The sequence below is a fragment of the Mixophyes fleayi genome, chromosome 2 (assembly GCF_038048845.1).
Source record: "Mixophyes fleayi isolate aMixFle1 chromosome 2, aMixFle1.hap1, whole genome shotgun sequence".
NCBI classification, from domain to species: Eukaryota; Metazoa; Chordata; class Amphibia; order Anura; family Limnodynastidae; genus Mixophyes; species Mixophyes fleayi.
Window position 1 is genome coordinate 329,613,533 of NC_134403.1, and position 539,919 is coordinate 330,153,451.

The following is a 539,919-nucleotide window of genomic DNA, read 5'->3' on the forward strand; positions in this document are numbered from 1 at the left end:
ACTGCAAAAATTGTTCAGGAATAGTTTAAGGAACATGAAAAAGAGTTCAAGGTGTTGACTTGACCTCCAAATTCCCCAGATTAAATCCGATTGAGATCTGTGAGATTTGCTAGAAAAACAAGTCCGAGCCATGAAGCCGTGGAGGCCCCACTGCAACTTATGGGACTTAAAGGATCTACTGCTAGCGTCTTGGAGCCAGATAGCAGAGGACACCTTCAGAGTTCTTGTGGAGTCCATGCCTCGACCGGTCAGAGTCATTTGGCGGCATGGGGGGGACCTACACAAAATTAGTCAGGTGGTTTTAATGCTATGGGTGATCGGTGTATACTCATTACTTGGAATCAGACCATACAGAAACCAAATCCCCTCACTAAAATGTATAAATAAAAAAAATAAACTGTTTATACAAGAACTAAACAAATATTGATGAAAGTGCTGGTTATATATTTAATAGAAAATGTATACTTTATTGGCAATTTTATTTAATGTATTTGGAAAAGCATAAAACATTCAACATTTTTAGAATAAAGTTCTTGGGCCTGAGTCATTAAGTAGAGCAATGCATAAAAAAGGAGTAACTATGCACCTGGGAAAAACCAGGTTGCATTGGAGGGGGAGGTAAATTTAAAGTGTGGATAAAGATTTATATTTGGGGAACGGCATGTCCTAGATCAACTTTAAATTACAGTGTAAAAATAAAGCTTTTAAGTATTTGTGTACTACATGAAAAAGCAGCCAGTATTTAACTTATGTGCAAAATAATAAACTAATTTGCACCCCTTGCTTTGTAACATGGTCTGTTCCAGAGAACATTTACTCATTTTATTTGCCTTATTTTCATTAATGGCTCAGGCCCCTTGAGTTTAAAAATAAAATTATTAAAACTATCCACTAGCCATCTTGTTTAGCAATTTTGACAGATGGAAACCCATCTACCTCCAATATATCAAACCAGAACTGACTACCATTCTTACTCTAGGGAGCAAATATATGCTATAAATGGATATACCCACAGGCTCCTTACATTATATTTAAATCCAATATCTGTCAGGTACTTTGATAGAAAAGCAGCACTCACAGACATGCAAAGGAATAGTAAAATGTTACTCTAAGTAGGGTGCATATTTAGAGACACTGGAGCCTGAACAGAGTTCCTCTATTTTACTATTTTTTAAAAACACAAACTGGAATATATAGTGATTGAGAATCAATCTTTAGGGTTCTATTTTTTCCCTTGTAACCTGATTTTTTATCATTCAGTATGTTCATGTTAATTCATTGTGTCTAAACTTGCCAATCTTACTCTACTTCACTTTTGATATTATCATCATTTTTATTAAAATTTTCTTTAAGAATCAACTCTACATTTTATATTCTACTCAGAGACCTTCGATTCATTCATTTTGTCAATCAATATTCTTGCAATTATTCTTTTTTTCTAATAGATGTGATTTGAGTTGTCAGAATTCAATGTTTTGTATGACTTATATGCATTGAATGTAAAACCAATAAAAAGCAAATACAATAAAACCCAATCATCTAGTGCTCACAAAGTCCTAAACTACGATATATCTAATATCATGTAAAAAATAACCCACAACAGATTTATTACTGTCATCATGTATTCAACAACAAAAAATAAGCCAACTCTACAAAAAAATAAGCCAACATGAAGATCTATGGGTGAATTTTCTGGGATGCCCATTCCAGGTAAGATTAACAACTGTCTTGAATATTCTCCATTTGTAAATCATCTTTCCCATTGTGGAATGATGGACTTAAAATTGTTCGGAAATGTCATTACAATCCTTTTCAGACTGATGATCAGCAACAATTGCTTCTCTGAAATCATTGTAGATGTCTTTTCTCCTTGGCAAGGTGTTAACACAAACCTGAATAGTCCAGACCAACCTGCAAAAGGTTCAGCTTTTCTATAGAGGTGGTAGGAGTTTATAATGATTAAATAATTAAATTCAATTGATTAGCAGCACCTAAATTACCTTCTCTATTGCCTTAGTGTATTTATTTAAGGAATGAGGAAAGGTGTACTTACTTCACACATTTTTCTTCATTTTGGCTTATTTTTTGCTGAATACACAATGAAAAAGTAAAACCTGTTATGTCACATGAGATTAAATGTAACAAATTGTCAGACTTGGTGAGGACTATGATGATTGTTAATTATATCCTGATATGTAATAATACAGATGTGACAGAGGCTGTACTTTCAGCTTTCATATGACTATTATTTTATATCTGATGCCGAATTGTTTTTTGTGTGCAACAGAAAACAACTGGTTGGATTTAATTCTGTGCTGGTGCAGGCAAATTACTGCAAAATATATTATGAGCTCTCCTTTCTATGTATTATTGAAGATGATATTGGACTGCACATAATACAAGTGACTGTCTCATTATGAATACAAATCCCTAATCTCTTCCTCTGTAAATGTGTCATGTTTGAGAATCCACAAATGCTCCTTTGAAGAGATACCAGGCGGGAGAGCTGCCTGTCCAGGCTTATTCTTTCAAACACAAATGAGATGTGCATTGAGGATTCAGGTGTATCCGTCCCTGCAGATCATTTTTAGCGAGCTATCATTAATGTTCTCTTACAGACAGGACACGACAAGCAGGAAAAAGTGTCACCTGGTAAAGGGAAACATCAATTCTTTGTCAATTAAGCGATATAGGCTACAGTTCGATGAAAACAAACATTGTCTTAGCATGTAGTATTCTGATAAGTCATCATCAACCATATGTGAGCAATTTCTGCATTGGTATAATATATATAAAATAAATATATGTATATATATTTGATCAAAAACTCTTAATAAATTACTAATTAAACACAAAATTGGGAATTTGCACAACAAAATCTAAAAAATGATGCCAAATATATCATAGCTACATTTAGGAACCAAAAATGTTATATAAACAATGATATATGCTTTGCATCCAATGCACAGTAGAACATTATACCTACCACTTCTTTGTAGTGCTTGTACCATAGGCCCCCATTGCACATATTTTTTATGCTTACCAACACAATGTAAAAATTATGATGTTGTAATGTGCACTAGACAGCACTTTCAAGTTTCCATTTTCATTTAAACTAACAGCAAGCTCTTTAATACATGTCTTTTAACCTTAACTCCCTACATTCCTTAAATAATAAAACATGATTAGCCAAACAAGGATATTCTCCAATGCGGCCATTTGGTCCTGACCCCTTTACTCACTGTAAAAACAGGAGATCCAGGTGTTTTGTAATAATAAGCAAAATCAGTTATGCATACCAGCAGTCTTTTACAACATGCTCCCTTTGAGTGTCATTTACGATCCAGAAGAAATTGCATCTGCAGCACATTACAATTTTTTGGGCAAATTAATCTTTACGTCCATATTCTGTTTTGTAAATCACTCTGTGCTTATTTGACTCCACAGGGACCATCCACTGCATTAAATGTCCTGCTGGAGACAGCAGGGATCAGCCCCTGCCCTTACTGGCAGCCATGACAGGTTATCTAGGCAGACAGACAGGATGCACAATCAGTCAGGGAAGAGGGGAGACCCATTCCTTCCCCTTGATGGTCTGGCTGACTCACTCTTCCCTTCCCTTTCTCCCCTGTTCCTCCCTTTCCTTCCCTTCTCATCCTCTCCTGTTTCTACTTTTCCCCTTTTCTTCTCCCCTCCGAATGGGATAGCACCACATCCATGCTTCAGCACACAAGAAGCTGGTGTAGACTTCACACATATGCATAGACAATTGTTTGAAGAGCAGCCTAGCAAGTATGTATGGTGATGGGTTATTATTGTAATGTGTGTGGTGTAGTGTATTAATGAAATGTAGTAGGGATATTAATATAATGTGGAGTTTCTTTTTAGTAAATGTTGGGGCTATTAATGTAATGTGGGGTTTTGGAGGCTATTAGTAAATACTATTAAATGCACGGGCTAATATTAATATTAACATATATTAATATATTATTATTATTATTATTATTATTATTATCGGAGATTTGTAAGCCGCCACAGTGCTCCGCAGCGCCATACAGTAGAGAAAACAGAACATATATAAAACAAGGACATAAAAGGCAGACAAAATAAACGCAGACATGAAAATAATAGGTATGGAAGACCCTGCTCATTAAAGAGCCTATATTCTAAGTGGAAGAGGGCCCAGCTGAAACAAGAGGGGCGAGTGTGGCATAGAGTGGAGATTGGGACAGTTGTGAGGGTGTATTAGTGTGAATAGTATCATCAGGGATAATGCAAGCTTTAAAAAAGAGATGAGTTTTTAAAGATTTGAAAGCTGTGGGAAAGCCTGATTGGGTGTGGTAGGGAATTCCATAAGTGGGAAGCAGCACGAGAGAAGTCTTGCAGGCGCGAGTGAGAGGTGGTTACCACAGATGAGACAAGTAGCAGGTCAGAGGTAAATCTAAGAGGGCGGGATGGAGATTATTTTGATATGAGATTTAAAATGTATTAAGGGGTGGTGTTGTTGAGAACTTTGTAGATAAGGGTGAGTAATTTGAATTGGATTCTGGAGGACACAAGGAGCCAGTGTATGGATTTGCAAAGTGGTGCAGCAGATGTGGAGCGGTGAGAGAGGAAGATCAGTCTTGCAGCAGCATTTTTGATGGATTGAAGTGTGGATATATGAGTGTTAAGAATTTCGGAGAGTAGGAGATTGCAGTAGTCAAGATTGGAGATGATGAGAGAATGGATAAGAGTTTTGGTAGCTGGAATCGACAGGACTGGGAGAAAGTCTGGATGTGAGGAATAAAGCAAAGGCTTGGGAGACTGAGGAAATTGTGATATTATTGACAGTAAGGGAGATTTGGGGGAGGTGGTGACTCTGGCAGGTGAGAAGATAATAAGCTCTGTTTTGGACATGTTGAGCTTTAGGTATCATTGGGACATGTGGAGATTGCAGAAAGACAGTTGGTTACACCAGATAGTACAGAAGGAGAGAGGTCAGGGGAAGAGATATAGATTTGGGTGTCATTAACGTAGAGGTGGTATTGGAGGCAGAATGAGTGAATAGATGCCCCAAGAGAAGAGATGTACAATGAAACAAGTAAAGGGCCAAGAACAGAGTCTTGTGAGACCCCAACAGATAGTGGGAGTGGAGGGAAGGATGTGCCAGAGGTAGAAACACTAAAGGAGCGATTTAATAGGTAGGAAGTGAACCAAGAAAGAACTGTGTCAAGAAGGCCAATGGTGTGAAGGGTGTGTAGGAGAAGAAGGTGATCAACAGTGTCAAAAGCAGCAGAGAGGTCCAGGAGAATGAGTATGGAGAAATGAACCTTAGACTTTGCAGTTAGTAGATCATATTCCAGCATATTCCTTTACACTCTAGAATTGCAAACAAACATAGTAATAAAACAAGGCTAGGTATTAACAGACAGATAGAGAGGTAAGAGGGCTCTGCACGCAAGCTTAGAAACTACATGAGATATACTTTAATGTTGTGGCTGATCGGGGGCAAGGAAGACCATTAAATGTGGGTGTTAATTAATATCAGGTCTGACTCTTTTTCCGCTGAGGCTTTTCTCACCTCTGTGCTAAGTTGGGAGCTATGTTCCACTTGTCACTGCTCTGCTCACGAAGGGGGAGTTAGTGGTGCTCACGCTGCTGCTCCATAATGTGGGCACCCGTGCAGAGTGCTGGTGATGTCATCAGTGGGAGTCATTAGAGCTCTGCAAAAAGTTCCTTCATACATGGAACAGCAGCTATGGCAGCTGTTGTGAAGGGGACCATGCATACTTTCCCAACTCTCCCCTTGTCACATATGCCCCCCCCCCCCACCCCCCTCATTGTCACCTTGTAAACTATGACCATGTGTGACCAAGGGAGATTTGGGGGGAAAAATGTGACCAATCTTTTTTTCAATAGAGGACCCGACCCAATTCTGAATAGCGCTGGCCTGTTAGTTAAGGGGAGGGGTGTACACATTTATGTAATTTCAAGCATTCATAGAGATACCTCAAACAGCATGCAGAGTGAAAATGTTAAATAATAATCTTGAAATGGGATTTTTTTTATATAAAATGTGAAAACTGTGGTGATATTTGAGGGATGCAGATGGTAGCATCAAGGTTAAACTCAAATTAAGTGAAATTTGTATTTTTTCTGCTTGTGTTAACCCTGTTTAATGGGACAGCAGTTACAATGAAGAACAAACAATAGTAAAGCTCATTCAATAGATTTAAAAATAAACAATCTTAGTCATCAATAGTTGCTTTACAAATTGAACAGAGTATATGTTGTTTATTTAAATATTTGCAAAAACACAAACACATGCCGGCATAATACCGTACCGTATATTACAGTGTCTATTAAAATGTGCTCACATAACTTGCCCATAAAACATGTCTTCAGATATTTATGGTGAAAAATATTATGTGGCAATTCCCATAAATTCTAAACACGCACATAGAGATTTAATTTGTTATTGTTGCAATTCCTTGACTAGTCATTTCCTTCAAAAATGAATTACAGTGGAGTTATTTACTAAATTGTGCAAATTATAAATATGGGGACGACAGTGCTAATATTTAAAGATGTTATAGTTCCCATTTCTGTGTGTTAGTGGCCTTGAGACTTAACTATGTATAGTGCTGCCTAAACAAATGCTAATTATAGATCCTGTAGCAAAAAATAGAATCATGTAATAGGAGAAACAGTAGTTGCCATTAGAGACTATTACACAAATTGTAATACAAAAAGCTTATCCATGGCCATCAATGACATCAATTATTTTCTGTTTAAAATATGTTGTTCTATATTTTTTTTTGTTACCTAACTTGCGTGGACAAATGTGCTGTAATCTGTAGCTATCAATCAGATTCTGCCATTGTGCTTTGTGCACAAGACACTTTGGTTTTAAACCACTGCACCTAGATCAGTGTTGATGGTAGGGGAAAGTATAAAAACTGTAAGAGGGACGGAGGTTTGGAGAATTTGTGCTCCCATAAAGCATATTTACAGGCATATGTTAAGTTTAAAAACACTAGCATTTTTGGCAGATCAAGTCACAAGTGTGATTATTATGCCCCATGATATAACAGATATGGCTTGACAGTGTTAGTAGTAAATGCTAAAGTTTAATTGCCCTATTTGTACACAATATAATAAAGTAAATAAAGTAATGAAGTTCCATATACATACGAGAGTTTGTCTGGACAGTTATTAATAAATGTGAAAATTGCATTTTCAATCTAAAATGTAAAAAAATACAAATTAAATTAATTGCAAACATCTGTCATTTTCTCCTGGCTAGGGACACACTACAAGAAAATTCTCCCGATGCGATAGTCTTACCAATTTTAGCAACGACCAAAAAAATAAAAGTCCCAATCAGCATGCCGATTCCCGTGTACACACTATAATGATTTTATAACGATATGTGCTCTTCATCTGTCATCTGATTTGACACTTGTCTGCAAGTGAGCGGAGCTGTTCGAGGTAAGTCAGTGAGTTTGAGTGCTGCTGTGTCTGTGCTGTCAGCAGAGCCAGATTAGTGCTAGGACTAAAGGGGTACAGCCCAGGCGCCTCAGGCAGCTGGGGGGCCCTAACAAAGATTTTTTGTGAGTTATGCTTTTTTTTTTAAAAAAAAATAAACGATTTATATATTTTCTTGCCGGCAAACGAGCAGCCAAGCTGAGCTCAGCTGCACTTTGATCCACTTCCTGGTGGCACTGAGATGCTGCAGGGGACGCTGAAATGTTGGGGTGGCACGTAAATGCTGTTGCTGGACAGTGTGATGCTGTTGGGGGGCACTGAGATACTAGGGGGGTGGGTGAAGCTGGGGGTGGCACGTAGATGCTGTTGGGGGAACTGAAATGCTGGGGGGACACTGAGATGCTGGGCTGGGTGGGTGAAGCTGGGGGGTGGCACTTAGATGCTGTTGGAGGACAGTGTGATGCTGTTGGGGGGCCCTGAGATGCTGGGGGGGAGGGGCTGGTGAAACTGGGGGGGCACTGAGATGCTGGTCTGGACAGTGTGATGCTGCTGGGGACATTGAGATGCTCTTGGGGGACAGTGTGATGTTGGGGGACAGTGTGATGCTGGGGGGACAGTATGTGTGGGGAGAGGAGTTGTATTGGAGCAGTGTGGGAAGAGGGCTGGCATTTGGGCAGTGTGGGGAGAGGAGTTGTATTGGAGCAGTGTGGGGAGAGGGGTGGTATTGGAGCAGTGTGGTGAGAGTGGTGGCATTTGGGCAGTGTGGGGAGAGGGGTGGTATTGGAGCAGTGTGGGGAGAGGAGTTGTGTTAGTGCAGTTTGCAGTGAGAGTGAGGGTAGTATTGCTATAACAGGGGCGCACGCAGGATTTTTAAGGGGGGTTCCCCCCCCCGCCAAACAAAAAGAAAGAAAAAAAAGCGAAAGCTGCTGAACATGCGCCCGCGCATGCGCAGCAGCTCCGTTTCGGCAGCTCTGTACTATCCAGCAGCCGTGGCGCTGTCAAAGAAGTGTCCACGGCAGTGCTGTATACAATACTGCACCGCCGCGGACGCGTCTTTGACAGCACCGCGGCTGCTGGATAGTACAGGGGCACTTCTTTAGCGGAGGGGAGGGGTTTCTGGAGACCCAGAAACCCCCCCCTGCATGCGCCACTGTATAGTGTGGAACTGGTATACCCAATCTCTGTAATCTGGGAGCTGGGTTACTGTAATGTGAAGGGGCTGGATTGTGGGGAGTGAATCACTGCTAGTTAGGAGAAATAGGACCATTTTTTAAATGTGAATGCTATGTAAATTTAATGCTGGAGCTGGTTAGGGTGTATATTATTTGCTCAGCTTTCCAGGAGATCAATAGTAACTATGCATTTTCCAAACAGGGCCCAACATTCCAGGATCCGGCCTAGCAGCAGCTGAGATTAAGAAACCAGCAGGTAGTGTAAACTGCAAGAACAGGTAGGAAATGGATTTTTTTTAATGTGATGGGACTGTCTGATGAATTGGCAGCAGGGGAGGGGGCTCACAGCACCTGTAGCCCATGGGCCCACATCCGGCCCTGGCTGTCAGGGAGTCTGTGCTGTCAGTGTTCGGGTGACGGCAGTGTTGTCAGTGTATTAGATGATACAAGATGCTGCAAACAGAAGAATTACATTGATCTGTTAGGTGGTTTAAGTGCTGTGCTGTCATCAGTATTTCTGTACAGTAAGGACTATGAAGTGCTACTGAGGAAGCTTTGGAAGGGGTTAAGTCCCTCAAGAAGGCAGTTTGTAACATGAGTCTCTCTCTAGGAACAGTGCGACAGGGACGTAACAGCTGCAGGGAGATGAGAGCAGACACATATTGAAATGAGACCTATCACACTGAGATCCACTAGTGGCCGACAGTCGTGTAAGTGCATACATACTGCAGGATCAGAAGGTGATTGGTCAGAAAGTATTAAACAGTGGGACCAACCAAATGAAACGGTGACCGGCACTTTGGGACGACCTTAGATCATCGTGTAGATATACACACGCACACAATATGTGATCAAACGGTCAGATGTCGGCTGATTTGCCCGATTATTGGACGAAAATGCTTCAGTGTGTACCTAGCCTAAATAATCAAATGGGAATCTTCTTTCTTGCAGTAGCTCAAATAGAAAGGTAATATGAATAGATGTCCGCAGCTTTGTATAATATAGCCGATACACTAATGATTTAAGTACTATCAGCTGGAGGGGTCAATACACAATCTGAAGTGACTAAATAGCAATGCTAGTAGTTACCATCATCATTGTGTATCATTGTACCTGCACTTTAATACCCGCAAGAGATTAACCTCCACATCTAATTACCTGAACATGCCCTCATAGTACTCAGCCTTGCAATGTTAGCCCCTACCTGCTCCACCATTCCACCTCTCCATGAGTAAGAAGATGTAAGTCAGCGTTGCACTAAAATGTATATACAGACGTATGCATGCGCAGTACGGAAACGCGTATCTTATGCAAAAAAATTTTTTACGTCCATCTATAAATGAGCCCCTGAATGTTTTATTATTCTAATCAAAATAAATAGTCCCCAAATCAACTCACATTTCTTTTCATTAGTCTCCTAAATCCATATGGAATTTTGTTTCTTCAGTCTTGATGCAACCCATTTGAAATAAAACTAAAAAACACACAAGTGAACAACAAGAACTTGCTTCTAAAAGAGCCATTATGTGAATGAATTAACTTAATTGTCCTCGAGAGTTCAGTAAGCTAACTCAAAGCGGTTTACCTACTCTCCGGGCAATCAGGTGCAAGCACCTCTGATTGGCTGATCACATATTGACCCCCTTCAATTATTCTAGGAGCAAGTCCTCAACATTCTCGTAGAGATTTTATTGTCTTATTGTTTATTATGGACAGACTCACATCATGACATGGGGACCCCACGCTCAGGGCCGGATTAAGGGAATGGAGGCTCCTGGGCTAAGGGGGCCTCCATTCCCCCGTGAGGCCCACCCCCCACAAGCGCTTACCCCCTTCTCCTGTCACTGTAGTCCTTCCACGGCGCACTGTAAGCTCCTCACTGAGGAGATCTCGTGAGATTACTGAGCGCTGCGGAAGGACTACAGTGACAGGCTCAGCAGCATTGATCAGGCCGGGGGCGCCCCCGCACCGATCAATAATGCTGCAGAGCACTTTCAAGGGCCCCCTGGATGACCGAGGCCCCTGGGCTGTAGCCGAGTTAGACCTCGGGTTAATCTGGCCCTGCCCACGCTACTGGTCTCCCCTTTATAATGTGACCAGAACAGTCTGCAATTGTTTGCCACTTTTGTACTCCCCTCATTTATTTTGGGGGGCACATATTTTTTATTATATCTTGCTGCAGCAGCATCTGTACGCTGATTTTTGATTTGCACCTATCTTAAAATACTTGTAACTCAAAATTCACACGTAAGGCAAACTTTTTTCAGATGTAATTTTACTCTTACATTAGGCCACAAAATTGCTGCTTACTTTAACTCAAGCCCATAATAATAGTGAAACATACAATGAAAGCTAAGATTATAGGGACCTTCTATCTAGAGATATATCTCTCTACAGTATCTATGTAAAAAATATAATAAAATAGGTAGGGGGCCACGGTGGCTGCTCTCAGCAATTATCTATTAAAAGCAGGGTCAAAATGCTAAATGATGCGTGCAGCCAGCTTTGCGGTGTTTGGGTGCCCAGGACACTAATTATCTCAAGCTTGGGCCTAGCTGGCAAATTTTAGCCCAGTTGGAGCAAGACTTGGCTCAGCAGCCTATTAGGAGCATTTTAACATTTGCCAGCCCAGACTTTCTGCAGAGCTTACAATCTAAAGATGATAAGGCAAAGATACAAAAGGCAGAAGGATTTTAATTGTACAATGGACCAGCTGAAAAAAAAAAGCAAAAAAAAGAACCACAAGAATGAACTCTGTGCCGAATCATGCTACGGGGGAGGTTATTTAACTATGTAAAGGCATCTTGTAACACTGAAAAGGCTTTAGCCTATCAAAAGCCTGAATAACAGCAGGACAGGAGTATTTGTGACACATTACTGATTTATGCAGTATGTATTCACAATGGCCTCAAGCAGCACAAATGCTAGCTTTGCTTATATGTTATCTTTACTGCCCACTTTCCCACATGATTACTAAGTCTGTGGCTTGTTTACATTACATCTATAGTGCTACGCCACAACACGACACGGACATATGAAGTAGATTATTTCCTTAAAATTTCCTGCCCAGCTGCAGAGCCCAATAAAAACAGTTTACTTCATGAATGTGTTAAGTTTTGTGCACATTGAATGAACTATATTATGTGTCATGCAGTGGTCAGATGAGTGACAGAAGAATCCTTTCTCTGTCTATACTGTGGGAAAAAGAGAGTAAAGAAGAGATACATGAGGGACATGGAGGGAGAAATAAAAGGAACAAGATCACCCAGGAGGGGTAACATCTAAGGGGGGGTATTGAAACTACTTAACATAGAAATATACATGAAATGGCTGCTCAGTGGGCGAGTTGAAGGCAGTAAGAGATGTTCAAAGGCCAACTCTGTTCTCCCTCATTGCAGCTGCAGCTGTTTAATCTTAATCGGCCTCTGTTTTTCGGGCTTCTGAGCTGCATATACTATTCTTTTTAAAAAGTGTTTTCTAATTCCCAGAATGCCCTGCAACCCCACAGTAGACATCCCAATCTCTATTGTATTCGTCTCACAACTACAAGCAGCGTATACGTAGAAATGTATAGACTTGACGTAGGAGTATATCAAAATAATTCTGACTTTATGGAATTTAGATCATTGTGGGCCCTGTCCAGATCAGGGGGTATATTTAATAAACATGCGGGTTTGAAAAAGTGGAGATGTTGCCTATAGCAACCAATCAGATTCTAGTTATCATTTATTTAGTACATTCTACAAAATGAATGCAAGAATCTGATTGGTTGCTATACGCAACATCTCCACTTTTTCAAATCCGCAGTTTAGTAAATATGCTCCCAGGAATGATTGACATCAATTGACCTGGATTATGATAAGCTCTTGCTTCGAATGAATGCTGAAGGTTAATTGTCAGTCTATCTGGTAACACGGTTGTTGAACATCTACTTTACATAAATGCTTAAGATTCACAAAACATTATTGTATATTTATCAGAAGCCAAACATAAAAAAAAAACATTTAATGAATCAAGGGACAAAGCAAATCCCACTATTTGAAGATATCTTCACAAAATGAATGGATCCATAGGACCAATGTTGTAACAATGAATGAAGCACAACATAGGCTGCGATCAGTTCTTCCCGGTCAGCTGTATGCCAACCCAGGACATTCATTGGGAACCTGTTTGGCAGTAGCAGACTTCCGTAGGTAGGGCTCTGGGGCCTGATTCATTAAGGATCTTAACTTGAGAAACTTCTTATTTCAGTCTCCTGGACAAAACCACGTTACAATGCAAGGGGTGCAAATTAGTATTCTGTTTTGCACATAAGTTAAATACTGACTGTTTTTTCATGTAGCACACAAATATCAACTTTAAATGTCAGTGTACAAATAAGCTATCAAGTATTTGTGTGCTACATGATAAAACAGTCAGTATTTAACTTATATCACATGTATCACACGCATTCATGTGCCTTAATAAATCAGGCTCTTATTATACATAGGCTGTTAGTAGTTGTGAAGACTTTACATGGGTTATGAAATAGAAGTGCAAATTGTGTTACAACAGTCCACATAGTTGTATGTTCAGCAAAATACAATAAATCTTGTGAGGACATAGGACAATTTTTAAACCATGGGATCTGCAGCCTGTGTATTATATGTAACACTTTTACTTATTACTTCTACTTATTGTTACAAGGTCCTACAGTGAACTGGGAGTGAGGAGCAAAACAGGTATATTAAAATGGTATAAAAAAGATCAGGCATAGGGCTAGATTTACTAAGCTGCGGGTTTGAAAAAGTGGGGATGTTGCCTATAGCAACCAATCAGATTCTAGTTATCATTTATTTAGTACATTCTACAAAATGAATGCAAGAATCTGATTGGTTGCTATACGCAACATCTCCACTTTTTCAAATCCGCAGTTTAGTAAATATGCTCCCAGGAATGACTGACATCAATTGACCTGGATTATGATAAGCTCTTGCTTCGAATGAATGCTGAAGGTTAATTGTCAGTCTATCTGGTAACACGGTTGTTGAACATCTACTTTACATAAATGCTTAAGATTCACAAAACATTATTGTATATTTATCAGAAGCCAAACATAAAAAAAAAACATTTAATGAATCAAGGGACAAAGCAAATCCCACTATTTGAAGATATCTTCACAAAATGAATGGATCCATAGGACCAATGTTGTAACAATGAATGAAGCACAACATAGGCTGCGATCAGTTCTTCCCGGTCAGCTGTATGCCAACCCAGGACATTCATTGGGAACCTGTTTGGCAGTAGCAGACTTCCGTAGGTAGGGCTCTGGGGCCTGATTCATTAAGGATCTTAACTTGAGAAACTTCTTATTTCAGTCTCCTGGACAAAACCACGTTACAATGCAAGGGGTGCAAATTAGTATTCTGTTTTGCACATAAGTTAAATACTGACTGTTTTTTCATGTAGCACACAAATATCAACTTTAAATGTCAGTGTACAAATAAGCTATCAAGTATTTGTGTGCTACATGATAAAACAGTCAGTATTTAACTTATATCACATGTATCACACGCATTCATGTGCCTTAATAAATCAGGCTCTTATTATACATAGGCTGTTAGTAGTTGTGAAGACTTTACATGGGTTATGAAATAGAAGTGCAAATTGTGTTACAACAGTCCACATAGTTGTATGTTCAGCAAAATACAATAAATCTTGTGAGGACATAGGACAATTTTTAAACCATGGGATCTGCAGCCTGTGTATTATATGTAACACTTTTACTTATTACTTCTACTTATTGTTACAAGGTCCTACAGTGAACTGGGAGTGAGGAGCAAAACAGGTATATTAAAATGGTATAAAAAAGATCAGGCATAGGGCTAGATTTACTAAGCTGCGGGTTTGAAAAAGTGGGGATGTTGCCTATAGCAACCAATCAGATTCTAGCTTTCATTCATTTAGTACCTTCTACAAAATGACAGCTAGAATCTGATTGGTTGCTATAGGCAACATCCCCACTTTTTCAAACCCGCAGCTTAGTAAACCTAGCCTATAGAGTGTAGTCCACAAATCAAAAACTTTCACAGGCACTTGGCTGCTGGACAAATGTACAACAACCCTGGTATTATCTATGCCAAACATCACTACAATTCCAAGCATGACCTGAACATGAACATAATTTATTATATTTTAATTACTTGTTGTCAATACATTTTAACTTGCATTGCACAGAGAATATAAACAGATAGTGAGGAGTCCAGAAAGAAGCATGCAGGACATGCAGCATTAATCATGCAGTCAACTGAAAACCAGTAACAAGATATTTAGTGCACAAGCCGTGCTTCAACATTGCCTGACCCTTTCTGCTTTAAGGAAATTTCTGCTTTAAGGAACATGTGTGAGTCCCCTCCTACTGGCGGAGCCTGTTGGAGTATTTGGGGCCTGATACTCCCCTTGTACTCGTTCACAGTGAAGACACTAGTAAACATGGCTCTTCATAGCAGCACAATGTTTGACTGCATTGTAATAGGTGCTGGAATCCAGGGCTCCTTCACTGCCTATCACCTAGCTAAAAACCAAAAGAAGACCTTACTACTGGAACAGGTACGTGGGGGAGAATTGATAGTCAAAAGTAATTTCCCCTGCACAGTGTGTAGTGGCATTGTCAGGATCTCTATGTATGAACTGACACAATATCAGATCACTGACACATGTACAGTATGCAGAGATACAGTAGTGTATTACTGAGGCTGTAACAAATCTTACAACTGTGAATCGACTTATTAGAGAATAACAAGTAGAAACTGTGACCTTACTTCACTGCTTTGGGTGTTTACTTAGAATGTTGAACTTTGGAATTTTGTTGCAATTCATCAAACAGAGCTGACCTGCCCCAATACACAGGATATAACCCTGTGTTTATATATCAGCACAATATATTGTCATTAAGCTGTACTAACTTGTTGCTATTATATACATATATAGTTACATATACTATACCAGTGATGCCAAGACCTTACAGTTTATGTACTATGTTTAAGTTACTCTTTTCATAAATAATTCTCTGCAAACTTAAATTAGGTCTTTTTTGTATTTTTCAATATATTTTTCATTAGTGTAAAATTGATCATATATATATATTTATGTATCCTATCTATATTTTAGGAGCATATTTAAATTAATATATATACACAAAATATTGGTACTGTTCATCTTGCGCAATTTGCGGCGATTTAAACTTGCCCGTGTTTAGCCATTTTCAAACCAATACTTCTTTCTGTTTGGTTGCAATCAGATTTGTTGTTTTACATGCAAAACTTGCGTGATTTTGATCTCACTAACATTATAGAAAGCAAGCTACTTGCTTATTTGAGTTGATAGGGGTTTAAGGAACATATAGAGAGCAAGTGACAGTGCAGGAGAGAGATTAGTTTGTGGTAAGGGGTGTGGGAAGTGAGGTTTGTGTATTTTTTTGTTTGTTTAGTTGCCCTTGTTTGTCTTATTATCTGTGTGTTTATTAATATATTTTTTTGTTGTTTTTTGCTGTTTACTGTATTTCCCTTGTCCTTGGTTTGTGAGTGTATTTGTTTGTTTTGTATTTCCCCTGTGTTTTATTTGTTAGTCTATTTGTTTGTCTTTCCCCTGTGTGTTTGTCTGTCAGGATGGTGAGTGGCAGGAGATGTGAGGAGGCTAGGAACAGTGGGGAGGAGGAGAGAGAGGAGCTAGGAGGTGAAGCGGAGCAGGAGGAAGAGGCACGCCCTTCTGCCGGAAAAAACAAGTCCGGGCGCATAGTGCGCTTTAGTTTCCAGGAAAATTGTGCCCTCATACACAACTTAGTTCCTGTGTATGAGAGGATTTGGGGAGCCTTGCTGCAAATACCAATTTTGCACATAAGAAGCAGCCGTGGTCAAAACTATGTGATGCTGTTACTGCAGTGGGCCCCATTAAGCGCACCATAGAAAACTGCCACAAGCGCATCAGCGACATAAAGCGCAGAGTGAAGAAGAAGATGACTGAGAAGAGGCGAGCAGCTCATCCCTATTGAGCTCCTTGAGGGAATTAATGTGCGGGAGACCGACAGACCTGTGTCACAACCAAAGACTGGTGAGTACTGTATAATGGTGCAAATGTTTATCCTTTATGTGGAAACGGTAATCCAGCAGCATGTAAACGTTTCATTTTTCACATTGCCAACAGAAGTCTGAGCATTGTAAAAGTTTTTTGTTTTGTTTTTTTAGGGTGAATGTTTTTGTTCTAGAAAAAAATATTAATATTAGAGATGAGCGGGCTCGGATTCCGCTAATCCGAGCCCACCCGAACAGTGCGGATTCGAACGGGATCCGAGTACTGTTCGGATATTTTCGGCGGGCAAAAAAATGAAAACAAGGCTCTGTCGTCCAAGTCTCGCGTCGAATCTCGCGAGGGGTGGGAGGGAGGGCCCAGAACAATTCCATCTTGTACCTCTTTTTTTGGCATTATGTGCTCAAGCTACCTCGGTGCAACCTTTTGGCCTAAAAACAATATTGTGAGGTGTTCAGAATAGACTGGAAATTAGTGGAAATGATTGTTATTGAATGTTATTGAGGTTAATAATAGTGTAATAAACACTTTTTATGTTTGTTTCAAAATAAATCCGAATCCAAAACCTTAAATCCGAACCAAAACCTTTCGTCAGGTGTTTTGCGAAACAAATCCGAACCCAAAACCTCAAGCAAATCCCAATCCAAAACACAAAACACGAGACTCCAAAAGTGGCCGGTGCACATCCCTAAATAATATCAAACCTTTCAAAAGTTTCTACACACAGCCTCCACCGAAAAGCAGCACCAGCAAATGGAGTCGCAAGCCAGGAGGATTATGATTCCTTTGTAGGTAAATCCACCTACGTTGCAGTGGTGGTGACACAATGCTATTATTCTTTTCCCTGTAATGACAAACACCTGTAATTGCTTTTTTACCTGATAATGTTTATTAATGGTTTTATTTTATTTTTTTTCATTTTCTAGGGAACATCACAAGGAACGAGGGAGGCCACACCAGAAAGAGAGGCAGTGCAAACGTGGAATTGGAGGACTTCATAATTCTACAACCCGTCGGCACACTACCAGAGGTTGGGGAGCCTGTGTGGGCTGCACACAGTCCACCAATTTCCACACCCAGCCAACCTCAACCTGCTCCTGTCCCCATTTTGGCAGTTTAGCAGGAGAATTTGGTGGAATTCCACCAGGACTCCCTGAGAGGTATTCAGTGCCAGCTGACAAAAGGGTTTAAATGCTTCTGCAATATGCAAGACACCCAAGAAAGGATGCCTACCTCATTGGAACGAATAGATGCCAGCCTGATGCAATTAAACACAGGACTAAACAACCTAACTGGAGCTGTGCGTGAACTCTTGGGAAATTTGGTCTCGGTGTATGGCCAATTATTTTCACGGCTGCTGGTGCCCTCATCTGTTGGCAATACGGTCAGCACAACCCCAAGTCTGTCATTACCCACTACTCCTTTAAATAAAAAATTATTTGTTTTGTATTTATGGCAAAGTGCATTTTTTATTTGGCAACACTGTTATTTCTGTTTATTTGCATTTAGTTTAATAAATGTTTTGTTTATGACCACTAGTGTTGTTTATTTGGGAATTCTGACTACACTTATATTGTTTTTATCATTCAATAATACCTAAAATGTATATTTCAACAAACAAACATATACCCATAAAAAAAGTTAACGGTGTTCGCGTATGATGTTCATAATAATATTGGTTATACAAGAATTTGATAAACAAGGTAACATGTAATTACACAACAATTACACTTTCTTTAAGACCATTCTCTCCTGAAAAATAGGTCTGGATACTCCTATCTGACCTGCCTCACCCCTCTGTATTATGTACATCAGCTGCTGGAATGAGCTCACCTGGTTCGTTACTGTATATTGCCGGTGTCGGGGTATACTTTGGTTTAGGGCCAAATTATGCACCACAACACTATATCAGCCACCTTAACGGGCATAGAGAAGCACACCGTCAGATGTATCAAGCCACATGAATGTAGACTTCTAAAGGCCAAAGGTAAGTCCTATCCTCACTCTATAACAGAGGTGCAATAAACCAGGATTGACACCCATATCCAGATTCACCTTCAATTCAACATAAATACATGTAGATGATTGCAACACAACATAAAAACACCAAAAAAATTAAAAGCCCACGTGGTCTGCGCAGCCTAAGAGAAGCCTGGTGCTGCGGATGTTCCTCTCTCCCTATCTGTGCTGACTCCAAATCAGATGGTGCTCCAAAACACCCAACAAGACTTTTCTACAAAAAACAATTTCAACCACCCTCAAAGTAATGGGCATTTGGGTCCCTTTCTTCAGTCCTCATTAGCCTACATAGATCAATGGCTGATATATTTGCTAATCATACCTGTAAAATGCAGAGGGTTGTAGAAATGTGTACTTTAAATGGTGACCCCCATCTGGAAACATTAACTATGGCCACATCATACAAATATAATTATTGCTTCACTGGTGATGAAAAAGTAAGTTACTATAATAAAATAAATTTGTTATAAAAGCTCTTACATATATTCTAAAATTACATTTGGGCCCCTAATTTTTAAAATAAATTGCCCCTGTAAGAAAATTCCTAATAATTTTTGCACCTCTACAACAAAAAAGTTGGTTTATTTAAACTTCCATTGTGCCTCCTGCTATAGTAACATTGGCCTGCAGTGTAACAGCAATGTGGTTTCTAATCTCGCCTGTAGAAAGCAGCGTGTTGTATCTGCCAAATTTGAATTCAAACTCGGCCAAGTTTGAAAAATCGCAGCTTCATACATTTGGTGATTTAGATAGCTAGCGTGGCAAAACGTCAGGGCTGCGACTTGTATCGATTTTGAAACAAACACTCTTCTGGCGATTTTACATCAAATCGTTGTTTAATAAATTTGCGATTTTAAACGCGCCCGGGAAAATTTCTGGAAATGCAAAATCGCAGCTTGTTCTATTTACCCCCAGATCAGTGATCTTCTCCTCCCTGATGCTAGAGTCTGGGATTGGTCTTCTTTGCCAGGGATCTGCATATTTATCTCACCCTGTCCTCCGCCTTCCTCTTTCTGAAGAAGAGTCTTAGAAACTGCAGTTCTTTTGGTGGTTCAAGTGGACGTGATCATTCTTCATGCTGCAGTAAAATGTTAATTGTAATGCTGGTTACACAATAAGTGTAAGAGGGAGCCAACCACGGAAGGTACTTGCTGGATTGCCCACAATAATTATTATCAACAACAAATTACACAGCAACGTTTGATCAGAGTAATTCATCATCATCATCATTTATATAGCGCCACTGATTCCGCAGCGCTGTACAGAGAACGTATTCACATCAGTCTCTTCCCCACTGAAGCTTACAGTCTAAATTCCCTAACATGCACACAGACAGACAGACAGAGAGAAACTAGGGTCAATTTTGATAGCAGCCAATTAACCTACTAGTATGTGTTTGGAGTGTGGGAGGAAACCGGAGCACCTGGAGGAAACCCACGCAAACACGGGGAGAACATACAAACTCCACACAGATAAGGCCATGGTCGGGAATTGAACTCATGACCCCAGTGCTGTGTGGCAGAAGTGCTAACCACTTAGCCACCGTTCATTCACATGAGTCCCTGCCCCAGCTTACAATTGTAGATTTCTACTACAGACACACACAACAGGGCCAGTTTAATGAGAAGCACATTAACCTATCAGTATGTTTTTGGACTGTAAATCGGAGCACCCGAGACAACACAAATATTAGGAGAACCAGAACCTGTTTAAGGCTGCCCTTGGCTCATACTGCGGAAGCGCCCCTCACCTTCCACAACAGGCTAATATGCCCCCATCCATAATGTATAATCTGGCTTCCTTCACCCCTCCACCAATGTGTACATTTGCATATTTTAGAAATTTTGTTACACTTGGCTCTCAAAACAGGTCACGGCGATCTTTGTCACTCATTTCATTTTCATTAAAATGGGAACTGTATAAAACAGCACTGTATTAGTCAGACGTGGCACGTGGACCAGTTTTTTCTTGCATGCCAGAGCTCCACAAAAGCCTCACTAAAGCAACTAAAGATGGTCGAAACATAGCTAGAGCACATGCGCAGCAGGTCCGTTACAGCCATCTTTGGCTGCTTTACTGAAGCAGCTGCCAGGTTTCCATTGTGGAAGGAAAGATGCAATCTCCTGCCAGGCAGCCTCCACTGCTTCCGACCAGACCAACATGTCTGGACAAGTCTTTTTAAGGAGCTCAGTGTGAGTAGCTGCGCTAGTGACAAAATTCAAAAATTCACCATAAAACGACGATCATACCCTACTAGACCCAGTAAAGCTCTCAGCTGAGTCTTCCACACCAGTTTAGGCCAGTCTCTGACTGCCTCCATTTGTCCAATTGGAGTTTGACATCATCCTGTCATACCACATACTCCAAGTACTTGGCATCTCGCATGGCCAATGCACATTTCCCAGGACTGGTAGTCAGATCCACCACCCTGAGTGATGCTAACACTGCCTCCACCTCAGTTAAATGTGACTTCCAGACCTGGGAGTGAATAACTATGTAATCTAAATATGCAGCTGCATACTCCTGGTGCGACATTAAGAGAGAAATCATTGCTCTTTGAAAGTGGTAGTAGCCCCGTGAAGCACAAAAGGCTGAAATAATCCATCTGGGGTTGAAAAGACCGTTTTAGCCTTGCTGATGGAAGGTAATCTGCCAGTAACTTTTGATCAGATCTAATGTCGTATGGCACTGTCTGTTTTCCAAGTTTTTCACTACCTCATTTTTTCTGGGCATAGGGTATGTGTCAAAACGTGAAACTTCGTTTAGTTTTCTAAGATTATTGCAGAAATGAATACTCCCATTTGGTTTGGGTCCATTCCAGTTGCGATTGGATTCCTCAATGACATAGAGGTTCAACATTTATTTAATCTCCTGTCTCACAGCTATACGCCAAGGTGTAACTATATCAAATTCTATCAGTGGGGTACGTCTGGGTACCTCAGAAAACACAGCAAGGTTTCTCTGAACCATGTCCTCCAGTGACAGATTGTCCCTTACGGGAACTTTGGTTTCTTGCACCACAGCGTTTATCAATGTGACTTCTGGCTTCTCCACCTCATGCCATGAACAACATGATATGTCGGGATTGGTTTCTACCTGCCTTTCTGCCTTACTTTATAATTAACAGGTCCCACAGCCTCAACCAACTCATATGGCCCCTGCCAATGAGTGAAGAGATTACTCTATTGTGTGGGTACCAGGATACAGGATAAGAACTTTGTCACCAGGTTGGAAAGTCCAATATCATAGTTCTTTTTTGTCTTGGTTGCACCTCGTGCATATGCTGCTGTACCAAAGAGGTGATCTTCTGCAAACTGTTTTACAACTGGTAAACAAATTGAATCACATTGGGTTCATTGGGACCCTGTTGCTCCTAGCCCTCCTTGAGAACATCCAAAATGCCTCTTGGCTGTCTGCCATACAACAATTTGAAGGGGTTAACCCTGTGGATCCTTGAGGCACCTCTCTCACTGAACATTAAATAGGATAACAACACATCCCAGTCCCATGTTTCCTGCACTACTCTCTTCTCACCATATGCTTGAGGGTTCTATTAAAACATTCCACTAACCTGTCAGTTTGTGTGTGGTGTACTGATGTGTGTATTGTTTCTTCCCTTAACAACCAGCACAGCTCTTTCATGAGATCGCATGAGATCGGACATAAAGGGAGTACCCTGACCGGTCAGGATCTCTTTGGGGTTACCCAACCGGGTACAGTACAGAAGGAGTTCTTTTGCTATGGTACTGTATTTTATATTACGCAAAGGTATAGTTTTCGAGATTCCTGGTGGCATAATCCACTATGACCATCACGTACTGATGGCCACGGGCCGATTTTACTAATGGACCTACCAAATCCATAGCAATACGCTTGAACAGAGTCTGCACCACGGGAACTAGCAGAGTTTGGTAATGCGGCTTCGGACATGTTCTCTGACATACCAGACATGTCTGGCAAAATGTCTTTATCACCTCGTACACCCCTGGTTAATAAAAGCTGAGTAATATACGCTCCTGGGTTTTGTCTTCTCCCAAGTGTCCCCCACACAAATCTGAATGTTCAGCTTTAAGTACAAGTGGTACAAGGATTTGTGGCACCCTTGATTGCTCTACAATTTTATCTAGAACCTTTGCAATTCTATAGAGTAAATAACTTTTCAGAATATAATGGGCAATACCTTCTGCAAGTATGTCGTCCGTCTGTATCCTATTTATCTAAATGATATTTTTATTAACATTCAATAAGGTACCATCTCCAAGCAAATTGATTTCAGCCAAAGTCTCTCAGTGGAAACAAGTTAGATAACCCGAGGTCTCGTTAACAAATGATGGCAGGAACTGGATCTGCATTGAAACTTGCGAAGATTGCCTTTGTCTTTTCCACATCCATTTAGCTTATGAAGGTTTATTTCCCTGAACAGAACTCTGGTTCAGGTTTTGTGGCAGAGCATGACACTTCTCCTCAAGCTTGTCCGCCAAGACTGGACCTTCAGCCGGTGATTTAATTGCCGAGGTGTCCGGCCGGACTCACTCATGAAGGATCTGTTTGAACAGTGGAAAGTCTCCAAGTATTAAAGGGTAAGCCAGTCTTGGGGCAACTGCCTCTATAACTGAGCACGAACCGGCAAACCTTTAGACAGGCTCCAGTCATGATAATGTTGGGTCTCGCTCATGCTGGTGATTCCAATCCTCGCCAGGATAGCGGTTTTCAGCTGCTGATAGTTACCAGCCTGGACTTAGTCCAGGTCTATATAGGTTCGCCGAGCTTCCCTTGAAATAGGCAGTTAGATGTTCAGCCGAACTCTCAGGTGGCCATTTGGCTTGGGTGGCGGCAGAAGTTAATTTTTGTAGCGTGGGTGCAGCTGGGACCTCCCTGAGCAATCGCCTCACGGAGAAGACTGATATTCTCCTCCTGTGCTGCTGCCAAATTCACCAAGGCTCTTATTAAATCTTCCACTTCCACAGAAGTTTGAGCTGGGAAGTGGAATCTGGCTACTTTCAGCATTCACATGCTCAAACAGCACAGGTTTTTTGGGGTTTTTTTTTTGGACCACTCCCAACTTAATTCAATGAACCAGCAGGTGTGGCACTACAATAACCAGCAGTTTTTACAAACTTGTTTTCTTTGCAAAACACACAGCTTCTCCACAGTTCACATTTATTCCATTTTCCTATAACACAGCATTTTTTTCCCCACAGCAACTGACAGCTTTATAACAGTTTTGTTATTTGATAGTGGTATTAAACTCTTTTCAATCACCACTATTGCATCTGGTTGGTTGTAATAAAACATTATTAAATTTTTCTTTAAAATTTTCTTTTTACTTTGGAGAACAACTATTTTCTCTTTTATTTGAAAATTCATTTCACTGTATGACTCTTCCTGCCACAATTTTGCCCCTGGAAAAATCTTGCACTCCAAAAAACCTTACGCCTTAGGCTGCAGCCTAGTCATCTAATGGATAATTGGGTTCTAAAGGGGAACATACAAACATCATGTAGCTAACTGGTCAGACTCAAACCCAGTGCTGCGAGGCAACAGTGTTAGCCAATGTGAATCTGTTCTGATGATAGTAGTGGGATACTGGTGTGCCTTGCAAATATATATTTGGGTATTTTTAGTTCAAAGAAAAAAAACGAGAACACATACAAGGAGGGTAAGGGAACTAATGTTTAACAATCACCTACATACAGAAGAAGCAGATGTTTTGCGGGTGGGACAGTAGTTATTGCAATGCAACACAGTCTATCAATTAATTAGTAACTAGAGACATCATTGTTGTGTTTAGTTCTTAGTGCAGTGGTTCCCAAACTTTCTCAGTTCGAGGCACACTTAGTGTCCCCATAATTTTTTCAAGACCCCCCCCCCCCCCGCCCAAGCCAAAATAACCACCAAGTAGTCCCCTGTCTTGCTTATCACCAGCCTTAGCCGCGGCACCCCTGTGAGATCGCCAGGGCACCCCAGGAAGCTTGTGAGCAAATGTCCTAGTGGATTAATAGGCTACAACCCACATTGATATCAGTAGTTTCTAGTGAATTGATAAGATAGATTATCATGATTAGGGGGTTTAGCCAACAAAGTCGCAGCTTAAACTGTATGTTAGTGGCTGGTACATTTTAAGGAGAATATTGGTCCAGTTCTGTACTGAAGAGGAGAAAAATCTTCTTCAGCTTTCGTACAACTTACAGTGCTATAATGACTTCATATTCAATCACACACACACAATGATAGAAGTCTCAATTTGCTATCGAAGGCTACACAAGTGCTTGAAAGTGAACTGCAGGGGATGCTGGCACTGCAGTTTATCAAGACCATTTGCACTAGTACACACCATGTGATCAACCCTTCTGCATTTCATATTCTGTGCTCATGAACCGATCTATAATTCCATGTGTTACCCTGGACCACTCTATTCTGAAATGTCATATGTATCGCATCTAATGAAATGACCTCATTAACAAGAACAAATGATGTGTTGCTATACCCAGATTACCTCTGTGCTTCATTTGAAGAAAGTCTTTTCTTTATAATGGAAATCATATTTTTCCTATTTTTGGATATACAGTAGCTTTTTTTTTTAACTTTCTGTGCGGAAGGGATCAGATATTTTTAGATTCCCATTTTCAAAAGATTAATTATTATTGAGCTTGCAGACCAAAGTGAGGAATAATTCTCCAAGTGTATTTTCATAGTTAATATGAAAGTGTAATGGTCCTTAACAAGTATTAGAGTTATATTAAAGGCTGTTTCTTAGATTTACGTCTTTCGTGAAATAACTCTTTTTGGCAGGGCTATCTTTATCATCTGTTTTAATGTAACATGTTGTTTGTTTGTAAAATGATTCCCTTTACATAAGGTCTCCACTTAAAACGTCATGTTTAGCTAACATATCCATCCACCCAACTGGTAGTAGTTTCCTGGGAGCTCAATGCTAGACACCTGACCACTTTTCTGGATAACCTACCCCATAGTTGCCTACTCTCCCGGAATGTCAGGGAGACTCCCGAATTTTTGGGAGTTCTCCCGGACTCTCGAGAGAGCAGGCAAAAATCTGGAATCCAGCTGTCACCATTGTTCAAGATGGTGGGGGGGGCTAAACGCGTGGTCACGCCCCCTCGACGAACCACCCTCCCGAACAGCTGCCTTCAAAAGTAGGCAAGTATGACCTACCCTACCAGCATTGCAATGGTTTTGTGTCACTGCGATGATTACATAAAGAAGGAGTCATCATCAGCATCAACATTTATTTATATAGCGCCAGCAGATTCCGTAGTGCTTTGCAATTGGGAACAAACAGTAATAAAACAATACTGGGTAATACATACGTAGAAGTAAGAAGGCCCTGCTCGCAAGCTTACAATCTATGGGAATGGTTCCAATAGCACTGTCACTTTCCAACACTGACACACTGGACATAGCTGTGGCTGTCCATTGACACTTGTGCTAGAAACTGTAACACTAGTTGGGGGGGATGTTAGATTAAAACCTAACTTCACCTCCAATGTACAGCACTGTGTCATATGCTTGCACTTTATAAATAAAAGATAATATGTGAGTATACCTCACTACAATGTTCCAGCATTTTCATATTTCTTTAATTTAAGCATATAAATTTTTCCTCTCTGCATAGCAATAAATATATCATAGTGAGGAGGTTAGTTTGCAGGGCCCTGAATCTACATAGAACAGCGTGACTGGCTTTCAGTCTCCTAGGCAACAGAAATCCTTTGTACAGACTGGTGGATTATAAAACTGTGGTTTAATCATATTATTTTATTTTAAAGTTAACAACACGTGTTATCTGTGTAATACAAATGATTTATGCCTCCTAACCACACATGCACTCGGCGCTGCGGAGCACTGTGGCACCTTACAAATGTACGATAATAATAATACAGTTTGCAGAGCGGTCTGTTTAGCGGATATTGGAGAATTTTGGGATCTCCGTTCCAACAGGAGTGTTGTGCAGTGAGGTCATCTCTCAGTGCTTCCTATTTAGAGAGCCTCCTATAACTGCTAAACAGTCCGTGCAGGTACTCTCCTGGTTGCAAAGAGAAGAGAAGAACCAAGCAGCCACTGCTTACCAAATTCAGGTTACAGCAGGGTCCTCTGGGCAGGTGCTACCACTTCTGCCCCTATTGCTACACCAATGCTCAGGTACTTAATACTTTGATGGTAGATTGTATCTGTGGCACACAGGCCACATGCTTTAGTCATTGTACCATAGGGAATCTTAAACTGTTTCACTATTAGAGTACGTAGGGATATACCACCTTGGGCAATTTTTTTATTTTTATTTTCTCTGCTCCTACTTAGAGATGAGCGGGCTCGGATATCTGAAATCCAAGCCCACCCGAACGTTGCCGATCCGAGCCGGATCCGAGACAGATCCGGGTATTCCCGCCAATTACAAGACTGAAACCGAGGCTCTGAGTCATAATCCCGCTGTCGGATCTCGCGATACTCGTATTCTATAAATTCCCCGCTAGCCGCCGCCATCTTCACTCGGGCATTGATCAGGGTAGAGGGAGGTTGTGTTAGGTGGTCCTCTGTCCTGCTATATCTCGTGCTGTGCTGTTCAGTTCTGTGCTGTGCTGTGCGGTTCAGTTCTGTGCTGTGCTGTGATGTGCTGTACTGTGTTCTGCTCAGTCCAGTGGTGCTGTGTCCTGTGCTCTGTCCTTCTAAGGGCATTGTTATTTTCCCATTATTCCCAAAAAAATTTTTAAAAAAGTTATAAAAAAAAATAAAAAATAAATAATTATAAAAATAAATAAATAAAAAAAAAATATCCAAAAACAATCCTGCAGTATAAGTCCATTGGTACTGCAATATTACAAAGTTCACAGATTCTGCAGTATAAGTCCATTGGTACTGCTATATTACAAAGTTCACTGATTCTGCAGTATAAGTCCAGTGGTACTGCAATATTACAAAGTTCACTGATTCTGCAGTATAAGTCCATTGGTACTGCAATATTACAAAGTTCACTGATTCTGCAGTATAAGTCCATTGGTACTGCTATATTACAAAGTTCACTGATTCAGCAGTATAATTCCAGTGGTACTGCTATATTACAAAGTTCACTGATTCAGCAGTATAAGACCAGTGGTACTGCTATATTACAAAGTTCACTGATTCAGCAGTATAAGTCCAGTGGTACTGCTATATTACAAAGTTCACTGATTCTGCAGTATAAGTCCATTGGTACTGCTATATTACAAAGTTCACTGATTCAGCAGTATAATTCCAGTGGTACTGCTATATTACAAAGTTCACTGATTCAGCAGTATAATTCCAGTGGTACTGCTATATTACAAAGTTCACTGATTCAGCAGTATAAGTCCAGTGGTACTGCTATATTACAAAGTTCACTGATTCAGCAGTATAAGTCCAGTGGTACTCTCCTGTGCCGCATATAATTTTTAAAGGCTTTGCAGAGTGTGTGTGGCTTAGGGGTACGCTCTCTTGTGCTACATATAATGGAAAACAAAAATTTGGAGGATAAAGTAGGTAAAGATCAAGACCCACTTCCTCCTAATGCTGAAGCTGCTGCCAATAGTCATGACTTAGACGATGAAATGCCATCAACGTCGTCTGGCAAGCCCGATGCCCAATCTTCTAGTACAGGGCATGTAAAATCCAAAAAGCCCAAGTTCTCAAAAAGTAGCAAAAAGAGAAACTTAAAAAATCATCTGAGGAGAAACGTAAAGTTGGCAATATGCCATTTACGACACGTAGTGGCAAGGAACGGCTTGGGCCCTGGCCCGTGTTCATGACTAGTGGTCCAGCTTCACCCAAGGATCTAAGCCCTCCTCCTCCCCCCCCTACAAAAAATTTAAGAGAGTTATGCTGTCAGCAACAACAACAAAACAGCAAAGAACTCTGCCTTCTAAACAGATGACATCACAAATCCCCAAGGCGAGTCCAAGGGTGTTGGTGGTTGTGAAGCCTGAACTTCCCATCACTGTACGGGAAGAGGTGACTCGATCCAGCATTTGCAGCACACCCTCTGCATATGTTGGAAGGATCACCCACAGTATAGATCCAGATTTGGATAATCAAGGTGTCAATGTTGTACACCGGGAGGAGGCTATTGATGTAGCTGGCGCTGTGGAGGAACTTGATGATGAGGATGGTGATGTGGTTATTGTAAATGAGGCACCAGGGGGGGAAACAGCTGATGTCCATGGGATGAAAAAGCCCATCGTCATGCCTGGTCAGAAGACCAAAAAATGCACCTCTTCGGTCTGGAGTTATTTTTATCCAAATCCGGACAACCAATGTATGGCCATATGTAGCTTATGTAAAGCTCAAATAAGCAGGGGTAAGGATCTTGCCCACCTAGGGACATCCTCCCTTATACGTCACCTGAATAACCTTCATAGTTCAGTGGTTAGTTCAGGAACTGGGCCTAGGACCGTCATCAGTACAGGGACACCTAAATGCCTTGGTCCTGTTGGATACACACCACCAACACCCTCCTCGTCAACTTCCTCCACGATCTCCATCAGATTTAGTACTGCAGGCCATGTCACCAGCCAGACTGAGTCCTCTTCTATACGGGATTCATCCGAGAAATCCTGCAGCGATACGCCTACTACTGCCACTGCTGCTGTTGCTGCTGTTAGTCGGTCATCTTCCCAGAGGGGAAGTCGTAAGACCGCTACGTCTTTCACAAAACAATTGACCGTCCAACAGTCGTTTGCCATGACCACAAAATACGATAGTAGTCACCCTATTGCAAAGCGTATAACTGCTATGTTGGTGTTAGATGTGCACCCGGTGTCCGCCATCAGTGGAGTGGGATTTAGAGGGTTGATGGAGGTATTATGTCCCCGGTACCAAATCCCATCGAGATTCCACTTCACTAGGCAGGCGATACCAAAGATGTACAGAGAAGTACGAGCAAGTGTCCTCAGTGCTCTTAAAAATGCGGTTGTACCCACTGTCCACTTAACCACGGACATATGGACAAGTGGTTCTGGGCAAACTAAGGACTATATGACTGTGACAGCCCACTGGGTAGATGCATCCCCTTCCACAGCAACAGCAGCAGCTGCATCAGTAGCAGCATCTACACAACGTCTGCTCGTGCCAAGGAAGGCAACATTGTGTATTACAGGCTTTAATAAGAGGCACAACGCTGACAACCTATTAGAGAAAATGAGGGAAATTATTTCGCAGTGGCTTACCCCACTTAGACTGTCCTGGGGATTTGTGGTGTCAGACAACGCCAGTAACATTGTGCGGGCATTGCATATGGGCAATTTCCAGCACGTCCCATGTTTTGCCCACACCGTTAATTTGGTGGTGCAGCATTACCTCAAGAGTGACAGGGGTGTGCAGGAGATGCTTGCGGTGGCCCGCAAAATTGCTGGACACTTTCGGCATTCTGCCAGTGCCTACCGCAGGCTCGAGGCACATCAAAAAAGCCTGAACCTGCCCTGCCATCACCTCAAACAAGAGGTTGTGACGCGCTGGAACTCCACCCTCTATATGCTGCAGAGGATGGAGGAGCAGCAAAAGGCCATTCAGGCCTACACCGCCACCTATGACATAGGCAAAGGAGTGGGGATGCGCCTGAGTCAAGCGCAGTGAAGACTGATTTCCGTGTTGTGCAAGGTTCTCCAGCCGTTTGAACTTGCCACACGAGAAGTCAGTTCCGACACTGTCAGTTTGAGTCAGGTGATTCCCCTGATCAGGCTGTTGCAGAAGCAGCTGGAGAAAGTGAGGGAGGAGCTGGTAAACCATTGCGATTCCACCAAGCATGTAGCTCTTGTGGATGAAGCCCTTCGTACGCCTTGCCAGGGTCCGAGGGTGGTCACTATTTTAAAGGCAGAGGAATACATTCTGGCCACCGTTCTCGATCCTCGGTTTAAAGCTATGTTTTGTCTCTGTTTCTGGCGGACACAAGTCTGCAGCGGTGCAAAGACCTGCTGGTCAGGAGATTGTCCTCTGAAGAGGACCGTGACATGCCAACAGCTCCACCCTCATTTTCTTCCACATCTGTGGCTGCGAGGAAAAAGCTCAGTTTTCCTAAAAGAGCCGCTGGCGGGGATGCTGATAACATCTGGTCCGGACTGAAGGACCTGCCAACCATTGCAGACATGTCTACTGTTGCTGCATTGGATGCTGTCACAATAGAAAAAATGGTGGAGGATTATTTTGCTGACACCATCCAAATAGACATGTCAGACAGTCCATATTGTTACTGGCAGGAAAAAAAGGCAGTTTGGAAGCCCCTGTACAAACTGGCTCTATTTTACCTGAGTTGTCCCCCCTCCAGTGTGTACTCGGAAAGAGTTTTTAGTGCAGCGGGGAACCTGGTCAGTGAGCGGCGAAGGAGGTTGCTTCCTCAGAACGTTAAAAAAATGATGTTCATAAAAATTAATTATCAATTCCTCAATCAAGTACAGCACTGCCCTCCAGATAGTACAGAGGGACCTGTGGTTGTGGAGTCCAGCGGGGACGAATTGATAATGTGTGAGGAGGAGGAAGTACACACTGTAGAGGGAGAGGAATCAGAGGTTGAGGATGAGGACGACATCTTGCCTCAGTAGAGCCTGTTTAGTTTGTACAGGGAGAGATGAATAGCTTTTTTGGTGTGGGGGCCCACACAAATCAATCATTTCAGCCACAGTTGTTTGGTAGGCCCTGTCGTTGAAATGATTGGTTTGTTAAAGTGTGCATGTCCTATTTCAACAACATAAGGGTGGGTGGGAACTCCCAAGGACAATTCCATCTTGCAACTCTTTTTTTTCTTTGCCAGCTCTTTTTGTGGGGGTCCAAACAAACCAATCATTTCAGGCACAGTTTGGTAGGCCCTTTCGCTGAAATGATTGGTTTGTTAAAGTGTGCATGTCCTATTTCAACAACATAAGGGTGGGTGGGAGGGCCCAAGGACAATTCCATCTTGCAACTCTTTTTTTGCCATTATGTAACCATTCAACAGTCGTTTGCCATGAGCACAAAGTAAAACAAAATTAAACCAAATTCAACAAATTAAACCTGTCATAATCAAAAACAAGAGGTATTGATGTGCTAGAACTACTGTAGTGTTTATAAGTTATAAACACTACACTTAAAAGCTTGAGCCTTTAAATGAAAAAGTCACTCTTCATTGCACGAATATTTGCAACAGGGACAGTTTTTTTGTTCACAAAGTCAACAAATAACACTTCGACCCTGTCTGTCTTTTACATACTTGATGGGATCTCAATGATGAATGCTCTGTACCATGGTCGTCTAAAACAAGAGGTATTGACGTGCTTGAACTACTGTAGTGTTTATAAGTTATAAACACTACACTTGAAAGCTTGAGCCTTTAATAGAAAAAGTCACTCTTCATTGCACGAATATTTGCAACAGCGACAATTTTTTGGTTAATAAAGTCAACAAATAACACTTCGACGCTGTCTGTCTTTCACATACTTGATGGGATCTCAATGATGAATGCTCTGTACCATGGTCGTCTAAAACAAGAGTTATTGACGTGCTATAACTACTGTAGTTTTTATAAATTATAAACACTACACTTGAAAGTTGGAGGAGGTATTGTGGTACCAAATTGGGTACCGGGGCCACTCCACTATGCAGTCCAGATAGAGGCGTATCAGATATTAAACAACGTTGACTGTTGCTGTCAAATCATAAATTAATGAAAATGACCTGTCATCGTCAAAAACAAGAGGTATTGACACGCTCGAACTACACCCTGTATATGCTGCAGAGGATGTAGGAGCAGGCAGCTGTGCAGTGGAATTCAGACCATTTGAAGGCGGAGGTATTGTGGCCCCGGTACCAAATTGTGTACCGGGACCACTGCACTATGCAGTCCAGAAAGCTACCTCGGTGAAATGTTTTGGACTAAAAACAATATTGTGAGGTGTGCGGTGTTCAGAATAGACTGGGAATTAGTGGAAATGATTGTTATTGAATGTTATTGAGGTTAATAATAGCGTAGGAGTGAAAATAAACCAAAAAAACTTGTTTTTAACACTTATTATGTTTTTTTCAAAATAAATCCGAATCCAAAACCTTAAATCCGAACCAAAACCTTTTGTCAGGTGTTTTGCGAAACAAATCCGAACCCAAAACCTCAAGCAAATCCGAGTCCAAAACACAAAACACGATACACCAAAAGTGGCCGGTGCACATCCCTACTCCTACTTCCTTCTGGTTACTTATCTGTTTAACCAGTCAGCGGCCCAGAGCTCAAGAAACTCTGTCTGCCAGGAAGTACATTAAGCTGTCAGATCTGATCCATTTATACAGACATTCTGTGAAAGTCTGTCCAACATGCCCAGTCATAAAGACAATGCCCCATTAGCATTAATGTATGCTACCTCAGGCCTTTGTGTCACCTGTACTGTTATTGTACTTAGTGTCTCTTTGGTGTGCTTTTTATACATTCAGTAGCAAAGTAGCACCTTTCCATATATCTGATGGTTTGGGGTTTGAGGACAGAGAATCAGAGGAAATGATGTCTGTTCACATAAACATTTATTTGCCTTGAATTTGGAGGCATTCGTAGGGTTTTCTAATGTTGAATGGGTGGAGTTAAGCATGACTAAGGGAGATTACATTTTGTCTGCACAGACCATGCAGATGTCTATCAACACTAGAATTCTAGAAGCCCAGAGTGGAGAACGCTCAGAATTTCAGAACAGGGAAATACAGGTTGGATGATAATTTAACATTAATGTGTATTTGACCTTGAACCTATACTAGAGAGTTGCACGCGGATGGAAATTGATGTTTCTAATGGAGAATAGGACTGGGTGTTATCCAATTAATATTGTAATTTATTTTACACAGCAACACTGAGACATAACGAGATTGAAACATAATGGGATATACTTGGCGATTGTAAAATCTCTTTTGTGGTGTGAGGACATCAGGTCACAAAGAATGTGTGCACTAAATTTGATAGGAGTGAATGTGCAGTAAAGAAAATTTGCATTGCTATTAAATAACAGGCGGTGGACATAAACCTATATGACTTATTTTCATTTGTCTTTAGTTTCCCCTCCCGCACTCAAGAGGAAGCTCTCATGGGCAGACGAGGATTATTCGCAGAGCCTATGCAGAAGACTTCTACACCAACATGATGGATGAAAGTTACCAGCTGTGGGCAGAGTTGGAGAGAGAAGCGGGCATCCAGTTGTATAGGTAAAGCATCATAAAAATGACAATGGCTGGAGGACAAGTCATATAAATGTGTTGACATGTAGGGATATGGAGCATCTAAGGCAGAGCTTCCTAACATGTTATGTGCCCCAAAGGTTAATTGAGAAAGATTCCAGGTATATTTCCACCTATTATATTTTGTAACAATATTTCAAACTGTATTTTATGCAGAACCGCTAACGAGGTATTTTTAAACATTTATGGCATTACTTGATTGAACTTAATACAAAGTAGGGTGTACCTGGTGTGTATTTATACAAAGTAGGGTGTACCTGATGGGCATTTATACAAAGTAGGGTGTACCTGGCATACATTTATACAAAGTAGGGTGTACCTGATGGGCATTTATACAAAGTAGGGTGTACCTGATGGGCATTTATACAAAGTAGGGTGTACTTGGCATACATTTACAGAAAGTAGGGTGTACCTGGCATACATTTATACGAAGTAGGGTGTACCTGGCATACATTAATACGAAGTAGGGTGTACCTGGCATACATTTATACAAAGTAGGGTGTGCCTGGCATACATTTATACGAAGTAGGGTGTACCTGGCATACATTTATACAAAGTAGGGTGTACCTGATGGGCATTTACACAAAGTAGGGTGTACCTGGCATACATTTATGCAAAGTAGGGTGTACCTGGTATACATTTATACGAAGTAGGGTGTACCTGGCATACATTTATACGAAGTAGGGTGTACCTGATGGGCGTTTATACAAAGTAGGGTGTACTCGGCATACATTTACACAAAGTAGGGTGTACCTGGCATACATTTATACGAAGTAGGGTGTACCTGGCATACATTTATACGAAGCAGGGTGTACCTGGCATACATTTATACAAAGTAGGGTGTACCTGATGGGCATTTATACAAAGTAGGGTGTACCTGATGGGCATTTATACAAAGTAGGGTGTACTCGGCATACATTTACACAAAGTAGGGTGTACCTGGCATACATTTATACAAAGTAGGGTGTACCTGGCATACATTTATACAAAGTAGGGTGTACCTGGCATACATTTATACAGAGTAGGGTGTACTCTGCATACATTTACACAATGCAGGGTATACCTGGCATACATTTATACGAAGTAGAGTGTACTTGGCATACATTTATACGAAGTAGGGTGTACCTGGCATACATTTATACGAAGTAGGGTGTACATGGCATACATTTATACAAAGTAGGGTGTACCTGGCATACATTTATACAAAGTAGGGTGTACCTGGCATACATTTATACAGAGTAGGGTGTACTCGGCATACATTTACACAATGCAGGGTGTACCTGGCGTACATTTATACGAAGTAGGGTGTACATGGCATACATTTATACGAAGTAGGGTGTACTCGGCATACATTTATACGAAGTAGGATGTACATGGCATACATTTATACAAAGTAGGGTGTACTCGGCATACATTTATACGAAGTAGGATGTACATGGCATACATTTATACAAAGTAGGGTGTACTCGGCATACATTTATACGAAGTAGGGTGTACTCGGCATACATTTATATGAAGTAGGATGTACATGGCATACATTTATACAAAGTAGGGTGTACCTGGCATACATTTATATGAAGTAGGGTGTACTCGGCATACATTTATACAAAGTAGGGTCTACTCTGCATACATTTATACGAAGTAGGGTGTACATGGCATACATTTATATGAAGTAGGGTGTACTCGGCATACATTTATACGAAGTAGGGTGTGTATAATCATTTTTATCTTCATAAAGGGAATGTTGAAAATTGTGATCTATGGTCACTAAACTGCGAGGTAAATTATATCTATCCATGGTGTTGCACAAGTCCACAGTTGAATATGTGTGTCCAGTAGTCACTGATAGGAATGGTATTGTGCGTCAATCACATTCAGTGCACAACACTTGAGCCAAGTCATGTCTCTCTCCATGAATATTTACATTAATATCTCATTAGTCCACCCCTACATCAAATGACCATTACCTTAAAATGAAATTTTACTACTCTCCTCATTCTGTGTCTAAATATTAATGACTTGAGGGAATGTTATACCTTCATGAAGACACATTTGTGCACAGTTGTTCTCATAAGTCAGTTTTAACAAGAATATTTTTTTAAATAATTTATGTACCCTAGTAACTTTTCTATATATTTTTTAGGATATACAGTGCTTTCTTTGGTAGCATATTAAAATAAAAACGTTTTTTGTAAAGTGCATAATAGATGGAAAAACAGGCAATAAAAAATTAACTTTTCCATGATTTATCCAAAAATTACTTTAATCCAATGAATGCAACACTAGAACGTTACATGAAAAATGAATGTATTTCTTTGGAGTATACGGATACCAATATTTTATTTTAGGCGATGCGTGACACAGCAATAGGGCCTCAAATACAACGGCTATTGTTTATTTTCTAACTCTTATTGTTTACTTTTTACTAGTATTTTATTTTCTTTAACTAAGAGAGCCTATCTTAAGGGGTATACCTAGACTTCTGCCGTCAGAGGTGGCAATTGAAATGGTGCCTCTGTCATCACTTAGCCAAACTGCTATAAGCATTTGTCTATGGTTAATGTGCATTTTAAAATACATATATTGTAACTTTTTATTAGATCTATCAACAAGGTAAACATCACTCATTTAGAATTTGCATCAAGGCAATTGTTAATTTGTAAATTAAATCTCTATATCTTGTTGCCTGAGATGTCTGCCGCTATGCCTGAGGCGACAAGAAATCATAAGCGATAGCTCTTGGTCCCTTCACCGTCACCGACAGCCAATTTTAGCACACAACCAACATAACTGGACAACATTAAATAACATTAACTAGGCGTAAAGCCTCCTTGCCATGAATGTCCTCTTTCAAACGAACATTAAAAACCCATCTTTTCTTAAAAGCCTTCCAGTCTCATGCCTAACCTCCCACCAGTCGGCTACCTCTCTCTCTCTTCCCTTCTCCCCCTTCCTCGACTCCGTCTCCATTTCTCCCGTCTCTCCGTCTCATCCATGTGTCTGTCTGTCTTCCCCTCCCTTTAGATTGTACGCTCCTTTGAGCAGGGCTCTCCTACCTCTTGTTCCCATCACTTTTAACTGCGCTCTCCAGCTACTCAGCTCACCTCCTCTTGGTCCTTCTGCCCTCTGTCTCCTCTCGCTTCTCTCCACTCCCCTCAGTGGCTCTTAACCTGTCATCCGTGCCCACCCTCTTGGGCTCAAGTTACCTGCCTGTACTGACTATTCCCCACACTCTCTCTCTAGCTGTGCTTTGAGCTCCCATAGTTATTGTGCTTACTGTTACTTGTACTGTGCTGTTTCACCTTGTACTGTGCCATTGTTTGTCCTTGTACGGCGCTACGGATACTTTGTGGCGCCCTATAAATAAAAATTAATAATAATAATTAATAATAATAAAATGACGGGCTTAGCCAGGTTAAACAATGAATTGATGCAAGTGAAAACAGGTGGCATGTTAGATACTTGTGTTTTGAACTGTTGTTTTAATGCTTATACTGTGCACACATCCGTTGCTGATTAAGGCTGTCTTGTGTCCTAGGCAGTACTCTAGCTCACTCAACTTTTTAATGTAATGTACATACATTAAAAAGATTTAATAACTTAATTTATGTGACCAGGGGAGGGCTGGCAAACTTTAGACTCAACTCAGCAGCCTATTAGGACCATTTTAAAGGAAAAGAAAATGCAGATGACCCAGCGCAAGGTAGCCTAGTATGGAACCAGCCCGGGGGAGCCCAGTCAGCCCCTGTATGTGACTATAAGTGAGGATGGGGGTTAAGTGTGAGTATCTGATCTCCAAGGTAGTAGGCCATCTTCTTAGCTCTCCTTTGCTTTGAACTTGTCCCAGTATTTTCTGTTACTGTATGCATACTAAACTAATAAGAGATGGGATGGGAGGCACTTTACATTGTCCATTAGTCCTTTAATTTACAATTCGCACTGAAGAGACTAATGCTGTACTTGGTTTATTCTACTACATCACAACTGTGTGTGCGGGTTCTATTGTTTGCTGTTTTCCAGGAATAACATTTGGGTAAATATTTGCACTACTAGGGGACTATAGCTTGGTGGCAAGAGCTGTAGTGCAGCAGTAAGACCCCAACGATTCTGGCCGCTCAGCTACAGCTACAATCATCCTTATCATAAACCACCATTGGTAGGAAAAAAAATAATAGTACTCATAGGAAACTTATGTGACTTTTTTGACCTACCAGGAAAAGGGAGTGATCTCAGCCCAAGTGGGCATGGTTAACAGAGCCAATTGGAAATTTTGACAAATATAATGTCAAGCTAAATCTGTCTCTTTCTTCTAAATGATAGAGCAGTTTGCATCAAAATGGACACTTCTGCGTAAAAAAACATAAAACAGAGTTGGACCTTACCATTCTGCTACCATCAGACAGCGTGTTGTCTGCAATCATTTTTAAATGACCAAATGCAGCATTAACGCTTGATTTTCCAGACTAATAGAAATGAAAGCATTTTCATAATGTATGTCCAAAGAGTGCTGATTCACTTTACAAGAACTGATGTCACATAAGTACACAGTCACATTGCAGTCTAATTACCAAGGTGCAAAACTGAAATTTTCACTTTGCACAGTTAGGCGGAAGTTTGCAGGTGTTTCCCAAGAGGAGAGGCATGCACTTCAGTGTGTGCTGGGCTCGCTATCTTGGCGCACTCAAGTAAAACCAAGTGGTTGTTATAACTTACCATTTCACGCTTCAGCGCCGCTCGCTCTCTGCTGTCGGAAGCCGTCCTTCTGGATAACGGTGGTCACATGACCGCAACACTGGGCAGGGATTTCAAACTTACTGGGTTATGTAAACTTCACTCTGACACTCGGTGAGTGTCAGAGACAACTTGTATGCTTCCAGGTTCTTCATGGATCCTTGTGCTGTTGATTCTTGCCTGATTCCCGTCTACCATTGCTGCCTGTCTGCTGATTTTGCCTCTGCCATCTGATCGTTTACCGAACCCGGAATCCATTCACCCTGAGACTGCTTCCTGATTCTGTACCACGCCTACCAGTTGTGTACCAGATCCGGTTGTCTGACTACGAGAGCCTTATTCACTTCCTACAACTACCACATAGAACATCATCTCTGCCAAGTGCTACATCTAGAGGCAGGCCAGGAACCTCGAGGCGAGCTCTCGGCAGCTAAGTCCATCCCACCTTGCGGCGGTTCTTTGTGAATACCGGGGAGCTTGTTAGACTCCGCTCCAACCTAGATTAGCACCAGATCCTATCGAGACTGTTACAGTGGTTTTACAATGTGCATTAAGTGCGCTTAATAAATTAGGTTACGCAGTGTATGTAGAGTGTACTAGCACTTATATATTTGGATATAATACTATTGGCCTATAAGAAAAAATGTTAATACAGTATTTGTTTGTTTTAAAAAATACTCGTAGGCAAACTGACACTAACCTATCTGAAATGGCTCCCTGCTCACCTCATTATATAAACATACAGGGCCTGATTCATTAAGGAAAGTAAAGCAAGAAAATTAGGAACGTTGAACCTTGGCAAAATCATGTTGCTATGCAAGGGGTGCAAATGAGTTTATTATTTTGCACATAAGGAAAATACTCAGTTTTTTTCATGTAGGATGCAAATACTTGATACCTTTATTTTTATATTGACATTAAAAGTTGATCTAGGACATGCCCTATCCCAATTCTAAATCTGTCCTCACATTTTAAATTTACCTCCCCCTCCAATGCAACATGGTTTTGCCAAAGTGCAACGTTACTCATTATTATGTTTTGCTTTACTTTCCTTAATGAATCAGGCCCACAGTGTGCATTTGCATAATATACCCTATACAAATGTAATTCTTGTTAGAACTATCAACAGTGTAGAATCCAATAATTTGGGCACCTTTTTTTGGAGGGGGGGGTTCATTTTTTTCCATTAATTCGTTAATGTTTACTTTTTTAGACATTCTGTATATGGTTCATCTGTTTACAATAGCTTCAATCATATACATGAAGATAAATCATGTTGCTCTTTTTTTAAAAGCAAATAGACATTTGTAAATAGTAAATAGTACAAATAAAGGCAATACTGTTAAAGTATACCTCTATATACCATGACAGGAGGCAGAAATGCTGAACCAATATACATGAGAAAGCAGCTTATGAATCACTAGAATAGAAACCTCGTGCCTCAGTGATATCGTTAGTCCGTGCAGAATTAATAGTCTGAATTCTGTTAAATATCGGTTCGCCCACAAATGGCTGTGGTGGAGGCAGCCACCTACAGTGGACTTTAATTTGAAGAGATTAAGAAATAGCATCATCTCTTTTTACACTACCCCTTAAGCTGGGTACACCCTACACGGTTTTCGTCCAATAATCGGCTCAATCAGCCGACATACGACCGCTCGTTCAAAAGTCGAGTCAGTGTGTGCAGTGACACGATGGTCGAAAGTCTGCCCAAATGGACAATTGTCGCCTCATTTGGTTGGTCGTACCGTTTAATATTTTCGTTCCAATCTCGTTTCCGTTGTGAACTGTGTATAAGCTTCCGACCGATCCACAACAGTGAGTACGAAATTACAGTCATTGCTCACGACAACATGGCTGTAAAAAGTCGCTAAAGGGACATCCGCTCTTCCCTTTATCGTCCTAAACAAGGCTAGTGTGTATGCAGTCCATGGACCGAGCGATCGGAACATCGATTGCATGTAAAATTGATCGGTATAAAAAGTTGGTGGAAAATTCTGTAGTGTGTACCTAACTTTAGAAGTGTGCTAAGATAACAGTGCTATAAGGTATGATAAGGTAATAGCGATCTCCTCCTGCAAGATAATAAAGCAATATCCCTCTATTTTCAAAGCATTCTGCGCCTTTTTTCACCATTGAATGTGACAGAGCACCACAGCTGAATTGCATAGTAGTAATGTTATGCAAGATAATTGTTTCTAGCCGCTAAGGATTTCACATAAAGGACAGAGGACTCCAGCAGTCTATCATTAGGTATTAATTATTCTAATTCTGTCATACTCTCACATCCAAATTAACTTCTGTTTTATTAATTATCCCAGTTGGTTTCAACAGCTCTCGGAAAGCACAGACCCTTTTGTTTCGGTGGCACGTGACCCTTCCATCAATATCTCTCTCTCTTGCCTCATAGCAGTGATCATCTCTCTGTATCACTGTACACAAAGGGGGCACAAAGCAATCCTACTGTGCCAATGATTTCTGCGCTACGTTGACCTTCCATCGCCCTCCGTACCCACAGCAGACTGTACAATCATTGACAAAGGCATGGCTTGTGAAATTGTCACTCACCTGCCTCAGAGCTGAAACACAAATGTTCCTATTGCTATATTCCAGTTATCTGTCCTTGAAAAGGTATCGTACAAATTGTGTTTCGTTTCTCTTGCTCGTTCCAATTACACATTTGATTCCTGAAATTCTCTGTTATCTTTTTTGGCTCCGGATAAATTATTGATGATTTTCCCACAAGGCCTTTTAAATTGGAAATAATAAAAAAGAACCATAATCAGTGTTAGTTTGTAACTGACAATTTGTGATATTGTCAATGTGATATGTTTGTGCTTCATTTAGATTAATTGGCTTCTAATAACAATTAGGCTTATTTGCCTTCGCACTTTTTCTTTATCTTCTTGTTGTTTTTGGTTTGAACAGTTAAAAACTATTATCTAAAGGATTGAAATGAATAGTGTGGTTAAGTTTTGGATGAAGAAAAGAAAGCCCTGTTAACTAATTATAAGGAAAACATAACTGTAGTTACTCTAAATATAATGCTTGCTTCATGGTGCTCCCATGTCTGAAATATGCTTTGATTTTGGTAAGAATAGGTATTGTGTATATCCATTTTGCCACTTGAGCCGCTGTTCGATAAGAATTTAACAGATACAACTTATAGTAAATGAGCATTCCACCAAACAGAGGCGTAACTATAGTGGGAGGAGCCCATGCGACTGCTATAGAGTCGGGAGTCTTGTTGAACCCTGCCCCCTCTCAAACACCTTACTTTGCTGCCCATTATGATCTGCCTCTCGAGCCTGTGCTGGTGTACAGGCAAGCCTGAGGTAATGAAATGATCAGGGGGGCACAAGAAGGCAATTACTAAAGACATAATTTCCCTTAATCAAACGCTTATGTGACTGACTGCTGCCTGTGTTGCACGATGTCTCATTGCCTCTAAGGCTCATTTGTGAATGTGCAAATGCTGTTTTGTTACATCATGCACCTACTGCACGGTGGCTTAGTGGTTAGCACTTCTGCCTCACAGCAATGGGGTCATGGGTTCGATTCCTGGCCATGGACTTATCTGTGTGGAGTTTGTATATTCTCCCCGTGTTTGTGTACGTTTCCTCTGGATGCTTAGATTGCCTCCCACACTCCAAATACATACTGGTAGGCTGGCTGCTATTAAATTAACTTTAGTCTCTCTTGGTGTGTGTGTGTGTGTGTGTGTGTGTGTGTGTGTGTGTGTGTGTGTGTTAGGGAATTTAGACTGTAAGCTCCAATGGGGTAGGGATTGATGTGAGTGAGTTCTCTGTACAGCGCTGTGGAGTTATTGGTGCTATATAAATAGCTGCTGCTACTGCTGATGATGATGATACTCTTGTGCAAATGTTCACCTATTTTCATGGTTTAGTGTATGTCTAATGGCCCCACTGGACCGTTGAACTCACTGGACAAAATTGAGCTAGGTGTCTGTTCCATGAAAGGTATCCATGCCCTTCTTGTCTCCTCCTCTCTCTCCATGGACACTTACCCACACCATACAGAAGTGACTTCCACTAAATAACTGTTTAGGCTACTTTACAGGAGACAGCCGGGGCACAGTGACAGCTCTTTTGCAGTTGCCCTGCTGGATTCTCCAACCAGTATCTGCAAAGTGAATAAAGCCTCTTCTGGCCACCTCTGTCTCCTCCTCTGCATTCTGAGTCTTTTCCTTGGTCTGCATTGTTCCTCAAGTGTGTTGTCTTCTCCCATGTTGACTGCAGAATATTTCTCTGGCATATTGATTTCAATGCTGCTCCACGATCCTCTTCTTCATCTCATCACCAACAGACTGACTTGTCCGCCTGGAACAGCTGTTCAAATAGCTGCTCACCATGGGTGGCCCGGTGACGCGATGAGCACCGATTAGTGATTTGTTTACTATAATTTTTCAGCCATCACAGCCACAGACTTTGAGGAGCCTAAACACTAGATATTCCGGGGGATACAATATGGATGGATTTGGCAATCTACAACTCCCGGAAAGATAACTGCCACCAATCCTAATCCCGGGGTGGGACAGCTTCAGGGCATTCTGGGACTGTAGAAACCAGGACCATTAAAAAGAAGAGAGAGCTTTAACAGAAGTTTCAGCTGGAACACTGATGTATAATAAGAAGGCTGCTACCATGCTTTTTTGAAAGTGGTCTTGTAAAACTGTTTTATGCGTTTGTGTGAAAAGGGTAAAAACGACACTTCAAAGTCCAGTTTGCTACCAGTTTAGGACCACCCCATCTCTGATTTATGGATGACTATTTTTTTTCTTAAAACACTGCTCAAGTTAAGTTTCTTTGGCCAGCATGGAGCGCTACGTGGAGCGATACCTTGCCAGCAGTTACTTACAAACACCCCTGTTAAACAACTCCATCCTTCAGGGCACATAATTGGGTGCAGTTGTGTAAAAATAGGCACAAAGAACATTTCTACTGCAGGAACTGCAATTTAGAATATTCTGTAATGATCTTTGCAAAGTAAAATAATTGCTAAATAAGTTCTATTTATTTTAAAATCTAGCCCCTTCTCACTAAGTGAAATGTTGCCATGTTTTCTGTCCAGCTTACATTAAACACTTCTTGTGGTCTAGATAGAAGCCTTGAGGCTCAGCTAGCCAGCATGGTCAATTTCCTTATTTTTATTACAATATATGTTTCTCAGCAGGCACCGAGCATTGCAGCTTAAATAGCTTTTGGCTCTGGCAGTTGCAATGTGTTTATGATTAACAGATTTATACACCTCTGTATTTTGCACTTTAAACAAGATGTGTAAAGTTCATGGGCAGAAATACCCGCATGAAGAAATGGTCACATTAAAGTAGGACAGATGGACGTTTTCCACTTCCAGCACTAAAATGAATATTTAATATACACTGTTTTCATAGAGTTGGGGAACTATTCCATTACTAAAAATATAAGGTATTTTGTTAGACGCTTAGCTGTCCTCAAGAGACATACAGCTCACTGTTCTATGATAAATACACAGGTTCTGTTGTGTTTCACTTTAAACAGACGCTGCAGCTTTGTTCCCTTAAAGACCTTCATCAGTTCAAGCACCTTAAGAGAATGAATTATGTGCAATAAAGCAAGAATAGCAGAAGACTTTACCATAAGTCAGTGGTTTTTAGACATGTTCTCGGTATTCATGTGCAGGGTAGGTCTGGTTACTTTTGGCCCATTTGGTAGGTACAAGCAGCTAGCTCTTGGAACTGCAGTACTACTTGTTCATGTCAGTGGGCTGTTATAAGGAACACAAATGTCATGATAGATGAGCGATGATGATGAACCACCATGGAGCTGTCGAGTGTAGACTGGTCAAGATCTTTTTATGCATTAATGTTAGCCACATCATGATAATATTCTAGTTTGAGACCAAATAATATATATATTGCTCCAATTAACATACCTTGTTCTTGATGCGAAAAGGCAGCTCCCTGACACAGATATACTGGGAGTGTACTGACAAGTGATATCACCAGTACACGTGCAGCCACATCGCAGAAAGATGTAGAGTAACTATGGTCAGACTAGGGGGCCCGGACAGATGGAGGGGACTTTCTGGGTCCCTTACAGCTTTGACGCCTATACCCTGATGGCGGACCTGCCCACACGCCACCAACATGCCCCCCATTAGTCAGATTTTCTTTGTTTTTTTGGAAGGGTGCACAGCATTCTTCTGCCCGCCAAAACGGCCTTCATTCATCCACGTTCTCAGTTAGCGGAGATTGGGCTCTGTTCTGTACTTTCATTGGCATGCCATTTGCACCTCGCCGATACCTGGCCGGCTCACTTTGTATGGGAATATACATTTTTAGACTTCAACTAATGCAATAAAAACATTTACATTTTGGATAGAGACACATGCCATAAAGGCAACTCCAATGTCCCCATACTCTCATGATTAATGTAAGACTTAGATAAGGCTTTACCAAACTGTATTTTAGGTGTAAGATTAAACCGTTTAAATTAATGATTTGTTGGTCCTAAGTAGTTTGAATTTGATGTTTTTACTGTTTCCATCATGCATATTTTTAGATGGGAAACAAAACTGCAAAAATAAGCACATCCAGTTTTATGGGGGCAGTTCCACCAGGAACTTGGCATGTGCTTAAACTTGGTGGACAAATTGGCAACTAGATCTTGCTTTATCTGGCTATCTACATTATAGTTAACAATACTAATAACTCGGTTATAAGCAGTGGTGGAAGTCGGGGTGTATACAGTGGTATGCTATTCCGCCTTTTCTACTGCCTTCATTGTAAAACTATCAAATTCCATTCACTTACATTATCCATACTGCCACTTCTAAATTTCCACTTCAACCACTAGTTATATTTAATAATAACTCAGTATTACTTATGGCACGACTCAGCACTGTTTTGCTATTACATATAATGCAGCGCTGCTCAAAAACGGTGCAGAGCTGACCTCCATCACCTCACAGGTGACGGAGGATTGTGGCGCAGGGAGAGAAAGGAAAAACTCAACTAGTCTCATGGTTATAAGTGGTCACAAAGCCATGCCCTCTCTCTACTTCAACTCCTGCACCTATGGCATGACCATCCGGAAACAAATATGATGCAACGAGTGGGAATGCACCACTTCTCCATAGTTGCATTTAGACATAGACCACATTAGGTCTAAGACCCACTAAGAAAAGGCAACCGTAAAAGTACACCTGGTGTTATCCATAAAAAATGGCTAGTGACTATACGCTACTAAAGATTATACTTTTATTATCAACCTAAATTCTATGTTTTTAACTAGTATCAATTTTGAATTGTGCTGGCGTCCTATTCTACACCAGCAAATCGACCATTCCCAAAGTCATGAGCAAGGACAGTACAGTCACTGTGAAGTACAATACCAGCTTCAGCCCAGTGAGAGAACCGCTGTACCGATTCCAATCGCTGCTTTGACACCTGACAGGTCTACAGAGTCCTGCAGCAAGTTGGGCCACTAGATTACAAAATCACTTAACTAGAACAGAGGAAAAAAAGCAAAATATATCTTAATAACTTTTTGAAACCCTGGAGAAATACAGAATGTGTCAAAATACCTCCCACAATCACACCAACTTCAAGTTCATTCTGAAACCTAATCCCAAAGCAATATGAGAAACGTATATTAGAAACAATAATATCTTTAAAGTAGAAAAAGAAATACTCATTCTTAGATGTCATCATTTAAAAAAAAAAAAATTCCAGGGAACAATCAGTAGCTATCAAATTCGCCTCTTCAAAAGAAGAAGGGACTAATGGAAAATGTACAATGCTCCACCCACTGGGGAGCATGACCTGGGCTTCTGGTGATGCAGAACATTCACCTGCAGACTGATGCATCTCGGCTTTCTGTCACCTCATCCATGCAGAGCAGGTTGTTCTGCTTAGCAGTGCAAAATGCTGCAGAAGTAACCTCACTATAACAATGAGAAGCTATAGGAACAGCTTTCAGGTGGTGCACCCTAAGACATATTAAAATAAACTTTTCCAAAAGGAAAAAGTGACTTCTGGATCAGAAACTGGCTATTAGATTTAAACTGATTATTGGCTGCTCTGTGTGATTTGATTAAATTGACTATAATCCTTCCTTAACAGGTAGAGCTCTGATTTCCTGTGTGGATTTGTCATTCCATTTCAAGCAAAACAGACGTTAAAATAGAGGCAAAAGACTATTGTCCCTCTTTTAAACGGATGTGTATGTATATAACCTACTCTTGGCTCCAGGGGCGCCGAGAGGTGAGAGGAGGGGGGGGGGGGGTACAAATTACCAGGGCCTAGGCCTGCCTGGGGGGCCCCGCTGCCAGGTGTTTAAAAAATACAATTTTTAATTATTTTTTTTTGTCCAGTGGGTGGCGTTGTGAAAGCTGCAATAACAGGTAGGTGAGAATAACACAATTTTAATGCATAGTGGGGAAAATTAAATTTCAGGCAGTGTGGCACACAGATATCTCGCACACATTGCAGTAAAAGTCTTTACTGCGAAGTGTCTCACGGATGTTCTGGAGACACTTTGCGGCTAATTGAATTCCCCCCATAATGTCGTGTAAAGAGGCGCAGCCACAGCCCATGTTGGCCATGCCCCTATCACTATGTAGCCACGCCCCCCTTCGACACATCTCTTCTCCTGCTATGTGTGTGTGGGGGGAGAAGGCCCAGAAAGTTTCTGTATCGGGGTCCCAAATTCCTCTTGGCGGCCTGCTTGGCTCATCTCTTGAGTCTATTTGGCTAAACATAACTTGTTAGTGTTAAGGTCTGCGACATGTGTGGCTCTATAATTAAGCTGTGTTTTGTTAAGTGCATCTGTTTGCACTAATCTAAAGTCTTCTTTTATGGTCATTTGACACATTGGGATGTATGATTTATTTTGTAAAGTAAATACCACAGTTGACAATCTAAACAAAATGTTCTCTCTAATGTCCATTTATATCATTCTTTCAATTCCTCTCTGTGAGGCTTCCTGCTTCATCTCTGCAGAGGAACATTGGATAATCAGGAGAACTGAGAAACGTGTTTCTTACATTTACCCCAAGCCTAAATATTTTATTTACTGAGGCACAAACCACTGAAACTCACAGAGCATTATGTTGAGTAGATTGGTTTGTATTTGCTTTTCTTATTTCTTAAATTATTCTGAGCTTTCATGTGAAAATTATGATTACAGCGAAGTTGATAGTGACCCTTCTGCACTAAATCTAAAATATCATAATACTGAAATAAATATATATAGTAAGTTGCAATCCTTTCATTTTGTATGCAAAACACATTCGCCATAAATAATTTAACTGCATTAAAACTAAGTAATACATTTGTTTTGCAATTTCTTTGTCCTTTTCCGCTACCGTCTTTATATATTATAACCCTTTTTCTATAATTGCGTAAATATATTCTTTTCCATAAGCAGAGAGAGAAAAACACAGATTATAAATATTCCCTTCCTTCCACATGAGCAAAGCACACTTTAAGCACTTTATTTTGTGTACTGTAAGGAAGCTTAACTGTGCAGGAAAGATTTTAAATCCAATAATTTGAATGGAGCACATATCTTCTGCAGCACCGGAGAGGGACCTCGGTGAATGCAGAACAGAAGAACAGGGCAAGACTATGCATGTAGCTGCCGTATGGATAAAATTAATTCCCGTAGAATTGCGTCCAATCTGAAATGCAAATGTGTTTTTGTAAATCCTGCTTAATAAAGTTAACTCATGAGCAAAAGTTTCTGACACTGACATTCATGTGACCTTGACATTCCTGTACTGCAATGTGCAAGTCTTGTCTTTTCCATTAGTTATTATTATTTTCATTACGGTATAGGCTCTATCTCCGTTTCTCATAATAGCTATTCCTGGTGTCTTCAGCTATATTCCACTGTTAGAATGAAAATCCGTGTGTATTGTGCATGTTCTTTGTCTCTTGTGTGCACATAACTATTTCTAGCTGAGACTCCCCGTCAAGGACAATTTCACCTCTGTGATAAAATTGTTTTGAATTTTTTTTTTCCCCAAACCCCATTTTACATATTTCATTTTCAAGCTGCCACTCACTGGTCTCCGTGTGCACTAATGTAGCCCCCCCTTTCCCCCCACTAAGCAGGCCTGATGCTCTGCTTCTTCCGCTGTGTTTCTTCGAACAATACATCTATTTTAAGCCACCTCTGGGATATTACAGAAAGCAACAGAAACATTTCTAGAGACCACACTGAACAATTCCCCAGGAAAGACAAACTTTTAACCCTTAGCAATACACAGGATATTTTACTATCCTTTAATAAGCTGTATAGGGGAAAAGAATACAGATCCCCCCTCCCTTCAAGATTACCTGGGACAATATGTACTCAGTGCAGGTCCAGACTGGTCCACAATATGTCGCCTTGTCCTTTAAAGGACTTAAAGGGGTTGTCCACACAAAGATAACAATAAATACACAGTGTATTAGTGATTTATTGGTTTAGGCAGGTTCGGGGTGGGTGATGGGGGACTGTACATAGTGGGCTGAGTATCCAGTACTGAATCCAGCGTATTGTTGGGGATTCCAATCTTTGTTTTCCTAATGTCGTGGAGGCCTGGCAGTGCCACCTATCATACATGAAAAAACAGACAGTATTTAACTTATGTGCAAAACAAAAAACTAATTTGCACCCCTTGCAATGTAACATGGTTTTGTCCATGAGACTTAAATAAGAAACTTCTTAATTTAAGGTCCTTAATGAATCAGGCCCCCTGTGTTTGGAAGCGTAAGAGTTAGCTCATTGAAAGCTGAACCTTGAGTGTGACCTATAGGTACTCTTGTCACCTGCAGGGAAAAATCCAAAATAGCCTGCATTGGATAAATCACAGAATGCAGAATAACAGAAAGCTCACATATCATAATAAATGACCATTGTACTACTCGAGTTGCATTGGCATTGTATTTCAGTGCTTCTTACTTTGTGTCCACAGGAAGACAGGACTCCTTGTCATAGCAAAAGCTGGGAATGAAGAGTTTGAGGCAGTATGTAAGAATATGGAGCAAACTCAGACCCCATGGGAGCATCTGACTGCAGAACAATTAAAGCTGAAATATCCAGGACTTTTCTTGAATCCCGGAGAAGTTGTCTGTTGTGACCATAATGGTGGAGTTCTGAGCGCCGATAAGGCACTGCGGGCCGTGCAGGTACGGTAACTGTTTCCATACTGTCGTACTCAGCAAGCAAAATATTTTTGTAGCTACGTGAAATAACATGGAATATACGCACTATTATACAGCTTTTTACACAGTCATTTTCAGCCAAACATTTCATGCCCCTAGCTGGATACTGATTCCAAAGTTCACTATAATTAGATTAGCTAATGATTAAAATATGTTTCATAACAAGTTGAAAATCAAACCGGCGTCTTTATTCTACAGAGAGCGTGTATCCAGAGTGTGAAATTGCTTTGTTTATAAATAGTTCTTTGTTTTACGGTGGAAAGAGCACTGTGACTCTTTAGGGACTACACCATCCAGTATAGTTTTACTCGCTCTGAAGTCACCCTTAAGAAAGACAGATTAATCATATTTTCCTATATTGTATTTGGCTGATATATAATTAGACATCCAGACAAATTAATGGGGATGTTTCTCATAATTTAAATTATTATTATTATCGTAGATATGGAAGGCACCACAGTGCTCCACAGTGCCATATAGTAGGAAAAACAATACATACATAACACAGCTGAAACAAGAGGAGTAAATGTGTTTCAGAGTGGAGATTGGGATACTTGTGAGGGTGCATTAGTGTGAATAGTGTTATCGAGGATAAGGTCACCTCTAAAAAAAAAAGATGGGTTTTTAAAGAGCATCTAAAGATTTGAAGGCTGTGGGAAAGTGTGATTGAGCGTGGTAGGGAATTCCATAAGTGAGGAGCAGCACGAGAGAAGTCTTGTAGGCGGGAGTGAGAGGTGGTTACCAGAGACGAGACAAGGCTATACATTACCAAATAGTTGGATTTGTATTTGGCACCATTAGATAGAGTCGCATGAAGCCTCAGAAATTCAGTTTGGTGTGATGTGGCCAGGTTTTGGTTCCAAAGTCCCAAATTGTAATTTGATTGGATTATAAAAAATTTGAAAGCAGCAGCTATTTATATAGCGCCACTAATTCCACAGCGCTGTACAGAGAACTCACATCAGTTCCTGCCCTATTGGAGCTTACAGCCTAAATTCTCTAACATACACACACACACACACACGCAGAGAGAGAGAGACTAAGGTCAATTTGAAAGCAGCCAGTTAACCTACCAGTATGTTTTTGGAGTGTGGGAGAAAACCGGAGCACCCGGAATAAACCCACGCAAACACAGGGAGAACATACAAACTCCACACAGATAAGGCCATGGTCGGGAATCGAACTCATGACCCCAGTGCTGTAGAGGTTGGACTATGACGTGACTATTATACTTTTCCACATTGAGCCTCTTCAGAATATTTACCCTATCTACACAGACACACTTCTTGGTTGCAGAAGTGTTTCCCGAGAACAAAGGGTAAGAGTGAACTTACATTGTACTGGGTGGATCATACAGGTTCACCGGTACAAAATCAAGGCATTTTGCAGTGCAGATCGGGTTACTTTATGGGGGGTATTCAATTGTTAGCGTTAACGCAAAAAAAACAGCGCTCAAAAAATATTACCGTTTATACGGTAATATTGCACGCGAAAAGCGTTAATACTGTAGTTTACTCTCGGAATTTAAGCTCGCCGCTCAGGGAGCGGCGAGCTGAAATTCCGCGAGTAATTACCATATTAACGCTAAGCTTTTTTGAGCGCTCTTTTTTCCCCATTAACGCTAACAATTGAATACCCCCCTATAAATTACCTCAAATAAATAGGACTTCCACGTTAGTCATATGAGTGCAGATTGCTCTGCAGATTTGCTCTGTTCCATGCACAGAGGATTTTGCATGTACATGCTTATACCACTATGGAAGAATGGGCTCCTGAGGTCGTCTGTGGCTCTGACCCTGCTGCCCATTTAATATCTATAATATATTATTGCAGCCACTTAACATCCAAAGGTCACAATTTTCCTGTGCTAGTCCCCTTTTACATTGGTCAAAACGGTGTGGTCTGTCATAAAAGTAGCCATGATTAGTTGGGTTGTGGCATTACTTGGAAAGAATGTTGAAATGTATGCTAAAGTAGTCACATAGACTGCTATGGCTTGCAACAGTAATAATGCATTTGATGTGTCATTAAATGGATTTTGCTTGCTATAAATTTCTCTGCTACTTACAGGAACAATTCCAGCATATGGGCGGGGCCATCAAAGACGGGGAAAAAGTAAAGCATGTACAGCCAGGACAGGTAGTTACCGTGACAACCACCTCCAGTGTCTATGAGGCTAAAACATTAGTGATCACCGCAGGCCCATGGGCCCAGAAGGTCCTCAGCCCTCTCGGCCTTGAACTACCTCTAAAGGTAAGAATTTAAATTTCCAGAGCCTTCTGCAACTAAAACATTTTGGCATTTATCAGAAAACCTCTTTCTTCAAATAAGAAAGTAGTGGAATTACTTCTTACCTTTTCCTTTGATTTACAGTATGATTCTTGGAAACAGAACTGCAGTTAAAAGGTTTCTGGGACTGTCACCCTCCCTAGGGCAATATATATCATTGCAATGTGTGAGACGCTCCTCTACCAACAAACAGCTTATATGGCCAGCCAGTTTATTGTTCAACAGCCTTGAGATTCTCTCTAACTAACAGCACAGAGCCCATGTGTTGTCTGCCTGTCAATTTCCTCCTACCTTTAGGGATTATTTTTCCCTTTATATGAACATTCTAGAGAAATAACAGGGTCATTTATCTTAACCAGTGCTGGTCGACGCTAACAGAGTAAGATATAGTTGTGCTCCTAATATACGAAAGATTTGCTGCAGAGGTTCATTAGTAGAGATCGGTCTAACAACACTTGAAAAAACATTTTTTACACTTTTGCTACTAAGGTTAATCATTGCATCGGTATACGTGATGTATTCTTTCTGTCCTACAGATGTTTGGGTAAACCAAATACCAAGGGGTATATTTACTAAACCAAGTTTGAAAAATGGAGATGTTGCCTATAGCAACCAATCAGATTCTAGCTGTCATTTTGCAGAATGTACTAAGTAAATAATAACTACAATCTGATTGGTTGCTATAGGCAACTCCTCCACTTTTTCTAACCCGCAGTTTAGTAAATCTACCCCCAAATATTTGGCTTGAAGTGTATCAGATTACTTATCATTGCCATGGAAACAGATACAAACAAAATCACAAAACATTTAATAAAAGGTTATTAATTAGAAAGGATAATCTCCAATACCTGGAAGGTTGTTATGGGAGACTCAATTCTAAGATATATCCTTCTATATGGACCTAATGTCATATAAAAAAAAAAAATAAAAACATTTTATTCCAATCGGATAACTTCAAATCCAAAGAAAAAGGAGATTCCATGTGGATTAAGGAGGGAAATATAGTGTCAAAAACGGACATTGCGGAATATTAATTTTAAGTAAAATATTAAAATATTCGTTATCTGTTTATTTTATTATACTAATATATACATTTGTGGAACTGCTTGTTCCAGCTGGCCCTGGCTACCAAGTGCCAGCATGCCCAAGGAGTCAGTGACTGCTATGACTTGCTGGAATTCATAATTTCACAACAATACATTTTTGCTTTTAAACTATTTTTCTGGAGTCCACTGACCAAGGGGTATATTTACTAAACTGCGGGTTTGAAAAAGTGGAGATGTTGTCTATAGCAACCAATCAGCTTCTAGTTGTCATTTTGTAGAATGTACTAAATAAATGATAACTAGAATCTGATTGGTTGCTATAGGCAACAACTCCACTTTTTCAAACCCGCGGTATAGTTAATCTAGCCCCAAGTGTTACCAGGGAGAACCCAAGTGCTCTTTAGTTTGTCAAAGGTAGGGGACCCTGCATGTTTACTGCTGGCCTGATTCCCCATAGAGTAGTCCTCTCTCGTGCTGACCATGCCGATATTGTGTGACCCGCCCAGTCTGACTTAACTTCCGGTTGCCGCTTTTTCAGGGGGACCCGACGCTCATTGTCCCCTTGCTTTAGTGGTAACAAGCTCAGGCTACAGCACTGGTGCTGATATCTAAGAGGTGGAGCAAGCATTTTTTACTTTTTTTTTTCTTTTTTTTTTATACCACAGTTATCATCATCAAGTTGATGGGGATGACTGCTGTATCTGTAATTCATCTACACCAGGGTGTGAATGTATCAAGCTGAGAGTTTTTCGGCGGGTTTGAAAAACCAATCACATTCTAGCTACCATTTCTTTAGTACATTCTACAAAATGATAGCTAGAATCTGATTGGTTGCTACAGGCAACATCTCCAATTTTCAAACCTGCTGGAAAACTCTCAGTTTGATACATTTACCCCCAAGATACTCTCCGAACGTATGTAGGTAAGGCTTCATAGTTACACTGTATTTTGAGTTGCATGTAATTTATTGTATGTACAAATCAAAATACACATGTAAGGCCACATTTTTTGCATCTAAAGTTTTAGCCTACGTTTGGGCTGCCAAATTGCAACCTTAACTAAATAAAGCCAAGAATATGCAAACAGCAGATATAACACCTCAGAGAAGGTGTTACATTTGGCTCCTACAGTGAAAAAAACTAAACCCTCTGCACCGTGTAATGTAGGGGACACCTTGATATTTAATGTGTCTCAACACCCAGTGCATAGCAAAATCTCTTTTTGCAATTTTGGATCACAAATGCAAATACATATATATATATATATATATATATATATATATATATATATATATATATATATATATATATATATATATATCTGTTATGCACATGAAATAAGTTGCCCAACATTTGCCCGTTTTGTAACAGACCCATCCTGTTGAACAGAGCCAGATACATATTCATAAATTGAAGCTAAAAAGTGCTCATGCAGATGCGTGGAGCAAAAAAATCATTTTAAGCGCACATTACCACTGTGCTCTCATAAACGCCAGTGGCTTTTCAACTCTACAACATATAAACTGTTCAGCTACAGTGTGTGGGCTGTAATATAATCACATTGCACATTACTGACGATTCTGAACAATTACTGTTGATCATCAACTTGCCTGACATTTAACATCCGTGAATTTAGCCAGTATTTACTGGCTAAATAGGAGGCATAAGGCATAGACATAATATGTGTCATGGTAATTAGATGATCACCATATGAACAGCACTGTTATTAAATTATTGTTTGTGCAGATTACAGTTCTTACAGAAATATACAAACCTACTATAGATAGCACATTTAAACCTACCACAAACAATATCTCCGAACCATCTCATCAGCAACATTTCACACACAAATTACTATGTACATAGTTTTGTCTATACTTTTAAGTAGCTTTTTTTTCCCAACACTTTTGTATACAAGCCCTAATACATACACCGATCAGCCATAACAATAAAACCACTGGCAGGTGAAGTAAATAACATTGATTATCTCGGTACACTGGCACCTGTGAAGGGGTGGGATATAGTGGGCAGTCAGTGAACAGTCAGTTCTTGAAGCTGATGTGTTGCAAGCAGGAAAAATGGGTAAGTGTAAGGATCTGAGCGACTTTGACAAGGGCCAAATTGTAATGAGTAGACGACTGGGTCAGAGTATCTCCAAAGTGACAGGTCTTGTGGGGTGTTCCCAGTGTGCAGTGTATGTATGTATGTACCTACCAAAAGTGGTCCAAGGAAGGACAACTGGTGAACTGGCAACAGGGTCATGACCGCCCAAGGCTCAGTGATGTGCTTGGGGATCCCGTCTAGTCCTTTCCCAAAGAAGAGCTACTGTAGCACAAATGGCTGAAAAAAGTAATGCTGGTTATGATAGAAGGGTGTCAGAACACACAGTGCATCGTAGATTGCTGCTTATGGGCCTGTGTAGCCACAGACCAGTCACAGTGCCCATGCTGACCCCTGTACACCGCCAAAAGCACCTACAATGGGCACATGAGCAGCCAGAACTGGACCATGGAGCAGTGGAAGAAGGCGGCCTGGTCTTATGAATCGCATTTTCTTTTACATCATGTGGAAGGCCGGGTGCGTGTGCGTCATTTACCTTGGGAAGAGATGGCATCAAGATGCGCTATGAGAAGAAGGCAAATTGGCAAAGGCAGTGTGATGCTCTGGGCAATTTTCTGCTGGGAATCAATGGGTCCTGGCATTCATGTGGATGTTACTTTGACATGTACCTCCTACCTAAACATTGTTGCAGACCAAGTACACCCCTTCATGGCAATGGTATTCCCTGATGGCAGAGGCCTCTTTCAGCAGAATAATACGCAGTGCAACACTGCAAACATTGTTCCGGAATGGTTTGAGGAACATGACAAAGAGTTCAAGGTATTGACTTGGCCTCTATATTTCCCAGATCTCAATCCGATTGAGCATCTGTGGGATGTGCTGGAAAACAAGTCAAAGACATGGAGGCCCCACCTCACAACTTAGATTTCTGCTGCCATTGTCTTGGTGGCAGATAGCACAGGACACCTTCAGAGGTCTTGTTGAGTCCATGCCTCATTGGGTCAGAGCTGTTTTGGTGGCATGAGGGGTACCTACACCATATTAGGCAGGTGGCTTTTAATGTTGTTTCTGATCAGTGTAGAGCATGTGTTCATTTTAGACACAGGACGATGACCATTGAGGGGATTCATGTGGTGGAAAATTTATGACTACAGACACTAATGTAAACATTTTCCTCTCTTTCTTGTTCTGAACACAGCAGACCATCCCCTTCCACCTGGTACAAAATTATTTGCTACCAAACTTTCTACTTAATCTAGGCAAAGTCCAATAACAAGAATATTTATGTACATTCATCCACAATGATTTTTATTAAACACATATATGCCAAATAAAGCCAAATTGTAGCCCCTCTTCAATAGTATCCATCAATTTATTGATAAATAATTTTAGCTAAATTCTATGTGGTCATTGAATATGCAGCAAAGCCTACTCCCACAATATGTATACCTACCTCTAATTTTTCACATTCACTTCACTAATTGATAGAACAAGCAGACCTCTTGGCACTGTCAATATAGAAGATCTAGTAGAATGTTATATAAATAATGTATTCCATATGTGTATGCAGCTAATAGCCGAGCTTAAGAAGGCAGCTCCGATCTAGTCTAGTTTGAAATGCAGTACAATAGATTTGGGCTACAGCTGCTACAGGTATGTTCTACCATTAGGCCGACATTTGTGAAAAGGTCACACAATCCCAGCTTAGGGCAACACATCTGCAGAGGTTGCCCTTTGTTTTGTCAGTGTATCCCATTGTTTTCTGAAAAACATTGTTGCCTTCCAAGAACTATGATCATTTTTAACTATTAGGGGTGGAAGTTAGAGATACCTGTAGACTAAGTGAGGTGGCAGAGCGAAAGTGACCTAGGTAGGAATAAAATCAAATCTGGGCCTGCCTTCCATCCCATTTGCCTTCCTTCCTATAAACCTTCCTGACCATACCCTTTTTCTATCCTACCCATCCTAATTCATTCTCCAGCCATTTAATTACTGAGCTGCATGGATTTTGACATGAATACCAGTTCTATTAAAAATGGTCCTGTGTTTTTGTTTTTTAAACCTACACAACTAAGGACATGTATGTGTATATGAGCATATCTCCAAACAGACTCATCTTTGGCAAGACAGGACAGGACCAAGTCTTGGATCCTGAAAAATTGTGGTCAATTGGGTTGGGGAAGTGTTTTCAGTGAAATGGAGGTATGTATGGGCAGATCAGGGGATGGGCATATTACCATAGATGTATGGGTACAGCTGCTATGGGGCACCAAGTTGAGGAGGGGGCTCACCTTCACTGTCTAAACCTCATGTTTATATGTGAGGCTTTCACCACTGGTAGGTAGACGAGGGCCCTCTTACAAAACGGTGACTTATAATGTTCAACTTTTTGCTATACAAATATTGTAAGGTTTATTTGGAGTATGATATATAAATCGGACAGTTTGTGTTTTTATTTTTACACCAATCTCAGCACTTGATACTTTAAATTGTTTACTGTTCTAAAAAGCAGACTTCTGATGCCCCCCCCCCCCCCCCAAATAAACTTTTAACTCAAAATAAAGAGTTTTATGGACTTATCATTTTTTGTGAACTGAGAATTTTGGTTGGTAGAAACATAGATCTCTCAAAATAACTACTTTATTATAAAGTTGATTCTTTCATAGATGGAGGCACTCAATGCACAAGGCCATGTTTGCCAACTTTTTCAAATATGAAATAAGTTCCCATCTTCTGTGTTTTAGAGGCATTTATTATGTGCTTTAAATTCTTTCACATTCCTCTGCCGTGTCCTCCAAGCTATACATATGACATTCATGTTGCCTACAATGCCTCAGGTAGAGAAATCTGAGTGGTAATGATATAATTATGCATCATATTGCAATACAGTTTGACAATAACTGTTTCATTGTACTGACTTTACATTATAATCTACATGAATCAGGAATATATTTGAAAGGTTCCATAATTTCTCTCTCATCTTCTTCCTTCATCTTTCTTCATATTAATGTGAACAAATCATCTGATTATTACTGAGAACATCACAGAATATCTATAGAATTCAATGGTTCTATGCTAATAAAACAATTACAGTGCACAAAATGATGTGTGGAGATGGAGGAACACTAAAATATTATATTGATTTAGTTCATTTTAAACCTCGACAAAAAGGACAGGAGGGTACTTTAACAGAGAACTATTGGCAGTGTAGTAAGGGATGAAATCATTTACTGTAGGAAGATTAAAGAAAATGATTTTTTTTAATCTAACCCTACAAATTGTGGTGTGTGTTAAGAATAAAATATTCAATGGTCACAAAGATACTGGCAGTGTTAGTTTACTGTTCCAATTTCTGGTATTGGATGTAACTTTTTTTTTATTACACCAGATTACATCATTCAGTCTCCGGTAGGCAGCAATTTGTCATCACTTTATAGTAGGTGTAGGCAGCTCGTGGCTCTCTGGTTGTTATGGAATCATGTCCAAGCATTCCGTAGCGTGTGTGTATATGTATGTATATGTGTGTGTGTGTATGTATATGTATATATATATATATATATATATATATATATATATATATATATATATTGTAACAAAAGGAGGCATTTAGCTGGCAATATGCAGAGAAAGCAGGGAAGTAGAGTAAAACATTTGTGCACTAATACACCTAGAGTGAAGACTTATGTATGAAAAGCAATAGTTTAAATTTGGTTAAACCTACATGATCTGAAATCCTTCCTCTCAGCAAACAGACAGGGCGTGTCTGGTTGTGCAAACAGAGCCAGTGATGGGTGTTTTCTTTTAAAGAGAAGGTGGGTGTGTCACCTGTCCATCAAGCTAAGGCTGGGGGAGGAGCATCATGTATAAAAGCTTGTTTGTTTCATTTGTTCAGAGAGACCAACGCTGGGATAGCTGGCTGGTCCTGAGAGAGAGCTGGTCTATGTATAGCTAGCTTTTAGGGTCTCCATGATTGCTGTGCAAGTATACGGTGTCAAAACATTTATCACCCTGACAATAAAGAACCATAAAAAGGAAGAAGTTGTTTGCGTGTGCTTCTGCAGTAGCGGGCTCGTGCCACAATATATATATATATGTTTGTATATAGCCGGCAATAGATTTTACTTTGCTTATTTTTGTGATGAATAAATAATGACAAACATGAAGAAGCCATGTGTGGATAAGTAAGTATACCCTTGTTCCTTCCACATCATGTAAAGCAGTAATTTGAGACAGCTGCTGCTAAGCAGGGGCGGGCTGGCCCGGGAGGCAGGGGGGTACATGGCACCCGGGCCGGGCCAAAAAAGTTGTATATGGGCCGGTCCCTGTGCAGTGGTGACTGCCCACTCCCCCAGGCCAGCCACCTCCTCCAGTCTAGCTGCGGTGCGGGTCTCCGTCCCTGCAAGTGTCACATGGGACGAAGAGATGAAGACATTGCGCGCCGATGAACCAGGTGAGCGCCGCGGAGGGGGGGGAGAAGGGGCCAGTATATATATGTATGTATGTATGTCTGTGTGAGAATGGGTCAGTGTATGTATGTATGTATGTATGTATGTATGTGTGAGAAGGGGCCAGTATATGAATGTATGTATGTATGTATGTATGTATGTATGTGTAAGAAGGGGCCAGTATATGTATGTATGTATGCATGTCTGTCTGTGTGAGAAGGGGCCAGTATATGTATGTATGTATGCATGTCTGTCTGTGTGAGAAGGGGCCAGTATATGTATGTATGTATGTATGTATGTATGTATTTATGTGTGTGTGAGAAGGGGCCAGTATATGAATGAATGAATGTGTGTGTGTGTGTGTGTGTGTGTGTGTGTGTGTGTGTGTGTGTGTGTGTGTGTGTGTGTGGGGCCAGTGTATGAATGTATGTATGTGTGTGTGTGTGTGAGGGGCCAGTGTATGAATGTATGTATGTGTGTGTGAGAAGGGACCAGTATATGTATGTATGTATGTATGTATGTATGTATGTATGTATGTATGTATGTATGTGTGAGAAGGGGCCAGTATATGAATGTGTGTGTGTGTGTGTGTGTGTGTGTGTGTGTGTGTGTGTGTGTGTGTGTGTGTGTGTGTGTGTGGGGCCAGTATATGAATGTATGTATGTGTATGTGAGAAGGGGCCAGTATATGAATGTATGTATGTGTATGTGAGAAGGGACCAGTATATAAATGTATGTATGTATGTGTGTATGTATGTGTGAGAAGGGGCCAGTATATGAATGCATGTGTGTGTGTGTGAGGGGCCAGTATATGAATGTATGTATGTGTGTGTGAGGGGCCAGTATATGAATGTATGTATGTGTGTGTGAGAAGGGGCCAGTATATGAATGTATGTATGTGTGTGTGAGAGGGAGGGGGGTCTTAATATAATGTGAGGGGTAGGCTATTAATTTAATCGAGGAGTGCAGGTGGGGGCTAATTATTGGGTGCAATTTTATTTGTGGGGTGATGGTGGGGCTATTTAATTTAATAGTGGGTCCTATGAATTTAAGATGGAGTAATTGGACCTTTAATTTAATGCTGTTTGTGGAAAATTAGATCTATTTATTAATATGTGATTGTGTTATCTAATGTCAGGGTTGGTTAGAAAGAAAGATCTATTTAGCAAATGTAAATATTATTATTTTAATGTTGTGGCTGGAGGGAGGCCTAATTATAAAATGTGAGTGCTATTGATTTAACACTGGGACTGGTCGGAGTTTTCTACATTTAATGTAACCAATTTTTTCCAAATAGGGCCTCCAATATTTCAGGATCCAGACAACCAGCAAATGAGCTAAAGTAACCAGCAGCCACAAGTGGTGACAGTGACAAGAACAGGTAGGAGAGAGCAGGACAGTCTGCCAACTGTCCTGAATCTGGTGGGGCAGTCCCAAATTTGGGTGACTGTTTTGTTTAGTACAGTTGGCAGGTATGTCCCGCTTCACTGTGTACTGCTCTTGAAGGCAGAACTGTGTGCACCTAACAGTAGTGCACACAGTATTGCCTGTGCACTTGTCTAAAATGATAACCATGTGACATCATAGGGGTTACCCCAGAGCCTTAATCCAGCTCTAGGCCAGAACAATATAAAAACAAGCCCTTTTGCTGGCAAAAACACCAGGTTTTTAAAGCAAGCAGGCTTTTTACATTTTGATAAATCCCATAATAATTAGCCGCCAGATATGTAAAAAAATAAAGAAAAACAAAACATATATATAATATATATATATATATATATATATATATATATATATATATATATATATGGGCCAGTGCTGTGTGCTTGTCCCCTGGGCTAAAGTCTGCCAGCCCTCCCCTGCTGCTAAGTGTACTTGATTATTTGATGATCAGGAAGTGTTACCACCTTCATATCAAAGCAGAACCTCTAGCAGTTTGGCCGGAAGCATTCAGGTTTTTGTTAACACCATGCCAATGAGAAGATACATGTGCAATGATCTCAGAAGATTGTTGTTCATCATCTGCCTGGAAAGGTTTATAAAGCAATTTCCAAACAGTTTGAAGTCCATCATCATTCTAAAATGAGAGCGATTATTTACAAATGGAGAACATTGAAGACCATTGCTAAGCTTAATCAGAAAAAGACAACAAGCACAGTGTAGGAGGGGGATTATCAGGGTTTGTAAATTGGTAGTTGTTTTACTCCTTACAATCATTGGGTCTGCCATGAATTTCTCTTTTTACAAGTGTATTTCAGAGGGAACTGTGAGGCAATCTGTGCTATAAGTGATACAGGCACCAGCATTGTAACCAGGTGCTGGTTGTCCACGCTGTTCGTCACCCGCAATTGCCACAACCAGCCCAAGTTATGAGCTCTGGTGCTTGTATCACTTTTAGCACATTCATATTCCATTCATCATCATCATCAAGTTGATGATGATTAATGGCATCTCAATATCATGATATATTTAAAGTGCATCTTGATGCAACAGGTCTTCATTCAGCTCTGCTGAGTGGCTACCCAATAGGATCTCTTAATAATCAAGAAATAACGCATGCTTAGTGCCTGTTGTATTTTTGGGCGATATACTGTTTGGTGGAGGCACCGTTTTTTTTTGACCCCAGATATGTGCTACTCCCCCTACCCATTCCTGACCTTCCCTCTCATTCCCATAAGCTGTTCAGGCACCATACGTGGGTGACCTATCAGATTGCAGCTTCCTGGAAGAACCCTTCTCTCTCCGGCACTCCTTTCTGTCTGCAACAGAATGTGGCTTCTTTACCAAATGGAACATATCACCAGCATCCTAAGAGGCTCCTCCGTTTCCTTCAATAAAGCTTGGGCTCTCTGGGCTTCTAGTCATAATCAGCCACTACTCCACCTTTTAAACGTGACTCTGATTAGGACGGATGTTCCCTTCGTTGCTCTGACGTCTTATTGCTCTCTTTCTACATGACCTTCACTTCTCTCTTCTTCTCACCCATCAATCTCCTCCCTGTTCCTCCTGACCTCTTCCTTTTCTCCCCCGTTTCTCCCTCTTTCTTGAAAAATATTAAAATGTGCATCTGTGTTACATTATTTGGAAAGTCTTTTTCACTTTCTGTATGTATATTCTTAGGTCAAGATTATTTTGGATTTTGTATACTATAAAGAAAAACAGAAAAGGACATGGGTATAGAAGGCACTCCTATCCTATTACAACAGTTATTAAGAATACATTGGTTTATACCTTTTATTAGTTAAATTCGATTAAAAATTCTTTTTACCCCAAGCATGAAATTAGTCCTTGGTCTATAACAGTGAAATATTAAAACATAGATAGAGATATGTGAATAGAACAGATATAGTGTATAAAAATGATAATCCTCCAAAGTGGAGCCAGTAAATTGGATCCTTATCACCACACAATTGTCATATAACCAAAATGTTGTATTTATAACCTATACACATTATCCTTTATTAGTCACTCATATGACTTTCAAAATGGTCAAGAAATTATTTTAACATGTGTTGGTAGCAGGGTGTCAATAAAATATACAGTCATACATCAGTATCAACATTTTATTACTTATTCAATGTCAATACATGCCCCCGATGGTTTTACAGACTATAAACACCATTGATTGACTATCGCCAAAGCTCCAGATGATATAAAGAACTCCTTAATAATATGCTCACCAGTACACCTATATATAAATAATGGATCCAAGGGATTCAGATTTTATTATTCCCTTTACTAGTTATTAATGAATCTATATTATCTTTGCCAGTATAGATGTTTAAAACATATTCCACTTTCATTGTCATTCATTGTACACCATAATAAGTGTTGGCTCAAAATTTCTCTCAAAGAATATCATAGAGTTATAGTAGTTCCAACACATATATGATTTCTTGTTGAATGAGGTAGTCTCCCATGACTTCAAATATATATGTGGCTTCTTATTAAATGAGGCAGTCTCCTATTACACAGATACCAGTTCCCCCATTGCTGGTTTCACCAAAGAGAGTGCCCATATATATAGCCATCCATTCTCTGCCTCAAGAAATATCATAGAGACACAATGCTTCACATATGTATGTGGCTTCTTATAAAGTGAAACAGTCTCCTATTGCATAGATGTTAGTCTCCCCATCACTGATTTCACCAAAGAGAGTGTCCATACAATCATCACTTCTCTGTCTCTTATATATTGAAAGCACAAAGATAGATATATTAATTCGGAGAAAGCCCTATAATGGATCCAAACGCTATGTTATACAGCAATTCAGATATTAATTATAGTGTTGTTGGTGAGCTCCACTTCCGGGTTGTGACTTCATACATGACGTTGATTACCCAACGTACGTTTCACTTGTGTATAGCTTTATCAAAGGATTTTGTATACTGTCTTACACGAGGCAGCTTGTCCTCTGTTTGTTTAGTACTATTACTGGTATATCTTTCTTTTTTTCTCTTGCAGTGTTTTCAATAAATAGCTTATACAACCCCCCCCCCCCCCCCCATAGCTACAGGTCTATAATACTTAATACAGATAGAAGTCAAATCACATGAAAAATAGTCAGTATTTAACTTATGTGCAAAACAGAATACTAATTTGGACCCCTTGCATTGTAACATGGTTTTGTCCAGGAGACTGAAATAAGAAGTTTCTTAAGTTAAGATCCTTAATGAATCAGGCCCAAAGTGACCAACTTTTCTTGGTGTTTCTTTCTTATTCTTTTCTTTGCTTAAGACTCCGTGTTAGAAAGTATGTGCAAAGGCTTTTCTTAATATTTTAAATCTTTATTTGGTCAACAGTACATGGACTCACCATGCTCCACATGTTTCTGGTGTGAAAGACTAGGAGATGTATTTACTAAACTGCAGGTTTGAAAAGTGGAGATGTTGCCTATAGCAACCAATCAAATTCTAGTTATCATTTATTTAGTACTCTCTACAAAATGACAGCTAGAATCTGATTGGTTGCTATAGGCAACATCTCCACTTTTTTAAACCCACGGTTTAGTATATATACCCCTATATCTGAATTTGTGCTGCCATCGGTATCTTAAGCCTTTTTGTCCCTTATACAATAGCAGACCCAACCTTTCACTCAGTCAGTCATTCTGCCAGATTGCTTACTAATGACAGCTCTCCACTAGTCCGAGTTTCTCCTTATTGTGCCAGATTGCAAGTTCTCTTTTATGCTACCACTCTACACCCTGACATGCCATCATTGAGCCAGGTACTCACTCCCAGGATGGCTGTGTGTGTCCCAGAGGAGACTGCCAAAGCCTGGCAGTGGTGGTGGTTTTGGTCTGCACTCCCAACATAACACCAAAAGTGGTCATGGCCTGTACACGGAGCCCTGCTCCTTCCCTTATCCTGTGTGCCTGATGTTATTCCACTAAATGGTGCATCTCCTCCTCAAGCCTGTCTGGAAATGGATCCAACTGTTACCTGTCCCTGCAGGGAGATCATGCACTTACCTGACAGGGAAAATTAAATTGGAGAACAATGAGACTCAGGGCAGAGCTGGTGCTGCTGGCTTGTAAGGAACACACCTGAACAATTCACCCCTCACCCTTTTAAAACTGTATCTTCATTTAAATCTATCTTTAAGTACATGTAGACTTATAAGTACAGTTGGCAGGTCTTGCCATTAGCAATAACACCTACATATTGACAAACATACTTGCTGGAAAATATTGTAATCTTTATTTGTACTATTTGAATAGTCTAGCAGTATGGGTTTAATAGTGGGCTAACAATGTCTGTATTAAAAAAAAACGCCTGATATTAAATACCAGGTTTTGTTAATACCATTTGACAATCGTTTGTGTTAGTATATTACTTATTCTATAATAAGCAGCAAGTGAGCAAAGCGTAATTTAGTTACATGACAACAGTGTATATAATGTGTATAAAGTGTTTATAATGCAGTTATATATCTGACTTTATTAAATATGTGTACTATACATTAGTTATAATGTTTTGTGACAGTACAGTTATTGCATAATGGTGTTTAATCTGTATTTGATTATAAATCTCCTTCTCTTCCAGACCCTAAGAATTAATGTGTGTTACTGGAAAGAGAAGATTTCTGGGAGATCTGGACTTCAACAGAACTTCCCTGCATTCCTTGGTATAAGTCTGGACGGAGAGGAGCATGAGGTCTATGGACTGCCCTCCCAGGAGTATCCAGGGCTCTTTAAGGTGGGGAATTAACACAAACCCAAGGGGAATTAAAGTGCACTTGTCGCTATAGAAACAGAATGTTGAAGTCAGCTGAAATCCAAATGGTCTATGAACTGTTTATCCCACACATGTTTAAAGTCCTTTAACATAGTTCAACTACATTTGTTGAAAATGTTTTGTTTAAGTGACTTTTCTTGGCACCATCTGGTTAAGACAATGAAATTTTTCTACATCTAATCTAACAGTAAATTGTAACCAGGCTTCTGGCAAAGGGTTTCTTAGACTACCTAACAGTACCCAAAATATGGACCTTTATACATGATCCCCTTATTGTATCTCCTATGATTTGTTGTTCAATGCTTCAGTCTTGTCCCCCTTTCTCATATTTCATTTAAAGCGTAGTTCTCATCAGGCTATTTCAGCCAAAATGAAGAGAGCATCTAAAATTCTCAAATGACCTGCTCTTATTAAGAGCACTCTTATTGCATATGTTACTGTGTACATAGGATAATGTAACCCCAAGTTCTGAGGGTATTCACCAGAGTGATTGTATGTAGGCTACAGAAATCCAAGGGGATTCATATATCCTTATAATCTATAATAGATCTATGTTATCCCTTGATATTCATAAGTGCTCCTAAGAATGCTGACGTAAGTCTCCTGTGTAAGGCTTGTAAAATACATCACTGGTATACAGTATATTGTGTGTTCTATGTGGTCTTACAGTGTGTTTTTCTGTCTTCATCACATGTTTCTGACTTCTCTACCACAGATTTGTTATCATGGTGGAAACGAGGCCGACCCTGAAGAGCGGGAACTTCCAGCCAAACAGACCCAAGTCCAAGATATACAAATACTTTGCAACTTCATCACTAAATACCTTCCGGGCTTACACCCCACGCCTGCGGTGATGGAACAGTGCATGTATACGGTGTGTATAAACCCCTATAATTATTGTTCTAGGATTATACAGAAAGCATGTTATAATAAAATGCCCAATATCTGCTATATTATATTGAACAAGACAATGACTCCCTAAAGTACCTCAGATTACAGCACCACAGCTTCAGTTTTCATGTGTCATTGTGTATATAACTAGGAGCTCTCCAGTTCTACATGTTAACTATATAATTATTTTGACTACATGTTAGTGGAGGGATGCCGTGACTGCATGTTAGTGGAGGGATGCCGTGACTACATGTTAGTGGAGGGATGCCGTGACTGCATGTTAGTGGAGGGATGCCGTGACTGCATGTTAGTGGAGGGATGCCGTGACTACATGTTAGTGGAGGGATGCCGTGACTGCATGTTAGTGGAGGGATGCCGTGACTGCATGTTAGTGGAGGGATGCCGTGACTGCATGTTAGTGGAGGGATGCCGTGACTGCATGTTAGTGGAGGGATGCCGTGACTGCATGTTAGTGGAGGGATGCCGTGACTGCATGTTAGTGGAGGGATGCCGTGACTGCATGTTAGTGGAGGGATGCCGTGACTGCATGTTAGTGGAGGGATGCCGTGACTGCATGTTAGTGGAGGGATGCCGTGACTGCATGTTAGTGGAGGTATGCCGTGACTACATGTTAATGGAGGGATGCCGTGACTGCATGTTAGTGGAGGGATGCCGTGACTGCATGTTAGTGGAGGGATGCCGTGACTGCATGTTAGTGGAGGGATGCCGTGACTGCATGTTAGTGGAGGGATGCCGTGACTGCATGTTAGTGGAGGGATGCCGTGACTGCATGTTAGTGGAGGGATGCCGTTACGGCATGTTTGTGCACTTTGATGATAAGACAGTGTTATACTGTAGAAACAGATGTGTTGGCACATGCCCTAATACATGACCAATTTGTCCATCAAAAATCTCTAGCTACTATCTCCATACAGTATCTCCAAGTCCCTATGACACTCGCCTTCCTGCAGGGAACAGAGGCAGAATATACACATCCCACATGCTCAGACCAGTTAGGTGTCAGAGAGGAGATGGGGGAGATAAAGGGTGGAAGTGCTTAATTGCTTGATCTCCTGGGAGTGCACTCAGAAACAGGACCAAGTTAATTCTGGGGTCCAGGTTTAAATGTGAAGCACTATGGAGTGCTCTAGTGTTATAGGAAAACAATGTTTCTCTATTGAATGCAATGTGTCACTCAATATCACATTTTTCTAAAATGCCCCTGTGACACTAGCCCACAGTTGGCGGTTGTCTTTGCTGGAGGACCCAAAATGTAGAATCCAACAGGGGTGTGACCAGCTATGCCCACCCCACATCTTGTCATTTCACCAATTTCACAATGTTTCAAACTCCTAGCAGAAATAGTTTATCATACTGGGAATTCAATGTATAATAGCTTGGTGGAATAATATAGTGGGGGTCAGCCCGATTTATTGCCTAATCACAAGTATGAGCGTGCACTCCAGAAATGAAGATGGTTCCAGTGTCCATTAATTCTTCCCCTTTTTATTTTCCTTTTCTTTGCCTTTCCAATGCTTAAAAAAACTCCATTGCCATCACTACTAATTCAAAGAGAGTAATGATATAAAACTAAACTTAAATAATGGGATATAGAGAATTGCCATCACTGCAATGCCAAGTTTACAATGTATGACTCAAATGTTCTTTTTATTTCTTCTGTAGAATACTCCAGATAATAATTTTATTTTGGACCATCACCCAAGCCACAAAAATATTATCATAGGTTGTGGATTTTCAGGTGAGTTGGAAAAATACAATTATCAAATTAACATGGACACACTACTGATATGACAATAGATTTCTTGTATTCTTTAACTTTCACTCTTTTTTAACAGGTCATGGTTTCAAACTTTCTCCACTAGTTGGCAAGATTTTGAGTGAGCTTGCGTCCGGGAAACAGCCATCATATGATCTTGAACCATTCCGCGTCACTCGATTCAAAACCCCATTAAATTCGTCTTTGTAAGAAGAGAAGAGGACATATTTCTGACATCACCATCTTCATTTACAGGATGCACAATGTATTATATCTTATGGAGACTTTGGGCCTGAGTCATTAAGGAGAACAAAACATAAAAAAGGAGTAACTTTTCTCCTGGGCAAAACCATGTTGCATTGGAGGGGAAAGTAAAGTTAAAATGTGAGGACAGATGTATAGTTGGGATAGGGCATGTCCTAAATCAACTTTACGTATTGTCACGTATTTGTGTGCTACATGAAAAAAAACAGCCAGTATTTAACTTATGTGCAAAATAATAAACTAATTTGCACCCCTTGCATTGTAACGTGGTTTGTCCAGGATCAAATGTACACCTTTTTTTTTTGCCTTGCTATCCTTAATGACTCATGCCCTTTGTCTTTAGGGGGTTGTCCACCTAAATTTTAAATGCAAGTTTGGATTAGAGTGTATAGATCAATTAAAAAGCAAGTTGAGTATCTTAAATAACGTGTTCTGGTCCAGGGAATAATGGTCCAAACAGGATGGATATGTTTGAATATGCTCTCTTGTGGGTGGTGCAATAGGAGGAGATCCATATCCTCACTTTGGCAGAATCATGATTTCACAACACTACATATAACATGTAATCATGCACTTCAATTTCAAATATGTTTCATTTCACCCAATTCCTGAAATATTTCCACCTACATCAGTGACTGTTAGTCCAGCTCTTTCATATAAAGCAGTCTTAGGCCCCTGTCACTCTCAATCAGCTGTAGTTATTAACATGTCTTGTCAGCCTTGTTGGGTCGTGTCAGCCAGAGAGCCACAGATTATATCTATGGGCCTGATTCATTAAGGATCTTAACTTAAGAAACTTCTTATTTCAGTCTCCTGGACAAAACCATGTTACAATGCAAGGGGTGCAAATTAGTATTCTGTTTTGCACATAAGATAAATACTGACTGTTTTTTCATGTAGCACACAAATACTTGATAGCTTATTTGTACACTAAAATTTAAAGTTGATATTTGTGTACTACATGAAAAAACAGTCAGTATTTAACTTATGTGCAAAACAGAATACTAATTTGGGCCCCTTGTATTGTAACCTGGTTTTGTCCAGGAGATTGAAATAAGAAGTTTCTTAAGTTAAGATCCTTAATGAATCAGGCTCTATATGCATAACAAAGGGACTTCACAGACTGAAGCCAGAACCTACCAATTACCTCTACCAACCACATGCTAAATGACACAACAATATACTAAAAAAAAAAATGCAGGAAAACCTTTCAAACTCAAACACCCATAAAGTTGCAGTGCAAATACTTACTGTATAGCTGCTGTATAGTCCTTCTTTCCACAAGTCAACTTCTTATTATTCCATACAATAAAAGCTCCTCCCCCTGGATTCACCATAAGAAATATAAAAGGTTTCTCATTAATATGCACACAAGACGCCTGATTAATCAAGGCACGTATTCTGAGTAAGTCATTGGCCCGTAAGTCATTGGCTTGGAAAGAGGGATGCACTTTCATAGAAATAGGGCAACATCTACTGAACAACTATAGAATGATTTCCTGATTATACAGAGCTATTCTGGTATTCATAACATGTTTTTTGTTTAACTTTAAAGGGAACTTTTAATTTTTATTTTTGTTTACTAGTGAATAGAACGCTTTAGTCCCTGACCGTGGTGTTGAAATATCCCTGATAGCAAGCAACAGTTTTCAAGTGAACACATTCCTCAATTGTTCATATAATTGGATATATGCAATAAAGTAAAAAATGTATTAATCTCTGGAATGACATTTTATATACTTACTTGTGATTTATTATGAGTATCCTATATACTTGACCGGTTTAGGGGGTAATTAGGACTGAAGTTAAGAATTACTGTTCGGAGCTCTGGTCATTTATAATCCCAGTTAATGAATAAATCCGGCGAGTGATTCCATCATTAGCATAAAGCCGCTTAGATGATTTTTGTAAGTGAGCGCTCTTTTCTGTAGTCTTCTCCTGATGGGTACTGGGTTTTTTTTTACCACTGAGAGCAAATGTTGATATTAAATCCACATCTTCAAGCTCAGACTCATGCATTTTATTTATAAGACATAGAGAAAGCTCCGAGGATAAACCTATATCTCTCAGCTTAGCAAAATAGATAGTGTTTAAACCACATGTAAATAATTCCCTTTGCTACACTTTAATTATACATAGCAGCTGTGTAAAAACGATGAAAGCAAAATGCATGTTTACGAGGAGAGGCTATACTCCTGGTACAGGCACATTTTTCTCTCAGTTTCTTAATTCGCACTTTCTCTCCTTTATGCTTCATCTTCTCTCCACCCTTTCATCCTTTATTTGATTCCAAACTGAATTCCTTATTAGTGGTTTCCTGGAGGTATCCCGCATCGGGAATTGATCACATTAATAGCCCCACTCTTCACCATGATTCTCGCTAGTAGATTTCACGGCCTAGTCACACTGAAAATGTCCTGATTTCACGCATTGTAGCAAAATGAAAAGAAGCAAATTCCTAATGAAAACTCTTTTGTATGGCCCCTCGCAATCCTCCGAAGGTCATTTGCTACGGCTAATGTCTGGAAACAGACAAAACAGCGCATCATGTAAAATTACACACATACTAAAAAAAAAAAAAAATTAAGTACCAAATGATGGCTCAAAGGCATTGTATACAAAACCTTAATCCAGTCAGGTAATAATATAAAAAGATATTATATGACTGGAAACAAAATAATTTAAATATTGGCAGCATGTGCATAAATACTATAATAAAGTGTTGGAGCATTTTGAGAGAGACGAGGGGGTATATTTACTAAACTACGGGTTTGAAAAAGTGGAGATGTTGCCTATAGCAACCAATCAGATTCTAGCTTTCATTTTGAAGAATGTACTATTTAAATGATAACTAGAATCTGATTGGTTGCTATTGGCAACATCGCCACTTTTTCAAACCCGCAGTTTAGTAAATCTAGCCCAAGAAGAGAGCTAGGGAACATAAACAGACTAATTATAGGGTAAAAGCAAATAACATTGTAGATAATCTTTAAAGCAAATACAAGGTGACAGTTCTGGACAGAGTGGACTGGGCTGATATTACTTTGGTATGGATTTACAAGAACAGCCATGATCGGTGCCATTCACATGGGCTTCCCCCAGCAATTGAACATGTGAGAGAGACATGAGGATGTGCATGTGTGTAATGGGGACAGCCCAGGTTATTGTTCTGATGGCATGCAAAGTAAAACACTTTGTTAAGAAGACCAATGCTAAATGGGATTTACAGTATACAAAGGATATGGGTTCTGTGTAAAGATAGTGTGTAGTTAACTAGTCTGTCAGGACAAACATAAGTCATGGGTATTTATTCCATACTTCCTGTAGAATTATTGTAGAATTGTATCTCATTATGGTCTCTGGCTCCTGAAATCATGATCCTATTTCTATACTCTGTATAAATGCATGGTATAATGCAGCCCTTGCCAACAAGTTACTTTTGGAAATATTAATTTGAAAATGAATTGCTCACACCCTGTACCTATATAGTGTGAGACCCTCCCTTAGAACCCCATTTCTCTGTGTTTGGAGGGGGATTTAAGAGATTGGGCCCACCATAAAGGAGGATTTCATGTGCAGTGCTGGCTAAAGCAGGTGCCCTGAAGCCATTATATATCATCCATTTAATTACGCAAAAGTCTGTGCGCCTTTTCATATCACTTTATATCCTCAAAATGAGGAAGCATAGGGTTCTTTCTGGGGTCCCAGGTGCGAGGGAAGGAGTCTTACTATAAAAATATGGGGGCTTGGGGAATTCATTTCTAAAAGTGGAAACGTCCTTTAACTAGAAGCCATTTATTGTGTGTAGGTAGTAGCTACGAACATTTTTATAAAAAGTTCCAGAAAGTTGGGAAGATAATAACCAGCTTTGCAAATTTTTTGTACAAATCTTTTCTAGCCAAAATATTAACTAAACAAATGAATATTATTATATCCTAACTACTGCATGTGCACAGTAAAACTCAGCTTTAATTATATCAACTCTGTATGCTATTGTTAACATCCACAGTTTAATTCAGTATCCCCATTTCTCACTGTTTTTCAATTCCAGTAACCTGAGTTAATTTCATTGATGTTAAAAAAAACAACTTTAATATAACACCAGATAAGTAGGCACAGGTTGCTGCAATTAGAAAGATGTAGGGCTAGATTTACTAAGCTGCGGGTTTGAAAAAGTGGGGATGTTGCCTATAGCAACCAATCAGATTCTAGCTATCATTTTGTAGAAGGTACTATATAAATGAAAGCTAGAATCTGATTGGTTGCTATAGGCAACATCCCCACTTTTTCAAACCCGCAGCTCAGTAAATCTAGCCCGTAGACTATTTTGAAAAGGGTGAAATAAGTCTTGTTGGTAGGTGAGGTTATGTGGTGCTTGCGGTTAGGTATAGTGAGCTGATTGTCACCATCTGGGATCATGATTGAAGTCATGTGGCTGTAAAGACTCAGACAGATAGTTAGATAACGGGACCAGGAGAGTTATCAGTAAACAGGCTTGTTATACAGGTCAGAAGCAAATGTAATAGGAGTAAGGCAGAGGCATTATTGGTAACAAGCCACATTCAGTAAACAGGTCAGAAGTAAGGAGCACCTTGCTAAGATATAATAAATGACATTTAAAATCGACCCTTTATTTCCCCACATTGCCCCTTGGCTTTCCCGTCTTTATTCATGTGTGCAACAGTGCTCCTCACAGTGACTGTTGGAAGGAATGATTAATAATGTTTGTATACATTATATGATATCATTGTACTGGAACAAATATTCTTTTATCTTTGAAATTTACTGGACATCAGACAATAATATACCATACTTGTACCTGCAAAACAGTACACTCAACTCTCCCTTTAAAGAGAAGAAACAAATGGAACGAAATTAGCACCAGCCATGATGATCCTGCCAATTCTCTTTCCATTCAACCCAGCTGCAACCCTATTGTAATGCCGCACTCCCATCTCGCAAGGACTAGAGTACTGGGCGGTATTATGAATCAACAATTTAACGGGGTCAGAGTAGTTCTTTTGTATTGCCAAGTTCTCGATCTGGCTATAATTTTGTTGTTTGATGTTAGTCAATATGCTTCTCCACTATTTGGCATTATACAAAATGCATCAAAGGTTGCAACATTCTAATATTTTTTTTTTCGTAATCAACACTTCACAGTGGGGGGAAAAAAAAAACAAAATCCCAATAATTCAGTTGACATTGCCTCTATCGACAAGCTGCCAAGCACTAAGTCCTACAATTCGGGCTGTCACAGATCAAGGTTTGCCATGAGCTATAGACACATCCACAGCCACAGTAAAAGTAAGTGATTGGAAATAAGGCACTTGGAGGAAATTGCATTGCAATGCCTTATGGGTATTAGAGTGTGTCACACCAAGCAATTTGTAAAAGTGGCTTGCAGGTAAATGTCACAATGAAGAATGAAGGATAATGGGCCTGCCATTTGACTAAACTAATATTTATTTTCTTTTTTTTTTTTTTTTATAAAAGGTCACTTTATGAACACTTTTAACTTTTCACAGGAGTAGCTAAATACATAAATGATTCCCTTTGTATGTAGTTACTTAGAAATCCTTTGTCAACTTGCTGCTGATGGGGTGGCTCATATACATTGTGTATATATATATATATATATATATATATATATATATATATATATATATATACACAAATCTACACAGTATACATTAATAGCGTCCGGATTACATCATGGGGAAGATTAGATAAAGTAATGTAATTGATCCGATGTGGCGCTTCACTAAGTATGCAGCCTGGTGTATGTAGTGGAGTATCCACTTTTCTCCACAGGGATATCAAAACATATACAATAATAAAACAAACACTTGGCGCGCACCTTATTCACATATAGGGAGGTATTGTGTCCCCCTATTCTCATTCGCTTTCTTCACTGAAGTAACAAACTTCTCCACCTCCTCTAACGGATTCCTATAGTCTGAATCCAGACTCATAAAATATAAAATACAGAGAAAATAGTGCAATATGTCTCAAAACAAATTGAATAATATAGGAGTCCACAAATGTGTAATAATGTGGACTCCTATATTATTCAATTTGTTTTGAGACATATTGCACTATTTTCTCTGTATTTTTTATATTATATGAGTCTGGATTCAGACTATAGGAATCCATTAGAGGAGGTGGAGAAGTTTGTTACTTCAGCGAAGAAAGGAAATGAGAATAGGGGGACACAATACCTCCCTATATGTGAATAAGATTAGATAAAATAACAAACACTTTTTCGCTAATGACTATTAACAGGTGACAATAGTTGAATAGCTTTTTTCCTTTGCGTTCTCCTGGGACTTGATGTTCCACATTAGTATTGTACGCATCCTGCAGTGTATTGTGTGGCAATGAGTACCTAGTCCTGCGTTCAATTAGAGATGCTTCTTCAGATCTGCTTGCAGTTGTGTATGGACGTGCGTATTCCCGAATTATGTGCTTTTTTTTTAGAAAAAACATGTTCATAACTAAGAAACACACTGGCACATCACCCGCTGTCCACCAGCTTTTATCACACATGCCTCCTGCCTAGCAGCTATTCTCACAAATGCAAATCTGCCCATCCCTATTCTCATACATGTCCATCTGCCCATCCCTATTCTCATACATGTCCATTTGCCCACCAGCTTTCCTCACACATGCACATCTGCCCACCAGCTATTCTCAAGTATGCCATCCCCTGTTCATAAGCTCCTCAGACTTTTACACACATACCCCCCAGCCCACCAACTTTTCCCTCAAATGCCCCCCTGACCACCAGCTTTTCTCTCACATGCTCTCCCTGCCCACCAGCCTTTCTCAAACATGCCTCCCCTGCCAGACAGCTTTCCTTTCACATGCCTTCTTGCCAAACTGCATTTTTCTCACATGCCCACAAGTTTATAACAAATAAAAAGCTTAATGTTGTATCTATATTAATTAAGAGACCATTCTCTATTTATTTGCATGTGTTAATGCATTAAGCAGATGTAAAATGAATGATACTAATAAACAGCAACAGAGCCAAATAGTAGACAAATACTTAAAAAATATATCAATACTGTGTGGGTGCACCATCTATGGTCACAATTACTAATATAAATATACATGACTAACATATGTATGAGGTCAAATTTTTGCCACCAATTGTTTTGAGGGCTCACCCAGTGCGGCTCACACCTGTTCATTAAATACTAAAAAAAAAAATGGTTTCTCAACTCTGCAGTCCTTTTAAATTAATAATATGTAACTCATGGGGATTTCTGAAAGTATCCCTGTCCCCCCCCTTTTCTCTAGCCCCCACTGCCCCCATTCTCTCCAACCCCCTTGCCCCCCATGTTTTCTGTAGCTAGCACCCTCTCCCAGTGTTTTCACTGCAGCAATGTGATTACCTTCTCTTCTTCTTTTCTCTTCTTCCCCGCTTCTCTGCTTCTTCTTTCTTCCCTGCCTTCCAGGTTCCTATCGTCTCCTCTCCACTGACAGTGTTGGTGCTGCCAGGAGCCAGATAAATGATGGCTCCGACCCTGACCCTGCGACAACTTCATCTGTATGTGCCTCCAAATTGCAGTCCTCTGGCTAGTACTGTGTATACAATAACATCAATATTTTGGATTCTTTATAGTAATGTAGCACCTATCAACTCAGAAGAACTGGAAACATGTGGGAGCAAACTACACTCATAGAGCAAATATATGTTTCTAGCATGTAATGTTGTAATGTAGGGATATTTAAATATAGTATTTATTTTTTTCTTTATTTTATTCAGCTAAAATAAAGAATGCAGAGGAGAGAACACCCCTGACAGTTTAAGAATAAAAAATACATTCAAGAAATCAAAAAAATTATATATTTTTTTTTACATTACTTAAATGTTTACAGTGTTTCTTTGTTGTAATAATGATACATATTTGATAGTAAAGGCTGTGATAAAGGGATAATGTTAGCATGGAATAGTGCGGGTTAATTAGGTAATGCAGTGAAAGGCTTAATATTAGTTAATTGTCAGGAGGCAGCAGTGTTTTAGAACTAATATGAGCAATTAAGGAGATGCACGTAGGTGAAATAGTTGTAAATATGCATGTAGTAAGTAGCATAAAGTGCAATTTCTTTTAAAAAAAAACGCGAAAAAACACATACACGTAACTATGTTTATGGCGGAATTATGTGATATAAATTAGTCATCATCGTATTCACATCATAACATATCTTACGAGACGTGTTGATTTAAAAACAGGTGGAAATACGCACAAGTTCTGTGCTCTTTTTAAACATGTCAATTACATCCAAGTTGTGTTCAGACTTGAATCAGGAACATGATTTTTGTGGGAACAATCATTTAGGAGTGGATTGTTTTATTATCAATGGTAAAATCTACCGTATCAATTTATTACTTGCAATATGATCAATGTTATATATTTAATTGAATGTACTAGTAATACATTTTATGTAAGAAGAACCACTCGACCAGGGGCAAAGTGGCACGGGGGTCAGGAGGGCATATGCTCCTCAGGCCGGACAGGAATATCCTATTTTGGACCGGTGGACTGTCCGGTGGCTGGCCCCTCCTCCAAGATCAGCCACCTTTCATGTTGGCCGCGGATCCTCCTGATCCGTCCCTCCTTCCTACATGTGGCCTATCAGTGAAAGTGCAGCTGTCACATGGGACGTGCACCACATGACAGGTGCCATTCCATGTGAGAAATGCTGCAGACAGCGCGCGGAGGGAACAAGGTAAATGTATGTGTGTGTGTGTGTGTTTGTGTTAATGTAGTGTATGCGTGTAGGCCAATATGTTAATGTAGTGTGTGTGTGTGTGTATGTGAGTGGAGGCCAGTGTGTTAATGTAGTGTGTGTGTGAGTGGAGGCCAGTGTGTTAATGTAGTTTGTGTGAGAGTGGGGGCCATTGTGTCAATGTAGTGTGTGTGTGTTAGAGTGGAAGTCAGTGTGTTAATATAGTGTGAGTGGAGGCCAGTGTGTCAATGTAGTGTGTGAGAGTGTGGGCCAGTGTGTTAATGTAGTGTGTGTGTGTGTGTGAGTGAGTGGGGGCCAGTGTTTTAATGTAGTGTGTGTGTAAGAGTGGAGGCCAGTGTGTTAATGTAGTGTGTGTGTGAGAGTGGGGGCCAGTGTTTTAATATAGTGTGTGTGGGAAGGGGGGGTGTGGGAGGTAGGCTATTTAAGTGCAGGTGGGGGTGATGGTGGGGCTATTTAATTTAGTAGTGAGGCCTATTAACTTAAGGTTAGGTGATGGGGTCTTTAATGCTGTGGGGGTTTGGGGGCTATTAATTGAATATGGGGCTAATTTTGGGGAGCATGACTATTTATTAAATGTGAGCATGAATTACACAGGTCTGCAACCAAAAAGCTGTTTTCATAATTTTATCTGATTCTTATGTTTTTTGGTGTGCTGAATTCGAAAATGACCATCGTTTTTTCCTGGGACGTCAGGTTTTTTCACAATCGAAATGTGCCTTGGTCAATCAGGTAGCTGGAAATCACTAAATATCAAATTCATCATACTTGGGGAAAAAAAAACTGAACATGGAAAAACAAATTTATTTTCACTGCCAGTGCTCCCAAAAACATAAAAATACATGTTTATTGATCCTGATGGTGATCACTGCATTGTTGAGTGTGCTTGCTAGGGCCTGCCCGGACATGTTCTTTCATGCATTAACTTGTTCTCTGATTCCTCCACAATCTTGTATTTCATTTCAGTCATCATCCTGCTATTGTCTGTGTGGTTCAAAATTAGTGCAATGCCTCCAAGAAAGTGTGTAAATTCGCCTGACAGTTTCTGTTTCATATGTGGAGAGTTCATGGTGAAAAAGCAGCAGTTGAATATTACGGATTTTGCTAAGAAAGTTTATTTTGTTTATTTTAAATTAAAACTTGGTGACCAACATAAAGTTTGGGCTCCTCATAAAGTATGTAAGTGGTGCGTCGAAGATCTTCAGAATTGGTCAAAAGGCAAGATAAAAGCTTTTCAATTTAGAATTCCTCTGATGTGGCGTGAGCAAAAGAATCATAGTGATGATTGTTATTTCTGTTCCTGTGATGTGAAGGGGTACAATTCAAAGTGGAAGTGCACCATCACGTATCCCAATCTTCCTTCTGCTATTCGTCCCATTCCCCATGGTCCAGTCGTCCCTGTTGCTCATTCGGTGTACTTGAAGGAGACTTATGAGAACTTGGAGTTGGTACTCAAGAAAGAGGGTTATCAAAACCAAAACTGGTTGGTATGTGGGAATTTAAAAGTATTGTGTATGCTGCTGGGACAACAGGTTGGGTACACCAAATACCCTTGTTTTCTATGTTTATGGGACAGTAGAGACCGACAAAATCACTGGAAGCAAAAAAATTGGCCTCAAAAAGAAGCGTGGGTTGCCTTTACTGTGGTCATAAAAAACTTTTTGGGAACCAAAAGGACCCAAATTACAAGGAAATGATGGAAACAATGTTGAAAGCGTTCCACAAGCTTGGTTGCTCCATGAGCTTAAAAGTCCATTTTCCATCAAGATATAAAAGAAATGGAAAGAAGGTATCAAGGGAAATGGAGTGTTACGATGATGGCTGACTACTGCTGGATGTTGTACAGGGATCTTCCGGAAGCCACCTACAAGGGGAAAAGCTCAAAAAGAAGTTTAGAGTTTAAAAAAAGATGATTTCACAAGCAATCTACTTGAGTGTGGTGTTAATTTTGTCGTCACCTGTGCAAATGAGTTAATATTTTTCATGTAAATAAAATATTTGCGTTAAGAGATTTTTTAAACGATGACCACCCATTTGTTTGAAAACCTGATGTCCCAGGACAAAACGGCTGTAATTTTTTGATTCAGCGCACCAAAAAACGTAAGAATCAGTCAACTAAACCAAAACAGCTGTCCAAAAATTTTTTTTTTGCAGACCTGTGTTATTTATCGCCGTTCATTGTTGTGTAAAATGGTTATATTTGTTAAATGTAAGTGCAATTTAATTTATTGCTAGGACTGTTTGTGGGGAGGGAAATAGGTTTATATATTAAATGGGAATACTATTAATTTAATGTTGGGTTTAGATGGAGGGAAATAGATCTATTTAGCAAATGTGAATATTATTATTTTAATGTTGGGGCTGGAGGGAGACCTAATTATAAAATGTGAGTGCTATTGATTTAACACTGGGACTGGTTGGAGTTTTCTAAATTTTATGTACCCATTTTTTTTTCCAAATAGGGCCAACATTCCAGGATCCAGACAACCAGCAAATGAGCTAAAGTAACCAGCAGCCACAAGTGGTGACAGTGACAAGAACAGGTAGGAGAGAGCAAGTCAGTCTGCCAACTGTCCTGAATCTGGTGGGACAGTCCCGAATTTGGGTGACTGTTTCACTTAAGACAGTTGGGAGGTATGTCCCTCTTCACCATGTACTGCTCATGAAGGCAGAACTGTGTGTACCTCACAGTAGTGCAACACAGTATTGCCTGTGTATTTGTCTAAAATAATAACCATGCTACATCATAGAGGGTTACCCTGTCTAAAGTGCCCAGGCCCCCCAGAGCCTTAATCCAACTCTGGGCCTGGGCATAAAAATATATATATGGATTAAGCAACACTAAAATAGCCTCTTTTTATATAGGTAAATATATATTATACCAAAAACTACCCTTTAAGGATGGGTTGCTACTTATGGGCCAGTGCTGTGTGCTTGCCTCCCAGGCTAAAGTCTGCCAGCCCTCCCTTGCACTCGACCCCTTAAAATAAGAATGCGTGAGCATATTAATAACATCCATAAGGGATTCGAAAACCACACTCTTTCTGATCGTTTTAAAAATGTACATCAATGAAATCCAAAGGATATAAAATGTTTTTGGGGAATCGAAAAGAGTGAAAATAAATGGCTATATAAAAACACTACAGAGGTTGGCAAAAGCAGAGATGAGATGGATAATTCAATTAATAGCTATAATCCCTCTAGGTTTAAATGCCGATTTTGAACTCAAGTGGTTCCTATGATTGCATGTTTATTCTGATGTATTTTTATCATGTTTTTTTTATATATTTTTTAATATTTTGTATGGTAATTTTATCTTTTTGTATTTTCATGCACTATATTCTGAATATGGACACGCTATGAGGCTTTGAATTAGGACAATGGATTTACACTTGTATATGAAGAACTTCAGTGTTAACTTTGTCCGCTAAACCAATACGAGATTTAAGCCTCCTTTTAGTTTCAGATACTACACCAAGGGGTAAATGTATTAATGTCCGGATTCTTCAACTCCGGCGTATTCAGCGTCTTCGGCAATTAAATTTAAAGCTGCACTGCATTATATAGGGAAACTTCCCTTTACAATGCAGCGCCGCTTTAAATTTAATCGCCGAAGACGCTGAACACGCCGGAGTTGAAGAATCCGGACATTAATACATTTACCCCCAAGCCTCGTTTTGATAACTGGAAGGTTTATGCATGTCCTACAAATTCAAGCCTCATTTTGGAAATACATAGAAGAAAATGAATATTGCAGCAGTGTATAAAATCACTGCACACACTTAGTCCCTCAAACCTTGATAAAGACCTTGGGCACGGAGTTGAAATGCAACGGTGGAGGGACTTCCTACCTTCCTCGTACCCGCTGGAATCTGCTAATCTACACAAGGAGGATCTACCCAGGACTACCATCTATTACTCTCCCTTGATGTATGAATCAACAGGGACTTTCTGGTATGAGTGATTAAACCAACAGTCTTTTGGGATGCTGTGCTTTTATGCATACTTGCCAACTCTCCTGGAATGTCTGGGAGACTCCCAAATTTCGCGTAGTTCCCTGGAATCCTGGGAGAGCTGCCGATTCTCTGCCAACTTGACTAAATTAAAGCCAGCATGTACGGGTGAGGGGCTTCGCGATTCGCTTCATTTTGGCCCTGCCCCCAGTGATGCAATCCTTGTTTTGGGTCTTTTTACCACTGTAAAAAACAAAAACAGACATTACGTCACCGGGGGTGGGACCAAAATGACTCAATTCGCAAAGCCCCACCCCCTCTGCTCATACACCCCTCGTGCCCTCCAGGATCTCCCGAACCCAGCCAACATAAGGTTGGCAAGTATGCTTTTATTCTGTCATATTGTGAGTGTTAGTTTTGTTATTTATCTGGATCATTAAATCGTACTGCACTAGATCTTTGGAGTTTGGAGAGAAGGTGTTAGAGATTGTAGCGGTATCATCCAAAGTCTATCTTGATAAGATCATTGATCTGCGATTTTATGTAAGCACATTTCCTAGGGGATTAATATCCCTGTTATTTGCACCAAGGAGGAGTGTCTTTACGAATCCAAGTTCACCTGGGGAGGAAGGGCCCTATAATGTGGGCTACATCGCCTAGAACTTTTTCTACACATTGTGGTTTTTAATTTAGACTACAGTATTACACTATATATATATATATATATATATATATATATATATATATATATGTGTGTTGTGAGTTTTTTTGCAGTGTCTTCTGAAAACAGAAGAACATATCTGTCTATTTGAGCGAGAAATCCATTCTTCATTGCTGTGATCTTTAAAGTGAGTGCTTGAAGTTTATTTATTTATTACTAAATTATTTAGGAGTATTTTTATGCCTGTTATTGCTGTTTGCATACATTTAATGTTAGCTACACTATATGGACAAAAGTATTCAGACGCTTGACCATTACACCAACAGGGACTGTAATGACATTGTATTCAAATACATATACTATAATATGGAGTTGGTCCCCCTTTTGCAGTGATAACAGCTTCCACTCTTCTTGAAAGGCTTTCCACAAGATGTTGGAGTGTTTCTGTGGGAATTTGTGCCCATCCATTCTGTAGAGCATTTATGAGGTCAGACACTGATGTTGGACGAGAAGGCCTGGCTCACAATCTCCATTCCAGTTAACACAAAGGTGTTCGATGGGGTTGAGGTCAGGGCTCTGGGGGGTCCAGTCAAGTTCTTCCGCACCCAACTCATCAAACCATGTCTTTGTAGTCCTTACTTTGTGCACCGGGGTACAGTCGTGTTGGAATAGAAAAGGGCCTTCGACAAACTGTTGCCATTTTGATTGTTTGCCTATGCCTAGTCTAACCACCAGCAGTGAGGTCTTCCAATGATGCATGGAACAGCTGTTTGCAGGATACCAATGTTAAATCATTGTTGATGACATCCTCATCTGGGGTCGCAACATGTAAGAACACGTTGAGTGCCTCAGTCAGGTGTTAGAAAGGATTCGTGCTATAATCTTAAAACTAAACCCAGACAAATACAAGTTCTGGGTTTCGGAAGTTCCATAAGTGGATCACCATTTAGCAAATGCCTTTCCCTGAGGACAAACTTAGTCTTCAACAATTCCTGGGCATGACAAACAACCTGTTTCTTCCCAACTACAGTGAGACAACTGCACCACTGAGACAGCTCGTACACCATGATACAGAATGGTGCTGGCAGGAGCCACAGCAGGCTGCAGTTAGAAAATTAAAACACATGTTAACAAGATCTCCAGTGTTAATGTGCATTTACCAATGTGATCTCTGCAGATGCCTCACACCAAGGACTGGATGCTGTTTGTTTCCAAAATAACAGGCCCATAGCCTTCTCCTCTAGAGCACTGACTGAGACTGAGTCACGATATGCACAGATTGAAAAAGAACTTTTGGCGTTAGTATTTGCCTGACAAGAGTTCCATGACTTTATATATGGGCGTCCTGTCACTGTTGAGACAGAACATCAGCCACTCATCACCATACTGAGGAAGCCTCTGCATAGTGCTTCTGGCCACATACAAAGAATGATGCTCAAGTTACAGAGACACCATCTGAATGTTGAATACAAGCGTGATAAAGACTTATTTGTGGTTAATGCCCTCTCCCAGGTCTACTTACACAGTGAGTGCCCACAAGTTGAGGATGAATATGACGTCATGTCTGTACAAATACCCTGTTCCAAATGACTGGATGAGCTACAGCGTGAAACCTTGGCAGATGATCTGTGCCAATGGCTCAAATCATATCACAAATCTCACAAGATTTGCGCCCCATCTTTGCCATGAGAGATGAGCTTACTCTGTCCGATGGATTCTGATAGGCCAACTGTTCATAATACTGTACACTCTGCAGATGTACTATGCAAAGCAACTCCACCAGGGTCACCCAGTTCTTGAAGCCACCAAGCGCAGGGCCAGAGTGTCACATGTTCAGTGACATTGAGAGTGAAGTCTCCATATATGGTCCCTGCAATGCTCTCAAAGCACACAAAACAAAGGAATCTCTGCACCTACACAGTGTTTCTGACTTGCCCTGGTCGGTCACTGCTGAAGACATCTTTGAATAGAGAGGAAAGGAACATCTGGTTTTGGTGGACTTTTATTCATGTGGTTTGAGAGCGACTACCTACCCAATCTCATGAGCGCTACTGTTATTGCTAAACTCAAGAGACACTTCGCTACACATGGCATCCCACAGCAACTTATCACAGACAATGCCATGCAATTTATGAGAGAGTTCAAAGAGTTTGCAAATACCTGGGATTTTAAACACACCACCAGCAGCCCCTACTATCCTTAATTCAATGGACTAGCAGATAGAGCTGTCCACTCAGCCAAACACCTGCTGGAAAAATGCACATGTGATAACACTGACATCTTTGCAGCATCGCTTAACCTAAGAAATACACCACGGGATGTTTTACCTTCACCTGTCAAGTGGTCATTGTAAAGACGCATCAGGACTCTCATCCCTGTTACAAAGCAACAATTGCAACAGCAAGTACAAACACGAGTACAAATAGAACTTACCTCAAAGCAGCTGTCCAACAAAAGAAGTTAGGCCCAAGCAGCACATTATCTTCCACATCTTGTCCTGGATCAAGCTGTCCAAGCGCGAAATCCTTGTGAATATGGTACACCTGCCACCGTCCTCTGAGGATCTGATCTTTCCAACAGTTACGTGGTACAAGCTGAGGGTGCCACCTATAAGTGTAACCATTGCCACCTGCTGAGTGTGTCTGAGGAAGTTCTTCCAGCAACCAATCCAACTATGGTTCACTCCTGAGTATTATCACTCCAGTCTTCCTACACTCACATCTACACCACCAGTTAATAATAAATGCATTAATGATAACACGGTAAAAAAAATATTTTTTTGTCCCCATGAAATACATTTATTAGGATGATCTTAATGTCTATTGAACATAAAATACATTTTTAAAGTTGCTCCTGATTGCAAACTCATGTTATAGCATGCATATGAGACGGTCATCACTAGTACTCAAGATGTAGACTAGTCCTGTAGCTGGGTCAAGAGATACGGCAGAAAAACAAGTACCTTTCAGATGCCCAAAACTTGCTTCAGAAACGGCTGCATGAGCTCGAGTTTGGCACGCCCTTAATGTACATTGACCACAGGCAAACATCCCTTCCCTAACCCGTTCACTCTCCGAAATCGTAAGCTGTAATAAATCTAACAGGACTATGTTCACTGACATATGTCCCAGTTTTGTGCAGAGTGATTTTGCATATGACGCTCAAAATCAGCAGATGCGTACCTTGATGAATCAGGTCCAGTAGGTGCATCCAGGTAATGTAAATGCACCTCTTCACATGAGTTTTTAGATATTTTTTTTGTGGTGTTTACAATGCTCAATATATATATATATATATAATAATAATTATGGACAGAAATGTGTGTATGATGGGTTTTCAGTCTGGGTTACAGTTTTCGCTCCACAGCATCATTACCATGTTTTCCAGTATGTACACTGACAGCGAGAGCCACAGTCATGTCTACAACTCCTTCCTATATCTCAGCTGTCCACTCGTCTCATTAAATAGAGTCTAAATCCACATTCACATAATTCTTAATAGTTGCTTCCTAGATAACCTGAAGAGCATTTCTGCTTATACAATCACCTCCAGGCTGCTTACATTTGTTAACTGCAAGGTAAGCACACTGTAACAGCTGCCTGGGTCTGTGGAATTGTGCCTGGTTCACTGGTATTTAACAATACAATCTGATTGAATGTAAATCTGTCAATCAATGTGACAAAGTGGTATAATGCCTGCATGATAGTGGATGGGAGATGGGGTAGAGGGGGATCTGCATGTAGTTTAAGCAAGATCTACCTAAGTTGGCTCTTGACTTGACATTGTAATCTACTGAAGAGCTTATCCTGACCCATAAAGTTGAATTCAGGCATTTAAGAGCGATTAACCAATCGATCACCAATGCTGAATCCCACAGCTTTTCCTAGTTAAGTTGGTTGCTTGATTATGTTTTAGTTCCAATTTTTACCTTTTTAGATATTGCATGTAAATAGCCCCCAGTGTGGGGAAAGACATTAGTATTTATTATTATTTAGTATATTGTAAACAGAGTTTAACAAATGATAGTGGGAAAAAATTCATCCATAAATCCGTATAATAGTAAGACAAAATCAACTTATGCTAAACAGCTGAAGAATTATATTGATTTTTTTTTACAGTTTTCCTTTAGTTTATGAAAACATATTGACTGAATAGTATACAATGAACATCGACAGTAGTGAAATGACTGAGAAAGTCTTATGACATAAACTAAAGAATATAGGTTTAAAACCTCCAGCCACTCAATAATGTGTGAACATAACACATTTGAGTGATGGTATTGATTGAGAGCTACAGTGTTCCCAGGTGCCTAATTATTTGTTACCGTTCACAGAGGCCAAACTGATGATCTCTACCCTTCCAGCCAAACACTTTTCTATAGTTCTGAAGTTATTATTTCCTTTATCTACAGTTCTTCATCCCAGAGTGATTTTTTGGGGGGGTAATATGTGTGCTCTCCTCTCAGTTCTCCACACTCTCCTCCCAACACTGTCCTCTCTGTTGTAGATTAAATGGATCTTAATATCTACAACAGACAGCGCTGAATTTGCATATTAGCTCAGCTACTGAATACCGTACTTTCTGTACTCTAGAGAACAATGCAGAGACAATGGTTCGCTGTTCAAAGCCTGTAATTAACTAGAACACCAAATTATTGCATTTTCTTAACATTTTGGAACTGCTACAGCAGGCCATTTACAAATGTACAAATCTGCAGTAACAGGGGGTTGGGGAGTCTGTAAACAATGTAACAATCTGAAAAGATTATTTACAGAGCTGAAAATAATGATGGAAACAGAGTTAATTTGCAGAGTTGCGTGTCTGATTTACATGATACAATTCAGTCTCTTATAAGCTGAACCAATGTGTGCTAAACTTGTTTGGAAATGTCACGTTTGATTATTAGTGGCATAATACATTCTGATTGTTTATTAAGATATATTATCGCTTAAAAATGTTATTGCATGGCAATAATACCTATATAGGCTTTATACCTATATTCTCACTTACATCTACCTTAAAGGTCATTTCCGAATCTCAGACCTTTAAAACCAAGGTGCCTGTGCTCTTTTGGGGTGTTGCATGACTACTTTTGCTCAGTTGGCGTTGCATTAAATCTTACTGAGAAGTGTATGTGTTTTGTGACCCAAGATGATGTTGTCTCTTTGGGGGTATCCAATTGGCCGCGTTACTGTTAAAAGTAACGCGGTCTGTGCATTATTGCCGTTATAACGGTAATAGAGCGTGTAATTACCGTTATTACGGTAGTTCTTACGCTGGCTCAGGGAGCTGCGAGCAAAAAGCCGGGTTAAAACTACCGTATTAATGGTAATAGTTTTAGCACGGCGGTACTTGAATTCCCCCCTTTGAGTGGAAAGATTTCCTCTGGCCAATGGGAGGAGTTGGCTGGATCAGGGGTGTTCAATGCAAAGTATGGAGTAGGTGTAAGAGATATTGCTTTGTGGTACAAAGTAAGGCTAGAATGGGCACATTGACAGCCGAGTTCACTGCTTTGCTGGAGGAAACACAGCCCTTTTTCTCCAGGCAAATTACTAGATTTTTTGGGCCTTGCTTATACTTTTAATGGGAGGCATTTTGCATGTTTCAGTTGAATGGCTGCAGGGAAGGGCACCTCTAGGTGTACTTCAACCAATATAATAAAAAACTTCAAACATGCAAAGGTGTAATAACTGCAGTTCTGAAGCGCCCTCCCTGTCATGATTTATTTAAGACCTAAGTGAGGGTAAACGGAGCAGTATTTTTTAAAGGAAAATGAAAACATTTAAATTGGAGTTGGTCCCAAACTGTTAGTAGATTGGACCTTCAAGTGACCATTCACTTATGACATGATGCACACTTTCAGGCATATTTCCAAAGATAGGCACATATTGATTTTTCAGGATCTGTTCCAAGTGGGGATGAACCTTTAAATGTGCTGCTTGGACAAGTAGATGCACTTCAACACATAGGGACTCATGTAGAGACAGCGTAAGAAGTAATGCGAGTCCAAACTCTGTGTAGTGCTGATTTTTGCACTTATGTTTTTGTTAAATTGTTTACTTTTTTCACATTCCACAGATTCTAGGGTCACCCTCGGGTCTTCCTCCTATTTATCTTATGCTTATACTTTAGCAGTTGGCATTCTTTGAATATCAGTTTGTAAAAAGCTAACATGTAACCTATGCGTTACGAGCCGCGGAGGCTACAGGCACCGCTTCAGCTCGCTCTCTCCTGTCTCCTGCGTCCCGGTCATCTCCTTGACAACCAGGACGTCATTTCTGGCCCGACCGTTGCTAGGGCAACGGCCGGACGCTGACCTGCTAGATCGCCGCGTCCCAGCAGTACAGGGCAGCTGGGCATGTGCGCATTAATCAATATAGCTTCCGGGTTAGTTAAGTTTAATTAAACAGCGCTTGGGGGCTAATCATGTGATGCTAATCCCTGTCCCTGATTGGCTGCATTTAGTACTTAAGTCGTGGAGGGCTTAGCCTCCCTGCCAGTTATAGCGTTTGCTCTATGTGGATAGCTGACCTGCTGTGTGCTGTGTTACAGACTCCTGATAGATTTCCTGTTATGACCTTGGCTTTGTTTTGGACCCACTTGAACTCTGATTGCCCTGACTACTGCTTGTTATTGGGATATCCCTGCTTGCTGCCAGCCCTGACCTATTGGCCTGTTTCTGACTACTCTGTTTGCTTCGGACCCCTGACCTCTGCTTTCGCCTGACCATCCATTACCATCTGGAATCCCTCCTCCGGCTTTGCCGCTGCGGTTTTGTTAATAATCTTGCACTACAATAGAGTTAAAACCTGGGGGCATCCGAGTACCTGTGAACACATCAAGCTCTACAGGAAAGGCGGCTGCTATAGGCGAAGACCTATACCGCTAGTTCTGTGAGTTTATTACGAGACCAGTCAGCCTAACATTATGGAGGTTTTATTTTACAAAGTGATTCTAATGGGGAAGATATTATTATTGTGTTGGGTAATATTTTGGAATTATAATAATGTTTTATTTGCAAGTATTTGTAAAAAGCAGTTTTTAGGGAAGTTGTATCTTTCCTATATATTTAGAAATTCCAGGAAAATATCTATTTTTATTTTATTTTTATTTTATTATGTGACTTTTCAGGAACACAGAATTGTTCCAAATGGGATTGGGGTTGAATGTTCTGATAATTAGTTATATCCCTTTGTGGTATAATCCCAAGTTTTTAATAAAAATTGCATTGTTGAAGGGATTTCTGTAGGGGTGGTCTTTGTTTTGGTGGCATCCAAAGTAAAGAATAAAGGGAGAACAGACCCCACAAATATCGAGACTGTCTGGCTTAAACTGGATCTGTATCCTAAACATAGTGGCGTTATACATTCTGCTGGCTGAACATATATTTCTGAGAATGTAACCTATTGACTCATTAAAAAACAAAATACCTCATAATTATGTCTGATCTTATGAATTATAGTCATGTGGAGACCCAGTGATGTCCCTAGTTTCTTGCTAATTGATTGGCAACGTATTACTTCAATGTACAAAATGGATGCCTCCAATGTGTTTAGGTGACAAGTCCACTTTCATACATTCCACAATCTGGTTCCATTATTAGAATGTTTGCTGTCACGGTGGGTGTATGTTCATTTCTAGTTTAGTTCCTTTATTAAAATTACACTATCCATTCTGTATGGAACACTATACAAGGAAATCTGAAAACACATGAACCCAAAATGCTAATTCTTATTTTAATTTTCACATGCTGCCCTAGATCTGGCTTGGTATTAAACTCTGTTTTCTTTATTTACATATGAGTTCACCACTACATTCTAATAATATCCACATCTATGTTCAAGCATTGCTACCAGGAGAACTAGCATGTTTCACGAGCATAGATCTAATTTCATGCCTGTAGGTTGCTAATGGTTTTCTGTGACATCACCATTCACTGCATAATTCCTGCTTTGTATAATTTCAGACTGCATCGTAAAGCTGGAACCAAGAACAATACTGCATTTACTAGCTTTCAAAGTCTAAGGGATATATTTACTAAACTACGGGTTTGAAAAAGTGGAGATGTTGCCGATAGCAACCAATCAGATTCTAGCTGTCATTTTGTTGAATGTACTAGATAAATGATAACTAGAATCTGATTGGTTGCTATAGGCAACATCTCCACTTTTTCAAACCCGCAGTTTAGTAAATAAATAAAGTAAGTATTAGTTGCCAGTATGAATTTAGGGCAAATTTGACTGTGCCTTGTTAACTAGGGGTTGACATTCCAGGGGCGCATGCAGGGGGGGTTTCTGGTTCTCCAGAAACCCCTCCCCTCTGCGAAAAAACGGACACTAAACATTGCTTTGTACTGTACAGCAGCCGCTGCGCTGTCACAGAAGCGTCCGCGGTGGTGCTGTACTGTACTGCAATACAGCACTGCCACGGACGCTTCTTTGTCAGCGCTGCGGCTGCTGTGCAGTACAGCATCGCTAAAATGGAGCTGCTGTGCATGCTCTCTCTCTATATATATATAATTTTTTTGGGGGGTGACCCCCCCTTAAAAATCCTTCATTTGCCACTGCATTCAGTGTTTTTTGTTACCTAAAGCTGCTGGATTTCCCATTAGACAGTCTCATTACAGATGACAAAGGAAACGCCAGGAATGACATGCTTGGTGGCCTTGCAAGTGAATTTAAAATGTTAAAACTATATATAAAGTTTTCTATTTTTAGTTCCTTTAAGCTACACAATTATTGCAATCCAGCATAATATTTAAGTGTGTAAATACAGATGCCCTCTCTGGGGTGGCAAGGAAAACAGCCATGAACCACACGCTGCTCACCACCCACCAATGCGTCCCTTCTCCATCCCAATGACCCCTAAGTCTGGAGCACCAAACATACTTTGTTCATCCACACATTTATGTTTAATAAGCATCCAAAAGCAGTGACCTGTTAATAAGCTGTAAGCATTAATAGCGAAATAACCGAGAGAGAGATGGTAAGGAGCTAAAAGCAGCAAAACTCTGAAGCGGTTGCTTTTTCTGCAGGTTGTTACCAACCCAGCAGCTTCCTCTTGACCTTGGCAGATAATCAGATTGAAGCTGTTGGAGGGCAAACAGGGCAAAGCACAATGTCTCTAGACCACTAGCGCTTGCTGCCTCTGCGTGATCTTACAGTAGCCCACCATTAAGCAAACGACGGCTGCCTCTGAATTAGCAAGGTTTTAATAATTAACGTGGCTGAGCACCAGGCCTCTCTCCTGCACTGCTCTGGATTAGCATATTTATTAAGCTTCATAAATGATTCACACAGTGGCCCTGCTCGCCTCTCCTCAGTCTCCCAGCCCCACCCGCTGAAAAAATATGTCTTGCAAATCTGCTAGGAAACATGTTTCCACTGGCCTAGTAACTGGGCATATGCGCTGAAAGACAGCAAACTGGAATGAATATTGTATTTAATATATACATGCCTATATAGGAACTGCTCAAAGAGAAATCTCATTAGCACTGTACATTCAATGTGATATTATTTTAGTCTCACAAATCCTTACATTTAAAGGAAATTATTATTAAATTTGAGTTTCATTCCAGTATGTAAATTTCACAAATCTATACGTTAAAATATCCAATTAACAGAACTGCAGGAAAATTGTTACACTCTTATACATATATATTTGTGTGATGAATAGCCCTTTTTTCTGTATATAAGAACAATATATGGCTATGACTGTCCAGTTTAAAGGAGCACTAAACCCTAACATTTTAATTTTTTAATATAAAACATGGAGGTAAAATACATTCTTCAGTGTAAGGCTGACATCATCATCATCATCATCATCATTTATTTATATAGCGCCAACATATTCCACAGCACTTTACAATTGGGGACAAACATAATAAACTAATAAACAAACTGGGTAAAACAGACAAAGAGGTGAGAAGGCCCTGCTCGCAAGCTTACAATCTATGACATTCAACTGCAGTGTGTTAAAAAGTAAAGTATTATCTCCCCACTATGTTACAAACAGCCATACTTGCCAACTCTCCCGGAATGTCCGGGAGACTCCCGCATTTCGTGGGAGAGTGTGGCAATCTCCCAGATCTGCCCACTTCCTAGTGAAGTGTGCAGAATTAGGTCCAAAACGCAGCGATTCACCGGGAATCGTGGCGTTTGTCCCCGCCCCCGCTGTAAAATGACGCGGTTTGCATCATTACATCATGGAGGCGGGGTCAAAATTACGCGATTTTCGGAGCCCCGCCCCCTGCATGCCCACCTTTTCCGGCAGGCTCCCGGATCATTCTTGCCATAAGCTGGCAAGTATGTAAACAGCTAAAGCTCCTCCCACATCATTAGGACAATGTATTCACGGAATATGATACAGCTGCTAATGCTGATATTGAGTTCCAGTGACATCACTGGCCCTGCCCCATTGTATGAATGAACTAATCCACACTGTGCACTTCAGCAAAGGAAGTCAGTCACTGTCAGCTTATTTAGTTAGAGAGGCACCTCCTAACATGTAAGCCTGCTGTAGGGGAGTTAGAGAAAGCATGGTATACATATTTAGGTAAGTGTAAACATTTCACTTACTCAGCTCAGTAATCTATACACTAAAGTCACACAGTGGCCTTATATGTTCTACAAGAGATCCACAGTGGTACTGTAAGGAGTGGTGGGGGGCGTCAATATGCTCCACAGAGATCCTCACAGCTGCTCGGTTGTCATGGAGGCCTCCGTGCACCCATGTGGGCAGTGCAATCATACGATCCCACTGCAGCAAATCATCACTAAGGAGAATCAGCTCACTAGGAGCCTTCTGAATGACTCCCTGTTCCTTATAATGCATGGAGCTCAGTTAGTCTTCCCTGATTATAGGTTCAGCCACGCTGTCCATTTGAAATGCCTTCCTACTAATCCTCTCTAGCGTTCTGGTTTTGACCAGAGCTTTTTTAAACTCAAAAACTGACTATCCTTTTGACCTCAGCCTGCCCTGACCCCACAACTTGGGGAATATCTACTGTTTTGACCGATGCCTGCCCTGAACTAATCCTTGGATACTAATTACTCTGCTGACCATTGCCTGCCCTGACCCCAGCCTTCCATACTATTGTTTTGTCAGCTGTCTGGTCGGACGCTCTCTTGGATACTGTAATACCATAAATTATTTACCTATGGAGCGCTCCTATATACTGCTGCCTAGGATGGGTGTCTGGATTGTCATCCAACAATCCTAATTGTATCAAATAAAGCACATTCATTTGACACACCAACCAATGGCACTGTAATTTATAATAATAATTCCAAATATTTAAACACCATGGAGATTCAATGATAGTACATTAATAGTCAGATGTAGACAAAACAGTTCTCCTTAAAGGTGTGATTCTTTCATATGTAAGTAATCCAATCAGATTAGACCGATGATCTGGGCATATCGATACAATGTATCCGTCTGGGTTCACTCCGAGTTGTAAGAAGAGCCTCAAAGTGAATCACAGGTAACAACAGCAAATTGGAGAGTCATCAATCAGCATGTTTTTCAAATTAATGTGCTCTCTTGGATACTGACCACTTCCTAGACCACAGCCCACTCTGGATGTTGACTACTCATACTGCTTTTTGCTCGGGCCCTAATTGTATTCAGACCTTGCTGTGGACATTATCGGATAGCATTACAGATTCTGCACCAAACCCGTTTGAGTCCCATGTTTAGATGTTTAGCACTCAGTGCACACTACTGAAGTTTCCAATATATATATATTGTATATATAAATATTATATATATATATATATATATATATATATATATATATATATATAAAATATAATTTGAAAGAACATGATTAAGCTTTACTGTTATTTATTCACATACGCTCATTGGATGTCTTTACCATTACTCTTGTTATTAAAGCTATTTTATTTATTCTGGCAGCTATTTCTATTTTTATGTCCCCACTTAGCCCATTTCTAGTACGCTTATATTGAGAAGAACCCTTTATATTATGCTCCAAGCTTAGAACACACTACACTATGGCAGTTCTCTTTTTGAGCTCCAGCCTCTTCTAAGATCTGCTGCTCATTATTTGAGAAATAGAGAAGAGAGACTGGCTTGTGATCTCCTGCAGTCCACCTCTACCTCAGATAACATTTTTTATATATATATATATATATATATATATATATATATATATATATATATATATAGTCATAAGATTGTATTGGGGTTACTGTCTTCAGGAGTAGACAGCCGCACTTCAATCAGAAGATATTACATCAATTTTTTTGGTTACCTAGCCATAGCTGGTTTTATTCACCAGGCATAAAAATAAACAAACAGAAACAAAAGTACTAGTCTATCTGGCTTCTATATACACACATTCAAAACTACAGCACTTACTGGTTATAAATTGTAGTGTTTTTAGATTATGATTATTCATAATGGGCATATATTCATAATGAGCATATATGTACATAGTATTTTGCTATATGTGTCTATTGTTCTTAGAATAAATGTTTACTACATTTTTAATGTATATGTACATGAAATAATAACATTATGCTGCCATTGGATATTGAGGAGGATCTACAGTATAAAAAGCCATCCTGGATGACCCAGAACTAGACCTTGATAAAGATCCCAGAGGAGGATTGAAACGCGTTGGTGAATGTTCTTTACCCTGACAGTTGGGACAGTGTGATATCTACATGTGTTATGGTCTTTTTGAACCTGTATATACGCTATGTCTCCTGCACCTTCTGGTAGGGGCAATTACTGCTTTTTATTATTTTAATACATTTGATTTTTAAGTAATGCACCTAGATTGAGTTCTTTTATTTTGAGCTATATCTGCCCTGAAAGAAGGACATAAGAGAAGATACAAGACCTTCTGGTGCACAAATTCCGCTCGAGTTGTAATCCACTTGCATTATCTGAGATTGATGTAAGCCTACTACCAATAGGGGTTCTGATGGAATCTATGGTGATTGAGCCTACATCTGTTTCTTTCAATTTAAGAATTTTCTTGGGGTGTTTGTGAGCTTCCCCCACTTGGTGAGGTATCTTTTTTTGGATACTATCAGTTGTATATATCAATACGTACTTCCCTATTATATGTATCTTTCTCTCCCGGTTGATTCTCCTTCTTTAGAATTACATAACTGTGAAGAGGAGAAAGAGAAAAAGAACTACAAAGAGTGACATTTTTCTGGATTATTGAACTATTGCTGGAACTTTTTATATGACATGTATCTAGTGCTAATTTCCTTCCTATTTGTTTGCTAGAGAGTAAATGAACTGCCTACCAGCCTTTTAACAGCACCTCACCTGGTGCAACTCCTGATTAGCCAGCAAATTGCTAGCTGTCTGGAAAACCCGAAATGGGCCAAATGAATTAAGCCCACCCTTCTCTCTCCATTCATAACCCCTTACAAATTTTTCATACAACTAAAACAATCTCTGGGAAGCTTTACCCAAATACAATCTCCCCTGACAAATGAAAGAAATGCAGGACTTATATACCTGCCATTTGCTACTTTTCCAGTGCTTATGTCAAAATATATAAATAATCATATAGCACTAGCATCAAGCTCAAGAATAAGCCACATGCTTAAAAACTGGTTTGCTGGAGGTGAAGACATCGACCAGCCAGTTCTAAGGGTTTTATGCTGGGAATTTTTAAATTCGGCCTTACAGATTGTTAGAATTCCTTAATTCTATACTTGTAAGTCATTTGGCTATCTACATTTTCTATCCTTTAAAATGTTCCTAATAAGATGCTGAGCCGAGAGTCTTTCCACGGGGTAATATTTGCCAGCCAGCTCCTGGAGATGAGCATAAGTTTAGTACAAAAACTGAAAAGTTTGATTAAATAAAAGTGAAGGATCAAAAGTGGTGGTAGGTTGGAACTTGATGTGACACTTGCATAATTGTACAGTGTAACTCTTCAGATTTTTCCCCCTCCCTGCAAACCTAAGCGCGTTCCTTGTTTGCTGACATTTCTCCAAAGACCGGAAGGTGTTGTACACTTACTCTAGGAACAACTGGGGGTATATTTACAAAACTGTGGGTTTGAAAAAGTGGAGATGTTGCCTATAGCAACCAGATTCTATCTATTATTTTGTAGAATGTACTAAATAAATGCTAACTAGAATCTGATTGGTTACCATAGGCAGCATCTCCACGTTTTAAATCCCTGCAGTTTAGTAAATATACCCCCAGATCTTTATGCGTGAGACATACCTGAGTCTTGTATATGTTCTGCACATACTCTGAGAAACACAGCAAAAGTGGTGGTTAAATGTTTAATTACTATATATTGTTAGTCACAGCCACAGACAAAAATTGGACTACACCTAAATACCGTGTCCTCTCTCGAAATGTATTTAATTGTAGCTAAAAATATTTGTTTCATGATTTTATAGAAGTAACCGTGGAATATCGACTAAAAATTATTTGATCAATGCAACCTCAAAAATTGACCAGCACTAAACATAAACTAAGCCTGTACACATCCATGTGCACACTGCATTAAAATAAAATCTCTACAATAAGCCCTATTTTACAATATCTTGATTGATAAAAGCCTAAGGCTAGACATTGTTTCGTTGCCTCTTACACAGTATTGGAATATGCTCAAGAGAAGATGCACATATTCCTGTGATGTATCACACTTAACTAGGAAATGAGCACAGTGGACTTGATTCCCCAAGGGACGTATCTGTTCATTTTTTGTTTACAAGCCAAATTTGGTCTGTGCATGCCCAGAACCGGACCATATGCAACTAAACACAGCAATGTTCAATTGATCTGCAAAGGACACATGATACAGCTTCCGAGTTCTGGGACTGAATGGGCAGGGGAAGAGGCGTTTGCCCGTAGTTAATGTGCAGTAAGTGCCAAATTTGACTCCCGCAGCCATCATCATTTCAAGCTTTGGGCATCTCAAAAGTACTTGTTTTTTTGTTCTCTCTCTTTCTTCAGTTAAAGGGCTAGTTTGTCCTACATATTAGTGTGAACAGTCGCATATGCATGCTATAACATGTATTTGCAATCAGGAGCAACTGTGGAGGTGTGCCCTGAAAAATGGTGAAGCTGGAACTTCAGAAGAAAGAAGCCAACTCACCATCCATGCGTTCCAGCGCTGGTAAGTCTTCCTCTTCTTCTGCAGGTCCCGACAGCAGAGGGCAAGTGAGTCAATCAGGGCTCACCTTCCCCCGCTGGCAAATCAGCGGCCAGATAGGTGAGCCAATGCTGGCTCACCTCCGGCTGTTTGAATTATTGGCGCCATGGTGAGCCAATCAGCGCTCGCGGCGCTGAGTGACGTCAGCGTGCCGGCAGCTATTTAATATGCCAGGTGTCGCCATTTTTCAGTTAGTTCATGGCAGAAGAAGGAAGAGGACGTCCTGAGACGTTCAGCGCAAAAGAAGAAGAAAACGCTGGCGGAAGTCGCAGGAAGCCCTTGCAAGGGCTAGGAGCTACCCTGCGACGGGAAAACGGCGCAGAAGTCATTGGCAGGGAGCCCTTGTAGGGGCTAGGAGTGCCCCCGCCCAGAAGACAGCAGGGAGCTGCGCGCCAAAGAGGAGAAGAGGCACCGCCGGCTGGAGGATCTGGAAGAGCTGGAGACGAAGACGTCGGGACAAGTTGAGAATCCCGTGCAGAGCAGGTGAGTATAAAATAGATTGTTAGGTCGGGCACAAGACCCGTGGGCACTTCGGGCACTAGGCCCGTGGCAACAGTAGTGGGCACAAGTCCCTGGTGCAGTTAGGTACAGGTAGGGAATTATCTGGGTACTAGGCCCCATGGATAGCTGGGCTTAAAGCCCATAATTAGAGAGGGGGCACCAGGCCCAATAGAAAGGGCACAAGGTCCTATAGAGTGGGCATAAGGCCCCATAGTTAGAGTAAGGGGACAAGTCCCAGTAGTAGAATTTGGGCATAAGACCCAATAGACACCGAGGGCATAAGGCACTATAGGTAGAGTGGGTGTAAGAACCCTTATCAGAAAGTTGAGGTAGGACACTAAGCCCTCAGGTGCAGTGTGAGACCGGAGTGTTAATAGACCTGGGACATCAATTTGAGCAGAAGGCTCCTGTTGTTGTGTTGTACACTAGGCATATCAGCTAGTCGGTGCAAGTGCTTGTCATTCTCAACCATCCCAGACAGTAGTAACGTGTTATTGAACTAGTGTGCTGATATAGCATTGTGTATTGTGCTTGGGTTGTGTTTAGATGTCTCTTCCAGGTAAAAGACGTCAGGTCCCCATTAAAGGTAGGCTCTTGTTTCCTGTCCTCTCCCTTGTGTTTATCCGTTCCTTTGTGGGAGTAGAGAATTAAATTACATCACATACGGTTGGTGTAGGATACACGTTAGTTTTCCTGACCCGTAGGTCACGCAGAGGTATCGAGGCAGTGATAGGGTACCCCATTGGCAGTGCAGCACGGCCCATTTGAGTTCCGGGGGTTCCTCCTTCGGTTCCACTTGGGTGCCTGACTCTGACTTCCAGCAGGTTCGCCTGGCGTTTCCAGTACAGGTGGTGTTACCACAGGGTTGGGTGTGTCTGATCTGAGTTCCGGCAGTGGCCACTGACGGTCTCAGGCAGAGGCGTCTTGCCAGGTGGCCCACTGTTCAAGTGGGCCCCGATCCAGCATCTGCAATGCGTCCTTGGTACTGTGTAAGTGCCCTAGTGAGGAGACAGTTTCCTTCATAAGTCCTGTAGTTTGGGTCTAGCCTATATCTCGAGGGTAAGTACCGACTGGTGCTTTCCCAAGAAGATCGTGGGGGACTTAGGCAGTACACCACATACAGCTGCTAGCAGAGTTGCGCTGACTGGTCATTAGTTGTTGTAGGATCAGGACACCTGTTGTTTAGCTAGTAGCATCTTGTGGGTGGTACACTATAGTCCCATGATCAGTGTAGGTGGGAGGCTGTCTGTTGTTGTTGCAGGTGACAGAGGAGCGCAAGGGAGCAGGAGTCAGAAGTGGGAGCAACTCGGTGAGTATAGCTACTAGGTTTCCCTACTTCTGAGGGCCCGCCCTTGCCTATTGGCAAGTAGAGTACTTGGGCGGAACTGTTTCAAGTCCCAAGTATTTGTAGCGCAGGTTTCTGGCCCAGAGTAAAACGAGGTGTTGTCAGGCGGAGTAGAGCAAGTATCTCTGCCCTTTTGTCGTGGTCTCGGACATATTGTGACCTGGCGCAAGCAGATCCTCACTTCTGGTTTCTACCCCCCTCAGGTCATGCCAGAGAGAGGACATAGAATTGATCCTCGTCTAGAACAGGTCGCAGAGAGAGCTGTGTGCTTCATCGTGTTCCCTCGGGATCGAGTGAGTTATTGTGGTGTAGGGGAGGGGACTGTAGTCTGTGTGGCTTTCTCTCCCTTAGCACCCCATACACAACTGTAACAATGTATTTTATGTTCAGTAGACATCAAAAACATCCTAACAAATAAATATATATATATAAATATATATATATATATATATATATATATACATATACACACATACTAAATTTGCTTGGCTGGGAGATAGAAAAATACAAAGAAAACCTTTATTCCCTGCGAAAAACAAAACAAAAATGCAGCATGGAAATACAAAAAATGAAACGGCCTGCTAAGGTGTAATTTTGGCATGGACTCCTGCCAGTACAATGGCATAAGGCTTATGTAATTGAATATTATCTAATTAATTTGTAAAAATAAAATCTATACATCTTGCATTTGTTCTGCAAAGGCTTTACTGTGCCAGTTATTTGTTATTTTCTTTAATCTCCCTTCTTTTTCTGGATGGTGTTTCCATTCATAAGCCCGTGGCTACAGTCTGCAAATGAGATTGACTTATCAAATTCAGCAGCATTCTCACAGTGTAAAGAGAAAGATGGCACCTGCCACCGTGCTGTGCGGAGAGGACAGAAAACATAATTACACCTTTGATGTTTTAAAAGACCTATTACACTTTACTTTGTATGATGGATTAATATATACTTCCATAGAATAATACATATTGTGGGTATATGTATTTATATATATATATATATATATATATATATATAGATATATATATATACATACCCCCGTTCCCCCTACACACCCCTCACAGTCCAAGAGAACCTGTGCCAACTTTTGCTGTAAATAACCGTGTCAGGTTACATCTTAAACGTTGACTTAGGGCTAAATTTACTAAGCTGCGGGTTTGAAAAATTGGGGATGTTGCCTATAGCAACCAATCAGATTCTAGCTTTCATTTATTTAGTACCTTCTACAAAATGATAGCTAGAATCTGATTGGTTGCTATAGGCAACATCCCTACTTTTTCAAACCCGTAGCTTAGTAAATCTAGCCCTTAGTGTCTAACATGGGTGCTCATTGATCAGTACTGCAGTAATTAGCCATCAAATGTGTTCATACTGCAAATATCTTCATACATTTTATTTCAATAATAAAATTAGGCATGCTAGATGCGTAGGCTTTGATTGGCTAGTATCAGTATTTAAGGCAGGAAGGGCTTAGTCTCCCTGCCGGTTATAGCGTCCTGTGCCCTGCATATGTGCTGACCTGCTCTGAATTAACCCTTTGTTAAACCTGTGGATACTCTGCTTTGACCTGATACCTGTTGTGACCCTTGGCTTGTTTATGACCCTGCTTGATCTCTATTTGTCCCTGACCTCTGCCTGTTTCCGGATTATCCCTGCTCGCTGCCAGCCCTGACCTATTGACCTGTTCCTGACTACATTGCCTGCTAAGTACCCCTGATCCTGGCGTGCCTTTGATTATCCGTTCCTATACTGACTACCGCCTCCTAACCAACAGCTGCGGTATGGCATATAAGCCTCCACTACGTAAGAGCTTAAGACCTGGGGGCATCCGAGTACCTATGAGCATATAAAGCTCTACGAGAAAGGCAGCTGCTATAGGAGAAGACCTCTGTCTAGTGTTCTGGAGGTTCATAACTGCTAGCCATAACAATAATATTATAAGGTGTTGTTCTCTTTCAGACAGCCCTTTCCTAATATAACTTGCCCTGCCTCCCCATTTCACAAAAAGGAAAATCCTTCTTGAAACCTCATGCATCAGCTAACGGAGCTCAATCTGGCCAAAGCATGATTAAAGAGGACTGGACAGAATGCAGTACTTGGCTTGGTTTGTGCCACAACAGTAAAAATTAGCACAACCCAAGTGGCCAACAGCACAGGAGAAACAAATTTAGAATCCACTGACCCATCCTAACACTGAGCATGAATCCCCAACAGACTCTGTCCCTTTTTCTATGCTATGGTGCAAGGACAAAATAGTTTGAATTATCACTACCTATTTATATAGCGCCACTAATTCCGCAGCATTGTACAGAGAACTCACATCAGTCTCTACCTCATTGGAGCTTACAGTCTAAATTCCTTAACATACACACACAGACCGAGAGAGACTAAGGTCAATTTAATAGCAGCCAATTAATCTGCTAGTATGTTTTTGGAGTGTGGGAGGACACCCAAGCAAACACGGGGAGAAAATACAAGCTTTACACAGATAAGGCCATGGTCGGGAATCGAACTCATGACTCCAGCGCTGTGAGGCAGAAGTGCTAACCACTAAGCCACTGTGCTGCTTCAATGTGCTTATTATGAGTGTGGATCCCACAAGCACCTTTTTACTCTCCCAATAAATGCTATTAGTGGGTCACCTCTTAAAAGTACTTGTGTACAACTTATCAAAGTTAATTCCCTATCTAACTAGAACTGTAGCACAGTGCTTCACTGTAAGCAAAGTAGTCTGCACTGGAATGACAAACAGCACTGAATGATGGAGGATGTTTGTAAGATGTTCAAATGTGATATTTTCTCTGCATTGTGATTGGTTCCTTTAAGGCTAAATTCTCACAAACTTTTTGATAAGTTACAGAACTATTTTGTGGACCCCATATCATCCGAAATCTGATAAATCTGAACTAATGTAAAATCTATTTTTTATTTTCTCTACAGGATACAGCCAGGTGAACACCAGCACCAGTATTTTCTGTATCTTCTAGTGTATTTCCATTACTCAAACAAGCATCATAAAACATACCATATATATCTTTAATTTAAAAAGTACAGTACTGTACAATGGGAGAATTTTATTAAGAAATCAATTCTCTGTGGAGCTTAAAGTCTAAGATTATTAAATTTTCCAAAAATTGAAATATCCCTAATCTAGCTGGATCCTTCCTTTACAATTACATATACTTTACACATCACATACACTAATTACTATAATTTCCTTTGTTAGTAAGCAGACCATATAGCTTTCTACTGTCTCCATTCTAAAGGATATAGCAGTAACTGACTGATCTACATCACTCACAGATTTTTAAAACATCCAGATGCCCCGTTCTGTGCAAGAATGATAGAAGTTCTATAAATGTGACAATTGCACATAAAAAATATTTAAAGGGCTTCACCCAAAATTTTTACAAAACAGTTTTATGTGGAGTTCACTGTGTTAAGATGAAATAAAACATTTTGCCTAGTGAACTGTGATGTTCTTTCAATCTGGTTGTTTCCCAAAGGTTCCAGTGGTCCAGCACTGCTCTGTCCTCTGCTAGTGATGGCCTTTTCACACTGGCAACAATGATCAGTCTTCCCTGTGAACTATTCATGAATGAAGTTTTTGTTAATTTTCCATTTGTGTGAGTGTGATGAGCACTGGGACGTTGGAGGCCCATTGAAGAGAAGCTTCACCCCAGACAGATAAAACTCTGTATTTTATCTTACCATAGTGAGATCCAACTCTTTTTTTAATAGCATGTAATAATTTGGTTAGAAGATTAAAGAAAACATATTGCAACATATAGTCCAAGCCCAGTCCATGGGTCCGGGAAGAGTCTGGAAGTGTTTCAGTTATTTGCAGACTGTCCTGTTTCCTTTCCATTGTTCCAGGTTCATGTTTCCGGTGTTGTAACGCATACAGTGATACAATTGTAGGACCTCCGCCCCCCAGTGACGGCAAGCGAGGTCACCAGGGGAGTATAGTAGGAGACGTTGAATGGGGCACGGCTGTCTGCGTCATCATGAGATTAGGGAAGCAGAGCCAGAGCTGACTATGGAAGCCCCATGTGGGATTTCCACTCTTGAGGTCATTTTAACTGGGACTCGGTAAGGCGGAGTGTGGTCCCCGGAGAGGGGGAGGGAGCACAGTTTATTAGTCCCCAATAAAGGGGGAAAGGGCCCCCATTTATTAAGAGTGCCTGAGAGGGGGGTGAAAGAAGAGGTTAACGGTTCCAACTATGTAAAAGCCCCAGAGAGCTAGCTGATGGGGATCCCCACCTTCGGAGGTACCCCAAGAAGAGGCACAAGGAAGTTGTGTGTGTATGGTGTAGTACCTGAGAGCTACATGCGTAGAAGAGTGGGTGAGTCCCTTCAGCAAAGGTCTTAAAGAGGAAACGCTTTGGATGACAGTGCCTGGAGAGAGGCATGGATGGACAGAGAGAGACCCTTGGAAGGGGTGAGTGTGATTGGCTAGAAGCCACATGTGATGTGAGAGAGGATGCTGTGTAGATCCTCCTTGTAAAGGCCCCCATACTGTGGTGGGGGTTGCTGCAGTGGCAGCTGGCTAGTAGGTGCTGAATTAGGGGAGGAGGTCCTCCATGTAAGGGAAGCCCCATGAAAAATATCCCATAATATGAGGGAGGGTTGTTGCTCCCAGGCAGCTGCTTTGTCTGAAGAAAAGGAGACCCCACAGTGAGAGGTAGATGGAGTCCTTTGGTTGAGTAATTGTTATATGATGTGAGGCAGAGTCTCTGGCTATTGGGATGTATAGAAGATATGTGCCTGAGTAACCGTGCATGAAATTACACCAGCATGTTCCCTAGGAGTGAAAGGTCCGTAGATATTGGGATGACAGTTGAATGTGTTAGAGTGAGAAGCAGCAGTAGGGATAGTGTAAGATGGTCCCTGGATACTGGTATGTTAGTTAATCCTTGACATGAGCATGAACCTCTGAAGCTTTAAGAGAGAGAGACAAGTAGAATTAAATGTGTGGAACTACTGCACCCAGCAGCTGTATGATTGCACATAACTCGACAAGACATGTGCAGGTGAGTGAAGTACTACTAGAGAGAGTAACATCTGCTGAAATTTATGTGCTGGAGGTATTTGGAGGAAGCTGCACTTGTTGCATCTGTGCGGGAGCAGCCTGGTGTTTAAAGTTATGTCCATTGCAGACATTATGATATGTGCAGGAGGACAAGGTCTTGATAAATAAAAAAAAACCTGTAGGGGTTTCACACTGTTACTAACACTGGATAGAAGAGTCACTGGAAATCGAAGCCTTTGTTATGTGTTTAAAGAGCCCAGAACTGCAAGAACTGTGCGTAAATTGCCTTATACTGCATCATACACATGCATCATATACCATACTTGCCAACATTTTTTTTTTTTCTTCCGGGAGATGCCGGCTGGGACGTGGGCGTGCAGGGGGCGGGGCTGCGAAATCGCGTCATTTTGGCCCCGCCCCCGTGACGGAATGACGCAAATCGCGTCATTTTACAGTGGGGGCGGGGCTAAACGCCGCGATTCCGGGTGAATCGCGGCGTTTAAACTAAATTTTTCCCCCTTCCTATCAGGGAGATTGCCACACTCGTCCGGGAGACTCTCGCAAAATGCGGGAGTCTCCCGGACAATGCGGGAGAGTTGGCAAGTATGTCATATACAGAGCCTCATACTGCTGGGATACTCCTCCCCCTTCCACATATAATAGAGTTTATTGTCCAAGGAACGACTCCAACCCTTCATTGTACTTATTTATCCCTATTCTTATAAAGGCCTGTACTAGTTATTAGGACTACAAGTCTCATCCTCATTATCCTCTTCAGTGAGAGTTGTGACCTTCATCATTGTTTAAGAGACTTGTCATAATTCTACATAGCTATTATCTTCTTCATTGTTGTAAAGGTTGCTAATCGTGTATTTTAATAACTCATCTTCTTTCAGTTCAGATTTAGCTTGGTTCTGATAAACGGCCACATTCTAGATGACTAGAATATATTGCAAAGAGAATTTTCTAAAGGTAACAGTGAACTTGTTAATTCACAATTATTGTCATTGTTCTTCCAATGCATTGGTGTAAGATACTGTTGTATTCACTGCCTTATTATATATCACTGTATATATACTATATATCATCTTCATCTACAAATATATTGTATCACTGTCATTAAATATCTTTCCATCTTATGGTTATATTGATCTTTGCCTTACAGACCATTAGGTTACACAGACTTTTAATAAATGTGCCCTGTGGTGTATCCCTTTTTACTATTGTGAGTGTCAGTGAGTTGTCACAAGTCCGTTTTAAGGTGTCAGGCACGATTTACACCCTGGAGAGAGGACACAACCTGGGTGTAGCCACTGCATTGAGAGATTGTGAAAGAGGCGAGACCAAACCATGAGATTTACCACCCCTCTCCCCGCCAGGTGTGCCGAGGTATTCAGCGGTGCAGGGGCTACAACAGTTTCATTTTACGCCTAATAAAACATTAATACTATCATTAATCCTTAATACGGCATCAACAAATCCTGCACTGCTGTACAGATGAAAGAGTCCATGTAGGAATTTAAAGCAGTGATTCATGAAAGATAAGGAGCTTACAGACATTAACCCTTACAAGCTCGGTCAGCAGTGACTTAACGATAGATTTCTGACTTTCTGTCTCTATGGACAATGGACCTGCAAGTGACTGCACCCAGGTCCCCTATATTTATGTCCTTTGATTACTAGCCATAAAAAAGTCACAGATTCTGAATACATTTAGATTATGGCTTTAAACCCTACTTAGGTGGCTTGACCAATATTCCTTCGAAAAACCCATTTGCCATTAGATCTAGCATTACTGAGTGTACAAAGGAGATGACCTTACCCATTAGAGGAGATGCACGGCTGGGGCTGCTGGCTATGCATTTTATCCTGATTCCCAGCTTGCCATCTGTAAATTACCTCTTTAATCATGTGCATCTCCAAGCAAGAAGATGGAGGACCCGCTTATGTATGTTCAGTAACAACATACATAATACTTTCAATGTCCTTGCCACAAATATCATCCACCTGACAACGTAATAATGTCTCCTCCATCAGTGACAGTAATACACAGTGATTCCATTCACCTTCAACCATTGCTCTGTGATCTATATGTCAGGCTGACAGGTCCTCCCTTGGCACGTCAATGAAGGGCAAAACAAACGACTTTTTGATCAACTTTCAAACTGTTGCATACGTATTTTTCCCCACATACTTTCTTTTATCTGAAATTTTAAACAAATGAAAGGGTGGATAGGACTTCTAAAAGAAAAGCGTTAGTAATTCTCACTTTCTTGCTGAAAAAAAGAGATTGCCCTGACAATTTAGTCAAAATAAATGGTTTTAATATACAGTCATTAATCTCTGGTTAGTGCAGCATTTAATCAAAAAGGGAAGAGCTTCATAACAAAATAAGTAGAAGCACTAATTGGATGGATATATTGGTTCTCCTTTCATTTTTATTAGAAGAGGGAGCTCCCATCCTGTTTGTTCGTTAAAAGCTTAAATATCATCATCGTCATTTTTTTATATAGCGCCACTAATTCCGCAGCGCTGTACAGAGACCTCACTCACATCAGTCCCTGCCCCATTGGAGCTTACAGTCTAGATTCCCTAACACACACGAGACACACACACATACAGAGACAGACTAGGGTCAAATTGTTAGCAGCCAATTAACCTACCAGTATGTTTTTAGCGTGTGAGAGGAAACCGGAGCACCCGGAGGAAACCCACTCAAACACGGTGAGAACATACAAACTCCACACAGATAAGGCCATGGTCGGGAATTGAACTCATGACCCCAGTGCTGTGAGGCAGAAGTGCTAACCACTACACCACCGTATTGCCGTATCACCCACTGGATTAATTCTCATAGTGGACAAACTATGATTTTACAGTAAATATCACCTACACAGAATGGAGGCCGCCAGCTACCATTTAGCCCACAAAACAGCTGCCCCCACTGTGTGTAGATGAAGTACCTCAGTGCTGAGAGTGATTCTTAGTGAATTGGTAGATTACATAGTCATAGTTGCCAATATTTTCAAATAATTTCCCCCTACACTCCTATGGTGAGCTGATACATCCACACAGGTTACACACAATATTCATTGTTCTAATTTCCAGCAACATTAGGAGTTATGTATGGCCCTCTGAAGGTTGGATGTATTTATTATATACTGGATGATCTGCGTTGTGTACTGTGTTTTCCTTTTTGCTCAGCTTTTCATATTTCATGTACCATACATTTTCCAAACAGATCCCAACATTACAGGATCCAGGCAAGAAACCAGCGACTGGTTGTGTAATACAGAACAACAGGTAGGAGAGAGCAGTCCACCAACAGGCTTGTCATTTAGCTCTCCTAATTTTATTTCCTAACCTCTCTTGCTATTTTTTTTATCACTTATCACTTTCTCTCCTCTATGTCACACTTTCTGCAATGTCCTGTCCATCCACCTGCTGTGTTTCTACCTTTTTATCTTACTCACCTCCTCCCTGCCACTTTCACTCCTCTTCATCCTCTCCAAACTTATCCTTTCTCCACAGCTTTTCAAGACAGTGGAAATCGGCTTAAAGCACAAAGAACAGAGCCTAACCATTACTCTTCACATAAGTGAAAACTTTATTTTCTGACAGCTGATGTTTGTCAGACAACAACTATTACTTTTTTTCACTTCAGATTATAGGCTCGGCTTTCGTAAAACCGATCTCACCCGAACATAGCTGATCTGAGCCAGCTCTGTACTTTTGCGCACCCTCGGAAGTGAAAACGAGGCAAAACGTCATTCTCACGTTGTCGGATCTCGCAAGTTTTGGATTCAATAAATACCGCCCTTCACGGAGATGCAGCGCAATTTCACAGAGAGATGCAGAAGGGGTAGCAGGATTGTTGGCAGTCTCCAATACAGTTGGCCAGCGTCATAGCTAAGACAGAAAACTGAGGGGTAGCAGTGTTCTTCAAAGTCTCCAGTGACACTAAAGAGTTATAACTCACACAGAAATAGGAGGGGTGGCAGTTATCAGTGATGAAAGACAAATTATTGGGCTGGCAGTGTTCTTAAAACTCTCTAGTGACATTCTACTGTGCCATAGCTCACCCAGAAACAGGAGAAGTGTCAGTGTTCAGTGCTGAAACAGAAATTCAAATAATAGGGCTGGCAGTGTTCTTAAAAGTCTCTAGTGACATTCTACTGTGCCATAGCTCACCCAGAAACAGGAGAGGTGGCAGTGTTCAGCGCTGAAACAGAAATTCTAATAAGAGGGCTGGCAGTGTTCTTAAAAGTCTCTAGTGACATTCTACTGTGCCATAGCTCACCCAGAAACAGGAGAGGTGGCAGTGTTCATCGCTGAAACATAAATTCTAATAATAGGGCTGGCAGTGTTCTTAAAAGTCTCCAGTGATATTCTACTGTGCCATAGCTCATCCAGAAACAGGAGAGGTGGCAGTGTTCAGCGCTGAAACAGAAATTCTATTAATAGGGCTGGCAGTGTTCTTAAAAGTTAACTACAAAATAAAATTGCCTACATGCCATTCTAAACACGCAGTAGCAAAAAAAAAAACAGGCCTTCGCCTTTCTATATGAGTGCTAGTTCTGCAATTGTCACTGAGGTATCTTCTTGTAAGGTCAGTCATGATAATGCAAGACCTTGTCATTCTGACTCAAAAAGTGGTGCCCAAATACTTTTACATGTAAAAGATAAGCTGGAAGAAAACAGTAAGGCATTAGAAGAAACGGTATGTACAGATTCAAAAATAACACAAATCCATGAGGAGAGTCTATGCACGCGTGCTATGTGTAAGCCTGACCTTTTTGATACTGTACTCATAAATAAGACTCATTTCAGAGTTTCTGCAGATGTGTGGATGAGCAGCTCAAGTGTAGCTGGAATATTTATATAGCTGACAACGGCGCTAATGAGGATGTTGATGAGGATGATATTTTTTGTGTACGTTCTGCACCAGTGGAAGCAGTTCTTGAATGTGAAAAGAGGAAGACCATTGTCATGCCTGGCCATAAGACCAAAAAATCCACCTCTTATGTGTGGAATTATCTTTCCCCAAATCCTGACAACAGTTGTATAGCCATTAGTAGCGTTTGAAAAGTCAAAGTCAGTAGAGGTAGGGACCTAAACCATCTAGGAACCTCATCCATGTTACATCATTTGAAGCGAGTTCATGGCAAGCTGTTGGGAAAATCTGAATCTTATGCTAAAACCCTAACAACAAACAGTCCAGGATCAGCTAGGTCCCTTCTCTCAGCAAGATCCCAGCACCTGCAATCTACACCTACAACACCTTCCTCATCAATATCCTCAGTAGAAATCGGAGTTAGTCCTGCATCCAAGTTGCTAAGGCTAGATGACACCTCCACTATCCTGGATTCCTCAGAAGAATTCTTGAGCGTTAGTCCCGCTGCTGCTGCTGCTGCTGGGGGTGGATCTTCATTCCAGAAGCAGACCAAGAAGAAGACTACTAGTAGTTTACAACAATTGACTGATAAACAATCCTTTGCAAGAGGAAGCAAGTATGAAATCTGTCACCCAGTCGCAAAGCGGATCACAAATGCCATGGCGACTATGCTAGTATTAGATCTGCGTTAAATATCCACTATTAATGCAGCTGGTTTCAGACAGTTAATTAAGATCTTGTGTCCCCGTTACCAAATTCCATCACAACAACATTTTTCTAGAAAAGCTATTCCTCACCTGTACAAGAAGGTTTGTAAATTGTAATTATTGGGCTACAAAATACCATTCTACCCACTGTACACGTAACCACAGATATGTGGACAAGCGGAAATGGGCAAACTAAGGATTATATGACTGTGACAGTACACTGGGTTGGTGATTCATGTTCACCAGCAGAAACAGCAGCAACATGTACCCAACTATGACAATTTTTTCCGAAAAAGGCTACTCTGTGTATCATCTGCATCACTTAGAGGCACACAGCTGACAATCTGTTACAAAAACTAAGGGATGTCATTGCAACATGGCTTATCCCACTTGGACTCTCCTCAGGATATGTTATTTCTGATAATGCCACCAATATTGTGAGAGCATTACAGCTGGGTGAATTCTATCACATTCCCTATTTTGCCCACACAATAAACTTGGTGGTGCAGAGCTTTTTTAAAAATGACAGGGACGTGCAGGAGATGCTGTCTGTGGCCCGTAAAATATCTGGACTTTTCCGGCATTCGGCAACAGCATGTAGGAGATTGCAGCAGCTACAAGAACATTTTAATTTGCCCTGCTGAAGCAAGAGGTCTTAACAAGGTGGAATTCCACCCTGTACATGCCTCTGAGGATGGAGGAGCGAAAAGCCATCCAAGCTTACTTCACAAGCCATGACAATGGGAAAGGAGGGGGAATATATTTTGCTCAAGCGCAGTGGAAAATATTTTCCATGTTATGAAAGGTGCTGAAGCTATTCGAAGTAGTCGCCTGTGAAGTGAGGTCAGACACTGCTAACTTGAGCCAAGTGATTCCCTTAATTAGACTATTGGAAAAGCAGCGTGAGAAACTGAAGGAGGAGATTAAACAAGCAATTACACTAAGTGTCGATCTTGTAGGTCAAGTACTTTATTCACTTCACCAGGATCCAAGAGTTATCAAAATTTTGAATTCGGATCACTACATTTTAGCGACTGTGCTTGATCCTAGGTTTAAGAACTATGTCTTATCTTTGCTTCCAACTGACCCAGATCTCAAGTGGAGCAAGGAACTCCTGGTGAGCAAGATGAAAGCTCAAGTGTTATGTGACAGGACGGCGTCTCCTCCTTCAGTTTCTCACTCAACTGCTGCTAGGAAAAAAATGTAGCTTTCCCAAGAGACCCAGGGATGATGCAGATGATTCTGCACAACATTTTGACATCTGGTCTGATCTAAAAGAATTGAACAAAAACTGTGACACCTCTGCGTAACTCCACCTGATACTACTATCAACATGCAAAGGATGGTGGAGAATTATTTTAATGATAGCATAGAAATAGACATGTCAGACAGTTCCTTTACATACTAGGAGGAAAAAAAGGGAATTTGGAGACCTATGTACCTTGCTTTGCACTACCTTAGCTGCCCACTCTCCAGTCTGTACTCAGAAAGAGTTTTCAGCACAGCCGTAGGAGGCTGCTTCCTCAAAATGTGAAATAGATGATGTTCATAAAAATGAACTACAATTTCCACGAGGAAAGCCTTTCCCGCAATTACATCAAAGTACAGAGTGGTGGGAGGGCCCAAGGACAATTCCATCTTCCACCACTTTTCCTTCCAGCTACCGCTGTGTGCCAATGTTACCTATATTTGCTATATACTGTTGTGTGCTTTTAAAAACTCAAAGTCACCCATTGGTGATTCAGATTACTTAACACAACATTTTGACATCTGGTCTGGTGTACTGTAAAAGAATTGACCAAAATTACTGACACCTCTCCTGTAACTCAACCTGATTCTGCTTTTAACTATCAACATCCAAAGAATGATGGAGGATTATTATTATTTTTTTTTAACGGTATAAAGAAAACAGTTTTATTAACAAAGAACAACGTTCCTTGCAGAATTATTGTAAGCATGGATGTCTAAATAGACATGTATATGTATTACTCAAACCTTACACTGCTTTTTTTTCAGTATTGCACAAAGTGTTTGTAATCTGCACTTTAGGTGAAAGGTACCTAGCTATATTTTATTATTTTTGGGATTGGGTCCGATTCGAAGCTCAGTGATGACCTTGCTTTTTGCTGTGAATGTCAATGGCTCTTTTTAGTGCACTCTCTGGAACAAGATCCGATCTACTCATGTCATAGTGATTACAGCCAATTTTTGGACATGTGGCAAATTTACTCTTCTGCAGCTTGTTTTCAATCATCCTTTCAATTGCTTCTCTTTTGTATATATGACCACATACTTTGTTTTTCATTGGGTTTACCATCTTCAACTGTGTTATAGGAATGCTCTGGGTGATGACGATCTCTTGTCTGCATCATTCAAAGCTTAGTCTGCAAGGGCCGTTGACACACTCATTTCTTTTCTCTGGTCTCTTAGTTGTTCTTTAAACTGAACATATTTATCGTTCTGCCTCAGGGCCTCCTCTGTATTATTCTTCTGAAGCGCAGTGTATCTCTCATGTATAAGCACTCTTAAATCCGGGATATCATCACGTGGGTTCTGTTTTAACTTAACTACGGTCTCCTCAATTGCATCTATGTATTGGTTTAAATATCTGTTCAATGCAGCTTATTCCAACATGACGGATTTCATGTTGCCCACATGTTCCGTGTCACAGTCTGTCTGAAGCAGATCTAATGCTACTCCAGTTGTAATATCCATTCCTGTGCCTACATAAGTTTGGCAGTTCTTCAGGGATGAGAGGGAGGTATCCACAGAGGAGAAGGAAATTAAAGATGCAGCACAAACAGACATGGTTTAATAATGTAGAGTTCATTGACAGCACTGTTGGGTTTAAGGCAGCTAACTATTGGTAGCTTGGTTTGTGGGGGCACAAACCAACTTCAGCGACAAAAATGGCACTCCTTGTCACTGTAGCGCTTGGTTTGTTACATGAACATGTCCTTACAAACTGTACATGTCCTTTTCAATGTCTTACATAAGGGTGGGCGGGAGGGCAAAAGTATAATTTATTTTTTTTCTGCCACTGCTGTGTGGCAATGTTTCCTAGAAATGCTGTGTGTTTTTGTCATTGGTCTGTCGCTTAGAATCCAGCCAGCTCGCTGCAATCTTCCTCCAAAATTGTATGAAAATAAGTTTGTAACCTGTGAGGTGGTGAAAATTTACTATAAACTAGTGGATATTAGTGTTATTGAGGTTAATAATAGCGTAGAAAACAAAAAAAAGAGCCAAATTATGGGATATTAGCATATTTTAGCAATTTTTCTAAAAAGTACAGATCCAAAACCAAAACCAAAACACGGGGGTCAGTGAACATCTCTACTGCAGATTGCCCTCGCATGCTGGCCAATCCCATTACCCTGGAGCACTTCAATAATGGGGGAGGGTGCCATTGCATTAACTTGATCCTGGCTTTGTGGCTCCAATCTGCACTTCTGCATTCACAGGACAAAAGACAAGGAGGTGGGGGTCTGTCAGATTAATTTGTCCTGGGCCCTCAGTTTCTGGTGCAGTACTGCTCACATGTTATGCTGTCGAAAGGGGCATGTCCTACTCTTCCAGAGGGCTATGTCTAGCGAACAATTCACAGGTCATTATTTTTTTATGATGATCTTAAAAAAATATGTTTAGTTTACTATAAATGTTATGGCAACACCAGAGATAACCAAGCACGCTGCAGTGAAATTACTGCAACTCTGCTTGCTAAATAATACCGGTCAAGTGTAAGCCTTTCTGCATGCCTGACACAGGCGATTTGCTGGTTCAGGCTCCCACCTCGTGTCTACATGGAAACTGTAAAGATTGTTCAGAGTGCCTTTAAGCCTATGTTTGGCATCCGCACAGCAATAAGAACACTGGCTAAATTATTGGCTGTGTTACATTTCTGTGTGTTTGGTTAATTCCATAAAACAGTAGATGTGGTAGCAGGAATGTCAGACAACCAGAGGGCAACTAGTCGCACAGAAGAAACAGATACGTTTGTAAATGACTGAGGTAAAACAGGCATATGCAATCAGAGCCTGTGAACTGTGACAAGACAGCTGGTCTTTCAATCATATAGACATTTTGGGTAGCCACTCCACATACTTCATGCTTCTCTGCAAGAAGTTCCATTGTACCCTGCATTGCTGGTGTCAGCAGGATTAGAACTTTCTCCCTCGTTTTCTCCTGATTTCATTCCATGAGAAGTGCTGGCAGAGCTTCTCAAGTTCAGAAAGTGCTAGGGCAACATCTTTGTGGAGATCTGGTGTATCTCTTTAAGAGAAAGTAGTCAGCATTTTGGAAACTTCCTTTTCCCTTCTTCGACTGGATCAGTGGATAAATTGCTTTGTATACTTGCTGTTTCTCATCCAAATACAAGTGCATGTTTTTCATATCTTCAGTGAAAGGTAAGAGCTGAGGCATGTTCCCCTTCGACTCCTTAAGAGTTTTCAAGGCAGTTAATGAGATGAATTCACTCCATCTTGCCTCATAGATCTTCCTGAAGTTGTGTAGCAGTTCAGCCTTCCACCATTGCAGTAGTTCAGCCCTCCATCATAGTTAAATAAAATGGCGGCAGGAGGGGTAATGAAAATGGCTGTTGCGGTAATGAAAAAGGCTGCAGTGGGGGAGGTAATTAAAATGAGGTAATAAAAACTGCAGCAATTCAGCCCTCCATCATCGATTTGCACTCCACAGTGTTCGATATCCTTCGCAAGCCATGACTGACCTTCAGTACCAGTAAAGGTGTCTCAAAAGTACTTACCTCCTCATCATAGTCAGCTACAAGCTTCACCACGTCTACTACAATCAGAACCTTTGATGTTATGTTAAAGTCTTCCATCCTCTCCTAAGGGGTAGCTCTTCTGACATGTAACAGTAGCATGTCAATTTCTGTTTGCCAACATCTGAACCAACCCGGTTGAAGAGATGCTGCCCCATCTGCCTTATGTAACAGTCATTTTTGACTGTGAGTTAAGTTTCATCTGGGTTTCATCTGAGCTTCCAAAAGCCACCACTGATATCAGGTGGATCAGGCTGAGCAAAAGCACACAGAAATTCGAATGGTTTTTGCCAGGTATGGTTTGTTGCCCCTTTGCTTTAGCTTACCGACTTGATATGTCGCTAACAGGTATTTTCTTGCAAACAATCCTGCACAATGTATGAACCATCTCTTTGTCTGGAAGTTTGCATGAAATCAGAACACGTCGTGTCTTTATCACCTTAATGTTTTGTGCAAAGTTGCCTCTATTCCGAAGATGTGCAAATTGCAAGCACCTTTCTTTCGAGTACATGGGAAATTGCATGGCCCAAGCTACTTCAGTCATTACAGTGTACATGCTGGATATGCCGGGCTATTTTGGTGCTTCTCACAATACAGGCAGTACTGTTTTTGTCATATGTTCTGCTGCCATCACATTTTGTGTTTGGACGCAGACCGGATCATCTTCTCGGCTTTCTATGTTCAAAATACAGCTGCCATTGCTGTACATAGAACGTGCCTCTGTGCTCCTTCACTGTGTTCCACTGCCCATCATCACTTCTATTGCTGGTGTTTGAACCACTCTCCTCTGAAGAGTCATGGACATGCTCCTCTACACTGCTTTCCAGGCTATAGATGGAGCCACCACTTGGCTGTGCCATGAACCGCTGTCCCCATTTTCCTTTCCGCACGAGAAGAATGCAATAGTCTCTTATTCCTGTTATGTGTAAAAAGGCAGAGACGCTGCAATCGCCTTAACTTCCAGTGTGCACGTGGTTAAATGCTGCTGTTCCAGTGACATCCAGTGGGGTTGCGCACTCAGAGAAACACACATTTTGATCCAACAAAAACTGTCTTGCGGGGACATACCAGATTTTAATGCCAGGTATATTAGCAAAGTCATCTGCATTGACTAGCATTGCCAAGTTTTTGGGGACCTCATTTTTTGTCACCACTACAAACAAGGTCACCACAGTGATGGTGTGTAAACAGGTCAATGTCCCCACAAGTATAGGAATACACACACACAAATATTAAAAAAAGGCTGAATAATACATCAAAATATCATGTTAAAACATTCTAAATAAGGTAGAAAAATATAACAAATTAAAAAGCCAAGACAGGTGAGGTACTTCTGGCATTATGGTGGTGGTCTCTGGTCTTCCCTGATCTTTCTCTTCTCTTCTAGGGGCCTCTTTAAGTATTGACACCTCTGTGATGAGAAGTTCCAGCTGATAGGTGCCACTGCGCTGACATGGTCTGTTATCCCGTCCCATATTCTGTACTTGGCTCCACCTGTTAGATGCCTGTTGTAATTCAGCTGCTTCTCCACTACGCTAAGAACCAGTACCTCAACCTCGGCATAACTGAAATTGGAAGTTAAGCCATTTTCCTTACCTCCTCCACTACAGTCATTTTGCTTACCTTCCCCCTGCAGCCATTGACCCACCTGCTGCCAGTCCTTACCCCCTTCCCCGTATCCATCCCCTCCCTGCAGCAATTATCCTTACCTCCATCCCAACAGCCATTTTCCTTACCTCCTCTGCAGCCACCCTCCCCCCCAGACTCACTTACCACAGTCACAGCAGTCTTCCTCTTCTACATGACAGGCAGCCCGGCAGCAAATCCGCTTGCTGCCAGCTGCCTGCCAGTGCAGGGATGGCGAGTACTTACTCTAGTCACGTGAGATGTGGTAATAATGCAAAACTAGACTAAGAAAACCTCACAGGTTGCTAGTATTGGATTTGCATAGTAACTGTCGGGACTGCCCTCTTTACACCGGGGGTGTACCTGATGATGCCAGACGGCCCTGGGAGTGCCTAATTTGTTAAAAAAAAATAGTATTAAGTGCCGACAGCACCTAGTCACTAACTACAGGACCCAGCGCACCGGACTGCATCCTGATTAGCCTATTGGTTGATCAGGCCCTGTGAAAGCTCCTCTAGGCAGAACTCTGATAAATATAAATAAAGTAAAAATCTTATTCTAGCTGAAGAACATGTTTTTTCTAAGCCAAGCAAAATGAGAGAGTGTATAGGACAATTATCTTTCAGAAAAAAATAAGCCTTTTTTTTTTTTTTTTTAAACGATGGCATTCTATAAAAGATATGTAGACCAAATGTGTCAAAGTATTGTAACTCATATAGTTCTCTGTATTTTGTGGCCACAGGGATAGGCTTTATGTATTCTGCTCTATAAAATATAACTATGTATAATTGTTGCATAAAACATATAAATTAAGATTAGGTAATCTAAAAGCATATATTTCATCATTTGTACAAAAACATTACTACCAAATAAACAGTAATTATAAGACTTGTGTTCAACCCCCAATTATCAGCAATGATGAATGCACTCTGTATTTAGGGCATGTTAATTAGGTAATACAATTATTACCCCACTTACAGTGTGTCCTTTTCTAATCCACAGATGCTGCAACAAGGAAATTACCACTGATTAAAAAATGTATATGACCCAGGTGTACCTGAATGGTATCATACAGATCGGTGTCACGCGGTAATGCGTAGGCCAAACCATGTAATACAATGAACGGTTAAAAAAAATTATGCATATAATTTTGATCATTTATTTTAATTTAATTTTACAAAAGAAATCTTTTTACTTCCCGTTGGGCAAATGTATTAAAAAAAAATTAAAGTTTGATTGTTATTTACATTTCCTTGTTTCATTGAACATAAATTGGATGGTTTTATTCAATGAAGTGAATGTATTATTATGAAAGTGTCATTAGTGTGAGCTATTAGTACAGCAGAGACAGTGTATCATTATCAGCAGCAGCTATTTATATAGTGCCACTAAGTCTGCAATGCTGTACAGAGAACTCACTCACATCAGTCCCTGCCCTATTGGAGCTTACAGTCTAGATTCCCTAACATAGATACACACAGAGACAGACAAATAGAGAGGAAGACTAGGTTCAATATTGATAGCAGCCAATTAACCTACTAGGATGTTTTTAGAATGTTGAGGAAACTGGACCACCTGGAGGAAACCCACACAGCCATATACATAATAAGGTGTTAATAGTCAAGTTCAAAAAGTGTTTATTGCTTACAAATGGGGTAGTCACAGAACTTTCTCAATGCATCATACATAGACAATCAAAACATACATAATAAAGAAGTAATAATCATGGGACAAATAAAAAAAAAAAATGTTAATGTAGCTTTACTGTATTCATGGAGAATATTATAAGGGGTCATTTTTAAATTGTGAGTAGTACTAATTTAGAAATTAGGTATGCGCTGTGGGTAATTCGTTCTGGGTTAATTTGGGTTTATTTATACCTGATATATGTCTCACATAAACCTGGTGTACATGGTACTAGGCAGAGCTGGATGTATCTTGAGATTTGCCTGACTGAGCATATGCACATAATTAAATTTTTTAGTGTCATTTTCATTGTATATTCCTCCACCTCAGCATCAAACCCTGTCACTCATATGATTCGTATAAGCCCAATATCTAAGTTAATTAGAAAAACATGTGGCAGCAGCATCTAGTGTTAAATACCACTACAGTGATGTGATATAAAACAGTGAGTAACACCAAGTCTATAATAAGAGTAATGACCATGTTACTTATCCAGTCAGTTGGTTCTGTCACAGGTGCAATATGGCCAAGTAGAGCCTTCACTGTTGGCTTGAGCGCTATGAGCACATAGCGTAACGGACACTGAAAATGGTGGGACACTTGGGTCAAGTTTGAAATGTATGTAGCCCCAGTTTTGCTTTGTGACTGTACATGCACTGAAGGGCTCCTAAAGACTACAACTCCCAGAAGCCCACAGGAGCAGGAAAGGAGGAGCTGGTGGTGGAGCAGCAGCAGAAAGTGTGGGGAAACAAAGGTAGGAAGTCAGCAGCATTAAAGACAGGTAGCAAAATAATAAAAGGAGACTGTTACAAACACCAAATTACTTAATAGTTGCCGACTTTTCATACCTCCCCTCTGGGAGATGTGGAGGGGAGCGCCGTGAAATTGAGGACGGTTGGGACTTAATGATGCAAGTTGTGTCCTAATGCTGCACCCATTTTGCCCCTGAAAATGTTCTTCTTGTTCAATAATGACCAAATACACTGTACTCTGCCATTGTATTCTGCTTTTGAATGCACTTAATATTTGTTTATCTAAGTTAATATTTATTAAAAAATAGTATTTCAAATGAAAAAAAAAAACATGTTATAGCCACTTTCAGTTGACATGTAATAATGAGCATTGTAGTGCATGACTTGCAAGACAGAACTGTGTCAGATGTTTTTAGATCTACCGGCCAAGCAGCAAAGTCGATGACTACTAATGTTGTTTATCATGCTTGAAAAATCATTACAAGATAAGATTCCTGTGTGCAATCTGTAAATAAAGTAAATTACATACTTTTGTCTACTGATCCTCTGTATATTGATTTGTGAACCTAGTTCTGCCTCTTCTGTATGAAATACATCTATGTGAATCTGGAATACAAGTATCATCATCTTAATTTATTTATATGGAGCCACAGAATCTGCAGCACCACACAATCAACAAATATTTAACAAACACAATAACAGGTAAGTACGTGACATTAGAAATAATACAATCAGTAAAAATCAATACACGATACTATATAGAAAGCAACTACATTATTATTATTGTTATTATTATTATTAGTATCGTAGGTTTGTAAGGCACCACAATGCTCCGCAGCGCCATACAGTAGGGAAAGCAGAACATACATAAAACAGAGACATACAATGTGGAAAAAATAAATGCAGACATGAAAACAAAGGGTATAGAGAGCCCAGCTCATGAGAGAGCTGACATTCTAAGTGGAAGAGGGATCAAAGTAAAGTGGAGATTGGGACAATTGGGAGGGTGCATTAGTGTAAGTGGTATCATTGAGAAAAGGTGAGCTCTAAAAAAGAGATGGGTTTTCATGGAGCATCTAAAGGTTTGAAGGCTGTGGGAAAGCCTGATTGGGTGTGGTAGGGTGTTCCGTAAGTGGGGAGCAGCATGGGAGAAGCATTGTAGGCGGGAATGAGAGGTGGTTACCAGAACCGAGACAAGGCGCAGGTCAGAGGTAGATTTAAGAGAGAGTATGACATTTGAGATGTATGATAGGGTGGTGTTGTTGAGAGCTTTGTAGTTAAGGATGAGTAATTTGAATTGGATTCTGGAGGACATAGGGAGCCAGTGTATGGATTTGCAAAGTGGTATAAAAGATGTGGAGCGGTGAGAGAGGAAGATCAGTCTTGCAGCAGATTTTAGGATGGGTTGAAATGCGGATATATGGGTGTGGGAAATGCCAGAAAGCAGGAGGTTGCAGTAGTCAATATGGGAGATGATGAGAGAATTAATAAGAGTTTTGGTAGCATGTTCAGTAAGAAAAGGGAGTATTCCCACAATTTTTCTAAGGTATAGCCGACAGGACTGGGAGAGAGTGTGGATGTGAGGAATAAAGCAGAGGGCAGAGTCAGTGTAACACCAAGGTAGTGGTCTTGGGAGCCCGAGGAAACTTTGGAGTTATTGACTGTGAGGGAGATTTAAGGGTAGGTGGTGACTTTGTGAGGAGGAAAGATGATAAGTTCTGTTTTGGACATGTTGAGCTTTAGTTAGCGTTGGGGCATCCATATGGAGATTGCAGAAAGACTGTTGGTTACACGAGACAGTACAGAAGGGGAGAAGTCAGGGGAAGAGAATTAGATTCGGGTGAGGTCCAGGATGCTGGCAGTTGGATGCGGGTTGTATACGGATTTTCGATATTGAAAACTCCGACCCTGAGGAGACCTACAAATAAAACCTGAATTTAGGAAAATGCGATTTCAATATAAATAGACTTACTGGAAAACCAACACTGCACATCTACGATGGCACCAGCATGCTGACGGCAACTTATTCTGAATGAAGAGATGTCCGGCACTACACTCTGACGGATTTAATTAAAAATTGTGAAAAATAGGTAAAATAATGTCACTTTGAGCTGTTTTTGCTCCTATATTACTATTTAAACTATTATTTTACAGTCATTTCCAGCTAATGATCCCTTTACAACTATCACAATTTTCACCAATTTTGGCCAAAGTCTGCATGGAACTGTCTTAATGAAGAATTTTGTAATTAGACCACTGTTGCATTTGCTTTCTCCCATTTAATTGTAAAATGTATTAGCCTGTACGGTTCTCTAACATCCTCACTCAGCGTAAATCATCAGTCATCATATCTCCATCTCTATCTGTATTCTTTGCCAGGGCTAAACTCTGTTATCTTAATTTCTCAGAATGTGAACTTTCAATTGCAGTGTCAAGACATGTTTTGGGCAACCAAATTTGCATCAATGTATTAGACATAGTTACTTGTGTGGGAAGGGCAATTATTGAACTGCCTGTTTTACATATTTCTTATATTCCCTAATACAATATATAACTATTATTTATACATATTCCATATTCCTACGCTGCAAGTTTTGGGCAGTCCCCTCTACCCTGGGGCTGGACAAAGCTTCCCCTGTGGAACTGATTCTTCAGACTTCCCCATAAATATATACAAGTCTCCTGGTTTGATTCAGAAGGGCAGCATTACAGCACAGATCTACCTTACTCGTAGCACATAAGTAAAACAAGGTATGAAAGCTCTGCTCTTGGCTACTGATCAATACTCTGCCCATGGAGAAAAGCATAGTACTAGTCTTGGAAGCTTTTACAATAGGTGCAGGTGACCTTCATCTATTTACTTTTATAAATGTCTAACTCCATTCATACCACTGTCCATCCAATGACCTCTGCCTGTTCCTGTAGGTTCGCTGTCTATGATGGGTGCTCTGTAACATTCAAAATGTATTGTGCACTTAGGGCTAGATTTACTAAGCTGCGGGTTTGAAAAAGTGGGGATGTTGCCTATAGCAACCAATCAGATTTTAGCTTTCATTTATTTAGTACCTTCTACAAAATGACAGCTAGAATCTGATTGGTTGCTATAGGCAACATCCCCACTTTTTCAAACCCGCAGCTTAGTAAATCTAGCCCTTAGTCTTTGAAGTTTTGTAGTATGGGTGCAGGCCACCTTTGTCTATCATCATCAACATTTATTTACATAGCGGCAAGGTATTTGAAAGCTCCAACATTGGCTAACGATGAATGCTCTGTCCATCGAGAAGTGCATAGTACTAGTCTTTGAAATTTTTGGTATGAGTGCAGGCCACTCATACCAAGTGCAGGTCTATCATCATCATTTATATAGCGACAGAAAATTATGTAGCGCTTTACAATTGGGTATCTACTTGTTTAAATATCTACTGATGCCTCTGTCCATCCAAATTTAGTGTGTGCCTAGTATTTCAACGTTTTTATCTCTTGCACCTTACATTAAAAAAACTTTGTTGTTTAATTTATCTAAAGGGCTTACTTCAGTTGGTGGCATGGCAGATATAAATTATTTTGCAGCCACTGCAATGTTCTACATACAGTCACTGAATATCGAAAATACCCAGAAAAAACCCTCACACCAAGTACCCTTTTTTAATATAGATAGATTGACAAGTATTGAAAAATGAAGTTTTGCCTAGTTTTGAGATCCAAATTGGCCCGTAAAACCGAGTAATTTCTCTGTTTCACACAGAACCCCAAAACTCGGATCTGTCAGATTTCCCCGAATCCGTTCCGCTCATCTCTAGTCTGAAGTGTATATGTGCTATATATATGCAAGAATTTCCCTATACACTGGGTTACACTTTGTCACGTACTTTTCATCTTACATTCTCCGTAAATAAAACTATGTAAAATCCTTGTACAAGTCTGCATCACATACATCAGTAATAAATCAATTCACTATATAACACAGTCATGTGCCAGGGAAAAATGGTGTGCTGTAATGACTTCACAGAACCTCCATTCTATTGAATGGAGGTTTCACCTCTATTTTTCTCTCCATTGTCACCAGAAGATGCTTATGATGGACATGGAAAATGCAGAGTGTACATCACGTATGCTATGCACCACTGCAAATAACTTTATGGCAACAGGTTACGAAGCTTGGATGGAAGAGAGGCGAGTAAATGCTAGGGTAATACTAACATCAGATGGGGCTCTGCACATTGTATACTGAACATCGGAATAGTTATCTATGTATAATTATAAACTACTAGCCCAGCAGTGGTTACAATTGCTATTCCACTACATAGTATAATCAAATGCCAAATAGCCGGTACTCAGTACAGCTGCAAATTACCAAATAAAACATAGCTCTGAATAGCCCCAAATACACAATCAACTATATAACCTGAAATGTCCAACATAAGATAAACAACCAAATTCCCAGTCTGCTATACAACCCTCAAACACCTAGTATACAATATAACCCTACAATTTGTGGCCTTGCACTGTTATATGAGGACATTGTATAGAAACTAGTGTTAAATGATCATTTAATACATAGTTTACCTGACCTATTAATCCTTTTTTTATTATTCGAACTCGAATGAATGTGTGAATCGTGAAATTAGGCAATCGAACATAGGCAGTTATACATTTTGATGCATATTTACTCCAATATACACTCTGAGCACCTCAGGCTCTCCTAGTTTACTTCAGTTACAGGTATGATGAGCAAAAATATATGAACAATATCTCCCTTTATATTCAATTATGTTTACAGGCAATGAACCAGCACAGACAATATAAAGGCATTTGCCTCAGGCCGTTAGATCACAGACTATAGAGAATGTAAAATTCTACAATTGATCCAACATAAGTTATATTGAACAATTGTGCCACTTGTGTTACCAGCACACACAACACAGTTTTTGGAATCTTAATCTGAGGGATGGCCACATTTTACAATGGTACATAACTGACAAGTAAGCACAATTCTTCATTCTATGTTGATTCTAGATCCTCCTCAAAGATCTTTAACAATCTGCAAATCTTAAAAACTCCATTTTTAAATATTTTCTACTGTAGTCATCTGACCTAAATTCTTAACTCAAGGTTGGACCAATCCCAAAAGCCAGGAAACTATAACACCTAAACATTTGGGGCCTTAGTCATTAACTAGAGCGAAGCAAAAAAAGGAGTAAACAAAAGGAGTTTGTCCAGGAGCAAAAGGAATTTGCTCCTGCACAAACCATGTTCCAATGTAAAAGGTGTAACTTAGCCTATTATTTTGCTGGTAAGGAAAATACTGGCTGCTTTTTCATGTACAGGCAAATACTTGATAGCTTTTGCCAAGGTGCAAAGTTACTCCTTTTTTTTTTCTTTCTCTCCCTAATGACTCGGGCCCTTGATTCTTATTCCTAAACCTTGGGGCACTTTGTATAGCTGTCAGTAGGTGCATATCTTCAGTGGCTCCTCAAAAGTACAAGCTCAGTCCTAGAATTGCTGGAATGGCTCTCATCTTCTATTGCATTTAACATTATCCACCCCTTGTCATACGATAATTAAGGTATCTCTTCTGCAAACATTCTTGATGTTGTAGTTAATACTTTCAGCTACATCATTACCACAGCCCCAGAAATCAAGCCAGGAATGTTACCCTAAACAGCCAATGTAAAATGATTCAGCACTTCACCCCCTCCCTCTACATTGTAGACTGCCATGGGCACTATGGCCGATACAGTCAGTGTTTATTTAAAACAAATTCAGTGTATTCTGCCAGCAATTAAACATGTCCATGACCTTTTTATGCTGGCATGATGAAGCACCTTTTATTTGTACAAACTCAATTCGATTTCTTTCGGATATTCATCTGGATATGAAAACAATTTAATATTTGTGATAATAAAATGAAGATGTTTTAAAGTTATCATCAGTCTGGTCTCCTCTGTGGAAATACTTATTGGAGTTTATTCAAAGTCTGTTTATGTCCCTATATGTGCTCTATTTTATGTTTACTCTGTAAAATGAATACATTTTTTAGATACAATTTGCTACACACATCCTTTATCCAACACCTGGGGGTAAATGTATCAATATGCGGGTTCTTCAACACCCGCGTGTTCAGCCTCTTCCGCGATTAAATTTCAAGCGGTGCTGCATTGTAAAGGGTTAACTTCCCTTTACAATGCAGCGCCGCTTGAAATTTAATCGCGGAAGAGGCTGAACACGCGGGTGTTGAAGAACCCGCATATTGATACATTTACCCCCTGATCTGAGAATGTTTAAAGGGACTCTCCTGATTATAGTACTTTGGTTGGGGTCCCCCCCCCCCCCTGCTGTAGTTAGCAGGGTCACGGAACTTACATATAGCTGGGACCTTTGTTGCTCACATTAGTCACATCTCATCTCTCTCTCTCTTTAGGCGGATCCAACATAACGGCTCCATGAGAGCTGCAGAAGAACAGATACATAGAAAATAAGAAATAATGTTTAAGAAAACATTAAATTGCACATGCTCAGCTGGAAGTTATGGTTCTTCTCATGTAATTCAGTCGCTCAGTGTCTATGTATCCTTTCCACAAATTCCATTACAATTTATTTTGGACTTTTCAAGCAGGACATTTGTAATTATAATTTATTTTGGACATTTCAAGCAGGGACTATTGGAATTACAAATTGGGACATGGTTTACAAGCATTTTTGCATTAAAAGCTGCTGACGAAAGAAGAAGAAATCTGATTGGCAAGTATATTGGGGTTTTCTTATTTTTAATAAAAGTATGTGGCATGAATGAGGGTATTTACTGGGGTTTTATTATTTTTAATAAAGGTATGTGGTTTTAATGAGGGTGTAGTGGTTTTGTAAACATTTTGCTTTGTGGAACTACAGGTCTCAGCCAGCCACGGGTGTCAGGGCATGTTGACACTTTTGGTTCTCCAAGTGCCAGCATGCCCTTGCTGCCAAGGGTATGCTGGTGCTTGTAGTTATACAAGCATCAGCATGACTATACTGTTTATGGCAGCCGGGCTGTCTAGGACTTGTAGTTCCACAAAGCACCCACCGTCCCAGGGGTGTAGGAAGAGCCCTAGTGCTTTCAGCACTGGACTGGGTGTCCCTAGAGGGGAGGCCCGCTTGTTTTTTTTAGCAGACACCATCCCTAGGAAATCCAGCCCAGCGCTGAACATCTTGGGGTTGGTTGTGATTATGACCGGGGGACCCCTGCCTCATGTCCCCCTGTTATAGTGCCACCCACGCCGGCTGGTTTGCCTAGTGCTGGTTGCGTGAAAATCGGGTGGACCGAAATTTTCCCAGATTTTCATGCAACCAGCAGTAGGCTGGTAGCACTAGGGTTATTAGTGCTCGGACCCGGGGACCCAACGCATACTTTTTTTTAGAACATTCATCTATTTTTAAACTTTTGACAGCCGTCGGACCTCTGACTCTATCGGCAGGGGCAGTGTAACAGTGATGTGTTTACTAATCACGCTGCAAGGATGCAGCTTGTTGTATCTGGCGATTTTTAAAGCAAACTCAGGAGAGTTTGCTTAATCGCAGCTTCATGCATTTGATACTTGTATAGCTGGAGAGGCAAACAGTCGGGACTTTGATCTCTATCAATTTTGTAAATAACGATTTTGACAGAAACACAGCAACACAGCATTTAACAGCAAATGTCACTTTAATACATCTGCAAGATTAAACACACACGAGAAAATCGCTGGATTTTCAAAATCGGAGCTTGATACATTTACCCCCTGGTTTTTGCAGGACACGATTATTTAAATGAGTTTCATGGTTTAGGAAAAGGTGTATTTTGGGCAGTGGTTGCTGCTTACTCGGTTCACAGTGCATTTGTATCCTCACAAAAGAAATAGCTTTTGCCATATCCTCATGTGGAAATGAGACATTTGCCTATACTATCTTTGTACCTCCATGCACACTTTATATGTTAAAAAGCGCACTTTTATTATTATCTTTTATTTCTAGAGGTGCTACTATGGGTATACAACGTCGTACAGAGAGTATACAGTAAGATACTACATGGAGAAACAGGACAAAACAATAAAGGCAAAAAACAGTACAACAACATTATAGGCAAAGCACTAATTTAGACAGAACAATAGTCTGGCAAGGATTAGCATAATCAGCACTGAGAATTTAGGATAGTAATAAACTCCCACTGAAACATGAGGCCTGGAAGGAGGGGAGAATAAAAGGGTGTAAAACAGCACAAATCGAACCTGTACCCAATAAAGTGGGTGCAGCAAACAGGACTTGATTGAGAAAAAGAGTGAAGGTACTGGCATGCTGCTGGTAATGATAGTGGAGAAAAGACAACATCAGGGAAACGGGCCTTGCTTGTGAGAACTTACAATCTAAGGTGAGGGGCAGAAGAACAGGGGTGATATAGAGAAAGTGAGACAAGTGAGGGATTAGCCGTGCGTTAGGAGGAGGCTTTGGTGAAGAAAGCAGACCCCAGGGTCGGTATCGGGTGCTGCTACAATGCAGCACTGCTTTTTAGCATCTGCCCAGCCCCTGGGTTCCAGCAGCGTCATGACAATACAATGTTGTCAGCGAAGAGGTGTCAGACTGCCCATGAAGAAAGAAGAAGCAAAGAAGCGGGAAAACAAGAAGAGAAGGTAATTACATTAATACAGAGAAAATGGGGGGAGAGGAAAGGGGAGACTACAGATAATGGGGGAGAGGAGATGGGAGACTACAGGTAATGGGGGAAGAGAAGAGGGGAGGCTACAGATAATGAGGGGGAGAGGAGGCTACATTCTCTGGGGGAGATGTGACTGTAGAAAATGGGGGGAGGGGTACGCTCTGAAATCCCCATGAGTTACAGACTATTATTTCAAAGTAATTACAGAGTTGAGCAACCATTTATGTTTACTAGTATTTGCCTACTATTTGGCTCTCCTCTGTTGCTCTCTATTAGTATCATTCATTTTACATCTATAGAATACATTAACACATGCAAATAAATAGAGAAAGGTCTAGATTATCTATGCCATTTAGATTACCTTTCTCTATTTATTTGCATGTGTTAATGTATTCTGTAGATATAAAATTAATGATACTAATAGACAGCAACAGAGGAGAGGCGAGTAGTGGGCAAATACTAAAAAAATGGTTGCTAAACCATTAAGCTGTTTGTTTATTGAAAGATTGTAGGGTGATAAAAAAGCTGGTTAGCAACGGGACGTGTGAGAAAAAAACAGGTAGGCAGGAGAGCATGTTTGAGAAAAGCATGTGGTCATGGGGGCATGTGTGAAAAAAGCTGGCTTGGGTGCCTTGGGCAGGGGTGTATATGAGAGATTAGATGGTGTTATGTGGGTAGCATGTGTGAAAAAAGCTGATGGGCAAGGAGTGAGTATAGCTATTGGGCATATAGCGAAGTGTGAGAAAAGTTGGTGGGCAGCGGGGTACATGTCAGTGTGTAACAGGTCTGTGGTGTCAAGGTTATTTTTTGTTTTGTTCTGAAATCTAACATTTGGAGCTTCCCCTATAGATATTTGCGTTTGTGCCTGGACAGCATTCTGCGCCAGTCATCAGTACATCAGATCTGTACATGAGGACATTGACGCATCTAGACTGCAGCCTTACCAGCGAGTCAGGAGGAGGTAAGAGTTATTATTTTTATTTTACAACTGTCAAGTGTGTGAGGAGCTGGGAAGAATATTTTGGGGAGGCTGAAGCTTTGCCTATTGCATCGAGCAATCTTGCACCACCCTGTTTAAAGGTGAATGTAAGAAGCTTGAACTGCACTCTGTAGTGGAGAGGGAGCTAGGGAAGAGATTGACAGAGAGGGGAAGCAGACGTAGTGCAGTGTGGGAAAACAATTAGACTGGCAGCAGCGTTGAGGATGGATTGGAGTGGATAAAACAGGGAGGAGAGGGAACGGGAGGGGGGCTACAGATAATGGGGGGAGAGCAGAAGGGAGGCTACAGATAATGGGGAGAGGAAAGGGGAGGCTACAGATAATGGGGGAGAGCAGAAGGGAGGCTACAGATAATGTGGGTAGGGTGGAGGGGGGGCTACAGATTATGGGGGAGAGGAGAAGGGAGGCTACAAATAATGTGGTTAGGGCGGAGGGGGAGCTACAGATAATGGGGAGAGAGGGAAGGGGAGGCTACAGATAATGGGGGAGAGGAAAGGGGAGGCTACAGATAATGGGGGAGAGGAGAAGGGAGGCTACAGATAATGTGGGTAGGGTGGAGGGGGGCTACAGATAATGGGGGGAGAGGAGAAGGGAGACTACAGATAATGTGGTTAGGGCGGAGGGGGGGCTACAGATAATGGGGAGAGAGGGAAGGGGAAGCTACAGATAATGGGGGAGAGGAGAAGGGAGGCTACAGATAATGTGGGTAGGGTGGAGGGGGGCTACAGATAATGGGGGGAGAGGAGAAGGGAGACTACAGATAATGTGGTTAGGGCGGAGGGGGGGCTACAGATAATGGGGAGAGAGGGAAGGGGAGGCTACAGATAATGGGGGAGAGGAGAGGGGAGGCTACAGATAATGGGGGGGAGGCTACAGACAATGGGGTGTAGAGCAGGCTACACTCTCTGGGGGAGATGTGGCTGGAGAAAATTGAGGGAGTGGTATGCTCTGAAATCCCCATGAGTTACAGACTAATATTTAAAAAGGGAGGAAGGGAGACCAGTGAAAAAGGAGGTTGCAATAGTACAGATGAGAGATGACAAACAAGTGGCTTAGTTGCCCCCAGTATGACAAAGATTCTAATCCTGGAGATGTTTTCGAAAAATGAACACATGTAATAAGGATAATATCACTAATTATAACACTAATGAAGGAAGTGGTCATAAAGTTGTACTTCGATGGACTTATTTTTACCATACTCATTTCCAGTGAGACCCACAATCCCTCAAAAATTAGTGCAGATTTCTTTTCTTTTATTTCTTCCAGGGGGAATTCCCAAAACCAAAATTTAGGACTGTATTTATGTGTGCTTAAGACCAAATAAGTGCACTTTTTCACTTTTAGGAGTGAACTTTTCCATCAGTGTTTACCTATAAATGAAGCTCTGTCACAACATGTCATGGAGAAAGTGGGTTGTGTTGTGCTACTTTTAACTGATAGACTTTTAGGAATTGCTCTTCCAACCTTACATCAACCCCAAGGTGACATTCAACTTTACTCCTTATATCAATGTTGGCAGAGATTGTAATACTGGTCTACAATCCTCATTTTTTATGCAACATCTTTGTTTGTGATATTCCAGAGATTTTTACTCACTAAAAGCTTTAGAAAACAGAGTTCAACTGTCTGTATTTCCTGGCTCAATCATTTTATTTAATCAGTCATGGTAATCATGGTTGGCTGTGTATCTGCATTTTGCAGCATTCCCATTCTGTCTCAAATGGTAAATGACCCAAAATATAAATATCTCTAATATAATATTCCTTTTGATATATAAAAAAAACATTTTTACGTTTAAAAGTATTTATGTCTTCCTGACACTTAACTTAAAAAGGTCTGAGCTAATCAAAATATAAAATAGAATGAATGACTAGTTTAGTGAGTAATTCGTCAATGTAGATCTGTATGTGAATTATTTCTGCAGATACTGTACATACAAACCTGTGGCAGCATGGTCAGGGCTGCCAAGAGGAATTCAGGGCCCCGATACAACAAATTGATGGGGCCCCCCCCCTTATAGTTGAGTAAGCAAAAAAAAAATTGTGGGGTGTGGTCACACAATTGGGGGCATGGCAATGCACCATTGGGGTGTGGCTAGCACAACAAAATCACTAGGTCCTGAATTCCCGGAGAGTGACATTTGTCCAAGCACTCCTGACTTTCAGGACATCTAGCACCCTTGTGTAGTATAGGAAGAATTCAGTGTGTACAGAAAGAGTTCAGTCTTGGCCTGCGCCCACTGGGCTCACCAAACACTCACCAAACATTGGCATTGTCCCTACTAGAATCACAACATTTCACACTATGCTGCTCTGTCCTACCTGTTCTTCTCACTTTTACCACATGTGGCTGCTGGTTTCTTTAGTTGCGGCTTGTCTGGATCCTGGAATGTTGGAGAACCTATTTGGAGAAAAAAATGGCTACATTTAGAAAATTACAGCCAGTCCCACCATTAAATCAATAGCATCCATGATTAATAATTAGGCCTTCCTCCAGCCCCAACATTAAAATAGTATTCCCATTACCCCGCAAACAAAATAGCAGCCATTAATTAGCCACCATCTACCTCACACACACTACATTGCCAAAAGCTCTGTGCCATCACACACACATTACTGTGCCCCTTTATCATCACCATGCTATGCCCCCTTATGATCACAATGCGCCCTCCATGCTGCTTGTCCCTCCTTTCTTTAACCCCCTGTGCCATGCTGCTTGTCCCTCCTTTCTTTAACCCCCTGTGCCATGCTACTTGTCCCTCTTTTCTTTAACCCCCTGTGCCATGCTGCTTGTCGCTCGTTTTTTAACCCTTCTGTGCCCCCCTCGTTTTTTAACCCCTCTGAGCCCCCCTCGTTTTTCAACCCATCAGAGCCCCCCTCGTTTTTTAAACCCTCTGAGCCACCCTCGTTTTTAACCCATCAGAGCCCCCCTCGTTTTTTAACCCATCAGAGCCCCCCCTCATTTTTTAACCCATCAGAGCCCCCCTCATTTTTTAACCCCTCTGAGCCCCCTTCGTTTTTTAACCCATCAGGGCCCCCCTTGTTTTTTAACCCCTCTGTCCCCCCCCCCCTGTTTTCCTCCCTGCACTTAACTTTTGTTCTCTCTTCTTTCTTGGTCTTCTCTGCTGCTCTGCACTCCATTGCTCCAGACTGACTGAATGCTGGGTGTGACATGATGATGTCACACCCGGCATTCAGTCAGTCTGGAGCAATGGAGCACAGAGGAGCAGAGAGGAGAGATGCCGGCGCCACGATCACGTGAGTATGTGTTTTTTTTATTTTAACTACCCTGCTCCCCCCACCCAACGACCGAGCCCCACCCCCCCCAAAAAAATAAAAATGCCCGGGCCCGAGTAATTAGTACCCGCCCCCCCCCCCCCTCTCGACGGCTCTGAGCGTGGTGGTGCAGTGGCTAACATTGCTGCTTCAATTCCAACCAGGGCTTTATCTGTGTGGATTTTTGATGTTCTAGCCGTGTTTGCATAGGATTTTCTCCAGACAGGTGCGCTGGATTCCACCCAGAGACCAATAATACTACTACAATAGTAGGAAGGGAATTTAGGTTGTAAGTTCCAATGGGCCAATGACTGATGTGACTGATTACATATTCTCTATGCAGAGCTACATAATATGGTTATAAAATAATATAACTAATATATGTTTTATTTTTATCATATTTTTTAAAGTATAATTAAGTTAGTTAACTATTACTCCATAAATACCCATAGTATGAGATGCTATAATGAAATAGCTGTAATCTGAGTGTATTCACAAAAGGGGCATCTGTTTATTGGTGGAGAAACACAATGATCACGTTGCACCTGTTTTTTCAGTAAAGGATTTGATATTTTCCAAGCAAATTGCACTTTATGTGTTCTTTTTCTTTTTCATGTAAACTTTCATTGGGAGTGAAGGAGACTGAAATCTGATACAGCACCAAGAGAAGACTGCCTGTACTATACACAGACTCTGAATAAGACTTTATCTATATATGAATAGCAGAAGTACCACTTTTATGAGCGACTTATTTCTATGATGCCATTGTCTAAGCATATACCAAATTAAAGGGGTTGGGCTGTAGATTTGCAGAAAAATATTGACATAGCAATCGTTTGCATCATTTTGGAGCTATTTCGCAAAACGTCCGTCCGTCATTTACAACAATGCAATACCATTGTCCTCTAGAAAATGTGACAATTGGCAATACATCTGTGCCCCTTCTGATTGCTCTGGAAACTGTTACAGTAATTTGCAGCCCTGCTGGGTGACCTAGAACATGTGACCTGCTGGGTGGTCTGGAAATTGTGACAGTTAATTGCAGCCACATATACAGTATGTAACTTCAATTGAAGAACTTATACATATATTGTAGTGTATAACGAAATTCTTTAGCTCCTTTAATATAGTGATTGATAATATAGTTATTTATTCATTATACTCCGTTGTTAAATTTTCTACATGTAATGTAGTGTATAAAAAAGTTATTGAATTCTGTTAATAAAATAATTTAGTCATTACATTTTAATTTTATGTAAGGCGGTTACTGCCGGGTTTTCCTAGTTTGTAATAATGTTGAAGATTTATAATTTGTCATATTTTTTTCACATTTTGGATTTCATATATACTTATGTTTAAACTGGAAATATCCTAAATCTTTGGGGTACATTGGTTTTTTGAGTGTGGTGGCGCTCGTTTTGGATAATAGGTCAGTATCCTTTGCTGAACGCTGGAAGAGGTATATTTTCCTATGATTTGCTGCCTTCCTTGTCTCTTCTGCCTTAGACAATCGCCTCAGCCTCTTTTTATGTTCCCATTAGGTATAATGCAAGCGAGGTGAATGATGTGCATTAAAGTGCTGAGATTTAACTAAAGTTCTGTGTGTAGAGAGAAAATGGTTTGCAAATTGTAAGCTCTACAAAGCAGAGGCCACACACCTGTCTAAATGCGAGTTCCAAGACAGTTATCAATGTTAAAATTTACTGTATAGAGCTGGAGGAAAATGTAACTGATTACAGAGCAGCAAATCACTTTGGCAAAATTCAAGAGTCTCTGAATACTAGTTGTTGGTAGCAGAAAAATCACTTTGCAAATGTCATGTTAAGAAAGGTTTTGAAATCAGAGCATTTTTAATAAAAAAGGCAAAATAAAAAAAATGAACAGAACTATACATAGACAACCTTTTTTGCTCCTTAAAACTTTTCATTTTAGCAACTTTCCAGTCTTGAAAAAATAATAAATGAATCTGTTCACCAAAAGCACATCTACTATCATTGTATAGCAAATCATTTCACAAGCTTCGCGTCTTTGCATTACTGATCTATAATATAAGGATAATAATAATAATAATAATAATAATAATAATAGATTAGTTGTTTGTAACATTTGCACATCAGATTTACAGCTCCTATATGTTAGCCCTTATTTTCCTTCCCCTAATGCATTTTCAAGAAGGCATAGTGCTATCTAATAGATTCGACTACAGTGAAATCAGCATTGAGGAATTGAAGAGTGTGATGAATGTTGTGGATTTATTGCCATTATATGGTATATAAACAATCCCATATTATTGTTTATTTATAGTGCCAATATTTCCCACAGCACTGTGCAATTGGAATTAAACAGGGTTTATGGAAGCTTACAGGTGTTACTGTGATCCATAAGAAGATGCACCATATGGAAATACAGTACTCATAAATGTACTTTATATTAAGGAAGAAATATAGATAGATTTATCCAAGGGTGAAAATCTCTTATTCAACCTGTACATCATAGGGTTACCTCCATCAATAAATGCCTTTGCAATGCATTATGTATATATAATCGCCCACTGCCAATAAAGGACCAAGGGCCTGATTCATTAAGGAAAGTTAAGTAAAAAAAAATTGAGTAAGTAGTCTCCTGGACAAAACCATGTTACAATGCAAGGGGTGCAAATTAGTTTCTGTTTTGCACATAACTTAAATACTGACTGTTTTTTCATGTAGCTCACAAATATCAACTTTAAATTTCAGTGTACAAATAAGCTATCAAGTATTTGTGTGCTACATGAAAAAACAGACAGTATTTAACTTACGTGCAAAATAGAAAACTCATTTGCACCCCTTGCATTGTAACATGGTTTTGTCCAGGAAACTACTTACTCAGTTTTGTTACTTAACTTTCCTTAATGAATCAGGGCCTTAGTCATTTGTACCAACCTCTTGTGCACCTGGAAGGAGGACAAGTGTCATCTTTGTGTATGAATCTACCAATCTGCTGCCTGTATCAAGCATTATTGTTGCCTCGAAAAATAACCAGACATTAGCACAAGCTGAAACTTTCTCTTGTCTCAGAATGATGCAAGGTAGAGAAGCACCATTCTCCTACCTAAATGCTATTTTATTTCTATGATACATAATCTGTTAATAAATATATTGTCATCCAATAATGATATCACCCATCCCTACAACCTTCAAAATGTGCTTACAATATATATAATAGTGGCACTATGTTTTAAAAGCACTCTAATAAATTGCACAATATCCCCATCATAAAGGAATTCCCGTGTGTATTTATGCTGCAAGTAGAAAAGAAACACAAAACAACGTGTCTGAGATACATAATCAATGCAATGCGATACAAAGTTCAATGCACGAAAACATTTGCTGGGTGCAGTCATAGAATTTTGCAATTCGCATATAAAACACAGACTTCAATCACCAGATGATTTATTTGGGACCTTCAACGCTCAGGGCCATCTTTTCCATTGGGCACGATGGGCAGCTGCCCGGGGGCCCCATGGGCATGGGGGCCCTGTAGGCACGGCTCTTAATGAGAATAAATAATCCTGCAAAAGAAAAAACCTGCAAAAAAAAAAAACCTACAAGGGTCACTGAGCAAGTACATCTATCTTTCTCTATCTCTATATATCTATATCTATATCTGTATCTGTATACTAGAGATGAGCGTGCTCGGATTGGTGCAATCCGAGCCCCCCCGAACAGTGCGGATCCGAGCACTGTTCGGGTATTTCCGGCGGTGAAAAAAAATGAAACCGAGGCTCTGACGCCAAATCCCCGCGTCGGATCTCGCGAGACTCAGTTTGTATAAATTCCCCACTTGCGGCCGCCATCTTCAGTCGGGCTCAGATCAGGGAAGAGGGAGGTTGTATTGTAGTGGTGCTCCTGTGTCCTGTGTCCTGTCACTCTGTTCTGCCACTCTGTCCTGCTTAATCCAGTGGTGCTTTGTCCAGTGATCTGTCCTGCTGAGTCCAGTGGTGCTGTGTCCTGTGCTTTGTTCTGCTAAGTCCATTGTTATTTTAAAATTATTAAAAAATCGTAAAAAAATAAAAAAAAAAAAATTATACAAAAATAGTTAAAAAAAAAATATAAAAAAATTATTAAAAAAGTATAAAAGAAATTCTACTGCAATATATAAATACGTTCACTGTTCCTGCAGTCCAGAAATATTAGTACTGCAATATATAAATACGTTCACTGTTCCTGCAGTCCAGAAATATTAGTACCAGAGATTAAACTACGTTCACTGTTCCTGCAGTCCAGAAATATTAGTACCAGAGATTGAACTACGTTCACTGTTCCTGATTGGTTTGTTAAAGTGCGAATGTCCTATTTCAACAACATCAGGGTGGGTGGGAGGGCCCAAGGACAATTCCATCTTGCACCTCTAGCAAACTGCCATCCTGTCTGCCACTCCTAGATGGGCCACGTGTTTGTGCCGCCCACTTGTGTCGCTTAGCTTAGACATCCAGCTACCTCGGTGCAACCTTTTGGACTAAAAACAATATTGTGAGGTGTTCAGAATAGACTGGAAATTAGTGGAAATGAATGTTATTGAGGTTAATAATAGTGTAAGAGTGGAAAAAAAAAACCAAAAATATGGCTTTTAGCACTTTCTATGCTTTTTTAAAAAAAAATCAGAACCCAAAACCCAAAATCAGAACCAAAACCTTTAGTGGGGTGTTTTGGCAAAACCAATCAGAACCCAAAACCTCAAGCTAATCAAAACCCAAAACACCAAAAGTGGCCGGTGCACACCCCTACTATATACATCTATATATCTGTATCTATATCTAGGGGCCCCGATGCACTGCTTTGCCCGGGGGCCCATAATGTTGTTAAGATGGCCCTGTCAACGCTACTTGAAAATGGTCAGTTTGTCTGGCTGAAACATTGGAAATAATGTATCTTGTGTTTGAAGAAACAATCCTGTGTTTGTCATTTTCAATAATAAAATAACATACAGAAACTGTACTGTGGGCTCACTTACTGCCTTATAACCTAATTCCATCTCTCGAAAATCAAAGATGGAACAACACTTTATTGCAGAATCATAAAAGAAGCAATATTACAAGCCACAGTATTACTGCAATCTGATCATTTTTTTGTATGTTAGGACAAAGAAAGCACACTCCATTACATAGGTTGATGAAGAGTACAACTTGGATCAAAGGTTTGATTGTACATTTTATACAGCAATTGCTATCAAGGCAGTAGTTTTCAATTTGAAGAGATTGCCCGTATGGCATAACTGAAGTCAGTGTGATCATGTGACATCTGTGTTAAGATCGTTGCATGAACTGTTCTAGCAGTGTGGACCATGAATTAGTGTGTATCAAGATGCACTGAACTACAGGTCGCCATTAAATAAAACAGAGGTCCTGTACTAGTACTCAATTGCAATTTTTAATTTTCAACTAGCTTTCCAATGAAAAATAAAACTCATTTTCTTAGCTAGGCCTTCCGTGTCTCCTGGTTTTAAATAAAATTCTATATATTTATTTTTCCATAAGAAATCGCTAACTTGCAGCGATATTTTCTTGCAATTATGGCTTTAGCTGCCTTTACATTAAGATAATAAATAGGGATAGGTTCTTATAACTGTTATTACATCCTTATAATATCCTGTACATTCAAATTTAAAAAAACAACAACACAAGTCTGTCAAGTTGAACCTCTGCCATCACCATCTCCCTTAATATGAAACTCATCCAGAAGTTGTACAGATTTAATTACAGCACCTGGTCATCAAAAGTGTTTGTCACAACACATTCAATACCTGTCATGGTAAATTCCACTCCTGCGGGTGCTGTAATTAATAAATGATGATCCCTGCCTCTAAGCGGCCAGTGCAATGTCCTAGGATGAAACATACGTCTCTCTTTAGACTAAACCATTAATGGCAAACTGATTGTGGTTAACATGTGAAGCACCAGGTAATGAATGGATAGAGGGGTTTGAAGAACAATCTGGCTTCATTTGTGGAACTCCATATGTGTGTATGTGCTCTCTGACTGTACTGCATATATTGAACAGATTTCAATGAGTTATGTTTGAGGCTATGCCAGGAATAGCTGTAGAGTTTGTGCTTCTAGAGTTGTTATAATTATTCAGTACACATGGTGAAATATGCTATGTAGCATACCAAGAACATACATATAATAGCCCAGCAGCCCAGGAGACTGTTATGGGGACTGGCAGCAAATAGATCATATGTCTCTAAGGGCCCCTCTGTCTGGCACCTAATGAGAGTGAAAGTAATGTACATGTAGCACAGACATCACCATAAAGTATATTGTATTGTTAGGCACTGTTTTAGCAGACTTCAGAGAGTGATTGTAACAATAGATCATGGAGGACAAGGATCCTCATCAAAGCTATTCTGTGGGACCCAGTAACTTCTAATAACACCTTGGTAATAAACTGCTTTAATCTGCAAGGATCAAGCACATACCTGCCAACAGGCCAAATTTTCAGTTACCAAAGGGGTGTGACCTTGCCCAAAATTTGTATGATTTTGTTGGACATGACTCGGGCATTGATCATATGGATCTGGTTGGGGTGATCAGGGATATGGCCTTCTCTGTCCCGAATTTCCAAACAGGACTGTTAGCACATAAGTAGGTAGTAGTGAATAAAAGAACAGAAAAATGAAGAAAAGAAGCATTTGCTGTTCTTCCTTTTCACAATGATGATCTTGAGATTTAGCAAATATATCCCTAGTTGTTGCTTGGTTGTTTTGGTGACAACAAACAGTGGTACTTGTTAAATTTTTGAGCACCACTTGAAACATAGACTCCACCCACCAGTCATTTGAGGAATTTGGCTATAGTCACAGAGTGGAGTGCTGGCACCTCTGACCGAATATCAACTCCGCTCATTGTCTGAAAAAACACTGATCACAACATTGACTGTTCTCTATTCAATAAATAGAGACAGTAGTCGATGCCGCTGATCCACTGGCCATTTTAAATTCTGGCTCGGGCCACCCACAATTGGACTGCAACATCCCTGAGCATTAGCATCTGACAACTGACAGATGTTTGACAGCACTCCCCTGCTGGGAATTTGTACCTGCTCAGTGACCCCTATGTAATGTAATCAGGGCCAGCAGAGAAAGTGCAAGAGGGCACCCCACCAGCCGCACGCAATATTTTTGTGGTGCAGGTGTCTTCCCTCTTAGCCTCAGAGGGCTTCACTACACATACGCTGCTCCCCTGTACCGAGCCACCTATGCCAATCCCTGTTCTAAGGTACTCTAAGGCAAAGGGGGAAGACACCTGCACCGCAAAATATTGCCCTTCTGCTATCCTTACTGAACTTAGGGGTCTGTGTATTAAAATCCTGCAGTTCTAATTAATATCTTCACTGTAAACTGCAGAGATGCATATTTAATCATCAATGAAATGTATCATGCCGGGGCTACTCTAGTGCAAACTGTTTTTCCAATTTACTGGCAGCCTAGCGTTGCCGGTGAATGGAGGAAGCGCATGCGCATAGCACTATCACAGCTGAGGGATCCAGCGAAGCCAGAGAGGCTTCAGCTGGATCCCATAGAAAATGATAGGACAGCGTTACCTTTCTGCGAAATACTAAGCTTTTCAAAGCTTGATGCATTATTATTATTCTATAGGGACTGCGTGAAGTAACGTTATATGGTTATGGCAGGAGAATTTTTTGTGTTCTCCTACCAAAAACCCTTTAAACAGTTTGAAATTGCCATTTTACAGAGAAATCAGCTGTTCTCTCTTCTTGAATGGCTGATGGCACTTTAATACATAGACCATTACTCCACTGCCCCAATTACATTACAAGGGTTTTTTCTGGATATTTAACATCATGCATACCCAATATATTTTTGATTTCATTACCACATAGCACATTATTTGTTCTAAGTTTTTTGTCAATGATTTTAACTTACACTAACCTGGGCTGACTTAATTTAAAATAAACATTATACAGTATAAATTACTGCAATAGGAAAATAAGTGGGAAAACCAGAAGCATGCCATAGTGTTCCAGGGATGATACATTATATTTTGATTTATCATGAAAAGGGCATATCAGTGAAACAAGTAACTTAATACCATTTACTTGCCTGTATGCAGGGAGTCCAGACTAGCTGCCTACATTATGTGGCGTACGCAGTGAGGACTAGTGAGATGCAGGGCAAGTGGATGTGGGCATAACACAGACCTATACTGAGAACCTGTGTAGTTGATGGAGAAAGATCTGGCACAAATCTTGGCTTGTTGAGGAACAGATGGCTCCTATGTAATCAGAGAGAACCTCTCACCATCTGCACCTGTTCTCTTGGTGGTAACAGTACAAGGGAAGAAAACACTCAAAGCAGAAAAAAAACACAGCAAGCTTAAAAAGGCAAAAGCCTTGAAAAATCTAAACTGTACAAACGGAACTAAGAGATGCTAATGTTGTATCCGAAGCTCTGCCATGGGTGGAAATTAATGTTGCATGGGAAACTGTAGAGGAAAGAGGATGCAATTTCTTACAATTAATTTAAAAGCAAAATAATTGTATCTTCAGCTTTTCACTCAATTTAATCATACAATAAAAGGGAGAGAGTACATCTTGGGCTTTTAGCATCCTTTTCCAGAGGCTCAGAAACATTCCTGCTCTCTGTTTTCTTTATAGAGAGTGAACTGAGAATGTACAGTGCATACACTACTGTATATATGTCATTACGGACAAACAAACAGCTATAGTGTTTTGAGAAGTTAAAAGGGTTCACCACATTGAAATGACTTAAATATATTGGTGTGTACATGGTCCTGTATACATTAACTATAAATTCATTGCATCTAATAGTACATAATGTATATTTACTCTGCTACTATTAACGTCATATGTCACTCTGCTGTTCACAACAAAACATGGATAGATGGATAGATAGATAGATAGATAGATAGATAGATAGATAGATAGATAGATAGATTGATAGATAGATATATCAGCTGGACACAGCAGTCGCCGGAGAAGGAGGAGAACCACCTACTCACTCCAGCATGCACAAGGAGTGGATTACAGGGTAAATGATGCGGAGAGAGAGGAAGAAGAAGCATGGGAGTGCAGCCATAGAGGCGGTTGGTGCAACAATAGTTAGAACAAACACCATGCCCCGAGTAGCCAAAGTGAGCAGAACAGAGTGTTGCTAAAGCCACTGAGATTGCAAATGAGAGTGAGTACAGTGAGGACAAGTACAGCAGATTAAGGCAGAGACACAGAGGGCACCCATAGCATAGAGAGACTAGGGGATGAGAAGGGCAACACATCCCATAGACAGAGTTGCAAATTTCACAGAGAAGACCAAGAAGGTCACATGTTTGACAGAAAGAGCAGCCAGGATGCTAAAGAAAAACGCCAGACTAACAGAGGGAACTAACAATTCATTCCAGAGGATATTCTGAGAAAATTACCAAGCATCCTGCACAAACTAACACAGGATCCAAGGGAGGACAGGTCTGGTTCAGAGGAACAGAGAGTGTTCAGGTCCAGCCCCGAGGTCCTGAGAGAGTCCAGGATTTGAGTATCCTGTTCCCTTTCCAGTGTTCAGATTCCTGCTGCTTCTGTTGCAAATGCCATTACTACATTATCACCTATAGAGGGGAGTCCCTGGAGAACCATCCAGGCCTTCGATCGATGTTTAAAGAATCATCCTGTTTTTCAAAACTGGCAGCGTCCGCTGCAAGTGTAAATAACCTGCCATATACTGCACAGGACCATACAGGGGCTAATTGCCAGTACTGTTTGAGCTAGAGACTTGACCTTGAACTGCCTTAAACTGTTTGTACTAGTCCTCTCCTCATCCATTTATCAGTGCTTACTGGCCAATAGACTGCTGCACCACTATTCGATTGCACTTATCTACACTTATTCTTGTTCCAGGCCCAGTATTCCTTGGTGCACATCATTACCTTCTTCCTCACACTAGTTGTTATTGGGACCACAACTCCTATCATAATTGACTTCCTTGTCATCTTTAATAATAAGAGACTTACCATTATTCATCACTGTTATTATCCTTTTTATCATAACGCTTGTTTCACATTGTATATTGCTCCCTAATCTTAAACAAATTCAGGGTTTAGTTACGGTCGGTAATGCACACTCAGCATGCATTAAGTTTCCAATTTATTTGTGTCACCTGTACTGTGTTACATGCATTTCAGGGTATTCCTGTAGCTGTATTTAAGTTTGACACCTCCTTTAAGCCCACGTTAGCCCAAGACCTTAACAAAGAGTATAATGTTTTACCATGGTACTGATATACATCCACATTCTAAATGCCTAGTACACATTCTTGCTTATAACATAATGTTGTTTAATGGTACTGCAATTGGAGAATGTAAACACTAGGGGTAAGGAAGCAAAGGAAAGCTTCCCAGTTGGCAGGCCCAAGATAATATGCATGAAAAAATGTAATTCCAGAAATCGTAGATCCAAGCCACTGACAGCTACTGAAACCGAATATAGCATCAGGAACAACTACAGGTTACAATAGATAATACAATTTTGTATTACATTGTTCAAATATTAGCCCTGTGATCTGTCATACAGCCATAGAAGAGTACACACACTGCTGATGCAATGGTTTCCAGGATGGTTTGACAGCTGAAGGTCATTGTGAATGAACAGTATAGAATTGCTGTCCTTGGCACTAGAGAGGTAAAGGGTCCTCACAAAATGCTGCTGGTTCTCCTATTCTATGGCTGGATTGGCACCGCAAAAATGGCGTCATCAATCAGAAGCACAGCTGTGTGTCAACTCTAATATCCTCTGCAGAGAGGAGGGGATGGAGACTGCTGAGGAGGGCTCTAAGCATTTACACTTTTATGGACTTGTAACATTAATAAAGTACTGCAGCCTTTGTTGAGCTCGGGAAAATACATGGGATCCAACAGACTGTAAATGACACAGTACTTTCCTGGTATATCCTTGAACACCAAAAGGTATAAATAAAATGTACAACACAAAACCAGGCTGCTTTGAAAATGCACTAGTCCTTAAGAGGATCTGAGATATTTCTTTTGAAGCCTGGATGAATATGTTATTAAGTCAAGTATTATAAGCAGTCTCCTGAGCGAAAAGTATTCTTCTGAGTGACATACCAGGGCTGCACCTGAGAAATCCTAAAATATGTTTTTCTCTACATTTAAATACCAGAACCACCCACCTCGTAAAAACCAAAAAAAAGTTTATATGGAATTCAGGTATAAGATGATATGCAACAGATTCAGACTTAATGTTGCCTGAGTAATTGCACTGGGAGGGACTGCAGATGGAGCTGTACCTAAAAGTGTAACTGCATTGTCACTCTGTGGTATAGCAATGTACTCTGTTGTACAAAGAATGTTCTATTTTTGTTCCTCCGACTCTGTCCTCCGGGAGGACAGTCCATGTGACAGGGGTATTTACATCACCCCCACTATAAAATGCAGAAATTCATTGCATTGCATTAAGGGGGGGTGGCTTAATTATGCAATTAAACCCCGCCCCCGATATTCACTGTCGTTAATATCGGCATTTTTTAGGAGCCGGGAGGTTTGCCTACTCTTCCAGGAGCCCAGAAGGTCTCCCCGAAATTCGGCATCCTTCCAGGAGAGTAGGCAAGTCTGGTTTTGTTCTCATGTTAGTTTCAAGTGCAAGATGTGTTATGTCTGTATGCTGAGATAACTACACAGTTTAATATAAAAGTTATTATTCCACAAAGAACTTACCAGTATGTGCCTATTGACAGGATGAAAGAAGTGTAATCTGCAACAAATATCATAGACGTTTAGATCAAAAGCCCTGCCACTCCTCAGACTGAAAAAAAAATCAATGCTTATTTTATGGTTAAGTTTATCTGTCACCATTCATTTTAAGGGTTGAACCAGTGTTCAGCTTAACAATGTGTTAGGAACCAGTGGCATTTCTAAAGCACTACCTGACTAATATTCATGAGGAGTGACTTATACTCACAAGTATTGGGGAATTGGTAGTGTACATGATTTTTTGATCACATTGTGTGATTGGTAAACAATCAGGCCCTGATTATCAAATAGGCTGGCTAGGCTGCAGCCTAGGGCAAAAGATTTTGGGGGTGCAAAATTGTGACAGTGAGAGGCATAAACTGAAATTGATTTTAAAATATAAGAGAATAGCTGTTCCTCAAAGCAAAAAGAAAACATGGAAGAAAAATGTAGTAAGGTTTTGATCTGGAGGTATTCCCATGGTAAAGGCTGAAGACCATGAGGAGAAGCGAGTAGGAGAGACGAGGATGATGACAGCCCCGCCACCATTGTGTTCACCCTAGGTAGCGCACTTTCACCCTTCCATTCTGCTACACACTTCTGATCTTAATGAAAAAGAAATGAGTAACAAAGGTTGTTGTGACCCATTTAAAAAGCCCAGAGGAGTTGAGTTGGGAAAAATATGTGAGGGAGAGAGATGAACAAAAGGGTTCTTTAATGAACAAAATTCCCAAATTTTACAAATTGTTTAGTCACTCTGTAGTGGTAGTGGTGGGATTGGGGGGTGAAGGAAGCTGGATTTCAAATTAAGGATGAGTTTGTTTTTGCCTAGCGCTTATAAGCCTGTGATCTATCAAAATTACACTTTACAGAACAGATCTATATGTTCTGTTTAGACAGTGTCAGGCACACAGTGTACCACATACTAGAGAGATAATTATTCCATTGCTATTCCATTGTAAAACTGAATGCTCCTCCTCACTTCACACCCTGAGGCTGAGGTTTTGCACTGTTCTTGTACGTGTAGATTTTCCTGTGACATGCTGACTGTTCTATTCATAAGGGACTTGGATTTCTTAGAAAATAGTCATGCATATCTGATGAAAACATTTGCATTCAGGATTGTAAACATTCAACAATTAGCTAAAAACAGCAATTTCCCATTGACAATTCCAGAGGGCCATGAAAGAGATGCAGTGCATATTTTTATAGTTGATGACAGAATATAAGTGATAAGTACATCTAGGCTATTGCAAATCCTTACAGTCTTATATTTGCCCAAGGCCAAACTGAGACTAAATAGAAATCTTTGCATGTAGTATATACCACAATCTGTGCATACCAAAAGCTTACATATATAAAAATCCCTGGCATTGCTGGATTACACATGCACAATGGAACTGGAAGTCCGGACTGGTTTCCAGTTCCACTTTAAAATTGGAACAACAAAAAAAAAAAAAGAGTCATAAATAGAAAAATAAGTAATAATAGTTTTACTAATGAAAAGAGGCTTTGCTTCCATAATAAAGCATTTTTCATATCTAATAGGTCTGCGACTTTAAATTTCAGTGTACAAATAAACTATCAAGTATTTGTGTGCTACATGAAAAAACAGTCAGTATTTAACTTATGTGCAAAACAGAACACTCATTTGCACCCCTTGCATTGTAACATGGTTTTGTCCAGGGGACTGAAATAAGGATCCTCTTCATTTAAGATCCTTAATGAATCAGGCCCAAGGACAGGATCTCTGTGTGGGCGGAGAATTTAAGGCCTTTTGCAGGGAGTAAAAAGCTGTACACAATACCACAAAGCAGGAAATGACCCGGTAAATATGCCTTATACATCCCTTTATCTCATTTAAATAATCCTATCCCACAGAATGAAATCTCATTTCTGCATTTCAATGGAAAACTCAAATGAAGTTTGGGGTTTAGTGGTCCATTAAGTTTTGTTGTAAAGCTCATAGACCAATTTAGTAGCGCTTCTCCGAATTGTTTATACTGTATTAATGTCTATTTGAGACATCACCTTTGTTTTTTTACTTCTTGTCATCTGAAATTGTCATTGTTAGGCTCTGTTAATGTAAAATATTATTACAATTCACCCTATATTAACTTGGATTCTTTTATTCTTTTTTTTTACCATTTGATGAAACCGTACTCTTAGTATCCCATGGTTTAAACGATTACTTTATTTTCTCAGAATAACTAAACATTTATTTGCCTTTTACTATTTTTAATTTTCCATGTTTGAAATATCTGTGTCATCTGCAGAAAATATGATATTACGAATGAATATATTAAGCTATGTCCAGACCAAGGTGTTTCTTGTATTGGATATATGTGGTGTGAGGACTGGGGTATATCTGTAATCTGAGGACTGGGCCGTATCTTTATTAGGAGGGATAGGTTATATCTGTAGTATGAAGGCTGTGGTATATCTGTAGTATGAAGGCTGTGGTACATCTGTAGTGTGAAGGCTGTGGTATATCTGTAGTGTGAAGGCTGTGGTACATCTGTAGTGTGAAGGCTGTGGTACATCTGTAGTGTGAAGGCTGTGGTACATCTGTAGTGTGAAGGATGTGGTACATCTGTAGTGTGAAGGCTGTGGTACATCTGTAGTGTGAAGGCTGTGGTACATCTGTAGTATGAAGGCTGTGGTACATCTGTAGTGTGAAGGCTGTGGTACATCTGTAGTCTGAAGGCTGTGGTACATCTGTAGTGTGAAGGCTGTGGTACATCTGTAGTGTGAAGGCTGTGGTACATCTGTAGTGTGAAGGCTGTGGTACATCTGTAGTGTGAAGGCTGTGGTACATCTGTAGTGTGAAGGCTGTGGTACATCTGTAGTGTGAAGGCTGTGGTACATCTGTAGTGTGAAGGCTGTGGTACATCTGTAGTGTGAAGGCTGTGGTACATCTGTAGTGTGAAGGCTGTGGTACATCTGTAGTGTGAAGGCTGTGGTACATCTGTAGTGTGAAGGCTGTGGTACATCTGTAGTATGAAGGCTGTGGTACATCTGTAGTGTGAAGGCTGTGGTACATCTGTAGTATGAAGGCTGTGGTACATCTGTAGTGTGAAGGATGTGGTACATCTGTAGTGTGAAGGCTGTGGTACATCTGTAGTATGAAGGCTGTGGTACATCTGTAGTGTGAAGGCTGTGGTACATCTGTAGTGTGAAGGCTGTGGTACATCTGTAGTATGAAGGCTGTGGTACATCTGTAGTGTGAAGGCTGTGGTACATCTGTAGTGTGAAGGCTGTGGTACATCTGTAGTGTGAAGGCTGTGGTACATCTGTAGTGTGAAGGCTGTGGTACATCTGTAGTGTGAAGGGTCTTCATTGGTGGGAAAAGCAGGGTACTAAAAAAAAAAAAACTTACCTCATCACAGCGCCCCTCCTCCCTGCTCCATTCGCATTGAATGTCAGACGTGACGTCATCACGTCACGTCCGACATTCAGTGAGGAGCGGCTCAGAGAGGAGCAAGCAAACAAGAAGACAGAAGACTAGAAGAGAAAAGAGATTAAAGAAGCCAACAGAAAGGAAAGTATAGGAACGAAGGCAAGGGGGGGAGCAGCATGGCACAGTGTGATGAATGAAGGGGGGGAAGCAGCATGGCACAGTGTGATGAATGAAGGGGGGGAAGCAGCATGGCACAGTGTGATGAATGAAAGGGGGGAAGCAGCATGGCACAGTGTGATGAATGAAGGGGGGGGAGCAGCATGGCACAGTGTGATGAATGAAGGGGGGGGAGCAGCATGGCACAGTGTGATGAATGAAAGGGGGGAAGCAGCTTGGCACAGTGTGATGAATGAAAGGGGAGGAAAGCATCACAGTGTGATGAAGGGCACGGCAGGTGAAGGGAGGAAAAGCAGCATGGAGGCTGGAGTGTGATCATAAGGGGGGGCAGCATGGTTATGATGAAGGGACACAATGTGATCATAAGGAGGCACAGTGTGGTGATGATGAAGGGGCACAGTAATGTGTATGTGATGGCACAGGGGGCTTGTGATAATGTGTGTGATGGCACAGGGGTAATGTGATTTTGGGGCACTACTCTGTGGTATATTGTGATTTTAGGTCCCTACTCTGTGGTATAATTTGATTTGGGGGGCTCTATAGTGGCTTAATATCAATTGGGGGCAGTCACTGAGGGATGTGTGGTTGCGCGTTTTCGGCGTAACCACACATCCGACACAGTTTATTTCCTGCTCATCTAAGGAGGGAGACCCAAAAAGTTCACTGTACACGGACCCCAAATTTCTCTTGACGGTCCTGTACATACCACTGCCTAATACTGGTGCACCCTAAGCTGCAAATAGAGACTTAAGCTGCACGTAATACATTTGTATCTCACAGAACACCGTATAACAAAGAGCTTTGCAAAAAGTACTATAATTATTAATTATCATTATTATTATTATCTGGAACAGAGGTGGGCCTGTATGCTTTTTTTAGTCCCAGGGCTGATTTTTAGCCCCAACCCGCCTCTGGGTATGTCTGTAGTGTGAGGGCTGGGGCATATCTTTAGCATGAGTGCTAGGTTATATCTGTAGTATGAAGACTGGGGTATATCTGTAGTGCGGGGGGTGGCGCATATCTTTAATGTGAGTGCTAGGGTTAGTCTGTAGTGTGCAGGGAGGGGTGTATCTTTAGTGCGAGAGCTGAGGCATATACAGTATGTATGAGGTCATTAGCCACTACTAAAAAACTACATTACCAGACCAAGGTTCTCTCCCACAGATATGACACTATTCTTCCATTTGTGAGAATTGAATTCAAAATTGTGTCCTTGTGCGTTATTTCATTTTAGTCTAAGATATTTGCCTGTGTCATATGCAAACTAATTACTATTCATATAAAACTATATGTGTTTGTGATTTAATTCATAGTATTAGCTTGGTGCTGCTCAGAGGAACTCCATGTCCAGCCATGGGTCAAAACCTGAAAGGAGGAGACTTAATTACTTTATCTCTATGATTGTTTCTAAATACTTCTGCTCTTCCTATGAGGTATTTATGGATAGATTTATCCAGAGGTGTAGATAAAGATGAATGTGCAATACCAATTTATGGCACAGGTCATAAAAGTTATAACCTTTTGGAACCTCTCTTTAAGGTTACATCAATATCCTCAATAATATCCAAAAACAGAGCCCTCACATTCTTTGTGGTTCTGTGATAGCTCAGGAAATCTAAATGGCGTGACAGGAGACTTAGCAGCTGGGTTAAAGTTTGAATGAAGGAACATAAGAACACAGGAAAATGTCATAATTTCTCAAATATCATACCCTTTGTAGTCATGTCATGGTACGTAAAGGAAGGGAAACTTATGACCTGTTGTGTGGTGGAAATATCATCTTTGCAGCACATTCTGGTAAAAAGCTAGGTCAGTGTAAAATAAATCTTGACTTTAAAGGTGTTTGAAAGTGGGTCATAAAAAACTAACAAGCATTTAAGACTGACGTCACAGTGGGAGGTGTATGCGGGACAAGAAGAATGTTTAAAATCTACCATTTTTCTGGGAGTCAATTTCATATTGAAAAGTGGTCCAGTATTTATGCCCTCCCAGAAGACAAAAAACTAGTCATTCGTGACCATTTAGGAGTTAAACATTTTCTGTTATGTATGCCTTTTTATTTTATAAGAAACTCTTGTATTATACTGTATACTTGTATGTCATTTTGCTAATCATTTTTATCTTAAACATTGTGGATTTATTTTCCATAGTAAATTATACTTAATAAGTTCATGCCTACTTTGTTGTTACGAATGTCAGACTTGGCTTGGTTTTAGAATGCTACATAGTTTAAACAGAGGAGATCATTTGGTTTATGACACAAGAGTGTCAGCTGTTTAGAAAATCTTTGGTGGTGTTATAATTTGGTAAGGCTAAGTTAGTGTGTGGGATAGATAGGGAGAGTTTAAGTCATTTTTAAAACAGATCAGAGTTTGTTTTTTATTAACCCTTTATCACACACACACGTCACGCAGGATCAGATGAGTGGTGCATTGTGACACCCTGCAACAAGCTCAGATGTCTGATTCTGACTGATTGAGTAACTGGCACATCTCTCTCTATTTCTGGCAAATTGAAGTCTTCCATATTTATGAGCTCACCTTACATTAGCATTTCTGTGATTTCCTCAGTAATCTATCCAATGCTTCATTTTGCTCAAAAGACTTATAAATATTCCTATTATAAAAAAAACCTCTAGTTGGCGTCTACAGTTTCTACAGGTACCACTAAACTATCAGTTGTATTGATACATAAAGCATCTCATTCTCTTTTTCTCCATACTCTAAAGGTCATTTGCAAAAGACCAAAATAGTGTTCTGTAAGTTTTTGCACAAATGCCTGATTTGCAAATTGCATTGATTTCACACATGTAAATGATGGCGTCTGTGGTGATGCAACATTTCTCATCTAAAGGGAGAAGATGCGGGATTCAGGAGGTAATGTGGTTGAACTTGGCACATTAAAGTACCTGGTTATGAGACTGCGTGTTCATAAATATGCTTAAATCAAACTCAAGGGATGACACAAGTAGGGGGGACATTTCTTATTTAGCATTTCAGTATGAGTACCTTAGGGTATCTTCATCTTCATGACTGTACGTTTAACAAAACACATTTTGCACCTTCCAGGTACATTTTATACAGGAAAGCACATTTAAAAGGGACATTTTGACCAAGTCACATTCAAACACAAAATAGTGACATGTAATAAAAACAGACACAATGTCAGTCTCATGATTAATTTAAGACATAAAGGAATGAAGATTATATTTTTTACTGAAGTAATTGCACGATCCATAATGAAGGTGCAGCAAACGTCCTACCCACATGCCATCACCTATAAAATGACAGCTAAGAACAGGAAGGAGGGCTATATATTGAAGATATTGATTCAAAACCACGTACCTAAAAGATGCCCATAGCTTAAATCGGCTGCATGTGCATGCGCTCGATCGCATGCCCTTACTGTATATTGCCTACGTTAATCTGTGCCTTCAAATCCCCATTTTCAGATCTAAATATGGGAAGGAAAACTCATGACTGGTTTTGACTCAAAAATTCTGTCAGATTTCTCCAATTCCGAAGCACTCATCTCGAGTAACAATGTCAGAATAGTAGCCATTCCTGAAAATATTGATACTGAAGAGTAAGCCACCTACATTCAGTCTGGGGCTGAGTCATTAAGGCGAGCTAGGGAAAAAAAAGAGTAAATTTGATCCTGGACAAACCATGTTACAATGTAATGACTGTAAATTAGTTTATGATTTTGCACATAAAGAAAATACTGGCTTTTTTGTCATGTAGCATGTAAAAACTTGATAACTTTATTTTTACACTGAAATGTAAAGCTTATCTGGGACATGCCGTACCCCAACTATAAATCTGTCCTCACATTATAAAGTTACCTCCCCCTCTAATGCAACATGGTTTTGCCAATGTGCAAAGTTACCTCATTTTTTTTGCTTTGCGCTCCTTAATGACTCAGGCCCTCTATGGTTAAAACGTTATTGCTGCAATTATGAGAACAGGATATGCATATTGACAAGAGCCACCTACCAAGCCCAAAATATATGGTGGTATTTATTGCTCTTTCAGCAGTTACCTTACTCTGTCACTAACAATTATTTGCTATTACACAGTTACTGTGATAAAATAATATACCTTACTGGTGGGTCTACTTGGTAAAGCTAATGGTTCATTACTATAAAACTCAACTATAGAAGACCCTCACAATGTGGGCCAACAGCTCCAGGAACTAGATATAGAGGCCTATGATCCTATAATCTGTGTCATACCACAACAGAAGACACCAAGAGAAAATGTAAAATAAAGATTACACACAATTCACCTGACCTGAGAACATAATAATAATTTCTTTATCCTGCTTTGTATGTTTACTGCATACCTGTTAGAATACACTTGATTGCCATAAAAAAACGATTTCATCTAGACGCAGCGAGTCCTAGTAGACAGGCAAGATTTACTACTTATATATTCCATAACCAACTCTTTAAATTTTAAATATATATATATGAATTAGAAATGGTAAAATTCCCAGCACAAAATGTAATTTTTATACTCTGAATACAAAAGGTCGCAGAGAGAGATAATTTTTCTACAAGAGACCTACTTTAAAGCACAGAACCTGCTACATTTTTTTCTTTTAAAGATTTCCCTCTTGTCTACCACATTAAAACTGTCAAAAAGAAGAAAACTGTCAGTCAGTGGCAGAAGTAAGAGGGAGGCCCATCGATGCTGGTCCATCTATTCAGACAGTGGTCTTTGCCCCTCGCCCCTCTATCACAACCAAATTTGCTATGGGACTTAGCAATATGAATGTTACACACCAGGGGACTGATTCATCTTTAAATGCAATGTGAACGCAACCTACATTTAAAAAAATGCATGTAGCTTGCACACACGTACGCCCATATTCAAATACAACTTTGTAATTCACTTTTGTGAATTTTTTTTTTTTTTACATGAAATACATAAATCTGGATGTTACAGTACAGTACATAAAATGCAATGTTATAGTTCCTCTTACTTGCAAACACATATTCTGGCACACATAATGTCTTCATCACTACCAGTTGGCACTTACACCTGCCCTGTAGCTGGTGCAAGTGATACGGTTAAAAACCACGTACCTAAATGATGCCCATAGCTTGAATCGGCTGCATGTGCTAGATCGCATGCCCTTACTGTACATTGCCTACGTTAATCTGTGCCCTCAAATCCCCATTCTGCCCTTCAAGTCGTAGGCAGTCGGAAGAGTCAGTTGCATACGAACATGAATTACATGCATTTGCATTCACATAAAGAAGGTTAGGAGGATGGTTGAGGGATTTGATAAGCTAGCTCGAAGAGAACACTCGAAGGTTTGAAGAATAGTGGAAAGTCTTGTTGTGCAAGGGAGGGAAATCCACAAAGTGGGTGCATAAATGAAAAAGTACTGTAATTGGGAATGGGAACAGGTAATGAGTGTGTGTCATGAGTTAGAGTCAGAGGACTGCCCATACAGCCGGCTCACGTAATATTACCTCCCAAAAGGCGCAGAGTCTAACGGTGAGGGATGTGTTCACCAGGGACTCCCAAAATGGAGTTTGGAGTTAGCTGCTCCGAGACCACAGGTCGCAGCCCTCTTAGGGGTGATGAGCGAGGATGTATTGAGAACCAAGATAATAACTGATGATACCACAGATGAGAAGCAGCTCAATGACTGAGAGACTAAAAGGCAGTTTCCCAGGCCAACAATAGAGCCAATGTACTGAGAGTAAGGAACAACAGGTGAGTATGCAGGTTATACTGGAGACTGGTGACAATGATCTGCGGATAGATGTGCTGGAGACTCAGAGAACAGGTAGCAATAATCTGCAGAGCGTTACCACAGTATAGTGGAGTAGACACAGAGGTTGTGATGATCTGCAGATAGATGTGCTGGAGACTCAGAGAACAGGCAGCAAACAGTTGCCAGGGAACAGGACATCTGAACAGGAGAGTAGACCTGAAGATCTGGCAACTTGGCAGAGAAGCAGGTGCTTTAAATAGACAGAGCTGAAAGGCAATTAAGCAATCAAGAGGATGCAGGAAGCATTGAGCAAACCAGGTGTGTGCCTGCTCAGTTCAGACCAGCAAGTGAATGCAGGAAGAGGGGAAAAAGTTGAGAACAGTGACCATAATGTAGGTTTAGCTGGTGCAATGTGTGACAGTGTGTTTGAGAGACGCAGATCTTGTGAAGAACGGAGGTGTCTAGTTGGGAGATATTTTCAGACCAGTGTAGAGATGTATATGCAACTTTGTTGATGTTCTTGTATGTATTTGTAAAGTATTGTATTTTGGATTTGGGGCAGGCAACCAATGTAGAGACTGACAGAACGGATCAGCAGTTTAAGAGTCTTGAGTGAGATATCTAAGCAGTGTATGCATTGTCAACATGTTTTTTTTAGATATATATATATGACAGAATTTAGGAGATTTGTAAAAGGTTCAAACTTTGGGGTCATGGTCACTCTGATGTGTATCTGCGCTCCATACACTAACCAGTTTTTCTTTTTAGCAAACGTATTGGCAGATCTGTCACTCTGTCCTTCTAGTGGTAAGTTATTTTAACATAGTCTTGTTACCGAGCATGGACTATTCAGGCGAGTCTTCAAAAATACCCCCAAGTCTGCTACAGAAACTTAAAAACCCTGAGCCCTGATAGCAAGGACTACACATTTTATTCCCATGTACAGTCCAGACATAGTTGAATGGGATATTTACTTCTAGACCAGCACAACTTACATAATTTAGCTAAGGCCTCAATTGGTAATATGACATGGTCGGACCACACTCCTATTTTCATTAAGCCTACATCAATATGAAAGGAATTTACCTGGAGACTTGACTACCTTTTACTAAAATTCCCAAGAGTACAGGAAAAAAAAAATCTGTTCTCATATTATAGAATACTTATTCCGTAGCGCTTTACAATTGAGAACAACATTAATAAACCAATACTGGGTAATACATACAGACAGAGAGGTAAGAGAACCCTGTTCGCAAGCTTACAATCTATGGGACAATGGAAGTTTGAAACACAAGGGCACGTGCTACATCTTATTGCACATTGGACCAGCTAGAATGCAAAGGTAAAAAGTATTGAGTAGGCTGTGTGATCAGTCACACAGCAATGTTGGTCAGAGGGTTGTTGTCTTGTGTTAGCTGTGTAGAGGGTGGTAATAGGGTAACCTATGGAAATTAAGATGCTGGTTGAGGAATATCATAAGCTTGTCCGAAGAGGTGGGTTTTCAGAGAACGCTTGAAGGTTTGAAGACTAGGGGAAAGTCTTACTGTACGAGGGATTGAATTCCACAAATTGGGTGCAACATGAAAAAAGTCCTGTAACCGGGAATTGGAGGATGGGATGAGAGTGTAAGAGAGAAGCAGATCTTGTACAGAGCGGAGGTGTCGAGTTGGGAGATATTTTGAGACAAGTGAGGAGGTGTATGTTGGTGCAATTTTGTTGACGGCCTTGTATGTTAGTAGAATAATTTTATATAGGATTTGTTAAAAACAGACAACCAATGTAGAGACTTACAGGGTGGCTCAGCAGAGGAAGAATGGTTTGCAAGGAAAATCAATCTAGCAGCTGTGTGTAAAATAGATTGTAGGGTTGAGTAAGTCTGATTTTGGGAAGACCAATAAGGAGGGATTGCAATAGTCGATGATGATGAGTGCATGAATTAAGGTTTTTGCGGTGTCTTGTGTCCGATATGTGCGTGGAAATTCTGGAAATGTTATTTAAATGTATGTAACATGATTTAGATATAGAGTCAATGTGGGGACTACACAATAGTTGTGAGTCAAGGATTACACCTAGGCAACGAGCTTGCGGGGTGGGATTTATGGTCTTGTTATCAACAGAAATAGAAATGTCAGGCAGGGAAGTTCTGTCTTTGTGTGGAAATATTATTAATTCAGTTTTTGAAAGATTAACTTTGAGTTGGCGAGAAGACATCCAAGATGAAATGGCAGAAAGACAGTCAGTAACACGAGACAACACAGATGGTGGAAGATCAGGAGAGGATAGATAGATTTGTGTATCATCCGCATAGAGATGATACTGAAATCCAAAGGAGCTTATTAGTTATAATGAACTAAGGAAATTGACATTAGCTCAACTAGAATCCATAGCAGGTCCAGTAACCCAAGAAGAGCAGAATAAGGCTATTAAAAGAACCCCAGAAGACAAAGGAGGGAAATTCTACCCCTGGTGGCCACCGCCTTTAATATAATGCCAAAGTAAATTAAGTCACAAGAGTGAAGCCCACATAACAGTTCTGTCAAATCTAAGAATCCAGAGGATGTAATATCTCAGACTTTGCGGTGCAAGCTATGATCAGGGGCCTGGGTTACCCCCTGCTAACGTGTGCCAGAAACCGAATATAAAGATGTATTTTGACTCTATTATACCAACTGGACTTCTGAAAGATCACTAGTACCTCTTACTAGTGTGTAACTAAGGACCCGTTCTGAGCAAATAAACATCACTACTTCAAGATCCTGCTTTGATGCATAGTTATCTGCTGTAATTCCTGTCTCCTATAGATTAAACCACTCTAATCTGTTATATGCTAACCCACCTCTCCAAATAAAGTAAATGACTCTAACTCATTTTCACTGACTAGCTGCATATATTTTATTCTTAGTATTAGAGATGTTATCCAGTGCAATTGACAAAAATAAACATACATGGTTTAAAAATAGGTCAACAAGAACACAAGCAAGCCTTATTTGCAGATACACTGTTTTATTAAGAAAACAAAGCCATTTAACCATGTATATCTATTTAAACTAAACAACTCCTAATCATGGATGTATCAGTTCTCTCAGGATGTGGTGAACCTTGCATCACTATATCCTTTTCTGCAGTCTGCATCACATGTAAGCTACCTAAGAGTCATCATCATCATTTATTTATTTATATAGCGCCACGGATTCTGCCGCGCTGTACAAAGAATTCACTCACAGCAGGGATCAAGCTTTCTCCTAGGCTCTCTGGATTGTAACAGCCTAATTAAAACTCCAAAACTTACCTACCTATTACAAACATTAATATCCTTTTTGCAATACATCTAAATAATGCTGATGAGATTTATCTGGAGAAATGATCATCCTCAAATTAAATGGGCAATGTTATGCCCCCTATCCTGCAATCAAGGTGATTTTGGGGTTATTGGTATCTTTGCATATTATAAAGCATCATTGATAAATATACAGTGTAAGTGGCAACTAAGCCAAAGTCTGAAAAAATGGGTGCATATTGAAAGGAGGTAGGTAATAAAATGTCATGCCATGACAGTAACAGCCTGGTAGGAGAAGATCCGCTCCATCATAGCCTTGGTTCTAGTGGTGTAGGAAGATATCTCAAAAGCAGGTGAATGGACCTTTAACCCATTCCCTACTTCTAGTGAGAAATCCAGATTTAAAGGTTTGATGGAAAAACTCTTAACCAACTGGGGTAAGCCAGGAGATCAAAGGCCGGCTCATTTTGTCTCCATATTATTATTTACAACTTTTACCCCCAGCTCTGATTTCAATGACATAAAACAGATTATCAAAATTTTTTCCAGTGTGCAATGTTTATTACACAGCATAAAAAACATCCACTTATTAAAGAGAAAATACCCTCACTTTGAAACAGGGGCGGATCTAGAAAACTACTGTACCCGGGGCGATTTAGGCCCCGCCCCTTTCTAACAGTTTAGGCTGCCGACGGCTGCACAGTATGTGCAGGTCCGTCCAGCCGTGACAGGCAGGGACAGTGTGCTGCCCGGCTGCTCTGATTGTGTTTTAAACACAGTCAGAGCAGTCGGGCAGCACACCGTCCCTGCCTGTCACGGCTGGACGGACCTGCACATACTGTGCAGCCGTCGGCAGCAAGTGTCTGCTAGGAGGGGCGATCGCCCCGATCCCCCCCCCCCCTGGATCTGCCACTGCTTTGAAAAGATAGTAAGATGGAAGTGACCAAGACTTCACTTGCTATCCCAGTTATATTTCCAGTTAATATCTTTAATTTCCTCACACCCAGGTTCACCTTTACACAGCTGGGAATATCCAAAATACTTGACAAATGGATTTACATTTTCTTAAAATTCCATAAGTTTACTAGAAGTATTTTGACTTTAGAAATTAACTAGATTTTTCTTTTAAATGGTATGGAACCCTCAAACACCTGATGTCATCTTTCCCTCAGTAAACCATAAATATTGCACATATGGGGCACCTAATTGGGACAATTTTTTTTCTTTAAACAAATTATTTTTATTATGTCAATGAGATGCAAGAAGTGCTAAAATAAAGGTGCACAATATAATAATACAATGGTGTCCAAAATTAAGGATTTATAATAAGAACAAATGTTTTTACAGGAAGAATATTAAAAACAGTTGGGATCAGAAGCGTTAGCCTAAAATTTTAGAAAAAGATGAGTTATTCCTTGAATGAAAAAGGAAATAAAGATTAAGAGCCTGATTCATTAAGGATCTTAACTTAAGAAACTTCTTATTCAAGTCTCCTGGACAAAACCATGTTACAATGCAAGGGGTGCAAATTAGTATTCGGTTTTGCACATAAGTTAAATACTGACTGTTTTTTCATGTAGCACACAAATACTTGATAGTTTATTTGTACACTGAAATTTAAAGTTGATATTTGTGTGCTACATGAAGACACAGACAGTATTAAACTTATGTGCAAAACAGAATACTAATTTGCACCCTTGCATTGTAACATGGTTTTGTCCAGGAGACATAAATAAGAAGTTTCTTAAGTTAAGATCCTTACTGAATCAGGCCCTAAGTGAGTATCACTGTGACAATCCCTCTGATGTAATATGGAAATCAAAAATGTTGGAAACGGTGGTAATGATACCCTGGACCAAAGTCTATATTGTTGATTGGAGTAAAGGGACCTTCAGGTCATCTAAAGTCCTGTTTGGTCATTAGTCTTATAGAGAGATGGTGCTGAGCAGAATCAGATTTTAGCGGCATTTGCTGGGTCCATGATAAGTTGTAAAGCATAGGATATCATCTGGTTTATTGGGAGAGATCAGTGGTTTTTTTTGTATTTCCACCCATTTGCATTTTGTAGGACTGAGATGGTCTTATAAATCAACAACAATAATAATGTGTAAGTTAAGCTATCTCAGCTGCATGATTGCCAGGGGGCGGACAGCCTCCATCCAGTCTTTTCCTGTCTACAGTTTTGCTATTAGCTCTAATAGATTTGTTTGCCCAGATGATGTTTATGATATTTTTCTGGAGAGAAATTATATCTGCAGATTTAATGGATAAGTGAAGTGATCTGAAGAGATGATGAGAATGAGATAGAATGTCCATTTAATAGCATTTCTTCTAACAATCTGGGATGTGGAATATCTGTTACATAGGAGAATATCCTTTCTAAGTGAAATGTATGGAGGGGTACGGTTTTGGCTACGTAGAAGGGTAAGGAAGGCATAGTGTGAACCTCAAACAAGATATTGTAAGACTTCTTTTGTTATTTGAAATAGATTTCAAGAAGTTTAGCTTTAAGACTTGGTATACAAATATTAAGTTCATTTGAATACATGTTTAGGAAAATAGATTAAAAAAAGAAATTACTTTGCTCAAGAGAGATATGAGAAGTTCAGATCCGTGTAGACAAGCTGGATTCTCTTCAAAGATGTTCCTAAATATAAATCACATCACATCTATAAGTTCGGATGTCTTTCAAACACAGAGTTATTTTCCTAGTTTATGTATATAGCTTGAACAATTGTCTCCAGTTTGTTTACTTTTACAGTTTGTGTATGTGTGATTATTGGGTGAACCCTCCTTTTCTCATCCCAGGTCTCATATACCATATTGAACTTTACAATTTTGCTCCATACACACCATGTGTAATGCCATTGCCTCCACCCTTTCACCTCTCAATCATACTTCCTATAAAACCTATTTTCTTCTATGTGTTTAACCCTACCACTTTTTACAGTTTGCTATAAATTTCTCCGAATACAAGACTTACCACTATTGTATGTCTCGACTATTGTGTCAAATATAAATAAAGATTTTGTTTTTAAACAAAAACAGATTAAGGTAACTGATGATGATGTAGACTGATAAGCAGCTGGGTTGTGCTACTACCAATACCTCTCTGCCAGTAGGTGTAGGTTGGGTTAAGTTTGAAAACTTTCCTTCCTTAGCATTCACTTTGTCCCTGTACCTTACTTTTTTAAATGCCTATGGTAGCAAGTTTTTCTAGCACAGGCAAAACTGTGCTTACTTCTGTACACTAGAATGGACAATGGTGTCTGATAAATGGAGGAGTTTTTGAAATACTTGACCATGTGATCAATTACTACATACTGATTGGTCGCTCTCTTTTTGAACCAATTTCTAATCCTTTTCTGGCCACATATTCACCAGCTTCAAAAACACAGAAATTTGTAGAAACTTGAAATGCACCAAATCAACTGCATTGCTTATAATTAACAAACTTTTGTGAGTATTTTATTAGTGTCTTCATGAGGCGCACAGTTGACACTTTTTTCAAATAGCTGACAATTTCCTCTAAACATAAGTTGAAATTATCAATATTGGTCCCCACAATTCTCTCTCTATTAAAATAGAGAACCTTTGTTTTTCATTCTGAATTTAATTCTGTCTATCGTTTTAAATCAGAAAATGAAAATAAATGGCTTTGACAAAACCATTGACACCCTAGACTTAATATTTGGTAGCACAGCCTTTGGGCAAAATAACTGCAATCAACCACTTCCTATATGTCACACGCCGGTCCCATAGACAGGTACCGGCATTGTTACCTTCTTCCTGAAAGCGGTGATCAAGGTTACTAACTTCATTATCAAGGCATCATCTGTATTTGGTTCTGCGCATGTGCTACCTATTACCCTCACTTATGACCTCCCACATGTTCCCATTGGTTCTAAGTATTTTGGAGCACTATTTAAAGCTCCCATTGCCCTCTGTTCAGGGCCTGTTCTTCTAGTTACTCACTCTCTATAGGATTTGGCTTCCTTTGCTCTGACACTCCCGTTTGTGTCTTGCTCGTATCTCCTGGATCAGCTGTACCTCTCTCTGCTGTTGCCGTTAACGAATTGCCTGTTGCACCTGTACTCGTTGCTGTTGCTTGGAATCACCATCTACGAACCAACTAGTTCAACACCACTGCTGCTGCTCCATTAGAACTGCTGCTGCACCAGTAACTTGCCTGTTGTTCTGAATCACCATTCACGGATCAGCTAAGTTCTATTTCTCTGTTACTTTCATATATTGAACTGTCGCTGTACCAGTAACTCACCTGTTGCTTGAATCATCATTTGTGGATCAGCTAAGTTCTATTCTATGTCTGCCTCTGTTTGAACTGCGCTGTGCCTATGATTCGCCTGCTATGCTATGAGTTATTACCTACGGATCAGCTAAGTTCTATTTCACCATTGTTCTTGTCTGAACTGCCGCTGAGTTACCAATTACGGATCAGCTAGTTCTACCTCATCAACACTTTCCTTTTTTTTTTTTTAAAGATATTTTATTGAGTTTTACAATACAGCCAGAGAAGGAAACAGACAATACAGGAAAAACAGAATTGCAATAGGGTTTCCAAGTAATGTAAGTAGCGTATTGTTGCTGATATGAAAAAACAAAAGAAAATTTAGGGAGAGTTGAAGGAAGGGAAAAGAGAGAAGAAAGGAAATGGAGAAAGAAGGACAGGGGAAATCGCTAGCGAGGGCGATGGGTAGAAAAGTGAGGAGAGGATGGTGAACCATGACAAGGCTAGAGATTAGTAGTTAGGTGAACCATGACAAGGCTAGAGATTAGTAGTTAGGGCTCAGAGGCCCTAAAATGCAAGAGGAGGGGAGGCTCTGTGATACTCAGTCCAAGGACTCCAGACCTTATCGAATTGAACAGGAGTATGGTGGAGAATGCTAGTCATATACTCCATATGAAAGACATGCCAGATGCGGTTGATAACCGAGGGCAAGGAGGGTGGAGTCGGGTTTTTCCAAAAGAGGGCAATTTGGCATCTAGCAGCACTAAGTATATGTGTAATAAGTTTCTGCATTGATTTAGATATCTTGGGAATAGAGCGCAGAAGTAAGGAATACGAAAGAGATGGAGGAAGAGAGATCTGAGTGATACTGGAGATTAACTGATGGACCAACTTCCAGAAAGGAAGTAGTTTTGGACAGTGCCACCATACATGAGACAGGGTACCCTCCCGACCACATTGGTGCCAACATAGCGGTGAGGAGCTTGGATATATCATGCTCATCACCACTTTCATCTGAACTTTTGCTGTATTAGTTATTCTGCTGTTGCCCTGGGTTACCAATTACGGATTAGCCAGTTCTACCGCATCATTATTTCCATCTGAACTATTGCTGCATTAGTTTATCTGCGGTTGCTCTGTGTTGCCAGCTACGGATCAGTCAGCCCTAATCCGTTATCTTTGTGCTTTTACTGTACTGTATCCGTATTCATCTGCAGGAGTCCTGACGTATCATTTATATCTCAATTGTCATGTCCCAGTATTGCTGTTACTTGTATTGTCACTGAACAAAAGACTATCAAGCTTGTGTTTCTAGGGTCCCTCTGACTACCCGTTACCAACCCGTTGTTTCAAGCTCCATTGTCACTCTGAAAGCATTCATTTGGGAAGCCGCGATTTGGCCTCATCTGGCCACAGGCCTTTCTCCCAGAAGGAATTTGGCCTGTTCGGGCGTGTTTTATCAAACTCTAGTTGGGCTTTGTTAGGTCTCTCTCTCTCTCAGCCCTTCTGTGTCTCCTACCATTGAGTTGGTGACGGATAGTTGACACTGTCATATCTTGTGTCTGAAGGTCAACTTGAGTCTGTTTGGAAGTTGATTGGGGAGATTTCTCCACCATTCGAACAACCTTGCACTGCATCTTCAATCAATGGTTCTCTTTCTAGTGAGGTTGGCTACAGTGGCATTTGCCTGAAACCTCCTAATAACATTATCAACGATGTAGAAAGGAACATCAAGGTCTTTGGAGATTGACTTGTTACCTTGATATTATTCATGCTACAATCTTCTGTCTGACTGTCTCAGACAATTCTCAGGCTTCTTTCTTTGCTCCATGCTCATTGTTATACACACAGTGATATAAAACAGGTGAATGAGTCTTTTCCTCTATTCAAGCTCATTCAACGAGTGGTTTTATATTGCAGGTACCTGCTACTCATCACAGGCGAGACCAGCTCCAAAGTGAAGGAGAATCACCTGCTTGAAATTAAATGTAAGTGTTCTTGTGCAGAATAAGCTACAACTTATTTTTCTGCTGTTTGTGTTTTATCCCACTGCAAGCCAAATAATTATACATGTAGATACTAAAATATATTTAAATTTCTACAATTTTCTGGAAGAAACGGAGCATTGTTAGAAAAAACTGCCACGGTGCTAATATTTTTGGTCACAAATGTATGTCTACCATTAATGAAGAGTAATTGCTAATCAGAGATGTAAATATAGACAAACCTTCCCCCGTGAATAATGAGCGTCATAAAACCAGGGCCGAATTAAAATAGGGGCGTGTCCACAAAGCTTCAGCCAGCTATTGTTGCCTTTTTGTGCAGAAAGGCCCATTAATATATGGGGCTGCTCTTGTGTGTGGGTCCTGGGGCAATCACCCTTGTTGGTCCGGCATCACACCCAGCTCTACATGAAACCATATTTTAGTTACAACCAGTATACCATGTACATAACATTATTGACATTCATTCATTCTAGTAAGGAAGACTTCTGCCATTTGGTACCATGAATACAGTTTATGTGCTAATTTTATTTGTATTTGGCTTTAATTCATTATTAATTTATGCTACATTTCCTGCCTCAGTAGACGTGTTTGCAGCTCCTCTTCCCATCTACAGAACTGTTTCTGCATGTCCTCCCTGCTTCTACTAGTTTATGATCTTCTCCAACCTTGCAGCCATCTTTTCCATAGTAACGCAACTCCCGCCTTATTAAAGTGGGTCCAAGACCAGTGCTACTATGCGGTGAACCTAGGAGGACACCAATGGGCTATGATGACACTGACCAAGCGCCACACGTCTGGACTGAAGGGAGTTGGAGAGATAATGTCCCTCCTGCCTCTGGGGGGCGCTGCCTTTTGAGGGATGGGTGACCCGTATATGGTGCTAACACTGCTTCTGCTATCCCTGGGTTGGTCCTACCCCTAAAGATTATAGCCCACTGCATAGTCAGTTCAGTTCTTCATAAATCTCCCCACATTACATTTATTGCCATACATTAAGTTCCCTTCCCTCATATTATCTTTACCATGTGACACAAGTAGCATTCTCAAATATACCACTTTCTTCCCATCAAGCAGAGATGCTACACAAAACTCCTTCATGAAACATAGACTTTGACAGCAGAAACTTACATGTCCATCTTGTAATAATATATATATATTGTTTTCCTGAACTCTGTTAATATTTTTGATATATTTAAATGTTTCTATCATGTCATCTCTGCCCATTATCACCTCTATGTTGTACATGTCCATCCCCTGAAATATCTCCTGATGAGTTTTGTTATTTTAGCAGTCCTACTTTTTATTAATGTCTATATGGAGATAATGGCTCCAGAATTGCACACAGTACTCAAAGCAAGGTCCTACCAACAGTGACCAACAAAGTGGCAATATAGCCTCCCTCTCCTTGGTATTTCCTCTTCCTATATAACCAAGTATACTGCTGGCTGTTCCCCCCCCCCTCCCCCGCACGAATACATTGCTTACCTTAATATCATGTGAATTTATATCTCCTAGGCCAATTTCCTTTTTTGTTGACAGTTCATCACTAATTCATTTGGTATTCCGCTTTTCTATTTTCATGTCCCACATGCGTTATTTTACATTTCTATTGAAAAGGTTTATTCTAGCTCAAGGGGGCAATTTAAGTACAGTTCAATAAGCCAAAAACAGATTGTATGAAATAGATATTTGTTTATTAAAGGAGGGGTGTGAGGAGATAGAAAGGGAAGGGGGAAATCACTGGTTCAGCATTATTTTACATTTATATGTATTAAATTTAAGATTTTACAGTTTAGTCCATTCCTCTTTTTTCCCTAAATCAATACACATTTGTTTTTCCTCTCTTGGGGTATCAACCCTATTACAAATCTGTGTGTCATCTACAAAAAGATATTCCTCACTCGTAGACTACAAGTAATTTCCCAAATGTACATACTAAACAATACAAGACCTAGGACTGATCCCCAAGGTTCTTCACGGCGTTCCCGTCCATCATCCCAGCACTGTCTATGTCATGTCTCCTGCAGGGCCGCAACTAGGGCTGTACGACAGTGGCGACCGCCCAGGGCGCAACGCTGAAGGGGGGCGCAATTTAGCAATATTTTAGGTTAATTTAGTTGAGGGCTAGGGGGGTGGCATTAGATTTCTAGCACCTGGGGTGAGAAAGACAAAGTTACGGCTCTGGTCTCCTGTCCTTTAGACAAACCTGTATCCACTCCTCTATCTTTGAGGCAACTTAAATAATTTTCAGCGTATGGGGGGGAATTCAATTTAGCGCGATATCTCTAAGGAACAGTCTCAGGTGACAAATTGTCTCAATGTTCCGTTCCATAGAGATGCGCAGAAAAATGAGCGGAGATTTTTTTTTACAGAAATATGCGCATCTGAACATCATGGTGACGCCCAGAAGCGCATTGTGCTGAATTGAATTTCATCTTATGAATCAATTTATTGTTGTGTAATGTGTCAAATGCTTTGCTAAAATCTAAATAATCTATATCCACTGAATGACCCTAATTACTTTAGTTATCAAATCAAAAGATCCACTAGATTTGTTTGACATTATTTCCCAGCAGCAAATCGATGTTTCCTTGAATCTTGTAATTTTTTGCTTCTAAGTCAACAATTATTTTTATTTAAAGTTATTCAGTTAATTTCTCTACTATTCAAGTGTAACTAACAGGTCTATTATTATCATCATATTCTTACTGCTTTTTTTGTGTACTGGAGCCACATTTACCATTGTCCAATCACTTAGAATTATACATCAGCAGCGATTGATTAAACCATTTTGGTAGCAGCTCTGTCAGCACTAGTTCTTTAATGCTCTTGGACATATATTACCTGGACTTATTCACTTTTAATTTTGAGGTTTTTGTAATAAATGTGCCTACAGTACAGTACAGTATCTTACACCTCTAGTGTCGTTGACCAGTTTGAAATTTTAATATCAACTACACAGAGAGAAAAAATAGTTGTTTAGCAAATCTGCAATTTCTGTGTCTCCTGCAACATATCCACCCCTTAATTATCCTATGTTGTTCCTTTCACTAGTGTACTTAAAGACTGTGGGCCTTATGTAGATCTGAACACATTTTATATAAAAGGCACAGGCGTAAAAATAAAAGAAGCAATTACGTGTGTATGCGGAGTTGCTCATATCTTAAAATACGTGTGACTCCGTATACTATATTAAATGTGTGTCCTGCGTAAAGATACATTTATAACTTAGCAGACGCTTTAAACGTATCATTGAGCAGTATAGATGCCAGTTATCATCAAGTTGATGATGATGACTGGCATTTTGCTGCTGAATACCCCTGCCCCTTCTCTAACCCGAATTTATAACAGTACGGCGATCATAGTCTGGGCTGGTTCTGGGAAATGCGTGTGGACGAGCAACTAGGTGTCTACCCGCAGTACAGCTACCATCTCTAGGCTATTATGAGCTGGGCTAATGGCATTATAACAGGGAAAAGTCACACAGCCCTAGCCTATTTAGCACTGGTCTGAATTCCCCAGGAAAATGGGCCAGCAAAAAAGTGAACACATCTGTTTTTTCAGTTTATTTATTTATTTTTAACACTGGCAAGGCTGGTGCTGATAATGGTGATCAGCGCGTATGTGGCACAGAGCCGACAGGTCTCCTGTCAGGTACATCTGTGGCCACTTCCGCTGAATGTGCCGCAATTATGTTAACATGCCCTTACATATTTTCAGACCATATCAACCTTTGACCTCTTCCAGCTGAATTCTGAAGAGTACAGAATGGGACAGACAAAATATAAGATTATTGTATTACTTAATTGATACAATATTAACCATAAACAGTCAATAATGTATCTATCAGGTTAGCTTCTGTAACAATGCAAATGATTTTGCACTTTAGTTCCCCCCCCCCCCTCACCTGTAAGAGAGTCACAGAAACAATTTCTTATTTAACTAAAGTCAGCCTTTCTTAAATGTAAAACCGATCGTACATAATGGTGACATATCATGGTAACAAAAACAATAAGTTTAATTTATAAATTGCAATGTGAATGCTGTTTGGTGACATCACACGCCTACTTTTTATGCAAATGCAGACAGATTTATGGAGAAACATAAGTATTTGTGGTTGTTCCTGGCTGAGTACAGATTAAATTTATGAGTGTGTCTAAAACAGATTTCGAGTTATGGAAAGAGCGGTCTTAAATGAAAGAAAGGAGCTGTTATGGGAGTGTCCATGCAAAAAAATAAAAAGTTTGATCCTTCCATCACCCATGCAGTGGCAGAGATTGGGCTCATCTTTTATTTTCAATAGGAAACATTTTGTGCTTTTATGGAAAAATATTTTAGGTGCACTTTGACCAGTGTAATAGAAAAACCAAATACATAAAAGTAACAGATTTAATAAAGATGTTCCTAATGTCCCTTCCTCACCATGGTTAATTTAAAACATAAATAGGAATAAACCATCCTCTATTTCAGGAGACAAATGAAGCAAGTGGTCCTAATATTGTAGTAGGTTGGACCAAGGGGCAGGGGGGCATCTGCCCAACAGAACAGGGTAATCCCATAGTGGGCTAGCTTGGGCTGGGTCACCTGCATTTTTTTACCTTTGAAATAGGCTGCTGAGTCGAGTCTTGCCCCCTAGGCCCAAATTTGCCAGGCACTTGGAGCTTGAAGTGAGATATACACTCTTTCCACCATGTCAAATGGCTCAACAAACCCGCTAGACTGATTTTCCTGAGGTATTTCCAAGTTTTATGAAGTGGATTTGCACCTTGAAATTAAAATCGGTGGACTAGGCAAAATAAAAAAACAGTGGGTGCCCACGTGTCCTGCTGTCTTATGGTATAAAGAAGGACCTGACCAACAGAACTACCTGCTTTTCAGCCTTTTTAATATGGTTAAACAAAGGTCAAACATCGTTGTGTTTTTCACCTTGAGTATAAATTAATTTCCCATTCTGTACTGTACCACTTTCACGTCTTCTTCTATTGAACCACAGATGACAAGAAGTGTCCATTTTCCTCTTAAAAAAGACGGTCACTCTGTCCATCTACGGTACTTCCCCTGAACATGCCATAGAGGACGCCGAACACAACGGTCGTGATATTAAACAGTTTACCTTTGTGCCCAGTTTTATGTGAGCTTCTGTTATTGTCGTCTTCTCCCCTGGGAGTCTGATAACCCTGAAAGAACACAATGACTTAGAACTTATTGTGGAGCTGGAGTAACATTACAACTGTAGAGGTGATGATAGGAAGAGGATAATTCAGATGATGGGCTAAAGAGTGAAGTAATAAATAACCTGCAGGACAATGATCTCACTCACTACTATATTATTTTATAAACAGCCACAAACATTACAGAATTAGAAGCTGGAGCTGCCAGCCTCAAAAGACTGAACAAACACAATACATTACTGCTGTACTCCATGTGGTTTACAAACCTTCATACAAGATCCTAAAACTGCATTATTAACCCTGTGGACAGCAGGGAATCTCTACCAGGGCTGAGGGCGTATCTCTAGAAATTCTATAAACAAATATATATATATATATATATATATACACACTACAAGTTTTATTAATAACAGGTACAAATATCTGTATTGTGTATTTGGAAGAAATACTTATACTTTTTATATTTTTGTGCATTTACATAAATGAGCAGAGACATATAGTAGCTGCCATATTTGGAATGGAAACTGCTCATAAGGGATAACCAAGTGTTAGTGCTTTCCCAAATACACCTTCTACACCTGCGGCACTTGTGGCATCACTGCAGTGACGCGGCACTTGTGGCATCATCATCATCATCATATTTATATAGCGCCAGCAAATTCCGTAGCGCTTTACAATTGGGAACAAACATTAATAAGACAATACTGGGTAATACATACAGACAGAGACTTAATAGAACCCTGCTCGCAAGCTTACAATCTATAGGACAATGGGAGTTAGAAACACAAGGGCATGTCCTACATCATATTGCACAATGGACCAGCTAGAATGCAAAGGTAAAAGTATTGAGTGGGCTGTGTGTGTTGCAATGTTGGTGAGAGGGTTGTAGTCTTGTGTTAGCTGTGTAGAGGGTGGTAATAGGGTAATCTAGGGAGATTAAGATGATGATTGAGGAATATCATAAGCTTTTCTGAAGAGGTGGGTTTTCAGAGAACGCTTGAGGGTTTGAAGACTAGAGGAAAGTCTTACTGTGCGAGGGAGGGAATTCCACAAAGTGGGTGCAGCCCGGAAAAAGTCCTGTAACCGAGAATGAGAGGATGTGATAAGAGTGGAAGAGAGACGCAGACAGGGCCGGATTAACCCGAGGTCTAACTGGGCTATAGCCCAGGGGCCTCGGGCATCCAGGGGGCCCTTCAAAGTCCGCAGCAGCATTATTGATCGGTCCGGGGGCGCCCCCAGCCCGATCAATGCTGCTGAGCACTGTCACTGTAGTCCTCCGTCCCCGGCGTTCAGTACTCTGCTTACTGAGGAGATCTCGCGAGTGAACTCTCGCGAGATCTCCTCAGTAAGGAGCTTACAGCGCGCCGGGGACGGAGGACTGGACTGACAGGTAAGCGCTTGGGGGGGGCCCTCACGGGGTACGGGGGCGGCGGGCAACTCACAATGGGGGCCTCACGGGGGAATGGAGGCGCCCTTAGCCCAGGGGCCTCCATTCCCTTAATCCGGCCCTGGACGCAGATCTTGTGCAGAACGGTGTCGAGTTGGGAGATATTTTGAGACAAGTGTGGAGATGTAGGTCGGTGCAATTATGTTGACGGCCTTGTATGTTAGTAGAAGTATTTTATATTGGATTTGTTGAAATACAGAAATACAGGCAGCCAATGTAGAGACTGAAAGAGTGGCTCAGCAGAGGAATAACGATTTGCAAGGAAAATCAATCTAGCCGCTGCATGATTGTAGGGGTTCAAGTCTGACTTTGGGAAGACGAGTAAGGAAGGAATTGCAATCGTCGTTGCGGGAGATGATGAGTGCATGAATTAATATTTTTGCGGGATCTTGTGTGAGATATGTGCGTATTCTGTAAATGTTCTTTAGATGTATGGTAACATGATTTAGATATAGAGTTGATGTGGGGAATAAAAGACAGTTGTGAGTCAAGGATTACACCTAGGCAACGAGCTTGCGGGGTGGGATTTATGGTCATGTTATCAACAGAAATAGAAATGTCAGGCAGGAAGCTTTTGTTTTTGGGTGGGAATATTATTAATTCAGTTTTTGAAAGATTGAGTTTGAGTTGGCGAGAAGACATCCAAGATGAAATGGCAGAAAGACAGTCAGTAACGCAAAACAACACAGATGGTGAAAGATCAGGAGAGGATAGATAGATTTGTGTATCATCCGCATAGATATGATACTGAAATCCAAAAGAGCTTATTAGTTTTTCAAGAGAAGTGGTGTAGATAGAGAATAGCAGAGGACCTAGGACTGAGCCTTGTTGTACTCCAAGTGATAAAGGAAGCGGAGCAGAGGTAGATCCAGAGAAATTAACACTGAAAGAGCGATTAGATAGGTAGGATGAGAACCAGATAGGACAGTGCCTTAAAGACCTAGGGATTGTAGCGTTTGTATGAGGAGAGAGTGGTCAACAGTGTCAAATGCAGCAGAGAGATCCAGGAGAATTAGAAGAGAGTAATGGTTATTACTTTTTGCTGTGATCAAATCATTGACAACCTTGGTGAGTGCAGGCTCTGTGGAGTGCTGAGAGCGAAAGCCTGACTGAAGAGGATCCAATAGGTTGTTTGTTGTAAGAAAGTGTGTGAGGCGAGTGTAGGCAATTCTCTCGAGAAGCTTGGAGGGGCATGGGAGCTGGGAGATGGGGAGGTAATTTGCGAGAGATTTAAGGTCAGAATTTTGTTTTGTTTTTTAAAATGGAAGTAATCACTGCATGCTTGAAGTGATGGAAAAATACCAGTAGAAAGAGATAGATTACAGATTTTAGTTAGAGGGGGAATGAGCACAGGAAACAGGGATCTACCAATTTGTGAGGGAATGGGATCAAGAGGACAGGAGGTGGAGTAGGAAGATGAGAAGAGAGTAGAAACTTCCTCTTCATTTGTGGGGTCAAATGAAGAGTGTCAGAGGGTGCTACAAAGGAATTGAGCCGATTGCTTGTCGAAGGAGATGATACCATTTCAAGTCTGATCTTATCTATTTTGTCCTTTAAATAGGAAGCAAGATCCTGTGCACTGATGGTAGTTGGAGGATTTTGGGCGGGAGGATACAGAAGAGAGTTAAATGTATTAAAAAGGCTTTTGGGGTTAGAAACCTGAGCATAGATGAGAGTTTGGAAGTAGGGGATGTTTCCAAATGTTACAGAAAACAAAGCAATAAAAAAATTGTTGCAATAAGCCAGCAACAAGCACTTTTTTCCTCATGATTTGAGTCCTTATCTATGTATTATGCACTTGTTTAATAGCACCGTGAAATACCTGTGTGGCTGGATCACTTATAAATAACTTATTTGTGGCTGGATCATGTATAAATATTTTATTGTAGAAATGTATTTCAATCAGAAGTGCAGGCACCAATGTATAAATTCAAATACACTTACCGTGTTACATTGGGATTTGTTTTGTATGGAAGTGTCATTATTTGGGTTTTTAACTTTGCTAGAGGAAGTATGTTTGCTGATAGCAGGAAATGCTAAATAAGTCTTTTGATGTGAAGTGACAAACGCCTGTATACCCAGAACATCGCAGTCCCCATATAAATCTATGGGGACTGTGATGCTGCACGGTATTAGCCTAAACATAGATTTCCCCTACATTAGGCAGTTAATGCATAGCGAATATACTTAAAAGATGCCGTAACAGCCATTTCGGCATCTTTTAAGTAGAAATTACCTTGAAGCATAGACCTCAGAGTGACCTCCAGCCTTGTCCTCGTCAACACTCTCACCTGTGTTAATGAGATAATCACTACTTGATGTCAGCTGGTCCTTTTGTGGCAGGGCTGAAATGCAGTGGAAATGTTTTTGGGCTAAAGTTCATTGTCATGGCAAAGAGGGACTTTGAAATGAATTGCAGTTCAACTGATCACTCTTCATCAAATGATGGAATATATGCAAATTACCATCATAAAAACTGAGGCAGCAGACTTTATGAAAAATAATATTTGTGTCATTCTCAAAACTTTTGGCCATGACTGTAGATGCTTGTCAAAATCTAGGAGCAAATGTGTAGTCTGAGCTGTAGAGGAGCATATATCCTCTCATAAAAGTTTCTGGAACTGTAGATTGACATAGTTTCTAAAAGGCCTAAAAAGCAATGAATCAAGAGGGAACTCTTGTGAGAGGCCTTGGGGAACCCACCTGAAAAGAGAAAGAGCCAAGTAGCCAGACAAAAAGGATTTAAAGGGAAAGTGTGCCATTTGGCAACATGAGGTGACAGTGATTGGCAGCACAGCTGCACCTCGAGAGGAAAATGAGTGCATGAATATAGAGTATATTGAGTATGAAATATAAAAGGAAACAAGCATGATACAAGTTGTACCCTACAATGAGGGAAATTGTTCCAACTGGTTTTTAAAGCTGTATATGATAATTGGAAAATTAGTATTGGGTAAAGACACAGCTATAACTGAAGTTGTTTGTAAATGGATAATTATTTTTGATTCTGATCAAAGAAATCTAGAGATAATGTTTTAGATCCTTCCAGGGCTTGAAGATCTGGTCCCTGCTGACTGTGAAATTTGTAGTTGTAATAACGTATTCCAACCAGAGGTGCGCCTCCTTTTGCTTGGCTTGTAAAACTCTTGCTTTCTCTGACATTATGACCAGATCATTGGTGAGCTGTCACTCAGTTACAGTTCCTGTGTTTCGATCCCTATCCTGTTCTTGCTATACTATTTTTGGCACACAGGTCCTGGTATTCTGATCCTATGGTGATTCCCTGGTATGCCGATCCTGATATCCTGAGTTCCTTGCATCCTTTTACCAGGGAAAGCCCTGTGTTCAGTGTGCAGTCCTGAGTTACTTGCATCCTGTCCCAAGCATGCAGTCCTAAATTCTTGGCATCATGTTGATAATGTGCAGTCCTGAATTCATAGCACACTGTTCCCAGTATGCAATCCTGAGTTCCGAATATCCTGCACCCAGTATACAATCCTGAGTTCCTGGCACCAGTTTCCCAGTGTGCAATACATGAGTTCCTTGCATCCTGTTCCTAGTGTGCAATCCTAAATTCCTGACACTCTGCTGTGTGCACTCCTATCTCTGTGTCCTAAGGACTCCAAACCATTGTCGAAATGAGGAACTCTACTCTACACTTTCACAAATCTGACTCCAATTGTGAGATAATTTCTGACAGACCATTACAGTGGGACTGGTTAAATGAAAACTATCTCCACTGCAGTGAAAAAAATGTTCCCTTTATATATAGATTTACAGTAAAAAGCATAAGTGTTTATATATGGGTTAATGTTATAGTTTTTTTAAGGTTTTATCAACCATGTTTTTGCTAAAAAAAAAAAAAAAAAGCAAAAAAGCAAATGAGAAAATTTGATATCACTAGCTAAATACTTGGTAGTAACAGGTGTGTTTTTAGTAAATTACTTTAGATTTGAGGAACTTTGCTAAATAGTGAAGGTATGTGTTAGATGGGTCTTCTGTATAATCAGGGAAAATGTAAGTAACTTGTAAGTTTTACCTCAAATTTTCTAAAGTCATTCTTATTTTTGTCAATACGGGAGATGCAAGTTAAAAAAAAGTTTTTTAAATTGCTATATGTTTACATAAAGCAGGGACTGTTCGCTGTAGAGTGTCAGCTTAGGGAGTAGTGATACAGTTGTGACAGTTTCACTAAACATATGTCAGGATTTGAACTGTTTTTTCATGTAGCACACAAATATCAACTTTAAATTTCAGTGTACAAATAAGCTCACAAGTATTTGTGTGCTACATGAAAAAACAGTCAGTATTGAAGTTATGTGCAAAACAGAAAACTGCAAAATTTGCACCCCTTGTATTGTAACATGGTTTTGTCCAGGACTTAAATAAGAAACTTCTTAATTTAAGATCCTTAATGAATCAGGCTCTGCATCTGGAACAAGCGTGACAAGCTCTGGTTTACAAAATTGTCCTCACTTTTGGCAGAAGATCCCATGTAATGAAGAATAAGCAAAACCAAGAATGGGTTTTAGAGCCCCAGCAATCTGGAGTAAGGTGATATAATGAGTTTTTGAACCCTTGGTATGGATTTATTATTTTCAATTACTTTTCCACACAAGAATTAAATGTACAAAACAGCAATGTAAAATACAACAAATAAACTAAAAACACATCCAGGATGATCTATTTCTTTTTATTTGTCTCCAAACAATTGATAAAAATCTTCAGCATAAGCACATCCAAAGTATGGATATATTACCCCTTCCTGCCAATTGAATGTGGGATCGATGCTCCACCAGGGACATACGCAGCTTGTAGCTTTTTTTATGGCCGGGCAATTTATTTAATACTGCAGTTACAAAGCTAGGGACATTATTACCTAGGTCTGCAGTGGGTGCAGGGGAATGGATCAATAAAAACAAAAAAAAGAAAAAACCTATCCACCAAAATCAGAGTTCAATAAGTTGGACCTGAAAAATATTACATTCCACAAATAAATCTAAAAAAGCCATTCACTTTAAGTATTGGAGCAAGAAAAATTCACATACTTAGAGATGGATATAAATACAGGTGAGGAATCTCAGGCTACATTGTACTCTTTATTGCACTGTTTAGTGAAACAGAACGTGTCTGGAAATTAAAACCAATATTTAAAAAAAAAGTTAAAGCCACCAATGCTTAATCTGTGCAAACCACTTTTATTTTGTGCCGCAGACATCTGGCTTAAAGTGTACCCATCTATACACTAAGGGCTAGATTTACTAAGCTGCGGGTTTGAAAAAGTGTCGATGTTCCCTATAGCAACCAATCAGATTCTAGCTGTCATATTGTAGAATGCACTAAATAAATGAAAGCTAGAATCAGATTGGTTGCTATAGGCAACATCCCCACTTTTTCAAACCCGCAGTTTAGTAAATATACCCCTAAGTGCCTCGTCCTCACTGATGCCACTGGCTCCTAGTGTTTTGCCCACAAAATTCCGACACCAGAGTGCAGGCAATAGTTACACTTCAATTGCTAAATATCTTTCAGGATATTGAAGCAATCTCTAAATATTTGGGCTAGTCAGTGTCGGAAGTAAATACACAAAAATTACCCATTTGATGTTCTGAGAAAAAATAACAGTTTGATTTGAGTTTGACACTGTTGTGCAAGGCAAATGTTAAGTTACAAGCAAAACTCAAACAATTTAATAGTTCATGCCACGGGACTTGAATATAGAAACTGCTATTCCTTTACATTAATTGCATATCAGCAAATGAGATACCTACATTATATATACACAAATTGCTTTGGCCTAGACGGGTGAACATTTGTTGGCATTAAATCTTGCAATACCAAATCTTTGTTGAAGACTCCTGTGGTAATCTAAGAGTTATAGGAATACTGCGAATTTCATATCTGCTTCAGTCTTCATTGTGAGGACTCGTTTGCTTACCCACATTGTACTGTGCACAATTTATACCAAGGACGCTTCTGTTCACGGTCCACATTCCGTGGACCCAAGTATGACCCCCACCAGAGCCAGCTAGTGATCTGTTATGTTACACCTGCTGTCCTTTCTCTTCAGTTAATCAGGAAACAAAAGTATATATACATAATAAACATATGTAAATAAAAAGATACAGGATCATCACTTTGAGGGATCTGGGAAGCATTGCAATGTGATCTCCCACACAAAAAGGTTAAATCAAGATGGCAGAAAAGGCACCATTCAGCTGGGAGCTCCGTGGAAGCAGCACTTGAACTGAGCACTTGAGACTCCTTGCCCTACTAGTATTTACATACAGTATAGGGAGATTTTAGACCATAGGGCAGTGGAACATCCCAGCTATGAAAATCCTTGTTCCAACATGTTAAGGGGATTAAAAAAAATGCAAAAACACTAGATCAGAGTAATAATTTATCTGATTTCCTCTTCCACCAACCATCAAGCATGAATAAATGACAATCCAATGAAAGCGACCTGCAATTTTAAATGCAGAAATGAACCCATGCAGGAGTGGGGTGTACTGGGATGTCCGGCATTCTTCTCAGGTTGGACTAGAGAAGCCCCATAGTTCCAAGGACACGTACAGAAACTGCATTTCTCAATCCATGGCAATATTTTCTCATCCCTAAACATAGCACCGCTCACACTCTCATCACAATTAGGATAATGGTTCAGAGGATTTGGTTTCTGTGTCGCTGTCGCTCAGATAGCTCCGTGGGGAATATTTCGATCGGTACGTGCTATCAAAGTTGTCCCGTTCATCGTCACATCTGTTGTAGCTTTGCGGTTTCCTATAGGATGGGGGACTGGTAGAAAACAAGACAATGTCATTTTCCAAAGAACAGTCAAGTGCTTACTTAGGTAACGTAAGATTACAATAATAAACAAAGTGGACATGCAGCATCTATTAGGGTAATGGGGAGGGAAGTGACTAATCTTTGAAAAAATAGATTATGTTATGTTAGTTCTAAGTAAGCTCTCATGAGAGTGAATGCATGCCATTCTCACCATGTTGCCACTCATATTAAGAATACATTTGTATATTAGCTGCATGCAAGATTATATATATGTTTGCTCCTGATGAAGTCTGTTTTACAGACGAAACGCGTTGAGTATTTGCTGCTACACTACCATCGCTGATCAGATAGGCTTGTCATCTACTTCTGGATGTGTAAGTTACTACTGTGTTTAATAAACTTGAATTTTTTGGATACTACATCTCTGTCCTTTCGTGTATTGAGGTAACCAATTGGATAATCAAGGTTGGCTGAAGATTGATTACACCCTCACAGTCCACAGGATAATCCTACAGATAAGCCATTAAACTTTTGGCTTCTGGTACGCATACATCTTCATTGGTGTGACCTGTCTGTGTATATATCTTCCTGAATGCTATTTGGCCTTGTGTGATCTTTCATCTTATGAACTAATCATATTTACTCTAGACACTGTCGATATCCACATGGTGGGAAGCTCTGGCTGGCTTATCCATTTCTGGTGGTTTGGTTCCTTCTCTGGATTTTTCCACTTGGCTCAATTAACCCGCCATACTACACTATTGTGCGCCTCCTCTCATTTTATTTTTAGATATATATATATTTATTATATATGAGTATTTTGCTTTAAAACATAATTGTCACACATAGTGGAGAAAGCCATTTTGTGCACTCAACCAACATTTGCAAGAATTCTGCTGATCAATTCACTAGGAACTAGTGACACTCAAAGTGTCTCAGTGATGTCATTAGGTCCTAGTAAATTGATAGTTTAGTGGTTCCCAAACTGTGCGCCTAGGCTCCCTGGGGTGCCTCGGCGATCTCCCTTGGGTGCCTCAGCCAGGGCCCGTGGGAAGCAAGGTGGGGGACTAATTGGTAATTATTTTGGTTAGGGGTGCATTGAAAAAATTATGGACCCCCTAAGGGTGTCTTGAACTGAAAAAGTTTGTGATCCACTGGGCTAAACACTGAAACAGCCACAAAATGTCTGCCTTCACTTTGTGTAGATGACAAGTGCACTTTATATTATCAAAGTAATACAATATAAACACATTAAAGAGAATGTATACAACACTAACAAGTTAGTTTTGTCTTGGCTTTACCCGTCTATGAATGATATAAAATGAATTACCTTCCATAAACACCAAAAGACCAGTGGTAACAGGGATAAATAGAAGCACTTAGTTTTTCAACAAGACAAATGATCATATATGTGTAGTAAAATTAAAACCAGCTATAGTTCATTTAACAATATGTCTGATCAGTGTCCTGAAGCCTCAGTTTACTTTGGGTATTACAAAAAAAACATACATGACAAACCTATTTATATATTACATAAGACACTATATAGCTGCTCTCAAGGACAACCACATATTTCAATGAACTATAATATACAAATCTAGATTTTGGACAACAAGAACAAATTATTTGCTTGGTCGCTGTGATTATTTTTGAGGTGATAAAGAACCAGATGTCACAGTGCTCGCCCATATATGACAGCCGTGAACTTACCCGTGTCATATCTATTGAATTTAGCATATGTTTAAGTCATATAGTGCACTATACACTTTCAGTATTCACATTGGGTTATTTACTAAGCTGCAAAATTACAGATGTCCATCTTAAGAGCTTTACCCCCCCCCCCCCTCCCTTCCCTTCTGTCACATCATGCGCCTATTTTCACTCAATCGCGCCTCTGGACTCGTAAACACATTACTAGTGTGTCAATATGGTGACCAATCAAAGGGCGCACAATGTTGCACCTTCAGATAGAAGAAGCTGGGTGTTTCTTACTGAATGAGAACTAAGGCAGAGTAATATGACTTTAATTTGCTGTCGCAAACATTTAAATGTGCCGCATGGGATGGAAATTATCTGTTTAAAGGGGTGTTTTTCGGTTTAGTGGTTGACAGCAGAACCTTGTTATCCCAGGGCAAAAAAATTCAATTTCATTCGTAGTTAAACTAAAAGGTAACAGAAATTCTGTGTGAACCATTACTTTCAATGTGATGGTTATTGCATCATCCAGACACATAAACACATCTAGGCATATGAAGGCATGGAGTCACTTATGCAGAAGCCAGAAAATCCCAAAAACTAGAGTGGAAATAAATAAATAAAATGCTACTGTTTGATAATATGTCATATATATTATTATATTATACATGATTACTAAAGTGTATATTTGTTCTGTCCATTTTATTTCTCTTAAACAGAGCAAAGTAGCAGATTATGCTCGATGGTTAAAAAAAAGCCCATGTGCATATTGCCCAAGTCCCTCCTACAATCACTATGAGGAGCACTGGCAAAAAAGTTAATGAGGAGGGAAATTCCAGAGACAATATGGAGAAAGACTGGGGTACTTTTTAAAGGTAACCTTGTGTATCTTAGGCTTGGTAATTGGTTATAGGAAAAAATACCAAAAGTGCCAAGCATTCTTTATAATAGATCCTATACCTGCGATTGTAGTAAAAAAAAATGATATATATATTTATATATTTCCTCCGCCCAGACTCCCATCCCACCATGACCTCTCTATTGTCGTCAACAACACCACCATCTCCTCTGTCACCCAACTTCGCTGCCTGGGTGTCACCCTCAACTCCTCTCTCTCTTTTGCCCCCCACATTATTCCCTTGCCAAGCCTGTAGCTTCCAACTAAGCAACATCGCCCGCATCCGTCCCTTTCTCTCTCAGGATGCCACCAAAACTATCATCCAGGCACTCATCTCCCGCCTTGATTACTGTAACCTCCTCCTCACTGGCCTCCCCCACTCCCGTCTCTCCCCCCCTTCCCTCTATACTCAATGCGGCCGCAAGACTCATCTTCCTCTCATGCCGCTCTTCCTCTGCCTCGCCTTACACTGGCTCCCCTTCCCCTACAGAACTCTTTTCAAACTCCTCACCACCACTTACAAGACTCTCTCCCACTCTACTGCCCCTTATATCTCTAACCTTCTCTCCATTCACACTCCTGCCCACTCCCTGCGCTCGGCCAATGACCGCCGCCTCTCCGTCACTATTATCACCTCTTCCCACTCCAGAATCCAAGACTTTTTGGCCCCCCTTCACTGGAATGACCTCCCTCGTTCCATCCGTCTCACTCCTACTCTGTGCTCCTTCAAACGTGCACTCAAAACTCACCTCTTCCTCAAAGCCTACCAACCATCTACTTAACCCCCATCTCCTCTCTTCAGCTCGTTCTCCATTCTCTCCCCTTGCCTCAACTGGCTCCTCTTGTGGCTGGTCTGTTTACCCTCCCTTAGGATGTAAGTTTGCATGAGCAGGGCCCTCTTCCCTCCTGTCTCCTCACCTAGTCTTCTGCTCCGTCGTAGCCTGCCTGGGGTTTCTGAAGTATCGGTACTTTTTGGTCATTGTTCTGTATGGTTTCACCCTGTATAGTCTACTGTTTGTACTGTGTGCGGAAACCTTGTGGTGCCTAACAAAATGATGATATATCTACTATATAAATGCCTAGTGGCGTGTGTGAAAAAAAAAAAAAACAAGCTGCAGCGCCACCTGCTGGGCAGAGTTATACACTGACCTATATATTTCTTGAAGGAGAAGTGACAGTTGGGAGTGGTTGGTGGTTGCCGGGGGTGACAGTGGGGAGTTTTTAACACCTTAAGTAGCTTGATGAAGGATGTGGCGATGAAGATGAAGGATGAGGTGATGGAGAAAAATGATGAGGTGGTGACGTGGACAAAACCACGTTAAAAAAGGGCGCTTGCATCGGGAAGTAACGCTCTTCCCCTGAGGAGGCCTGGGCTAGGCCCAAATGCATGACAAGAACCTTTTTAACACCTTAAGTAGCTTGATTAGACTAGAATGCATGAGTATCATGCACGGGTTAACTTGTATGTGTATGTGTGTGTGTGTGTGTGTCTGTGCAGTGGCAATTCCACAAAGCGGAAACAGGTACATATTTTTCATTTCGGAAATGGACTACTACATCCTGACAAAGCTCCCTGTATCCTCGCAAGCGCCAAACAGTTAAACCACTAACGTGCTACATCAATCCTAATGAATTGCCACCATCACCGATTATTAATACAGATCTGCAGATCCTGTGCAATTGCACAATGCGGAAGGAGAAACAGCATCATTAAGTACCCTTAGCGATCATTCAATCATAATACGGCTGTGGACATTAATCCATTTAATAGATGCAAATTACCTTCAACTAATATATTTAACCCTACACATGCTGCACTCTATTCTTCTTTCTATTACAAGAATTTCCATAAGCTTCTAGCCTTTGGGCACATAAATATAGTTTTTCTTTTTCCATTGAATTTATCAGAAAAGCTCTATGTATAATGCTTCTGCTATTTAAAAGATGTTAATGTTGACAGAGGTAGGATTGAATGTGCTGGGAGATACTGAGGTGGTTTCCAATCAGATAGCCGAGAGCTACGGTTAGTAATTGCTTATACATGCACTCACATCCCCTCCCTCCTTATATTCCTGATTTTCTACCCCTATGAATCTTTATTCGGCTCCAAAATGCACCCTCCAGGCAGAAACAAATTGTGTTGAAGTTGTGCAAATTGCAGGCACGCTAGAGTATTAATCCAGATCAATGAGCGGAGGGAGATTGAAAAACAAAGGATCTGTCAGGGAATTTGCAGCCTGCCCTGCGAGGATTCTCCTAAATGAACAGACAAATGAACATGCACAAACCGGGCACCAAGTCAGTCGGCTTGCAGGCTGACAGCTCATGTAAAATGCCAACAATGTACATGTTACGTATCTCACAAGCAACTTCTCCAGGCTACAAGTACAATGAAATATTGTGCCTACCCGTTATCCTATACAGACAGCTATAACGCTTAATAGGCTAATTGGCATCTCTTGTGTAACAAAAGGCAATGCTGTCTAAAATGCATTTTTACAGTGCTAATAAGAAAGGTGACTACTCTTTATTGAATTTTTTTGGTATTTCAATTCTTAAAGTGTTAAAAGACCCATTTTTAAAGCATTCTCATATGACTTTTATAATAGACTTATAAAGGAAGAAATGTATATTTTCTGACATTTATATTGAAAGGTTCTCTGTATAACTTCTGCTTTTTGGTGGTGTTTGAAATGGGATAGGATGGGTGTCCCTATACATTATGTGGGTGCTATATGCCATCTTTACCTACACCACTTCCCTTATATATGGTATTATCAAACACTGTTTAGAACAGAGGTGTCCAAACCCACTCCTTAAGAGCTACCAACAGGTCATGTTTTCAGGATTTCTGTCTGTAGAAACAGGCGGGATAATTACTGACTTGCACAAATATATGGAACTCATCTGTGCATGATTAAAGAAATCCTGAAAACGAACTTTCGGTAGCTCTTGAGGACTGGGTTTGGGCACCTCTGGTTTAGTAGGAAATAGGAGGAAAAAGAGAGGGAGGAGAATGAACCACCAAAGACGATGTGTGGCTGTCTTCTATGTGGAAACAAACTGACTGTGCCACAAAAAGGCTGTTTCCTGTTACTTTCCTGTACACAACCCAAAGAGAAATAAAGAAAATCGAAGAAAACCATTTGAGGTTACTGTCCATTTAAATGTGAAAACGACAGGATATGTAGGCAATGGGAGTTATGTAATAACACTGATGCACTGTACTCCATAGCCATAAGTTATATCAGAGTTTAGGGTACAAAGTTGCATAATACCTTAAAGTTAAATTATTAATTGACATTAATATCTGATTGGTTGCAGAACATGTGTTCTACTTGCATCTAATTAATAACTCTTTCATAAAACCCAATGAAACGTCTTGCAGTCTGTTTTAAAATGTTCCTACATGGGCAGAACGATGGCTTAGTGGTTAACACTTCTGCCTCACAGCACTGGGGTCATGAGTTCAATTCCCGACCATGGCCTTATCTGTGTGGAGTTTTTATGTTCTCCCTGTGTTTGCGTGGGTTTCCTCTGGGTGCTCCGGTTTCCTCCCACACTCCAAAACCATACTGGTAGGTTCATTGGCTGCTAACAAAAATTGACCCTAGTCTGTTCTTTCTGTGTGTATGTTAGGGAACTTAGACTGAAAGCTCCAATGGGACAGGGACTAATGTGAATGAGTTCTTTGTACAGCGCTGCGGAATTAGTGCCGCTATATAAATAACTGATGATGATGGGCGACACTGGAGTAAAACGGAGGATTACAGGGTTTTTCCACCTTATACTCTCCTGACCTTTTTACTTAATATGTTATTTTTTTTCTTTCTAATTTCATCCCGTTACTAATTTCATCAGTTTTCAGAAATTTCTTTTGTAAATACCCCTTTAATGAAAGAAAATGATGTGACACAAAATGTGGTGAGCACCATGACTGTGTGAGATTACAATCTATTATCATTGAACTCCTACCCAAACTGAGAAGTATGAGCAGTTAATCAATAGGCACCTGTCATGGTGACATGTAATTATTAGACTACAACATGATGGCTTCAAATGGTGTCTCTCTGACACTACAGAGCATGCAACATACAACCGGCACCTTGTCCATCAACCTGGTATGTACGTGTCCTGTTTTCATGTATGATTAGTAATAACGACTGTTTGGCACTGTAAAGATTTGTGGATCCTTATAAATAAACGATGATGATAACAGGTGCAACACAAATTCCATTCAGAAAGGACTCGTGGAAATTGTAATTCCTCAAGAATCTTTGTGAAGAGTTCAGTCGATCCTACGTCTACACTTTTGTCTCCTAGCTGCTTTGCTGTGTGTAGCTAACCCAAATATTTGCAAAACTGCTAGAGAGAAGTTAATTTATAAGCAAGAAATATTAATATATTATAGAGGTCGACATTTCATTAGTATACTTAACATAACTTAATTATATACCTTAATTACAAGTGAAAGGAGCCAAATTGTGTCTACTTGCTCGCAGCAATGCATATAGAGTTTTCCAGAGAGTTCTCTCTGAAATGTAATTTACTAAATTATTCCAAAGTGTTAAATTAAGGTGGCTCAGGATAAAATGTTATTTGTTACTGCAGGTGCTTTATCTGAGTTTACAAATTCTCTCTGCCACTTTTTGCTATTAATCCCTCTGCCCTTCAATGCTTTGATCTCATTTGTGCACTTTTATTCAAAAAATTTACATTAATTCAAGACTGAACCACTATAAAGTGTGTGGAAACCTGACAACCCAAAACCTGATTGATTATCAATCTGATGCACAGGAGCCATATTTGCCTACTTTTGAAACAACATTCCAGCGAGTAAGAGGACGTGCCCTGCTCCGCCAAGGGGGCGTGTCTAGGTGCTAACCATATATGGCACAGTGACTAAATGTATATGGTATGGCGATCATCTGTACCAACTTCTACCTTATTTTAACTGGCTTGTGGTCAAGGAGATGCATCTCAGAAGATTAAATAACTTGTCATGGAGAGCTGGGGAATAGGCCTTGGTGAGAGTGGTTACACTGTATCAAGTGTTAAATATTAAAACAATTCTGCATAAGAATGTAGAAACAAGGTTTGTCCTAAGGAGAAGTGGCAGCCTCAGACTGGAAAGGGTTAAACAGTGAAGTGCTAGATTGCTGCAATGAGACCATGGATAATAAAACAGGCGACAAGAACTGCAAACTGTTCCTGCTGTGCCGATTAATTTTCAGTCTGTTCGCGCTGTAGCTTCCTTGACAGGAAGAGCTACACAATGCTTAGTAAAAGCGGTATTTTCAACAAATATGTGTAGAAGGATATTTGCATATCTGTGGATCACCAAACTCTCTCTTTTCAGGGCTGGACGGATTGAGGTCACCCAATGGGGGTGTACGAGAGCTGAGCAGATTAGCAGACTGGCCTTTAAAACATAAATGAGCCCCAGGCTTGTGGTTTTTTTCTGTAGTAGAGATTTCCAGGGCTGGCACAATGTACACGGTCACCTTGTTGTATCCTTGAACAAAATAAAATAAAATGCCCAAGGGAATTCTATATGAATACTAGCATGGAAACACAGTCATGTGGCCTTAGGCAGGTATTACATATACTGTATAGTTAATCAAGCTGTAGAGTCACAAGGTCATAAAGTCTAACTCTTCATGGGTACTCCATTTATATACGCAGAGATAGAAAAAAATTTACATATACAACTGTATTTGTATATAGACAGGTTGCAGGATTAACAGACATATCACTAGGTGTACCAGTACTATAATAAGGTGGGTTGAGGGAATTTCCTTTGGTAGCAAGATTAGGGGCCAGTAAATTGTAAGAAATTGATTTAAATAAAGTTTCTTGACACAAAAGCTTAAACTGGTAATCTGTATCTTGATGATAGACCTAAGGTTGATTAAGTGACTTACCTGTTTCATGTCATTGATAACAGTTACAACACATAGATTTTCGAAATCACAAAATATTCACCTTAATTTGCATTTGGCCGTGAAATTTAGGCCATCCTAATCCTACCCCAACCACACCACACAGTAGAACTGATGACTGATGCCCCAGCTCTACTCACAGGCTATAAATTCAGTGATAAGAGACTTTACAAGAACATTGTGCATTGGCATGCCGCAGAATTGTGAAGCAAAACTCAACAATCGCAATCATTGGAACATCGCAACTCTGAGTCCCGTCTGCAAAACTTCATTCCATCAATATTTTGGAGCAATTTTGCTCAACTCTTTTTCAAAGTATCCAACCAAAAATTCCTAATGCAAATATCAGGACATTTTAGCATACAGCCACCCAAGCCACTGATTTGCACAGACCATGGTACAGCATTACTGTTAAGCCCCCAAACATGTTTTGGCACGGAACACAGGACTGCCCCATGAAAAGTAGGGTATACATGAGCAAAGTTATATAACAGCAGACAGCAATTCCATGTGCTCATGTCACCTGAGCATACCAATGTCTTCAGTGTGGCTGACAAATCATAAGAGGGTAGATAAGAGTTCCCCTCACTAATATATTAAGTTACATTTATGAAATTTTATTAAAATCCTACACTTTATATGACTAAATACTCCAAAAAACATACTAGTAAGTTAATGGCTGCTATTAAATTAACCCTAGTCTCTCTCTCTGTCTGTGTATGTGTGTGTATGTTAGGGAATTTAGACTGTAAGCTCCAATGGGACAAGGACTGATGTGAGTTCTCTGCACAGCGTTGTGGAATCAGTGGCGCTGTATAAATAGCTGCTGCTGATGACGACTGGTGCTCTTTAGTATGCATGGAATATATAGGAAGTCATATTGGCCTTTGTTCACTCCTCAGTTTCCAAGTTTACATAAACAAAATAATAATAATAATAATAATAAAAAGGTATTTGATATGAAAGACAGTACTGATACTATGCTATGAGCAGTGACACTGTGAGCTATAAGAACTAGAAGTTCTTAAATAGATGTACACTAGTTTTGTAACTCTAGTACATAATAAAAATGTAGACTTCAAAATCACAATAATGTGGTAACATAGCTAACTGCCAGTACATTACTGTTAATAATCACAGTAAAAACCATATCCTATTATTTATAAACCAGAGAAAGAATTTTGCATCTGTTGCATGCACAGTTTCTGAGTATTTTAGAACTGCAGGACTTACGTGTTATAATTCTCTATGGTAGTGGTTCTGTCTCCTTTGTGCCAATATTGCTTTTATATAGTTTCTAGCGCACCAAACGTAAAATTAAAAAAACTATATAAAAATAAATAAATCAGGTATTCTATTTTCTGCATTCTATATCTCCACTCAGAAGAGTGCATGGAAACAAAGAGCGGTCTACACTATTCCCGTTCCTGGACTCTCACAATGGCTCCTCAGTCATACATGACATGCTTTGCTTCTACGTAGGATTTGGTAAGGCTTATTACATATAGTTCCAAGTGATCAGTTGTATATTGTGCATGAAGTAAATATTACACGTATGCATATATAAGATATATAGATATGTGATGTGCACGTGACAAGTGAACCTGACTGCACAGGAGAAAAATATTAGCAGCAGGCATTTGTCACAGCAACTTAACATGCTCCTGCCACCTGCACAGCAGCGACAGCAACGTTGAAGGCTGCACCAATATTCATGAGTAAGAACCTATGAATTCACTAGGGAAGAGTGAATCAATAGGCTGAGAAGAGTTGGGAACACTTTAATTGGACCTATCAACACATACCAGAAAAAAAAAGTTAAAATGAAAAACTACCAGACCCTATTACCACTGTTTGCAGCAATCAAATATAAAAATATATCTTCACAAACGCTAAAATATGCCAAAAATAACAACATATTGCAGAGTGTTCTGTTAAGACATTTTAGCAACTCTTAGCTACCCAGCTGTTGAGAACTACAACTTCTGTTATGATCTGCCAGCTGCAGATTACAGGTCAAGTGTTGTTCTACTTTTAAAACAAGTACAAAAATACTTTACAGGTACAGATGAGACAAACTTGGTTAGGGCACTGTAATTCAAACGACAACCCAAAATAATGTTAGTTAATCCACTCCGTGCAGGGCATGCTACTGTAGGTCCACTCACAAGCAAACACCTACTGCCTTAATCGCTTTCTGGACGATATAAATACTTCATCATCAGACTGTCAACCTTTTTCTTCCTCTTCTTATCCTCCTTCTTTGACTGTTTACTGCTTTTCTCATCTTTATTGTCCTCTTGAGGATTTTCTTCATCATCTGAGTGCTTATTTTTCGGCCCTTTTTTTACACTGCCTCCACTACGGTACGATACTGTAGACCCAGATGATGAATCAGATTCTGATGATGATGATGAGGAGGAGGAGGATTCAGACTCTTTCTTCTTTGACTTCTTCTTGGATTTTTTAGGGCGTTTCTTAGAACTCTTCTTTTTGCGGTCTTCTTCAGACTCTGAGTTAGAGCTACTCTTTCGAGCTCTACTTCTTCTGCTGGGGGTCCTGGAGAAGTCCACAGCAGAGGCTGACCTCTTGATTCCAGATGACTCTCCCTTCTCTCTGTGTAAGCTCTTCATACTCATTACACTTTTTGAATCATCCTCTTCCTGTGAATCAGGATCAAGACTTTTCCTCTTGAACTTTATAGGCTTATAGCTTAGAACCTCATTGATTGCAGCTTCCAGATCTGGATCTAAGTAGCTTCGGTGGGAAACAGGCTGAAGATCTCTGCTTTCCAGCTCCTTGTCATCTACTCCTGGTGTTCTAGCTTGGGGAGGCACTGAAAAACTACGCCCAGAAGAGTGCTGACTATATAAAGACCGAGTATCGCTAAATCCAATGCTAACAGAGTCATCAAAATCATCTAATGTGCTTCTGGCCATAGACAGACGGGTGTCTGAGCGGCTTCCTCGAGTTGGGCTTTCCAGCATAAAGTCAGAACGCCTGCTCAGTGATGGACTCACAGCTGGCAGGCCATTACGTGGCTCATCTAATTTGGAGGTACTACGTCTTAAGCTAGGTGGGCTAGTAATACCAAAGCTCAATGTTGATTTTGTCTCATCGTCTTCTTCTAAACCCCTTCTGCTAGATAGGCGACTGGAAGTTACAGACACTTTATCAAACTCTGGACTTGCTATTGACCACCTCTTGTCAAGTCCTTTTCTTGCACGACTAGACGCTTCAGTAAATGCTTGAGACACCATAGATGATCGATCATCCATGTCTTCACTGCCTTGAGATTTTCTCCAAGAACATACTGAGAGTGTATCATCAAGATTATTTCCTGATGAGTCCTTCTGAACCTTTCTGAAAGATCTGTCGGGAGACTGTGACCTTTCTTTCAATGTGGAAAACAGAGAGTCCTCATCACCCTTACCACCTATAGAGTCCTTAATATTTGCTCTCTTTCTATAACTAAGGGAACTCATTACAGACATTGGCCTTTCCTCCAGCTCTTTGACTTGTTTGACTGGCTTGGTCTCCTTTCCCTCCTTCATATCTGTGCTTTGGCTAGGTCTTTCGTTTTGAGAATGTGTGGAATTTCGATGCATGATAAAAGTAACAGAAATGTAAAGAGGATAGAAATAATTAATAAGAGACAGTATAAACACAATGAAAAAGAAATGGAGAGAATAATATGTGTGTACAAAGAAAACGAGAATGAATGAGAAAGAAAAAAGTAATGTAATTAAAGTAGTAACATGTAAAAAAAATGTTAACTATATAAAAACAGAAAATATATAGGTGACAAAAATGCCTAATTGCTACTATTACATGACTTTCTTTTTTTGCCTACTATTATAGGCAACATTCGCCAGTATGCATTGCATTCAAGTGTGACTTGTCTCAAGTTGGAAATAAAAGGAGAAATCTCTTGTTAAGACTGAAGCCTAAGAATGCATCAACCCGTTTCTACCGACTGAACACCGTACTGGAGCAAATGAGACCGAGTCACAAAAAGGAGGTGATGGTAAAACTAGGATAGATACAGAGACATTGAAGCCTCCAAGCATGGCTCCTCTGACTAAATGATATCTTAGTCCAGATGAAGAAATTAGGAGATCATAACGTGCTGCCCAATCTCAACAATATGCCTTGAAAAATGAGTTTAGGGACATTGCTTGAGTGGCGATGCTTTGGCCTGTTGCTAATTGCTTGGAAATGACTAGCGTGATTCAAGCTGGCTAGAGAGTACCCCGAGTTATAAATTGTGATTGGTTTTCTGCTTAATGACGCACACAATTTTCTGATGACCCTCAGCAGAGGGATACAGGCTGAAATAAACATGCTCCTTGAAGAAGTCTTCTGCATCTATTGTCTGTCTCGCATGTAAAATATACAATTACCAGCGCAGCTTTCTGTCACAATTTCCCACTGTTAAGTGCTTGATTTAGAGCATTGTAGAGACGGACGTAAAAAATGCTGCATACCTGACAGAAGCAAATGATGTATTGCAATTAAAACGTCAGCTCCTGGGTGTGGAGGCTTACAGACAAATGTACAATATTCAGGACCCCTACTTATTTTCTTTTTTTAATATGAAGCCACCTGGCAGCTGTCATTGGCTTTCAACCCTGAGGGAATATGCAATTGCTTTATAATATAGACAGGAATTTAGACAGTAAAGACAGATGGAGAAGGAGAGAGAGCGAGAATGAAAGAAAGAGAAACCTGTTTGTATCTTAAAGAAAATCTACTTCTACTACACAACGTTTTCCTGTGTATATTGAAACATTGGGAAATATAGATACGGCAATAGATGAGATGAGTGCGAGCCATTCACTGTTTGTACTTCAAACCTCTCTAAGGAGAGGTTGTGCACAGCAGGTATAGTGGATTGTTGCTCGGAATAGCATGCAATTTAAAACATATCCGTTGAGGTTCCAAGAATTCATGAATGTTTCAAAACTATTTTGTATAGAAAGTAGTTTTATTTTAATTAGAGTTTCATTTAACGCTTTCTCTATTGGCGTGATTGTTTTGCTCCCAATACATCCTTCTATTCCCTTGCAAGCGGAACTAAGGTGCTTACCTCAGCCATTAAATACCGACACTATAAGAGGACATGCTGGAGGACAGAAAGGTCCTTCAGTTAGACACCAGGGGCCTGATTCATTAAGGTACTTAAATTAAGAAGTTTCTTATTTAAGTCTCTTGGACAAAACCATGTTAATGCAAGGGGTGCAAATTAGTTTTCTGTTTTGTACATAAGTTAAATACTGACTGTTTTTTTATGTAGCACACAAATATCAACTTTAAATTTCAGTGTACAAATAAGCTATCAAGTATTTGTGTGCTTCATGAAAAAACAGTCAGTATTTAACTTATGTGCTTAACAGAAAGCTAATTTTCACCCCTTGCATTGTAACATGGTTTTGTCCAGGAGACTTAAATAAGAAACTTCTTAATTTAAGATCCTTAATGAATCAGGCCCCAGGTGTGGGAGATCAACAGATGTGATTAAAAGTCTGTTTTACCTCTTTAACAGTAGATGGCAAATTTAAGTCTGATGCAGAGACAACAACAGAAAAAAATAACATATATAGACCAATCAAGTCTTAGATTCATAAATGTCTACTGACCTGGAGCTCTTCAAACTGCCATCGTCCGAGAAGGCTTTGGAAGAACTTTTGTTCTTGGACAGCCAAGATTTTACTCCATCCACCCGTTCATCCAGATCTGAGTCAGCATCTGAATCTCCATCACTGTCAGAAAAATCAAAACACCGGTAATTAACGAGAGACAAGAAAAAAAATAAAAAAATGGGACAGTGGACCAAAAGCAGGATACATGCTGTAAATCTTCTGATAGGGTTAGTCTCAATATTATTTTGGATAGTAGAAGACAACGGTAAAAAAATATTAGCGTTACATAAAGAGTTACTGATACTTTTGCTAGGTCCACATTTAGTACTAAAACAAGAGAAACAAGATTTGAGCGGCCCTGAAAAATGTTCTTTAACTACTTTACGATCTGTCAGTTTTAATTTGTGACTTATTTTGAACCTTAAGGTGAAGGAGTCATTTTCATTTTTACCTCAATTTTGTTTCTAAATGGTCAGTGAAACAAATGAAGTGCACTATCCTGCACAGAAAGCCTTACTTTCCATTACTAATTCCCCTTTTAAGGAAAATCTGTCATCCACATACAGTAGAGGCTGCTATTTTGTGGCCTGGATCAATTTTACAGTGAAGCCTCAATACATTAGCTACTAGTCTCTCATGAATATTGGTCATGCCTCATAAATACTGGTCACAAAGTATTTCGGTAAGGTGACCGGTTCAGCCTGAAAGTGGCTGCATCCAGCGACGCTCATTAATACAAGCAAGGAATCCGTATTTATTTTTTTGTCAAGGTAAATTTGAAAATCAACCACATATTGCAGAGAAAGATTGATGAAACTGTTAAGAAAAACAGTAGACTACTTGGCGGATATTAGAAACAATGGCTTTCAAACAAAGCCACTAGAGACATATATCTATTTTTCTTCACTTAATCTGCAAGCTGGTACTGTTTAAACACAGACTCCATTTTGGCATTTTGTTATGAGGCTCTCTAACCTCCAAATAAAAATGCAATTCGGAAAAAAAAAAATCCCTTTGAAATTTAGTTTCTAATAGCAAAGCGTAGTAGAATTCCCAAATATATGTGGTCATGCTGTCTCCGGCCGTGCCTTGTTGCATTCAAAATCTACTTGTGTCATTATGACAGCCTGGTAAAGGTTTAGGATCAAATGGGAATGCCAATTGCTGTGAAGACAGGTTCACTCAGGCAGCTGCTTGCAAACCTGAATGCATCACGGGTAATTTAAGCCGACTCGCCTGTTACAATAATTTAAAATCAATAAATATTTCAGTATTTCTGGCCTGGCATCCGTATTGGAGATGACTGGAGCAGAAGGCTGGGCGGCAGGATAGGCTTAAGCGAGATCGGATATTTCAGCCAACGCAGCGTTACATAATATTTAGTGATGCTATGTAAAGAAAACTAATTTGCAGCACTGAGTGTATTAAAAGGCGTCTGTCACAGCAATGTGTCATCAGCTGTACTCTTCATCCTCACAACGGCAGCTGGTACCATTCAGCAGGGAGATTTTTTTTTTTTGTGAAGCTATGAAAAGACAAGAGCATATGAAATAAAAGACATTCACACCTAGGTAGAGTGGGTTTACGTAAAAAGAAAATAATATAATACTAGCTTTGTCAATTGCCGCTCATTTCTGGAGTCAATGGTGGAATGAGAGCACAGTTCAAGGATGAACACATTAAAAACTAAAGCAGACTGATTTCAAATTATCCCAAGCACAAAAGATGTGAAATCACTCTCTTGTATAAGTACATTACATAATAGGAAACAATGTACCCTGATTGTAAATTCTGCCACAAAACATGATGGAAACAGCTTATATACAATGCAAATAACTCCTGGGCGCTTCGCTCTATAGACAGGGCGCCTCGCTCTATAGCCAGGGCGCCTCGCTCTATTGACAATGCACGTCCAGGGCGCCTCGCTCTATAGACAGGGCACGCCAAGGGCGCCTCGCTCTAGTCAGGGAACGCCAAGTGCGACTTGCTCTATAGACAGGGCATGCCCAGGGCACCTCGCTCTATAGACAGGGCACGTCCAGGATGCCTCGTTCTATAGACAGGGCACGTCCAGGGCTCTTCGCTCTATAGACAGGGCACGCCAAGGGCGCCTCGCTCTATAGACAGGGCACGCCAAGGGCGCCTCGCTCTATAGACAGGGCCCAGGCACCTCGCTCTAGACAGGGCACCTCGCTCTATAGACAGGGCACCTCGCTCTATAGACAGGGCACCTCGCTCTATAGACAGGGCACCTCGCTCTAGACAGGGCACGCCCAGGGTGCCTCATTCTATAGACAGGGCACGTCCAGGGCTCTTCGCTCTATAGACAGGGCACGCCCAGGGCGCCTCGCTCTATAGACAGGGCGCCTCGCTCTATAGACAGGGCACGCCCAGGGCGCCTCGCTCTGTAGACAGCGCACGCCAAGGGCACCTCGCTCCATAGACAGGGCACACCCAGGGCGCCTCGCTCTAGACAGGGCACCTCGTTATATAGACAGGGCACCTCGCTCTATAGACAGGGCACGTCCAGTGCTCTTCGCTCTATAGACGGTGCACGTCCAGGGCGCCTCGCTCTATAGACGGGGCACGTCCAGGGCGCCTCGCTGTACAGACAGGGCACAACCAGGGCGCCTTGCTCTAGACAGGGCACCTCGCTCTATAGACAGGGCACGTCCAGGGCGCCTCGCTCTATAGACAGGGCACCTCGTTCTATAGACAGGGCACGCCCAGGGTGCCTCGCTCTAGACAGGGCACCTCACTCTATAGACAGGGCACGCCCAGGGTGACTCGTTCTATAGACAGGGCACGCCCAGGGCTCTTCGCTCTATAGACAGGGCACCTCGCTCTATAGACAGGGCATGTCCAAGGCGCCTTGCTTTTTAGACAGGGCACGTTCAGGGCGCCTCGCTCTATAGACAGGGCACCTCGCTCTATAGACTGGGCACGTCCAGGGCACCTCGCTCTATAGACAGGGCACGTCCAGGGCACCTCGCTCCATAGACAGGGCACGTCCAGGGCACCTCGCTCTATAGACAGGGCACGTCCAGGGCGCCTCGCTCTATAGACAGGGCACCTCGTTCTATAGACAGGGCACGCCCAGGGTGCCTCGCTCTAGACAGGGCACCTCACTCTATAGACAGGGCACGCCCAGGGTGACTCGTTCTATAGACAGGGCACGCCCAGGGCTCTTCGCTCTATAGACAGGGCACCTCGCTCTATAGACAGGGCATGTCCAAGGCGCCTTGCTTTTTAGACAGGGCACGTTCAGGGCGCCTCGCTCTATAGACAGGGCACCTCTAGGGTGTGTGTGTGTATATATCTCATGTCCAGGGTGTCTAGAAAGGTCGTAAGATTAAGAACATCAATTGAGCATCCTAATTCTATATTAAAATCTGAGAGGTCAGATGTGTATGCTCATGGGTAAGGTTTTGAATGTGCTTGTTTTGGTTAAATGTATGCATATGTAGCAGCTAGATGTCATGTAAACCATAGAATGTACTGCATTCTCCAATTTCAGAATATTAGATTTAAAGCAGCTATATACAACATCTATGTGTCTTGCTACATCTGTATTCATAGCAGTAGGCATATAAATATGCTTACTACTGACAATTCCTCTCTCTCTAGGATGTCACTTTCCACTACATGCTATACGTAATAAGCCCCTACCGAGAGGTTTAGATGTATCTTTCAGTGAACATACAACATAACAGATAGCAGAGGACTTCTACACACATTAAAAACTCTTCTGAAATGTATACATTATCCAGACTCCAGGCTCCCATTCTAGAACATCACTCTAATACAGTAGCACTATAGCAATATATCTTAACAAACAGCAAGTGCTTGAGCATAAGAGTGATGACAGATTTAATGTAGTGGTGGACAATAAAACGTGAAAATCACACAATTACTGAAGACACGAAAACGAGAATGTATAAAACGAAAACACGCAAACATAAATAAACAAAATAAAAAAAAATAAAAAAAGGCTGGCCACAGCCTAAGAAATTCAGTCAACAAATTTGGCTGTTATCAATGACAATGACCCAAAATCAAAGCATTTTGATGTTGGGTCAGCTAAAATAAAAGCTAACTGTGTGTATGCTGTACTGAGCAGTCACTGACAAATTAGAGCATTTTTTCATAAGAATGTTATTTTAACAGTACAAGAAAATAGATCTTACGTTTGATTTACATTTCTGGGTTGGAATCGGGTTTAAACTATAGCACATCTCGTGGATTTCATCTGTTACTGTGAAATCTAAAACGCTGTCAACCTTAGCAAAGTTTATTTTAGGTTAAAAAAAAAAAAAAGGCTTCCAGAAAAAAGTGCATCTCAATCTCACACAACATTAAAAGTAAAATATGGCTTGGACTGGCGCTTTAGAACAATAACAGTCCCCTGAAGTGAGTGTGGAAAGTGATGGCAGCTAAAGATTTGGTCTTATTTAACGTCTTCCTCCTTGGAGATTAATAACAACTTGATGGGCCAGGCAAACAGTGTGTTTAAAGTCAGTGTGGGGAACCAGGGGCCATAATCACTTCCCATTTGACTTACACCTATACGGGGACCAAGCAAAACTTGTAAATCCGCTTGACATATGTAGCACTGCGATAAATTGCCACCTCCTCCCGACACACAGAAACATCCGTCACCCTCCCCTCCGCTCCCACCCTAGCCTACCGCTGATCTGATTTCCGACACCGCTGTGTAGCTTTGCTAGATCCTTTCCCTGCATGCTTAAAGCAGTTTTTTTGTGATACTGTCTGAATACAGAACGGCTCCTGCTCATTATGTGGAAAGAGAATTGCAACTGTAGCTGTGTTGCGAATAAATGGAAATAATTTTTTCCTGCTTGGCTGGGTAATAGTATAAACAGCAACACCAACTCTCCCTTAACTCCCTCGCGTCCTTCCTTCTTTCTCCACACCCCTCTCTCTCCCGTCTACCACCACAGCTGAGGCAGCCGAGAGCAGTCTCACGGGAGAGTGCAGGAGAATCTTTGCTCAAATTGAAAGCATGTCTGGAAACCGGTACGTGGCATTAGCTGCAATGAACAATTTATTCGCCGGCATTAGGCTTTTAACTGTCTAGAGACATGGCACAGAGCGGATTCAGCTTGTGTCTAGTACATCCACATCATGTCCTCTTGATATCCGGCAATGCACCTGCACTCACATGCTATTCTGACCACACAGAGTTTACTAACATAATACATCAAAGTGTAATTAGAGTCACAAGTGTCAGATTATCTAAGTAGTACGCTATATTTTGAAAACCATGTTTAACGATGACATATACAAAAATTAAACTCATTTTAATAAAGACGCATTCAATAATTTGGTTGTAGAACAAAACTACTCTATTGTAAGGGACAAAATGATTCCTTGTGGACTGTGGTATTATTGGTTTATAGGACTGACTGTCTAGACTGATCAAAACTATACCTAATCCATGGATGATGAATATATATTGGGCCAGAATGTTCACCTGAGGCAAGGAAAGAGCCCCGTGTCATGGAGAACTATACTAGGATTCTCAACTGGCCTCTAGCTTGTAAACTCTCCCTACCATGCAATACAACAATGGATTGTAGAAATGAGTAGTTGACTTCAGCCACCTGCAGTGCTTCGCAATCTCACTGTAGTTTTGTGACTGACAGTGTGAGGAGCAGGGAAATCTGAGTGAGAAATTAATCATCTTCCCTCTCTTACCCCACTCACCTTGTCAGTCACGGACTGTGGTCCTAATGCAGTGAGCGGCTGGTGTCTGACGTGTTGGGTGGCACAATGTAGCGGAATGCCCCTGTACGGAGTGATTGGTTTGGGCCCCTAAGATGTGATTTCTGCCTGACTTTATCTAAATTTTCCACACGACTTGACAAAATGGTTATTTATGTACCCTGCTTTGAAAAGAAAAGTACGATGGCAAAAAAAACCAAAAAAACCCAACATGGAGACACACGCAGCAAAAACTGAAGGGAATAAAAGTATATTAAAAGCAAACTGTGCAGGCGTCATGTAAATACATAGATAAACATGCCCAGTGAAGTAACAAAATGTATTGCTTGATGAAATGGTTTTCTTCAACACTCTGCACACACCCTAATTAAGGGCACGTACACAGGGACAGTTGTAAAAGGGGGACCTAAGTCACCCTGCAGTTACTGTCGGTGAAAGCAGCATAAACGGCCCTTATAACACTATTACTATATCAATAGGAAACTAAAATTAGGCGCCTTACTGATGGACCAAAAATGCATCATGCAGCATCCTGGCTCTGTCCAGTGCTTGAAGTCAGTGGTACGAGTACGGACAGAGATTTATTAACCACTATTCTGAGGTCCATTCGAACTGCATTCCCTGTCCTAAGAACATAATGTAGGCAATGCACTATGGATACCCGAAACTTCTGCTGATTTTGTAAGAATGTTGAAATTGTAAATAACGTATAAAATACAATGCTGACAACAAAAACAAAAACAACCAGCATACATAACACTTGTTCCAGACTTTCTCTCTAACAATTCTCTCAGATGTAAAATATACTTTGTATCCTGTTATGGACGCCTAATGTAATGAAATGATCTTATTTTAAAATTAATAAATTAAACACATCGGTCCTGTGCTTGAAATGACAATGCTAGAAATAACTAATATACCTGAATGTGGACTGGGGTTTTGGCATGAAAAACAACAAAATAATGTTAATGGGTTTGATGCTAGAGGCAGATTGCAAGGAAACAGGTTATGCAACTGGAACCAGTTTAAAAGGTGAAATCCGTTTTAACATGGTAAATGGGGTTAATTAAACGGGCATGCACTTGTCTGAATCAGTAGGTACCATGCAGTTATGTTGACTGCCAGGAATTTGCATCGGGAATGCATTGTAAGGGTAGGTATCGATGCTCCATGCATGCTGAGGTTAAGGGGCATTTTAAAAAAACACAAGAGCATTGTAATCTCACTTTTTATTCTTGCGTTTATGATACTTGGTCACCATGTCCTGCAGACTGAAAACATGGAGATAAAATAAAACATGAGATGTCAAATGAGAGAATAAAATTCAGCATGAAAAATGAAATAACAATTACCATGAGAATTGAAAAACGTCTGTAGCGCTGAAAGAGAGACAAAAGGTTTCTCACCTGTTAATGAGGTCTTCATTATCATCGCTTTCCATCTCATCCTCGATGGCGGCCTGGAGATCTCCTATTCGCTTGAAGGCCAGTTTCAGGTCTGACTGCAAACTTTGATTTGCAGCTTCCAAACTCTCTAGATCCATTTCCTGCACAGACAGTCATCAAATATAAGAGGTTATCATTCCTGATCATCCAGGACTGGAAGGAGCCTGTAGGTACACAACCTTTGCTTCCCATGAACTAGCCACACCCCATTTACACAGACCATTCGAGCAGGACTGTAGGACCTGTTACAGGGTACAATATAATAACACAATGGTATACAATTCATCATATTCTCAGTTAAGTCATGCTCATCAGGTTTTCCTGAATCCCAGTTTCGACCTCAGGAAATCTAGCCCTTAAAATCATATACACTTTGATTCAGAGTTTGTATGATATTGTAGGAAAGACATTCTAATGTCTCCCAACATGCCTTTATGATATTAGGGTAAAAGTCAGATGGACTAGGGGCACGGCATAGAGAGATCTCTGGCATCAGTTTTGTACCCATTTTTTGAAGATTGTAAGGATGTACAAATACTGAAACGTGGACTGGAAGCTGGTAGGAGGAAAGTGACAAATCATGTGAATAGATCCTTCACATAAAAAAATATATTGACTAAGACCTACATTAATAAATGTCAAGCTCTTCTGGTGGGGCTCCTGAACTTGAAGAAATGGTGTAGTCTTCAATGAAATGGTATGTCTAAGGTGATTTTTTTTATTTCTTTACCCTTAACTTTCAGAAGTCTTCAGGACAGGTTATTTAATAAATGTAGCACTGTTGCCCTGGATGGCTGTAGATATAACACCAGGGGGTAAGTTTGCCGGCGGATTTGAAAAGTGAAGATGTTGCCTATAGCAACCAATCAGATTATAGCTATCATTTTGTAGAATGTACTAAATTAATGATAGCTAGAATCTGATTGGTTTTTCAAACCCGCCAGAAAACTCTCAGCTTGATAGATTTACCCCCAGATTGCTAAAATGAAATGAACAGATTAATTTACCAGTTCATGCTTTTTGCGGCTGGCCTCTGCCTCTTTCTTGGACAATTCTCCCATCTCTTCCTTCATGTCTCTAATCTGCCGCTGCATCCTTTTATTCTGCTCCTTTTCCCGGTTCTCTGCAGCAGCTCGCTGATCCCGCTCCTCAGTCAGCTTCTCCATGTTTTCTTTTAGCCTGGTTACCAGGCTCTGTGGGGAACAACAGTATAGGAGTTTGGGTCAGAAGGTGTACCAGATGCTTACAAAAAGTTCAATATTTGCTTTCGGTTTGCCGACTACATAATGATTTGTACATTATGACCCATCTAGAAGAGAGCACTTAAGACTGCGTGCTTGCTATGTGCTAAGCTTTTTCCCAGACCGTCTTCCTTGATACCTCACAGCAGCAGTATTTAGTAATTTTATCACTAGTAATGCTATTTTTCCTGCCAAATTAGGTGGCTTTGTGAAGATACACTACTATACTTCTACCAAACAATCTACTTTGGCAAACTAAAATGAAGATTAATAAATAAGGATATGAGGAATAAATTACATATTTAATAATCACTACTTTTAAATGGAGTATGACATATTAAAAATGAAAACACAAACATACAAAGCCATGGTCATTAGTTATATACCAAACTGCAGAAGTTGGTTCTACGTTACAGGAACTCTGTCAGGAGCTAAGCTCACCTCCATGCGCTTCACTTGGGTTCTTTCAAACTCCAGACGCGTTTCCAGTTCCCGGATTTTGGCCTCTTGTCTGCTCACCACAGATTTATCCACCATAGATTGCTCCAGGAACTCCAGCTGACTCTGCAAGCCTTGTAACTGCACAGAAAATTAAAAAAAGGCATTTACTGGTGGCTCTGTTGCATACGCTTTCTGCAGATGTTAATTTTCTAATGAACTCTGATGTTTGTAAACCTATGTACGATTCTTTATGTACTATGAGTAAATGTTGTTTATACTTGGCATTGATTCAGTAGGCAGGCTTTACCAGTCAGCAGAAACACGGCAGTGCTGTTGACCTTCTGAGAAACTATTTTCTAAAATAGTTGTAGCTATAATCACAAGAAATAAGACAAACATGATCAAACATAAGGAATGAGATGGAGAAGAAAAATAAAATAGTGAAAAGAAAACACATAGAAGAGCAGGACGAAGAGAGAATGCATAGGGGATGTCATAGAAGATAAGATGGATGACAATAGAGGTCAGGGTGGAAGAAAGAGGACGAGAGAGAAGATGAGAGAGAGGACGAGAGAGAGAGTGAGAACAGGGAAGGGACGGCAGTAAGAGAAGAGGGATGAAACTAGATCAGGGTGGAAGAGAGAGGAAATGGAAGTTAATGTAAGATAAGAATAGATAGGACACTAGAGATTAGGGTGGAGGTGAGAGAGGACAGTGAGCTATGGTAAGAGGAGACGAGAGAGGGCACTAGAGATCAGGGTAGAAGAGAGAGGACAGTGAGCTATGGTAAGAGGAGAAGAAAGAGGGCACTAGAGATCAGGAAAGAAGAGAGAGGTCAAGGAAGGTAACATAACATGAGAAGAGGGAGGGCATGGAAGGTAACATAACATGAGAAGAGAGAGGGCACTAGAGATCAGGGTAGAAGAGAGAGGACATGGAAGGTAACATAACATGAGAAGAGAGAGGGCATTAGAGATCAGGAAAGAAGAGAGAGGTCAAGGAAGGTAACATAACATGAGAAGAGAGAGGACATGGAAGGTAACATAACATGAGAAGAGAGAGGGCACTAGAGATCAGGGTAGAAGAGAGAGGACATGGAAGGTAACATAACATGAGAAGAGAGAGGGCACTAGAGATCAGGGTAGAAGAGAGAGGACATGGTAGGTAACATAACATGAGAAGAGAGAGGGCACTAGAGATCAGGGTAGAAGAGAGAGGACATGGACGGTAACATAACATGAGAAGAGAGAGGGCACTAGAGATCAGGGTAGAAGAGAGAGGACATGGAAGGTAACATAACATGAGAAGAGAGAGGGCATTAGAGATCATGGTAGAAGAAGAGAGAGGACATGGAAGGTAACATAACATGAGAAGAGAGAGGGCACTAGAGATCAGGGTAGAAGAGAGAGGACATGGAAGGTAACATAACATGAGAAGAGAGAGGGCATTAGAGATCATGGTAGAAGAAGAGAGAGGACATGGAAGGTAACATAACATGAGAAGAGAGAAGGCACTAGAGATCAGGGTAGAAAAGAGAGGACATGAAAGGTAACTTAACATGAGAAGAGAGAGGACACTAGAGATCAGGGTGGATGAGAGAGAGGACAGTGAGCTATGGTAAGAGGAGAAGAGAGAGGGCACTAGAGATCAGGGTAGAAAAGAGAGGTCATGGACGGTAACATAACATGAGAAGAGAGAGGGCACTAGAGATCAGGGTAGAAGAGAGAGGACATGGAAGGTAACATAACATGAGAAGAGAGAGGGCACTAGAGATCAGGGTAGAAAAGAGAGGACATGAAAGGTAACTTAACATGAGAAGAGAGAGGACACTAGAGATCAGGGTGGATGAGAGAGAGGACAGTGAGCTATGGTAAGAGGAGAAGAGAGAGGGCACTAGAGATCAGGGTAGAAAAGAGAGGTCATGGACGGTAACATAACATGAGAAGAGAGAGGGCACTAGAGATCAGGGTAGAAGAGAGAGGACATGGAAGGTAACATAACATGAGAAGAGAGAGGGCACTAGAAGAGAAAGAGGACAGTGGAAGTATGGCAAAATAGAAAGACTGCCAGGGCGAAGGAGAGGTGACACAGAGGACAAAGAAAACTATAGTAATGTATCCACAAGAAATCCTCTTCTGTCACTGCTGAGGGAATACAAAGCTTACATAGTTGGCAGTACATAAGGAAATCCTTTTGTAGCTAAAAACAGATTATGATATTTCAAATATCTTGGCACAGAATGAGAACTTTGACATGTTCATGTGAATTCTTGAAGACACACTTTAAATTGGATCAATTCAAACGAAATGCAAGCGAAAGCTAGAAAGTGAAAATGTGTAAGGAAGAGTAAGCAAAAAAAAAAGAGGATTTAGATAGGAAGGGATAAAGTATAGAAGAGACACGAACAATCTATAAACATATTGACTATTTGTTCCTTCAAGCCTAGATTAATCCACCACTGAAGAAGCTTCCTCTCTTCCACCTCCTATTACAGGATATCGACTGAGAATTACTTAATGCGTTTTATTTACTTAGTTTCACTAACGCCGATCAACACAGCTCTTAATTACCAAAGATGAATGTATTAAGTGAGTGAACTGTGTTGCAGGAACCGTGGAGGCATGTGAAAAGGTCATTGGAACATTTCCTCTGCACATTCTGAATGTGACCAACAGATTCAGGTCTGGAAACATTTCTTGTTTTAACATATTGTAATAATTGATAATGACCTAAATATAATGTTATTCATTTTATTAACAAAATTTAGACAAGACCACATTGGCGATTGGCTGGTGGTAGAATATGGGCTTGAGTACAAGGATGTCTTTATAATTATCTTTTGTCCATTTGCTTTCCATTTTCAAGTTACAGGTGAACAGGGGAGAGATGGATGCTGACAGTCAGCATTGTTCTATGGAGAGATGCAGGTTCAGTACACATAGGGGCATATTCAATTGTTGGCTCTCACCGCGGAAAAAAGCATTACCGTTATTACGGTAATAACAAGCCGGATTTCAGCACGCAGCTCCCTGAGCTGCGAGCTGAAATCCAGCGTGAAATGTACCGTAATAACGGTATTTACGCGCACTATTACCGTAATGGTGGTAATAGTATGCGCACCGCGTTACTTTAGGCAGTAATGCCAACAATTGAATATGCCCCATAGGCTCTATACAGAAGCAGATTGGGGATGGGGAAGGGGGGGGGGGGGGGCAGGACATGCTTTCATTTCCCCATGCACCGCCCTCCACTTCTGTAATGTGTTCGATTGCACTATATCCGTGACTCTCCATACAGAGATTCCCTGTAAGTAACGGTCTCTTCTCCATACACCGGTCAGGAAATGGAAGGCAGACTGTAAATGACACCAGAAAAAGCACCAAAGCCCCCACTCATTACTATCCACTACTCATGTGGTAGCCATGTGGCTCTGTAGAGATCTTGCCAGATTGCCAATATCTAAGTCTAAATCCTGTAACATTTGACTTATACAAAGAGTACAGATATAATAAATTATGCAAAATATATCTAAGACCTCTGGCTCCTCATCACCTGAAAGCACACACATTAATTCTTCATCTTGGTCAAATCTATTTTTCCAACAGAGTCATTTTTCTCTTGGCCCTGCTTAGAGCACTGAAGATACAGAGGCAACGACCACAGCGTACTTTAAATTAATGATGCAAGGTGCAATATATTAACACATAGATTTTTTATTTAAAAAAAAAATAGCTGGATCAATATTTTAGGCTTACTGCCCGTGATCCCTGTAAGGCTCATTCTGACATCTGAGGTATGTGTTATCATAGATTAAACTATGCCTCATTAATTTTAAATTTACAGGTCAATGTTACAATTTGCATTGGAGTAATAGTGTTTTACTTGGCTCCTGTGATCTCTCTCAATCAACTTCTGTGTGTCTTCTAAATGTCAGCTAGGAATGGCTAATGACCAGAGTAAGCATTAGTAGGTCCCTGTGGTTGCAGTTAGGTATGTAACAATCATCAATTGGCTAATGGCACCTAGTACAAACATATATTTAAAATAACTAAACTTATCATAAATTTAAATAAGTTTTAAAATGTGAAAAACGTGTCAGATCAAGACAAGAAAATTATATATTGATTGATAATTCAGAAACATACACATACTCTAGTAAGTCCTGTGTATTTGTGCTGTACACAAAGATACAGTTTGCCTGGGCATCAGAGGGTGCTATGTTCATTTAACAAGACAACGGAATTACACACAGTCTGATTTCCAATTGAAATATAATTAAATTGTAATCGATAAAGGGACCAATGTCAACATCCTATTACAAGCCAGGAAGGACCTTGGACACAACAAACATACTTACAATGTATATCAGTCATTGCCCTACTAGTATCCAAAGGATGTTGACGGTTTTCATTTCACAATACATTAATGGGCCAAATCTGGTCCACAGAGCCCTCACCAGTGGCCTCCCGAGCCCTCACCAGTGGCCCACCGAGCCCTCACCAGTGGCCCACCGAGCCCTCACCAGTGGCCCCCCAACTCCTTCCTGCTTTATTGTCAGGTGTTTGTTATAGCTTGTAACACTTGTTTAAAATGCCTGCTGACATGTTATTACATAGAGGTGTCTCTTTTTGTTGATTAAATGTATTGTTTTATGTTATTACTGATATCGAGGTTACCTTTTAAGGCTAGAGGACCGTCTATGGGGCCCCTGATGTGTATCAGGTTCCTATCATTGGCATAGTAGGCACGTGTTTAAATAAATAGCTTTTGTTGGGTAGTCAGATTGCAGTGTCTCTTTGTGATGGCACACAGTATGGGCTCAGATTTGGGACCATCTAGTAGGGCTCATCGATTATGAGTGGTCCCCAGAGTCAGAACTACTTACCTCAGACAGGAGCAAATATCTAGACTTGCCTGCAGTTTACCACGCTATGATTATGGTTTTAAATACACTGCAGGTGACAGGATGCTGCTGTCCGCTTGTCATCCGATTCTGTGACGTGGATCTATCAAGAAACACTTGGGGAAATTTTGGAAAATTGACGCACCGGAAAAAGGTGCTTTAATCCACTGCTACCAGATGTGTGCATTCGTTTTATAAACACTGCTTGAGGAGAGTCTGATTGGTTGCTAAGGATGAAAACATAAATTTCCTGCTCGACATATTATATGTGTAACCCCTGGAGATGCTTCAGTTGGACTTAAGCACCCAGGGGCTACTAATCACATTACATCAGTAAGAAAAGAGATGAATTTTGTCATTTACTAGTCCAGGAAGAGAAACTTCATCTCCCACAAGGCTACTGTGAAAAGGGGACAGGGCCTAACAAGACTGAGAAACCAGAGAGCTGGGAAGGAGGAATAGAGAGGAGCACCCTGAGAGAGACTGAGTTGTGTGACAAGTCCAGATAAGGTGGGTACTGCATTGGTGGTCTGAGTAGAGAGAACAGACAGTCTTGAGAGATATCAGAGCAGAGGGGACTGGTGAACAGAACCTGCTGGGAAGTCACAATTTGAAGGAGGAGGTTTACATGCACCAGTGAAGAAGGACATTTTGCAAGTCAGCCATTTTGGAGATAATCAAGTTCAGTCCTGTGACACACACTGGTGCAGATAAGTTACTTGTTATTTTACCTATCTGTTATTATTCAAGTGGGGTTTGGATATCTGGCCAAAAGGGCTGAATAGGCAGGGATAGATGCTGCACCTCACTGCAAGTGATTTAAAGACCTCTAAAATCTGCAAACTGGACACATGATGCTTCCATGCCATGCTGGCATCTAATAGACAGAAGGGCCCCAAATTGCAGTGCACTGCTCCATTTGTGTGGTGTGTTTAAATACTGCTGATGTTTGTGTTTGGCAGTACATTGTAGAGCTATAAGTAAAAATATATACATTCACCCCTTGAGATATTCCCAGTATCAACAGCCAGTAAGGTTAGCATCTATTATATTTTTCCAGTGTATAAGGCTGTGACAATTAATGTTTATGTTGTATGCTGTTAATATTATTGATTTATTGCGAGTTATTGTGTTCATTTGTTCATAGTAAGAAGCGGTGCTCCACTTTCATCCACACTTTGCCACAGAGTGTTTATACTGGGCAGGGGGGTTCCCGAATCTCCCCCTGGTGTATCTTTAGAATCCCCCCCCCCCCCAAAAAAAAAAGAGAAAGCAGTGATTCGGGTGGAGGCACTGAAAACCAAGTACGGAGGTGAGAAGCATCTGCATCATTCAATATATATATACACCCTCACAACACATAATACAGAAGGGGGTGTTACATATAGATGCTTCCTGTTCACTGCAAAGATGAGGTGTTGAATTTGTGCTCAAAAGATTTATTAGTGAAGAAAAAATAAGTCACTGACATGAGAATCCAGGTAGTAGGTGAGCTTAAAGAAGGCAGTTGGTTATACAAATTACTCCTGCTACCTAAATTTGTTGATAGCGTTCATTTTACTATGGACTAGAAAGGGGTGGGATCTATTTATTTCGGTCTGTGTGTGTATGTTAAGGAATTTAGACTGTAAGCCGCAATGGGAAATGGAGTTCTCTGTACAGCGCTGAGGAATCAGTGGCGCTATATAAATAAATGGTGATGATGATGATGACTGACTGAGTCTAGAATGTACCATAATGCCATTCTGCATTCCATTGCAATACTAAAGGTTCTAAGATGAGGGGGAAATTGCAGAATGTATTGCCTTGCCTACAATTCTTCTGCAGCATTCGGGATATAACCACGTACAAGAAAGCTTTCTGCAGGCATATGTGGCGTTCACTATAAACACATTTTGGTCAAATGAAATCTGTTTTCCATATATATTCTAATTACGAGAGAATGTAAAAGACATTTTAAAGTAAGTTGTCCGATAAATTAAATAGATACAAAACAACCAGGTAATATTCTTTATTAAGAGAAGCTCCAAACTCACTCCAAACACTGCAATATTATGACAGGAGATAGCCTACAGGTAGTATTTTATATAATGCATTGATTTCACCACATGTTTAAGTGTAATAATTGCAGTAATAAAGATACCATGTGACTTCTATCCATTTACAAAATCTTGCTACGACTTTAGTAAAAAATTAAGGCAAAAAGTACATAAAAGTCTCTCTGAAAAGATTAAAAGGTTCTACATTCAAAGCAATTATATATGTCAAATTATTAGCATGTTCTCTAAGGAAACAGTTACTGGGCCTATTAAATCTGTCAGCAGAACGAGACTTCTATGGCTTTTAAAGATATATTTTTTGACAGGTTATATAAAATACATAATGTACATGGCACAATTTCTATATCTAGCAGTTAGTGCCACTGTAGGTAAGGACAGGTAACAAAATAATGTATTTCTATGAAACTGAAATGAAGAGAATCCAGTCAGGGAAGATTATGTCACTACATCCCGCACATACAAGATGGCTGTTACAAACACTTGATCAGCAAGCTGAGGGCAGACATTCACTACAAACAATTACACAAATTCACCACCTCTAATAATTCAAACCAGGGGGGACTTAGGTATGATCACATCATTCAAATTTTTACCTCTTGTTCACTGACAGACAACCACGAATAAATGCAGTATTTGCCTACACACCGTTGTGCAGCCATTTTTTGTAGGCCGAGCCAACCTTCATTAAGGTAGCCTGTGAAATCACTAGAAACTAGTGACATCATTGAGGTAAGAGTAATTAAATGACTCGGTGATGTCATTGTTTGCGGGTAAATTGACAGGCCATTGGTGCAGCCCACACATGGATTCCTCCAAAAAAGTATTTGACAGGTACACACTAAATGATTTACGTGAGCATCCATACACACCAAGTACCAGGTACAACAGCGGTGCACCTGATTTTCTAGCCACTCAATTAATGCGCTTACCTTTTCTTGTATCTCTTGCTTCTCTTTGCTGGCTTCCTCCAGTTGACTTTGCAGGTCATTGATCTGAGCAAGGTCTCGGGAGGACTGGGGAAAAAAAAAAAAAGAGAATTACAGGGTTTGTTAGGTTTCTCAGTCAGTAAAAAGTAAGGAAATATTCACTGATTGAAGCCGCTGTACCAATCCCCAAACTAACTGGGCTACAGCAGAAATCGATTCGCTTTATTTACATTACAAGCAGTCTAATCTATTGATAAAGTTGTGCATTTAATTAAAGTGGATGTTTCCAAGCTGCAGATTTCAGTGAGCTGTCATCTGCTCAAATAGGCAGAGCACTGAGCTCAACGTGTAATAATCTGAGCTATAGGGCGTGACCTGTGCGAGGCTAAGGGGAAACTGTAATATAGCAAGACAGCTATTATTTCTTTATTAAAACCAAATGCACATATAAGGCAAGTAACTAGGCAAAGGGCACTGTGGATGAGACTCTGGTAAAGTGTCAGCCAACTAACTAAATATGTGGCTCTATAGTTTTATTGATTGTAAACACTTTTTGTTTTGCTAATAGAACTTTACTATTACTAATTTTACGACAAACCAATATATAAATATAACCATGATTACATGAGGTTTTTATATAATTCTTTATTTTTACTTTTCATTTGACTAATGGAAATTTTGAAAAATGAATGTATAATAAGCAGCTTATTATAGAACAGTATCGTATAATAAGCCTGCAGTGCTGACCATTCAGTATACTGCCATTCCTTTTGTCTCTGTCACATATCCTCCAGAGGCCTCCTGCCAATCAGTATGATGATCCTCACACAATATAGCCGCTTGGGAGCGTGGCCTAGTGGGCAGGTAGGACCATCTATGTAGGTGGTGTTTACAATACTTGAGAACTTTTTGAGGTTATATCCCTTTAATTCTACTGTTGGTTACAAGACTGTTGACTGCAGGACTGAACACTCGCTGTTGTGTTTCTAAGAATGCCGTCTGTCACTACTGTTGTTTTCTGATAGCCACAGTTTCATTTTTCTACTATATAAAATGCACCATTCTCTCTATCATTCAATACTGAAAAATACCTATTTTCATTTGTTAAAGGCAAGTGTGGTTCAACTGCTGGTCGACCCTATCTATATCTTTAAAAAAAAAAAATAGCCAAATGAACCACATTCAGTAGCAGCACTTAGGAAGTAAGCGTTTAAGTCACCTGAGCTACAGCTGCTTTATGCTTCTTCATCAGTTCATTCATATCTTCCTGGTCCTCCTCCATTCTGCTCTGTAATTCATTCTTCTCTCTCTGCAGGCGGCTAACTTGCTCTTCCAGCTGCCAGTCAGAGATATAAAACACATTTAGATGGAAGCAAAGATTGGACTGGACGCAACATACAACACCAAAGAATCTTCCTACCAAAATAGTCAAGTGCTTGCAATATTTAATTTATTTTATTTTATTATTGCATTTAACATTTCTTTTCCTTCTTCACGAGCATATTCTAAGTAAATTCTTAATCTAACTCCTGTATGGTCGACTGAATTCTTGATCCTGTTAATAAACAACAGATGATACAGATGAATTGTGGATTTGATATAAGATTATGGCAAAGTGTCAAGATTTTAAAGAGTGATAAATGACCCTGTTTGTTTGCAGTTACCTACACATACAAAGTACCTTACATTTACATACTGGCACAAAAGAGATTGCCCTTCTCACAGCAGTTTATAATCTAAAGAGGAGGGAGGCATTGAAACATTGTGACTGCATGGAGTGGGAGATGAAGTCTGTCCAATATTGGTGGTGCTCCCTACGCAATGGTGTAAGCGGAAAGGTGGGGGGCTGAGGCTGTGAAAGGGACAGGGGAATAAACTTCTATAAAGATGTGGATCTTAAGGGAACAATTAAAGATGTGTTCATTTTATATGTCCAAATACGCAGGAAAATACTAACACAATATTTGGGTGACTTTAGAAAACCATTTTGCTGTGAGATTTTTACAATCTATGCTGCATTACAGCTGAAGGCAGAAAGGGAGAGTGTTGGATTTGGAAGCAGTGGGCCTGTTTTTAAAGAGGATAATGCTGGCTGCAGAAAGTTAATGAATCTATTAACACATCATTCCAAAGCAAAATGACTTCCCTGGCTGGGGATTGCTGTCATCTATCTTATTTCTACTGGGGGGAAAACTGGACACAGCTTAAGAGCGAAATTTATTAAGTTCAGTTTAAATGAAAATGTCATTCCAAGGCTGCCTGCCCCCGCTACCCGTTTCATTTTCACACAAGGATAATAATGAAACCAGCAAACGTGTCCAGCAACTTAGAGGTTAACTGAGGACAAATCTTTTACACAGGGCTCAATGCAGCTGTGACGGTCACAATGTGGTAGGCTGAAATCCCAGAACATTTTACTGGACTCTTAAGAAACCTTGTGTGTTTTCTTTAAAAAGAGACATGTTAAGGTCTTCATCATATTTTGTTTATTGCAATCTTACATATGAGGATTTAAAAAAAAACAAAACAAAATAACTATGACCATTATGAGGAGTGGGGGGGGATGGGGACTGTAGGATTGCAGCTATCGACTCTTAAAGGGGAACTTGACCATGAGACAAATTTATTTACCAAACAGATATGCTTATTTTTGTTGTTCTTGGATAGATGGACAGGTGGGAGAGAGAGCAGTAGTAGATGGAACAGGTCAGAGGAGAGAGAAAGCAGTAGTAGAGGGAAGAGAAAGCAGTAGTAGATGGAGCAGAAGAAAGAGAAAGCATTAGATTGTGCAGACCCAAGGGGAGAGAAAGCAGAAGAAGATGGAGCAGACTAGAGGCGAGAGAGAAAGCAGTAGTAGATGGAGCAGAGGGTAGAGAAAGCAGTAGAAGATGGAACAGAAGGAAGAGAAAGCAGTAGTAGATGGAGCAGACCAGAGGGAAGAGAAAGCAGTAGTAGATGGAGCAGAGGGAAGAGAAAGCAGTAAAAGATGAAGCAGACCAGAGGGAAGAGAAAGCAGTAGTAGATGGAGCAGAGGGAGGAGAAAGCAGTAGTAGATGGAGCAGACTAGAGGCGAGAGAGAAAGCAGTAGTAGATGGAGCAGAGGGTAGAGAAAGCAGTAGTAGATGGAGCAGACTAGAGGCGAAAGGGGAAAGCAGCAGAAGATGGAGCAGAGGGTAGAGAAAGCAGTAAAAGATGAAGCAGACCAGAGGGAAGAGAAAGCAGTAGTAGATGGAGCAGAGGGAAGAGAAAGCAGTAGTAGATGGAGCAGACCAGAGGGAAGAGAAAGCAGTAGAAGATGGAGCAGAGGGAAGAGAAAGCAGTAAAAGATGAAGCAGACCAGAGGGAAGAGAAAGCAGTAGTAAATGGAGCAGAGGGAGGAGAAAGCAGTAGTAGATGGAGCAGACTAGAGGCGAGAGAGAAAGCAGTAGTAGATGGAGCAGAGGGTAGAGAAAGCAGTAGTAGAAGGAGCAGACTAGAGGCGAAAGGGGAAAGCAGTAGAAGATGGAGCAGAGGGTAGAGAAAGCAGTAGAAGATGGAACAGAAGGAAGAGAAAGCAGTAGTAGATGGAGCAGACCAGAGAGAAGAGAAAGCAGTAGTAGATGGAGCAGACCAGAGGGAAGAGAAAGCTGTAGTAGATGGAGCAGAGGGAAGAGAAATCAGTAGTAGATGGAGCAGAGGGAGGAGAAAGCAGTAGTAGATGGAGCAGACCAGAGGGAAGAGAAAGCAGTAAAAGATGGAGCAGACCAGAGGGAAGAGAAAGCAGTAGTAGATGACGAAAACCAGAGGGGAGAGAAGGCAGTAGTAAAGGGTGCAGACAATGGACAGAAAGCATAGTCTAGATGTAATAGAAAGCAGGCGTATATGGTACAAACAGTAAAGCAGCATAGATCAAACAGCATTAGACAGAAAGTAGGGATATTTGGGACAGCCCATGCAAAAGAGACAGAAGAGTATGTGGCACATACCAGAAAGCATGAGTGTTTGACACATATTAGATAAGAGAGGAATAAATTAGCTCAGGCACAGTAAAGAAAGCAGAAATATGAGGATAGAGAGAAAGAACATAGATGAAGCAGAACAGAAGGGCAGAAAGAAAACACTGGTGACACAGACCACTCTGCATCTTACCGCTGTCTTTGCTTTAGAGATATCATCGATCTGAATATGGAGATCCTCAATTTCAACCTCCATAGACTTACGAGCTTTTACTGCAGCAGCACTAGTAAACTCAGATTCTTCTAGCTGTAAATGAAACATGATTTAATTAAAGTAAGGGGGGAAAAAAGGTGAAAATGCTGTCACTGATTCCTAGTGATTTGAATATTTTTTCAGCCCACTGAATGGCTTCATCCACTGTGATACATGACGGATGAACTTTAAGAGAAAAAAAATTCACAGGCATCAAAAACACCAACAAATTAACAAAGAATAATTATGCAGCCACATAACCCAGTGATGGCCTTGGAGTGTTCTACTGTCAGAAAGTATTTGTATTGAGGCTCTATTTAAATCCCCAATGGTGTTTCTGTAAAACGTCTGTCAATGTTGTGCTTTTATGCCATCTATGAGGTTTGTATTAAAGTACATACTTGAAGCCAGATTTATAGCACAGAGTGTCTTGCCTGGTAAAATATTTCCCTAGGAGTAAATAACATTTCAGCAAATAGAGAATTTATGGTGTGACAGAAGGAGGAGGGAGAAGATGTTCTGGGACAGCCACATATCACAGGAACCAGGGGCACCGATCTGCTTTAGATTATGAAATGGCCTCTTGGGGATTTCTGGCTGCTTCTTGATAATTGTTTTTACACCTACAGAGTACACTTATACAGAACATTCTAAGATGGGAAGTTGGAGGATTTACCACTTGTATCAAGAAGCTCTCACAAGTGCCATGCTAGGCTTTTCTATTGACAACTTTTTTATGTACTGTTTTCCAACACTGCTGTATCCACAAGTCAATAGTTGCAGCACAATCTTTAGCAGAATGAAAATAAAAGAGTAAAGAAATAGGCATCCTACCTGTTTAACCTAAATGTATCGTGTATTAATGTTTTATTCTACAGTACTATAATAAATACATATTTTTATCATACAGGGATTGGGTGGCATAGACACACAGAGACAGTGTCCCCTCTAGGAGATCTATGATGTACTATAGGATTGTGAAACTACAAGGCCCAGAATCCGCTTTTTTGGCTGGCTATCAACTGGCAAAGCATGCTGGGGACCTAGTGAGCAATAGGTTGTCAAGGCATGTACTAAAGCTTAAAGAACTGACCCTTAACCCCCACCCCAATACTACTACTAAGAGAACCACACCTTCTGCTTTCATAGTGTCCTCACAGGTGTACAAGGGGAGGGGTGTGTTCCTAAAGCTACAGTGACTGGTCTCTTGGGTTAGAAACTTTACACTTATGGGTCAATATTTCCCATTTGCCATTTAGTTGATAAATTCTCAAACAAATTATATTGTAGTTACTATAAAGTTATTACAGCAAATATCATTCCGAGACTGTAATAACTAACAATAAGGTGTGATACAGATCCAATATTGAATTAAGAGTGTCTTAACAAGAGTTAGAAACCAGATTTAGAAAGCAGAAGGTTTCCCATGATGACCTATGTTATAATAAACTTGTAGGCAGCACACAGACGGTCATTCTGAAGTGTTGGTTTACAAGTTAAGCTGCTCAGTACCTGGCTCCTAAGCTGGGCAATCTCACGCTTGCTGGGGGCGTTGTTCTTTAGATGGTCCAGCATGATCTGTGCGTCGGCAAGCAGAGCCTTTGTTCTCTTCAGGTCCTTTCTCAAGCGTTTCTCAGTTTCAAAGTCCCGCTGATTGACCTAGGGCCAATACAAGTGTATGACTTACAATCCAAAAGGCACTGGGGTAGTACAGAGCACTTCAAAGTCTAAGCACCATTTGTAGCATTGACTTTTTTATTTTTTTAATCATACCTGTTCGCTAACAGAATTTAATCTGCTTTCCAGATCTCTTTTCTCCCTCAGGACCTTTTGTTTGTCCTCATATTCCTCTTCTAATTGAACCTCCATCTGTTTAAGCTGTTAAAAATGGAAAAAAGGTTTATGTGCAGGAGAACAGCCTACATCACATGGCCTGAAACCGCTTACCTCATCCTAATTTATGGCAATACTGACAAAATAAATTGTGTGTCACGTTTGCTACTTGACGAAAGCTTGTAAAATGTTCTTATCGAATACCGTGGTAAACCCACAAGTTCATTCTATTACCAACAAAATACAAGATGTAAAGGCCGCCTCTTGTTATAATAAAAGCATTGGTCACCTACATATAATGGAGGCACGTGTTGTACAAAGTGTCTTACCGATTTACTGATGTGACAGGTTCCATTCTCATGAGTACTGTCTTGGGCAACAAACAGATGTCACTAAATTAAAAGGTTGCACTTTCATAAAAAATGATTCAACCTGAAAAATGTCTGCCTCCACTGTGGGCAAAAAGTCTCACAGCGATGCCACTAAATCGTTAACTATTCAGCTTGCCCACAAAATATCTGACCACCCCTGTGTGCAGGTGATGGGCAGACGTTAAAGCATTCTCTAGAACCCTCTTGCTAGCACCTAAGCTTTGGAGTCAGTTACCAGTACCAGTAATACCAGTCTAACCAGTTGTTTGCTCGTGTCATGTAGCCAGCTATGAGTTAATAATGTCACACTCATACAGGTTGCTATTGGAAGCCAGCCTGATAATGTGTGTTAGATGAGTAAGCAGCTCTGAATGGACTTATAGCTGTTATTACCTTTTTCTGACAGGACTGTCGAATCTCCTCCACTTCCTCGTCTTTGTTCTCGAGATCCTTGGAGTGCGACTGCCTGAATCGCTCCGTCTCCATCTCCAGACGCAATTTTGACTAGAAAGAAAACCCAGCAAATAAGTTTACTACATCCAGCAAAAGGAATGTAATTACCAAGTCACTGCCTTGGTTACATTTCAGCGTACTTACTAAAACACTGACTAGCCATTCCAAGTAAAAAAGATGTACTTTACAACTGACAACCCTTACTCAATGTCAGACTGCAAGGCTCATCTCCAGGACCATTATAACTTCATTTTCCAGAAAACTCATATTTGGATGACTGCGACCCCTCAGTGCTGACATTGAGAGACAATATGTACACAGGACTGATGGAATCCTAGAGAACATATGGATCCCAGGGCACTACACGGACTGTAACATTCACTTGCAATGGCATATAGAGTTACAAACACCACACAGCATGTGCCCAGCAATAGACAATGAAAGTGTAAGTGTATAGGAGCATTATTCCTGCATGAAGACCCTTTTATGAATCTGTTAATCAGTGAATTTTTGTATGATGTTGCTCATTGTGGCAATGCCCCTAAACCCACTGTGGCACTTATACCCGGGGAAGACACTGGAAGCTTTGCCTTTTCTTCACTGTCAGTAAGAATATCACTTGCAATTTGGCAGGTGCCCATTGTGTTAACACCATTTAAGAATTAATGTCTTCTTGCAAGGGACACATTCATAGCCATCACCAACATTTATTTATCTAGCGCCACCAAACTACATAGAGCTTTATAATTGGAAAGAAACTAAGTAATAAAACAATACTGAGTAATACATACAGAGAGGTAAGAAGGCCCTGCTCGCAAGCTTACAGTCTATTTATTTATCTGATTGCCATTATTTTCAGGGGCAACACGGTGGCTAAGTGGTTAGCACTTCTGCCTTACAGCACTGGGGCCATGAGTTCAATTCCCGACCATGGCCTTATGTGTGAGGAGTTTGTATGTTCTCCCCATGTTTGCGTGGGTTTCCTCTGGGTGCTCTGGATTCCTCCCACACTCCAAAGACATACTGGTAGGTTAATTGGCTGCTTAAAAATTGACCCTAGTCTGTGTGTTTCTGTGTGTGTATGTTAGGAATTTAGACTGCAAGCACCAATGGGGCAGGGACTTATGTGAGTGAGTTCTCTGTACAGCGCTATGTAATTAGTGGCGCTATATAAATAAATGATAATAATAATAATTTTCGTACTACAGCAAGCAGAGTATGCTTGCAAAGCTACGTTAAATTTTTCTGTGCTCCCTGGAGAAGTACATTGAACACCTGACACTTATGAAGCCAGAATTTTACTACTATAGTACAAAAATATGTAAATTTAATCCCACAGGGGTATTCACTGTGCAGAAGGTGGCAAAGCGGATCCTAGATTTCATTGGGCTTTTGTGCTTAGTTCTTTCGGTCTTTGCACAGAACTTATACACACAGCAAACTCTCTGTCAAGTGTCCACACAAGAGAGAGATTTTTAAAGTCATTATTCTGTAAGCATGGAAGGATCCATCAAAACAGATAGGAGTTTATCTATAAAGCACCCCCTCATGGGCACTAAGGTAGTGTGACTGACCCAAAGTGGTGCATGCAGAATGCTTGCTCACAGCCCTCTAGGCTACATTTCCAACAAAAAATGAAATAAGCAATGAGCTAAGTGCTGAGGGTACAGGAATAGAGGCCAGGCAAGTCTCCTGATGACCATTCATCTCCAGCCCAGTGGCTGACTCTGCAATCTCTCCCTGATGTGCGGACAGCTAATGGCACTTCTTTAACTTTTACAGCTACCAACAGGAAGATATATAGGTAACGGCCGGAGAAGAGAGCAGGGAGGAGGCTGTGCAGTGGATGAACAAGAACATGAATTCTCAGAGATTGTGGCCGTTTTTTTAAAAACAGTGATTGCTTAAGAAGTCGGGAAATATAGCTTCCTGCTGTGCAGCTTTCTCCCAGGACTATTCCGCAGCCTAGGAAGCCAGATATAGCTAGATGTAAGGGAAGGCTACTACAGGACAAGGTTTCTGTCCCTGTCTAATATGTCACACTTGGGGCTAGATTTACTAAGCTGCGGGTTTGAAAAAGTGGGGATGTTGCCTATAGCAACCAATCAGATTCTAGCTTTCATTTATTTAGTACTTTCTACAAAATGACAGCTAGAATCCGATTGGTTGCTGTAGGCAACATCCCCACTTTTCAAACCCGCAGCTTAGTAAATCTGGCCCCTGGTACCAATCATCCCTGTTGAAGTCCACACTGACAATCTTAAGGTGAAAATTGCACTTAAATAATCTGCTATCGACGGTAATAAATTAAAGGTAAACAGACTGAGCCAATATGGGCACTACTGAAGCAATTGTGCCAACAGTTGTAGTACTCAATGGCACATGTGTTTCCATTAACATAACATACTGTGCCATTAATTAGTTGCCATACAAATGCATATTGGCAAATGTGCAATTTCAACAAACGTCACTTCTATGCCATCACTAACAACATTCATCTAGTTAGAAATAAAAATACCCAACTAGATTTTAATGGGAGGAATATTTTAAATAAAACATTGAAACAGAAAATAATATCATCTAAAATAACCATTAATTATGTAAAATAGACGATTAATACCGAACTCAATCCATTTAAATGCAAAGTTTGCACTAAATCACAGCAACCAACCAGAAACTCCCTTTCATGACCTGATGTGCAACAGACAGATAAAATCCATTGGCTGGTTGTTTGCTGTTCAATTCCCTAGGATGTGCGGCTGAGTGCCTCCAGAACGCGCACCACGGCCATGTAACATCATTGACTTGTCCTCAAACCCCATAGAGGTGCACAGGAAAATCTGTGATGCTTGGGTACCGTAATACACTGAAATGAGCGTAGTCAGACAATGCGGTGATGTCTGGCAGCTCATCACAGGGAATTGATTGCCGCCCCCCCCCCCCCTTTAGTGATTTTTTTCTTCTGCAGCTTAGAAAATAATGAACAGTAATATGGAATTCAGTCATCTACTCTACAGCCTTATATCCCACTGGCCAACAACAGGTCTCAGAAGCTTCATGGGTATCTCAGCTCTACGTACCTGCTCCAACATTTGAATGGTTCCAGCTTGCTCGTCCAGTTCTTCCTCTTGGTCTTTAACTTTGGCCTCCAAGTCACGAAGCTGTTTCTTTACCTTTGCCAGAGAAGCCTCATCCTTGGACTCTTGTGATGAGATGTCCTGAAGTTCAACCTCCAGCTGGTCCACCTTGTGTGTGAAGACTGCAATCTCCGAGTCTTTCTCCTGATCAAAAAAGATGCAGGGAAATGTCAGAGATGTAATGTGTAAAAATTGTATTTATCTACAGCACAAGCAACTTCCAAACATATCAATGACGGTATCCAAGGCACGTGAACGCACACTGGAAAAATTACAAAATTGCTATAAGAAAAAGATGGTTATTTTCAGATGCAACAAATATCAGAACAGGTATAAAAAGGCAAATTTACAGCAAAGCACAGGCTTATTGATTTTAAAGAAGTTTCAGCCTGTGTAAGACAGAATAAAATGTTATCCTGCTGAGATAAGCATGCCAGGCAGCGCGAGTGTTTATAAATGAAACAGAGCCTTTTAACGTCTCAAATGCTCACTAATTACTGGACTGTGCCATGAAAGTAATTCAACAATAAAAGTGTTAGCTGTAGATGTTAATTTCAGGAACTGAATATTTAGATTCCATAAAGGTATAATGATTTTTCTTCTTTTATAAATGTCTTATGAAAACTGTAGATCAACATTCAGAACCATATAATTTAAGATTCTTTTTAAAAAAAGAAGCGTACTCCGTCTCAAATAAATTGAGTCAGCAGGGCGCTAGTCGTGCACAATTGTGCCAGTGGGCACTCCAGAACAATGCAGTGTGGCTAAGTGCATTTAGTGTTATGAATTGAATAAAACAAAATATCATGTAACTTTCATATGAGTCCAAAATATTCTAAATCAAGCATTTAACACATAAGATAATTCTAACGTCTCAAGAGCTACCGTAACAAAGGGAGTAACTCTAACACCGGCACACGTTTGTTGACATTGCTTATACTTGGTGGCGTTTAAGTTAGCGGTATGTATCGAGCTTGGGTTGATTGCATGGCTAAGCCAATTGTATGTATTTAGTAATAGAAAAGCTCACCTCAAGCTGCTGTCGTATGGTGAACACCTCAGACGTGAGTATGTCCTTTTCTCGGCTCAACTTTTCCTTCAGTATCTTCTCCCTCTGTGCCTCTTCCTGGGCTTGTGCCAGCTCGGTATCAAACCTGGGAGAAATGTCATGGTTAATGACGTTTTTCCTCTCCTGGGGCTTGTCTTACTTTTGACTGTGCTTTAAAGTGTCCAAATGTTAAGATTTTATTTTGACAACATCTTTGTTTCCTAGTTAGAACTTGTGGCTGTTTGTGCAAAGAAGTGCCTTAGCGGTTACATAACGAATAGAATTTCTTGATTAGCTGAAAAGGTCACTAAACCAGAAAGAATGCACCTGGCACCCGAGCACTGTGATTGGACAATTATGTCGCACACATGGATTGAGGTCAGCAGATCACAGTTTCTAGTATGGTTCTGATTTAGGTCTGCTGATCATTTTGGAGCGATCTCTTGGGACTTTCTGCTAAATGTCCCAGTTGTCTGACATGATTATTACGTGTATGGCCAAAATGACCTTATTATTTGCCTGCTTCAAGCTGTTGTTCGCCGTGATCAATCATTTATAGGGATAAACAATAGTAGTAACAATAATATTAATAATAATTTAGGACTCTGCTAAGCAAAACATAATACCATTCATTACTGAGTCTGATGTTCAGAGGGGAAAAAATCCCTAACCATAATGGTTTATTATTTTAAGCTTTTTGAATAAAGCAACATTTTTTTTAGCCTTAGGACTCTTGTAATATTGGAACAGGCATCTCAATTATGCAAACGTGCTCATTTCCACACAGAAAATGTGACTGTATGGCTGAGGCCACTTTAAATATCCAAATGATCACCATTGCTTTATTCTCCTCTGAAGAAGTCACTGTGGGTGATGAAACGCGTTAGTGGGGAGTACTCTATTCATCTATTTTTATCTGGATTTCTCTATTTTCATTTGTCTGGAACTCTCACTCACTTAAGTTCCGTGATCGGATGCTTATTATATATTGGAGGTGTAGTATCAGGCTGCCGCTCAGTGGAAGGGGGCTGCAGGCCCTAAGAACGGCTTATACAACCAGCTTGGATTACCTTGCCATGAACATTCCAGTCTGTATCCGCTCTCAATATCGGGACTATTGAATATACTTGCGTGAGATTTCCCAAATTGTAGGAGCAGGATGATCGGTGGAGTTTAGGCGCTATAAGAGAAGTGGGCGATTGACCCTAAGGACGTTGACCACAACAATCGAACATCTGATCTCCAATCCATTTTCGTGTGGTACTGTGAGTATTAGGCATTTACCTGCTCAGCTAACTATCTGCCTCTGGCATGTAAAGCTTTTACAGAGTGACTATTGGAGCTGGTATATTATTACCATAGAACTGCTTACGTCTTTATATGTGCACATATTTATTTTTTACCAATGGATGTATCAATATATATTAAGCACCAAATTATATGAGCTCATAATAAGGAAAACTGATATTGATACACGGAGTTCACTCACTGCCGCTTAGAACAGAAGAAGTGGTGTGTGTTCCATAAGCTGGCACCCGAGTGAGATTCAATCAATGCTGTGCTAGACATGTGTTTCGGAGTCTGTACATTGGATCATATCATTCCATACAGTAATTTCCTATCGTAGGGGTATTTAATATATTGTGCCTATTAGTTATAGTTGCAATATTTACCTGCATTATCACTTATGTGTTTATTTAGGAGATTATAGTATCAATATATTGATACATTAGTGCATTGAGGCCAAGGAATGCTTATTACTTCATGGGTTTGTTATGAAACAAATACAAATAAAGATTTTATTTGTACTGAATTTGTTTCCACAAATTTATATAATCAGACTGTCTCCCAGTTCCAGCACTGTGTGTTTTTTTTATCTATTTGATCACCATCATGACCTGTACTTCTGTCATTATTTTCTAGAGATATTTTTTGAACAGCGGTACATGTTGACACAGAGCACAAATATTTTGTCATTATTGTTGTAGTAGCAGTCTAGTTAGGAAACATGATGTCTTAAGGACTTGCACTGTACAGAACAACTGTAATAATAATACAGGACTATGGCGAAAGTTAAAGAACAGCAGCCATGTAATTTCTGGTGCTCTGTACAATGTTTGATTGGTCTTCTGATTATCCTCAACATTCTTAAGTTGGCATACACCTGACAAGAGCAGTCCAATCTATTTATAGTAGGAGATTTTAAACTGGTATACTATGGATGTTCAGAAAAACATACAATTATGTAATATTCTGTTAAGAAAGCCTCAATTAGTATTTAAACTTATGGGTCCTTCACTTGGTGAAAGCAGATTAACCTGCACAGCAAATAGGCCTCACCGAACCCATTTGTGAACTTTGGATGCATCATAAATTCATCATGCCCTATTGCCCTGCATCCATCATTCACTCCCAATGCTTTCACGTACTGTTGGCGTTCTTCATAGAGTTCAATGACCTCAGCGCTAGTTGCAGTCACAGCATGAAAAGCGCGGTGTATACATATTCTAATCCTTATATACAGAATATAATAGAGAAAGAAATATGGCAGTACCCTACCGAAGAAAAATATAATATCACTAGGTAAGGTCGAGCCAGCCACATAACATTTCCTGAACCGATTTGTCAAAATTTCTCAAATATTAAACAAATAATAAAAATGAAGCTAAATTCAAGACTGTCAAACAGGATCAACCATGACTGAGCACGTTCCAGATTAAATTGTTTGATTCTATCTGGAACACGGAAGACAGTTTGAATTAAACAAAATCATTCAAATACTTTTACGGTGGCCAAGTGGTTAGCACTTCTGCCTCGCAGCACTGGGGCAATGAGTTCAATTCCCGACCATGGCCTTATCTGTGAGGAGTTTGTATGTTCTCCCCGTGTTTGCGTGGGTTTCTTCCGGGTGCTCCGGTTTCCTCCCACACTCAGAGGCAAACGCAGGATTTAGAAGGGGGGTTTCCGCCCCCCCGGGGAAAAAAAATAGAGCGAGAAATAGAGCGAGAGAGAGAGCTGCTGCGCATTTCAGCGAGTCTGAATTCTAAGCAGCCGCGGCGCTGTCAAGAAGCATCCGCGGCAGTGCGGTATTATACTACAATACAGCACTGCCGCGGACGCTTCTTTGACAGCGCCGCGGCTGCTGTGGAGTACCGTTGGTTCCCGGAGGGGAGGGGTTCCTGGGAAACCAGAAACCTCCCCTGCGTGCGCCCCTGATACTCCAAAAACATACTGGTAGGTTAATTGGATGCTAACAAATTGACCCTAGTCTGTCTGCCTGTCTCTATCTGTGTGTGTGTGTGTGTGTTAGGGAATTTAGACTGTAAGCTCCAATGGGGCAGGGACTGATGTGAGTGAGTTCTCCACACAGCGCTGCGGAATTAGTGGCGCTATATAAATAAATGGTGATGTTAATGATGATTATATTATTTATACTATTACTTAAACATTAAAATAAAATATTTAAAAACACAAATTTTAAGAATTTAAAAGAAAACAAAAACATCGCACAGACATGAATTTATTCATGCTTAGCTGATCCAATGAATAGTTATACAATATATAGTTTTCTAAGTATGAAACTGATCTTTTTAAACGTAGGATCGAACCAAGTGCAGTTTATGGAATCACTGACCTTCGCTGCTTCTTCTCAAGATCATGGTTTCGCCCCTGGTGTCCCTCTAAGTGAAGCTTGGTGTCTTGCAGCTCAGATGTTAGCCGTTGGCACTTCTTCTTTAGTTGCTGCAGTGTTCTCTGTGTCTCTTCATTATCTGCCTGCAGATCTGTAAGCTAAAAGGTAGAGAAGGATTCTGGTTACACAGCAGACAAGTGGAAGCTTATATGTGATGTGGATGGATCTTCCCTGGGCCTGAGGTCTTACTACTTAGAAAAACAAGAGAACTGGTTGTCTCTGTTACACTCTATAAAATAAGTGAGTGCATCTTTATACTCTTCTCTAGAGCTATACTGTGCATTCTAAATTAAGACAGAAAAAATACATATATTCAAGGATATCACTGGTTCCTGAAACATTGATAGATTGGATCTCATGAAAAAATGCAACAGGTACACTTACACATACTGGAGTTAGACGTATGCATATTTTTTTGCGTAGAATGTTCATTTGTGTACCACGCATGCGCTTAAAAAGTATGTATACTTATGTCCATATGCTGATCCATTTGCATATTGCACTTACGACTCTTTGACTGATTGCCCGCTGATTGTGCTAATTTCTTTTGCGTTGTTGCTATATGATATTTGTTTGTTCACATTTCTTACTTTTAAGCTTTACAACCATCATGTCAAAAATGCAGAAGACTCCAATTGCACTCATACATGGTAAAGTGACAGATGTGGGGGTGTTGGTAATTAATGATTATTTTATTGCTTAAGTGCAATTGGCGCTTTTTAGTACCAACACTGCAAGCACACACCATAATAAAAATATTTCTTCTTAAAGCTATACTCAACAATTCTAAACTGCATAAGAAAGACCTAACTGATTGTCTGCTGGATTACAGCGTGTTAGGCCGTTAATTAATTTATTGTAACACAGTCCCACAGTAGACAATCCTTGACCTGTGAAAAGCAGTACTATAAGAAACAGTGCCCAAGTAAAACACAGTACCCTACTCCTACACAACCACCTGTATGGAAACATTAAAAACTTAAGGGCCAATAATATCAGCTTTGAGCTAACGTCTATAAACTACATCCGACAGTACAGCACTTTCTATTGGATGAGCAACATTACAATCAATATTTGTCTGTTTTGGTATTGGTCGCTGATAATGCTTCTGCCTAACAGTAGTCAATTCCCACTTTGCCCACCACCAGCTATAATAGTCACTCTTCCTCCTAGGTTATAAACTAATTTGGGCACGGGCCGGCCAAGTGCAGGGTACATATACACACAGAATAATGTATAACACACACACACACACACAGTACATATGCACACAGACTAATATATAACACACACACAGCATATAGGTACACATACTAATGTATAACACACACACAGCATCTATGCACACAGACTAATGTATAACACACACATTATATATGCACACAGACTAATGTATAACACACACACAGCATATATGCACACAGACTAATGTATAACACACACACAGCATATATGCACACAGACTAATGTATAACACACACACACAGCATATATGCACACAGACTAATGTATAACACACACACAGCATATATGCACAATGACTAGTGTGGGACACAATTTACTGTGCACATGTTTTTTTAATTATAAAATGATTATTAAGGAGACAAAGGTATCCGCAGACTTACTCTACGTTCCAGCTGTCTTTTGCTCTGCTGCTCTACTTCAAGTTTATCCTCAAACTCTTGTTGCATTCGTTTCTTTGTGAAATCAATCTCGCGTACAGATCTCTCATATTTCAGCCGCCATTCCCCACCTATAGGGAAATAAGAAAATCAGGGCAAAAAGGAAAGTGCTTTTCAGAACAGTGGAAGAAGTATAATTAACATTAAATCAACATTAAAGAGAGTTAAGTATTTTTACATTTTTGAGCCTTTTCACAGTTTGTAAATGTGTGTGTTGTAAACATCTCTCTCTCTCTGTGTATATATATATATATATATATATATATATATATATATATATATATAAGAAAGCCCAACAACAATTTACACATCTCTAAACGTTAAAATTTTATCTCATCATTAATACAACCTTTAGTTTTTAGCAGAGTTAACGACTAACGCTGCTAAATGAGCTTCTGATTTCTAGCTTGTTAATTAAGCTAAACACGGCCTCTTAATCAATGGAGATCTTACTGAAATGAGTGAACAACAAACAAATGTGTTAAAAATATATTCCCCAAAGCCCATTACTCCCAGGCGTGTTTGCACTCAGGTCATATTTGCAGCTGCTGTATATCTGCTGAAGGTTAATCCTCACTTAAGAGTGGCAGCAGCTGATGTTTTCCTTTAAACATCTATATACACATATATATATACATATATATATATATATATATATATATATGTATGTTTGTATGTATGTATAAAGAACACGCACATTGTTGAGTACAATCTGGGTACTATCGAGAGTAAAATCCCAGAGATCATCTCAATGACTAAATATTACTAATTACTGGTAGCACTTTAGCCAGACTGACAAAGCATTTTAGAAAGTGTGAAAGACGACATGTACACACACATATGGAATCTCATATCTGGAAACTTCTAATCCAGTAAACATTGATTTATAGCTGTGGTTTGGCAATTTAGTTATGTACATAGACAGGAACACCAACTGTCCCCCCCTCCACAGTTACTATAAGGTGCGCTGTGTGGTGTGTGTGTGTGTGTAAAAGCAGAGGTCATTTTAACTGTTTTTTAGTAGATCTAATGAATGGAGTTCAAATTAAAATACCACGTCCCAAACATTCTTGAAAATAAATTATAAATACATAAGAATTTCCTCCTAGGAAAAAGTGACCATGTGCAGTAAGTGAAGTTAACTTTTGTTAGCTGTATACTAGATGAAATGCTGAATCTAAACTACAAGAGAAAATGATAATACACTGGCCCAACTTATGCATCTTCTCAAAACATGGACCTTCTGTGGTTAGTACTTTAATACCAAGATCTTCTAAAAGCTCCTATCCTGGAACGGTGACAAACTATCTACCCAACTAATCTTTACTTAAGTCACATATACTATATAATGCAATCATCTTGCACATAAACCCTGAAGTACAAAAACCAGTGTTATAGTATTAAAGGGGGTTTAATCATACAATACAAGTAGATCCAATAGGAAAACAACTTTTTTATAGCATTCAAAAACATATGTACGTATTGCTTGAGAGAAAGTGAAAACTTACATTTAGGGTGAGGCCCTTAGACCCATGTGGCCCGAAATATATCAGGCTGCCTATCAATGCTCTAGTGTAGCAGTTTAATAAAGGAGATTTTAAGTGTCTATTTTTTGTTTGACGTGAAAAGTAAAAGAATACCAGATGACAGAGTTGCCACTGTCCTTGCGTTTCATAGACTTATACACAAAGCACAACATTGGCAGGCTTAGCGATCAGTTTGGGGTCATACAAGGTGACCTTTGCACCCTGTGGTACATAGCTCTGCATTCCTGCAGGCTGAACAGCGGTTATCTATTTTTTGATCCATTGAAAAAATTATTGTGTTGAAGGTCTGATTTACACATCTCACTTTACGCTATTTTTAGCCTTCATGATAGCTAGGTCCAACATACTGTGAACCATGTGAGTACTTGTACCCTGTGAGGATAGATTATAAGCTTCTGAGCAGGGTTCTCTTACCTCTCTGTCTGTATGTTTTACCCAGTATTGTTTTATTAATGTTTGTTCCCAATTGTAAAGCGCTAAGGAATTTGCTGGCGCTATATAAATAAATGTTGATGATGGTGATGATGATATCTAAGCACCTGCGTATTTTAGAATGTCTGCAGACATAGGCGGGAGGAGACAAACAATGGATTCCAGCCTGCACTAGGGTACATTGCCCTAAGATACAAGAAAGCTGCATTCAATGATGTATGTATCTACAAATACTATGTCTATGGTTATTTTACAAATCTATCGAGAAAATATTTAGCGTCTTCCTCCTACAATGTCAACAGTGTATTTGGCTCGACAGGGCACATTAAAACCCAAACAGCAGAAATTTGTAACGTCAGATTTAGAGCCACAACAAAGTCTTCAATGTAAGCTCGACGTTACACCAATGCTAAATGCAGCAGAAGTGCACAGCGGACCCTGGCCCAGCACTTTAGGCTTATTACTGCTTCTAGAGACAGGGAGGGCCGAATAAGCCGCAGTAAAAAGCCCTCACTCTATCCGTACTGGCCATTAGTGGCAATGCCCGGATATTGCTTGTGCGAAGACAAATGCAAAGAGTGATACAAGGTAAACATACCAGAATCATCGTCATCCATCTCTCCATTTAGTTCTGCAGCTCGGATCAGCCTTGCTTCCATTACCTCCACTTCCATAGATTCCATCTGTTTCTTAAGAGCATCGTATTTGGCCTAGAAACGAGGACATCTTGTTAGAACACTCAGTGAGGAGCATATGTTCCTAGAATACTCCTCCAGCCTTTGCAAAAATAGTTGCGGTTTGAAATAAAACACTAACTCAGGGCTCTGAAGACAAATGAATGAAAATACTGCAGGAAATAAGCAATGTTCTAATAACAACAATATAAAATGGTAAATAACACCGGTGTCACAATGTGGTATAGAAACAGATTGCTAAAACAGATGAGAGTATTAAATCCTGCAGGTTCCTTGACAGATTTCCTCCTCGGAGGCAGCTACACACATCTGTATAGGCACCGTCACCTACTCTGTGTATTGGAGTCATAGCGAAATAGAACAGTCTCCTAAATCTCTTAAAAACACCAAGGGCTAGATTTACTAAGCTGCGGGTTTGAAAAAGTGGGGATGTTGCCTATAGCAACCAATCAGACTCTAGCTATCATTTATTTAGTACCTGCTACAAAATGACAGCTAGAATCTGATTGGTTGCTACAGGCAACATCCCCACTTTTTCAAACCCGCAGCTTAGTAAATCTAGCCCCAAGAGTTGTTTGTTATTTTTAACAAATAACAATATAAAGAAAAAAATATAGATAATTGTTACAAGTATATAGAAAATAAACCATTGGAAAAATACACCACAGCTATAAACACTCACATGAGTCATACGTATATCTAAGCACCTAAATTGGACAAATAGGAGAAATTCAAATTTGTTACAGACAGATAAACATTTTCTTGCATTTACAAACACGCGCAGGAGAGCTTCTGTTTTTCTCATTTAATATATTCTGATAATGCATGCAAAGCCAGTCTTTACTTTGCAGTCTGTGCTTTGTAAATAGTACACAGCAAGAACAATACAATTTATAAATTTAAAATTTGCTTTATGGGGGAAACATAGGTGAAATGTTCTCCATTTGTAGAATAAGACGTGGGAAAACCACTTTAGTGGCCATTGTATACAACATTCACAAGAATGTAAGTAAAAGATAAAACATTGTGGCAAAATTTAAAAGCAACAGTACTTTAATTTTGATCTTGATAACCAATTTACAGACACTATCCCTTAGTGTGAATGTGTACTGGATCATAGCTGACTTCACAAGCAGCTGTCAGGAGACACCCTAGACCAGTGTTTCTCAACTCCAGTCCTCAGGACCCACTAACAGTGCAGGATTGCCAGGTGACCAGTGAAGTAATTATACCACCTGCTACACTGTGTCAGTCAGTAATGAATACACCTGTGCTCCAGCAAGGAGATATGGAAAACATGTACTGCTAGGGGGTCCTGAGGACTGGAGTTGAGAAACACTGCCCTACACAGATACCCCAAACTTACTATGAATATTCCCCAGGCAACAAGCCCAAATGGGCGATGTGGTATCTATTAGGCAATCAGGGGTTTCCAGGGGAGGGACACCATGTTTTGGTAATTGGACAGAGGGGAGCCTTTAGATAGCACTCTATTGGGAGGCTGGAATTACTCTTTGGTGGGTATTCAATTGGCCGCGTTACGGTTAAAAGTAACGCGCCGTGTGCATTATTACCATAGCTCTTTAAGTAGATTGCAATAAGTAATTACTTACTATAATTCTCTATAAGAAGCCCTGAATGTCTTTCTTCAATACTCTAACACAAAGCGATCCACCTGATGGCCTGCAGGCCCAATACAGCCGACAAAGACAACATTCCTACGCTCAATGCCATGAATTGTTTTTAGATAGTGTTTGGCCTGGCGAACATGCAGTTAAAATATATATTTGTGACCTGTTTCATGTGAATACCTTGACAGTACTTGTCTAACAACAATGCAGTATAATATAGAAAATATAGCTTCTCTAAGGAAGGAAACCAAGTGACTTCACATCAATCTTTAATTCTGCCAAGTTTATGAGGATTTTACATACATATATTAGTAAGTGTTACAACTAGCTGATACCTTACTTTAGAAATAATTAGAAATAATTCTTTAAATGGAAATATATATCAATAAATTTAAATGTGTATTTATTTTTAATTGGCAGATAGAGGATAAAGGCACAATGCAGTGTTGCTGTGGGTTCTGTCCTAATGCAAACACACATTCATCCCTAAGTATTTTCATTAGACCGATGCAAAGGGAAAATGAAATTAGGGCTTGGAGTGCCTTTAACTTTTTGTAAGATAAGTTTTATCTTTCAGACAAGTAAGAATCCCAGCCCTTTAATCTAAATGGTAAATAGATCATTATGGAAATGTAATTGTGTCGCCATTAGTGAAACAAATGGCAGACATTAATGCAATGGTCCTGAAAGCAAGAAAAGATCATTTCCTCCTCTAGGATACAAACACATACTCCAGAGTGATGAAAAACACTGCAAATAGGGAGACCCAGCACACAGCCTCTCTAGAAGAATGAGGCTGCCTGTTCTTCCCATGGAGATACACGCTCAGAAACGTGAAAAGAACACTTTTCTCACATTAGTACTGGCAGACAAAACATGTCTGAAGTGTTCTTTAGTCACAAGAGGTACTCGCACCACCGAGCTGGCTGCCAATCTCCTCCACTCCATCCCAGCCTTACAAGTAATCAGTATTATTAGAAACGTCGGCAAGGCCAAGCTGGAATGGTGACAACACAAACACAAAAGAGGTGAATATGAAGGAGTTCAGCGCTCCAGAGATGGCGGCAATGCCTTAGCAGCACAACGCAGTGCGATAGGCCTGCAAGACCCACTTTGTATCGGAAGATCTTACAACTCAACGTGGCCAATACATTTTTTAGAATAAACCAGATGGTCCGACAGAAGCTTTTTATAATGACGTGTACAGAAGTATACTCCAAAAGGTGTGTGTTGTGGATGAGAGACTCTTTTTAAATGAGTGAATAGACTTTGAAGAACCATCTGTCCATTTTGTAAACAAATACTTAGAAAAATAAATGCATATGTAGATATCTCTGCCTACAGCAGAGGATTAGGGTCATAAACAGTTTTTAAAATATCTAGTAATAGGCAGGGTTGTAATCTCAACAATTAGCAATGGCAGCGACTTAAAGCTACAGATTGAAGCTCTTATCTTGTGCTGCCAAATCACTGGAAACTGCTTTCTGCTTGTAAAATGCTCAGCACACTGGTATTTCCACATAATAATTGGTTCTCTGTATGGGACAACACTGTTATAAGTGCGTTATATTTATATATATATATATATATTTCACTTTATGTACGAAATGCTGTAAATATTCCATAAAATTGTGAGTTCTGATGTTATAGTTTATAATTGATGGGTTCTGATATAATCACTGCAGTTGTTCATTAGGATAATGTACACAAGATAATGGCCCCCCTACTGTTAATTATGGAGGATATAAGAAGAATAGCATAAAAGGTATCGTCCAGAAGCCCATACTTTATATAGTACTCGGGCCACAGATCCCATGTATGATATTTAATACCCTTATAAGTGTACAGTAGGGGACACATTATCACACATATATATTGTATTTACACAAATTCATATCCTCACTGTGCTGTTTAAAGAGCAATCATCTAACAGGAAAATCTTAGCTTTGAAATGCAGCATGTGGTAAATGTATAAAACAGTGAAAATGGCCATTAAACTAATATTATTTGTATTTCAGTGTGAGGAGAGATGCGATACCCAGAGTCCTCGCCTGTTCATGCTACAAGGATAATGTCTTTATAAGGTGCTGTACAGGGCAGCAATGAGACAAACAAGGCAGGTGGTTGCAGCCGTTAGATCATATTCCAAAAGATAAGAGGGTGATGACTTGCTGGAAGCACAGACCTGGTCACCACAGACTGCACTGAGAGGATGGAATACAAAGACCTTTTACCTGCAGATCCTTCATGTCTTTCTCCGCCCGCAGCCTATCACCAGTCTCTGTTTCCAGTAGCTGGGAGGCAGATTCTCCTGTGTTTCTCTCGTCTGTGAGCTCAGAATTCAACTCTGTGATCTAGAAGCAAATTAGCACATGTCATTGTCAGACTTTCCCAAAAAATTGTAAAGTTATATATATATAAAATTTTGTTTCGCTAAATGTGTTTACTGTGGTCATTTCTTTCTTCAATTAAAGATCAGCATATTAACAAAAGCCTCAGTACTTCTTACTGGCTACAGCATTTGACAATTTTCAAATTTTATGTATGCAAATGCTTATGTACCATTATGAGAGGAGACCACTACTAAAGGACACAACAAATGAGTGCCCTGTGATGTCCAAGCTATTACAGTAGCTCTACAGGATCATACCGTATTAAATATTGTGTGGGGTGGCCTTATCTATGTGGAGTTCTTCTCATGTTTGCGTGGGTTTCCTCCCACGGTCCAAAAACATACTACTAAGTTAATTGGCTGCTATTAAAAATTGACCTTAGTCTCTCTCTCTCTGTGTGTTAGAGAATTTAGACTGTAAGCCCCAATGGGGCAGGGACCGATGTGAGTTCTCTGTACAGCGCTGTGGAATTAGTTGCGCTACATAAATAACTCCTAGTAATTATATATATATATATATATATATATATATATATATAGATATATATATATGCATATCTTTTGAGCTGTCTTATAAAACGGTGCCCTTCTGAACCCTCATGTTAAGCAGTGTGCAAAGGTTCATAAAACTGCTTTTGTGCCATTCAATATTTATGGAATTCAAAAGTAGCACAGGGGCAATGTAAAATGGTTAAATACATATAGAACACATCCTAAAAACAAAGACTGCAATAAAGCAGGGCAAAAATTTATATCAGGATATGTAATTGGGGAAATAAAATGATCACATATGCACTTGCCTCACTTCAAGAAAGACAGATGCCGTTACTATTGGCGCAACAACCCTTGTCTGCCTAGACATTGGTCTTATACAATTTGACAAGTTAGACGGATAAAACTAGTGTGTGCATAATTATAGGGGCCTGAGTTCTATTTACCATTTGCATCAACCTGACAACACATCCTGATATGATCAGCTAAACATCTGCAAGAGTGACACAAAGATTTAAAGAGGATATTTGTCTTAAATCTTTCATTGCTTAGTGAACTAAGAGGAAGTTTGTATTACTATGGGTACTGAGGTAAAACATGAGGAAGGGTAAATAATAGGAAACAGGTGAACGGGGGAGAAGTTGTGTCACCGGGCAAGAAGAGTTACCCTGCTCTCCAGACGATCGTTGTTCAGTCGCAGCTCATTCCTCTCCTTCTCCGCTTTGTCCAATCTGCTCTTTAGCTGTTGTATCTCCTCCTGCAGATAGAGAAGACCTACAATCAGTCATGGTAGACTTGGCAACCAAATTCACAAACATACATGAACAAAAAGACAATCTGAGCACCTTTAACAACAACAATGGCATTGTTGAGGTACACTGCACTCCACCAGGAATTCATCACTCCCTGCTCTACAGACTGAACATATGAAGTTACACCTGACGGAAGCTGGTCCCCTTACGGCTCATACACATAGGTTTTGATAGACACGCTTGTTAAAACACAGACAAGCTGCATTTAATAGGCTTTAGGAATGTGCATGGAGTGTGTAAGATCAATGCCAGTGTGTACAAGGCCTTATGTTCTCCTATACAGACGTCCTGTGATCTGAACAGTGTGCACCTGACGGTGCCCGAAACAGAATTCTTTTTCATCTGATATTTACTTATTCAGGGGCGGACCACTAATGTAAAGACAAAAGAGGTTCAAACAGAGTGTATATTATTTGGGAGTGGGCTATGATAAGTTTTATTGTGGACTTTAAGTTGGATCCAAGAGTGCTTTCTGATGCGTATATCCAGTCATTACAGGACTGAGTGAATGTTTCTATACACACTGCATGTTGGTCCCTATCCACTAACAAAGTCAAATAATTTATTTCTTTCTAGTGATGGAAATCGAGACGCAGTTAAAAAGTTAATGTGACTAGTAACTGATCCTCATTAGAAAATGTCCTATTTTTCATTTTGATTATATTTTAAATTTGGTCTTGTCCACATCCTCAAATATTTTAATGCCTCTGGAAAGCATTTAACCTCAAACAGCGGTGACTGCAAACCTGGGTCTTTCCAAATCATTACGAAAAAAGGCATCGGGGGGTTATGGTGCAAAAAGTCAGGAGAAATTATTGCTAACTTGTAATTTATAGAATTATGAAGCAGTAAAATATCAGAAATGTAACTCTACTGTGCTGAAAACATTGGCATATACTGATTTTTGCCCAATTCGAATGGAATCAAATAAAGGACCACTATTTCTGAATGTTCATATAATATATTAGGCAAAATTGTCTCCCCTTATAAATGTTAATCTGAAGACAAGAGACAGGCTACAATCAGAGAGCAGACACAAAGTTACTATCTGTTGGTGGCAGGTTGTTTCTGAGCCCGTTGGAGTGCACAATAGTTTTGCATCTCCTATTAGGCAGCTCTGCTTTCCCTCCGCAAAGCAGTAACAGAGCTCGCTGAAATTCCCTTGTGCAGCTCTTGATAATCATAAACATATTCTCCGCCACTCCTCCTCGATCAGACAAACCTCCAGTGTACAATAAATATAATGAGAACTTCCTACCAACAGCCGCTTACAGTCAAGGGGAGGACAGACAGCAGGTCTCTGGGCTCACATTTATTCCAACATTTACACTTCACTTGGTTTGCAGGGTTATATTTCATGGCATGGTTGTCATTCCCAATTATCAGGACACTTTAAGGGCACTGCACTATGTAAAGAGCCCTGAACCAAAGAGGGTTTAATGCAAAGTATGGGTGATCAAAGAGGACCCAGGAAGGCCTGGACAGCAGTGTGTGGAATACGGGTCATGTGACTAAATGAGTCTTAGCATTGGTATTTAAAGAGACAATCAATAAGCTATGCATGATCAGATATCACCAACACCACAGAATGATTTAATGGTGTTCTTACAACAGGTATGGATTAATGTAATTGAAAACCTTCAAAACATTGTCTGTTGGGAGTACAGAAATGACCCCTCATCAGAACAAGTAATTTGTCTAAAACAATGAATGGAAACCTTCACAAACATATACAGCAATGATCATGGAGAAGGCATTTTAAAATCCAGTCTATTGGTCACTACAGGGAGTCATGTGGGGGGTAAAAAAACAACAATACGAAAGCTCATCAAAATGACAAGAGTAAATAACAACATGTAAAAGATTAAAAAACTAAAATAAACTTTTTTAAATCCAAGTGCATCTCATGTGAATGGCCCTTTAAGAAGAGTAATGAGACTGCTGGTTAGGTGAGCAGAGCAGGAAGTTTATGTAAAGGTACGTCACTGACTGAATCACATAACTGAAGGACAATAATGTTTACTGGTCTGTCATATACTATTATCGATGAAAGGCTTGAACTGCACGACTACATTGCCAACGTGGGCTTATAAAGGGTCCAATTTTCTCTATGGGAGATAAATGACTACTTAACCTAAAATGCGAGTTACTTTATATAAGAAGTATTAGTAACATTTACAAACACATTGTGTATATAAAAGTTACAGTAACTTAACAAAAGATATTTAAGATGGTTAGGGAAACATTACACACATGCACAGCATGTTTCATCTATTCAAGAACTCTGCTGGGAGCCATTCATAATGTAATACGGACGGATTAAGGCAGTGAGACAATACCTTGTACTCATAGCAGTGGTGCATACAATTTCCAACATCTTAAGTTCTTCATGGCAACATTTCTGTATGATACTTTCATGCTGACATTTGTAGATTTTACAAAAGCATTTTCATAGCGTATCAAAGTCTTTTTAAGTTTAGTTTCCATTTAAAGAAGTGGCTCTTTCCTGAATTACAACAAGACTGCCCCCCAGAAAGTGGCTTTTTGCCATTTCCCGGATGCACTAAGCACATTGAGTCATCCCATTCTAATGCTCTCCAGGTGCACCATATTAGGTCATATACTTTCAGGATACATATCTCCTATCATGACTTGAAGCTTTCACTGGAATACTCAATTGTTCCATTTGTAGGCTCAACTTTAAATTACTCTGCATAAACAGTGGGTACCAAGACACTCTATGGTGTTCAGGGAATGCCCAAAAATTGAGCACTGTTGATCACAATGAATGTTGACTGATGTACCCACGCTGACCGTGTATACAAGACATCACATAGTTAAAGATGTATGAAGTTTACAAAACAGAATATGGGCCACCTATATAATTACAATGTTACATGGTCTATAAAACTCTTAAATGACCAATAACCCCAAAATTCAAACATGGAGGTAAAATATATTAACTATTGTTAACCTGACATCTAATTGCAGATGTCAAAGGTAAAGCATTAACTCCCCACTCAGCTCAATCTTCTCCCCCACCTTTAGTACAATATCCTGATGGGATTTAGTACAGTTCAAAAAAAGTTGACACTGAGATGCTGTGACATCACTGGCCCTTGTATGAACCATGATCGGCAGCAGAGATGACGACAACATTGACAGTTTAACTCACTGGGTCCAGCAGATGAATAGAGATGGGATTCTGTAGATCTTCTAAACAACCCTGTCCTTGGTGTGATGACCTCACTACCATGTAACTACCCTCCGTCTTCACAGATATTTAACTTAAACTTTTATATTTGTGAGAAGATGATCACTAACTGCTGTTGCATGTCACCCTGTATCCAATATCCCTCTATTATGGGGAAAGCCATGCAGCGGAGGAAAGGAGCTGTGTTCCTGGCTATATGTGAGCAGCAGGACCCTTATAAACACAGCGAAGGTGGGGGTCCCAAGGGAGGGGACACCACCAAACTACTACTAACGGGAAGGGAGGAGATTTACTAAACAACTTATTTTCAAGCAGAAAATCCTCTTCACTATGAGCAGGTCAATAATGTTTTGTCACATAAAAGTCAGCATCTTGGACAGAGAAGAAAACACAGGCGGAAAACACAGTAGGCAGATTATAGTTTTGGCGCCTGGTCTGTTGAAATCCTCCTCTCCTAAAGGGAGCTTTATAGAATATCTTTCTGTAGATGAAAGTGTACACATCTGCTGTGATGTGTGTACAGGTCTATATTGCTAACATCGGGTTGTCTGGTGTATATAGAAATGTAATGATTACATGATAGGTGTTTGATAAATACTGCTAATCTGTATATGCTAGGAAAAAAAAGTGGAACTGTACAACAAGAATAAACGTTTATGCTAAATAAACAAGACTGGTTCTAGCACCCGCTTAGAGAGGAAAGTATATCAGATAGTAATAATATGTATACATACATATATATGTGTATACATACAGACGAACTATGGGTAAGTTAGGTAATATGTGGGGACAATGAATGTTTGTTCTATACTGTGACCGACATTCGAGTCCTACCTACAAAACAATCACTTGAGTTGCCCCTCACAGCTAGGTGTATTTCTGACTGCAATGGCTCATCATACAATGAAGTATCCTGCATTTGGCAAAGCACAGGTACACATATACATACATACATACATACATACACACACATACATACGGTTGTCAGTGGCAATGTAAAAGTGTTTTTTTGTTTGTTTTTTTAAGACGCAGACAGTGGCATGCTCCGCAGTGGCGGGTTGGCCCGGGGGGCAGCGGGGTTAGACGCCTATTAGGGTCGGGGGGTAGGCCGGCCGGACACCCCCCCGGATGCAAAAATCAGTTTCTCCCCCCATGTCATCAGATGCGGATGCGGCCGCGTCAGCGCACAGGCAGCTGCGTCATCATCCCCTGTAATATGATGCGGCCGCCTGTGTGCCCCCCGGCCATCCCTCTCCCAGCCCGCGCCTGATGCTCCGATATATACACCAGGTTTACATCACTCGTCCTTACACTCACATACACAGAACCAGCTTGTAAGAGCAATAAAACTTTGTAAACGTTTGTTTTCATAGGGGAAAAACGCATTTGCTATTGGGCATCATATAATACAGCAGATATAACCTAGAGACTGGTGCAAATAACTCAACCGTAAAAGAAGTATCTGCGTCTGCGTTCAGCACAGCATTGGCTATCAATTCTCTGCACACACCCTTACTGTACCCTGCCTACACTAGAAGGTCCCCTCCCTCCCTGTCACACCCCTTCAGACGTAAGGAGGCGCGAGGGTGGATGCACGCAACTCTACATATGCGGAGGTACTTGCAGGATCTTTTGGGGGCATGCGCAGAGGGAAATAACTTACGCTACGCAAACAGCCGCACGTTCAACTCTGCATAAACTATATATATCATATATACACACGCACACATATATACACACATCGATATATACATACAAATATATATATATATATATATATATATATATATATATATATATATATATATATATATATATATATATATATATATATTAATCTATACAAAGGTATGTTTATACATATAAATATACCTTAGATAATATACCCAAGGTTTGAAAACTGGTCTCCAGGGAAACCATTTACAGTTTAACTGTTCTCTGCTCATGTAGATCTCTGTTCTATTCAGATACGTATATGGATAAACAAATACTTACTTGCTGCACAAATACATTTTCATCTAAGATCTATGTATTATTAAGAGAATAATGCTGTTGGATTATGTGTTTTAATTAAGATTTTTTTTTTACCTTGTTACTAAAGGTCCATGGAGAGTGCGACATACATATTGTAATTAAGTTGTTATAATAAAGTTATCTGAATCTTATAACGTTTTCAAAAGGACTTACGTCTTTCCCTCGGATTTGGTCCTCTGTCAGCTGTACCTCTATCAGAGGCCGAACGGTGGTGAAGAGCTTCCACCAGGGCCAACCCTTCACTCCCTTGTTCTTCTTAATGTTCTTCTGGATGCAGCGAATAGCAAGCTCTTGGATCTACAGCAACATACAATAGTGATCAGTGAGTAAGAGCGCAGAGGTTCCCAATACGCCAAGTAGAGAAATCATAATAACTCAGTGATAAAAGAGGTAATGTGCAGTCATGAACAACAGGCAACGTAGCTTAGACATAAAGAAAACAAGCTGCTTTCAGCAGTCAGGAATAATGCCAAGGACATCACTCAGATAAAGTGTAGCCAGCACGCCTTGTATGGGAGAAAGAGAAAAGAAAGATGGAGATAGATGTAAAAGGCAAAACTGTGAGAAGGAGAGATGATTATACAGAATAACAACTAGCAAGTGTTAGGAGCCAATGAGAGCGGAGATGGAAGTTGGGAGGATGTAAAATGACTCAGAAGATGAAATCAGATTAAAACAATGTTGGGTATAGAAAGCAAGTGACAAAAACAGTAAACATCCTAGAACCACTGTTAGAATAGATCATCCATCATACTCTACCAACCACATGCTGCTCACCTCTGTAGACTGTACTACTACCGGCAGGCACAACCCAGTAAATACAACCAATATCTCTGAAGCAGTCACGTCATGATGGTGCTCACTAAAAACAGGTATGTTAACTATTGCCTTTACATTACTGTCTTCCTAGGATTTCAAACGAGAAGCCAGTCTCATATATACAATGAGTTAGGGAGACCTTTTGGCTACACACCTTTGGAAAATTATACATAAGTCTAATTATCAGACTAGGACTGTGGTATGCACCGCAGTTCTAACTAGGACAAAACAGGCCGCCTGTAGGTGGATATCCAACAAGCTCTTGTCATGCTTTACAATCGCACTGACCCAAAGGGCCACAACGTACAAGGCATCACCCTGAGATGTATTAGTGGGAATATAGAGTGAAGAGAAGTACATAGATATAAATAAACCATGTGTGCTTGCTAAGTTAGCAGAAAACAGCTAAACTACCAAACAAACTTTGTTTAGAACGTTCATTTCATATGTTCAACTGTGTAAATATGTATATATCCAGCAAACAAACAATATTGTTTTGTCGCTCCACAGTTCTTTAGTTAAAAAGGTTAAATGAAGATTAGTTTAGCAGTAAATGTATATTTAGTGACTAAATGGGAGTATATGAATCATGCAAAATTAGGAATATTGTTGCACATGAATTTGAATTATTTGTGACAAGAATGTATCACCAACACCCAAGATATACATTGTACTAAACACACATAGTTACATATGTGTGAGGACCAGCACTAACAATCATATACCTTATTGTCTATGTATAAAGTACAGCAATTCATATGACTTGTGGCCGAGTAACCCAAATGCAAAGTAAAAGTGCTGACAGATACAATCTTGTTCTTTAAGAGTAGATTTATGCAAGATGTTTACTTTAATTCCGTAATAATAATTGACATTGATCTTTTCTCTAATGAGAAAAAGAAATGAATTGGGTGCTAAACAATGAAAAAAAGGCTGTTTTTGAAACAAAAGAAACAACATTTTTCTTCCAGGAACCGCTTTTCAACCTGTGGACATCAAATCAGGAGTAACATGAAGTGATGAGGTCTGAGTGATCCTGAGATAATTGGCATAAGCTCTGAGGTCAAATGTACCCAAAATCTAAAACCCAGAATATCAGGGGGATATTTACTAAACTGTGGGTTTGAAAAAGTGGAGATGTTGCCCATAGCAACCAATCAGATTCCTCTGTCATTTTGTAGAATGTACTAAATACATGACAGCTAGAATCTGATTGGTTGCTATAGGCAACATCTCCATTTTTTAAAACCCGCAGTTTAGTAAATATACCGCTTATTGTCCAAATCCAAGAGCCCAGCGCCTGGGCTATTTGTTGTCAAAGTCATCTTGCTTGAGAGAGAAGACTTTATGGTTTATAAATTAGCTCACCATTTATAGACACTGACTCTGCATTGTCTCTATCCTAATGCAGCATGAAAAGTTACATAATCTACATCTACACTCATGTAGAGATGACGCAGAATTCTACAGGCCAAACGGCACAATCCAGCATGGACCATAGTAAGGAACAGCCACACTAGCTCCTCCCATAAACACTGAGGTGTATGCAATTGCCGAGCAACTACAGATATTGCTCCATCCTTATATAAAACCACAGAAGAGATCATTCACAATAACAATGTTGGTTCTCTCGTTAAGCGCTCACTCCCACTTTCCAATACATTCTTTTTGGGACCCTAACTGGATGTATGTTTAAATTGTGCAGCTTCAACCTTACAGTGCCAAGTGACGAGTTTTTGTCACATAACGGAGGATACAAAGAGGAGGCTTGGTGAGCCATATCTGGTCTGTGGACCACTAGATGAACAGCCAAGCTCTAGCACAACAAATGCCGAGTGCCATTAAAGTCTGGACGAAGCACTGAGCAAACCAGCCAAAGGTTTAAAAAAACAAAACAAAACTATGGAAATTAAATCAGGAAGTATTTGGTTTGCAGATAAACAGGAACATGGAGATGATGTTCATCTTGAGATTGCTTTACAACAGATGCAGCCAACCTTCCAGCACTCAACTTACCACAGACATGTAAAACCCTGCACTGAAAAGTCTTAATGCACTTACACATTCCAGAAACCCAAACTACACATGTGTGATAAGGAGACTGTGCACATAGCCCTTACCGTATCAGAAAGTGCTTGATCCCAGCTGTGTGACTAAGTCTAAGCTGTAAGACAGCTCAGCTGTCTGTCCCTCCCAGTTCATACAGACGTTTACAAGGAAACCCCCCATCTGACATCAGGCTGTAAACTTTTATAAAAGGCGAGGAGTTTACCATTTTAGGTTACTGGGAAGGGGGAAAGCTGCAGAAAGCCTATCTGGAAGAGCCAGTATAGGAAGCAAAACTGTACCTTTCTCTTTTTGAACTGCTGTCGTGCCAGGTAACCTCTGCAGGCGGCCTGGAACAATATGAGGTTTCTACGGGTCTGCTCATCCCTCTGTTCTTCAAGCTTTGTGAATGTGCCAGCTCTGAAGAAAACCTGGGAGGACAAAGAGAATGGAGAAGTAGATTTAGACCAGAGACGCCTGCGAAGTGTCAGGTTTTGCAGACCCTCTGCAGCACTTACTGTGTTAATCCCAAAATACTAGAAGGAAATCTGCACAATGTTAAATGCCTTTATAACACATTGCAATGTATATTCTGACAAGTGTGTAACACAGAGAGCAGCCCAGGTCAATGCAGGGTAAAGAGATGGATACGAGTGGTAACAAACTAATGCTCTGAGATAAGCGGTGAGTAAAAATAGGTCATGTCAAGACTAAACTTAACTAAACGTTACTATTATATTCATGCTGGTTAATAACTCCCATGTATTAAACACTAGTAAAACGTCACCTGTGCCGAAGGTTACCCATGTCTCCATTCTCCTACTTAACATGGAAAACTCGGCACAGGTTGTTATTTTTTCCTTTTCTTCTATTGCTACATTAGGATATATTTATACAAAGAGCACTTAAGGGGTGGGATTAGTATACTTAAGGAAAAAATGAATGTACTGCATTGTCTACATCCCAAACAAGTGCTGGTTTAGATTTGTAAAGAATAAACAGGCACACTTTGTTTATAATATGAGGCTGCACCAGAAGCAGCAGACTGACCTCTCCTTTATCAGAGACAAGTAAGGAGCTGGGATTCTCAAGCTTCACCCTTTGCTGTCTAAGCTGTACGGCGGGCACTACAGCACCACAAATAAACACCTAGCAGCGCAAGGCAATCTTCCTGGGGCCCCAGAGGATGAATGTGTTAATCGGCAGGGCCTGAACCTCGCTGAGCTTTTTCCTGTATTCCCCCCCAGCTCATTTGCATGAGGAATTCTGCCTGTGGGAAGCAGCTCCTGGTCTGTACATAATACAAGCCACAGTGTGCCCAGTGCTGTTTTATAATAAGTCCAAGCAGTGCATTGTGCCATAGTGAATGGCAGCTAACATTCTCCCGTTAACACGGGACATGATGCGGCTTTCAGCAATTCTGCTAATGGAAAGGCTTCGTTTATGTAGGATATGATCGCTGGCATGTATAAAAGAGCCTATGATGGTCTTTTAACTCAGGCCAACAGACAGTGATTAAATAATCCTGTTCACAGAGTTCTACTGGCTGTATGAACTCTGAACACTAAAACACAGGCACATTACTGCTGACAATGAAAAGTACAAAATAAACCAGAGATAATCATGTTGCATTGTACTGTAAGAGCGGGGAAATTGATTCATCACAAGTATTGCTTTTTAAGACATAGAAATTGAGGCAACCAAATCAAACATGTTAAATGCTCAAACTACATTCTTTAATTGTAAGAATGAAACAATTATACATCGATGACCGTGTGGTAAAAACAGAAAACGATTCCTGAAGGTTTATTTTTCAGTTATTTCCACAAGGCCATGTTGACATTGGGCATAACTACACTATGGCTCTCAGTAATGGTGGTCTCCTCTCCTTAGGTCCCTGCTCTTATGAACATGTGCAGGGTCTGGACATACGCATTAAAGATGGTGGCTACATTTCTTCCTAAACCACCACAGTGAGAGAAGGGGCTTTCTAACAAGCGAAGATGAGAGACAGTATAAAAATCTCAGTAACTGCGTAAATAAGCTTTTTCTATTTAACATAAACTGCTAGCAAGTGGTTTGGTAATACTGATGTTTTATGAGATCAGATCATACTTGCAAACTCTCCCGGAATGTCCAGGAGACTCCCGCATTTTGCGTGAGTCTCACGGACTCCCAGGAGAGTGTGGCAATCTCCCGGATCACTAGAAAGTGGGCAGTATTAGGTCCAAAACGCAGCGATTCACCGGGAATCGCGGCACTTGGGGGCAGGGCCAAAATGACGCGATTTCCAGAGTCCCTCCCACCTTCCCCGGCAGGCTCCCGGATCATACTTGCCATAAGATGGCAAGTATGGATCAGATCAATACACATTGGGTAACATTCATGAAAACTGGTGCAGAGAAAAGAGGTGGTGGTTCCCGCAGCAACCAATGAGATTCTAATGGTTCCTTTTTAGTGGTTTACACAATAAAAGTAAAACAACTGATTTTTCCTATTATTTATATCTATCTATATCTATACACATATACAATTTTCCAATACATTTGAATCATTCTTAAAATATTCTTGCCAAGCTTTTATGATGTGCCTATAAATCTGGTTGAGGGATCACCATTTACTACAGTTCTATCATGTAAATTTCTATCACCATAATCCTTTCATCACTTCACTGTTGATCTAATTAAAAACCACTGCCAGCCACACAAAGCCTTAACAACCAACGTGGTTTTAATTAAAATTTGCCACAAATGAGTTTTATGTTCTATAGCTACTGTTAAAGCAATAGAACAGTTTTAGAATTCTTGGTTGCTGATATAACTAAATTGTAATTCTCAAGTCTCAGTAAAGTCAGCGGGGCGGATACATCCACCACTATATAGCTGGTGGATGGCTGCACACTGCCTGGCATTTTATATAACTTTATTTAAAAAAAAAACAAAAAAACTACTAAGTAGCACTGTACATGTAACACACACAATGCAAGTTGTAACTGTACACTTCACATATTCAAATAAAGATGTTCTAGGGTTGCTATGACAACAGTTTATATCGTACTTAAATCCAATGCAGCCCTTTTCTACATGTCAGAATTCCCGGTCGTCATAGACAAACACATACATACCCTGCTCAGTCCCATGTGATAACTGCTCTTCTCTAGATCCAGCGATTCTAAAAGCTCTTCCACAGCCTGCAATGAAACGAAAAAATACAATTAATGTATATTGAATATAATTCAATGAAAACAGATGGAAAACCATGTATGGCCTACTGCTCATTTCAACACACAGACATATTATATAGAGGTATTGAGCAAACACATTTTTTATGCACATCAGAATTCCTATCGATATGTCTATTCCATGGGGTTATTAACTCGTGTGACATGGCACAAACGTGTCCAAATTCCATTTACTGTGTGAGGTTTGTTTAAATCATTTTGGCACTACCAACTACATAGTATATCAACATTGACCCTAGTCTCTCCCTCTCTGTCTGTCACCCTCTCTGTCTGTGTCTGTGTGTGTCTATATTAGGGAATTTAGACTGTAAGCGCCAATGAGGCAGGGACTGATGTGAATGAGTTCTCTGTACAGCGCTGCGGAATTAGTGGCGCTATATAAATAAATGATGATGATGAATCATATTGTAATACTAATAATTTACTAAGTGGAATGATTCACTATCCTATTAATTAAAACCATTGCTGATTCCCAGACACTCTGGGCCCCGATTTAAAAAATGTTATTTGGAATATATCACGGTGTCTTAGTAATTTAAAGGCATTTTATTAACAGGGATCGTTTTCTCAAGTCCCCTCTGCCTAAAGTGATGTCATGTGCCAACACAGGTGCACCATTAAAGTACTGTAGTGTAGAAGCTGTGTACTATGATTGTTGCCTATAGTACACCAAGGGCTGTGTCTCATGCAGTCTCATTAAGTAGTATGAAATAAAGACAGAGTGATTTATGTCTCAGTGATGTCAATATTTCTTAGTGAACTGATAGGCCACAATCCTATGAATATTAATTAGCTCACCCAAAAAAATGTCTGTCTCCACTATGTGGGATATAGGTACACTTTAACTAACCCATGGCAGATAAATTAAGATATTTTATGCTCAGCATTTTGTACTAAGACTAACCACTGACCCAAATTGAATTAATGGATTAATTTAAACCCCCTCATGTTTGAATGTATGCAGTCTTTAGGGGGTCTCACAGACAATTTATTGCTGCCATTCATACTGACCAAACCTCATTTTAGGGGTAATCATAGCCCGATGCGCTATACACTCAGTGTGGACCTTCCTTCCTTAAAACTGACACACCCCAACAGGCCAATCAGTCACTGTGATCAAAACAGGTTGCTTGCTGGAAGCCACAACTGCGTTAAACAGCTGCCAACAAGTCCCTGATTTTGACATTGTGATCGCCTGGAAATGTACCAATTCTTACACTGAACAACCGTACAGTACAATTTCTCTTATTCTGTATTATGCTATTCTCACTATTCTTATTCTCGGGGCTTTAAATGCTAATATTTAGTGACGTGGAGTCTTTTACATGCAAAAAAATATTTTTAACCAATTTCAGTGATCATGATGAGGTATGACTTATATACCAAGGTCAGCAAAGTGAGCCTGCAAATGTTGGCAAGGACACAATCTAGTGAACAGCATGTCACTTATAGTTCCTCTATATCTAGGACACAAGTTTCTTGGTATACGATACACTCAGTGCAATCCTTACCAGCCAACTGCTTTCTATATGTTCTCTAAATGAATATATTATACATCTGACACTGCCCTTTGGTTCTCAATTAAATCTTAAACAGTCGATTGTAAACCATAGACCTTGTACTAAAGTGGCAGTGAAAGTGTTATATGGCTGAATGCATTTTATTTAATGCACATTTTTATTAGGAAATCTGCTGGAGTTGTCTAAATATCACTGTTCTGCTACACTGCATGTCTGGACAACATCAGCACACCCAGAGAAAAGTCTGTGATACTTAACCCACATGATTACTAGAATTATTATTTTTATATATAAAGCAGCAGCATGAAAAATTAGGAGAATATAGTAATCATACAATGCAAAAAGCCTTATATAAATAAATATATATTATATATATATTATATTATATATATATATATATATATATATACAGAGCCGTAACTTAGAATTCTAGTGCCCTGGGCGAGAAAGACAAATGCCGCTCCCCTAGTCCTCAATTTTAACCAAATTAACCTAAAATATTCCTAAATTGCGCCCCCCTTCAGCATTGCGCCCTGGGCGGTCGCCCCTGTCGCACAGCCCTAGTTACGGCCCTGTATATATATATATATATATGTCTACGTATACTGTTTTTTCCCCTGAGAGTATGCATAGTAGACTATTTAGAATGTATATTTTACTGAAACGTTATTTAAGAAAACAAACATTTATTTTGTTGAATTTAGCAAAACAATGCCCCTCCCATGTTTGAGATGCTTAGATAACAAGTCAAAGACACACAAGTATTCTCCCATTATATAAGTTCTACAATAGAGGTGCTGTCCCACCAAAGTTCACAGCTGATATTTCCTTGTATAAAACATAATCAATGCAGTGTAAATACATTATACAGTATATTATCGATTTACCTGCGCTAATAATATAGTAAAAAATACAACACTTTCAGTAGCGAATTCATCACTTCCAGACAGTGACTAGTTATGTTATCACTTCAATATTCATTAGGGATACACATATATATGTGTGTGTGTGTGTGTGTGTGTGTGTGTGTGTGTATTTATATAATATATATAATAATTTATAGGTTATATGGTTGTTACAATTTGCTATTTAATTATAATGGATCAGATTTTAACCCAATCCCCCACACAATTAAGATTACATGTGACAACATACCTGTACACAAACAAAGTAACTTGCCTGTAAATGTATAGGATCTACTGTCCAGTATGCTTGATACTTTGATTCCCCAGAATTTTTAAAACATTTAAGTTAAATTTAAATATTGTTTCCTGTCCTTTCCCGCACTGCCCCTGGCCTTTCCGTTCTCATAAAATTGCTTACTGAAAATAAAAACCTGCAGAGATTGTAGGAGAAGGTATTTGGTGGTCATGTCTGTGTAGGATATGATCACTGAGCAACATCAATTATATTCCTTTTCTGCTGTTTGTAATCCCCTGCGTAATGAGCTGCTGGATTAAAGAATCCCGTACCTGTGTAATCTGGCACAAATTGTAGTCAGGTCCTGCTTACAAGACCTCAACGCCCACAGCTAAAGTCTGGGTGGCACAAAATAGCCATTGAAGCTGCGAAGATACCCACATCTTCTATTAAGTTTGCTGAATTAATTTCCCCTTTAAAGGACTGTGAAATAACAACCTATTGTAGGCAGGCTGTCAATGTGAATGTACAAATATGGGCAGGAGATGCCACGCTGGTCAGGGTGTAAGGAGGAGGAAAGCATATACTATATAATACAAAGTGTTTATAAGGATACAGTTCATCGTCCGAGTAATGAAAACATGTCACTCAACACATCTTAACAAATAATAGCGCTAATCTATATATATATATATATATATATATATATATATATATATATATATATATATATATATATATATATATATCACAATAAACTATGAATGAAGGAACTCTCTCAGGTATACTATTCATTAACATCAAGTATGATTTGTCTGTTACCCAGTATTGTTTTATTGCTGTGCTGTTACCAATTATACAGTGTTCTAGCAATTGTTAGCGCTACATAAATAAATGTTGGATGATAATCAGCGTTTTATTGGGAATATACACATAGAATTTCAATGTAGAATAAAGGATAATTAGAGTTCTGCATATAAATGTTGAAGCTAGTCATTCCTAAGGGGGCTGGTTAATACCTTTGCCCAATAATGTTCCCATGATGGGCACAAAATGCCCATTACTTTTCAGCCAATTGTCAGCAGGAGACAATGCCGGGCTCTTTAACACTCCTTGTCACGACTCCTATTTCCTGCTAGAAGAACCTGCTGCCCACTGATTTATAATACTCATTAACAACTTTACTTCTAGCAGAACACGCTACGCATAAATATTAATAGATCCCCATGTACAGCTGATGCTGTGCACAGCGCTGTGTGCGACAGAATCGGGAAGCCTCATAATGACTTGTGTTTGAAGGCTGGTAATCCGGCATTGTGTAAGAGTATACATAGATCGTCAGCACCTGTCATTAACATAGCATAGGCCTTTCCCACTAAGATAACCAGAACATACAAAGGATGCTTTAACCCTTATGTTTCCAGATCTGCCTAGCAGGAAAAAAAACCTCACTTAATTGAACTATTTTTGAATTTAACATGAAAAAAGCTACTTATGAATTATAAAAATGACAGCATATTATATAAATATATTTTGCCAAGAGAGTACTAAATAATGTGTTGGTGTGGACCAGTGGCCTGTTCTTGGTTACTTAAAAAAAGGCTCCACCCACTGGTGACAAAATTAATTATGATATGTATAAGGATCACCATGTATCAACAAGATACTTTGTTATTTTACTTTTTAATAGGTCAATAGACTTTGCTTTGTGACGGACAGTACATGTAAAATTGATGGACGCAGACTTTCTGTTAGTTCAAAAAGTGGTGGATTGCGAAAGTACTTGGTCAAGGGTAATGCAAAGTGCATTACATACTAAAAACACAAGTCAATGTTTTAAAGAAACCATTGTGGTTGCATGTGCAAATGACATGACCACTTTAATTCAATAGATTATTAAAACAAAATTGTAACCTTCGCATCAACAAAGCTTTTCAGATATCGGACGTCTCACTTGTAGAGGTAATGGGGAAGAGGAAGCTATTCGTATTTAAAATATCTTACACTAACAACAGTGATCAAACACTGGGGTCTCTCCTTTTGGATTCTGACAATATGCAGCGTTATATAATTAAATGTATATAAAATACATTTACTGCTGACCTACTGTAAAAAAGAATATAAACTGTTTACAAAAAAATCAGAAAATTCTAACCAAAAATTTCATAGTATTCGGCAAATAAGAACCTAAGATTTGTCATTTCAGGCACAAGCACAACAAGAATTATTTTACCCCCAGACTTTACCAGCTGTGCACCAAGGTATGTATTATGGATAAGAATTTCAGTGTTTTGTCCCAGAATCTTCAATTTAGTGTAATAGATTCTGTGCAGGCTGGATTTTTACAGCTGCCTACGCCCAAATTACCATTCGCATTGTATAGCGAGGTAAGCTTGCAAAATCTATCAGGATTATTCCCCTGGTTATGTGCAGTAATCTACATACAATACAATAAGCAGTTGAATGAATAACAAACAGTATTTCTATGAAAATTCATAAATGAAAAAAATGCTTACTCTATTTTAAGTAGGGGCAGTATTCTCTGTATTTTTTTATTAATTTTCAGACTCCCTGGTACTAAATTTTCATGGTACTGCCAAGCACTAATGTCTGAATACATCTCTCAGACATGTAACCTTGCTGAACTCAAGTAGAATAACCAAACAATGTTTTTTAAATGGCTACAAAAGGATTTATTTTTATGTAACACGTTTTCTCTGAAAAGCTCAAACATAAGGCCAGCTGAACCAGATATTATTTTCCCCAGGATAAGGTGTCAGCAGGGACTACACCACGGTATGTTAGAGCAGGAAGCAGGCCGGGATGACCCGTGTCATCAAGATTGTCAGAGCACAGCGGGATACTTCTATGGCTTCATCACAGATACTAGGAACAGCGGCATATGCAGTAAGTGGCTCCAAAGCACAATCCCAGAAATTGCCTAAATGTCATTATTATAAACACAGAGCTGCCAATATAGGGAATACAGACAGACTCAACTCTGAATGTATTGTAACCGCTTAACATTGGCTTCACTCAAAAAATGAACTGAGCAATGCACATGGACACAAGAGCCTAAGAACATGTGAGAATACACATATGCATACAAGAGGGATAGAACATGTCAAATTGTGCACTACTACACAAGAATATAAGAGCACGTCAAAATGCACACAGGTACAAATAAGGATGGAATATTTCATAATGTACACTAATACATACAAGAGGGAAAGGCGCTAATGTTAGAATGTACACAGGTACATACAAGAGGAACTAACCATGTTGGCGCGCACACAAATACATATGATAGGGATGCAATGTGTCATATTGCACATGTACACTTAAAAAAGGGCTATAGTAAGTCGCACTGCACACTGATACAAGGGGAAGCGAGTAAGTCAGACTGAACATAAGAAAAGGACAAAGCATGCCACTGCACGCGCTGCATAGAAGAGGGTCGGGGCATGTCAGAATGCTAACGAAACATATGTCAGGGACTAAACATGTCAGACTACTTACATACATGCAAAATACAAAGAACATGTCAAAATAGTCATCTACAGAGTATCTGTTAAAAAAATAATACACAAAAAAACATTCATGAAAGATATTTTCTATCATCATCAGCAGCTATTTATATAGCACCACTAATTCCGCAGCGCTGTACAGAGAACTCACATCAGTCTAAATTCCCTAACACATATTTTCTATTTATACATCCACAGAGAAGAAAACAAAGCCATTGTACAGAAGTATATTCAATAATGACAATACCCCTACCATCTATCTAAAAGTCTAATACAATGAGCATTTTATACATCTACCAACAATGCCAATCAACATGAACCAAATTCAGAGGAACGGAATTGGGAGCATTATGTGCAATAAAAGCCTTTATAAGAAGATCACACTGTACACAATGTACATTCCTGCACCCGGGAGACAAAACCATCACTGAAAGCTAAAGCATATATATGAAAAGCTTTTCCATTCAAATCCCTCCTACATTTTTATTTTATACTAGATAAAAGCCTGCAATCAATCACGAAAAGATATCTATGCAACCTCATATTCAACACAATAACATGCTCTTCTTGACACTGGCTCTACTAACCAAGATGACTACTCTATTTGGGGTAACATTTTGGGAGTAAAAAAACACCTCAGCAAAAAATTTCCTATTACATTATTAGAAACAAATATCAATGAAAATAATGATAATTATTTTATATTTTCACACTAAATTTCATATCAAGCAACCATATCTGAGATTTAGGCTGGGTACACATTTCTGTGTTTTCAGCCGATTATCGGGTCAATCAGACACTAAACGACCAATTGACCCTATATCACAGCAGTGTGTACACTGCAACGATGAATGATTACACAGGTCTGCAACCAAAAAGCTGTTTTCATAATTTTATCTGATTCTTATGTTTTTTTGGTACGCTGAATTCGAAAATTACCACCGTTTTTTCCTGGGACATCAGGTTTTTTCACAATCGAAATGTGCCTTGGTCAAACAGGTAGCTGGAAATCACTAAATTTCAAGTTCATCATACTTGGGGAAAAAAAACTGTACATGGAAAAACAAATTTATTTTCACTGCCAGTGCTCCCAAAAACATGAAAATACATGTTTATTGGTCCTGATGGCTATCACTGCATTGCTAGGGCCTGCCCGGACATCTTCTTTCATGGATTAAAACTTTTTCTCCGATTCCTCCACAATCTTGTATTTCATTTCAGTTGTCATCCTGCTATTGTCTGTGTGGTTCTAAATTAGTGCACCAAGAAAGTGTGTAAATTCGCCTGACAGTTTCTGTTTCATATGTGGAGAGTTCATGGTGATTTAGAGGGGTTGATGGCTCAGTTCCACATTCAGTATGATTCTTCTGAATGGAGGCTTTTCATTGACTCTTCCAAAAGAAGCTTACAAGCAGTTTTACTTCACAATGGTGGCCGTTATGCTTCCATTCCTGTTGCTCATTCGGTGTACTTGAAGGAGACTTATGAGAACTTGGAGTTGGTACTCAAGAAAGTGGGTTATCAAAACCAAAACTGGTTGTTATGTGGGGATTTAAAAGTATTGTGTATGCTGCTGGGACAACAGGCTGGGTACACCAAATACCCTTGTGTTCTATGTTTATGGGACAGTAGAGACCGACAAAATCACTGGAAGCCAAAAAATTGGCCACAAAGAAGTCTAGTTGTTGGTGAAAAGAATGTTCTCGGAGATACATTGGTACCCCCTGAGAAGGTTTTATTACCACCACTCCATATAAAATTAGGATTAATGAAGCAATTTGTTAAGGCACTTCCCAAAGATAGCGAATGCTTCAAGTACTTGGGACCCAAGTTTCCAGGTTTAACGGAGGCAAAACTGAAAGAGGGGGTTTTTGTTGGCCCGGATATTAGAAAACTCATATCCGACAAAGACTTCATCAGTTCAATGACTCCAACTCAAAAAGAAGTGTGGGTTGCCTTTACTGTGGTCATAAAAAACTTTTTGGGAAACCAAAAGGACCCAAATACAAGGAAATGGTGGAAACAATGTTGAAAGCGTTCCACAAGCATGGTTGCTCCATGAGCTTAAAAGTCCATTTTCTCAACTCACACCTTGACTATTTTCCTGAAAATTTGGGAGCAGTGAGTGAAGAGCAGGGAGAACGTTTCCATCAAGATATAAAAGAAATGGAAAGAAGGTATCAAGGGAAATGGAGTGTTACGATGATGGCTGACTACTGCTGGATGTTGTACAGGGATCTTCCGGAAGCCACCTACAAGAGGAAAAGCTCAAAAAGAAGTTTAGAGTTTAAAAAAAAGACGATTTCACAATCTACTTGAGTATGGTGTTAATTTTGTCGTCACCTGTGCAAATGAGTTAATATTTTTCATGTAAATAAAATATTTGCGTAAAGAGATTTTTTTTAAACGATGACCACCCGTTTGTTCGAAAACCTGACGTCCCAGGACAAAACGGCTGCCATTTTTGGATTCAGCGCACCAAAAAACGTAAGAATCAGTCAACTACACCAAAACAGCTGTCCAAAAATTTTTTTTTTGCAGACCTGTGTTATTGTTCGAAAGCATATTGAAATCGCTGATAGAGATTATCAAACTGAACTGAAAATCTCTTTCCGCTATGGAACAACGTCCTTCCCATCCTGCCGTGTATATGCTTTCACGATGAGGATCTCCATAGAGTTTACAGAGCTACAATCTTTTCAGCCGATGGCTATGACAGATGAGGAGCACAGATCTGAAGGTAAATCTTGTAAAACGTGTATAGTGTGTACACATGAATCGCATGCTGATCTGGACTTTTGTTTTTTTTATCAGCCGCTGGTAAAATTGTTAAAGATAACACATAGGGAAAACATTTCTGTAGTGTGTACCCAGCATTACAGTATGGTTTGCTGCTAAGAGAATCACTCCAGCAGATCGAGACTGGAACAAGCTCAGATGCTGCCACTTCCGTTTTCCACCTTCAGTACCCACTACCCATTGTCATTAGTTACACAGTAAAATCCTGCATCTTAAATGTAAATCTTATCTATATCATACTTGCCAACTCTCCCTGAATGTCAGGGAGACTCCCTTAAATAGGGGGTGATCTCCCTCACTCCCTGAAGAGTCTGGCATTCTCCCTGATGCTGAGTCAGTACAAGACGTGGCTGGCTTCGTCATCTGTGGCATGATGACACAGTTCAGAAATTGTGTCCTATGTCCATGTATTGATGCCTATGGAGGTGGCCATTTTCATGGAGACCAAGATTTAATCAAAGACTGACAGGTAAGACAACATGAATTCTATAATGGAGACAGAAGTGTAAAAGACACTTTAGTCTCTAGAGATTCATGAGCTGCTTTTCTTTAACGCATAGTTGCCTACTCTCCGAACTACAAATTTATTTGGGACATCTGTAACAGAAAGAAAAAGACTTCATTGGTGAGTATTATGGGATTTATTATTTTTAATAAAAATATATGGTGTAAATGAGGGTGCTTACTGTGTTTATTTTGGGTTTTTTATTTTTATTAAATATTAGTGGTTTGTACGAGGGTGTGGTGGTTTTTTAAACATTTTCTTTTGTGGACCTACAGGTCCCAGCCAGCCATGGATGTCAGGGCATGTTGGCACTTGTGGTTCTCCAAGTGCCAACATGCCCTGGCTGCCGTGGGTATGTTGGTGCTTGTAGTTATACAAGCAGCAGCATGGCCACAATATTTTGGGCGACCTGGCTGGGACTTGTAGTTCCACAAAACAAAATGGCGTCTGTTTGTTTTTTTCAATCTTTATCGCCGGTATTACCCTACACCCACCGCCCAGGGGTGTAGGAAGAGCCCTAGTGCTATCAGCACTGGGCTGGGTGTCTCTAGGGGGGGGGGGGCACTCGTTTATTTCGGCCGACCCCACTCCTTAGGGAATCCAGCCCAGCGCTGAACAGCCTGGGGTTGGTTAGTCATTATGGCAGGGGAACCCCTGCTGCGTGTCCCACTGCTATAGTGCCGCCAACCCCGGCTGGTTTGCCTTGTGCTGGTTAAGTGAAAATCGGGGGGACCCCACGCAAAATTTTTCCCCGATTTTCACGGAACCAGCAGTAGTCAGGCATCACTAGGGTTAAGCAGGAATAGCGGGGGACCTCACTTTTTTTTTTTTAAAACTTAATTCTATTCTTTACCATTTTTACACTGACAGGCAGTGTAACAGTGATGTGTTTATACAACAAGCTGCTAGCAAGCAGCGTGTTGTATCTGGCGGGTTAGAAAGCAAACTCTCCTGAGTTTGCTTACTCGCAACTTCATACATTTGAGACTTGTATAGCTGCAGTGGCAAACAGTCGGGAGTTTGATCTCTGGCGATTTTGACAGAAGCACAACTCTGGCGATTTTGCATGAAATCTCAGCTTCATACATCTGCAAGTTTCAACTCTCCCGAGAAAATCGCTGATTTTGCAAAATTGCATCTTGATACATTTACCCCATGGTATTAAAAAAAAAAAAAAAAACAAAGATCATTGCTTTCCCAGTGTATAAACCACTATGTAAAAGATTAATGTACAAGGCAAAATATACCAGTTCCCAACTTTTGTCTTCTTAGTGATAAAACGTTTATTGGATTGACACAGTAAAACATAATGATTCTGTTGTTACTGTGTATCACTTTCTATTCTTACGATAGATATTAAATGTTAAATTATGAAGGCATGAATTAAAGCAGTTTTGTTTATAAAAAAAGGATTATACTGCAAGGTTTTACTAACTTTTTGTTTTCCTCTAGCATTTTATCTCCAGCTGCCAGTGCACAAATTATGTATAAAGCAACAGAAGATAAGTTAAGTGGATGGTCCTTGGGGACAGGAGGAGGGATAACCTGAGTTACTATTAACCCTCTATTTGTAGAGAGAATGTGTTCTACCACTATTTTAAATCTCAGGACTGTTTATCATGTGTGTGGTCTATAGTGAATGTAATAAAACAAGAAGAATAAATAGACATCTTTCTATTAAAGTAGATTGACAGGAAGATCTGGTTTTCACTGGGGTCTTTTTGGGGTCAGGAGTCGAAGCGATTCTATGTATATAATTCATAAAAAAAAATAAAAAAATCACAGGGGACTGGGTTGCTGGAAACAGGGGAGAGGGTCACAAGGGACAGGGTCGCTGAAAACAGAGGAGAGGGTACCAGGGGATAGGGTCGCTGGAAACAGAGGAGAGGGCACCAGAGAACAGGGTTGCAGGAAACAGAGGAGAGGGTACCAGGGGACAGGGTCGCAGGAAACAGAGGAGAGGGTACCAGGGGACAGGGTCGCAGGAAACAGAGGAGAGGGTACCAGGGGACAGGGTCACAGGAAACAGAGGAGAGGGTACCAGGGGACAGGGTCGCAGGAAACAGAGGAGAGGGTACCAGGGGACAGGGTCACAGGAAACAGAGGAGAGGGTACCAGGGGACAGGGTCACATGAAACAGAGGAGAGGGTACCAGGGGACAGGGTCGCTGGAAACAGAGGAGAGGGTACCAGGGGACAGGGTCGCTGGAAACAGAGGAGAGGGTACCAGGGGACAGGATCGCAGGAAACAAAGAAGAGGGTACCAAGCGGGCAGGGTCGCAAGAAACAGAGGAGAGGGTACCAGGGGACAGGGGAGAAGGTTGCAGGGTACAGGGGAGAAGGTCACAGGGGACAGAGTCGAGGGTTGCAAGGGACAGGGTACCAGCGGGAGAAGGGGTCTAAGAGTAGAGGATTCCAGAAGAAAGATGATCCCAGGGTAGGGGAGAGGGTCCAAGTGAGACCATTGTACCAGGGGAGAGGATTCCCGTGGGTTTTTTTAATCTTGGGATGTTCACATTTGAATACTGCTGGCAACACATTCTATTCTATTCTATTGCAGGCAACTGTCACAATATTCCTGCGTGTGTGACCTGAAGACAACTGTGATGTCTCAAAATAATCAAAATCTATAAGATCAGTATTAGGTATATTGAAAAATGTAGCAGCCTGAGGACATCTTATGTCTGCAAAAACAGGTGCCAGTGATGCTGGCAGTGATCCAGGTGGTTGGCCCAGGAGCACAGCATATGCCAGTCTACTGGATACACCACAGTATACTGGGTTTAGTAATTCCTTCACAGGATAAAGTACAAAGTTGTAAAATTAAGATATTATACATTAATTTCCAAAAATTTCCATTAGAAAAATGCAAAAGGGAAAAAGAGCATAAACACAATAACAATGTACACTTCTGTTTGCAATATACTTTAGCTGTAAACTTTAATTTTAAAACTTGGTTCTGCAAGATTGCTGAGATAAACCGTGCAAAAAGTTCCCCACGTTCTGTCTACATTTACACTCCTCTGCTGTGAAGTGTGAAAGAAAGTAAGAAGATACTTTCTCTGTACTTATATGAGCAACTCTAACTTTTCAGGACACAGAGGTATCAAAATACATGTCCTCAATCTTTGTATCTGATGATATATTTTTTATTGCACTCAACAGACCCAGATGATGCTATTTATAAGCAAGCTATTATTTTCAACAAAATAAAAAACCACTTCCTCTTGAACCACAAATCCTAGTGTCCACATACAAAAAATATATGCTCTTCACAAACACTTCGGTACAATATGCAAAGGACTAAAGCAGTTAGTTGGAAGAGGCATTGAAAAATGTAAATGTAAATTAACGATGACTCATGCAAATAAGCCGTTTAGCATTCCTAATCTTCTGCCAGTAGGGACCATAATATTATTAGTAAAATAATTGTTGTCCCAAGGGCTGCACAAAACGAATTGCAATATTGAAGTTCTCTCGGGTGTTAGGGGATAAGCGGCACTTAGCGTACAGTACTGTGTTTATGGCTTCTGTAGATGTATGGAGTGTCCTGCTGATGGGTAAAGATTTTATGAACAGTATCTTGACCTCAGCACATAAAACTTTACACAGCAGAACAGATAGACTGTGGTTTAATATTGACAAGGGACCAGGCACAGAGATCAAAGCTAATCAATAGAGCTGAACTGTCACAATACTGGAGTGACTGTTAGACTTGAGCTGCTGTCATTGCTACTCTCTATCGCCGTGTGTATATGTGTAAAGATTATTTGTATGTCTTATTGAATAATTACAAAACTATTACACGTGAATCCATCTCCTTGTACTACAATTTGCTATCTAAAACAGAGTTAGATTGGATAGATACTACAGAAAAAATTCTCCCGATGCAACATCAGTAATGATTTTTCCAACGATTGGTTCACATTATACACGTTTTACCTTAAGATCTGTGCTCTTCATCTGTCATAACCATCGTCTGAACAGATCGTGACTCTGCACAATCCATAGAGATCTGTGGACACTGCCAGTCGAGTGCATACACACTGCAGAATTGAGATGACATTGTTCCATCGTGGAATGAGATCTTTAGTTCGGTTTAAAAATCAAACGATATAATGTACTTTGGAACGATAATTGTTAATCGTTGGAGCGTACACACTAATGCAAAACTGGGTCAAACGGTCGTTTATCACGGGATTGGCCATATAACTGGCTGAAAACACTGTAGTGTGTACCCAGCCTAACAAGTAACCGTCACAAATACACTCTAGTTTCATGTGCTGATCAGAACGATTGTATTTCAGAGAACGGTTTAAAAAATGGTCTAAACCTTCTGGGTTTTTTTTCTCCAATGTACATTAGATATATTGTCGATAAGCTAGGTAAGTACTGTGTTTTCTGTGGCATACCACTTTTCATACTTCTAAACATACTTACCAAGTACAATTTACAAATATATTTAGAAAGAACAATATATTTCCATGTAAATTTGTTTTTTTTCTTTTTTATTTCTGCAAGTAGTTAAAAGTGTGCCCAAGAGCGCCACGTAGGCACTATGTGTGTGTGGAGTTTATATGTTCTTCCCATGTTCACGCGTGTTTCAAAACTGGTGCACCGTTGCCTCCCACAGTCCAAATACATACTAGTTGATTAATGTTGATATGTGTTTATGTGGTAAAATTAAGACTGCACTAGACGAGTAATGGTGAATAAATATTCTTTGTAAAGCGTTGAGTAATATATAGGCGATATATAAAGATTAATAAATATATAATAAATACAATGAAGCAGTACTGACAAAGTGGAGGCTACATATTACTATCATCATCAGCTATTTATATAGCGCCACTAATTACGCAGCGCTGTACAGAGAACTCACTCACATCAGTCCCTGCCCCATTGGAGTGTACCGTCTAAATTCCCTAACACACACACATAACTTGGACAGTGCATGATCTACCGCCAGGTATCTTTAGTCTAAGACATCACCCCATAAAACTTATATAATTTATCTGGCTCCAAATCTCTCTGACCAAAATGTTATTGGCTGGAACACAGGTTTACCACCAATAGCATTATCTCATATTTTTTCATGAGCCAATGAAATGAAAGGTTTTCATGTAGGGAAGTAACTGATCAATGGTTTTGTTATGTAGGATAACTTTGTGATTTACAGGGATTTTCGATTTACTGTGCAACTATTCACCAACACTATATTCACCACCTCATATGAAGATGCAAATACCCAGAAGTTTTGTTCTCTAGCTACATGGAAGGTTTATTGGTCAGTAGAGGCTCGGTCGCACACTGCTAATGGCAATATTTGTTACTTAATTAGGAGCTGCACACCTAGGATTCGGGAACACAAGTTAGAAAAAACTGTTGTAGAATTGAATTGATGCGGGAGCCATTCTAACCACATTATGCTGGGACTCATCAATAATTAAATGAGGTACAGCACAATTTTAGATTGAGCAAATACGTTAATGCCCTAGAAGGCTATTAGCAAGTAAAATGTGCAACACTTGTTAAACAGTCAGGAAATTGTTCAATGCTTTCTAGCAGCTAAATAGCTAAAGTAAGCAACTAAAAGCCTCTATATTGTACTTCATAGAGACGATAAAATGGGACACACATTATACTAAACTAGTTTTCATAAAAAGAAGTACACTTTGTTTATGTATGGGCACAATAAAAAATGGTAATTCTCTTCAATTTAGATATAGCATAAAGTTAGTGCCGAAACGAAAAAACATCACCACCAATTTCTAGCTGCATTTAGAATCTTCTGGTTGGTCCTTATTTATACTTACAAGTTAAAGGAAATACATCTTTACTTCACTTGGGAGCCATTATTTGTATATTCAGTTCACGCACATTATACATTGTGATTTACCAACACAGGCTGAGGGAAATATCACTCTGCTGAAGCACTATGATACGGACATTTAAGACTTAACACCGTTTATAAAGATAAAATAAATGTCCGCATGTTTAGAAAGACCCCAGCCATGGACTAGACTGAGGTATATCTCATAGCCTTACTCAGGGCCGGATTAACCCTAGGGCTAACTGGGCTATAGCCCAGGGGCCTCGGGCATCCAGGGGGCCCTTCAAAGTCCTCAGCAGCATTATTGATTGGTCCGGGGGCGGGGGCGCCCCCAGCCCGATCAATGCTGCTGAGCACTGTCAGTGCAGTCCTCCGTCCCCGGCACTCAGTAATCTGCTTACTGAGAAGATCTCACGAGCAGATCACAAACTCTCGCGAGATCTCCTCAGTAAGGAGCTTACAGCGCATAACGGAAGGAAGACTGCACTGACAGGTAAGTGCTTTGTGGGGGGGGGGGGGGGGGGCTCACAGAGGGGTGGCGGGCGGCTCACATTGGGGGCCTCACGGGGGGATGGAGGCCCCCTTAGCCCAGGGGCCTCCATTCCCTTAATCCGGCCCTGGCCTGACTGCATATAGATGCATATGGCTAGTGTTATGCTATATATATTTGAACTAAATACATTTCATCCACTAAATATGCACCCAAAATAACCCGCCCTGTAACTCAATCTCCAGACATAGCTGAACTGTTATTTGCTAGTTTATGTGATCATTCTATTATTATAATATTTAATACTACTCTAGGTATTACTATATTGTGTAAAATAACTTTACAAGCAAAACCACACAATCTCAGGCTTGATTCCTGGGACCTAGGAATGCACGTGTCACACATATATAAAAGTCAAAGTCATCTGTCATTCAGCACTAAACAAATAGTCCAGTAATTAAAGCACTCCTCTGGAAGCATTGTTTGTATATTGTAACCAACTGGGAATGAAGATCATGGGGCACAGTGCATGGCATCCACATACAGCTCAGATTAAATGATACACATTCTATGAGATGGTTCTATAACACAGGACAGGTAATGTTCTGTCTGGCTACAGCAGACTATCTATCCCAATCAGTTCCAACAAGCCCGATGCAGGCATCCCTGGCTTCCTGGCAGAATTAGTAGTCACACCGGCACGCGGACAGACACATCATAGCTGTCCCTGTGCTTTACTCGTATTTTTCTATTACTGTTGGCTTTGTTAAGCAAACAAGCTAAACCCTGGATTGAATTCCCAGCGGCGATCAGACACGCACAGGTGGTGCATATTACATGAGGAGTCGTCTCTAGCAAACACACTGTCAAATCGCGGAGTCTCGGGGTGACATTTAATGCTAAACAGCCACGAAGAGCTGAGTTTTTATAAATGGCATTGAGCTGTGCAGATGCTCAGGTGACAATTTCATGGGCTTTGCAATTATACAAGACGCCGAGTCCTGCTACGTTTAGCGTTCCTACATCATTGTTCTGCTGAATGCCTTCTTCTGCACATCTCGTTACATATAGAAAGCTTATTTGTGGCTCCTTTTCTGAGCCGGATGGCTAACCACAAGGTTCAGGGTGGGTACCATTGTTTAATGTTAACCTCTTCAGCGCCTAAAGGAAAACCAACAGGCAATTAATTCATTTTAAGAGCAGTTTCTATTTTGTAACCTCTATGCGCCCATATATGATTAGAAAGTTGGGTTTAGGAGTATATAATCAAAATATAAATAAAGTAAAAATATTTAGCAAAACTAAATCTAATCACTTGAATTATGATGTGTTTCTTATTATACGTACAGCTTTCTTACTATACAGGTGATCTTTAATATTTTTTCTTTATTTATAACCTTTATGCATCAGGTTACAGCTTTAATGCAGGCTAGAAGAGGTTTAACACCCAGCTGCGCTGCACTGCACTGCCATGTGTTTACCAGAAGGGGACGGCAGCCTGAACAATTGCCAGAATAGTGATCAATTGATGACTATGCAAAATGCTGTTCTAGCACTAACAGCAGAATCAACAAGCGCCATATGGACCAGAAACAAAACAAGCCGCAGCCATGCACCGTCTGGCATTTGCAAAAACTGGTGTTAGTGATCATTAAATCACTTTGACAATTCTGACAAGCGCATCAGCTATGGTCTCTTGCTAAAAAGAAGAAGGAAGACTAGTACAAACGTATCATCTATAACCAAAAATGTTTAGTTTTTCCCCCAATAGAAAAACCGTAATGCGAAATTATATTAAATATAATACTGTTAGTATTAGTTCAGTTTTTTACTTTATCGTCCAACAATTGGTAAGAATTTAACCATATATATCATGTTTTATAAACAAGAAATAACCATTTTTTCTCCTTCTGATTAAAGATTGCCGTTTTAAGTCATTATAATCACTGACATCAAACAAGTACCTGGATTCAATCATTTCAGCTGACAATAAATGGTTCTGTTCCTGAAGAATGTCAGTAATGAACCAGGCAGTGAAGCATTCCTGCATTTGGCAACAATAGGCATGCACAATAGAGCAGAACTGTCATTTTTAAGGTGTTAATCCTTTTAGGTATGTTTCACCAAAGACAATAACCCCATGTTGTTACTTCGATGATGTCTTTGGCAATCAGTAAAAACCTTATACGCAAAACATTCACAGTGATATAAATTATCTTTTTTGTGTCTCTTTTTAAGCCTCTGTTCCAGTGCAGATTGCATTCTTCAGTTACTCCTAAAGCCTCTGTTCCAGTGCAGATTGCATTCTTCAGTTACTCCTAAAGCCTCTGTTCCAGTGCAGATTGCATTCTTCAGTTACTCTTAAAGCCTCTGTTCCAGTGCAGATTGCATTCTTCAGTTACTCCTAAAGCCTCTGTTCCAGTGCAGATTGCATTCTTCAGTTACTCTTAAAGCCTCTGTTCCAGTGCAGATTGCATTCTTCAGTTACTCTTAGCCCAAGCAAATTTTTTATTTTTTTTAAAAACAAGAAATACTAATGATGGCAATATAACACCATACTATGTGCTGCTTAATATTTTAAACACTATCAAGCGTATTTTAAATTATAAAACAAACAACAATGATAGAACGGCTCAATGGCTGATCTCTGCTGCATGTACTATTTATGTTACAAACATGAATTACAGTCTCTGGTTTCTCTGATGCATCTCTAATTACAAGTTAAGTCGGTCATGCATTAAAAATACAGTGTCCCTTTATCCCCCAGTGATTTATTCTGTTTTGGAAAACTTTTATTGGTAATCTCATTTCACTTGACAACCCAAAAATAGGCTCCCACTACCGGGTATTTATTGCCAATGATGTGCCCTTAAAGTGTTCTGCCAGAAACGTTTGAGTAAAAATGGAGTTTTATATATTCAAATGCATAGTAGAGTCCCTGCTAATGTAATACAGTAGTGACCAGTAATTCGAGCTTGTCACAAGTAATTTGTGTGAGCATTAGGCAGCATGATGATTATGGAGATAACAATTTAGAAGTAGAGAGAGAAATTCCTCTTTGAGCAGAAACAAATTCAAAGACAAGCTATTGCTGGCCAGTAGGCTATGTAACCAAGCACTGAATATGAAAACTGGGAATAAATCAGCATTACTCTCATCTCTGGGAGTAACAAAGCCTGGAATTTATTTCTCCTACAATATACTCACAGTGCTACTTTGACAGGCTGACAGCACAAGAGGTCCTTTGTTGTAGAGAGGGCTCTTAAACAATGGCACTCCCATTATTTGGTGTGCTGCTTCCATTGCTGTTTATTTATGCATGCAACATCTTTCTAATGTGCATACGAAGGCGTTTTACCTCTTAAATTTATGTAGGTAGATGTACCCTTTTCCTTTGTTTAGCCAATAACATAATCTAGGCATCAACTGATCTTTGAAATTATTTTCTCCCCCTATTTGCTTCTAGTTTATCTACGGTTTGTCCAGTGACCGTATCAGTTGTTTAATATTCTGATAATTGGAGTCTATAAAAAAGACCACTACAGGGTTTTCAGCCGATTATCCGGCCAATCACGAGAGAAACGACAAAATAGCCCGATATCGCATTAGTGTGTACGCTCCATTGATGAACAATTATAGTTCCAGAGCATCGTTTTATTTTATTTTTAAACTGACTAAAGATCTCATTCAACGATGGAACGATGTCGTTCCAATTCTGCAGTGTGTATGCGCTCAGGACCGGCAGTGTCCATAGATCTCCATGGAGTGTGCAGAGTCAATCTTTGCAGACGATGGTTATGACAGATGAAGAGCACAGATCTGAAGGTAAATCTTGTAAAATGTATTTAGTGTGCAAACATGAATTGGCATGCTGATTGGGACTTTTTGTTTTCTTTTTTTCAGTCGTTGGTAAATTCATTAAGGATACTGCATCAGCCAAAATTTTGTATAGTCTGTACCAGCCTAACTCTCCAGCTCTTTAAGTCAGTAAAATAATTGAGGTAGGTATTGATTTCTTTGCATTGGGGTAGCATTTAGACTGGGCAGATTATATCAGAGTCGAGTGTTCCCCTGAATCTGTAGCACACAAATATTGTTTTCGAGAATATTGCAAGTTATGTTGAAGCTATAAACACGTTCCATAACCAAATAAATCACTATTATTGGACTATGCTACTGGGATATTGGAGTAACATTATAAAGTTTCTACTCTATGATTTATTAAATGCTGTCTCTGAGGCAGGAATGAGGCGCTCTCATAAAAAAATATTTTTAACAAATTTCACAATTTCTTTATGATACTTAGTGTAATTAGACATAAGTGGCTTAATATCTGTCCATGCTGCCCTGATTACCATGCAAGGGAAATATTTCTAGTAAGTGGTCATCTTCTTCAATTTATCCCGTTCTCCTTCCCCCGATATTAAATCATTTTCCAAAATGATTAAGGCCTCATACACACAAATTAATTTTAGAGTTTGTGTGTTGTTACAGCCTATTTAACATGCTTCAAAGCTGACGGTCCAAAAACAGGGAATGGACCTCTACACACGCACTTTGACAATTGATGGTTTCACTTTGTGTCAATTTTAACGTTACCAAAGATCAGAAGCGTCATCTCTTTGTAAAATACAATGGAATTCTATGGGAAGGCTCATTAAGGGCATAGTAAACTTTGCTGCAGAAAATGTCTGAGACACGTTAATCAATGCTCTGTTAAAGCGAGAACAAAGTACAAGGTTTTGTCTACAATTTTAACGAGTGCTGTTTGTCAATGTCCCTATGTACAAGCTCTAGGACTAACTGGAAAACAGCAGCTTTTATAACTTTTAAATGAATTTTTAATAGATATCTTAAAGAAGTTTCGATGGATCTACCTCGGTCCCTGCTGGCTGAGATGGTCTATGCCACTCTGCTCTTACCACTTGGCCTTTCATAGTGAACTTCCAAAACGCATCAAGAGAAGGGGCAGTAACCATCATCATCAGCTATTTATATAGCGCTACTAATTCCGCAGCGCTGTACAGAGAACTCACTCACATCAGTCCCTGCTCCATTGGAACTTACAGTCTAAGATCCCTAACATACACACACATAGACAGACCAAGGGAGACTAAAGGTCAATTTAATAGCAGCCAATTAACCTACTAGTATGTTTTTGGAGTGTATGAGGAAACCGGAGCACCCGGAGGAAACCCACTCAAAATTGAGGAGAACATACAAACTCCACACAAATAAGGCCATGTTTGAGAATCGAACTCATGACCCCAATGCTGTGAGGCAGAAGTGCTGACCACTAAGCCACGTGCTGCCCTGTGCAATCCACACATGGTCGGTTTTAAACAGATGAATAGTAAAAGTAAAAGGTAGACAGGACAATGGTGTGGGACTACTAAAGCTCTAGGGGCCCCCGGTGGATCTGGCATACGGCGCCTCCAAAGTACATATAATTTATTTTTATCTTAACTCCTTGAATTCCACCTTGGACAACATTTTTATTTTTGGGTTAAGTTATCTCAAGGTTCTAGAATATAGAACAACAATATACAGACCACTGTTGGCAATAATGGAACACTTCATGGAACGTTAATTCGTATTTAAACAAATAACTCTTTTACAGCATCAGTGAAACATTCCACATATCTATGAAGCATAGTGAAAGCCTTACAAAGTAAACAAATTCCTGATCCAAAGGCAGGTTAACAAACAGAAAAAAACTGGCCTCCGCCCAGCCCTGTACTAAATTCATATTTGGCAAACCCTTCATGGCTATAGTCAACACTGCAACATACCGCTGCTGTGAAAGGAAATTGTAACCACACGAGTCACAGAGAAAGACATCAAAGTGGAACAAACATGCAGATAATTTACTATAGAAATTCAATTCAGAAACATTGGGCCAGGAGCCAGCAGTACCACAGGCAAAATCCTGCATTCTCACACAGCAATACCTGCTACAGGCTGAACATCAGACATTAAATAGAGCAGCATCATTCAATAGTTCTAAATATAATAATAAACTGTTTTCATAAAGACTTTTGCTGAACAAGTGGGCTAAATGCAGCACAATAATTCTAGCTTTGCATATAATTATGGCAGCATCATGCTGCCTAAATGTTAATTTAATAAATTCAGCAGTGCAGTTGTCTGCAACAGATCCTTTAGGATATGTTACTAAAATTGGTATTCATTAGTGTTAAAAGGAGATTGGAAGTGTGGATCTTTCCTCATATCTACCTTTTTTTAACAGTGTATACACTACTTTTGTTCCAGTCACCTAGTAAGCTCATAGACACTCCTCCTGCTCCTGTCTACACTGAGGCTTAAACTTTCTCTACACCGGCTTCAATCCCTTGCCTGTATCATACGGTCTCCTGTTGCTCAGGCCCTAACCAAGCCTAAACTCTCTACTTCCATAGTCCCACAAATCAGGTATATACTCTCTCTTCTAAGGCAGCAGACTTCCCCAGTGTATGTCTCTGATACATAGTATAATTCACTCTGTCAGACCGACCATTACTTTCTACTTATAACTTGCGATAGCCACCTGTGAAATGTGTATATAAAATGTTAAATACATGACTGGGTTTGTAATAAACGTCAGAGTTGAAGGGAGAACTATTGAAAATAGCTGAACATGTACATACCCTCTTTTCATCCATGACAATGTAATTGCGACCATGCTTCTTGGTGAGGTGCGGAACCAGGACATCAAAGCGTCGACGGAACTCGCAGAATGCCATGTGATCAGGATAACCTGGAGAAACAGAAAGGAGTTAGAGATGTGCTGTTGTGTAGGTTTGCTGAACAAGATTAAAATGAATGTTTATAGTATGGAAATAGCTTTATAATATACATCACCTACCCAGGCTGCAGGGTCACTGCAATCAGAGCCAAAAGCTCTTCCTGTGCCCAAATCCTTCTCAAATTTAACGTTAAATGGCAAGTGATTGTGCTGTATGGCTATTAGTGTGTCCTTGTGGATGTATTCTTCTGCCCTCCTTGTGGTTATCTGACGGCTCAGAGTATCTGTCTCCCAGGGTTTATATTTGTCATTATGCTCACTGATGGATACAGAGCCAGAACCATGTTGGCACAGGTAGTGGTGCTTATAGCTGCCACCATAGAAGGGATCAGTAAAGGAGGAACTCAGCCTCCCATCAGTGATCCATTTGTACAGCAAATGCATCTGACATGCGGTTGTTACAGAGTGCATGTAAATGTACCGCAGCGGGTATGAGGTCTACAGCATGGTCATGTAATCCTCATAATACTGAAGCTATGTGTGTATTTTATACTCATGTCTCACATGGAAGCTAAATTAACATGAAACAAATGACCAGTCTAAAGAACATTGTTTAACATAAAGTTTTATAGCCTGTTACTAAGAGTTATTTCAGATAAAGAAACAGTCCCACCTCCCATTTTTACCTCTACAGATCTTTATGCATACAGTCCCCCATTGATTGCAAACAATGGCCTGTTAGGCCCTTTTAAAGTTAAAGTATCATCCAACATATCCTAGTACTTCGTCTGCCAAATATAGCCACAGATACCAGTGCTAGAGTTCATGAATGTAAGGCAAGGTAAATCTTTAAACCCATATTAAGTAAACAGCAAGGTGGCACGGTGGTTAGCAGTGTTCCCTCACAGCGCTGGGGTTATGGGTTTCATTCCGAACCGGGCCATATCTATGTGATGTTTATATGTTCTTCCCATGTTTGTTTCGGTTTCCTCCATCTGCTCCAGTATCCTCCCACACTCCAAAGACATTCTGGTTGGCTACTGACTAAATTAACCCTAATGTGTGTCTCTGTTATAGGTAATATAGATTGTAAGCTCCACTGGGTCAGGGGATTGATGTAAATGAATATTCTCTGTAAAGCACTGCATAATATATAGGTGCTATATAGAGAACTGCTATATACTGTAATAAATAAATCCCTTTTTGGATGTTTAAAATGTTAGGCAGCATGAAGACTAGAGGGTAAATGTATTAAGGAGGGAATCCATCAAATCGCTGATATTCAGTGACTGCGACGGCCATATTTAAAACACCAATTTTATTGTGAATTTTGCTTCTAATAAAATTGCCATTTCCATACGGGCATCGCAATTTGACGGATCCACTCCTTAATATGTTACCTAGATCTTCCTTCTTACAATAACCAAAGTGAAAACGCTGTATTTGCCAATGTAACAAAGTGCTTTCTTTCTTTTATATATTTTACGTATAATTACCCTTAAAACTCTGAAACGGTTTTACTGACAAGGAGAATGTGACAAGCCAGTGCACAGACGGGGTAATGTTTGTGTGACAGGGCAGTGTCTGCAAACATACAGCGAAAACAAACTGAAATGTGTGTATACGTGAGTTGGAGGAGCTGAATGTAATTGTGTGTGTGTAATTAAATCAAGCACTGAGCAGGTTATTGGAAAAGCAGCTTCTGCTTGCAATTGTTTGTGAATTCCACTTCAATTGACTGGTGAGACCTGGCCGCTTATGTTCTGTCTCCTAATCTGTCGCTCTCTATTGACTGATGCGGCTTCCAGCACCAGCTCAGTAGGGAGCCTGGATCGATTCCATTGCTGGAGATGTGCATTGATTTTTCGGGGGGACCTGTTTGCTTATTTCAACAGTTTTGTTTTTTACGCCTAATTTTTTTTTTTTTTTTTTTACATATTGAGCAACTTATCTAAATTGAGCTGCTTTATTGACAAGGAGCATGTACAGAATCACACCTGCCTCAATGCACAGAAGAGAAGTAAAGGGAAAGTTTCATAAAAGAGACAGATGTCAACAAGCAGATTAGACAGATGTACAAACATCTCCTTATATAATTGATGGCTGTATCTCTATTTTGAAATAACAATTTCTTTATGTGGTTATTGGTTTGTATAAATTAAACAAACAGTTGTGTTTTACAGATTAATACTGGTTAAATTGTATCAGGCATTAAGGATGTGTGTGATATGTGCTATGTCTGAGAAAATCGTCCCAAAGTGATGAAACGTGTCAGCATAGATGACCATTCATGCTGGAAAGCTCCAATTCCTATTGAGAGAGGATTGTCGGCACTGCCGAGGACCTGGTTTTATTACAGAAGTTGGCTGCAGAGTTGTATGTGTGCGCTGTTGATTATACAGAACCAGCACAGAGGGGAGATTGAGGAACCAATACGTGTGGAAGTTGTGCGAAGGGGGAGCGATTTCACTGACGCACAGTTCGAATGGCTTAAGGCAGCCAGTGTGGCTTCACTGCTCTCAGGACGGTAAAATTTAGTTGGACAGTTTCCAGTTATCTGGTAAGAGACTGGTTACCTTCTCACTAACAAAGTTTGGTACTATTGAACACCCCTCTACCTCTTTGATATCAATTCTGGCTAATATCTTTGTCCAAGAAACCTGGGATAACGTTATTTAATGGACTTCCCTATACATGCAGTGGAACTACCAACTACTCTCATTTTGTTTCGGACTTGAGAAATCTTCTAAAGTATAGCTGTACAAAATTAACCATTGGATTATTAAAGGAATTCATTTGGATATCCAAAGAATATCTATCTATCAGTATATCAGTCTATTTGTCAGATATCTGTCTATCATTAACGTCATTAATCTTTGAGTACTATTTAGGTGTAAGGTAGCTTCCACATATAGTCTGTACAACTAATGAAGTATATATGTGATTGTAGAATGACTGTAAGCCCAGTGATGGCTTCATAGTTAGTGTGTATAGCTCTAAGTGTATAGTTACAAGTGTAAAAAAAAAAGTTAAATAATATAATTTGGAGTTACACCGGACTTCTTATTAGTTAATAGTTACCTCTATTTCCTCTCTTTCATCAACAGGTAATTACTTCTACCTCATTGGCACCAGTATCAGAACCATATTAAGAAAGTGCATTTTTATTTCTAATGGTATGCTGTCTTTTCACTATTTTATTGCTAGTGTTTGTTGGGGGAGGTTATTGAGGGCCTGATTGAAGAACACTGATCACATCCGTCTGTTAACCATATATATTCATTCTAGAATGGCTGCAAGTCAGTGATGGCTGTATAGTTAATGTGTATAGCTTTAAGTGTATAGTTACAAGTGTAAAAAAAAATTAAATAGCAAATTCAGAGATTTACCAGAGTCAAACAGGAGAAGAACATTCTGCCTATTATCACAGCTACACAAGGACAACAGTCAGTATTCACCTGAAACTCCATAATCTACCCCTGATGTTTCCATCTCTCCCTGGTTACAAGCTTCACACAACATGAGGACTGTTCTGGACTCTGATCTTATTTTCTTCTCACCTCAAGAAAGTTTGTTTTATTTGTCAGTTTATTTTCCCTGCGACATGCCCTCTGTTTAATCAGTCTGCTGTACTACTTGCTCATCCACTCCCTACCAACTGCTACAGCTGTTTCAGTCCTCTATCTCATAATTACACTTTCAATTCTACTCAAGGCTTTGTCTGCCATCACATGTATAAAGAAATGAAACTGAGTTTGAACCACTCTCCTCTCTCATGACTCTGCAAGAACTCTACTCCATCAACTGTGCCTTATTACTCTCCATTCAACACTTCCACCAGCTACCCCACATAGCTCCCCACATCATTACTCCATGTTATCCAAACATCCAGGAATAAACTACATCTACTGCAGCCTCACTCTGCACTACTTCTCTGATTACACAGGATATTGCAACTGGGTAATTCTTTTAATGCCCTAATTTTTTGCTATTTTACTCATAAATCCCAATGTTTGCCAAATTATTTTTCTTCCACTCCTTCTCCTTTCATTGCATTATATTTAGGACTATATCATCCCTCACCCATCAATTCAATAGTTAAAACAGCCTCAACCCTGTCACCAAAAATTAAAAGGACACACATCTTAAAATCATCTTTCTTCCTCCCTGCTTCTATTAGCTGGTGATATATCACCTAATCCAGGTCCCCCACACAAATATCTGAATGCTACAGAAGTCCAGCAAACCTCAAATACATCACCTGCCTCCACTCTCTTCCAAAGTCCTTCAAATGTGCCCTTTGGGATGCACGCTCTGTTTGTAACAAACTTACCTCCGTACACAATCTCTTCCCCTCAACAACCTCAAACTTATGGAAATAACAAACATGGCTCACGCAATTAAACACTGCCTCTCATCTGCAGTCCTTTCACATAGTGGTCTCCATTTCAACCACACTTTGAGACCTGGAGGCAGACAAGGAGGTGGGGTTGGACTACTTCTTTCCCCACAGTGCACTTTCACAGTTCTACCAAAAGTCCCATCACTCACGTTCAGATCTTTTGAAGTTCATACAGTTAGATTTTTTTAACCCATTCTATGCGTGTTGCAGTCATCTATCATCCCCCTGGACAACACCAACAATTTCTTGAACACTTCTCTGCATGTCTAGCTCACTTCTAATCCTCCGACATCCCCACCATTATCATGGGTGATTTCAACATCCCTATTGCTAGTCCACGTTCCAATGCTGCTTCCAAACTACTCTCTCTAACATCCTCACTTGATCTCTCCCAGTGGATTGAATCCGCTACTCATCCGGATGGCCACTGTCCTGATATTGTTTATTCTAAACTATGCTCAGTTTCTCATTACCTTAATACGCCTTCCCCCCTCTCAGATCATCACCTTATTAGCTACTTGTTCACCCCCAATTCTTTACCCTCCCAAATGTCAAACTCTTCAAGGGCCTCCTCACACCCGCAGAATTATTAACTCTATTGATTTTTAACAGTTTTCCACCTCTATTCTACACCTTCTCTCCCCAATTTCTACATTCTCCTCCCCTGGTAGGGCAGTACCTCATTTTCACCAAACCCTAGCAATTGCCCTTGATCAAGTGGCTCCAGCGACTCTACATACTCTGCGTAGACTTGTGTTACTTTAGTGTGCCACGGTTGGCAACAAAACAAAAACTCACTCGTAAAGCAGACGTCACTGGTGTAAATCTTGTACCTCTAACGGTTTCATCACAGATACCGCTATCTACCACTCCTATCAAAATGCTCTGGACACTGCAAAACAAACATACTTAAAATCTCGCATCTATGCTCAGGCTTCTAACCCCAAATGATTTTTTAACCCTCCCACCCAAAACCCTCAGACTACCATCAGTGCCCAGGATGTTGCTTCCTATTTCAAGGACAAAATATATAAGATCAAACTAGAAATGGCATCATCTCCCTTGACAAGCAGTCAGCTCAATTCCTTTGTAGCATTCTCTGACACTCTCTCTTCATTTGAGCCCACAAATGTCTATCTTCTGTGCTCATTCCACCTCTAACTAAAATCTGTAATCTCTCTCTCTCTACTGGTATTTTTCCATCACTATTCAAGCATGCAGTGATTACTCCTATTTTGAAAAAACAAAATTCTGACCAAAATTCTCTCTCAAATTACCACCCCATCTCTCAACTCCCATGCCCCTCCAAGTTTCTCGAGAGAATTGCCTACACTCGCCTCACACACTTTCTTACAGCAAACAAGATACTGAATTTACTTCAGTCAGGCTTACGCTCTCAACACTCCATAGACTGCGCTGAACAAGGTTGTCAATGATTTGATCACAGCAAAAACTGACCATTACTCTCTTCTAATTCTCCTACATCTCTCTGCTGCATTTGACACTGTTGACCACTCTCTCCTCATACAAACGCTACAATCCCTAGGTCTTGAAGGCAATGTCCTATCCTGACTCTCACCCTACCTATCTAATCGCTCTATCAGTGTTAATTTCTCTGAAACAACCTCCACTCCACTTCCTTTATCAGTTGGAGTACCACAAGGCTCAGTCCTAGGTCCTCTGCTATTATCTATCTACACCACTTCTCTTGAAAAAGTAGTAAGCTCCTTCGGATTTCAATATTATCTCTATGCGGATGATACACAAATCTATTTATCCTCTCCTGATCGCTCACCATCTGTGTTGTCTCGCATTACTGACTGTCTTTCTGCCATTTCATGTTTGATGTCCTCTCACCAACTCAAATTCAATCTTTCAAAAACTGAATTAATAATGTTTCCACCCAAAAACAGAAGCTTCCTGCCTGACATTTCTATTTCTGTTGATAACATGACCATAAATCCCACCACGCAAGCAGCCTAGGTATAATCCTTGACTCACAACTATCCTTTGTTCCCCACATCGACTTTATATCTAAATCATGTTACAGTTATCTAAAGAACATTTCCAGAATACGCACATATCTCACACAAGACACTGCAAAAACCTTAATTCATGCACTCATCATCTCCCGCATCGACTGTTGCAATAACCTCCTTACTGGTTTTCCCAAAATCAGACTTGAATCCCTACAATCTATTTTGCACGCAGCAGCTAGATTGATTTTACTTGCAAACCGTTTTTCCTCTGCTGAGCCACTTTGTCAGTCTCTACATTGGTTGCCTGTTTTTCAACCAATCAAATATAAAATTCTTCTACTAATGTACAAGGCCGTCAATAAAATTGCACCAAGATACATCTCCTCACTTGTCTCAAAATATCTCCCAACTCGACACCTCCGTTCTGCACAAGATCTACATCTCTCTTCCACTCTCATCACATCCTTCCATTCCCGATTACAGGACTTTTTTCAGACTGCACCCACTTTGTGGAATTCCCTCCAACAGTAAGACTCTCCTCTAGTCTTCAAACCTTCAAGCGTACTCTGAAAACCCACCTGTTCAGACAAGGTTATAATATTCCTCAACCACCATCTTAATCTCCCTAGGTTACCCTATTATCACCCTCTACACAGCTGACACAAGACAACAACCCTCTGACCAACATTGCTGTGTGACTGATCACACAGCCCACTCTTATAAGATTGTAAGCTTGCGAGCAGGGCCTTCTAACCTTTCTGCCTGTCTGTATTACCCAGTACTGTTTTTTTTAATGTTTGTTCCCAATTGTAAAGCGCTACAGAATTTGCTGGCGCTATATAAATAAATGATGATAATATGTGATTTACCAGCTAATTGAATTTTTTAGATGTGTTTATTGTATAAATGCATTAAAAATTATTTTTGAACTATCCGCAGTTCGCATCTGTTTGTGGCTATAAATTCACTATTGCAACCCATTTTATTTAAATATTGGTTCATTACAGGATTGCAGACTTCTTGCATTTAGTGATCTGTAGCTGCAGCCATATTAAGCACCAGAAGCTTAATTTATTTTCTTTATTCAGATGTACAAACATGGCAGAGGCAGATAGGTTATTCTTAAGACATGAAATTAAGCAGAATGCGCTGTTCTTCCAGATTGTGGTGATTTATATACAATCAGTTTAGTTGTCCAAACTGAACAGCTTCACATCCTGGTAGACAGTGACCAATGGATAAAACATTTCTCTGGTTCTGTCTGAATACGACAAATAAATGCTTTGAATAATGGTGACAATGAGAGTTTGTGGTGCTATATACCATGCGTAAATCTCACAAGTTTAAGTAGCAGAGCTTCATTAGTAGAGGCGACATGAGGCAAAGAAAGATTATTGAAATGTGATACAGGAGTGGAGAAGGTGGCACGCAATGCCCCACGGAGGAGTGCACAGCCATTTCCACGCTACAAATGGACTTTACTATCAGTTCAGAGCTTTTTGGTTTCCCCTTTACTTTTAACATAACCCATATTGTGCTTCTAAGTCGCACTTTGATGAAGAATCACAATTCCAAGCACGCACTGAGCAATGTAATAAAAAGCTTCAAACACACAATTACCACATGTAATAAAGCCAGTCCGGATGTACTCTCACTCAGATTAAGGATTCATTTACACTATAAACTATATATTTTAGAAGAAAAGTTTATTTTATTAGAAGCAGTAGTTTTAAAGTGTTAAGAGTAAGGGTAGACATGCACCTTGGATGATCGCTGGGCAGCCCATCCACATGCACTGATGCAAAACCAAGGCATTTCCATTGGCTGCACTTTATAAATGACATCCACTGGTGTCAGGTCCACTGCCCTGCCTCTGTAGGGTGGTGCATAAGCCCAGTAGTTATGTTTTTGCCATAGCTAAAGGAAGGAAAACTGTTTTGCACTTTCTCCAACCTCAGCTACCATGCCAGACTACTGGCCTTTAAGATAAGAATAACTGTTTTGAACCTTTGATTCAATGTGGTAGAGACATTCACCATATTAACTGATTTCCTGGCTGTGGATTGCTGAATAGGAAGAATTAAGAAGGCTGTACAGCTGGTCAGTGGTACTAGTAACGTCATGTTCAAAGCACTCATTAAAGAATAAATTTAATGTACGTTTCACGGTCTTTCGAAACAAGTGTACAATTTCCTAGGAGTAGGTGGTACACACCTTGTCTGTACATGCGTAGAGCATCCAGGAGTCGTGACCCTCGTATCTGAGCCCGCAAGAGAGGAACATCAACCTGCATAAGTTCTGCATCGCAACGTTCTCCCGACAGGTCTGAATCGCTGGAGCCAACTCGGGCCGCCGGTATCAACCGAGCTTCGCTGTTAAGTGATTCAGCTTTGGACAGGAAGCAGTAGACAAAGTGAATTTTGGACCTCTTGATAGTGTCAATAAGAGCATCCTGCAAAAGGCAACAAAAGATAAGGATTGTATAACTAAAAGCATTTAGCCATGATATTATATGTGTTATGTATACTGTAGAGAAGAAGCAGTGGGTGGCTTCAGTATGTGACAGATGAAACTATATCTAAGCTATAACAACACACATGTATGCAATACGTGGATGTAAAATAAATCACTTTATAATAAATGTAAATGATGGGAGGTATGAAAGCTAGGAATAACGTCCACTTACCACTTGTAGTTTAATTTGGATACAAAGAGACTTCTTCTTCACGGCTGCCACGCCTGTAGTGAAGGTCTTCCGCATGCTCGTGGCTCTGCGCAGGGCCAGCTGGGATCCTCCCTCCAGACCAGCCACTGAACCCGATAAAACGGTCGCTGTCCCTGCTCTGCCAGCAAATAAGCTGCTAATTATTTTCCTGCAGGGGAGTAAATGACATACTGTCTGAGACACAGAAACAATCTGGCTGCAGACACAACAGCGTGCATAAAGCAGTGACGAGTATTTCATTGAAAGGGGCACTTAACCCAACATAAAGATCTCCCTGTATAAAGCACCATATCAACTTCACAAATGTGTAACTAAAATCTCTTATCTTGTATTTTCCATGTAAATATATTACTATAAAGATATCCTGAAATATATTTGAAAAAATGCTCTCGTAGGATTCCCAAATACAGTCTCATTAGCCATCTGTGGCTGCCATTATATATTCATCTATAAAAAGGTTCCAAGTGGTTCCCCTGTAGTTCCATAAAGAAGAAAATCTTTCCCATGGAACACGGATTTTCACAATTATTACCCAACATGTTTTAGGGACATTTACTTATAGATAGTTGAACGTTAACAGTAGCAACTTCAATTATAAGTATAGGTTTCCATGAAAGAGACAAGGATTCTCCTGAATATCAGTGGGAATTGGTATTAGACTTCTGAAAAATATAGATAATATATAAATTATAAATAGCTTCCCCGCCTTTAAAGACAAGCATGCCTCATTAATTAAAATAATGTTTACTTTAACGTGTGAATGATTGAACAATATTTCAGAAACTGAAACAAAAAACAAAATACATTTTATATCGTAATAAAAAGTGTCATGATTCGGTGGCAGGACTAGCACGGGTGCAGCAGATGCCATGCACTGGGATCCATGGAGATAATGGGGCCCACTGCATGGCAGAGGGTCGAGGGCCCCGGTTCCCTCATCCACGCCACCCTGCACGAGGGCCCACAGCTCGTTAGTTCAGCTTCTGTCCTGATTGATCTTACTTCTGAGAGTCCTGCAGCAAACTTGCAGCATTTTGGGACGCAGGATTCTGTTTGACATAGTTTAACCACCCGGTAGTGTCGTATTCTACCCAGTTAGTGCCATAGCTGTGTCCCAGCAAGAAGTGATGATCTTTATTGCTCCGGAGCAGGGGCTTTTTACCTGTCAACAAATAAAAGTGTATATTGCACTGTAATATCTATGTCAGCCATGGTTTTGAAATTCTTCAATTTAACTTAAAGTACACAATTTTTTTTTTTTAACATGAATACATCAGTAATCGCTACGCCCATTGTATTGTTCCTTTTGCGGATAAAAATATTGATCTACGTTGCATATAATGTTACATATTTACACTGACAGCTGACACAGCACAGTAAACTGTAAATATGAAAAAAAACAAAACAACAACTCAACAAACATATTTATGAGCATATTGTTTGACGTAAGTGATGGAAATTTAACAAAAATAAGCTCTGTCTGCAGACTGGAAGCATGCAGGAAAAATCTAAGCGCTCCTCAAAGACTACTAGCTCATTGCAGCAAAGGAAGAAAGTGTGACGCCATGTTTAACTACAGACCATGTGATGTTTCCCAGACACAAGAACAGATAGTTAATCACCGACTGTCTGACTACCCTGCATTCCATGAGTCTCAGCACCTGGTCCAAGATCCCCCAGAGTCGCTATAGCAAATACATTGAGGAAGATTATGCACACGTGTGGCAGACATTTTTACACAATATATTCTTTTTAAACCATGATAACAGCTTCTACAATTTACTCAACTGGTCTTATAACCCCCCTCAAATTCATGGCAAGCTTATATCACATCTCCATGCACAGACTCCATCTTTACACTCTGATCTAAGTTAAAGTCAATGACCTTGCAGAGGAGATGGGGGTAGTGCTGAGTGGGTCGTAATTGTTTCCCTTATATTTGCTCTATGCCTGTGCAGTTCTTGTTGTTATTAAAAAAAAAGCTTGCGGGAAAACCCAGAAGGGGCATGTGCCCACCTTGATAACATTATGTTCTATCGCTACACCTAAAAAATTGTGGTTGTATGGTGGTAACCCTGTGACTTTGTTGAATATATAATAAAAAAAAAGAAAACCCAAACATTAGTGCCAATGATCTAGCATTTTAAATATAGTTACTAAAGAGTGTGAACAGCTATATGGGATTCAGAGTCTGCAATTGTAAAGAAATTAAGGAGGGAGTCAACTAAGTTATTCGAGCACTTACAGTTCCCACTGCATGCATTTGCTGGCATTTCTTAACACCACTGCAAAAAATTATATCTGAAGATGCAATGGCATCTTTAAGACTCTGCATACTCTATTTTGCGTACAATGAAGTGAACACAAGAGGTTTCTCCTGCATTAACCCCATCCTGACCACAGGTCTAAAACCCTGATTACACAGATGTCAAATGTGACTGCCAGTGGATGACCGTCCCAAAGCTGCATTACCACCTAATAGTTAAATGTAACAGCCCAGGGACCAATGACAAACTGCCCATTTCGTCTTTCCACTCACACCCCTCTCTCTGCAGCCATATTAAGGTGGTGGGCTTAATTAGAGTGCTGGTCCTATATTAAATGGAATTCATGTTCATAAAAATGCAGCCTAACAGTTCCCCAGAAATCATCATTGAGGTATAAAGCGCTTTGCAAGACTAGAGAAGAAGAACAACATGGCAACTGGTTTAGTAAAAGGCCTGCAATAGGCAGCAAAATTGCCAGGTCCAAAGACAGAAGAAGAAAGACGGTATTACTGTTTTAATCATCATTGATCAACAGCTAATTGACATTTTCTTTAATGATCACGAAATCTATACAGCCTAAATGAAAAATCAATAAAGTCTCCATATTTACATTAGGTGAAATGTTTCACTTTATCTTTATTGATAAGTTAAACAAGCTTTGGTGTAAGTAGATTACAAGCCAACAAGAAAGATTTAATAGTTAAAAACAGCCTTAAACAACTATTGGCATTCGCTGGTTTTAGGTAAAAATACCTGGGGGTAAATGTATGAAGCTCCGGGTTCTTCAACACCCGCGAGTTCGGCATCTTCAGCGCTTAAATTTAAAGCGCCGCTGCCTTGTAAAGGGAAGTTTCCCTTTACAAGGCAGCTCCGCTTTAAATTTACACGCCGAAGACGCCGAACTCGCGGGTGTTGAAGAACCCAGAGCTTCATACATTTACCCTCTGGAGTGTTATAACTGAACTCCTGCTTTAGAAAATTAATACACTGTTTTCTAATGGCCTTTAAATAGCTAGTATGCAGTGTAGAACAAAGCCTATATCATTAAAAGTGTAAACATATAGTACTAAGAAAGCAAAAGATAAATATCATATTACTTGTATTTAAGCATCTGTGGTTTAATATTAATAAAACAAGTCCACTTTTGGGCAAGTCTTTGCTCTATTTTTGCCTCCCACATGTAACAAATGGGTCTTGCAGTCAACACAAAACATGGACACCATGCTGTTTAGGGTGCATAGCCTCAACCTGACTGTGTACGACAAGCTGATACTGATAATTATCCATGTTATTATGTTGTTCAAGTTCCTAATTTAATTTTCATTACCTTTATTAACAATAATATAATTCACTTTTAGTACAGTATTTAAAAGGGGCCACATTATTAAGAACTCAGGCAATGGCGATTCACGTAATCCGTGTTCTGAGGTGAAAAAAAACGGGAACAGGAGGGAACCATACTAAATAAGTAAAGAAACGGCTTTCAGCATCAGAGCAGTAAGAATATAAGAGCACACTGGGACAATTGGAGCGTATGCCTGATCTTCGTGTAACACAGCGTTTTATGGAACAATCCTTCTTTTGTGCATATTTGTTCATACCCACCGAGAAGCATGAGAATCCCAGAACTAAAGCTCACTTTAGAAGCCTCACTAAGGTGTACCAGGTATTTTGACACACTAAACTTTATAAACAATAAATAAAATTGACAAGCAAGCCACCATTTCATTACCAGTTTCCTCTCCTTCCTGAGGTCCAAAGTAAGTAAACAGTCGTTCCAAAAGGGTGTCCTCATTGCCACCAGGCTGCAATGCCTCTTCCTCCAGCAACCACAGCAGTCCTCTGGCCTCATCAGTCCTGGCCAGGGTCCTTACCTGAGATTAAAAGCAATGTCATTACCCAACATGCAAGTCTCCCTCTGTCAAACAATTGTTCTGAGCTATTTTTCATGCGTAAGGGAGCACAAGGAATGAGACCAGCTAACAAACCCCCATTAATCAGAGTAACAAGCCCCTCTGTCCTCATTTATCCACAATCTCATTTCTCCAGTCCTCCAGGCAGCTTTGCCTCTAATTGCCAGTCTGATTTTCTTGATGAAATAGTAAAGAAAGGCAGTAAAGAAAAGGGAATTGGGAAAAAAAAAATATAATAAAATAACAACAAGGCAGTTAAGTCAGCAGGGGTAATTCTAGGCCCTATTTTAAAAAGACACTTATAGAAAGGAATCAATACTTAATGCTTGAGATAGTAAAAACACATTATTTTGTAGTAAAACGTTTTAGCGTGCTTTCTTGGCTTTGCTGAAAATCCTATCTGGGTTTCTACAAGTTAAATTACAGCCTTCATTGTGGGACGATATAAAGACCCTTAATGCCCAGACACTGCCTTCACCTCTCAGCTTTGCCAATTACTGCACATAAAATAGAGGTTTTTTTTCCTTCTTAACAGATTTTGCAGTTCATCCAGTAATCATTTACTTGGTGTGTGTGTGTGTGTGTGTGTGTGTGTGTGTGTGTGTGTATATATATATGTATATATATATATATATATATATATATATATATATATATATATATATATATATATATATATATATATATATATATAGTGGGAAGAGTATATCCACAAGTGTAACAGTATAGAAAAGTATATCCACAAGTATAACAGTATAGAAAAGTATATCCACAAGTATAACTGTATAGAAATGTATATCCACAAGTTTAACAGTATAGAAAAGTATATCCACAAATATAAGAGCGGCCAGAGTGAGAGTGGGCAGCGCAAGAGCGGCCAGAGTGAGAGGGGGCAGCGCAAGAGCGGCCAGAGTGAGAGGGGGCAGCGCAAGAGCGGCCAGAGTGAGAGGGGGCAGCGCAAGAGCGGCCAGAGTGAGAGGGGGCAGCGCAAGAGCGGCCAGAGTGAGAGGGGGCAGCGCAAGAGCGGCCAGAGTGAGAGGGGGCAGCGCAAGAGCGGCCAGAGTGAGAGGGGGCAGCGCAGGAGCGGCCAGAGTGAGAGGGGGCAGCGCAAGAGCGGCCAGAGTGAGAGGGGGCAGCGCAAGGGCGGCCAGAGTGAGAGGGGGCAGCGCAAGGGCGGCCAGAGTGAGAGGGGGCAGCGCAAGGGCGGCCAGAGTGAGAGGAGGCAGCGCAAGGGCGGTCAGAGTGAGAGGGGGCAGCGCAAGGGCGGCCAGAGTTAGAGGGGGCAGCGCAAGGGCGGCCAGAGTGAGAGGGGGCAGCGCAAGGGCGGCCAGAGTGAGAGGGGGCAGCGCAAGGGCGGCCAGAGTGAGAGGGGGCAGCGCAAGGGCGGCCAGAGTGAGAGGGGGCAGCGCAAGGGCGGCCAGAGTGAGAGGGGGCAGCGCAAGGGCGGCCAGAGTGAGAGGGGGCAGCGCAAGGGCGGCCAGAGTGAGAGGGGGCAGCGCAAGGGCGGCCAGAGTGAGAGGGGGCAGCGCAAGGGCGGCCAGAGTGAGAGGGGGCAGCGCAAGGGCGGCCAGAGTGAGAGGGGGCAGCGCAAGGGCGGCCAAGAGTGAGAGGGGGCAGCGCAAGGGCGGCCAGAGTGAGAGGGGGCAGCGCAAGGGCGGCCAGAGTGAGAGGGGGCAGCGCAAGGGCGGCCAGAGTGAGAGGGGGCAGCGCAAGGGCGGCCAGAGTGAGAGGGGGCAGCGCAAGGGCGGCCAGAGTGAGAGGGGGCAGCGCAAGGGGCGGCCAGAGTGAGAGGGGGCAGCGCAAGGGCGGCCAAGAGTGAGAGGGGGCAGCGCAAGGGCGGCCAGAGTGAGAGGGGGCAGCGCAAGGGCGGCCAGAGTGAGAGAGGGCAGCGCAAGGGCGGCCAGAGTGAGAGGGGGCAGCGCAAGAGCGGCCAGAGTGAGAGGGGGCAGCGCAAGAGCGGCCACAGTGAGAGGGGGCAGCGTGAGAGGAGGCAACGTGAGAGTGGGCAGAGTGACTGGATAGTGCAGAGGGGGTAAAGTGTGTAGAGATAAAGGAGGTCACAGTGTGAGTTAGCTGTCAATTATTCTTTGACAGAAATATAATTGAAAAAAATATTTAAAAATATTATTTTTCCTTGCATTTATGTGTATTATTTTTGCATAAAACTAAAAAAGTATTTATGTCCTGATCTAAATACTTATTACGCTTTTTTGACCCAACTACTTCTAAAACGGGACTGCTCGGTAATTATTTTGGAAGGGTGCCTTGAAAAAATGATGGAGACTCTAAGGGTGCCGCGAACTGCAAAAGTTTGGGAACCACTGGTTTATGCACAGCATGACTATTAAACACTGGTGTTTAAGCACTGCACATTACTTGTGTTTTATGGCAAGTGCAAAGAATTTTAGCATTCATCAAGTGATCTCCAATTTGCATTTACCTAAAAAATAACCATCTGTAAAAAAAAAAAAAAAAAAAAAAAAAAGGATGAAAAACATTCGATGTGTCTATACCAGTGGTTCCCAAACTTTTGCAGTTCACGGCACCCTTAGAGTCTCCAAATTTTTTCAAGGCACCCCTCCAAAATAATTACTGCGCAGTCCTGTTTTAGAAGTAGTTGGGTCAAAAAATTGTAATAAGTATTTAGGTCACGACAAAAATACTTATTTAGTTGTATGCAAAAATGCCCCTCTGCATCCAGAGACACTGCCCCCTCTGCATCCAGGGACACTGCCCCCTCTGCATCCAGGCACTCTGCCCCCTCTGCATCCAGGCACTCTGCCCCCTCTGCATCCAGGCACTCTGCCCCCTCTGCATCCAGGCACTCTGCCCCCTCTGCATCCAGGCACTCTGCCCCCTCTGCATCCAGGCACTCTGCCCCCTCTGCATCCAGGCACTCTGCCCCCTCTGTCACGCTGTCCCCCCTCCTCTGCCCTCTCTCACGCTGCCCCCTCTGCCCTCTGTCACCTCCTCTGCCACGCTGTCCCCCTCCTCTACCCCCAGGCACGCTGCCCCCTCTGCAGCCCTCTGTCACGCTGCCCCCCTCTGCTGCCCGCTGTCCCCCTCCGCTGTCACACTGTCCCCCTCCGCTGTCACACTGTCCCACTCTGCTGCCCACTGTCCCCCTCTGCTGCCACACTGTCCACCCCGCTGTCACACGTCCCCCTCTGCTGCCACACTGTCCCCCCTCCGCTGCCACACTGTCCCCCCTCCGCTGCCACACTGTCCCTCCTCCGCTGCCACACTGTCCCCCCTCCGCTGCCACACTGTCCCCTGTCACCCTCCGCTGTCATCCTGCGCTTCCACACTGTCCCCCTCCGCTGTCACACTGTCCCACTCTGCTGCCCACTGTCCCCCTCTGCTGCCACACTGTCCACCCCGCTGTCACACGTCCCCCTCTGCTGCCACACTGTCCCCCTCCACTGCCACACTGTTCCCCCTCCGCTGCCACACTGTCCCCCCTCCGCTGCCACACTGTCCCCCCTCCGCTGCCACACTGTCCCCCCTCCGCTGCCACACTGTCCCCTGTCACCCTCCGCTGTCATCCTGCGCTTCCACACTGTCCCCCTCCGCTGTCACACTGTCCCACTCTGCTGCCCACTGTCCCCCTCTGCTGCCACACTGTCCACCCCGCTGTCACACGTCCCCCTCTGCTGCCACACTGTCCCCCTCCACTGCCACACTGTTCCCCCTCCGCTGCCACACTGTCCCCCCTCCGCTGCCACACTGTCCCCCCTCCGCTGCCACACTGTCCCCCTCTGCTGCCACCTGTCACCCTCCGCTGTCATCCTGCGCTTCCACACTGTCCCCCTCCGCTGCCACACTGTCCCCCTCCGGTGCCACCATCCTTTTCACTCTGCCCCACGCCAGACATAAAAAAAAAAGAGAAGACCGAAACTTACCAATCAGTGCGGCGCCTCCTCTCTCCCGCAGCTGTCACTGAATATAGACGTCAGTGACAAGCTGCTGCGGGAGAGAGGAGGCTGCTGGGTCCCGGCGCCGCACTGATTGGTAAGTTTCGGTCTTCTCTTTTTTTTTATGTCTGGCTCGCGGCACCCCAGTGTCAGCGCCGCGGCACCCCTGGGAGCCGCGGCGCACACTTTGGGAACCGCCGGTCTATACCATTTTCAATTCACAATCGTGTGTGTGCGTGCGTGCGTGCGTGTGTGCGTTTACGTTTAAGCACACTTTTTTTGGACATGATTTGTTTCATATCAACGGTTCAAAGCATGTCACCAAGTTTGAAAAAGCCTATTGGACTCATTGGGGGCACATTGTGTAAATATCCATTATAGGTTTACACGAGCAGTTACACAAGCATTTTGTTGTATTTTTCACATTCATGACAATGGCTCATTCATTTCATAGTGGTTGTATACTACATTTAAAAGCTCTATCGAAATTAATGAACCATTGACATGAATGGGGCTGGTTTGCACTGGTAATTGATTCGTTCTATTCATTTATATTGATGTGTGACCGCAAGAGGTTAGCGTGGGAAAGAGTTTGTGATTGGCTGAATGCAGAGGCGGGACTAGCAAGCTGTGGGCCCCGATTCAGGGAGGTAGGGAAGAGGGAACCGGGCCCATGGCCCTCTGCCATGTAACTGGCACCATTGTCTCCATGGGATCCGATGCACCGCACCTGCTCCCCCAATGGTAGTTCCGCCACTGGCTGAGTGACTATTGACACTCCCAGTCAATTGCTTCTCTTCTCAATCTGCAGAAAGGCTAGTGCAGGCCTGGCCAACCTGTGGCTCTCCAGCTGTTGTATAACTTCAAGCCCCAATATGCTTTCCCAGCAGACAGACAGCGATAGACCGCAGGGTATGTTGGGACTTTGTAGTTTCACAACACCTGGAGAGCCACTGATTGACTTGACCTGGGCTAGTGGACTAAAGAAAGATTTTCTTGTGGATCAACAAATTTCTACTTTGGGTGACAAATATAAAACATTCCCCTTTGGATTACAAGTTGAGATAGTAACCAATCCGTTATCATTTTAAGCTAAAATATGTATTACTGCCAACATTTTATTGGCAAAGAACCATTAAAAACTTGCCTGCAGTGTGGCCTCCTTCAGTATGACACCAATCTCCTGTATGATACTAATGATTGCATGTCTCAGATAGACAGCTCTGTTTTAACCCCCTTGCCGTGCGATCCTGGACAACAGAGCCAGAATTTAGCCACACAGACTTGAGCAACATTGCACTGTTGGAGGCCAAAGGGAGCTGGATTGAAAGAACACCAACCACTCGCAATTTAAAATACTCCACCCAAAATTTGTAGCTTTCCTTTAAAAAAGGGTCAATTAGTTGAGGACGTGCTACCATAAATGTCAATTTAATTACTTATCACTTAAGCTTACCAAGCAACATAAATATGCGGCTTCACAACCTTCAACCACAGGCCGTTAAGAGGTAAAAACAATTCATATGGGACTTTATATTCATAGGAGCCAATAATTTCCCATCTGGTTTCCAATAAAATGTAGGATGGAAATTAAAACAAACATCCGGAGAGATAACTTTGGGGATTTCATATAAGCATGAATGGATTATTTTCCAAGGTGATAGTTTATACATTTTAAATCTAAATCAAAGATGCTTACAAACCCACTATAACCAAATTCTTAATGTAGCCTTCTGTATAATACTAAAACATGTTACAGTGTGCCGATCTGACATATTTCAGACAGATTTGCAGCTGTGTAATGCAGACATGCAAATTCATGTGATTTCCAGGCTCTGTGAAGCACTGTAATACTGACAGGTGAAATGATGTGTTTAGCGAGATTTGCGTCTTGCTGCGGCTGGTACTGAAAATATAAAACCAAATGCCAATTAGTGCTCAATTTTATATAGTGTGATCTGAGGGAACTTGTGCAACTTCTGAGCCAACTGAGAATCCTTTCTGGAAAATGATGACATGATTATGCATTGTGAGCACTAGAATAGAACCACTGAGGTGCCCAATAGTGAAATATTTAGCAAACAGTGCTAAATATTACATCCTCTGGTACGTGCACTGGTTATAATTACTGATTACAATGTTTGCTAAATATTTCACCATTGGATGTCTCTGTTATACATCTCTATACACAGACAAAGACCCAGCAAAGCAACGGCAATACAGAAGGTCACTGCCCTCTTAATTTAAGAGTGAGTGATATATTGATTTGTTGACTCATTGCAGTTTTGCAATTGATTAACTGTTTGGATTACATAAATAAGGACATCAGTGACTGTGGTGTTCTGGCTCAGAACAGAACTATATAATCAAACATATTCTCACAGGGCCCATCATACTTCTATCCACATCTGCTATTTATTCCGAGAAATAACCTGCTATTTCTTCTGACTCTATGGGGCATATACATTTAGCTTTGCAGTCCGTGATTACGCGCGGCTGCACAAGACCCGTTACCGCAACACAGCGGATTTCCGTGCACACCTCGAAGGTTGCGAAAGGAAATCAGGAAATCTGCAATGTTGCGGTACCACATTGTCAAATTACACGCGCACCCGCGCGTAATCACAGACCACAAAGCTAATTGAATATGCCCCCAAGAGCACATGTCCACTTGTGTTTTTAAAGTGTGTTTTATGTATACCTTAACCTGTGTTGTGTTGCATGTTTCCTAAAACTATTTGGTTCATTGTTATTACTGCATGCAAACACATCAGGAAGCCTAAAAGGAGCTTTAAAATGCTAGCATTGTTTACTAGTGTTAAAAACACTGATTTTCACACATACCACAGGGTATAATGCTTTACAAGTTTTGGAAACTTTTTTGTAAAAATGACTTAACTGTACTTAAAAATCCCTCATCTTTACATCACATGATCTCCAATTTGAATATTAACTACATTTTGTCTACTATTCCCTATTAATTGATTATTTATTCCCAACTGTAACATTTTATAACATATGTAAAGAAAATAAAATTGCTTAAAGTATGGAAAGATCTTTAATAATGACATGTAACTTATTTTTCCATTTTTCTCTTGGGGTCATTTATTATTATTATTATCCTCTTTATTATCATCATCATCATCTTTATTATTATTATTATTATTATTATTATTATTATTATTATTATTATTATTAAAAGGCCACTAAAACATAAAATATAAAGTAATCCTATATGAAAAGGCATCTTGAACCATTCCCAAAGACACAGTTTTGATGCACGTTATCAGGAATCCCGAAGTATATGATTGCTGCTGTTCAGTGATACAATCACACAAGCAGCCATTATCACAGAATGCCGCCACATTCTCTGAGCAGTGCTGCTACTGTAGGTAATATTGAGGGGAAAGAGGAACAGAATGGGAAAAGAAAACCTTCATTTTTCAATTTGCTTTACTACATTTTAGGCATGACGCTGCAAATTACAGATAATAAAAACATATTCATAAAGCCCAAAAGCCTAATCATTCTGGAAAAGTATCTTATACTTGTAAATATAAAAGCTCCCATATTACAGCAGGGATTAAGATGTTAAGCTGGGTACACACTAGAGAAAAATTATCTGAGATATATTTGTAACGATTTTACCAACGACAAGTCCCGATGAGCATTGCAGATCTATGTGTACACTATTACACGATTTACCTTCAGATCTGTGCTCTTCATCTCTCATAACCATCTGCTGAAAAGATCAGTAAACTCTATAGAGATCTGCTTACACTGCTGGCTGTCAGTGCCTACACACTTCCATATTTTCCTGACATCATGCCGTCATTGATAGTGAATTTTAGTCAGTTTGTAAAATCAAACCAAACAATACAATGTGCTTTGGTGCAATAAACCATGATCGTGGGAGCGTACACACTAATGTGATATCACTCCGAACAGTCATCTATCGTGTGATTGGCCCGACAATTGAGTGAAAAACCTGTAGTGTGTACCCAACTTTAGACATGGTAGGTTACCTTCTCGTTATCTCATTGAATAATGCCTACTATTATCAGCATAGTTGCCAACATTGGCAGCTTGGGTCCCGGGAAGCAGGTGGGTGTGTGGGGGCGGGGCTCGAAGAACTGTGCCGTTAGGGGGCGGGGCCACAATGACACGTTCATTATGTCAATAAGCCCCGCCGCCTCCATTTACTTTTCCACTGCCGGTCGGGAATCGGGAGAATTGCCCTCTCTCCCGGGAGTCCGGGAGACTGACCCAGATTTCGGGAGTCTCCCGGATATTCCGGAAGAGTTGGCAAGTATGATTATCAGTCATCCCAGAGCCAAACACTGCATTCCCCTTACTATGTCCTTCACAAGGTGTACAGACAGGAAGTCTGGTGCACACTGGAAAAATCATCATTCTAAGAACTACACTTCATCTCAAACATCTTTAGTTCCGAGAAGAAACATTTTCACTATATACATAAATCAGAGAGAGTTAGAAGCTGCTCTTTCATGTTAAAACAGCTTCTTTTCTGGTTTCAAATTCAAAACGTGATGCTGCTCTACTCGTTTCAAACGGTTTCCGACAAAAACGTGCACTGACAAAAGTTTAACACAACAAACACATTAAGTGTGACTTTGATCTTTAAATGACCAAACACGTACGGGCAGCCTGTTGAGCAGACAAAACAACAGGATGCTGCTGCATCTTCTGGAGCTGTTCAAAACAGGTCAGAGATACACTTCTGAGCCATGTGAAAATAAAGTGCTTCCCCTCGAAGGGAAACGCCATATTTGGAATCTTCCCTAACGTTCTCCTCTCATTAGAAGATTTATCTGCAGGCTGCCTGAGAATGAAAGAGAGGTTTACCTGACCCAGCTAATCTCCCCAGAGAACCAGCATCGCGCAGAGTGCTAGTCTTCCAGTGTCCTTCTGAAGGTGCATTTAGAACAGTCGCTCTCTCTTTCTATTGTTTCCTTTTAACAAGGGTTAAAGTACCTCTTTATTTAGAGGCCCGATGGAATAAATACCATATAAATTAAATATAAGCAGCAGATGAATCATTTATGAAGCCACAACAGGCTCTCCTGGGTAAAAATGCTTTACTGCTTCTCCCTGCCTCTACCTTGGCTGCATAACCTGCCAGATCTAAGCATATGGGTATTTATGAACTGCTTTGAAATGCAGCTTCTTAAGAGCCTCAGCCACAGACATTTATTGTCAACGTTTTTATGAGTCATGCGGCTGCTGTCACATTCTATTAAACTTTGCAAGTATTTCTGTTACTTTTCCTATTAATGTGGATTTTAAGTTAAGCAAAGCAGCCGAGAGAGGAAGAAGAAATAAAAAGAACGTTCTCTGGAGCGCGTCTGAGTCAGAAAAATCCACTCTGCCATTTTATGCCTAATAAAATGTCAAATCTCAATGTGATTAGATCAAAAAAAGCTTTTAACATGATAACACTAAAAACAATAAAAACTGTCAAAAGTATGTATTCTTCCATACTTTAATATTAGCTGCATTAAAGTAAGTAAAAAAATGAAAACATGTTTAAACACATTCTGTAGTTCAACAAGAGCCATTCTATGGGTTGTGTATCTGAAAGGTCTTATTCTATCAATCTGGCTTTTTGGTGCTGTCAGACATGCACTTTGAACACCAGGGGCTAGATTTACTAAGCTGCGGGTTTGAAAAAGTGGGGATGTTGCCTATAGCAACCAATCAGAATCTAGCAGTCATTTTGTAGAATGTACTAAATAAATGAAAGCTAGAATCTGATTGGTTGCCATAGGCAACATCCCTACTATTTCATACCCGCAGCTTAGTAAATCTAGCCCTAGCACTTTTTCATCAATAGAAGTGTAGAGTTCATAGCACTCCACAGCTCCTGTGGCGACACAGTGAAGTGAAGGGGGAACGCTTCTCTCGTCACATGAGAGCAATTTATCTCTGAAGACAATGCATGCGTGGAATTTGACAGGAAAGGGACATTTCCTTTTCACATTAATGTATCAGCTCAGGAGCTATTGAGCGTTATGAAAACTGCACTTTTCAAGCTAATAAAGTGCTAACATTTAAAGCGCGCATCTCACAGTTCCTTTAGTGTTTTATTTTCTAGCGTCACCTCATTTGTTCTCTATTAGTTGGTGTACTACAAGCACACACACACACTAGCTGAAGAACCCACCCGGCGTTGCCCGGGTTTAAATCTTAAAAGTTATTAAGTTATCAATGAGTTTGATGTAACAGTCAACCTTTTTGTCAGCTCTTCAAACACACACATGAGGTGGCTGCCCAGTGTCATTTTTGTTTTTATATTAAATGTCATCCAAATCCATCCACTGGAAGGCCCAGAACAGGCTCCCCAGGCCAACGTTCTACCCAGCGTACAGCAACAGGAGGTCCAACCGAGACCCCAACCATCCTAAAACCTGGCCAGGATCCAATGGGACCACCGCTCTCTGGCTTCATCTAAATCGGTGTAGGGGTGTCCGGATGCATAACCGGACAGACTAAACTTCAGTAGAACCTTTACACGGGCGTTACTTAAATGTACCTCTCCTGGCATCATTTTTGAACCGTGTTATGGCCATCTCCACAATCCTCTACACTAACTCCATGTTCTCCAGTATCCAATTAAAATGGTTTACCCTTAAATGCAAAGCCTTCCAGAACAGCATCCTTCATACCTCTCATCTCAAAATGCTCTTCCTCTCAGATCTACCTCTGCACTGCATCTAACCTCTAGGAACCACCTCTCATTCAGGACTTCTCCCATGCTGCTACCCTCCTATGAAATACCCTACCATATGTGATAAAACTCTCACACAGCCTTAAATCTTGATAAACTCTCTGAAAACGCATCTCTTTATTAGTCCTTACCCTACTCCCACCAATACTACTCACACTAATACATCCTCACAACTGTCCCAATCCACACTGAGACGAAAGAAATTAATGTGGCTCACAGTCACGCTCTCTTCCAATTAGAGTGTAAGCTCTCTCATGTGCAGGACCCTACACTTTATTTTCCTGTCTACGTCTCTACATTGTATGTGCCTGTTTTATATATGTCCAGTTTTCCCCAGTGTCCAGTGCTGCAGAGCATTTTGGTACATTACAAATCGACGACAATAATAATAATAATATTCTCTCCATATATCTAAAACTCAATATTTTAAACACAAATTTAGTGGCGTTTCCGCCTTCTATTGCACCTCCTAACTACAGGGCTTAACACTCTGTAATGACTGTTCTCTGCCCAACATCTGTTATTGACTCTACAATAACCACCCGTCCAAGCAAGTGTTCTGTGTCTCATCTTCAATACTATCCTGTCTTTGCTTATTTCATAAAACCAATATATTGAGTTAATTATAGCTGCATTTTGGTAATTTTGCCATATGTGTCTCCCTAGAGTTGCTATGAGGAGCTCTGTGAAACAGTTTAATCAGGTTGATGCAGGGGATGTTTGAACGTGCTGTAGTACGTGTGTTAGATTTAAGGCTCGGTCTTCCAACATACTGAAAAACCTTGAAGAAGTTGTCCAACATTAGACTTAAATTGTCGCCTACATATTGTATATAAATCTCCCCCCACCAATGCAACCTCTGGAAAGAAAGGAACAGGTTTGCATATTCGTCAAATAAAATTCCCCTGCATACATGCAGAGCCGGATTAACAATAGGGCTAAAGGGGCTACAGCCCAGGGGCCTCGGGCAGCTGGGGGCCCGCCGGCATTCATTGGGTCGGGGGTGTCCCTGCCCCCGACTGTCACCTATTCAATGAAAATGGCAGGCAGCTAACAGCAAATGTTATGCGGTTAGCTGCCTGCTGTCACTCTAGGACTTATGCAGCGAGCAGTAATCTCCTTACTGAGGAGACCTTGTGAAAGTGAGACTATAAAGCATAGTCTCACTCTCACGAGATCTCCTCAGTAAGGAGATTACTGCGCGCTGCGTAAATCCTACAGGGAGTGGAACAACGGTAGGAGGTGAGTTCACGGGGGGGTGGGGCCTCATGGCTGGGGGGGCCTCACAGTACCTTTAGCCCGGGGGCCTCCCTTCCCTTAATCCGGCCCTGCATACATGTACATATTATTCCCACAAAACACTACACAATAAAGTTTAAACACTAGGTATAAGGAGCCTGGGGCTGGAATTTTCCAATGTAAAGCCACTCAACTCTCTTCCAGCTTTCAATTCCCAAATACAAATATAAAATATTACAATTTAAAAAGACACGATTATCATCATCAACATGCTCTAAAATGTATGCTTAAACATAGATTTAAGGAGAGTGGTTTTCTGGACGTAACATTTTGCACAAAAGAATAGTTTACCTGCTTTACGATTGTACGAACTGTAATAGTTGTCCCTAACTGGCCCTTGTAGAACTGCAGCTTAAGTTACTCAGTGTAAACGGTTTGTCTCTTTTTCGATGTGCTCCAAACACAGGTAAATAAAACTCAGTAGAAAGAACCTTAACTTCACTTTGAATGTAGGTTAGTGTACTGTAATAGTGCATACATTAAAAGTCCCACATCACCAAACAAAACACCCTTTGTTCATGATAGAATCTTTCAAACATGCCAAGAAGCAGTGGCCTGTTATGGCATCCCCCTGTCTTGCTTACCAGTGTTTGATGCGAAGCTTGGTCTACAGCAGCTACAGAGCCAGATGTACTGGACTCGATTTCATCTAAAGCAAGCTCTATATTTTCCTAGAGAGGATAGATGGGTGATTAGTATCCATGAGACTAAGATTTAAGTTATGACATCTTTAGAGAGGAGTAAAATTAGTAGATACATTTACTAGATGGTGCACTGGGTTCCACTACAGCACTGTTGTTCTTGGTATTAACTCTTAAAAGTCCACAAATATGTCAGATGCAACGTATTATCCATTTTAGAGCACTCAAGTATATTGACGATTGGCTAACGGGCCGAAGAGGTGGTTTGCAAAAAGCAGTAACAAATCAAAATGTGCTCTCAGTTTTAAACTAAGGGGCATATTCAATTAAGCCAGAACATAAGCCGGAAACAACGCGGATTTCCGTTTGCACCCTGTAGGGTTGCGAAGGGAAATTTGCAATGTTACAGTACCGTAATGACAAAAAGAAAAGCGCAGCCGCGGTGTTCGGGCTTAAATGAATATGCCCCTAAATGTTACAAGTGTCCGAAACAAAGAGATTATGGTAAATCTCCAATAATGTAGTGACAGTGCCCACTGCCATAGTCTATTGGCATATAGATGCAATTATACCACAAGTCTTGGAACTGAGTTAATAACATTAAACAGGCTGCCGCAGGAACCCCTTGCATCAGATCATTCAGTCAATTAAGTTTAATTTGAGGCTTGACTACAGTAGTACATCTATCAGACAGAATAAGAAATTAGATCTACATTTAAGATCATCATCAACTGAAGAACTAATGAGATGTAATTGAAGGGAGACGGGAGGGAGGATACTAAAGGCATGAGATAAGAGTGCCTACGAAAAAAGGAGGGTATTGGGTTTAAAATGTAAAACACTGGATGACAGCACCTGGGAAATCCAAAGGTCGACTAAGCTTGGAAAAATAATAATAATGCATACATTGGGATGTATGCAATATCGTACATCTTGAAATAAATGGAAAATATCTGCAAGAACAGGCTGTACAAGTCATTTCAGTATCCAGGGAATGGACCATTAGGCTCAAAGTCCCTGGAGGGTCCACTGTGATGTGTGAAACAAGGAAAAATTTGGACAAACAGCTTTGTTTTCTTATAGGTTAGAGCCCGATTTTGGACAATACCTTCACTGCACATATTCTCCCCTGCCACGTGTTTTGTTTTGGTGGATGCCCCCTGTAACTATTTTGCACGATAAGATGGAAGGTGTATAGTGAATGTGGCACCTGGTTGGACCGGACAGCTGCTCCAATCACGTGTCACATTCACTATATGTCTCCTGTCCAACCAGATTTCATCTACTGGTTCAGTGCTCTAAGTATCTTGCTCCTCATCCTGCAATCATTTCAATGTGGGGCTTTCAAAAGAGGTTTGGTTCTGTGGGGGATAAGAGGAGCAGATTATTATTTGGGGGACCATTACCAAAGCACCACATGGATGAGCATCACTATGAAAAAAGTTTTTTGTTACAAATAAGAGAGAATTAAATTAAACCCAACAGTGGGTCACATTAGTAACTAGATTCCCCAGTTGGTCTTTCGTGCCCCAATCCAGCATTATTCTTAAAAGTTGTGTGAGGTCACGTAATGTCAATGCTGCTACGCGACAATCGGTGCTGACGTAAAGTCCAACCATCTCCAGTGGGGCCACCATGTGCATTAACATTACCTCTTTGTATCGCTCTAGTTCCAGGGCAAAAGTCTTCTCATGGAACAGGGCCTGCAGTCTCTCCTGGGCATAGTTGTGACAAAGTTCTTCAAAAGTAGCCCCTCGCCCCTGCTTCACCAGCTCTGGGTTCTGAAAGCCTGGGGTGTCCATGATCATGATGGAGCAAAGAGAATGCTGGCTGGATTTCAAGGCTCTGCCAAAACAACAAAGATAATTCCATCATATGGGAATGGAGACAGAACTAGTGTGCAGCGTTTATCTTTTTATAGACGTTCTCAGGATGGCGGTCATCAATCGAGGAATGAGAATAGTAAGCATTAGCTTCTACATATTCAGTTAAACCAGCTATCAGCAATAATATGAACAATAAGAAAAACAAGTATATTTATTTTATTTAAAAAAACAATGTACTCTAATCTTTATACTAAATAGACTTGTTTCCTCTGCCATGTACATATAGGTTATAGTGCTGATGAAGCACTACAGATAGCAGGCGATGCATTCTCATGTGCGCCTCCTCAGAGGGGCTCAAGAATGTGTACAGACTGCAGTCCCTAAATAACACAAGTGGCAGCGTCATTATACAGTAGCAGTCAGTCCCTTTTATTAAGGCAGGAGGAGTAAAGCAGATTATTCTGCAGTAACAATATTAGTGCTGGGTTCTCACTGAGGTTTGTGTGTGTAATTACAGTGGTGAGAGTGTGTGAACTCTTCACAGCTAGATCTTTTCCATTAAAAGTGAATTCCACCTAAAAGTGTTTATTTGTATTTTTGCCAATAATCCCTCCCTCAAACTGGCAGAATGGTTAAGGTTCCAGGCCAGAGTCCCCTGCAGTAGAATGTAAGCTCTCACGAGCAGGACCCTCTCTCCAAGTGTTGTCTTTACATAATTATGTATATCTGTTGCTTGCATTTGTGTCACTTATATAATTATGTAATTTTGTTGCAAGTTCCATCCCCCTATGTAGGATGCTATGGAACCCTTGTGGCACCTTACAAATAAAATGTAATAATAATTATAATGTGGGAGAGCTCTGTCCCCTAAGCTCCGAACCCCCCACCGTGCTCTAACACTAGTCTTCACCTCAATGGCAACCAGAAGAAGCGGCGAAATGAAGCCATGCTTAGTCACTTCCTAACAGACACTGACTAGACACAGTTGAAACGGTCCCTGCATTTAGTGAGGGTGGTTCCCCTGGGTCTGCTGGCATTAGACAAATGACCCACTGGCATGTAACATCATGCTTTTACTTGTGACTGCTCCATTCATTCACATTCGCTGCCAATGCTCCTTGCGGGTCAAAGGGGACACACACCCGGCTGTAGGTGCAAGTACTGGGTACACAACGTATCACGTTTTACATGACATGTTACTAGAGCTTTCCACCCTAAACACCTAAATCTCTGTTGGTTAGGGGAAAAGGTTGGGGCTACGTTGGAATAATTCCACCCAAAAAATGTTTTGTCTTAAATCTGATGAACTGTTAATAATGAAGCTCAGACATGTGGGTTTATTTAGGAAATCTGGTGCACAGAAAAGATGCTGTAACCCATAGCATCCAGATATTTGCTTTCATTTTATAACCTGCAGTAGGAAAGTGAAACCTGTATTTTTATTCGGTTGCTATAGATTACAGCGCCTGTACCCTAGGCAGCAGATTATAAGTGCCCCCTATGAATGACCGGATCTGCAAGCAATGTGGGTACGCACAGGCAGATAGCTGGCAGGCTGAATTGTACAATAAAGGAGGCACTTTATTCCATTTACTTCACTTCCAGGTTTTTGTTCTAACTGGACATTTTTTCCCATGTAGAACAGATGATAGAAGAAACCCCACACAGAACTACGTGGGGTCAATCTGATTAAAAACGTCAAACTTGGTCAATGAAACACTGTGCGTCTCCAGGATGAGATTTAATAATGGAGACAATGTTGTTGAACAGCTCAGCAACTGAAGGACAAGGGTAGAAGCTTAGCAGTTGTTTTCTTTAAACATTTAATTTTTCAGAGACAACTTGCATAATTCCACTTTTCCACCCATATTTTTTCATGCTCTTGGCTTGTTGCGCGGTCATGAAGAAGAGAAGCAGGTGAGTCGCTGGGCGTGCATGCATATTAATAACATATTAATAACATTAGTCATTACAGTGCTGCTCCCTCCCCTCCTCCACGCATCAAATCCTCCGTCACCTCCGAGGTAGCAGATAAATCACTGCTCAGTTTCTGAATAAAGCGGCATTATACGTACTAAGTAAATATTACATGGTGTCACTCTGCTCCAAAAACACAGATCTGCGACTCTATGTGTACATAGAGAAAAATATCTTTTTGTGCATTCTCATCTTAAAAAAACAAACAAAATAAAAAAACAAACACACCACAATTTTTAATACGTCATATAACTATTTTGACCAGGGCATCCTCTGTGTGGAGTTTGTATATGCTCCGGATTCCTCCCACATGCACACTGGTGATAAAATGGACCGTATGTGTGTGTGTGTTAAATGTATTCATGTCTATGCACCATGTTACAGTACTTTTGTTCTGATGAGATCCAAATTTATTGCAGCGTGGATAAAGCAGCATAGCAGGAGCGATGGGGGCAGGCCAGACCTGTGAACAGGAGCCAGCCCTTGGTTCAGCCTGAGCGAACACTGTGCCTTTCACTCAAGTGAGAAATAAATCACCTGCTGATGGATGATGGCAACACAATCCATTTACAGACTGAACATGAACAACAGCGATCAGGCAGCAATTCACCTGAGCAGAAGACTGATGCCCTAGTTACCAGCATGTTAAACGCTTTTCTGTGTGAATACACAAATGTGCGACTCAAACAAGGACAAAAAGTAGCTTCTATATATAGACACAAAAGCGTAAATCCCTTATGGATTATGTTTAATCATTTAATCTAAAGGTGATTTTGACGTGTTGTGTTAATTTTGCTACTAACTGTAGAAATAGGGGTGCATTGTTGCCCCTAGTTGAGATGCAGATGATTAGGTGAAAAGGCCGTGTAGTGTTGTGTAGTAGAATAGCTACCTTTCACGGCCGCAGGAAAAAGCTGCGACAACAAGGCCCATTAAAACGCTGCCGGTAGCCTTTGCGCTTAGTACAATACAATGGAATTTTATGGTAACGCTCATTACGTACATAGTACACTGTGCTGCAGAGAGGCTTTGAGAACATGCTTTGAGAGCTCCGCTTACAGTAAGCGGAAAGTACAAGGTTAAAAATCTAAGTATCATCTACAAAGAGACAGAGCTTCTCTTGTAGACCACAAGTTATATCACTAATGAATACATTCAACAAACAGGACTCAGGACTGGTCCCTGAGGTACCACATGGGTAACCAGTTCTTCATCTTAGCTTACACCGCTGACAACAATACTACTGTCCTTTAGACAAACCTTCATCAATTCCACTATCTGAGTCAAATCCAGGGATTTTCAGCTTCCAAACTGCGATACAATACGAGATACTGTGTCAAATGCCTCGCTAAAATCTAAGTAAGCTACATCCACTCACCCACCCGGGTAAATCACTTTACTTACATATTCAAAAAAGTCCATTTGACTTGTTGACATGATCTCCACCCACAGCAAGTACATGCTGCCTTTGCTATTGTAATTTGTTTGATTCTAAATAGTCAACAATTCTGTTTTAGGCGATTGCAATCATTTCCCTACTATTGAGGGGGACTTACAGGTCCATAGTCATCATATTCTTCCCTACTGCCTTGTTTGTAAAGTGGAACGACTCTAATCACCCTGGAATTAGACCTGCCAGCAGCAAATGGTTACAAAGCAGTCGGTTAATCTGCAAGCACTACGGTTAGTTCTTTTAATATGCTTGTTATATACTATATGGACCAATTCACTTCTATGCCTTTCATTTTGGAAGTGCAGGTAAAACACATTCTGTAGTAAATATTTTTGTGTCTGTAGTATAGTAGAATATATTGTTTCGCTATAGAGTGAACTTTGAATTTTCAACAGTAAATAAAGATCAAAAATAGTTATATAAGCATTCTGCAGTTTCAATGTGCCCGTCTCTTCAGTGTTTAGTGTTACTTATACTCCCTTTGTTTTTTTTCCTCTCACTAGTGCTTCTAAAGAGGTTTTGTCACTTTATTATTTACCGAATGAGCCATTTTTAAATGGCCCTTTAAGAACCAATAGAATCCACTTATGTCCTCCTGCACCACCGCACAATGTTCTCCGTGTTTTGGAATTATTCAGCCTCCTACCTGTTTAGCAGCGAGATCAGCAGAGTGAAGAGCTCAGAGTACAATCCAGAGGCCATTCCTTCCAGGCACTCCAATGCAGACAATTTGGGACCTTTGTGTGGGAAAACAAATTGCACAGCATTAATTCATGGGAAGTAAAATAAATTAAGTGCATTACTGTACATATATTTACCATGTCAGCAACGAAATAACAAATGCAGAAAATGGAGATATAACGACTTTCTTTCTGTGAATCAACACAAAGGATAATCGGGCAATAGAACCTCACCAGGGTACGGCTGAATTACACATGGAGAAAGTGATTCGAGGGTTCATGCTATTTTTTTTCTTGGTAATTTGATCATTTAGCAGCACTGTTCTATTGTGGTGTACGACTTTAGAGTGTACCTGCTGCCAACAGACAGTAGAGGGAGACAATTGTTGGACAGAACCAATATCACTTTACTAGGAAGTAGTATGATCACTGAAGCGTAAGGCAGTAAATTGATCGATTGCACTCTATGAATGCAAAATAAAGGCTCTCTCCTCTGTTATGAAACAGCATTTTAACTCAGTAGGATATATAGGAGCTTGCATTTGAAGCATGGTAGCTAACAAATATAATAAGTTCCATGTGCATTATAATGTACATGTATAGTATCTATTATTCGGAATACTTGGCTCTTTCCAAATAAGGAGGTCTGTTGTTTTTTTTTTAGGTAATAAGGAGCATCATGCCTAAAACATGCTAAATTACATTTAAATATTGCCCTTAACAATAGCCCCACTGCTCTGCACACTTACTGCAATGCTCCGTGAACATGTATATGTGCATGACTTTACTCAACTGCAAATGTTTGTTGTCTTTCTAGTATTTGGAACTTGTTGTAAACCAAGTCTCCAGACAACCGATCACATACCTATAAACCATATTCAGAAAAATAAAGCAAAAAAACAACAACTAAAAACAGACTCTAATGGGACATTTCCCATCAATGTGTGTACCGTTATTTAAATCAACAAGGAAACATTTAATTGCGGTGTACTCCCTCGTGGCAGCCAACAGTCTCGATCAATATGTTATTGTAAAAGAAAATACAAGTGAGAGAGGTAAGCAATAGATGCATTTTTTACAGACTAGCTGATATTTTTATTTTAACAGAGTGAAGGATCACAAATGAAATACAACTGGAGCAGATGGGTACACAGCCAGGTCAGCGTGTCTAATCAAAACACAGGTCACTGGCTCCTCATTATGAAGTCGCTTATGTACTATACTAAGCTACTGCATAATTGAAATCTTCAAGTACAAACACAACATGCAAAAGGAGAAGGGAATAATGAAAGAAAATGCCAGCACAACCTCATAGGCAGCTAAGGAGATGTTTCAATTAAAGGCTGGAACTTCACATTTTAAAAAGGTTAAGGAATGTAAAGTCTTAGGGGATGCGAGTCATATTTCAGGTAAGTGAAGCCATCTTTTAATACTCTGAAAGCATAATGAAATATAACTGTACATGCAATTAAAGGTTTCACAGTAACAGAAGCACTTGTCAAAGACTCCATGTTACCATTAAACGAGATTAGTTGCAAAAATAAATATCACTGCATAAATTAATTAATTGTATCCCAATAGTGAAGAAAAGTTCAAATTGCCTTCAATTTCCATAGGATCTCCAGCAAGTAATTTTATTTGCATCCCCTAATAGATAATACAGTGATTTGTAAAATATTTTTATTAATTTTTTTAGCAGCATTTAGGATGAAATTCAGTACTTATGATTGCTGCTCAAACATGATTCTCTGCAGCAACGTTCACAGTCTCCCTGCTTAGAAGTAGTGGCTCATCTGGCTACTTACAAAGTTATATTACAATAAATAATTAAGAGCTAATAAGAGCGAGTGTGGCTGTGAATGCCAAGCAGGATTGTTTTGAAAATTCTGGAACAGCACTTGTGAGCACTGTATTTAAACCATAAAGGAGAACATAAAAAATAGCTTTAGTTTGCACATCATCTTACTATCAATTAAGTGAAAAATACATTCTCACTTAAAAGTAAAAAAGTGCAGAGTATATTAAGTATATAATATGAAGCCAGACAATTTCAAGAACAGTGAGACATCTCTGCATACCTGATCCATCGCCCTGACTCGAATCGTCCAATCCTTGACGGAAAGAGGTCGACTTCTGTAATCCGCTGGTTTTAGGTTGGTGCTTGAATATGGATGAAGAAAGCTCTTCCAGTGAGCAGCCCAAGAGATATGCAGCTTTTTGCGCCCACTCGTGCCGGGCAAACTGCTTCCTGCCAGCTTTGAGAGAACACAGGCTTGTCAGACTCTGAACGGAACATATTTATCAGTGAACAATGCACATCAGAACAGCAATACTTGCAAAAGGAAAGGGCAGATGAGTAACATCAGTATGAGCACACGGTATTACAGAAGAGAAAGTCATAATGTACTTGTCAATAGCAACAAATCCTGCAATAAGATTCAGACATAGGCAAAACTCTGCCACCATAAGGAGTAATAAACTAATAGAAACATGTGGAAGAGAAAAACAAATTGTAAGATTTGTGATGTACACAACAAAGAAATTAGTAATCCAAATGATGTTTGGATTGAAAATGTGGGGGCAATGGTACAAACATTGAAACATTGTCCCTACTCTCCCAAGGTGAAAAAGACTAAATATATTACGGTGGAAACGCGTTGGAGGAGTGGGGACAATGTTTATGTGACAACCTTCTTAACAGCAGTAACATCATTTGCACTGAATGCTCAGTGACTTCTATACCCTGGGAATCTAACATTCTGATGTACACTGTGACTGCATTATCCACTCTCAGGTAGGAAAACTTGCACACACTTTTTGGGATTGTATTGATTAATGTAAATGTGTAACTTTTTATATTAAAAATGAAGAATTTTTAAGCGATAATACACTAGATTCACCTCCTTTATGTTTTGAGATATACCCCGTTTATAAGAGAACTAAATAAGAAGAGGAAGACAAACATTGGAGACATAGCTGTCCATAAAGATATTGTATAAGGCTCAATTATAAGAATATTTCTAGAAAGAGCAGATGGGCAGCAATGTGGCTTAGTGGTTAGCACTTCTGCCTCACATCACTGGGGTCATGAGTTCAATTGTCGACCATGGCCTTATCTGTGAGGAGTTTGTATGGTTCCTCCGGGTGCTCCGGTTTCCTCCCACACTCCAAAAACATTCTAGTAGGTTAATTGCGTGCAATTAAATTGAACCTAGTCTATCGCTCTCTACGTGTGTGTGTGTGTGTGTGTGTGTGTGTGTGTGTGTGTGTGTGTGTGTGTTAGGGAATTTAGACTGTAAGCTTTAAAGGAACAGGACTGATGTGAGTGAGCTCTCTGTACAGCGCTATGGAATTAGTGGCACTATATTAATAGCTGATGGTGATCTCCACAAGGGGGCAGCTCCTCTGGGAAAACAGCCTTTACTACGTGGAAGTGTGGAGAACTTACTGCACAACTATTGGCGTTCTTTGGATACTTATTATTTTCCATAACACTGTATCCATTAAGAGTTATCATTAGAATTGAATTACACTATGTTCTATACATTTTTTTATTCCACATGTTGATTCACATTTTGGGAAATAAGGAGAAAAAGGAAAAAGAAGAGAGAAAATCAAAGGATTAAATCAGAAATTTAAGTAGTATTAATTTTGATTTACTTTTTTTTGACACGAACAGCGCCGGGAATCTCTATATATTGTTTATTCTACTTTTATATATTTTTTGGAAATTTGTGTGCGATTTCTTTAGGGAATTAAGGCTGCAGTTGGCTTGGGCGCTGTGAGAATCTATACAATTAATTTCACCTAAGTTGGTCATATCCATAGCTTTTATTATATTACAAAGCGCCAATTGTCATATTCAAAATGACAAAATTATAACTTTTTAGGCTGACAGTCAAAGGTGTGTTTACGGGAGTTAACGTGAGCACAAGATGTGGTAACAATCCAGGGAGAAGATCACAATTTACTTATTTCTGAATACTGAAAACTGTCATTATTCAAGTGACCGGTCTAATTATATTTTACTATTATTATACTTTTATTTTTAAGTTGTATGGTTGGTATGGGTTCCTATGAATTTTACTGCATTGGACACTCAATTGTTTATAGACTGAGAACTTCATGTTACATAGATATCCCAGTTTTCTGCTTCATAAGTATGGGAGCTGTGTTTTGTAAGTCATGTTAAATATACAGAGGGAATTATTATTCCTCTCCAAGTCTCACTTCCCTATAACGTACCTTCCCACCCACCTGGAATTTTCACCATCACTTTCAGATCAGTTCTGTAGCGGGTAGAAGAACAGAGTTCACCCTGCACCTAGATCTCCAGCGTTATGTACTAAACAATAGCTGACACTGAACTCTGCACCATAATGGACCGTGGTGCCCTTACTTACAGATCTCCTACAACACCTTTGCAATTGCTCTAAATGTCTTAAAAGTTTGGCAGAGTCTACTGTGTCGGCATTTGTTATGGTGTGCCAATAGTGAGGTTGAGAGGGTCTTAGTGATTGCCTAGGGTGGGAGCTATCCATATGTTTGGAAATCTACTTTCAATTATCTCCACCATAAAGTAAATATTTAATGTTGACACATCTGTAACTAGCATAACTGTAGAGCTCTGCTGTCAGGAATCCTTACCATGTGAGAGACAATGATGTGATGGATCAGAACCCTGCCACAGAAAGCAGGAGACTTGAAAAGTGTTTCCAACATTTAGGGTGTTGAGAGCACTGATTGGATGGCTGCTACAGCCATCCAATGGCAGAAGATGTGTCAGCAGAGCTTAAAGTTCAATGACTTGTTAAAAGAGGTGCGGAGGGATTGATTGAGCCTCAAGAACTGCACCCAGGCCATTCTGAGGGATGAGAGGTGAATATTTAAACACTACATGTCACTACTTTGGATGGAGATATCCTTTGATATAATTGTGCTTTAATACAAAAATGTACTGTTATTGTACAATTGAAAAGATTGCATTATAAGCAATGTATTGCTGTTAAGGTACATTTTCAAGGACTATTTATCACATAGAAAGTGAATGTCATATTGAATGAACAGACAGAGCAGCCGCCATCATTGGTCACTCACTATCGGACAATCACACCAGTAAGATGATACAGTGCTGCAGACTGGTCAGATTCTTATAGGACAAAAGTTGTATTATGATGAATTACTACATGGATATGTCACTAGAGATGCCAACTCCAGTGTGACGACACTTCAGAGGGCATCTTCTAATCACAGAGATGAAACGATTAAGACACTCAGACATGGCTCAGGCATGACAAAACTTCTGTGTCAATGTGACAATGACTCAATTAGACAACACACACACTGTGACCAGCGCTGAGAGACCGGGCACAAATGTAAACAGATAAGGAGAACAAATACATTTCACTTGGAGGTATATGAAAGCAAAAAACGATGAAACACTTCTTTACCTTCATCTGTTTCTGCATTGTAACGGAGCAGCATGCAACATGCAAATAAAAACACGCAGTTAGAAAACAAACAGATACAAATATGTAATGGTTACCGCGTTTAAAATGAGAATAAAAGGGGAGCTTTACAAAGGGACAGAGGACAGGTTGCTGGTGGAGGATGTGGAGACCAGGACTTTGTAACAACGCACTGACCACAGGTGCTGCCAAATTAGAGGATTAAAGCATCGGATCGCTGCAGGATGACAGACGACCGCGTGTTCAATCTTTGTCATTCTTATCTGCTTATTAATCGGGCAATGTAGCCTAACAAGCGGTTTGTAGTTGCTGCCTTTAATTAGCAAAATAATCAAAGTAAAATAAGGAGATTATTAAAAAGATTTGTACCTATTCCAAAAGTGTCTGCCTCCTAGCGACAGTGAGGGGATCCCTTAGTCTCACTGAGGTCATCCACAAGTGCAGCGACTTTGGCTCTCATTAGGTCATGTGATCTGCACTTTAGAAGGTGGACATTCCGCTGTTCATCATCTCATGACCAGGATTCTACTACAATTCCCAGGTGATTGTATTCAGGCTTTACAACCTCACTGTGAGAATCACTATAAATCCAGTTCTCTGCCCTGTGTGATGGATAAGCCTACAATTGGCACTGTCGGGGAGAGCTATAGGTGGAATAATTAGTCAGTTTTCCTATAATTAAAAATGAAATACAATAAAAGGTTTTTCTCTTTACTATGGGTAAGGTCTTTTATAGTAAAATGTTTTAAGGGTGAGCTGTCACTTCAGTTTGAAGCGTGCAGAAAGCCCCATTAACATATTTCTGTCTAATAAGAAATAAATAAAACACTTATAAATAATCTCATTAATCTCTTTTGCAGAAAGATAAGTGGAGTCGTACTGTAATACGAGAGTGGAATGCAAACATGTGGCTGTTTCTAAGCAGCACTTGGATGATGGAGATTATGGGATTTGCCATTCATTTTATTGAATACTTCTCACCTGTCATATGTAGTCATGGCCTCTCGTTGTGACTTTTAATGTCAATATCATTTTCATTTATATGGTTTCCCAAATAGTTTGTGTGTTACTTTAAAAATAACATTGAATATTTCTAAACTGTAATAACTAATTTTGGGGTTACGATTTCACATTAAGAAGCAGCACCTGTGATCAGTGCATTACCCCCATAACGTAATAGCAACCTTTTCAGGAATATAACGTGCATAGTGTAGCACCCCTAGTGGTAAGCAGGAGTTTTAAGAAAAAAAAAAACAAACATATTTCAGCAAACAGTGTTATTTTAGCTACTTTAACATTGTTATGCAATAAAAAAAACACTAGGAGAGGAAACGCCTCTTCTTTTGTTCATGCAAGAGTTTCAAGACAAGAAAGTGTTATAAATTATGCATAGCCATGTTGGCGTGAAGCAATACATGCACTCAAAATAATAATGAAACAGTGCTTCTAAGATAAAACTTGTAATACATCCACACTATAGCTTAAGGTGCGGTAGTGCCGGCACCCCAGCTGTTTCTGAACTACATATCTTATGACACACAGTCAGCCGGCGAATGGCTGTCTTGGTGAAGCATTAGATATAGTCCAGTAACAGCTGCTGATACAAGATGTTGACGTCCTGGATGCAAAGAAAGAGAAGTGTCTCCGAGTAACGCAAGAGCTGTGAAAGCAGCCACCATTTGCAGTGAAACACTGGTATTCCAGAACAGCAAACAGTAGTTTATTTACTGTAATGAACTATGTATTAATCTTGGTAAACAAGGGGGTCATTATCTTGTGAATAACAATAAAGTATAATTACAAGCAGTATTTATCATGTACTGATCTTAATCTACACATATCACTATGAACCTTTCTGATCTAGCAAAATAAATGACAGACCAGCACCTTGGCTGTATCCTAATTTATAATTAAACTTACATGTGCACGTACATTTAAAAAAAAATTAAATACACTTGAGTCACACATATGTATATTACAAGTGACACAGATTAGCACATTACCAAAATATTTACTTCTATATCATTGTGGGCAAATTATGTTTGTCAAGGCAATTGCAGTGTTGTTTCTGCATGCACTAAGCTTGTTACAGCCTGACCCCTAGTGGCTGCATGAAAAACAACAGCTACTTTGCTAGTCGACAACCTATTGTTTTACACTTTGCCAGCTTTCTTAAAGAGCTGTAAAACACCGTCAATGTTCTAGTACAGCTTAGAAAACAGATACACATCTCTGATTGCATTCTTCCTGTGCACCCGCTGTCTATAAATCCTCCCATCATCTATGACGAGATGATATCCGTTATCAGCTTAGAGAGCAGGAATGGAGTTGTGCGAGTGGAGAGCCGTACTTATGATGCTGGGGGTGAGTTTGTTTCCAGGGCTCAGTGCCTGGTGAGAAGCAGACATGCTCCATGCTATACAGAGAGAGAGAATGAGATCCACAGCTGGAAGATGAGGAAGAAGGAAGGCACACAGATAGATACAACATAAACTCAGCAAGAGTCAAACCAAGTTACCCAGAGCATCTACATCTGAAACTGCAGGGGAAGCAAGATTACACATAGATTATTCATTATAGGCACCGGCTATTATATCTTTTGCCTCCTAGTTACAAGCCAGCAGATCATACAAGTAACTGTCAACAACAGGAAACACCAACAGAAAGTGTATTAAGAGAGTATTTGGTCAGCGTGAGTTGGCAGAGCCTCATCAGATCACCTTGGCATATCCCACGATGCCATTCAATTCATCATGAATTCCATCAGTTGATGAAAAACACCGTCTCTGGCACAGCTCAAGACTCTCCCAGTTATGCTCAGCCGGGCAGAGATCTGGTGACTGAGATGACCATGGAGTATGGAGCTTATAGAAACGTTTCCTTTTGAAGACGGGTAAAAGTATGCTCAGGCTGTACGGTACTTGCCGTATGCAGACAGACACAACACACTGCAGGATATGCACAATGCATATGTGCAACATAAACTCCCATCAGAATGCATAGAAAAAAAATACTAAATACATTAAACACCTGGTAATACTATAAATCATTAATAAAAAAAATATATATATATTTTTTTACATGAAATACATTTAGCAGGATGTTATGCCTACTGTACATAAAATGCATTTATACAGTTGCTTTATATGCATTCACATGCCAGATGTCATCAAACGTCCCTTACACCTGCCCTGTAGATGTTCTGTTTGATACGGCTACAAATCCTGTACCTAGAGATGCCCAGAACTTGAATCAGATGAATGTGCATGTGCTCAAAGTTGGCATGTCCTTACTGTACATTGTCTATGTGCAAACCCCCTTACCTCCCCCGTTCCGCCCTTCAAATCATAGGCTGTCGGAAGTGTCATCTAGCATTCAAACTCCACTTCTGAGAATACGCAGAGTAATTTCACACAATAAAACGGCACACAGCAGGAATTACATTCCTTGATGAATCAGTGACCCCGTGTATGAAGCACTGTCATCGTGGAATATTCCACTCCCATCAGGATACAAAGGGGATTACACATGGCAACACGACCATCGTATCCATATGTTAAGCTCTCAATAATACTTTATGACACCGCCGGCTCCCACCCTTCCATGTATTTGCAATAAATCAGAGTATCTTGCCTGTGTTACATTTACTGGTCAAATAAATACATAAAATGGTCAAGGAGAATGCAAAGTTGTAACTAATATGCTCCTCTCAGACCGACATTTTAACCTCACTTCAGCCAAACTTCTTAGGAAACCATTAGTGAGTCCTTTATTTAGCTCCTGCCATATATACGCTTATCGAGCCAATGATGCTGAGCCTGTCCAGCAGTTCTATACCTGCAGTCATAGAGCATGCAGTCATTTGCATATTTGCAATGTATTCCCCATTTCCTCCAGTGTTTCCTTCATTTTGGCAGTTACTCACAGGTACTAGCTACAACCAGTATACATGACAGCCTGGCACATACATGTTGAAGAGCCCCAAGTTATTGGATGGAACAATTGACTATGCACCAATTCTATTTAAAAATGGCAAAAACATTTTTATACCTTTACCAAAGCTATTGGCATGCGACTAGTACAGCAATAATGGGTAAATAATCATATAAACGTTGGTTAGTTGGCAGAGATTTCATGATGTTATGGGTGCACTGCTTGATTGCCACTGTAACATGGCCTCAAAACTAGGTGTGAGCAGGAGGAACAAATAGAAGCTGCAAACTCCAAGCTTGCGGCTTCCGATTGGTCCATGCAGTCACACCCTCCTAGCCTGTGTGCGCGGCACCAACATTTCCTCTAGCCAAACTACACCAAAGCTAGAACTCTACCACTAAGGGATAGAAGCAGCTCAATTAAACCTCAACATTAAACCAGGAATTCTCCTTTAAGATATAAAAACTGCAAAGTTACCCAATGTTTGTCTAGCACCTTACAAAATGACATTGCAACAGAGCAGTACAACACTAGCTTCCTAATAGATTTAACCAGAAGAGAGGACAATGACACGAGTGCTCAGATATTTGTACCTTTGGTGGCTCCAGCTGATCCCAGGTGGTAAATGGCTCCAAGTATTAACCAAAAGGCTTTTTGCTCCTCACTGGAGATGCCCAGAATTTTCATGGCTGCCTGCAGTTTGCTGAACGGCTGTACGGATTTCTGCTTGTCTTCGGCCTGTACACAAGATGGAAAATGACTTAGTGACTAAACCCCAATAGGCTACCACGGCCTGGACCACGTGCGGCCCTCTGCAACATTAGTACTTTTCACATTTCCTATTAAAAGGTCAGCATGGTACATTGACTGCTCTGTAATTAGATGTGGTGTCTTACTCTACACAGTATTACCAGTCAGCCACGCATTCCCCCTTCTCATTAGGTTGTGGGAATGTTTTGCTCTTATTATGCGATATCACGATGGGATACAATGGCTCACATTTAATATCAATATTTGCCTATCAAATGTAAATGTGACAACGGACCACGTGTCAGGCTCTTTAAAACGTCATAATACCCATCACTGGACTAGAACATCCCATCTGCTGAAATAAATAAATGCCAGGAAGAAACCTTGAGTTTAATTGAATGTTTTAGAACTAAAAATATAACAAGAGAATATTATTTTGTAGTATTTAAGGCAACAACAGGAAATAACACCGCCTAAAAGATAATGATCCCGAAAGGTGCATTTCCCCTTTAAGAGAGGGGGCAAATAACATTCAACCTTTTTTTATTTTTAATCTAATTGTAATATTGCTGACCCACGAGAAGGCAAAAAAGACCCTCAATGAGGCAGTTGTAAATTTAACCTCGCTAAGGGTGGAATTATTTCCTGACCCCAAAAATGGCAAATGGAGTAATGTTCTGGATCAAAACACCCTAATAGTGCCCCCGACTAATTACACAGACAGACGCCATATCTAGTAATAATGGAATCCAATATATTCACATAACAAACTTATATCACCACTTACCATAAGGAATATCATATCCTTATCACACACAGTGTTGGGCAAAATGTTACGTTATTTTTCGTTATGTAGTCCTCCCTTCTGAAACCATGTACCCATTAAACTTACCGTCAGGCCTAATTTCTTAAAAGTTTAATGAAGTATTTTAATCCATACTAAGCCAACCTCCTTACAGTCACCTTTGTTATATTGTCATTTTATCCTGTGTTCCAAGACTCTGATATATAGGGGCAAATTCAATTCTCGGTGGAAACGTAAAAATCCCGCGGTCTGCGCACTATTACCGTTATTACGATAATAGTGCGTGGAAAAATCGTTAATACGGTAATTTTCTCGCTGGATTTCAGCTCGCAGCTCCCTGAGCCGCGAGCTGAAATCCAGCTAACTATTACCGTAATATCGGTAGTACTTTTTACGTGGCGAGGGAACGGAAGAATTGAATATGCCCCAAAGAGTGAACTGTATAAAGACATTGAACTATTGTTACTTTGTATCGCAGGTTACTAGAAGCCACATACCCACTAGCATTGATTATGCATTGTTTACCTAGTAAAAACACATGTAAAATCCAATCGTGTTTGCAACTAGTATTTCTGAGCTCACTGTGCTTTCCTAATGCATTTAACTGTGAAAAATGCAAAAATTAGAACACAACGCTCTCTGAATCCCAAATACACACAGAAATCTACCGTAATGCTAGTAGCAGTGGGTATGGCGACACTAGAAATAATGAACACTAGAAACAAATGTACTGGTGTAAAAATGCTAGCAAAGTGCATGTAACAAACGTAGAGGCCATAACATCAGTGAGGCTGCAGGAGGCGCTGCTTACCTTGGATGTAAGAGTAAGACCAAACACATTGTTTTCTGCCAAGTGGTTGAGGTGGAGCTCTGTCCTGTAAAATTATAGAATAATATTACAACAGGTGCTTGAATCGTGCCCACATAGGTACAAGCAGCAATAACATACACACGTTCAGTAATTCACATTAGCACCGTCCACACCAGCCAGATCCTCAACAAGCAATTTGAACCCAAGGGCTGGTTTTACTAGAGCAATTTTGTAAAATCCCTCCCATCAGCAGCAATTGGAAGAACGTCTTCATTCACCAACAATTACATTTCTGAAGTGTATTTCAAAGAGTAAGAGGCATCGAGCTTGTGCCAGCAATAAAATAGGCATTAAGTAACAGAAAACGTTACAAATTATGTTACAATGGGGCTGTATAAAATGCCAGCTGGAAGGATAATTCGGAATGATCTAAACGCAGATGACAAATCACAGTAAGTTGATGGTTTCCACAAAAAGCTGTTTAAAAAAAATAAAATGTTCTTGTGGATTAATTACGTCCACATCAAAAACATTGCAATGTGTATAGTTAACCCTCTGCTTTACGTAACTAATGTGTTTATGTTTGAGCCTCTTGCACAGATAACTCGGAGACCAGAGTGGTCATGTGACAGCGTCCGGCTCAGAGAACTATCGATGTGGTCAGTTACAGACTCTGGTTACTGCAGTGTTCATATATACAGATACCTCTGTCTTCATTGGATCCAAATCCTCATCCTCCCTTTATAAACAAAAACTGACTGTTTTTTTTTTTTTAAAAAAAATATTGATCTAAATGGGTAAATCAGCTTAAGCATCCATCAATTTACATTCAAAAGCCTATCTGGTGGCAATATGTAATACATTGCATAGTCTTTATACTGTTATAAGTGCATTGTGGCATTTAAGGTAATATATATTAACCTGTACATTATGCTGTCTAAAATTGTACGCAAAGGTGCGCTAACATGTGAAATGTTGGGAGTTATACAGACGTGCAGATTGGGTATCAATGTACATACATGCTACATACATCTCTAAGAATCAGTAAACTCCATTTCACCGACACTGAGCCGAGGTAACAGAGGGGTCACACACAGATATAAAGATAGTCCAATTACCGCAGGGTGCTGTCGGCTCCAGCCAGGAGGTAGGAGAAAACATTAAAGGACGCTTCATTTTCTGGACGTCTGGCCACTCTGAGCTTCTCCAAAAGCATCGTCTGAAACCCAGATATAAACAAGATAATTGGGGTTTGTTTATTTTCCATAGAGAGAACGTCTCCAAATGAACAGCAAAACAATAAGAGGTTTACAAGGGACCAACTGTTTATAGTTTGGTTAATTATATTCAACCAGAGTATGTGATGGACCCAGAGCTCCCGAGTAAACAAGTATGTTTGTTTGTTTCATATACATGTACGAGAGGTACACAACCTTTTTTGGGCCACATTAGAGAAGGGCCACAGTAAAATGTTAAATTACTTAATAAGTTAAAAGATGTAGAATGTACTAGAGGTAAAGAGAACCCTCTGTGTAGTCATGTCATACCTCTCCACATCATGACAGTATATGTAGGGAGAGACCAGTGCGGGCCAGAGAGACCAGGGCCATGAAACAAAGGGGGGGTGTCATACCACACCCCTGTAACACATCTCCTCTCCCTTGTGTCTAACACAACCCCTCCCCCAGCCTTACCTCTGAGCTATGTAATACCCCATTGATACTGCAACAAAATCCGGGGTTTTCCTCGGTCGAGCTGAAACGACCCGGGTGTTGGTGCAGTATGAATGGTACAAGTGAAAAATGCCGGGGGTAATTCCCGGGTGGGGGAGAGAGAGAGGGGGAGAGAGAGAGGGGGAGAGAGAGAGGGGGAGAGAGAGAGATTTTTTTTTTCCATATTCCAGCTTTCAGCCAATGAAAAGTGCTCTGGTGATGACTCCCACAAATTGCCAGGGCACAGACTTGTGCAGTATGAAAGGGGTCAACCCGGGAAATTCCTGGGTCCAAGGTGCAGTATGAATGGTGTTTCTGAGCTGGGACGCTCCGAGCCCCTGCAAAAACCACGGCTGCTGTACAGTACAGTGCTGCTATGTAGTGGCGCTGTTTAGCCCCTGTGTATTATATCGTATGTGCGTGAATATGCTCTTACTGTATTCAGCAGACTTGCCCACCCGTGTTTCTCTCCAGGCGTAAGGTGACCCAAGTCTACGATAAGCGTGAATCTACATACGGACACATTTTGGTGTGCATGCAAAGTACAGAAACGTGTATCTGTCCAATCCTAAATAAGGGCCCTAATGAGCGCAGTCCAGTTGTAGGGAGGGTAGGCAGCTGATTAAGCACTTCTAAAAGAGGTCAATTGCAGCATTTGCCCAAAGTATTAAAAAGCCTCTTAATAAACTATTGGCTTCTCTGCAGCTGTGACATGGTGAAAGGTATTTTCTAGTTGAAAATTAATTCATACTTCTGCACACTTATGAAAAGCTACTTGGTATCAAATATTAATCCTTTCTGTGCTGAAGGCTAAATGACTCACTACACAGGTTTACAAACCTAAGCACATTTCCTATGCTTACGTTCAGGTCTATGAAGCTTTTAGTAGTATCCTGAAAAATGTGGACAATTTCATGACTCTTCTCACCTGTATGGAAGCTGAAGCCACTTGTCCAGTCTGGTCAAAGTCCAGGGAAATGATCTGTGAGAAACGCGTGGCGTTGCCATTCAGGCTTGTGCTGCTATTGCCAAAAGCCTCCAGGATGGTGTACATAGCTTGCCACTTCTCAGCTGAGAAACAAAAAACAAGTAGATCATTTTCAAATCTATACCCAAAAAATTAGTTTTCAATACACAAGTTTGAAAATATCTCACTATATTTATTGTGTTCTGAAATCTGGTTATGCCATTTATTGGGTGATCTTTTGAGTCACTGCTTAGAGGCATAACCAGGAGCCCCATATACAAATTTAGGGGAGATCCTGCAATGCTGGTCCACCCACCCAAGGAACACCAGGAGGCCAGCACATGCGTAATGAAGACCTATATTCCTGCACATATCCCGGTTCCCGCTCATGTATAAAAGCGTAGAGTGTAGGGGTCTCGGGAGAGTTGACAGGTCTCCCCCACCTCTGAGCACCGAAGCATCGCATCTCCGCCATGTTAGCTCCGCCTGTGGGCATAACAGCAATCAGCGTTGAGGCGGACCTCCAACTACAGACACAAAACCTCTACCAAACAACGACCTACTGGCTGCAAATGTTTCACAACTACTCCTAATGGGAGGCACTTACACAAAGGATCCTTGTACGCCTTTTACTACAAGAGTAACTCAGTTGATATTACTGTATACAACTCATCCCTTACTAATACAACACACTGTTATTCTAGCTGTCATTTAACAGATTAGAGTTCAAGAATACATTAGAGTTACAAGAATATATTTCATGTTTTATAAACTTTCACAACAAACACTCTGATACACTAGCAGTCGCCCAGCCAGCCAGTAATACAAGAAAGCCTCCAATAACTGCACGCCAACGTACCTGACAGGATCTTTCCTGTGCTGCCAGACACTGTAGCCAGGTACTGAATAAGGTGCTGGCAACTTGTGGTTTTCCCAGAACCACTGCTCCCTAGTAAGACGATGGATTGATCTTGACGCGTCATCAGCATGTTCCAGTACGCAGCCTGCGCCACGCCATATATATGAGGGGAAGTGTCCTCTCTGCGACATCCCTTGAACATGTGCATCACCTGCAAGAAGACAACATGGTGGGTTAATGGGCAACAACACAGCGCTCGACGGTGTGGGGATGTATAGCAGAAACAAGTGCTAAGTAAAAATGGTCAACATTTCCCCAAATCCTGGTCTGCCCACTGAGAAGCAAAGTGTGCTCTGATTGGTCAATGTTTAATGAACTGGTGCACATAGATCCCTACAACTATTAGCAGCCAAATGAAAGCATGGTGGCGTAGTGGTTAGCACTTCTGTCTTACAGCACTGGGGTCATGAGTTCCCGACCAAGGCTTTATCTGTGAGGAGTTTGTATGTTCTCCCCGTGTTTGCGTGGGTTTTCTTCGGGTGCTCCGGTTTTCTCCCACACTCCAAAAACATACTGGTAGGTTAATTGGCTGCTAACAAATTGACGCTAGTCTGTCTGACTCTGTGTGTGTGTGTGTGTGTGTGTGTGTGTGTGTGTGTGTGTGTGTGTGTGTTAGGGAATTTAGACTGTAAGCCCCAATGGGGCTGATGTGAGCGAGTTCTCTGTACAGAGCTGCGGAATTAGTGGCGCTATATAAATAAATGGTGATGATGATGATGATGATGGGCTGGATTTATAAACGGAGTCATGTCCCCAAAATGGGTAATTCATTTAATAAAAGTTGAAGGAGGGCATGTATAAGGTAAATGAACAGTTGAAGACAATCCCTTTAAAATGATAGGCTACAATAATATTTCTAGATGTGATCAGAACATTTAATGTTTCCTGTTTCAATTCACATTTGCAAAGTGAAAAAGAAATTGCAATGGACAGTATTAGGTGTGGTACATCAATCTTTTCAGAATTGTACCAGGACACGATAAATGTAATGGCTTTGAATTACAGCATATGAATGTACCACTCTTGTTACTCAAAAGTGGGTAAAGCAGTAAAATCAGGGGAGGGCTGTAGGTGACTGGGAAGCAGATGTGGCAAGTTGTGCTCAGAGCACAATGATCCTACAATCCTCTATTTAGATTTCAACAGAGTCCTTTCAGTGTTCTATACAAATGGCTTTCAAAGCTGAAAGGACCGATGGCAGATAAGGGATGGTTTTACTAGGAATCTTGACTGCGACCATAATTAGGAGTGAATGTACCTGCACAGTGTAGCTCGGGGGGGATTTTTGTTGCCATGGAAACATGGAGCACATTTAACATGGAAACGGGAAAAAAAGTGACAGGATGTGAATGACCTGGAATGCCCTGATGGATCTCACTTCACAGCAAATTTATAATGAAACCCAGAGAGATTGATGTGTCTGTGCTAGAAAACAAGGGGTCTCCAACGCAGGAGAAGAAGGGGAATTTAACAGCAAAAATTGCATCTACTGAGACCTACTGCTGTATTTCATAAAGAGGAAATAAAAAGATAACATGATGCAGCTTCCAATATACCTATTATCTGGTCTACGACTGTCACCAAAACTGCTCTACAGTGAATTCTGGAAAGAACACCTTAAGGATGGGTCATGTCAAGTGAGATCCGTCAATCATTTATTGCCAAAATGCAGGAGACCATCGTGGTGCGAAGAGAAAGGTAAATACGGAAACTACACCAGCTGCCTACATATAGTAGAGGCGGCCATTTTTAGGACTTGATTCAAATGACACAGCTGAGGCACTTCATGCAAACACAGAGGAGGCTGCCATTTTGTTTGCTAAGCTTACACGTTGTGATGTCAGTGGCTCCTAGAAAATAAGACATTCTGCATTCTCATGAAAACGGATGTAGCACTTCTAAATGGATGCAGTCATTATGTGTCGACAAAGGGGACATGTTGACGAAAATAAACTCTCTCTTATTTTCTGCATAGACTGTGACTCAAACCACCCGCAAGGTACAGATGTATAATGAAAAGTAAAAATAAATGTTATTTTCACTTCAAATTCTTAGTGTACATGTGTCACACTGCTCCCTTCAGCCTCTTTAGGCAAGAGACAAACAGCGCTGGATGAGAACTAATAATACATAAAGTAAAACTAATCTATTAATATTGTATTAAATATGTTACTGACAACATTCTTACATATAGGTGTAAACGTTTAGAAACATGCTAAACCTAAACATATTTGATTGAGCATGTACATAATCTAAAAACAAGTGGTGTTCTTCCTATTTAAAAAGACCTTGCTTGAACTCCAACCATGCTGCATCAGGGTTCAAGTGCCAGCAGCGAACAATAACTCGATAAAATAGTTTCCAATTCACTGAACAAGTAACATTTATTGCAGTCTTCAAACACTTGTGCTCAAGTAGGGCTATCAATAATCCTAGTTCATCAATGACCGCAGTTCTTCAGAAATCCACTAGGTGGCACTGTTCAATAACAAAGCTCTCTAGAAAGTAGGGTGCAGAATAGTAAGTCTCAGGTGTAATGAATGTTGTGTAACACCGTTTCAACTATCTTTAACACACAAAATATACACAACACGCAGGTAAATTACTTGTCCTGCCTCATGGTCCAATTACACACACACACACACATATATATATATATATATATATATAAAGTTACCCTATGTCATACCTTTTCCGAATATATAGAGGGAGAGCTCATGGGGTTCATGATGACCATGGCTGGGCCAGCGTTGGTGTGTATCAAGTTCCCGCCATAGCGCTGCCGCAGCGTGTGCAGTACGCTGGCCTCATTGAGATAAACCAGTGAGGCCAGGTCTTCCACTCGATCATGAGACGGAGGATTCGCCTGAGGAGAAAGTTGGTAGATTAGTTTATATTAGTAATTTATGTAGGGGTCACAGGTCACTCTTTCCCTGGGCACTCGTGTTTTCCAGTACTAGATATCTTTTACTCATTATTAAAAATTCAAACACCTGCATTACTTTGAATATCTTCAATACTTTGCTATAATTAATTTACTTTATTTAATAACCAAAAGGAAATATATTGGTTGCTTTTAAAAACATATTAAACTTTTGTGTCACAATGATGCCTGGTTGTTGCCATTATATGGAGAAGAATACACTATACAGTGCAATATAATACAGATATGCAGCCTATTGCTTTCAAGGTGCTGAGGAGCCACCAGTCCCTCCATGCACTGACAGCCTCAGCCATATGGATTCACAGATCTCTTCTTACTGAGCAAGTCTAACAAACCCCCATACACCAGGCCTTCAGATATATAAACTGGACGGTGGTTACACAGCGCTACCCCATGAGCCTCACTGTAACCTGGGCACTGCATGGAGTTGTATGTTCATCTTGTACTTCTGTGGGCTTCTTCCACAGTCCTAACATATACCAGCAACCAGTGACCTTTGACAAAACTATGTGTGTGAGGGAAGCAGGTTCGTGTGCTAGGGCATTTCGATTGTAAGCTCCACTGGGGGAGACTGATGTGACAGATTAAATAATCTGTAAAAGAGATGTGTAGTATAAAAGCATAATAATATGATATCTCATACTTGCCAAATTTGGCAAGAGGTACTCTGGGAGATTGGGGGAGAGGTGGGCGTGTGTGGGGCTTGGCATGGTGGATGCATCATTTGGCCCTGCCCCTAAACGGCCATCACAGTTTCTGGCCAATTACAACAGGGAGCGGGGCCACAATGATGCACAATTTGCTCCATAAGCCCCACCCCCACCACTTTAATATGGAAGACTTGAATAACCGGGAGGTTGTCTTGCTCTCACGGGGGTCCGGGAGGGCTCCGAGAAATTCTGGAGTCTCCCAGAAATTCCAGGAAAGTAGGCAACTATCGCATATCTTATAAATGCTATATTGCTGTTATATTGATTGAATATAGACATCTGAATAGTACAGTATTGTACTTAAGCAAAGTAACCTATCCTGTCTGCAGCTTTCACTTACTATAGGTTCAAAACTACATCAAATTACAGTTCTTTGCCTTCCTGTCTGTATTAATAAGAAGTAACTCACTTTCTCCACATCGTCCTCATCCACATCCAGTAGTGCCCCATCGTGCTCCAGGCGAACTTTCACTTTTCCTTCAGGTAGATTGCTGTTCTCCGCATTTATCTTATTGGCTGCACAAACCAGAAGCCAATTAGTGACATATTACTAATATAACAAGGTAAAGAGCATAATACAGAATAATTACATTAAGTTATTGAAGACATTAAAAATGTTCTCAATTTACTTTCTGTATTGTGCATTATTTGCAGTTCAGTGTGTTCATCCAGCAATGAATAAGTAAGGATAGGAAACCAAAGCCAGGCTGGCTATACTGTGCATGGAAAGAAAATACAAACTGTACACTAATTTCCAGGTATCACATTGCTGTTGTATTACTAAAAGTGCAGCTAATAATGCAATACACTGATAATAACACCTATCCATGTATGTTTACTACATACCCATAAATAAGAGGGCGTCACTAATCAAAATCATTAGTTGTTAATATTTCAGGCCCCTGAATAGCAGAGTAGTGGGAATTCCAAAGATACAGTCCTCAAATGTCTGCATTGTCCAGGGCTTGATTGCTCCGGAGCTTTCGAAACCAGAGGAAAGTCATTCAGATAGACAGCAATGGCTACTAGGGGCTCCAATCCAGGAAACATGGAGCCACATACACCAGTCAGTAAAGTCTAACATTACTTCACTAATAATAAAGGTTTGACGGATGGCGTGGGTGCCATCATAATTTTGCTAGTTAAGGTTCTACACAGTGGTTAGCACTTCTGTCTCACAGCACTGGGGCTCCGAGCTGGATTCCGACCAGGGTGATGTGGGGTGTTCTCTCCCTGTTTACCTGGCTTTCCTCAGGGTGCTCCAGTTTCCTCCCACCGTCCAAAAACTGCAGGTAAAATAAGTGGCCCCTGACTAAATTTGTTTCAGTGGACCTCATATACACTGTGCACTGGATGGTGCAGCACAAGATGCCTTCGTTAGGCATGGTGCGCCCAATGCATAGCAAGATGCAGGCCCAATCTCCTCTCTCAGATGCCTCTGTAAGCTAGAAGTGCAACACGGTCTGTGGGGAGGCAGGAAGATCAGTAGAGGGACACCGTCCAAAAGATGTAAACATTGCATTGAGAATCCAATCTACTACCACTTTACAACAACACAATCAACCAATAGGCTGATCAGGCTGGAGCCTGGGGCGCTGGGTCCGGGGGGCCGAGTGAAGGCAGAATTTACATAATTTTACTATTTTAATTTAAATGTCGGTGGTTGCTGGCCCAACCCCCTGGCTCAAGGGGGCGGCCTGAATGTCGCTATGCAGCGTGGTTGCTACCAGCAAGGACTGATGTGCATAACTATAATTCCCTAACTATAGGGCAAGGCGGAACATTTGGCGTCTATGTATTTTATTATTATTATTATTATTATGTAGTTAGCCCCTTTAACATTTTGAAAGAAATATATTCTGCATTCTCCAAATTAGCAGTTTTGTCATAAGAGGCAGGACTAAGAGTATGTATGGTATGTCTGAAAAATCCCAATTACAAACTCAAACCTTATTTACATCACTAATAAATGTACATATAACAATAAATGCTGGGACACAAATTTAACATATTACATAGAGATTGATGAGAAGGTAACTTACTTAAGTGTGATTAAATTAATTGTTTTTTTGGTTGTTGTTAAATTAGTGCATGTTTAAAAGCCAAGGCAATCGGAAACAGATTTAAAACAGATATGCAAAGAACAAAATTAATTTTAACTTAATTTCTTTTTACATTAAAACACTCCGGCCCATACCGACAGAATGGTGCTATTGTCTTCTCTCTATTCTTTTGTTGTTGTTTTTTTTTTTTTTTTTTAATATTGTATATTTTTAATTGTGGACATACACTGTATTAATACCACTGTTTATTTTTTGTTGCTTCTTTGTTTGTATCGTTTTGATTCTCCACAATAAACATTTTAAAAAAATAAATAAATAAAAAAAATAAAACACTCCAGCCCACTCACAACTCCAAACAGTCGCCTTCTTTGCAAACAAACCAGGTATACAAATACATTAAAAAGAATTAGTGAGCAAAACGCTCCCAAGCAACATAATACCTATTTAATACAATACTTTGTATTCCGATTCATTAAACGCAGCTTTAGATATTTAAAGTTATGGAGATGGGGCATGAAGCTGATCCATTAGCATGCCTAGTGAGTAAACCTTCTTCAGCAGAACAGCTTGATAAAATTCATGCCAAGACTCATTAATGGATCACTACAGCATATGCGATCTAGAGCAGCAGACAACACGGAATACCACAGCTTAGTTCTATAGCCATCAATACATGCTGCAATTTGATGGTTAATAAGGCAGTTTTACACCTAATTGGTCGCAAAGAGCAGCATGTATGGGCCCAAGAAGGTTGTCGATCATGATTTACATCTTATGGGAAGATATCACATGTTGGTTGGGACACATGGTACATGCATTACGAATGTCCTGAGCTTTCATATTTCACAATACACACGTATGTATGTATGTATGTATGTATGTATGTATGTATGTATGTGCCTGAAACGAATTCTGAGCTATTGGTGGCCGTCCAAGGTGTTATTCTCACTAGTAAAGAATTGTCTCTATGTCAAAGTCGCTACTAGGGACAATGGTCTAAATATGTTACCATAATATACTCAATAATATGTAGTCATGATCCCATTATCTGAAAGCAGAGTTTGGAAGCTGGAGAAAGAATCCTGGTGGATATCAGAAGAACATGACTTCATCATCATCATCACCATTTATATAGCACCACTAATTCCGCAGCGCTGCACTGAGAACTCACTCACATCGGTCCCTGCCTCATTGGAGCTTACAGTCTAAATTTCCTAACACACACACACACACACACACACACACACACACACACACACACAGACAGACAGACAGACAGACAGACAGACAGACAGACAGACAGACAGACATAGAGATAGAAACTAGGGTCAATTTAATAGCAGCCAATTAAACTACCAGTATGTTTTTGGAGTGTGGGAGGAAACCCACACAAACATGGGGAGAACATACAAACTCCACACAGATAACACTATGGTCAGGAATTGAACTTATGACCCCAGTGCTGTGAGGCAGAAGTGCTAACCACTGAGCCACCGTGCAAATACTTAAGTCTTAAAATAAGGCAGATTATTTTAAACATCCACCTCCCAGTCCTGCAAGCATGTGGGGGTTCCCCGCCTTGAACCTATGCGGTTACATAAATAACACACTAGGGTCCATAGTATTTTAGACTGGTGAACTGAAACTACAAAGAAAATACAATTGTCAGGAAAGTACATAATCCTGTAGGTATCTGGACTTTTCCAGGACAGTCCCAGACTGCAGCCTATACATTTCTTGTTAGTGGCACTGCTGGCAAAAATGGCATGGAGAGGGCAGGTCTAGCGGAGGGGTCCCTGCAGGGGCTGTGTAGAGTGTAACTAAAGCAGTACCGGGGGACACAGACTTGTCTTATCCTTGTAAACATGGAAGTGTCTTAGAGGTTTCCAAAGGTAGACCACACATTTCATTTTAAAACAAGTTGTGGGCGACATATGACAGTAAGGAAGGATTCAATTTTACACACTATGACTCTTTGCATCCTAATATTATACTCAACCTTCCCATCTTACATATGGGAAAAGACAGGAACATACCCAGAGAGAATCCATCTTTGTGAACCAGCCACACTTTTTCCGTCTCATACCAGTTCTGCTCGGCAGAGATCTGCTCCTCTGTCTTTGCCTGAAAAAAGAAGATAATCCCATTTAGTATTTATTTATAGGAGGTCGATGGTCCTCCGAGGTGAAACTGGCTTTTCTGGATGTAACCATCTTCCTGCTTTAGCACAAATTGGTTTAAAAGCACACCATGGGAAAAAAAGAGCAGGGGAAAGCATGTCTTCCTTGTGTAGAAAATGCACATCACACCGAAATGACATTCATATTATAACATAGAAGAAACACAGTCACATGAGAACGTGAGATAAAGCACAACAGTGGGAGCTTGTGCATCTTACTACACTGTAAAGAACATATTTATTTTGGAGATATATTTGGGGAATCTCAGACAGAGGTAGGAAACCTACAAGTACCAGCATGTCCTACAATACTACAGTAGTGCATGCTGGGATTTACGGCTATCTAGCTGTGATTGAACCTCTGTCCTTGAGCTTGCCTGATCGGGAACATAAGTAAAACACAAGGTGGCTCCAGTTGTTGCTGACAGACCATGCTGAGATGTCTGGCTCAGTAGCAATAAGGTTCCTTATGTGTATTGAAGGGTATAACCCCAGAGTTTGTGCAATTTCAATGAGTCAGTTTCCCTATTGTATGTATGATATGGACACTTATGAAGTAAATCAGTTGTCGTTTATAGATGCACACACTAGGAAAAATAAGAGCATTTACTAAGGATCCATACACATTATTTTGTCTACCTTGTATATCCCTATTTTATGTATGTCCTGTTTTACCTACTGTACGGCGCTGCGGAGCATTGTGGCGCCTTACAGATCTACAATAATAATAATAATAATAACCTGATAAAAGTTACTTCCAATACTAATCAATGTGTCAGTACATAGTGCATTTAGTACATAAAACCTGTGCACTGTAAATACATTCAGTAACTGCCTGTTTCAATGCATTAAGCTAGGTACACACTACACGGTTTTCGTACAATAATCGGCTAAATCAGCCGACATTCGACCGCTCGTTCAAAAGTCGGGTCAGTGTGTGCAGTGACACGATGGTCGAAAGTCTGCCCAAATGGACGATTGTCGCCTCATTTGGTTGGTCGTACCGTTTAATATTTTCGTTCCAATCTCGTTTCCGCTGTGTAGTGTGTATAAACTTCCAACCGTTCCACAACAGTGAGTACGAAATTACAGTCATTGCTCACGACAACATGGCTGTAAAAAGTCGCTAAAGTGACGTCCGCTCTTCCCTTTATCGTCCTAAACAATGCTAGTGTGTATGCAGTCCATGGACCGAGCGATCGGACCATCGATCGCATGTAAAATCGCTCGGCATAAAAAGTTGGTCGAAATTTCTGTAGTGTGTACCCAGCTTTAGAGCACATGAAAACTTGTGTGTATGTACTGTGAGAGTTGCAAACTCGTTTATCTGAGGTAAAACACTTTTACTATTACTCAGGGTGTACAAGGCTTTAATTACATGATTTGACGGGTGCAAGGGAAATCTATTTACCACTTCTAAAAAGTAGGATATGGAAATATTTACTCAGGGGGTAAATATTATACAACATTCCTATTAGATTCAGAAGAATCTATTTTACCTAAGTAAAAAATGGCACAATGTAAACAAAACCTCTATCTAGTAAAACCGGAACTAGTTCAAAGAACATCTGACAGTATTTAATTAAAACAACAACAATGAAACATGGGTGAAAACCACACAAGGTAAAAAACCAACAGCATAGCAGCAGGTGGTCTTGAAATATAAATAATTATTCAGAGACTGTTTTGAACACTTTGATGGTAACTTCAATTACGGACTGCCGGGAATCTACTGCAGCACTAATAAAAGCCACATATAACTGTATAAAGAGGGCTGTGTTTGTACCATGTAGGGTAGTAGCATGACAATAAAATGTGATCTAGAGTCTCATATATGCATTTTAGGTTGGGGGACACTCTAGATGTCATTTAAAATGAGATGAACTTGTAATTTAGTTGTTTGTGGCCGTTTAAATACTAAACGGAATGAATTCCATCCACGATAAAACATGCATAAACATAATAGACATAAAAGTTAAAAGAAAAATATGTGTGACAAGAATACAAGTTAGATACCAGCAACATGGGCATTCACATAATAACCAATCACTGTAGGAAATACTTCAGCAAGATATGTATATGCTACGAATGTATTTATTTATTTATTACGGATGCATCATATTCCGATTTGGAAAACTTACTATGTAAGACCACATTTTATTGAGTCTATCTTACATGGTGATGTTGAATCTGGAGCAATTTCCTATATAGTATTCAGCTGCACAGATTTGTTTAAATTATAGCATTAAGATGATTAGTGTTTGTGCACAATGTGACTTTGAGAGCACAGTTGGTGGAGAATAATGAAAGCAGATGGTAATGTGAAAAATGACCTGCTATCATGCATTGGTTCGTTGCCAGGGAAGACACAAAACACACACACAAATAAAGCAACAGCAACTTGTCACAGCCAACCTGAGGCAGCGCACTAGGTGAGCTCAAAGGTGAAGGTGAGGCGTCTTCAGTGGCACCCTGCAAGGCTGACTGGCAGGAGAGAGGGAAGCAAGGTCTAAGTCAATGGTTAATGCATTGTCAGTCAGTCATGGAGTCACAAAGATAGACAAACATTAGTAAAGCTGGGTACACACTACACAGTTTTCATCCAATAATCGGCTCAATCAGACGACATACGACCGCTCGTTCAAAAGTCGGGTCAGTGTGTGCAGTGACACGATGGTCGAAAGTCTGCCCAAATGGACGATTGTCGCCTCATTTGGTTTGTCGTACCGTTAAATATTTTCGTTCCAATCTTGTTTCCGCTGTGTAGTGTGTATAAACTTCCGTCCGATCCACAACAGTGAGTACGAAATTACAGTCATTGCTCACGACAACATGGCTGTAAAAAGTCACTAAAGGGACGTCCGCTCTTCCCTTTATCATTCTAAACAAGGCTAGTGTGTGTGCAGTCCATGGACCGAGCGATCGGAACATCGATCGCATGTAAAAGCACTCGGCATAAAAAGTTGGTTGAAATTTCTGTAGTGTGTACCCAGCTTAAGCTATTGACACAATCTATATAGGCCTCAGAGCTAGCACTCTGTAATCTAACTGTGTCATTTAGGAGAAAAACAACGTGCACTATGATTATTTTTAATGTCATCTTGCTTATTGATCTGATAACGGTTCTTCAGATGACTGAGCAAACATGATGAATAGACAATGTAAGTAATAAAAGAAGTTAAAGGTCAGACAAAGACCTGCCCAAAAAGTGTGCATTGATGTACTAATTAATGCTATCTAATGACATACTATACATAAAAAAAAAAACATAGGCTTGGCAAAGTGTTACTTTTACGATTCATTAATACTGAAAAAAAACTAGATTATACAAAGTGCTACAAAGCAATAATACTGAGCGCTACTGCCCACTGCAGGATGAGCCAAGTAACACAACCTGTTGCATTCACTTACAAATGAAGCACGCCCTTAAATAGATGAGCTTTAATGAACTAAATATAGAATATTGTAAATAGCCTTATAATATAAGAAAAATGTACAAAGACAGTCATCAAAATAAAGAGACCATATCATTTGTCAGAGGTTAGAGTGTTATTATGCATAATAGATGCAAGGACTTAAGCTAGGTACACACTACACTGTTTTCGTCCAATAATCAGCTCCTTCAGCCGACAGACGACCGCTCATTCAAAAGGGAGTACGAAATTGCATTGTTCACGACAACATGGCTGTAAAAAGTCGTTAAATGGACGTCCGCTCTTCCCTTTATCATTCTAAACAAGGCTAGTGTGTATGCAGTCCATGGACCGAGCGATCGGAACATCGATCGCATGTAAAATCGATCGGCATAAAAAGTTGGTTGAAATTTCTGTAGTGTGTACCCAGCTTAAGGCTTTATTAACAAAAGGGAAAAACATTCAGGTTGACAAACCATAGTGAAAGCAAAGAGAGGATTGTTCGGCAACTAACTGATTAAAGTTTCTTACATTTAGGACAGCAAACCATGCTAGGTATTTACGTATACATAAGTCAGTCACTGCACATGCAGAACACACACATGGTCATCTAGTGTTACACTGTATACATGCACAGATCCTTCATGCAGAGAGAGAGTGGGAGATGTAGTGAGTTTTCTGCAGGAAGGAGATGTGAATAGAGCCTTACACTCCAGCATGACACACGCGCACAGACACCAGCCCAGATGTGGATAGAAGACGAGGCTGGGTTGGCAGAGAGATCCTGTATGCAGGGGTACAGTACCTGACTCGCTGGAGGAAGGGTAGAGGCTGCTGGATCCAGCTATGGCAGCAAGAATATGGAAGAGAGAAGAGATGAGCAACAAATGTCAGATAGAAAAAGAGCAGATGGAACATTGCAGAACATTACTGGAGCCATAGTGAGGCCGACAGGTGAGCAGCGATCACATTATATCTGTAAGGTAGTGATTATTAAAGTCCTGCGGGGGTCCACAGAAAGAGACAAGACGTGTGACACTTTCCTCCTGTCTTCACAAAGCATTAGTCAGAGGTGATGACAGCATAAGGAGATCCAGCCAAGATCTAACATGAAACAGCATGTACAACCTTATTTGCAGCCAAGCAATTCAACATTCATTGTTTTGTCTGGAAGATGAACAATTAGCAGTCTTTTATCCGGCAGTAATGACAAATAACAGAGGACGACATGCATCTTGTCTACTTTGCAGACACGTGGAGCATAAAGAGATGGTAAATAAAAGAACACATTTAGAAAAAGACACCTGTGATAGACAGGAGCTTCCATACATCCTATGTTTAATAACCTCTCCCAGATAGAGGCTTTGTGACACACAAGCTTTTTAATGCATACAACAAAAGAATCTCTTGCGTGCGGTTGGTCAACATTACAACACACTGTCAACTGCAAACTGTCAAATACATATAGTAATAAATGTCACCATGTGTTATCCAAACAACAAAACACAACGCACACTTTTTTTTTTTGCTCTAATAAGGATCACAGTTGAGGCTAGTGTTTTAGTTACTAGTTAAACTAGGAAGGAGGTTGGAGCATTAATGCAGCTCACAGATTTTAATTGAAAAAACTGTTTTCGATAACATTAGTACAATATTGCAGCATTCAAGCTCAATGGAAAATCTGGTTGGCCAACTGCATCTGCCTGTGTGTCTTCATCAGCCAAGCATGCTTTCAACCAAAACCCTAAACAACTGGAACTGTCCAATTAAGTCCTCAATATGAATGGTTAAACAGGTCACAGGTCAGATCTTTTGCCGACCAGGACAAACACATGAACAGCACACACGGTTCTCCCCCATTAAATGCCTAACCCCACTAAGTTGTGTTTTCTGGAAAGACTCATGAGCTGTATTCGACAGTGTTAAGATAGGTACACAACTTGTGGGTGGTCATGAATTGGCACTAAGCACCTCAATCTTCGCTCATTCCCTTCAAGGGAGCCAGCCACCAGGCTCTACACTAAGGTGAGCTGTCAGAACACACAGTGCTCTCACACCAGCCGGTTTCCGCTATACTTTACAGCTCTCCAGCTCGGTACTATTAACGCTCTCTACCAGGTAAACAAAAACAAGGAGCAAACACGTTTTCTTCCCCTAATTACGTAGTGCAAACGGTACTATGTAATAAGTGAATAAAAATACAGTATAGAACGTATTGCCAGGCTCTGTAAGTGCAATATTTGCAATGTTATAAATGGATTATTATTAATGTATATGTTCATCTTTACTCTTTGACTGATTTAAAAAGACACTTCTGAATTATTTTTGTATAGTAGTTTCAAAATATAATGCCATTAATGTGCCCATTGTTTGTAACACCTTATCCTAGTTTTCCTTCCTACACTAAGACCCTCCTCCTGCTCTCATTGGCCCCCAGTGAGAGGCAGTCCGTACGATATAAGCAATACCTAGCTGTTTATGTTCAGGAAATATTTTATACATTACTATCGCTAATAATTGGAAGCAAAAACATGGATGACCATTCTGTAGTGCAGTTTTATCCATATTTGTACGCTTTAGTATTCATTCACTCGTGAAGTGACATATCACATTTCAGATATAGAACTAATATTGAGAGATGAGTGTAGAAGAACTATCATGTTGTAGAGAATTTCCTAATTCTTTCATTTTCTATTTTCAAAGCCTTCCTGTCAATCTTAATTATGTGTGCAAAAATACGAAGGGGAGACAGACACAGCTACGGGTTTGCGCACGGATTATACGCGGCTTGTACTAGGCAGGATTAAATCACATTTTTGTTGAGGTGGGTGTCTTTACTTTAGCTACAGTACATTGTCTATACTAGCATCCAGTATCCTTATGCTCTGACTAGTGTAATCATGTCATATCAAACAAATAAATTCAGTATTATTCCAAAAAGAAAAAGAAAAGAATGAGTACTCTTTAAAAAGTCACGTTAGGTTTAGAGAAACATATTATTTTACTTATTATAATCATTAATGTCACACCAGTTGGGAAACATTAGCTTGGTTGCCTGCATTAAGACAGTGACTTTGGGAGCATGTGACTGGTTTATTTCAATTTATCTGTATTTAAAACTGGCTACACATGATCCAGCCATTTGGCACATGACAGAAATAACTGGTTCCGTTCCCAATTTGGTTACACACATGGGAATCCAAATTGGAAGTATGAGTCTGTTCTGACTTTTATCCCGACTGACGGCATGCTGTCGGTATGTCCTGCCCACCTCCGCTCTGCACAGCAGTGACTGTGTACCATACCCAGGAAAATGGGGGTGTATTTAGGGAAGGGGGGCAGCGGGCGACCTAACATTTAAGCAGTGCTAACCACACCCGGCGAACAGGGTACGCCCACAATGTGGAGTCTTCACTTACTTTTTATTTTTATTTTGTCGGCGCAGAGAGGAGTCAGCGAGCAAGAAGCAAAGAAGCAAGACGACAAGAAGAGAAGAAAAGAGAAGAGAAGAAAGAAACCGATAGAAAAGGTAAGTGAAGGAAGGGAAGAAAGGGGGAACAAAGGCAGCATGGCACAGCGTTTTGAGGGGGCAAAACACGTTTTTGTAAACTTAAAACGGTCATTAGGGCAGAGAACCAGTTGTTAATTTATTTGAATCCCCCACTGGGAAGATGGTAGAAAAAAGTTCGCCACACTTATCTCCTTGCAGCTGAGTATTGTTCAGTCTTTCTGAAAAGAGCTCAGATGCATTATAATCACTCAGTCATGCAAATTGTCTATCCCAAAGTCACAGCACTGATGGACAGAAGTTGGTACACAGCGTTAGTCAAGCAGGATGGAAGAAAGAATAACTTTATTTACAGATGCCATGAAGATCCTCTCCAGACGTTTCTGAGCTTCCTCTGACGGAGTCCTTTGGGAAACAGTACTTGCAGCCTAAAGGTCAAATTTGTATTAGTATTTAGGTGATATTGTGCTGCTAACATCCCATTTAACAATCCTGCTTCTAACGCAAGAATACCATCAATATAGAAGTAACCCAATGTCCTTGATTTATAAACTCAAATATCCCAGACAAGGCCAAGATCATCAACATGCACAACATGAGCACACACCAGAAAGATAATTGCTAACAACTTGTGGGGGTGTTTTATTGTTGGTGGAGCATTTATTTGATAAGATTCTCTATTTCTGCACTAACCCACCTGTAGTGTGTCTGCTTTATATATGAATGTGGGTATGTTTTACTTACATGTATTAAGTTTGACTTAAAACCTATTATTTGGAGATGTTAATATATACTGGACTACAGTAAATAGCAGCAATAAAAAATAAGAAAAGTACAGTGCACTGTATAGGTCATTGGTACGGCCTCATCTAGAAGACGGTGATCTGGAGGACGTATCTCCAGATGGATATAAATATATTAGAGACTGTACAAAGAAGGACAACTAATATGGTACATGGTCTACAGCACAAAACTTACCCGGAAAGACTAAAATATCTTAATATGTATAGTTTGGGGCAGAGAAGGGAAAGTTGGGACATGATGGAAACCTTCAAATACATCAAGGGTTTTAACAAGGTGCAGGAGGGAAACATTCTTCAAAGGAAGAGAAGTATTAGAAAACGAGGACATGCACTGACACTGGGGGGGGAGTAGGTTCAGAGGAAATTTGAGGAAAAACTACTTTGCAGAAAGGGTAGTGGATAAGTGGAACAGCTTCCCGTCAGAGGTGGTAGAGGCCAATACAGTAGAACAATTTAAAAATGCTTGGGGTAGACATAAGGATATCCTTAAAAAGAAATAAGCATTAAATAGGGTGGAGGTTACCATAGGTTAATAATTGAACAGACAAGTTGGGCCAAGTGGTTCTTATCTAACATCAAATTCTATGTTTCTACAGTGAAATAAAAGCATTGATTTCCAGAAAGTACACTCTAATTGGCCACTGCATTGTGGAATATGGGGCACTGATGTCTCGAGAGGGCAGCAGAGCAGGACGTCTAGAGGTTGCAGTACAGTTGGGACATTGATGTCTTGAGAGTGCAGTAGAACGGGACATTGATGTCTTGAGAGTGCAGTAGAACGGGACATTGATGTCTTGAGAAAGCAGTAATATGGGGCACAGAAGTCTGCAGATGCAGTAGACCGACATATGAGACTCAGGTGATTACAGGCAAACAAGATTTTGGATGTTGAGTTTGGGCAACATATAAGTAGTGCCTATGGAACACACTACAATGGACAAGTACAGATTGATATTGTGACAATCTACTAGATCCCCACATACCAAACGCCTGTAGCACTTACAGCAGGCTATAATTAATAACTAGCCAATAAAGGAAAAAATATATTTTCTTCCTAGCAGAGTTTTATAAAAAGAAGGAAAATGGCCAAATGATTGCTGCTCAGAGCACCATCTATTTCCTGAGCACCAGTTTTCATAGCTGTCCATAAATATATTTAGCTACCACATGAGTATCATATAACTTCTTGTATGGTCACATGATAAAAAGACACGCTTGAGCTGACTTTAACATAGCTAAATATGTGTGTGTGTAACAACGTTCTCTGCGTATTCCTGAAAAGCTTCAATTACAACAAGCAACCAAATCTCTTGGACAATGCGTAGTACAAAAGGAGAGTTGAGAGGAAAGGAGTTTCATATTTTTTGTTTTCCATCAGCCTATGTACAGGAATGAAACACCTCATCCCCACCCCCAACAAAAATAAACCTGAAATAGTAACAAGTGTGGAGGATGCTTCTATTGCTTTGAAAGTAACAAGCTTGAAGCACACTTCTTTACTATTGTGGCTTTGCTGGGAACTTCCATGATACTCTTCAATCAAAGTGGGCTGAAACTTCCATGATAATGGACACAGTCGGCTCCAAAAGCCTAAGTCCGTTATATTGGGAAATGTAAGTTGTATAAAAATAAAGCAATACGTGCATTCTGCTGTGCCTAGTAAAAGTGTATTTACTAAACCAAAGACTGTGCATTATAGTTGCATCCATCAAGCAATCAAATTATATTATTTAGACAGAACAGAGGTATTCTGAAAGTCAAGTGAAATAAAGACACATATACCTCTATGACACAAAACATCCACCAAAATATAATTTTGCTGCATTTGTAGGACTATTTCTATTTGACAAGATAAGTATACCAGTAATTATACACAGATATCAGGAGTTACAATTATCAACATTTGTTCATTCCAGAACCAAATCTACAAAAACCACATGTGATTGTCCTAAATGCCAACTTGTCCAGGTCGACTGGGGTCTTTATGTTTAACAAATGTTTTAGAACCAAAACCAGGCTGTTCCTAGATGTTAATGTCAAATTTGGCCACACAGTAAATTGGACGAGATCCAGCATCACTGGAGCACAGGCTTATAAGGGCCATCTGTGGTCATTTTCCGACTGCATTTAGAAACATGCCCGATAACACACTGTGATACTGGACCGACTGCTGGTTCTCACCTGTAACATCGCAGTGCATATGGTCAGCTAAAGCGTGCATGTTTATCTGACGCACCAGTACAGCCAACGCCTAAGTGAGAGTCCTTACATTCACAAATACACAGAGATGATCCACAAGCTTGTCTGAACTAAACATAATTGAGATAAATACTCCAGTCATAGTTTGGAAACTTTAACACATATAAAAATATATAGATATAGATATATTTACATATAAAACACCCTTTCTGGTGTTGTTTACACCTCCCAGTGACAGAGAGGAGACACAGCAGGAGGGATGCTTGGCAACATCAGGCTGAGCCCCTTGTAATCTGGGGAGCTGGTCCATCGCCTGCTGCTACTAGAGGCCATAGTACAACAACACTGACATAATACTAGTGACGTGGTAGATTTCAGGGATCAATTACCTCAGAAAGTGAAAGGATGATAGAAAGGAGAGGTAGCAGGCATTGGACGGGAGAGAGATATCACCCCCGCAGAGGATGGGAGAGAGATAATACCCCCTTATATGAGGGGTGAGTGAAAACTGCTGTGAGAGAGAAATGAGGGTGATAGCTACAGAGCCACCATTTTGGATGTGACTTCCACATTGGTATTATGTCCATGTGGCCCTTAAGAACTGTGTAGGAGGAGACAGGAGATGTATATAGCAACTGTACATATTTATTTTATAACTGCAACCTTTTAAGATTGTGCTGGAGTGAAGAGGAGTGTAAATAAAGAGTTTATATTGTAATGTAGAGATTGTCTGCACCACCAAGTTATATCACCTGTGTCCCAGCATCTTCACAGGGACTCTTTAAAAATAACCCGCATGTGCGGGGACCCTCTGGTCATCTAAATTCACACCAGGAGCTAGCCAGGGCTGCTAAGGAGGTGCACTGCCTAAATTGTGCACCTCAACACTACACACAGTGACAGGAGGTTACACATATTATATTATAAGATAGATATATAGATAGATAGATAGATAGATAGAGGTATAAGGTCTCTCAAAGGAAGAGTGAATCCACTGCTCAAAAAAAAATAAGGCTGTTAAGCAAACAACACAAAACCTCAAGAATAGAGTTGAAATTTAAAAGAAAAGGCATACTGTGACAATTATAAGCACGTAACAGAGAAATTCAACTAAGGTTCTTAAGTGTAACTAAGGTCAATAAATGTATTGAAATGTAAACTCCGTATTCAGGAAAAAACTAAAACTTGCTTATTTAATACACCTCCATGCCCAGTAAGTTTCCTAATCTGCAGAAGCAATAATTGGAGAAATAAAAAAAGAACAGAAGAATTACACGACCCAGAATTTTCCAGTTCAAACATGCATTCATCAGAGAAATCATCATTACTGGGTCTCAGTCGTTCGAATCACAGAACTTGCAGCTTTTTTTTGCTCCTCCCACTCACATAAAACTCAGTGGCCATTTTGAAATGATGATCGAAAAGTGAAAATATAATGAAGGACTGAAAATACTGTTTTAATTAAGATGGCTCATGATAAACTGCGTTATTAAGAGAACACTAGGGCTATAAATAGCAGGGTGTCCAGACAAACACATGGAGAAACTGTAAAACTGCAAATTGGAACATTTATTTTACTGCTATGAAGAATACATTTATTCAAGGTAGACGTACCTTCAGACCCAGCTGTTGACTGCACCTGGCCAAATATGCCTGTGAGTTATAACTCAACTACCAATGAAACCCAGAGATTTCCAACCCCTCGGCTTAGACTGAACACACAAATTATTGGCCTGTACAGAGCAGAAGGCCTTGATGACCAGTAAATACAACTGAACATTACAGCTCTATGAACCTATAACCACAGAGATCTCTCCTCTGCACAGATTTGGACTTACATTTTTTACCAAACCAAGCCTTATTTTCTCAATATAAGAAAAACAAACAGTACAACTATATAGTTCACACTTTTTACATCAATGAAATATGCTGCAATTCACAAAAATCTCTAAGACTCAACTCAGCATGCAGAGCCACCTATAAGTTACAGTGCGCCAATCAACATCAGATCAGTTAAAGGTCCAGAGGTGTAAAGGCTGAGGGCTAAGTTATACAACATCACTTTCAGTGTCAATCTGGAATGTCAATGCTCTATTATTTAATAAAAAGACTGACCTATCAGTTAACCACACACAAAGTATAGAGGATCTGAGCTGAGTTGTGCCCTACCTGGTAACTTTTATTATTTTAGTAACCTAGCGAATAAGTTGTAGGGTAAACATTGGCTTTAAAAAATGTTTCAAAAAAACCCTCATCTATTGACATTGGTTCTCCCAATACTGTGATATGTGACAGTGTTCCATTGTCCAGCCCATGCAATATACATTATCTGTTATAATGTGCTGAAATGATTACATAAAAAGAAAACAGGCATCTCATGCAGTATTGTCCTGTATCATTAGTAACACACCTGTCTTGAGAAAGGGCTCCCTTTTTTTTCTTGAATGACAAAAACAGGCTGAGACTTTTGAGATTTGGGGATTGCAATTCCCTTCTTCAGAGAATGCTGAACAGGGGTGAGAAAATGATTGGAAAACAAACACTTCTACGGATATCCGGCATAGATAAAATCCAAGCACAGCCATCAAATGGTTTTACTTGGTTTGTTTTTTGAACTGCTTTAAGCTGAAAGTTGTACTCTTCATTGATAAATAAGCAGTAACAGAGGAGTGGATAAACACAGATCTTCAACTAGCAGCTAAAGCACAGAGTCAGCCATCTGCAACACTCTACCAGAGCCAGCCATCTGCAACGCTCTACCAGAGCCAGCCAGCTGCAACGCTCTACCAGAGCCAGCCACCTGCAACGCTTTACCAGAGCCAGCCACCTGCAACGCTCTACCAGAGCCAGCCACCTGCAACGCTCTACCAGAGCCAGCCACCTGCAACGCTCTACCAGAGCCAGCCACCTGCAACGCTCTACCAGAGCCAGCCACCTGCAACGCTCTACCAGAGCCAGCCACCTGCAACGCTCTACCAGAGCCAGCCACCTGCAACGCTCTACCAGAGCCAGCCACCTGCAACGCTCTACCAGAGCCAGCCACCTGCAACGCTCTACCAGGGCCAGCCACCTGCAACGCTCTACCAGGGCCAGCCACCTGCAACGCTCTACCAGGGCCAGCCACCTGCAACGCTCTACCAGGGCCAGGCATCTGCAACGCTCTACCAGGGCCAGGCATCTGCAACGCTCTACCAGGGCCAGGCATCTGCAACGCTCTACCAGGGCCAGGCATCTGCAACGCTCTACCAGGGCCAGGCATCTGCAACGCTCTACCAGGGCCAGGCATCTGCAACGCTCTACCAGGGCCAGGCATCTGCAACGCTCTACCAGGGCCAGGCATCTGCAACGCTTTACCAGGGCCAGGCATCTGCAATGCACTAGTTTACAAGAAATACAGTCTGCTAAATATACGAAATAACTTCAAAAATCATTTCCTTGATGCAGCATGCAATATTATATAAAAAAAAAAGTGGGAGAAAAAAAATCAGCTTGTACTGAAAAATGTCTATGCACACTGATAAACATTCCTTGTTTTTTCTTATGATTCCTATGTTAATGTAGTATTTATGCATTACACAACATGGATCACATGCATGGTTAAATGTGGTCATCCAGGCTCAGAGGAGGGTTGTGATGGTTTGCACTGCTCATGCACATGTAGTTAGGATTGCACACAAATGAGTACCTCAGGTAGAAGTCTTCCAGGAGTTTTTGGTGCTGGCTTGTTGGATAAATCCGGACTGGTTACCTTTGCAGGCAGGTGATCTTGCAGATTAATGGTCTTCTCTTCCACGGGGACAGGTGTGGTGGGAGTGGTTGGCTTCTCAGATGCTTTTTCGATGGGGGGAAAAGGTGAAGTCACTTTCTCAGCTGCAGGTTCCACTTTCTTCTCAGGAGGCTTAGTCCTTTGTTTATGGTCTTTCATTTTACCCCTGGTCATAAGGCTGGTAAGACCCACTGAAATCTCATCCTTAGTGTTCTCTTTCTTAGCCTCAGATTTTGGTGTGGCTGGAGCTTGAGGGATCGGGGACTGTGGTTGACTTTTTCCCACATTTTTAGCATCTGAACTTTGTCCCTGGAGCTGGACTGACTCCATTTTCCTGGATGCATCCTCCTGAGGCATGACTTTCCTAACCATCTTCCGTACCACTTTCACCACTTTCTTTTTGGTGACACCAGATTCCTCAGGTGGCTTCTCTGTCTGAGCGGACGTTGCGCTTTTTGCTTGCTGCATTGTGCTAGTTGGCTTGTTGTCACGCTGCATTGGTTCACCATTCAGTACCGGTCCTGGGCTGGTCACCCTGGCAGAACCTGGCACCCTTTCTGGACTCTTTAACCTTAATAGGCTTTGTCTTGGCTCTGGACTTTTTGCTCTTAATGGGTTTTGAGGCAATTCATTCATTGGAGACGGGGGACTACTTAAGTACTGCTCACCCTCACTCAATGAGTTTTCAGACTATATTTTAAAGACAGGAACAATGTAAGAAAAAAAATGTATATTGTATTCACTAACATTACAATCATGATTGTGTTAAGGGAATAGCACATTAACAACAATTTACACAAGGCACAGGCGAAAAAAAGTCAAAATTAAAGGACCATGCAACTAAAATAAAAATAGATGCCTTTCAATAAAAGCTGTTTCACATTGACATGAATGTAACTGTTGACACAGTTTGACATAACTTGAGGAATTATAGATCACATTTACACTTGTTATGTAGCGGAATGTAAGCTTTTCTCTGTTATGAACCATTTTCTGCCAAAGGTGCCTACAAAGGGACAAGAAATGACCTGTTCCCACCATTATAACAATCAGTTTACATCTCATATGATATGGTCACAGCTCTTTTATAGAAATCAATGTGTATTTTAGATTTACTGGTGCATTAACAAAATAGAAAATTTGCATAGTCTGCTTTATGGCCCCCAGGGAGGCAAAAAAAGAGAGCAAAAACAAACAGTCCCACAACTGTAATAAAATAGTTTAGTGTTTGCTTACATAAGACACTGGTTTAGTTACAGAAATATTTAGAACTTACTCCTCACCAATTTTTCTACCCCATCCAAACTTAGCAACATTATATGTCCATCAGCTGTGATCTCCAGCCCTTTTATTCACTGCACACTATTAGTAAAGCAATTATAAAAATGTTTTGGGTCTTTTTGGGTTGTTTTTTTATACGCAGAGTGTATCAAAAGTAAATCAGAGAGATGGGATCGGTTAACGCCAAGAAGAGAATCAGAGGAGGCGTGGCTTAAATTATTGAGATAAAAATTATGAGGAATTTAGGCAATAAAAGTTTTTAAATGTTATTTCTCGCTCTAATAGCTGCAATGACCCAACTAGATTTCAAGATAATGAAGCAGCACAATTAAACTTTATAGTACATCATTCTCTCACTGTCGTCCACAGTATTTACAGCACTATACAAGTATCTGCTAAACCTGATCTTCCAGCCTGCACCCCAAATGGGTTATAATGACCTGTCTGTAGCGGACAGTGCCACCTCCTGGGAAGTTTAACCGAAATTAAAAAATTTTGCATGTGCATCTAATGTTGGTACACTAATTATATATATATATTTTTTTTTGAAGTGGGGATGTATACAGTGGTATGCCATACTGCCACTCCTACAGCCTTCATTGTAAAACTGTTAAATTCCATTCACTTACATTCCCATTACATTTTTCATGCCACTACTTCTAAATTTACATACTGCCTCTTATAAATTTCCACTTTGACCAGTGTATATGCGCGCACAGACACACACACACACACACACACACACACACACACCTCTTTTTACATTAGGTCCCTTTGCCATCTGACAGATGTGCAGAGTACACTCGTATCCTTTATTCACACCTTTTGATAGTTTTATATGATTTGATAAATCTGGTTTCTTTCCTCTCTGTGATATTCCCAGCTACATCCACTCTGTTAAATTATACTGTTGAAATAATAATGTAATTTATTTCTTAGGCCTAATATAAAAAGTTTCTAGCGCACGGTTTAGGCATTAGTCTAAGACAACGTTTACATGTACGATATAGAAAGCCGACTCTTCCTGTTTGTATTCTCTCCTGACCATACTTCCCAATGCTTAAATAGAGTGCGGGGACACTAAATGGGGACTTCCTCCATAACCAGTGTAAGGACACAGAACTGCAGTAGAAGCAGTGGATCAGCCTGTTCTGTGTCACTGAGCACCTGCAGTAGGATCTGGCAGAGATGAGGCTGACTGCAGTGCAGTGCTGCTGGGAACCTCTGCTACAAGCACTGAGCAGAGACCCAGGAAACCGAACCACACAGGATCCAAAGGACAGAACAGCCGGCTGTATGTTACTGCCATAGGTGCCAGCCAAGAGGGGCCATACACAGCTGACAATGTGCAAAGAGCACTATTTACATAATACTTTCATTGCTTATTCCATCATTCCAACAATATTAAATGCAGTCAAAGGTGTTCTTTAGACAATAGGTCATTTTACCACTAGCAAAGTTATTATAACATGCTTATTTTAAAACAAAGCCTCCATACCTTTCTGGGGTTTTCCTGACTGATACTGCACAGACACACACTACTGCATGCAGGGTGGGAGCCGGTGATCAGTGAGAGGTGGTAATGCAAAGCTCTGTCTGGTCCTTGCTGAGAAGCAGATTGTACCAAGGCTGCTCAGCAGCAGTGAGAAGTGGGATGCGTGCTCTGGTATAAAACTGCTGCGATTACATTTCCCAGGTCTGTACTGACCCAAGAACTTAAGTCGGGGCTCTAGAAACTGTTATCACTGAGCATTCTGTTCTCTTCAAACTTGTTGCTATTTAAAGCAAACCGAGTCCTGAAATCATTGTATATGTATAGCACCAATTAGACCAGCTGGCCTCACTGGACATCTCTCTAATGTACTCACACTGTCATTATCATAGCTGTCTACAATTTATACTTCAACTGATTTTGGGCAGGTAAAGTGATAAAACGTGGCAGTTTTTTTTGAAGGTCATTTTCAAATAATGGCCATAACTGGGCTCTAAGACATACTTACTTGCCAACTCTCCCGGAATGTTCGGGAGACTCCCGAAATTTGGGTAGATCTTCCGGACTCCCGGGAGAGCAGGCAAATATCCTGCAAACAGCCTCTTGCTGTCAAAATGATGCGATTTTGCGGTGAATGACGCCATTTTGTCCCCGCCCCCCGCGACAAAAACTGCATTTTATCACGGGGGCAGGGCCAAAATGACGCAATTCAACGCGCCCCGCCCCCCTGCCTGGGATCTCCCGGAAATAACTTTAAAAAGGTTGGCAAGTATGCTCTAAGAAGATCACATGATCTGAAAAGATTTTCGTCATATGTTCTGCATGTGTTACCAATTTTTATTGCCACAACCACAGATAGACTGAATCGGATCCAGCTGTTTTGGGGGAAGGGCAGGTCAAACAAACAAGTCACAAGGGCAAAACATATAAAGTTACCAGACAGCCTCACAAACAAGAACATGGCGACGATAATGGCGAACACTGCATCAGACAAAGAGGATTTACCACTCAGTCCAATTTTTAGACAATTTAATCTAAAACAACCAAATTGGCTGCAAAATTTTTATTCTTTTCAAACAGCTAATTAGAGTGAAAGAGTTCACAGAGCTTTTGGTTTCAAAATGTCAATTAAATATTTATAGATTTAAAAAATTAAATTATATAAATCTTTTTGTTTTTGTTATGTTGTTAATAAGCTGCACATTCAACACCTAATTTTATAATTTTTTTTAATTGTAAATTTAATAATAGCATTTGGTGCCTCATCTTGCATTTGGCTCCAGGTTGGTTGTGTACTTTCATATTGGCTTAGAGCAAAAACACATAAATCTTACATAAAAGACGTAAAGTGTAGCAGTAATCCAATTAAGGAATACAGACTGATCAATATATATATATATTCATAAACCTAGATAGCCCAGAGAAACTTACAGCTCCATTTTGGTTACCATTGACACCGTTCTGCTTGTTTGCTAATGGTTTGTCTTCATCCTTAACCTAAAAGTTTCAAATAAATAGAAGCAGGGAGGAAAAGTCACTTCTCATGGTTCGAAAAGACAAAACATTTACAATGAACTTCAACAGCCGTATCACCTAAAAAATAGCAATGTTTCAAGAAACCCGAAAACAAGACATCTACCATATTGAGGCTGGCCGCACACACCCAATGACCGTCCGTTGATTCGTCATATGGCCAAGAAGCTGAATGACTTCTGGCTTGGTTGGGGTCTGTTGGTGTGATCAGAAGATGACCTCCTACAGGCCGAGAGTGGTCATCTTCTGTCTGTACTTTCCAACATTAAACGTTATTATTGGCCCACACAATGCCCAATCCTCCAATACAACCAAGCGATATCACATCTTGTGCTACCAGCGTTAGCAAGAGACATGCTAAAGTTTGGAGCATTTCAGCCAACCCCCTTCTAAGTCCTCCCAAAAAACTATAGCAAATAACCGTATCGGAGAGCCAGCTCGCTTACATTGCAGTGGCCATAGAGCTTTAGTAGAGTTCTGTGGACAAAGCTAAGGGGCAGATTTGCTAAAGAAATGCTTATTCAAAGTGATTTCAATTAAGGATTGAAGCGGCTTCATAATTTGTAAACTAGAGAAACCAGTCAGATTAATCAAAGCAATCTGCCTACAGGTCACAAATACTGAACCACGCTTAGAGCTGGTTAGATAATATCACAGCCATAGTTTTCATAAGTCCTAAAGTATGAAAAATGTAGCAAACTGCATTCTGGGAAATCTGATCAGTGGGGTCTGTGTCATAGTATCATGTATTTTTATGTGGATTACATCAAATTGGCATGCCACTAAAACTGACGGAAACCAGGTTAACACCGATACAGGGTAAAAATACAAGTACAACAACAAAAACCCACAAGTTCAGAAAAGAGAAAATGCTAGAAAACAAGCATACCGGCTTCTACATCTATGTTCTCTCAAAAATAAAATGAATAAAGAGAAACTTGGGCATATAATTTGTCATCTAGCAAATGTCCACTAAGACCTAAATACTTTTACAACAATCAGGGTATATAGTAATGAATTGTTAGCCAACCATGAAATACATGCAGGACTGCACAAATATGTAATAAGGGAGCAGTAACATATATCACATTGCCCCAGTAAATAATGCAGTAAATAAAGCAATGGTAATAATAAAAAAACACAATGCTCTTGTCTTTTAAATGCCTTAAAGCGTCACATATCACCTAAAAACTGTGAAGGCAGCCAACACCGTGGCTTAGTGGTTAGCATTTCTGCCTCACAGCACTGGGGTCATGAGTTTGATTCCCAACCATGGCCTTATCTGTGTGGAGTTTGTATGTTCTCCCCGTGTTTGCGTGGGTTTCCTCTGGGTGCTCCGGTTTCCTCCCACACTCCAAAAATATACTGGTAGGTTAATTGGCGGCTATCAAAATTGACCCTAATCTCTCCCTCTCTGTCTGTCTGTGTGTGTGTCTATATTAGGGAATTTAGACTGTAAGCTTCAATGGGGCAGGGACTGATGTGAGTGAGTTCTCTGTACAGCGTTGCGGCATTAGTGGCGCTATATAAATAAATGATGATGATGATTTTGTGGGCTTAACGAATATTCATGAGAGTATGTCAATGTATTTATTGCTCATGCCTCATTGATGTCAAAAGTTCTAAAACATAAGACTGTGTTCGGTCACATACGCATTAAAAAAGAAAGCTAAGTGAAGTGTACACTTGCCTTGCTTCAAGGGAGCCCTGAGATGTATTCGTAATCTTCGCAAATAAGTTTTGTGCAATGCCTGTCTAAGACCTGCGTACTATGAATCAACCTTGGTTGTCTGCCTCCCATGTGTGCAAGAGATGGGGTACACTTTGGACAACCATACAAATGTAACTATGATTTAAAAAGCAGCCGGTATAAACTGCAAAACATTGGGACCTATTTACAAACTGTACACACCAGCACAGCACATGCGCCAGGACAGGCCGTCTGCGGCACAAGTTTTGTAAAACCCAAAAAACCGCCAGAGATTCTGTTCGATGTCAATTTTAGCCTTTGTAAATAAAGCTATACAAGAAATATGGCAATATGTGCTCAGTACTTATATAGAGGATAGGACTGTGTACATTTCTAAGGCTGCATTAGTGATAAACATGCTCATCAGTCAAATCACAGAAATGAGATAGAGGCCCTTCATTTGTACAGCTCTGATTTACTAGTACGGTTCATACAACAGCCTTAATGTTTAGCAGGGGGGATTAAACACAACTTTATTGGAACTACTATACATAAACAAACACATGCAGGGTGCCACAACACTTCCCTTTTGCTCCCAGAATGCAAAGCGTGAGGAGAATGCCATGGCAGGGCAGTCATGAGCTGACGGGTCTTACTCTGATCGTCTAAGAGAGAAACAGAGAGGATCAGAATGATTTAGATTTTCTGGACGCCTGGCATAAACCCCCAGTTATTGTTATGCTTCTATGGCGTTTAATATACACAATGACACTGAATGGTAAAAAAATATACGTAAGATATAAAAATTAAAAAAATGCTTTAAAAACAGGACGGGAATACAAAACGTACAAAAATATTATCAGCAAAAGCAAATTAGAATAGACAAAAAATTTAAAAAAATGAACACATTTCTGCATATCTAATAACTAAAGTTATAACATACACATGTTCTAACAAAGTTCCTTTTATGTTCACTTTAAAGGATTAAATTTTTCCTTTCACTACGTAAGTTATTTAACTTGCTTCACAGACTGCTCAATTAAGTCCTATACAGATTGTACACCGACGTATGTCAAACATAAGTATAATATAAAACAAAACTCCCCTTGTATTTTGGGTTTCCTCCCTTACATCACCATTTCCTGGTAACATTGTTTCTCCTACCCCTGAATGAACAAGTAACTAGGGGTCATGTACCAGAAACACTGTACAAGAGTGAGCAGGAACTAAGTGTCGCAACGTAAGCCATGTGGCAGCGGTTCATCGAGCAGTCAATCTGTTCTGTGCAGAACAGTATTTTAAGGATGTTGGTTCTGAAATAAGTTTCTACAGCAAATTAACAAAGTCTTATTACATCAGGGCAAGCTTAAGCAAGCTGTTGTTCTCCGGCCTCTGTGGAACTACAAGTAACAGGAACTTCACATCAGCTAGATCAGGGAACTTTTTTACCTTTTACCCCAAAATATATTTAGATACGCCGACGTTACCCCTTTGATTTGAAAGGAAGGAAATCATATATTATTAATCATTGGAATTTAAAATTTTATTGAAACTATTCAAAATTTCTTTGAAAGCTTCAACTTCAAAACTTCAGGTTTTGGAGAAATGATGTTGCTTCATTTTTGATACGAGAGCATCAATATTGGGGCATTTTGATGTCAGAGCAATCTGGATACAGTCTTCAGCGTCCAATCGATTTCTCTGCTTTGTTTTTATGTTCGTTAGAGTGGAAAATCCTTGTTCGCAAAGGTAGGTTGTTCCAAAAGGCAGCAACTTTTTGACTGCCTCCTCACGTGCAATTTTGAATGCCTTTGCAGCTGTTGACATCCAAAAATATGACAGATCTGCTTTGTTTTCAAATGCAATACGTGCTTCATTATTGCGTCAAAGATCAAGAAGTGCATCTGCCAACCCTTGAGGCTCTTCTGGTACAACAGCAATTTCACATGTGAAGGTGTCTACAATCCAACTGACAGCATGTGAATCGGCAGCATTACCCCCAGGAATTAAATTTTTACCCCATTTGGGGTAATTTACCCCTGTTCCCTGACCACTGAGCTAGATGGTACTTGTTCCACAACAACTGGAGAACTAGTCCACTGAAAGGTTTCTTGTGATAAAGGAGCAGCACCTGTGTAGTCTTTTAGTGCTGCAATATGGAAATATTTATAGCATTAACATAATCATTTGTTTTATTTACTCTCCGCATGTTATCCAGACTAAACAAGAACTAAATCAGTTTTGACCAAGGCGATTTTCAGCCATCTGTTAGCCATGCTGTTAGGTCAGCTGGTCAGGAGACACCTGTCTGCACAGTCCTACAAGGAATCACCTCCTGATTAAATCAGGAAGGTTTGGGGCTGTGTCACTAACATCTATAGCCGCAAGCAAAGCCCTTATGTGTTGCACACAGGCACAAGCCATGAGAAGAAGAGACCAAACTACTAGTTTTCTGTTTAATACTGTTATTAACTGTAGCTTATTGGATAACTCAAAATCTGTCCTCTGTCTCTTGTATTTTCTCTGTTGTCGATGTTTCTATGTATGACTTGTTATACTGACTGCCTGTTGCTGCAGTGTTTTAGGATGCCTTGTAAATAGATGATGATGATGATGATGTGTAAACACAAAAGGGTTTATACCAAATTTGCTCTAAAATTCTGACAGTGATTCGCCATGTACCAAATGAGGTTATATAATAAGGATAATAAAATAAAAAACAAAATATGTGCTGATTATTGTGCTCTAATGCTCTGTGGTTTCTGACCAGTCATAGGATAACAAAAACTGAGATGGATTTAATAAACTGTATCAGGGAGTAAAAGCTGATTTTGTAAACTAAATTTGCAATCATTTATCTCAAAGGCAATGTAGTCACTATGGGCCTCATTCATTAAGGAAAGTTAAGTAAAAAAAATTTGAGTAAGTAGTCTCCTGGACAAAACCATGTTACAGTGCAGGAGGTGCAAATTAGTTTTCTGTTTTGCACATAAGGAAAATACTGTCTGTTCATTGTCCATAGATTTAAAAACAAAAATAACTGTTCTCTATAGGTTTAATATCCATTTAATTGTATTTTTTTACATTATATACCAAAACAGAAATTAAACGTTAAGAGTAGATACTGCATATGACATTTTATAATCATCTGTAATTTCAACATCTACTCTATGAATAAATCAATAGATCTTCAAACCAAAATAAAGCAAGTTTAATTAATTCCAAGAGTCCAGCTCACGGGTATTCGTAGACCCTGACTATTAGCATCACATAAGCCTCTTGAAAAACATCTCTTATCTCATGATGTACGAGACTTCGGACTATTTAAGGAAACCAGCAAGCAGTAAGCCTCATGTTAGAAAATAGATTTGCATTGTTATTCTAAATTAATTACTATATCACCTTATAACATAAAATCATTCTTACCTGCTACACAGGAACATGATGGAGGCTTTCTAATTAAAAACTCCACCCAAGGTTATAAAACAACATTAGCAGTACATCCAAAGTCTTAAAACAAAACAGTTTATGAAAAATACATGGAAAAAAACTTTGAGCAGCCTTTAGAATTGGACATGGAAATTGTGCATAATGTGGTTCTCTCAAAAACACAACTTAGTACTAGGAAACCAAACACCACCCTCCCTTCCTCTATGTGTCACTTTCTATCCTACCGAAAGTTTTCATTTCTAGTCTGATGGCAAAAAAAAACCAAAATCATGAAAACCGAGGTAAACAGTGTAAAATGTGATTAATACACTATGGGCAGTTACATGCAAAGCTTCTATTATTTACAAATAACATATATTCAACGGTGCTGTACAATTTTTCTTATGGCCAGAGGAACAAGAGTCTAAGTTACAGAGAGCGTAAACTGTTAAACAAGTCACCAAACATTTATTCTGCTCATTTGGGGAGTTAGCCAGTTAATTAACCACCATATTTTGCAAGATATCATGCAACAAGAAAACCGTTAATAGCTACGAAGCAGCAAAATAAGCAATTATTTCATCAGGAAAGACGTGAGTTTGCCTGCATCAATTCAAAATGGGTTTTAGACTAATATCCCAACTGAAAAATACCAAACTTAAGGGAAATAAAAAAGAAAAGACTATATGAAACCGTCGGTTTCAGCACATTGCAGACAGGCCTGTGATACATTAAGAGCCAGCTCTAAGAATAGCTTACTTCTGCAATCTGGGCCTGGTTAGACAAGCAATTGACTGCCAAGTTTATTGTGTTAAAAAAAAAAAAAATGATTGAAAAGTTTAAAAAGTCAGAAAATCAGAACACAGGGGACATTTTTTTTTTTAGAATGTCCCTTGATTAACATTTGTACCTTACCGCAGCCCGGGGGAAGAAACCTTAGAGAAGCAGAACCAGGGTGAGAGAGGTAGAGAGCTTTCCGGCCAACACAGACAGAGGTACTGAAATATGAGAGGAGGCCTATGAGTCAATTTCCCCAACGCTGCAGCTACAGTCAGGGGACAGCTGCACTGATACAGGCTTCCTAAATATAGCCCAAGAATGCTAGGGGGGGGAAGCTGACAAAATGTGTCCTACTGTTACTTGCTCTGTGCCCTCAGTCTACCCACCGTGGTCTATCTGCCGGCAGGGCAGAGGTAGAGGGCTTCCTGTGAGCAACTGTAGGTAGCAATGACAAAAACTTCATGCAGGAAGGAAATAGAGGGAGCGACACAGATGCTGTCACCAACACACAGGGTATTGTGGTCTGTACTGTGACAAGTAAACTATATATCAGAAGATAACATTAACCCTTTGGCTGCCAGGGGTGTTTTGACCAACAGACGTTTAACGTTGTACTTCAACTTAGTTTATGCAAGGCGTAGAGCACATAAAGGTCCCCTGTGATAAGGTGATGGCACCTGAAATCCATACAGAGAATCTGCTGAGCAATGTGAAATCTGCAGGTTTGGCCATTGGGAACTGTGGGGAGCGGCAGCTTTCTCTACGGAGCCTAATTTAAAAGTTGTTGCTTGTTCTACAAGTTTTCACGCTAATTTGGCCACTGGGAGGTGCTATTTCATTGAATTATATGAATGAATATGGATCAGTATAAAAGGATATCTTTTAGTTTTCTATGGAAAGTTCCATAACCTTTAATCCATGTAAACATGAGAACTGTTTTATGCTAATTCCACATCAAATAATATAGAAAAGGTGATGAAGCAGCAATCCCACATTTTTTTATCTTCTTTAAAAAGTTAAGCAACTTTTCTCATTAACATGAATGTCTTATCCCAGGTCTTATACATGTATCAAACATTACCCATACCAGTCCCAGGTACATTTCTGGCAAATTTGCAATCAATCTGTGGTGGATTTATTTGGCAGGGGGATAGAAGGAAAAAAAAAAAAAAGAAAAAGAGGCTTAAACGATCCTGTCTAGCCAAGTCCACTCAATCTGGGGGGTATGGCCTACCGCTCACTGAACGCTACTATCAGGCGGTCGACCTCAGTCATATTATCTGCTTGCAGTCAGCCCCAGGGACTAAGAGATTGGTCGACCTAGAAAACACACTTACACCAGCCCAAATTTCTCCCCTGGCTCCCACGGAATCAAAGACTGGCTGCAGTTTACTCTCACCCCATTATTCAATGTACACTTGATATATGGGACAAGCTTCACAAAATATGGAAATTCACTACATTCCCCTCCCCCCTCACGCCGCTATGGCACCATCCACGGATCCCGACAGGAAATTCTATCTCATTCTTAGTGTGGCAGAAAGCTGGCATGACTCAATTTACCCACATACTGGGTGAATATGCCCCACAGACCTTCCAGGATCTGCGAAAGAAGGGAGACCTTCCTTCATCCTTGTACTTTGCTTGTATTCAAATACGTGGCTTTACACAAGAGCATTGCAAAACAACTAAACTGCATAACCCAACAGCTTTTGAGAGGAGTTGTATATACCGGATTGGAGCACCAGGGTTGGTATCCCTTGTTTCACATCCCTTACTGAGACCTGAAGTTGACCTCACTGAACCATTGGAGGCCACATGGGAACTTGACACACAAAAAACTGGATCAGGAGGGATGGTCCCAGCTCAGACTTAGGATCTCCAAGAGCTCCATTAATACGGCGATTACCGAAAACACTTACCAAGTATATAAAAGGTGGTATATGGTACCCACGAGAGTACACAAAATATATCTGGGGACATCAGATCTATTCTGGAGGGCCTGTGGGGGTGTGGGGTCTTGCTTTCATATTTGGTGGCTCTGCCACAGCATCTCCACCGTATGGATTGGAGGTGTGGAGGTAATTCCGGTTCCAATGGTCATGCTGTTGTGCTCCCCACTCAAATCCCTTACTAAACATAATAATAAGCTGGTACAACATGTCTGTGCCGCAACGCGCATGCAGATAGCTAAAGACTGGAAGCCCTCCAGGCCTCCAAAGCATAGTTTCTCAGGGGTGGTACATGACCTCAATAGAATATATTACCAGTCTCCTACATGACAAAATCTCACACTTTCACAGAGTGTGGGACCCCTGGTACTTCTACCATTCTTCATTGCCCAGACGCAGTAAAACGCTCCACTTGCCTATGACACGTAAGTATCATATTTATCTTTTTCTGTTTATTCTTGCACCTAATATGCTCCGCAGAGACTGAGACCGGACCCCCTTGGGGCATTTTTTTACCTCTTTCTTGGGGACCTAACCTCTGTGCTCTTTTGTGCTCTCAGGAGGTCGAAGCGCAGGATACTTCACCTATCAAGGGCCACACTGAACCCCTCCTCTTTCTTTACTCCTTCTCAGCTTTTTCTATCTCCTTCCCCTTCTCCCTCCCCCTCTCTTCCTTTTCCCTCCCTCGCTCTTCCCTTCTTATCCAGATAGGGAAAAATATATACAACAAAAAACATAAAAAAATCCAATGACATGTCGGCTGATCTCCATTGCATTTACAGAGTCACAATCTTTACAGCAGATGGTTACGACAGATGAAGAGCACAGATCTGAAGGTAAATTGTTTAGGCGAGTACACATAAATCTGCATGTTCATCAGGACTTTCAGTCGTTGGTAAAATTGTCACAGATATCTGATCTGCAGTAATTTTTTATAGCGTGTACCCAGATTAAGAATGAAGTGGCCGACTTCCGCATGACGTGACCGCCACACAAGGCAGGCAGGTCACGCAGCACATGACAGCATCATGCGGTCTCTCTCCTTCCCTTATTTAATTATTAAAACAAAAGTCATGGCGCCGGATGGCTGGCTGATGTCATGGCGCCGGATGGCTGGCTGATGTCATGGCGCCGGATGGCTGGCTGATGTCATGGCGCCGGATGGCTGGCTGGCTGATGTCATGGCGCCGGATGGCTGGCTGGCTGATGTCATGGCGCCGGATGGCTGGCTGATGTCATGGCGCCGGATGGCTGGCTGATGTCATGGCGCCGGGTGGCTGGCTGATGTCATGGCGCCGGTGGCTGGCTGATGTCATGGCGCCGGTGGCTGGCTGATGTCATGGCGCCGGTGGCTGGCTGATGTGATGGCGCCGGGTGGCTGGCTGATGTCATGGCGCCGGTGGCTGGCTGATGTCATGCAGAGATAATTTTGGGGATTTTTCCTGTCTTCGTTTGACAAAATAATAATGTGTGAGCCAAATAAAGGTTAGAGGTGTCCCTTAAAGGTTGCCCATCACCCATCTAAGGGCTCGTACACAAAGACATTAATATTACATTCCATGCAAATGCCTAAAAGCCCAACAGTTCAAAACTAATGTAAGTGAATGGCCCAGTAAACACATGCGTTTCATCAAACACTCAATTTGTGTAAATTTCATCATTGTCTGTAGTGTGCTAATGCTTGGCACAGTATAATGGTATTCTACGGGAGCTCTTATTATAGTACACCTATGATGTAGGTAAACTTTGAGAACGTACTTGAACATCTCTGCTAACTGCAAGTACAAGTTTTTTTTTCTATGCTTTTAACAAGTGTTTTTTTTAAGCTTTTACCCGCCTCTAGAGTTATTTTACACACAGCAGGACCTCTAGGGTACATCAATAACATTGTCATTTATTTGTTGATTACTCTATGAGCAAAGAAACATATTGGAACAATGATGTAAGGGTATGACAGTATAATAAGTTGCTGCCCAGGGCACAGACAAATAAGAGTGATTGACACAGTTCCTGCCACAGAATTATCCCACTGGAACAGCAATGATTACTGCCACTGAATCACTCGCATTATCCCAGGCTTCACAAATGACCGTCACATTTATTACAATTGGTTTAACCCATTTGTTAATGCTGAGCCAGCTTTCTGTGTCAAGGATATCAGTAAGCGCATAGAAAATAAAGCACACAGTGTACAGCAGATATGCACCAAATGATGATAATCTTTGCCAAGATCATGGTCTGCAGACTTATTTATGCTCTAATGTAGGAAAACAAAGTGAAAATAAAAAAGACATACTTCCCAACTGTCCTAATCTAGGCGAGACACTGCCATTATGACGGGACTGTCCTCTGGACCTATCCCACTAACGGATGCCCTTTCATCACAAAAAGTGCGGGATTGAAGGGGAGATTGTATGGAAGGGGAATGGGGCTGGGGAACGCGGCATATCACAATGTGAGCAGGCCTTACTCTGACTGCGCCTGTTGTCCACATTTACAAACTAAACAAGTTAAGAGGTTTGATAGTCTTCCATTTAAACAGCCAGTGAACAAAAAATACAAACAGCAAAAGTAATATGTAAAACCAGCATCGCTACCTGAAAATGATCATATTATTATGGATCAAGTTGGTAAATGCAGATTACAGGCCCCAGTAATGGTGGAAGGGAATCAAGCAACCTGATCTGTGCGGCAAATGGGCGGATCTCTTGTGTAGCCAATTTGGAAACGGATTCCGTCAGTCCGACCAAGGGACGGGATTGACCCGTGTGTGGTCAGTGTTAGGAATATATATATATATATATATATATATATATATATATATATATATATATATATATATATATATATATATATATATAAACATCCTGTCCCTTGTTGGCCAGCATTATCTAACAGTTTCTGTATATGGCCACTTTAGGCTTATGGGGTGCCTGCTGACTTCTTCAATTGTCACATAAACACTCACTCTACCTCAAACATTATTAATCGGAACAAGGATATATCACAGTGACTTATAGGGGCATATTCAGTTAGTTGTGTCCAGAAAGGTTGCGAAGGCAATGCGCAGTGGTGTAACATCGCGGATTTCTCTTTACTCCCCCATAGAGGTACCAGGAGAAACATGCGATGTTGTGGTACCATAGTACCGGAAAACCATGCGCAGGCGCAATGTGCAGAGGAACATCACAGTTATAGAGAGGCAAATGTGTGAGGGGAAGTAGAAATATTCATTATTTGTCGGGGTTGTTGAAGGTGCAAACAGATTTGACATAAAGGGCTCTATTTATCATGTAATGGTTATCACAGCAAAGAGCGTTAGTTATCACCGCAATCTTATTTTTACTTGTCACTGGGATTTACCACCATTTAATCGCCACAGCAGCTGAGCGATACCTGGCTGACGAGAAGAACAAATATTCAGAGTGAGAAGGGTTAATTATGTGTCTGTAGGTTCAGTTGCACGGAGCGAGCACATGAAGAGCCCAATAAGAGAAAAGGTATCATGGCTCTATAAATAAAGCTTCCCCATGGCTGGGACTGCACTATAAAATACATACAGGATTATATCAATCTTCTCTTGCAGTGAATGATGCCTAACAGTTGTTAACGCTGTAGATAATAAACCGTGGCACCTAACATGCAGCTGTGTAAACAGACCTATCCTATAACTGTGCTTCCATTTCTCCGTTATGTTACTTTACTGCAGATGAAATAACCCTGAAGTCTGCAATGTGCCACCTGTTGATGTGACCCTTAATTAAAAGTATAATTACAGCACTGTTTTAACTGAAAACTCACTGAGGTTAAACAAGAAACGCTACAGAGGTAACTGCTCCAACCATGTATAAACCTTCACATGCCTACGATAAGTAACGCACAGAACACATTACCTTCAAAGCAGAAAGGACAAAACTAAATAAGTGAATGTCCAGGAGTACATGCTGCTAAGCCTGGCTTCTAATCTTATATACATATCATATGTGTGCACATATAATAGAGCAAACAGCCACAGGCCGAGAGCTTATAAACAAGTTACAGAACTCAGAGTTGACTTATAATATCCGTCTCATTTTACAGTAGTTGGTACGTTGCTCCACGTCAAACACAAGTTTTAATTTGTAACACAATATCCTTCAGACATTCCATCACAGAACACGGTCACCATGAGTCATGTGACCCTAGTACATCACTGCTCACAAAATAGAAGGATACGTTTTTACAGCAGGGACATTACTAACTCTTTATGGTATAAACACCACACTACTGTGAAACACAGGGATATTTGGAGTTACCAAGTTCTGTGACCATTTGAATGTACATAGCTGCAGGCTTAGTGCTTTTAAACAGGTCACCAAACCCCAAGGCAAGATCCAATATCACTATAGTAGGAGGTGTATTATTTATTACAATATACAAATTTCAAAACTCTCACCCTGAAAGAAACACACAAAATAGCCAATGAGACAAAGTGACACTAACACATACTGACATTAACACGTACTGAGCTGAAGGTATCCGTGGTGTGATATCACAGTGTATATGGGCGGATAAGGACTGTGATCCCAGATACGGACCGGATCAAATTCAACATGCGATGAAGCCAGAAGCGATTCGGCTGCTCGGACCGAGGGGCTAAGGGGCACATTTATCATCACTCGCAAAATATGAAAAATAGTTTTCAATCCTTATCGCATTGATAAGGATTGAACTATTTCTCATATTTATTAAAAAAGCAACACAGGAACAACAGTTCCGAAAAACTGCTGTTCCTGTGAAGTAGAAATCATACTTACCAAAGCTGCTTCGTTCCCGAAGCAGTATGTGGTCAACGGGGGTCCTGTTCTTACTCCAGTGCGCATGCGCTGAGTGAAACCCTCGGGCATGCGCACAAACATCTCTGTTCTCTATCGGCAATTATAGTTTGCAGAAAGAGAGTGTGAATGACAGGGAGGGATCATGTGATCCCTCCACACATGCGCTGTCCAGCTCTGCTCGTCGAAGCAGAGCTGACAGCACCGAAACTTTTCATTAATGATAATGGTACATTATCAAGACAAGTTCCCGAAAAAACCTATTTTTCGGAACTTGTTAGATTGCAAGAGGGAGCAGTCACCATACTATTGAATGGTGACTACTCCCCAAAACGAAGCAGAATGCAAAGCAGCAGATATCCACGATATCTGCTGCGATGCATCTTTAATAAATATGCGGCGGACACATCGGGGCATGGATTCTATGTTAAGTGCACGTTAGTGCACCATCACAATTTGTTAAATATACCCCTAAGCCTCTTCCTATTTAGACTTGGGTTGAGCAATATTATCAGTTTGGGTGTGCTCAATGTAACATGGGATATCTGCACTACATGTTTTATAGCTTCCAAAAGTTTTTGAATAATGATAATCAAGTCTGTGGACTGTGAAGCCCAATCTTCCGTTCCTCTAAGTACTTCATGGTTGATTTTGAGGAATGTTTGGCATTGCCGTCTTGTTGAAATATCAAACTTCTTTCGGATTCATTTTCTTCACAGACTTTTGAACATCAGATTCTAGGATTTTTTTAGATTTAGCGAATGCCATTATAACATCATGTACATTATAATTGTATAAGGAACATTGCACTGTGGACAGAGGCGGAACTAGCGAGCTGTGGGCCCCTGACGCTCTGCATCTGCCATTATCTCCATGGGCCCCGGTGCACACCACCAGCCGCACCTATGGCCGTGGAGCTGCAGACCACTTCTCTGTCAGCTAAACATTGATGTAAGTCCTCTGCAGTGATATATGGGTTCTGCATTCCATACCTAGCTAGCTTGCAAAACTATTGTACCACAGATTATTCTGGGTATACCAGTTCCCCTTTTAGTTTCTAACTGTGAATATTCCAGTCTGGAAATGTTTTGATATATTTATAGCCTTGTTAGCAGGAGACACAAATTTCAAACTGCAAGTTTGAATCGGAGTCTAAAGATGATTTTGCCACAAATATATTTGGGGGGTCTTGAAAACTGTGAAATTGAATTTCAAACCGGTGCAAAATGATCGAGCATCTAAGATCTCTATTTCCAGCCTCAGTCGGCTGCTTAGAGGAGCCAATGGATGAGAACAATATGCTGAGAGGCTAGAGGGGTTTAAATCAACTATGGATCAACATCTCCACCTGGCTTCATTTAAGGTGCAATGCGTCAATGAAGTCATATCGTTGCACAAAATATGTCAATTAAAAGTCTATTTTTGTTGGTTTTCAATACATCATCACCATTTATTTATATAGCGCCACTGATTCCGCAGCACTGTACAGACAACTCATGGATACCAGTCCCTGCCCCATTGGAGAGAGGGAGGGGGAGAGAGACTCGGGTCAACTTTTTAATATCAGCCAATTATCCTACTAGTATGTTGTTTTGTATGACTATAAAATGTCATAATATCTTCTTTAAAAGTGGCTACGTGCACACATATTTACCTATACCTGTGCTTGTGTGATACCAACACACAACTGGTTTAAAAATGAAGAGTTTTAATAGTAGTGTGTGTGTGTCCAATAATGCCTAAAACGATTTTACAGCTATGCCTCATACAGGATTTGTTAACGAGATCAGCTAAAGGGAGACATGTACTGCTGCCAGCAAAATACACCCACCCAGACAAATGCATATTGCACCACCTAGTGGAAGCACATGAACACTGCAACAGTGGTTACACTGGTTCAGTATTGCAACCCATGTTTTTGTTTTTCAACAAGTCACTTCCTTTAATTTAGCTTAATTGTTAAATATATTTGCATTTAAAAATTATGAAAATGTATTTTTACAAAATGATTAGTTATTGTTTCATTAATCAAACATACTCAACTGATATACAAATAGATGACCAACCCACTGTAACCAGCATGGCCAGGGACTCTGGACCCAAGACATAACTACCCTCTGCCAGAAAGACTAGAGCAGCTAGTAAAACAAGTGTCAGCTGCCTGCTTTGTAAGAAAGACAGATATGTGGTAATAGAGACACTGACCACAGATTGTAGTTTCTTTCTTTTTTGATGATTCTTTTATCACTAAGAACGGGGGAAGGATATATTTAAAAAAAACTCTATTCAGTGATCTACATCACAAGAGATGTTATATTGACTAGAACAAAACATTAAACAGTAATAAAGTAAATCCCTATTTGTAGTTCGGTCTACGTGTCCTGGGTAGAGCACTTCTATCTAGAATGCCTCAACCATTGTGGAACCTCCCACTTCGAAATCCAGACACAATTTTCCTTCATTTATACCTATTAGAGATAACTTATTACTAATCAGATTTTAAGACTTCTGGATCAACTAAGTGAGCACACACGAAATGAACAATCCTACTTACTGCGAGACCAGCTTAGAGCTCTTTCTCCTCAGCAGAAGCAAACATAATTTAAACACACAATTTCTAAGTCTGGGAGCAGAAATACGACCATTCAATGTTTCAGGGTGAAAGTTTCAGAACCTCTCTCATCATCATTTTTAAGACACAAAACAATTCCGCAGCGCCAGACAGTCTGGCATCAATTGACACATGGAAATCCTCTCTGATGTCTGGTTTCAGTCTACTGTTTTTATATTGTACTACACATTATGTAGTGTGTCCACATATTAAACCTGCAGCACAACACGTTACAAGATATTTTGAAGTACAGTTTTTATATCTGCGGCCAATGCCCCATTGTTCATTATTCAAAGTTTATTAAATGCTTGCAAAGTATTTCTGAACTGTACACATAATTCAATGCATTGTTTCTATTCTGCTGATGCAGAATAGAACCCTGTACATCTAAAATAAAATATGCAGGTCCCATGTTTCAAGTTTCATTTTTTTTGTCTTAAAAATGGACCAAAAAAATCTGATCATTTTGTCCTATGATAGAAGTGTGGGGTTTCCCTGTCTACTATTCATCTTCTGCTGTTTGTCCTTTTTTTTTATTTTATTTTTTAAATACATTAGCTAGTAATTACCCTTGCGTTTGTCATTTTGGTTTGATACCTGTCATTTGAACTGTGACTTTTTGTATATACATTTTTCTCTGGAAAATTTTATAAAAATACCTTCGAGTTACAAAAGAAAAACACATTACCACTATTGTAACAACTTTAAAAAGCATATTATTAAAAGCATAATAGTTCAAAAATGCAATAAAAAAACAGCACTTTTTGGCAAGTAAAACTCAGACACCCTTGTTCCACTGTGGGAAAACAGCATCTTCCAGCTGCCATGGCTTTCTTATTCGTTTTGTGTTGCAAAACATTATCTAATTTACTTTTATTTTGGTAAACATCTCTTATAAATTACCTGGATTCATGACAAAATATTATAACAATAATATTATTATCATCCACATTACATAGTTTTAACATATTTATTTTTTCCTTTCACGGTCCTCCAAACAATAATGTGTAACTATAGAAATGATGATGATGATGATGATGATGATGAATTGGTCTCCAGAGAAACTAAATACACACGAGTGCCACAAGAGGGCGACAGAATGCTATGTTTAGGAATGGTTTCACATTCTATACAATCTCCCACTTCTCAGGCTTTTATCCTTTTATGGGGATTTTCAGGATTTCAGAATTCCATGGACTCTAGAGAAATACATTAAATCTTATTTTTTTTCATTTTGTTTCTTTTTACTGGATTGCAGCCATGATAATGATGAAATATTAGTTGACACCACTGCGCTGACAATAACAAAACCTTCAAAACTTAATGTATTAAAGTTGATGTCATACAATTGGCCTTCAATAAAAGTAAATTTACTGGGCTGTTATCTTCCTAGAGAGAAAACTTGAACACACACATTGAGGGACATTTCTTAAAACTGGCGCACAGTAGCCTGTAACAACCAATCATATTACAATTGGCACTTCTACACTAATGTTTACAAAATGAAAGCAGAAGTCCGATTGGTTGATACCACCCTTTTTTTTTTTTTTTTTTTTTACCCTGTGCACCCTGTCCCTCCCTATTGTTCCTAGATTACCTTTTAGGATTAAATATCAATTTGGTATAAAGACCAACCTCGATACAATGGATGATCAAATTAAATTGATTAAATATTCCAACTAAAAATCATTCAGTAATGAACAGCTTAACATTCAACAAATAAATCATAACTTTCTTATAATGACACGAGAACAGCTAAATCTTATTATCTGTGTTTCTATACCTCCTTCGCACATTTCAAATTAACATTTTTCCCCAAAGTTCCCTTCCCCCAATCTTCCACCACTTCCAAGTTCCATAGCAAGACCTGGCCGTGACTGTGTGTTTTATTGAGGGTAATTGGTGGTGTGTCAGAAGACTGACAGAGACACACCCAACCTTTACATACTGAAGTGGTCTTTCCTCGGAGTCCTCACTGTAGCACACAGCACATACGTCTCACAGTCCTCCCTTCCTTCAAACCACGTAACCAAACAATATGTGGTTTGTACTGGCAAATTCAATTTCCAGCTATTCAATTAAAGGTAAGAATTGGTGTTAATAATAATAATAATAATAATAATAACCAATAGCTAATTAAAGGACAGGAATATCTAACGTCTTGGGACATTGAGAGACAGATTGTTAATCCATTATCCGAGAAAATATAAAATAGCAAAGACTGTAGCAAACACAAGAGAAGATTTGTTTAAAACCTCATTTCAGCCTACTTTAATACAACCAAATTCATTGCGTCTAAATTCCCTAATATATACACACACAGACACACACACAGACAGGGAGACAGACAGGCAGAGACTAGGGTTAATTTTAATAGCAGCCAATTAACCTACCAGTATGTTTTTGGAGTGTGGGAGATAACCGGAGCACCCGGAGGAAACCCACGCAAACACGGGGAGAACATACAAACTCCACACAAAAAAGGCCAAGGTCGGGAATCGAACTCATGACCCCAGTGCTGTGAGGCAGAAGTGCTAACCACTAGGCCACTGTGACCATCCAAAATTTGTGTCCAGTCGTTTACTTGGCTGGTAATTTCTTCACCCTGACCGCTGTCCATACAGGGAATTAAATATAAGTATTTCAGAGAGACTGTCAAAAGTCTCCTTTTTTCAGTCATTCCTATGACAACCTAAGTGGCTGACTAAAGTCAAGTCAAACCGGTTTTTCTATCCCATCCCATCTTCACAGTCCAGTTACAAAAGTATTTATAGTTGCAAGTGACTTCTAGTTGAATAATGGTTTCCAGCACAGGAAACAGAAAAGAAGAAAAAGATTCAACTTTCACCCATGGAGAGGACTGACAAAACAAGATGGCTGCCAGAGTCTGAGGGATAATTAATGCTGGGTACACACTACAGAAAACTTCCCTTCATGCAATATCTTAAACGATTTTAACTAAGACTGAAAGCCCTGCTCAGCAGCCGATCCATGGGTACACGCTTACACGATTTTACATGATTTACCCTCAGATCTGTGCTCTTCATCTGTCATAACCATCTGCTGAAAATATTGTGACTCTGCACACTCCATAGAGATCTATGGACACTGCTGGTTGTGAGTGAATACACACTGAAGAATTTGCCTGACATCGTTCCATCGTTTATAGAGATTTTAACTCCAGTTATAAAATCGAAGTGAACGATACAATGTACTTCGGTATGATAAAACATTATCGTGGAAGTGTACACACTAATGCAATATCCAACCTAACAGTAATTGATCATGTTATTGTTACGATAATCAGGTGAAAAACCTGTAGTGTGTACCCAGCTTAACAGTTTTCAGCTAAAAGTCAACCAAACAGCACTTATACATATACCACATAGCATCAACCCAACAGATCATTACTACTTTCACTGGTAACGTGTCACTGGGTCTCTCCCGCTATTACTGTGCAACTATTACATGAGGAAATAAACAAGTGTCACTGAATTACTGGTTAGAATTTTTAAGGGTGCTGTCACAGAGGAGATTTTAGCTCCAAATGTATTTATATCTATGGATATCATGGCGCTGGAGAACCGCTAGAGGAAGAGGCGCCCATGTGACAGCACCGCACAGCCACATGGTCAATGTATAAAAGAAGAAAAGCAAACGTGTTGTTCATTTGGTATACACATCAAAGATGGGATACTATGGAATTTTTGTTGGGCCTGTGTAGAATTATATTTAAATGTGCACATGTCAGGATTAAGATGAAGGTTTACGTTTCTTTGGAACAAAAGAGAAGACGCATATTTCCTAAAGCTGTATATCTTACTATTAAACCCTGGAGCTCAGATTGTTGCTGCCATTTTTATACTATATTTTACACTTAAGCTAGGTACACACTACAGAATTTTCCACCAACTTTTTATGCCAATCGATTTTACGTGCGATCGATGGTCCGATCGCTCGGTCCATGGACTGCATACACACTAGCCTTGTTTTAGACGATAAAGGGAAGAGCGGACGTCCCGTTAGTGACTTTCTACAGCTATGTTGTCGTTAGCAATGACTGTAATTTCGTACTCACTGTTGTGGATCGGTCGGAAGTTTATACACACTACACAGCAGAAACGAGATTGGAACGAAAATATTTAACGGTACGACCAACCAAATGAGGCGACAATCGTCCATTTGGGCAGACTTTCGACCATCGTGTCACTACACACACTGACCCAACTTTTGAACGAGCGGTCGTATGTCGGCTGATTGAGCCGATTATTGGATGAAAACCGTGTAGTGTGTACCCAGCTTTACTGTACAAACAGATGATAGAAACACAATTGAATGTAACTGGAACACAAGATTTGTTTGCAAAGTATTATTGACAAGAGCATTATATTGCCTGAAACGTTGACTTTTGATTTCTCACTAATCAATAAATACAGAACTACGTTAGAAAGTCCTGTGAGCGCACCCTTCCCTCCTTATTGATCTTTCTCCTTGGAGTTCTGCACCCAGGCCATGACCTGTTCCTGCAAAATCAGAGTCCCTTCTAACCGTTTTCATATATTAAATACGGCTACAAATGTGCTTTACAGGAGATGTGTGTTTATTGTGGGCTGTGTTATACAGAATAAAGTTTAGGAACAGAGAGATAGTTGTAATCTCTGCCAAAACAATAACGTAATTAGAGCCTGAGGAATCCTATCCACCTTCAGATATTATGCAAATTGATTTAAGTCTACACACGCCACCGACTGACTCCCTTAGCTATGCCAGAAAGGAGGGGGGAAATAAAAACGTTCTGAAATTCAGCAGAAATGAGAATACAAAAATTCCATTCATTCCATGGGCTGAAACAGGCTGTTTCCTCTCCTCACTCAAGGAGACAGCAAGGGGTCATTCACGGACCGCAAATTCTGCAGGACCCGAAATGCTATTTTATGGGCGCAAGCGGTGGACCTAGTTGTTTGCCAAGCGAATGTTAAGGTGCCACGCCTACTTCAGAGTCTGTGGTAAAGGAGTTTAGTTTTACCGGTTGGCAGATAAACAATATAATGTGCAGAGCAGGAATAGTAAAAATGTGACAGCATCATTTATTTATATAGCGCCACTAATTCCGCAGCGCTGTACAGAGAACTCGCTCACATAAGTCCCTGCCCCATTGGAGCTTACAGTCTAAATTCCCTAACACATGCAGACAGACTGGGGTCAATTTGATAGCAGCCAATTAACCTACTAGTTTGTTTTTGCAAAGTGTGAGGAAACTGGAGCACCTGGAGGAAACCCACACAAACACGGGTAGAACACACAGTCTCAACACAGATAAGGCCATGGTCGGGAATTGAACCCATGACCCCAGTGCTGTGAGGCAGAAGTGAAATCAAAATCCAATCTTCTACCGCCTCATTTACTGATTTCAACTTTTACATGGTTATACAGAATAGTGACATTGGAGCTGGCTTTACTACATGTGTCTCTGCTGTGTGTCTGAGGGTAAAGACTGCACCTAGTATTGTGCTTTACTGTCGATGTGTAAACTGAAGGTGAGTGATGTGTCCCAATGGGAGTAAAGGAACAAGGTCCAAGTTCTGAGAACTCATTACTTGAGTAGAGGCAGGAGGCCCCCTGTAATGTGCCTCATATACCCCTCTGCCTCATTTAAGTAATCCCATCACAGTAAATGAAACCTTGTTCACACACATCAGTATTACACTAGGCCTGCACAGTGGCTGGCTGGACTGGGTGCATCTGGCCCTGGGCCAGTACCATAGTGGGCTACCTTTGGCTGGATCACTGAGCTACCTGCAATTTGTTTCCCTTTAAAATGCTCCGATACAGGCTGTTAGGGACATCTCTAAATCTGGGTACACACGGATGCAATGATCATGCAGATCACACGATAAACCACCGTTCTATCAGATACTGCAACATGTTTTATCGCACCAAAACACACCATATTGTCCGACTTAGTTTTATAAACTAACTAAAAATCACAAATCAGCGATGGAAGAATGTCGGACAAATGTGGAAGTGTGTACACACTCACATCCAGCAGTGTAGCCAGATCTCTATAGAGGGGACAAGATTCAAACCTTTATCTCCAGCAGTTAAGAAGTGATATGGCAATCGTGCCTTAAATCACTAATGTGGTGAGTTTGATAGGGAGAAATTGCATCTAGAAATGTGCTTTCTCGTTAACTGAAGGTGCAAAATGCATCCGATTACAAGTATAGGGACAGGGCAAACACTCCAGGAGCTCTGAGGTGGTGGAGAAGTTTGACAATCAGTAAAGGCAATGGCGAAAACAAGTGCACAGAAAAATGGTGCTGTAACCTAGCAACTACATTTCCTTTAATTTCCCACAAACAGTGCTAGGGAAATCTAATTGTTAATGGTTACAGCAGTTTTGTTGTAGGACAGTTTTCTTAAGTACAAGAGTTTAGTGTTTGTATCAGGTTCTAAAAAGCAGATTGCTGTCTTTTCATGAAACTCGCATGCACTTCAAATAATAAGCATCTAGTCTCGAGCTGTGCAGAGTTTAATATTGACAGTAACAGTTAAATGCCTCGCCCCCAGCGTAGGTGACAGCCAGTATGAATTGTACTCACTATGACCTAGTTTATTCCACCTGACTTGGGTGGAGTGCACGTAATCTACAGCCATTTAGCATATTCTGTGACATACTTGTAGGTCAAATGTCTACTGTAACAAACTATTGTACTGCTAGAAAAGATTAGTAAGGTGTATATGGTGTCATTTTAGGCAGTCTGAGTTGAGATATTCATGCCTGATGCCGGACGAAGGTATATAGTACATGATTACTGCCCATGGACGATGCAACAAGCAGAAATAAATTCCACCGGACAAGAGGGACACGTTGACTCACTATATTGGCAGTAAACTAGGAATATTTAAGACGTAGGCAAAGCTCTCATATAATAACATTGCATCTAAGTGTATACTATGCACTGAACCACAGCAACCAATCAGCAATTACATTCTATCTTGTCTACGGCATGTCACACAATGAAGTCTGATTGGTTGATGTGGTTTACTGCAAATTTCGCACTTCACTGCAACTTTTCACTTTTTTTTTTTCTTGAGTAAAGAAGCCGATGTAATAGACAGAGGTCAGACAGAACAAAAATATAAAAGTTCAAGACACCAATAAAATACTGTATGTAGAAAGTAAAATGATGTCATAAGATATGTCATAAAAGCTAAATCAGACTCAGGCAAATGCTTGTTGTAAGATAAACAGTTGACAAATAATCTGGTGACATGCTCTGCGGAGAGAAGTTATTCCTCATTCCTGTGCCAAGATCCACACAACAGTCTGCACAGGATTCTGTACTGTAAAAGGACTATGAGCAAACTGCACAGGATTCTGTACTGTAAAAGGACTATGAGCAGACTGCACAGGATTCTGTAATGTAAAAGGACTATAAGCAGACTGCACAGGATTCTGTACTGTAAGAAGACTATGAGCAGACTGCACAGGATTCTCTACTGTAAGAGGACTATGAGCAGTCAGCACAGGATTCTATACTGTAAGAGGACTATGAGCAGTCAGCACAGGATTCTATACTGTAAGAGGACTATGAGCAGTCAGCATATGATTCTATACTGTAAGAGGACTATGAGCAGTCAGCACAGGATTCTATACTGTAAGAGGACTATGAGCAGTCAGCATATGATTCTATACTGTAAGAGGACTATGAGCAGACTGCACAGGATTCTGTACTGTAAAAGGACTATAAGCAGACTGCACAGGATTCTCTACTGTAAGAGGACTATGAGCAGACTGCACAGGATTCTCTACTGTAAGAGGACTATGAGCAGACTGCACAGGATTCTATACTGTAAGAGGACTATGAGCAGACTGCACAGGATTCTCTACTGTAAGAGGACTATGAGCAGAGTGCACAGGATTCTAGTTTTCTGTCACATATAAAGATCAGCCACAACATTTAAACCACTGACAAGTGAAGTGAATAACATTGATTATCTTGTTACAATGGCACCTGTCAAGCGGTGGGATATATTAGGCAGCAAGTGAAGAGTCAGTTCTTGAAGTTGATGCGTTAGAAGCGGTAAAAAAAAATCAAAAAAAAAAAACAAAAAACGGCAAGAATAAGGATCTGAGCGACTTTGACAAGGGCCAAATTTTGGGTCTTGTGGGATATGAAGTGGTTAGTACACACCAAAAGTGGTCCAAGGAAGGCCAACCAATAAACCTACCTAAACATTTTGGAGACCAAGCATGGCAACGGTATTCCCTGATGGCAGTGGCCTCTTTCAAAAACATTGCTCAGGAATGGTTTGAGGAACATGACAAGGAGTTCAAGGTGTTGACTTGGCCTTCAGATTCCCCAGATCTCAATCTGATCGATCATCTGTGGGATGTGCTGGAAAAACAAGTCCGAGCCATGGAGGCCCCACCTCGCAACTTACAGGACTTAAAGGATCTGCTGCCAACATCTTGATACCACAGGACACCTTCAGAGGTCTTGTGGAGTCCTAACCTCAATGAGTCAGAGCTCTTTTGGTGGCACGAGAGGGACCTACACAATATTAGGCAGGTGGTTTTAATGGCTGATTGGCATATATCAGAATAGACAAATAAATAAAACTAAAACAAACACCATGTTAAAAAGCCATCTGTAGTTGAAAAAATAAAACCAGGTAAGGTATTGGATGTAGACATGGAAGAAAAAAAAAAATATTAAACTGCAGTATATTTATTACTTCGTTAATGCTCTGCTCCTGTTTTCTTCCACTTATTTTCTATTTGCACTAATCTTCGCTGAAATAATGGGTATCAAGTGCAAATGGCTTTTTGAAGGTTTTCCGCAGACAAACTGCTTGTGAAGCAACCGCCTAAGAAAAGCTACGGGCATTGATCCCTCCGACAACCAATCCTGCCCGTCACATCCGACTGCGGGTAAAACGCTAACCAGAGTTCAGCTTTAGTAAGTGATCAGTGTGAGACGTATATCTTGTGTGGTTCAGAAGTCCAATTAAAGCAATTGGCAAAAAGTGAGACAAACAGGAGAAGAACATTATCACACTGAAAATGGGACATGTTAGGAGGCCTAATTCTATTAATCTCAAAGGCATACAAAGTGGGATGGGGAATTGGTGATCAACAGCTTGAGGAGAAAGAACAATATACTTCTTGCGGCTACTCCTTGGTCTGTCACGGTCTTTTTCACTGACATTTTGTTTCCTCCAGCTGTTTCAACTCCTTGAAGTTACTTTCTTCCCATGCCCCCCTCTGCCTTCCACATACCAGAATACAGGCTGGAAAGTACGAGAGTGTGGAGCACACATCACAAAGCAGGAAGCCAATAAGTCACTTTTGAAAACCATCAACATCATATACCGTGTGTAAGAGAAAGAGCAGCAACCGAAACCTCAAGTCACTATGTCATTTTCAATGGATGTCTGCAAAATGCCAAGAATTGAAATAAAATGTACTATACTCTGAAATACTTAAATAAAATCTAATGCAGAATATCCAATTGCAGCCCTTGTATAGAGGTTGGCTCACTACTAAGACACACTGCATGCAATGCTAAAACAGATGTTCAGTTATTTATTTTACCACTTTTAGGTTTATACAGATTGAGGTTAGCTATTTGTACCTCAATGATGTCACTGGTTCCTAGTGAATTGATTGGCTGCATTCTCATATATATTAGTTGAACACACAAAACAGCTGCCTTCCACGTTGGCGAGTTATATCTCTGATCAGTTACGCATCAAAAGATAGTTCAGCAACAGCTGCAGTGGTTAAAGCAGAACTTCAGTGATACTGAACGTTTTATAGTAAACTCTACAATCCCCACAAATCAACACAGTTTGGGACATGCTCCCTGCACTGCATCCCATTAAGGCTTCATTCTGTTATTGCTGGCTGATACTAGCTGCTGCAGCCCCTCAATCAGCTGTTGCTGAACTACATGCACTATGATTCTTAGCTGCCTGTCCATCTCTGGGGGTTATAATATACCAGCAGCTGGTGATAACCCATTCAAGACTGGAATTATATTCTGCATTGCAAACTGCCACAGCCATCCAGTCAGATACAAGAGGGCGATTTACCTTAATATGGGTGAAGGTTATTTTTTTTTTTAAGCAGGGGTATGCTGGCATTGTTTTGCATACCTCCCAACATTTAGAAACCTGACAGGCGGACAAAAAAAGCCCTGCCCCCATTCTGACCAAACTCCGCCCATGGACAACTTTGGTCAGAACGCCACCCATTTTCGTGTTAAGTCCTATCACTATTGCGGTCCGCGGATCACTGGAGGTAGGGTTTGGTCCAGGGACAACAAAGGTAAGTGGTACTGGGTATTACCATGTTTATAATGAAAGGCTATTGTGGGAAGGATTTTTAGTTGGCCATAATAGTTCAGCAGTTATAGCCTCATACAACATAATTAAATTTAGGAACATTTCCAATCCTGTAACCTTGTTTTGACATTAAGCGGTGACGTTCACTATGTAGCAACTAAAAAGGCCAACCCTCGTGTGTTCAACAAGAGTGGCCCAGGAGGCATTTGCCCATGTCACCCTGCCAGCCTTCCACGGTCATGAAGCAGCACGGTGGCTAAGTGATTAGTACTTCTGTCTCACAACGCTGGGGTCATGAGTTCAATTCCCGACCATGAAGTTTGTATGTTCTCCCCATGTTTGCGTGGGTTTCCTCCGTGTGCTCCGGTTTCCTCACACACACTGGTAAGTTAATTCGCTGCTATCAAAATTGACCCTAGTCTCTCTCTCGTCTGTGTGTGCGTGTGTTAGGGAATTTAGACTGTAAGCGCCAATGGGGCAGGGACTGATGTGAGTGAGTTCTCTGTACAGCGTTGCGGAATAAGTGGCGCTATATAAATAAATGATGATGATGACGATGATGATGAAGAGTTCAAATTGGCGGCACAAGTATCTATGGAAGAAACTTCTTTGCAGTCTACAGTAAAAAAAAAAAAATCATAGCACATCTTTTATGGTGATTGATTAGTGTTCAGTTACTGCAGCAGTTTCTGTGATGGGCCTGAGAGAACTTTCACTACAACAAAGTGGTAACCACAGTTCACAGTATCTTCAATGACAAAAACAACATTCCATGATAAATAGTTTGCTAGTGTCACAATACCATCAGTCTGGCTCCAATCAAGAGTACATTAAAATAGCATTATTAAATCTAAACTTGATTCTCCATTGGGATTACTTCCTTCCCTAGGCAGGACACACATCTCGGCAAACAAACTGCTATGTAAATGTGCATTTTTATGCGTTTACATTTATAGAAGTAATTTTCAGATGTCAACTTCTAACAGAACAAGATCTGACCGAGTAAAAATGCTGCATTCCAAAGCTGTTTCCCTGCTTAATCTGAGAATATTTTGGCAACAGGCGTCTCCTCCGGGATCAAGGACCTTAGGTTTTCAGCCTTAATTTAACTTCGTGACCTTTGGATTGTTTGGATAAAAAAAACCAAAAAAAACACAGTTCTGTTTCTCAGATCTCCTGTCCGTTTCAAAATACGGGTTGAACTAACTGCCAAAGCAGCTAATCCTTAAAAGCAAATTACATCTCATTATTCCGTGTAAGTACCAGTAATTTATGTATCACAGCACAATTTGTAAAACACACACATTACGTACATAAACAAACCAATATAAAAACTGTGATGATCCCTGCTCAGGACTGCTTACCATCTCACTAGAAAAGGGGCACAAGATGTGGGCATGGAGGTTGGAACAGAGGTGAATGAAAGTACATGAAGATGAACCAAGAGGAATATTTTTTTTTACCAAAGTTCAGTAATACACATGGACAAAACAAATTCAGTCCTTGACTTGTGTTCAATAGAAGTGAGCTGCTAAGGTAAAACAACAACAGAATTAGGCGTCCTTGTTGTCCTATATAACAGCACAAAAACAGGTGTACAAGAAGCACAGTAGCATTACCTGACAAGTGTGACTGATGCTTGCCCAAACTCTTCTATAACATTACAAACTGATTTTATTATACTGTATTATTATTACCATTTATTTTTATAGCGCCACTAATTCCGCAGCGCTGTACAGAGAACTCACTCACACATACTGTAGGCGGTTATGTGATGGAACGCACCTTTATATACTGTTCTCTATAGGATAATACATACCAGACAATCTAGTACACATTTTAAGTGCTCTGTTACCCTATACACAAGTCGGGGGGGGGGGGGGGGATTTTGCAACTAGGCCTTGAACATTAGACACCAATAAATACGGTATGTACAGAATATATTTTTTATAAAATCCTCTTACGACATCGTCTCTCTTATATGCCTAGTTCAGTAGCTAGTGAGTACACGAGAGATATGTGGATAGTATACAGCACAAATAAAAAAACTTGCTCCTTTATACTGTAAGCACCAGCAGGCAGGGCCATGTTCTGTCGTATTGTACATTCACTTTGTCTCCTTATTTTACTACACTGTGATAATATGTTGCTGGATAGCACAAAGGATAACACAGTGATGCTTAGCGTGGCGGTCTATTAGGTCTTTATCACATGACCCTAAGAGATACTGGCGGGATCACTAGCTTCTAAGTAAATTAGCCCAAGCACATGGGTGTGTTGTGTGCCTGTGGTAGGGACATCAGCCTGTAAGCTCTACTGAGGCTGTCTCTGTAAGACTGTTGAATAGGTTGAGGTTAGAACATAAAAAAAAATACTATACTATTTACATATCATTTAATGTCCAAACCTGGCACTTTTAGGTCTGTAGACTCATTTATTGATGTTGGTTGAGTGGTAGGAATGCATGACTGTCTGTAGCAGACACAGAAGGGTAGAAGAGACCACTGGCTTGTACACACAAGCCCTCCACTGGTCTGACTGGGTGAGCTGGAGGCTGCTGGGTTACACTCATACACCATGACTGTCTGTAGCAGACACAGAAGGGTGGAAGAGACCACTGGCTTGTACAGTCATGCACACAAGCCCTGCACTGGTCTGACTGGGTGAGCTGGAGGCTGCTGGGTCACACTCATACACCACCATACATGATTACTATCTGATCCTGGAATGTAGCCAGACTGCATTCTACAGGACCCGCAGCAGCCTTCCTCTAATTATACTCAACTGTGCACATGGTATCTAAACCACTGGCACACACACACGTTAAACAAATACGGTGTAATCACTGCTCTGCTGGCCAACTGGTATTACAGTCTAATATTTTCAAATATAATTTGCATGCTGGGGCATTGTTACATTGCAATCTATAGACTATGTAATTTGTCCCATTAGAAATCAGCAATATGGCATAGTTGTCAACAGATTTAAATCATTTCTATTATTTTATTATTTGTATTATTGTTTATTTACATAGCTCCACCAATTGCACAGTGCTGCACTGAGACTGTTGGTCACTCACATCAGATTTAGTTTTCGCCTGGGATTTTCTGTGCGGTAAACTTATTTATAAGCTGTACACTCAAACAAAAAAAAAAAAGGTATTCACATCCATCCCAAAGACATAATAGCCTATTACATCCATAGCAATTGACATGTAATCAGGTCATAATTTCCTTTGCAAAGAACCACACCTATACCCAGACAATCTTCATCAGGAGGTTTGCATGATACCTTTGCAAGAACTGTCTACTTGTCACTCTTTTGGGTGTGTGCAGCTTTTGTTAGGTGATTAATCTCTCATTATCCCCGATAACATGGACTAGTGACATAGCAATTAAAGCTGCGTTAACATTATAAATAAGCATTTACGGCATTAGTTGAAGTGAACACCCACACTACTCAGACACCATTCATCTGATCCTGCGCTGACGACATCAGGAAGAACACTTCAGCAAAGGAAGAATGGACGTCCCAGCCAGGGAATGTATGTGGAGAAAACAAGCTGCGGCGTTCACATTCTTCAAAGAGTCACTTTTCCCTTCCTGTCCTTGATGCCACCTCCTCTAGAGTGTAACTAGGGATTTCCCAGGAGTCAAATCCCGTAACAGGAGGAAACTTCTGCCCTGGCCATGAAGTCACAAGAATGCAGTTAGCCAAGTCCCTTCTATGCGCCCTCAGTTACCGTCACAGGAAAGAATGCTCCTTTGTCTTTAATGAGTTGACCACATTGTTTATTCCAATGCATATACTTAATAATAACATGATCAATTCAATTTTTTAAAAATTGATTTTCTGCTGCCCTATGGTAGAAACAAATTTTGTCTATGTCTCTCTGTAGCACTAAGGGGTAACTGCACTGATGAATGCAGCAACTTTGTTCCACAAAACTAGGAACCTAGTAATAGATATGGTTGTCTTCCAAGATCTATTGTACTGAACAGGGAAGGGAGATGGACTACATATATTGATTTATTTGAGGCATGAGCTATCTGTTTCAGTGTAAAAGGTAATAATAATTCACAGGCTCTTTTTGACTGGAGATAAGAATTGAAAAAATGAATAATGCAGATTGTTTGCTTATTCAGTATACATACAGGAGTTCTCTACACAAAACCTTAATGTATACATAGGTTTGTATTAACATGAGTGTGTGTGGGGAGGAAGGGGGGCCCACTGCTTACTGCTTACTGACTGAGAAAATAACAGTTTAAAAAAATCAGCCATTGGGCTCTTACCAAAGACAACGAGAGCCCACAGTGCTTCATTATCAAGGTGCACAACCTTATCCTGGTCTTCAGAAACATTACACCAATATGGGCCTAAATTTGCCACTTGGCAGATACTCTGATGTGACATTTTTACTGTTTCCACCATGTCCATCTTACAAAGTCATGCCACCACTTTAGGGCCAACCCCATACCTCCCAACTGTCCTGATTGCAGTGGGACAGTGCTGAATTTAGGGCTCTGTCCCGCTGTCCAGCTTCAGGACACGTTTGTCCCACCGATGGGTATGATGGGGGGAAGGAGATAGCTAATGGGCAGCCTAGCGCTGTCTTCTGTGGGTGGGGCTGCGCCCCCATCAAGACATGGTCCCGCCCCCTGTCCTACTACCAGGGACTTACAGGTTGGGAAGTATGCAATCCCATCATTCATTTAAACTTCTACATTTTCTCCTGAAGGTCTCCTATATTAAGCCTCACTAAAGGCTTCAAAAATAAACATGAGAGCGAGAAAACATTGGAACTGTATTTATTATTATTGTAGCACTTTTGTATTTGAAAGTTTCTACTAAATTAGTTAGATTGTGTCTAGTAATGCACTGTCCCACAAATGTGCAGCTGGGGGGTGCAAAATGCATATTTCTTATCAAAAATTGAGTTATTAATCTACCCCACTCACAAGCCTAAAGCTATGTGCACATTTTAAATTTGCCCCCTCCAATACAATGCAACATAGATTTGACAAGGTGCGTCATATCTGAATTTGCTCCAAACTCTAAATGAGGGCCACTATTTTTTTTCAGCCCACGTATATCTTCCATCCTAACAAGCAGAGACCCTACATGCTACTATGTTTCTGCTTTTCCCAGATTACAGGGGTGATGGTAGCAGAGCGTTAGCTACAGCATAACTAGCAGAGTATTCATTGAACATTCAGGCTTCTCACCTCTGCTATAATGCTACTGCAACAATTATATTCTAATTAAACATTTGCAGATCGTGCCAGCTGAATGCTCAGTATACAGTTGGGTCAGAAGAAGGTAGAAAAGAACATGACTGTATCTGGCTTACTACAAATGGTGGATTTATACAAAGAGGTGCAGCCAGTGATTACAGTCTACGTTGTTTACCTGCTTCAGATCAGATTAGGACACTATAATAAAGATATAGGAGAAGCTTCAGATGCCCGTAATAGAGTGAGGAGGTAGAACAAGAGAATTGTACAATGTCAGGTTAACCCTGGACTTTGTATTTAACCTTCAGGTTCAGATCTGAGAGCCAGAGTTTTGGGGTTTAATGGTAAGATCACCTTTACAATGCTGACAAAACAAACTACAGAAACTGATGGAAAGACAATGGATTCGGAATAATGCACTGGGGGACACAGGTCAATAAACCTTCATGTTCTCCAGCAGCTCCTGCTCCATTTAAACTGCAGACATGGGAAGATGCTATTCTGTTTATCTCAACATTTCATCTACGTAAATCTATGTGCATTAACACACATTCCCAGAACAGACAGCACTTAGCCAAGCAACCTGCTTCATTATGGTGACTTCACATGCTTTGCATGGTTGAAAGCTTAGCAAATATCTTCTAAAAATAGGTATTAGAGGAAGTACATATGAATCCCACAGGTCAGCCTTGTAAAATATTTACCTATGCACAGAGCCCGCAACATATTAAAACCCTCTGGAACAGGTCAGACTTGTTCTGTGATATTTTCCTATCAGTCTCTTACAGGAATTATTGTAAATTGTCCCAAAATAAACAGGTGACTTCCCTCCACTACCTACCGTCTATCAGCTATGTACTGTTCACAGCCCTATAATGTAGAAAAATGTTGTCTGGAGGAACCAGTATTCCCCAGTAAAGAATTATCCTTTCTAATCATCCTGCATCTTTCTAGCAAACGTGACCCAAAAAACTGCCGAGAAGGACATTTTATCCCACTAAGACCAGTGCGTTATCTGTACAGTTTAGATATACAGCCGGTCTTTAGGAATATAAATAGTGTGCATATGGCTAGGAACACAACAGGTCATCTAGGTCAGAGGTTTATTACAAGCAATAAAACATTTGAGGAATGCACCAAATATTAGGATTTCATTTGTGTAAGAAAGGTCTAACAGCTCTATAGCATTGTGCAATGGTTACTGTGATCTGTCTGATCATCATCATGCCGAAGATTATTGTTAGTTTGGAACAGACTGCAGAATTTGATTAGGATTTTCAACAGTTACCTTCCAATCATAATATAGGAAATAATAGGAAAAAAGTAATAACTTTGCAATAAAGATAGGTGCAAAACGAGGCAAAATCAGCCGTAAATATTCAAAGATTAATTTTTGTAAATTACCAGTTCTGGAAGGTCGATTACTAAATTACCTATAATGAATCCACTTGACATTCAAATTATATTATAATTATATATATATATATATATTTTTCTACTATACTATTTTTGTCTTTCACCATCCCTGACAACCTCGATAGACTTCACTGTATGTATTTTTTTTTACTATTATTATTATTGTATTTGGCCCTTCAACGCAGTTATAACACAAGTATGGCCCTCTTCTGGTCATCCACTACCCAAATTACACCTTCTTCAGAGCAGAACATTTCAGTTTATGTAGAATAACATGATGAAATTCCCTCCTAGATTGAACCAGCACTCAGATGACTACACCACAGAATTCACAGCTAAATCCTTTCTACTGTATTGAAGTTGTGCCCATGTAAGTATCTCTTTAAAAGCGAAGTGCACTTCATTAAAAGTGTTTTTTTCAATTATTTACTTTGTGGAGGTCTTTCCCATCAGACCCCCTTTGCTAGTGAGGATCCCTTCACAATGACCCAATTTGCAGAACAGACCACATTGGAGTGTAATCACATATGTGACCTCTACCTACATGCTTAGACAGATATGTGCGATTCAGAAAACCACATTTCACAAACTTGTCAGACAACAGTGGTGACTCGGGAATCACTCGGTGATGAGCGAACATGCATTCAGCAATTAGTGAGGGGTGTAGACATTCCTTACAAACACTGCTCACACACAGGAGAAGCAGGTTAGCTGAACTCATATTCTTATGGACACAACCATGCGTTACCTGTTCTCTTGGTCTTCATTTTTTACTACTGCTGAAAAAAATAATGTAAAATGGTAATTATAAAAATTTAAAGGGTTATTGAAGTGGAGAATCACTTTTTTTTGTGGAATAAATAGATTTACAAGAATACAGCCCATCAATTTACAAGCAATTGGTCCAAACAAAAGTCTGCATTATGCTTGTCATGTATTTCATTGTTGTCTGTGTAGATCGCATAGATCCAACTGATGGTCATTTATTATGGTTTATTCATTTTGTTACTTCATTCATCTGAACAAGCCCTTTATTCATGGAATGTTTTGATGCACACTAATGTCATTTGTAGTCATTCAGGCATTGCAGTGGTTTAATGAGCTAATAACCCCAATATATAACATTAATAATGTGTACACCTTTGCATCTGCCATGCTAGGATGCTGGTTGTAACTATACAGCCAGGCTTCTTCTGCAGAAATGCACTTAGGGGAGCGGTTGATTCTTAGAACTGGGGTAATATCGGTAATGTTACAGCAGCTCAAATGAGACTGCAAGCTCAGGGTTTTTTTTGGCACGCTTGGTTCCCAATAGACTGCTGAAGCCCCTCCCACACAAGGAGGAGCTTCAGTAGCCTATAAAAGAATGGGAAGATGGTAGTTTGCTTCATTTAACAGAGGTACATAGAATTTTAGGTTAATATTTAACAATGTCTTTTAACTTCAGAGATCATATCTGAAAACTTCCAATTCTGTGTATTAATTGGTACATGAAGGGCTCACCCATACAAGAGTCTTTTTTGTTATGTTCCAAAAGGAAATCAACATGAGAAAATTGCTGAGGATAAAGAATTGGTACAGGTTAGAGAGCCATTGTGCCGAATATGCTGTCCATACGCCCAGCAATTAAATATGTAGAGCAGAGGCTATGGTGTGTAAACTTTCTGGTATTAACATCCAAAAACCGAATAGATCTCTATGCTGCGCGGTTTCCATGGATATTATCTCATAATGATTTCCATTTGGAACATAACAAACGTAGACGGTTGTGAAGATGTACCTTAAAAAGGAAAAGACGTCCCTGTTAGTAGATCGTTAAAAAATCATTTCAGAAGGTGTCTTTTTACTAGCAATTACATCACACCAGTAGAGTAACAATAAAAAGGACATTATACTGAAACCTCTCTACCCTCTCGTCTGCATTTACGTTTTAAGTGCGTATTTTGTATGATTTGTAACTTTGACTGTCCGATGCTGCTGACTTTTGTGGTGTCTTTCAAACAATGATGAAGCTAAAACTTAACCTGTTCTATGAAACTACTACTAGTTCAAGTCTCAGTGCTTTGACACACAACATTCCATTGGAGTTTGTGGCTGATAATTCATCATACCGACTCCAGATGAACCAACCAACCCCAATAACACAAATCAGTTCAGTCAGAATGATATAAACCCATAATCATCATCTCGCCATGGATATATATCCCCACACACACTTTAAAGCTCTTAAACCATTTGCTCTTTTTTTCTGAAAATGACATTCATAATAACATAAAGTAGGTCATCACTGCACACAAGAAATGTTGGATGAATTGTGCAAATCATGTTGAGACAGATCTGTAATCAGCTTTATATTGTTTATCCTGTCTAGAGATACCACAGTATTTGGAGGATGATGAAGCTAGTACTTTATTGACACAACAGACGAGTCAGGTGACAGATACTATAGATGGTAATCAATGACAGTAACAGGTGTTCACCACATGCACTTGCCAGGAAGATTAATGGCAGAAAGATACTCCTGGCTTTATTTATTTTAGAAAAACCTGCAAGATGTTTTCCAGACAAAACCACCCTAAGTAGCAGATAGAGCAACGCTACGGAAATGGGAATCCACAAAGCTATTTCTGTATTTCGTTACAGGCACGCCAACGTTGTTTTTCAAAGTTTCCCCATATGCAGAGGTACAAATATATTTATAAAAAATATTAAAAGAAAACGTACAGAAAGGCTGTTTGTTCTGGACCCTGCTTGTTATAGGCAGCAGTGGCAAAGCTAGTTTGTAGCACCACAATAGTTCTTCATGTCTTTCCGATAAGACCTCGTTAAAAATGTGAAACTACCAAGGGGTATATTTACTAAGCTGCGGGTTTGAAAAAGTGGAGATGTTGCCTATGGCAACCAATCAGATTCTAGCTGTCATTTTGTAGAATGAACTAAATAAATGACAGCTAGAATATGATTGGTTGCTATAGGCAACATCTCCACTTTTTCAAACCCGCAGTTTAGTAAATCTAGCCCCAAATTACTTTAGTGTAGGATGGGAGCAGAGATCGAGAGACCATTACTGAACTTACCGGTTAAGTAAGCGGAAATAAAAATGGACTACCAATTGAGTGCGAGGGACAGATCAACCAGAGCTTGCCAACACTAGACTGTCCTGTTGAAACCTAGAGAAATGACAATGCTAACACAATCATACTAAAATGCACACACACAGACGCTACATGCATAATCATTAGGGAGTATTTTCTTTACTGACCATTTTTAGCATACCAGCAAACAGTCACCAAGGTCCGTGGCCAGCAGAGTAATATGCACCCACAATGGGTGTGATTTGGGCATATCTCTGGTGCAGCCTATCCTGACTCAAATTTGTAAACAGTACATTTGTTTATAGGAAAATAATATGTACCCCATGTTGCCATGTCTTTGTAATACACATCTGCCCAATAAATTGTTTATAAAGGAAATTCCTGAACACTGATGCTATATTTACACACTGGCATTGGAGAAAAGCAGCTACGAAAAAACAAACTACAAGGATGAATGTTAGACAGAGGATTCCATGTTGCGAACAAATCAGCTCATCATTAATGGAAAAAATACAAAATTATCGAAATTCTATGTTACCCAAGTCCTCTACAATACCCAGGACTACAACATCTCCAATGCAAACAGTGTACAAGTCAGGGGAGAGGAATGTTAGTCTCCAGAGGGCTATCTAGGGATGAATCCTCTTTTTATTAAGGGTCACATGCCGATTTTCTTTAAAGCCTTAGGGTATGCTGTTACACCCCTGTCAAGAGGTTACCATCATTTATATTAAATAGTGACTAGTCAGTGCATGCTTTCCCATTGTGCTCATACCCCCCTCTCTCATTTTTAGCATTTCTTTAGAAGAGAACACCCTCACCTAAATACTGGGTCAGGGAATGTTTAGTCACTTACTATTTTGTTGTTACACCATATATTACAAGATTCCAAGAAAACAAACAGATCTAAGGGCCTGTTGATTTGTGAGATCCACATATCCACTTAATTCCACTATGACACTATTCATCCATTGGCGTTTATCTCATTACATATGACCACTCATTTCAACAGGTCCAAATCTTCTGTTCTTACACTTCCCACTTATTTTCCTATTGCAGTTACCTGGACTTAACGGATGAGGTGTTTTTTGTTTGTTTTTTCCCCCCAAATCTTAATGAAATATTTCCATCCACACAACTGCAATGGTGAACAGGTCACGTTGGGTGGGAGTGTGGATCAGCTAAGTGATCCCCATGGTTACAGTATTTATTTCTGATCAGGCGCAGTGTTCGTTCCATCGGTAATGCAATCAGTTGTAGTCATCATTATGATGACTACAATTCCGACAAGAGTTATAGCGACACTAAAATGCCGACTTGTAGCAAAGACAGACGTGCCCAAAACATGGCACACCAAATTTCCGACAGGCCTGCTATGAACGCCGACAGGTGTGATTGTACTCACTTAAAATGGCGACAGTCACATTGTCGGTATTAAGGGGGCAATGCGAGGACCCGGCGCCTAGATAATGTACAACCTTTATTAAAAAAAAACATAACATAAAATGCGTAGGGCTGCTTGGTATAAACACCATTAACCTTGACAACGATAGGCTTAATAGTGTTCAATGGGTGTTTTTAATAAGGGTTGTACATTATCTAGGTCCTCACATTGCCATTTCAGCCATCGGCATTTTACGGTCGCTCTAACTCTTGTCGGAATTGTCCTCATTGGAATTTAGTAACCCACCACTGCAACAGACCAGAACAGATCTTACATAGGAAAATACATGTGGAAAAGCAGTCATGAAACCAGGCCATAAAGAACATAACAAAATGTCCTGTCAAGATATGCAGGGAATTGTGTTAAAGCTGAATTTGGGTTCAAAGAGGTGACAATGTCACAAAACCCTTTGAACTTGGCCATGAAGGAGCCAGAACAGAGTCCTTATAAGCAGATCAATGCACGACACCCTAAACAAAGCCCCACTCTACAATGCTTGCTTATTTTATTATAATCTCTGCTTGCCAAGGGCTTCCTGATTATTCTACTCTAAATAGCACACATCTACATCTGTGGAGAGTTGGAGGAGCTGCTACGGGAGGGCGTGCTGAGAGCAGGATGAGCCTTAAGACAATAAAAACAAATACGCTGCTCAAGCCAATAATAAGAACAGCTCAGCATGACCGGACACTGCTCAGTGCTGGCAGTTTAACCAAATATTTCCTTTATTTACCCAGTTTATTCTGTCTTAAAACTGCAGCTAAATGTAAGAGCGAAAATGACATCCCCGCTATCTTACACCAGGTACTTACCTGGTGAGCCAAACTAATAAAAACATAGCATGGTCTTCAAAACAGCAGGAACTGCATGGAAACGTTTGGAAAATTTAGATACAAACAATTTTAAAGCTGGGTAGATGCTAATAAAGAACTGCTATTGGGCAGTGTTTCACAGTAACACCAGCTGGTTCCCCGCTATAGCAAGACTCGCTCAGCTAGATAAGTGTGCTAGACACCCTACTGGCGACATTCACCTCACATACACACATTGTTCTGCATCTCAGTAAATGAAAAAATTAAAAGAATAATGGATTCTGGACTTGATAAAAGTCACAGAAACATGGCTGATAATATTTGGTGTCAAAAGATGAAAACCCGAACTGTCTATAATGTTGGCACAGCAAGATACAAAATGCGTCAGGTTGTACGAACGGACTTGTAAGGGGCAGAAAGAAAAAGAAATGTATTATGTAACGTAGAAGCCTTGGCATATAAGAATCTTAAAGTAAACAGGAAAAAGAACGAATGCAATTTTGTTTTTTGTTTTTTTGAAGACCCCTTCAGTTAAACCCTACAATTTCTATTCTGCGGTTTAGCAGTCCTGTTGAAGATCCTCTAGGCTTCCAGATTTCATGGACCAGATTCCAAATTCGCATTTACTTTTGTGACCATATAAACATCATAGTTCACAAGTTAGCCTTTTTCTCATATACCAGATGACAATACCCCATGCAACAATTTTGCATATTTTTTTTTAATATATCTATTATATTCTGGGACCACAGAAAGAAAAAGGAACAGCAACATTTTAACATTCATTCGGTCCATACATAGATATGTGCGGCCTTTCCTCACATCTCTTATTGCTCCAACCATTGTAGCAATCTGCATTCATCACTCGTGTGCGCCTTGCTCCTCCTATATAACATCACGGTGATCAGCCAATACATCACAATCAGTATGCTACAATAAGAACTGCATTACATATAATAAAAGGTCTCAGTGAATTCTGGGAAATGAGAAGACTAAATCTTCAGCAGTCTCCTGCACCTTTTGTTGTGGTATTTCCTGTTTTCAAAGCCTACTAGAGTCCTTGCCCTATTCATTAATACAGGGCTGTATGTAGGAGTGTGCCTCTAAGTAACCATTATTCTACCCCAGGCCTGGAGCACATAAATACCACAGCAGGATCCAGTATAAGCTGCATCATACAGCATGCAAGAGCCAAGTGAACTAGGGCAAGGAATTGTAGCAAACATATTGATAAAACTGAAAGAATTTGCTGACATTTTACTTTTTAATATTTGAATGTGGTGATACATTCTCATAAGAGATTTTCTTACTAAAAGTGGCACTGTGGTAAGCATTGCTGCCTTGCAGCGCTGGGGCTATTGGTCCAATCCTAGACCTGGATGCTATATGCGTGAAGTTGTATAGTGTTATGTTCATGTGGGTTTCCTCTGGATGTTTTGTCCCATAGATTGTAAGCATGCGAGCAGGGCTCTCTTACCTCTCTGTCTGTATGTATTACCCAGTATTGTTTTATTAATGTTTGTTCCCAATTGTAAAGAGCTATGGAATTTGCTGGCGCTATATAAATAAATGTTGATGATGATGATGATGTTGTTTCAATTCCTTCTTACAGTCACTATACATAGGTAGGTAGATTCACTGGCTTCAGACTACATTGGGATTGGTGTGTGTGTGCGTGTGTGCACTGCAGAATATGTTGGTGCAATATTGATTATACAATGACTGTTATCGAGATGCCATAAAAATTACAACACTGGAAGTATCAAGCTCCCCCTTCATTCACTGCCGTTCTAAAGAGAATATGGCATGTATACAGTAGGGAATACATGACCGCCATTATTAACAAGTCAGCAAAATCTTTTACGAAAACTTCGGTACCCCAGGGTGGCACATAACAATATCCATCTACATGTCAGGTCTTCAGCTTTCCCCCTGTTATGTTGCTGTTGATTCTCATTTGTATTTCTATATTGTCGCGTGTCTTGACATGTTAATCTATAATATTATGGATCTCATAATGTTTTATGTTCAAATGTCACTGTAAGAATGTTCAACCTTTCATCAAACAACATTTCTATAGAACAACAATTACAATGTAGCCACATGGTAACAGTGGCCCAATATCAAATTGCCCAGTGTCACACAAATGTTCTGGGAAAAGCAGTTACCCAATATAGTTTAACCTACTTATCTGCAAACAGCAATCCTTTAAACGCGCCAATTTGCCTTCAGGCAGATAGGATTACTTTACAGGATTATTATCAAATTGCTACAAGAAAATTGTACAAGCTTCAAAGCAGCAGTTTAAATGAAACACCGTATGTTGGCCACACGTGCAGATTTGGTCTTTTCAAGTCTTTTTGAACAAATTGAGCAACCACCACCTCGCTTTATTATAAGAAAATGTTTACTTTTAGAAAAATTTGTAAATCAGAAAAGTGAATAACGTCAAACGGATCTTTGCGGCTTGGTTCAACACGTGTGGTCAGGCTTTCCACAGAGCAAGTCATTCGGTGATGGGTTTAATGACCAGAACTTCCTGTGTGTGACCAGCGTCTCACCAACAGGATAGTAACATGCTGTGTGTGGTAACTAGACCAACAAGCGTTCTCACAACATGCTTTTCACTGGTTGTGCCATAGGGCTATGCATCCAGATGTTGTGTTACTGGTGGCAAGTGGAGAATATGACATCCTACTAAATCTGGAATCATGTCTATATTTAGGCGCTTCCAGCAATGTTTGATATTTTATTGTAAACCCCACATTTTACTATTATTCCATGCACCACTTTGGGAGAAATTCAACTAGTCACAATGTGCCACCGGACATTGCCTCGATGACCAGCTGAGCACACTGCCAGTCAATAAGGTCCAGAATCATTTTCCTTATGTCACAGAGATGCGAGGAGAAAATGAACGGAAAATTTGAGAAATAACTCTGACAAAATGTGTCTCCGCGGACTGTTCTGAAAACACCGCGGCACCTCGCGGCTAACTGAACTCCCCCCTTTAAAGGAGACAAGTCAACATGGATGAAAGTTTTCTGACAGCCCATCAAAACCAGTCTGCCACGGAAGTAGTGTGCTTTCCCCTCCTATCTTGTCCCTTAGAGGGCAGAAAATCCATCATGCCAGCCACATTCTAAGTAATAATACAAGTTCATTAGGCATTGTTATAGTATAAAGACTATTCTATCTTTCTGAACCCACTGTTTATCAAAAAAAATGTGCCACTTTGTCATAGGGCAGTTGCAGGCCAGCTCAATTCAAGCAATGTTACATAGATATAGCATAGTAAGGTGCAATTAATGGCATGGCTTTGTAATAACCTATGGTTTTACAGCAATGTACTCCAACAAGATCAGTTAGTATTTCCGTAGGCGATTTGCTGAAATTCTCAAACATACATGTGTAGACAATCACTATGGGCTGCTCCATTAAAGATACATGACCTTTTTATGGTTTGGACAAACAGGCATTAAAATCAAATTGTTTCAACAAAGACAAAAAAATATATTTTCTGATGCCAGGGCTTCGAAAAATAGTGTAAGCTAATGGACATGCACACACAATGCTTTCTGCATGCTTTCTGTATGCCTTATATCAATATTTGATATTGCCTGCAGCGTTCCCAAGCGTTAACACTTGGTAAAATGTAATGGTGTTCATGGGCGTAACTATTGTGGGAGCAATAATATCCCAGTTCTGCTTTCAATCCAATAACACTGCAGCCTGGTGCATGCGCTGGATCGCACATGCTCAGAAGAGGCCCCGCTCTGCTCTATTTAGAGTGACGTTGGGGGGCCTCAGGAGGGAGTAATGCCATCACATGCCCCTATGCATATATTGCTATGACGCCCAGTAGTGCATTGTTTCAATGGGAGCATTAAGCATATGGTAGACTATGCTGCAGGGAAGCTTCAAAATCACATTTCAAACACTCAGTTAACAGCAAAGACAACGTGTAAGGTTTTACCCTACACTTTTAATAGTTTTTTGTTGTTTTTTCTGTCTGTTTGCTCGTCTTTTAACGTTTGTGTGCAGAATCTCCTGCGTTCTGTCAGGAACTGAGCCCAAGACCCTTCACTGTCTCTGTTCTGTACTCCCAGCTGTGATGTGCAGTAGCTGCTCTGTGTCTGGGTATTGTAAAATGACACAGACCTGTTCCAGTTCTCAACAAACCTACACAGAAACGGATTTTATATGTCAGCTGTGTTTGCTACAAGGAGAACAGAGAGCGCATCCAACATTACAACATTACTACATGCCAAGACAATGGGCTTTCTTTGTTTTCAACATTTGCATAAAGAAAACATGTATGAGGCTTGCTGGCTCTTAACAGCTCTCACTACTTGCTGTGTTGAATAAGATAGCATGGTTATTACAGAGAATCCAGAGGTACAGAGATATATACATGGATGGTATAGATAGATACATGGAGGGTATAGATAGATACATGGAGGGTATAGATAGATACATGGAGGGTATAGATAGATACATGGAGGGTATAGATAGATACATGGAGGGTATAGATAGATACATGGAGGGTATAGATAGATACATGGAGGGTATAGATAGATACATGGAGGGTATAGATAGATACATGGAGGGTATAGATAGATACATGGAGGGTATAGATAGATACATGGAGGGTATAGATAGATACATGGAGGGTATAGATATATACATGGAGGGTATCATGGCTACAGTGCCACACAGATCTGTAAGTAAATCTTAAACAGCAAATTAAATTGAACACAGATTACAATGGATTTATGCCACCTGACGTTCGCATATAAATGGCACACAACCCCCAAATGCTGGGGAAACTGCACACATTCCATACCGAAACCTTTTACTTGGAATAAAAATGTAGATTTGTATCAGCACACTAGCAGGTCTTCAATGTACTTTTATGTGATGCATTTTACAAAAACCAGTGGACCATTGGACAAGTACCTATCAATACTCCCTGCAGGGACTATGATTTAAACAGTCAAATTAAATAAAAATAGACACAGATAAGATAAGACTGTGTCCATTTTTCTATTTGATGCAACTCAATGTGTAAATGTATCTGCATTTGAACCAGTAATGTAAGCACAGAATGAGACACTGTGGGTATTCAGACTTGAATGAAGGTGAGAAAGAGTCATTCTAGAACAGCTGTCAGAAACAGAACAGCGTTCTTGAAATATAGACTGAAGACACACAGTTATATACTTCATGTTCATCCCTATATATCAGACACAAAGTCAACAGTCAAACACATGTAAGAATGTACAAAAGTCTCAGAGAAAATGTTGCATGGTTATGAACAACTAAACATCTGATCACAGAATGAACAGTTACTAGCTGAACAAGGATGTACTGGTCACCAAATTCATTTTCACAAATTGATGTCAAATGTAATTGAAATTTGACTAAAAAGAGAGGTAAACAGTTTTCTACACAGTTCTACCCATTAATGAGTAAATAAAATGCATAAAAAATTATGTAGTGGTAGAACGTGACCATCATAAAACAAACAGGCTTCAACCCTGTACAAAAGCCAATGATTGTATAAATATGAACATATGTCGGTGAACAAACCGCCATATAAATGCAGTGCGCTACATACAATACTTACATCAAAAGCCTCTTTTCTTAACCCTTTGCTGCTCCTCAGCCAACTCCTGCTTAGTTCACTCAATTCAGGGATGGGCTGAACCTTCAGCCGTACTGTATCTCCAGACTGGCGGATCATCTCCACAATTTCATCCCGAGACTTATTCTCCACGTTACGGCCATTTATTTCTACCAGACGATCACCCGGTACTAAACCCAAAGCAAGATCTTTAGTGCCAGCACCAGGCTCTGCAAAGTGGACAACTCTTCTGTATACTTGGCCATCAGGTGCCCTGTCTAGCATGGTTGTCCTACGTAGGGAGAAGCCAAAATCTCCAGTGTTCCTTCTCTGAAGCTCCAGTTCTCTAGGAACTGGTGCTTGTGGTGGAAGTACAGAAGGCAACCTCAAGTCAGCTGGGAATGTCTTCCCCACCACTTCTGGGATTTTGACAATACTTTGACTATTGCTTGGTGGAATCACCTGTACTGAAGGCACAGAATGTTTATCAAGTTGCGTTTCAAACGCTCTGATTTCAACCTGTGGTGAAGGAGCAGCAGAGTGCTCAGAAGGCGTAGACGTTTCAGACAGACTCTCGTCTTTGCTCTTTTGTGAGAAGGAGAATCGTTTGACCATCTGTGCCACTCCAGTAGAATTCTGCTTGGCCAGGGAACCAAATTTAGCTGCCCTTTGAAGAACACTACCCTTGAAGCCGCCCTCCTCAGTCTTCAAGTCATCACTGGAGCTAGCGGTGCTCAGGTGTCCAGAATCGTAGAGAACGCTTCCCCTGTTGCTGACATTGTCAGAGTCAATGTCAGTCAGGTTAAGTTCAGAGCTGCTTGCTACCTTAATAGGTATAGGATTAGAGATTTCCAGTTTGGCCTTTGAGTCCCTTTTAGAAGAACGATTAAGGTTAAAAAATCCTCTCCGCAGACTCATCTCTTCCAGACTCTTTAGCTCCGCTGCCGACATCCTCTCTTTCTTTTCCTTTTTTTTGTCCTTCTTGGCTCCATCTTTGTCCTTATCCTTTTTCATCAAGTTAAACATGTTGGAATGTATTTATGCTGCAACGTGCAGAACTATTGGCATTCAATATATTCTTTCTTCCAGTGTTGCTCCGAGTCTCATAGATAAATATTTCACTAAAAGAAAAAAAAAAAAGGACACAACACAATCAGAATGACTTCATGGACATAAGGGACACTAGAGAATATGACTGTTGCAGACAGCAATAACAATAGTACAGTATTTCTATTGTATGTGGTTTAGAGATCTGATACTTTGCATGGCTGAATTCATTTGTGCAGTCACACAGAACACTTGTGTGCAGAGGAACAGCATTAAAAAAACAGTATGAAGTGTAGTATATATAATGGGGACTCATAAGGTTGATGCTCTATGACATTTAGTGAATAAATAATACAGTATAAGATGTTTGATTTTGTGATTTCTGTTGACTTAAGAGTCTGAGGGCCTCCAATAGGAATACCCCTTTTATCTTCTTCATTTGTAAGTTTGATGGCACGCAGGGCTCAGAACACAGGTCTTTATAAACCTGCAAACCTCTCACATGGAGCCGTAAACACTGAATCTACATAGACTATAATGGGAGGATAATGAAGAAATTAAAAGCCACATTTTACAAAATACTGGTGTTTTGTAACATTACCCTAAAAGTATAATTAAATTTGAAAATGGAGACACTTCTTTGAAAACTGAATAGATCATTAGTCACACATGAAAAGCAATTATTTATTTTTTTAATAAAAGAGATCGTTATGGATTTATTCTACCATTAAAACTAGGGAAGTGTTACATACAGTCAAACAAATACGGAAGCATGGAGGGAAATTCTGAATCATTTTCTGATTCACCACAATCAGTCAGCATATTATATTATATTTATGTAAACTTCCTTAAGACTTATTCCTCTGACAGAGATAAATCAGTTAAGAATGATGGAACATAATAAGGTTACATTTATATCTCTGTGCTGAAAAGTTTATTGAAAAGACATAAAAAAAACCAAAAAAAAAAAAACACTGATCCCTACCCCCTTGCTCCCAATTTTCTTTTCTGTTCCCCCCCCCTCACCCATATACTTAATAAAACTTAATTTAAAAACAAACAAAAAAACGGATTTCTTTTAGTGAGTTTTACAAGCTTTTACCCAGGATGCTCGATTCAATTTCATGAAATCAACTAAAAATGCCTCAAGAATGATCTTGGCCTTGCTCCATAATGCCCCCAATTCTCTCATTACCCGTGTACCGGGGCTCTGACTGAAGAAACACTGGGTGATCATATTTACATGTATGACATGATCAGTAGCAATTATTTACTTTTAATTTTTGTTGGGGTTCTGGTCTTAAGACCTTTTGGCACCACAGATAAAGCAATACCAGGCCATCTACCCCACATATCCTGCAATATTGCAACACGTGCTATCCAGCATACCACATGCCCAAATAAAAAGATCTCGTACATGTATATTCCATTTTCAATATTCTTGCCAGGAGACACATTATTGTTATTAATATGTGTTATGTCTGGTGCTCTTTTAATGCAGGCTCATCTTATATTACTCTATGCACACACTGGGTAAGGCAAAGGCATTTTATCATATGCAGTCAACTGCTTCCAAAGCATGGTCAACACAACTAGAAGGACAGTCACTCAAGAGATTATTGATGTCTGTGGCAAAACGGAACCTCAGCCCTCCCTAAAGAGTAGGGCACACCTTAGTCGTGCGTGGGCAATGGACGCTAAAATGCCAGTAACTTGTGGCTAATAAGCACATGTACTTGCATTCAGATCCTGCTTTAGGATTGGAGGTTGATGAAGTTGCTGCCTAATAACCACATGCACTTTCCCAGCCAGCAGTTACACCTTTTACTCTGCTACCTTATGTTTCATATGTTTCCCACACCTATTAGATTGTCAGCTCATGTGGGCAGAGTCATCTTTATCTTCCATTTTATGTTATTGTATAGTTATGTCATGAGCCCCTGAGTGTACAGATCTGTGTAGTAGGTCAGCGCTTTATAAATAAAAGATAATAATTCAGGAAGTTTAGTGGCGGACACGCCATTGATTTCAATACGTATGGTGATATTGATAAGAAAAGGATCCAATATTACACCAGTTTAATTATTATTATCCTTTATTTATTAGGCGCCACAAGATTTCCGCAGCACCGTACAAATACAAAACAGTAGAAAATACAGGGTGAAACAATACAGAACAACAAACAAATAATACCAAGACTAATTGAATAGTACTCGCGTAAATAAAAAGTCAGTAGTCCAATGCACTTTGATGCCAGTGTGCATGAGGTCCAAAGCTGGTCAAATTGGGACAAGACAGGATCTCTCTACAATTGGGCAACACACAAGGGTGGCCAAACTGGACAAGTTTCTGCCATCAATGGGGACTGTTCGTGTGGTCAGAAGATAACCAAATTTACAGGTTGAAAGCAATCATCTCCAGATAACAATGTGCCCAATACTAAAGCTGGGTACACACTACAGAATTTTCCACCAACTTTTTAGGCCAATCGATTTTACATGCGATCGATGGTCCGATCGCTCGGTCCATGGACTGCATACACACTAGCCTTGTTTTAGACGATAAAGGGAAGAGCGGACGTCCCTTTAGCGACTTTTTACAGCCATGTTGTTGTGAGCAATGACTGTAATTTCGTACTCACTGTTGTGGATCGGTCGGAAGTTTATACACACTACACAGCGGAAACGAGATTGGAACGAAAATATTAAACGGTACGACCAACCAAATGAGACGACAATCGTCTATTTGGGCAGACTTTCAACCTTCGTGTCACTACACACACTGACCCGACTTTTGAACGAGTGGTCGTGTGTCGGCTGGTTGAGCTGATTATTGGACAAAAACCCTGTAGTGTGTACCTAGCTTAATCCGAGCAATTGACAGGATCGATGCCAGACATGACGTTAGTTTTGGGGCTACACATGCAGCAATATCAGACCAAATTGCCAGATATACCCTGAGGCCAGCATCAAAATCCCTATCAGACTTTCATTCAAGGAGATTTCAGACTTTTCAGTGACGCCACTCATAGAACAAGCCAGAGAAAAACAATTAAATTCTAAACACGTCTTTCATGAACAGCCGATAAGCTGTTAAACTCCTTTACCCCAGCTTTGCTTCTGATGAAGTATTATGATAAAGCAAAGCCATATCATCCAATAATTTTGGCATAAGGACTGGGAAGAGGTCTGGTGTATCTTGCTCATGAAGCATTGGCACGCTATAATACTATTATAATAATATGGGCTGACAAAGTTTCCTTGCTCAATAAAGATTTTTCACCAACGCTTCGTTCCAGTCCCAGACTTCTACGGCTGGATAAAAATTGTCCCAAGAAAATCCGAACTCTGCTAATGTAAGAATTTCATTCATTTTGCACTAGGTTATCATATGGGTCCTAGGGACATGTTTTCTTTAAATGATTTATGTTGGAATTTCGAGATCAAGTATTACATAATATCACAAAGAACAAACAAAATTGTCATGTTTTGCAATATTAAAGAGAAAATTCTTGGTTATAGTGTTTATTCTCTGTAGCAGAAATCATTCTGCACAGGAAAGTTTATTTCCCAGCAAATTTCATTTAATACCACGAGTCCGGATGTTATATTGTGTCCTCTGCACCAATAAGAAAATGTTTTCAAAAAGCAGCACCATGCAATTTAATATACCATGAAAAGTTTGAATGCTTAATGGAAATTACTTGGTAAAAACAAAAAGTCCCTCTAAAACTCAAAGTATGGTCATGTGGTCAACACTACAAAAAGTAATTTGTTGTCTTTCCTCTTTTATAACCTTCATTTACATAGCTAATGTTTCTATACAAGAGCTTTACACAGTGCCTTGGTGTTCGTGATAATTTCATGCTTATCAGACATAGGGGCACATTTATCATCACTTGCAAAATATGAAAAATAGTTTTCAATCCTTATCGCATTGATAAGGATTGAACTATTTCTCATATTTATTAAAAAAGCAACACAGGAACAGCAGTTCTGAAAAACTGCTGTTCCTGTGAAGTAAAAATCATACTTACCACAGCTGCTTCGTTCCCGAAGTGAAACCCTCGGGCATGCGCACAAACATCTCTGTTCTCTATCGGCAATTATAGTTTGCAGAGAGAGACAGTGTGAATGACAGGGAGGGATCATGTGATCCCTCCACACATGCGCTGCCCAGCACTGAAACTTTTCATTAATGATAATGTACGCCAGCTTCAGCTGGCGTACATTACCAAGACAAGTTCCCGAAAAAATCTATTTTTTATTTTTTTAGATTGCAAGAGGGAGCAGTCACCATACTATTGAATGGTGACTACTCCCCTAAACGAAGCAGAATGCAAAGCAGCAGATATCCACGATATCTGCTGCGATGCATCTTTAATAAATATGCGGGGCACACATCGGGGCATGGATTCTAATTTAAGTGCACCATCACAATTTGTTAAATAGACCCCATATTCTCTATTAAAATGTATGAAATTTATAGAAGAGATTATTGTATGCCGATGTCTAACAGCTTATAATAGATGACTGTGTATACAAGGTGCAGCAATAAAATTATGTCAAAGTACAAAAGTCCCACTGACACCACAACTTACACTCAAAGCTGTTGGTTCCTAAGAAGAACGGAGTGTGCCAAAAGGCTGAATTCTATTTATAATGATTAGTTTAGCAAAGTAAAGAAAGAAACTGTGGACACGTGGCATCCGCATTATTTTCTCCTATCTGGGCTGCGAATATCACCGTTGTCCATGTAAACAGTAGATGTGGCACAGCATAGAGATCAGTGCTTTTTCTATGGTGGCTTTCTGATGCTTTGTTCCATTTGGAATACAGCTTGAGAAAATACCACGAGCGTCCAAATATGGGGCATGCAAGGAACTTTATTATAATAGTATAGCTGTTGTGCCCAGTATCCATTGTTAGACAGATGTGATCTGATATGGTTTATAAGTCACAGAAATGACTAGACAGATAGTGGTTGCAGAGTTTAATCAGTACACTTCAGAAAAGTCAAACTAGTACATTGTTTAGTATGCAGAGACAGCGGACTATAAACAAACAAACATGAATAAGAAGTTGTGTAAACAGGAGGATTGCTTTGTCAGGACTACTAAAAGCTTTCTGGATTTACCAACTTTTGAATCAATTGACAAGCCTAGTAAACTAATTTCCTCAAACAACAAAAAAAGTATTATTGTAGTGTAAACATTCTTGTTAAACAAGTAATTAAAAAGTGCACTAAAAAAGCAATACTTTACAAAGGTGAAATTACATTAAATATCTTTGCCTATCCATTTCTATTTGAATCTTCTCAGCATGATTGGGGCTATTCCAATCCTCTGTGGTAGTGTCAGCATTCAGTAGCTCAGAGAAGAGAATGGAGGTAGGAGGCACTCATTAAACTACATATACAACTGGTGACCTAATCAGTCAATTTAGTAAATTTAGAGAAGTTTGGTCTGAAATTGCTGCCTGTGTTTCTAAAATAATTTTGATTGCAATGGTCACCAAATCCTGTTGGCCAACAACTGCATGCATGGGATGAAATGAGTGTGCTCCTGATGAGCGTGTGCAGGGGGCAGAATGAGTGGGCTCCTGATAATTATGGGCAGCACGGTGGCTTAGTGGTTAGCTCTTCTGCCTCACAGCACTGGGGCCATGAATTTCATTCCAGACTATGGCCTTATCTGTGTGGAGTTTGTATGTTCTCCCCATGACTGCGTGGATTTCCTCCGGGTGCTCTGGTTCCCTCCCACACTCCAAATACATACATAGTAGGTTAATTGGCTGTTATCAAATTGACCCTTGTCTGTGTGTGTGTGTGTGTGTGTGTGTGTGTATGTATGTATGTATGTTAGGGAATTTAGACTGTGAGCCCCAATGGGGCAGGGACTGATGTGAGTGAGTTCTCTGTACAGCGCTGCGGAATAAGTGGCGCTATATAAATAGCTGCTGCTGATGATGATGATGAGAGCAGGCATGGGGTGGAATTAGTATGCCCCTGATGAGAGTGTGATGGGGCAGAATGAGTGTCTCCAAAGTGATAGGTAAACTTAAATAACTTTTGTCTTACCAGCTTAGTATTACGCAAACGCCCTGAATAAAAATCATAAAAAATTATTTATCACAGCAATGTAATATGGGTGAAAACTATCAGTTTAATAAGTGATACTGTGTTTCTGTGTGGGGCTGTGTAGTTGTATGACCACTGCTAAATGCATAGTGAGACTAGCGAGGTTCAGGGCATTTGTATTGCTAGATAATCTGCCCTCTGACTATACAAATCACTTTACACTGCCGGTTTACACACTACATCCATCCCCACTATGTTATAACCCACACTGCATTGCCATCGCACATAATATAAACACCTATACAACTCAGCAGACTGAAACAAAATATACTATACTACACTGCCACCCCATTACAAAATTAACATCCAGACTACTATATCAATACTTATACACACCAAATCAAATAATAATAATCACAAAATATACCTGCCAACCCTCCTACTTACAATCTTTAGCTCTCTACACTTCAACTTTCCAGCAGGCAAAGACCAGGTCACTTTTGCTAGTAACAAATAACCATAAAGAGCGTATAATAAATAGAACTTAGGTTACAATTTGCATTCTGACGTAGTATTTCCTCACCTCTCCATCTCACTGTGGTGATCCAGCTTGCCTTGCCCAAACCCTAAATGTCAGGAACCGTTTCCAATTTGGCCACGCACTGTTCATGGGGCTGACAGATGACTGACTGATCACAGAGGTTAACAGTGGGCATCTGCACACCAGATTTACATTCATGCCTGTAAATGATCACATCAGTTTCTGTTCAATCATGCTATAACTCTGCACTCATTCTGACCAGCTTTAGAGAAGGACTACTATAGGACAAAAAGCTGAAATGTCAAAACAAGCCAAGTCATGTTATGCTTGCTGTGAATTAGTGGATAGGTCACTTTGTGTATATCTATAAATAAATACAGAGCTATTGTGTTATCTAGGACATGACATGTCTATCTCAGATTTATGTTTCTGCATTGCCAGAGTGATGCAAGACAAAGAAGCTCAGCCCTCTTATGTAGATATTTAAAATGTGCAGGTTTTATTAAAGTATTGGGAAATATAGCATGTTGGACTGGCCAAATTTACTTCCATATAAATCATACTTGCCTACTCTCCCGGAATTTCCAGGAGGCTCCCTAATTTCGGTGAGTGCTCCCAGACTCCCGGAAGAGTAGGCATCCTCCTGAACTTGACGGAGACTGGGCTTAATGACGTGATCTCGCGCCACTAAGCCATACCCCCTGCAATGAAATGCCGTGAAATTAGTCATATCTTAAAATTCGGTCAGGACTATGGTGATGCTCACCTCACCACGTTTGCTGCAAAGTACGGAGTAGGAGCACTGATACGCTTAGTATTAAAGAACAGTAGAAAAAAACGTGGAGGAAGGTTAATTAAAATAGAGTAGAAAGTGAAGAGGGCTCCTCCCTTACAACATGGAGGAACACATGGCAATTTCTACTCTGCCAAAGGACTTACAGCTAATTTTAAAAGCAGTGCAAAAAAAATGAGGTTTGATTTTGCACTCAAGATTACTGAAATGAGACAAAGGGAAGGTGATGGTCTATAATTTCCCCTGCTTTGTAGAGGGGCACAGGATGTGCAGATAGACATGAAGTTGTACCAGCTCTGAGCTATATTTTAAATAGGAGGAATGTCTAAGTGCATTATGCCCAGGGGCAGACTGGGCTGGGGGGAATCTGCCCCCCCCAAGCCGGTCCCATAGTGCACTACCTTGGGCCAGGTCACTGAGCCACCTGCATTTTTTTCCATTTAAATAGGCTGCTGAGTCGCCTCTTGCCCCCCGGGCTAAAATTTGCCAGCCCTACCCTGATTATGCCCAATGTAAAACAAAGCTTCAAACACACAAAAGTACCACATATAATAAAGGCATTTTCAATAAATGAGATCAAAACCAGCAATACTTTAGAAACAAGTCTCCTAAATCGGTAAGATACTGTACTTTGATGTGACGTTTTCACTTTTACCCAGTCAGATTTTTCTGTTTCTCTGCACAACTTTGCGCAGGCTTTTCCAGATATCGAAAAGCAGCCATGCATCAACATTATTCATAGCGCATCAAGTGTGTGCCATTTATGAGGGTCACATAATACGGAATAAATGGCTGTCTAGGTAACTGATATATGGCTGAACAGTTTGGTAAACAGGAATATTCAGTGGGCCATCTGTCAATATAGATACGCAACAAGATCCAGTCAAGCAAACCACAATTGCTGATCAATATAATCAGCCGTCAAGTCAGAGACATCAGCAGCCTCCACTGGCATGTAAAGGGTTAACTCAACACTGCAGGCACACATGGGGAAGCAAATATAAAGAAGAGGTGTATCTACTTACTAGTCAGCGTCACATTCCTGGCCAGGAGATAAACAGAAACACACCTTAGGGTAAAGAAGGCTTTGTAGCCTGTTAGTAGTTGAAAGACTCAGCAATGCAAGTCAGACAGAACATGCTCCCCCTCACATCAGTCAGACTGGACCACCAGCCAGGCTTTGTTCCCCAGCAAACCACACCCTCTGCTCCTCAAAGCTTCACACTCTATTTGGGGGCTTCTAGATTCTCTATGTATTATTGTAAGAATTCGGAGATTCCCATTCCCTACATCCACTGTCTAATGTAGTACTCTTTACATCTCCCCCCCCTTTCCACTGCACTTTTATTTACTATATTTGTTCAGAACTTAACACTATCTCAATTATTCATGAAAGGAAGCAGACGGCCAGTTGTAACAAAAGCTTCCAGCACAAAGGACCTGCACAGCTACAGACCTGTCAGTTCTAGAAAGCTGGGGCTTGAGCGTTCCAGACCTCAGCAATACACCACAGTGCACAGTTCAACCTGCTATTCAACGGGCTATCACCATAACCAACTTCAACTCACAATACCATTAAGTCTCTTGTCCATATTCACCACCTGCGGAAATATGACAAGTCTTTTACATACTACATTTATTTGTCACAGCATATATCACCTACATACCTTACACGCTTATTAAAAACAGAAGTGGCAGTAAAAATTTACTAGGAACTGTTCACACAAACTGTTGTGGTATTCATGTTAAGCTCTTTTTTAAATGTTTATTAAGACCAAACTCAGGGTTAGTGTCTGAAGTATCCACCCTGGATCACAGCTTTGCAGGGTTTTTTTCATGGGAAGATCCACATAAAAATTAATAGTACATGTGCCGTTTCCATTTAACGTAGTCATAAAAGATCTCATGTAACGTGAGGGCCACAAGGACCACATTTTAGTTGGTACAGTCATGCTCTAGATCTCATTTTGCCAACTTGTGGTACGAGTACCCTGAGGGAACATCAGTGAGATTTGAGGGCTAAAAAAACCCATAAGGGTATTTACTAAACATAAGGGGTATGGGGTATGTCAGTGGATAACCAGCTTTAGATATTTATTACCTACATAAAAGTATACTGGTGTGTTTAAAGCATCAAATAAAAATGTCTAATTGTCAATAATAACTTGTGCAATAGACTGTTCTACCCTCTCCCATCTCTAGCGATGACCATTTTACTAGAATCCTGCAGAAGCCTTCTCCTGCTGGAGCTTCTGTATACAGAAGATAGTGGTATTACACAGGAAATGCCATCAGGCAAACGATGACTGAAAATGCCAGCCTTTTAGGAATAAATAGCAAGCTTGGTATAACCTTGGGTTTGATAAGGTAAATGGTCTGATCATGCCGACCAACCATGTTCAAGGAAAAAAACTAGTTTAATATACAGCCATTTTCCTGCATATCCTGTACAGTGCTACCACCAGGTCTGTCTTATCTTACATAACAGACCTGGCAAAACTAGGCTGACGTTACAAGCTCCCTTCTATCTTTTCAGCACTGTCCACAGCGATCTTTCCGTAGATGACAGTTTAAGTATACAACATTGGCATAAAAAACACACAAGGTCATAGAACGTTGTCATTTGAATTGAACACAAAAGAAAAATGCCTTAATGCATCTTAGTTTCACATTCAATTCACTTTTCTCCTAATGCTTTTTCCTTTTTCCGTAAACTGAGAAGAGAACACATCATAAACCAATTTCAACCTTAACCACAAGAAAGACTACCTTAATGCACAGTAAAGGGTTTCTTTCCTTTGTGAAACTTGCCCACCTGCTATAGACACATATCTAGGTGGGAGGAATTGTGCTGGAACTTGAAATTTGTTACTACCACACTACCTTTACATGGACCACTTTATATAGATAACGTGGCTAATACAGAGTGGTACGTACGCCAGTTTCCTAGCGTATCATGTGTGTAATCACCCTACACATAGCGCCTATGCAGACTTGCGAGATTCTGGCACTTACGCCCAGGCGCGGGCTGGGAGAGGCGTGGCCGGGGGGCACAGAGTCGGCCGCATCTCATGTCATCAGATGCGGCCGCGGTGGAAAGTATTGTATTTTGCATCCGGGGGGCGGCCGGCCAGCCTACCCACCGGCCCTAATAGCAACCTGACCGAGCGGCCCGGGGGGCCGCTGCCCCCCTGGCCAGCCCGACCCTGCTTACGCCCACCTGTGCTCAGAGTGGTGGGATAGAGGAGGGAAGGGCTTTCTATAGTTGGCCGAGTAAAGGCGTGTTTATGCAAATGCAGACCTGCAGATGCACGCATATACTTCTGTCAGGAGGTGTACACGCTATACACGCTAATACACGCTAATGATGTATCTTAACCAAGACGCATTAGCTGCTGAGATATGGCCAGAAATGCACTATTTTTATTTATGTATATAACATTAGTACTATGAAACCTATTTATTAGACTTCCAATTTGTAATAGAGGTGTATAGATGTTTAGTGTGCCTGCATGTCTAAGTAAAATGTGTTAGTCAAGATCCTATCCTAGTACATGCATGTCTCTTTGTGTCTTTAAAACGTAATAACTGCAATACCGGTTATATAACGTAAAGGTTTAAAGAGTCCTGAAGCTGAGCTTGTAAGGACCAGATCTGAATTTATATCTTTTGATGACCTTTATTTTAACTCCCTGCCTGTTACACTGAAAGGCAAAACTGATGTGTCAACCAAATTGCGCGCGATTGTTCTAAAGACCAATAATACAATCAGGTTTGATTGCTCAGAGCAGAAAATGACCTAATGTGAGATCATCAGCTGTGCGGATGTTTGTCCCGGACACGTGGTGGACTCTGATCTATACATGTATACTTAAATTATCTACAAATCTGGTTGTTCAATCCAAATGACTGGATTGCAGAGTATCTGGTATCAGGAAAGGTGGCACATATGCATTGATATCGGCATGTATATGGTCCCAAAACAATTGGCATGACCAAAAATGATAGAATTAAAATGGGCAGGGTCATTTTCAGATGTTCTAACTTGGTTGGCAGATGACTGCTGTCAGCCTGTATGCATTTATCTGCCAACCACATAAACACCAATCTCATTCCATCATATGGACATAACTCATGTGGTAGAGTCACTAGAGATCCTTGTTATCCCAGATTTGTTCCATTTACTTAAATAAATAATAAGAAAAGGCACCTCCAATATATGGGTGAAAATGTTAAAGTGCCCAGAGTCCAGGGTGAGAGAAACGTCCTCCTCCTTCTCCTGTCTCCGTCCTTCTAATAAAGGAGCTCACAGTTTGTTATTGGATCCAACTCTCTGTAGACAATATACACCCCCACGTGTGGGATTCGAGTCCCATTTTGTCAAAGCCTCTAGCACTGAGTAATAGGCCAATGTGGGTAATATGGAGGCTAGGGGAAGTGAATAGCTGGAGGAGGGAGTGTTTCTGGACAAAGGGGCATGACGGGCACTAGGCCATACTGTATATGATGGGTACTAGAGATGTGAGCTGCAGGTTGATGTGTTTCTGTACCATAGGGCATGATACTCAGTGGGCTATATAGCGAGCATAGTGGCATATTGTATGCTGGTGGGCGACTGTATTTTATACAGAGTATGATGGGACTATACAGTATACCTTGTATGATGGTAATACTCTTTATTCTTCTATTCCCCTGAAGTGTTCATTTACATGCAACACATTATTATATTTGTGCCGCTACTAAGGGGTGTGATTAAAATTTGTCAGTCTGGATTGTGTCTGTGTGATATGTTACCTTTTGTGTCACCCTTTAGCAAAATTTAAAGTGGACCTGTCACCTACACATGCCAGAGGCACCCATTCTCTGGTCTGAATCAGCCTGCAATATATAAATTTATGAAGAATTAATGGGGCAGATTCAATTAGAGATTTAAGTAAAAACCTTGCGATGATGTATCTCCGCTGACTGTTCTAGAGACACATCGCAAAACCTCGCAGCAAACTGAATCTGCTCCAATGACATCAGGCGCACTCTGTGTAATATTCATGAGGGCTGACTTATATATTCATGGCGTACTGGTTCCTAGAGAATTGATAGGATGCATTCTAATAAATATTAATTCAAAATGTATATATGTGTAGGTGTCAGTCTCACCTTACTCTGACCCAAAAAGCTCTACATCCATTCACTTCCTTTCTCCCTATGTAGACATATGAATGCATGGACATTATTCAGAAATACAGACAGAGATAGGGACAATTAACTATAATACACAGTAGGCCAGTGTTAGCTAACCTGTGACACGCCAGGTGTTGTGAAACTACAAATCCCAGCATACCCTTGCAGCAATAAGCTGCTATATATTGGCAAAGCTGGGATTTGTAGTTTCACAGGTTAGCCATCACTGTAGTAGGCAGGTGAACAAATCTTCAAACCAGCTTGACCTTTAAGCTGTACCCTATTGAGACACTATATATTGGAGCCTTGGCTAATTGGCTATAGGGAATTATCCAGGCCTTATAGGAAAAGATCCTGTGGATGTTTTAATAGTTTTGGTAAAGACAGAGAACATGTGCGCTCATTTAAGAAGCTTTCTTAACCAGATACAAAGACACATGACAACGGTGACAGTACATTTGTGTTTTGTCAGTAAATGGAGCAGGGACGGAGGGTGACAGAGAAGTGGGAGGACAGATAAGGAAGTGAGCTATGTGCTACGCTTCCCTTTCACATCTCATGTGAGACTTGGCAGAATGGTGCCCATATTATAGTCGGTTTTTATTTGTCAGGCAAATATATTTACAATGGGTTATTTTACATGCTTCCCTTCCACACAAACACACAGGCAAACACATATCTTGTCAGCAGCCAGTTAACCTACCAGTAAGTTTTTGGTCCGTGGGGAAACCCATGCAAACATGAGGAGAACATAGGAGCTCCACATACATAGGGCCCTGGTCTATGAATTGAATCACCTGACTAAATGCCAAATTAATTGCTAATCCGATAGGATAAAGTGGTAAATATGCATCTAAATAGAACAGACTGAAGCTGATGGAAGAGTCTGTACTGTAATTTATATAGCGCCAACAATTCTGCAGCGCTGTACAGAGAACTCACATCAGTCCCTGCCCCATTGGAGCTTACAGTCTAAATTCCCTAAAAAACACACACACACACACACACTAAGGTCAATTTGATAGTGGACAATTAACCTACTAGTATGTTTCTGGAGTGTGGGAGGAAACTCATGTTAACACGAGGAGAACATACAAACTCCACACAGATAAGGCCATGGTCAGCAATCGAACTGATGAAATTCAATAACACAGCTATGGACATTACAAAACACAATCTGACATAAAGGATATATTTAATACTTAGCTTCCAGATGTATGTTTGGAGATCAAAAGCAAAATTATTTCTCTGGCTATAAAAAGGACATTCTGTAGTAAGATACTGTTCTTTGTAATCAGCTATTCAGCCAGAGAGGTCCAATGTCTGTGACCTTCAATGGATGTAAATACACAATATATCTAGTGCATAAAAATAAATAATATTCCCCAGTGATCACAAATGGATCATGAATTCTGGTAAAGCTAAGTAAACACACACACAATCAGTCTGCACAGTACTTTTTCTTCTACCTGGTCACGTACTGGTTACATGTGTAGCCAAGAAAATACCAACTCGTATACAAAAACGTATTATTGAAAAGTGTCCTGCAATGCCAATATCCATCAATCACACGATCAGCCAGTGAATGTATGTCCAGAATCAGGAAATCACCAATGATCCCCGATAATGGACATGCTCAGACTTTTGCCACATAGCTTGGTAAGTATAGACTCACAAACAAGCACTAGCAAGGACCATCTTAAGATAATGATTGCTGGGTATGTATGCAGACACCACTGAAAAGATCGAAAGCAGTCACTTATCATTCTTCTATGCAGCACCATAAGCGTCTGTAATTGTAATTATTATTAATTATTAGCTTGCATATCAGTAACTTTCAGAAATGATATCACAATTCAATTATTTAAATTTAAAAAAAGTATTGTATTCATCACTACAATCTGCCAGGAGATCTAAACATCAAAGCTTATTTCAGGAAATGGACATCAAGACCTGGATCTAGCTAATCCTTAGGAGTTTAGGACAAAGCGGCATCTGCCAGCCCCTACCTATCCTGGGATAAAAGCGCTCAGCAAACATCCTATTTAGTAATTAGTAGCTGTATACATTCACATTATTAGATACTACACTCAGTTATCTAGCAATGTAAAACAGGTACTCCTAGTGCCTTTACAGGCATTGTTTAGCATGCTCTCCCAGCTAAAGCCCTAGATACCAAGTTGCCATTTAATAATAAAACCAGTCATTTTGATGACTCCTGTCCTGTTGTATAGAAAATATCAACCAAGACAGGCAATCTCTACTGTCTGTAAGAGGTGGTTCCTACCACATGACCAGGAACACCCAATGGCATGTCAACAAATTCCATGACTCATGAAATCATCAATGTTATAGAAACCTCGCTCATTTTCCAAATTGTCCAGGTGGTGAGGAGACTGCAAATATGCAGCACATGTGGGTAATGCGGTCGGAAGATGACAGAACCCAGGCTCATAGCGGTCGTCTTGCAACCACATTTTATAACATTCTTGATTTTGATAGAATTATCGTCGGGCATAGGAGTTTTTTTGAACAAACACAACTATATCAGGTCAACTGCCCTACATACCATGCACTATTACAGAACATGATCAGAATAAATCAAAGGGGGGGGGGGGGGGATTAATCACATTTTTTACCTTCCACCCTCCCCATGTACCAAATGTAGGAGGGGGGTGTCACCCCTACCCTAGCCAGGATGCTCTCCCGTTACCTCTAGCGGAGAACTCCCATGTGACCCTACAGCACAGAGTGTCCAGTCCTCTGCAGTAGAGATGAACAGGAGTGTGTTAGTCTGTTGTACTGTACATGCCAACAGTCCTCCTGATCCCTGGTGCTCGGTCCTGAATTCTGGTGATTGAACTGGATGTAGCCTCTCCCAAAGGGGGCATGTTTGGGTGGAATGGGGGTGTGGCGTAAAGTACCCAGATTCCACAATCAGGAATGTCACAGTTATGTTGTAGTACACTGGTTGGGCTTAGTGTTATCTGCAGCGGGAATGTTTAAAAACGTCAACTCCTTTAAAGCTTAAAGTATAGGAATGCAGACTACATGTTTTATGGACCTGTCAAAAACTGTCCTGTTGTGTGTACATTATTGTTTTATTGTATTCCTTTTGATTAACACCTATCCGCTTTTATTGCTCTTTTCAACAACAAACACATGAAAAACTAAATAAAAAATATAGGACAAAGTGTCAATTTGTGCCGTTCTCACCATTGCATTTTTTTTAAAGATTCAGCATGTCCTATTTGTCATGCGTTAACGTATGCTTCCCGTGTAACAGATAGTTTTAGTAAAAGTGCAATGTATGAAAAATGCATGAAAATAAGCGTTAAAAACCCTGTACTAAAAATGCATCTAAAGCGCACATTAGTTTTCATGGGTTTTTATCCATTTGCACATATGTGCAAATGACCACTGAGAAAAGGCATCCTCACTCATCTAATGCACAATAAAGACACTTTGATCTATACTATTTGTGAATGATATCAGCACAAGTGGGGTAAACGGAGCAGCACAAGCAGGAATCGTATACACTCCTTTATTTATTTAGAAGGATAACACAGATTAGGCCTTTGTGTCCTTGACAAGTCACATTATCTCTGTTGTGTTCCACCTTTATCATGAGTCTGAGTCAATTGACCCTCAAACATTAAAAGTAAATCAGCTGCAATCAATGTATCACTTAGGCTATGTCCACAGGAGTGTTTTTACGATTAAAGGGCTAATACACACAAGTGTCATTACCCACTATTAATGATTCAGTGTCTTTTACATGGATGCAGGTCAGCAATTTTCTGGGTCCGAACCAAAAGGAATACAGACATGTGCCCATGTACAATACGATTTTAACACACCAGTGGGTAAACGTATTAGGGTCTGTTTTCTGCAAATCACTGATATTCAGCGACTTTGCAGGCAAAATTTAAACTGGCAATGTGTTTAAAGGCAAGTTTTGTACATTTCTTTGTACAGTCTCTAATGTATTTATATCCTTCTGGCGATATGGCCTCTAGAACTGAACACAGTATTTTAGATGAGGCCTTACTTATGACCTATACAGTGGTATTATTACTTCTTTCTTTCTGCTACGGATTCCTCTCCCTATGCAACCAAGGATTTGCCTTCCTCATTGCATTGTTACATTGCTTACCTGCCTTTAAGTCACCTGAAATAGTGACTTCTAGATCTCTTTCTTGCTCAGTAGTTTCCAGTTACTAAAACCTTTGCTAATTGAAATGTACACAATAATACAGCTGTCATGCGTTAATCAGATTTAATTCCAGACACAGCGGTGTCATAAGACTGGAATTTATTTTTATTTTTTCAGTAAAAATTGTCTGACACGCACCCTCTGCATGTCACAATTGTAGGTTAAAGACCCCAGGTCTACCACCAATGATGAGGCTGAGTTACTGTCAATACATATACTCAGAGCCCCAGGAAATAACCAACAGCAGACTATAGAACAGCAAATGCATTCCATGTAAAAATCATTAGAAGTCTCTAGGTTCAGACTGCATAAAACGAATGCACGAAGTAGAGCCTTATATGCAGGCAGAATGAAAACAATCTATCAACCAAAAATAGCAAAACTTGGCGTTACGAATACCAGCTTCTGTTCAAAGCGTCACTTATGTGATCTTCAATTACAGGAATACAAAAAGAGAAGGGGCTGGAGGTGTCAATTGAACTAAACTATTTAACAAAAGGTCTCTTAATATGTCAGAGCTTAGTTTTGTTGTTAAACTTAACATTTGTAAAAGGTAAAAGAAAACCATAGGACACTGCATTAAGAGAAACTGTCTGGCACTGGTTGACACTCCAGACTGTGCAATGCTCACTCCCAGCTGGCTTCCTCTACACCTTATAGTTCTACTGCTGTTAGGCCTAGATCAGTGATGGGCAAACCACGGCCCGCGGGCCAGATCCGGCCCACTTAGAGATTCTATCCGGCCCACCAATATTTTAAAAAATTGCATTCAAATATGCATAAAATTATTAGGGCCGACCCTGTGTGTCAAAACCTTCATTTTTATGCCTTCCCAGCTATTTCCTCCATTACACTTCATCCTCCTTCCAAAAAGGACACTTCGTATGTCAATCACTCAAACACCTGCCCGCCCCCTAATGGCTGAAAGTCATGTGAGAAGATATGGGCTAGGTCATATACTAAGGCGGATTTCGATTGGCTGCTGTGTTGTCAGTTAGTGGCTCACCAGAAAGACGGATCTGCAACAACCAATAAGTGGTGTGTCTGTACGATCGCTGCACTTATAGCGGTAACACTGCTATATAACACCCTCCCGTCCCATTCAAACCATTTGTATTATATATTTCGATATTTGAGTTTTTAAATAAATTATATTGGCCCGCCTAAAGTTTTTCTTTTTTATTGGCCCGCTCCTGAAAAAGTTTGCCCATCACTGGCCTAGAGGAAGCCAGCCCAGGAGAGAGCATAGTGCATAAAGAGACCATTTAATATGGTGTGCTATCACATGCAATCTGGGTCACTGCGGGACAGTTCACAATACACTATGCAGTAAAGCAGTATTATGGCATCACAGAACCTGATGACAGATTCTTTTTAAAAGGTAACCAGGTGGTCAATACAACCACTCAGCTAAACTCCTTAGGCTGGCCACATGGTGCAAATACAGTTGCTCAGATTGACTGTCAAACAACGGAGCTGTAAGCAATTTGGCCACGCACATCCCACAGAGTGACCCAATAGGCGGTGCCTTTGGTCATTCGGCACTACTCTCCACTCACTGACTAATAACCACACACTTCTCATCAGACAAGCCAATTTAACGCCCTAACAATAACAATTGTAAACCAATTGGATCAGATATTGATTTGACACATGGTACATTCTGCATGCAAGTGTCCGACCGTAATCCTTCAACGTGTACCGCGGTATTGTAGCTGGTAACGTAGGTCACATGCTGCTGTACCGCAGCCAACATCGGGCACTTAGCCAGTTTCTGCAGCATGTAGCCCAAAAGGGACCATAGTGCCCTTAATAGTACAATAAAAATCAAAAATTTCGGGTATGTTGGTCAACGTGGTCAGAAGATTATAACTATGAGTCTGTGTGTGCAACCAACCTCCGGCAGCACTACAGGGAAGGGGATGAACAACTGGATTTCTTCCAATTTGACCACCAACATGTGTTGCCAAACTGGAAATAGATTTGTTTGTGGCCATCATTATATACACTCTATATTAGTGTGAAACTAACAGCTCCAGTCTGCACAATGTAAGGCTGGACTTTTACACTTTGTTTCAAGGAAAACACACAAAGAATGCATGGGAATGCGTTATACGGATCATGCCCATATCCCGCTCCTTTGCATTTCGAAAGTTTTCCCAAACCATTTAAATATTCACTAAATCTATAGGCAGCACAGTGGCGTAGTGGTTAGCACTTCTGCCTCACAGCACTGGGGTCATGGGCTCAATTCCAACCAGGGCCCTATATGTGTGGAGTTTGTATGTTCTCCCAATGTTTGTGTGGGTTTCTTTCAGGTGCTCCGGTTTCCTCCTACACTCCAACAATATGGTAAGTTAATTGGAACCAGACAAAATGAAACAAGTGTGTGTCCATGTGGAAGGGAATACAGACTGTAAGCTTCACTGGGGCAGGAACTAAGTAAGTGATTGAATATTATTATTATTATTACCATTTATTTATATAATAAATATATTAGAACTCACTCACATCAGTCCCTGCCCCATTGGAGCTTACAGTCTAAATTCCCTAACACACACACACGTCAATTTGTTAGCAGCCAATTAACCTACCAGTATGTATTTGGAGTGTGGGAGGAAACCAGAGCACCCGGAGGAAACCCATGCAAACACGCGGAGAACATACAAACTCCTCACAGGTAAGGCCATGGTCGGGAATTGAACTCATGACCCAGTACTGTGAGGCAGAAGTGCTAAGCACTAGGCCACTGTGCTGCCCTTAAAGATTCTCTGTAATGCAGTGTAATATCTAAGCACTATATAAATAACTGTTAATACATCCAGCTTGGGAAATGCTTTAGCATGAATGTAGGCTATTTATGGGGTGTAGGAAACAAGTATTCTTAGGACTTGTAGAATAAGCAACTATACCTATACATAGGTACACTAGCTTATTCTTTCAGAATGAGAGAGTAGGCACTTTATGATGTGCCTATAATAGGAATCACACATAATGATGTGATTCATAGCATTAAGACCTGCCACACAATGCAGCGAATAGCGACAGGGGGCGGGGCTACATTAGGCCAATGGTGTCAACACGCCCTCTCCCAAACTTGCCAGTTGGCGTCTCTTCTGGGATCTCCTGGATTGGATAAAGGAAAAGATGGTAAATATGTGCATAGGCATCAGGATCTATGACACCAAACTCTGCGCTGTGCATGCGGCCAGCGCAATCTGACCACAGAAAGCACAATGTGCGCACAGCGACCTGAGCACTGTGTTGCGAGTAGGCCTTTACACGTACTATCAAGACTCAAGAATCCCTGTAACTTGCATTATAAAGTAAACAGTTTCTGCATTAATTTATTGATATTCAATATATTATAAATATTTAACTGGTAAGGAACAAATACAGCAAACTTCACATGTGTTTCTGACTAACTGTCTGAGTGTCCTCTCAGGGGGCTTTGTGGAGAAGGCATATGTCATCTTCCATAATTGCTAGTAACCACAACATTTTTGGATCCCTTTCTCCTCAGACCTCTCAATGTTGGGTCTTTTGCGCTCACAAAATTTCACTTACGTCTATTCCTGCTAGAAAAGAAAATGCACCGAACCACAGCTCTCTCCAGAGATAAAATTGGCCCAACAGATATATTTGTGGCCAAATGTCACCATTCTACACAGAGAGGAATGCAGCTTTCATAATACACAGGATTGTACTTGTGTGAACACCCATGGCTGGATGGAACGGTTCCTAGTAAGCAAAAGGTAATTAGAGCTGGATTTTCTCTATAAAAGTTTAACAGAGCATCTATCAAACACATTCCTTATTGCATAGACATGTTATTAGTCAGAAAAATCACTGTCACTGTAAAGTTGCACGAGAGAGTGGAATACTTTTACAATTAAATATAACAAAAGTAATTTAATGCCCAGGAACTGTGCTCTGAAGCAGGATTTCCCAGGGTTCAGCCATTTCTGTATTACAGCACCAGAAAATGAGGATTGTAAAATGGCTGCAGAGACGGGTGTGAGCGAGAGGACCAATCAGAAGCTGCAAGCTTTGTATTGGTCTGTTTGGCCACTCACCCACATTAACAACCCCCCATTGCTGGAAAATTGCATTAACTACTTTATTACCAGTGGGTTTGTCCTCCTTCATGACTAAACCCATTTTTAAGTTTTAGAGATGTGTTGGTTTCACTGGGAATAACTTCCTTTTTCTTTTCTTTATCTATTCCAGTCATTTTTATATTGTTTTTTTTTTTTTTTTCAAACTGATAGGGATTTTCTTGGTACAATATTGGAATATATTTTTATTTTGATGGGCTTTTTATAGTAAAATGACAAGAGTGATAAGAATAAGATAAATGATAAGAATATTAAACTTTTTTTTAAAAATAAATAAAAATAAAATAAAAATAATACTCTGTTCCATTATTTTTCCCCAGATCTGCTTTTAGGCAATTAGTTTAATCCCAGAAATTTACATATTTGGTATCCCTATATTTGGGGAAACTAGCTATATGTACTCAGACACAGGTATATTTTAGAAAGTTTTGTTTTTCTCAAGAGTAATTTAACTGCAATATATCTATATTACAAATCCTTAGAGTGAGAGAAAGTGGGGAGGACAAAACTGCAAAATCTGCAGTCCTGGCACCATCTTCCTGCGCTGTTCCTAAAAAGTAATTAAACTGTGAGGCGCCATTTATATATGGTGGGTGGTCAGTCATCTGTGTCAGGGTGGTCAGTCATCTGTGTCACTAGGTGTGGGGCTTCTCTAAAATACTCATATAAAAAGAAAACATAAAAACTAAATAATGGGCACATATAGCAAAACTGGTTCTCAGGTAATTGTGCAAATAAAGATGTTGTTACACATAGCAACCAGATATTTGCTTACATTTCCATAACTGTAATGAAAAAAAAAATGACAAGCTAATTGGCAGCAAAGAGCTACTGCACGTTTAATCATCAGTTAACTATGTGCCAGTTCTCCTAAATGTCCCCAATTGCATTTGAAGAACACGGAATGGCAAGAAGAGTTTCCAAGTGTTCCACAAAGAAATAACAGATTATCAGTGGTGTGCAGTTTAGTAAAGGGTTATAAGAGAGTAACCTTGGCATTTTATCATTGAATACCACAACTAAAAATATTATATATATATATATATATATATATATAAAAATTAGAGATGGGCGGGTCCGGTTCTCCGAGAACCGAACCCACCCGAACCTTGGGTATCCGAGTACCGAGCTGAGCAGCTCGGTACTCTCCCGCCCGTTCCGAATCCAAATCGAGGCCAAACGTCATCGTGACGTCGTCGGATCTCGGGGCTTGGTTCTCGCGATACTTCAACTTTATAAATACACGCCTCCACAGCAATCCATCGCCATTTGACAGAGGGAGAGAGCAGGGTGTAGTCATAGGCTAATTAGAGCAGGGACAGAGAATACAATATTGTTCTTGCAATTGCTCTAACCAAAATCGCTAGTGCAGAGAGGAGGATAGAGGTTTATTATTTTTTCTTAATATTTGGCACTCCCCGGCGCTTTTGGGGTGTCCCCCATAATTGTGCATAAATATTTCTGGCTCTCAAAAGTCATATCTGTCAGCAGTATCTACCAAATAATTTTTAGCACTCCTCAGTGCTTTTGGGGTGTCCTCCCTAATTGTGCATTAATATTTCTGGCTGTCAAAAGTCATATCTGTCAGCAGTATCTACTAAATAATTTTTAGCACTCCTCAGTGCTTTTGGGGTGTCCTCCCTAATTGTGCATTAATATTTCTGGCTGTCAAAAGTCATATCTGTCAGCAGTATCTACCAAATAATTTTTAGCACTCCCCAGAATGGATTCAAAGCAGTCCACATATGATCTGAATGAGCAACCAGGTTCTGTCACCAGTCCTGATGTTACTGTTCCCAGTACGTCATCTGGCCAAGGCGATGTCAAACAACAGTGTTTCCAAATTAGTGCAAAAAACAAAAACCCAAAAAAATTTGCCGTGTTGAAGCGAAAAAGAAGTGTAACTGAGCAAAAGTTAAGTGACGATAAAAAAAAAATTGCAAGCATGCCATTCTACACACGCAGTGGCAAAGAGAGAATGAGGCCTTCACCTTTGGCTATTAGTGGCAGATCCCAAAAAGTTACCCAGCCTACAATTGGTGCACAACTACTGTTACGCGTCAAAGCCGAGCTGCAAGATAACAGTGAGTCATTACAGGAGAATATTTGCTCTGATTCACAAATGACAACAATCCCTGTGGAGAGTCCTTCCAACAGTGGGATGTCTAATCGTGAGCATTCTGCTGATGTGTGCCTTAATAGCCCGAGTGTAGCCGGTGATACCCAAATTGAGTAGCCACTTTGGAATTAGAAGAGGATGAGGGGGAGATTTGTGTAGGCGACGAGGGCGCTAATGATGATGTTGATGATTATGATGCAGACAGATACCAAATTGCCTTTCTCAATTTCTATTTATATTCTAGATTATATAACGGCTGAATAGTTTTCTATTTTACTCCTAGTGGAGAGAGGATCTGATGCAGACAGATACCAAACTGCTTTTGTCCATTTCAATTTATATTGTACAGTATATAACGGCTGAATTTATTAGTATTTTATACAAGTGGAGGGGGGCCTAGAGAGACAGAAAGCAAACTGGCTTTTTCCATTTCTTTACATATTTAACTATAAGTGAAGGGTGTAATATACATCCAAAGACGATGGCTGCATTGCCAATATGCATAGATGGAGAGGAAGACAATCTGTTTTGTGTGTAGAATAAATGAAGGCCTACCAACGAAGAATTAAACTGGTTTTTTGGATGATTTATTACCTCAACAATTAGATTACTTATCTCTAAAACAGTTGGAGCACTAAATTGGGTTATTTTAGGCACAAAAACATGTATTTTCCAACAAAATAGCAAAACAAAACCAAACAAAACCAAAACCAAAACCAAACACGCAATGGCGGTTTTGCAAAACCAAAACCAAAACACGACGGTAATCCAGATCCAAAACCAAAACACGGGGGTCAGTGACCATCTCTAATAAAAATGTACTTAATTGATTTGCTGTGTTTAGTGACGGATTACCTTTAACCTTTAACAGTTTCCCAGGATTTAACAATCCAACTGAGATGGCCTTTACTGACAAGGCTAAGATAGGGCAGAAATCCTCCCTCCTCCACCGAGGTTCAATGGTTGGTGTGAATCTGTCTGCCAAGTCAGCAATAATACACTGAAAATGCAAATATCCTGAGTAGAAACTTACCCATCTCAATGTCTAGTGACGGCAAATTGCTGTCCCTATCTTTTAAAAGGGGAAATTTTTTTAATGTGCCTGGAGGTCATTCATGGAAAGTAATCATTACTCGCTCATATACTAACATTACATTTCAGGGCAAAACGTACTGTAAAGCATAATAACCAAACACGTGCTTTCACTGTATAACTTGCACTACAGATAAAACCTATTTGCTGATTGGTGGTTGTGGTTCGGTGAAAATCTTATATCTAAAAGCAATGTTTGAGAAACAGCCCTATAGTCTAATATTCTAGTATAGTCTAATATTTTGAATAATAACTTAGTACACACAAGTATTTTCTACAATTTAATTTAAGGTGTTCTGTTATCAGTTTGGAGAACATGAACTGATGAGATGAAAAGATACTGATTATCGTTAAACTTGCTGAACACAGGGTGAGGGTCTAGGGTCACTTGGAGTAAGGAAACTGTTGCTAAGGTTATCCTATTAATTAGAGTATTAGCATTTTTGCAATAATATTGCTTATAACCGTTTGTAAGTTGTATCTTCTTAAATCTATTCAATCAGATATTTTGTGTTAATGTTTTTCTGAAGTTAAGAAGCTAACCACAATGGAAATTACCCGAGCACCCATGAATGTGAAACTTTGCAGAATCAAGAAGTAATGGCAGCCTCAAGGACCTCTGATTGGAGAATCAATAAGGAACTTGATGACATTTAGCATTTTAGCTTGACCACTACCTTGTTTTATATCTAATTTTAGGTTATAGAAACTTTCCATTATGTTACCAAAACTGTCCTTTGATGTGATTTTTGCTTATAAAAATATTAGCTATTTCCTTTAATAAAGTAGTTCAGTTTGGACACCAGACTCTGTGTGGTCTCTAATTTCTGAGCTCTGATAGATCGATACTGCTGCTACTACATCTGATACTCTAACATTGGCTTCTCAATTGAAGGTAGTTGGTTGCACCTGTATAAGAAATACAGAAGACTGCCCCGACATTTTGGGACCTCACTTCAACTGCCAGGAGTACTGGACCTTCCATAACGATCTACAATGACTGACAAATCTGTACGGTGAGTAATCAATTGCATTGTGATTTACACCTTTGATTACTACGTATTCAATACTTGTGTTTCATGGCAGTACTTCTTCCAAGTTGATCCGTCGAGGTCCCACGGACCCAATTGATAAGTCATACTTTGAAATTAAAGAAGGAGATGTTTTTGTTTTCAGTCTAAGTTTCAGTCTAATTACTATGATATAAAGTTTATTGTACATGCAAAATGTGTTAATAATGGGATAGTACCAATTGGTTACAACGAGATTTTCTCAATTATTATACCTGTATTAATAATAAGACTTTTCTTAATTACTGTACTTGTTTAGTTATTTGACAGTATATGGCCATAAAGTGTCCACCAAGAGGGATTTGTAGTATTGAGAAAATTTAGGATATTTAAAAGACCATAATAAGAATAAGTAAAAATGCACACTTTGGTTATGTAGAAAATGGACAAGAATATTATGCTACATTAGGTAGCTGCCTAAATCCAGAATATTTAAAGATCGAGAAGGGAGATATTGGTCACATTTAATTCTTGAGTGGCCCCATAACTATTTTCCCTCTGTTTATACAGCCTAAAGAAACTACCAAAAGGTCCAGAAAGTGAAATAATAATTAAGGGATATCCAGAAGATCGTTATAAAAGAGATAGCAGGTGGTCTTAAGATTCACAATTTTTGGTTTGCTTTCAGACTAATTATTATGTTGCTAAAAAATATTATGTGCAAATATGACTTATCAAACACTGATGTCTAGAATTTGTCGCCCATTCAGAGAAAATTGGGGTTGTGCACAGTGTACAGGTGTTATCATATGGGATTGCACGTCATTTACTCCCGATTGTATTAAGGTTGCTTTGTTGAATCATCACCGAATAAAGTTTGGTCTCAAAAAAGGGGTAAAACATAATCCTAGAGAAGGAAGTTGGCAGACAGTTTGTGTTACTGGGTTTCACGGTACCTGTAAAGTGAACTTGGGACAGACATATTCTGAAGTAGTTGAGACCTCACGGTTAGGGGTAAAGGAAGAGAGTCCATTTTGCCCTAATTCAGATCTCCATTGCATGTTGCCCTCTATGATATTTACTGAAGGATTTCGGTAAAAGACTATTAAGGTATTTGAAGCAATACGGTTGAAACCCATTATCCACATACGGAGTCAGTGGAACGATAGCTTCCAACAGTAAGAAGAATAAGCGCACCCCCATACAAATAGTAAAGGAGAAAGAGGGTAAACACACAATAAAACAGTAAGGTTAAAGACGAAAGAAGGGGTTATACTGTCACACCTCATCCAAATGTACCTCCCCCATATGAGGATGAAGAGGAGATCCAAAATCACAACCAGAATGTAGTACAGGACAGGGACACACATGAGCCTCTGGTAGGGACAGTAGCGACTAGTCCATACAGAGTAGCCCATGAGGCATTACAGGCTATGACAGAACACCCAGGGGAGAGAAGCGACAATAAGCACATGATAACTCAGTCACCAATGGGGACTATGTACCTTAAGCCCACAACCCAAATAAAGCCCAAATCATACGAGGAACCGGAAGGCAGTTTTCCCCCAGAGAGAGGTTGTACATATTTGTCACAACCTGCATCCTGCAGCTCCTGTCTGCAGGTAGTTTGTTGGACTTTTGTATATATTTGTATCCTGCCTGTTGTACCACTGTCCACCAAAGGGGCCACTGTGGTACTTAGACTACTCTTAACTGCCTCGTTATTGCTGGAAGCTTAAACACCTGCTTCTGGCCTATATAAACCTGCCTGTCCCAAGCAACCTTTGCGAGATCACTCAACCTGATGGCAAGCAATCCTTTGACTGCTATTGACCCTGACCTATCGCCTGTCCCTGGATTCTGAACCTGTGCCTGTGACCTTGACCATTCTGCCTGTACCTGACATACTCTCTGGTGCTCTGTCCAGTCCGCTGATCTCTGGCCTGCCGCTACTTCTTGTGCAACCTCCTGTACCTGTGCGCTACTGTGTTACCATAAACTCATACTACTCTGAGCATAAGACCTGGGGGCATCCGAGTACCTGTGAGCATAACCAGTCTCTACGGGAAAGGCGGCTGCTAAAGGTGAAGACCTCTTCTACCTGTTCTATGAGTTTATGCCGCACTGGTGGCCATAACATCACCCCCTTCATAGATGTATCTAACACTGCAACCCGCAGGCGACTCATCTCACCACCTTCCCAGAGGTATCCAACCCTGCAACCCGCAGGCTACTCGTCTCACCACCTTCCCAGAGGTATCCAACCCTGCAACCCGCAGGCTACTCGTCTCTCCACCTTCCCAGAGGTATCCAACCCTGCAACCCGCAGGCTACTCGTCTCACCACCTTTCCAGAGGTATCCAACCCTGCAACCCGCAGGCTACTCGTCTCTCCACCTTCCCAGAGGTATCCAACCCTGCAACCCGCAGGCTACTCGTCTCTCCACCTTCCCAGAGGTATCCAACCCTGCAACCCGCAGGCTACTCGTCTCACCACCTTCCCAGAGGTATCCAATCCTGCAACCTGCAGGCTACTCGTCTCACCACTTTCCCAGAGGTATCCAACCCTGCAACCCGCAGGCTACTCGTCTCTCCACCTTCCCAGAGGTATCCAACCCTGCAACCCGCAGGCTACTCGTCTCACCACCTTCCCAGAGGTATCCAATCCTGCAACCTGCAGGCTACTCATCTCACCACTTTCCCAGAGGTATCCAACCCTGCAACCCGCAGGCTACTCGTCTCACCACCTTCCGAGAGGTATCCAATCCTGCAACCTGCAGGCTACTCATCTCACCACTTTCCCAGAGGTATCCAACCCTGCAACCCGCAGGCTACTCGTCTCTCCACCTTCCCAGAGGTATCCAATCCTGCAACCTGCAGGCTACTCGTCTCACCACCTTTCCAGAGGTATCCAACCCTGCAACCTGCAGGCTACTCGTCTCACCACCTTCCCAGAGGTATCCAACCCTGCAACCCGCAGGCTACTGGTCTCACCACCTTCCCAAAGGTATCCAATCCTGCAACCTGCAGGCTACTCATCTCACCACTTTCCCAGAGGTATCCAACCCTGCAACCCGCAGGCTACTCGTCTCTCCACCTTCCCAGAGGTATCCAATCCTGCAACCTGCAGGCTACTCATCTCACCACTGTCCCAGAGGTATCCAACCCTGCAACCCGCAGGCTACTGGTCTCACCACTTTCCCAGAGGTATCCAATCCTGCAACCCGCAGGCTACTAGTCTCACCACCTTCCCAAAGGTATCCAATCCTGCAACCTGCAGGCTACTCATCTCACCACTTTCCCAGAGGTATCCAACCCTGCAACCCGCAGGCTACTCGTCTCTCCACCTTCCCAGAGGTATCCAACCCTGCAACCCGCAGGCTACTCGTCTCACCACCTTTCCAGAGGTATCCAACCCTGCAACCTGCAGGCTACTCGTCTCACCACCTTCCCAGAGGTATCCAACCCTGCAACCCGCAGGCTACTGGTCTCACCACCTTCCCAAAGGTATCCAATCCTGCAACCTGCAGGCTACTCATCTCACCACTTTCCCAGAGGTATCCAACCCTGCAACCCGCAGGCTACTCGTCTCTCCACCTTCCCAGAGGTATCCAACCCTGCAACCCGCAGGCTACTCGTCTCACCACCTTTCCAGAGGTATCCAACCCTGCAACCCGCAGGCTACTCGTCTCACCACCTTCCCAGAGGTATCCAACCCTGCAACCTGCAGGCTACTCATCTCACCACTTTCCCAGAGGTATCCAACCCTGCAACCTGCAGGCTACTCATCTCACCACTTTCCCAGAGGTATCCAACCCTGCAACCCGCAGGCTACTCGTCTCTCCACCTTCCCAGAGGTATCCAACCCTGCAACCCACAGGCTACTCGTCTCTCCACCTTCCCAGAGGTATCCAACCCTGCAACCCGCAGGCTACTCGTCTCTCCACCTTCCCAAAGGTATCCAATCCTGCAACCTGCAGGCTACTCATCTCACCACTTTCCCAGAGGTATCCAACCCTGCAACCCGCAGGCTACTCGTCTCTCCACCTTCCCAGAGGTATCCAACCCTGCAACCCGCAGGCTACTCGTCTCACCACCTTCCCAAAGGTATCCAATCCTGCAACCTGCAGGCTACTCATCTCACCACTTTCCCAGAGGTATCCAACCCTGCAACCCGCAGGCTACTCGTCTCTCCACCTTCCCAGAGGTATCCAACCCTGCAACCCGCAGGCTACTCGTCTCACCACCTTCCCAAAGGTATCCAATCCTGCAACCTGCAGGCTACTCATCTCACCACTTTCCCAGAGGTATCCAACCCTGCAACCCGCAGGCTACTCGTCTCTCCACCTTCCCAGAGGTATCCAATCCTGCAACCTGCAGGCAACTCGTCTCACCACCTTCCCAGAGGTATCCAACCCTGCAACCCGCAGGCTACTCGTCTCACCACTTTCCCAGAGGTATCCAACCCTGCAACCCGCAGGCTACTCGTCTCTCCACCTTCCCAGAGGTATCCAACCCTGCAACCCGCAGGCTACTCGTCTCACCACCTTCCCAAAGGTATCCAATCCTGCAACCTGCAGGCTACTCATCTCACCACTTTCCCAGAGGTATCCAACCCTGCAACCCGCAGGCTACTCGTCTCTCCACCTTCCCAGAGGTATCCAACCCTGCAACCCGCAGGCTACTCGTCTCACCACCTTCCCAAAGGTATCCAATCCTGCAACCTGCAGGCTACTCATCTCACCACTTTCCCAGAGGTATCCAACCCTGCAACCCGCAGGCTACTCGTCTCTCCACCTTCCCAGAGGTATCCAATCCTGCAACCTGCAGGCAACTCATCTCACCACCTTCCCAGAGGTATCCACCCTGTAACCCTCTGATTACTGCATCTCTCCATCGCGTTACTGCATTGCCTATTCCACTGTTAAGAACTGTAGTTATATTACTGCCTTACCAGTTTTGCATCTTGAACCGGTATTACCTGTGTTTCTAATAAACCACTTCATTCACTTACCTTCTCTACGTGGTCTTACCTTGGGAACCCTGACAATATTGTTATAAATGTGTAACACGAGGATGTTGGGATTGTCAGAAATTGGTGGATGAGGATGAGATGGTTTGTGAAAAATTTGTGTTGGAAGCATATGAGCCACGATACAGATATGAAAAGAAAGATAAGAGAAATTCAGGATTATAATCCACCAGGTAGAAATGAATTGCAAACTCCCCCAACCAGAAGAGGTATTTTATCTGATATTTCCGTGTCAGGTACATACCCTGCTATAATAGCACCAGGAAGAACACATCAATACCCAAACCCCACATTTATACCAGCTAATGATGTAGGAGAAGCTAACCCTCGTATGTTAACAGCAACACAATACATGCCTTGGTCCAATTACGAGGGGGAGCCAGAAGTCCCTCAGATTTCACTGAAGCAATGGGAACAGATTTAAAGAAATGGACCCCACTTTACCCGGAAAAGACACAACTATTGCAATACGTGGACGACTTACTCCTTGCAGTGGAAGGCATGGAAGAATGCCAGCAAGAGACTGAACATTTGTTAATTTTCTTGTCAGAAGAAGATTGTTGTGGGGTCTCTAAAAACAAGATACAAGAGGTTCATGAGACTGTGACATTTTTGGGACATTGCATCTCTCGTGGGATGAAGCATCTTACACCTGAAAGACAGTGATAATGGAAGCAAAAGTACCAGAAAGACAAAGAGAAATCAGAGGACTGCTGGGAATAGTAAGTTACATCAGGGAGTGGCTTCCAGGAGCCTCATTGCTTATGCAACCCTTGTACAACTTGGTAAAAGAAAAGTAGAAACCTGTAATGACGCCAATTATCAAGAAAGAGAAAAAGCACTTCAGGCTATTAAACAGGCTATATGCTCTGCACCAGCATTAGGACTACCCAATTATGACAAACCATTAGCACTATCTTGCCATGAACATAAAAAGGACATGCTTTGGGAGTCCTCAAGCAAGAACATGGAAGGAGACAAAGGCCTTTAGCCTATTACTCAACAATGCTTGACCTCATTGCACTGGCATTACCAAACTGTATCAAGTCAGTTGCAGCAGCAGCCGCCATAATAAAGGACAAATGTGGAGATATTGTTTTGGATCATCCACTCACAGTCCAAGTTCCACATGCAGTCATGGAGATACTGCATCAAGCAACCACAAGACCTATCTCCAGCGCCGATTGACAAAATATGAAGTAGCGCTTCTCAGCTCTTCAAACGTTACCATAAAACGGTGCACTGTCCTAAAACCGGCAGACAGTGGAGCTCATTTTACAGGAGAAGTCATGCAAAATATAATGTCAGACTTAAAAATCACACAGGCGTTCCATACTCCTTGCAGGCCAGTGGGAGAGTGGAGAGGTTAAAGGGTACATTGAAACTGAAAATCCAGAAGGCCATGAGAGAAACAGGGAAAACATGGATTGAATGTTTGCCTATAGCCTTGTTAGCTGTTAGAACCACGCCATTAAAGAAACTGAAGCTGAGCCCCTATGAAATATTATTTGGGTCAGTGCCAAAAACAGGTCTTTATTTTCCCCAAAAATTACAGCATAAACATGGGGACTTAACAGGGTATATGTTGTGTCTCACTCTGCAACTTACTAATTTGCATGCACAAGTTTTCTCCTCTCTTCCTGATTCAGGTTCCCTGATCAACCCTCATCAACTGGATAAAATTGGAGACTGGGTGTATCTCAAGAGGCATGTAGGGGGAGCCCTTGAACCCAGATAAAGGGGCCATATCAAGTTGTATTAACGACCCCCACATCAGTCAAGGTTATGGGAAAAGACACCTGTGTACACGCATCCCATTGCAAGAAGACCAGAATAACGATTGAACCTCCGGCAGGACAATGAGACGTTATTTCCGTTTTAGCATTTCAGTGATATGCATAAGTCATACAGGTGAACGGGAAAAATGGACCAATACAGCTGTACTCGGAGAGATATGTAAAACTCAGAAGAGTAGAGATATGTTGTTTATACATGTGTCCCCCCAGAATAGACATGAGAGGCCAATGCATGAGAAATTGTTGCAAAAATCTAGAAAGATAGGAAACAGGAGGATGTTAAGGAGATGAGAACGAACCAGGAGAGCACAAGCTAATATTTATGATGCATGGGGACAATTCGGAGCTGGAAGGAGAACAGAGGATAACAATTACTAGATATATGGAGACTCAAAGAGAAAGACCCCCGCCTTGACAATAGAGTCATAGTAGGTCGTGATTAGGGTACGGCAACCGGGGTGCCGAATGATTATTACCTTTGCTCTGATTAGAGGACAAGCCCTGTGTCATTGCAAAAAGTAGTCACCAACAATGTTATCCTAGCCCAGTGTTGGCTAACCTATGACACTCCAGGTGTATGTGAAACTACAAGTCCCAGCATGCTTTGCCAATATATAGCAGCTTATTGCTGGAAGGGTATGCTGGGACTTGTAGTTTCACAACATATGGCGTGTCACAGGTTAGCCAACACTGTCCTAGCCTTTTCGATTGATTCCTGTTAGAAAGGGAGTAAATTAAGTCTAATTAATATGATAAAGAGAAGGGACTCTGGGGGTCTACGGTCACTTGGAGTAAGGAAAATGTTGCTAAGGTTATCTTATTAATTAGAGTCTTAGCATTTTTGCAATAATATTGCTTATATCTGTTTGTAAGTTATATCGCCTTAAATCTATTAAATCAGATATTTTGTGTTAATGTTTGTCTGAAATCAAGTAGCTAACCACGATGGAAATTACCTGAGCGCCTATGAATGTGAAACTTTGCAGAATCAAGGAGTAATGGCAGCCTCAAGGACCTCTGATTGGAGAAGCAATAAGGAACTTGATGACATTTAGCATTTTAGCTTGACCACTAGCTGGTTTTATATCTAATTTTATGTGATAGAAACTTTCCATTATGTTTCCAAAACTGTCCATTGACGTGATTGTTGTGAGGTGATTATTGTTTATAAAAATATTAGCTATTTCCTTGCGTAAAGTTGTTCAGTTTGGACACCAGACTCTGTGTGGTCTCTAATTTATGAGCTCCGATCGATCGATACTGCTGCTACCACATCTAATACTCTAACATTGGCTTGTGAACTGAAGGTAGTCGGTTGCAACTGTATAGGAAATAAAGAAGGCTGCCCGACAACAGTTACCAAATATTCACCAAGAGTTAATCACAGTGACCAGATCAACTAATACCTTATATGTAAAATATGCACCTACCACAGCTGTCAAGACTCTAATTTGCATTCTTCAACAATGGTAAAAGAGAAGTGACAACTAACCGCATGATGAAGTCTACCGAAAATACCCACTGATAATAAGGTTAAAATCCATATTTATATCTGTAGATGCCATAAGAAATGATCATTAAACATATAAATCACAACAAAAGTAGTTAGACAAAGAAAAGTGATAATTCTTGTGAAAGGTAGTATGTTTAGTGGACAGTGGAAATAATGTGTTTTGGTCATAAAATGGAAAAATGAAATTCCACACTGGGAGATTAACAAAATAGAAGTTTGCATTATGATCTTGCAGATGATCAGCTCATATTAATTTGGTCCAAAAAAACACACAATTATATAGGCAATGGAATATAGCTTTAGGTGAGCCAGATTCCTGAATTCATATAATCTAGTATTTTAATGCGTCATGAAGGCTACCAAGCAGGTAAAGCAGAGGAAACAGCTTAACTGGCTAAAGGGCAGGGAGCTTCCACTGTATCTAAGTTATAAAGAAAAGACAAAATGTGTGTTAAAGTCACTAACCACAGAGTGATCCTGCTGCTTGACCAGAGAGGTGTGCAACAAACAAGATTATTGTTCAATATTGTGTGGGTGACTAATTTAGACAAAATCCAGTTTTTCATCCCTTGAGTCAAAAAGGTGGCTTAACTCTGACCTATTGGAGTCTGGAAGACGAGTGAAATAAATGCCGCTATTGGTTTTCTTCCAATCATATTTTCTGCCATGCCAGATAATGTTTTAAGCTATTTGCTTCTGGGGATACAAAACTTGCCATATTGGGTCAATGGGAAAATATTAGCTGCAATATTGCATTGCGTTGCCGGCTTTATACCTTCAAAGGCCTGACAACCCATGTAATTAACATAAAAAAACACATTATGCACTGTTTGAGTAGTAAGAAGGCATACCCTCGCCTATGTAACATTCCAGGCAACTGTTAATAGCATGCATTATAATGATTCCACAAATCGTGGGGTTCAGGTATAAGTGTTCTTGTGTTTTGTTTGTACTATTAAGAATTACAGAAGTCCACTCAGAAGTATTGTTAATGTAACATTCACAACAAACCAGTAAAACAGCAGAAGTCTGATTTGGTCAGATACTACCACGGTAGTGGTCAGCACAGTGGCTAATTGGTTAGCACTTCTGCCTTACAGCACTGGGGTCATGAGTTCAATTCCCGACCACAGCCTTATCTGTGTGGAGCTTGTATGTTCTCCCCGTGTTTGAGAGGGTTTCCTCCAGGTGGTCCGGTTTCCTCCCACATTCCAGAAACATACTGGTAGTTTATTTGGCTGCTAACAAAATGGACCCTAGTCTGTCTCTGTGTCTCTGTGTGTGTGTGTGTGTGTGTTAGGGAATTTAGACTGTAAGCCCCAATGGGGCAGGAACTGATGTGAGCGAGTTCTCTGTACAGCGCTGCAGAATTAGTGGCGCTATATAAATAAATGGTAATTATAATAATAATAATACCCTGCTGCTGCAGGCACCATCTTGAACCTTCGCACATTACACACTTCTGACCATTACAGAGGCATCAAGGTATCTCCAATCAGAACCATCGACTAATATCCTTTGACAGCAGTTTTTCAAACCTCAGTGGGCTATTTGGCCATAGAAGTGGGTGGCCAAAACCCACTGATATTTTTGTTCAACAGACAGGCTGAACAGCAGATAGTGCTGAACCTTACCCTGGGACAATGACGTCATACCTGTGGTGATGAGAGTCACCGGATGCCCTGGGTTACCACCACACCCAATCATACTGCAGCTTGGTTAGTTGTAACCCATGAAACAATAATGTGTCCGTTTGGCTGGACTGAGCAATCCGTCTGACCATGTCTGTGCAGCTTTACGTCACCAGTTCAAGAGGTTCTGGAAATCTGACCAATTCTAGAAACGTTTACAGCGCCCTTCTCTGCCATTAAAGTAGCTACCTTATTAAAAAATAAATATAACTACATAATAAAAAAATTGTATGCAATGTCGCAAGTGTCAGTAACACAAGGGGGCATATTCAATTAGCAACGTTACTCGCAAAAGTAACACGGCGCTAAAAGTATTACTGTTATTACGGTAATTCTAACCCGGATTTCAGCTTGCATATCCCTGAGCTGCGAGCAGAAAGCCTGCGTTAAAGGTACCGTAATAACGGTAATAGTGCGCAAGCCGCATTACAGTAACGCGGCTTGCGCACTACAATATGCCCCAAGGACTCTAGTCAGTAATGCTAACCCAGATCAGGATCAGTCATTTCACCATTTTCTCTTTTAAACCGGTTCACAATGTAACTGTTTAACTACTTGCTAATTTCATTACAAAACGATGATCTAACTTTGAAAATGACATTGCCACACCTTCACAAACTTGTAAATCAATTTGCTTGAAACTCAAGAAGCCCTTGATGCTGACGTATAACTGCAAGTGGTTTAACAAATTTGAGCAGGAGCAGATGGGACTCCAGAACAAGCAGCAACAGGTTGAATGACAGTAAACCATCTTTCAGCTATAGGAAGACAGCATCATACAATGACTCATCTAATGACCCAGACTTGTGAAATCCTTCTGGAATTATATCAACAAGTGTCATCATTAGGAACTTAAATCTAGCTACTTTTACTTTTAATTTGGTGATTTTTCCCCACAAATTATGGCTACTTTCCACATACCTGAAGATGAGAGCTTCTTAATACAAATCAGCTGCTTATTTTCATTGTTCTATATTGTATCTGACAGAACACTAAACAAGCCCCAGTGATAAGCAAGGGCAGACTGTAATTTAATTTCCTTCACTCCCTCACCAACAAAGCAAACATGACATGATAGATAGGAGACAATAATTAAGGCCAGGGGATAACTGGCAAATTTTAGCTGGGGAGGAGAGAGACGCAGCTCAACAGCCTATTAGGAACATATTAAAGGAAAACAATGCAGGTAACCCAGTGACCCTGCCCAAGGTAGCCCAATATGGGACTGGCCCGTGGGCAGTTGCCCCCTAGCCCCTAATTAAAGCTGCCCACATATAGACCAATCATGCAGGCTCAAAACTACTAAATTGGCTGTGAAAATTGCTGTGCGTATAGACAGCCCAGAGCCGTAACTTAGAATTCTAGCACCTGGGGCGAGAAAGACAAATGCCCTCAATTTTAACCAATTTTAACCAAACTAACCTAAAATATTCCTAAATTGCGCCCTGGGCGGTCACCCCTGTCGCACAGCCCTAGTTATGGCCCTGAGACAGCCTGATACATCTCACAGTTGCCCATTGTATGTTTTGACCTAAGCTCATTCACAGGCCTCAGTATAGTGATGAATAGATCACTGTGATTACAGCACTATCAGCATTCATGCTAATTACAGCAATTGGTGGGTGAACACTGGACACAGCTATATTCAATCATTATCCTGAGTATTATAATATTGATTGGTTCAGTATTCTGAGGTACATTCCCAACTCCTGCTCTGAAGAAGTCTATAAAACACACTGTCCCATAAATGGAGCCAATACAAGTACATGTAGAGTGCAGAAGTTTCTCTACTTATTTTAATCAGTAAGTCTGATATAAAGGAGGGATCCCCGGCATCTGGGGCTTATGTTTAAGCAGCACCATGACCGCTGTACAACCGCCTGCAAAGAAGTATCTTAAAAAACAGAACTCAAGTCAATTTACAACATGAGGTGCAAATTTAGAATATCTATAAAACAATAATATACTAATTAATGAAAATAGCATTGATTACAATCCTAAGGGTCGGTAAAGCTAAAATGCAATATGCTTTAATTAAAAGGGATACTAGCAACTTTCACAAATGTTATTATTAAAAAGACACTAACCTTAGAAAATGTTGTGCTTAATGTTGCCTAGTACAGAGGAATGTATTGCTATATATAGTTTTATGTTATTCCATTATACAGGCAATGAGTACAGTTAAGGACTAGTGTCTGCTAGGTCATATTTTTTTTATACCTTTATGCACCTGGCCAAGCACAAAAACGTCATTATACCCCACCCCAATGCTGTAACACTTATCTCTTCCCGGTAGGCCACACCCAGAAGCTATTGTATTGTGACAAGGTTATTACACCTCATTTAGATTTGCTGTTGAACAGAGAGCAAAGTAAATTGTACTACCAACTGACAGTGACAGTTATCAACAGGGGTTAAGGGAGGTGCTGCTGAATATGTTTCAGTTACAGTGAGTGAAGTAGGCATGCTCTCCCCTCCTCCTCCCACACCTCAATTAAATTAAGAGGAGAACTCTGGCAGTAGATAAAGGGATTATGGTTAAGAGAGGGCAAATAATGGAACTTTACTAGATGAAGAGCTCTGCAGCATCACAGAAACTACTTAAAGTTCTATAATAAGAATACATTTATACAGTTTAATATAATATTATTATATAATATGAAGGCAAAAACTGCCTTGCTCGCAAAAGCTTACAACCGAAAAACATACCAATAAGTAGGGGGGCTACTGACACATTGGAATCTATTGTGTGTTTGTATGGTAAATAACTTAGACTGTAAGCTCCAATGGCGCAGGGACTAATGTAAATGATAACTATACATCGCTGCATAACATTGTGGAGCTATATTATTTTTCCCATGATGCAGGCTGTAGATGTTTACAAATATTATCTTTGTGTGTATACTGTATTTATACAATATATATGAAAAAGTTAAGGAAGTTCACAGAATTTGAGTTATTTAAGAAATGCTGAATCCATGGGGGGGGGGGGGTAGGAGGTTTTCTATGTACACACAATTTCCTGTGTGTCTGTTAATTACTGCAGGGAGTTTCTCAGAGCCTAACATGGCTGAAAGTAAGAAACCATGGGCTGAATTAAACAGAACAGTAAGAACGTGCACAATATTTAAGCAACTCAGGTTCGATCAAAGTTCAGGAATTTTCACATGCATATACTTCATTGTCAGTTGGTGTTTTCTCTTATGAAGTCTGATTATAGATCAGCTGCTGCAGTTCAAACTAAATATTTGCACACAAAAGTAATCTCATGATAGGGATATAACAAATAAATTAATTTTAAAAAAAAAATCAACCTAGTTTTTAATTAAAAATAGTCTCCCAAACTAGCGGTGTGCATTTTGCTAGGCTTACTTTTTATTTTTTATCCGAAACTCATGGGACATTCAAATTTCTTCATTAATGCAACCAGATAGAGTAAACAAATCACTAATGAGGGAAAATAGAGGCTTTTGCTAATCAATTGGAAAGAATTTAGAAGACACCTAGGGGTATATTTACTAAACTGCGGCTTTGGAAAAAGTGGGAATGTTGCCTATAGCAACCAATAGGATGCTAGCTTTCATTTATTTAGTACTTTCTACAAAATGACAGCTAGATTCTGATTGGTTGCTATAGGCAACATCTCCACTTTTCCAAACCAGCAGTTTAGTAAATCTAGCCCCTAAATTCAAACAATTATCTTAAAGACATTTGGCTAAGCATTATGGGGTCTGTGATTCACATAACTATGCTGACTGACAGATAAGATCAACTTGACAACAGCTAAAATCATTACTCTAATGAATATTCCTAATCTTATGGTTCATTGATAAATCACCAGCTTCTTATTACAAATAATCTTCTTACCATCCAATATTTGATGTGACACACTCACAGTGGGTTTGTATGAAACTCCAAATGAGAAAAAGTATACAGTATTATTAAAGTAGTTCAACACCTTTAGACAGAACTACAACAGAATTATAGCAGAACTACCTATGTGGATATGAAATGACTGGATTCACCAAGAGAGGATACGGAAAACAATATATGAGATTCTAGAATACAACCTTTTAATATGACAGCAAAACACAGTGTTCATTACTATACAATGACAATGACTTTAACCTGTAGCTATGGGTTTGGGAAGGGGGAAATATGTCCCAAAACAAAGTAACAGCTGTAAACAGTATATGGCAACAGATCAAACTGATACACAGTTTACAAGACTGTCATGTGTATACTAGTTGGGGAAAATAGAATTTATGAAATCTTCAGTGCAGAATAATATACCCTGTGTGCTTACACAAGGGTAGGCATGTCTAGCTAAGGGAACTGGCCACAGTAGCAAAGCTGTATTATAAAATACCAACAGGTTAATTTTCTATGCGTTATTATATGGCTGCGTATCTTAAGACATTCACCTTTCAAAAATAAAATAAATATGATATACACCATGCAGCAGAGGTCTCTACAAATCAATTTAGTATGTTTGTCAGGGGACCGCAGCCACCCACACAGAGGGTGGAGGGGTGACAGAGATTTGGGTCACAATGTGTGGTTAACAGAGCTTTGACCATTATATTTCAATGCTACACAGCCTGTTAGTGGCTTGAGCATTAGAAGACTCCCAATAGTGGAATTGAGTTTGACAGCTCGGGATGTGCAGTTGTGGAGTGGATGTATGGGCCAGGCACTGGAATACATGGAATAAACTCCAGTGCAGCCAGAGACACTGCACAGGCTGCACTGTGTATCACTGGCTGGATCACTGCAGCATCACTGGCACGATCAATGCAGATCCTGGTAGGCAGCATGAGCAGCACTGTAACATACACTGGGCAGCTGCTATGTAATACCTGGGAGGAATCTCCATGTGATCAGACATGAATATAACACATACATACCCCCCGGGGACCGCCTGCACCAATGCACGATCTGCACAATAAGATGCATTAAACAGCTCAACGCGATCCTTCCTCAATGGATTTTTTTTTCCAGGAGCTAGTTAGAATAATGGAGGACTATAGACCCGCCTACACCAACATGTCATAGCGTCACATGACTACTCCACACTGGGTTAACTCTCACACATCCAGAGGACAAAGCTGGAATCTGTGGATTTGGTTTACATGTGTCATGGGATAGCACAGGCTCATTCAACCTGTGGGGCCTTCAGCTGTTGTGGAACTACATGTCCCAGCATGTTCTGCAAGCCTCCAGCAGTCAGGGTATCATGAGACTTGTAGAGCTAGCAGGGCCTATATTTTAACAGCATGTCACTGCTTGGAACATAGACCACTATATTGTTCCTTCTCAAAATTACATTTTCTTTACAATATACATATTGGCTATATATTGGTGAAATAGTATATATATATATATATATACATATATATATATATATATATATATATATATATATATATATATATATAATGCAATCCACACAGTTCCAACTCTGAAAAAAGTAGACTTGCAAACATTTATTTTGTTTAAGAAGTAACAAAATGCATTGTAAGTCATGCAGAGTTTTATTCTCCATTTTCTTTTGAAGCCATGCATATCGTTGTCAATAATTTAATTCAAAGGGGCATGTTCAATTGTCGGCGGAAACGTTGAAAATCTCGCGGTCCGCGCACAATTACCGTTATTACGGTAATCGTGCACGGAAAAACAGTTAATACGGTAATTTACTCGCTGGATTTCAGCTCGCAGCTCCCTGAGCCGCGAGCTGAAATCCAGCTACATATTACCATATTAACTGTACTACTTTTTCCGCGGCGCATTGAATATGCCCCAAAGTTTGACATTTAGTCTATCTTATTGTTGCTCTTTTATCCATCTGTCCAGTACAAGACTGCCCCCAGCCCATTTCAGCATTATTCAGTTTGAAATGGTTCAACTGTGGGTTCTACAAAAAATAGTGAGATTGTGAGCTAGGCAACTACGAACAAAATCAAATAGCCCTCCTTAGACCATCGTGAACACTTCTTGAAGCTAAAATATGTACTTAAAAATAAATTAAAGAAAATCAATAGGTATTTTGGATGTAGCCTAATTCTTTCTTTGGGGAGAACTCATTTCCCCCGCGATGTGCTGCAGACTGCCTCCAGAACGGTCTTGAAGGCGCTCCATGGCGATATACCCTGACTGATTTTTCCCACAGAGGTGCACAGGAAAATCAGCCATGTTCAGGTACCATAGTACTAACACCTCTTATGAGAAAATACATAAGATAACCATGGTAAACAACCATAAAAATAAATGTTTATCTAAATTTCAGTCTTTTGTACTTGTCAATATGTGGTCTTTTTCTGTATGTTTTATTGAAGAGGACATTTAAAAACCACATAACTATTTTATGATAATGTTGTGGTGCTTAGGAAACTATGATCACCTATAATGCAAATTCACTATGATGAAGTGTCCTGGTATGGTGTATTCAAATGTTGGCCACTATAAATCTGTACAAAGATCCCTTTATAGACATTCACCACTGCTCTAGTCCAACATGAATAAGACATTATGCTGAAACATTATTTTTAAAGCAACAAAAAGTAGGTGTGTGCCTGTAATACTGCACAACATGTGATATTGTCTTCTCTCAGAAGCCTCTTGCGCTACAAGATACTACACAATTTCACTTGCAGCTTTTCCTCGTTTTTCTCGCCATTAGCTGCCAGTCCATCTGCCATCCTGAAATGTTGGCTCATGCAATCCACGATGTTTCTAAACCAAATGGCTTATAGCACCCTCATCCCAACACCTGCTGACATGATTGTATAGATTTTTTTGTCATTGCTGGTCTGGAAAAGCAATTCATTCAATTTGCCATTTAGATTAAAATAGTGCCTGCTTATAAACTGGCATTTGTTCTGGCAAATTAGGGCTACTTTTACCATAGAGACACGCCAGGCATATGCTCGTGGCAGCATTATTCAGGTACAGAATAGAATAGTTACTTTTTCATTTTATGTTTGCTATTTGGGCCTAACCAGCTACTTCTTTTTCCCCAAGTAATGGAGAAAAGGGTTGTTTAATAGGAAATATGAGTTGCGCAGTGTCAGATTTATGACTTATTTTCTCACAGTGCCTAAGACAGTGACATCTCAAGATAAAGGTCTATATTTATCAATATCTGGCTTACAGTTACTACTTTGATTATAGGCAAGTGCAAAAAATTCCAGTGATCAGTACAATTGTTATATTGCAATTACTGATGCCCAATATACTACAAATGTAATAGTATTTTTAAAAAAATTAAAGAACCGAAAACATGAAAAGCAAATAATAATAATGATAATAATAATAAATACAAAATCAAAAAAGTACTATATAGATTTAGAAAGAAGAGGGGGGCCTCTGCTGGACATAAATGGCACTGAAAGTTTGGAACTATACAAGTGTTCCTCAGAATCTGGAATTATGATGAAAGCTGCACAAATTATACCTGATCTGTGTAACATTAACAAAATAGCTAACAGTATGAATAGGCCTAAAAAGTAACCTTTTCACCTCTAGTCCTGTCCCTAATAGGGAAACACTGACGTAACCCACACAATCACACATGAATAAACCACTTAACATCTTTACCTGGTAATACCATTTACCATTACTTCCTGCCCTAAACAGAGGCAACCCAGGGAAAGAGCATGATTTTCCCAGCGTGGATCCCGCCTTTTGTTTTGATCAAAATACATCATACAAAATCTGTGTACAGTGTGTAGAGCAAACATTTCCCACTGCCCAAAGGTATACTATGATATATGTACAAACACTTCTTTTCTGTCCTTTTTCTCACCTTACATATATAGACAGCAGACCAAAAACTTACACCCAATCTGCTCCCCAAACAAGATTGTGCAGTGCAGCAGGTTTTAAACAATTTGTATCAACTGTCCATAATTTGGGGGTAGAAATATGGTGGGATCAAGGTGCTATAGCTACCAAGAGCTAAATGTATCATACCTTCTAAAAAGGGAAAGTAGAGGTTTTGCCCATAGCTACCAATCAGATCCTAGCTATCATTTATCTAGTACACTCCTGAAAATGAGAGCTAGAATCTGATTGGTTGTTGTGGACAACACCTCCACTTTTCCTTTATAGAACGTTTGATAAATCTACCTCCAAATGCCCTTCTTTTATAGGGACAATTTCCCACTGGAAGGGATTTGTTTTGAAGAGGTTTATTTAAATATTTTAACCAGGGAACACTAGTCTACCTATCACTCTTCATTGTACTAGGGAAGTCTATTTCCTTCCAAATTGTTCCTCTTGACTCCTGGTATGTAGATCTTTATTAAGACTATTTTTTGGATCGTACACTTCATCATCATCATCTTCATCAAAATCTATTTATATAGCGCCAGCAGATTCCGTAGCTCTTTACAATTGGGAACAAACAGTAATAAAACAATACTGGGTAATACATACAGACAGAGAGGTAAGTGGGCCCTGCTCGCAAGCTTACAATCTATGGGACAATGGTTTGATACACAAGGGTAAGTGCTACATCATCTAATATATATAAGCCTAGCGGCGTGTGTTAGTGTGTGTGTGTGTGTGTGTGTGTGGAAAAAACTATTTTCTCAGAAAGGGCTCATCCAATTGACCTGAAATTTGGTATACTGACATTATTTGACAAAAAAATGATAATAGTTAAGTCAGTTAACTTCTATCATTTCCCCTTCCCCCCGTGGGAGGGGTAGTAAAGGCTAAATTTACCAGTTGAGGGCTCAAACTCTTGACCGTGTGGATATTTATTTACCAGAGCCTGTGTTTGGTCATGGACAATTGTATGTCGCATTTTCACGAGTACGGAGAAGCAGTGATGTGAAAGTGCAGGTTATGAATACTGCCCTTCAAGGAAGACTGATTGAGCACAGCGATAAGGTGTTTAGCAGAAACATTGTGTATCGAGAGGTTTTAGAACAGTAAGACGATGGAGATTAAGGATGTGGCGATGAAGATGAAGGATGAGGTGATGGAGAAGAATGATGAGGTGGTGACATGTGGACAAAACCACGTTAAAAAAAGGGCGCTTACGTCGGGAAGTAACGCTCTTCCCCTGAGGAGGCCTGGTCTAGCCCCAAATGCATGACAAGAACCTTTTTAACACCTTAAGTAGCTTGATTTGACTAGATTGCATGAGTATCATGCACGGGTTAACTTGTATTGAATATTTGTCCAGCTAGAATGCAAAGGTAAAAAAGTCTTTAGTGGCTGTATGCTCAGTCACACAACTATGTTGGTCAGAGGGTTGTTGTCTTGTGTTAGCTGTGTAGACGGTGGCAATAGGGTAACCTAGGGAGATTAAGATGGTGGTAGAAGAATAATAGACAATGGGAGAGGAAGCGCAGGACAAATAGTAAAGATGTTATATTAAAAAAAAGAGAACAACACTGGACTAGTATGCAAAAGTAATGTTTACAGCTCTTTCAGGAAATATTACTTTTGCATACTAGTCCAGTGTTGTTCTCTTTTTTATATATAACATCTTTACTATTTGTCCTGCGCTTCCTCTCCCATTGTCTATTATACTACGTTTTTTAAGGAAGCAGCAACCTATTTCACTACCAAAGAAAGCGCTTACTACTGTGTCTATATTGGTGGTAGAGGAATATTATAAGCTTGTCTGAAGAGGTGGGTTTTCAGAGAACGCTTGAAGGTTTGAAGACTAGAGGAAAGTGGGTGCAGCCCGAAAAAAGTCCTGGTGATAGAACAGATGAACAATGGTTAGCAGTTAGCATGTTGTCTTGTTTTGACACTTAGAGTATATAGCCACTGGCTGTTTGTAGATCTGCCAGTGTTCTGTTGCTCTATGTTGCATTTGCTGCATTAAAGTACCTCAAATTTCTTACATTCAGACAAATGGGATCAATTTGCAAATCAAGCCTGATTAAGGGAAGAAATCACTTCCCCCACATAGAATCATGCCAACACAGTAAAGTTTATGGAAATAAGCAAATAACAACACAACAAAAATCAACGAATGACCTAAACCCTATAACAGTTTCATCTTGTTGTCTCTGCTTCAGTAGGAAAAGACATGCTGTCAATTTAAATGACTTTAATATAATCAATATATTCAAAATAATACAATTTATATAAGCTAGACATCTAACTAATACAGATTACCTGTAAATTGTAAAAGCTAAATAAGTGTACATTTAAACCATTAAACCTGGTTAATAACACTGAAAACACCCTCTCTAGATCCCATTCAATACTTAATTATCACGCCAGAAAGAAAGACAACAGAAAGATGTCTATGGGGTGGAGAAGACTTGCTGAACAGACACTTTCTGTAGGAATTGTGTTTTTATCTGTGGGAGAATCAGTAACATATCAAATTTTCAAAGGTTATCGACTCTCAACTGAGCATCCAGAAATAGGAATTGATACTCCACCACCTCCAAGCTAGAGAGACCATCGGTCCAGTTTTCTCCTCAGATTTTGGGATGTCTTGTTTGGTTTTCATGATATTCAACAGGTTTCAGTGATTCTGAAAATGAGACACTTTTTAAAAAAAATGCAGCCATAAAATGAAGATACCTTATCGTCTACAAATGCACAATGGCAGCTAATCACTAGAGGGCAAACTGATTACAAACATAAACATGGTGAATTGGTTATCCTACATAATATTGGCTTTATCTGATTAAAACCTTGGACTAAAGCTCACCAAACACTTTCTGAAATAACTATCTTGGACTGTAGAGCTAAGTCAATCTGGAATAAGTAGTGCTCCATCTGTAACCAATTAACAAAGGTCCAAGAGACTATTCAGGTAACTTCACTGTAAAGGTAATTTACTTATGTAGGGACCCATTCCCTATTATTACAGAAGTTTACCCCTGAGTGGCAAATTTTAGGGTGCCCGTAAATACTTAAGCTGTTTTTGTTCTAAATGTCTGCAAATCGCAGTGTATATAGGCCCAAAAGATTTCCGAACCTGATCAATATTATTGGAATCTATGACATTATTGTAAATATAGTCAGACAATAGTCCTCATCCATCCATGTTATCACTACAGTGTGGCCGTTTGGCATCAGTGTCAGACAGATGAATTTTTTTTTAATTTGTCCACACACCTGCATGGGTAAATCTAATACATATATAGCCATTCAGCAGTCCAACCTGAGTGGCCGGGTCATACTGTGTGTGGGCACCTTTGTCCTTTTCTCTCTCTTAGTAACAACAAGCAATTGAGAATGAGCATTGCCATAGACTGCTTATAGCTCCATCTTCTGGTGAAAGTCATGAATTGACTACCAGAGGACACATTTCAGCTGATGAAGATGTGGAATTTTGAATAATGTATAAACATGTCTTCAGTATTGCGGTACTGTAATGCTACTATTTGTCCTCACAGGAAGATGAAGAAGTAGGGAAATATTTCCTATATACTGTACAGTATATAATTAGTAGCTATATTTGGCGACTACGTTTTGTAAACCTTGACCGGAGGTATAGGACCTGACCTATTTACACATTTTTTGCAATGTGTCATTTGAACCACAAATTATTTTTTGTTAGGGTAACTTATTGATTTACATTTGTTTTGGATATACACATGGGCAGGACTGTTGTATTATGTGGGCAAAAGAGACATTTGACAGCTGAAAAAAACAAATTTTCCCCAGTAGACAAGAAAGCCCTCCAATAAGAGTGTTAATTGCTGACAGAAAACACCGTAAACTTGTAGAACAAACTGAAGAGGTCTTCACCTATAGCAGCCGCCTTTCCCATAGAGCTGGACGAGCTCACAGGTACTCAGATGCCCCCAGGACTTGAGCTCAAAGTAGTACAGGTTTATGGTGTCGCCCCAGCGCTGGCAAGGGCCAGATAGGAGGCAGAAACGGAGTCCAGTAGTCAGGCCGAGGTCAGAGGGTAATAGCAGACAGCAGAGTGAAGTCCAAGCAATGGTCGAGGGCAGGCAGCAGACAACGTATCCAGAGAACAAGCCAAGGTCAGAGGTCACAGGCAATACAACAGGGTCCAGAAACAAGCCAGTGGTCATACATAGGTAATCAGATCTAGAACACAGCACAGGTCTCGGAAACAGGAACAGGGAGCCTAGCTACACTGAGAGCTATAACTGGCAGTGAGGCTCTGTCCTCACTGCCTTAAGTAGTGAGGGGAACCAATAGGAGCAAAGTGCCAGCGAGACCCCTCCCTAATACAATAATCACCACAATGTAAGCCATCACTTCCAAATCTACGCACTGTATTCACTACCTAAATAAACTATACAATATTAATGTATATGTTAATACTGCAAATCACCACTGGGTCTAAATGTTTAAATTCTTCTGCGCGCATGCGCCCGGCTGTAAGACAGCTGGGCGAGCGCTGCGGCAGGAGAGACAGAGCGTCTCGGTTGTTGTCCAGGCAACCAGGACGTGGAGGGCGGAAGTGACATCCCGGTCGTCATGGAGTCGGCCAGGAAGCCCGAGGCAGCCGGAAGTGAGCCTCGGCGGCCCGTCGGGAGCCGCGACTCATAACAAAGAGAAGTCAGTATTTTGAAATGTGATTTAAATATGATTGTTTGAATAAAGTGAACCTACAGTTTTCCGAATCAGTTAAAAAAGTTAACTTTAATGCTTATTATCCTAGCACATAGTTCTAACCCCAGATAAAAAATAAATCTATATTGCCAAAAACTAAATACATTTTCTACATATTCTCATCAGTCGGTGCTATGTGCATATCTGTGCATTACTTACAAAGCAGAGATGCTCACAGCACTGAACTTGTACCTGGAACTTCTAGCAAAGCAGATGTATCACGCAAAAGTTCCAGGGGAAAGTTCAGAGCACTGATGGGAGTGAAATTACATTTATTGGCCTCCTTTCCTTCCATTAGAGTCGTTACCCTCTGATGCTCGGGCTCGGTTTTCGGAAAACCGAGCCCACTCAAACATAGCCGATCCAAGTACCACTTTTGCGTGCCCTCGAAACTGAAAACGAGACAAAACGTCATTGGATTCTATAAATACCGCCCTCCGCGGAGATCCTGCGCCATTTCACAGAGAGACAAAGAAGGGGTAGCAGGGCTGTTGGCAGTCTCCAGTGCAGTTGGGCAGTGTCATAGCTAGAACAGAAAGAGGAGGGGTGGCAGTGTTCTTCAAAGTCTCCATTGATATTTTACAAACTTATAGCTCACCCAGAAACAGGAGAGGTGGCAGGGTTGAGTGTTGAAACAGAAATTCCAATAATAGGGCTGGCAGTGTTGTTAAAAGGCTCCAGTGACATTCTACTGTACCATAGCTCACCAAGAAAGTGAAACAGGAGAGGTGGCAGTGTTTAGTGTTGAAACAGAAATTCCAATATTAGGGCTGGCAGCGTTGTTAAAAGTTTGCTGTGACATTCTACTGTGCCACAGCTCACCCACAAACAGGAGAGGTGGCAGGGTTCAGCGCTGAAACAGAAATTGTAATAATAGGGCTGTCAGTGTTCTTAAAAGTCTCCAGTGACATTCTAGGGTGCCACAGCTCACACAGAAACAGGGGTAGCAGTGTTCTTGTCACTCTTCAGTCTTCAGTCATATTGTTCTTGTCACCCCCCTAGTCTCAGTCATGATGATACTAATCCCTCTACATCATGTGCTAAAGCCTATGTTCAAGTGCATAGTGGTTTTAAGTCAGAGAAACAAAAATGTAAAAAACTAAATTCTACCCTTTTAAAGAAAAAAACACCTCTATAATAAAGGTGAAAGTTTATTGTAGAAAACAAAAAAATTGCCAACATGCCATTCTACCCAAAATATTAACAAGCATACCAGCATCAGCTAGCTCCCTTCTCTCAGCTAGATCCTAGCACCTGCAATCTATACTGTCATCATACTCACCCTCATCAGTGTGTACATCATCCTCACACAATACTAATTCATCCCCGCTGAAATCCACAATTACAGAAGTCTTTGTACTTTGATCTAAATGCCAGTAAAAGACTTCCTCATGGAATTTGTAGTTCAATTTACGTCAGAGCTGTCACGATTTTTGGGCAATATATACAACGGGACGCTATGTTCTAACGCTGGTCGGCGGTCTATGACGCCCTGATCGCTGACCAATCATTCCCTTAGTCCCTCTATATAAATCTGACTCTGGCACCATTAGGGTGCCAGAGTATCAGGTCCATTCTTATCTCCAGCGTTCTCTGTATGTTTGCTTCCTTTCCTGTATTGACCCGGCTTGCTTGACTTTTCTCCTGGATCCTGTTTTGGCTCATAAGTTCTCCTGGCTAGACCTCGGCTTTCCTGACCATTCCTGTGATTCTCCGTTGGTACTGCATTGCCCTCTTGGCTTGACCCAGCTTGACCTGACTATCGTATATGCTATTACACCAGTGACTGTATTGGAGAACCGCGACCTGCGCAGTCCTTGCAGCGAAGTCCAAACATCCTTGCGGGGGTCCCTGGCGAAAACCAGGGGTGCGTTATACTACGCGCCTCCTTGTAGTGCCAATACCGGTTAGTAACTCCATCCAGCTCGCAGTCCTGACAATTTTCTGCTTCAGCTCAGCCAATGAAAAGTGGGATCATCACCATCATCAGTTCATATTTCGCATCAGCGCTCCAGCACCCACACAAGCTATATGTCAGGCGTATATATGTGTCTGTGTCCAATGATCTTTCAGTATACCTGTCTCCTCTGTTCAGGGGCGGATCTAGATTTTTTTTTGGGGGGGGAGGTCCCCACCACCTTTTTTAAAACTTTCAACAGTATGGGGTGCTGGGGCAATCACCCCCCATCCCCAGCAGGGATGTTCTGTCTGCAGCCTCATGCTATGCGCGGTTCGTATTTGTAGAGACAAACAGGCAAGGTATGCTGCCCGACTGCTCTGATTCAGGCAGCATACCTTGCCTGTTTGTCTCTGCAGATACGGACCATGCATAGTGTGTAGCTGAAGACAAAACATGCCTGTTAGAGGGGATGATTGCTCCAATCCCCCCCCCCCTCCCCCCCCCCCGGATCTTCCAGTGCCTCTGCTTACATAAAAAATATAACAGAGGAGAAACTAATTAAAAGGAGCACATGCACACTTAGATTTACTCATTGTGCCAATATTTTAGATCCTATTTCCAAACACAGACGTTGTGAACCTGAATTAGAGACTCTGGTTTCAAACTTGTAGTTATGGGGACTGAGTGGAACTATTGTAGTGGCTGAGTAGGATGGATGTGGGGACTGAGTGGGATGTGGCGACTGAGTGATATGTGGGAAGTATTTGGTGACTGAGTAGGATGGATGTGGGGACTGAATGGGACGTGGCAACTGAGTGATATGTGGGGAGTGAGTGGGATGGTTGTGGGGACAATCTTTTTTACTACATAACTGCACAGATATTCAGTTGCATCAGTGGTGCAAGTATTTTTAAATTCTCAATAATTCTTACAAAAAAAAAAAATATTATTTTTTTAAATTTAATCGGGGGATCGCAGAAAGCTGGACCGGCCCACACTGCCATCGGCCCTTCTGGCATTTGCCAGAAGTGCCAGATGGCCAGTCCGGCCCTGCACACACATATATACCCCTCTCAGCCCAGCAGCTTGACTCACACATGCCCCTCTCTGCCCAGCAGCGTGACTCACACATGCCCCTCTCTGCCCAGCATCTTGATTCACACATACCCCTCTCTGCCCAGCAGCTTTACTCACACATGCCCCTCTCTGCCCAGCAGCTTGACTCACACATGCCCCTCTCTGCCCAGCAGCTTGATTCACACATGCCCCTCTCTGCCCAACAGCTTGATTCACACATACCCTTCTCTGCCCAGCAGCTTTACTCACACATGCCCCTCTCTGCCCAGCAGCTTGACTCGCACATGCCCCTCTCTGCCCAGCAGCTTGATTCACACATACCCTTCTCTGCCCAGCAGCTTGACTCACACATGCCCCTCTCTGCCCAGCAGCTTGACTCACACATGCCCCTCTCTGCCCAGCAGCTTGATTCACACATACCCTTCTCTGCCCAGCAGCTTGAGTCACACATGCCCCTCTCTGCCCAGCAGCTTGAGTCACACATGCCCCTCTCTGCCCAGCAGCTTGAGTCACACATGCCCCTCTCTGCCCAGCAGCTTGACTCACACATGCCTCCCAGTTCAAATCACACATGTAAAGTTTAGAAAGAACAGCGCTGCTCTGAATAGTATATAATGTGTAATGCTGCCAATGTGGGGAGCAAATTCCAGAAAGTCCTCCCAATACAAATTGAATCAAACCAATGCAAATCCCACTGCGTACAGTAATCCAATGAATAAAAATAATTATTGATAAATGCAATCAAATTTATGTATCAGAAGTTAAAAACATGACCAAATAGGTACAAATGAGCCAGTGCACTGTTAACTCATTAAGTATCATATATATCAATCAGTTAAAATAGACATATAATGTATGGGCAGAGAAAAGGCATAGAAAGTTTTTATTTCTCCTTATATGTTCTAATAAATCACCAATGCCCCAAAAGAAATTGATAATGGTCTCCAGGACCTTGTATTAAAACTCTCCAGTAGGTATTAAATTAGAACAATCATGACCCCTTCTACCAAGCAGCTTTAATCACACATGCCTCCATCTGCCCAACAACTTTAATCACACATGCCCACCCCCCTCCCCATCACATTACCCCTTCTTACCTTTTTCTCCATTAGTGAGTTCCAGCTATGCAGGAACATGAAAATTTCCAGCAGACCCTGCACTGTGTACCATGTGACTGCTTCAGTCACATGACCTGGTGATGTCACACTCTCACCTATGCAATGCAGACAGCCTGTGCGGTCTGTGCAGGGGCCGTCATATTGCATAGTACTCGCTGTGGCTGTGTCATTCATTCACAGAATATTGTACGACAAGCTGTAGTACAATATTCTATAAACAAATGATGTGGCTGCAGTGAGTTCTTTGGCTTTCATATGCAATGACCTGCCACCACTATAAAATGGTGGCAGGTGGGTAGGTGAATTGTCCATCACCCCATTAGATTGTGATAGTGAGAAATTAGAATATAGAAGTCATTTAATAATGTGTTTTGTGCCTTTATGTTTGCTTCAAATATAATATAGAAGTCATCTGATAATGTGCATTATACCTTTAAGAGTGCTTCAGATTTTAATTATCAAAGAAATACTGTATTTGTTGAAAAACAATAGGCTTTATTTTTATTAGCAAGTTTCAAGGACATGCAAGAACTGCAACTATGACTTGTAACAGTTATGTCCAGTTTCCCAGGACATGTATATCTTTGTCCTTTGTAATATTTCTTGATGTTGCAATTTGTGATTCATGCTTGTGCAGTGCTAAAATGTCTACGTGACTGAAACATTATATGTAGATGATGATTTGTCTTGATAAGCTCAGAGCATACACTACACCCTACCTGTGCGTGTATTTATGATCTCTCCTGCCGTGAATGAATTGAATGAAGTTTCCTGTTTGTGTTCCACTGGTAATATACTTTGGATTTAACAATAGTGAATCATCACTATCATCTGTCAGTTACACCTGCCATAGAGCAGGTGCAAACCTTACGTCTGAAAAGAAGTGTATCTCGGAGTAAGACAGAACTTGAATCGCACGCATCTGCTTCGGAACGCCTTTACTGTACATTGTCTATGTTCATCCGCTCCACCCCCTTCAAGTCTTAGGTAGCAATAAGTATCATTTGCGTTCACAGATGAATTGCATGGAATTGTGCTATTATAACAACACCACCTAAGCACAGTTGCTAAACGCTAGCCTTGTACTGTACCCCAGCAACAGCGGTACATAGTACGGGAGCCCCTACCATTGGATTCCCCAGTGGGCAATTCATGCACCAGTCCAAAACTGTTTTCGAAGGTGGAGATGACAGGACTTGGAGAGAGATTGTATATGAAGAATAAAGTAGAGGAAGATTCAAGTGTGACACCAAGATAGAAGGCTTAGGAGACTGAAGAAATTGTGTCCTGTTGATGGTGAGGGGGAAACCAAGATAGACTGTTGTGCACTAATCGCTTAAGTAGTTGAGGTAAAGGGAAGTAGGAAGTCACGTTTGGAAATAGGGAGATGTTTGGAGAGAGACTGGGTCAAGTAGCAGTTTCTTTAGGACTGGTAAGAGGAGCGCATATTTAAAGATGGTTGGGAAATTGTCAATGTAAAGAGACAGGTCGAAGAGGTGAGCTTAGGGGCGGCACCGAGTTATAGAAAGGGAGCAGAGAATGGGAAGAAATTGGGTTGAGGAAGGTTATAGGGTGAGATGATGAGAGGAGAGGAGAGATTTGTCCTCAGCTACTGGGTAGAATGAACTTATGGTGGACTGGGGAATGTACGAAGATGTGTAGGATGTGCAGTGTCTGATATGAGGAGATATCTTTTTCAATATTGTTGATTTTGTCTTTGCAGTAAGCGGTGGTGGTTAGAAGACTGTAGGGAACTAACATAGATGTGTTTGGTGAAGGGTAGTATTGTAAGATGATAGATACATTTATAGCAGTAATTGGACCAAGCTTTCCTCCAGTGCACTCAGTACTGCGAGAGTACTTTTGCAGATAGCGAGCATCTATTCAGATATCTAATTAATGTGCAGTTGGATGTAGTTGAAAGGTTTGCTTTAAAAGCTTATTAACAATTGTAAATTATGTGGATGGACCTACATATAATGCGGCCTGTTGCTAATCGTGGCATACAATATGTTTATTTGTGACCACTGTGGAACCTCAGAAATATTGAATGGACTGTTCATTGATCATGTTAACAACTCCTGTTCGGGTATATTTTATTCAGACAAATGAAAATTGAAATCATTTTGAATGTGTGATACCTTACTTAGCTTCTTCTTAACACCATCTGTGTGAAATCTTTCTGGTTATACTATATGTGAACCCAGTAAGAGGTTCAATCCTGCAATAGCATCAGTTAATCGCAACAAGTATGACTATGGAGCTATAAGGTGTGCTCCATGCTTGAATCATATACATGAACCGGACTGTAATTATCAAGAGATATCTGTTTCCGTTAACAGCACAGAGAACAAGGAGTTTCATTCATATAGTGTTGGCCTACAGTTAAGCAGGAAACCAATGCTATTTTGTGATCCCCCCACCCTCCCTCAGCCAATTTATTTAATCATCATCACCATCATTTATTTATATAGCGCTACTAATTCCGCAGCGCTGTACAGACAAATCACTCACATCTGCCCCATTGGGGCTTACAGTCTAAATTCCCTAACATACACACACACACACACACACACACACAGACTAGGGTCAATTTGATAGCAGCCAATTAACCTACTAATATGTTTTTGGAATGTGGGAGGAAACCGGAACACCCGGAGGAAGCCCACGCAAACACGGGGAGAACATACAAACTCCACACAGATAAGGCCATGGTCGGGAATCAAACTCATGACCCCAGTGCTGTGAGGTGGAAGTGCTAACCACCAAGCCATTTATGTAAGCATAAGTGACTATATTGACAAATATTTTTTAAATATACAAATTCACAGGAAATGGAGGGGCATACTTGTGTATAGTGAGTAAAGTAATTAAAGGTTAAAACTTGAGGTTTGTACTGGATACCAACATATCTAAATCCGTTTCTATTTGATATGATGTTCCTTCTTTGGTAGTTTTTCTTTTAGCTTATGCAGTGGCGCACGCAGGGGGGGTTTCTGAGTCTCTAGAAACCCCCCATGCACTAACTAAGTGGCCACTGTCCTATTCAGCAGCCGCGGCGCTGTCAAAGAAGCGTCCGCGGCAGTGCTGTATTGTATACAGCACTGCCGCAGACGCTTCTTAGACAGCGCCGCGGCTGCTGTATAGGACAGCGCTGGCGAAACGGAGCTGCTGCGCATGCGCAACAGCTCTCTCTGGGTTGTTGTTTTTTTTGGGTCGGCGGGGGGAAACCCCCCCCTTCCCCCGACAATCCTCCGTGCGCCGCTGTTATGGGTGTCACTGTTGCATTTGTTGACTAAGGAAGCCTTTCAAATCAAAAACTGAATACAGAAAAGTACAGATTGAATATCAAGAAACCTCATATAAGTTCATCCAGAACACACATCTAATAGAAAGATCCCAAGTTTTAACAATCAAATGTAATAAAACAATAGTCAACTTCTTTCCAGGTAATACATTTTAAATGAATTTTTACTAACATCATCATCATAACCATTTATTTAAATAGCGCCACTAATTCCGCAGCAATGTACAGAGAACTCACTCACATCAGTCCCTGCGCCATTGGAGCTTACAGTCTAAATTTCCTAACATACACACAGACAAACATTATATACAATATTGAAAAGTATGTATATGTTTCCTGAGCATGACTCAATAATGGGCTGGAAGCAGCTGTAACATACCAAACTGGGGTTGATTTTTTTTTTATTTTTTTTTACATTAAGTTTAATTTATAGACTTGTATATATAATCACACATATGTGCATTAAATAGCCAAACACAAAAAAAATCCTGAAAATGATCTTTAAGATATTATGACATTATTGTAATTTGAGTTTTTAAAGCCAGGACTTCTTCGTCTTAGTTATTTTAGCTAAGTTACTCTGCTTAATATCAGGACTCTTCCTCGGGGTAGTATCGTTGTAATCTTCACTGGTGAAGGATATTGTATTTGCTGGTGTAGTAGGTAGAAAGCTTATTTTCTCCGGAGAAAGACTTGACGATGTCTTTAGAACAAAGCGTTCTTGTATAGTGTCTTTTAAATGTATAAGCAAACTATTCTGCTCAGGGTAAAGCACCATGGGCCTCTTCTTCTTATTGCTCTTGAAATCACAACAAGTGTCGCAGGCAACTGCTAAAATTCTAAATACGTAAAACCACCCCAGATAATGCAACTCAACAATGTTCAGAATAAAACAGCCAAGACCAACTCCAAACATAAAGTTAAGAAAGACTGTCTTCTCTGTAGCTCTGGAGACAAAACAATCAGTTTTCGTGGGACAAGGGTAGGTATGACATTGGAAAAGGTGAGGAACGTCAAAACCGTAGAGATAGTATTGACCAACTAAGAATGATATCTCCATAATTGACCTGAGGACCACATGGACAATGTAAATAATGTGCATTTTGTCAAACACTGGAATAGGACCTCGGCTAGGATCTTTCACGAGTTTCGGCTTAAACCTATTTCCTTTCCTTGAAATGTCTTTGACTTCTACCTGTTCGTCTGCATCTGGACTTTTACTGCTCTTTGGTAAATGTTCACCAATCGATAAGCTTTGAAGAAGTTCCATGACATAGGCCCTTTCTATCTCAGTCTTCTCATCTTTAGCAATTTTGTGCAAGACAAAGATTATGTAAAAAATGGAAGGTGTGGACACCAAGACTATCTGGAAGATCCAGAACCTAAAATGTGAGACAGGGGCAAAGCTATCATAACACACATTGTTGCAGCCTGGTTGAAGGGTATTGCAAGTGAACTTCGACTGTTCATCGCCATACATAGCATCTCCCACCAATGTTACTAGGAGAATTCGAAAAATGAGGAGCATCGTCAGCCATATTTTTCCAATAACAGTTGAGTGATTCTGGACCTCTGTTAAAAGACGTCCCAAAATAGACCAGTCCCCCATTTTTGAACCTACATTATAAGTAGAAAAAAATAAAATAATTAAAAGTTGAACAAAAGCATTTTCAAACTACACTTTACATGCAAAACGTTAAGTCAAGCAAGCAGTTACTTATTAAAAGCTGTTGTTCTTAGTAAGTATACCCCTTCTAAAACTAGTAATAGTTTGCTTAAAGGATATCATCAATTTATAGACAATTAAGTTATCTATTTTGATGTAAAACATATTTATTTAAAATTAAGCTACTTGCATGTCAACAATAACATCAGCAAGATGACACCATGGTGGAGGTAGGTGCCATACTCTTTGTCCAAAAATCCTCTTGCATGCAGTCTCAGGGGCAAGTCTTGTATACAGTGCCAGTCCCTACAGCAGTAAGGCAGAGGATTTTTGTTCAATTCAAGCAATGTTAGATACACTCTTTATTAGATGGTGTATCTAACCATTGATTGTAGACCAACATTTGTCAATTTTACATTTAAAAATAGGAAATCACTTTTCACATCGATCGATACTTTTTTTTAAACCAGAAATTCAGAAAAGACAGTTTGTACAGAAACTTAGACATTGCACTATTTAGCAAATGAAAGGCTTAGGCTTATAAAAGGAGATGTTGGGACTTAATTAGAGTTATATATAGTTATAGGTATATATATATATATATATATATTGTATGTTTTGTAAGACGCGCATTTCCATGCTGCATATGCGCCCTAAAAATGTGTACATATGTATGTAATTGTTTGCACATAGTTGCCTTGTGTTCCCTTATGTCTAGAGAGGTTGTACATCAGCTGATGCACCTTTTAAGAGGCGTCTCCCTTGTCAAGGCTGGAGGGCTGGTGCAGCGATGCACAATGACAATCAGCAGCACAATCTAGCCACTTCTGATTGGCTGATCGTGAATTGATAGTACTTAAATCGATAGCAGCTATATATATATATATATATATATATATATATATATATATATATGTTGCGGTTGTGTAATCATGTTGCTTAATTGAAATTTACATTTGGACTACTGAAGGAAAGAAGATTCCTATTGAAAAAGAAAAACAACAGAATTTTCTATACAATTTAACATCATTTCATTTAATTTGTATTTTGCACTTGTATTTAATTACATTTTTTGTGGAAAATGGTGCTTTCAGATTTATTAATAAAACTGTGAAGATACTATTCTCTCTTGTGCTAATGCCACCTTAGCATTTACTACCTACACCTTGTCTGCGCCATCTGCATGCTATTGTGGAGTGTAAGTATATACACCTGACATACACTGGCACAATTGTTACTGCTTTTGAGCTGGGCACATCGTTCCGGCTCAACATATGCACAAAAATATGCGTCTTATTCCTACGTACATTCTAAGCTCATATATATAAACCTCTAAATGAACCCATTAAGGTGATTAAAAAGTAACTAGTAAATCTGCATAGTTTTAGTGGTATTAACAACTTTTTCAAATTAATTTTAGCAACACTAGTGTATCACTAACTCTTTAGAAGGTACTTGAAGCATGGAGATCCTGCTCTGAGAGGCAGTTTAACAAACTTTGTTGGTCGTGCTAGAATCCATATTTCATAGAGTCAATGCACTTTACCTCAAATGATTCAAAGTTTGATATGATTTTCTACATCTATCAATGCAATATCAGCTAACAAAAACCCCATCAAGCATACTAAATGTAAATTACTGTGCTATAATGTATATATAACGTAATTATGTGGAAGAAAAAGAAAAGCCATATTTTTTTTAATACTGTTCTCAACATATGTTCCTCTAACTGTACCCAACACAGGGGCAGGCTGGGCAGGGGGACAGGGGGGCATCTGCCACCCGGGCTGATCCCATTGTGGGTTACCTTGGGCTGGGTCACTGGACCACCTCAGCGGCGCACAGAGGATTGTCGGGGGGGGGGGGTTCCCCCCGCTGACCCCAAAAAAACCACAAAAACCAGAGAGAGCTGCTGCGCATGCGCAGCAGCTCCGTTTCGCCAGCGCTGTCCTATACAGCAGCCACGGCGCTGTCTAAGAAGCATCTGCGGCGGTGCTTTATACAATACAGCACCGTCGCGGACGCTTCTTTGACAGCGCCGCGGCTGCTGTAAAGGACAGTGGCCACTTAGTTAGCGCAGGGGGGGGGGTTTCTAGAGACTCAGAAACCCCCCCTGCGTGCGCCACTGCACCTGCATTTTTGTTCCTTTAGATTGTTCCTAATAGGCTGCTGACTCAAGTCTTCCCCCCCGAGCTAAAATTTGCCAGCCCTCCCCTGAACCAACAGTATAGTTAGGGTTCTTAACATTCTTCAGAACAAACACCAAACCATATGAGTTTTATCTCATAATAAATATAATTCTGTTAATGGCTTTAATGAAAGGTGAAACCACAGGTGACACCATTTTGAATATGGTCATGTAATCACATGACCTATCGAATTGAGCTATGTAAATAAGCTGATTTTATTATTACATGATCTCAAAATTCCCCCCAGCCTTATTAACTAAAGCCTAGGTGTAATTCAGACAGTTGAACGTTCAAGATTTATTTTAAAGGCATATCTATCTTGATAAGGATCAACAAGAGACATGGGGGTAAATTTATCAAGCTGCGGGTTTGAAAAACTGGAGATGTTGCCTACAGCAACCAATCAGATTCTAGCTGTCATTTTGCAGAATGTACTAAATAAATGACAGCTAGAATCTGATTGGTTGCTGTAGGCAACATCTCCACTTTTGCAAACCTGTAGTTTAGTAAATATACCCCATGATGTAATGTAGTCTTTTCTGTTATCCGGGTTGAATGCGGAGAATAAGGAGCGGATGTTGGCACAGATAAGGGATCCTTGAACCCTCTGACAAAAGTGCTGCTCATACATGCGCGAAGCGATGAGAAACTGATGTCAGCACAGTAGGACTCTTGATTTCTATGAGTAAAGTAATGCCTGGGCACACAGGATTACTTACATAACATAGGATTAAAGATTATATACAAGTAAAGAATATTACCTTTTCTTTATCCAGTGTTATGCATAGATGTTGTGTACAGACAGTGCTTTCCTCATTGGAATCAAGGATCACGAGTGTGCCAGGATCTCTCTTCCTTCTATGGGAAGAACAATGAGAGGCATCACAGGTGTTATTGCTGCCTTTGAATGATTTAGCGGTTTTTACAACTGAACCCTTCTTGTTGACAGGGAAACCACATTTTTTATTGAATCCTCTATGACATTAAATAAGCTTTGGAACCATTATTTGTTCGGTCTGACATAAAAGGAGTTTAAAATGTTTATTCGACACTAAGCCTTATGCCTTAAGTGGAGGAGCGTATTCTCCAGTTGTTAGCTTTAACAACAGTACATATGTGTATATAGAAATTTGAATTAAATAGAAGACAAGACCCCCAATACTTGCACGATTTTAGATGTCTCTACTTTAGTATCAGGTTTAGAAAGTAAATATATCTGCTGTTACTACCAGTTCATCTCGTTTCTGTATAACTGCTTAAAAGGAACTGAAAGGCCTCTCATATAAAGAAATCAAATATAAACTTTGGGACCACACCAAACGGCAAACAAAAAAAAAAAGCTCTGATGCTTGATGTGCAAACTAAGTCCTGTAATGAAGGGGTTAAAGCTGATGTTTAAATATAATAATAAATAAAGCATTAATTTGAGAATAGAGCCCAGATAAAGGTATTGTATCACTGCACTTAATTCTTCAAGGTGTTTTATACTTAGAACATGTTTTATTGCTGCATTCTGCACCATCCCATGACCCTCGACGCCAGGAGGACACATCATTTCATGCTCACTAACATCACCAACGCCATAATGTTCCAATTTAATACCTGATCACTCTGTTTGTCTAACTTAAGCTTGCTCCACCTGTATTTGAATTTCAATACCTGTATGTTTTTTTTTCCGTAACCATAAATATGAAATACTCTGTAGTTGCGTCACAAGCAGGGGTTCCTTTACAAAAGTCTTACGATAATAGTGTTGCCTGTACTTTAGTCCCTTGGGCTGTTACTGCTTTTATCTTATAATCATTAAATTGCCCTGTGAACATTACATGGGCTGTATCTCTGCCTAAGTTTCCTATCTGTTGACATATGTAGCAGGAGGAAACAATGCAGTTCAGGGCTCAGAAACATCACTAACTTACCTTATTGTGTGTGTCCTGTTGAATAGGAGGCAGGAGGTTCATATAGGTGACAGTCACATCGTGTGGATCCAGGTTAGATCAGTCTGGGGATGCTGGAATGTCCCCCTGGGCCACTGTTTGGAGAATAGGCTGACAACACATATCCAAATTGTTTAGCACACACGCTCATTGTACACCATAGGAGGACAAAAAGGTTTAATTTACAGTGAGTGACAAAGACACAAGTGTGACGTGGGGTCATTCCCTCTTTTGCTGCTAGTCAGCAGCTCAGCACAACAGAATGTGCTAGAAAAAGGGCAAAGAGAAGGAGTGGGTGGGTTATTTGCCGCAGACATGTCTGTAGATGGGAAACACGGAGCATTTCACTGTCTGCTGTATGGGATCAGTGCAGGTCAGACACACACACACTTCAGCAAGTCAGTAAGATTTGTCACTTGTAGATAAACTTTCACTAATGGATGCTTCTTCGTTTTTTAAATAATTGTCACAAGGGTAAATTATTAAATCAGGGAATTAGGGGAAATTAAGTTACACATAAAGCAGGTTATTTATAAGCCCGAAACAGTCCGACAGCCCGAGTCAGCTTTGATATTGCAATGGTGCCTTGATTTCCACCAATGCACAAAGATTTTGTGGAGAAGCGGAGGCTTACATAGGCCAAGAGGAGGAGTTGGGTGGAGTGAGGTAGTAGGTACTCAGATGCACTTTGTTTTATAGAGCAGCATACCTCCTAGTACTTACAAAATCGAGACAAAATAAGCCCCACCCAAGCTCCGTCCACAAATGGTCAAATTTGGTTGAAACTCCACCCACCTTTTGCAGCCTGTGAATTAGGATGTCCCACCAGATGTAAGGTATGGAGCAGTACAAAAACGAGGTTTTGATTTGCAGAGCAAGATAATTGCAATGAGGTAAATGGATTGAGAAAACAACTCGTATCTGTTGGCCTTCGGGCCTTGTCCTATACTTTTAATGGGGTCCATTTTGCTCCTACCTATTGGAATTTGGTGGAGAAGTGTGTTTCAAAGTACACAAAGCAATGTAATAAAAAGCTTCAAACACACACAGTCCCTAGGTCTCCTCATCCTTATTCTCTAAAGGAAAAAAAGTGAACTTTTATTTATTTTGATGCGATGTTTATCATCATCATCATCAGCTATTTATGTAGCACCGCTATTTCCGCAGCACTGTACAGAGAATTCACTCACAACAGTCTGTCATGGTTGGCTATACTGGAAATAGATCCCTAGGCTCTGCTGAACATGGCTAGGCCCACCCACGGGCACGGAGTCTAACAGGTAGGTGGTTTTCACTAGGAACCCCCGCAAGGAGGTATGGTCTTAGCGGCACCAAACCTGCAGGTCGCGGTCCCGTGAGTGAGTGTACAGCAGAACGATGTGGAGGAGCCAGGTGATGCAGGAAGTAACGATGGAACCCACAGGTAAGTGGTAGAGACACAGGAACAATAGCAATATATGCTGACGAGTCACTGGAGTAGTAGGTGCCCTGCAAGGTAGCGGTGAGAGAACCCATGCTGCTGTCACAATGGTGTACTCAGGAATTGGTAATAGAGACACTGGAGCAACGGTAGTTCAATACTGGGCACAAACTGAGAGCAGACTGAAGTAGTGGAGGTAACTCGGGACAACAGAGGATGAGTCACAGACGTAGTAGCAGCTTTGAGAAGTAGCGATGAGAGAACTGAGGCTGTCACGATGAAGTACTCTGGAGGTGGTAATAGAGGTACTGGAGCAGCGATAGCTCAACACGGCCAGAGACTGAGAGCAGACTGAAGTAGCAGAGGTAACTCGGGACAACAGCTGACGAGTCACAGACGTAGTAGCGGCTCTGAGAGGTAGCGATGAGAGAACTGAGGCTGTCACGATGAAGTACTCTGGAGGTGGTAAAAGAGATACTGGAGCAGCGATAGCTCAACACGGCCAGAGACTGAGAGCAGACTGAAGTAGCAGGGGTAACTCGGGACAACAGCTGACGAGTCACAGACGTAGTAGCGGCTCTGAGAGGTAGCGATGAGAGAACCGGGGCTGTCACGATGAAGTACACTGGAGATGGTATTAGAGGTACTGGAGCAGCGATAGTTCAACACAGGCCACACGCTGAGAGCAGATTGAAGTACACGCAATCCACAAGGAGAACAGGAACCAGAACCACAGGCTGCAGGAAGTGAGCTTGAAGAACAGGCATCAGACAGGTGAATCCAGGAGGTTTAAATAGTGCTCCAATAACACTTAGCCAATGAAAAGAGAGAGGAGGCCCTGAAGTGCAACAGATCTTGCACCTTCGCAGAACTGACAGTTGCTGAATAAATGGATTGAGCCTGACGCTAGAACATGCCAGTTTCCAGATCAATGAGATGCAGGTAACGAGACAGATACCCGTTTACGGGACCGGAGCGTTACACAGTCCCTGTCCCAATAGTGCTTACAGTCTAAATTCTATAACATACACACACACACATAGACTAGAGTCAATTTGATAGCAGCCAATTAACCTGCTTGTATGTTTTTGGAGTGTGGGAGGAAACCAGAGCACCCGGAGGAAACCCACACAAACACAGGGAAAATACAGAATATACAAATAAAACACAGATAAGGTCATGGTCGGGAATTGAACTCATGACCCCAGTGCTGTCAGGCAGAAGTACTAACCACTGAGCCAATGTGCTGTATTATTCTTTTGCACGCGAAGCCTGTAAAAATGATTACACCTCTCCATACAAGGAGGCTGCATCTTACACTTACGACTCCTTATGCTTAGAGAGGTGGAACGGAAGAGGGAAGGGTTGCGCAAGCATAGATCAAGAACAGTAAGAGCGTTTCCACATAATTACATCACAATCCGAGGTGGAAGCAGTCACAGGTAGACATGGCTTTTGTTCGTGCTAGACCCTTTTTGCGCCAGATCTGTCCCTTTTTGAAAAAAAAAATGGCGTGTTCCACACCATAAAAAGTGACGTGAGCAAAAGCCCTCATAGCCTGGGCTGGTTGCTACCACTGGGGGGACAAACAATGTGAAGTCTCCCTGCAAAAATCTCTTATCGGCACCAGTCTATGACTTGCTGGGATAGACACACTATGATAGGCAAACCCACAGTGTGGGGTCTACCTGTGACAAAGGAACAGTCTGTTTAACATACTGCTTAATTCCCTGGGCGAATTGGGCTTGCAAAAATGTTCCTAGATAAAAAAAATAGCCCCACGCTAAATGCCCTCGGGGTCCTCTCAGTATGTGTGTGTGGTGAGCATTGGGAAAATAATGCAAAATAGTTAAAAACATTTTGTAGGCGGCGGAGGATACTATAAAAGCCATTAGCTCACTATACAACGCCAACAAAAAGGCGATCCCCGCTCTGGTGGTGGCCCTCACCGCAGAAAAGGCCTTTGACCGCGCCTTGTGGTCCTTAATGTGACAAGTTCTGAGTGCAGCTGGTATTAGAGGTCCATTCATTAAGGGCATAGCTGTTTTATTCTTCAATCTAACAGACTTCGTCCTAGCAAATGCCTGTATCGCCACCTCCATCCCAATTAAAAACGGTATAAGAGAGGAATGTCCCTTGTCGCCTCTTCTTCTTGCCTTGTTTACGTGGATGACATACTCCTTACAACTATGAACTCACACATATCCCTCCCTGTGCTCTGGAGCACGGCCATCTTAACAAGACTATGGGCCCCCGGGCAAAGCAGTGCACTTGGACCCCTATCTGCACAACTACTCACTGGAATAAAAATGTAAATTATCAATAACATTAGGTTTATATTTACTGGTACCTGCAACAAAAATTAGTGTTTAAACATTAAGAAAACATGCTGTACAGCTGTGCTATGTTACATGGGTGAATAGATTTTTTTTTATTTGGCCCTCCCTATGGGGTCCTTATGCTTGTAGGGCCCCCGGGCAACTGCCCAGCGTGCCCAAGGGGAAAGACGGCCCTGCTCTGGAGTGAGATCAAGACAAAAAAGCGCTAATCTACCAAATGTAATCAATAAACAGATAATTAAAAAGTCCCTCATGAATCACCAATGCAAATGCAAATGTCAATCTATTCTATTGCACAAACATAAATAACACATATAGCTAGTCTATATAAAACATATTCAATAAAAAATAATACTTAGTAGTATGCACAAAACTGTTTATTAGAAAAATCTAAAAACCTAATTAATACATAAAAAGCATCAATTAAAAAAGCAGCACTAAATTTAGTGTAAACGTTTCATATATGCTCAAAATGGAAATATGAAAATTCAGATGTCACAATATAACACTGCTATGAATACACAATAAATATACTAAAGAATGGATTAGAATTCCTATAATCTACAGAAAATGTCCATTTACTGCCATTGGTGCGGGATAGTTATAAACAATGAGGACCAAGCTGATGCTCAATGCTTAATTGTAAAACTATCAAATTCCGTTTTTACTAGAGATGGGCGGGCTCGGCTGGGTGTAGTCACAGGCTGATTAGAGCAGGGACAGAGAATACAATATTCTGATTCCAATTGTGCTAACAAAAATCGCTAGAGAAGAGAGAAGGATAGAGGAGTCTTTTTTTTTTTTTTCAATATTTGGCACTCAAAGTGCTTTTGGGGTGTCCCCCATTATTTTGCCTAAATATTTCTGGCTGTCAAAATTACTATCTGTCAGCAGATTAACCAAATAATTTTTAGCACTCCCCAGTGCTTTTGGGGTGTCCCCCATAATTGTGTATAAATATTTCTGGCTTTCCAAAGTATTATCTGTCAGCAGATTTACCAAATATTTTTTAGCACTCCCCAGTGCTTTTGGGGTGTCCCCCATAATTGTGTATAAATATTTCTGGCTTTCCAAAGTATTATCTGTCAGCAGATTTACCAAATAATTTTTAGCACTCCTCAGTGCTTTTGGGGTGTCCCCCATAATTGTGCATAAATATTTCTGGCTGTCAAAAGTCATATTTGTCATCAGATTTACCAAATTATTTTTAGCACTCCTCAGTGCTTTTGGGGTGTCCCCCATAATTGTGCATAAATATTTCTGGCTGTCAAAAGTCATATTTGTCAGCAGTAGCTACCAAATAATTTTTAGCACTCCCAAGTGCTTTTGGGGTGTCCCCCATTCTTTTGCATTAATATTTCTGGCTGTCAAAAGTCATATTTGTCAGCAGTATCTAAAACAATTTGTAGCACTACAAGTGCTTTGGGCTCAGAATGGATTCAAAGCAGACCACATATGAGCAGAATGAGCAACCAGGTTCTGTCACCAGTCCTGTTGGTAGTGGTCCCAGTACGTCATCTGGCCAAGGCGATGTCAAACTACACAGTGTTTTGAAATCAGTCAAAAAAACACACCCCCAAAATTTTTTTACCGTGTTGAAGCGAAAAAGAAGTGTAACTGAGGAAAAGTTAAGTGCCGATAAAAAAAAAATTGCCAACATGCCATTCTACACACGCAGTGGCAAAGAGAAAATGAGACCCTCGCCTTTCTCTATTAGTGGAAGATCCAAAAATGTTACCGAGCCTACAAGTGGTGCACAACAACTGTTACGCGTCAAAGCCGAGCTGCAAGATAACAGTAAGGCATTAGAGGATAATGTTTGCTCTGAATCAGAAATGACACCAATCCCTGTGGAGAGTCCATCTAACAGTGGGATGTCTAATCGTGAGCATTCTGTTAGTGTACCCATAAAGAAGGGCCCTTTCAGCAGTTCTGATGATGTGTGCCTGAACAGCCCGAGTGGAGCCGGTGATACACAAATTGAGGATGCCACTTTGGAATTAGAGGAGGATGAGGGGGAGATTTGTGTAGGCGACGAGGGCGCTAATAAGGATGTTGATGATTATGATGCAGACAGATACCAAATTGCCTTTCTCAATTTCTATTTATATTCTAGATTATATAACGGCTGAATAGTTTTCTATTTTACTCCTAGTGGAAAGGGGGTTTGATGCAGACAGATACCAAACTGCCTTTGGCCATTTGTTTGTATATTCTAGTTCTACAGTCTATGCAGGCTGCTTTTTTTCTCTTTTACTACAAGTGGATGGGGGGGCTGATGCAGACAGATACCGAACTGCCTTTGTCCATTTCCTTGTATATTCGAATTTCTAGTTCTACAGTCTATGCAGGCTGCTTTTGTTCTATTTTACTACAAGTGGATGGGGGAGGGGAAGCTGATACAGACAGAAACCAAACTGCCTTTGTCCATTTCTTTAGATATTTAACTAGAAGTGTAGGGTGTAATATACACCCAAAGTCGATGGCTGCATTGCCAATAGGCTAAGATGGGGAGGAAGACAATCAGGTTCGTGTGCAGAATTATGGATGGCCTACCAGAGATTAAACTGTTTTCTTCCTAATTTATTAGCTTTAGAATTACCTTACTTATCCAACAGGTGGAGCACTAAATTTGGTTACTTTATGCCTAAAAACATTGATTTTCCAACAAAATAGCAAAACAAAACCAAACAAAACCAAAACCAAAACCAAAACACGCAATGGCGGTTTTGCAAAACCAAAACCAAAACAGGACGGTAATCCAGATCCAAAACCAAAACCAAAACAAAAACACGGGGGTCAGTGACCATCTCTAGTTTTTACTTACATTCCGATTACATTTTCCATACCAACACTACTAAATCTCTACAGTCATGGTCAAAATTTTTGAGAGTGACCCAGATATTATTTTTCACAAAGTCTGCTGCCTCAGTTTTTATGATGGCAATTTCCATATACTCCAGAATGTCATGAAGAGTGAGCAGATGAACTGCAATTAATTTCAAAGTACTTCTTTGCCATGACAATGAACTTTATCCCAAAAACAACATTTCCACTGCATTTCAGCCCTGCCACAAAAGGACCAGCTGATATCAGGTCAGTGCTGAGTGTTGACAAGGACAAGACTGGAGATCACTCTGTCATGCTGATTGAGTTAGAATAACAGACTGGAGCTTTAAAAGGAGGGTGGTACTTGAAATCATTGTTCTTCCACTGCTAACCACGGTTATCTGCAAGGAAACACATGAAGTCATCATTGCTTTGCACAAAAAGGGCATCACAGGCAAGGATATTGCTGCTGGTAAGATTGCACCTAAATAAACCATTTATCGGATCATCAAGAACTTCAAGTAGAGAAGTTCAATAGTTGTGAAGAATTCTTCAGGGCGCCCAAGAACGTCCAGTAAGCGACAGGACCGTCTACTAAAGTTGATTCAGCTGCGGGATCAGGGCACCACCAGTGCAAAGCTGGTTCAGAAATGGAAGCAGACAGGTGTGAGTGCATCTCCACGCACAGAGAGGTGAAGACTTTGGGAAGATGGCCTGGTGTCAAGAAGGCCAGCAAAAAAGCAATTTCTCTCCAGGAAAAACATCAGGGACAGACTGATATTCTGCAAAAGGTACAGGGATTGGACTGCTGAGGACTCGGGTAAAGTAATTTTCTCTGATGAATCTTCTTTCAGATTGTTTGGGCATCTGGACAAACACTTGTCCGGAGAAGGAAAGGTGAGCGCTACCATCAGTCCTGTGTCATGTCAACAGTAAAGCATCCTGAGACTATTCATGTGTGGGGCTGCTTCTCAGCCAAGGGAGTGGGCTCACTCACACTTTTGCCTAAGAACACAGCCATGAATAAAGAATGGTAACAAAACATCCTCCAAGAGCAACAACTCCCAACCATCCAAGAACAGTTTGGTGATGAACAATGCCTTTTGCAGCATGATGGAGCACCTTGCCATAAGGCAAAAGTGACAACCAAGTGGCTCAGAGATCAAAACATCAAAATTTTGGGTCCATGGCCAGGAAACTCTCCAGACCTTAATTCCATTGAGAGCTTGTGGTCAATCCTCAAGAGGAGGGGGGACAAATAAAAACCCACAAATTCTGACAAACTCCAAGCATTGATTAGGCAAGAATGGGCGGCCATCAGTCAGTATGTGGCCCAGAAGGTGATTGACAGCATGCCAGGGCGAATTGCAGAGGTCTTCAAAAAGAAGGGTCAACACTGCAAATATTGACTCTTTGCATAAACTTAATGTAATTGTCAATAATAGCCTTTGACACTTATGAAGTGCTTGTAATTTTACTTCAGTATACCATAGCAACATCTGACAGAAAGGTCTAAAAACAATGAAGCAGCAACCTTTGTGAAAACCAATACTCGTGTCATTCTCAAATCTTTTGGTCATGGCTGTATTCCGTCACTTCTAAATTTTCATTCCGACCACTGATATAGTGGATAAAAAGTTTGCTATTGTAGTTAGGTCTTTATGCCAGTGTTATTTTGCTGTACATTAAACATACTTACCCACTCTCCCAGAATGTCCAGGAGACTCCCAAGTTCCGGGTAGGTCTCCCGGACTCCCAGAAGAACAGACCATTTTTCTACATCATACTCACTTCCTAGTGAAGAGGGCAGGATGGCAATGTTCATGACACAATTCGCAGTGAATCGTGTCATTTTGGCCCTGCCCCCCACAGAAAAAGACGGCTTTGAGCCGTGGGGTCGAGCGCAAAATGACATAATATGCCCCGAATGCCTCCTTCTGTCCTGATAGTTCACTTTTGAGGGACCAAGTTAAAGGTTTGTAAGTATGACATTAAAGCTCATTTGTATTAAAAACCTCTGAATTACGTGACTGGAATGTTTTGCACTTAAATATTAGTCACTGACCAAAAACTGAAATCCTTGAGTCTATTATGTCTTTAGTCCAATAATGTCTTTGATGAGCAAAGAGGATTAATGTCTTTCTGTTGACACAAAGTGGTCACAGCCCTACTGCACCCCAGTATTTCATTCTTTGCAGTCATTAAATACTCGTGGTAGACCACAATGTTTTATATTTCTTCTTGTTAAAATGTATTTTGTGACCAAAACAAACCTTATTGTAACTCCCCCACCCTGCCCAGGTGATTCTCTAGATATCTGATAGCTGCTATTGCTTAGGGAGTACGTGCATTTAAAAGCAATGTGCAGGTAAGGTTAAACCCAGCTAAAATGCAGAGCAATGATCATGTTACAATCATATTTGCCAACTCTCCCGGAATGCCCGGGAGACTCACACATTTTGCGAGAGTCTCACGGACTCCCGGGAGAGTGTGGCAATCTCCGGATTGTGCCCACTTCACTAGGAAGTGCCCACTTCCTAATGAAGTGGGCAGAATTAGGTCCCAAACCCGCCGCGTGTCATTATGTCACGGGCGGGTTCAAAATGACGAACACTTTGGAACGTATATCTAACATAGAATAGCAATACTAATGATACTATTGAGTTGAGAGGATCCAATGTCTTTCTGTTTACACAATGTGGTCACACTCCTCTTGCCCCCAGTTTTCAGTTCTCTACATCTATGTATATGGGTGGATGGATGGCCGGATGGATGGATGGATGGCCGGATGGATGGCCGGATGGATGGATGGATGGATGGCCAGATGGATGGATGGATGAATGGCCGGATGGATGGATGGATGGCCTATAAGGGACATTTTAAAGGAAAAATGCAGGTGGCCCAGTGACCCAGCCCAAGGTAGCCCACTATGGGACCGGACCAGGGGCCTCCTGGCCCCAGCTCAGCCTGCTCCTGATCCTAATGCAGAAAAAGCATAAAATAATTTTAAGATATGGATGGTCTTATGTGTTCCACTGGGCATTACACATTAGACTAAGCAATGCACACATACAGTGCGTGTGGTAAGCAGTGTCAGATTTGAAGGTGGGACCTGTTTATAAAATATATAAAGGCTGCCAGATGGTTCATGTACATTGAAATGGTCACAAAAAGCCACAGAGAAAATCTTTAACCTTAACCGGATTTCCTAATTCAGCTAAAAATTGAACAGGGTTGTTTTGAAATAATTAAATACTAAATTGAATCATTACCTGTGTTACAGTGCCATCTACTGATTTTATTCACAACTACATTGTGTTATAATGCATTGCAAACATTTTATTATAACTATTATTACTACTTCCCCCAACAAAAAATAATTTGTGCATGCATTTTAACAATTTATATGCAAATATATATATATGTTCATACTGCTCAAATTTTCAACCATGGACTAAAGTACTCTCCTGTACCCATAACTCCTAGGTTTACTGTACTTCTGGGGATAAAAGAAGTTATTGGTTGCTGTTATTGGTTGTCGGGTCTGCGGAACGACGTTACAGATTATGTTACAGCTTGTTCCACCTGTGCAGCAAACAAACTCTCTAATCAGTTTCCTGCAGGACTTTTATTGCCTCTCTTCATTCCAAGTAAACCCAGGACACACATAACAAAATAATTCATCACTGATATACAAATGTATAAAGGCTTCTCGCTCATTTGGATCTTGGTAGAACGTTTTACAAAATGGCACATTGTTTCCCTGTGGAAGGTTTTTTTTTCCACCTCAGTCCTTGCTCTGACATAAGTGGGGCACTGTTAATGAAGGTTAAACCCAGGGGCAGGCTGGGTTGGGGGGCATCTGTCCCCAGCTGGTCCCATAGTATGCTAAGTTGGGCTGGGTCACAGGGCTAACTGCATTTATTTCCCTATAAAATAGGCTGCTAAGTCAAGTCTTGACCCCAAGCTAAAATTTGCCAGCCCTCCCCTGGTTAAGCCCGTTTGGGGCTCCCTCTTGATGAGACGAATGTCGGAGGCATTTCCTCCTTTTGTTCTTAAATGTTACTATGTGGTATTGTTATATATATTAATAGAAAAGGTTTTTTCATTATGTATTTCTCCTTGAAGAGCTATGGACATCCTGGGAAATTTTGTCATGTGTAACTATGACATGGATGCAGGAGTGCGAAGAAAGAGCTGGAAGAGGACAGAGGCTTTTCAAGCAACAGGAGAAGACCATCGGCACAGATTGAAGAAGCGCTTAACAGGAGAAGAATTGGAAAAGAAGGAAGCGGCAGGAAGAATATATGTTTCCCCCACAGGTAAGTATGTTTTCCATACTTTCCCCTGGTCACTGCCACCAAGGCTCGATAGTGGGGCACAAGGCCAGGGGCCCCATTAGTTTATTGTAGGTACCATAAAATTATAATTTGGGCACATTTTATACAGGCTTAAAAAGCCTGCCCTGCAATTTTTCAGGCTTGGAGCCTGTGGCTACAAATTCACTAGGCTCAGAGTCTAGGAAGGTGGACTCCTTAATTCAGGCCTGCCACCTGTTAGGAGATCAACCCCAGTTAGAGAGATCACTTGTCTTGTTTTCTAGTTCAGGGCTAGTCAGCCCTTTTATAGAGGGATTGTTCTGCCCTCCCTCCGCCCCCCCCCCCCTCCCCACAGCCGCTGACAGTGAGAGAGAGTAAATAGCAATCAAGAAAACCGGGTGTTTCAGGTGAGTGTTCCCTCTCTTTTGTCCTTGTGTGTCTTGTGTTTTTTCCTTGCAGGGCATTGCTGGTCAGCGGTCACAGGTAGAGACCCTAAATATGGCAAGATGTTGAGGAATCCCTGCAAGGACAGTTGGTGCAAGGCTTCAAGGATAGCTTATACACCCCTCCTGGAGCCCCTTTGTGGATGTCCCAGTAGTTGCATCGTGATCAGGTAAGACCTGTGTGCATGTTGTCATTTCCCACAGGTCTTACAATTACTGCCTGTACCTTCACACCAAATCGGGAAGAATTCCTAACAGGACTTCAATAACTCTGCACTGTTCTTTTTCCTTGTGTTTTCCCTCTGAATGATGGGTGACATTTGGGGAATGATTGCAACCTTGCTAGAAGTAGGAGAAATGTACATAACGGATACTCATGTTGGCTGGTTGAGTATGTCCATTGTATTGTTCATTTTCCCTGTAAATTTAATATCTTTATATACATCGTACTTATATTCTTCATATATATGTGCTATATCCATTTGGAGAATAATTTTGGCTAATAATAAAATAATACTTTATTTAAGTACAAAATATAGTGCATGCTTAGGGTGAATTATGTTCCCACACTAGCAATACCAATAAAGGTAAAGAAACAAAAAGGCTGCGGGATAAGCCTACTGATTGTCATCCAGTGCTGGAATCGTTGCCGGTTAAGTTGGGCGCCAGTATCAGGGACGTTTTTCTTTCACACTGGGTCCTACAGGAGATCATCTCAGATCATGGGGAACAGGTTGTGTCCAAGTTCAGGGCAGTCTTCTGTAAGAAATTATGAGTCAAGGCAAAAATAAGTGGGGATAACAGGCAGCCTTACCTGGTACTGTCATTAATAGGAAAAGAAGGGGAAGTGCACCTATTCACCAGGACCAAGGTTGTGGAATTATGATACAGAGCCGACACACCCATGAGGAACTTGTCCTGGGTAAGGGTTTTCAGTTTTAAACATTTAATTACTGGTTTGTAACTGCCCTCCTGCAAGATTTACTAAACACATTGCTTTATCTTTTCTGCTATTTGGTACAGTGAAGGAAATTATCTACAACTAGATGCTGTGCAATATTGCTCAATTCAGCAAGGATAAGTAGAATTAAATTATAGACGTATGTCCTGAGACTCTCATCTTGTTAAAGCCTCAACATGGGAATAATTTGATTTGATAAAATATAGATATATTTAATAAGGAATTAAAATTGAACAAAATATTTAAAATAGGTTATAAAACTGTACAGATCATTAAAGAAATAGTCAATAAATATTTGTGCAAGCAAAATAAATGACAACAGGTGGTGCAGCAAATGCTGTATTATAACAAAGATGATTTGTAAATTTACATATGAATCCAAACCAGACAAGGTGGTGGTAATAAATTCTGCAATGTAGACAATGTCCAATCAAAGAGTGAGGCCACAGCTTTATAAAAATACCAACTATATAACAGTATTTAGAGAAATGTGTGGGTGTGAATGAAGTCGTTAGCTATCTTACAACTGAGTGGGAAAATTCAGAGAGGATCATTGTAGAAAATTACACTGATGTCATGTTGGGTCTATTTATAGGAGTTTTCCACTTCTGTGTATTTCTCTCTCTTTCAACAGTGCCCCCACCCCACCCCAAATAGGGCGTTGTTGGGGCTCTCCACCAAGATCTTTGTTGTTAACTGATGGCAGCTGAGCAGGAGAAAGCGTTCTTCTCCGATCAGCGAAGTCTGTGAGGGTAACCAGCCCCAGGGCAATCTTTTCCATTGGGCACGATGGGCAGGTGCCCGGGGGCCCCACAGGCAAGGGGGCCCCATAAACAGGGCCCTTAAGTAAAATAAATAATCCTGCAAAAAAAAATAATAATCCTGCAAATATATCTATATCTATCTATATATATATATATATATATATATATATATATATATATATATATATATCTATATCTATATATATATATATCTATATATGATACACATATATAGAGGTAGGGGCCCCTCTGCACTGCTTTGCCCGGGGGCCCATAATGTTGTTAAGGTGGCCCTGACCAGCCCCTTCATAGGGGAGTGTTATTATGCAACATCTGTTTGTGCAGGAGCCACATCTAATCTAATACAATACAACACAACACTAATAGAACTGCTGGTGAAAACACCCCAGGACTAGGGAGATACCCTAGTGGCTCTCCTCCCTTATGCAACAGCCTGGAGGCCTTCGGTTAGACCATGACAGGACAGAGGCTGGTAGTGGCAATATTGAAGGAACATAGGTTGTCCAAAAGTGGTCAACTCCTGTAAGGTCATGGAAAAATAGATTATCAGCATGCTGTATCCATATTGGAAGATCACTTGTATAAGCAGTGTGGAAGCTGTGTGCATGATAGGGCATCTAATTAGCAAACTCCTGGTATTTGCAGTTCTGGGGGTAAATGTATCAAGCTGAGAGTTTTCCGGCGGGTTTGAAAAGCCAATCAGATTCTATGATTGTACATTATACAAAATGATCACTAGAATATGATTTGTTGCTATAGCAAACATCTCCACTTTTCAAACCCGCCGGAAAACAAATACTGTATAGCTTATTTGTACACTGAAATTTAAAGTTTATATTTGTGTGCTACATGAAAAAACAGTCAGTATTTAACTTATGTGCAAAACAGAATACTAATTTGCACCCCTTGCATTGTAACATGGTTTTGTCCAGGAGACTGAAATAAGAAGTTTCTCAAGTTAAGATCCTTAATGAATCAGGCCCATAGTCATTAATGAAAAAACATAAAAAATACATGTATTAGGATGTAATTAATGCTACTGTACATAAAATGCATTTTTGCAGTCTCTGCTTACTGCAAACACATGTACTAGCATGCACACATGACCGTCTTCACTATCACTCGGCACTGACACCTGCTCTGTAGCTGGTGCCTTTGATATGACAAAAAACACGTACCTTTGAGATGACCAGAGCTTGAATCAGACGCTGCTGCACACGCTTAAACTTGGCACACCCTTCCTGTACACTGCCTACATGCATACTCCTAATCCCCTACCCGATCCACCCATGAAATCGTAGGCTGTAGTATGGGTCCTTTGTGGATGTTCTTGTGCTCACTGGTGTATGGTCTGATTCTGAGCTTGCACAGAGTGTTTTTACGCAAAATATGGCACATGTCAGCATTTACATTCCTTAATGAATCAGGCCTTCAGTGTGAAATGGCCTTGCTCTGACACACAGGCTCCCTGAGTTAGATAGGTTGCTCTGCTTTGGATCCTTGTAGATGTGCTCATTTACAGCCAGAACAGTTTCTGAGAGTACATATTTGTATTGTGGAAGGTGTTCCTGGTGGCCTGATATAACACATGTGGCCCTTTTGGCCCTGGGTTGCAGGTGGATATGGGCTAATTGTCCAGTGCCCCCCCTCTTCCTCCCCCAAATCCACCGGTGTTTAACTCAGCCGTGGACAAAGTGTACGTGTGGTACAATAACAGTAATTTGGGCCATCAGGTCTTTTCAGTTTAAATATGAAGAAAACTTTATTTATACCTCTTCATCCAGCACAGAAAGCATAATGGTTGTAAGCTGTACACATTTAAACGCCAGTATCCTCCTGCAAAATTCCTTAGCAGATGTAACATTACGACTTTACTATACTGTTTCTTCTCTCATACTGCACAGTCTTTGAAATACAGCAATATCAACATTATCTGATTACATAGCAGCTGCTGGGAGCAGGCACAACAGGTTGTATTACATATTATACTTATTATCGCAGGCATGCAGACGACCACCCTCCAGAACCTTCATCCCAATATCCAGGGACTCTCTCCTTTCATGAGCACACCATCCCCTCATCCAGAGACTCCTCTGATATACAGTCTCCTTCTCCCTTACAGCTACACTCCCCATTAGTTACGCTGCACCGTGCAGTGACCACCCTCACAGTATAGGGGTCATTCCAAGGGGTCTACTCCAAGCGGCTCTCAGACACTCATTGCCTCATGCTGGTTACTTTGTTGTGTGCCTTTAACTGTTGGGGCTCTCCCTTTCCCTCTGTAAAGTAGCCCTCATTGCACCATCTTTCCAATATAATGAGTGCACCTCAGGCTCTGGAAAGTGCCCCTCTGGTGCCTCCTTCTGTTGCACACCCCCTATCTCCCTTTCTGACACCTACAGGGCTATATTAATTATGGGGTAGTCTTCCGCCGATCTTACCTGTCCAAGGGCTATATTAACCTGGTTCCTCCTTCCCAAATCCCGGGGGAGCCCCTAGCAACCTCACCTGTCCTAGGTCCCCGGCAATATGGCCATTCTACTCTGATTGCAGAGTCTTTGTAGACTTACTTTAGGTTCCCCACACAAACCTTACATAGCCAGCACTGGAGCTTTCACACTAAGTACCAGATAAGTTCCGTCTACTGCTTTGTCACCGGCGACCTATGTGTGTGAGGCACTGGCCTCACTATGCTAGAACATCTCCCCTCGGTGACTTCACCTGCCAACACCGGGGAAATGGGCCTAACAATGTAACGCGTTATGCGTTGCAGTATCTCAGGGATTGTTTAGCAGCTGTTGGTCTCCCTGCCCCAAGTGTCCTTATTATGGAATACAACATCTAGTCACAGGGGCTCATACATTGCATTTAGGTACAAAATGTGCCCTAACCCATTGCAACCAATAAGACACTTGATTGCATTGTTTGTTTGTATAGTAAAGTTAAAAGCCACCTGCTAATTGGTTGTATTGGTTTAGGGCAAACTTTGCACCTAAATGCATTATTAGTAAATGAGCTCTACTGATGGCTCACTGGGTTCTCAAACTACTGTCAGATACAAAGAATCCTCCACTCTACCATTCTATTATCATTCACAACGGGACTTTGTCAACAGAGGCCACGGATGGCCATTGCATATAACATTTATTTCTTCATTTTAAACTTCAATACTATTTTTATTCTTTAGGCTCTCTATTGATTGTACTTATTTTGCAAGCTTGTTTTATTGTTATTATACTTATGTGATTATTGTTTGGTTCTATTATATTTATTTTCTATATTCTGTTTGTTGTGTATAAGTAGTGAAACAAATACTTTTATATTTTATATTTCGGCATTTATAAGAATATGTCTTTTTTTTTTAGACTAAGTATTAAAATAGAATATGAATGTTAATCCATACTCATGGTGGAAACAGCCTTCTATACAGTGTTTATTTCTTCATGTTCGTGTTAAAACTTTATACAGTTTCTATGGAGAGAATTTTTAGATTAGACTCGGACATATTTACAATATGGTAACTTCTTGGTGCATCATCATCGTCAACATTTATATAGCGCCAACAAATTCTGTAGCGCTTTACATGTTGCATAGTGCATGTTTATCCGCTGCAGACCATAATCTGCACCCCATAATATTACTCCTTTCTTTTCTTTTGGAAAGCAAGCTGTGATAACCATAAGATACTTTGTTTTACTCAAAGCTGCACTACCACCTACACATTTCTAACCCTGACTTCCCTACCTGGAGCCCCTGCAGATGCTCCATACAGCCGCTCCATGGCTCAGTAGTTCTTCTTACATTCCCGGGAGAAGACACGTACTGTGTGATATTGCGGTGGGGAGTTGTGAGCAAGTAGACCAATCAGAAGCTGGCAATCTCCTGATGGCCCTCCCACTCACACCCCACTTCCCTTTCATTTTAAAGTTGTGAACTAAATAGATTTGCCTCTTCTGTAATTACTAGCCATAGAGTCTTCTTTGTGAGCCCCCTACCCCCCCGTGATCCGAGCCGCCCCCCTTCCCGGTGAGGGCCATCTCCTCTGAGCCGAGCCGCCCCCAAGCCACTTACCTCCTTCTCCTGGCATTTCAGTCCTTCCCCGGCACGCTGTAAGCTCTTTACTGAGGAGATCTCGTGAGAGTGAGACTCGCGAGATCTCCTCAGTAAGGAGACTACAGCGCACCGGGGAAGGACCGCAGTGAATGTGCTCAGCAGCATTGATCGAGCCGGGGGCGCCCCCGCCCCCAACCGGTCAATAATGCTGCTGAGCACTTTCAAGGGCCCCCTGGATGCCCGAGGCCCCTGGGCTGTAGCCCAGTTAGCCCTAGGGTTAATCCGGCCCTGCCCATGGGAAGCGGTGGGTTAGTGAAATAACGTGGTAAATAGTAGTGCAGCTTTAAAGATAAATTTCATTAAATGTATATGCTTTTTTAAGCCTTTGCATTTTGTATTATTTGCAAGTGCTATGATAAATAATATGACATTGAACAGTCAAATTTTCTGTTTTAATGTTGATCCAGTTAGATCTCTCTTACCTACAGGACAACACACACATGCCATCTATTCTGCTCTTTAGACAATGGGAGGCCACAACTCCAGGCCACCCTTCCCCATCACTACCTCACCCATCTTCCTTTCACTCCCCCCTCCAAAGTTGCACTCTGCTATGCCACTACCCTTTCAAGTATATGACATTATTAGGACATATACTAAGTCAGCTAATGAAAGGTTTATAATTGTGATGCTGAATTTGTAATTTTATGCTATTTATGTGTTGAACTAAACATCACTGCATTGACATCTGTCCTGACAGGTTTTGTTGCTTTAAAAAGTAAATAAAAAGTAAATAAAAACAATGTAAAGCCAGAAGTTTGTAGTCAGAATTTAACAATTGCATATAGAACCCCTCTATACTAAGGTCATATAATATAATAGATAAAAATATGACAGCAACACAGCCCTGCTTAGTATGTTATAGTCAGCTAATAGGTTGACACCCAAAACTGCCGCTTATCATTAAATTGCAGTATTAAGTGGCCAAGAGCAGTTGTGGGCATCTTAATATTTGCCATGGGCCACCAAAAGGACCTCAGTGACATCTCTTTAATTTTGCAGAGTAGCGTGAGATCACTGTATGAGATCAGAGCAGCAGTGGGAAGTGTTCACAAAGCCTGTATAGTACAATACCCTATAGCTGACTACTCCAGCTGGAGAAAAGACATTACTATATAGTCATGTAATCTGTTATAGTGACCATGTGAATGCAAAGAGCCCACTCAATTATATAATTAAGAAGAGGACCAAAGATAGGAAACTAGTCTGACTGCATCCCATATGACACTTTTGAGGGGTGCACATGCAGCCTCAAGTCTACATGTTGAAAATCACTGTTTTAGATTATGGGATTTATCATCATCATCATCAGTTATTTATATAGCGCCACTAATTCCGCAGAGCTATACAGAGAACTCACTCACATCAGTCCTTGCCCCAGTGGAGCTTACAATCTAAATTCCCTAACATACACAGACAGAGAGACTAAGGTTAATTTTGATAGCAGCTAATTAGCCTACCAGTATGTTTTTGGAATGTGGGAGGAAAAAGGAGCACCCGGAGGAAACCCACACAAACACAGGGAGAACATACAAACTCCACACAGATAAGGCCATGGTCAAGAATCGAACTCATGAGCCCAGTGCTGTGAGACAGAAGTGCTAACCACTAGGCCACCGTGCTGCCCAATTTATGTTGTTATATTACAACTATAATTATGGACATTCTACCTAGCAAGTGGCATTTTTTCCCCCTTGTGCACATTGGTTACCATACAGAATTGCAAAACCCTAATACACTCCCTTTACAAGGGCCTGTACTATTCTTTAAGACAACAATTACATTACATTGTGTATAAATTGAGTATCCACACATATAAAGCTCAGCAGTCATTTGTTTCATGGCAATTTTTTTTTATTTCCGTTTTACTGCAAAGAGTTTGACACACGTATCGGTGATTCGGCAGAGCTACGTTTGGATGGACAGTGCTTTGGAAAGGAACAGTGAACACATTCATGTGCATTCATTCGCTGAGGTTTATGTGTAATAAAACAAGACTTGCTTCTCCCTGAGAAAGATGACAGTGCCCATATGTTCCCACCCTCGATAAAAGCATATGTTCTGGATTTTCTATATTATTGGGGAGAGAGACGACTTTTTTTTCTGATTTTTAAATATCTATATTTGGGGCTACAACCACTGGCAATGTGTGAAGTAGAATGCTATACAGACAACTCAATGTGACTGATATGTAAATGACTTCCTCTTTTTACTTTAACAGAAGAACCTACACATCTTGTGCTGTTTGTAATTGCTCTATTACTAGTAAGTCTTTCTAATGTTTTACTTTCAAGAATCGCTAGACATGGTCATTCTACATGACCTGTGTCTACCAAGAGTAATACATGGGAAGCAGCATATTCTTCCTTAGTGTAGGTCAAGTTTCCATTATTGTAAAAGCAAATGTAGACTGTTTCATATGGGAAGTGTTCTCTGAGACTGACTATGAATCAGACAGGTTACATTTCTATGTTTTAGGTTGCCCAGGAGTGACAGGCAGGTTTGCTTGGAGGGCCTTAGACTTACAATAATTGAATCATACTGAAGTCCAGACATTTAAATGTGCCAGACTGGCTTTGCTCTCTCTACAAATTCCAATTTCTGTTGCCTTATGTCATCATTATTGTCTTGACTGTACATGGCCAGATCAGAGTAGCCCCGAACTTCTAGTATCTGATTATTATAACTTGACTATACATGAGTTCAATGGCTACTAAAGGATCAGCTGTAGAAAATCCAATATAGACATAGCGAAAACGTGGTATGCTCAACATCTCCACTTTTCCCTTTACAGATACAGCAAGGCTTAGAAAGCCTCTAAGGTAGACAGAGGACAAGCCTGCCGATTGCCTGAGTTACTCCATAATACACAATAGAAGCAGCAGCAAAGTAAACAACTGTGTATGATTTAAGGAGCTGATTTTTTTTCTACCAATGATCCATCTGATAGCAACTAAACTCGTACAAAGCCTGAAAAATGCCCTCAATAAATAAATTACTTTGGAATCTAATGAATAAAGCAAGGATTTTAACAGTCGCCTCTCCCACCAATAAACTGAGAACGGTTAAAAAGATTTAAAAGAAACAAGTCCCTTTTTTTTGCCAGTCAGGTTCTGTGTCTTATCCTCGATGCCTTTTTAGTTCCCAACTTCAAAGTTTCCTCTGGTGTACCACTGCATGTCCTTCACTCGGCGGATTGATTGAATCTGGGGCTGGTTGGCGCCCCAGTTGTTCCAGTGCTTGTATGGTCCATATTCCATCAGGTATTGGTAACCTCTGTAACCAGGGTACTGGTATCCAACCCATCTAGAGAGTGATATTTAAATGTCAATCATTAGTGGCCGCTTACCTCCTCCTGGGATCAATTATTCCAAATCATTTTATTTTATTTTATCACCAATGTTATTATCTTGCAATCTAATACATTAGTCTTACAGCATGACTTTACATTCTGCGGGAAGGGACGTCAGAAGTGAACAGACAAAATTATTCTCCAAATAATTATTTGCACCTCTCGGTTGATATAATTTTAATTCGTTTTTGTTTTCAACAGCTTATATGGAAACACATATGCTTTATTTTTATGGCATTCTCATTTATTTAGGTGGCATCCTGAATGTAAGTGTGCCATTATTCTGGGTCCCTGAGTGTCACTATGCCATTATTCTGGGTCCCTGAGTGTCACTGTGCCATTATTCTGGGTCCCTGAGTGTCACTATGCCATTATTCTGGGTCCCTGAGTGTCACTATGCCATTATTCTGGGTCCCTGAGTGTCACTGTGCCATTATTCTGGGTCCCTGAGTGTCACTATGCCATTATTCTGGGCCCCTGAGTGTCACTATGCCATTATTCTGGGGCCCCAAAAGAGGCAGTTCTAAATATATTGTATTGTATATCTGGCAATCAGAGAACTCTAAAAATGGATTGTGGGAACACAATTTGTATCCTGACCCGCAGGTTGTACACCTCTGTTTCAGAATTAGAACTTGCAACTAGAGTCTCTGTTATCACTTAGGACATATGTACAGTAAGCTCATTTAATCTCCTATAAAGATGTACTAGAGAGCCATGTAGCAGCAGAAGTGCACTAATTAATAATAAATGCTTATTGTCCTTGTTCTGCATCTCTAATGCTCAGCTGATTCTCCACACTGCAGAGTCAGCATCTCATATAATGTTGAATTATAACACTTATTTAATAAAATGTCTAACTTGCAAAACTGTTAGAAAACATTTTGTCTTATCTAATAATGAGCGTAAAATCTAAATTTTGGAAGAAACTCTTATTTATCTGTAGATCGACACAAATGTACATATATTCGACTGCAGTGGATACTTAAAGAATTTAACACTATGTGAAATTCTGCAACTACTTACGTTCCTCCAAGCACCTGGATACTGGCAACCCTATCCTGGAAGCCATAGGACCACAAGCTGGGGATATCTTCATCGCAGACCTCCATCTTCCTGCCCTCAAAGTTGGCACATTCGTAGAGGGAGATCTTATAATCCTGTGTGTCCTTTAATTTAAGTGACATTATTGTCAAAAGCAGACATAAGTTGATATCTCCGACTGATGATATGATATTAGATAAACAGGAAACTAACTGCATAGTTGTACTAATTAACTACAGTTAGCAAAAGCATCAAAGGAGTTATTTCCAAATTTAGTTGAAATCCACAAGTCATACAGTTTGTGTTGTGTTAATCAACAACTGAGGCAGCCATTTTTTAGGCTGAACCTAGTAATAACTAGTGACATCACTGAGACCTCATCCTTCAATTATATAATTAGATTTTAGTGAATTAATAGTCTGCAGTCTCTTGAATATGACAACGACCCCACTTTACATATCATTTTACCTCAGTTGACATTTTAGGCTAACAGTGCATCTAACAGTACACTGTTTTGGTATGATTGCTGGTCACATATATTTATTGACTATTTTAGTAGGATTTCCCCTGAAATGTTACTCAGCAACCCCACTCTCCTTCCCCAACCACTACAGCGGACTTGCACTACCTGTGCCCATCCAGGTGTTTTGAAACTACAAGTCCCAGCGTACCCTGCCAGCTATCGACTGGCAAAGCATGCTGGGACTTGTAGTTTGGTAATACCTGGAGAGCCACAGGTTGTCCAGGCCTGCACTAGAAGGTGTTTCCTGATTATTAGGGCAATTTAATTGTACAGTGATATCTTATTACCCTACTGAAGTTATTACATCTGCAGCTGAATTGGTTCACTGATGTTTGAAGTGCAATGGAGACCTTACCATACGGACTGGTCTCAAAGACATGATCCTGTCAGCGCGGAAGCAGTTAGACCAGGAATCCCAACGAGGGTATTCCCCTTTCTCCATAATGAACATCTCGCCAGTGAAATCCTTCTGCTCATACGCAACCCAGCTGTGAAGTAAAACAGTACTATGTCAGAAACAGCCATACACATGGCAGGCGTGGTTGTGTGGTGTTACTTTAAATAAAAAAGGTCTAAAAAATATTGGACATTATTTTCACATATCTGATTGTCCCCTGTTCAGTTTTATTGGGCCTGATTCCTTAAGGAAAGTAAAGCAAAAAAAATGAGCAACTTTACATCTTGGCAAAAACCATGTTGCATTGGAGGGGGAGGCAAATTTAAAATGTGGGGATTTATAGTTGGCGTAGGGCATGTCCCAGATTAACTTTAATTTTCAGTGTACAAATAAGCTATCAAGTATTTGTATGAAACATGAAAAAACAGCCAGTATCTAACTTATGTGCAAAATAATAAACTAATTTGCACCCCTTGCATTGTAGAATGGTTTTGTCCAAGAGAAAACTTACATATTTTTTTGCTTTACTTTCCTTAATGAATCAGGCCCATTAGGTGCAAATCCCAAACTTGGATATTAGCGCACACACATGCTTGAATAAGGTCATTTGCACGACTGTGTTCTAAACAAAACTATTTGATAAAGTTATCACATTGCAAACACATTTAAATGTTAATAAATGTACTTGCAATGATTTTGTAATACCTCCAGTGTTTTCAAATATTTTGGAGTAGGTGTGTACAACTTATATCTCAAAATAGATCACACTATAAAATGGGAAATCCCACTCTGAATAAATATCACTATTAAATCTGTAATGTTCATCTCACTTGGTTGTACAGACAATGGGCCTCTTTTAGAGTCAGTGGTAAATCCAGCTAGAAAGAACCATTTTTCATCATGGCAAAACCATGTTGAGCTGCATGGGGGGGGGGGGGGGGGTGCAAATTTAAAATGTGCAGACAGATTTAGAGTTAGGAGGTCAGCACATCCTAGCTTATCTCTACTTGCAATGTTAAAATAAAAGCTGCTCAGTATTGGTGTGCTACATATAAAAGCAGCCAGTATTTCACTGCAGGCAAATAAAAAATGTTTTAGTTTGCACCCCTTGCATCACAACATGGTTTTTCAGTTCTAAATATGAAGGAATTGCCCCTAACTGTACTATTAAGGGGTATGGGGTCTATTTACTAATGGAGTTTTCGCTGGACTTAGGGATTCTGCTTGACAAAGCCACCGGCTGGTGAGGACTATGGCCACCATAGCTGTCAGTAGCCTTTGCCGTGAGCCTTCAGTGAAGCTTTCCCATGCCAACCATGGGCAGGTCTATTTATCATGTAGTGCGATGGTACATATACCTCCGATGTACTTGTTATCGCTATTGTCATCTCAAGATGACAATAGCAGAGCTGCACCACAACAAAAAAAATGCTTTATTAGTTAAATAAAGCATCTTTCCTATTTTTTTTAAATTAAGCTATTTTTGTTTAATTTTTACATTATTATTATAAAAAAAAAATCATTTTTTTTTGTTTGTTTCAAATCTGGAACAGGGAGCTGAACATCACTCAACAGCACTGACGACTTGTTCATCATAAATTGGGGGAAAGAAGATCTTCTATCGATGCAGTACGCATAAATAGACCCCATAGTTTGAAAAGACTGGATTTCCTGACAAGGGATTTGTGTGATGTTCTCTGTAAGGTTGGGAACTTACGGTCCACATTCCACTCGAATGGACTTCACTTGGTCAAAACCCCGGTCACACAAGTTCCTGGTCTCTGTGCTAAATTCCACCTTGCGACCTTGGAAGTTCTCATATTCGTAGCAGATCAGCTGTAAAATAATATTATGTTACATAATTGAGACATAACATTTACAAGGTGGGTTTCAACCTTCAAATGACTTTTATTGGCTTGTGCATGCCCTCCTGCAAGTTTTACTAAATACACTGCTTTATCTTTAGGGATTCCTTTAGTCCTTTTCAGCAATGCATATATTTTTGTGATACTATGACATTTTATATAATTAAGCTGAGTTGTTTTTCTTGTTGCATTTATTTACACAAGTGTACATATACATACATATCAAAGTACACATACAAAATAAAAAAATAAAAATAAAAGATTTTTATTTTTTAAGTGCCATACTTCATTAACTGAGCAGAGTCTTAGGGTTAAATTTACTAAAATGCGGGTTTGAAAAAGTAGAGATGTTACCTATAGCAACCAATCAGATTCTAGTTATCATTTATTTAGTAGATTCTAAATAATGACAGCTAGAATCTGATTGGTTGCTTTAGGCAACATCTCTACTTTTTCAAACCCACAGTTTAGTAAATATCCCCCTTAGTTTTCACACTTTCTGCTAAGTTTAAATCGAATCAGCTATAACAAATGTTTCTGTTTAGATAGGATTTCCCCCGAAATATACATCCTATATAGTGTCTATGAACTTGTTTCTGAGAATGGACGTTATATGTTTGACCTGAACTGAATATTCCATCGTCATAGGAGGTTTGATCATATTTAAGTACTTTAACAAGTTGGATTTATGCCATATTTAATTTATTGGAATATAAAATCACAGTTATACAGTACTGCAAGTTATTATAGTTGTACATACCCGGTAATTTTGCAGACCTACAGCTGAGTGGCTGCCGATGCTTCCTTGTGCTCCACTGTGAGACATCTTAACAAATCTTCAATAAATCTGCAATAATTTCTCATAGTTACACTTTGCAACAACTAGAACACAAGTAAATCCATAAAAGGCAACAATTCTGCCCCTCCACAAAACACATCAATATAGATGTGTCTGTTAAAAGATTGCATGTTATGTCTGTGGATTTTAAATATGTGTCCATTTTAAATAATATATATTTTGAAGATCTGCTTCTTTTTGTATTAAACAATGGCAGTCTGATGAAGCAAGGTGTCAACTATTTTTATTGTGGAACTATACAGAGGAAAAAGATCCTTAATGCAGAATTATTATAATAATATTTATTGAAAAAAGGAGTGAATATTAGAAAAGGATACTGTTTCTCTGTATCATGAGTCATTGTTATGTATAGTAAGGTATTATGGAATAAAAACTGTTATTTGCACTGAGAGGTTAGCACATTCCTTACGTGTTTGGGAATCTCAAGAGATAACCGTATGGAATTTTTATTGAATGACGAATTTCCAATATACATCAATTCCACAGACTCTCTGTACTTTCAAAGATCAAAGTACTATATGCTGTAAATTTAATTTGGCTTAATAAATAACCAGATACTTGATAACCTTTCCCCTATCCAGCCATGTAAACTAAACTCGGTATTACCCCGATAACTAAATTAATGAGAACATTCAAGTAAGTTAACAATAACTATGCAAGTTAGATGACCATATACAATATCATTAAAGCGCGTTTAAAGTCTGACACAAATAACAATAATATGATATAACTCTGTAATAAACTTCTATCAACATTGTTTCAAGTGAAAAAAAAGGGTGTTTATAATACATGAGAGCCAATTAAAATATTGTATTTTTATAATTATTTGACAGAAGAACAAATGGGATCGTATAAGCAACTAACAGTAAGGTAAGAATGTTTTTTTTTTTTTTTTTATACAAAACTACATTCTCTATAATCCACGGCAACCAGTGCTATTGCACAGCCAATATATATATATATATATATATATATATATATATCAAGACTATCAGCTGTCCCATATCCACTCGAATAGAGCGCAGGGTTCTTTAACATCAGCCTGCTGCCAAAATAGTAATTTATTGTAGCATTATCAGTTCTAGATCTTGATCCAAATTCAGGTTCACCTTCCAAAATCACTCCACATACAAGTACATCAAACAATAAACCATATATAAATATTACTATCATCATCTGATCTGTTATAGTATACACAGGCTCCCTTTAAGAGGTGAATATCCCATATATTCAATTATAACTAAATTTAAATACAGAGACAAATCATAAAAGGCACCAGAAAACCCAAGAACTATCTATGTATTATCTATCTCTCTATTTGTGAGGTATAACATAAAATATAGGCAGATGACAGACAGTTATATAGATGATCCAGTTTAAACAATTAAAAAAAGCATGACAGGATTATTACTCACAGTAACGCTGTGACTGAGGCACTGAGTGAGTTGGTTGGTGTCCAGCCAGACCCCCTCCCCACTAATATATACGCCATAAATTTGCTTGCACCAAACTTTTTTAAGTTTTCAAAGGAGTGGTCTAAGTTGAATAGAGGACACACAGAGTATGAGCCAGTGCCCAAAATTTTGGACAAAAAGCGATCAGAAGTGTGGAGAGGCCTGGGAGTAAAACGGGGTCTGTGAGCTGACACTGCCTATTGTTTTGTCCTAAAACAAGTGCTCAGCAGAAAACAAGGGTCTCAATGAGAGGCACGTTTTTGTGATGGTGTCATTGTAGCAAAAATGCTGACCCCTCCGGCTGTGATGTCTGCAGCTTCATTACCTCACTTGTTTCAAGAGATTTAGGAGCTAAGTAAACCAACAGCCACGTGAACACACAATCCCACTAATAGCTGAGTGCTCAGTCTGCTACAGACGGACACCTATGACAGACGCACACAGGCAGATTTATCAGTAGAATTCCTGATGTTACTTAGTACATGTAAGGCTGTGGTATGTAACATATCCGAATCACATTAATATTTACATATGTCATATAATAAAGATGATGCCTTAACAATTGTGTCTGTCAGGTTATACCCTGACATTGTGGAGAAAGGATTCTCTAATAATAAATAGACATTCATTTGTATTTAACACAGGATGCTCAGGTAGTCATTATTTTTCCTTTATTGAAATAAACATAGATATAAAAAGAACTTTCAAGTTGTGCTTTCAAAATGTTAACAGCACGGTGGCTCAGTAGTTAGCACTTCTCCCTCACAGCACGGTGGCTTAGTAGTTAGCACTTCTCCCTCACAGCACTGGGGTCATGAGTTCGATTCCCGACCATGGCCTTATCTGTGAGGAGTTTGTATGTTCCTCCCGTGTTTGCGTGGGTTTCCTCCGGGTGCTCCGGTTTCCTCCCACACTCCAAAAACATACTGGTAGGTTAATTGGCTGCTATTAAATTGCCCTTAGTCTCTCTCAGTCTGTGTTATGTCAGTGTATGTTAGGGGATTTAGATTGTAAGCTCCAATGGGGCAGGGACTGAGTTCTCTGTACAGCGCTGCGGAATTAGTAGCGCTATATAAATAGATGATGATGTGTTAATAGTATTTCTAGTGTATGAATTGTTCTAGAGATATACAATGTTGCTCTTGGAAGAAGTATTGCGGTCACCAGTTCTTTACACTTATAATTATAACGCCTTATTACTGAAGAGACGGAAGGGGGAAGGGAAGGGGTAGTCGAGTACAGAAAGGATGTATTTATGTGATTGGGACTGGATGCAGACACGTATACACCTGTCAGGGGCTATAGCTCTTGCTGGTGCAACAATATACAATGATGATGATGACAGTTAACAGCAATGGCTAGTGGCTTCTGATTGCTTTATTGTGATTTACCCCTGTAGCTTATAGTACATGATAAGTGTGGCTGGTATATTATATGAAGTCACGTCTGCCTGTTCTCATTACTAAGTTGATATTTGCAATTGGATTGCAGCAGGAAAGAAGATTCCCATTAGAGTTTTATAAGGAAAATTACCAGATGTATGTATTTAATTTAATTTGTATTTGTGTTTGTATCTAACTATTTTTAACTGTATATTACATGATAAACAAAACATTCATGCATTTTTTAATAACGGTCAAGACACTATTATCTCTTGTGTATATGCCACTTCATTATTAGCGGTCAGTTTATCAAGAGTCCCCCGATGACTAGATATTCTATTTCTGCATATCTTAGTGATACAAAATCTTTTAACATGCAATTTATTTTAAAAGTTACACCTCTTACTGCTTGCCAAGTCAGTCATGTGACCCTGTGCACATGCGAGAGCCGGCAACTGGGCTCCCAATCCAGATTCTTCCAAAAAATATATTGATGTTTTCAAAGAACAATAAAAAAAAGAAAAGAAAAAAAAAAAAAATGCTTTATTTTAATGATAGCGCTACTGTCCCCCTGCAATGGCTACCTGCCTGCGATAGCATTTACCATCTGGGCGCTTTAGTAGATAGAGAGAAGCCCGAAATCCTGTGAAAAGGGATTTAGGACTTATCTCCCTCTAATAAATTGATCCCTTAAATTGTGTACATATAGGGTAATACGAAAGCCGCATTTACTAACACTGTCAAGTCGCATCTTTATGCTTTCTCTATGCTATTGTGGGGTATAAGTATACACACACCTGACATACATCTGGAGCATATGGTAGTGAGGTACATGACATGAACATATGAACATGCCTGGTTCAGCCAGTTGACACTTACTAATAGAGTAATAACCAGAATGAATTCATAACAGTGCATGTTACTAGTAACTGTTATAACTTCACCCACCTCTCAATTACTGGTTATGTATAAAGTGGTAGCACCAGGGGACTGTAACCTTGGTCTCTGATAGGAGTTCAACTAACTGGCACCCCAGAACCAACTTTAAACTTGCTCAGTGCTGATGAGATCAGTTGCACTCTGACTACGTAATCAAGCAGGAGAGGGTGAGGGGCTCGGCAGAGGTATGGGAGTACTCACAGATGAATTCATGTATGAGATGATGAAAGGGTGTAAATGGAGAGTGATTATAATTAAAGGGGGTTAATGATGGAGGATTAGGGGTTAATGATTATGGAGATGAGGGGTTAATAATAAAAGGCTTTAATGGTGGAAGGTTAATGATAAAGGGCGACAGGTTAATCCAAGATTAATGGCTATAGCCATGCCACTTCCAGTGGGATAGGGGGGTTCCCTTAATGTATATGTCACAGGGCCCTGAATTTTCATCCATATTTTGGAGTCAATCACAATTTTGAGCCCCACAATACACTTGCTCATGGGGCTTCAAAATGCAGTTGGCGGAAGGGTGTTTGTGTGATAGCCGCTGTCTTCAGTGCTGTACATACTCCTATGTAAAGTAAGTTGCAGCACTAAAAACCGAAGCTGCACTCATGCTGAGTGTCACTTCTTCCAATCGCTGCCTGGCAGTGTGTCCGGCCTGCCCTTTGCCCTGCTTGCACAAATCACGGGACATGTGGAGAGTGATGTGAAGAAACGCTCACCGGCTGCTGCTGAAGCTTTGGATCATGTCACAGACAGATGGCAGTGAGTGTGCAGTGCTATCTGCTAGTGCCAGACTTAGCAAAGACCCCCTGTGGGAGAGGAGGGACTGGAGATGGAGTGAAATCCTCATGATGAATGTGGTTGATAATATTTATGATTGGATGAAATAATTATGAGATGGGTGATGAAAACAGTATGATGGGGTGATAACTCGGTTCTACATGTGAAAGGTCGATGGAGTTTTTATGATGGGGTTGGTGATGAGGAAAATTTGGCGTGCACCATAATGAAATGTGTTGGAATGAGCTTAGAAAATGCCACGGTTTGCCTTTTAGGTTTACCAGAAATATGCCATTTTAGGAAATTATCTCAGGTACGATGCACTTAATGAGGGTGGTAGTATCCAGTGTACAGGATGACAGAAATTAAGCCAGGGATGGCTTCTGCAGTATTTTGGGAACTCTACAAGACGATGGAATACTTGGTACACACTTCCTATATAAAGTAACAAAGCTTTCTTAATTGCAACATAATCGCGGTCCAGTTCCTGGGGAAGGTGTGCAAACGCTTCCAAAGCTTTCCCTCCCAGTCCAGGGGTTAAATAGCTGGCCCACTGACTGGGGTCCAGCTCAAACTATCGGCAAGTCCTTTCAAATTCACTCAGGAGTGCATCAAGGTCGCCGTCCTTTTCTAACACAGGAAATTGGTCATGCCTGGGGTTTGTCCTACCCAGGCCTTGGTCCGCTGACTGGCTGTTGAGCCTGGCTAATTCCAGCTGGTATTCGCGTTTGGCTTGATGCTCTGCAGCCTCCCTGTCTGCAGCAGTGCGGTGTTCAGCAGCCTCCCTGTCTGCACGGCGTTCAGCATCCTCCCTGTCTGCAGCAGCGCGGTGTTCAGTAGCCTCCCTGTCTGCACGGCGTTCAGCATCCTACCTGTCTGCAGCAGCGCGGCGTTCAGCAGCCTCTTGGAGTTGCTGGATCAGCTGCAGCGAAGTTGCAGGGTCGGCATCCTTCAGCTGTTTAAGAGCAGTATGAAGGTAACTGTCTAGGATAGACTCCTCACTTGGTTGAACAGAGGTATTTATGGTAAAGTCCAGTGCTGACTGCTCTCCTGAAGCAGAGAGATTTTCTCCACAGTCTCCTCCGACTCTTGGTTTCTGATCAGCCTCCACAAGTGCTTGAATCAGTTGCTCTCGGTTCCTGCTGGGGGCGACAGCAATTCCTCTGTTGACAAACAATGCTAAAAGCTCATCTTTTTTTATCTGCTTATAGTCAGGGGCCATCCTGGAACTCACACTTCCATCAAATAAAAAATAGAAAGTAGGCAAGAAGAGGGGGAACAGAAACTATATGTGCAGTATGTCTTTTAAAATATTGTAAGCCTTGAGCGTAATCTCCGGTCAGTTAGGATGCTGACTATCTCTATAATCATACACCACTAATTCACTTAAGTTCTTATGATAAAAAGAAAAATATTATCAATCCCATCAAGCTGCCAACCAGTTTGTCACGAACGCCCAGCCTGTCCTAGATACAACAATCTGCACAGCTGGCCGTGACTGGCATCATCTTAGTCACTTAGCAATGAAAACACCTTTTCTGCCACCACGAAGGATTTATTATGGTGTCCTTACGTTCACCAGAACCACTTACTGATGTTTCACACTTAAATCATATACACAAGTAGCATCACGCAGAACACACTAGATTAAATTTATTTAATCTGAAAAATGATTCCAAGACTTAGTTACAAATATTAATAACAAGACATACAATATATTGTACAAGTAGGTTAAATAAAATAAAATAGGAAATAAAATCAGAATTACTGCTAACTAGTTAACACCTTGTGTGTGAGGGAACACAATTGAGAAGGAGGGGACATTTCAGTCTAGATAGACCTCTCATGAAAATGCACATTCTGATGTCTAAAGCAGAAGATTTGAAACCTTTTTTCCACATAGCCCTCACCCCCCCCCCCCCCCCCCACCTTTGGAGTTTAGCTGTCAATAAAGACAGATAGATCTCCCAAATGTTACAGGGTTTTCAAAGTGAGCTAGGGTTGTCCTGAGATCGGACTGTTCACAGGGCCTTATGTTCTCACTTCTGCTCCTTCTGCTTGGCTAAATGGCTTACAACTTTGGGCTTCAAACTTCTCCAAGATCCTTATCTATCCTTGGTCTGGCGAATGTCAAAATATTAATGATACTTGCATAAGTTCAAACTCATGTCAACTAGCAAAGCACACGATGAGCTTACATTGCAAAATGACACACAATATACAAAGTCATACACAAATTCAACAGAAAATAACAATCAGTCATTAGATATGAATTACAAACCATCTTTATACATTGCTGTTTTGATAAACTGGTAACAAGATGACAATTTGATATCTATATCATGAATATAATCATAATAATTCATAGGAAGTATTTTTAGGTACCCAAATAAAATTAAATTGGTTGCAGAATGAATAAAGTCATTTAAGTTATATTGGTGCATCAAGCCATTTATTTGCTTTTCGAAAAATAAAATATTCAAGAAAATGTGCTAAATGTACCATTCCCTAGATAAGTATAAAGCATTTCCTCTGAGACTGTTCTGCTATGGATACACAGGGGCATTGAGAGTGTTAAGTACCTAGGCCCGGGCCTCCCTTGGAGTCCAGCGGTGGTGATCATGGCTGGGGTGGATGGAGCTCCACCCACGCCAGTTCTCAGGCAGTGGAAAGTGACTGTCTATACCAATATGTACGTACAGTTCCTCATGATCACACCCTTCCTAAGCTGCGGTTGCAGCATCGGCTGTTTCCAAAGTCTAGGAAGAGGGATCTGCATAATCAAACCCCCATAGGCAGTCCTGTTGAGACCTTCTGATCTTTGTTAATAAAATAAAATAAATATACCAGTGGGGTGTACAGTTTATGAAGTTAGCCAGTATGCATGGAGGCCGACCTTCCTATGGAGGCCTACCATTGTGACCCAGGAGAAGAATCATGTACCTCTAAGTTTATTTTTCTCATTGAGATAGTTCTCATAATTCTGGTGGTGTAAAAATACAATGGAGGTCAGAGATCAGAGGCTGAGAGGCATAAAGAAAAACAAACACAGTAAAGTTTTTAAAGTGATAGAAATCTCTTATTTTGCAACACTTTAGCAGAACAGAGTTAGATCAATTTATATTGCTATTTCGACATACAAGTTGGTATTACAAATCTCAATTAACTGGTTTGTTGGGTGCTGTGACTGGATCACCTACATATAACTTATGGTATAAATTTATTGAAAGGAAATAGCGTAGGGCGCTTATTTATATAATTGTCAATGCACTTATTTTTGATATTGTGTAAATTTTGATGTAGGAAATCTTTATTTCTGAGACCAGAAGAGAAAATTAGCTTTTTCTCTTTTAACCTTGCTACAGAAAATGCAATATTTCTGATGCATATATCTGATACAATAAGCCTTTGTTTAGAAAGTCTTTTGTATATCTTGGTGTAAGGAAATGCCTTGTTTGGGGTTGGCAACTTTTCTTGGGGAAATCTTTTCTTTGGAGAAAATGTGTATTCTGCAACTGCTGGAAGAAAGCACCCAAGCTAATCTCATGTTGATTAGACCTTTTGATGTGAGTGTCCAATACCCCTTAAGGGAAAGGAAGGAGTAATTAGACTTGCTGTCAGATGTCCACTGTGTCCAAGATAAAATGCAGGAACTCACAGCAAGGTTTTAGGATATCACAAATAAGCTTAACTATTGTTAGTTTTGCATTGCATGTAAATCCATGTTTTGATAAATAAATTGCATTCTGGTTCTAAAAATTGCCTGTGAGGCTGTGTGTAAAACTGTATAAAAAGAGAGCCCTTGTAAACTGTAATGTATCATTCTGATGTTCCATCTGACCTGACCACTGATACCTTTAATTAGTGGAACTCTCCTTGTCAAAACACTTGAGCAAAATAAACATCACTATCTGCTTCAAGACCCTGCTTGACAACTTCTTCAATATTGCTGTAATCCTGTGACCTACAGATTAGACCCTAAATGTAATCCGTCCTCTGGCTGTTTCTGAGGTTTGGACCCAGCTCTCCAGTACCACCGCTCTGCCGCTACCCTGCAGTTCTGGCCAGTGTGATAGGCCAGGGGGGATCTATCCACAGCACCCTGATCCATAGTTAGCTGTCAGGGGTACCAGCCTAAGTGTACCAGTATGGGAGTACACTAGCAGCGACAGTTACCCAGAAGGAACGTGGTTCTGGATGCCATAAAGGATTTGAGTGTTGGCAGCAGGCTCCTCCTACTGCAGAAGGAGGGGAGTATTCGAAATAACGAAAGGAGGCGGTGGCAAAGTAAGCCCAGCAGGTTCCCAGCAACGACAGATAGGGTGGCATAGGCCGTCCATCCTGTCACAGTTGCATTTAGGAATAGATCAATATTGAAATGATGGAATTATAAAATATTTCAGATGGTGAAAATATAAAGGGACACAATATAAGCACACTAGGATGTTCGCTGCTTTTAGCTTTTATATGTGTTGCTAACAGGGAAGGGGAGGTGAGAGGATGCAAATACAGGTAGATGTGAAGAGTTAATATCTTTTACATCTAAAATATATTATATTGTAGCTTCACAATTGATATTTAATGTTTTGTTTTAAATGTTATGATGAAAAACACAAAAGATTGCTAAAAGACAAAATGTTGCCACTATTAATCTCCACAGACAATCCCTACATCTTCTTTTAAAAAGAATGCCCCCTTCTGGTATAAACAACAGAAAAATAGCAACTGAAGGTGCAAATCATCATCATCATCATCACAATTTATTTATATAGCGCCACTAATTCCGCAGCGCTGTACAGAGAACTCACATCAGTCCCTGTCCAATTGGGGTTTACAGTCTAAATTCCCTAACATACACACACACACACAGACTAGGGACAAATTGGTAGCATCCAAATAAACTAGCAGTATGTTTTTGTAGTGTGTAGGAAACCGGAGCACCCAGAGGAAACCCACACAAACACGGGAAGAAAATGCAAACCCCTCACAGATAAGGCCATGTTCGGGAATTGAACTCATGACCCCAGTGCTGTAAGGCAGAAGTGCTAACCACTTAGCCACTGTGCTGCCCCAATATTAAAATATTATTAAATCAAGAACACTTTGCCAAAGTAAGCAGATGATCCTGAAGATTCTGTAAACAATACCAGCACATTCTTTCTAAAAAGAATCTAAATTGTAAATTCAATTGTAAAGTGCATCCAAACAGATCCCTTTCTTTATAAAGTAAATGCAACACTAATAAAAAAGAACAATATATCATCCTATATATATATAAGACACTTATGGACAATTCTCTGATCAGTAACCAATAAAAGTCTCGATGATAATAGGTCACATGTGTCACAATAGCCATCTTATTAGTTATCAGTTACCTCTATACCAGGCTATGAGAAGTGACTAATCTCTGTTTCCTCTCTTTCATCAACAGGTAATTATTTCTACCTTATTTGCATCAGTATCAGAACTGTATTAAGAAAGTGCATTTTTATTTATAATGGTATGCTGTCCTTTCACTGTTTGTTTTAAACTTTTATTGCTAGTGTTTGTTGGTGGAGGTTATTGAGGGCCTGATGGAAGAACATTGATCACATGTGTCTGTTAGCAATATATATTCATTGTAGAATGGCTGCATAATTAGTGCGTATATAGTTACAAGTGTAAAAAAAAAAAAAATAGCATAATTCAGAGTTATACCGGAGGAAACATGAGAAGAATATTCTGCCTATTACCACAGCTACACAAGGACAACAGTCAGTATTCACCTGAAACTCCATAATCTACCCCTGATGTTTCCATCTCTCCCTGGCTACAAGCTTCACACAACATGAGGACTGTTTAGGACTCTGATCTTATTTTCTTCTCACCTCATGAAAGTTTGTTTTATCTGTCAGTTTATTTTCCCTGCAACATGCCCTCTTTTAATCAGTCTGCTGTGCTACATGCTCAGCCACACCATACCCATGCTACAGCTGCTTCAGTCCTCTATCTCATCATTACACTTTCAATTCTACTCAAGGCTTTGTCTGCCATCACAAGTATAAATAAATAAAACTGAGTTTGAACCTCTCTCATGACTCTGCAAGAACTCAGCTACTTCACCAGCTGTGCCTTGTTACGCTTCATTCAACACTTCCACCCACTCCCCCACATGGCTCCCCACATCATTACTCCATGTTATCCAGACATCCAGGAATAAGCTATATCTACTGCAGCCTCACCCTGCACTACTTCTCTGATTGCACAGGACATTTCAACTAGGTAATTCTTTGAATTCCCTCATTTTTTGCTATTTTACTCATAAATCCCAATGTTTGCCAAATTATTTTTCTTCCTCTCCTTTAATGGCATTATATTTAGGACTATATCATCCCTCACACACTGCCCCTTCATTAATTCACTCACCTCTAGTTAACACTCACAAACGGTTGTCCTATTTAAATTCAATAGTTATAACAGCCTCACCGTGTCACCAGAAGCTAAAAGGACACACATCTTACAATCATCTTTCCTATCTTTCTTCCTCCCTGCTTCTATTAGCTGGTGATGTATCATCTAATCCTGGTCCCCCTCACTTCTCCCACACACATATATCTGAACACCACAGAAATCCAGCAAATCTCAAATACATCACCTGTCTCCCCTCTCTTCCAAAGTCCTTTAAATGTGACCTTTGGAATGCACACTCTGTTTGTAACAAACTTACCTCCATATATGATCTCTTCCTCTCAAACAACTTCAACTTTCTGGCAATAACAGAAACATGGCTCATGCATTCAGACAGTGCCTCACCTGCAGCCCTTTCAGATGGTGGTCTCCATTTCACCCACACCTCCAGACCTGGAGGCAGACAAGGAGGAGGGGTTGGTCTACTCTCCCCACAGTGCATGTTCACAGGTCTACCAAATGTCCCAGCACTCACATTCACATTTTTTGAAGTTGATACTGTTAGGATTTTTAACCCATTCTATATGCGTGTTGCTGTCATCTATCGTCTCTGCATGGCCCACTCACTTCTTATCCACTGACATACCCACCATCATCATGGGTGATTTAAACATCCCTATTGCTAATCCACGTTCCAATGCTGCTTCCAAACTAGTCTCACTAACATCCTCACTTGACCTCTCCGAGTGGATTGAATCTGCTACTCATCAGGATGGCTACTGTTTTGGTCTTGTTTTCTCTAGACTATGCTCTGATTTCCTTAACACTCCTTTCCCCCTCTCAGATCATCACTTTATTAGCTTCTGGGTCACCCTCATTTCTTTACCCTCCCCAGTGTCAAACTCTTCCAAGCCTCCTCACACCCGCAGGAATATTAACTCTATTGATTTTCAACAGTTTTCCACCCCTATTCAACATCTTCTCTCCAATACCTAATTTTCACCAAACCCTAGCAACTGCCCTTGATCAAGTGGCTCCAGCAACTCGACATACTCCCCGTAGACTTCATTGCCAACCGTAGCACACTAAACAAACTTTACAAAAACTTTTTCATAAAGCAGAACGTCACTGGCGTAAAACTTGTACTGCTAATGATTTCATCACATATACTGCTATCTATGACTGTTATCAAAATGCTCTGGACACTGCAAAACAAACATACTTCCAATCTCTCATCTATGCTCAATGATTTGATCACAGCAAAAACTGAATGCCTTTAATCTCTTCTAATTCTCCTGGATCTCTCTGCTGCATTTGACACTGTTAACCACTCTCTCCTCATACAAAGGCTACAATTCCTAGTATCTCACCGGTTTAGTTCCATTCTGATCCTTGTATACATGGGTTTCCCGTGGTTACTCCTATCATTTGTACAGCCTGGCATTCCTCTATCATCGGATGCCATCTTGCCAAGTATTCTGCACATGCGCAAACCCGGGAACCTTTAAAAACCCTCTGCTCCACGGTGATAGGAGGATCACCAGCCAGTTCCCTCTATAAGGGTCCTCCTCCTTTCTATGGGTGTCAGATTATCAGGTCGCCGTACCTGATAGGAAGCATCTCCTCTGACTCCCGTCCATGCTCATACTTACTTTTTCTCCTGTCTTCACGAGTTAGGCCGTTCGTTCATCGGCTGCAGCTTCACTCATCCTCGGTCCTGTTCCAGAGTTATAACACCTTTGTGGATATCAGTGCTTTTGCTCTCTGCAGTTCATCGCTTCACAGCATTACCTGTTTAGCTTATTCCACGGTTAAGACCTGTAACCATAGTGCTTCGCTCAGTATCCGCCCTGTTCCTGAATTGCTACACTAGTGTATACCTCAATCCTTCTGAGTCCTGCAGCTCATCACTTCACAGGATCACCATTCAGCTTATTCTGCTGTTAAGACCTGTGACTATACTGCATCACTCAGCACCTGTCCTGTTCCTGAATTTCTACACTGCCATCACAAGTAGGATCACAAGTATGATCACAAGGTTCTTCTGAGTCTGGCAGCTCATTGTTTCACAGTACTACCTGCTCAGCCTATCCTATTATCAAGACGCGTGGCTATAATGCTGATCCTCGCACGGCATTCGTTTTGTTCCAGAATTCCATACACCTGATAATACATTTCATTCTGCCTTACAGTTACTTCGTTGGTCCTTGAATTATCTGCTCTGCGCCCCTTAGAGGACTGCGACCTGTGGTTGAGAGCAGTAAAGACCATATTCCCTTGCGGGAATCCCTGGTGAATACCTCTCATCTGTTATACTTGTTACGATTCCTAGTAAACTCAGCAAGCAGCCACGGAAGTATAATACAAATGTCTTTATTCCAGCAAATTATATAAGCAAGGGTTCAGTTCAATGAACATGCAGGTTTTCATAAACAGGTATAACTCCCAACATAAACATGAACAGGTGTGGCAGGAAGGTACACAGAAATAACAGGTTCCACAGAATGCTAATGTAGTTTGAATGCAGGGATAAGAATGGTGAGTTACCCAGTTCCAGGATGCAAAAGTCTGTCCAGGAAGCAAACAGAGTCCAGGCAAAGTAACTGACACAAGCAAATAATCAAGGTCCAGAAGTCAGGCCAAAAGGTCAGGGCAACATGCAAAACAGCGTGGTCCAAGGTACAGGCAAATGATCCGGGGTCTCAGGCAAGCAGGCATGGTCCAAGGTACAGGCAGGGGTCATACACAAAAGTTCAGTCCAGCAGGTATATACCAAATAACACAGGAGCAGGTTAGCAGCAGCCAGGAACAAACGGGATGAACTGCACAGAGCACCGCTTGAGGCAGGTATTTAAAGCAGTGTGACAGGTGCAGTTCTAATTAGGCCTCAGGCAAGAAGATTAACTCCTTCAGGCATGCTGAAGAGTTTAGGAACAGAACAACAGCACCTCTGCTGGTATAAGGTACTGCTGCTAGGTACAAAACACAGGAAGAGTTGTAGCAAGACTCCGCACCTCTCTGGGGGTAGCTGTCACTCAAACACAGATCAAGACCATTCCAACTATCTGGTTTTCGTGACAACTAGGTTTTGAAGGCACTGTCCTATCCTGGTTCTCATTCTACCTATCTAATTGCTTTTTCAGTGTTAATTTCTCTGGATCCACCTCTGCTCCACTTCCTTTATCAGTTGGAGTACCACAAGGCTCAGTCCTAGGTCCTCTGCTATTCTCTATCTACACCACTTCTCTTGGAAAAGTAATAAGCTCCTTTGGATTTCAATATAATCTCTATGCGGATGACACACAAATCTATCTATCCTCTCCTGATCTCTCACCATCTGTGTTGTTTCGCATTACTGACTGTCTTTCTGCCATTTCATCTTGGATGTCTTCTCGCCAACTCAGAAGCTTCCTGTCTGACATTTCTATTTCTGTTGATAACATGATCATAAATCGCACCCTGCTAGCTCACTGCCTAGGTGTAATCCTTGACTCACAACTATCCTTTGTTCTGCACATTGACTCTATATCTAAATCATGTTACATACATCTAAAGAACATTTCCAGAATATGCACATATTTCACACAAGACACTGCAGCACCTTAATTCATGCACCCATAATCTCTCTTGCATTGACTATTGCAATTCCCTCCTTACTGGTCTTCCCAAAGTCAGACTTAAATCCCTACAATCTGTTTTGCACGCAGCGGTTAGATTGATTTTCCTTGCAAACCGTTCTTCCTCTGCTGAGCCACTCAGTCAGCCTCTACATCGGTTGCCTGTTTTTAAACAAATCCAATATAAAATTCCTCTACTAACATACAAGGCCGTCAACAAAATTGCACCAACATACATCTCCTCACTTCTCTCAAAATATCTCCCAACTCGACACCTCCTTTCTGCACAAGATCTGCATCTCTCTTCCACTCTCATCACATCCTCTCATTCCTGGTTACATGACTTGATTCGGGCTGTTCCCACTTTGATGGAATTTCTTCCATCACACAATAAGACTTTCCTCTAGTCGTCAAACCTTCAAGCGTTCTCTGAAAACCCACCTCTTCAGTGTCATGATCGCTGAGATTCTCGACCCAGAATTCTGCCAATAGTTGTCACTACCCCCGAGGTGCGCAGTCTAACGCAGCGGCTGGTCTTCTCCATGGACCCCCGCAAGAGGGTATGGGTTTTAGCGGCACCACTGCGCGGGCCGCGGCCCTCAAGAGAGTGTGGCAGGATTAACGGACATACAGCTATGAGAATAGAGGATATGGCAATCTGGATAACAGAACGCAAACAGGCACTCAGAGGATGTAGGTAGTAACCCAGGAGCAGCAGAGATGTACAGATGACTGGCAGGTGATAGATACCACAGATGTAGAGAGGCGGTCTGGCCAGTAGGTGAGATACTTAGGAGATGCTGCGATGATCAGCGGAAGGCTGGAGTTTACCTCAGAGGTGGCGATGATTATCTGGCCAATAAATGAGATAATAGGAGATGTAGTTATGTTCAGCGGATGGCTGGTAGGCCACCAATAATTTCGGGAAATGATCTCTAGAGTCTTCTGGGTTCCAGCATGACCAGAGAAGCGAGAGGAATGATGCCAACAGAGAATTTTCTTTCGATGTAGAGGAGGTAAAAAGGTTTTTCCAGGAGGTGGGGTGGTAGTGGAGGAAGCAGATAAAACCACACATTTGGGATCCAGTATAGGGCGCTCTTGTAGGTCTCTTGAGTCCGAGACAGAAGCGAAGGCTCGAGAAAGCGCATCTGCTTTTTATTCTTGGAAGCAGGCTTTAAGGTGATAATGAGGTCAAAGCGAGAGAAGAATAGCGACCATCTGGCTTGCCGTGGGTTCATACATTGAGCGGAATGCAAGTACAGTAAATTTTTGTGATCAGTGAATTTAGTTATAGGATGACAGGCTCCCTCCAACAGGTATCTCCATTCCTCCACAGCTACTTTAGTAGCCAACAATTCCTTATCTCTGATGGCATAATTTTTTTCTGCATGTAGTAGACTTCGGGAATAAAAAACGCAGGAATGCAGTTTTCTCTGCGCAGATTTTTGAGAAAGAACAGCTCCGATACCAATGTTGAAGGCATCAACCTCGAGAAAGAATGGGAGAGCAATATTGGGTTGTTGAAGAATGAGTGGAAAAAGCTTCTTTGAGGAATTGAAAAGCTTGAAGAGCATCGGGAGACCATTGCTTGGGGTTGGAACCTTTACGTAACTATAGGTGCAACAACGGAGGAGAACCCTTGAATAAAACGCCGATAGTTATTGGCGAAGCCCAAAAAGTGCTGGATTGCTTTGAGACATGTGGGCAAGGGCCAGTGCAAGACTGCTTTTACTTTCTCCGGGTCCATCTCGAGGCCCATATCAGATACTATATACCCCAAGAAAGGGATCTGGGAGCACTTCTCCAATTTGCAGAACAACTGATTTTTTTCGTAGTCTGGAAAGGACTTCTGCAACGTGTTGTCGATGGGTAGAAAGGTCTTGAGAAAAGATATCATCCAGATTGACAACCACACACACGTAGAGCAGGTCCCGAAACATTTCGTTCACAAAGCCTTGGAAGACAGCTGGGGCATTGCACAGCCCACATGGCATGACCAGATAGTCAGAGTGTCTATCATGGGTGTTAAAAGCTGTCTTCCACTCGTCTCCAACCTTGATCCTGATAAGGTTATATGCACCACGCAGGTCTAGTTTGTAAATATCTGAGCACCTCTTATGCGACCAAAAAGCTCTGTAATCAAAGGGATTGGATAATGATTTTTTACAGTTATGGCATTTAGACCTTGATAGTCTATACAGGGTCTTAACGTCCCGTCCTTCTTTTTGATGAAGAAAAAACTTGCTCCGGCAGGCGAGGTGGAAGGTTAGATGAATCCTTGTTGGAGATTCTCTTTGATGTAAGTTGACATTGCCTGAGTCTCGAGTAGAGAGAGAGGATACACCTGACCTCTAGGTGGAATTGTACTGGGCTGTAGGTCCACGGCACAGTTCCAAGTTCGATGAGGGGGAAGCTGTTGGGAACCTTTCTTATCAAATACATCTGCAAAGGAGGCCTATTGTGGAGGGAGCCCAGGTGGAAGAGGATTTAGAGAAGACTTGGATATCTTGACTGGTAACACCTGGGATAGGCATCTGTGGAGACAAGTTTGACCCCAGGACAGGACTTGAGGTGATATCCAGTCTATTTGAGGTGAGTGAAGTTGGAGCCAAGGAAGTCCCAGAAGGAGAGGGCTAGTGGTAGCCGGAAGGACTAGCAGAGAAATAGAGAGCCCCTACTTGAAGAGAAAGAGGAGTAGTGCATTCAGTGATAAGTCCGTTAGGAATTCTTGACCCATCAATGGCCGTGATGACAATGTTTTTTTCTAAAGGCATAATAGATAAGGACCATTGAGTCACCATTGAGTCACTAAGGAGTGAGAGATAAAATTACCAGCTGCTCCGGAATCCAAGAGTTCCTGAGATGTAAAGGAGTCAGTGGGAGTGGAGATGGTAACTGGAAAAGAACAATTATTAGCGCCACAACAAATTGGAGAGGGTTCCAGAGACCCCAACCTGACCTCCCCGGAACAAGTTAGGGTTTTGCATTTTCCGACCTCCTGGGACAGGAATTTAGTACATGACCGGGATCAGCAAAATAGATGCATAATTTATTCTTTAAGCATTGTTCCCTTTCTTCAGGTGTTAGTCTAGAACGGCCCAACTCCATGGGTTCCGCCGGTGGAGAAGAGTGACGAGATCGAGGTACTACACGACCAGGTGTATGTAGAGAAGATTCTTTTTCCTGAAATCTCATATCCACACGATTACATAAAGATATTAAAGAATACAGAGACGTAGGTAATTCTTGAGAAGCCAGTACATCTTTAATTTTATCTGAGAGTCCTTGCCAGAAAGCTGCCAGAAGTGCCTCGTTATTCCACTGGAGTTCTGAAGAAAAGGTGCAGAATTGAGTCACGTATTGAGCTACTGAACGAGGTAGCCGAAGGACACTTGAGGCAGCTGAAGTAACCCACCCAGGTTCATTGAAGATTTTTCAAAAGGTGGCTAGAAAGGCAGCATAATCACGTAACAAAGGGTCGTCCTTCTCCCAAAGAGGAGAAGCCCACGCCAGAGCCTGCCCAGAGAATAGAGAGATGATATATGCCACCTTGGAGCGCTGGGTAGGAAAATTCTGCGTCTGGAGTTCAAAGTGAATGGAGCACTGATTGAGAAATCTCCTACATGATTTTGGGCTCTGTCAAACTTAGAGTGAGTAGGAAGATGTAGAGAAGAAAAATTAGACACCGGGTATCGCTCAGTAGACTGGTTTTGTTAGGGCCCACGACCACCTAGATGAACTTTAAGAACAGTTAGAGCAGAGATCTTCTCCTTTAGCAGCCACCTTTCCCGTAGAGCTTAATGTACTCACAGGTACTCAGATGCCCCCAGGTCTTAGGCTCAGAGTAGTAAAAGCTCATCAAAGATGGCCGTAGCGCAGATGGAACTGGGGGCGATAGCCCAGGTTGGAGTGGGTTGTCAGAGGCAGGCCGAGGTCAGAGGTCCATATCGAAACAGCGAAGTCCAGAATACAAGCCAAAAGGTCAGGGTCACAGGCAAACAGAGAAGTCCACAATACAAGCCAAAAGGTCAGGGTCACAGGCAAACAGGCAAGGTCCAAAGTGCAGGCAAAAAGGTTACAATGATATACAGGAATACAGGAATCCAACAGCAGGTCAGCAGCAGTGCAGGACTGGAATGCTATAACTGGCAGGGAGGCTAAGTACTCAAATGGGGGGTATTCAATTGTTAGCGAGATTCCCGGAAAACGAGCGCTCTAAAAATATCAAGCGCTAATACGGTAATTACCCGCTAAATTTCATCTCGCAGCTCAGTGAAATTCAGCGAGTAAACTACCGTATTAACGGTATTTACGCGCATATTACCGTATTAACGCTAATATATTTTGAGCGCTCGTTTTTCCGGGATCTCGCTAACAATTGAATACCCCCCAATGAATTAAATACAGAAGAGAGCCAATCAGGACCCTTGCCCAGTAAGTACCCCCAGGGACTGCTAAATAAATTAGTGCCTAATTAATTAGCCCACAAGCTGATAACTACCCTGCGCATGTGCACGGCTGCTCAGTGTTGCTGGGACGCGGCGCTGCTCAGGAGGGACGAAGGGAACCGGAAGTGACGCCCCAGCTGTTTCCATGACAGCTGGGACGCCGAAGGAGAAAGCAAGCCGCAGATAACCGCAGCTCGTGACAGATTTATGTATTTTATTAATGATTATAGTATTATGAGTAGTTAATTTCATTCATAAAACATTTTTTTTGCATGTGATGGGACTTTATACTACACATATTCTTGTATATATCCTGCACTGTGTTCTGTCTATTAACATACGATAAGTAATGATTAAACAGAGCGTACTTATATCCAGATTCAAATGGAAGCGTATGTTCAGATCCGCTTGTATTTGAACACTGGCACATGTAAGCTCACGTTCCATCCTCGTTTTAAAAACGCAGGTTGCATGAAGGTTGGTTTGAAGATGAATCAGGACCATCTTGCTCTGATACTGTTGTTAAAACAGAACGTATCCTTTGGCAAACGGAGAGGAGGTCAGTGTTCTACAAATGATAGCTGCTAGTATATAACTGTTAATAAAAAATCTATAGAACCTTATGTCCTTATGTCCATAATTACCATGGCGTCCTCTGTATCAGCTGGTTTGGTCAACAGATCATCTCTTAATCAAGGATTGCAAAGCTTCAGATTCTATCTTAGGAAGTACTTCCTATATTACCAAAGTAAAACTATTACTAACATAATTAGATAATGGGGTAAATAAAACTTTTCTTTCTAACCTAGCTATCTGAAATTTTAAGAAAATCAATGGAAGAATCTGCAACTATAGGAGGTAATATTTCAACTTCAGAATACAAAAAAAACCCAGTCTGATTAAATGTCAATATCCAACAATTGAGGAAAATTCATAGGACAAAAAGTAAGTAAGAGCTACTGCAGTCGAACCTCAGTCGACATGCTAGATGAATTGTTAATGACCAAGTCAACAGGTGTGTCATACTTTATTTTACTTTTGCATGTATGGACCACCTGCATTGATAATACCCTATCTAGTTTGAGTGCTGCTTAGAGATGGATCAATGGATGTGCAGTCAAAAATAGATTCAAAATATCAAACCATCATGTGATCTTTGTGATACCTTTTACTTTTCATTACAGCAGGAACTGGAATGGTGTGGGAGACTCAATCATTTGGTGTCATTTAAATTACAGGGTGCTACCATTTTCTATTCACATAACCATCTGAATAATCACGCACATATATTCCAGGATATTTTAGTCCAACAAATGGAGCTGATAAAAAGAGTCCTTGCTATGGTATGAACCATTGAATCAAGTCCAGTCTGGTTTCAGATTCTTCAACATCAAACAGAAAGCAATATCTTCATCAGAAAGCTGTTGGTCTGACATGTGAACACACTCAGGGTTTCAATATGATGAGGAACATTCTATTGTCTTTCTTGCAACCAATCCGAAAAGTTAATTGTTGTAGATCAGGTAGTGCATGAAACAGATTTTCTGAGACTTGTTCTAAGTTTTCTGAAGTAGGAATATACCTCCTTTTTGTTGAATATGTTTACATATTGGCTTACAGTAAAGGATACTTTGTCATTTATGAAGATATATTACAGTTTTACATTAATGTCTTACAAGATGGCTCCCTCTCTGACACTGATCGTGGCACCATGCAGACAATCTTGGCTCCTATACATTTCCTTATCTTTTTTGCAATTGGTGCAGTAATGTTTACAATAGCTCCCAAGTACATTCTTCATGTAAATGCAACCCTATACCCATTGAAGTGTTTTCTAATTGTATTTCCGCTTATATTATTTATTATATACCCCTGTGGTTTTATGTACATGGAGAGAGCACACAAAAGATTAAAGAAAGGATTTCTAAGCAAAAGTCTGACATTTGATTTAAGCAAAAAGAACAAGGAAGTCTGGCCCATTTTATTGAAAAGAAAAATTGGATTAGACAGGTGGTTTCAAATCTTGGAGACTGTTCCTAGAGCCACAGAGGTGGAAATAGGCCGTTCTTGGAGAAAAATATTGAAAACTTAATTTCCATATGTTTTACACAGGGAAATAGACCTCTATGCTTTGGTATACGTTCCATTCATTTTTTGATCACTGCTTCATGTTTACCCACATTATTTGGGTTTGGATTGGTGCTCATAGGTCCCTTTATATATTTTGTATTGTAAAGTTATGCATTGTTTATTTATGTCTATAATGGTTTTACAGTTATATTTTAGCACCCCAACCATTGCCCTCTAGTTGACGGTTACATGACTTACTATATATTTGTCAACTTTTGGGTAGCATTTTAAAATTGGAGCATTACAATCTACACATTATTTAATTCATTACTATGATTTATGATGTTGGATATGCTGTAATTTGATTGTCCACGTCACAACAAGATACACCTGAGCAGGCATGACGTGTGTGTGTGTGTGTGTGTGTAAAAGGGTTAATCAAAACAACAACACCCGGGGGTAAATGTATCAAGCTGAGATTTTTCCGGCGGGTTTGAAAAGTGGAGATGTTGCCTATAGCAACCAATCAGATTCTAGCTATCATTTTGTAGAATGTACTAAATAAATGATAGCTAGAATCTGATTGGTTTTTCAAACCGGCTGGAAAATTCTCAGCTTGATACATTTACTGGTCTTCAAAAAATCACAATTCTTAATGGGGTTTTTTTCAGATAAGTTGTCTATTCTTCATTTAAAAGAATGTAAAGCTATACTTTTTATGATTACATGTTATAAATGAGTCTTTGACTTACTAAAAACTTTACACCCTTCTATTGATCGATAATTCATCTCAGGACTTGATATAGGAGTGTTATAGATAGGACTATTTGTATTGATTTATATAGTTATAATTTATTTCCTTAACTTTTTTTATTATGCCGTAATCATGACAGGCCAGTTTTATAAGGGGATTTGCAGAGGGAGTTTTCATTCTGGTCTGCTAGTGTGGGCATTTATAATGGCCCTAACGCAATGTTCTGTTTACCATGTCTACTTTGTAACCATTGGTTACACTAAAACGTGACTTGTCAGTGTGTTTATGGAGTTGTGTACTTATTGAACAGGTTGCTCTATGATTTTGCAATACATTTCTTTTCCTGGTCTCCTAATTTTGGTGTTGCCACTGAAGTTGGTTACAGGTTTTCTGATAAGTGCATCTAAGTGTCAGACATTTAAACTTATCTATAATGCTGACTATTATTGGTGAATTTCCTCCTGTGAAACTATGTGTTTTAAAAAGTATGTAACAGGAATTTGTTATATATTGTTTAACCTGTGCTGGCCTAGTGATCACTGATGCCTAATTTGGGGTTCTGGCATTATCTAGCTAATAAGAGATATAGCTGCCGGTGTTTTCAGTGTTTTTGTCACAAAGTGGTTTGTAATATACATTTAAACAACACAGTTGAACAAACATTGTACAGCAACCGAAGACATCCAGCCATAAGCTACATCTGCTCCAATCTGACTTTGCACTTCTTCTCTAATTACAGTGGACATAGTAACTAGGTATTTCTTTTTATAGGCCTCAGTTTCCTGCTTTTACTCTGAAATCCAAATGTTTAATAAATTGCTTTTCATACACTCCTTTCATGGAATTATCTTGAAGACTAAATTATCCATCAGCCTTGTTTCAATACACACCTTTGTTCACATTGCCCCTTCATTACTCCACTCACCTTTAATTAACACTCATGAAATGAACTTTTTTTTCTATCTATATTCACTAACTGGAACAGCCTCATTCTGTTGCCAGAAAATTAAAGGTCATACACACTACAATCATCTTACCTATCTTTCTGTCTCTCTGCTTCTATTAGCTGGTGAGATATCACCTAATCCAGGTCCCTCTAACTTCTCTCTTACACATATTTCTGAACAATACCATATTCCAGCATTCCTCAAACACATCACCTGTCTTCCCTCTCTTCAGAAGGCCTTTAAATGTGCCCTATGGAATACCCACTCTGTTTGTAGCAATGTCATATGGTGGCCTCCATGTCACCCACACCTTCAGACCTGGGGCCAGACAAGGAGGTGGGGTTGGACTACGTTGCTCCCCACAGTATACATTCATAGTTTTACATAATGTCCTATCAATCATGTTCCCATCATTTGAAGTAAATGCTATTTGGATTTTTAATCCATTCTCTATGCGTGTTGCTGTGATCGCCCCCCCCCCCCCTCCCAGACCACACCAATAACATCTTGAACATTTCTCTACATGGCTTCCTCACTTCTTATCATCCGACATCCCCACTATCATGGGTGATTCTCAACATCACCATTGGTAATCCACATTCCAATGCTGCTTCCAAACAGCTCTCTCTAACCTCCTACCTTGGCCTCTCCCATTGGGTTGAATCTTCTACTTATCTGGATGGCCACTACCTTGATCTTGTTTTCTGTAGACTCAGTTTCTGATTTCCTTAACACTCCTTTCCTGCTCTTGGATCATCACCTTATTAGCTGAACGCTCAACCCCACTGCTCTGACCTCTGCTGTCAAACTCCACCAGGCCTGCTCATACACGTAGAAATCTTATCTCTTTTAATCTTCAACAGCTTTCCACCTCTTTCCAACACCTTCTCTTTCAAATTTCTACATTCTCCTGCTCTGATATGGCAGTATCTCATTTTCACCAAACCCTAGCAACAGCCCTTGTTCAAGTGGTTTCAGCGACTCTTCATACTCCAAGTTGACTTCGATGTCAGCCATGGCAACTAAAGTAACATGAAATCTTCAAAAACTTTCTTGTAAAGCAGAACATCATTGGCGGAAATCTCATAGCTCTAATGATTTCCTCACATATACTGCTATCTATTGAAATGGTCTGGACACTACTAAACGAACATACTTCCAACCTTTCAGCTCTGCTCAAGCATCTAACCCCAAACACCTCTTTAACATATTTAAATCTCTTCTCAAGTCTTCCACCCCAAACCTTCCAACTACTAAGGATGCCCAAAATCATACGTCCTAATTCAAGGACAAAATTGATAAGATCAGACTACACATGGTATCCTCTTCCTTGACTAGCATCAGCTCAATTCCTTCCCAGCACCCTCTGACACCCTCTCTTCATTTAATCCAACAATTGAAGATGAAGTATCTACTCCTTCCTACAAACAACTAGAAGACTTTTCTCGGGCTGCTCCCAGTTTGTGGAATTCCCTCCCTCACACAATAAGACTTTCTTCTTGTCTTCAAACCTTCAAGCGTTCTCCAAAAACCCACCTCTTCAGGAAAGCTTTTAATATTCCTCAACCACCCTTTTAACCTCCCTAGGTTACCCCATTACCACCATCTACACAGCTAACACAAGACAACGACAAACAGCCCACTAAATACTTTGTAACCTTTGCATTCTATCTGGACAAATATTCAGTATGATGTAGCACTTACCCTTGTGTATCAATCCATTGTCCCATAGATTGTAAACTTGCAAGCAGGGCCCTGTTACCTCTCTGTATGTATTATCCATTATTGTTTTATTATTGTTTGTTACCAATTGTAAAGCACTATGGAATCTGCTAGCGCTATATAAATAAATGTTGATGATGATGAATGCTCCACTCAGTTGAAAGGAGTCCTGCTTGACATAAAAATAATTTAAATTGGTAAACTTAGTTGTATCTCTATGGAAGGATAGGCAAAATATACCGGATGTCATGGCAATAGGGTTTCTGGGATCCATCTCGGGACCCCTGGGGCTAGTTGTGGTAGTGTCGAAGTCATATAATTGGATGAACGAAAGTATATTGGTTAATATTGTTTTGCCGTGCGATTGCGATCCGTACGCCACATAACACAGATGTGTACGCCACATAACACAGATCTGTACGCCAAGTAACACGTGGCATGGTGCGATCGCACGGTAAAATACGCACGCACACACTCGCATTACAACATTTAGTTATTTATATAATTCATATTCATATTGGTTCCGTTACACTGTAATTTATGAGCAGATAGTATTTGGTTTATTACTAGTCATATATATATATATATTATATGTACACTTTAGTGATATTCAAGGTTCAGGTTATAGGAAAGGTATCATGCCTAGTGTCATATTGAAACCCTAATCATCAGCAGCTGTCCGGTGCAGTTGCATACTTTAGTTATTGATATTAGGGAATAAACCTCTGTATGATGTTGGCTATGAAATGCTAATTGTAACTGGAGCATTGGCGGGAAGAAAGGAGCTCATCCCCTGGAGAGACGACCCCCACCTTTGGATTCCTCAGATTGAATCAGCCTATGACCTGTTTAGCCTGGACCCATGTGATGTCTGGACCTATAGAAGCAAGCCATGTCATTTACATTGTTCTCTGTAACACTGACTGTGTATATATGATCATAGCTGTGCACCCAGCTCTCAGTCTTCCCTGATCACAGTATTCTAACAGATATACTGTCCACCGGGTCCCGTGGGTACGCAGCGAGCGCATGCGATAGCAGCGGTATGTATTTATCTTTTGGTATTGGATGTACTGTACTGTATCATAATATAACAATGTATTGAATTGTTGACTATTTACATCTGCTAAAATAAAATCACTTTGTGCGTTAGAAACACAATGCAATCGCCTATGCAATGCTTATTTGAAAACGATACAATTACTTTAATAGTAGTGATGTAGGGGAAACTGGGAGGCTGGATGAGTGTCTTGCTCATAGCGATACCTCTATTCCTATATATCAGACGTTAAGAGGAGGAATGCTGGACTGGACTCTGTACTGGAATAAACAATTGGCATCTGGACCTGATGGACTGGAACCTGGACATGGGAACAGGGAGGACCTGACTCCACGACCAGAGACTCAATACCACCAAGAACACAGAAACTCAGAGGAATATAGTACCACAACTGGGACTGGGAAGACTCAGAATTCAGACAGAGACTATAAAGGGGGTGGCAACCTCCTGAATAAGCCTGGAGCTGGCCATGAACAAATCAGAACTCATAACCTGAGGTAGGCCTGGAACAGGAAGTCAGTACCCTGAGACAGAGAGATGACTCCAGAAAGTGGATGACTCAGAACAACAACCTACTACCCCAGATAGTCAGTAGGAGAGACAGGAATAGATTGATGAGAGAAGGATCCACACAGAAGGTAACAGCTGAAAACATACATGAGCAAATAGAATGAAAGTGAATCCACACGAGGAATAAATAGTCAAAGTCTTTATTTCATCAAGCAGAGTGAAGCTGAATTCAAACAAAGGGTTAATGGTCTAAAGTTTGTATTACAGAAAGCAGAGTGAAGCTGAATTTTCACAAAGGGTTAATGGTTTGAAGTCCATATAACAGCAACAGGATGAAACTGAATTCATGCAAAGGTCTAATGGTTTGAAGTCCATATAACAGCAACAGGATGAAGATGAATTCACAAAAAGAGTTAATGGTTTGAAGTCCATACAACCGAAAACAGGATGAATCTAAACTCACTCAGAGGTTGAAGTCCATTCTATTAGCAACAGGATAAGGCTTCATTCACTTAGAGGGTAAATGGTTGAAATCTGTATACAGCAGGCGGAATGAAGCAGCAAAGAGGATGAAGCTGAATTCACACGAAGGGTTGATGGTTGATATCTGTATATAACAGACAGGATGAAGCAGCAAACCAGGAACTAGGAAAGTGTTGCACTGGCAATTTGCTGAGTGTAGGAGGAGACTCTTCTAGTCTGCAGAGGAAGCAAATTGGTGGATTAGATCAAGTGTTCAGACTCAGCAGGATGTTTAGCAAATGTCTCACCCAAGATGGCAGTCTCCAGTACTGCAGACAGAAGTCATGCTTGTCCCAGGATAGAATGCTGCCTTCGACCAAAAGAGATTATGGTGATATGGTACCGCCAAGTGGTGTAAACAGGACTAAAACCACGATTCGTGACACCGGATAAGGGTCGTGTATTTATATGGACGGTATACAATGTTCCTTGAAAACAAGCTGGATATGTGAACTTGATTTATCAGGAGCCTCATATCACTACTCTGTGCTATTGAGTCACTTTTCCTTCCACTATATCTCAGTATTGCTTCTGTTTTACTCCTCAAATCTAGACACTATCTCTGTCACATGCACGCCTGTCTTCATTTAAGCTGGCCATACATTAGCCAATCTGGCTGCTCATACATAGATGTATATGGGCAAATCTGACAGATCTGCTCAGGCCGAATATAAATCTTATGGAGCTCAGTTAGCATTATCGGAAGATTATCGTATTCATCATCAGATGCAGCTATCATCAGAGCACATTTGCCATCTGCCCCTTTCAAAGTCTAATGGCTTTCCATATATAAATGATTTTTGGACATTTTGTGCCTATACACACTGTGTATTAGGTCTTAAACAGTCTAACAAGCCATGTAAATTGCAGCATATGTAGGCACCTTTCCCCAATCATAGGAGTGAACAGGCAAAGGTGTAACTACAATAGTAGCAGGGAAATTGTCAAAACCCCATGTGTATATGTAAGTTTTTCACTGGAAGGCTGTACTGAGACCTGTAACAAAATGTTACTATATCTAGTTATGCTCCTGTGGACAGGTCACTCTGCTTCTCACACAATAAACACGCTCATCCCTAGTAATACCCTGTGCTGTTATTAGCATTCTGATGATCACTTTATACTGATGGTCAATTTACACCATACAAACCATTGAACACTTTTTATGCATACAAAATACTGATATTAATTTAAGAAATTTGTTTATAGAAGGTATTTCACTTTTCCTTAATAATAAATATTTTAATTTTAATGGTAAATATTATTTACAAAAAGTAGAGACTGCCATGGGACCAATTTCGCCCCTAGTTATGCTAACTTATTTATGGCGTTTTGGGAGGAGTTAACAATCTAGCAAGACAATCCACTTGAGAAGAACCTGGTCATGTGGTACCGGGTGTTACGGCTAACAGTCTTATCATAAACCCATAGAACCAGATGGGGAGGTCTATACCTATAGCAGCCGCCTTTCCCGTAGAGCTCGTTATGCTCAGAGGTACTGGGATGCCCCCAGGTCTTATACTCAAAGTAGTTACAGGTGTATGAACATACCGTAGCGCAGGGTAGCGGGGGTGTAGGATCTAGCGAGGTCAGGAAACAAGCTGAGGTCTGGGTCCGAAGCAGGTAACGTGGTCAGAGTCAGGCAAGATGTCAGGGCTGGCAGAGAACAAGGAGAATCCAGAACCAAAGCAAAAGGTCAGAGCAACAGGCAAGAATCAAGTCCAATAAACGATGCCAGGGGTCATACACGGTAAATCCAAAACAGAAACAGGTTCAAAGGCACAGGAGCAGGCTAGTACACAGCAGCTGAGAACTATAATTGGCAGGGTGGCTAAGCCCTCCCTGCCTTAAATACAGAGACTGGCCAATGGCTGCAGAGGAGGCCAGCAGGAGTAATCAGCCTCAGGAGCTGTTTATAAAGCCTGGTGGAAATTGACTGTAAAACACAGTAAAACGTGACATAGGTAATTTGGCTACCAAACCCTGACAAGCTGCCAATATTTGAAATCCAGTGTTAATAATATAATAAAACTGGCACATCTGCGCATGCGCCCGGCTGCCCCTAATGCCAGGACGCGGCGCTAGCTACACGGCCTCCCGACCGTTCCCAAGTATCTCCCATATAGTAATGTGCATACATTAGAGCATGACAGGGTGCTTCAGCCATGGACATGGCAACAGAAGAAACTGAAGACTGGTATCGCACAGGGATGTTCTACCCAGACAAGTTGGATGCGCTATTTTTATTCTACTGTCTTACTTCCCATTTGACCCTCATTCTTGTATCCAAACTACTTAAACTGGCCTGGGATTCTTGACAGAAGAGAACAACAAGTATCAAAATAATACTTTTCTCTTACCTGGAAAACATATGTTTTAGTGGCATAGTTTTTCTTTGAACTTTCATGCTCTCAGAGTTGCTGATACCAGATCTTGCACATTGTCACGTTTTACTCGTGGTGCCTGATCTCTGATACTAGCTTACCTGCAGTTCATGACTTGGCTCTAATGCCAGGCTCCTTGACTCGCTTACCACATAAAAAACCACTGTTTATTTTTGTTATAAAGGCGCATAGGGCGGAGCTTATTTATTTATATAATAGGGAGAGAGATGGGTAGAGGAGCTGGTACCTTCCAGACAACCTGTCCAATCGTTCAAACATCTAACAGCTAAATGAAGATACTATTACTGCTACATGTTGGATCCAGGCTAAGTCACTTCATCATCATCATCATCTTCATCATCATCATTTATTTATATAGCGCCAACATATTCCATAGCGCTTTACAATTGGGGACAAGCATAGTAAACTAATAAACAAACTGGGTAAAACAGACAAAGAGGTGAGAAGGCCCCGCTCGCAAGCTTCTATGTGAATCTACCTTTTACAATAAACACATAACAGAAAAACAAAACAAGGTAATATTATTGTTATTATTAATTATTATTATTATTATTATTATTAATAATAATGGTACTTCTAATGTGTTCACACTGTAGAGCAAACAATAATTCCCCTATAGAAGTTCTCCTTTATTTTAATGAGCCTTAAATGCTATATGCTTATTTTATATTACATTTTATTTATATTTTCTAGTCATCTTATTTAAGAAAGTAAGGGTCATGTCAGCAGAATTTTGAATTCAGGAAGAAGTGAAAGTGTTTACACCTACACGGCCAAAGAGGTCAGTAGAACATTATTTTAGCAGTTAATGTTGTGACAAAGAGACAGCACTTTCACACTTTCAGTGGTATTACCTTTTTCCCACAGTTCTCTGTTTTGTTTTTGTTCCATTTTCTTGTCGTGTTGACCCCACATTGGCCTCCAGACCTCAGTGTATATTCTCTAATACACACCTGAATGCCTCCAAACCATTCTCATCAGCACAGACCTTTTATGGTCAGGTCACTAAACACCATTAGCAGAAAGGGAAGCATTAGCACTCTGCCCCCTAAAGCTGATGCAGGCTGCTTTGGATGCCCGTGTCTGAATATATTGTTTTTAATTTCATGTATTCATGAGTCACAAAATTGTTCCGCAGATGACAAAAACACAGAAAAGGGGCGATTAGAAGAGGATGGTAGACATGAATGAAAATTAAGAAATGCTCAAAGGTAGAAGGGACAACAGGGCTGATACAAATGCGGACAATTCAAGTCCTGGGTTTCCCATAAGTACACTTTGTTTCAGCTGTACCATTTACACTAGCTAGCTGCCAGGTGTAACTGCTGATAGTGATGACTGACATGGAATAGTGTTTTTTCAAAAAGTACAGGTACGCATGCGATTAGATAGTACATATGTATGCAAGCAAAGCATTTTGGGCCTTATTCATCAAGGAACACTAAACAAACGTAATGTTCATTTTTTATATAAAAGCGCTCATACATCGGGTCTACGCACGTCCGTAATCAACAAGGAGCAAATGTAAAGATACGTCTGTATGAATACGGGTCTAGGTCCGCTCTGCTCCAACAGACAATACACTGCAGGATATGTCCAATATCTAACTGAAATAATAAGTCCCAAAAGAATGCACAGGAAAAAAATATTCAGCTAATGTGAATATTAATAATATAGTCATTGATGGCAAAACATTAAATGAAGAAAAATACATTTATTAGCATCTCTACTGTACATAAAATGCTTTTTTGCAGTTGCTCCTGATGTGAAACACATATTCTAGCATGTATACGTGATGTCATCATTAGTAATCGGCACTTACACCAGACCTGTAAATGGTGCAAGTGATACGACAGAAAAAAACGTACACTGCTGCGTGCATTTGAACTTGCCACGCTCTTACTGTACATTGACTATGTGCATACGTCCATTCCCCACCCCATTCCACCCATGAAAATTGTAGGGTGTAGTAAGAGTCCTTTGCACTCGAACATTAATTCTCCGTTCACTGTCATATGGTCTGTTTCTGGGCCTGAGCAGAGCAATTCTACAGCCCAGTATTTACAGTACACATTAATGGCATTAGAATTTATTTATTTAATGTAAAAAAAATATAATTTAGACTATGCACTGCTCCACAAACCTAGGTGCACCAGTGCACATGCTCCATATTTACCAAGAAATGCCCTTGCTCCAACCAATTCCTCCCATGGCCAGTGTAAACTTGTGTGCTTCTGACTTCACAACACTAGCGCTAATCAAAGCACATGACGTCACCAAAAATTATTTGGTGCTGCACCTCTGCCGTATTGTGCATCGTAAATTAAGCACTCAGCGTATACAGGGCCATTGTACTTCTGCACAATGGCCAAGGCTCACTTAGTGATATCTCTTACTCCATTTATTCATCTGCATCAGAACACCCTTGGTACATGCTTACTGTACGCTGCCTACGTTAATCCGCCCCGTTCCTTCCCCGCTCCATCTCTAAAGTCATAGGTAATTGTGGCATTTGCATTTGAACATGAATTGCATGCAATTGCGTTCATTGATGTAGCAAATTAGTAGCAATGGAGAGCTAAAAACAGCTAAATGGAAAGGTGAGAAAGGCTTATTTTGTAAACAGCCAATGTCGCAAATTCTTAGAATTCAGCATATTCACATTTAGAAATAAGAGGTATGTTGAACTTTTGTGAGTAATCATTTCACACGTACAGTCAAAACTGTATGAATTTAATCTAGGAGCTCCATTAGCTTTTATCAAATGAATAAAACCACCGCAATGTTTCTCAAGGCCCTTCACACTTTTATTAGAACAGCAACATTCTTATTTAGGAATAGCAATGACATTTATTGTTTATCTGAATTTCAAATGTGTCATTCATTTTTCTGGAATGGAAATTTACGCATTCATGGCAGACATTTTGGGCATCATTTAGAGCTGGGAGCAAGGCAAAAGCAAAGGTGCAAATTTGCTCCTGGACAAACCATGTTGCAATGCCAGGGGTGAAAGGGTTTTTGCATGCAGGAGAATATGGGATGCTTTTGTATATAGCACACAAATACTGCCTACAACTTGAAGGGTGGAGCGGGGGCGGGGCAGATGAACGTAGGCAATGTGCACTAAAGGTATGCCATGGGAGTGCCAACGCCGATGTGACCGATTCAGATCCTGTGTTTTTCTTAAGTACATGATTTTTAGCTGTATCATTTGCACCAGCTACAGTGCAGATGTAAGTGCCAACTAATAGTGATGACTAACACGGCATGGTCATTGTATTAAAAACTATGTACATGTGTGCCTCCAACTAGCACAGAAAATGGGTATGCAACTAAGATAGACTATAAAAAGACATACTATGTATAGTACACATTAAGAACATGTTGATTTACTGCTTAAACAAAATACAAAACATTTTTTGAAAATATTTTTACCAATGATTACAGTATTGAGAGTTGTTTATTTATTTTAGAAAATATTGTTTTTTGCATGTGTTTGGATGTGACTTTTGCACATATGTTCCCTTCCCTTTAGGATGTAAGCGCTCACGAGCAGGACCCTCTTTCCTCGTGTTCTCCTTCTACTATTCCATCACCCACTGTACTTCCAGGGTCTGCTTACCTAACCTAACTGTTTTCTTGCGTTCACATTGGACATTGCCATCACTCTCACTCACTGTTCTGCAAATAATTTGTTCTGTATTACTAAATTATCTTTGTATTATTTGTTTGCTCAATAGGTTTGGTCTTTGTATATTGTTTTTCATGTATTATGTAATGTGTTAGGAATCTTAGGAATTATGTCGTGTACAGAACTGCGGACCCTTTGTGGCGCCTTATAAATAAAAGATAATAATAATGTTCATGTCCTGCACTTGTCTAGCTGTCTACATATGGCAAGTAACGTTCAGGCAGAGTACTTATAGATTCCAGATTCAAACATAAACGTATATTGAGATCTGTTTGTATTTGAATTTGGTCGGAACTACACTCAAGTTTTGTGCTAGTTTATTAAATGCAAGTTGCTTGCAGGTTACATCCGAAGATGAATCATGTCCGTAATCTATAGTTAGTCAGCGTGAGTTGACTGTTTATCACACTGCTGTCCAGGTTTTTACATGGGCATGATCACACAAATATTACACTTACTAAAGATCTCCACCCAATCCAAAATCCACTGTTATCCTTTTTTGAAATAAGAGATAAACTTTACCTTTCTGATCGATCCTTTTATTCTTATTTAAATAAAGTTCCATCATACACAAGCATGTTATGTATTGTCTGTATTTTGTACGTTTATACAAAATAAAGATACTTTTCAATAAAAAAAACCTGTCAAAAAAGGACTTATAGTTTTCCCAAAATACAGAATGCTAATGAACCTTTTCACTTTAAATTAAGTTTGTTAAGTCTCCCCTGTACTTACACACTCTGGTTTTGTGGGTTTCCCACTAGGAGCCCACATTTTCCTCTATTCAGTAGACTCTCAGTGATTGTGAGTTGGGTCCCCTGCTAGTCAGCTGTGGTTAAGCTCTATGCATGCCAGAACAGGGAGGGAGGTGATGCACTGTTTTGAAATGGCAGCCTACTTTGATTGGTTGAGTATGTAGCCATCCAATCAAAATCCTGGAAGGGAGGTCCAAGAGGCAAGTACAGTCAATCACTTCATCAGGGCTATTTCCACTTCGCAAGAACTTATGGCGGGATCTTGGAGGGTGGCCTGTTCTTCTAGGGCAACTCCCCTAAATTCTGGAGTCTCCCAGACTTTCCATAAGTGTTGGCAAGTATGGCTTTACTTTACTTGACCAGTAAAACTTCTCATGTGTACCAATCTTACCAATACCAAAGCATCAGGTGTTGCCACACTGATCTCCTGCCAGGACAAACTACTTATTGGATGTGTGGGGTGGTAACAAGTTACAGAAGTATCAAACCAGAGAGGGTCGTGTAAGGGCATTATAATGAGACATCAATATGCTTAGGAACACCCCTAATAAGCATATATAGCAGCGGAAAGCCATATATTTTAGTTTTTATTAATGAGCCACTAATAGATGTTCTTTAAATTATATCAAGTGTGCTGTGAATTTTCCTCTTCCACTTTCTTTTCTACTATGTGAAGAGTGCATTATTAATCATAAAACAGCTGAATGAATATAGCCTTATATTTTGTAAATTATTTGTTATTCATTAAATATACACGTTTTTCAAAATTGACGTCTGATGTTAGTACAAAGAGTTAATATTTTTTTCTTAATGAAATAACATACCTAAAACATTTACAAGGATTTATACTTTACTGAACTTGGCCAGCACCCTATGGGGCATATTCAATTTGCGACGGCGCACTTAAAGTGCAATTACGGTACAGCCACATCACAGATTTTAGGGGTGTATACGGTGGTTTGCCATACCGCCACTTCTCCTACTGCCTGCATTGCAAAAATATCACATTTTTTTCACTTATATTAACATTACATTTTTCATATCACCACTTCTAAATTTCCACTTCAACTACTGGCGAGGACAGTTTAGAAGCCAACAGATGTTTTACCATGCTTTGTGGCAGATGCATACATACAGACATGGTCAGTAAAAACAAACATAGCTACCTTGCTTTGCTGTGCTATTGGAGTTTCTCTGTCATATATCAGTTCCAATTTAGACATTGATTGTGGCATGAAGCATTATTTTTCCTAAGGGAGAGTGGAGTAAATATTCCATTAGAATTTGCTTTTAACAAATCTTCAGTGGAAAGTCACAGCAAGTCTGAACAATGCACTTTATATTCATGCTTCTAAGGTAAAAAAAAATATTGATTTTTGGGCTTTTTTTTTTCCTTTCAGCGGTTTTTAATAACCACATTTTATCATCCGTTTTAAATTAGAAAACTGTGTTACCCTCATCATGTTACACTATTCTAACAGAATTCCACAGTTTCCATCAGCAAAAAAAAAATAAAAAAAATAATGCAGACTGAGTTTTCTGTAAAATTAGGGTAAGTATTCTACAGGGCCAAGACAACAAGAAATCATAGGAAATATATTAGGTTATATGTTGCTGCGCAATCATCTTGCCATTTGAAATCTTATCTGTGGTACTGCCATACATGCATACATTGGAAATATGACTTGGATGAACCGGGCGGAGCTGCCAGTGCTGTATAATTGTAGTCATGGAGAGGACCACAGCTAGGGCTGTGCAATAGGGGCGACCATCCACAAAGCGAAAGGGGGCACAAGATTATGATTATTTTAGGATAATTTGTTAAGATTGAGGGCTAGAAGGTGTCAGATTTCCTTCTTGCCCCAGGCGCTAAAATTTTAACTTACGGCTCTAGTCATGGATCTAGTACAAGCATGTCCAACTAAAATTGTATGTAGGGCTGTACTAAGTGAGTTAAACTATGTGGGGGGATGAACACACTCTCCTGGAAGAAATGCTGCTTTTCTATAGTGGTTTAACCAAGATATTATTACTTGTTTATATTTATTATCACCAACTATTAGTCCATCTGCAAAATGATGACAGGCTATATAAGGATATGAATGAAGTAATTTATTTATTTATATAGCACCACCAATTACGCGGGGCTGTACACAGAATGTAACAGGCACATATATTGAAGCAAAATTGGGCTTTGTTAATTTCAAAGATGATGGAATAAATTAAATGACAGAATAACACAAATTGTCATGAAGGAATAAATCTTACGTATAACTAGCAGTCAGTACTACTTTAAAGGTCTTTAAAGGTCATCGAGGGAGGATCACCAAATAGAAACAATTGTATGTAGGGTAGTCAGGGTTGGACTGGCCCATTGGGGTACCCTGGAAACCTCAGGTGGGCCCTGCTGCCTTAGAGATGTCATCCCTTCCTCTAGAACTTGCATTGGAATAGCACATTGTTACTATATTCAAGTGTCAGCTACTTTGGAGTGGGATGGAGCAGGAACCCGGATGAACAGTAGAGTCTGGTACAGGTTCATGGTTTATCAGTATGTGAACTAGACCAAAATTTGCCCTCCAGACAATCTACCAGTACACAGTGCTGACAGGTCCTGTCTCATCCTCCCACTGGCTTCAGCTTGGACATAATGACCACAGTTCATACTGTGACGGGGAAAGCATTGTAGCCCTGCAATCAGTTACTAGTGGGTATTAAAGTGGTAAATGCAACAGGTCCCCAGAGTCTGGTGGACAGAGGGTGTGGGCTAGTGTCAGTTTTGTGGTCTGTGGCACTGCGGAGTGCATCAGGAGGGCAGAGGCATGGAGTCTCTGTAAGGAGGTGTGGCCTGACTGTGAGTACAGAGCTGAAGAGCTGATCATTAGACATTGGGCTGGCAGGTGAATTTGAGGGTCCCCTGTCACATGTACGGTACATTAGTGTGCTAAATATATATAGACAGGAGCAGAGGAGGAACTAGTGCGCTGTGGGCCCCGGTGCAGGGGGACGGGGAGGAGGGAAACGGGGCCCTGACCATCTGCATCTGCCATGCAGCAGGCCCCATTATCTCCATGGGCCCCGGTGCACAGCATTTGCAGCACCAATGGTAGTTCCGCCACTGTACGGGATTACCATCATGTGCTTTATTATTATACATATATTACATTATACTACATTCCCAAAACTATGATCCATTCACTACCGTGTATTGCTGTTATTGATCTAGTGCATTACACTGCATGCAATGTCATTATTTAATATATATTTTTATACAGGGGCACAGACCATGCACTAAAGTAGCCATATCCACAGGCTGACGCGCTCCCTCTGGTGGATGATCACACCCTTTAAGTGACCCCAGTGGGCCATTCATGCCCCAGTCCAACACTGAGAGCAGTCCTTTCGTCACAATACCTGGGAATATGTTGGCTATGCTACGGACCCTATGTTCTGACAAGGGCACTATCTGTGTGGCATTTATATATTCTTCCCCCAGTCCAAAAATATACTGGAAGGTTAATTTGATCCTGACAAAATGCACCCTAGTGTGTGTGGCACAAAATTTGGTTTATAAGCTTCAAATACTGATGTGAATGATGGAATATTCTCTTTAAGCATTAATATGTTGGTTTTATAATAATAACAACGTATAATCATAAATCAGGGCCCAGCCCTGTGCAAAAATCTGCATTGAAATTATCATAGTAAAGGGCAGCACAGTAGCCTAGTGGTTAGCACTTCTGCCTTACAGCGCTGGGGTCACGAGTTCAATTCCCGACCTTGGCCTTATCTGTGTGGAGTTTGTATGTTCTCCCCATTTTGAGTGGGTTTCTTCCGTGTGCTCTGGTTCCCTCCCACACTCAAAAAACATACTAATAGGTTAATTGGCTACTATCAGAATTGACCCTAGTCTCTCTCTCTCTCTCTCTCTCTCTCTGTCTGTGTGTATGTTAGGGAATTTAGACTGTAAGCCCCAATGGGGCAGGGACTGATGTGAGTGAGTTCTCTGTACAGCGCTGCCGAATCAGTGGCGCTATATAAATAAATGGTGATGATGATGATAGTAACAGTAATATTGCGCAAGCCGCAGTGGGGAATTGAATCTAACCCACTGTGTCCATGTTAGTGCCCTGATTTTGCTTTTAAAATTGGCCATCAAACTAACTGAATTTTAAAATAAAAAGGCAGTAATCATCAGATCATATCATTTCATAAAAAATATTTACAGTAACTGTTTTAATTCCGTCACAAAGGAATGAGGTGCAGACACCACACGGGTTAACACCCATGGTGAAGAGAAATCAGTCATGTAACAGGCTCAGTAGATATATCTACAGTCCTTGAGAATCCACAACAGGTCGTGTTTCCAGGATTTGTGTCTGTGGGTACAGGTAGAATAATTACTGACCCAGCCAATCATCTACATGATGATTAAAGGAATCTTCAAAACATGACCTATTGGGGATTTCCCAGGACTGGTTGGGACACTGACATAGCTCATAGAATCAGTGGTGTCCAACAAGTAGTGTTTGATAATGAATACGTCAGCTTTAAAATGACATTGGAAAAACTGAAAGAAATAGAAAAAGGTCATCACTGAACTAGTGCCATCCACAATGTAGTATCCGTACAGAAAGCCGTTGGATCACCAGGAATTTAACAGTTAATAATTAGAAAGGAATTTGTTGTTTTTTATTTCAAGCTCCTTTATATCAAACTCACAAATTCAGTCTCTCCTGATAAAGAGTAGTTCTCAGACAAATTTAAGATAATAATCAAAATGTGCAGAAGTTTAAAGCTAACCCTGTCCAAGAGTGATTTAAATTGTAAACAAAAATGTAACTTGAAGTCAGGGTTCATGTAAGCATTTATTTGCAGGATTAGAGATGTTTTAAATGCTCCCTCTTCCCCCATAAAAAAATGTTCTTCTAAAACAGGCCTGTCCAACCTGCGGCCCTCCAGATGTTGTGAAACTACAAGTCCCAGCATGCCCTTCCAGCTATCAACAGGTTGTCTACTGGCAAAGCATGCTGGGACTTGTAGTTTCACAACACCTGGAGGGCCGCTGGTTGGACAGGCCTGTTCTAAAAGATACCCTACTGTCTTACCTTTATATGCCGCAGAAAATCATCCAGTTATTCACTGCACATAGACTTTTTTTCTATGATAACACAGCGGGCCTGAGTCACTCACTGAGGAGAGCAAAGCTAAAAAAAGGAGTAACTTTGTACCTGGGCAAAACAATGTTGCATTGGAGGGGGAGGTACATTTAAATTGTGGGGACAGATTTAGTGTTGGGGTAGGGCATGTCCTAAATTAACTTTAAGTATCAGTGTAAAAATAAAGCTAGCAAGTATTTGTGTGCTAGATGAAAGAACAGCCAGTATTTAACTTCTATGCCAAATAATAAACTAATTTGCACCCCTTGCAATGTAACATGGTTTGTCCAGGATTAAATTTACTCCTTGCTTTTTGCCTTGCTCTCCTTATTGACTCAGGCCCTACATCCCTACTGACTGATAGATAAATGATCTCCCCTGTTTGCAGTATGTTGTCTTACTTCTTTTAGCTTAGAACAGTTGTCCCCAATATATATCTCTCGCATATAACATATGTTTACTTTCTACCCCTGTCGTTTATCGGGTGATTGGCCCGATAATTGCCCGATAAACCTCCAGTGTGTACCTAGCCTAACACTGTCGCTTACAACAAGATCAAGGATTTTATTGTGTGTGCCTGGACTGCCTCTCAACCCATTGAACTGTGAATCTGTTACCCTGTTGTCTCTGACTCAGGTGTTTTACCTTGCTTATTAGCCGTGTGAGGACTGAATTGAGGCTCTATTGAGATTGGTTCATTGTAGGTATAATACAATGGACCACTCACTTATTGCCTGTAATAGCATTAGCTTGCCTAGGTGTTCATGTGCTGCAGCATATATTGTTTGCCTGTTCATGACCTTTCTTGTTTGCCTTGACCTCTTATTACTGGTTATCCTATATGTTGCCCATAATGACCTCAGCTTGTTACCGTTTATCCTGTCTGCCATCCACATTGATTTCTGCTTGTTACCATACATCCTGTCTGCCGTCCATACAACCCTTGCAGGATACTGTTTATCCATGCCTGCTGCTGGCCGAGACTTCAGGTTGCGATGTTCTGTTAGCCACCTGCTCAGATTTGCTGTTGTATCTGTTTACTGTTCACAGTTTATTTTATTGTTTAGTAGGTTTAGGTTTTTATACTCGCTTACATTTGATTGGGGTTCTTATATTCTCTCTTTGCTTCCATCCATGTATAAACCTATGCGATCGCACACAAGACCTGGAGGTGAGCACACAGCACTCTATGGGAAATAGGGGCTGTTTTGGATGAAAACCTTAGGTGGTTTTATAGGGATGCTGGTGACTAGCATTACAGTATGTTGTATGAACTGAATTAACAAAACAAACATCATTATCATCATCATCACCATTTATTTATATAGCGCCACTGATTCCGCAGCGCTGTACAGAGAACTCATTCACATTAGTCCCTGCCCCAGTGGAGCTTACAGCCTAAATTCCCTAACACACACACACACACACAGACAGAGAGAGACTAGGGTCAATTTTAATAGCAGCTAATTAACCTACTAGTATGTTTTTGGAGTGTGGGAGGAAACTGGAGCACCTGGAGGAAACCCACGCAAACACAGGGAGAACATACAAACTCCTTACAGATAAGGCCATGGTCGGGAATTAAACTCATGACCCCAGCACTGTGAGGCAGAAGTGCTAACCACTTAGCCACCGTGCTGCCCCAAACATATGAATATATTTATTTAATAAAATACTGCCACCGTCTGCAGCATTAAAAAAATTACAATTATAATTATAGAGGCGGCGCTGGTTCTCCTGGCTATAGCCAATGGTAAATAAATCAGATGTTTGCTTTCATCACAAATTCTGCCCTTCTATTCACTCTCCTCAGCCTGGTACAGTCAGTCTCTCTGCAACACACAACACATATACATGCTAGGAAGCATTTGGAGTTTTTATATATGTGAGTCTCTCAATATTGATGCTCATCCTTCTGATTTCAAGCTTTTCTCTCCCTTTGTCCTGGATTTCTGGCTTGGCAACGCAATCCCTTGAACTAGATACATTCTCCTGGTTTAATCCAGGAATTGTTTTGCCAATATAGAAACCTGAAAGACTGGAGAGTTAACAAGCCCAAAAATCTTCATATCCTCCCACTGTTTGGCTACGTCTAAATGTACACAGATAGGTAATTGTTTAATTAAAATGCAATACTATGTAAATATGTATATGTTCACAAAAGCCAATCCCAGTGTTAATCAGAACTGGTTATCCTCGTTTACATTGAAGCCCAATCCTGAAGTCTTTTTAAACATGTCACAGACTGCTATGATTTATTCTGGGTTCTCTATTGTCAAATGAGAAATCTACAGCTCATTCATAAATCAAAAGGGTATACATGAGAAATGGCTTTGATGAAAGAGAATTTGTACATTTTACAATACCCTACTTTAAAATTCACCTTGAGGCAGGACCACAATATTTTGTTGAACATTGTGGGAACATTACAGTGTCTGGAGATTGATTTGTAGTCTCGAGATTATCCATGCTTGAATCTTCTGTCTGAAGTCCTCATATAATTCTCTTCTTTTCTCCATGCACATTGTAGTATACACAGTGGCACAAAACAGGAGAACAAGTCATTTCTCTATTCAAGCTTATTTAATGAGTGATTTTTATATTGCTGGTACCTGCTGCTCACCACAGGTAAGTCCAGTTCCAAAGTGAAGGAGAATCACCTGCTTGAAATCTAATTATTTCTAACTACTTGTATAAGGTGTAATTCATTTTGTACAGCAAATAATGTCTGTCTGGGCTCCACCTGAGCAGAGTGCTCTGTCTGCTCTGTCAAATACAATTTGGGAATCTTCTTTTAAAATTTAATTGAAGATCTTGGCTCTAGGGCTTGCTGGCATATTTTCTTGCAATTTCATATAGAAGTCTTCTGATTTTTCCTTAGTTTCTTACAATGATGTCAGTCGAGCTGCTACATGAGAGAGATCAACTTGAAGAGTGAAGAGTTTTTCCCAAATTGTCTCTAGCAGTTTATGTTCCAGAGCCTAGAAGTCCTGTTTGGTGGGAAGAGACTTAAGATTTCTCTGAAATCTCCTTTTTCATTTGGAGTTTTTGAGGAGGGTTTACTCTTTGAGGTCAAGGGATGTGGAGGTGAGACCTGATTTAGACCCTGTTATTTTTATGGATTGTCTCATGGGGATGTAATGAGTTCTCCCTCGTTTTCTCAGTGTTCCTCTTTTTAAATAATTTTCTGTCTTTCCTGATCTAAAATGTTGAGTTGTTGCTTGCTTGGAATTATGTGTTTGTGTTTTGCTGCTACGGAGGTCCATTACTAGCCACTTCCCCCATGTTTGTGTTAATTTGCCATATGAACATGTGAGTGGCCAAGCTGAGGATAAGTGGAGAACTCCTTGATTAATAGGTAGCTGTTCATTATAATATGATTAGAGTACACAGCCTCTCACTTTGTTGCTTTCAATTGTAGTTGGGGTACTTCATTTCTTGAAGTGGTTAAAATTATGCAACAAACAGGTTACTGACACTTCTCTGGAACATGGCTTATGGTATGTTTACCAAAATCTATGTAGGTGCCAGTAGAACAGTTGGAAGGTTCTAATGTGGGGGTTAAATAGATGAGTACATTAAGTGTCTCTGCTTACTGTAATTTTATAGTTTCAAATATCAGACAAATTAAAAGTCCCTTAGGTCATTAATTATACTGGCGTGGGCTTTGCTACTTTCTTACCCAGCAGAATAACCCAGGTAGGACAGTTTCCCTGTGAATTCTAAGTGGTGAGGTTGTTGGAGTGCAGTCAAATATAATATGACACAATAACTACTATAGGAAAATGTATACCTTAGATGTACAGAGTAGTTTAAGAGAGGATCAGATGAATGAACATCTTGCTTTAATATCTATCAATAATACTACAATAATACTAAAAGCTTCAGCCTCTGTGTAACAACAATACTGGCAGCTGACCACATATGAGTATGTTGTCTGCAAGTAGAGGAAAGAAAGGGTGTTGGAGCTGTGAGGAGAATATGGTCACAGTACGCTGTGATTGAAGCCTTGTTTCCATGCTGCTGATGGCGGGCAACCTATACAAGGGTAGTATATGAAAATTTGGCCATGGGGAAGGAAACCTTGTGCCCTACTAATAAAACTTGCACCAGGGTAATCAACTCTTGTTTTATGACCCACTGTGAGACTAATACTAGATTTGTAGGGAGATATTTATTTTTATTCCTCTATATATAGTAGGTGTAGCTTCATATTGCTAGATACCATAGGAGCTTCTGATCCACAGGAGACACAAGTTTGCCTTTTCTCTGCTGGCACTGGGAGAATAGCAATATGTTGTGTTGGATTACTGGCTAGAATAGCTGGGAGTCCAGAGCCAGACTTTCAATTGGCGGGTGGCCAGGTTGGCGGAGCCCTGAGTTATTGAGCATGTGGATTAAAAGAGCAGGTGGAATCTAAGTGTCAGGGACGCATGGCATATTTTAGTAAGAGTAACAATTATCTGGATGTCTGCAAAGTGAGCAATCTCTATGTATGTATGTGGAGACTGTAGTGAGAGACCAGTAGACAAACCCTGAACAAGACTTGATGAAGCCCTAAGCAACATCCTGGGTTGGGCCTACTTTCCTCCTTAGTTTGTCACAAATAACACACATAAAAATAAATTTGCGTAATCTGGGCCCCTCAGTGCCCACTGTGCCTAGGTTGCCCAATGGATGACCTATGCGGATGCCTAGACCTTTCTCATCAGTACCCAGAAAAGATAAGAGCTGAAGTGGCAGGGGTTAGTGGCACTGCATCCAGATGACTGCCAGTCACTGATACTATATTTGAGGGGAGTGGTGCTGGAGTGGGTTGGTTAAACAACAGCAATGTGAATCTGTTCCATTTTATGGGCATAAATACCAATGTAATAAAAACCAGGTTTCAGGGCTGGTTCCCTCATTCCCACATCACTCATATATCTACATAAAAATCTGCTTTATATAAGAAGCATGTAATGTAAGTTATAAAAACAAGTCAAGACAAATAGGTGTCCTGTTTCATTTATTATTATTATTATTATTATTATTATTATTATTATTATCATTATTATGGAACACCTACCTATGTTTATAAATAACCCTACTCAGGACATCCAGATTATTGTACAGATAGGAAGATCCCAGTGTGTAACTATAGCTGTAGCAATCCATTTGAGTGCTATGGGGCCAAAATCACAGTGGGCCCTGTCCAAGAGGAATTAAAAATGCAAAACAGATAAATGGCTTCATTACTAACGTATCCAGACAGTTATATGATTAGGAAAATAGTGGATACTGACTGCATATGAAGCAGACATTGCAGTGGTTATGACTTTACAACAGTGGCCAGGAGACTCTATCACAATATAGCTATAAGGGACCAGACATTTCTAATTACAGCCCTAGCTAGATTATTACTGTAATTAATGTGCTTGCAGAATATTTGCCATTTTTACGTATGAATAGATGTTTCTTACCGTTTTCATTTTTTGGGTAGTTGATATGAATCATGGTTGCATTTTCAATATTGGAACATTGTTTCACAATCACTACATATGTGGACAATGCACAGATTATTTTTATTGCAGTATATGATATAATAAATCTGCTTCTTGCACACGTGTAATCATCTATAATAGTATATCTTTATTTTGTTAAAAGTTAAACAAAACAAACTCTAATCTATATTAAAGCCAATACTTCTGGAAAAAATTATTATAAAGCTAGTATTCATATAGGTCAGTGCATGTTAATATATAATATATAATATTTATAAAACAGGCTACAGGACACGGGCAGAGAGGTGAAGTCATGAGCAGTAGGCTCATTCATGCAGACAGCAATGTACATAGTGCTGGTGAAAGAGACTCAGACAAGAGGGCTGGGATCAGCAGGGCACAATAGAACAGCCCGCATTGTGCTGACACTGGGTAAAAAGCTGGCATTAAGACCTGTGGCTCAGCTCCCTATATAAACCCTGTGGTTGGGACAGTTGGAATAGGCAAGTGTCAGATGGATATCCCAGCAGTTCAGACCGAGCGAGGTGAGTGCATGGCTGAAACAGGGATCCAATTCTAGGCTTAAACTGGGGATACATCTTAGTAATTGACAATTGCTACACATAGTAATTACTGGCTGAGAATGTTATAATAGGGGTTCAGGGCGAGATTTCTACTTGAAATTCTCTCTTGCAAGAGTGTATTGGAAAGTCGGATACATCGACCTATAGCCACAAAAGATTAGCCTGAAGGAACATCTTATTGAGGACAAGGGTGTTTGAAGAGCTGGTTTAAGGACCACGGCCAGCCACAAGAAACTATATTTAAAAAAATCTAATTCAAATAAATAATAAATAATAAATAAATAATGAATAAATAATGACACCTTTCAAATTCTGGGACTCTTTCTGATGAATTAGGTTCATTCATGGACAGTGCATTTCAAAGTGGACGGTGGTTACTACATTACTTACACTATAGAGTCCAATATTGCTTATTCTAATAAAATATTTGTATATATAGTAAAAGTAGAAATATATATACATTTTTCATGCACTGCTTGCAGCAATCATCCTCTTATAGCAACTGTAATATTTACTAATTTGGGAAGCTTGTGTGGTAGGAGGTTTTAAGCCAATTACTTTCCAATGATTATTCCCCTTTAAAGGAAATATGAATGAGAATAGATTATGGAGAACACACATCTAGATTTGTTTTTCTTCTTGCCTACAGTCGGTATAAAAATGACACATGCCAATTAGCTTTTAATCTGGGTCACTGCAATTAAGTCTAACAATTATTTATTTTATTTAACATTTTAAACCAGCTATAGTTAAATTCCAATTTAATGTATGGTGTGATAGAGCAACCACTGAAGTATTACAGGATAACATCCACTGTATGTTAAAGTTTGGAAATATAACATAAGTGTTTTTTTTGTTTTAGTAGAAGACATCACATCCGAAAAAATGGCCCAGACCAACCCACTCCCTGTTCCTCTTGGACCCTGGAAGGTATTCAGTGATTATGACATGTAATAGCCAGTCAGGATAACAATAACACAGTCATTTAAAGTAAAGCACAGCACTAAGACTACATAAAGTGAAACCTTAGCTGATATATCCTGACACAATCCCAATGAAGAGATCATGTATAGAAGGGTATTACCAAAAATGACTAAAAAGAGCAACTTGTGTTTTTTGTCAGTGGCTCAAAATAGTTTCTTTTGGTTGGCACCCAAAACAGGAAACCATGACAATAAGCGAAACAAAATAACCATTCATCATCCTTATCTGCACTTTATTTAAGTGGGAAAGAGCAACTAAGAAACAGCATGTCCCAGTATTCACAAATCACATATTATTATATGCAGTTCTCCCCTAGCAAAACTCACCTTACAGGACACTTTGGTGTCAGCAGAGGACACTATTCAACTAACTATACCTTGGACTAAACTCACACAGGTCGGGATCTATAATAGGAAAACTAGGCTCATCTGCCATGCTAGTGTGTCCATATCATCACACCCTTTTCTCTTTCATTGGTTAATATTACCACACCTAATTTATTTTTACATCCAATGACAATTTCTCCTTATGGAGACCTTGTCATGAACACCAAAGGTGTTGTATACAAATCTGGCCCAGAGATCAGAATGAGCTAAAGTTCCATTGAATTAAAATCTACCTTCTACCACATTACATCAATACTCTGTTTTTTGCCTCCAGATTACAGTATATGACCAAGAGAACTTCCAAGGGAAGAGAATGGAGTTCACCTCCTCCTGTGCAAACATCATGGATTGTGGCTTTGACAACATTAGGTCTATTAAGGTGGAGTGTGGAGCGTAAGTATAGCAACGTTTTATAAACTCTAAAGGGCATATTTACTAAATTGCCGGATTTAAAAAGTGGAGATGTTGCCTATAGCAACCAATCAGATTCTAGTTATCATTTATTTAGTACATTCTACAAAATGACAGCTAGAATCTGCAGTTTAGTAAATATACCCCTAAGACTACCTGGTCAGATTATCCAGCCAGCAAACCCCCTTTTAATCACTTCAATAACCTATAATATTACTTTGGTGGTGAACAGACTCCAGATATCGGTTGAGCATTTACCCAATTCCAACTCAGTAAATGAAATAGCACTGTGCGAAAATACAAGTGGATTACACTTATATCATCTAAAACTTGAACTAAACAATGAAATTGGAGACAGAAAAAACTATCTTAGTCTTCTTAACCTTATTGTTCAACTGCACAGCCCAGGATAAGTATGAAAACCTAAACACAGACTAACCTGGCGTAAACAACTTCTACTTTAAATTTGAAAGACAGTAAAATAGTGTTAATGTTTAGTAAACTTGTAGAAAAAATATTGTACTGTTCATTAATTGTCTACACCTGTTAGCTACACATTATGCCATTATAATCAAACTCTAAAGAATGTTGTCTTCAGAAATAAAATTCAGCTGACGAACAGAAAACAGCACCTAGTTCCATCGTGTATGGTGGATTCATATCCTTTGAGGTCAAAGCAATCATCATTTCCCATCCTCATTACACCCTTTGCTGATTACATTGTTTATCTCTATGCAGCTGGATTGGATATGAGCACACAAGCTTCTGTGGTCAGCAGTTTGTTCTGGAGAGAGGAGAGTACCCTCGCTGGGATGCCTGGAGTGGCAGCAATGCCTATCACATTGAACGTCTGATGTCTTTCCGCCCAATCTGTTCTGCTGTGAGTGTGCAAACAGGACCGTGTGCGCTGCTGGTGGGAGAGGGCAAGAAGCTTTTGGCACACATGGTTGTCAGAAAGTACATCTGCAACTTGGTGTTCACTGTACTGTTTATTCTCAAATTCTGGCATCATTAGAAACTGTTTTTCAAAACGAACACTTCTGGTATTTTTTTTATTTTTTATTATATATGTTTCATTTTCCTTTTTGTTTTATGGCCTATGTGCTTTTACACTATGAATATCAGCAACGTGTCTGTAGAGACCTACATTGGAACAATATTAGCAGCTTTTTCTCCTACTTAATAATACACTGAGCTGATATTGTGTTACTATTAAATACTATAAAAAATATTATAATACTTTTTTTAAATCAATATATTCTTCTATGCTATTTGTTCACATACATCAGCCTTTTTTAGCATTTGTCTTATAAAGCTTATTATGGCTCTTGAATAATATAGATCAATATTGCACTATTTACTTTGAAGAATAATGTGATATAACTGACCCTCAGCATGAATAAATATATAGAAGATCTTTATATCAGTTCAGCAGTCGTAGGACTATTTGCAAATCCCAATACCTTGCAACTGTTTTTGTCACTTCTTTTGTCACTAACATCTTTCTTCCCTCCTTGCAGAACCATAAGGAATCCAAGCTGGTCATCTTCGAGAAAGAGAACTTCATTGGGCGCCAGTGGGAGATTTGCGATGACTACCCCTCTCTGCAGGCCATGGGCTGGGGCAACAATGAGGTTGGATCCATGAAAGTTCAGTGTGGCTCGTAAGTACTCAGAAGATTGACAAAATCCATAAAGGTTTGATTTGGAAGGTTTTAAGAAACACCTGAAATTATTTGGATGTATTATAATGTACTTTGTTTGTAGTCAAGGTATTTTCAGAGCCACGCAAATTCAAAATAAATAATAAGTGGATTCATATAAAATGCAGTAAGTTTCAAATGATTGTGAACCTCGTAGACTTAAGTTAAAAGGATCCTACCATACTGTAATTTGCCATATATCAGAACTCTAAGCTATAAAGAACACTTATTGCACTCATCCAATCTGTCTCTTCCATATGAATGAGCGCATGTTCCCTTGTGCACTCACTGTGAAAGTGTTCCCTCTGGAATGTTGTCAATTAGAACACAGTACTTTGTGCCTACAGTGTCCATTCCAAATCCTTATTGTGCCTTTCTCCTACAGCTGGGTGTGCTACCAGTACCCTGGTTACCGTGGATACCAATACATCTTGGAATGCGACCACCATGGAGGCGAGTACAAGCACTGGAGAGAGTGGGGCTCTCATGCCCAGACCTTCCAGATCCAGTCTATCCGACGCATCCAGCAATAAAGGGCCGAGAGGCTTCTGTCACCTACCATTGCCGTGTTAGCGAGAGGTCACTGTTCACAGGCTCTCTGTGGTGCTACCAATCTCTTTTAATGCTAATCTAGAGGAAACAGAAACATTTTAATGTACTGTGAATGCATGTTGGGAAATTACTTCTTAATTGTACCAACTGCGAAAATGAGAAATAAATGTGATTCAGAAAAAAGAAAATAACGTTGCATTTCTCCTTTCTTTCTGTAGCCCCCTGTGTGTTGTTAAGGTGTATGGGTTAGGCAGTGCACATCCTCCCCTTCATCCAGCTTGGCTGGCAAATTCACTACACAGTTCTGCTCAGCTCATACCAGCATTGGGACCTAGTTCTTGGGCCAGACATTCAGTCACTGGGAGGTGTGAATAACAATGTCACAGGGGACATTACAATAACAATAATAATAATTACTGTAAGGTAAACACGGCAAATGTCAAACTATCCAGAAACTAGGCAGCAGAAAATCTGACACACAAGTAATCTTCTTGGCAGCCACAGGTCTCTCACTACAACTTACAGCTCAGTAATGAGCGGTTCATTATCTGCCACAGCAATTAAAAGCAATATTTTAATACAGATTTACTTAATTTTCTTGGGTTACTCTGGATCAAAATATCTAAGACTGCTAGAATCGCTCCATAAGTTGAACTTGGATGTCCATTGTATTCATCTATGCTAAGAATATAACTATGAAAGAGTGCATTGAGAGAAAACTACATTTTTGGTGCTTCAATCTCCTTCCAGCGTCATCTCATCCGACGGCCCTCACAGAGCAAATGCCAAAGTCCTCTAAAATGGTAAAACCAGAAGGAAAGGAGGATTGTAGCAGGTGGTTTACCCACCACTCTGCTTAGAACAGGTAAAGAGTCCTCTTTGTTTGTCTGTAAGGGAATTCTGGTATTAAAATTCCAAGGCAGTTCAATCCCTCTTCACAAGCAGTATCTCTAATTGTTGATTGTATAGAGTATATCCTTGAATATGCCTTCTGCTTGGATTACTTGTCTACATTGAACTGGTGCTCTTATGTCGTAATTCAAGAAACAAGTAAAAAAAATCCTAAAATATAACATAACACCAGAAAACTTATTATGAAACACCATAGGGTAAATTTAAAGTTTCTGTCGGGTTTGAAAAGCGGAAATGTTGCCTATAGCAAACAATCCGATTCTAGATATAATTTATTTAGTACATTCTACAATTGATAGCTAGAATCTGATTGGTTGCTATAGGCAACATCTCTACTTTTCAAACCTGCCTGTAACTCTCAGTTTGATAAATATACCCCCATGAAAGGTAAATCTATACATACATGCAAGATTAAAATGCTGTTATATAGATTTCTTGTAAAATATACAGTATATCAAGAGCAAAGAAAAGGAAATTCTTTGAAAGTGCTTTAAGTGTGGTATGTAACGGGTAATGGAGATCAGTCAGCTATAGCATGTGTACCAAAACGGCTCTTTATTTATTATATTACCTTGTTGGAGTCAGGGCCGGTAAAAGGTTTCTCGGCATCCTAAGCAAAGTTTCAACCTACCATCCTTCCTCCCCCCCAATTCCCACTTCCTAGCCCCTAACACACTTGACATTTGTAAAATAAAAATAGTAACTCTTACGTCTTGTTGGCTGGCAAGGCTGCAGTCTAGATGCACTGATGTCCAGATGTACTGATGTCTGACGCAGAATGCTGTCCAGGATTCACTGCTGCACAGGAGCAAATGCTGGATATCTAAAGGGGAGGCTACAAATGTTAGATTTCAGAGCAAAACTAAACATCATTCACCTGTTACACACTAACATGTCCCCCTGCTGCCCACCAGCTGTCCTCACACATGCCACAAGTACCCATCAGCTCTTGTCACACATGCCACCTCCATTCCATCAACTTTTCTCACATGCCCCCCTGCCCACCGTTATCCTAGGCGCCTTAACTCCGTCTCTCCACATTTTCTCCAGCCCCCTCTCCCTCCGTTTACTTTGTATTACTGAAATTACCATTGTTTTCTCATCTTCTCCGCTTCTTACTTATTGCTTCATCTTGCTGCTTCTCTTCCTGGAGCTTCCTGGCTCCTCTACATGATGTCACAACGCTGTCAGGAGCCCGGCACCAGAGGGATACAGAGAGGCGGTACTGCCACAAGGATTTCTTTACAGGTAGGAACAGCAGCATGGGGAAATAACAGGTGGGTGACCGCAGCGTTATGTTTACATAGTTACACTCCCGGCGCCTAGTGTAACTGTGTATTTTAACTGTAAATGTGTGTTTAAAATTTAAATGTATGAAAAGTGCAAAGTAAATGTGTAAATGTATGTATAATTAAAAAAAAAAGTACTTACCCTGGGCTGGGGCTGCAGAGGCAGCCCTGGATCCCCTTCACCCCCAGGAAGCTAAGTCCCTAGCAGGAGCTCCAATAGCTTCAACTAGCGACAGGGCAGGGACTGCTCCTCTCCCCTGGTACTATTTTCGGCCAGGGAGCAGAGCCAGATTCCCGGAGCAGGGTCCCTGGAAGTAACTTTGGGCAGGAGATTTAAAAGATAAATCTCTCGCCCCAGACAGAGAGACACCAGGGGAGGAGAGTGGGCTGAGCCTCTCCCTGGCAGCTCGTGGACAGGGAGGAAGTATACTCCCCCCTGCCACTAGCAGTAATGTTTAAGGTGTTAAACTCTCTGGGCTGATTTATGTGCAGGCTGCATGAATCAGCCCAGATTAATTAAAGGGACAGGAGGACGGATTACCTCCTGCTAAAATAAGTCTCAAATGTGTAAAAAAAAAATGCTCTGTTTTGTATTAAAAGCTGTTCTTCTTCTTTCATCTGACCTGATCACTGGTATCTTTAACCAGTGTAAGAGTTAATCATCACTTGCTTCAAAGACCTGCTTGGAAACTTCTCTATCCTGTGACCTACAGATTAGACCCAACTCTAACCCGTTCCTGGCTGTTCTGAGGTTTGGACCCAGCGCCCAGTACCACCGCTCTGCCCGCTACCCAGCAGCTCTGGCCAGTGTGATAGGCCAGGGGGAATCCATCTACAGCAACCCTGATCTCATACTTGCCAACTCTCCCGTAATGTCCGGGAGACTCCCGCATTTTGCGAGAGTCTCCCGGTCGAGTGTGGCAATCTCCCTGATTGTAAGTGGGAAAAAATCAGTTTAAACGCCGCGATTCACCCGGAATCGCGGCGTTTAGCCCCGCTGTAAAATGACGCGATTTGCGTCATTCCGTAACGGGGGCGGGGCCAAAATGACGCGATTTTGCCGCCCCCTGCACGCCCACCTCCCAGCCGGCATCTCCCGGAAAAAGAAAAAGAAATGTTGGCAAGTATGCCTGATCTATATGATTAGGTCAGGGGTACCAGCCCAGGTACACCAGTAACAGGGTACGCTAGCAGCGTCAGTCACCCTGAACAAACCCGGTTCTGGATGCCGGTAAGGAGTCCAGTGGTGGCAGCACGTGTAAGCCCCTCTTGCTGCGGCAAAAGTGCGCATTCGGGATAACGAAAGGCGACGGTGGCAAAGTAACCCCAACCGGTTCCCAGCAACAGCAGACAGGGTGGCATAGGCAGTCCATCCTGTCATAGGAATTCCAACTGGCTTATTAAATCAAAAATGTTCCTACATTTGTGGGTGCCTATAGGGTAATAAATAGGAAAAAAATAATCACAAGTTTGATATCATATGGATATACTTATCAGAAACTAATCACCAGTAAAAGCAAAAAAGTTATACATGGCACTAAATACCCTTAATATACAGAAGTTGGCAGAACAAAACAAAAATGACATGAAAGACTAACATAAAAGACATATAAATATAGGCTTTTAGAGTCATGCACTTTCAAAATACTTTATAGAATCCCAATCAGACTCAAGGGGATTGCACTAAATAAAAAATGGCAAGGGGCAATTATGTTCAACATAGGTCTAGAAAAGAGCCAAAATGGATCCATTTACTTTATTGAAAAAATTAATCAATGCAGACATATATTTATTTTATTAATACAGAGCAGATGTTAGAGGGTGTGGTGTTACCATGAGATGTTTTTCGCCTTAAGTGAATGTCTTGAATGGCTTGGTAGCATAGTGGTTTTTGCCTCTTTACAGCGCTGGTGCCAGGGCACTATCTATATGGAGCAGGTATATTCTCCCTGTGTTTGTGTGTGAGGTGCTCCAGTTTTTCCCACAGTCCAAAAGTATACTGGTGGGTCACTGTTAGGGTGTGATAGTATGTAGGCTGCAAGCTACACTGAGCAGGAACTGGTGTGAATCATTAAAACAAATTATGTGTAAAGTGTTGCATAATATGTTGGCACAATATAAATAAAGGATAATAATAATAATAATAATAATAATATCAATTAATAATGCCATATCTACTATAATCATCCCTGTTACAATATATTGCCACTAGATGGCTCACTGGGTACTGTTAGATGACATAACAAAACTACTTAAACATGATCACATGAGGAAGTGTCTCCGGTTCTCATATCATCTACCGCAGGCCTGGCCAACCTGTGGCTCTCTATGAGTTGTTAAACTGCAAGTCCCAGCATGCTTTGTTAGCAAATAGCTAGCCATTAGATGGCAGTGTATGCCAGGACTTGTAGTTTCACGACACCTGGAGAGCCACAGGTTGCCCAGGCCTAACCTACAGGCTTAGCTTCACACTGTTTGAAAGCATAGTGCGTAGAATGTCACACTTCTACGACATTATTAGAGGTTCTACCACCTAACAGTATAACCACTTAAAGCTAACTCCAGCCAAAATAACAAAAAAATGCTGGGAAAAGTATTCGGTTGGATCACAAATAAATTGCTTCTCCCTCTGATATGACAGGACCTTGACAATGAAGTTTTAAAAAAGATAGCCCATCCCAGCAGGAGAGAAGAGCCTTACTCAGATCATTAGATACATATCACATTAATGATCAAGACAAGACAGCGCAGCACAATAATATTTTACTTTACTGACATTATCTAAATCCACCCAAAACGTTTTTTGGTTTTTTTCAATCGGGGTTAACTTTTAAGAGACTCTTCAATGTTGGATAAATCAGCAGGAGTTGTGGATTTCATAAGAGCAGGGCAGTTAATACCCCAAGAAGCAAGATCTCTAGTGGGAGCCAAGGTGCATCAGCCCAAAGTGTTAGGAAATTACAGGAATTACAACGTGATGTTGTAGTAATACAATATGGCGTTTATTGCATTACAGTGCATAAAATAATGAACAGAGCTCAATCACACTGAATTTAACAGTGATCGAAAAATAGACAGGTGATAACACAAGCTCTGTGGTAATGCAGAAAATAGTAGGGATGTGCACCGGCGACTTTTGAGGTCTCGTGTTTTGTGTTTTGGATCCGGATTTTCGTTATTTTTGAGGTTCGGATTTGTCTCGCAAAACACTTGACGAAAGGTCTCGGTTCGGATTTAAGGTATTGGATTCGGATTTTTTTTGAAAAAAACATAAAAAGTTTAAAAATCAAGTTTTTGGGCTTATTTTCACTCCTAGGCTATTATTAACCTCAATAACATTCAATAACAAGCATTTCCACTAATTTACAGTGTATTCTGAACACCTCACAATATAGTTATTAGTCCAAAACGTTGCAACAAGGTATCTTTCTGGACTGCGTAGAGGAGTGGGTCACCACAATATATTATAAACCCTGAACTTTTATGATTCGCACCAATAATTGTACCTGGACTGCGTAGAGGAGTGGGTCACCACAATATATATTAAAAACCCTGAACTTTTATGATTCGCACCAATAATTGTACCTGGACTGCGTAGAGGAGTGGGTCACCACAATATATTAAAAACCCTGAACTTTTATGATTCGCACCAATAATTGTACCTGGACTGCGTAGAGGAGTGGGTCACCACAATATATTAAAAACCCTGAACTTTTATGATTCGCACCAATAATTGTACCTGGACTGCGTAGAGGAGTGGGTCACCACAATATCTTAAAAACCCTGAACTTTTATGATTCGCACCAATAATTGTACCTGGACTGCGTAGAGGAGTGGGTCACCACAATATCTATTAAAAACCCTGAACTTTTATGATTCGCACCAATAAATGTACCTGGACTGCGTAGAGGAGTGGGTCACCACAATATATATTAAAAACCCTGAACTTTTATGAATCGCACCAATAAATGTACCTGGACTGCGTAGAGGAGTGGGTCACCACAATATATATTAAAAACCCTGAACTTTTATGATTCGCACCAATAAATGTACCTGGACTGCGTAGAGGAGTGGGTCACCACAATATCTATTAAAAACCCTGAACTTTTATGATTCGCACCAATAAATGTACCTGGACTGCGTAGAGGAGTGGGTCACCACAATATATATTAAAAACCCTGAACTTTTATGATTCGCACCAATAAATGTACCTGGACTGCGTAGAGGAGTGGGTCACCACAATATATATTAAAAACCCTGAACTTTTATGATTCGCACCAATAAATGTATCTGGACTGCGTAGAGGAGTGGGCACTGGGCACCACAATAAAATATATAAAAAACCTTCAACAGATCTGCATTACACTACACATACGGCTGCTCCTCCATCCTCTCCATCATATACATGTTGGAGTTTTAGCGTGTGACAACCTCTTGTTTTTGATAATGTCAGTGCATTTGGAATATTTTTCAATTTGCCCCACACCACTGAATGTACTTTATCTATGATACGCAATACGCATCTATCTATCTTGACTGCGTAGTGTGGTGGCCCCGGTACACAATTTGGTACCGAGGCCACAATATAATTTAAAAACCCTCCACGTGTCGGAATTCCACCAAACAAGTATCTGGACTGCATAGTGGGGTGGCCCCGGTACCCAATTTGATACCGGGGCCACAATACCTCCTCCAAACATGCTCCAGACAATTCGTCATTGACAGACCCCAGACAGACAGGGTCGTAGTGTTATTGTTTGACTTTGTAAACCCAAAAAAATGTCCCTGTTGCACATAGTCGTGCAATGAAGACTGACTTTTTCATTTAAAGGCACGATCTTTAAAGTGTAGTGTTTGTAAGTCTAAGTCATATTATACTTTTGGTAAAATTGGTTTTTTTTGTTCCTCTTTATGGTAATTAATTAGTAATAGAATTAAAGTAGGAAATAGAATTAAATAGAATTAAAGTAGGAAATAGAGTGGTATAGAGTTGTAGTGTGGTATAGATAGAGTGGTCCACACAATATAATAATAAAACCCTCAACTGGTCTGAATTCCACCAAACAAGTATCTTGACTGCGTAGTGTGGTGGCCCCGGTACACAATTTGGTACCGAGGCCACAATATAATTTAAAAACCCTCCACGTGTCGGAATTCCACCAAACAAGTATCTGGACTGCATAGTGGGGTGGCCCCGGTACCCAATTTGATACCGGGGCCACAATACCTCCTCCAAACATGCTCCAGACAATTCGTCATTGACAGACCCCAGGCAGACAGGGTCGTAGTGTTATTGTTTGACTTTGTAAACCCAAAAAAATGTCCCTGTTGCACTTGCACATAGTCGTGCAATGAAGACTGACTTTTTCATTTAAAGGCACGATCTTTAAAGTGTCAGAAAGAGAGAGAAGACACAGGAGAGGAGAGTTGTAGCTGGGGACCTGGGGTGGAAGCTCCCAGGCTCCCCCAGCATTGCCTGGAAGTCTGAGCGTGGTGACTGAGCCAGGGCAAGGAATGTGTGCCCTGGATGAGGGGGAGAACTCCATGCCACTATAGTGAACCCAAGAGAGAGGGGGACACTGCACATGGAAGAGGCCCTGGAGTGAGGGCTGCTACAAGAGGCATGGTAGCTGTAGTGTCAGATCCTGAGGCTGAGAGTACACAGAGTGACGTGTCAGAGCACAGGAGACATTATCCCCGCAGAGGAGGGATGAGCTGCAGTTGAGAGGTCTGTTGTTGAAATAGGACATGCACACTTTAACAAACCAATCATTTCAGCGACAGGGCCTACCAAACAACTTTGACTGAAATGATTGGTTTGTTTGGGCCCCCACACCAAAAAAGCTATTCATCTCTCCCTGTACAGACTAAACAGGCTCTACTGAGGCAAGATGTCGTCCTCATCCTCAACCTCTGATTCCTCTCCCCCTACAGTGTGTACTTCCTCCTCATCACACATTATCAATTCGTCCCCGCTGGACTCCACAACCACAGGTCCCTCTGTAGTATCTGGAGGGCAGTGCTGTACTTCATTGAGGAATTGATTATTCATTTTTATAAACATCATTTTTTCAACGTTGTGAGGAAGCAACCTCCTTCGCCGCTCACTGACCAGGTTCCCCGCTGCACTAAAAACTCTTTCCGAGTACACACTGGAGGGGGGACAACTCAGGTAAAATAGAGCCAGTTTGTACAGGGGCTTCCAAACTGCCTTTTTTTCCTGCCAGTAACAATATGGACTGTCTGACATGTCTACTTGGATGGTGTCAGCAAAGTAATCATCCACAATTTTTTCTATTGTCACAGCATCCAATGCAGCGAGAGTAGACATGTCTGCAATGGTTGGCAGGTCCTTCAGTCCGGACCAGATGTTATCAGCATCCCCGCCAATGCCTCTTTTGGGAAAACTGAGCTTTTTCCTCGCAGCCATAGATGTGGAAGAAAATGAGGGTGGAGCTGTTGGCATGTCACGGTCCTCTTCAGAGGACAATCTCCTGACCAGCAGGTCTTTGCACCGCTGTAGATTTGTGTCCGCCGGAAACAGAGACACAACATACGCTTTAAACCGAGGATCGAGCACGGTGGCCAGAATGTATTCCTCTGACTTTAAAAGAGTGACCACCCTCGGATCCTGGCAAAGCGTACGAAGGGCTACATCCACAAGAGCTACATGCTTGCTGTAATCGCAATGGCTTACCAGCTCCTCCCTCACTTTCTCCAGCTGCTTCTGCAACAGCCTGATCAGGGGAATGACCTGACTCAAGCTGGCAGTGTCGGAACTGACTTCTCGTGTGGCAAGTTCAAATGGCTGCAGAACCTTGCACAACACGGAAATCAGTCTCCACTGCGCTTGACTCAGGCGCATCCCCACTCCTTTGCCTATGTCGTAGGTGGCTGTGTAGGCCTGAATGGCCTTTTGCTGCTCCTCCATCCTCTGCAGCATATAGAGGGTGGAGTTCCAGCGCGTCACAACCTCTTGTTTGAGGTGATGGCAGGGCAGGTTCAAGCTTTTTTGATGTGCCTCTAGTCTGCGGTAGGCACTGGCTGAATGCCGAAAGTGTCCAGCAATTTTGCGGGCCACCGCAAGCATCTCCTGCACACCCCTGTCACTCTTGAGGTAATGCTGCACCACCAAATTAATGGTGTGGGCAAAACATGGGACGTGCTGGAAATTGCCCATATTTAATGCCCGCACAATGTTACTGGCATTGTCTGACACCACAAATCCCCATGAGAGTCTAAGTGGGGTAAGCCACTGGGAGATAATTTCCCTCATTTTCTCTAATATGTTGTCAGCGTTGTGCCTCCTTTTAAAGCCTGTAATGCACAATGTTGCCTGCCTTTGCATGAGCAGCCATTTTGTAGATGCTGCTACTGATGCAGCTGTTGCTGTTGCTGCGGAAGGGAATGCATCTACCCAGTGGGCTGTCACAGTCAAATAGTCCTTCGTTTGCCCAGAACCACTTGTCCACATGTCCGTGGTTAAGTGGACAGTGGGTACAACCGCATTTTTAAGAGCACTGAGGACACTTGATCGTACTTCTCTGTACATTTTTGGTATCGCCTGCCTAGTGAAGTGGAATCTCGAGGGGATTTGGTACCGGGGACACAATACCTCCATCAACCCTCTAAATCCCACTCCACTGATGGCGGACACCGGGCGCACGTCTAACACCAACATTGCAGTTACAGCCGCAGTTATACGCTTTGCAATAGGGTGACTACTATCGTATTTGGTGGTCATGGCAAACGACTGTTGGACGGTCAATTGTTTGGTGAAAGACTTAGCGGTCTTACGACTTCCCCTCTGGGAAGATGACCGACTAACAGCAGCAACAGCAGCAGTGGCAGTAGTAGGCGTACCGCTGCAGGATTCCTCGGATGAATCCCGTATTGAGGAGGACTCAGTCTGGCTGCTGACTTGGGCTGCAGGACTGAATCTGATGGAGATTGTGGAGGAAGTTGACGAGGAGGGTGTTGCTGGTGTGTATCCAACTGGACCACGGGATTTAGGTGTCCCTGTACCGATGAGGGTCCTAGCCCCAGTTCCTGAACTAACCACTGAACTATGAAGGTTATTCAGGTGACGTATAAGGGAGGATGTTCCTAGGTGGGCAAGATCCTTACCCCTGCTTATTTGAGCTTTACATAAGCTACATATTGCCATACATTGGTTGTCTGGATTTGGATAAAAATAACTCCAGACCGAAGAGGTGCATTTTTTGGTCTTCTGACCAGGCATGACGATGGGCTTTTTCATCCCATGGACATCAGCTGTTTCCCCCCCTGGTGCCTCATTTACAATAACCACATCACCATCCTCATCATCAAGTTCCTCCACAGCGCCAGCTACATCATCAATAGCCTCCTCCCGAGCCACCTCTTCCCGTACAGTGATGGGAAGGTCAGGCTTGACAACCACCAACACCCTTGGACTCGCCTTGGGGATTTGTGATAATTTCTCTTTAGAAGGCAGAGTTGTTTGCTGTTTTGTTGCTGACAGCATAACTCTCTTCAATTTTTTGTAGGGGGGGGAGGAGGAGGAGGGCTAAGATCCGTGGGTGAAGCTGAACCACTAGTCATGAACACGGGCCAGGGCCTAAGCCGTTCCTTGCCACTCCGTGTCGTAAATGGCATATTGGCAACTTTACGTTTCTCCTCAGATGATTTTAAGTTTCTCTTTTTGCTACTTTTTCTTAACTTGGGCTTTTTGGATTTTACATGCCCGGTACTACGAGATTGGGCATCGGGCTTGGAAGACGACGTTGATGGCATTTCATCGTCTATGTCATGACTAGTGGCAGCAGCTTCAGCATTAGGAGGAAGTGGGTCTTGATCTTTCCCTACTTTATCCTCCAAATTTTTGGTCTCCATTATATGTAGCACAAGATACTGCAGAATGTGTGAACTTGGTAATATTGCAGTACCAATGGACTTATACTGCTGGATTGGTTTTGCAAATTTGGTTATAATTATTATATATTTTTTTTTTTTTAATTTTTTATTTTTTTTTACTTTTTTTTTATTTTTAAAAAACTTGGGAATAGTGGGGAAATAACTATGCCCTTAGAAGCACAGAGCACAGGACACAGCACCACTGGACTGAACAGGACACGGCACAGGACCCAGCAGCACTACGGAACTCAGCAGGACAGAGCACAGGACACAGCACCACTGGACTGATACTGCAGAATGTGTGAACTTGGTAATATTGCAGTACCAATGGACTTATAATGCTGGATTGGTTTTGCAAATTTGGTTATAATTATTATATATTTATTTTTTTTTAAATTTTTTATTATTTTTTACTTTTTTTTTATTTTTTAAAAACTTGGGAATAATGGGGAAATAACTATGCCCTTAGAAGCACAGAGCACAGGACACAGCACCACTGGACTGAACAGGACACGGCACAGGACCCAGCAGCACTACGGAACTCAGCAGGACAGAGCACAGGACACAGCACCACTGGACTGATACTGCAGAATGTGTAAACTTTGTAATATTGCAGTACCACTGGACTTTTACTGCTGAATGTGTGAACTTGGTAATATTGCAGTACCAATGGGCTTATACTGCAGGATTGGTTGTGAAAATTTTGTGGTAATTAAAAAATATTAAAGTAGTTTTTGGTATTTTTTAAAAAAACTTTTTTTTATTTTTTTAAACACAGGGGAATATTGGGGAAATAACTATGCCCTTAGAAGCACAGAGCACAGGACACAGCACCACTGGACTGAACAGGACACAGCACAGGACCCAGCAGCACCACTGACCTCAGAAGGACAGAGCACAGCACACAGCACCACTGGACTGATACTGCAGAACACAGCACAGCACAGCACAGCACAGCACAGCACAGCACAGCACTAAACAGCACAGCACAGCACAGCACTAAACAGCACAGAACTAAACAGCACAGAACTAAACAGCACAGAACTAAACAGCACAGAGGACCACCTAACACACCCTCCCTCTACCCTGATCAATGCCCGAGTGAAGATGGCGGCGACTAGCGGGGAATTTATAGGATCCGAGTATCGCGAGATCCGACAACGGGATTATGAGTCAGAGCCTCAGTTTCACTTTTGAATTTGGCGCCAATACCCGGATCTGTCTCGGATCCGACTCGGATCCGCAACGTTCGGGTGGGCTCGGATTTCAGAAATCCGAGTGCGCTCATCCCTAGAAAATAGTCACAGTCAAAAGACAATGCAGGAATATAACATAGTCTCTAAGGCAATGCAGGACTAAACAAAGTCTCTTAGGCAATGCAGGACTATAGTACAGTCTCTGAGGCAATGTAATAATATAACAATCTCTGAAGCAATGCAGAAATATAACACAGAGTCTCTGAGGTAAAGCTGGTGCAGATTTTCAGTCTTTAAGGCAATACAGGAATATAAAACAGAGTCCATTGATCAGAAAAGCCATGCAGAGCTGCTGTCCATGCCTGGTAATACTGTGTAGAGCTATATGAGTAGCGTGCAGATACAAAGACAGATATCAGGAACCAGAATACAAATGGAAGCCGAGTTGGGGAACCAGCAGACTATAAGATGCACTCAGATATCAGTTACCAGGAGACAAACAAATGCAGAGCCAGGAATTACTGATGAAAAGTCAAAAGCAAACAGAACGCAGATTCAGGAACCTAGAGGGTATAGTGTAACTCTATCACTGGTAATGCATGCAGGACAGCGGAGAGCTTATTAAGTGCAGCCCCCAAATCAGCACTCAGAGGGAGACACTGCTGAACTCCTACCAGGTCTGAGTAAAGCAGAATGCAGAGAAAATTAAGCTGATGTGTGGTGTGTCTCCCTCCGATCTGTTATAGGCATAATTGCTTTTAATCAAGTCTGAGCTTCAGTGCAGGTGTGCTTTCTCTGAATAGTTGATTGGTGACCCCTATTGCTTTCAAACCTGGCCAGTGATGGAGTTGTATAGCGTTGGATACGCATGCTTCTTGACCAGTTTATCTTGTCCAAGTTTGTTCATGACCTTGCATCGGTTCATGGTTCTGCATTGAAATCTGATGTCTGCACTGCATCATACAAATCTGCTGGGTTCGGGCTTAGTTCAGATTGGCCTCTTGATATTTTGTTGTAATCACTAAAGTAACTTTCTGTTTGTCTCATGGTCTGCATCAACATGCTATTCACATATATGTCAACTCAGAATCCCCAGGCAGGGACTGCAGTAACTATCATTTGCTCTCTAGAGAGGCTAAGCAGTGATTCCTGTTAATTTGCACCAGTCTTGCCTCAAGAAACATTCTTCATTATCTTGCAGTATTACACAGAGAGGAACTTCACAGTGATTACTAGAACTTGAGTACATTTTCATCAGCATTGCTTCAAGAGACAGTGTGCATTACCTGCCTTGCCGAAAGTCTGTATACTCTGTTTCAGTATAACTTCAGGAGATACTGTTTATTATCTTGCCTTGTCTATACTGAAGATATGCTTCAGTAAAATTTTAAGAGATTTTGTATATAGGTGCAGCAACAAAAGACTGTTTAACTCCTGCATTTCATTGTGACAATTATTAATTCTTGCAATACTTCAGTGTTTATGTTTCTCCTGTTTGCTCTGATTCTGCAAAAAACTCCATAACGTTTGTCACTGTAACTCAACCTAGTAATTCCTGTGCATAGCTAACATACATCATGTGGTATAAGGGCCAGGATAGTCACTGAATATATGCTCAAACAATTACTACCTATGATTTCCTGATTCTGAAAAACTAAACAAGTTATGTAAATAAATGTGAAAAATAATCAGGGGGGGAAACATGGAAAAGTGTATGTGCATACTGTTTTGTTTCATTTTACCTTTAAAATTTAAATATTTTAAACTGAAACTTGTTTGAAAAAGAGGCCCTATTTATAACAGGGAAAACCCCATCAAAATTCACATGGTTATTCTAGAAATAAAAATTATTCTTGAATTAGACACCAGTAATGCTCAGACCATAAATTGTTATATTGTGTTAACAGCCCTAAGATTCATTATGTTTTTTAAAAAATATTTTTGTTTACTTTTAGCATAGAACAGTAATTACAGTTTGCTTATGATCTTGGTTATATGTCACTGTTGTCTACCTCATAGGTTCAATAAACAATCTGTCCAAATCTTTTAGAATGTTATAATGTTTCTATTTAGATATGTGTCCACAAGTTCAAACAATACTTACTTAGCATTAAAGTGTATATAAATAGCTTATATCCCATAGAAGCCGAGACAGATTTTTTTTTTGTACCTTCTAAAAACACATGATTTCACATGAAATGCTGTTTTGAACAAACGTGAAGTGATTTCTAAGCAATTTACAGAAGGTCTTTTCTCCAGGGGTCGGCTGAACCTCATAACTCGCTGCTGGGACAATGAGAGGGGAAAAACAGCGGATGTTAATGACACAGTTTAAACATGAAAACAATGGAAAGGGTTAGGATTCTCTGAAATATTAGCCCTTCTTCATAATAGCAATAAAAAATATGCCCTCTCATTTCCCCTTACAAGGAATTTCAATGCAAACAAAATTCAAGCAGCGGGTACATCAACTGTTTCTGTCTGAATATTATATTTATAGGTATGCCAACCTTACAAATATGATTTGCACCAACAGCAGAGGATGTATATATTACAGACAAGTATTTAGCTAGCTGCAGGAACTGCTCGCAGCTCGATAGGGTAATTAGAGTGGGATGCAACTGGGGTTGCTTGCCACTCGTAATACCCTATCAAGCTGTGGCACACTCCCACTCCTACACTTCTTAGATGGACTTTCCGTCCGACTCTAAATGAGGTCCAAAATCTGTCCACGTGAGACATTTGTGAGGCAAAATTCACCTTTTAATATACTGCATTTATTACAAATATTTATTGTTCTATAAATATGAGTGTTATTCTGCAGAAAGTCGTTTATTTCGGTTGCATGCATATTTGCATATGTTGATATAAATGGGAGCTGTCATATGTGGTAAATGTAAAATTAAATATAATTTGTACACAAGAAAGGGAAGATCAAATGTCAATGGACAACGGTGGAGCATGAGCTAAAGGCTTCTCTATATTCTTAATATATTTATGAGCAAAAGATGGATATACTTTTACTACATGCATTGTTTACTTGTGGATTCTGTAAGTCTTCCTTTTGTTCTTTCTCATTTCATTTATATTGTTTCATGTACTGTACACTTATAAATTAATTATTATATAGGCTTGCAATGATCACATGAAAAAAATAATTTTACTGGCAATAACCCATTAACTCACTAATTCTTTACATTGTGGGTGACAAAAATGATTTCAATAGCTATTTAAATCATGTTCTGTATCAAATAGCTGCAATAAGCTGGGTGTTTGTGAGTAATCAAAACGAAGAAAGAGAAAGATTTTGATTTGGATGTGCTCTAGAACTCCGTACTGAGATTATATTCTAAAATATTATTCTGTATTGTTATTAATAATCACTCCAGACCATACTTTTTCCTAGTGAAAGATTGAAAATAATTAGACTTATTTTAATAGAGGTAATATGAAAGAAAGTATATTGAGAAATTGGTTAAAAGGGTCAATAATACCTATAATGTTCCTTACACTTAATAGATAAATGACAGCTAGAATCTGATTGGTTGCTATAGGCAACATCTCCACTTTTTCAAACTAGCAGTTTAGTAACTATACCCCTTAATCAGAGCATGCATTTTTAATTAATCAAAAATATAATTATTTCAATCATCTATACATTATTTATTTCCTTTCCATGTATAATGAGCCACAATTTCTATTATTCATCAGGGATTATCAATAGTTGTAAAGTCAGGTTATTTATTTAATGCTACAAACAAACAACAGGGAAAATTATATAAGCAATTCATGCAATATAAGAGTGCAGTGAAGAGGATAGATAGCAGACTATACATTTATTGTCACACAGATACCCAACATTAGTTACAGGTCCTAAACAGAACTTCTGAAATACAGTACATAATGGTTCAAATAAAGTTGTTCCCATATTTAATGTATATAATGTAATAAGGTTATATTGAGGAGAATCTGCAACCTACAAACCTAAATGAATGGTCACACAGCCTAGAAACTACCTATATGCTATGACTGTCAACATATAGGGGTGTATTTGCTAAACTGCGGGTTTGAAAAAGTGGAGATGTTGCCTATAGCAACCAATCAGATTCTAGTTATCATTTGTATAGTACATTCTACAAAATGACAGCTGGAATCTGATTGGTTGCTACAGGCAACATCTCCATTTCTTTCAAAACCGCAGTTTAGTAAAAATGCCCCATAGACTTGTATTATTGCCATCTGATTAATTCTATCTATACAAATACAATCTACGTAGAGGAGTGGCAGAAAGTAAACCACAATAAAATGATGACAAACCATCGATTAGAAATAAGTCAACAATATATTAAGTAGAAGACGGTGAATACAAGACAATTGCAGATTTTTCGCTATTGTAATTTTAGCACACAATATTTAACCTTCTCCCACTTTTATTTTATCTCACGGTTGTTTTTAATAAAAAAATAAAAGGTTTTAATGTATTCCATTTAAAATTGTTTTTTTCATAAGGAAAAAAAAATGCACTGTAGATTAAATAACTTCTTGCCCCTTATGAACTGTGCACAATTTTTAATAACATAGCCTGTAAATAAGCAGAAAACAAAGTACACAATATCATAGCGGTATCTCCTATCAGTGCCTAAATTATCCGGTTCTTATCAGCATTCTTTTTTTATGGTAACTTTATTGTAACAAGAACTTTGTAACACAGGTGTCACTCAGACATGTAAGAGAATCTCCAGGAAAACATTAATACACTGTTTGTCTCATTAGTGTGCTGCATTAGATGCTGTTAGTAATTAATTAAGTCATTTGAAATTAATGGAGCGTTTTATCCATGTACACACAATTTGACTTTAGTTTACTTAAATTTTTTACTTTAGTTAGTTATAGTTACTAGCAGACACATTACTAATTATAAGGACAATATATATCCTAAATCTATATCAATAGAATTTACGCCCCTACTGCTAATATAGTGAGCCTACTAAATAATTCAAAAGTATGTTCTTAAATGGGTTGCTGCTCTTTATAGGCAGTCTATTCATGCACCAGTTATTTGTATGGCACTGAGTACCCTGAAAATCATAATGATGACCCCCCCCCAATCTATACAGCCTCATATATGTTATTGTAGGTGCTTTATCTATTATGGCTCTGAATGTGATCCTGATCTGTGCTTGAAATGTGAGATACTTGCTCAGCTTAAATACTGAACTGATCACAACCATTACCCACCAGAGTTTTTATAATGCTGCAGTTGTTACATATATTGCCGCTCAGAATGGGCAGCCTAGACTTTGCTTGAGCTGTGCTGTGTTTGCTCAGCTTGAGAATTACAGTGATCACAAATCTGACCTGCTGCAGAGTCATACAGCTTCTTACATAATGCTGCAGTTGTTATACAGGTTACCACTCTGAGCAGGCAGCCTAATCTATACCTGAGATGTGCTGTACTTGCCTAGTTTGAGTTCTGCAGTGATTACAGTCATGACCCACTCAGAGCTATGCAGCCTCTTACTTACAGCTATGGTTACAGACTGTATCATGGCTCTGAAGCTGCAGCCTAGTCTATGATTATTTCTCTCTCCCAAATCCAATTGACTTCAAATAACTTACTCAGTTGCATTGGCAGCAGTATAATCTTGAACTTGTGGTGATCACATTTGCATCGTTCCAATAACTAGTTGTTGAGTCACCTCTGATTGCATCATTCTGATGCACCCAATTAATTTATCACTAATGTTCTGGAAATCATCCATACTCTCCCCAGTGCCAATTCTTAATATTGAAAGGTAGCCAATCACATTATCTTGTGACAGGTTCTCCTCGGACACAGGTTGTCGTGAGGTTATTTCCTGTATTCTCCTTATAGATCACTTTTGTTTCTCATTATAATGAGTTCCATTCAGAATCCATCACTACTCACAACTACCAATCTCATTTTAGCCAACAGATTATTTTAGGGTTATTCTTCTAGACTACACACAATAAGGTCATTGAGAACCCCCATGTATGTTCACCTATATATAAGCACCTTTTCCCAGTAAATCAGACTTATTGATACATATCCAGAAATGTTTTATATATTAATTCATAGTAAGAAAGCCACATAATTAATGTTTATGAGTAATATCTGTTGACATTTTCTTTCATAATGTCTTGGGTGTATTAAGGTCTTTCTTGATTTAGTACTAATCGATGATCAGAATAGAACTATTACACTCTATACACCTAGAGCGGTGGTTTATTTTTTCATCTGCATCAATTATATTTAACTAGTTATCCTTATGTATATTATTAGGTGACCAATATGTGTTGTGTTATTAATAGATGTAAGTTGCCATGAACTGTATTAAGTAGTCTCAAATAATTGATAACATGTTAATTAAAAATCTTAATTATTGGACCTGTGCTGCACCCATGTAAAAGAAAACAAGTATTTGTCTCGTAAGTGTATGAATAAAGGGAGAGTGACTGATGATTGGCGGAGCTCTCACTATTCCGAGCAGTTTATACAGTACAAATGAATGAATATAAATCAAGTTATTAGTTGTGAAATAGACCGTCTATGTAGCTGACCAACTGGCCGTGAACAGAACTTGTCTATTTGTGTCTGCGATAGAAATGTGTTTCTTGATATTTTTAAGTGAATCCTTGATTATGATTAAGTTCTGTGTAATACTATAGGTTATGAGTATTAAATATATTTATGTGTTTTCCATTGTAAAATTTACATATGTGTCTGTTTATATTTTAATATATTTTAATATATTTTATATTTTATTGTTTTCAAATTCAGGGGATACAAAAATTCTACACACCCTTATTGAAATAACAGGTGTTTGTGATCTAAAGCCTACAATCAAAATATCAGGCTGTTTCCAGCTTTAATGTGACCTTGCAACAATCAAAGTTCAATTGAAAAACAAATAGACAATTTTTAGGAAAAAGAAGCAAAATTAAAAAACCTATAACCAGATTGCATAAGTGTGCACACCCTAAACTAATACTTTGTGGAAACACCTTTTGTTTTTATTATAGAAGCGAGTATTGTTGAATAATTCTCTATGGACTGTGTACACCTGAACTCTGTAATTGTATTCTACTCTTCCCTGCAAAAAAATTCAAGGTCCAACAGATTGCAAGGTGATCTCCTGTGCACAGACCCCTTTGGGTCATTCCACTGTTGTTCAATCAGATTGAGGTCTGTGCTGGGCCTGGATTATAAACTGATCTTCCTTTTCTAAAGCTATTCCTTGTTTGACTTGGATGTGTGCTTTAGAACATGATCATATTGGAAGATGAAATTCCCGTTCATCTTCAGCTGACAGACGCCAACAGGTTTTCTGCCAAAATATCTTGACATTTGGAACTATTCCTTATGCCCTCTGTCTTGGCTAGAGTCCCTGTTCCAGCAGAAGAACAGCAGCCCCAAAGTATGATACTGCTCCACCATGGTTCACAGTGGATATGGTGTTCAAAGTGTGATGAGCACAGGTTTTAGAACGAAGACCAAAATGTTCAACCTTGCACAATTTTTCAACATGGTCCCTATAGGAACAGCTAATATATATTTTGGGTTAATCACAATCACTTCTATTACTGTATGATAATAACCTTTGAACATTATTTTGAGTGCGATTGGTTAACTCTGAAAACAGCTACAGTCCCATTACAAAAGGATGTACACACTTATGGAACCAGGGTACTTCTGTTTCCTAAAAAATGATTATTTATGTTCTACTTGAATTTTGTTAGTTGCAAGGCTTAAGATGAGAAAAGAGCTGACATGAGAGGTGGGGAATGAATTCTTATTAATATTTGTTATTTTAATTTTATACTTTTGGATTTAGTATTATCTTGGTTTATGGGGACTCCAAAGATGGATTTGTGACACTCAATTAAGAATCTCACTATACGTGTGTATTGAAACACATTGGGGGATGATGTGAAGTCATGTGAAAAGACTAAAAATATATTTACATCATGCATGTACATTGCCTGGGTACAATTCTGGGACATACCATGTACATTTTGATCTGGTGGTTGTTCACATACTGTATATGTCCCCAGATTTTCTTTTTGAAATGTTTTTTTGAGGCCAAAGTCTGCGCAGTGTATCTCTCGTGTACAAGCTCCCTTAAATCCGGGATCTCATCCAGTGGGTCACATTTTAACTTAAGTACTGTTTCCTCAACTGCGTCTATATATTGGTTTAAATATCTGTTCAATGCAGTGTATTCCAACATGATAGATTCCTTGCTGCCCATATATTCCGTGTCAGTCTGTCTGATGCAGGTCTAATGCCACTCCAGTTGTAATATCCATTCCTGTGTCTACAGAAGTTTGGCAGTTCTTCAGAGATGAGAGGGAGGTATCCACAGAGGGAAAGGAGATTAAAGATGCAGCATGAGCAGACATGGTTTAATAATGTAGAGTTCATTGACAGCACTGTTAGGCTTAAAGCAGCAAAGCTATGGGTAGTTTGTTTGGTGGGGGTCTAAACAAACCAAACACTTCAGCACAAAAGTGGTACCCCTTGTCGCTGGAGTGCTTGCTTTGTTAAACTGTACATCCTTTTCAATATCTTACATAAGGGTGGGTGGGAGGGTCCAAGGACAATTCCATTTTGCACCACTTTCCCTTTCTGCCACTGCTGTGTGGCAATGTTTCCTAGATGTGCTATGAACTGTCGTGTGTTTGTGTCATTGTTGTCGCTTAGCATCCAGCCAGGTCGCTGTAGTCTTAGTCCAAAAGTGTAGGAAAATAATATTGTGACCTGTGAAGTGGTCAACATTTACTGGAAATTAGTGTTATTAAGGTTAATAATGTAGGAACCCCAAAAAAAAAAAAAAAAAGCAAAATTATGTGATATTAACATATTTTAGCTATTTATCTAAAAAAATACAGATCCAAAACCAAAACACGCAAGGGTGATTTTGCCAAAATCAAAACATGAACTTAATCCAGATTCAAAACCAAAACACAGGGGTCAGTGAACATCTCTAGTTTAAAAATGTGTTTTGGGAATTCATGTTCTTGACTAGAGTCTAAAGCACAGCTATACCTGTGCACTACTGAAGTCAGAGGGTTAACTAGACGTGGCTTTGGCACGTCTATGGTCTAGCGCAGTGTTTCTCATCCCCAGTGCTTGGGGACTCCTAACAGTTCATGTTCTCCAGGTGAAAAGGGAAAGAATTAGTACCACCTGTGGATGTTACAATGTGTCTGCCTGTGCCCCAGCAAGGAGATATAGGAAACATGTACTGTTTGGGGTCCTGAGGACCAGTTTTAAAAACCACTGCTCTAGTATATGTGTATTTTGCTTCTTGTTTTATATCAAGTTTCCATTACTAGCAGTAAAACAGATTCTATTTTTTTTAGCCCATTTTGGACCATAAAAGTGGTCACACTTGGGGCAGAGCAAAAATGGGCGAGTGGGCAGGGGCATGTTATGTGTAGTTTACAATGTTATTGAAATGAAAAACACATTTTACACCACGAGACCACATGCTTAGTCTAGGTCTTATAATTCAGATGAGGTTTCATTTTCTATGTAAAACAATGTAGAACACTTATACTAACAGGGGGGGGGGGGAGACAGAGTGGTTACAAACCTGTTGCCTGTTCATTAGGATTTAGCATGCGCATGAGATTACATTGTTTTCTTCTGACCCGATTTTTACAGTTTATGCTAACAGCAGATACAGGCTGGCTCTAGCATCAAAGCAATATGAACATTTTCTAAAAGCATCTTTGAACCTCATTTAGGGAACTTAGAATTTACCGATGTACCAGTTACCTGCAAAATATATCACAGTAAATTATTTGAAATGAGACCAAAAAAAAAAAAAAAGTGTAAAATCTTTAATGGTTAATTCTATATGACATCAATTGACATCTTCAAGGAACTAGAGTTCACTTATCTGTCAGATTTGGCTACACTCAAAAACCAAATGTAATCTAATTTATTTTAAGGTAAGGCATTTTATAAACAAGTTGCTTGAAAGCAGGAGTTTTGATGATTTACCACTTTCATTGCATAAGAAAAATAAAATTGCACAATGTAACCTTTCACAAACAGGTTAGTTCAAGATCTATAATTTAATCAGTGTCAGTAATGATTACGTGAAGACAGGAGGTGATAGAAAGTAGTGGGGGGGGTGGAAACAGGGTACAAAAAAATAAAAAGAAATTAAAAGCAAAAACATTCTTCACTTTTATTTCAAAACCAAAAAACAGCACCAGTAACTTATTTTATAGTTACTTCGAGACATGGATCTCTATAACCCCGCATCAGTTATTGTGATACATATTTAAAATCTAGAAACAAAGAAAAGGGCATCAAAACCTTACCCCATACCCAGCTCCTCAATCCCCTATAAATGTATGGTGT

The 539,919-nt window shown here is 40.4% G+C and overlaps 5 protein-coding genes across 11 annotated transcripts; 2 read left to right on the forward strand and 3 right to left on the reverse strand.

The window, feature by feature from the left end:
* The first annotated feature begins 15,060 nt into the window (after nt 1-15,060).
* PIPOX (pipecolic acid and sarcosine oxidase) lies at nt 15,061-70,601 on the forward strand. The gene is made up of 8 exons (XM_075196841.1): nt 15,061-15,230; nt 33,751-33,899; nt 49,629-49,842; nt 51,949-52,131; nt 65,766-65,918; nt 66,673-66,831; nt 68,532-68,607; nt 68,705-70,601. Exons 1-8 carry the CDS (start codon nt 15,114-15,116, stop codon nt 68,833-68,835), a joined length of 1,182 nt encoding a protein of 393 aa, XP_075052942.1. The 5' UTR covers nt 15,061-15,113; the 3' UTR covers nt 68,836-70,601.
* A 102,973-nt stretch (nt 70,602-173,574) lies between these two features.
* MYO18A (myosin XVIIIA) lies at nt 173,575-422,531 on the reverse strand. Of its 6 annotated transcripts, XM_075196842.1 has the most exons (49): nt 344,055-344,233; nt 340,296-340,375; nt 337,919-337,983; nt 333,634-334,404; nt 332,359-332,454; nt 327,300-327,374; nt 324,244-324,282; nt 322,441-322,509; nt 319,883-319,970; nt 316,193-316,299; nt 314,819-314,995; nt 312,070-312,280; nt 311,172-311,314; nt 309,650-309,750; nt 308,532-308,595; nt 306,759-306,903; nt 302,215-302,226; nt 298,843-299,019; nt 296,731-296,821; nt 292,481-292,673; nt 290,772-290,858; nt 278,046-278,187; nt 275,049-275,208; nt 274,008-274,194; nt 273,536-273,773; nt 264,843-264,952; nt 242,266-242,331; nt 239,444-239,572; nt 236,430-236,573; nt 230,884-230,973; nt 229,567-229,686; nt 225,605-225,716; nt 222,971-223,098; nt 221,289-221,443; nt 217,637-217,760; nt 216,550-216,750; nt 213,410-213,520; nt 212,586-212,690; nt 212,325-212,471; nt 210,753-210,866; nt 207,844-207,960; nt 206,628-206,711; nt 198,736-198,873; nt 198,061-198,246; nt 197,015-197,154; nt 196,835-196,879; nt 189,861-189,983; nt 186,404-187,794; nt 175,561-175,695 (listed from the first exon to the last, which is right to left on the reverse strand). In XM_075196842.1, the coding sequence occupies exons 2-48, from the start codon at nt 340,333-340,335 to the stop codon at nt 186,408-186,410; spliced, it is 7,554 nt and encodes a 2,517-aa protein (XP_075052943.1). In that variant the 5' UTR covers nt 340,336-340,375; nt 344,055-344,233; the 3' UTR covers nt 175,561-175,695; nt 186,404-186,407. The 6 variants fall into 6 exon arrangements, with proteins under 6 accessions (XP_075052948.1, XP_075052949.1, XP_075052943.1 ...); XM_075196843.1 differs by lacking the exons at nt 322,441-322,509; nt 324,244-324,282; nt 332,359-332,454; ... (2 more) ...; nt 340,296-340,375; nt 344,055-344,233 and adding exons at nt 381,283-382,400; nt 422,410-422,531; XM_075196846.1 differs by lacking the exons at nt 322,441-322,509; nt 324,244-324,282; nt 327,300-327,374; nt 332,359-332,454; nt 333,634-334,404.
* A 15,481-nt stretch (nt 422,532-438,012) lies between these two features.
* On the reverse strand, nt 438,013-439,086 carry LOC142140466 (gap junction delta-2 protein-like). The gene has a single exon (XM_075198197.1). The coding sequence runs from the start codon at nt 439,084-439,086 to the stop codon at nt 438,013-438,015; it is 1,074 nt and encodes a 357-aa protein (XP_075054298.1).
* Nucleotides 439,087-462,321: 23,235 nt separating this feature from the next.
* LOC142139338 (beta-crystallin B1-like) lies at nt 462,322-470,220 on the reverse strand. The gene is made up of 6 exons (XM_075196849.1): nt 469,934-470,220; nt 468,420-468,506; nt 467,512-467,630; nt 465,753-465,885; nt 464,857-464,999; nt 462,322-463,784 (listed from the first exon to the last, which is right to left on the reverse strand). The coding sequence occupies exons 2-6, from the start codon at nt 468,483-468,485 to the stop codon at nt 463,616-463,618; spliced, it is 630 nt and encodes a 209-aa protein (XP_075052950.1). The 5' UTR covers nt 468,486-468,506; nt 469,934-470,220; the 3' UTR covers nt 462,322-463,615.
* Nucleotides 470,221-513,033: 42,813 nt separating this feature from the next.
* Nucleotides 513,034-517,405, forward strand: CRYBA1 (crystallin beta A1). Of its 2 annotated transcripts, none has more exons than XM_075196850.1 (6): nt 513,034-513,154; nt 514,056-514,123; nt 514,838-514,956; nt 515,713-515,854; nt 516,495-516,637; nt 517,062-517,405. In XM_075196850.1, the coding sequence occupies exons 1-6, from the start codon at nt 513,124-513,126 to the stop codon at nt 517,207-517,209; spliced, it is 651 nt and encodes a 216-aa protein (XP_075052951.1). In that variant the 5' UTR covers nt 513,034-513,123; the 3' UTR covers nt 517,210-517,405. The 2 variants fall into 2 exon arrangements, with proteins under 2 accessions (XP_075052951.1, XP_075052952.1); XM_075196851.1 differs by having other exon boundaries at nt 513,082-513,154; nt 514,059-514,123.
* Nucleotides 517,406-539,919: the final 22,514 nt, after the last annotated feature.

Coding starts and splice junctions, on each gene's coding strand:
- PIPOX (XM_075196841.1), top strand. CDS start 15,114: ATGGCTCTTCATAGCAGCACAATGTTTGACTGCATTGTAATAGGTGCT. Junction 49,843..51,948: donor AGGCACTGCGGGCCGTGCAG/GTACGGTAACTG, acceptor TGCTACTTACAG/GAACAATTCCAGCATATGGG. Junction 52,132..65,765: donor GCCTTGAACTACCTCTAAAG/GTAAGAATTTAA, acceptor CTTCTCTTCCAG/ACCCTAAGAATTAATGTGTG.
- LOC142140466 (XM_075198197.1), bottom strand. CDS start 439,086: ATGGGGGACTGGTCTATTTTGGGACGTCTTTTAACAGAGGTCCAGAAT.
- MYO18A (XM_075196842.1), bottom strand. CDS start 340,335: ATGGCATTCTCCTCACGCTTTGCATTCTGGGAGCAAAAGG. Junction 275,209..278,045: donor TCAGGAAGGAGAGGAAACTG/GTAATGAAATGG, acceptor ATTTGTTGACAG/GTAAAAAGCCCCTGCTCCGG. Junction 197,155..198,060: donor GCCGCAAAAAGCATGAACTG/GTAAATTAATCT, acceptor CTGTCTGTGCAG/GAAATGGATCTAGAGAGTTT.
- LOC142139338 (XM_075196849.1), bottom strand. CDS start 468,485: ATGTCTCACAGTGGAGCACAAGGAAGCATCGGCAGCCACTCAGCTGTA. Junction 467,631..468,419: donor TAGGTCTGCAAAATTACCGG/GTATGTACAACT, acceptor ATTATTTTACAG/CTGATCTGCTACGAATATGA. Junction 465,000..465,752: donor CTTTGAGACCAGTCCGTATG/GTAAGGTCTCCA, acceptor CTTAAATTAAAG/GACACACAGGATTATAAGAT.
- CRYBA1 (XM_075196850.1), top strand. CDS start 513,124: ATGGATATCCCAGCAGTTCAGACCGAGCGAG. Junction 514,124..514,837: donor TTCCTCTTGGACCCTGGAAG/GTATTCAGTGAT, acceptor TTTTGCCTCCAG/ATTACAGTATATGACCAAGA. Junction 516,638..517,061: donor ATGAAAGTTCAGTGTGGCTC/GTAAGTACTCAG, acceptor TTTCTCCTACAG/CTGGGTGTGCTACCAGTACC.